Source organism: Athene noctua, chromosome Z (assembly GCF_965140245.1).
Source record: "Athene noctua chromosome Z, bAthNoc1.hap1.1, whole genome shotgun sequence".
NCBI classification, from domain to species: domain Eukaryota; kingdom Metazoa; phylum Chordata; class Aves; order Strigiformes; family Strigidae; genus Athene; species Athene noctua.
This window is the reverse complement of record NC_134077.1, coordinates 5398269-5974984: the sequence shown is the minus strand read 5'-3', so window position 1 is coordinate 5974984 and position 576716 is coordinate 5398269. Positions and strand designations below refer to the sequence as shown.

General features: G+C 41.0%; 1 protein-coding gene across 2 annotated transcripts; it reads left to right on the top strand.

Annotated features, from left to right (window-relative positions):
- The first annotated feature begins 255123 nt into the window (after positions 1-255123).
- On the top strand, positions 255124-520019 carry SETBP1 (SET binding protein 1). 2 transcript variants are annotated; one of them, XM_074931315.1, is made up of 7 exons: positions 255124-255888; positions 272258-272918; positions 305979-306062; positions 374913-374984; positions 434298-437763; positions 508563-508730; positions 514431-520019. In XM_074931315.1, the coding sequence occupies exons 2-7, from the start codon at positions 272427-272429 to the stop codon at positions 514985-514987; spliced, it is 4839 nt and encodes a 1612-aa protein (XP_074787416.1). In that variant the 5' UTR covers positions 255124-255888; positions 272258-272426; the 3' UTR covers positions 514988-520019. The 2 variants fall into 2 exon arrangements, with proteins under 2 accessions (XP_074787416.1, XP_074787417.1); XM_074931316.1 differs by lacking the exon at positions 374913-374984.
- Positions 520020-576716: the final 56697 nt, after the last annotated feature.

Below are 576716 nucleotides of genomic sequence, written 5' to 3'. Positions count from 1 at the left end.
AGTTTTAAGTGGTTAGGTTTTAATATTTTCATTTTTTCAAGAAACAAAGCTCCTACAGTTTTTGATACCACAAGTTTTAGCTACATTTGACCTTTTGCTGTTTACATTTTCAACCTACTACAGCCCTCCTTATTAGTTCTTTCTAATTGCATTTTCAATATTAACATGTCACAAAAGTTTGAGAATGTCATTTTGGTACCTGCCAGGACTTCAGTGAAGCATAATTAATAAATAGAAAACTAAGCAAATTTAAGAGGCCTGTCACTGAGCAATCTTAAGACATGCATGCTTCCTACAGTGAAGAAAATTATACCAGCAGAGACTCTTGTTGTTCTTATGACCATGAATTATGTAAAATTCAAGAGTGCGTTTGAGGCTAGGTAGGATGGGGGTTTGAATGCTCCTAAATCAAAATAAAAATTATTCGCATGTTTATGAAGGGAATAATAAAAGTGATTCACTTGCCTGCAATAACAAGGAGTGAGACTTGGTGACCCATGTCCCCTTCGGTCCTATGCTGATATGGTTTAGATAACAAGAGTGAATTGAACCTCAGTCTCCTATACTGGAGACTGTGTTAACCCCTGAGATGCTGGGTAAAATGCTGGACAAAACTTCCACCTCATTTTCTTCTGTTTCACTAGCTCGGTCTTCAGGACAAACTCAAAAGACTGTTCTTAGTCTGTATGGTCAACAGCCAGGCCATATCTTGTACTTGAAGGTTGTTTGAGGTTCCTGCCACACCTATTTCTTCAGCAACCAAACTTAAACAGATGCTATAGCATGGCCAATGGGTAGAAAAATTGTCCCTAACAAGGAACATTATTCAAGTTGCTTTGATCAGTCATGGTGGTGTGGTTGAAGTATCAAGATGAATAAATAAGAGATGCATAGGCAAAACTTTGGGTAGCTGTCACTGCAGTCAAAAACATGAAAATATGCTGAAATGGGTTCTGCAGTAGCTAGAACATGGAAATAGCAAGGCATATAAGTCTAAACCTAGAACTGATCCCCTGAAAGAGACAAAGATATGCCAATACAGGGTTGAAAATAATACTTTAAAACCAGGTAGGACAATCTGGGCTAATGTGGAAGTCATGGGAAATGGAAGGATCCCACACTGTAGGAAAAGTAATTTCCTTGTACTCTTCTGCTACATATTTCATGTAATTTCTCTTAGGGTTCTCTGTTTCCATGTGAACTTGTTATTGCCAGAGGTCCCACTCCCAGACAGGATAAGTCATTACAGCCATGGAAAGAGTGGTATTCTCCTTTTCCATTATTCTATTTTTATTCTGTTTATACCTGTATTGGGTGAGACTAAAAGATCAGTCATTAAACTTTACAGGGCTTTAAAATTATGGAAATGAGAACACAACTTTTAGAGCAACAGAAAATCAAGACTTGAAAATTTCTAAACTGATTTGAGGATGCTTTTCAAATAAGAAAAAACCCATATACACATGCTGACTATCTCCTTGGTCACAAATCTGCTGTTGAATGAAGTTTAAAGTCTCTGTAAACTTACTTTGCTCACTCCATGTCTTAATTTAAAAAAAAAAAAAAAAAAAATCAGGACTACTCACGTCCTGTCCTATTCTGTCCTGTCCCCTCCTGCCCTGTCCTCCTCTCCTTTTCTCCTTTCTCCTCTTTCTTCCAGTAAAGATAAATCTTTTAACAGTTAAAGAAAAATAAAAGTCTGTTTTCTGACTTCTCCTCTACATAGCAGACCTAAATGAAACATTTTTCATTTGCACTTTGTCAGAGGATAGATGGAAAGTGCCATCTGTAATATAATAACTGTGACCAATGTGATGCAGTCTCAGAAGCCTGGCAACATATTCCTTCAAAATTTTTTTTTCTCCTTTTTTTTTTTTTTTTTTAAAAGAAATGGCACTTGCTGGTATTTACAATCAGTTAATTTAGGCTTGGTTTAGGAAACACTTTAAATTTATGGAAAAAAGAAATAAATTTTAAAAAAAAACTTGAAAAAAATCAGGACAAACTATATTTCAATTTACTGTGCTTGAATAAAACTTTTTCCATGAAATTGAAACAGAAGGGAAAACCTCTTTCCAAGAGAAGGAAATATTTTGGTTAATTGAACACATTTTCATACTTTTACTTTCTTAAAATCAAGAGGTTTCAATTTTCTTGGGGTTCTTTTTTTTTTTTCTTTTTTTTTCAGTTACCTCTCTATAACAAGGAATTTACATCTGTATGTTTTGAGTAGATGGTATGTATATATGTAATCACGTCATATGACTGTATAAAATCATAACAATTTTTTGTGCCAAACTAACCATTTTTAAGAATTGTACTATTAGTTTTATGGTGTTTTCACAGAAATTAAAAACATACTGTTTTATGCTCCATTGCTGTCTGTAAAAAACCCCTGAAGATTAAGGTCCTATTTCTGTCTAAAGTAGAGGATGAAAGTGATGTAAAATATGTCTTTGTAGTTTTCTGTGCTTAAACATTTTGAAGAAATAAGATAATTTAAAACTTCAACCATGAAAACCTAGAAGTTCCTAAAAGACTCATTGTGATTCTGACCCTATCTTGAGGTCTAGAATAGCCATCTACTAAAAGTATAACTGTCCCTATAAAAAAGATTCTTTTTTTTTTTTTAATGTTACTGACTTTTAAAACAAATTTCTAGAACATAGATTCCTTCTCTCCAAAGGTCTTTGTGCAATAGTAAGCGAGACAGAAAGTGGCAGGCAGAAATGGACCCACAGAAGAAATACTGTTACAATAAATCCAAAACTTTATTATTTCATGGTTGGTCCCTCAGCCAGTACTAGCTGATTTTACAGAATCAAGATAAGTGGAGCTATGCCCGTTTCCACCATCAAAAGTGCTGGTCCAACACGTCTTCACAACTTCTCTTTGTTCTTTTGGATGGTGAAACCCTGTAATAGCTGTAAAAGCCGTGGTGCTTGAACTACTGCAGGGTGCTGTTGTGTTAGAAGTTGTCAGAGTTGCAGATTTCCACAGAAATATGGTCCCTGGGAGGGAATATAGACTCACTTACAGGAGAGTAATCTTCAATGAATGCGCTGAAGTGGCTGTGGATTTACTGCAAGCTTACCAGAGTGGTCTCTGAGCCAGGAGCATGGATCTGTGTAGGGGACTGCATAATCCAGGTTGCGTAGAGCTTGTTGTGGTTTAACTTTGCAGTACATCTTCCTCCTGCTGAATATCAAAGTTGCATTTTAAAAAGCAGCAGAGGACCCTTGCTCAAGGCTTTTAATAGCAGACAACATAGATCACTAACAACTGTCCTCTAGGGAGCAATGGTATACTTACGGAGGACTAAACTAGGTCTTCTCTAGTTACAATTCATAACTTCTCCACTTCTGTGGAAAGAAAGAGTGTCTCAGGGGAAATAGATAAAATTTGCAGTAAGCAGTGGGCAAGTTAAAATGAAGTAAAGCCTTGAGTGAGGGTCTTTAGTCGTTTCTTCAGATAATTATCCCTATTTAATAGAGCCTGCCAAAAGCAAGATTTCCCTCCTGATGTTCAGCATAATCTAGCTTTCCTTAACTATAGACCCTCTGAGAATTAAACATTCTTTTATAGTCTTATATATAATCTATATATAAGAAATTTCACTTTTCCCCTTAATAGCTAGTAAATGGAAGATGAATGGAAAAGGGGAAAAAAGCATTTGCCAACAACATCTGCTTAATTGTTATGCCATTGTTGTGTGCTGGGACAATGAAAGCTCCAGTGTTTTATCTCATCAACAGAAAGATGCATCAGCATTTTGATTGCAGAATAAAACCACTGCAGTATTGTGAAGGACTGCTTAGTTACTGTGAGTTACAGGGTACCTAGAATGAATCTATCAAATACGATCTTATATAATGAAATTTAAACTTATGCCATTAATTTATCCATATTTTTTGTATTTGAGCAGAAGATGAGTGAGTGTTATTTGCTCTGCAAAACTCCATGGTGGGATATCCAAGGTAATAATTTGGACAGTCAGTGTTCTCCAGGGAGTTATTTCTGTGAACCAAAGTACAGTTCATGTAAGGTAAATTGTTCCTTTTCACTTTGTGCTGAGTTAGAAAGTTGTTACTTCAGAAGACAGTGTCATAAAATTTAAATATCATGAGCTTCCTTGACATTGTGATTCATGAGGCAAATAACAGCACCATTAAAAGAGAGTGAAGTACTTAGCCCATTTAAATGCAAAGTCTGGGATTTGGGATACTTGAAATATGACCATGAAACAGAAGTGAAAATATCTCACTCTGGCTGATGGAAGGATGGAGGGCACCAGAGATGGGACACGTTAATTCTGTTACAGCGTTATAGGAGTTGTTGAGAGTTCTACACAAGAAGAAGTGATATGGTTCCTAATGTGGCAGCATTAAGCAAGATGATGTGATACTCTTAAATTCTGAGTATATCATGAAAAATCAGATAGAACTATTCCGCTGTTGCCTGTGGCAATATGTGAAACAGACATTTCATCAGGCTAAAACCTTTCTACTGAGGTCACCATGTAAACAGTTAATGAAGCAGAAACACTCCAGGGATTCATTGACTGAGCACATTTAGATGTGTTCTGTATAAATGTTCAATTGGCAGCAGTGAAATTACCTTACTGATGCTTTAAAGAAACTGTGGACATTGTACACTTCCAGCATTAAATGGGGTGTTCATAATTAATTTCTTATTTTCTAAGCCAATGTAACAGTTTGAGTATAACTTTTATTAAGCATTACAAAGCTAAAAGGGGAAGAAAAAGCCTAGAGGTCATAAACTACTTCATACAATTTAGAGTGCAGTAAGGAGTTATTGCTGTACTAGTGCCTGTTAATGTATCTGCAATTTTCTATGGAGTTAACTTTTTTGTCAAAAGAATTGCCTCGTAACTGGTTACCACCAAATACTATATCATTGTGATACAACTTAGCACAAAGATACTTTGAAATGTAATTCATGAGTCCAGAAATGGATGTTGTTTTGCAATATTCTGCAAAGACCCAAACAGTACTGAAGCTAGCACGGTATTTCATGAGCCACAAGAATACCTTACAGTGCCTCAACAAGGTCATGTCCTTAACACTTCTTTAAGCATGTTGCTAGTTCCCGGGAAGTCAAAGGCTAAGAAATCCTCTACCACATTTCCTCCTGCTCTTAAAAAATAAAAGGTCCTAATACATTGAGCACTGCTATAAACAGCTAAAGAGTGAAACTGTTAAAGCCTTCCTGGTACTGATTTGTATTATGCAAATCACCCCGTGAACCCTCAGGTTGGCAATGGACCGCTTGCTTTCACCATCTTCTCTCCATTACAGAAATAGAAACACACATCCCACAAGAACGGTTCTCTGAGAATAAATGCCAGATGTGGAGATTTTAAGACCAGGAGGAACTATTATGACTTCTGCGTAACAAGCCATCGAATTTTTACAAAGTGTCAAGCCCTTAACTTGACTGTGCTAAAAACATACATTATGCATGTAATTCGTCTTTCAGTGCAGAGAATGTGAACAGTTTCAGTGCTTTTAGCACTTCTGTTGCTCTTCCTAGGAACATCCTCACTCTTAGGTTCATCTGCCACGTTCTTCCTGGAGGCTTACGTGGTTATCCTCCTTCACTCAAGACCTCGATGACGGCATTACCTCTTGAATGTACATTATTGCATCAACACCTTCAATGAGTTTCTCCCACTGTAGTTGCAACAAAATTCTTGATGTGCTCTTTCATGGCTAAATGACAGTTCCTCATACATGGCACACACATTCTGCACACAAAAAGTGTAAAAAAAATGAAAGGCATCCTTTAGTTTTAGGCCCCACAAACAGTCCCTTTGAAATCCGTGGGATGTGTTCAAACAGGTAAAGTTTCCTTCACTCGGAGAGACAACAGTGAAGAGTGGCATTCCTGTGACTTTGGAAAGATGTCTATTAGGTGAAATACTGTATAACTCTTAGTGGGATGGAAACCGTAATAATTCCCGTGTAACTAACAATCTGTTTAAATGAATACTGCTGTTCCAGTTTCACTCTACATGAGGGCATTTCTCCATGTACTGTACAACAGCTACTGTGCTATGATAGGTGTTTCAAGAACTGGTAAATTCACTTTTAGTAAGATTAAGTCAATAACGTGCTAAAGAAGGCTCTAAATCTTGAAAAAGTAGCACTTTGTACTAATTTAGAGGGTCTAATTCATACATAGAGGTACTGACAATGTACTTACTCCAGTATCCACTAAAGGCAACTTAAACATAGGTCATGAGGCAATTTGTTGTGGAAATTAAAATGAAAAGTGAAATGATTTTACAATGATAGTTTAATGTGTATGCTTATATTTCTGTATATGCATGTATATATATATACAAACATGGACACACTCACACACCACATCCATATTGCTAAAATGTAAAATATAATACAGAAAAATCATCCGATACACAAGTCTCTTATGAACACTCAAAGCTAAGGGGCAGAAGATTCATTCAGGTCTAGTTAATCAGCATCTTGCTATCCAGCTAGTGCTATAAGAGAAGTCTGTCTCATCTGTTGGTTTTCAACAACAGGAAGGTTTTGATCCATCTGTCACACAATTCCTCCCATTTCTATTTGGAGAAATATGCAATCTGTTCCATTAATAAAATGTCGCAAGTAGTTTCCTCCTTCCATGCATCTCTAAACCCACTTGACAGGTGGATATTTTGACCTGTACATGGTGCAAAGCATTGAGTCATTTTAGTAAGTGTATGTCTCCACAAAGAAAAGAAAGATAGACACTAATTAAAACCTGGGTAAGTCATCTGGAAGACTGGTAGCACACTCTGGCATTTGTTAACACAATACAAAAGTCACTAATTATAGTAGTATTGTTAGTGCCATTGAAGTTATAACAGCCTGTCAAAGGAACCATTATAAACCACTATATTCAGGTGTTCATAACGACAACCATAAAAATTAAAACAAAGCTGAATTTTGGCATACATGATCTTGGTTTGGAGCACTTTTTTACTTTAGCAAACCGGGAGGGAGGTGCTTGCGGCTGCACATATTTATATCTAACTTTGGTGTTTTAAAAACCTTACTTTGAAAACCACTTATAAAATAAGTGGCTATTTTATTAATAAAATAAATACTTTGGGTTTAAAAAAGTGCCAGTTCAAATCCTGTTCCATCTGTTTACCATAATCCAAGCCATATATCTTCTGTTTGGTCAGGTACTTAAATACTCTAAGATTAATATCTCTAAGCAGTTGAGGAATTTGACAGAAATAGTCAACTGGGAAAGGTACCAGTTTAAATACTTTTGTGCATCTGGTTATTAATTTCTCAGTTCTTCAGGTCCTTTCTTCAAAACACCACTTATAAGACTGAGCATCTTCTTGTCTCCCCTTTGTCCATATGCACTGTCAGCTACTTGGGGTAGAAGTTGTTCTTTGCTGGTGTTTATACACTGCTTGTCGCAGTGGGATTTCAAGCCTCAGTCGGATAGAGCACAAAGGAAAGCAAACACCGTATGAAGGAATGTTTGCAAATATTCCTTGTAGTGGTGGGTTTTTTTAGGGTTTTACAGGAAATCAATTACTCCTGTATCTCTGCTAAAATGGGCCAATTCAGCAACAGCTGGCAAAATTAAAGATCCCAGCCCTTAATTTCACATGACATGTTAGTTCATAGACTTAATGAAAAAAAACTGTTTACATGTTATACTTATACCTACGTTAGAATGATTAGATCCCATAAATTATGTAGGACACCATTAATAAGTTTCATTATGCATCAGATTACAATGTCCTCATTCCAGCAGCAGTCTCCGATTAATTACATAGCAATCACCGCAGAGCTGACATTTCTAGAGATGGGGGATTACCTGAGTGCCCCTTGGTGCAAGCAGTCATTAATATGATGGTACAAGGATTTGGGATAACAAATCACCCCTGGCTAGAACAGACCTGAACTCATTAAAGTTTAAAAGTCGTATGGATTTAATCTTTTATTTAAAAAAAGTAAACACAGGGGGGATTTGCCTGATAATAGTACCTTGGATTTTTCTTTATCCAAATAAATCTGCTTGTGGCAAAATGCAAGAAAATAACAATGCTACTTAATAAGATACACCAAGGAAGTATAAAACACTTGACTTCAGGTCATTTTTATCATCCAACATTTTCTTCACTGATTGTTTTTCTTCCCTCCCTCCCTTCATACAAATAAAGAGAAGAACAACTCTTCCTCACACATTTTGGACAATCCAAAATCCAGAGTTAAGAAACAGCCTGGGTCAGGCTCATTATGCCTGTGCCATCTTTGTTATGTACATCATATAAACCATCCTGATTCTTAGCCTAAATGACATCAGCTGGCTTGCATCCATTTGATACCTAGGCTATGGGATCGGAAGCACACTGCTGGTCCATGTCTGCATTTGCCAGACAAGGGAGCTAATTTGTTCATTCTAGATCAAAGCCAGTCTGAACTAACACATATGGATAATTTTCACACTGGACTACTGAAGTGAAACAGGAGTGCAGATGAATTCAGTGTTGTGGCATGTACCTGCAATGTTGTCCTGATGTAAAACCTCTGTCAAATTTCATTTATTTAAGGAACATATTAGGGTGTAGAAAATCAAATCTCTTCTCTGTTGGGCTTTCTGGAATATTACAGTGAAACTCAAAAGACTGAGTATTTTTTATGTTCATGGTGAAAACAGAAAGTGAAAAAGAAGGAGGTAAATAAATATGAAGTAGGTAAGAAATTTGCTGAAAGAAGGATTTATCTTTCTTGTGATCCCAGATGAATAAAATGAAGACCTTACTCATCGGAAACTGCTTGCATGGGGAATGAAGAGTGAGAGGTACCTTTATATAGCAGCTTAGTTCTTTGGTAAGCAATTTCATCCTCTGGGAATACTTATTTCCCCTCATAACTGAATAATGCTTTAGTAATGAGTTAAGTGGAACAACTTAAAGTTAGTGACTGAACAGAGAAGATAGTTCACCTTTTTATCTTCCTAGTGCAGTATGTATCTATCTGAGCCATTCTACTATTACGTTATCAAGAACTGTCAGCTCCATTTGTGTAAACAGCCTCTTCCTCTGCACTAGCCAACAGGTAGAATCAAGGCCTTTCCACTCTGTATCATCTGGGGAGAAGAAGGAATTAGAAATGTCTGCTACCCCATTGCAACAGCTAGACCTCATGAATAAAGAAGCTTACCTATATTTGATTATACATATAGATTCAGATCAGTCTTATCTTTTCTGAGACACTGGTCTGTGATATTTGAAAACACAGAGCCTGTTGACAGCAAAGGCAGATAGTGATCCTGCATTAGAAAAGAGTATTGATTTAGTCTCGGTCCTGGGCAAACTCTCACCATCTCCAATGAGACTCAGCTGAGCTGCCCTGAGTGTTCTCACCTAAATTCCTCAGGAAAGAAAACTGCCACATCAAACTTAAACTAGACACTGAGGTTGAAATTGCCAGGGAAACAGACATATTTCAGGATGCTGAAATGCTGCCAGGACATTTACTCCAAAACATGTATTTCTTGAGAGATTTTTACATAACCCTTTACTGTCCAGAAACTTTGTCTCCATGCATCTCCTCAGATGACTGCCTTTGCATGTTGTTCAGGGGTAGTGAATTAATACGACCCCAAAAGAAGCATAAGAACATATGAGTAGTAACTTTAGTCCTTCAGAGCCCTATTTTTATGTAATGCAGCCAACTGAACGAGGAAACATATCTCTAAATGTGTTTGGGTGTTAACATCTGCCACTTGCTAGAATATCAGGAAGCCTGTCCTATACACACTCATCAGACAATGAGCTCTTCATATTTGTTCTCTCTGTTTTTTTAAGAAAAGGCCTCTTAAAATACAGGGTGTTCCTGATGTTGTCCCCGATCTTGTCCTGATTTTTTATAATTCTTTAGATATTGCTATTTGTGACCTTTAAACATCCCTCAAATGTTTTAAAGGCTCTTTTACACCATGTTTGGAGTGGAACTGATTCAGGAAGAGAGATTTCTAGACAAGAAGTTGTTGAAACATATTAATGTTCATCTCAAACAGAAATGCTTAATTTTTTAAAGTGTTGGTGTGGACACAGAGATAATCTGAAGCAGGGTCTGGCTCACAGTCCCCTGAGAAGCCTGTGTCAAGGAAAAGAGTTGGAGCCTGGCCCTACTCAATCAGCTTTCCACCCGCTGGATACAGGAAACCAGGGTGTCCTTTAGCATGCTCGAAAATTGCTCATTTCATAAATATAGGTTCAAACAATACTTATTTTCAAATTGTCCTCTTCAAAAAACATAAATAATTTCACAAAACTGCATTCATATGCCCTTTCTGAGGCTACAGAGAAGCAGCCAGCGGCATGGACTTTCCTTCCTCCACAGTTTTAATAGAAAACAGTGTCAAACACAAACAAAGCAGACAGCAAACAAGCCTGTAAAGCCTCAGGATGAAAACATCCTAGGTTACTAGTAATGTTTGTCAAGGATACCAGACTTGTTGAAAAACAAGGATCTGCCCTACGCGAAAACTCCTTGCCCAACATACCCTGCACCAGCTTGCTGCAGCTTAATCTATCCTCTTGGTTTTGCTTTCATCTTCATTCTTTCCCTTTGTCTTGTACTTTATCACAGCTAAATCAAAAGCATTTTTCTTCCAAATAAAAACCCTAACAGTAGCTCCTATCTATTTTTTTTTTTTTTCAGTTCCACAGAGTCAGTACACTTTACAACTTCGATGCTATCCTGGTTTTATAAGAATGGTGTGCCATTCTTGCTGTCCCACTGAACTCCCAGACTGTCTGTGGGATAGTGCTTTCCTGTGCAAGACCAGATCTAGGCAATCCTGCATCGCCTGGTCCTTTGTAGTAGGTAATGGGTGAGGCTGCTGAGCATAATTTCCCAGCACAGAGCCTCTCTGGGAGCCCAGAGTGCAGGTGAGAAGTGCTATACACTGTAAACTCCCTACTTTTGCCTCTCCATGGGTATTTCATGTTTTCTCCATGTTAATATGAGAGAAGCAGGTTTCCTTACATCCTGTCAGACATTGACATTGAGTGTAAGTAAGAAATATTCCTGTTATGTCTAACAGTGATGCTGCCAGCGTCATGGATTGTTATGGTACTTGTAGTTTAGTGGCAATTACATTTCTGAGACAAACAACTCCACTATCTATCTCTATTTCTATATCCCCACATTGAAAGGGGTCTCAAAGCAAGCTTGATACCTAAATTTTCATATCTCCATTGGGCACATGTAATCGCTGACTTTACTACATGATTCTGTCCTGCTGTGTCTGTTAAGATTTCAGCTTTATTCCTTCAGTTTCCCCCTGCTGCCTTCACTTCTTACTCCAACTCTCGAGCCTGTATCAAACATTCTTTCACACCCATTTTTTTTTTAATTCATTTTTGACAGATCCTGTCTTCTGAGCATTTTTATTATGTCGCCTGGAAACTGACCTCTCCACAAAATAATGAACAAGGACATAGTCCTAGCAAAAAGAAATGCAGTAGTGACCCTGCACTTACAGGAACAGATGTAAACTACAGAGGGAGAACTTTGAACTCATTCATAGATTGAAATTTGTCCTTTGATAGTTAGATATGTCATTATAAGAAAAAATTTCAAAGGCAAAATTTGACCCAAGAACATCGTAGCTTTTATGTTTTGAGATAAGAAAACCCAAAGGAAGAACCAAAATGGCCCAGCAGTGACAGCGTTGGTCAAGTCTGCAGTTGCATCCTACCTCTATTCAAACACTGACCATGTTAAGCAGGTCATCTGATTAATCTTTTTGTGCCTATATACATATTTTTCCCTATATGGTGGAAAAGAAAGCATAAGGTTTGCTCAAAAAAAAAAAAAAAAAAAGTTTCCCCTGGCTGACAGCACGGAATCTGTTGTACAGTCTTCTAGCATAAACCAAGGATAACAGCACTCCCCTGTCTCTCAGGGGTGTTGTGGAGATAAACACATTAAAGACCATGAGGTGCTCACCTCTCAGATAAGTATTTTAGGCAGTGCCTGCAGAATTCCCAAATGTTTGCTTTCTTAAGCTGTGTGAAATTACTGGGTCCAATGCTTCCTGCTGTACGATGTCTTAACATTTGCTCCTGCTCAAATGAAATGGGAGTAAACTACTGTCTGTTGGATGGCATAGTATTTTACACCATCCCCCTGAGGACACTCTCTCTGTCCATGGCAGTGTGTGATACAATAGTGCAGTAAAAGTGATGATAAAGAAAGCATACCCATGAGAAAAAGGCTTATCACTGCTTCTTACTTGGACTCAGAGAAATCACTAACAGATTCCTCCAGAGAAGCAATATGGGATTTAAAGACATTTGTGTGATGTAAGCTTGAAAGGATCAGAGATGACATCTTCATTGCTTCGATTTTCATTAGCTGCAGGTCATTAAACAGGCATTTGCGGTCTAATTCTGTATGCATAAAACAACTGAAATATTCATTACACACAAAATGAGTGAAAAGACATTCCAATCATTCTTGCATGTGATATTTTTAAGATACAGATGACCAAAGGTCTTTCTCTTGCCCCCTTCTCCCAATACTATACTGACGTACAACAGTATTTATAGCCAAGCCTAGTAAATGTCACTACTAAGTTCCTTTTTATCTCTTGTGATGTAAGAGACTTTCCAAAGAATAGCTGTATCTCACTCACAAGAAAGGGCACCCAGGTAATGTGTGGATGGAACTCTTGCCCCTCCCTGCCCCTCCTTGTTGGGCTGCTTGGTGCTAGGTATGATTCCACCCACATCCCCTGAGCCATACACCCATCTGTGGAGATAAGGACTGATAACGTTAAGGTGCCCCCTTAATGAGCCTGGCTTCTGCCCCTCTTGATTGCTCTGAGACAGTTATAACAGCTCATCATCTCCTGATGGCCTGCCCCACCTGTGCCTGGGATGTGGTCAGATGGAACAATAACAGAGTTGCATATTCATGGAGTTCTTGTGCAACTACTGGAAGGCACCAGAATACTTCATATCTGAAAAAAGTCAATTATCTTGGAACCTATAAATTACAACCACAAGGGAGACCCTTTGAGCTCTTTTGGATCGCAGCATCTCCCCTGAGCTGGGAGCCTCTCAGGTACCAAAACCCTTAAGGTGTCGTCTGCTCCAGACGGAAGGCCAGGGCAATGTCCACCCGCTCGAGTCTCAATTATCACCTGTTGAGGAATGCCAAGGCATTGGGAGTATTTGCTCTAAACTCAAGAGGGAAATTTTTCTTTGAGCTAGCTTCTATTTCACCCATTCTTTCTCTGCTTATTGGTGCGTGGGTACATACTGTTGTTTCTCCGTGTGTGTCCATTTTGTGTTCATTCCACTGGATCCAAATATTTTCTTTTTCTGTGTGTTTGTCCATTTTGTGTTCATTCCACTGGATACAAATACTTATATTTCTGTATGTTTGTCCATTCTGTGTATGCACAAGTATATATGCATAAATTAAGGTACTGTTAAGTAAGTTAGTGTGAATCTTGTAATTTTAGAATCTGTAAATAAGTTGCTTTTCTTTCTTTCAACATTTCTGAATGATTTTGTAATGATAAATTTCTATAGTTATTAATAAATCTAGATTTCTTACTAAATCTTTACCATGTCGATACTTTCATCCACAACAGGCAATGGTAAGGTTTCAAAATCAATCTCTGAGACATCAAGAAATGCATTTACATGTATATACATGTGAGGCAAATTCAATTTTCTGGTACTCTTACACTACAACTGCAAGCCAAATAACCCTTCACCATTTCTTTCCATGTGACACTTGCCTCAGTCAGTCCAGTTGTAAGCAAAGGAAAGTGAAAATTTATAATGCTTAAAGATTTAGTATTAATGCTACAACTTCCAGCGGGACCAGAAAAAGCATGTATGGTAGTAGGACACTCAGAAAAATAAAAAGTAAAAAACCCTCTTGCAAACAACATATTTATGATAATCAGTTTTCCTCCAGAGTAGCACATGGAAAAGGCAGAGCTGATGATGCCTGATTGCCTACTGAGAGCTACAGACCTTGCACAACAAAGTTAGATCCAGTTTGCAGAGCTGTCAGTCTGGCAGCAGTAGCAGAAGTTTGTCATGAGGAAGGGAATGGTATAAATAAAGAGCTTCTGGGTCTCTAATCTCAGGCAGAAATAAGCTCCTTGGGCCAATATCTTTAAAAAAATTATCAGCTAAAGTTAGCAAGTGAAACCTCCATTTAAGCAATTAAAGTGCTAAGCTTTCAAAAAGAGTTGAACATGTACAGAGACACTTCAGTAGGAAATTTCTGTGTGTAGTAGTTGCATAAATCACAGTTTTGTTTGGTGGATGGATGCTGGAATATGCTAAAAATGTCTTCACAATGAGAAGAGGACCTGAAACTTTTTGGGTTTTTGTTTTTGTTTTTGTTTTTGTTTTTTTCCAGAGACAGCAATAGCAGCCAATAGCAAAGATGATTCCTGCAGTCTGCCTTGTGGAGCTCTCTTGTGCTGCAGAAAGCTGTCTTTCAAAGGACTTTCTTAGTGGAACTGAAGCCCCTTAACCTTTCTGGGACATAGTTTCTCATCTGCAAGCAGTTTCATCCCGTCACTATGGCTTTACAAATTAAGAATTCACTGAGAGGCTTCAGGCCTTCTGACACCTGAAACATAAGACAATAAAAACAGGAGGGAACAATCTAGTGGTGAGAAAGTGATGGTGGTGCTTTGCCCAAGAAATGCTAGATAAAGGATGACCTCTGTAAAACTGGTGTAGCTTCAAATAGCAGTGAGAAACCGTTTAGCACTCAGTGTGTTGTAACCTGCTCAAAGGCAGATTTGAAGTTCAGGTACTTAGGAAATATGAATCTTATTAATTCAATGCTTAAAATATCCAAGACCAACAATATTTTCTGATTCCTATCTAATAGGCCTTCTGTGGTAAAATAATGTAATTTTAAAAGCCATTAGTTGCAATGTATTAGTTATTGTTTAGGAAAGGAGAGAAATGGAAAGAAATTTTTTTTCCAAGTCTTTATTCTGAAATGTTTTAGATAAAGGAACATGGAAGAAACCAAGCAATTCCTTCCTGTCCTCCTGTGAAAAAAAAAAAAAAAGCCAGAACAACAAAAAAAAGCCCCCCAAAAAACCAACAAAACAACAACAAAAACGAAACAAAACAAAACAAAAACAAACAAAAAACCCAAACAAACCCACACCACCTCAAAATAGCAGCCCACCCCCAGACCAAGCCAAAACACAAGCTAAATTTAAATGGAATAGACAAATTAGGAGGAAAAAAAAGTCACCTTCCCAGAAAGTATTGTGCTAGGAAAACATCAGGAAGAAAATGACACGCATTTCCGTACTGCATAGCGCATATCTGTGATTTTGCTGTGAGGCGGAAAGGACTTGGAGCCTATACAAAGCATGTAAGGACATCAAAGCATATTTCAGCATCCAAATCAAAAGTGATCCCTCTCAGTGTCAGCTGGCATTTGGGTAAGCATCAGAAAACCAAGAAGGTGAAAAAAAAGAGCAGCAGTGGCAGAGTTTTCTAGTCATTCCTAGTGGAATATACGACAATATTTTACTTGGGGTACTCGCCAAGCAAAGGCATTTTTCTCCTGTAGGAAATGTTTCCTGTCTATTCCTTCTGCACTAAAACATAAACCCACATATAACAGTATTGCCTTACATAGCAGCAATACCAAAACTGCAATTAGAAATAATGCCTTGGTTCCAGCTGGAAATATGGAGAAGACCACAAAGTCTATCCTGGTGACATAACCGAGTATGGTAATACCAAAGTGAAGGCAGACGCTGCACCCTGAGATGTGTCCAGTGGTACTACTGTCTGCAACCTGTCCTTATAGTGCAGTGAAGTGTTTTTCAGAGAGCAGTCCCTCAAACGCTTAAGATGAAGCTGGGTATATTCATTTAGGGATGATGAAAACAACAAAAGTCACAACAAAAATGCTTTGGCAGGTTGCTATTAGCTGAAGGGCTCTGTCTTTAATTGGTATAAATAATTAACCAGCACTGTGCATGGACGACTAAGCAGGATAATAGAGATGTTTCCTTTTGAGGTCGAGATTATATCCTTTGTAATACCAAATAAACCAGGCAGCTTGTAGGAGCAGGTTGCTTCTTACTGAATTGGACTGGAAATGTTCACGAATCATACTCTGCTAACCAAGACCCTCAGGGCAAATTTTCAAGAATGGCTGTGGTTTCCAGGGGAGGAAAGTAGAAGTCTGCTCAGCCTGTGTTTTCAGGACAGGTTATCAGCACAGCATATAAATATTTCCAAACTAAAATGGATGCCTAATCTGGAATTTTCCTGTAATCTGCAGGTAAACACTGTATGTAGTGCAATTGAAAAATAAAATATTTGTAAAAAGATCACAAGGCAGGTAAAAAAAAAAAATAATCTGCCTTGCATTATGTATAGCTCAGCTGGTTGGGATTGTATGAATCTTGTATAAAAGAAACCAATCTGGTCGAGAGGATTTCCTGTAGTAGTTAGTTTTAAAAATATAGCAACTCTGATTTGTGAAACACAGATAGAGCAGGGACCTCAAGCCAGACTGATATATTCCTTCAGGCTCCATCAGCACAGCTGTACCAGGGTCTGCTTCCCTGACTGTACTGCTTAGTGCTGCATGTCCAACACAAGTGGCTGCAGAGAAAACCTTTATCACTTTATAACATGTAGGAATATTTTCCACATCTTGGAAAAGAGTGTTTTGCCATTTTTTTTTTTTAATCTCATTGAACTGGTTTGCAGCCTTTTGGATTTGAGCCTTCTGAACTGACCTTCTGACTCTGGGCAGAGCGTGTGTGCACACAGGAAACATGCACAGATGTGTATTGCCATGTGTGACGGCTTCTTTGTTTTCCAGGTGAAGAAAAGACACTGAATCAATGTCATTTAATATGCTGAATTAACAGTTCCAACGGCAGTTACTAAAACATAAGGTTTTACTTCAGAGAGACCTAACTCTTTTCAAAAAGAAAGCAATATGTGAGCAATCTGTGATATTTATCATGACGCTGAATTTCACCTTAATTTAACAGGATCTGCAGCCATTGAAAATTGATTATATGCTCCTCATGCAAGAAATAATGGGAAAATAAGGCAGCTTCTGCGCTGTACCCCACTTATCCCAGGTAACAAGAGGCTTTTGGAAAGCCAGGTACTGCTCCTCAAGTCTCTGTGCCACCTCCACTGTGGTTCTGAGACTCCTGAGGGCTGCTCCAGATCTCGTTTGTGGCTTCCCTTTCTGTGTGAAGTTCATTGTGTTGCCAACCCCTCATGTTATGCACATGTAGAGGCTGGAGGATGAAGTTTCCTATAATGACTTATGTTTCAGTTTTGACCAGGCTATAAGGACGTGCCTCGTGCCTTTCTGTTGAAAGCAGAGATCATTCCTAGCTACCCAGATTTCCTTCTCTTTACTTGATGAGCAAAATGTCATTGGTTCCTTCACTGGCACTCTACAATTATGTAAATTAGCATGAATTCCTTCTGATCAGCACCTTTGCTCATAGCCTTACTTCCCTAATTAGAAGATCGGGTTATTTTCCAGCTTACTTGAATTCCTGTGGTACAGCTCCTAACTATAATTTTTCATGCATTACCTGGAAACTGTAATACTTTAACCATGTAATGTCAAAAAAAGAGCCAGTGCATCTTATGGATATTCATCCCTCTTTTTGACTTCTTTCCAGCAACACTACTCCTCTTACCAGACTCAGGATGTGATCTTTTTCCTTGACATTTCTCCATTGCTTACAGCTACAGAAATCTCAGAATGTTTTCTCCAGGCTGTACAAGGTGAGCTGCTAAACTCTCCTTAAAAGTGCAACGTCACAAGAATGTGGAGCCTGAAGGGACAAAAGAGGCCAATTTTGTTCTGTCTGCCACCAAAGTAACAAGACCAAGCGTATATCTGAAGTGGTTTTGCTTTGCCTGTTCTTAAGAACGTCCAAAACCACAGACAGAGCAGTAGCCTGTAGACTGTTCCTATGTATCCTACGCAAAAAGACTGCATTTTCATTATTTTATTCCTTGTTGTGTTTGCTCCCAGATTATTTTTAACCTTCTCTAATTAACTACAGAGACAAAATTATGGGATTTCTTTTTCCTATCAAAAAAACACCCAACTTTCTCTTCTTCAAGATTAAAAAAATGTTCCCTTACTTTCCCCATATCGGTAATGTGTTCTGAGTTCAGATCATTCTTCCAGCTTCTCAAATCAGCATGAATTCTGACTCTGTCGTACAGAGTACATGCTATAGGTTTTTCCACAGAGCTCCTTGCTACTATTTATATGGGCATTCATCACTGAAGTAATTCATAATAAAATTGAATAGTCTCTTGGAAGAGATTCCAATTAGACCTCTAGATGCAATATCTTCACATTCTGGCACTGCCATACTGATCATATGTGCATCTGCATATAAGAATATGACTTTTTAAGAAGAGTTGTGCACCTCAACTATACTTGAAATGTTACTATTTGCTCAGAGAATGTCACAAATGACCAAATATAAAGATATATTAAAATCAATATTTTAATTGATAGATGTGAGCATCTATCATCTTCTCTGACTATGTACTGTAAGAGGAAGACTATCTGATGTTTTGCTAACTCTGCTGCAATTTTTTTCTTACTTCACAGAAATAGAAATACATACTTTTTTACAAAATTTTCTACAATTTCTTTGGCAAACCAGTGTTAATATTATCCAAAATTCCCTTTTTTTGCCTTTCAAGGGTACCCAGCATCTTTGACTTCCTTCAACCATCTAGACCTCCCTGTCTTCTGTAAGTTGTTACAAATAACAAATTTCAGTGCAGAGGTTGCTCTGACTCGTTCCTTAATAATTGTAGAGATTATGATAATACATCATATGATTACATTCAGTCTTGAACATTAAACTGACAAAAATTATTGACCACTGAATCCTTCCATGAATGCTTTCTCTCCCTGCAAAATTGTCCTAATCTCTGCCCTTCATCTTTTCTTCTGACAGATTCTTCTTCCCATTGGTCACCCACTCACACAGATGTCTGATGTCCTCCATGAAGCTTTATACACAGAGCACTCTCTCTGAACCCAGTCACGAGGGTTTACCTCCCTTCAGGTTTCCATCTAAGACACATTTTTGGATGATTCACACAAGAAACTGAGAAATGAATATTCACTTAAGGAAAAGATAGACAGAAGTTATGTTTACCAGTATCAACAGCAGCTTTTTATCATTTTACCTAATAACATACATTACATTTGCTGTAAATGTAACATATATCACACTGTTATTGAGAAGAAATTAAATTCCTGAAGAGGGTAGTTAAAGTTGCCAGTGCAACTTTAAAAGCTGCATTTTTTTGTTTATGAGACCTTTAGTAACTTGTCTTTCATAGCAGATTTTTAGAATGAGATTATTAACTAGCTAAACTGACTCATTTTGCAGTACAGCATGCACATTTCAGTTTGTTTACAATATTTCTTATTGCACTTGAAATTATATTTTATCCACTGTTGACAAGACAACAAAGTATTTCTCTTTCTCTAGCTCAGCTTCTCTTTTGGGGAAAGAAAACCTAAACTCTCTGCTATTTCAGCATTTGCTGCTAAATGATCCTAAGTGGCATGTGCCCAGAGGGGCTGCTAGTGCTCAGCAGGGCTATACCTAAGCAATTGCCTCATGGAGCAAAATTTCCAGTCCCAGGTTAGATGTGTGAATTCCCCAACTATGAGTTTCCTGCTGAATCCAAGATTTCCCTCCTCCTAGCTGTCACCCACATCAGCACTTGCCAGGTCTCAATCCTTCCTGCGTTCTTGATCACTTTGTTGGTAAAGTGACCCATTTTCAGACACATCCCCTTAACTTCACAAAAATTCAGGCGCGCTGAACTGGCTGTCTGGAGAGTCAGTGGTGTTACTAGAAATATCAAGATGAACCAGAGTTTCAAGGTTCAATTGCTGGTAACGTCTAATTTCCTGAGAAAATAATGCTAAAGTCTCATCGAACTGTTTTGACTTCATTTACATCTCCTCTTGTTGTTCTCCTTCTTCCAACCTCTGTCACCCTGTCTGTCTATGGTTAAATGTCAAGCTTTTTGGTTCACAGACCTCCCTGACTTGAATCTTAGGAAAGTGAATTGTAGCATGGCTGAAAAGAATAATAAGTATATACAGCCATTCAAAAAGACATAGGCCTAATACTCCTCTAGGAGATAGTCTGCAAATGTCTGCCAGATGCAATGAATTGTCCATGATAAACCTTCCTAGTTATTAAAAGAGATTTCATCTATTTATTTATTTTTCTCCAGGGTAAAGGAACCATTATAAGGGTAACTTGTTTTTGTAGTTTAATGCTTTCATTGTTGATGTTACTTACAACCTGAAGCCACTACGATGACTCACATGCTCTCAGATTTCAAACACGATAAATGTACTAAAACTTGGCACATATCAGTCTCATTGCACACCTCACAAAAAAGATCCCAAACAACCACCCCAAGAGAAAAAAAAAAAAAGAAAACCGAAGAGAGTGAATGTTCCTTTATGACTCCAGCAGTTAAATTCATAGGATCACAGGATCAAAACCTAAAATGCTTTGTAGTGATGTAATAGTTCTTTTATAGGCCTGGATAATCTTGTTATGGAGAACAAGCACAGCAATATAGTCTTACTGTGGAAGGACTTGGGTTTCTCAACATGTATTGAGCAGCGTGGCCAGCTGGTTATTTTCTGTAAAATTATAGGGGTGTTTTGTGAAAGTGTCTATTGGCCTAATTCTTTTTTTCTGTTTTTTCTTTTTTTTTTCTTTTTTATTTTTTATTTTTCTTTTTTATTTTCTCTTTTTTCTTTCTTTTTTTCTTATAATGAAGTTTTTTCAAACAAACTTTCAACACGAGAGATCAAATGTGTAATCCCTGATCTGACTGAGCAAGAACAAGAAAATCCTCAGACAAAAAAAAAAAAAAATAGTAGAATGGTTGGGTTAGAAACTTTGGGAAGATATTTCTAAATGTTCATATGGTTGACTTCAAGTGCTTCAGGATCATAGTATGTATGGACAGTACAATTCATAGAACCCAAACTAAAAACCTAAAAAAAAAATATTTAGACATCTTCACTCACTCACTCACTCACTCACTCACTCACTCACTCCCATTCTGCTCCTCAGGTTTTAGTCCATTTATTGGAAATCTAGATGGCTTCTTGACTAGCAGCAAGCAGGCTACTTTTTCAGTGAACAGGTGCAGTGTTTAAAAAAAATGTTATTGATTTATCAGCATGTTCATCACAAATTACACAGTTCTAAATGAAAAAAAAAAATCATAAATCTATTGGAGATCTAATTGCTCATCTGTAATGTAATAGTGCAGCGAAAAGATTTCCTGGACAAATATCTGGCTTGCTTTGGTATAGGTATCTCCCTGCTTGCTCTGATCCTCAATTTAAGCAAAAAGATATCACCACTCTAATTCAATCACCTGGTTTGTATGCTAGATCACTCTTGATTGTAATGGGGTAAGTTTTGTGACTGTCTGGCACAGCGTTCTACTGAGCTGCACTATGAACATTGAGTAATATCTCTGCCATACAGGATATCACTTCATCCTAAGCAGTAAAGATGACAATGAGGTTTATTGGTTTATTTTATTAGTGAAAATAAAACAGTGGTCTGCACAAGCGAGAGTTTTAGTGTTATCCTGCTGGCATCCTAAACAAGGGAAAAGATGTCACGGTCTGAAAAACAAGAGTAATCTTTGCTGTTCATTGCAATAATGTCCTTTTTTTGGGTCATGATTTAAACATTGCCAGCAGTCAAAGACCACACAGCCACTCGCTCACCCTCTCCCACCCAGGGGATGGGGGGAGAGAATTGAAGGGATAACAGTAAGGAGACATATAGGTTGAGATGAAAATTGTTTAATAATTGAAATAAAACCATAATAACAATAATAGAAAGTACAAATGGGTAATGCACAATGTGATTGTTCACCACCAGCTGAATGATACCTGGTCTGTTCCTGGCTAGCGATCCTGGAGAAGCTAAGATCCTAAAACCACAGTCCTGGAAGTGAGAGAGAAGGGCCCCTTCCCATCTGCTCCTCCTTTATATCCTGAGCATGATGTTACAAGATATGGAATATTTCACTGGCCAGTTTGGGTCCGGTGCCCTGGACATGTCCCCTCCCAGCTTCTTGTACACCTGTGCATGGGCAGGACATGGGGAGCTGGAGAGTCCTTGATCTCTGAGCAACAACTGAACACATCAGTGTGTTACCAGCATTCTTCTCATCCCAAATCCCGTCCTGAACCCAAAGCACAGCACTGTTCTACCCACTGAGAGGAAAAATTATTACAGCTGAAACCAGCACAGTTTTAAACAGTGGAGTTGGTTGGGTAATCCAGTGTAACTAACCTCCTCAGACTCTCAATGTGCAAACCAGACATAAAGATTATCACAATGTGCTGGGTTTGCATGGCTGGGTTTTTTGGTAGTGAGGGAGGAGACTACAACAGTGGCTCCTGTGAGAAGCTTCTGGAAGCTCCCCTGGCCCCAAGTTGGATTCGCCTTTGGCCAAGGCTGAGCCAATTAACCATGGTGGCTTCACCTCTGTGGTAAAGTATTTAAGAAGGGGAATCTGGGAGGAGGAGTTGGACTTGTGAGGTGGAGTTACAAGAAGAACATCTCTGTGAACTCCTAGATCAGTGGAAGAAATGAGAGGAAGGGGGGAGGTGAGTCAGAGCAGAGACCCCCTGTATCCCATGGTGAGATAGCAGGGCCACCCCCCTGACACCCATGGAGGTCACTGTAGGAGCAGGGGCTGACCTGCAATCTGCAGACTGTGGAGGAACCCACACCGAAGCAGGGAGTTAAAGGAGGTCGGGACTCTGAGGGGAGAAGAAGCCCCCGCTGTTGTAGTGTGGCACCAGGAGGACTGGAGCACGTGGGGGTGACCCATGGCCGAGCATCTCAGGAAATGCTGTGGCCTGTGGGAAGAACTCACATCAGAGAGAGTTCATGAAGGACTGTCTCTAGGGAGAGGGGAACCACGCGGAGCAAGGGAAGAATGCGTGGGGTGCCATGCCCTGAGGAGGAAGGAGCAGTGGACAGGCCATAACCCTCCCATTCCCTGCCCGTGCACCACTGGAGAAGGAGGTAGAGAGATAGGGAACAAAATTGAGCCCAGGAAAAATGGAGGGGTAGGGGAAAGTGTTTTTAAGATGTTGTAATGATTCTCACTGTCTCAGTCTGTCTGTTAAGTGCTGGTGGTGGTGTTGTCAGTGTTTGAATCAAAGGGATGTTCTTCTTTTTTCTTCCTCTAACAAGTCTGTCTTTTGCCCGTGACCACAATGGGTGAGTCATTCCTCTCTGTATTTATGTCGATTCCTGAGCCTTTTACTTTATTTTCTCCTTCCCATTCCTGAGCAGGGAAGGGGTGAGTGGACAGCTATGTGGTGCTCAGTTTCCCTCTGGGTTCAAACAACAGTCCTTTTTGTTACCCAAACTGGGCTCAAACCATGACAATTCGTAGTAAACTGAGAAATATTGATAAAAGGGCTATGTGAGAGGTCTTTAAGTCTATTACCATTTTTGTTATCCTTATTTTGCTCTTGTTATCTGATGCCAGTCATGTGAGTATCTTCTTATTAAAGTAAAAGTTTTAATATATGACTGTTACACCTGCTACCAATAACATTACTATAAATGAAAGAACTGTGAACATCTGGAATGAAATGCTATATCCTTCCAAATCTACATTATTTTCTATTATATTAGTGGCTCTTCCACTTTAAATGAAGGAAGACTATCTTTCTTGCTCTGTACCAATCACGCAATGTATTTAGTTTGGTATTATTAGGTGTAGGGTAACGCCTGGAGGCTGTGAGCACATTTAAACATATACTTAGTGACACTCTGGTGAGCTTATGAAAGAAAGACAAGTAAGAGAAGAAGCAGGCACAGTAGAACAGAAATCCTGAGGTTCTCTATTGAATACTGTTAAAAAAAAAAAAAAAAAAAAAAAGGTACTTTTATAGTACTTTTATTTCTTTTTCCTGTTTTCATAGGTTATTCTGAAGCATGTCATATTGCCATTTAGACTAATAAATACTCCATCAAATTATTCACCTTTAACGATGAGGAATGAAAATGAGAAAAAAAGACATCCATACTAATGTCAAGTTTTGAAAAGGTTAGTTTTTTAACATTTGAGTTTAAGACCTGAATTAACCTGCCCCAGTCTCTTCAAATGCTACAAATGGAAACTGAAATGTAAAAAGCATTCACTTTGGAGTTCTTCTGTATTTGCCTTCATTCAAAGGAGCAGAGAAGATGTTCCCCATAAGGGAATGTACCCTGTGGATATATTTTTGGCAGGTTAATTCACTCAAATCCCTTCTGTAAGGACAAGTGGTTTAATGTTCTGTTCAATTTAGTTCCAGAGGGGTAATGAGCAGGGGTAAAACAGAGATAGTGAATGAATAAGAATACTAAATTCCTCCCCCTCTTTAAGAAAGACTTACTCCCCGGAGACAGTTATGCCTTACATGAAAGCACAAAAAAGACACTTCAGAGACACAAAACACCTGTAAAACTGCTGAATTCAGCCCCTGGAGGACTTCTCCTTCATAGGAGGGTCCCTGAATAGCATCATGCTTTCACAGCAGTTCCTGTGCCAGCTGCTCCCAGCTTTCCCATCCAGAGCACAGCACCCGCTGAACACGTGGATTGTTTTAAATCCTGACATACCTGGGCCACCAGGAAGATTTTCAGCAGCAAATAGTAAACCACAATGTCTTGAAAGGTGCTATCTTATTCCAGAGGTATGACGGCTTCTGCACACAGGAGGATGTGCAAGTGACTGAGCAGAGGGAGTTTGTGCTGTCACTGGTTAAGCAGAGAGACACCTTTTTTTCTTTCCTCTGTATTTCTTCAGTGCCCTGTAAGCCATTTCAGAAAGCCCATGCATAGCCTTATGTGGCTTCTGGAAATCAAGCAGAACCATATTTGCTGTTAATTAAATAAAAAGATAAGCTTTTCGTGCACACATCCTTCCCTCCTCCCTCAACGCACATCACACTTCATCATTTATGTTTCAAAAATTGCAGTCATGAATGCTTTTTCATTGGTTTTTTATTTTGTGGAACCTCAAAACCTTATTTACTCAAAACAATAGGATTACATTGATTTCAGATGGCATGATATTCATCTTTGTTGTCTGCTTTCAAGCTATAGCTTCAGGGATAATTACTATACTTGAGTGTTTCAGAAAACTGGGCTCATTTTTTCGCCTACAGTCTGCTACCTTCTCCTCTCAGACCTTAGTTCCTTTATCCTCTATTCTGTGTTTTGAGCTTTTCCTATATATTTGTCTTCCTGTCAAGAGCTGATGGTTGTCTCCTAATTGACGTTTTAACACAAAAGTCCCTTCAGTGTCTGTATTACCTCCATGACTGACGCATGAATTAGAGAAGCAAAGAGAAAGGAGTTTGGCACGTAGCATGAGAACAAGAATTTACCAATTGCCATGCAGCTGTAATGGATTTCTTTTGTTGTGCCCCTGGGCCTCAGTAGATGTTTAGGAAGAATGACATTTCCTGACTTTTTGGTTTTATAAAGTCTGCCTTGACTTGGCAGCTCTTGACTTCTAGGCAACTTTGGTGGCATCTTTCCTGTCCGTTCAGCTTTTCAGAATATTTCCTCTGGTTTTGAGGACTTTTTCCATAACTGCTTTGAGATATTTGTCCTGAATTCTTTTCTTACTCACTCCTCTACCACTTGTATTTCCCTTGCTTATGACTAGAGCTCTTTTCATCTTGGTCTTTAGGCCTTTACCTTATAAAAATCTTCCTCCTTTTTCAGTTGCTGTGAGCAACACCATACTCTTCCACACTGAGGAAAAGAGCATTGATTTGACCTATGATTGGGTTCTTTTTTAATAGAGTTTTCTTCCCCACCAACACTTGAAACATGCATGCCTGAGAAACAAGGAGACAAACATGAGGAGCCTGAGGCTGGGACATGGCCACAGTTGGTCCCAGGTTTTAGATCTGCAGGTATGTAAAGGAAAAAAGTACAGAGACCCTTGTCCTGGGCTAAACTGACATTAAAAATATAAGCACAAGGAGAAATTAATAAATGTAATTATTTAATGAGAAATCAGTTAACAGAAAAGAGTGAAATACAAAATAAAATTGAAAAAAAAATTCACTACGAGTGAAAAAAAACTAAAGACTTCAACAACAAGAAAAGGTATCACAGCTAGTTGAAGTTTGGATTTTGAAGTTAAGTATGTTAAATTTTTTTAGAACATGGAACAGTGTAAAAAGGCAAGGTGGAAGCTTCTTACATAAAGTGATTTAAAGCTAGCTGCAAATCACAGTAAGTGTTAGAGTAATCAGCATCAGCAGAAGAGAAATAACAGATTATGGGCACACTTTTTTTCACCAGGTCTTTGACTAGAAAATTGGTAAAATGTCAAGCCAATCAGACCGTTATTTTCTGTCCTATGGAAAGCTAATGTTTTTGGAAGACCCTGCTTAGTGAACAAATTGGGGGGACAAAGTGATTCTTCGTTACCAAGTATCATGGGAGATATGGGTCAGTGAAAGAATAAAACCCACATGGAAGAATGCAAGAAAAATGTTTCTGAATTATTAAGTCCATGAAACGCTGTTCAGAGAAATATACTGGGCTTTGGCTTCAGTATTTCAGTCCCAGGCCAGCATATTCTGGTTTTCAGCCAAAGGCTGGAAAATTTCCATTTTCATGGGTTCATAAAGTTTCTTGTTTGCCTTTTTGTTTTAATACTAAACATTTCCACAGAGAAGACTTTTGTTAAAAAAAAAGAAAGCCAACCTTTATAAACACCTTTATAATCTCTGTTTTCTTTAGCTATGGTAAATTCTTTTTAACCTTTCCTACCCAGTAGTTTTGTTGTTGTTCATCTCTTCAGTTGGCAACTTCTGGCTGCTTTCATTTTGGCTGCTTTTTTTTTTTTTTTTTTTTTTCCCCCCTGTGGTATTGTTGAAGGTATTGTTGCATTTGACTTGATAGGCCTGGCTTGCATTTGTCTCAAAGATAAACACCAGAAATCATGTGCTTATGGCATACACATACATGTGTATATACACACACACACTGTCTCTCACACGTGTGTATGTATGTATTTTTATATAAAGACATGCACATATTTCAGCTAATGGTATTTGAATTGTTTCAGGGACAAATGCATTCAAATGTTTCTTCTGCTAATACGTCTTGAATAAGACTGGCTTTCTTAGCAACAAAACTATTGTAAACATCTTAAAATTAAAGGACAAGCTTCAGGCAAAAAGATGTATGCACAGCAAAATGCTATTACTTACAAGACCATACCTGCCAGAAGGCAAATACTCCCATGTTCAAAGACAGAATAGAGAAGACAATGTGCTTCAGTTCTGACCCCTTTTAACGTGTTTCCCTTACACACACAATAAAGATTTTTGGATCAAGCTGACTGCTTTCTTTCTACCAGAGTAATCAAGCTCTACATCATTAACCTTTCTGTTTGCCTCGCAGATAATCTGGGAGAGTAGCAAGTGACTATTCCTCCGGGCTTTGGAGGCAAGCCAACACAATTACTCTCACCCTGTTCTTTGAGGTGGCAGCTGCAGTGAGATCGGGATGCAGAAAACAACCATGAAATCAAAGGGTTACAGACTTTGGATGCAACCCTTCATTCATCTGCCGATCAGCCAGAGCTCCTCACTTGGATGACAAAACCTCGCAGCTCGCTATCCATGCTGAACGGTTATGAACCACCAGTCAAGCAAAGAATGCCCTCTCGAAGGTCTAATGTTAGCCCCACTGTCCTTCCACCTGTCTTTATTTGCTGGTTGTGGTAGTAGTAGTAGTAGTATGAATATGTAACAGAGCCAAAAGTATGCTGTCTTGCAGATTCTGTTCTCCTAATATGTCTAGTTGGATAGTGTTATTGTATAAAGTCTACTGACATTCTGCCAAATGCCAGCTTAAATTTTAAAAAATGGTTTGTGTTCAGAATTTTACACACACACAGGAAAAACACTTCTTCACTGAAATGCCTCCCTTCCTGAATATCACAGCTCTTTTGTTTCGGTGATGAATATAGTTAAGGAGGAGGTGGTTAATCGTGAGAGACAGGTAGTGGGAAGAGGTGACACCCGAGTCCCTTTTCCAGGATCTGCAGCTTCATAGGAGAAGAATAATTTCATTACTTGAAGGCTGGGATATCTTCAAGGGAGCTGCTGAAGCATTTGGTAAGAGACAGAATAAATAAATGGATAAAGGTAAAGAAGAATACAGAAAGGTGAAGTAATTTATCCAAGTCATGCTAATAGTGTTGGGCAGAGAAAAGATCCCAGACTCTGCATCCTCAGCCTGTATCCCAGTTGCTAAGCAACTGTCCTGAATATGAGGGTGCCCAAAGCACAGTATATCACATGCTATAACGTTGGCGCTCTGACACCTTCTGCTTTGATTCATGCCATATCTGAGGTCTAATAAAGAAAAGAAATGGGCCTCCTCCTCTGTCTGTGACTTCAGCTCTTTTGTAGTCTCTGAAATGAGACCCCCAAATTAGAAGGCCAGTTGTACTGTAAGCTTCCTTACTAGCAGATATAAAAGAGCAGCTCCAGTGGGTAAGTCATACAACCTAAGGTCTGAGTGATTGCATGGAGGTATCTCTCTCACATGTCTTAAAGAGGGAAAGGAAGGTGATTAGGCTCCTCCTAGTTCAAGATGCATCACCCATAAGCATAATATTAGATGGGACAAATCTTGGCTCTGCTGTCTTAAAATGTTGCTGGAATAGATTTTTCATCACAGTAAAAATGGCTGAAATTCTTAATATCTTGGGAAAATTACTGGGAATTTTCTGATGGATAGAAATGGATTCTTAGAATTACCAAGCCAATATCTGGAATCCTTCAGTGACAGTAATTACATGGCACATCTGCTATAGCCGACTTCTGGATGATTTTCAGTTGGCAATGTGGAGACATCCATCAACAAATATAGCTCATGGGCCTAAAATGACAGCCCAGCCTTTCCTGAAAGACATCAAGAGCAGAGAGCTGATCTCCAACAATGAATTGCACATGAATTCATGAGGGAGCCAAAGATCTGATCATGAAAGTGCTGAATAGCAAAGAGCGAAGTGGTCCGGGCAGCCCCGTTCCCACTAAGCATTTGGCAAATGCCTTTTGTTTGCACAGTTCTCATGTGCTGCGGTTCTGAAGTAGAAATCACATTGCTTTCCAGGACACCATGCTTAATCAAAATAGAGGTAGGTGAGTTAGAGACTGAAGGTGGAAATCAGCAGAGCTGAACATGCACTGGAGACATAAAGTTGAGAAATAAGAAATTCCGAAGAGAAGATCTGTCAAAGTCTAGATGAAATGTGGTCTGCAGAAATCTAAGCCACCTCATATATTTTTCAGAACAACCAAAACTTATAAGCACCTGATCTCACTAGGTATTTTCCTGCTCAGCCGAAAACCACATTTGGATATATACTTCTATATGTACTCTATCATAAGGGCCTGTCCTGGAGAAACAAATTCTGCCTCCCACCAGCAGTTCTCTGATGGTGGTGGTGGTTCTGCCATTCATGTTGGACTTGATCCTTGACTGATGGTCGGGCTAGGGCTGAGTGAATTCTGAATGTTATTTCTTGCTCGGGGTGTTATACATGTGCATAACTATATACCATAGCAATACACCTACATATATATATTATTAAATGAAGGTTGGAAAGAAAATACTGGTATCACATTCATAGAGTTGAAACTGAAATCCTGCTTTACCTCCTCCCAGATTAATGCTCTATCAAGTTGCAGTCAGGCTTTTTCTTGGCTGTTCTGTGGGTTTCATTACGGCAGTTCTCCATACAAAGTAGCTCAGACTCAACACTGCGGACAGGGATTGCCAATGCCTTTGTGGTTAAAGAGGTTTCCCAGGCAGTGCAGGTGAAACAGAGCATAGAAGCTACGTTGGCTGCTTCCTGGGATGATGACATGATTGTTTCTGAGGCGTTCTTTGTCTCTGAATGGAAGCAGAAAGACAGACAGGTTTGCACTTTGTTTATCTTCAGAGATGTCTGTCAGAGTATTGATTTTACAGGGGATATGTGCGGTCATGTTGGGTAGATACACTGGGTCACAGTCATCAGGGATCAGGTACCCAGAAGACCAAAGGACATGATAGCATTTTAGTTAAGTTATGTCACGTTCAGTGACATAGATTCCCGCTTTGTGTTCTGTAAAACGTCTTCTCCATTTACCGCGAGTATTTTATAAGATTAAGGACAACTAAGTATTGGAATAACTTACCTGGGGGCTCTATCTACTCAAGCCTCTAAGGAAAAACTCAATAGCTTTCTCAGAGATGAGCTCATGAAGACATTAATGGCTTGATGCAAGATTCTTCACCATTTGTTGTGCAAAAGAGCTCAGCAGATGCTGAGAATAATTCCATTCACTTTTAATCTACTTAGGTACTTGACCTTAACTAGGAAAGAGCTAATTGTCAGCTTCAGCGAAGCTACGCTATCATCAACTGAGAAATCCATCCATGTATTATCTATATCTTACAGAACAAAATGAAAAACATAAGGCTTGAGGTTAGAAAAAGCCTATGAACAGAATCCTAGAAGTCAGAATTTTGTAGAACTGAATCAATAAATGACCAATTTTCAATGAGTCTTACTATTATTGAAATTTTAAATAGTGTTAAAGAGGAGGGGTTTTTTTGTTGTTTAGATTTATTTTTAAAGGCTTGTCTTCTCTGCTGTTTGTTGTTTTCCACTGTCTGCTATTTCCATCATGATGCAGCAACAACATAACAATGTTGGCTGAAAGCCAGCTTGAGAATAGACTGAGCCTTCAATGGATTTTCGATGCATGAATATTTTGAGGGGGCATTTAAATTATGTTTGTGCTTCTCACAGTGTGAAAAAACAACACTGCCAGGTTTCTTTGATCTGCTGGAAGCAGGCTATCATAACACAGAAATAGTTAGCTGAAATAAGTACTTTCAGGTAGCTTCTTTCAACTGTGTATCATTTGCTTCTATGCTCACAAAGGAGGTTTTCATTCAACTGGGGCAAAGTGCACACAGTTATTGATGGTTCAAGTATTTATTCCCTAAAGTGACATATCTGAAAACATATTTCTCTCACCACAAAGAGAGTGGGAGGGCAGTGGAAAGGAGGAGATAATTGAGGAAGCTGGAAGTGAAATTACATTCATGGCTGACAGATGCCATTTCCATTTTAATAGCTGTAAACAAGAGTTTCAGAGTGGCCACACAGCAGAGGTTTGGGTGACCACTCACGCTGTTAAATGTTGGGGTACTCTGGGTTGGCAGTCATGATTTGAAGAAAGGAATCTGTCTCCTTTGCTCCTTCCCTGGGATGGACTGATACTGCTCCAAGTTTTTGATGTTTCACAGTTTTCTGACTAGCACAGCCTAATGCTTCAATGAGGTGGAAGCTGTGTTGTGTTTGACAGCCTACAAACACAAAAGCATTCATCATACCTCCACTCCATAAACATGTAGTCTGAAAGATAAATATTGATGATTTGGTGAAGAAATCAGTCCAGGAGAGGGGGAGGACAAGTAATAACAGGCTGTGACAGTACAGACAGCCTGTATCTGTATGTAGTTTAGAGGAATGCTCAAGTTGTCATGCTGGGTCAGATCTTTAATCCATCTAGTCAAGTGTCTTGTCTACATGACATGCCAGCACCATGTCTTAAAGAATTTGGGACAATAAACATAGGACATCACATGGATTCTTAGTGTGTCTACTAAAGGGTCATGCCTATGCCAAGAAACTCAGTAGAGTCTGCAGTGCAGAATGAATGTCTGAATACTGTGTGCACAGATAAAGTAATATTCTGCGTGTAGAACATGAAGACTGATGCTCAGCATGCATGACTCTCTAATACAGAAATCATATTACAGCAATTAGCACCAACATGCACCATAAGGTCCTTAGGGTCTTTTTCCTTCAGAGGTTGTGGGATTTGGACACAGGCCTTGGAGACCTCTTCAAAGGAAAATTCAAGAAATCTGGCTTTAAAAAAGAGCTTTCAAATACTTCCTAAAATGTATTTGTCTTTTTATTTCAACTTTATCAATTCCTGTTATGTGTATAAAAGTTCAACTGAAGTGTCATTTAGATTTCGCTTCCAGTGTGTCAGAAGGTTCCCTGGCTTGATTACTCATTACAGACAAAAAAAGCACTGTTGTCTTTTATCTGTTTTGAATTTGCTACCCTCCTGAATTTTACTGATCGTTCTCTTGTCCTGCCACAAATTGAAGGGAAGAGAAACACCTAATTTATCTTCTCTAAGTCATTTATTTTTGTCCTTTCATGATTCCTTTAGTCCCTCTCCTTTGTAAGGTAACTCTTCCCAATCTTTTCAATCATTCTACATGACTGATTTTTTTTCTTCTTTCTTTTTTTAAGGCATGGATCACTTTCATTTGTCACAGGTGAAAGTTTTCTATTTTTGAAAATTTTTGTTCTTTTAATTTTTTTATTATTTTGTTTTTATGGTAGTGTAACAATACTTTGCCAGATTTTCTAGATGAGACCACATTTTGATTCATAGATTGGCTGTGCAGTATTTACTGCATCATTCCCCATATCAGTTCTATGAACCCTCACATCTTGTTTGAATTTTTTTATTAAAACTACAGCTGCATATGGTATAGAAATCTGTCTTCACTGATACCCAGATCCCTTTCCTGGGTTGAGACAGTGCATGTAGACCCCTGTCAGATGTACAAGCAGTTTAATTTTTTTTTTTTTTCCCTTCAGTATGCCTTACATTGCATTTATTGGCATTGAACTTCATTTGCCCTCACTTTAGTCCTCACATGGTTTAGTTAAGTCTCTTTGAAGTTCCTCACGGAACTCTCTGGTCCGTGCTAGCTAAATAACTTTGTGTCATCTGCAAGTTTTGCTAACCTCAGTGTTACCCTCTTTCAAGATCATTAATACAGATTTCAAACACGAGATCTAATGCAGAACAATGAGGCGAGGCATCCCACTGTTCACCTTGTGCCACTGACTATTTATTCCTTCGCTTTGTTTCCCATCTTTCACCCATTTTCAGCCCATGTTTGATGTACTCCATGAGCACATCAAATAAGTGAAACCATAAGTGTGGTTAAGCATCAGCATGCTCAGTTTTTCTCACTGCTTTGAATACAATTTGTGTGGTAAATACAGTGTGTTTCCATCCCTTCTTGAAGACCCCCTCTTTTATTTATTTATTATTTTTTAACAGCTCTAGCAGTCCCTTTGGCAGGCCTAGACTTTGGGAATGTCTGAGAAAAAAACATGTTTATAGTTATCGATATAGTTCAGCATGTCGGAAATTTTCAGGTTTTTACTTATGAAGGGGCTGTGTCACTTTTCTCTTTGAATACTTAAGACAAAGCGACTACATACAAAAATTTTTCACTATTTCCCTCTGTGAGAACATCACTCCTATCTCTAGAAACAGCAGCACATGAGAAACCAGCCCATTCTTGCAAAAAGAATAACCTTGATTTTAGCCCCTATCTTAGCAGAAGTATATAGGAGAATTTTGCAGTTTTCCAGACTGCTTTAGGCTAAAAAGGATGCCCTCTCTACCTGTGCAGCATGGCAACTGCTGATGTTCATACTGTGAGTGTCGATACCCATGTGGTAACTGCTATCTAGGGTAGACAACTTTATACTGGGCCCTGAGGTCCCACGTCATGCACCTGCCTAGCAGGAGGACACTTTCTGAGCTTGCTTCTTGCTTTTCCCAGACACCTGCTGTCCATACTTCTATGTAAAATACCTGGATCAAGCTCAGTAGTCAAAGGCTGAAGGTCCTGACTTTGATGACACAGATCAGCTGGGTTGTGGAACCTTGTGCAAATGATGGAGATGGGACCTGTGTTCCATCTTTTCAGGACCATCATTGTGTTTTGGTTCATCAGCTCTGTGCTGCTGCACTGTCCAAAAGCTCCTTCTACCACTTTATTATGTAAATAAAGTTCATAAAAGCAAGTCTTTTATACTGTGGATACTCCCCATTATGAATAGGATTTTATTTTTTTTTTCCCAAAAAAATTTTGTAATATGAGCTTAAAAATGAGAACATTCTGCAAGTAATCTTTCCAGTTAACTGATCTGCCCTAATATCAAGAGAAAGTGAGCATAAATGATGTATGAGCTTGGTCAAATCAAATGTGTTTATTACTTGGAAGGAATGTTCATAGAAAATACTTAATTATGTTCAAGCATCTGTACACAGGAGTCTTCACAATGTGCTGAGAAAAAAGGGAGATGTTATCACTCGAGTATCAGAGTGCTGACACTAAGACTGATCCTACTTTCTCCTTTTATCTTGGACATCTTATTTTACAGTAGCATTTTACATTCCACAAACATTAAGGCACCGAGTGAGCTCCTCTGATGTTCCCTGGGAATGTGGCTTCACATACGATGATACTTCAATTACGTACTGTTCATTAACACAGAGCTTAATTTTTAGATTCCTAGTCACTGTGGTAGAAGCCACAGAAGGGGTTTTGTACATCGAAAGAGGAGAATTAATATGTTATTCAGGGCAATCTGTAGGAAACGCTGAGGAACATCCCTGTCATTTCAGGATTTTGCCATCTTAACTCTACATATAGAGAGGAATTTACTTCCAGTTGGGATGTTCAGTCATAATCCTTCTGTCTCTTCTTTATGAAAACAAACAAACAAGCTCAGGCAAAAGTCTTTTCTAAAGCTGGAATGAAAGGAATTAACTCTGGTTTTATGACTAATCAAGACTTAGATCTACCTTCCAGCATGTGGGGGATCTGAGTTCAGCTCCCTCCTGTGCCTGAGGAGGTTCAAAAGTACACTGCTTATCTCCTGAAGCAGTAAAATGTCAACAGCAGTGATTCAAAAATTCTCATTTTCAAATACCCAATATGTCTGTGGTGTCAGCACTTTGCTAAAAAAACAGAACTGATTTTAAATCCCTGCTTCAAAGTAGGCAGGATGAGCTTTCAGTAACAGATTTCCTCACCCATTTGAATGCACAGACAGTTTTTCTGTCATTTGCAATGGGCATGGAGTATCTCCGGTGACTTTATATTTGGGTTGACTTCTTTTAGGTGTTCACTTCAAGGAGAAGGTTAGCTGTTAGCTAGCAGCTGATATTGGGGTTTAATTTTAGGTTTTTCCTTGGTATGTCCCTCTAGAAAGTAGGGGATTCCTATATAAGCTCGCTGACTTCTCTGAAACTAGTTTTAGTCATTGAATGCTGTCTTCTATAAGGAACCTAAGAACTCTAACCCTGGTGAAGTATAAAGATTTATCTAAAATTCAGGAAATTAAGTGTCTTTGGAAACTCGGCTCTGGGTTCTCTAGTCATAGCTTCAATCTCAAAGTAATATAGTGACTTCTGAGACTCACTTTAGTTTTAGACATCTGTGCTTATCTCTTAACTTGGACTGTATGAAAAACTAATGGTGTATCTCCATATCATCAGCTCTCCATGATGGAGAGTGTACTTTTGAGGCAAATCTGATTGTCCTCAGTCATTAGACACTGGTTCTCATCACAGTGAGGTCTCCAAACACTTCACATGAAGCAAAACTAAAAGATGTTCTTCAAAAGCACACTTGATGTACTACAACACCTATCAGGTCCTAGTTCATAGGTTTAGACTAAAGATAATCTGAAAAAAAAAAAAATCCCTTTTGAATGCAAAATGGCCCTCAACGTGACTGTTTCTCTCTGCAGGTCTACCTCTTTGCACCATACTCCTTGCTTGTATAGACATAATCTTGAATTAGAACAGGTAACTCAGTTTTTTAACTGTATTCCATCTTTGTCCTGATCTTGCTAAAGCTTGTCAATTTTCCTCTTTCAAAAAATGGATGAGCATGTCTTTCTCAGTGAAAAACTGATTGAACATCACTCAATCGTGGAAGAAAGTTCCTTGTGCAGCCTAGAATGCAAAAATCTATTTAGCCTATTTACTGGGAGGAAAAAAAAAAAAAAAAAAAAAAAAAAAGGTGTTAAATCAAGTGCCAGATGTGTACTATTAAGCAGGTAGTTAACTAATGCTAGTTCCTTTTCTATAGGTTGAGAGTCACTTAATAAAGAATGAATAGAATCAGTAAGATTTGCAAAATTGGAAGAATTCATTCTCGACAAGCTTCATAAATATTCTTTTTCTCTTCAGATACTCTTTTTATCACAGACCTTTTTCCCAAGCCACAATCCCAAAATTAAGAAGTCTAATAAAACATATGTAGTCATTTCTCTTTTCTCTTTTAGGAGTGAAACAAACCTCTGTGGGACACTTTTTTCCTTTGGAGAGAGAGAAATTAGACTGAACTAATCAGCATGAATTGTATGGAGAATGTTATGAGTCATCAGGAGGAAATTCTGCTTCATCTTTGTTTAAAAAGAAATAAAAAATGAGGATTTTTAAAATTACTGAAAGAAAAGGAAGATTAACTGTGTTCTGAATGCAAGAGCTTTCCAGGAGACCAAATAAGTCTTCTATAAACTGATTTGCCTTTCTGACTGCGATTTAGTAGAGTGACACCTAATTTGTTCTGAGAGTCATTGATGCCTCCAACACAATGGAGGATGACAGCTTGCATAACCTCTCTTTCAGCTCTCATCTCATTTATTCCGTTTGAAGTCGAGTTCCGACAAGAGAGAGGCACAGAATTAATATTACCTTAGATCAGCTCAGTCTCCAGAGGGAGCAGCAAAAGCTTTTCTGGAAACAATAAACCCTTTAAACATGACAGGAGGAATAGGACCTTAGGAGGTATCTGAAAGTATCCATTATTAAAGAAAAAAAAAAAATAAAATTTATGTGGGTCACTTTGACTGTAGGTTTTTTCTCCTTAGCAACAAAAGATGAGCTACTGCCAGTTTTACATACAAATGTAAAGATTTTGGATAAAGATTTTGGATAGTCTGTGGTTAACATCTATATTATACACACACACACGTACATATATGCATACATATGTTTTCTTTTTTGTTATTGTAGCAGAGTCCCTAGCCATGAATGGTATTTGTTTTGACTTTGAAATTCCCTGCTTGTTTGATCTGGTTCTTTTCCAATTTCAGATAAAAAATCAGGAAGGGAAATTCCCATCACATCTGATAGTTTATAAGGTCAAATTTAATTATTGCAATTTGCATTTAAAATTAATGTAACACTTTTAAAGTAAATCAGAGGAAGCCAAAGAGATCATTTCTGCAGACAGCTTTGTAGAAGGAACAAAAATAAAGAAGCACGACAATTTCTGTGTAGCTGTGTACACTTTAATATGTGGTCTACAGAATATCAGCATGGGTAAACTGGCACAATTCCATTCAAACTATAAAGCTACAGTGAATTATGCCAGCTAGTGGTCAGATCTTATATATATATATATATATACACATATATATGTGTGTGTGTGTGTGTGTGTGCGTGTGTGTGATTGACATATTAGATGGTTGAGGGGAAAATATATATAGAAAGACTAGAAATGTTGTTGTTAGCCTAAAACCTTCACCTCAAACCACAACTAAAGAATGAAAAAAATCCCCTGGGATTTTAACAAGTAAGAGTGGACAGCCTTAATATAGGGGCTATCCACTAATAAATAATCTACCGAATGGATAAACCTTGCAGCATTTTCTTTTTGTGAATTCTCAGTGGACTTCGGATTTCTATCAGCAGACATCCAATTTACATGTGAATCGCGATTTCATCATATCATATCCTGTCATTCCACTAGGAATAATTTCCTGTCATTCCACTGTGAATCATTTCAGGAAAGTACAGATGACTTAATAATTTACAATTAAATAGTTCATGTCATGCTGGAACAAACCATGTGAAAAGAATCAGTGTATTTGCCACAGAAATGCAAATATCTCTGAGAGATGCAGGGCAGAGCAGAAAAGAAAGGAAGGGAGAAGGAGGAAGAGAAGAAGAAAACCCTATAATTTAATGATGGACAGTAGAATGGTGGTATTTAGCAGAACTGTGAAAAACAAGCCTGATTTTAATAGTCAGAAAGGTAGAATATAAATGAGGATATTAACTAGATTGGCAAGAAGGCAGCCCAAATATCGCTTTGTTGGGTAGGGTGATGTAAACCTTCCCCACTCTGCTGAACACAGGAGAACACTTAACAACCTCAAGGGACGAGCTATAGGCCTGAGATTACACTTGCCTTTTCATTGAACAATTTACTAAATTAATGTCAGTTGTCTTCCTCCCACCGCTGTCTCCTCCATCTCCTTACTCCATTCTTGAAGTGTTTTGTTTGGGTTTTTTTGTTTCGTTTTTGGTTGGCCTTTTTTTTTTTTTTTCAGTAGGCTTTGATTTTCAGTGTTTTGTTAGAAGTTCAAATTATTTGTCAGCAGCTTTGAGCAGTTCTACATATGGCTTTGTGCTAATCTATTCACTTTGGATGTGCCTTTTATCTTATTTGTGATGTGTGGCCAGCTCCACTGTATTCCCCTCTGACTAGAGGAGCAGAGAGAGGAAACATATTCTTGTGGTCTTAGATATGCTACCATTACTTCTCATTTCTCAATGGGATTCATCTTCCCTAACTTTAGACAGTTACACTACAGATGTCTCCATCTGAGATACTCATCACTGGCTCTCTTTATGGTCTATGAAAAAAAATAGGTGCTTTAAAGCAGGACTGTTCTGTCCTACATTAAACTATCTCATTCAAGATAAGATTAATTTCACTCTAAAACTGCCTATGTCTTTCCATAGTCTTTAAAAATAAGATATAACATCTGAGATGGAAACATCTACAAGTTAGATGTTCAAAATTAAGTGTAATTAACTCTATGCTTGAAGTCAATTTGTTTTGGTAAGCCAAATAATGAAATGGATGCTGAAAAGGGTTTTTGAACAGAAATATGAATACAGCTCTCCAAGAAAACATAAACAGACAAAGGTGACTTTCTAACTAGTGATCTGAAATAAAATCAGTTACCTACTAGACAAACATCCCTTGGGAAAACATTCTACTCAGGTGAGTCATTGTGAAGAAGGTCAAAACTTAGAACACAAAGCCAGATGAGGACAGAAAGAAAAAAATTATTCCTTTGATGGCCTGTAACAGTCAGGGTAAATTAATTCCTTTCATTGAATTAATTTACTTACATACCATGAGAGCAAGGCAAAAGGCGTCATACGGATCTGTGACCATACTTTAAACTTACATTTTAAATAAGCACGGCGTGAAAAAAGAGAAATAATGAAGGGTCAACGAAAAATACAGGGTCTCACTATGATAAGCTTTATTTTGAGGTTTGTCTCTGGCTTTTAAGGAAAATTCAGCAATTCTGAATTCGACAATTATTCTGTGCATAAATTCGCAATCAATTTTAAGAGCAGAAAATATATGAAAATGTGGTGCCTGGTTAGATACTTGCCTGAATGTAGAGCACTTTGAATAGTGGAAAGGTAAATTAACTCCCATGGGAGTTAACTTTCAGTTTACTCCATGAAATACCTGAAAATGGTCAAACAGCTTACATCAATATAAGACCTCACATATTCAGTGCAATTTATAGCAAATATCACACAGTAATTGACAAATAAAAATAAATTCACATTACGTCACCATGAGGTAAAATTGATAAAAGGTATTTAATCTGTGAGTAGACTCATAGCCTAGAACAAAATAAATAAGAACAAAATAAAAACCCTGGCTCTCCTGGATGCATTTCAGAGGATTACATACAGTGAATCCAAGTTACATTGTGTAAATCTTTCATCTAGCTTCCCTCCAGAGAATGAGATTGAAAAAGTAATGATAGAATCTGTCTTTATAACAGTAACTCTGTGGTTATAGCAGCCCTCCAGGACTGGGAAAGCTATGCTCAATTCCTCCCTGCAGGAATTTAGTCTTTATTCCCTTCTTACATCTGAAGAATCTTGAAAAATTTTTGTGCTAATAGACAAAGCTTCAACAGGGCACCAGGAAAGCGTTCATGCCCTCCTCAGTTTATAATAAGAAAGTATCTTATCTTGCTAGGTTACAAATTAGATTAAGGTAGAAGCATTCTCTGATCTTCAATCATTTTAATTTTACAGGAAGGTATTAAAGATTAATTAATTGGACTCAAGATAAAGGAATAAAATTGAATGGGTGGGTATGTTCTAGGATGTCCAGATCTGGGACCCCGAATGTAAGAAGGACATAGACATGCTTGAGTGGGTCCAGAGGAGGCCATGAAGATGGTGGGGGGGCTGGAGCACCCCCTGTGAGGACAGGCTGGGAGAGTTGGGGGTTTCAGCTGGAGGAGAGAAGGCTCCGGGGAGACCTTAGAGCGGCCCCCCAGGGCTGAAAGGGGCTGCGGGAAAGGGGGGAGGGACTCTGGATCAGGGGGGGTAGGAATAGGATGAGGGACAATGGTTTTAAACTGAAAGAAGTTAGATTTAGATTAGGTATTAGGAAGAAACTGTTCCCTGTGAGGGGGGTGAGGCCCTGGCACAGGTTGCCCAGAGAAGCTGTGGCTGCCCCCTCCCTGGAAGGGTTCAAGGCCAGGTTGGACGGGGCTTTGGGCAACCTGGGCTGGTGGAAGGTGGCCCTGCCTGGGGCAGGGGGTTGGACTAGGGGATCTTTAAGGTCCCTTCCAACCCAAACCATTCTAGGATTCTAAATGGATTTCAGCGCTCTAGCACTTGCTCTTGATTCTCTATCACATACAGCTGATAAAAAAAATCAAGTTTATTCTGTTTATTAACAGGCTCTCCCAGTAGGCTGGAGATGACATTTGAATAATTATAAGAAAAAGAGGAAATTAAAATTGGGCTATCCACTTTTTAAAGCTTGCTCTAATCACCAAACTCGTATGACTGTCAAAAGAAAAGACAACTACATTCTTTGGCGTAAAAAGAAAAAAAAAAAAAATGTTCCAGAGAGACTTGAGACTGTAATCATGATGTGTTATGGTACATTCTAGAGACTCAGCAAAGTGCCTAAGATTTAGAAAATAGTAAGATCTGGAATATATGTTCCTGTCTTTCATGTTTCTTACTAGGTAGTCCTCAACCAAACATGTCGGATGCTTTTGATACGATGCTGATCCAAATGCACTGTGTAGGGAGCCCACGTACCTGACAAATGATTCTAGCTTTTACTGCTGTTGTAGGATCTACCTACAAGATCTGCAGATCCTTTGATGTATCTTGCCTGTGCAGTTATGTAGACCTAACTTGTCCAACCTGATAAAAGGTGATGTATTAGAAATTTCTGCCTTATATTCAGCACACTTACTGTCTTTTCTGTGATATGGGATCTCTTTTTGATGTATCTGTATCATTAAGCATTATTCTCAACAACTCAAGCTAGAATGTTAGCTCATTACGGCCACATGTTACACGCAAGCTGGATAATTGTATTTCCTTCTCTTGACAAAACCTTGGACATATTATTTGTCTTGGGAAATATACGTAGTATTAATTATTAGTAGTATTTCATGTCACTGTTCATTTCCTCATTACAGGGTGAAATACTTAAGTACATGTAGCCACATTAATTTTCATTAATGATGCCAATTAGTAAGTGATTATAAACTTTTATTAATATTGTAACTATATAAATCCTTATTGGGGCATTTTCATTAATTTTATCAGGCAAGTAATCAGATAAATAACTGAATTCTTTTGCTGTAAATTTGTTACTTCTGTCACAAATCTGTTAAACATTGTTTAGAATTGTAGGCAATTTTCTCCCAAACCATGGCATTAATGACAAACTCAGCCCTTCCTACTTGCCCTGAACTATATAAGGCCTTCAGAAAATCCTGCCTCAAGCAACACAGAAGTAGATCGTGCCTGTAAGACTGTTTTTCATCTCAGTTGAACTGGCTGAATGTTAGGCATCTGACCACAGTTTTTCGTCGAGGTTCTCTTTATATCCATGCAGTAACGAGCAACTCTAACTGGGGTTATATGTTAATAGCTTTCCTGAAATCAGGAGATTCATATTTGGTTAAACTGGAAATATTTGAGGAGGGAAGAGTAAAAGAAAAGGTTGGTTTTTTGGTTTTGTTTTTTTGGGTTTTTTTTTTTGTTTTTTTTTTCATTCTGAAAGACAGGAAAAGAGGGGAGAACAGAATTTTTCAGTGACCTCAGATGTGGTAAATTGTTTCACTTTTTGTATTTTTGTTTATGTATTTGTTTCCTGATACAGAAAAAATTACCCACCCACCACACCCCCCCCAAAAAAAAAAAAAAAAGTCATTCTGAAACAAGAACTGAGAAGCTCTGGGTGGGATTATGCTGCCTACCTTGGATGCCTCCTGCCTTTTTACATGCTCTGGGCTTACCCAGCAAACTCCAGCTATCACTTTGCAAAAGTGCAGGTGTCAGGCCCATGTAGATGTGTCAGATGGTCCAAAGAATTTAAATAGATTTGGACACTCGTGTTCAGGTATCTAAATTGTGATGAAATGAGACAATTGAACTCTCTCAGTAAAATAGTATGTAGTGGATTTATTTGTGAATTCGAATTTTTCACTCAGACTTTTGTTCTCAGCTGATGCAATTATTTAGGAGGCGTTGGTAGGGAGTTTATGCCTGAGGTTTCACCTAGTTCCAGCTTTAACAACAGATTCTTCTGGAATGCCTCATTTCAGGTGTCTCTGCCTAAGAAGTATACTACTATCCAAAAGTAGGTGACAGGACAGTTAGAGAACTTACCAGGCTGATGACACATGGGACAAATTAGAAAATTTTTATAGTCTCCTTAAACCTTAACATCTGTTAACCACAATAATTTTAACAATGCTTTTCAGTAAAAACAAAACCCAGAAACAACTCATCAGCTAAAATCCCAGAGGGATTAGAATAAAAGAATTTACAGAAATGAAAAGGATTCTCCTCTAGAAAACATCAAAGACCAAAAGTGGTGTTCAACAAACGCAGAAGACAGCTTTGCTTTATCTAACAAGCACTGAGGCAGTAGGTAAATAAGCACAAATATTCATGTCAGAGTAAGTGTGGAGAGACTTCTGGAAACATGCATTATATGATGGATTGTCCCTAAAATGTCTCACACAGCACTGACATATCCATGTAAATATGTTATAGGCTCATCCTCTCACCACAGAGGAGCACAAAGACATAATTTTACTATTATTTTTAACCATGACTGCATTTTGTTCATTAACTAGGTTTCCTCTTTGCCCCTGCCCACCATGTAATCCACACATGCAGGCTTTGCATCCTGCCACCTTCAACAGAAAAAAAAAAAAACAACCAACAACCAAAAAACTTAATCAAAATTAGTCAGCTATTGACACTGTTTTGCATTCATTCAGCCCATCCATTTAACACCTGTAATATACTTTAACCCTGCGGTACTGTAACATCTTCGTTTCTTAATGGAACAGATATCAGCTTCCAAACGCCCCTGGCTCAGCAAAGGGAAATGGAGCTACTGCAATTAGCATGAATCAGTGCGTCCAGCACTGCTCCGTGTGCCTCGTTTTAACCCAATAGTAATTTTAATAATAGGGTTATGTCTGCCTAGAGCAATTGGAGAGATCCCTGAGTTAGTGCCAATTGCTCTGATGTATCCACTCAGACAAGTGAAAAGCCATGCACAAGTACTCATTTATGCCCCTAAAGCAGGGAAGCTTCATTAGTAAAGGTTTCCATCAGATAGAAGGACTCGATGTTGTGACCACAGTGTGTCTGGCTCCAAAGGCTGCTCTGCCCATACTGTCAAGTGACTGCTCTGCAGGGTTCCCTTAGACGCTGTACGTCTGTGTGGTTACATTCGTGATTAGATATTAATTCTTCTGAACACATCTTGCAGAAAAAAAAAGAAGTTTTGAAGCGAGGTACTAGATAGGGAGCTTGGTCACTCCACCTCTTTATGTGGGCAGTGGAGAGGGATAGAGAAAGTGAAGTTTCCAGAGGCTGAGTCAGATCTTGGATGGAGCACATCATCCTGGAGATGCTGAACTGACCTTCCTCTCCCTCTTCATAGCTGAAAAGGAAGTCTGGGATGAACAGCAACATAAACTGAGGGCCCAAATTGAGGTAAATAAGTCCAAGACTGAAGGAGTCGCAGTCTCTCAGACTGCTGTTGGTTTCTTTATGCGACCAGGATCTTTTTTATTTGTTTGTATTTGCTTGTGGGTCACCTGGCTTTAATTCAAGTTTAGTAGTTTAATATTCAATGAAAGAACTTGTAAGATGGCTTTTCCTGCACCCTCACATTCTGCAAGAGGGCACTGCCTGTTTGTTTACCTCATTAGGAAGCTATATGCATATTTTTTAAGCACCGTCAATTACAAATCACAAACAACTAGCACATAATTGTGCGCATTTTCAGATCAAGGCAGAAGCGTGTGTGCCAGTACCTGTTAGATTTGATTGGACAAGGTCACATAGAAGAACATTAAGAAATTGAGACAGAGATGTCAAAGCATTTCCAACGGCAACAACAACCGCCCCACTCATATCAACAGGGGGGAAATGGAAGCATAAACCAAATTGCATCCAAATGATTGCAATTGGAGCACATGTGTTATGGGAAAGGTTTGAAGTTAGCACATGTGCTGATATAGCAATATGACGATGAAGGGAAAAAAAATTCCAGCATTCAGTGTCTTTGCAGCACAGATGGTCGGGTTTGCTTTCCTGGCCTAGTTGTTCATTAAAATGAATCAGATGAATCTGGCTATCCCAAACTGTTAGTATATGTCTCTGCCTTATTATTCTGTGCTTTGCAACAATGATGATACTATACTGCCCATGGGCCAAATAATGCTTTGATATGGATCACGTGATGCACTGGTGGTTTGGCTGTCAGTGTCTTAACTAACAATCCACTCATCAATGAAATCTAGGAAAGGGTACAAAGCACCAACTGGATCACATCTGCGGTCTAACCATGTTTTACAAAATCACTTAGTAGGTACTACACAGACTGTAAGCAATTATGTGTGATTAATTACAACATCACAAATGACACCCATTTTTGGGCACTTCTTTGCCTTTCACATTTTGACAGTACTGAGTGATAAACACTAGCAGAAACAGTTCTTATTTTTATGTTGGGGTTTTTTTATGTGGCAAAAGATCTGTATAATGCAAAGAACACAAGAGCGCTTTTTTTTTTTTTTCTTTTCCTTCCGGAGAATGAATAACAGTTATGAAGAGTGTGGTGATATATGGTCCTACTAGACAGCCATAAAGTGTAAATTTCCAACATGAGATGCCTGTGGGGAGGGTAGATTTTCCTTCAGCCTCACAAGTCCCACTGACGTTAATGAAGGAGGCATGTCTACAACACCCCTTGCTGAATAATTTACATCTGCACAGACAGAAAGTCAGAAGGCAAAGCTGGAGACACATCAGAGAGCTGGCTTTAAATCAAGTCAAAAGTTTGCCTGTGTTTGTGGGTGGTTTATTATTATAAAAGGAAAGCAATGCAAAGTGAAATTAAAGCTATTCTTTCAGCTTTTAAGGCTTCAGGATAGGGGGATGGTGTGGGGTTTACTGGGAGGTGTGGGAAACTAAAAAGTATGAGACATGGCTGAAAGATAAAACAAGGTTTAAGGAGGCAAATGAATTGTAAAGCTTGAATTAACACCAAAGAATGCTACAGATTGAAAAGCAAAGTTAGAATAGTTGTTTTGGAACTTCTTTCATGAATACATTATTTTATTAGTCAGCACAGAGGAAAAAACAAACAAAAAACAAAAAACAAACCAAAAAACAACAACAAAAAAAAAAAACCAAAAAAACAAACAAACAAACAAACATCCAGGAAGGTAGCTGTAAATAATGGAGATTTGAGAATCAAGCATTATTTTGAATTAGTGCCTGTGACTTAGAGCAGCAATTAGGATCAGGTTTTTAAAGGAATTTAGATGCCAAGACATAGAAAGCCAGGGGTATCTGTAAGAATACATTTTATCCGATTAGTCTCCTAGAGGCATACAAAAAACACATTCACATGACATTACCTGTACCAGCCCTGGCTGGACTAGCTGAAGTACCGAAGAGATATTATTCTGCCAGTGCCGCTAATTCTTACTGAGCTGAAGTTGCAACTTCACTGAGCACCTAGCATTAGCATCCTGCCCAAACCATAACTAATTTCCCGTGGGTGACTTAAAGTGAGTATGAAGCACTCTAGATAGGAGTTTAAGGTCACTAAGTGCACAAGGTCCAGATCCCCACAAGGTGGAAAATTCTACAGGGTTGGATCCTCACTTATTTTCTGACTAGAGGACAACTACTTCCTTCCTGGGTAGGTTTTGATGATCAGATCATTCACGTCAGTTCATTTCTTTAAGCATTGAGAGATATCGGACCTGCAGTTCCTCAAAAGACAGGGATTCATCCCTTACAAAACAGTTCCCTCTCAGAGTCTAAGCAAATGCAGACCAGGAGCGCTCATGAGAATACTTAGGCAGACCCAGGGAAAACTAAACTTTTGACTGCTGCAGGTCAGCTGGGTATTCACATGTTGGTTTCAACTAGACATAGTTGCTGGGCTGGACCCTTTTTACCCAGCTGAGGAGATTCAGCATGCCGTAAGGCATATTGTTTGACCCATCTTTGATCCTTAAACAAGATGAATCATTCTCTGAAGCTATTTTTCTCCACTCGTTATAGAAGAAGTTTTGGGTAACTTAATTTTTAACACCAAACCTTCAAATATCTGCTATAAAGAGAAGTCCTGACTTCCAGAATTCTGTGGCTGCCAAACTGCTGGCTCAGGGTAGATTTGAGTTGCATTTGTAGGTCTGGGACTTTGTACTGTTGTCCCTTGTTCAGGTCTGTCTTTTCCTGAGTGCTGTGTCACCTGAGCTAACCACAAAGCTATCTGGTAAACACTGACCCCCTTCCAGCTGGGTTCCTGGAGTGCTGCTGCTGTGTTTGGGGGTTCGACAAAACTCGTACCGACCTGAACTGGCCCCCGCAGTCCTAGATAAGACTTTCTGCTCTGCATCTCTGACTCCAAGACTAGTGTTGGTGGTAGAAATCTATCTGTGACAATGATGTACAATTCTTCTGAGACTTTGTTTCCACTACTCTGTCCCCATTACTCACCCTGCTTTAGCAAAGCTTTGCAGAAGTTTCCATGTCCATGATATTCAATTTCTCCATGAAGGGTGAGCTATGTAACTTCTGTTCTCGTTCTATCTTGAAGAGCAAGAAAGAGTGCCTTAATCCAAACGGAAGAACTGACCACTGTGTTGCAAAGCTGACACATCCCACATAGCTTTTCTGTGTTAAGCAGAGTCATCTGTTCCCCAGCTAAGTAAGTCACAAAGTGATGCTGGGTTTTTTGGTTTTTTTTGTTTTGTTTTTTTTTGTGTGTGTGGGTTTTTTTTTTTAATACATTTTTTATTTTTTCCTAAGCTACCAAACTTGGCGATAGTTTAGTTGGAAAATGCACCACCAGAACAGATGGAGGAAAAATCTTTCACTGAAAATATATGCCTATCGCTTTAACTGATGTGTAAGATTTTTTTTGCTAGGTAGGAACCTGCTGAATATGTAAAAAGGTTATCGTTCTGCCATTATCACTATACCATTGTGAAATTATAGAGTGATTTTTAATGAAAGAAAATAAACTTCACAAAAGGGTTGGGTGGATATTTATGACGGCAAACTGTCTGACTCTTCTTAAACCAGCTGCTTTCAATAGGAAGTGGGCTGCCTTTCCTCAGTGCGCTCCTCTTTGGTTCTCAGCCAGGAACTGGGGGGAGAAAAAAAAAAAAAAAAAAAGAACTTTAAGAACTTTGCAATAGATTCAGGAAAATAGGGAGGAAGAATGGAAGTTAAAAGAAAATGAAAATATTGTTTCACTATTCTCCTTAATTTACTGTTTAGTCTTGATGTCAATGTCACATAAGCAGTTTTGTCTCTTAAGAAGAAAAAGAAAAAAAACACTGATAAGGAATCTGTGAGTATTCTAAGCGTAAATTGTTTTATTTACAACCCTAACATGAAACGGTCAAACAGCAGGCAAGATAATCTATTCTTCTTGGAATCTCAGCCCTGTGCTAAGCTCCTAGGAAGCAATTTAATCTCCAGAGATAAATCTACACAAGTGCCCAAGAAGAAGGGCAACCTTTTCTGACGTTTTTATGTCGTCTTCTTCCTTGATGTCCCTCTGTGATATCTGTCCATAATTCTAACATAATGATATTAACATCTTTTCCAGAGAATCAAACTTTTTGTCAGCCAAGAGCAGGAATTTGGAAGAATCTATGGATACATGCCTCTTACCTCATCTTCAGTGGAGATAGCTACACTTGAGCTAATCATCCTAGATACCCTCTGCAGTTTACAAACATAGCTGCTTGTAGGAGCAATCTGTCTCAGTTCATCTAGTTATCAGGATGGGGGGCTGACTGAATCGCATGCACCTGTGCAGAAAAATGTCTGTGAGTTCTGATGGACAAGGTTTTGAACAGGAGTCACCAGTGTGCCTGTGCAGTGAAGGTGGCCAGCTGCACTCTGGGCTGTACAAGCAGGAGATGATTAAGGAAGTAGAGTTCAGGAGATGCATGGAGAAGGTGGGAAATCGGGTTTATTTAGCTTTAAGAGAAGGCTCAGCTGGATCTTCCTGCTGTCTGCAACTATTTGGTGGGAAAGTGTAGGAAAGGTGGAGTCAGAATTCTGGAAGGTCATCAGAGTTTAACCTCAGCCAGCAACTAAGTACCACACAGCTGTTCATTCACTCCTTCCTGCTCCTGGTAGAACGGGGAGGAGAACTGAAAGAAAAAAAAAAAAAAAAGAAAAAAAAAAAAAAAGTAAAACTCACAGGTTAAGAGCAGTTTAAGAACTAAAATAAAATATAAAAACAACAATAACAAAATTTAATAATTATAATAACAGTAATGAGAAGAACTAAAACAAAAAGTTTAAGAACTAAATTAAAATAAAATATAAAACCAACAATAACAAAATTTAATCATTATTATAATAGTAATGAAAAGAACTATAACCAAAAAAGAGAGGAATAAAACCCTAGAAAAGACAAGTGATCCACAATGCAACTGCTCACCACATGCTGACCAATGCCCAATCAATGATCCACCTTTCCCTGACAACTCCCCCCAGTGTATACAGTGAGTGTGATGTTCTATGATTTGGACTAACCCTTTGGCTAGTTCAGGTCAGCTGTCCTGTCTCCCAGCTTCTTGTACACCTTCGTGCTGGTAGAGCAGGGGAAACTGAAAAATCTCAGGACAAGCACTACTTAACTACATCAGTGAGCGACCAACATTATTCTCACACTAAATACAAAACACAACACTGTACCAGCTACTAGGAAAAAATTAATTCTATCTCAGCCAAAACCAGGACAAAGGTGTACTGGAGTAGGAGTAAGGGTAACAGATGCAAGTTGGATGTGGGAAATTCTAATTATAAATTTGGAAAAATTCTGGATGATGAGGAGGGTGGTCAATCACTTAGCGGGTTGTTCAGAGGGATGGTGAAATATTGCTGGAGATATTCAAAGCTCAACTGGGCAATGCACTGAGCAACTTCATCTAATTGGTTGTACTTTGAGAGGTAGCTTGGACTACAGTCTTAGAGAAGTTCCTTCCAACATGTCTGAATCTATGATTTGTGCCCTACAAGTGTGTATAGACTTTGCAATTACAAAGAAAACCAAAGGACCGTAAAGAAAATTACCCACTCCTATGTAAATGTCTCTATTTTATGTCTAGATTCCAGCTTTTAACGGGTTTTTTCCTCCACCGAGGCACCTTTCAAAGCCAAAATTAATTAATCTTTTATCCCTATATTTATTGGTATGTTATCTAACCATCTGCCACTGTACAGGTTCATAATATCAGTGTATCTATACCACATTAGGCCTCTCTGTTACTGGTTCTTGGTGTACTTGGCAGTCAAACTGAAGTATCACAACAATATTACAAATAGAGATAACCTATTGTGGTTGAGACATAGTCAATTTTCTTTAGCCAAGTAAGAAAGAAATAGAAGACTTAGCAATTAAAATTACCTGATATGGCCTTAGACTCCAAGAAAGAGTGCTGATCTTTGAATGGAAAGGAACATTTTGGACTCTCATTCTCCTAGTGATAGAGAGACTAGGCTATAACTAAGAAGGAAATTTCTGGTTTGCTTTATAAGTTTTGTTTCTTTTATATTTCTTAGCTTTTCTTATTGAAGTGAAGCAAATTAAATCAAGGGAGTTTGGGGAGAAAGTTCTAATTCAGGGACATATTTGTCTGCGAAATCGTTTTCCAGTGAGTATAATAATAATCCTTAAACTGAAAACATCTGCAATGAAAATTCTGTCAGCTGTCGGGAATAAATCACAGGACTTGACTTGACTAGCAAGACCCCCAGGAACTGTTGTGCTGGATTAGTATCATTGCATCTATGTCCCAAAATGTCATTACTCCCACTGTCTCAATTAGGGAGGGCCAGAGAGCAGTAATCAGGCAAGTGAACAGTGGATAATGAGTTTCGTGTATGGGGTCACTGACATATATGGGAATCTTCAGCCTGAAAGGGGCAGCTGAGGGCAACTAGCACAGAAGTCTATAGCACCGTGAATGGCGTGGAGAGGGTGAGTGGGGAAACACTTCTACTGTATTATCTAATGCAAGAAGTCAGGGTATCAAAGGAGACTGGCAGAGGGTGAGTTTTGAAGAAACAAGAGTGATTACATCTTTGTATAACATGTAGTTGAGATGCCATGGAGTGTCGTTGGTGTTACAAGTTGATGTCATCTCAAGGGGCTCCCCAAAGTCCAGGGAAAAAAAAAAAAAAAAAAAAAAAAAAAAAAGGTATTAAATACAAATATCTAGCTCAAGAATTTCAGGCACTGACGTTTCTAAGTTTCTTAAAGAAGAACATGTTGAGGAAAGTCTCAGTAGGGGCTTGGTTAGTCTTACAGTCCTTCCCTTGGTTTCTGGCTTCCAGTAACTGTTAGTGACAATGGCCAGATGGGCTAGAATGATTATTCATATGGCTTGCAAGAGGTGCTTCAAAGAGAATAAAATAAGCTTCTGGAAGGCCAGTGTAAATTAGGCTGATGTGGGACAGATCTTTGCCTTAATGTTTTAGAAATTTGGTTTAACCTTGAAATACAGCTTCAGCTTTTGAAAATGGATAATTTCAGTTATTTCAAAATCAGACAACAGTGATAAATATTTACTTGAAAAGATACGACAATGTGTTCTCTTTCATTTTCTGACTGCCATGGCTTCTTTCCATTTAATAAAACTATTATATCTAACAGTTGTATTGAGAAATTAACATTAATAGCAGAAAATATTTACAGATCACTGTGTACTCAATTGTTAACATAAAAGGTAAAAAAAAAAAAAAAAAAGACTTTATTTTGTTGTTTGTGGAAACAAAGTCAATACTATCTCAGCATCCTGCTGGTATTCAAAAGACAAGATGAAACAAAAAACATAGCTAAAATTAAACCCATAAACGCGTATTTAGACACCTATGTGTATACCATAAAATTTGTCACCACTGCAGAGGTTCCCTGTGGAGTTAGCAGTAGCATTCTGGAAACTGTTACGGTCCAGGTTTGAGTGGGTTCCTTCTTTCTTTAGCAGACTGTAGCATTTCCAACTGTTAGTCTAGGAGATGGCTCCTCCACAACAGATGCCCTGAAGCTTAGACTTGTCTTTAAAATAGGTAGATAATTTTTTGAGGAGAAGTATTCTAAGGAAAGCTCATTGACACTTGGATTCCACTCATGCTGTTTTATTTTCTATTCATTTCTTATTATTTACTTACTTACTTACTTATCATTTTTTTAAGGACAGATTCAGCTTTCATGGATTTTTATACAATTCTAAAACAGAAGTCTATTTTTTCCATCTTTCCCTAGATGTCTCTGTTATTTATGGCTATTGTGAGAAATATCAAGGATATGAAACATTTATTTTTTTCTGGGGTTTACCTTATAAAAAGAAAAAATATTGAACTCCAGATCTATACACCTGCATTAGTCACCTTAGACTCCCTTTGCTGTCAGTTTAGGAACAGGCAGGCCAGGGTGCAGTTCACCTCATCCTCTCTGGACACTGAAAATAGATCAAATTAACCATTCTTTTCAAACAGCTATTTCTCCCCATTGACTTTATTAGACATAAGAAGTCACTGTAGCCTACTGAATATATTTAATCCCTTGTCACCTTGTTCAGAATGAAAACATTTCAGTTTGAAAATTTAATAACTAATCTATTCTCTGCATTTTTTTAGGTGGCATTACCACTGGAAAAAATGATCGTAAAACACCAAGCATAAAAAAAATCCCAAACTGCATTGGAATTATTACACTTCAGCATTTTACCCCATTTCAACAATATAATAATGCCCTTTTCTCCTCACCCTCATGAGTAGTTCAGAATTGAAAAGGACCACAGAACAAGGCAGTTGCAGCACAGAAGCTCTCTAAGAGGAACTCCAAGTTAGAACTAATATGAATAAGGTCTCAAATTTTTCTATTGAGCTGAAAAGAAATTCCTTTGCCAGAAAATATTAACACCTGCCATCTGTTGGTTTTAATTTTTATTGATTTTGAATGAAAATCACACTGGCTGTAAAGGATTGATGCTCGAATTTAGTAATACATAACAGATCAGAGTTCTAACTGGTTCTTTAAAAAGTGACTTTTTTTTTTTTTTTTTCAGTCACTGGATGCAAAAATTTTAATGGATTTATTAAAACAAACATTTCTAAGTAACATTTTCATGAGTCAGAGATGTTGAATTCATGAACGTGATTTTTAATTTAGCCAGAGTAGTAAATGACCTGCACTTCTGAAAGTCAAGCTCTCAAGTCTGGATTTAATTTAGCCTTTGCAAAATAAATAGATGAATTGTTTTGGCATTTCATAAGCATTAAAACAAACAAACAAACAGATGTTGTTTTGAATAAAAAATAAATAAAACATACACTCCAAAGGAAACATTTCAGTAGGGATCTCAACTTTTTTTTTTTTTTTTTTTTTCTGTTGAGAACTCAAAAAAGCCATTTACTATCAAATGGGAGTAAAGTAGCAAAGTTTCCTGAAAAACTGAAGAAACACCCCCAAACTGGCATTTCCACAGAAAGATTAACAACACTTAAAAAGAGGAAGTAAAACTGCATGATACCAATTCCATTTCCTTCAACACTCTCACTCGTCTGCTGACCACACAGGACTCCACATCAGCTGTAAAAGCTGTAACACTCACAGCGCAAACCAGAACAGAGCATATAATGTCCCAAAATGCTTGTTAAAGCTGGGCAAGAGGGAGCTCCAGCTTTGCCTTCTGCTCTGGGATTTACCATCTGAAAGTCAACATGTTGAGCAAGTAATTTTCTTTCTTTGCGTTCCACTGATAAAAAAATATTTTGTGGTTTACAAGGGAGGTCTAAATTTTAGGTCTAATTAATGTTTGTAGAAGATATTTCAAAGATATTTTCTGTAAATGTTTCAATATGACTTCTTAGTATTATTGCCACTGATAACATATCCCTTTAATAGCTGCTTTTTTTTTTTTTTTTTTTTTTTACCTGTTCCTTGGTTTTAATGAAGCCTATTTTTCCTATTTTTCTACATTTGCAATCCCTAAGAGCAGATCTGATCTTTTTTAATTTCTTCTTAATAATACAGGTTAATTTAAGGGATTATTCTAGACATGGAAAGGGTTTTCATGATCCCGAGCAAGGTGTTTTTGAGACAATATTGCCAAAATCCTTAAACTGGGAACTAGGTTCTCAACGAAATGAGTATGTGACCTAAAATTCTGATCAGTTTAACCGTTTTCTGTCCATTCTTTACTTGACCATCACAGTCATAGTATTTGTCACACTCAAGTACAAAGTTTTTCTTCACAGCCTCTCTGAGATAAAAATGAACTATTATCTCTATTCCACAAGTGAATAAAATATGATGGACTACAGGACTTGCCTGTAGTCACCCAGTCCATATTAGGAAAAGGACACAAACATCAAATCTATTGTTATCTATTGTAACTCAACCTGCCTAGCCAAATAACAAATGAAGATTTACATGAGTAGCTCTTTAGATGTTTGTGTTTTGGGTTTTTTTTTTATAGATAATACCTCCAGAACACTTTCAATATTAAGATGTAAATAAGATTCCTACACCAAGATGCTGGGCAAATGCTTTGCACTGATATTGCTTGCTGGGAGGCACAATCCCATAGAAACTGGGGACTACGTTCTCTTCAGAATACATCTTTCAGCACTAAACCAGAACTGTTTGTATCGGTGCAGTGTGGCAGGTCTTCATCAGGGATGTCTCAAAACTAATCACAATGATACATATTTCCTCCTTCTAGATAACACAGGCAACATAAGATAAATCATCCCTATCTTTTGGACAGATTTTCAAAATTAGTAATTATCTGTGTTCACATCTATCAGATTTATATTTGTAAACAGTTGATACATTTTGAGACAGTCCTTCTAGACACAAATCTAATTTCCTTGGATGCGTTTGGATATTTGTACAGAAGCATTACACACATGAAAGAGTGTTTTCCCAGGCTGAAATTCTACCTACATAATTTGAGCTACATAAAAATCAAGTATCTGATATGAATTAATTCATAAGGCTCCTTCTTTAGTCCCTTCTTGAGAGCAACTCATGACATGTGAAGCTCTGTCTGAGATACACAGGATGAACTGACCTGTCAAGGTCTTTCCCATGGTGGGAAATTATATTCACCAAACTTCTGGATGTATAAAACTTAAAGATTATTTCTACTTTAGAGCGGCACCCCAAAGATTCTCTCTGAAAATTTAGTCCTAAAAGTCACCTTGGAGCTTGCAAAGGGTTTTGGTGAAAATGACCCTTTCTGATAAATTCAAGAGTTTTCAACAAGACCCGCTCGCTATGAGGCTCTTGGCCATTAGAAAGTAGCATTCACAGGAAAGCACACAGGTAACATTTTCATAAAATAAATTTAAAAGAACCAGCCAAGAATTCTGGCCAAAATTAATTCCAAGGCTGAAAAGCAGCAAAACTCTTTAGGCAAATCTGCTTGAGCATTTGCATTTTGTCATGAGAGGGATTCAAGAGGATGTAACTTTGGGCTCAAATCTGTACTGAGGGTAAATATAGATTGTCAAAAGGCTTTGCAGGGAAGGGGAGGAGAAGGGAAACAGGGAGCTCATTTGTTTGCTTATTTGGTTTTTAAACTACTTTTTTTTTTTTATAACTGAAAACTGTTTAATCACTTTGCATATTCCTGAGGTTCTCTTTGAATATTTAGTCCTAAAAGTTTACTCGGAAGCTGAAATCAATTTACAGGGTGGATAACACACAAAAATAACCACTCTCTGATACACGCAGTCTTTTAAATAACATCCTCTATGAGGCACTAAAGCTTTAATATCAACAATATCCCTGAAATGAGGGGAGTGAAAAAACAAAACATGAAGTGCAGAAACTGCTATCAATTCCATTCACAGTGGCAGAATGAGTCTAATAGCAGAGACGTTTATGAGTCATAAATTACCATTTATAAATGCAGTGTTTAGCATTCATTTCAATGGACAACATATGGTAGCAACATTTCTAAATAGCTTGAACTGATAAATAGGCCAGTGAAGTGGCTCGATTTGTTAAAATGCTAACACATTAACTACTGCATGTGGTGGTGGCATGTTTGCATCCCTAACGCTGTCTGTCTGCTTGGGCCTTATGGAAATAGGCACTTGCCTTGAATTTATGAACTGGCACAGTCAGTCTATTTTTCATAATGATTTATGAGGAATCACGGTTTCCAGACTGGGTGATCCATCTATGACTGTGTTAACCTCAGTCCTACCATGTTATATAGCATGACCACATCACACACTTTTTAGCCCCTGGTACCCTGTCTTGAGAGACTGACTGATTTCTTAGGGATGTTTGAATCTTGTATTTTTTTTTCCTTTTAAAGGAGTTATATAATGATTTATATAATATATAATTTATATATAAGGAGTTATACAATTACCATTATTAGAGTGACTGATTAACACAGTTCACACAAAAAACTTCCCTGCTCCTGTCACAACTGTAGTTTTGTGTGCACATCATTTACTACAGCTGCACCTTCTTTCACTTTATGTAATGACAAAACTAAATTTCAGTTAAAAAAAATATAAATAAACTCAGTACTAGGTCTGAAGAAAATAGAGATGTACTACCAAATGCAACATTACAGTATCAAAAACTGATTGATCTTTAAGGAAACTTTGGCTTGGCTTGTTTCTGTACCTAATTAGCTTTCTTTGGTACTGTCAATGATTTTTGAAAATAGTCTTGATACTTGTATAAAGCCAAAGCAGACCCTCAGGCCTCTAAGGTATGTTGCAGATTAGTGGGTACAGAGGCTCTAGCACTGAATAAAAATTACCTGGGAAACTCAACATAGTAATTTATTTTTCTTTTTCCTCTTTTTCCTTTTCCTTTTCCTTTTCCTTTTCCTTTTCCTTTCCTTCCTTTTCCTTTTCATTTTCCTTTCATTTTTATTTTCCTTTACCATTCTCTTTTCCTTTCTCTTTTCCTTACTCCCTTCTTCTTCTTTTCTTTCGTCCTATCCATCTTTTTTCTTCTACCACAACTGACAATCACCTTCACTGTATGGCTGTAAGAAAGATGGTGGCCCTTCATAATTTTCTATTCTCATTTCTGGGCAGAGAAATTTAAATCCACAGAGATGTTCTGTGACAGCCTAATAATATATGTGGTGGAGTTTATGAAATCAGAAACACAACAGAACAGTTTTCTGCATCCTGATAACATTACAAAGGACTAATTTGGTGTGCTGTATGGGCCATTGAAAAAAAACGTGCCTGAGTTTGCTTTGGAAACAGACTGTCACCCAGAACTGATGACTGAGATTTCTTCTACGGAGCAGAAACATCTACATTGGAGACTTTTGTCCCTAAACTTGCTAGGCAAAGATTCATCTTATTTTACAGTAGATTTATAAATGAGGTGAATTTCTCTTCATCAGCCATAAAGGCAGTCTACAATTTAGGTCAGGTACCAACTCAGTACTTATTCATCTTTTCTTAATAAGATTTTTTGTGCTGATAGCTCTTCTGTTTTGGAATCATGATGCTTTAATGACAATGACTACTGCAACAATATTAATAGGAAATATGAAGATGACAGTGATAATGATGAAGGTAAATACGCAGTGATACCTAAAAGTCATAGGCAGACTGGATCCCATTACGTTAGGTATCATGGAAATTTAGGTGGTTAATCAAACATGCTAAGCTAAATCAGATATGCAAAAACCACACACACATACTAAAATGTGAGTTTATTCTTCATATTCAGGTATGGGAATATAAGTCACTTAATCACTTGATAAAGCCTCTGGTTCCATTTAGATTTCTAATGCTGTAGATACCCTTGGTATCTAATCTCAATCTAAGGTCAATCAAAAGACCTTTGTGCTGCTCTACAGAGCATCTTTCAAGAAGAGATGCTCTGGTAAACTTGCCTTTTCAACTTTTTTTTTCCCAGGAGGAGCTGAAAAGCTACTGTTTATTGAGTGTTTACAGTTTCAAAACCTAGGAATATGTAAGGATTGGATGAGCCATTGATTTTGAAGCTGTAACCATTTGAGAAGTATTATTTTGCAATTGTTCAAGGAAATAGCTTAGATGATAGCTTTTCAATCTCAACTGCTAGAGAGAATCAAATGAGCAGAATTCAGCCATTCACACTAGAATTAATAAAGAAAGCAATGAAGATGTCTATTTTGCTCTGCAAATTTCTGCAGACTGCTTTTTGTGTTTTCTCTTGTGTTTAAAATAGTTTGTGCAGAAATTCCAAACTTTCATGAGTGCTTACAGCTAAGTGAAACAGCCAGTATTTGGGGAAGAAAGCTTCCAAGCAAAGAAGAGGAATCTGTGTCTGACTATGTTCAGTCTGAAACACGAGCTGAAAACCATCAATCTATGCCAGAGTGTTCCAAAGGAAATATTTTCTCTAAATACAAACATCTCAGCAGGCCAGATACCTTCACTGTCTTGATTTCTGGAGAAGATGAGCAGCTCTACCTTTAAACAAGGCCTCTAAGAGTAATAGCTGGTCAGGACCTAACAAATCAGGCACTGAGCAACTGATCTAAAAGCTGTCAGAATGAAGAATTTGGAAGTGTACTTTTTATTTAAGGAATCTCTATGTTGCTTCATATTATCATTATATTTTTCTTTTATGATTGCCAAACAGCCAAGACAGGATTGCCTCTGCTGCTCACATGTACCTCAAGGTGGTATAGAGCTGAGCTCAACCCAAATGTGTGAGAAGTAAATGGTTATGGAAAGGGGACATTTCTCTCTTTTATACTTCATAGATTGCCCTATAGAGTCCTTTCACATTGGCTTAACAGCTTTACCACTATACAGCTCATTAGTTCTTGCTATTTCTTAACTGAACAGCCGGGTAAAACATGTTTAATTTATGCCCATCTTAGGACTGAAATATATTCTCCATAAAACTTTAAAAAGGAAAAAAATAATATAAAAAATGTTCCCTCCAGCATAACCGTCACTAACAAATAATGAACTTGTTTATCATTCCTATTTTATGTCTGATACTTCAGGCATTTCAGAGCCCTTTTCAGACCATTATCTACTGCCCTTCAAACCCTTCATGTTGTTATCCTCTCTTTTATATCAGTAATAGGTTTTAAGACTCATAGTAATGAATGCAAATATATTACTGTTTTAGGGCAATAAAATTGTTCTTTAGCATTTAACTGCACTCTTTGCAACAGTGAAAAGCATTTTAAATTAGCAGCTGGAGAAAACTAGGACATTGGAACACAGAGACAATATAAGACTGCAGCAATCTATTGGCTGTTACCTAATGGAAAAGTTAGTTCATTAATGCTCGAGTCAGTTGTTGACTACTAAGGACTGCAGTGTGATGCTTGACTCCTGTCTAATGTCTCGTTCTTAGCTTAAATAGTTTTCTAGAATTCCTGTCTAGAGTTATTCACAAGTTTTAAAGAAAGGAGAAATTTTTTTTTTTTTTTTTTTTTAGTGGCATTGAGAATGCCATATGTCTAGAAATTCAGCAAGTTGGTTTTTGTTTTTGTTTTTGTTTTTCTGTTTCCCAGGAATCCCTCTCTGTAGTTACTTCTCAACCCCAGTTCTAGGAAGAATCTGAGAAAATGCTTATCTCTAAGCAAATATATAGATAAGCCTGATAAAGCCAAAGGAGCTACCTATCCAGCTCCTTAGAGACTAGTAGTCTATCCATTAGGATAAAAGTGTTAGAGTCATAAAGCTGGATTCAGTCTTGCTGTATGCTGGGGAACTGATGCGTGACCCATGTAAAGATATTTAAATCTACACTGCTTGACAGAGCACGGCGCTCTCCAAGCTAGCATTATTCTGAGCTGGTGTGCCCATGAAAAATAAAATAAAACAATGCCCCACGATGCAGGAGATCTATTACAGGGCTGGAAACAACGTCACAGCATTGGGATGGTGCTGTGCCCGCGCTAATAATCCCTGCTTACAAACAGGCTGAGGCTGGCAGTGATTCAGATCTCTGTGCTGTGCTTCATTGCACCATGCAGATCTATAGCCCCAGATCCTTGAAAGTACTGAACTCTGTGGGAATTAGAAACCTACTCTAGATGTGTTTAAGCTCCCTTCTGTAAATCAGGGATAATAAATAGCACTTTCAATTTTACGATGACAGGAATAAATACATTGAAACTCGGGAGCTACTAAGTTACTATCACAGTGAGGGTTATTTAGTTCTGGTTTAGTGATGGATGGATGAAGTTAAGCATATGTTTTAATCCCTTCCTTGACCGTAGTCAGTGCTATCAGAAACTCTCCTCATAACTGATCTGTCAGCAGACGATCTGTTTCCTGGATTGTAATGTTCTATAATTTTGTTAGAGGGAAGATGCATATGAAGCAGCTTTTTCTTCATTTCCTTCCGAAGACACCACACTGATAGATGGTTTAATTCAAAATCCAGCTTGTTCTTAAGGAAGAACTCCATATTCAGACTACAAATCCTGTCACTTATGCCTGTTTAATATCTCCTAAATGTGTCTTTGTTTTTCCCTCTACCTCTATTGCTAGAAATAAAACTGGCTTAGTCATTGTTTCCATTGATTACTATTCTGCCTCCCTTGTTGGTCTTTCAGGTCTTCCCCTCATACTACAAAAGCAATCATTCATCTTCCCCAGTGCTCAGACTTAACTCCGTTTAACACCACATCTATTCTGTATATTTTTTCATTTGAAACGTTGCTTTCTGTGAAAAATGTGGTTTTCATTAAGAAAGGCCTTTCTATAGGAATAAAATATTTTATTTAAATGTTATTTTTATTGAAAACTCAATTTGTTCTCTGTTTTCCTCACAAACCTAACAAAAAAGTGAGAAAAGAGAAGACACATCTCGACTGACCAACCCTCTACAAATGTGTTCAGTAGCTAAATACCAAAAAAAATTAAGCTTTGTAAATTTGGGCTTTCCAGTAACCAATTTATACAAAAATGTCAAAAGCAAAACATTATTCATGCTACTTTTTTGTACATTTTTTGACATATTTGTGGTACAATTAGCAATCAAGATTTTTAGAACAAAGTACATGGGGGAGATTTTGGTTCTACCACATATTCAAAATTCAGTGTTCGATCCTGGGTGAGTTATTTGTTTGAGCAGTAACATTATTGGAAAGTACAGGGTGATTGCTGAGAATGGGGATTTACTGTGGCTGAGAATAGGGGTATGTATTTCACATGTGTTAGAAATGTTTTGTAATGTTTTGGAGATTTTTCCTTGTAAATTTTATCTGTAGATTTTGCACTTCTCTCAAAAGCTTCATTGAGATGAGTGTCACAACACAGAGAATTTCAGGAACCAGATGAAGTTGTCTGGAAGTGGAGGTAGAATTTGCTCTTAGACAATTCAGTGATGTTCTGTCATCGCCAAGAGTTCAACTCAACCACTTTCAGCACTAAATGATGCACACATAAGAGGGGAAAGTCATTAACCCGTTAACTACAGAATTAGAAAAACAAGACTATTATCACTTCCAGCATGTTTTGCATGTCTTTACTCCAGCCAGCAGGTCTGTGGACTCTATGAAGAGATGTGACTGTTGCTCAGTCATGACACAATCTCAGTAATTTCATTCCAGACCCAAATAGCCTACTTCAAGTTTTCTTGAGTTCCATGTTGAACGCAACATGATTGTGACTAACTGAATTATCCATGGTATTTCTTCAAATGCAGTGAGGTGGTCATTAAAAAGGACCATTCAGACAGGTACTCAAGTAACAGAGTCTGGCTTAATATAGATAACAGACAAAATAAGTATTAAAAGCATTAATGCCTCTAGTCCTAAACTGATTGTCACAAATGCAATTCCATCAGCTCTCTACAGATTCGAGAAGCAAGTGTAACTAGCACAGACATTTTGTTGTGGAAGCTGACAGAGCATCACCGCTGCTTTAGAAACATGGAAAGAAGACATCCACAAATGCTCTGCATGGAGCCAGCTCATGCACAGCAAGGTCGATGCTATGCTTGAGCACAAAGATCATGTTAAACCTACATTACTACACTTTGCCTCTGTACCAAACAGAGGTGATTCTGTGAAACTCCCCAGAACTACTTAATTAATGAGAAACATGCAAAGGTACCCTATTTCTGTATGGGCCCAGCTTGTGTTGTCTGTGCTAATTAACTTGGGCTCTAAGCACCCTGAGAAGGTGGCTACCTGGTCTTGAAATAGCCTTGGAAACAATATGCTTTCATATAGTGCTGTGACAGAGACAAGGCTCTGCTGGACCCAACAGACTGTCACCATTTCTGTCAGACCTGAGCTGCCTCTGAGAGTGGGATTCATCTCACTTAACATTAGATGTCTGCACCACAGACATCTACATCTCGATTAGTCATCCTTGTCTCCCTTTATAGTCAATGGAAAGAAACAAGCATGATTCACCTCATCCTAAAAAAGAGACATCTCAAATGTGGATGAATCATACCTCTACAGTGTCTGTTTTGCTCAGGCAATGAGAGGAAAAGATGGAAACACAGGGCTGGTGTCAAGAAAGAAATTAGGCTGAAAGTAACCAAGTAGCAGCACCTCATGGGAAGAGTCTCTATGGGACATACAAGTAGACAGAGACAAAAAAAATATATAAACTACTTATTTATGCTCATAGGGCAAGTGATTTTGAAACTCAGGAGCCACAGCATAACCTCCCAGTCAAGAATAAAGATGGGCACTTTGGTCTTGGTTTGAACATTAATGGTAAAACCACTGTGTTTAATCAATGAACTGTATTTATTTGCCTCTTCCCAAGGCAGGTTGCTATGTATGTTGCATCTAACAAGTATCACATTAACTGAGCTAAATGAGATGCAGAGAACTTCATAGGCTTTAGTGATCAACATTAACCCCATTTCTTGATCATTATTTTTTATTTCTAGTGATTTAGCAAAAACAGTGAAGGCTAGCGGTAGCAGTGTCCCGTGGCTCCTATAATCTAGGCAAGTTACTTCATCTCACCATTCACTGATTTTACAGTCTCAAGACGTGAGGTAACAATTCTTTCATTTTTGTGCAGAAATTTTCACATTAAAACAAGTTTTAGAAGAGAAGGGTGTTGTATATGCTATACTGCAGTTGGACTTTCTTCTCAAATAGTGCAAAGTGGAGTTTTGTCTCATTCAAACTGGAAAACTTATGCAATTAAGTTCAGATACTCACAAACTTTATGTTTTGGGGCAGCATTTTCTTCTGACCTCTGTAGCTTCCACAAGAAGCTTGGGGTGTCATGTGGTCTAAAATAACGAAAATCAGTGTGCAATGAAAAAGAATCTAAATGTGGCATTCTTGTAAAGCATGAAACATGAGCGCTTAGTCAGGGATACACAATGTGGTGCCCTCATTTTCTCAAACTGGAGCTCTTTAAAGCTTGCATCCCCTGCCTTTGCTGTTGACATTCAAATTGACTTTTTGCATTTCATAATGGTAGTTCCTGTCTTGCTTTCCACTTTATCTGCCAAACCCACTGCTGGGTCTTTCTCAGATGCACAAGAGTCAGGGATAAAGCTGACTGAAAATGCATCACTTATCCCAGTCATTTTGCTTAAGTACACACCAGTACTAGCAAAACAAGACAGAAAATTATTAGAATTGGACTGCTGTCATCAATTTCTTTCTCATCAATTGCTCAATTTTCTGACAAGCCTCAGTTCTTCTTAGCTTTCAGCCATTAAAATAGAAGCAGTAGTAGTAGTAGTAGTAGTAGTAGTAGTAGTAGTAGTAATAATAATAATAATAATGTGGTCCACTTAGAGAAAAACAAGGTAACCCCTCAGCACTGCAGACAGGAAAATGCCATGTTATTTTCAGTGAAGGCTATATCCATGTAACCTACAGCAATGCCCCTGGCCCACCACTTCCAATCTGCAGCACTCCAGTGCCTCTTGTCTGCCTGCTCTGCAGTGTCCTTGTTTCTGGAGGGTTGGCATGACTTATCTCAGGATCTGCTCTCTAAATTCACTCCTGTCTTGTTGAAGAAAGAATCAGACACTGAATAAGAACTTACTTGAAATGCAAGTGTCAGGGAAGAAAAGGCTGTGCTCTCACTCCCCGAACACCAGTCCTGAAGGAGCGGATTTCAATTTTGCAGCTTCTAGGAAATTTTATTGCTCAGAAGAAACACCCACCGGCATTCCAGTCCCTGCCCCTGCACGCCTACAAGTCTGCCCTAAGCACATGTGTTCTTTGGGCATGAAACATTCCCTCTTGTGTAGCTGGGAAATGTTTAGCCTTCACGGCTCTGCAAGAGAGACTTAGTAGGTAGATCTGGGACCAGAAACCACACATATTCTACTTTTGCAGATGAAATGGGCCAAATTGTCCTGTTAACACCACCAGCCTGTATCCCCATAATCCCATTGACCTCAGCAGAGTGTAACTAAGAGGAGAATTCATCCTCAGCATGTATCCCCTATGGCTGTACCACAGTACATAATTATTGTTGTTTGTTATTTCCATTGCAGTAGAACCCACAGGATCAAATAAGGATCAGGATCCCGACTGTGCTAGATATAAGCAGTCATGGTGCCTGCACTAAAGAGCTTACAGCCATGTCTCTTAGGAGAACATTTCTTCTTCTAATAGAGTCCTCTATTAAGAACTGTTAATTACCTAATTCAGCCTAGTTTTTTTTCCTCTGCTTAGTTTCTTCTATTTCTCCTGCCTAGCCCCTCTAGACCGTACTTAATAATTCTCCTTTCTTCACCGTGTCAACAGCTTTCCACACTGTGCAAGCTATTATTATTCCCACTCTTCCTTCTTGATTGTCTCATCAGACACTTTTCCCGCAGTCACTTTCTGCTTTTCAATCATTTTTGTTGAAAACAACTATTTATCTTCATTCTTTTTATTTTAGCAACATCTTTGGATCATTATTATTCCAGCAGCTGAGTGACACAAGAGTTGTGCCTCCTCCCTGGGCCATGATGTCAGGTTTCCTTGTAGGACTCCTAAAAGCACATTCACACTCTCTTGTTACTTCCTTTGTCTGTCTTTTACTACCAGAGAAATGGTTCATTGTCACCCCACAGGTTTTCTTCACTGTTACTGCCACTAAATATCACGTCTTCCATTTACTGAATGACTGTTTCAGATTACCTCTTTGCACACCTCTCTCCAAAGTCATTAGATGATATTTTTTTCCACCGTTCCAGACTGAACCTCATTTCACTGTTTCCTGCTCATATTTATAATGCCTCTGGATCCCTTTGTATAACTTAATCTCTGCTGTAATTCGCACACAGAAATCTCAGCAGGGCTTGCCTGGAAGCCTGTCTCTGTGGCTTCCAGAGGCAAAGTATACCCTTTGCAGTGCACCCACACGTTCAAAACATCACAGGCTTGTAGTAGAAGGTTTGACTCTGATAACTTACATGTATCTGTGATACCGAAAAGCCTGTCGAGGAAAAACTCTCTAAGACTCAGAGTATCAGAAAGCAGGCATTCTTTATTGCAGCGCTGGGTGCACGGGGGATCGCTCCTCCACAAGCGTGCACACCCATCGTGGTAATTTGACTTGGCTTTATACAACGAAGTGTTACATATTCGCGATGGTTCAAAAAAACAGCCGTACATATTCATGATCACTCCATGAACAGGCGAGTTTTATTATAATGAGTTCTAATAATTCATTTTCATGTGCTCCGCCCTGGTCTGTGGGGGTCTTCAAGATGAAGATTGAAGATGCCTCCTCTTCCTCTTGTGACTTTTTACCCAGTTAGTATTTCCATAATCATGATAACTCAGTAGTCATTGAGTCCCATCCCTTATCTTGGGACTCAATAGTTGCAGCTCGTTCCATATCTTAAGAGCCCCTCCTGCCGAGAGCCCACCCCCTCATTGCATTATCCTGCCTGTCCAGTGTCTCTCTTAGTTGTCCTGCATCCATTTTGTTAAGGTTCCTTACTTCAACTGCAGCTGCAGTGCTCTGTTCAATGGCTAGCACTGGTCTCCACTCCACTGTTTTACTGCCAGTACTGCCATAGCAACGCCCTGCTGTTTGAATGCACTGCTCACACTATTTCTTTTAAGTCCCATAAAGTGATGAAAGAGCGTTCACACTAGTCCATGAACTGAAACATCCTCTTAAACTGAAGTTCGCCATAAAGATTTCTTAGAGAAAGAATATTCTTGAAATTCAACTGCTTTCTGGTCCCATGCTTTGTTAGGCTAAAGTAGGGCAGGATAGCAATGATGGGTTTTTTTCTTTTTCTTTTTTTTTTTTTTTAAAGGTTGAACATTCACTGGGCAACTTTCATCGTGTAGGTCAACTGAACATCTCCTGACCAACTGTCTTTTCAAGAGGAAAACATGAACCAACATATCTGGAGTCAGGTGGTTAGACATCCCAAAAGAAATCTCTTTAACTATCTCTAAATGGAGAAAGAAGTATTTTTACCTTTTCACTGCAGACAGAATCTCTCCTCAAAAGTCTTTTTCATAACATTGGATAAGGTGCAGCCCCTTTCTCATACATGCTTGAAAATAGGTCATGAAAGCATCAGATGCCAAACAAGGAAGCTCTCGGAAATAATATTGGTTTGACTTGCCTCCAAAATTTGCCCTATTAAGAAAAGAGTATATGACAATATTCCCTTTGATGATATCTGAATTTAAATAAGGACATGTCACAGTAATTATATTTGTAAGTGGGAGATATTGTAGCTAACCATCATTAATACTGGAGTTTTTGATACCAAAATGCATTTTCTAATTGGACTGCTGTTATGTTTTATCCGTTTCCTGAGAAACATCAAAAACACAGGGGAAAAATAACTTTAAGAAATATAATATTTTGTCTCAGATTTTTGATAACTTTGCTTCCCTTTAAGGCATCCTCACTCTGTAATTTAAACTTGCTGCCTAAGCAGCAGTATCTTCTCATATGCAGGCTTTAACATCAGTAAATTTGAAATTATTCAACTGGGATTAACCCCTTCCCTTATGCAGTATATCAAATTACCTCTTATTTGTTTTTAGTGTAAGAGTATGAACATGGATTGTGACTCAGATGATGTGTGGTAATAGTTATGACAGAATAACTTAACTATAAGTCTAATTTCTCAGAGTTTCTTGGCTTCCAAAATGCCTAGGACAAATAGCAGAGAAAACCAGATCACTGGTATTAGGCAGGCAAATTTGTTGCAGTGCATGGAAGTGGCAAGTGGCAAGGGATTGTGCCAGGATATTTTCTCCTACTCTGTAACACCGGTAAAAAAACCCACAAAAAACAATAACTGAAAGTAAGTCTCACCTTGCTTATCATTAAACATTTGAAGGGTGGCTATTTAAGTCCACTATATTCTGTTTACTGTCACTGGGGGCAACTGGGATGTTATTGTGTAGTTGTGCCATTTTAAAAAATGAAATGGATTTGAAGGAGTTGCTTAGTGGATGGTCTTGATTTTTATTTCAAGTTCGTAGAGTTAAACTAGTTTATACCTTTGAAAGAACTGGCCAGCATTATTTGCCTTGGTCTTTGGGCAAGATAATGTAACTTCTTTTCTCTAAGGTAAATTAATCAGTTCTGTATGTCATGAGGGTAATTTGTAATGATCAAAAATAAAAATTATTAATGGTGCTTAGTGATAGGATGTCTTCTGTAATCTCAAGACTCTTAAGACATCACTGCAAAACTGTGATGGAAGCACTGTTGAACAGATCACTTCAAGAAAGGTATGGTTGGATGTAGTGAATTCAGAAAAGATAAATAGGAAGGGAGGTCAGAAAAGGTCTAAGAAAATGACCTTAGCAGAAAGATTGAATTAATTCAGGTTGTTTAGTCTAGAGAAGATAGCCTAGAGGTGCTGCTGATAGTAGTCTACACAGTTGTAGCAGACTGCTGCTGAGGAAGAAGGAACAATCTGTTCTTGCTGTTTCTGGCAGGTAGGGCAGCAGATAATTTCAGCAAGAAGTTAAAATGGGAGTTAAGCAAACTGCATCAATGGAGATAACAAAGCAGTGGAAGAGACTGTCTTGGAAATTTTGAAGTTTCCCACACTAAAAATCTTTAAGAGTGGATTACTCAGACCACAGGAATGATATATGAATATCATTGGATGGAAAGGATAACCTGAAGTACCCGATAGCCATATGATGTTACTGGTAAGTATTTAATGCATAAGCAATCTCATAATCTCATAAAAATCAAGGTCATTCACACAGTAATGAATTGGATTTTATGAATAACACTTCAGAATCTGTCCCAAAGTTAAATGACTGAACCTATATCCAGCTCTGTTCATAGTTTCCTAATTACAAATATGTTTTAATTATTTGCTTATTCATTTAAATCAACTCACATTAGGCCTGACCACCTTTTACCACAACATTTCTTTTGATGATTTTTAACGTCTTTTCAGATCTTGCATAGTTTTCGATTTAGTAGGTGTTACTAGATTTTTGCGTAAAACGAAATGCAAAAAATCCTTGTAAATACACTTTCCTCCTAACTGAAGATGCAGTCCTCCTTGCCCTGGCCCAGTATTAACACACTCCCATCAGCATGGTTTTCCGAAGATGAAATCTGAAAGGAAGAAACAGCGTGCTGCTAGCCGAGGAGCTGACAGAGAGCAATTGAACCAACAGATCCCCCGACAAGTTGTTTCAGGTTCAAGGTCAATCAGATATTTTCAAGTCATATAACATGCAAGTCACTGTGTATAGCCGATCAAATCGGCCAGCTTTCTTATCTTCTGCCTCTGCTTTAAACAGCATGTTTATGGTTACTGCAGTGGCCTTTCTACATGAAAACTCTGGGGAAGAGTCTCCTTCATTGGATGTCTCAGGCTCGTTTGTTTTGTCAACAAACCAGAGTGGTTTTGAAGCTGTTGTGGGAACCACAGGGAAGATGCTACAGACACAATAATGTATTATCTGGGGAAGCATTTAGAGATAGCGAGCGAGTCAGATGTCACTGGGACATGATACTTCTTGTTTCTATGGTGAGGGTGAGCAAAAGGAAATAATCCATGAAAAGCACCCAGGTACACTCACTCCTTCTCTTTCAATATTCTATGTATCAGTTATACCAAGACAGGATTTAAAATAATTGTTTAAACCTTATGAGTTTTAAAATGGTTTACTGCTGACAAATAGTGTTATACTCTTACTGTCTGTCTGCCTGCATTTCTAAAGCTTGTATTTGCACAATATCTATTTTGGCACCTGCATATTGACAGTAATGGAGAATGATAGTTATCTGCAGAAAATGCGGAGGCAGTACGATATTCCCCATGGTCTCACAAGCCCAGGTAGATCAGACTTGATATAGACTGGTCACCTCTGGGTGAAGGGGGTGAGGGTATCTCATTTTTTACTGCCTTTCTTTATTTGGTATCTCCTCTGTTCCTCCTGATTTTTCACAAATTGTATCTCATTAATGGGCACATTCAGGGAAAGAATGTAGCACAATATGCAGTTCTGTTGTGCCTTCTAGCATCTACCTTCTGGTGTAAAATGCAGCTTTTCAAGCAATGATGATGCTTTCTTATTTCTGTTGGGCTTTGCAACACCTCTGTCACTTTCCAGTTGTGACAATTCAGAGCAAGACTTCTTTACAATAACATCTGAACTTCAGCCCCAGAAACGCTTCTTAATGGACAGCTTTATAGACAAAGAATATAGTTTCAGAGGAACGAACTTCATCATAGGAGGCAAAGTTTTATAGGCAGAAATTATGTTTTTACTGGGGCAGATCTTCAGCTAAAGTCACCAACACTTTTACAATTCAACAAGCTGAGCATCTGGTCTGTAAAAAATAGTGTTGCTGGAATCTGATGTCTGCTGCATTAAAACACTTTTTCCCCTAATTCAATGTAGTCATTCCATGATCTGAATGTCACACCTCTTTTTTTAAATTTTCATCAGTAACATAGATTTTTCTTGCCCTTGAATCATATCCCAGATCATGTTCTGTAAGTCCAACACTTTTATTTAGTTTGCACTGTATAATGAAGAACAAACTCCTCAGATTACCAACCATATAATTTCTGATGATGCCGGTAAATGTCTCAGTGCTGAATATCACTCATGAGTGTTGGTGTGGCAGAGATGAAAGAAGAGAGGATCATTCCTTGTTTTTGCCGAGGAGAAAAAAGGTACTTCTGTACATACCTTAAAAAAACCCAAACAAACAAACAAACAAAAAAAAACCCACAGAGCAATGGATACTATTCAATTCAGTCACTTAAAAATACACACATGCAAAGAAAATCACCCTAGGTTGGAAGCTGGATGTGCCAGACAATCGTGTCCGTTTGTTTTCACTCACTGTTTTTACAGAGTATGTGTCATTACTATCATTGTTTATGTTAATTACTTCTCAGCCGAAGTAAATTATTACAATATGTCCAGTACTCTCCGTTTTTTTTAGGTAATTCCAGTTAGATCAAAAATTAAGACACGTTAAGTTCACCAGACTCCCCGTGTGGGCTTGCCACACAATATGCAATGCAGTTCATGGTTTGATCTTCACTTTTTCATCGTCTCTAAGAGTTGTGGCCAGTACTTCACAACCTCTTCCTTCAAGGAGGAAGAGGTTCCTTCCTACTAGTTTACATAATTACTTCAGAAAGACCAGTACCCACCTCATCCCCTTTTGCTCCAAGTGTAAAGAGTGTTTCTTGGATCTTAGGTTTCCTCTGCTCTGAAAAGTTACACGGAAATGAGCTTATTTTTATACACTAGAAATTAACAAAAAATTGAAAGTATTTTCTCTGATATATGATCTGTGAAAACAACAGAGATAAATATGTAGTTTTCTGAATCAGACACTACATGATGGATCAGAGTAGGAAAACATAAGACACTACAGAACAGAAGTCAGATGAACACCAAGAAGTTGGCTTCCCCGTGACACAGCCGTTTCCATCTCACATCCACTAATCCTTCATGAGTCTCAAAAAATTTAGTTTATTAAACCAGGCTGAAGTCAAACCACCCATGGATTTTCATGCTTGTGCTTCAGTTCAGCCTTTTCACACAGCTATGAAAAATGTAAATACCTTGCCATGTTTGTGTAGAAAAGTTGTGAAGAAATAGCATTTGCCACTGTTGGAAAACATAGAATTAATTCTGCATGAATCCAAGGTAAGTGTTTCATTCTGCTCAGGGTGATAGAAATGATGCACTTTTATTATTTAAAAAACATTTAAAATGAGTTGTCTGATTGGCTTGCAAGGACTGAGGTGAAATTTGTCATTGTTTCAATACTAAATATTTGTTTAAACTATAATTCCCATTGGATTTGTACTTAGTTATTGATATAATCCTTATCAATTCTAGGACACTGCAGGAGTTAGCCTTTCTTGACTTATTTATGTACTCTAAATATAGCAGTCATGCATCAAATTAGAAGTACATTTATAAATAATTTATGGAGGATGAATAATGGATTCTTAGATGTCTTAATAAATGGCTAATCAATCGTTATAGAATCCACAGGTCAGAGGTTACTTCTAAACATGGCAAATAAACCACATGAATAATAAGCTGTCCAGAAACCATCATCCTGGAAGGTGCTTGTAACTATATAGAAAACCATTCATATCCATAATATGCATATAACTAGACTTGATGAATAATACAATAAGGAACAAAATGTAAACCAGAGACATTTATGGTGTATTGCTCCTGCAAACAATTCATCCTATTCTTCAAGTGGTTCTAAAGCTGGAAAAAAAAAAAAAAAAAAAAAAAAGAGAGTTTGAAAGTTTTCAGTGAACATAGGGATACAGTTCTCCTCAAATGCATATTCTTATTTTTAAACTGATTTATGGAAGCCACTAATAATTTACGAATCATTTATAAGCAGTTTCTTAGTGTGTGATTAGTGTGACAGGTGATACAGGTTATTTTTGCACTATTACCACCAGGGTTCCTTCAGAGATCTATATATATCTGTAAATAAGGAAGCTTAATTTTCTAATCTGAAATTTCTTATGCTATATGAAACTTATTCTTTAGGATATATAACTGGTTGGTGCACAGACCTGGTACTAATGGTCAACATGAAAGACTGTAAAGAACCAAAATCTTCTGACAGTGCTGCAGGATTGCAGCCTGACCCCAGACTTGCACGACCCCTAATTTGCTGAGTATCTAAATGATATTTTACATGACCATCCTGTAGAACTGTATCATCTCCAGTGTATTCTTGACCAGCAGAGGAAAGGACCAAAATTACACTCCCTGGTGACCTTCAAAGTCTTGTCCCTGAATGGTAGGTCATATATATTGCACAACATTGATTAATTACTCTTGAAGGTCTCACAAGAACACAATAATGAAAAGCCAGACATAGGCAGCAAGCCATAAAGTTTTTATGAAAGTGGAAACTTTAAGATTATGGTTGGTTGATCATATTTCTTCCAAAAAGAGTAAAGCATCTATAGGAAAAGATTGTTTCCATCGTATTTTTTAATAAGATGACAGAATTAATTCATTGTCCAGTCTTCTTTTTCATTTCTTCTTAAACACTGAGCTGTTTCTGAGAGCCTTTAAAAGCTGAGAAGTCTTTCAAACTGTTTCAACACATTAAATAATCCAAAGGAAAAACCTGAAAGACAACTGAATGTGTCAGCTAAACAGTTTAAGCTCTCCAGCTTCAGTCTCTATAGGCAGCAATTACATTTCGAAGGAAAATGTTTTACAATTGTAATTACACATAATAGGAGGAATGTATTTTTTCCCTTTATCCTACTCCCATGGTGAGTCAATTTAATTTTTAAATACAAGAGACATAATTGATTTTAGCCCTAGATTAGTACTGAAAATGATCTATATGTGCTCTCACTAATGGAACAAGAGAATTGGCATTCCTCGGGGACCTTAACCCAACCCCGTTCATGGCAACAATTATTAGACCCTGACAGGTTAGCTACTAGGAAGAGGGGGCATAGAACACCCTGCTGATTAACAATCTAGTGAAATAATTAATGTTATGCTCTTCTCATTTAATTATGGATTATTCACAAATATGTTATTATTAGAGACCACAAAGGGAAGTGGCTGTGCAGAATTTTGACTTCATCTATGCTGCACAGAAGGCCTTTTGTAAAGGGTTTAGGGAAACCTCTTGCTTTGACTTGCTTCTGAGCATATTTTAAACAAATGAGGAGCTTTTACAGTTTCATTAGGGCCTGATTCAACACCCTCAGATATATGAAGTTTTACAGATTTCAGTAGGATTTTATCAGGCTTAGTTTTAAGACTGCATAGCAATATCGAGACTATTGGTTCACAGTATTAGAGTAATGGGTGAACAATCAGCAACGGTGCACCTTGGTTTCTAATCTGCTGGGTTTTGGTGGTTTTGGTTTTGTTTGTTTGTTTGTTTGTTTTCCCCCCGTGTGTTATAATAGTTTATATCAATCTAAACACGTCCTTTTTTACTTGCTGCTATGAGAAACAGGAATAAGGAAAGGTCCTTACACTCCAAGTGTATTTTTTTTTCCAGCTGCAATAACCCCAGTCATTTTAGATGTCAAATAGTTTAATTTAAATAAAATGAAAGTGAAGTGAATGGGAAAACATTCCTGGCATCTGGGAAATGCCAGCCCCTGTGGTTCACTGACCAGCCAGATTATTTATGGGTAATTTGACCTACCTTTAATTTCAAGTGACATACACACATAGGCATATAGACTAAACTACCTTGCTTTAATAACAAAAATATGCTTAGCTCTGCTGAATATTTGTATGCTTGCTGGAAGATAGGATCTCCCAAATCTCACCTGAGTTGTGGTTCTGTTAGTTTCTGGCTTGGATGATTCCTGAGTTTCAGATTTATTTTATATTCTTTCCCTAATTTGCACTAAGATTACATGTGCCAGGGCTAGTGAGAAAAAACGGCCCAGACCTTCAAGCATGGGAGTTCGAGACAGAGTCATTGCTAACAAGACTTGGTATTTGTAGTGACATCCAATTATGTTGTAGATCATCAATCCTTTCCACCATCCAGAAAATAAGACACAAAAGACACTCTAAATAAGGTGCGCTGCAGCTTTCCTGCATTCAGGATGTTCTTGTCACTCTTGTTTCTTGTCCTTGATGCTGCACAGGTTTTTGTGTCGACAAATGCAAGTAGAGTCCTGCTGACTTCAGGCTAGACAAGGTGTTAACACTTTGTTCAGCATGAAACTTGTAGACCATATCCCAACTCCTTTCCTTGTGTACTCTCCCATTCTTTTTCTACTTGACTTGTTACTGCTTGACTTTTTAATGGATAATATTGGCAACCTTACAGTTGAACAATTCAAGTAATGGTGCAAATCTTCATTCCTTCAGAGTAATGAGGCCTATTACTTGGGAAAGAACATGATGTTGACTACAGCAACTCAAGAGTGAGCAATCTGACCTGAGTCTGGCCATGAGAGATGAGAACCACTGTTAAAGTTGTCCTTGTTCAATGCAGGGTGTTGGACTAGATGACCTTTAAAGGTCCTTTCCAACCCAAACCATTCTATGATTCTGTGATTTTATGAATAAAGCAGCAAGTACCATCTTTCAGAGGTATTCTACATTGTCAGCAAGAACATACATGCAAAGAAAGTGTGATATGTTCGTGAAGGGGTAAATAATACTGCTTTACAGTATTATTATAAATATAGTATTTTTATAAATATATAAATATATAAATATATATTATTATGAATATATAATAAAGACAGCATCTAAGAACTCCTTTTGTTTGTTCTCAGGTGAAAACTGTAAACACAGGAAGATACGTTGCAAGCATGTCTTGAGATGTCTGGCAGTCAAAAAGACTCCATGTGGCATTTGCATTCAAAAATATTTTGTACGTCTTCTATGACTTTGCACTTGTAACTTTTTTGCTGTGTCTAATAAAGATCAGTCTCCATCTTAGAGTTAGTAAAACCAACATGAATAATATGCTCTGGTCTGGCCTGGAATATGAACAACATTGTTTCTAGACAAAAAGGGCCAAATCACTGTTCTGACATGTGGGCAGCAGAAGTTTGGGAATAAAAATAGCAGCATAAATCTTGTCCCATGGCAATGATCTAAGACAGCTGCAATGAACTGCCCTCTTTGGTATCTGTCTAGTTGTCCTTATGGCTTCAGGTGTACTGCAGGATTAATGCAGCTTCAATTTTGGACTAGGCTAGATCATGCCTGACCTCCTCAAAGCACAGGAACAACAGATGGAGTTTAAAATGTCTCCTCCAGAAGACCCAGCATTTAGATAGTGGACCACAGATGTTTAGTATCAATATGTAAGACTACACAATATTAGCAAACGATAGTTCAGTGGTACAGTCTTACATCCGCTCAGCATTTTGAAGTCTGCTGAGGAGTAGCCACTGCTGACCTATCATATTCAAAGTTTGTCCTCTCAACATGCATTCTAATTGAAGGCAAGCAGCTCCACAGCATACATAGTAGCCAACATGTTCAACTCAGCAGGAGCCTATAGACACAGCAAACATTAATTGATAGTACTGTGTCGGCTATTGGTAAAACTCAGCATCAGTCATATGCAGCTTTGCCATGAAAATCAGAAAGACAGTGAGGTGTGTGCAATGGGCATTTCTTAGTCTGATCTGTACCATAAGAGAAGAGGCAGGACATGAAATCAACTAAAAGAAGAAATTTCCAAATATCCACATATTATGTAAAGAAATGCGGAGGTGTCCAGTGTGGGAGATTTTAAGATTTTAAGTATTTATTTTGGGAAATGAAGTGAGAGATTGGATGTTTGGTTTTATTTCACTTTTTTTTTTTTTTTTTTTTTCCCCTCTTACACAGTTTCCATCTCTCCATTATATAAACAGGGACTCAGTTTTCTCCTTTGTGACTACCCTGCTGACTCCTATGGATTACCCCAAAGTCATGCACTGAGCGTAGCTCTCCTGCCATTCACTCTTTTCTGAACTTGGTGACTTCATCCTGAACACATGCAAATGCAATGCTCTGTCTGAAGCATTACTTACTGGGGCACCCTTTCGGTTGCCATGGGACATGGAGTATCTGTTTTCTCATCTGGATCTCATCTGGATCAGCCCCACATCCTCAAAGTAAATTTTCACTTTACAGAAAAATAAATGTCTCATAGTAATGTATATAGGGAAGAACAAGCACTGCTTACTCTATTCCTCTGTGGCATTTGCACACATATCCTTACTGCCTTGCCCTCCAAATAAATCTAAGTTTTCTGTGGCATGTCAAGGCTGACCAGCAGAGTGCAGCAACCATTTAAGAAGCACTTGCACATTACTCCTTCTACCTCTTGCCTGGACAAAGAGGAGGCCCCTGGAGGCAGATTTCAAGCCCATATGCACACATATGCCAGTTACCAGGACTAGAAATTCCTTAGTGAAGCACTTCCAAAATGCTGCAATAGCAAAGAAATGCAGTGCTCTTCATACCTAATTGTGTGTTAAGCAGTCTAAAACAGAAAAAAAGATGATCAGCTGATTATGCAGAACCTGAAAAACAACGATGATTGCACTTTTGTATATACAAATAATGATGAAAAAGTCTAGGTATCCTACTGTGTAGCTCTGCATTACCTGGACATTTTTCATCCATTTGTTTATGATGTCGAGGAGGAGAATAATGGTGGTGAGTAGCTTTTTACACTTCTAACATGTAGAGACTCCAAGATCAGGGAGGCTCTGCTGCTGGGCTGGTGTCACAAGAGGGTTCCTGGGTTATGGCTATTGCATTTCAAGTGAGCTGGAGACACCAGAGAAGGAAAAAAGCATGAGTTTCAGTATGGTATTGGAAAAAAAAAAAAAAAAAAAAAAAAAAAAAAAGGAGAGAAACATGCTTAAATTATAAGGGATACCAGGCCATTGATTCCAGCCAATGCATGGTGAACAGCAAGGATAAAATAACTTAAAGTATGCTACTGATTCCTCCTTATCTGCCTGAAAAATGACTCTGCAAATAATTCATGCAAGCTCACCAAGGCTATATGAAGAGTGATAGCAGGTCCCATATTTAAGAAAACATCTTGTACAATTTTTAAGCTGAAGCGCAAAGTCAAGCTTTGTCATGGTGACTGGTTTGAAGGGTGACCCAGATGAATGCATCCAACAGGATTTCCCAGAGCAGTTGCATGTATTGTGAGAAAAATGGGGTTCCCTCAGCCCAGTTCCACAGGCTTACCTTGGCAATCCTCTAAACTGGGGACAACATATAGTAATGTAAGCAGGCCATAAAAATTAAAAGCAACATCTTCCCTCATATTTGTTTAACAATTGGGTTTGATGCAAGTTTAACAACCAGAAGGAATACAGATGAGCTTTTCAGCATACTATGACAAAGCTGAAGCCATTTAGCATTTGCCAGTGTATCACATAAATCAGTTTGTGTGGAGCTCTGGATGAAAGGGTAGAGAATATTTAGAGCTTCCAGCTCTTAACATGAAGCCTTTGAAATACATGAAAGAAAAATAACCATTTGGTATAAAAGATCTAGTACACATTGTGGTACCCAAGATTTATCTTCTCAAGTGTGGTGGGTACTTATTATGGACAAAGTCAATGGGTAGAGAAAGAAGCTCAGATCATAAAGCAGCAGGTGTGAGAAAAAGAGTTCAGGGCTCTAAACTCTTTATCCTCTCCTTCTCATTAAACTAGATTGCTTCCATTTACTTAATGATGTAAATACCAGTTTATCAACTAAATTTGTAGCTGAATTTGGTCAGAGCCCTCCCAGAGATGTTCATGTTGCAAATCAAAGTACTTGGACTGATGCTTATTCCCTATCTAACAACAACCTTGTAATTTTTCTTCCTGCTTATACCTTACTTGTTCCTAGCTCCACTGGAGAGCTTCACAGCAGCCATTTCACATTGGCTTTTCTGGAGGCTGGGTACAGATAAGAGGTGATGTTGCACTGACCTCAGGATAACCCCTCCAGAAGCACATGCGCTACCACGAACCCCCAAAGGATGTCCTCTACCTCCGTTTCCTGCTCTAGACATGTGCCTGTCACATTATCAAGTCTAGTCTTGCATTTCCTGAGCGAATCCTGGAGGGGTATATTGCCACCTTCAGGCTGAAAAATCTCAAAACTTGGTCCACTGTGGTAATCGAGAACTCTGGGTGTGAACAAGTTTGACTTAGAGCAATAACACTACTTATTTACTCAAGACACATAACCCGTTATCTAAGATTCAGTGAAGTCCTACTGAATTGTGACTCATCAAGTGACTTTCAATTATTGTCTGCCTGGTACTATTGGAAATATTTTGTGGTCGCATCACCTAACCTACTGATTATCTGTTCAGTTTATTGCTAAATAGAACTGCATTCTGTTTGCCCATTGATGATTTTTAATTATAATCAGAACTCTTGTCACAAGCTTTAATCAATAAAGTGCTAGGAAACCTCAGAGGCTGAAAGAGGGAGGAATAATCATTAGATGTTATTAAAGTGATGGCCAATAGAAGCACAGTTCCTAGTACAATTGTCAATGTTTCAAGTGCTTATTGATTTGCTTTTGTAACAATTACTCTACACTCAGGAAAGCTGGGAAAGAGGACGAAGAAGGAGGAAAGTCAAGAAAAAAAAAAATAGAAACAGCAAATCTGCAGCTGCTACTCATGTCTCAGAAAACACAAGTGCAGAATATGCTCACTTCTCCCAGATAATCTCTTCTCCCAGACCTTTAGAAAGGACTCATGATTTCTGAATGTGTTTTCTTTAATCATTCATGTTAAATATTTTATTTTAATACCACCATTGACTGTCATGGGCTTAGGGAATATAATGCTAGCCATACCATGATATTCCCATTCCATGCAATGTGATAATTCTTCGGACAGCTTTGCTATGGAAAAAAAAATGTTCTCCATGCATGATTTATAATAGTTTTATAAGATGAAGTAATTACATTATCAGATCTCCCTGATGTGTTTGAGCAATAAGGCACCTTCATAATAACATACGACATCTTATAATTACCGCAAGGCAATTGCACTCCTGGGGAAAGGAGGAGGCCAAGATACATGTCTTGCCTATACAATGCCCCCAAGGATGTTATTATCAGGATATAAATAAATAAATACAATGAAAAGAAGAAGAAAAAAGAAAAAACTGATCCTGAATAATGTTGAGCTGTGTTATAGTGTAATTCAAGATTTATAAGAAAGGGCAAAAGTGTACTTTCATGCTAGGATACGATGTGACAGTTCAGAATATCTAAACAGCAATTTCGAATGAGCAGAGCTATTCATAGAAGTTAACCCATCTCCTCAGAAATCTCCTTGGCTAATCAAAGCCATTTTGTAGAAAATCAGACCGGACTGAGAAATGCATTAAAATTGTAACATGCTTTTATTACTCACAAAACAGTTGCAGTGTATATTTCTAGGTGATTTAGCACATTCATGATTCTTACTTCAAGGTTTCTTCCTCCTCCCAAATGTTCTTACAGGCCTGTTAATGGAATCATGGGCATCTGATAAACCTGCTACAGTTGTGGGGTTTTTTTCTTCCCAGAAAGCAATGGGGTAAAAAACATTTCTGTCATCAGCATCTAACATTTTGTTTGTCTCTTACTGATTGGCTTATTTTTGTGCAAACTCTAGACAGATCTCTGGCATCTGTTATAGTCAGAGGTCCCTTCAATTATCCTCCATTCCTTTATATTTAATATATTTTTAATTTCATGCAAGGCCTCAAAAAAAATTAAGCCAGTGACTAAAGTGATGGGCAACAGGATAAGCAACTGTTATGTACAGTTTTGGGTTCCTCAGCTAAAGAAGGATGTTGAAAAAGTAGAGGAGGTCCACTGTGAAGTTGACAGGATGCTCAGGGTCCTGCGTCACATGAACTGCAACAAACTTAGTAACCTGGGCTTGTTTATTTTGGGGAAGAGGAGGCTGAGGGGATCCAGTAGCAGCCTATTTGATGGCTCTTACAAGAATGATGTTGCTATACTCTTTCCAGAGGCAACAGATGGTAAAATAGCCACAGGTTGTGAAGTGGGAAGACAGTGTAGTACTGGAACAGTTTATGCAGAACAATCTAAATTCTCCAAGGATTCACTTCATTGTCCTCTTTCTCTACCATTCCACATGCTTCTGGCTGAAGTCAAAATCACAAGAAATGGAAATCAATTTTTATTCTTTTTCCCACCCAAAAGTCACTTGATGTTTTCGCTCAGCTCAAAAGGATTATGTGTCTTATGTTTCTGTTTCCATTTTACAATTAAACTCGAGTGCTTAATCAAAGGAAATCATGTTTCAGCAGGAAGCCAGAAGAGGGTAAAGAGATTGGAGCCGGCAGGGAGAATCCATAGTGCTGCCTAACAGTGTATGTGGTTCAAACATCACCCAGATAATCTGTAATTCAAAGAGGTTTGTCTGCTGCTGTGCATCAGGCAGAGCAGGCCATTAACTTACTCACAATGACAAATGGGGATAGATGGATTTTGGTTTCAGGTTTCATACCTGAGGTGCATTTCACAGCTCTCTCCAAAGCTTCACAATGTGCTTTGTTTCCCACCAGAACTTCCCTGACAAATGCTACTAAAGCTATTTGCACTTAGGAGGCAGTTTTGCCTAGTTTCTGCATGGCATCAGAGCTGTAGGATAATGCATGACCAGCTGTGGTTGCCACAGGATCTGCATGAGAACACATGAAACATGTGTTTATATGTCCAGGAGGGCAATTGCATAGTATTTATTCATCCAGTTCTCATTCCTTCTAGCTCCTTTAGCGTTTCCTTCTTCTGCCTCTTATTTTCCTTTGCTCTTTTTTTTTTTTTTTTTTAATGCCTCCTTTCTCCCTCAGTTGTCCAAATTTTTCCTTCTCTAATTCGTCATTCTTGTCAGAAAGCATCTCTACACTTTATCCTAAGCAAATATCTTCCCCACAACAAAATTATTTTTAGAAATGACAGCAAAATCCACTTAATGACTGCTGAGTGCAAACCTCATTGAAATGCATAGATGGCCCTCCACTCTGATTTTAATTACTGGATCCAACCAGTGGTAGAATTCAACATGTTGGTTAAAGAACATAAATTTAGACGTTGGCATATAGATTACTAAATGTGACCTAAGTGTGTATGTGCCTATTACTGTCAGGGGCATGATTCATTAGCTTCAAAATCAGCACTGAGTACTCTTTGAAATGTTCTGAGACATCCTGCGTGATTTCCAGTTGACCACAAGTATCCTGTAGATTCTGTACAATGTCTGCCATGGATAACTTGGATCTCCAACACATTTTGAATGGTGCTACATGTAGGACCAAATCAAGGCCCAAGATATGCAGTAGACTCTAGAGAACTAATCAACCTGGCCAAAAGAAGGTTTGCATTTAGTCAGCAGAATTACTCTAATCTCCACTGGCCACACTGACTAGTTTTCCGGTGACTACAGTGAGAAGTGATGCCAGAAGTATTTTTGTAAAAATCTGTATTCAGACTCTTAAGTTTTGGTGTCCTAGTTTGTGAGTTGAACCCACCTTGCTTGCCTCCTAAAATTAGGTTTTAAACTTGACCAGTTGTTAGGTGCCACAAAAAAAGACACATGAAATAAAGGAATTCAGTCCTGTTACCTTTGCCTAATTTTTCCAGAAAATTGGTAGATATGTCCAAGCAGTGGGGATTTGAGCATATATGAGCAGGAAAGCCAGATTCATTTGTCACAACTGATACAGGCATGTGTTAAGTACTTGTAACTATTTACCGCTCAGTCATTTTATAAAAACTAACCCTCCCTGAGGAGTAGGTCCCTACTCAAAAACAGAAAAAAAAACAACCAAACAAACAAAAAAACACAAAAAAAAACAACCCAAAAATTAAAATTAAAATTAAACCTTGTGTTTAGTTTAAAACACATCCTATTTTTGCCATTACAGGGACATAATTTTGTCTTTTCAAAAGTAGCATCTGCTTTTTCAGCTTTCCTGAAAGGTATGGGTCTTCCACATGTATTTGGTCTTAATTAGAACTGGAGCCTGTAGATGTACCGTAAGTAGTTTGTTTTGTTTTTAGTTTGAGACTTTATCAACATATATTTTGTTTCATTTTTATATTTTCTTCCTGATTTTTGTGGTTTCTTAATTTTTCACATTCCTGAAATAAGGGGGTCTCAGTGCCAGTTCAGTAAAAAGTATTTCCAATTACCTCACAGATTCCTGAAAGTTACTGTAAGAACACACATCCACAGAAAGTATAATTCAAATATTTGGCTGAATATATCTATTAAAGGGCTTACATGAGAAAGTATTTAGTTCTTCGAACTGACAGAGGCTGAGGGAGGTGGAAACAGTTGGTCAAAGCACTAGTGATATAGCAGAAAGAAATCTGTAAGGAAGCTCGCAAAACTTAAAGTGCTTCATAGTTAAAGACAACAAATAAGGGTTTTCACAGCACACTCATAAAGAAGACAGATGCTGCATTCAATATGTGGTCAAGGAGTTATTTATCAAATCAAAGCCAACGTCTTAACAGGTAGAATGTTCTCATTAAAATCTAATAAAAGCCTCAACCATGAGACTTCTTTTTTTATCTTACTAAATCTTGTCAGGAGCATGCACCATCCACATAACTATTGGGAAAAAAAAAAAAAAAAAGAAAAGAAAAGAAAAAAAAAAAAGCCTGAAGTTTCTATGCTCTGCATAATTTTTTTCTGTTAAAATTTATTCCTACTATTATATGAAAAGAGTGTTTTGCAAATAAAACATCTAATAAAAATCCCTTTTAAGAATGTTATGTTACTATTAAGCATTGCATGAAATTAATATCAATTAGATTCTATTAAATTTAATAGGTTTTGAGTTATTGAGTTTAATTCAATTTCAATAAATTTCAATTAAGACCAATTTGTTTCCATTTTTTATTAATTCCAGTCACTATCAATTATCTTCAATTAATTTCATCTACTTGTGCTACATTTTCAGGTAATTCTCCATTACTTTCAATTAGTTTCTATTAATTTCAAGTGGTTTTCGTGACTGTTAACTGATTTTATAGGAAACAAATGTCCTTCTTTAATGTGGGTCTGTGCTATTACTACCTGCCCTCATGTCATAAATGGGTAATTCAGGGCCAAATCCTTATATGGTGTTTACTGGCATAGTCCCAATAGTGTCGGTGTAGTGCCGTTGAGCGCGAAGTCAGAAAAGAGATTCCTGAGAACTAAAGAATCCCTGGGAACTAAAGTCAGTATGAATCTCACCTTAAGCTGCCATGAGGTCAGGATTTCACCCTTATCTTTGCAAGTATACTAGTTAGCCTGCCTTTTAGTTAGGAATTAACTCTAATTTCTCAATAATATTGCGAAACAGAGATACTAATTCACTTTGATCCTTTTCAGCACGTTAGCTAATGAGTTGATCAATAGCCCAAGCACAGTGCCTAGTACAAACATGGACATGTAGTGCCTTTTGAGATGCCCGGTTAACTTTCTTGTACAGTGTGGGTCACCCATAGGTTTTGTATCTGCCAGCATGTGATGCTGTCTCAACGGTCATTGCAGGCATGTGTTTAAACAATTGATCCAAACCCTTAATCAGTCTGGTCAAGAGAATACGACTCACCTCATCCTAAAATTGGACAAGATCACATGCATTGGTGAAAGCCCAGGGACTGTACAGCTCTAAGACATACTAATATTATTGACTATATCCCCATTGATTACAGTGAGAATCAAGACAGTTTAGATATAGACACAAAGTAGAAACATGAAAGTGTGTAAGATGAGTATCACATGAAACATATCAGGTTTTGGTGACCAGGACACTAGCCTGTTTCCATGTAGGTCAGATGAAGGATAAAGGAAGACTATCTTATGTTATTTCCAGTTCCAGACTCATTTTAAGCTGTGATGATTATAATGGAAACTTATCATTATTCTAAGTACCTAGCTATTTTGGGTAAATTATTAGAAGGGAAAAAATTCATTTGGCGGAATTACATACATATATAACAATCTTGTTGAACATGGACAAAGAGATTCATGATGGAGTTTGTACAGATGTATTGATAGATATATTGTCAAAAAATCAGCTACCTTCAAGCTAGATCTACAAAGTTGGCCACTCATCTTGCAACTGCACCAAAATCACCCACAACAAACCTTTAATCTGTGATGTTATTAAAAAAAAAAAAAAAAAAAAAAAAAAAGGTTAAATAACCTCTTTAGCATTTCCGCAAAACATGATTATTGAGAGATATCAGCAGGTTTTATACCCCAGAAATGAAATCACAACATGCAAAAGTGAGGGAAAGTGTAATATAGTTTAGCATCTGGAGTACATATCTGTATGCTCAGCTGGGTTTGAGACTTTTCTATCCATAAAGCATCTCTGCTGTAACATGAGCCAGACATGAAAATCTGGTGGAAGAGCCAAGGCGGGTTGGAGTTTTTGAAGGCTTCACATTTTACTTCACTAAACTTTTGGAGAAGGTCCTGCAGCACAGGCAATCCAAGGTTTTGGTGGTCAATCTTTGTTTATTTTATCCCGATATGATACTTCCAGGAAGCAGAAACTGAAAAGGTCTCTTCAAGCACAAAGTGCCTGATCATATTGTACAGACTCAGTAACACTTATGCAGGGAGGGTTGACTATTTATTCTCCCCAGAAACACAAACTAAACACTAACATCTGGAGCTAGAAAGAAATTTCTCTATGCAGCCATACAATTACACAGTTTATTGTCACCGACATCAGTTCTCACCTCCTCCAAAATTATCATCAGCTATGGATTTCTTGGTTTGGTGAGCCACGCTGAAACAGTTCAACCTGAACTTTTTTCATTTAGTAGCAGAACCTGCAAGGGATGCACTAATAGAACACTCTTTTCAGCAGTTGAAAATGTGAATGATAAAAGCATTTTTCTGGATTCGTATATTCGACAAAGATAATAACAGGTTTGCTTATGCAGATCAATACTCAACTTACCGTATTTAGACCAAATGAGGTAGATTTGGGTTAGTGCCTCCTTTCTGAAAACTCTTCCTTTGGGCAGTTCAGTTCCATGATTACTGCAGAATGCACAGATCCCAAGGATGGAGAGGACTGCAAAATAATTACAAGTATGTATTGGAAATTTGCCCTTCCTTCCACATTAAGTTTTGACACTGGACTTCTACCAAGAAATAGAAGAATGAACTTAGAATCACAGGGAAGAATTCTGCTTTTGAAGATGTTTCTGCCAGAAACAAAATAAATCAAACCAAATAAGTTTAGAAGGATATTTATTAAACATGAAAATGAAAGAAGGAAAGATAACATGTTATCCACTGCTGTATCAGCTGACAGTCAGGAAGCTGGTGGGTTTTATTAAATATACGCTGGTTTGGAAAAACATATATCCATTTGCATTATAAAAGCCCATATACAAATGTACTTTGGGTTTAAAATCCCATATGTTGGCTGCTACACTAATATTGGTTCAAGCAAATTATGCCTTGGCTTCACTAAATGCACATATCTATTTCAGTTAGACTGTTCTAATTTGGCAACAGATACTGCATTATTTATTCTGTGGCATAGATCAGGTTATATAAAATTAATGGTTGAACTTCATTCATATGGACTGAATTAAAATGCATTGGTCAGAATGGAAAAGGAGGAGAGAGAAAGAAAGAAATCTGGGTTTGATTATGTTTATGTCTGTTCCAGTATCAGCACAACACAGTGATGAACAAGTGCTGGCTGCAGTTAATATACATTAATTCAAAAAAAAAAAAAAAAAAAAGGCACTGGAATATTTTTTTTTTCTCATGAAGGTTTTAATTTACAACACATTGGGTTTTGCAGATATCGTTTTAAGTTCAATTTCTTTTAAAATGTCTAAAAATATTTATGGATTTTTAATATCATTAGTTTGCTTTGCTGTTAAGTATGCAAGTTTCAGGCAAGTATTCTGGATGACCTAGTCCTGCTGCTCCTGTCCATAGAAAAAGTCCATGTGCAGCCTTTTCCATGCACACAGTTCAGAAATCTTCCGTAGTTCTGTACTAACCAGCTGTGCCCGGTAGTGAAGTTCATTCCCTACAGACATCCCATCTCATACTCACCACCACAGCAGAAAATTTAACAGTCTGTCAGGCCTCTGGCAGGTTTGGAGGACAGACAGGAATGCCTACAGAAATTAGTTGTATAATTGATAAATGTTTACCTCTTACTACTGCAAGTCACGGATGGGAATCAGTTATTGCAGAGCTATGTGGGGGCTGAGATTTACTGCAGTTCTTTGGAGTGACACTGTAGCTGTTAGAAATTGCTGTTAGCAATTGTTCTGCTTGATGATGAGGCATGACATGCCTTCTTTCAAGGACCTGGTATGTAAACGTACATTGTCTGCACCCCTGTGCGGCATAGGTGAGCTGAGATCCTGCTACCTTCTCTCAGATGGTGGAAAACCATAATCTGGCCGTGCCTCATGACTTCTTTTAAATACTGTTTATCCCTTTCTTTCCAGACTACATCTGTCCACACTTCTGCTTGGGACCTTCTTTCTGTTCCATCCTGTCCAACCTTCCTGGGAACTGAAGACCCTGAGATATCATTCACTAGAAACTCATGAGCAGGTTTTCCCTCTGGATCACCTCATTCAAATATTACCATTCCCGGAATATACTCAAGCTATTCAGTCTCTTGGCTTCACAGTTAAATGAAGAACAATGTGTTCTGGCCAGAGCTGAGTAAAGTGGAGGCAGTGTTTCTTTTCCAGTGGTATTCCCATTCCATTGAAGATTACTGCTATAATTCACGTGTCTAAAGAGAAGATGCTTCCTCACACCCCCCATGTGCACTGTAGGCACCCGACGTGGTCTGTGTGTTTCAGTCTCAGGGAGGGTACTATTGTACATCATCCTGTGAGCTCTGCGAGCAGCTTCAAAGAGTGACACATCTTTTTACCCACCCCCACACCTCCTGGCTTTGGTGACTATTTCAAACTGTAGATAGGCAAGAGACTGCCAAGCTTAAAACAAAACAAAACAAAACAAAACAAAACACACCCTGCAGCTGATGGAAAGAACAGTCCGTCTGCTGAACAAGCAACTGCTGAAAGTAAACTGGCATTTGAGCTGTCGATGATGACTTCTTACATGAAATCAAGAATTTGCTCCTCAGTTTCCAAGAGCACCGGTTTGATTTATCCGCGTTATCGGAGAGATCACACAGGGGAGCTCCACTCCTCAAGAACAACTGCTAGAAGGAAACTCGTGAAAACAGGAGACAGAGGTTTCTTGGCTACTGGTCCACATTGTGATAGTTGCTTCTGGAACACATCAGAGTGACTGTAAACCTCAGCACTTTCAGAACAAAATGTAAAACATTCTTCCATTGACCTCGCTTTCCCACAATAACACCACATAAAATAACAGAGCGAGGAAAAAAATACAGAGAGCTTTACGAGTGCACTTTAATAAATCAATAGGGGGTTTAGATACCACAGTGGTAGCTGCTGTATAAATACCCAGACAGGAAGATCCTGTCCTGGAAAATTAGAATAGGCAATTCCTGAACCTGTTATTGTCCAGTTTCACTTGAAGTAGGAGAAAGTCACTGTTATTTTTCCCCCACTGGCAGAGAAAAGCCTGGTGCCTAACTCTCAACTGGTATAAATAAATAAATATCTATGCCACTCGTGCTAGCTTGATCTATACCACCCGAGATGTTGCCTGTGTGATCCAGCCAAAAGAAGAACCACAAGTTGCTTGTATTTCTGATTATAAACAGATATAGAAAGGGTATAGTAGAGTTGAAATTATCTGTCATTTCTCCATATAAGTAAATAAAACAGAGGAAAATAGGCAAATAGTGTGAAAGATAGCCGAGTATTATTTCCGAGTTTCACAGAAACATTCAAAGATGGTTTACATTCTTGTTGATTTCCCTTCTTTTACTGGTGCTTTTAACAAGTTACAGCAATATTCTTCATTATTCTCTTCTGAAAGAATACTGTGCATATAGGTAAAGTAACAGGTTATGGGCTAAGACCTAAGGACTGATGATGACACAAGGTCTACAAAAGCCATTTCTTAGAGCACAGAGAACACACTGCATCTCTAATGCATCTCCTTGTTAACATACACTGCCCTCTTTTAACTTTGCAAAGGAGAGGTGACGTGAATACCATCTACAAATGCAGATTCAGAAAAAAAGCCTTTCCTTCAAAGCAAGAATTAACAAATTAGCACTTGACTAAACAGAGGAGCAGGGCTACCAGGAAGGCAATATTTGAGGGATACAACTGAAGAGAGGGAAATGCAGAATGTGAAACATGGAGCGTAGCATGGTGTGGAGAAGATCAAAGTTGCAAACAGGCAGGGCAGAGCAGTATGGGAAGGTCAAAAGCCAATTAAGAGCATGATGGAGCATGGACCAGGCTGCCTGTAACAAAGTGGGTGATAATGTCAGGCAAGCACAAGGAGGATCACACTGGAAAATAGAAGCACAATAATAATATGTGTCCGGGAAATGAAGCTGTGAAGAATTGAATGTCATTGAACTAGAAATAGAGCTGCAATGAGTGAAAGGGGGGAAGAGAAATGAAAATTAGACAGAAGATCTCTAGGAATGGATTAGCCAAAGTCCATCTTTGCAGGCTGAAAGATGAAAGGAAAGGAAAAGCTAGTCTGAGGCTTAATTGCCACTGTCATAGCTAATGAATTTTTAACAAGTAAATTAAGAAATTGAGTAAATCCTTCCTCTGTCTCAGCCAGCTCAAACTTCTGACAGTCACCAGTGAAATGCAAAGCTCTTTGTACAATTCCTTTCCCTTCCCTTATGCAATGGCTGTCAACGCACTGTGGTTTAATGGTTTCCTTTAGATTTGTTAGAATGTCTCCCATGGCTCTTTTTGCGTGGGATTCTCCTACCACAAACTTCCACACTATGAAGGACTCTTGATAAAGCTCTGTTGATGACATATCCACAGCAGTTGCTCCAGTTCTTCCACAGGCCAACCCAGGCTTAAAGGACATCATCGCTACCATGAATTTATTTGATTCTAGTCCCCTAAAGCCAAGCTTAAGGATGTCAAGAAGTGAGTGCTACCCACAGACCACAATGCTGAATTTTGTTTTCTTCTTCAGAGAACTTCCCATCCAGATTATTCTGGATCAGGGAAGGGACACCACAGCTAGGACCCCACTTTTAAAACTTCCACCATAAGTTCATCTAGAACTGCCGAAAAATTACCAATTAATAAAATATACTAATTACATCTTGAAATCCAACCATCCACAGCATTGTTCTAATCTCAGTTATGAGCATTGCATAGCCCTCTGACTTTTGCGTGATGCTTCTACATCATTTTCCAGCTAGAGGAGACAATGATAATCCCTTTAGTCATACCTCAAAGAAGGGAAGTAAATGGGCACTGCCAGGGTCTCAGGGAAGAAGAGGTGAGCAGACAATAGTTTCCTCCTCCTCCACTGCTACTGCACAGTGGACAAAGTCTCGGTCACTTGATGTGAGAAGTCATACAAGGCTGAGAAATCTTGTTCCATCCCCTATATCTCCAGCAAGAGTTTGGGTATTGGTCCTGCAGGCAATAAAGTAATAGATTATTTTTATTTTTTTAAATAGAGGGGAAAAAAGGAAAAAATAAACTCACTTACACCCAGATCTTTTTAGAAGTTCCCTAAAAGAGAATGCTTTTTATCTAAACCCATAAAATGTTCAACCAAAATGAACATCTTCTGTCTACAGTCCATTTTGCTCATTTTAGTCAAAACCACTTTTCATTGGTGTCTTCAACAAACATTTATCGATTATTTTTGGCTCTAGCTGTAGGGCTGTATATCCTTGTTGCCATAAGCCTGGCATGCACGTTATGTGTGCCTGGCAAATGTTTTGCACTGAAAGAATGCACAGAAGATATCATTCCACTGGTCCATGAGGTAACACAGGCAGAAAAGAGAAATCTGCAGGGTCTACAACACAAAGGAAACCAGAATAGACCACAAAAAAAGATGCACAGCCAGATTTAGAGAACGTTAAACATGAGGAGCTTCTGGTGAATGCATAAATATGGGCATAATTAACCCAGACTAAGATCAGCATCATGGATCAGCAGACACCAAAGGGAGGAATCAGAGGATCTGCTGCTGTTCTGTTTAGCCTGCTGGGATCTGTTGCAGCTGGTGAATGCTGTGTGTTTTCTTCAAAAAGGGAGAACACAGCCCTGAAGCAGTCGCTATCGGATTATGCTGACCAGAAACAAAGCGCTGTCAGCTCCAACTGTTTTGTATTTTGCTTTTCTCCTTGCCAGCTTTGCTAGCAGATGTTTGTTCTCTTCCCTGGTGTAAATCAGGAGTAGCTTCAGTCAACACAGTGCCATTTCTCTGTCCATCATGTTGTAAAGATCTAATACATTCTTCCTCCTAGGAGAGCAAAATGCAGCCAAGAGTGTATGTTGGCCTTGTTTTCCTTGCTCTTACACCAGCGCGTGACTGTAAACATAAGAGAATTATTCTTTCTATGAGTAGCAATGCCTGTCTAGTTGAAAATGAGAAAGAATCATCCCTATGTGGTACATTTTTTATGTAAGCACAGCAATGTGAAAGTAATGTGAGAAATAGAGTGGGCAGGCATGGGTTTGGGAATTCAAGATCTAGGAATACACTTTTTAGGTATCAGTGAGATTATTGATATTGACCGCAGCTGTAAGGGTTAGCTTAAGCTGGGACTGAGGAGACTTCTGTGGTGAAAGCCAAGTAGAGCTAATGACACTCTCAGGCTCTCTTGTAAATGGGCTAATCGGAAGGATCTCTTCATAACCAACTCAAGTGCCTGCATCCTGCAGCCCAGGTAAAGCTCTCTCAGACAACTAACAGTAGTCTGTGGCTGTGGTACGGAATTAATACAGTATTAAGCATCTCTACACACTGCTATGATGCATTAAAATGTGTCTTCTGGCTTGGAAGACTTGAAAAACTAAAGCTTGAAAAGCTAAAGCTTGAAATTCAACCTCACTTAACTGATTTCAGGTCAAGGTATCAAGTCCAGCCTGACTTTTATCAGCAGGAAAACAGCACAACGTCAGAAACTTTTCAGGGGCAACCAATTTCTGCCTGGCCTCAAAGCTCGTTTACGGCTGGGTGAAGGAGGTCATCTCATCCCCCACACGCTAGTTAGTATACATATATATATGACTAACAGTAAGGCTAGACAAAAAGACAACCGTTGACCCACCCAGCTAACCTTTCCTCCATCCCTCCTAGTTCAGGGGCCGCAGAAGCCCTAGCGCGCACCAGCAAACCCAGCGGTGGGCGATGCGAAGTGTCTCCCACCCCATCACAAATACCTGCTGGCTCCCACCTCTTTGCTGACCCCCTTCTTGAGTGTCTCCATGCGGGTGGGCTGGCAGCTGTCGGTGTGGAGCAAACACGAGAGGGCAGCGCTGCCCCAGGCATGGGTGCTCCCGCACGGCCGGCTGCTGTGGGCAGGGGGGGCAGGCACTGGGGGGGACCTCATCCCTCCCTGTGCGGGGGACACTTGCTGCTCTCCCCAGGCAGGACCACGCGGGAAGAAAGGCTGCACAGAACAACAAACACAATTGTTTTCTGGCAGAATAAAGGCCCTCCTGCAAGGAGCACCTTGTAGTGTTCTGGCTGGTACAGAGAAGTTCTCCTCTTTGGAGTGGTTAAGAGATAAAGAAACAAGTAGCGGGAGCACACAATTTATTTTTTCAGTGGGGAGTTAAGTTTGCAGATGTCTTCCCTATCAGCCACACTGTGCCCACTGTTCTTCATGGTATCCACACGTAATCTAAAAAGGGAACAACATTTGCAAGTGTTAAAAATTATTCAGGGTAATCAAATCTAATACCGACTGCAAAAAGTCACAGAATTATCTTGCAGTACCCTCTGACTGGGTAATAAAATGGCTGAGAAATTTAATTTCTACTAATGCAAAGTAATGCACATGTGGAAAAATAACCCTAACTACACATATTCAGTGATAGCTCCAAATGAGCTCCGTATCACTGTACTTCATTCATGTATTCTGAATAGTATGTTCAATTCTGATCACACTGCCTTGGAGGGGATGTAGTAGGACTGGAAGAGGTAGAGAGAAGGTGTCAAAGATGATCAAAGGCATAAAACACCCTCTAGAAAATGAAAAGAAATTGTTATGGTGGATATAACAGAGATCTATGGGATCAGGAATGGTGTGAAGAAAGTGAGGAGGGGAAATAATTCACTTTTTCACAGAACAATATCTGCAAGACACCCAAGGAAACGATCAGACAGGAAATTTAAAAGTTTTTTTGATTTTGTTTTTTCTTGGGTTTTGTTGCTTTTGAGGGGGGCGGGGGGGTGGTTTGTTTTTTGTTTTTTTCTCTGTACTGCACATTGAACTGCGAAGCTCTGCCACACAATTTTCCAGCAGTCAAAAATTAAACCTGAGTTCAAAACAGAGATTAGACATCCGTGGAAGTCCACAGATCAAGCAGCTATTAAACGCAGCAGCCCATCTTCTGTCGCCAGCTCAGCAGTCTTTAAACTACATACTGCTGGAAAGTGGAAAGATATCCCAGGAGATCGTAATACCCTTTTCTCACACCCCTAGGCTGTTCTTACACGCTTCTGGGCATCTGCTGTAACTACTATTGGAAACAATGTTCTGATAAATGTTCATCCTGATCCGGTATTTTACATCACTGTTATGGGGGAATTAAAAATCTGACTTGTCTAGTATATTAATTTAGCTTGTATCCTGCTGTTTTGCTTCTCACAGAAATCATCTGGTCCCAGAAAAAAACTATGACCAATTGTAAATATAATTTGCATAAATGATCCTGCTCATTTACATACAGTTTCTTCCTTTACTTTCTTCCCTCAGGGACCAACAATCTGTTCCAAGTGCAGTAAGTGTAGGATTGTCTTACACCTCACTCTCTGAATTATATAATTTCACTTCCCTTCCTCATATTTCTTTTTTATATTATATCATAATTCTTTTGAGTCTTAGACAGATCCTCGAAGTTCTACCTTACCTGATGTCTCTTCCACCTTTCCAAGAAAATTCACTATTCTTATTGATAGATATTTGAATAGTCACTGCGATGTGTAATAGCATCAACAGAAAGGATTAAGAACTCTTTATCCTTCTGATATATATTTAAGCTTGACCTAACTAAAACCTGTAAAATACTTACAGATAACATACAAAAATGTTAGATATAAAGCAAACATCCTCTTGCCTAATCTAGTCCGTCATTTTTTGAATTGTGTCAAAATGACCCAAACTTTTAGCAAAATGAGATTGGCAGGCACTTGAGGTCATTTAAGACACTCCTCTCCCTCAGAAAGTCCTTCCCAGTTCAGGTGGAACAAATGTGCAAACCAGATATTGTGTTTTATTTTCTTTTAGTGAGAAAATGGGGAAAAAATGATATTTTTTTCATTTATTTCATATCAGCCTAGCCCCTTTCTCAGTTTTTAACTCAACCTCCACATAGAACAAAACAGAGAATTTTTTAATAGGGCCTTGCCAAGATTATTATGAACAAATACATTACTGGTCTGTTCTTCACTGTCTGTAGATGGCTGAGGAGAATCAGGGCACTGATCTGCCTTCTTTCCATCAAGATGGGGCTTGGTTTTCCTCTGTGACTGCTTCTGTCTTCTGCTCACGAAGATTTTATATCTGTAATACCAAGATTATAGAAAGGTCCGAAAAATCTGATAAAAGCCCATAAAAGGCTGAATTTCAGACTGGAAACTCTAAGATTAGAGCTGCCCATGCTTTCTTGCTGCACAGCACTATCAAGAAGTGTTCACCAGGAATAGGGATACCGACACTCAACTGAAGATTAAAAGCTCCTGTCATAGAAGACTGCTCTGGATCACTGCAGCTATTTTCTGGTCATCAAACAGCCATCATAGAAGAGACAAAGTCATTTACAGGGGTGAGCACAATTAAAGGGCGCTTCAAACATACAACTTTTCTGACTTCTTTCCTGATATGAGAAGATTATGTCGTTCATGTGACTTTCATACACTGTTAAAATTTGTCTGAAAGTTATTATGTGAGGCTGTAATTGAGGGATGGACTTTTATTAAATTATTGTTTCTGCATTCCCATTCATTCCCTCTCAATGATACCAGATGTGGGGCTGTTGGGCTGATTTTTCATTGTGTCAGAGCACATGCAAGTGTCTCCAGTGAGACATTCCTCCATGAATAAGCATCTCGTGGAGTGTGTACCCAGAGCATTTTTCCCCCTGTGCAGGTGTTTAAGCTGAGATGTGTGCTGGGGTGCCTTGTAAAACGCGTGCAAGAGCAAAGTCACATGCAAGAAGAGAGGCAGGATCCACTTCAGAGGCAGCACGAGTGAGGCATGAAGCCACTGGTCACACAAGTCTATGCAAATGTATGGAGTAAATCCGATTTGACTAATAGCCAGCTGTATATTTTAACCACCAGGCAACCCCTTCTCTCCCATTAGAGGTACAGTCATCACCTCTGCAAAGCTAGAGTATCACTAAAAAGAGACCAGCTGAGCTTCCCTTCTGTTTCCTCGAGATGTGTGATGCTGTGAAAATACTACAGGCAGTGTGAGCTGGTATAGGAACAGAGCTAACAGCACCATGAATTAAAACGTGGCATTCGTTTTAGCTCTTGTGCTAGAAGCCATTGCATAAAGAGGAAACCCACGATGATAAATGGACTCCCTGGTGTAAATTACTGTGGCAGGGGGAGAGAATATTAAAGTGCGGTAGCAGTTTGGGATAGCATGGTCAAAGCAGGACAATGTCTGGTTAGGTACCCTACCAGGCACGTGAACCACAGTCTCATTTTCAGGTCATCTTCAGTCTGTGCTGCATATCTTCTACGGGGTGTTATTAGTTCATGATAATCACACTCTCTGCAGTTCCTTTACTGCTATTATAAAAATGCTTTTATGTTGGGTAGATGTGTTATTTATTACGTGCTAGGAGGAAATGAAGTTGGTAGTTCTGAATGTTGAACAGCAGTTGGAGCTGAGCTTCACAGTTCCAGGTCCCAAGAACTCTGTCTCCTGTTTCATAATAATAATAGTGATTTATTCCCTGTGCTATTAAGCTGTTTGAATGACTCCATGCAGATCTTGGGCCAGCATTTTATTTCTGTCATCTAAGCTGAAGCTGTAATAGTAAGAGATGAATTTTCCCTTTCTTTCTTTCTTTCTTTCTTTCTTTCTTTCTTTCTTTCTTTCTTTCTTTCTTTCTTTCTTTCTTTCTTTCTTTCTTTCTTTCTTTCTCTTTCTTTCTTTCTTTCTTTCTTTCTTTCTTTCTTTCTTTCTTTCTTTCTTTCTTTCTTTCTTTTCTTTCTTTCTTTCTTTCTCTTTCTCTCTCTCTCTTTCTCCCTTCCTTCCTTCCTTCCTTCCTTCCTTCCTTCCTTCCTTCCTTCCTTCCTTCCTTCCTTCCTTCCTTCCTTCCTTCCTTCCTTCCTTCCTCCCTCTCTCTCTCTTTCTCTACCCCCATGTTAAATGAGGCAATATGTCCCATTGTTACATGAAACAGTTCCCATATTTGTACTTCAATGAAACCAGTCAAGGTGTTATTCTGCCCCTAACCACACTGCTTAGAATTCTTCCCATCTATCTGTATGCCTGTGAAGGACTACACTGATGTGATCCTGATGATCATTTACATTCCACTTTTTTTTTTTTTTTTTTTTTAGTTATTTGGCATGTATGTTTATCTCAAAAACACAAGAGACAGAGGGAGCCTCTTTCTACAGCACTTCTGTGTTAATTTACATAACCCTGAAATCTCCCAGAGAGGTCTTAGACTGCAATGACTGTAGCAGTCATTGCCTTATCTGCCCCAGTAATTTATTGCACCTAATGAAGAATTTTACCTTAAATCTCCTTCAGGAAAATGTCCTTATTTGGCAGATGGTACAGCTAAATATTTGTTCGCTCAACCCCCTGTGCTGGGAGCCCTTTTAAAGTTATCATCATACATCAATTGAAAATTTATTTTTAAATTGTTTAAGCCTATTTTAAAAATGTTTTAATATGAATAAAATAATCTCCTGCAAATTGAGTTGACTTAATTAATATTTCTGGCAGTACACTGATGCAGCTCTGCTAAAATAGGACTTCCCCCTGAATGGCAAGGCATTTTTTCAGACCAAAATTTTTGAACACCTATGGTCTCACATGGTTTCTGAGTATTGAAAATCTTTGAAGAAGTCAATGGGTTCAAACACAAAATGAGAAATAGAAGGCAAGATTGCAACTTTTTACTTACCAGCAAAAAATCCTGTGGTTAAATTTCCAAATTTTCTCGGAAAAATAAAGCAAAGTTCTTAAAAAATAATAATAAACCTGGCAGTTTCCCCTCATATTACATCTTCCCTAATGTTTGATTTTCAAGTGTCCATAGACGATTTAGAAGAATATAAAGAAAATATGATTACGTATGGTAATAAATAGTTCTTTTCCCCAGAGTCTAACTGATTACTGTTCCTATGGTAGTAACTAGACCTGGGTATCACATTTTCTGCATCACTGGGCTTTTCCTCTGATTTCTTTTTTCTCCAGAAAAAATGTGGCACTGATTAATATTATAAATGCCTGATGATTTCATAGCTGGTTTTTATTTTCTTAAACTGAAAATATGAAGCTGTTAAGCAAACCTGGACAGGCTGTTTTGTACATGGTTTTCAATGGCTGAAAAGAACTCGTTTCAACATTTATACATTTCTAAGTCTTTCAACATAAAAACCCTCAAAATAAAACAAAAAGTCCTTCGATTTTATCAAAAGGTTGATTTGGTTTGGTTTTCTCTTCATCCATGATGTAAAAACCTGTGCTCACACTTGCTTATCGATCAGTCCTATGAACTGATGGGACCCTTTGGTGGCCTTCATCTCATCCTAACTTGAGAAGTAGGATTCAGTTCATAGCTTACAGATTTAAAGAAATCTTTACATGTGTAAATATAAATAAGTTCCCGTTTCAGTAAGCAGAGGTTCATTTAGTTGCCCAGACTCCATGAGAAAGATCTCATGGTGATGTCTGGAGTTTTAAGTGGGATAGTTTCCCCTTTTGTAAAGATTGTTTTCTCCATAGCAGAGGAATACAGATTACTTCATTCTATCAATGTATATGCCACCAACCGTGCAATGAAATTCCTTAAATTATGATAAAATTGCTCATTTCCTGAAGTGAACACAACAAACTAACAGACACAGTAATTTTTAGTAGATTTGGATTCAATTCAATTTTCCAGATGTTCGCCTGTAATCAGCTTAGGAACTCAAATCTCAGAACGGTGCTATTCACACAACAGCTGTTGCAAATTTTTCTTTTGAATCACACCAATCTAGGAGTAGATTTGTTTACAGGCAGCCTCAGTGTTACATGAGGAACTGAATGATTACATAAAAAATAAAAAAAATCCCAAAAATCTTCTGTCCAGTTATGCAGTTTTACTTTTATTATATTATAGCTTCATTTTAAAGTAATTTTTCTCATGAATTGGTAAATTTAGTTTTCTCCACCAGTCAGTGAATTTTGCCACTGAATTTAATTTTTAAAAGCTTTTTTTTTTTTTTTTTTTCAGTCATGTTCCTAATAGGATTGTTTTGGAAGGCAACAGCAGACTTGTCATTGAAGCTGTATTTGTCATAAGTATTTGCATAAGGTATTCTGCTTCAAAGAGTATAATTAACAGACCCACTCGGTCCAGCAAAGGTTAGTACAACCTTTTGTCTGACCCTGTGTAATTCACACCTTAAATTATCACCCTATACAGAACTCAGTATCCTTTATCTGATTTACAGAAAAAAAGAAAAAAAAAAAAAAAAAAAAAGAGCTCTTCTATTGATAATTTATTCCAGTGGTTAGCTATTCTGTGTCCAACCTTGTATTTGACTTCTGGTGTGTTGCAAACACAGTTTTTTTCTTATGCCTGGATTTGTTTGTCTGAAGTGGCCGTCTAACCTTTCCTAGCTCAACCACTTCACGTAGCTGGAGAACAATGCAATTTGTAGGTGTTCCTTATTATTATGCACAGAATTTATGTCTAACTTTTGCTGCCTAAAAGTAGATCATCTGAGCTCCATTTATAGTCAATGGAGACAAAAGTAGGGTGACTCGTTCTCAAACATAAATATATCTCTGGATTCACCTGCATCTGTCCCCTGGCCAAAAGGGTCCTCACAGCTCCGCTTCAGCTGTCTTCAGACAACTACATCCAGATCAGGTTAATTCCCACTCGGGTTTGTATGACTCAGCCTTATATCTTCTAACTCTTCAATTCCTGCCCCAGCTGGAAATGAACCACTCCAGGTTTCCAGATCCAGGTTCTTGTGTATGGGGAGAAGTAGACACCTGAAAGTGGCCTGCAGGAAGGTAATGTGCTGAGCAAATATACATGGAAATTTGGAGATGACTGCAGCTGATGGATTGTCATGTTTGGTACCAACCTCTGATTTACAGGCTTCTCTCTTTTGAGAATTTAAGTCTAAATGTCTAGCTGAAGGATTTTAAGCTTTTTTTGTAAGGTAGGAGAGTTTGGACACACAAGGAAAATGTCACATAGTCTTTGTTAATGGACTAATCCAATAAATTAACCATGAAAATTCACTACATGTTAGGCACAAAATCTTTATCATAGGTAACGAAGACGTTTTAGTGCCAAATGTCCTAATGAGACATTAATGAAGTTGGGGTACATTTTTCAAGCCACCTGCCAAGTTGGTGTTTGACAACATGGTGTGTCTGGTGACATTCTAATGCAAGTGTCATACTAACCGATAGTCAAAAGTACATTAAGTAGAACGAGAAGTGCAGAACAAGGGGGTTTATTGGAAAGGGGTATATACAGTGAGAAAAGCTCAAGCCACCTGAGTTAGACACTATAATATATCTTTAATTCATCTTGTTACTAAGCCAAAGATGTAGGCAATATGGTAGTGAATTGTTCAGATTTCTTAAAGTCCTTACTATTTATACTACTAAAAGACTGTGAAATGTGGTAACAAAGAGAGTTAAATATGTATCATGTGGATTTTGCTGTGTCACTGTTGAGTGTTTCCTCTAGTATCTTTCTAAATTTTCATGTGACTCTTTGGAAGGGTGAATTTCATTAAAGAGTAGGTATTTAATTGACCCATCCCATCTAGTTAAACAAGACCACTCTTTGGTTGCGTTTCAAGGCAGTGAGCACTCGCTGTGTTCTCTTAACACATGAAGGCTTCTCCTAGAGGTTAGTAGGGCTTTGTCTTTTTTTCCAGGTCATTTCTCCTGTTTGAGAAGTTATGTTATGAAAAGTATTACCTGTTGCCTACTTCCTTCTGTTATGTGGAACTGCCTAGAGTTTTCTAGACGCTTTGTTTGTTTTGTCCTTCAGACCTAGAGTTTATTTAGACAGCAATTTTTTGTTCTGTAGCATTGAAGCTACAGAAATTTGGTAGAGGGCGAAGACCTCCTTTTTTTTGAATGGATGTTCCTGAACAATCCTCCCACGTAGGATTATACATACATACAAATATATACATACCCCTGTATTAAACTGAGAAAACTTTAGAGCTCAAATCTGCAGCAGGTAGTAGAATTCCCCCAATGTCCTCATGAGAGGATTGAGACTAGAGAAGAAATACTTTGGAATTAAATAAACCTGATTAATTTTCATGTGGAAAATTCTTCACCATTGAGGATTTCGGTTGGGTTGTTATTGTTTTAATTTTTATTATATGCACATGTACAGAAATAACTGGAGCCTACTTTAAAAAGCACTGGAGTAATTAAATGAGACTAACTTGATAAATGTTATCATATGCCTCCTGATTGCTGGGTAGTGAAGTTCTATTTTCCTTTAATAACTTGGTGAGATAAGGGATGGTAAGCTGGATGTGATGCATTCAATACATCAGGCAGCAACCGAAGCAACTCGTCCAACAGATAAAGAAAACTGTGTGGCTTGTGTAATGTACATGTTGAACTCACATCACACTCCCTTCATTCAAGAAAAGTTGTCTGGGGACATGATCAGTGAAGAAGCTTCATCCAGATGTGATATAGATGACACACATACCCATTTGTGCTTACTGGTGAAGACTTATTACAGCTGCTAGGATGTGCCTGTGCCTCACAAGGAGATAATTTCTGCCTTCTGCTCTTTCTCCTCTTTTCCCCCTTCTCTTATCTCCTTTCTTCTACTTCTCTAAATCTCTTCCTACATTTCCCCCATCAGATCTCCTCAGTTTTTCTTATGCTCAAAATTAATCATTTTACCTTTTCCCCCACTGTATTCTGCCAGACTAACATCCTTCCTAAAGAAGGTCCCCACATTTTCTTTCTTTCCTTGAATCCTGACTCTGCAGCTGTGCTTCCTACTCCATATCCTGATGTTGTTCACTGCCCCACTCCCCGTTTTCTTATATTTTCTTTTTTTTTTTCTTTTTCTTTTTTTTTTTTTTTTTTCCCTACAGAATGAGTATTCCAATATAAACGGTATTATTTTTACAACTGACATGTTGTTCAGGTAACGAATTTAGCTAAGTACGGCAGACTGTGGTTACAGTCAGGATCTTCTCTCCCCTGACTGAGTGCTGGAAATGAATGGAGTTACATGAACCTTTTTTGACTAAACAAAGCCATGTTAAAAACATTGATTTATTGAGCATCAAACTGCTTTGTTTGAACAATTCAGGTTTTGACAAAATTTTGCTGGATTTCAGGTATTGTTTCTGCCAGAATCTATTCAAACTCTTGGTGGAGAGCCACAAAAACAGGAATCCTGCTTTCTGGTATTCTCTGCTCTCTGATAGGTCTGCTGAAGGGTGGCATACCCTGAAACTCAAATTTTTCAATATGGAAAGAATCTTTGGCAGCGCACTTTGAGCCCCTTCTTATCATTTGGTCAAGTCAGCAAATAGGTAAAACTACTGAGGTTTCAAGTCCTGGAGAGTAACTCTTAAGACACTTCAGCATCTAAAACTCAATTTGGGCCATGCTCAAAGTCTAAATAGTCAGAATTTTCCTCAGAATAGAAATCTTTCCAGCTCTGCTGTACTCTCATTAAAAATGACTTGCATTACATGCACAAAATGGTTATTTTGTCCATATGGTCGATGTGTGCAGTTACCATCTACAACAGCAACTGAGCGGTTAGTGGGTGTAACTTAAGGGCCGAACTGAAAAATATCTGTCATGAATGAGAACAAACTCTGATGGATGTCAGGAGGTTTGGAGGGTTTTTGGTCAAATGAATATCCTGTTCATTCACTAAAAAAACGTGGCAAAATTTTCAGGATTCCTCAGTGCATAAGTTCACTTGAAAATCAGACAGAGTGGAGAGTATTTAATGAGCAGCTGGGAAAGAGAAATTTCAGTCTAATGTTACAGACTCCCTCTCTTCCTTGAATAACCATTAAACAATTCAATGTCTCCATTTCCCCTTGTGAAATATGGATAGCAGCACTTTCCTTGCTAAGGTAAAAAGAATGGCAGTTCAGAGATTAAATATTATTTTTAAAATCTTAGTGAGGCATTGAGGTAAGTATTTTGGGAAAGCTAAAACCCCAGCTATGAGGTCTAACCCTTCATACCTAAGTTATGTCAAAATTTTTTTTCAGTGATTTTTTTCCTGTCTGATTTTTTGAATGGGATATTATTCCTTTGCACAACATGACCACCAGAAATAACTTAGACAACTGACAATTCTCAAAGATAGTGGTAAAAAATAGAAATAAATCATAATAGTGTTCCAGAAAAGCCTACTTTTTTGACAGGAGTTGCTTTCACAAGAAGGGGAGACATGTAATAAATTTCTCAGTATTAATAACGATTCTTCTGTTTACACATCACAAAAGAGATTTTAATCATCATGGTAATCTCTCTCTTTGAAATGAACATCTCATATTAATCTTCGGACAAAACTGAAGCAAATGAAGGTAAAATCTAGAATATAACAGTGCCATCAGAACTCTTATTGAAAACAATAAGGATTCTTATTGAAACCATCATATTAAAGTTTCCAGTTGTTTATTTCTTTTTACAGGAGCTCCTTATTTTATGCCTTGTATAGTATTTCCCTAAATAAAATCGCACGGTGCAAAGTGCCATTATGATTTCCAACATTCATTTCCAGAGGGGCTCCTGCTAGTCTGTAGCTATAACTATGATGAAAAGGGGCTGTGGACAGCCTGTTGCAATAATGCCATCTCCTCATCTATCAAGCCAGCAGATTATACGAGTAGCATCTCGTTAGAATAGAAACTCAGAGATATAATAATCAATGAGAGCTGGCATGCTGAGTGCCCACACGAATCCATTGCTATAAAGGATGCCAAATTGTTATTGCTATACGAAATCTATGGAATTGTAGTCAGCAAGGCTGAGACCAGGAAGAAAGACATTAAGGACTGAGTATTTTTGGTGATGGTCTCTGTTTCTAGAGTAATATATGCCACTTATAGTGTGTGTTTTGGAATTTCCTGATAGTTTTGTGCTGTCATTCCATAATAAAGGAGCTTTAGGGGCCAGAAATAGCCATGTCCTTTCTCCATTGCTTTTTCATCTCGTAATACAAGCCAACTATTGACAAGTATCTGTGTGTGAGGTGGATCAAGAAACTGAGCTTTCTCCCTCTGGTTCTGAAGGTGAATTTCTTGCTATTGTGTTATTGTTGTTGGTTGTATTCAGGTTTTTTTTTAACCCAGACCAGTTTCTTCCTGCAGTGTGAGTGTAGGAACAAGCAGTCAAAGGCAGAAAGCAACAGCTGCAACTTCTTAGTCTGATATTCCCTTCGGATATCTCTTATTGAAACCCTGCAGAATGTAGAACTTGGTCTGTTCTTAATCAACCTAAGACCTGACTTGTTCTCTGTAGGCTCATGTCACTCTTCAGAGACTTCAGAAGAGACCAAGGACATGTAGGATTTTAATTTAACAATGGCTGTTGCGGGCCTTAATGAGGTGAGATACAACAAAGCTGGCCCTTGGGTGCTGGTGAGATACTAAAGCTTCTCCAGATACTTAAGTTCTGGAATCAGGATCACGAGGGTTGAACAGAGCTAGATTAATCACCAGTGTAATAAAGATAACACCATTCACACATCAGAAGGCTCTTCAACAGGCCATATTGTTTCCATAGAGAAGACAGTTAAGTGCATAATAAGAAACATCATTAGTAATTTTCTGTAAGTATGAGCTCAGGTCTTTGGCCACCCGTGGTATGCTTGTTGTTATAGATATGCCTTATATTTTGTCCTGATGTTTCCGAAATCCTATATTCTGAATTAATAATTTAATGAATTTATGAATTTAATGAATTAATGAATTTAATAATCCTAAATTCTGAAATCCTGCTTCAACTGTTTAAACAAAGCAAGCGAAAGAGATTACAAAATTACACCCAAGAGTGCTAAGCTCTGTGAATAAAGTTCTCTTACATATTAACTGCATTGTTGACCTTTTATGTATTCTAAAACATTGCATACCTTCCAGCACATGAAATAATACTAGAAGCAAGTTAGGTGATTCAGTCCTATCCCAATCTTTAACTTGAATTTGTTTTAGGATACCATAATTTTCTGAATGGACTGATCCAGCCCTCTGTTTCAGCAGGAACTTCAGTATATGGCCCACAGTGCTGCCCGTGACTATTAAGGGCTGTAGCAATTTGCATTAGCATGGAACCTACTGTCCTCAGAGATACAAATATGACCTGCAGTGTTTTGTCTGTAAAGCAGTTTTCAGACCAATAGCTCGTTCACCGACCCACATTGCCTTTCATAAGCAGCAAAATATTAGAAGGCATTTCAGTCCCAGCTTCTCAATCTAATATTAGATAAGAATATTTAAAACGCCTAGGAAGGGCTTTTGTCCATAGTCTGAGGTCATGTTTTGAAATCTTTACAAACTCTCTCTCCAGGGAGGCTGTGTAGAGAGAGAGCCATCCTTTCAGCTCACCCTTGAATGCACTTTGAACAAGCAGCTGCTTTTACTGTAAGCATGTTATTAATGGTCGCTTTTCAAAAGCAGAGATAGTACCCCAGAAAAGGTTCTATTGATTTTTTCCCTTTCCCCGTCCCTGTTTCAATCACACTCGTTTGAATGGCTTTCATTTTTAGCAACAACAAGAGATGCTTGGAAGAAAAGTAGTGTCTAGGTGAAGCCTTAAATAAAATCACTGCTCAATTTAAGCTCTGAAAAATACTATTGATATTTTAATAGAAGATTGGAGAACCGATTGCTGGTTCAATAATAGCTACAAGGAGTTTATACATAGGAATCATGCACAAGGATCTTTTTATTTCTCTTACTGTACATGTTAACAGAAAACAGCAACCTAAATCTTGACTCACTTGATTATTACATGTCAAGGACCTCAGGAACATGGAAATATTTCATTCTAATTTTCTAAAGTGGAAATGTGCACTGAGATACCTGTGTGAAGGGTTCAGAATACAGAACTGCAAATAATAGTCTATCATATATGTCTGTATAATAATATTAATGCAGAAGAATCTGCAAGTAAGAAATTATGCACACCTGGAAATACAATTTCTCTTCTGACTTTGGTTACCATTGCTATTAATTATTTATATCAAATAGAGTCAAGCATATGTTTTCTAAACATTTTTGCTTATGAGCAAAAAAGAAGTAGTGACCACTGGTTTGGAAAGCTGTAAACTGAGGATCCAAATGACATAAATCCCACACTGAATTATGTGCTACATTAACATCTAGGGAGAACTTGGTGATGTCAACTGCCATGAGTGAATCTTAGAGAGACTGATATTTTGTAAATCTCAGCTCCAGGAACTATGGGATGGTGTGAGATGTTCTGCAGGAAGGAAAGGGTCACGAGCATGTGTAGAAAGTCCAGGCAAGGTAGGTGGTTTTGTATTTGTGAAAAAAAAGCTTGAGAATATATCATAAATGCACTTAATTTTTAATCCCAAAATCCACATAAAAAAAGATCCATATTTTTTTTATATTTTAAGCAAACTTCTGACTTCCAAAAATCATCATTTCTTAATGGTGGTAACTGAAAAACTACCTCTAAATAAGGGGTATAATTTTTCAGGGACAGTGAGTAGAGAGAATAACTAAATGCTGGAAGATGTAGAACATGAGCTACAAGCATTCTACCTATTCAATTCTACCTATTGAGCCAGAAGTACAATTATATTATTAATAACGTTTACACAACATTGCTCATAATACTAATTTGTCAAATTCTTTGGTTCCCTAATATCAGTTGTGTTGCACTGAACACAGAAAATTGAAGTTCTCAGTCAGAAGCCAAGACACAAATTTAGGTATAGGTAACTGCCTATTAAAATGCTGTCTTGACTTCCCAAACTGTTTTCAACCAATACTGACTTCTGCTTTCATGTGTAGGAAAAGCATCAACCAAATGAAAAAAAAAAAAAAAAAAAAGCCCTCCATGAAATGTCGTCTTTGTACTTTCAAACCTTTGCCCATAAAGACTTAGATATTTATCTGATGGCTGCTTGCCTTCTTTAACAGACCATGGTTACCAGTGTGAGCTTCGACAGGAGAGCTGTTACATTTTTATTTCAACACTATGTCCTACATAAAAGTTGGCAATAAGAGAAAGTGCTCTATAGGATATGACTCCCCCATGGATTCTTCCTTCACATGCTGACATTTTTTACATGTCAACAATGCTCAAGTGAAGGTACCTTATTAAAAATAAACAAACAAAAAACCCACAGAAAGACAAAGAGGAAGGGAAAAGAAGGCAGGGGGGAAGGCAAATAAAACAAGCTCAGGCAGCTTCTGGTCACAATAAGTAATACAGATGTTCATGGCTCTAACATAAAGATCAGTTTATGAGAAATTGATTCAGATGTAATAAGTAAAACAGGGATATGTGACTTAGGTAGTCTTATGTAGGTATGAAAATTCAGTTACTTAGCAACTTTCACTGTTTAAAGCCCATTTCCTTTGCCTTGAATATACTCTTGCCAACCTGATCACACCACAGATTTATTCCTTCACTTTGCGCACGATCACATTGATGTTTATATCCATAGCTGTACACTGCCTCTGTTCTCACCCACTTCCTTTTGCTTACCAAAATTAGTGTTAAAGTCCATGTTTTACTTTACCATAATTTTAATTAAAGACATTTGCTGTTGAAATGTGATCCTGCTCAGGCCTTAAAAAAAATTTTTAAAAAAATCCTTTTCAGTTGTTTTCATGTTGCCATAGAAAGTTGAAAAAGGCAGGAAGTCAGCTTATATTCTTTGTTCTATATCTTAATACGATGTTTGTTCTCCACATCTGTACAAAATCACTGGCCAGTGTTCAGCTTGTTGTCCTTAATAAACTCTTCATGCTGTCCTACAGGACTTCTATCAAGCCCATTATTTCCATCTTATCATTTTATAACTGATTATGACTCCCAAAACATACTACCTTGAACTTGTCTTCACTGAATTTCAACATATTTTTCAAAACATTTTCCTAATATATCCAGTTCATTTAAAATAAAATTTCTTTCCACCAAAACTCTTCCAACCTTTCCCATGGGTGTTTGATCCAATAATTTAAAAGTCTTATTTTATTCCACTGTACACATCATTGATATCACAAATATCAGGGTAAAACTTCACTTCCTAAGCCCTTCGATTTGGACTGTGAACTGTTGATAAATACTCTATGGTAGTTTTATATTGCGCTTTGGATTGAATAACTTCTAGTCCTGGCTTAAGCAGAGTCTTATTTGGAGTTCTTTGTAGAGGTGGATAGATGGATATAGTCCTGTTTGTTACTGTTAGGTTTTCAATCGCAATAACGTAGTAATTATTTTCTTGTTACACAAATGAGGATCTTTTGCATTTGCTCATAAGTAGCACCACTTACTTAACTTGTATGAACTAATATCATAATGTAAGCTGATTTAAACTACAGTAAAAAAATTTTGTAGTAGCCTGTATTTAAGTGATTGTACTCCCTCAATTTTTCCCCTGATTATTATCTTATATTATCTTAACTGCTCTATGAGATGGCAGTTTCATGTGCTGGGTTTTTTTTAACCATCATTCCTATTCATAAGAATGAGAAAAAGATGTCTCTATTCATCTCCTCCACTCTTTTGCAGGTACAGTGTTCTCTGTAGTATATTTTGCAGTAATTTCATCATTTGTGTCTTTCTTCGTCATGGATGATATACTAAACATTGCTTAGTCATGAATATAATTACTGCATTTTCCATCATGTGGTTCATAAATTCCACCATGGGAGCCTCATTCACGTTTGTATCTTAAATAAGAGTTCCTTTTGTCCAGTTAGTTCACCAAGTGGCTTCTTGAGATCTACTATGCTCTGTGGCCTAAAAAAACCCCAAACAAAATCAAAAACAACCCACAAACAAACAACAAACAAACAACCAGAAAAAAGCTTTCAGAAGGTGACAAAATTGGTATTAAAATTAATTGTATGATCAACTGTAGAATAGTCCATAAACTATGAATGTGCAAGCTATATAATCCTGGCTGGAGACACTTAGACAAAACAGCTTTGCTATAGGTGTAGGAACTGTCCAGATTTCTTTACTGTTCCCTGAACAACTCTGATAATGTACAGCTAACATTTTTCTCCCTACTGAATTAACTGTTAAATCCTAAAGATGAAAGTAAGAGACAGAAAGAAGGAAAGTCTGAGCTGTTACTAGATTCCACATACTCCAAAAACCTGGTAACTTCTGCAGAGACTGAGAGGTTAGTAACGGTTTCAGCATTACAAGCCAAATCAGGGAAGAGAATGTTGCTTCATGAAATATATTCTCAACAATAATCTTGCAGAAAATCCCACAAATCAGCATTGTGAAATACTCATGGAGAAGGTGAATTTTGGAGTTTACGGGAACAGCATGGTGAGTGAGGCTCCAACAGTGACAACCAAGGACAAAAATAGGTTTCCGGTAGAAAAGTTTATTTTCCTTTTTTTCTAACATAGTTGCCAATTTTACAGTTGAAAACTTAATTCTGTACTTTACTAGAACAGGCTCAATTTTCTCTGCTCCTTAAATCATATTCAGTTGTTTCAAGAGGATATGACAGGAAGAGTCCTGTGTCTCCTCAGGAAGCAGTGAATCAATGTATAACATAGAGCACCGATACTTGCTGAGCCTCTACCATTCAAAACATATTTTGAAACTCTCAAATTAGGATGGCAAGTCATAGCTGCAAGGATCAACTTGAGAACTGGTGACACCAAGTGCCAAATCTGTAAAGAGCTGGTGTCTTCAGCAGATGAGCACAATTCTCTGTAGAAGTCAACAGAACTATTTAAACATGTTACAGTAACTTTTTCCATGCTTCTGACCAGATGTTTTTTTCCCTGCCTTTCAATGACAAGTGATTTCCTGCCTGTTGACTGGGTCTATTCACATCACTGTAATTTCTTTCATTTCATACAGTTCAGCAGTCTATCTTTCCTGAAAAGCATGCTCAGCTCTTCAGAAAACCTGGCTTTTCTTTAATAACAGAATAACAGAATCATCTAGGTTGGAAAGGACCCTAGAGATCATCTAGTCCAACTGTTCTCCTAGCACAGTCCCCACCTACAGCATATCCTTAAGCTCCAAATCGACCCTACTCTTGAAACCCCTCCAAGGATGGGGACTCCACCACCTCCCTGGGCAGCCCATTCCAACGCCCAACAACCCCTTCTGCAAAGAAATGCTTCCTCAGAGCCAGCCTGACCCTGCCCTGGGCAGCTTGAGGCCATTCCCTCTTGTCCTGTCTCTTTCTGCTAGGCTAAAGAGGCTCATCCCCAGCTCTCTGCACCCTCCTGGCAGGGAGCTGTAGAGGGTGATGAGGTCTCCCCTCAGCCTCCTCTTCTCCAGACTAAACCCCCCAGTTCCCCCAGCCGCTCCCCAGCAGACCTGTGCTCCAGACCCTGCCCCAGCTCCGTTGCCCTTCTCTGGACACGCTCGAGTCATTCAAGGGCCTTTTTGGGGTGAGGGGCCCAACACTGAACACAGGAATCAAGGGGCGGCCTCCCCAGTGCCGAGCCCAGGGCTCAGATCCCTTCCCTGTCCCTGCTGGCCACGCCAGTGCTGACACAAGCCAGGATGCCATTGGCCTTCTTGGCTCCCTGGGCACACTGCTGGCTCCTGTTCAGCCGGCTGTCAATCACCCCCCAGGTCCCTCTCTGACTGGCAGCTCTCCAGCCACTCCTCCCCAGGCCTGTAGCCCTGCTGGGGGTTGTTGTGGCCCAAGGGCAGCCCCCGGCATTTGCCCTCAGTGAAACTCCCCCAGTTGGGCTCAGCCCATGGCTCCAGCCTGTCCAGGTCTCTCTGCAGAGCCTCCCCACCCTCGAGCAGATCAACACTCCCACCCAGCTGGGTGTCATCTGCAAACTGACTGAGGGTGCCCTCGATCCCCTCGTCTGGATCATCAATAACGATTTTAAACAGGAGTGGCCCCAACACCCAGCCCTGGGGGACACCACTCGTGACCGGCCGCCAACTGGATTTAACTCCGTTCACCACAACTCTCTGGGCCCAGTCGTCCAGCCAGTTTCTGTCTACATCTTCTAATAGAAATCTTTGATCTCTTTGGTCCCACTTAAGATTTTGTTCACCTACACTTTATGGGCCATACACTCAGCCGTAAATTGATCAGTTTAACTGTAGTCTTTGGCAGTCTAATCTAAATTAGAGTGGCTGTATTGACTACAATGCAGCTGTGCTTCTTTACTTCACCTGAGCATCTGCTTGAATATTTCAACTCAACAGGGTTACAGTGATTTATGTCAGCTGAGCCATCTATCACCTGGATAAAGTATTCCATATCTGATCTATGGCTTCAGACCTTCCTTACTGTAAATTCCCTACATGGTCCAAGTTTCTTAAGTTGTGAATGTCTGTTCTCTTTTCTTTTCCAAACACTAAAACATGACTTCTTATTCAAGCTGGCAAATATGGTAGTAGCATCCCTTTGAGGAAAGCCTTTACTGAATTATAGTAACTAACATGATACTCTGGACCTGTGGAAAAGTTTTCATTTTCCCTTCATATGCTTTTCCAGCTCCCTTCATGTGTTTGATACTGTCTTTTTGATGATAGGTATCATTAGTGTGTGCTGCTGAACTCCTCTGAGTGCAATAACCTAGGAATGGTATGTTGCTGAACGAATGTGATGACCCTTGGTTGGGCTTATGCAAAATCAGAGGTGGGTCTGTGCTCCACAAATGCCAGGAAAATCAATCCTGTAGTTTTATGCCAACTTTTTTGCTACAAGTTGTCAGGAACCTGAGAACACTAATAGGTCTTGATTGTCCTAACTGGGCTTCCAGGGGACCACCACTTACTCTCAGCATCCAACCATTTTTCCTCAGTAGACCCTGGACAAGCACTGTAGTTAGGTCATCTCCTGTATGAACCCCTCAGACATACACTGCGTCTTGCTTCCAGCCCTGGGTCAAGCCCCTTCTGCTTTTCTCCTGATGGGACTCCCTGACTGAACCCTTGGTATCCCCTCACCATGTCCAGGGCTGTTGACAGACCCTGTCACTGACCCCAAGTTTTGCTTGCCATAACGGGACTCCATAAGATTTCCCTATCGGTGAGGCCACTGCCAGCATTGCATTGCCTTCTGTTTTCAATTCGTCTCTCAAAATCACAGAAACATCTCGGTTGGAAAAGCCCTTGAAGATCCTCCAGTCAAACGATTAACCTCACCCTGACCGTTCCCAACTCCCCCAGATCCGTCAGTGCTGGGTCACCCCGACTCTTCAATCCCTGCAGGGATCCTGGGGACTACCCCTCTGCCCTGGGCAGCCCATTCCAACGCCCAACAGCCCCTTCTGCAAAGAAATGCTTCCTAATATCTACTCTAAACCTTACCTGGTGCAACTTGAGGTCATTACCTCTTGTCTTTTCGCTTGTTACTTGGTTAAAGAGACTCATCCCCAGCTCTCTGCACCCTCCTTTCAAGGAGCTGTAGAGGGTGATGAGGTCTCCCCTCAGCCTCCTCTTCTCCAGACTGAACCCCCCCAGTTCCCCCAGCCGCTCCCCAGCAGACCTGTGCTCCAGACCCTGCCCCAGCTCCGTTGCCCTTCTCTGGACACGCTCGAGTCATTCAATGGCCTTTTTGGGGTGAGGGGCCCAACACTGAACCCCCTCAGCGAGGGGCGGCCTCCCCAGTGCCGAGCCCAGGGCTCAGATCCCTTCCCTGTCCCTGCTGGCCACGCCAGTGCTGACACAAGCCAGGACGCCATATCTTATCACAGGACAGCCCTGCTCTTGCTCTGTACTGACACAGGTAACAACACATGTTCCATTCAGTCTTTAGGAATTTAAACAAATTGCCCTGCTCTGAGAAAACTGGATGTTTTAATTTTATATCTGTTGTTTCTTCAGGGCACTAAACCTCCATGAAAATTCCTCATGTCAACCAGAATTTCTGAGTCTTGTAGAGATTCTTCCACAGTTTTGCACAAAAAGGCCATCACCCAGTGAAGGGATATCTTGTAGTCCTGAAATATGAAATATACTACCTAGAAAATACTTAAAGCATTTCATTTAAGTTTTTACTCTGGGGACTGTAAAAATATCTCAATCCAGCTGCAATACAATAGCTACTGGCACAGCGGGGAGGCACCTCACTGCCAGAATCAGGGGAGGGCAGGAAGAAATGCAGAAGCAAGGCTCCTGAGGGCTGGCCTTGCTTTGTTCACTATGAAAGAAGTTGGAGTGAAGGACATGGCAACCTTTGGGAAAGATGAGGCAATTTGTGAGCTCTGAGAAACATCTAATGCTGAACTTGCTGGGGGAGTTCATGTTACATCACAGGGGTGAAGTGAGAGGTCACAGGAGCTGCTGAGGACCTGTCAATGCCCAGATAGTGAAGAAAGAGAATTGTTTCAGTGTTAAGGGTTGGAAAACAAATATAAGATTTGTTTTGCTGGCATTGCCTGTCCCTGGTGCTGATCTTTCATGTCAAAAGTAAATAGTGTCAGTCACCACAGATAGTGATCTGTGTCTTTTCACATGTTAAGTGTATTTAATTGCTGATAGATGTGTCAGATTCCCAGCCACTGGGCCAAAGCTTGCTTGCATTTACGTCAGTTGAAATCTGGAGAAAGTCCACCAGAGTCAATATAAATTCCTTCAATTTTATGAGAAATGTCTGCGAGCTGTGCTTGGCTCACAAGGACAGTAAGTGAAGGAGGACCAGAATCATTGTGTTTTCATCCTGAATTGAATAAACAGTTGAAATATTAAAATGTTTCATGGGTCGAAAGCTTCTTAGAAATTATATGGGAAGTGAAATGATTAATTCCTGAAAGTCTTGATGTTAGCTTTCATCTGTACAATCTGCCGTGCCTCATGGGATTTGTGTTCCAACAGCTGAATGTCTCAAACATTGTGGAGTCTGGGGTCCCCACCTGCACTGTGCTTGTCTTTAGGCAGGTACCCATTTATACTGCCTAATTACAGCTGAAAAAAGAGCAAGTCTGAGGATAAAAAATATTAGTAACTATAATTATCCATCTTCACTGGATTTACAGGCCAACATCTATTTATGTTGAATTATATTCAGGCTAGAATTTTGTCAATGGCAATATTTTTTTCTAGACCAACACTTTTTGAAGGAGTAACCCCACTGGCTCAAAACTACTTCATTCCCTTTCTCCTTCCACTACCTGCTCTGCTAAACTTTGTGAAGGTGGCATGAATCTCTCTGTGGTTAGATATGGGAGATGCTAATAGGGGTGGCTGTTATGATGAAACTGAAGAGCTACAATATGGACAAATGACATCTCAGGGCTGCAATCTCAGCTGAGCTCATCAGCTCATTTTAGAGAAAATTTAATTTTAATTGGGTGTGTGAGAACAGTCTCAAAGCTTTTACATTTAATACTGGATGAAGGAAAAGCCTTTAATAATGGAAATTACAGGACATTAACTGAGTGTGTTACATGAAGAATGAACTGTGTGGTAACTCTTAGTCACCACCTTGCACTGCTTAATCCTCACATGTGTAAATTGGCAATGCTGAGCTGAAATGAGGCTGGTTTCCAGGATGTCTGGTCCCTTACAAGTCACCTTTGGAAGAATGTTTCAAGACCATCAAGGAAAAATAGTAGTCAACTATATGAAGGGTGGGAAAAATTCTGTCTTTCTAGTCAGTAACAAACATGCTATAATTTCAGCTGAGCCAGGATTTCACCTGTTAGCTTTTAAATCTCTAGACATTAAGTCTGTTTCTGTGCCTACAAGCCCTATCAACACCAACAGCGAACCTATATTTTGGCAATCAGGGGAGCTGCTCATTTCCTTCAGTCACTCTTATCTGCTGCCAATGCTTTCCAGAGTAACAAAGAACACAGGACAACTTGTGTTTTACTTCTTTCTAGTTTCAATGGGAAAAATTGGTCTTATAAATTTTTTATATCCACGTGCAGCAATATCAAGTTTGATTGGGTTTGCTCACTGCCACATGTTATTGCCTTGGAAGGAACTCTCTGCCTTTTGCATATGCCGCTGGAGGTATAAGATTCTCATACCATGTCTGAACTTTTCTGTACGCACCCAGCAACACAGCACCTTCACTTACACCTCTCACAAGGATTTTGGAGACTAGATTTGTGCAAGCAAAATGCACAGACCAATACTCTTCTCATCCAAAGCCCATGGAACTTAGTGTCTTCTAACTGTGTTAAAGTAAATTAGTATAAATTTAGGAGCTAAGCAAACCGGGAGATATTAGTAGTTTGCAGTAATATACAAAAGAAGGTGCTTCAGTGATCAGGATTTGAGGTGTACATGCTTTGACATTGGAATGAACTGCTGGTTTTAAGAGCAACCTTGCGAGGATGTCAGAAGACATGCGTAACCCTGTGGGTGAGAAAGAACACTGTTTTATTGACTCAGACCCTGGGTCAGGTTCACAGACTGTGTAGGTAGGTTTGGTTCCCCTGAACAAAAACAAAAAATTGCTGATTTGTGCTATCTGGCCTTCTGATTTCAGTAGCAGTGATGATTTATTAATTTATTCAGGTGAAATTCTTCAGTGTCAGTGACAACTGGTAAAGAAAAAAAGTGAAGCAGCAGAAGGTGAGATATTATTTTTCAAGAGCTATTATTTTATCAAGGACAGGATGATTGTCCTTCTGCTCTCCTACAGTAACTGCTCGCAACCAAGTTACTATACTGCATTTTACACAGCAAAGTCAAGGACAGATTTCTTAAAATAAGAGAAACAAGACTGAACCCGTGCAGAACCCTGATTTTCTGTCTGAACATCAGAGAACTCTGACCCATGGTCATCATTAGAGGGGGAAACAGAAAAGTACGACAACCTGTGATCTTTTGTCAAATGTTGCTCACTTCTTTTTTCCTCTTGTGCTCCTGAAAAATTTTCCTGTAGCTCTGGAGAATGGTATATATTGTATGTGAATGAAACTGTTGTCCCTTTTAGTGAGGATTCCTAACTGATGAACAAAAGCAATGGATGGAAAGTGTATATCTGAAAGGTACGTCTTTTCCCGTAGCATGTGTGATTTTGGTACAGTTGAAGCTCATCCCTTCCCAGTAAGAATAACTGATGTGGAAGTAATTTAGTTCCTCCAAATTTTAGAAAACTGTATGATGCTCAAATACGTAGGTTCAAGCTCTTCTGGAAACCCATGTTGGGGAAACATCATATTTCTTTTTTTCTTTTTTTTTTTTTTCCCCCAAAGACTACCTGAACTCTAGCTGGCCACGAATATATGTGTCAAGTCTTCTGTTATAGAGGAAGCCAGAAATCAAGGTACATAAAACCACAGCTTTTCAGATATGACAGCTGTCCTGTCTTAGGGGTACAGTGAATTAATTACTCATACAAAGGGCCTGCAGCATCCCTGTGGAGTACTGATATTATTGGAACAACATCAAAGAGGCTGAAGCATAGCACAAATAAAATTATTTTTGTTTGAGTCTGTCCTGTAACTGTATTATTTAGGTGTAAAAGTGCTGGTTTAACATCACAGAAACTTGCTCTGGATCAAAATCAAAACTGGTCAGTTCTTCTTTCACCACTACGAAGATCCAAATAAAATTTTTTAAAAAAAAAAAAAAAAAGTGGAATTTAAATGTAATCACTGTGCTATTCCTTAGTGTGTCTTGCTGTCAGACCCAGGTATCTGTAGTGTTAACTGGGGAATTGCCTGTGTATGTATAATATTTTTGATGTACTCTGCCTCAACGTTTTTTAAGTGCTCTGCTTTCTGAAGAGCTAAGCAGCCAGTTTGGCCTCAGTTCAATGTGGCCATATGCACATATACTTTCCTAGTAGGGTTTGCTTTCACAGCTTGTCTACATGGAGAAGTTAGATTAGCGTATGAATTTACAACACACTAGCTACTGCATATGGTTGAAGCACAGGCTACACTGAACCCCATGAGCTACAACTTTCTGTTCACCTTCCTGGCTGCCAGGAGAAGCTAAAATTAGGAGCAACTACAGGAAAACTGCCCCATTTTATGTTTGGTCTTGCTCAAGCCTGGTCTATCAAGATTGTATGGGAGATAGCTTGAGCTCATGTTGAGATGCCACGTTGTTCCCCTTTCTTGAGAAAATTCAAGCTACAGTTGTAAATGTCTGCTAAGGCATAAAGAGCATTCTCAAATTATTTTGAAGACAGTGATGAAAATAAACAAAGGTGTAGTTCCCACTTTCCACTCATGAAAAGCGTGATAGTTGTATTGCTCTGAAGCCTGTGTTGACTGCAGGAACTACATGGGAAGTACTACAAAGATTCAGCGGTGGCACTGAAAGAAAGGATTATTTGCCAGGATAATACTTCCATCGAACACACATAGGAGTACCCTGGAGCCACATCTGAGTTTAATGATGGTAACCAGCAAAAGGCCCACTTCGTCAGAGTTAATGAAGTAGCCTGGAATAAAACACTTTTCAATTTCCAAACATTCTACAATATACACAACAAGGACTATGTGCTCCACTCAATTACTATGAAAACAAAATCAGATCTTCATTTAAGAGAAATAATGAAAACTTCATTTTTTTGTTTTCTTTTAGTACATTTCCATTGTCCCAGATGACAACTCAAAAGCCTAGTTAAGTCTTATTTATGCTACAGCCCACCTATGAAAATCTAAGTAAACATGGCTGAAGAACCAGTACAACGTACCATTGCAATCTGGTCCATGATTTAAGCTTGTAAAACTATGAAACTAAGGAAGAGTTACGAGACTCTCTTTGTACCTTGTACAAATGGCTGAACCAGAAATATTTCTTGGAAGATCCTATTCTGCAAAGCTCCAGACAGGATACACAGAGGCAGCTTAAATAAGATTTGTTGTTACGTGCAAACTTCTCAATCTTGCATTTCAGTTATCACAAGGTGCCTGACTGTTGAACTAGAAGAATGATTTCAAGCAGCCATAGATTTTCAGGGAAGGATTCAGGACAGATGATATCACTCTGATATTATACCTTTTTCATTATTACTTAAGTTTTCAGAAGTTTGTGGCTTTGTCTCCAGGCCTTTCCCCTCTTCAGCCTTTAATTCTCAATCACTGGGGGGGTAAAAAAAAGAAGAAAAAAAAAAAGAAGAAAAAAAAAAGAAGAAAAAAAAAAAAGTCAATATTCCTTAGCACAGCTGAGGTGCCATATACTCAAGGAATTGGCAAAGCTCCTCATCCCTTGGAGATGAAGAAAGGGACAGCTGGAAGGAACTACACAGTTTCTGATGAGGAAAAAGAGGCACTTCTGTACCAGAAACTGCTTATTGAAAAAAATAAAATAACTCCCAAGGTACGTTCTGTAAAACACATGATACCATGGCTGTGGTTAAATGGCTTCAGAGCAGGGAAAGAGAATAGATGAGAGATGTGTTAACTCTGCCATTTCAGATGGTAAAGAGGTGGGATATGTATTAACTAACCCATGAGTGGAGTGAACTCTCCAAAATGCACAAATTCTGGAGAACTCCCAGTGACAGTCACAGAAATGTTGACGAACAAATCTTGAGAGCACTTACCAATAGTTGAAGGACATTACAGTCAATTGATTTGTCTGGTGTAGACAACACCTGAAAATAACTCTGACTTTCTGGAGTGAGTTGTTCTGTGTTTGTTAGTTTTGTCTTTAGTTACTGCCTCTTTTATATGCCTTTTGTGTATTGTTCATCTGGAAGTTGAGTACTTTCTTGCTTACTCTGTCAGCTTTTTTTTTCACCCCATTACAGGGTCACCTATGAATAGCTTTGAAGGTTTGACTCAGAGGCATGGAACAAAATTTGTTTCAGGTGATAATGTTTCCCAGTAGGAGAGTGTTTGGATTGTTGGAAAAGTAGTTTGTTATGAGAATATAAAACCAGTTTCCAGGATGAACAAGGGAATAGTTTTGTTCCTTTGCAGTGCAGAGTTAGTGAGCAATAGCCTAAGGGATTCAACCCTAAATCAGGCTGGATAATTCCTTGCTTTCATTTTGATATCATTTTACCTCCATCCAGCCCAGCTCTATAAAATTATTTTCCTTATTGCATATCTATCCAGGGATTGGAAAACTAAGATAAATATAGTAAGTGTGTGGTGTGGAGATTTAAAATTAGATAAATATTATATGGGCATCTTATGAGAATCTAAGGGTGGGTGATACAGGAAGGAGACCTCCACACTGAGCACAACATCATCAGGATAAGGTGGCAAGGGTGTGACAAACCTCTAAATCAGGGACAGGGATTAGTGACTTCCCATACCTGGATGTGATAAATATGATCTCTAGGATGGTTCCCCTAACAGGGCACCATGACCCCTCTACAGATATGGGGTTTATGTGAAGCTTATGTCTGACTATGCAAAAGGTTAATTTTAACAGACTAATGTTAATGGTCTTTTTGAAAAAGAACGTACCAAAACTGGAGTTGTACTCAGGTAACTGGAGTTTACCCTCTTCTACTTTAGGCATTAGAAATTTCACCTGTTGTTTTTGTGATTTGTTTGGGGTTTTTTTATTGCCTTGCCTAAAACATTAACTTGGTGAGCTTACTCACCTTTTAAACTTACCAACATATACCTCTGCTTGCCAGGGGAGATGGATTGATTTTTCCCAACATGCACAGCTCAGATCAAAAGCATACTACAATAATAGTTGCTACTAGCCTGTGGACAGACAATGAACCAGGGCCCCTGTGCGGACTCACTCATAGACCACTCACCTTCAAAGGTCAAAATTTCAGCTACTCCAGCCCTTGGGATTAAATGTAGAGTCTGTCTCTGCAACTAGGCTAAAACTTTCTTTAAATCAATAGAATTTATTAAGAATCAATACATGCAGTGAGCTAGCTAGTGTCTCTGACATAGGTGCTTGAAACTGAGTATTAGTTTAACAGATGTAGTAGTAACTTGCCCCTGTGTCCCAGCTGCCTCACTATTATCACCTGGCAGCTCCTTCAGAGTACTTGAGAAGAAAACATCTGAAATATTGAATCCATTTTACATATTTTTCCAGAACAGTTTGCTCCCTAGATATTGCTCAAAGGAAAATACCCTCATGTTTAGGAGATAAATAGGAAAGAAGGTCATAAAAGTTGGCATTGCTGAAACTTCAAGTGATATTACCTATAAATAGGAGAAATATTCACTTCACTTAACTTTAGACTTGTATGGTATAACTATTTATTGAGCTAATCACCTCTTGTCAAAGCAGAAATAAATATGGTATAATTCATCTCATCCTAGTATAGACTATGAAAAAGCTAAAGTCAAGTTAAATACACCCTAAAATTTTCCCTTGATACTCTGCAAAACATACTGAATCTGCAAAGCTCATTCAAATCCCAGTCTACCCTGTACACCTTTCCCATGCAACCTCTTATATTATTCCAGCAGAGATGCACTAATGAATTTCTCCCCCTATGCTTGAGTTTACAACGTAATTAATTTCTATGACTAATTAATAATTGTATGGTTGGTGTTTTTATCATCTATCCATCCTGCCACTAACACTGCAATCAACTTTGTAAACCCTATGGCAACTGTGTACAAGACTGTCTTTGAGCAGATTATTAGATTTTTAGGCAGTATTGGAAAAAAAAGATGTGTTATCAGGGTCCTGTAATGAACCTACTTATCAAATATGAGAGATGCACTGAGGTGCTAAGTGGATTCATTTAGGATGTAGCTCTCTTTCTTCACTTCTTCGCATGGTGCTACGATGGACCTTGTTCTCACCATCAAAGAGAGGCTGGCAAGGAATGTGAAGCTCAAGGTCAGCCTTGGATGCAGTGAAATGGTGGAGTTCAAGATCCTTACGGCAGCAAGGAGAATGTACAGCAAGCTCGTTACCCTGGACTACAGGAGAGCAGACTTTGGCGTCTTCAGGGATCTGCTTGGTAAAGTAGCATGGGATAAAGTCCTAGAGGAGAGCAGAGCCCAAGAAAGCTGGTTAATCTTCAAGGATCACCTCCTCCATGCTCAGGAGTGATGCATCCCAACAAAGAGGAAGTCAGTAAGAACACCAGAAGACCCGCATGGATTAATAAAGGACCTCCTGGACAAGCTCAATCACAAAAATGGAGCCTGCAGAGGGTGGAAGCAAGGACAGGTAGACTGGGATGAATACAGAGAAACTGTCCAAGAAGACAGGGAAAAGTTTAGGAAGGCCAAAACCCTGATACAATTCATTCTGCCCAGGGGTAGCAAGGACAACAAGAAAAGTTTCTATAGGTACACTGGTGATAAAAGGAAGACTGGGGAAAATGTGGACCCTCTCCAGAAGGAAACAAAATCCTGATTATCTGGGATATGGAGAAGGCTGAGGTACTCAACAAAATTTTTGCCTCAGGGTTCACCAGCAAATGCTCTGACCACACTGCCAAATTCATATAAGGCAGAGGTAGGAACTGGGAGAACAAAGAATCACCCACTGCAAGAGAAGATCAGATTCGAGATCTTCTAAGGAACCTGAAGGTGCACAAGTCTATGGGAGCTGATGAGATGCATCCACAGGTCCTGAGGGAATTGGTAGATTAAGTGGCTAAGCACTATAAATCATATCTGAGAAATGGAGGTCCAGTGAAGTTCCCACCAACTGGAAAAGAGGAAACAAAGGCCCCATTTTTTAAAAAATAAAAAATGAAGATACAGGCAACTGCAGGCTTGTCAGTCTCACCTCTGTGCCTGGCAAGATCACAGAGCAGATCCTCTTGGAACTCTGCTAGGGCACATGGAAAAGAAGGAGGTGATTGGTGACAGCCAACATGGCTTCACAAAGAGCAAATTCTGCCTGAATATATGATGGTGTTTTACTACAGGGTCATAGTGTTGGTGGATAAGAGAAGAGCAACTGACATCATCTACCTGGACTTGTGAAAAGCTTTTGACACTGTCCTGCATGACACAGAATCATCTAGGTTGGAAAAGAACTTGAAAATCACCTAGTCCAATCAATAACCCAACACTGACAGTTCTCAACTCCACCAGATCCTTTAGTGTGTGTCAACCCAACTCTTAAACACCTCCAGGGATGGGGACTCCCCCGCTGCCCTGGGCAGCCCATCCAACACCCAACAACCTGTTCTGTAAAGAAATGCTTCCTAATATCCAGTCTAAACCTTCCCTAGTGCAACTTGAGGCCATTAACTCTTGTTCTATCACTTGTTACTTGGTTAAAAAGACTCAACCCCCCTCTCTGCACCCTCCTGTCAGGGAGATGTAGAGGGCCATGAGGTCTCCCCTCAGCCTCCTCTTCTCCAGACTGAACCCCCCCAGTTCCCCCAGCCGCTCCCCAGCAGACCTGTGCTCCAGACCCTGCCCCAGCTCCGTTGCCCTTCTCTGGACACGCTCGAGTCATTCAATGGCCTTTTTGGGGTGAGGGGCCCAACACTGAACACAGGAATCAAGGGGCGGCCTCTCCAGTGACGAGCCCAGGGCTCAGATCCCTTCCCTGTCCCTGCTGGCCACGCCAGTGCTGACACAAGCCAGGATGCCATTGCCCTCCTTGGCCCCCTGGGCACACTGCTGGCTCCTGTTCAGCCGGCTGCCAATCACCCCCCAGGTCCCTCTCTGACTGGCAGCTCTCCAGCCACTCCTCCCCAAGCCTGTAGCCCTGCTGGGGGTTGTTGTGGCCCAAGGGCAGCCCCCGGCATTTGCCCTCAGTGAAACTCCCCCAGTTGGGCTCAGCCCATGGCTCCAGCCTGTCCAGGTCTCTCTGCAGAGCCTCCCCACCCTCGAGCAGATCAACACTCCCACCCAGCTGGGTGTCATCTGCAAACTGACTGAGGGTGCACTCAACCCCTACCTTTATCTCTACATTGGAGAGACATGGTTTGATGGATGGAGCATTCAGGGGATAAGGAATTGCCTGAATGGTCACACTCAAAGACTTGTGGTCAATGGCTTGATGTCCAAGTAGCCAGTAGTGTCAAGTGGTGTGCTCAGGGGTCGGTGTTAGGAGCAGTGTTGTTTAACATCTTGGTCAGTGACATGGATAATGGGATTGAGTGCATCCTCAGCAAATTCAACAAGGCCACCAAATTGTGGTTGACACGCTGGAGGGAAGGGATGACATTCAGAGGCAGCCTGACAGGCTTGAGAGGCGGGCCCATGAAGACCTCGTCATGTTCCACAAGACCAAGTGCAAAGTCCTGCACATGGCTTCAGGGTTGAGGCTGGTTGAAGAGTGGATAGGGAGCAGCCCTGCAGAGAAGTAGTTGGAGGTGTTGCTTACTGAGAAGCTCAACGTGACCTGGCAATCTGCAACTTGCAGTCCAGAAAGCCAGCCGTATCCTGGGCTGAATCAACGGAAGTGTGGCCAGCAGGTCAATGGAGGGGATTCTCCCCCTCTACTCCACTACCATGAGATCCTCCCTGCAGTGCTGTGTCCAGTTCTGGGGGCACCAACATCATAAGGACATGTACCTGTTTGAGCAAGTCCAGAAGTGGGCCACTAAGATGCTTAGGGGACTGGAGTACCTCCCCTGTGAGGACAGGCTGACAGAGTTGGGGGGGTTCAGCTGGAGAAGAGAGGGTTGTGAAGAGTGAAGTACAGTGACCTTTCAGTACTTAAAGAGGGTTACAGGAAAGATGGGGAGGGACTCTTTATCATGAGGTGTAGGGATAGGATGAGGGGTAATGGTTTTAAACTAAACCAGGGCAGATTTAAATAGACATAAGGCAGAAATTGTTCCCTGTGAGGGGGTGAGGCCCTGGCACAGGTTGCCCAGAGAAGCTGTGGCTGCCCCCTCCCTGGAAGGGTTCAAGGCCAGGTTGGACGGGGCTTTGGACAACCTGGGCTGGTGGAAGGTGGCCCTGCCCATGGCAGGGGGTTGGAACTAGATGGTCAAAGTCCCTTCCAGCTCAAACCATTCTATGATTCTATGATTTTCTGGGTCTGTACTCTTTAAACCTTATTGGTTACTCAAAGAAATATTCTTCTCAAGTGTCTTACCTGAGATAGACTTGATATTAGACCCCCTAGCAGATGGAAGGGAAAGGAAACATCAAAAGGTTAAATTATATGGTCAACCATGCAGTGAATTTCTTCTCCTGAATCTACAGAGTCTCCTTTAAGAGAATTGCTCAGATTGCATTCCAAATCACTATAACTTTTCTCAACAAGGTATTGTAGAAAGGAGTGACAATATGTGAGAGACACAGCTCTGCAGACACTAAGGTCAGTGAAGAAGGAGGGGGAGAAGGTGTTCCAGGCACTGGAGCGTAGATTCCCCTGCAGCCCATGGTGCAGCCCATGACGAGGCAGCTGTGCCCTGCACCCAGGGAGGTCCATGGTGGAGCAGAGACCCACCTGCAGCGCGTGGGGAACCCCACAACAGAGCAGGGGGATGTGCCCGAAGGGGCCTGTGACCCCGTGGGAAGCCCTGTGGAAGGGACCCATGCCGTAACAGTTCACGAAGAGCTGCAGCACATGGGAAGGACTCATGCTGGGGAAGCTTGTGGAGGACTGTTTCTCATGGGAGGGACGCCACACTGAAACAGGGGAAGGGCATGAGGAGGAAGGAGAGGCAGAGACAACATGTGATGAACTGACCACAGGTCCCATTCCCTACCCTCTTGCACTGCTGGTAAGGGGAGGTATAGAAATTGGGAATGAAGTTGAGCTGAGGAAGAAGGGAGGGGTGAGGGGAAGGTGTTTTAAGATGTGGTTTTATTTCTCATTATCCTACTCTGATTTGGTTGACAATAATTTAAACTAATCTCCCCAACTTGAGTTTGTTTTGCCCATGATGGTAACTGGTGAATGATCTCTCCGTGTCCTTGTCCTGACCCACAAACCTTTTGTTATATTTCTAACCCCTGTCCAGCTGAGGATGGGGAGTGATAGAGTGGCTTTGGTGGCACCTGGTGTCCAGACAGGATCAACCCACCATAATTGTTTATGTAGGACATGGCTCAGACTCAGAATTACATTGTTAAAGTGTTTTTTGTGCTTGTCAAGTACTAGCAGAGAAATTAACTTTTGTGTTTCCTGGCTTCCCAAAGCAACCTTTTATTAGTTATCTTCCAATCTTTGATGGAAGATTTTTACATGAAAATTTTAAAAAATCAGGAGATCTTCGTATAACTATGTCACTGACTTGAATCTTTGGGCCAAGTTTCATAAATGGTTGCAAACCCAGTGGAAGTCTCTCATTCCAGTTCAAAAAAGTATAAGGTGTCTAAAATATACATCATTGAGACTAGTGTCATGAATAGAATGGACCATGACATGGATTACACTGGCATAAAATGTAATGCAGTATCAAGTGTCTCTCTAAGGACTTGTCTTCACAAGAAGTTAGTGGGCTATATGTTTGCATAGAGCTTTGATGTTAATCTACTTCTGAAAGCAGTGCTTGGATGGAATGAATGTTAATAAATTTAAAACGTATAAAAATTAGGAATATAATTTTAACCAGTCTATTTGGTTCCTTCTATCAGTAGTAGGTGTGCTGAGACACCTAAACTTTACTCCTATCTTAAGAAAGACAATACTTCTACAGTACCATGTAGGAAGACAGTAAACATTAAGGCTGGCTACAAATTTGCTGTTCATGAGCAACTCTAAGTGTGTTAAAGGCCAGAAAGGATGAATGAAGAAAGAAAGGTCATATGATGCTGAAATAACTTGAATCAAATGTTAATTTTTCTGCCAGGCCCCACTCTTTAGTCAAGGAAGACTGATTTTTTTGCCATGAATGTGCAGCCTAGAAGCAAAGCAAAGCACCTTACATCGATCAAGAGCACATGTATTTCCTGTTGTGTGATCTCTCCCTGGTACCCTATGGGAAGATACCTGATCTCATTCCTGTGTAGATCCGTTAGGTATGCCAACAGAGCACTTGCAAATATTGGGTTTGTCCTGGTTTCAGTCGAGTACATACTCTGCACCTCCCACATATAACCGATAGTGAAAATGGAAATTACGGTAAAGGATGGAAAATCCGGACTAAGTTTTACTTGTAGATAACCTGAAGTGTGCGTGTATATATATATATATATATATATATACACACTGCAAGCAAACAAATATACACATGTAAAATATAGACAATCTATGACATCAATAATGCTCCTGAATCATTCTGTTGAGGATAGTGGTACATTTATGTTTCTTTTCTGACTAAACTCATATTTCACTATAGCCGTGTGAGATACTATATAGACTATCAATTCAGGTGAATGTTAATACAGATTTCACTAATCTCCATTGTGTCATTTAGATGTGACTTTTTTAACTGTGTGCACCTATAGAATTATTACAGGCCAAGCCCATGTTTGTTAATCTTCTGGGAAGATGCAACTATAATATATTCTGTAGAAAGGCTTTGGATTTCTAATGTGGTATCTGTAGAACATAATCCATCTAAAACTTATTGAGCTTTGCTCATAATTTCAAGGGGAAAAATATTAATTAAATCTGACAGCATTTGCATATATAGACTAGTAATTTGATGAAAGATTTCTCTCTGTAATTCTTGAGGGCAGTACCACAAATTATTAAAGAAATTTGAGAACTACCTGGAGTAAACATTCACGAAGATAAACAGCAACCATAATATTCAGAGTTTTAGTTTGCATATATAAATGGCTATAAAATAACGTCTCATGACCTGGCCAGGCTGGAGCGATGGGCTGAGCCCAACTGGGGGAGTTTCACTGAGGGCAAATGCCGGGGGCTGCCCTTGGGCCACAACAACCCCCAGCAGGGCTACAGGCCTGGGGAGGAGTGGCTGGAGAGCTGCCAGTCAGAGAGGGACCTGGGGGGTGATTGACAGCCGGCTGAACAGGAGCCAGCAGTGTGCCCAGGGGGCCAAGGAGGCCAATGGCATCCTGGCTTGTGTCAGCACTGGCGTGGCCAGCAGGGACAGGGAAGGGATCTGAGCCCTGGGCTCGGCACTGGGGAGGCCGCCCCTCGATTCCTGTGTTCAGTTTTGGGCCCCTCACCCCAAAAAGGACATTGAATGACTCGAGCGTGTCCAGAGAAGGGCAACGGAGCTGGGGCAGGGTCTGGAGCACAGGTCTGCTGGGGAGCGGCTGGGGGAACTGGGGGGGTTCAGTCTGGAGAAGAGGAGGCTGAGGGGAGACCTCATCGCCCTCTACAGCTCCCTGACAGGAGGGTGCAGAGAGCTGGGGATGAGTCTCTTTAACCAAGAAGTAAGTGATAGGGTAAGAGGGAATGGCCTCAAGTTACACCAGGGAAGGTTTAGACTAGATATTAGGAAGGATTTCTTTCCAGAAGGGGTTGTTAGGCGTTGGATTGGGCTGCCCAGGGAGGTGGTGGAGTCCCCATCCCTAGAAGTGTTTAAAGTCCGGTCAACATAGCACTGAGGGATTTGGTGCAGTTGGGAACTGTCAGTGCTGGGTTAACGGTTGGACTGGACTCTTCAAGGTCCTTTCCAACCTAGTTGATTCTGAGATTCTGTGAAACTTGGAGACCTAAATTAAGAAGACTTTTATTCTGGTCTTGAGCCCAGCCTTACCGGAGTGAATGGATTTTTTATACTGACTATAATGGGTTTCAAATTGTGTTATAATAAAAATTTGCTCTAACAATAAAAGAAACAAGTGAAAATTGTGAAAGCCCCTCAGAATCTGGTTCTAGAAAAGCCTCCAGTATTCATACATTTCAACAGCTCCAGCCAAAGAGAATCTCTCATTCCTGCTTTTCCTCTAGCCTTTTTTCATTAAAGTGATTAAATTATGGCTGACATTCAATTTCTGAGAAAAACACGTCAGTTTCATATTGGCTTAAGAGTTTACTCCTTACAAAAACTTCCTGATGGCAAATGAGATTTATGGATAGATCCTCAGTGAATGGATCTCTGTTGACCTCTGTGGAAGAAGAGCAACACTGTGGCAGAGAAATTTTAAATGTAGACAATTTTTTGCTTTGAAATCCTCTAAGCCGTTAAGGATTCACTAAAGTTCTAGGAGTGTCAGATCAGCAATGCACTTGACCAAAGAAATTACGAAAACGGTGTCTTCGCTTTCCAGAAACAGTTTGGTGAAGTGTTCTGTGTACTGTCAATGCCCTCCTAGAACTGATTTTATAAAGGTGGTTCTACTATAGTAAATATACAAAAAGTGAACAACAGAACATCCTAGTTCAACCACTTTAAAATGCTTCTTAGTCAAAAACTAGTAGCCAACAGGAGTCAGTAATAAATATATAAAGAGAATGACTAGTTAGAGGATACTGAAATGTCCTTCATTATCTGGCAGTTCTGTTTAACAGTTCCTTAGTTCGGGAAATAACTACAGCCATGATGCTATTGTGAATGTTGGGCCTGTCTCACAAAAAATTTGTCTAATCTAATTTTGCACTCCACAACATCCTACAATACCAAATTCCAAAATAGAGTTGCTTCCTGTATGAGAAAAAAACAATATTTTTTTTTGTTGTTGCTTTACACTTGCTGCCTGGTATTTCATCATGTCCTTGTGCTGTGATAAACAGTAGAAACACATTCAGTATTTTGCTTCAGTAGTCAACAATCTATACTGTTCACATTTTTTTTAAAACCCCTCAATTTTCTCCTTTGAAAGAAGACGTCTCCCGATCTATTTGGTGTCTCACATTAAATTCCTACAATCCTCCTCATTACCCTTCTTCAAAAAAGTTACTGCAGTATATGTGCATATGTGCACTGAGAGGTTTTCATTTATGATAATTATTTTTTTTAACCCCATTTGCCATTTTATTCCCTCTTTCTCTAATAAATCATTCCTTGGTTTATTCCTCATTCAAATAGCTACAAGTTAAAACGTATTAGCTACTTTGGGTTTCCATTATTAGTTATTTAGTTTATACAGGCTTTCAGTAGATGGGCAATCCAGTGACATTCATTACCTTTGGAAATGGTCCTTGTTGCTTCTATAAACCTCCCCTACGGGCAAAGCAGAGGAGGTTGCCCTGAGAATGTCTGTTCAGCGAAAAGAAATGAGCACTGAAGGATGTATAAATGAAAGTTGATATAGCCTTGCTGAACATGTTTAATCATTTTAGGTGAATGGTCAACAGTATCTTTAGTTACTACACGGAACATTCTTTGCAGCCATCCGCAGCTGTGTGTATAGTTTCTTCCTTCAGAGTTTAACAGATACCATTTCAACAGATTAATTTACTCATCCAGTCGCTCTACCTCCTAACACAGAACTATTCTCTGCAGTAAATTTCTGAGAGATCTGGCCAGTACCTGCACGGACATATACTTTGGTCAAAACTCAGACATAATTTTTCCTAATAGGCAGTTAGTTTTACCATGGCTGGAAATTTAAAATGTCCTTACTTTATCTGAGATTTTTCAGTTCCTCACACTTTTGTGTTATTTTGAAAACGTTAGTTTGTACTCTTCAGTCTATATTTCCACCAAGGGGACTCTGACCAGAGTTTCTTACGGTTATAGATGCAAATGACTGTGCAAGTGCACAGAATTTTTAAATTTTTTAAAAATTTTAAACTTGATCTTCTATATTTTCGTAATAAACAGTAATGATAATAGAGTTTGAAAGACCATCACTTCAGATGATAAAAAACAGAAGGTCTCCTTTCCAGGCTGTGAAGCTAATCAGCTGCTTCTCTAGGCGTGAAGGTTGAGATTAATCTGATAACGATAATTATCTACAGCCTACTGTGCCTCTGTGCCTCTTTTTCACTAGTCACCATAGGGGACTCAGTGGGGTGAAGTCATCATATCAAGGATACAGTTCATGGAAACATGGAGAAATGTAGATTTGAAGACACCTATGTAAATCACTTAATCGAATCCTGCCTAAAAACAGGCTGCGTGACACTTGAGAAACATATACAAGTAATGTTCTGACTCCAGAATTTAAAAACAAACAAACAAACAAACAAAAAAACACAAACAAAAACCAACCCACATTCCATAGTTTTACAGAACTGCCCTTTACTTAATCAGTTGTGAGCTCTTAAGCCACTAGACTGATTACCAACAACTCTAACAGTCTACGTATTGCAGTAAAGCTCCCAGAAAATATTCAGCTCTGTGCCAAATGACAGTATACTGAAATAATTGAGATAATCAGTGTGCCCGGGTTAGTCCAGGTGCAGTTGGATGAACATTTTCCTTCAAATAAATCTGGGAAAATGTGTAACTCTTATACGTAGTGATGTTCTGAACTGTATCTTGGTCCATGCAAGGATGAGAAAAGCAGTTCAGACAAGATAATAATTAGACTTTATTTTGACCATGGACTTAAAATCCTCAATTCTAAAGAACTTCATTTTCCTATTTGCCCCTTCTATGAAATCAGGACTAGTTGCTGAAATAGTAAAATATCAGGAAACAAGTTTTACTTTTAGGGTTTTTTTTATGTTTGCACTAAAAGTCCCAGAAAAAAGTGTTTTATCTTTTCTAAGAGTTTCAGTCTACTGTTCTCAACACAGGTACGCATCCAAAAGCACCCAAAAACTTTTGGCACCCATCCTAAATCATGAGACCATTTTAAGGATCTTCCAGCACTAATCTGTGCATAAATTTCACTCACTTGTTCTTAACAACATGTACTAGTACAACAATCACATGCTAACACAACTAGCAAACACAGAAATAAATATTTTCAAGTGTATTAGTACTGAAATTAATCAAAATCTCAGATGTTTTTAACTGAACCTAAGTGGTTTGGAATAAACTCATCTGTTGTAGTGCTAATCACTTAAATGTTAGGTCTCTAGTTTAAGCTAATTACATGTCAGTTGTCCTCTGTGGTCAAGGAAGAGAAACAGACGTATCCAGATATGAATTTATCATATTGTAAGGGTCCAAGAGGTCTATAGGTACACCTGTCTCTCTGCACTGATGATAGAGAGGAACAGATGAGATTATACTAGGTACCTAACATTTAAATGGCTAAAACTGAAGAAGATTAAACTCTTTTTTAAAAAAATAAAAGAAATAAAATAAAATAAAATAAAATATAAAATAAAATAAAATAAAATAAAATAAAATAAAATAAAATAAAATAAAATAAAATAAAATAAAATAAAACAATGCATACTCATAACTAAGATTTCACACCCTGTTATTGTCATATCTGTTTCTCTTCTTTCTCAGCTGTCAGTTTTGTCAATTATCTGATAATCACAGAATTAACTGGAACATATAGCAAAATATGTAGTTTTCTTGTATTAGAAAATTAATAGATTGTAAATATTCAGTTGTCTTTACCTCTTTTTAGATTACTACTTTCTCTCCTTCTAGCTCCACCTTTTAACAGAGACTTGCTTATAATAGGCATTATCACCAGCCTGTTTATCTGGGAGTGCCTGTGTGATGCTTCTCTTGGTGGCTGGGGCTGGCCCAGGCTTCAGAAGCAGCCTCTTGTGATCACAGATGTGGGGCAACAATGTACAGGGAGATGGTGCTGCCTCATGAACAGAATTTATAAAGATCTGGTTGCTGTTCTCACCTTGGATTTACTTTTCATGACAATTTTGTTGGACACTATGAAGTATTTTTATTTCACCTCCACCTTCATCTGCATGGACAGAAGTTTCTTTCATCGAGCTATTCTTTCATCAGGGTTGTTATTCATCAAGCTTGTGCAGCATCATAGTGCCTGAATAAAATACTGCACTATCACAAATTTTTCAAAGGAAAGCAACACATCAGTGGACAGCAGTGAGTGCAGAGGATTTTTAACCTGATTTAAACTCATACTGCTTTCCTAATGCTTCATATTGAATAGCATATTCCAGAGCTGTCCACAAACACAGCTGGTATAAAGTTAGAATGACTATTTCGCAGGACATTCTTTTCATCCTAAATTATGACCGAACCTCCAAACAATGACACCCTTGCAGCAAACAGTACCAAAAAGCTGCGTAAATACCAAACTGCTACCTTTTGACTCTGCACAATATGAGTGCATCTGGGTGATGTCTTAACACAGTGCCTGATGATGGGTTAGAATTTTTCTAACCTTTTCCTACTTTACTTCACAGTGGGTTTAGCAGCCGAACTAGACTGTAATTCCCATGTTGTGTTATGAGGCTCCACTAATGCACTGCAGTCATGCGTTGCAAGAGTTGCTGCTGTGGAAAAAAAAAAAAAGATACATGATCCATGGTGCTGTACAGCTCAGATAGGTTAATTTCAAATATTTCTTTATAAGCATTTTAAAACTCTTTAGCCATTGTGATTTCAATACAGACATATAGAACATACATATAAAAATATATGGAAATTAATAGAAATTAAATGTTCTCCTGCCACATCCCAGAGGGATTATTGAGATCTTCGGCAAAATCTGATTTCTTGTAAAAATTCCACCAGAACCACATAGACGGAGAAGAAAGGGCAGTAAAATCCTACTACAGTTGTCAACCCAGGTGGTAAGACTGCTTCTATCAATAAACTGTATATACAGCGAGGTTTTGGCTGAGGAGGCAGCCTGTAGCATTCATCACTCTCTTGAACTCAGATGTAATAGGCAAGATCTGTCTGCTTTTACTCAGGCTGTTACAAGTTAAGTGTTTAGAGTCAGTGAGTAGATCCCTCAGGTCCATTTACATTTGGTGGAGGAAAGTAGGCATGTTCAGAAAGCAATTCATTGCATTTTATAAGATGAAGCATAAGTCACCCGCTGGGTGTGCCAATTTATCTCTATTCGCTTCAAACAGAGCCTGGAGTGACTGGCTCAGACATTATTTCTAGTAGTCAGATAATCAAATTTAGGTAAGGAGTACCCTACCCAAGTAGATTATGACACCAACAGGGTCTAAGTCAAGCACCTGCAACGGCCAACCTGGTTTGATCCTATAGTCACTAAAAAAAGTTGCCCTTATCTGAGAAACTTTTTTGCCACGGCACAACATCTGAAGTTATTAACAGCAACAGGCTTACAAAATTCCCAAGATTTTAAACTTGGATTTTTACTTCAATGCTTGTCGGTTTTAGGGCTGTTGCAGATCCTATTTTTGCATTCCACAGCCAGCAACATTGTTTTGCTAAGTTTCTTTTAAAATTATCTTCCTGGAGTGTGTTTCTAAAAAACAAAACCAGAAAAAAAAACCAAGCAAACCCCCTTGCATTTCATATGACACTCAATGAAATGGTACAAATTAGTAATAAGAAAAATATCCACTTCCCGTATGCATGAAAATTTCTATTTCCTCATCACTTGTGCTTGTTTTATGTGTGTACATCACTTTGTAAATCAACAAGGAATCAAGAATTTAACATGCAAAGGGAGATTTCTTGTGAAAAAGATGAGCTTAACAAAAACAAAGAGCAAACAAAAATAGCAGAGGGTTATTCCACTTTTCCAAGACCTTAAGAATTAATGAAGACATAGTCAATGTTTATTTAGATACTGTGGTTACTATAGTGCCTCTAATATCTGCAATTTTTCCTTTAAGAATATGATTACTGTGTTTTAGTGTAATTATGAGTGCTTTAGAAGCACAGAATTTTCACTACCTCTTCATCACTCTGATCACATACGTGTATTTTGGGATGCCTGTCAAGAAAATTTGAGCAATACATTTCAACAGCAATAACCTTTTGAACAAAAAAACTACTCATGAAAAGGCACATAAAAGCCAACTTTCTAAGTACTCAAATCAAAGACATTTAAAGAATTATGCTGAAGTAGCATGGCAGAGTTTGAATAAAGCACCTTATTAGGAGGAACTTGTTATTTCTCTGTATTTTTCTACAAGAGCAGAATCCCAGATTAAGATTTTACTTAATGGGAGAACAATTATTCTTAAAATCAGTTCAAACAAGCTTCTGCTTGTTTCAGTTTTTAAGAGCCTTTCGTCTGAAAGTTCTCAAATTGCTGCAAGAATCAAGTATTAATTCAAGGCAGTCAACACTGGTGGCTGCTTATGTCAGTATTGTGGTCTTAGTCTAAAGAAGAAAAGATGTGTGATGGGGTTTAGGCTTAGCTAGCTTTCAGGCCCTACCATCCCGAGTTGGAGAGAGCACAAATATTGTGTTGGAAGGCAGCTAATAAAAGTTCTTTAGAGCTCCATCTTGAACTCTTACCAACATGGCCAATGGCTGGATCTTGTTGTCCTGATAATTTTTTTATGTTCTTTTATTGCTATCTTGATTTCTGATTTCTGGTTCCATGCAAAGTTAGCTTGGTTCAACAGGATTTATTGCCTGGATTAGTGCCATCTTTGCATCCCTGGTTAAACTCGTGCATAAGAAATGGAATTCAGATACAGAATTAGAAAACTAAATTTCAGTGTCTGCTTGTAAAGATAGATACATCTAAATTCTATATCATACCCTTAAGTCACAAGCAATTCAGTTGATTAAATATAGGTTTCAAGTGCTATTTGAGATTATTTATTGTATGCTAGATATCTGCAAGGTGTTGCTAGATATTTCAAATTACATTCATACACTCATTTGCTCCTAGAATACCGTTTGGAAATCATGTAAGAGCTCATGCAAGAAGCTCATCCTAGAGCTTCTGAAATAGCCTGCCTGTGTGAGCAGCTGAGGAGATCCATGCAGATCTGTACAGTCCACTGGACTATTGACCAGGCGCTAGGGACAACGCTTAAGCATTAGCGTGCGGTGTCCCCTGACTCATACTCTAAGCTCTGTTGACTTTATTGGCTAGATCTCCATCAACTGTGAGGGTTCAGGCATCTAATTAGATGGCACACAAATTTCAATCATCTACATTTAGCTTCCTAAATGTGTGTTGAAGCCTGCCTCACAAGTCTCTACAGTTCCTTCTGGATTATTCACCCGTTGAGAACACTAAGGAGCTCGTGCTCCCATGACTTAGTAGCTTAACCATGTGAAAAGCAGCAAAGTATCTCCTGAATCTGGGCAAGCTTGGAAAGCAAGACAGCTTCATTTACATACTATTGCATCTCAGCAAAAATCCTCAGTCTGACCTCGTCTTCACAAAGCCATCTTAGTCTCTGCTTCTAAGGTCTAATTAATACTTAGTGTGACAGGGGGTCCTTCTGAGGTTAATAAAAGGTGCGTGTAGGGGTCTCAGATGTAATGGCCTTTCATATTTGAATTTCTGTACCTATGTTTCTCTCTTACCCCTGTCCTGCAATTCTGTGTATGTGAATTGTTGCTTCTTAACTGCTTGTATGAGTCTGGATGGATGGCTCAGGTTCCACTAGCAGGGTCATATTATTAATGAGAAGAAAGAAAGAAAAGGACAGAAGTGACAAAAGAAGACAGATGGAGACTCAGAAAACAGTCTATAAAAACTTGGGATTTTTTTTTTTTCCAAACTCTAGGCCCAGGTTCTAACATCAATTTTCTTTTATATTGCATTTATTATTTTTCTGGAAGTACCTGAAAATAAAATCCTATATATATATAGTTCCTAAAACAGGGTTAGAGTTGTTGTTTTTAAAGAATGTTTTATACCTTCCAACACTAGTCAAGTAAGAGCCATGCTTTCCCCATGATTCATGGTTAATAGCGTACTTTCTTTAGACAGCTTTATTTATCCTACAATAACATACAAAATATGCCCCAACTGGCTTTATTTTTAGCCAGTTTTATGTTGGCATTTCTTTAACAGCACATAGAGGGAGGGGTACACGGGTAGTCAATAAAGAAGAATGTGAAAATGTGTCCTTCTATAAAAAACAAGCCTGAAGTAGCAGTTGGACTTTGGCACATGTGTGGCCTATTATTGCTTTCTGTCGTAATCAGCCTTCTGGCAGAGCAATAACATCAAGGTGTTGTTTATACACTATAAAATGCTAAAATGGCATTGTAAAGATTAGCTGGAAGGTGAGGATTGTTTTGAGGGCTTTCATTTTTTTCCCTTTCCTTTCTATTCTTGCAACAAAGAAATACTGAACATGAAAATTGCTTTACTTTCAATGACTCTTTAATGGAAGAACTTACCTGCAGAGATGCAGAATACCCCATGGCCTATAGGAACTGAGAAGAAAAAGACTTTGCTTGAATCCTCAGTTCTGCCACGAATGTGTTTTTTTGTCCCAGGTTCACGTCACGTCTGTTTGCCTCTTACCTCAACTAATTTTTGATGCAACTGGGAGTTCAGGCACGAGAGCCACAACGTTATTAAGTCCCTGCACTACAAAGAGTTAAAGGTAAGGAAAGTATCTACCTTATGGGGTTTCTATTTTGACCTGTTTTTACCTAAGAGACAGCAACATAAGACCATCAGGTAGTGTCATCAAAGTCACCAGTCTAAATTTCCTAAACTGGAAACAAGTTCAGTGCCTCTGAGTGAATTCAGTCCTTTGTGTACACAAGGTATACAGGAGGGGTTCTTTACAACAAATTAGCATGAATGGAAATTACTGTGTTCAGAACTTCCTTGAACTAACAGGCATCCTCATGATCATAGGGACAAGACCATTATACATGAGCATGGAAGAGACATTTACTCTGAGTTTAATTCAGCTGTCCACAGGTTAGTTCTATAATGTCACTTGATACAACAGGGAGTTCAGAACATTTTTGCAGAGCTCATGGATACAATGCAGAGACTATGGGAAGTCTTCAAACCCTGCTGTGACAGTTGGAGGACAACCAGGATACAGACACAAAACAAAATAAAATTAAATGTCTGTGAATCAAGACTTTCATTTCTTCTCCAGCATTTCACGCATAGTGACTGCTGCCTCTGTTATCAAGAAGACTTTTTAAGATGAAGAGATTAAGCTCATCTCAAACACAGCATTAAAGGCTTTAAATTGACATGTTGAAAAGTCTGAGCTATATCTTCCAGAATGCCTTATCAAAATCCAGAACTGTGTGGAAGAAATAGAAATGGAAAATCACAAATTTTAATTCCTAAACTTTACGTACCATTTTTCCCGCTCTCCTCAACATTTTCACTCCTCTGTAGAAAATATCCTGTGTCCTACCTGGCAGAGTACCAGAGAGCTGGAATGTAGTTAAGACCTTAGTTGCTTTCCTGGAGAAGAAATTAGAGATGCCTTTAAACAATCTCACGGGAAAAGATGTTTTATTAATTTTTGTTATATTAATTGCCATTATTACATTACTTTGTGCCGAATATATCAGGTGATTTGTAACACATGATGCCAAGACTCTGGTTTCTTCCCCTCTCTCCAAATATCCCTAAACTGCAGACTGCTGAGAGTTGGGAAGATGTACCAGCCAAGCAACCAGTTAGCACTTGTTCTGTTTCTTATATTCTCTCCCAAAACATCTCTTACTGATGACTGTCAGATGTAGGATACTGGGATAAAATGAGTTTTGGTCTGTCCTAATGATTATGTCCTTGTGTAATAAATAAATATTTCCATGACAAAAATTACATTCACATAAGCAGTCTTTATTCCTACCACTTTCTTCTGATCAGGTTGGGAAGGAGGGTAGATCCAGGACAAAGCCATGTGTTGGAAGAAGGCTCAAGAAGTTATTTAGTCAGGTCCTATTATTTCTAATCCATTCATGGCAGCTATTTGTCTAACAATTTTGTATTTTAATTATAATTTAACAGTGGAGGCCCACAGTCTCCCTGGTGTTCGTTGCCCTAACAGCTAGAAACATTTTCCTTATCTCCAAGCTATATCTCCTATCCTACAGTTTAAGACCAGGCTGGCTCCCCTATCCCTAGTAGACACGGAAAATTGTTTATTCATGACTTCTTTCCAACTGCTTTTTTCATGTCTTAAGGTTCTCACAACTCTTTCTTGCCATTGCCTCTGTGAACATTCTCATGTGCATCAGTCTTTTCAGACAGGTCATGGTTTCTACCTCAGGCCATTCCTATAGCTCTCTTCTTGATTTTCTCCTGTTGGTCCACTCTTTACCTGAAGTCTAAGGCCCAAAAATGGTGACAGTATCATGGCTGAAGATTTATGCCATCTGAAAGCTTCAGGGGAAGATACCGTTGTTTTTGTGTGTGATTCTTGCTTTTTCTGAGTAGGTCTGATTGTGCCTCTAATTTCCATGCAACCTTTTCCTTCAGCAAACACAACTCATGCTAGTATTTTCAGAGGAGAGATCCCAAATAAACAATGACCAGAATAAAGAAATGGACTCTAAAACAAAGAAATGGTCTGACATAATTTATTTTACTATCACCATCATAAGAGGGCGTCAGACTTCACTTCAAAATTCCATGTTGCAAAGGGTGAGTTATGTTTTGCATCCAACAGCAAGCACCAAGAGAGATGGCAGGATTTTAATTAAAATTGATAAAGCCTCTCTGAAAATTAGTCTGGGGAAAACACATCTTGTAGAATTCAGAGCTGCCAAGTTTTGGCTGGAGGCTGAAGCAGGGTTTGCAGGGACTGGGAAGAGCCTGTACAGGGCCAATGGGAGACTGGGAGCAGAATCACAATGGTACAATCAGTTCTGCTGAATGAAAAAGCGCCCAAGGAAAAAAAACATCTTTAATTACCAAAATGCCATTATGTGCAAACAAAAAAAGCATTGAAAAGTTGGCCTGCCATGTTGTAACTAAAAGGTACAAAATCATTTTGCAGACATTTGATGATGGTAGATAGCCTGGCTTCCTGTCCCTTCTCTCTTCTGAATTCTGTCCAGTGTGTTCTCTAGAGCAGGAATAATTTCCTATATAATATTAATGTAGCCTAACCCATAACTTTTGTCTGCCTTCTCAATGTCCTAATAATAACTGGTGAGGTTTGAACCTAGTGGGGAAGAATGAGGTAGAGACACATACCTGCTACTGCAAGTACGAGTTTGGGATAGGGCTGTAATGAAAAGGAGTTATGTGGGAAGTTGCCCTGAATAAATTTCTGTGTCCTAAACATCTTCTAAACTTAGTTCAGCTCTAGTGGGAAATGACCTTTTGTTATCTCCTGGATGTGAAAAGCTGAAGAACAAGAAGAAGCCTGTAACTCAATATGCAGTGCTATGTGGTGGTGTTCATCAAAGCTGGTCCTGTGGTTGGTGTATACATCAGGAGACATATAGGGGCTGGGGAGGGAAGCAAGGGGAGCGCTGCTTTGTCATCCCTGCTGCTTCTCCATCTCCACTCATGTCAAACATCCCTTTGGCAGAAGCTCACAGTTGCTGTGCAGGAGTGTAAGGCAGGAGATGTGTTCAGGAGGCAGAAGACTGGCAGGCCAGAAGCATCAGCTGTGCTATAAAAATTATGCTAATGTGATAAAATGGAGTTTATTTGGAAATAACTTCTTCACATTCTGGAGGACTGAGTTTCTTGGACTCTAGCTTTTTTGGTGTGTGTGCCTTTTTCCCCCAACCAGTTTCATCTTGACCTGGTTCCCTCAGCCTTCTCCCATGGAGACCCAGAGCCAAGTGCAGAAGATGGTCTTTGTGTTAACAGCAGCCACCAGTTGGCAGGAATAAACTACCTATCCCATTAAAAGCCTGTCACCTCTGCTGTCAGCTTTACAGAAATTTTAAATCCCAGTAAAATGAAACACTAACAGCTGCCTGTTATTGCATATTGTGTTCTGTATTATTCCGTCTGTACTGTAGTGAAGTTTACTGTGGAAAGGAAAAAAAAAAAAAAAATCACACTTTCCCTCTTGCCAGAAGCAAGATGTGCATCTGGAGAAGTTTTCCCAGTGAGCAAAAATTGGATATAAAGCCATATTATGAGGAAATTGCATTTTATTTCATGTTTCCCATTTTGTATGAGAAATTGTGGGGATATACGGGTTCTTTAGTCCTCGTGTGCCTGTGTGTTTAACTGCTTGTGACTTCAGACCAATGCTGGTTTTGCACAGAATTATAGACAGACTCCACATAAATAAATAAATAAATGTAAACACATTCACCCAGAAAAACTACACTATCACCAAGAGAAAAAACCCTTTTGTCATTGCATATGCAGTAGCTCTGCAGAGAATAGCCTGTTCTTTGTTGCCATCCAAAGAGACATTATTTTATTCGACACCCATGGAGCTGCACAAATGAGAGTCAGCAGGCATCAAGCCGTCCTCCTGGAAAAAGAGTTGGCATCTCCCTCCCTGGCACATCTGGTGAGTTTGAATGGCATTCATTGGCATGGCTTTGCAAAATTAATTACATTCCAAAGCCTTGTCACAAACAATAAACCCTTGTGCCAAACGCTGATCTTTTGCTTTCTGCCAGATGTAATGCATCTGCTTCTCTTTATCAGGTTTAATCCTGTTTGGCATCGGGAGCACAGTAAACAATGCTGTGGAAGTTGGAAATGAAAAGTGGAAGAATGTAGAAGGGCACTGAACAGAAGTAGAAGCAGACATGTCACGTGGTTAAGACACTTGTCCTGGAGCAGCTGGATAACGTGATGGCATGGGACTCAGTTGTGGTGAGAAAGGCCTTTCCTCCTTAACCGGCTTGCATCAAACAGCAACATAGGGATGGATTCACAGAAAACTGTCAGAAATCCTACTGAATGAGCTTGGTGTTGAGTGTCTTAGTTTCCATGTCTACTTTTCTCAATAATGTCGCTGTATAATCTGATGTAGAAAGATACCTCTCAGTGCTGTCCCACAAACCCAGGGAGGGATCAGTCTAGAAGGAGAAATGAGGTGCAGGTAGGCTCCTGTGCCATTTTTCTCATTGATTCCATATTTCCTTATTTTTCCCTGTATGAACAGGAGTTCAGGCTGTGCTCAGGAACTTCTCTCAAAGCACTACCAGACTCTTCTCACACCTCTGGTGCTGCTCAGTGTCCAGCCAGAATCAGGGTCTCTCCTCCATCACAAACCTGAGGTGTCTCATCTTGTCCTCATCCCATAAAATACCCAAGTGGGACTCCAGGACAGCAAGCAAACCGAACACAAATCAAAAGTGAAAAACATTTCACACCCTTACTCTTCCCCATATCAGAACTTGATCAGAGCAATTATTCAAATTGTTTGTTCAAACTAAGAAAGAACAGAATAGGCTCAAAACCAAATTGACTCTTCCTCCCACTACCACCAGGTAGTGGTCTTGAAAAGATCTGTGATTCAGCCACGTTGGAGGACTTGGTGTTGTTACTGCTGTCACTCCCCTACAGCCCGGCAGGGATGTGTGCTTCATCTTCCCTCTCAGTCAGTCTCATTACCTTGTTATACAGGAATACCCATGTTCTTCTGCTTTTCTGCGAAATATATTTTCAGTGGAGTACATGGCTGAAAGCCTGTGACCCACTTCAGTCATTAAACTCCATCTCCCACTGTCTTTACTTTTCCTCTGGTATAACCAAGATCTGAGCTCCACAGCACAGTTTCTCTTAAATTCCTTAAATTAAGCAAGCAGTGGTACGGTTGGCACTACTGGGAACACAAATGTTGCCTGGACTGTGACAGAAACCCAGGAAAAAATATCCTGAAGTCCCTTCCTTGTGAGGTTTGCAGTCTCTAGTGGTGCCTTCATCATATGGACTTTTCATTTTTAAACGTATTATTCAAGAGGAATAATAGCCTGGTGTGAATTGGAGCTAAACAGTTTCAGTCACAGATGAGCTGGAACTGAAGTAAAATTTACTGGTTCAATGCCCTTCCCTCCAGGTGTACTGAAATCAAACCTGTACAACTGAAAAAACAGAAGGGAGAATGAATGATGGAGCAAGAGACTGAATTTCAATTTGCTTGTCTAGTTTGTAATGTTTCCTGTATTTCAGTTCAAGGACATTAATAGACTCAGTTGCCTGATGTATTTTGAGCTCTTTCCCACCTGGATCAAAACTTTCTGTGGAATGTCCATGTATGGACACCAGTTTGGACTCATAACTGCCATGCAACACGGCAACTTTATTTAAGTTTTAACAGTGGCAGGACATTTAGGCAGTTGATGATTGCCTGAGATTCCTTTTTCTCTTCTTTGTGCTTGAGTTTCAGGGATCAGTCACACCTTGGGTATCTACAATCGTTGTTCCTGGTGACTCAGTTCAGATCTCACACTGTCTACAACCCAGATTGTACCATGTGCCCCAGAGAAGAAAGAGAGATTAATGAAACAGCTCTGATGTCTCCATCAGAAATGTTGGTTGTCAAAAGGAAGATGACATGTTAAGAGATAGGAGAAACTGGAAAACCAGGATCCAAGGGAAAGCTAGCAAGAAGTTTGCAGAAGCTGCAAGAAACTGTTTTGTTCTAAGTGTCTTAAAATGGACATAAAAGAGGAGCTTCAACATTTCAAATGTTAGTTCTGGAAGATAACTAAAAGTTTGTCACTGATTATTGCAGGTTAACTTCTTTTCTCATTGTACACAATTAACTACCACTCGAATCCCTTATTTCCTTGAAAACTTATATTTTGTTTGGAGTTAAAGAGTTTGGTGGCCTTCAAGACCTGTCTAAGACTCCAAAGCTCTGATCTCTGCTACCATCTCTGTGACACAGTCAGCGGGGACAAATCACTTCATTGCCATGTATTATAGCTTCCCTCTCTGAAACATTTAAATTATAGTAATGGTATCCTCAATTGCTCTGAGATCTACAGGTGAAAATTTTCCATGACAGTACGTAACAGCATTGTTGGTAACACCTGTAGCAGTCATGGTTGTGACCTGAGGGTTACCCAGCCCATGGGTGTGTAAAGATCGTGACCATGCGATTCTTGAGATTCTGCAATAAACAACAAGGACACAGAGTCTGTATTTATGATAATTTCTTCCTTACAAATTTCTACAAAACTATTATTAAAATGAAACAAACAAACAAAAATATATATATGAAAATATATGTGTATGTGTGTCTGCGTATGTGTATTTTATACTATAAGCCACTACAAAATTACTACTAGGAAAGCAAGTATATATATATATTACAAAGGTAAAACAAATATATTACAAGTTATTACAGAATTCCAGCTAGTGAATCAAAGAAGTAAATATATAGTTTCAAACATTTTACCTGTGTGCATGCCTATCAATATATTATGTGAAGCATTACTAGTACAACATCCACCAAACCACTTCCAGAAGGTGGGAAAATCAATGACAGAAAAATCTCACTTCAAATATCACTTGCATTATGGAGTCTGGAGTGTCCCCATCAAGGGTCCAGTCTGTTTGGGAGATCTTGTGCAGGAGTGCTCCTGAAGAGAAGTTAATTTTGGGTAGGTAGCATTTGTTAGTTTTTACACCTTTTTGGTGTAGATACACATGCAGGTGTAGGATATCCATTGCCAGAATAGTTGTTGCCGAATCCTGTTTTCCAGGAAGATCAGTTTGTTATTAGACATAGGTCCTGTATCTATGAAGGTTTCTTTGCAGTATGTCTACTTGCTGGCATTTGTAGCAGATCCATCAACACCTTCCTGAGTCTGTGGCACACAGTGAAAACCACTTTGATACCTTTCCCATTAGGAAAGTGCTATGCCTCTTTGCATTGACTTATGTGGGTTTTGGATATGACCTTGAAAACCTCCTAATGGCTACAGGGCTTTTTTGAAAACCCAGCTCCCTGTTCAGGGATGATGCACACAAAATTCTGGGGTGGTTCATGTCTCCTCTCTCACTGGCCTTCCACGAAGAAACAGCAATCATGATTTTTTTGAGGGAAGGATAGGCTTTTAAGTCTATATTCATGCTATATCTACAACATTGAGGTCACGGGCTACCACCAGAACTGAAAAAGTCTAAGATAATATGCAGAATGACAATAAAGGGTACAACTTCGAAGGGAAATCCTACACATCTTCATTCCTATTTCTATTAATTTTATTAGAGAGACAGATGAGGAAGTTGTAACCCATTCTGTGACTTTTTTATTCAATTTGTGTTAATATTTACATGAGATTGCCATAATTATTTGCATGTATGCAGTAACTTGCAGTGGGTCATCCTAGAACATCAGGGTTGGATTGGAGCCACCCACATCCAGACATGAGCTCTACTTCCATCAAGAGAAAGTAAAACATCCTCTGCATAATCTGAGGAGTGGTAGTCCCAGTTCTTCACTCTTCTATTTTTTCTAACACAGTCAGGTCCTACTGTACATTTTAAAATAATTGCATCTGTACCCAACTGAAGTGTGACCTTTTCCTCCTCATTAAGTCTTCTCTGACATTGTTCAGGGCCAGAAAGTTAAGAAAAGCCACACAATATAATTACAAATAACTAATATATTCTGTCAGAGGCTTTCTTCTGTCCATCATTCCCTTCATAGGCTCTGTTTACTCCCTGATTATCCTTATTTATCCCCCTGCATGTCTAGAAGGTTTTGTCCTGGATATCCAGTTGTACTTGTCAGCTTCATGAGTCAGTGAAGAACATAAGAAATAGTTTTTCTCTTCCTTTTCTCCAATTTTGTTGCCTTCCACCTTTATCAAAAATAATCCTACTTTTGCATTAGAAGGAAAGAGTTCTGAAACATTATTTGTACCCAGTCTGTCTGCTTGCCTTAAGTTTTGATTCAAAATCTGCTGAAGAGCATGAAAAGACAACTAAATCTCACTGAACTCAGTAGATGTTCATACTCTGTAAATTGCAGATTGCAGTAACCTGTATAACTCAACATATCAGTACTTGATTTCCCTGTTGTCACTTTCAGACCTCTATATTTCACTTGGCATTGTTAGCTATACAATTTTGTTGCAATAACTGAATGCCTTTAGGAGTTGCATGGCACAGCACTTACGAGGTTTAAAGATTTCCTCTTCCACTGCAGAAAAGTTAATTGCACTGGGGCTGTGCTTTGCCAGCACCAATTAACACAGAAGCTGAAACTACAGTTTAACATTCAGGTCATGTGCATGTAGCCTGATTTGTTGACACCTCCTCAAATACCTATCCTCCCGCATCCCTTTTTTCCTCCTGAAGCTCTGTAGAGGTTGTTACAACAGTTTGCAAACATCAGAGTTTTGTTTTAGTACTACAAAATAAAAGCATTGCAAGTAAAAGGAGATTTTAGAGTTTATAAATGTTAACAACTGAAGAAGCTCCACCTAATTCAACTGTACTTGAGCAGCATGAGAGCCCAACCCCTGTTGCCCAGCTTGCATAAACCTGCAGACGGGTATCAATTACCCTGCCTTGCAGAAAACAAAACAAGCTTTTGTCATTTGCATTTGTAAAATTAAAAGAAGTTTTTAAGAAAATCAGACACCTTATCATCATTTTAATATCTGATCATCCGTTTCTAAACAAGAGGCGAAAGGAAGTGGCAGGAAGGAAATGGAAGAGTGTTGGGATCTCTTATGCTTGAAAGTCAAAGTAGAACTGATGGGTTTTCAGCTCCAAAACAAATAAGCCCTTGAAGCAAACAGCATCAAAAAACCCAACAGCATTGCATCTGATATGAGCAACTATCAGAATCCATATTCTAGTGCTATGGTCAGATTAGGAGGAGAAATGGACAATACAATAAGGTACCTTTGATAGTTTTCTACTTGCTTACCAGAACATATGTTGTGCTTTCCTGACTGGAGCTGAAATCAGTTGGGCGCTCTCATACTCACAGAACAAAGCCTCTTTCAATTGACACTTGATCTTTGCCTTCAAAATGCCTTGAAGAAAGCCTCAGCAATGTTTGCTCTATACTAGAGACAGGGAACTGTTTTACAAAGAAACTTAGGACTAGTTTTATTAAGGAAGACTTAGGTTTCATCACGTAATAACTAATTTTAGATCAACCTTAAGTTGTTCTATTCATCTGCAGGAGCAAAAGTTCACCAAATTAATCCAGCTCACCGTGTTATCAGGGTAGGATGCTAGGCAGCTACAGAAGAGAACTATCCTACACTCCAGACTGGTATGTTAGCCCTTTTGCCTTGATCCTTCTGTGTTTTCACTTTTTCTGGAAAATACAAAAACATGCCTTGTTTTAAAAAAAATTACATTATATCTCAAAAATAAATACATATATGTTCTTATTATTGCTGTTATTATTATCTATGCAATAACTGCTATATAACTATCACAACAGCTATACTCCTAGCCCTAAGAAAACTGTTAACATTATCACACCACTTGCCCTGGGGGAGTTTCACAGAATTTAAACCTTTCAAACATTTTTTATTCTTTAACTTACATTTTCCATAGTCAAATATTTATGAAATACTTGCCACAGTCAGCTTCAATTACACTTGTTTAACTCATTAAGCATTTAACTCCTTAACTCCTTTAACTCCTTAGGTTCCTAATGTTTTGTACCTAATTTTCTTTGTATTCATCTTCCAAAACCACTACCAGCTAAATCTCAGCTAACCAGTAAACTAATAAAGTGTTATAACTTTTGAAGAATAGGTTAGTGATGTGCCCTACTTTACAGAGCAAATTAAAATGGCACACAGAACTGGGAAATTTGGCTATAAAGTCTTTGCTTAGTCCACGTAACTATTCTTTAGGAAAAGATACATAAAATGAACAAGCTCCACAAAATAAGAACACAGCCTAAAATAGCTGGAGTTAATAAGCACTTAGGAAAATGCAGGACATTAAAAGGACAAGTCAGTACTGAAATGTTGGTAAAATTCAATGGAATCAAGCTGCTAACTCTCACTTAAGCTTTTGTAAATATTCCCCAAAACTGCTATGTAACCAGCAGCATGTCAGAGAGCTTGGACACGCCACAGGGGCAAATTCAGGATAATGCTAAGTGGGCAATTGCAGAGTTTCAGTGGCGTATACCTGGGGTAAAATATAGAACCAAGTCTTCTGAGATTATGTAATAGCAATGTTTCCACTGAACAAGTCATAGTTTCTCCAGTCACACCTAAAAATGTGAAAGAAAAAATAAGGCTGCAGAAATAAAGGGTTCTGTGTACAGAGGAGGAATATGTGCTGTTAGGACTCCTTGATGATTAACGGTTACTGGACAGACCCAAAACCCAAAATGACCAGACAGACCAGTGTCCAGTCAGTGACAGACCATATAATTACCAAATTACAGAGCATAAAACCCACTGACTGCTTCCAATTATAATGTGAAAGGGCAACTTCACAGTTATGCCACTTAGTAGTGCTGGGGAAAGGCAAAGGAAAATGTGTTAAAGGCCTAATGAGGTGTGTGGGTGGAAGTTACTGCCATAGTTTACGGCTGTTCAGGTTGTTAGTTCCTACAGCGTGTCACTATTTGAGAGAGAGAGGGAAAGGGAGGGAGGCAGAGATGGGAGGATTTGTGTGGGAAGGCATTTTCTCACTGGGCTAACTGCAAGCAAAGGTTTGCTTTCCCTCACTTCTTCCTGAACAGATCTGACAATATATTTTAAAAGAGCCATTTAAGATTCCCAGACAGTTTCAGTAATTGATTCAGCATTTTTACAATCCGGGAGACATATTTGTTTATTTTAGTAGGCTGGGGAATTGTTCCCTCAGAGCCCTTAAAAAGCACAAGAGGGAAAAAGAGACAGGGGCCTCAGCGTATCAGCAGGAACAGACAGCGCAGAGGGACTACTATATAAAATGCTGGATGAAATTCCAACCTCAACAACAAAATGTCAGCTGTGGCCTTTCCTAGAATGGTCAAATCCTATCCATGCAGCAGGGGACTTGCACACCTGTCCCTCTGCAAGCCTCCACCTTCAGAGGGTTTCTTCTGCGATGGGATGGCTCTGGGACTGCTGCTGGCTTATAGAGCTGGGGCTGCAGTACTGACCAAGGCCCCATGTCTGAAGGAACCACATCGCTTACAAACTCCACGGATGCACTCAGACCATATAACCTTCTCCTCTCGCATGGCCCCTGCATCCTCCACTTCATGTAGACCACACCGCCTTCGCACACATAGCTGACACAGACAACAGAGATAGTGGGGAACTGACAAAGCATCCATGACAGTCCTTAGCTTAAAAGAGAAATCACATCCTGAGAAGATTAATTGCGTTTTCCAAGGGATATTTGCAGCTTATTCCGTAGGCAATGGGGCCTTTGCACCTACCCTCAAGCTGGGCAGAGGTCAGCAGCCTTACTCTGAGCAAACAGATTGCACACTCTGTAGAGAAACAGTAATAAACAGCTATTGGGTAGTTTGTGAGACACCACAGGATCAGCTTCTGCATTCAGACTATTCAGCCCCACATGGTCCTTCCAGGACTGATGTATTCGAGGAGGCTCTAAATCCTGAATTATTAAATTATTAGCCTGGCGTTAAAAGGGAATGACATCTGGAAAAAGACATATAGAGTTATTATTGATGTTTTTTTTACTTTTCCAGAAAAATAAGACTATGAAAACTCCTAACTGTATGTTGGATGGGAGGAGGGTGTTTTGCTCTTATTGATGAGCAGGGGTATTGTGGAGCTTCTACTTCTTGGGAAAAAAAAAAAAAATCACATTTTGGCTTCTTTCTGTTTTGGACTCAAAATACTCAAGTTTCTGCAAGATGAGCCAAGAAGAGAAGTAAGCACTCTTCAAAGAATTTAAGTGACATTTAAATACAATAGCTATTCAGAAAGACCTCTTAACAGCCAGCTTACAACTTGTATAGCTGACCAACCCCCTGCCCTTTTGATCCTTACAACCCATGTTGACCCCAAGGGAATTACTCGGCAGATTTTTAAAGGGAAATCCAGGTGTTTGACCTTCCCTTCCACCACCAAGCAACAGGATCCAATAGCATTCTCAAATCAGTGTTAACAGACAGGATCAGAGTCCTGGACACTGCAATTACGGTCACTTTTCCTGAGGGAGAGGTGCAAGTGCTCTTTATGTGCACTGTAGACATGAATTACCGCATTCACATCCCAGGTCATGTACTGGATTCAGACATGCTTTCACCACTTTACACCAAAGTTTCTTAAACACATGGTTACAGTGGGCAAACTCTAGCTCTCCTGCTCTCTGCTGCACAGAGGAAAGCACAAAAAACACTGAGTCCTAGATGCCTTAGAGGTGTCTCACCCAGGGAGGCCCCAGGGGCCCGTGCCTGCTTGAAGAATACTTATTTCACTTTACCATGTAGGTATTGAATGTATGATGTATTAAAAATTCCAAAATAAGAAAAGCTGATTTCCCCCACCTGCAGTGCGTATGTAAATCATTGCACTGGAGAACTGTACTCTTTATTTATTTTCTGAAGAGTGGAACAGCTCCAAATCCTTCCCTCGAGCTGTAGGAGGAATCATCGTATAGGGCAGAGTTTGGGACTCCACCAAAAATGCTCAACCTCAATCTGCCAAAGCCTCCTCTGTGCCTCTCCATCAATCAGGTACACTTTTATTTTCCTTGAATACAAAAAGTAGGTATTTCCCTAAAAGTAGGTATTTCCCTAATTAGTACACAAACTGCATATTTCTTTTCTTGTTCAAAGTGTCACAGATTAATTCCTACACAAACAAGACATTTTCTTGATCTAGAAAAATGAGATTTTTCAGTCAACAACAAGCATGTTACTACAAGCCTCTCCTGCTTATATTATGTTGCATGATGCTCTGGCATATCATTTTGTGCAACACGGCTATCAATATGCCATGTTGTGACATCATGAACACCACCAGAACTGCTGTTTACCTACCAGAAATCATGTCAAAACAAAACAAAAAAAATCAAGTGAAAAAGTAAGTTAAAGTGAATTTTTAAAGTTCCGTTCTGGTTTCTTTCTCTAGGTTATTATTTTCATGGAAAGCTCTTTTCCGTGGAGACAGTGAAAAGTTATTTATTCTTATTTCAGTGAAATAGCTGTCTCTGACAGAAAAATATGAGAAAAAAATAATATGAGTTTTTCTCAGCATAGGAAGCCCATCTCAGCAGAAAAGGGGTCTTGGTTCTGGGCGAGGAACAGGAGCCATGCCGCAAGGTCAGACAGAGCCCAGTGGTGTCTCTAGAAGCCAGACTGGGGGGTGTGTAGAGAAAAAGAGGAATAAGGACTCACAGGACAGTTGCTAAGTATAATCCAGAGAAGCAAATGGGCTAAGGGAAAAATTTTGCCCATGGAGTAAATCCTTCAGATATAGCTGAACGTGAGTTGCTTTTAGACTGATGAAAAGTAGTCTGACACTTTTGTTTATCTTGGCTTTGGTGGCAGAGGTTAGCTAGACACTTCCACTTGTCGTGACATAAAAGGGTCTGGTAAATATTTGTTTCTTCTCCTGAGGAGAGGGCCCTTTGGAAACAGGTTTATGGTAAACCTCAGTTTCAACTAAAGCAGCTATGGGTTGGGTTTTGGTTTTGGTTTTTTGGTTGCTTGGTTGGTTGGTTGTTTTTTTGTTTTGTTTTGGTTTGGTTTTTTCCTTTTCTTTTTCTTTCTCTTTTTCCTTTATTTTCTTTTTATCTTCCTTTTCTCTTTCTCTTTCTCTTTCTCTTTCTCTTTCTCTTTCTCTTTCTCTTTCTCTTTCTCTTTCTCTTTCTCTCTTTCTCTTTCTCTTTCTTTCTCTTTCTCTTTCTCTTTCTCTTTCTCTTTCTCTTTCTCTTTCTCTTTCTCTTTCTCTTTCTCTTTCTCTTTCTCTTTCTCTTTCTCTTTCTCTTTCTCTTTCTCTTTCTCTTTCTCTTTCTCTTTCTCTTTCTCTTTCTCTTTCTCTTTCTCTTTCTCTTTCTCTTTCTCTTTCTCTTTCTCTTTCTCTTTCTCTTTCTCTCTTTCTCTCTTTCTTTCTCTCTCTCTCGTTTGACTGACCTCCTTAAAATACATGACATTGTGACTGTTCACTCTGCAGCTGAAGAAACGGTGCCATGTCACTGACTTGGTGAAAGGATTTTTGAATTGTTTGTATGTAATTTCTGAGGAAAGCAGGAGGAATTTCTGTTGCCTGAATGTCCTGAAAAAAACATGTGCTCTGTTTTTGATGCAGGCAAGTATTTTAGATAAAGCACGGAAAAAGCAAAGCCTATTATAACTGTGAAGGAATGATTTTGTCATGAGACTTGAGTCACAGAGGGATGCAGTATAAGTCACTCTTTCCCTGGTCTTTTTTCCTTTTAAATGCTTTAATCCCTGAAAGGGCTGGTGAAGGGAATGGAGGTGGCTCTGCTGTAATGAAAACTGTTTTACTGCATAAAGGAAGAAACTTTTCATAAATTACTTAAAAAAAAATTCTTCAGACCTTTTGAACCACACCAAGCCACTATATTTTATTTTCCACAGGGAAAGAAAGTAGCTGCATGTATGATTTAATCTGGAGGGACTTTTGCTTGCACAGGAGACTCTCCTATTGGATGTCTGAAAGGGCTTGTATATGGCAACACTCCACACTAGTACTTCATAGAGGAATACAAGTACTTTCCACAAACCAAAAATCCAGCAGAAATATGGCCAGCTAATTTTTTTTCATTCTCTCTCACCAAAACTTCTGAAATCCCACTTTGATCACACAGGAATATATCACGATTTGCACCTTCTAGTATCTATTGTTCTTCTGTATAGTAGCTCTTGAAACTTCCACATTATTGAAAAATACACCACAGTTCACGTGGCCTAATAAAATGGCATCACACTGAAGTGGAAATCATGTCTCAGTTATGGATATAGAGGACAGGCTGTTCCTAAACCAAGAGCCAGAACAAGAACTGGGGCTTGAAATTTAAAGTGGGTCCTGAGTGTCAAAGAGTTAGAAACGCTGAGCTCTTTAAAGTTAGGAAAAATATTGCCTATTTAAGACTGTTTATCTTCCTCTTGTAGATTAAAATTGTATGTGTGCCTTCGAGACAGGCTATTATCTTATCTGCTTTAAGCCAAAGATAATAAGATTGTCTAAAAAGTACATGTACAAACTCTGCTCTGGTATTAATTCTTCCTAACTCAGAGATATGGCGCATTCTTTTCAAAATAAAAGGCACATTCTTCATGAGGCATCCATACATCTCTTGCCTTCAACACATATACATGTATTGCACTAATAGATATTTTGGCCCCAGTGTGCCAGGGCAAATTCTAACAGTCTTGCCAGAATAGATTAAACTAACTTTGCCACTTTCTCCATAGAGCTATCATCAAGCAGAAGATGCTTGAGGGTTTTTTGAAAAATATGTTTTCTACAAATTCACAAAAGTGAATTTGCACCCATTTTCCATTTGTCTTTGGCACAGAAGACGACATTTCTTACTTGATCTGTATATAACACTGGGTAATCTCAGCCATAGATTATAAATTCCTTAGTTTATTCCCCTTTAACAGATCTGAACATTGGCTACTCTTCAGTTCTGTGTGCCCAGGGGAAATGATAAACTATATATAATACATATTTAGACAGAGGCTATTGTAATGTCACTTTTTCCTTTTATATGCAACTTGTAATGACTGTCAGGAAGGCATGATCTAAAATATGGCTATATCTAGGTGTATTACTGCACAGAGCTGAAGCAGTGACTAGTTAACAATTATTTTAGTGGGATGCAATTTTAAATTCATATGTGACACAAAAATTAGACCTGGAAAAGTCTCACTGAGTTATTCAGACACCCTTTTATTATAAGCAAGAAAGAAAGGAACCAAAACAAACTACATGAAGTTTCCACAGGAAGCAAAGAACAATCCAAAAGGCAGCAAGCATGCCAGAAAAGACTCAAAACATTCGAAACAAAATAAAGATAAAACAAAAGGCAAAAATTCACTTAAAGACAAGTACAGCAATTAATTTCTAAGAAGTCTAGTATTCTCCTGAAACATACCAACAACTTGACAGAACGAATGGCAAACACAGACTACTGCACCGTAGGTGGCCTTAGACAAACTGTATTTCAGTATTGCTTATGTGAAAGAATATGTAAAACAAAACCCAAGCACTTATTTTTAATAGTGTGCTTGGAAACGAGGATATAGGGAAAACAGAGGAGGATAATCTTAAAGGTATTAGGCCTAGACATAAGAAAACTAACCTGTTTCTATCTCTGCCAAGCAGTCTTTGTGTTTGTGGATGAAGAATTAACCCTCTCTGTGCCTCATTTTCCCATACTACAGACAGATAATATTGGTTTTAATATCTGCCTTTTAAAATTATGGTCTCTGAGACATTTAGAGTGATATATGTTATTTATTCTGCAACTGTACAGTGCCAGGGACATTGAGGAATTTGATCACCATTATTGCATCTATGCACTACCAAAGTAAAAGCAAAATATATGTTTGAATTTCCTAAATCTAAATCTCTACTATCAATATAGACCATTCCATTCCCTAAGGCAATGCATCACTTTTACAGTCATCAACATACTGCATTTTAGCTATCACCCCAAGGAGAAAATAGTGCCGCTGTGGAGCATTATGGTTGCTAGAATTTTTAATTTTTTTTTTTTTCAAATTTCGAATAAAATTATCAGGAGTACTATCAGCAGTTCTGCAAAGGCTTCAGCAAAGCTGGAAAAGAACAGTTAAAACAACCCCTTAAAACTTCTGAACCTGCTGAATTTGAAGTAATGTCATCACCTGCTACAAATATACACTCGCTTTAAACAGACCGGATTTGTTTCCCACAGCTCCTCAGCGTATTGGCATTTCTTATGGTGCCTGCATATTTGCATAGATGATATTCCCCACCCTTTCCTAAAAGAAAGATCCCAATAGCACTTCCTAGTCTGCTGGCAAGATTCATTCTATAGCAGATACACCTACCCTGTTTTTACTCCCAGGCAGAAATTCATGTCCTCCTAAACACTGGGATCCTTTTGGGGGTGCAATTCCTCTATCTTTCTACGTTCTTTTCCACACGTTCTCACTTGCAAGAACACATTAGAAAATGAGGTGGATGGGTAAGATGACAAATAGAGAAAACTTGCCTGCTTGAGTTCCTCATCTCTCTCTTAGCTCAATGGTTTCTCATGTCCTCGTTGCTCGGCAGCTTCAGCAAGGGCTTAGTGATTACCCCCTCTTTAGCCAGTGCCATGGCCTTCTAGTACAGTCTCCTGGGGTAAAGGAACAGACAGCCTGACTCTCCGCGGATCGCAGATGTAAAACTGTGGTCTATTCTTCTCCTGGGGGGGTCTTTGACATCAGTATACAGGAGAGCTGTTTGCACCACTGTCTCTAGAAGTCCTGTTTTAAAAGAAAAGCCCTATCCTCACTCAGGTATTTCAAAGGGACATTAATACCCACCCTTGAAGAATGAGTCAGATCTGAACCCAAAGCAGGGGGAGATAGTCTCCTGCCTGTCTGCCCCCTGCTCCTGGCCCAGCATTGGCATCAGGTGGAGGCTGCCCCCCTTTGCGAGCAGTCACTGTTCTGATGGACCTAAACCTGCCAGGAACCATATAGGAGACTCATGGACATGGTGTAGATGTTCTCTGTGGTTAGGAACAGATTGAATGGTATTGACCTTGTTAATTTATGGTCTGGATATTGAACCTCTCTTCCCAGTAAATCTGTGCATACGGTAGCTACACAGATTTAATTCCAAGTTTGGAACTTTTTTACAGGTGACCAAGGGATGAAATATGAGTCTTGCACAGCATCAGGTGTCCAATTCCACAAAATGGGAGTTCATCTCCTAAAGCACTTCAAAGTTCTTGAAAATGTTGGCTTTGGCTTTTGCTTTAAACATAAGATCTATTTGCAAATGTTGGCAAGGTATTTACACTTGAATTACATTCTCCTTCATGATTTGTGCCATTTGAGTTGCCTAAGGTGTGTTGCTCTTTTTAAAATAACTCTTTATTGAAATGAAGATAACAACCAAGATCATGAAATAGGAAGGGAGACTCTAAAGATGCTTAAAAGTTATCTATTGCTAATGGTATGAGGTACCTAAACTTTTACAGAAGTGTTTTCACTCAGACATGAATTATTGATACCTGCTGCGTGCAAGGTGGAGAAAACAGATGTGATAAATAATGAAACAACTGTGAAAAAGAAACATTTTATTGTTTGTTATTGTATTGTTTCCCCCTTTATAAAAATGATGAATATAGAAGAGTCCCCATCTCAGAACTTCAGAAGAAATCAATCTGAGAAATAATTAAAATAATTGTTGCAGTGTTTACTGAAAAAATCTGTAGAAAGCTGAAACCAGGTCTCTGCAAACTACATGTATCTGCATCTACTTATTTTCGAAACAGAAAATATACCCCTACAGCATAAACCAGGGGTATGAACTGATAATTAAAATGAAGATATTTGAATTAGGGTTGAGGCTGCATTCCTGAACATTCTTCAAAAATGTAAATGGAGACAATTGGGGTCTTTGTCTACATATCCACTGTCCTTTCCTGTTTAACATGATACTAAGGGGATATCCACAGAAGGTGGAATTTAGAATCTCAAATATATTAAAGAAAGCATATTTTTCATACAGTGCTCTGAAATCAGTGGCAATAATTCCCTAGTCTGTTATTAAAGCCAAGAATTTCAGAGCATTGCAAAGAGTCTGGAATGTATTTAGATAAAATATTCAGAGTTCTGGAAGGGTCGAAGCTCTTGTGCTCCTTGGTGTGCACCAAATTTTAACTACTGAGAATCAAGATGAAAATTTCCCTGGTCCTCTGAGCTGATTTTGCCTTAATTGCAAGGTCTCTGGCCTTTCAGAGCAGGTGGCCCTGGCCCCCATCGGATGATCATACAGCTGCTGCTTCTGCTGTTCTTCAGTTTTATCATCCTTGGAGAAGAAATTTTGTGCTTGATGAGCTTCAGCATTTTAGAACTACATGCATAAAAATGCTTGTGTATAATATGTTCTTCTTTACTGCAGGAATTACACAGGCAAATAATCAGCTGGAGCACTAATGAGGTATTTGCATGCATAATTAGATCACTTGTATGCACAGTTTTATACGCAGCTTCAACCTGAGCCTGACAGCTATGAAGCACCAGGTAACACCATTTTGGTTGAGTTCCTCAGGACTGGTATCAGCCTCTCTGTTTCTGAAGGTAAGATCAGTGTCTGCACATCTATCTTTTTAGGAAAGATCAATAAAGACATGAGACATATTCAAGCTAACTTCCAGCTAAAACCTCGTATCTGGCGCTTTTGCCTGATGGGGTCTGGGAAACTCTTAAATCAGGGACATCAATTAAAACTTTGAATTCACAGATGTGCCTGCATTCTCCTCTGGCTAAGCCCAGGGGTTAAAGTGGACATTAAACTGTCTGACTCACGCCTTTTAAAGTATAACCTTTAGTGTAATGCCATGATGTAGACTGATCATATATGTTCTGGACACTGACACTCCCCAGATAAGGTTTGTTCTCCATAGGAAAGCTTGCACTTTGTTGCGATATTAGGTTTTTAGGTTATTACTGGGAACTGGCCCTTTACATTTTTAGCAGCAGGTTTGCAAACAGCTACAGCATCTGCTCAGTTTATTTATTGTAGTTATTTTTTATGCTTGCTTCCAGTCAATTTTTCCTTCTGACTTCTTAAGAAATGGCACACGTTGGCTCAGGGAAATGATGCAGCCTATGGGGTTGAACACTAACTGGATGAAAAGGAAATAATTATTTTCTTCCAGTGCTTCTGTGTGTTGTGAGTCACTTCTCTTCTCCATGCTTCTATTTCTAGCAGTGGAACGGATGATGTTATATCATTTTTAAAGCACTTTTGAGATATCTTGATTAAAAGTGTTTTGTAAGAATTAGGTAATATTTCTGTTTGCATCTGCAAGCACTCAGTGATGTAAGATGCAAGTTAACTGTGTACTGTGTTGGACAAAAGCCATTCATAGCATCTCTCTCTACTCTTGCATTAGGAAAACAATTACAGCAAACTATTAACCTCCTCTATGCCATTGATTTGGTAATGTGCTCTGATCTCCTCCTTTCTTACCCAGCTGAACTATCCTAATAATGTTTAATTTCTCTTTATATGCAAACTGTATTTACAAGTCTAAGAATTTTTACTGAACCTTTAGAGATCTGATACAAAACATGTTGAGATTAGTAAGAAAATTCCAAAGATTTCAGCAGGTTTTGGATGAATCCCTCTTTTTTTTTTTTTTTTTTTTTTTTTTTTCTGGGGAGCAGCAGTTGTTGCATTGATCATCTAAATGGAGATGTATTCGATCTGGAAGTTATAAAATTGCTTTGGAAATCTTTGTGAACAGCATTTGGACTGGTCAACATCCTGCTATGTCACTTTCCATCCATTATTTGAAAACTTTTCAAGTGGATTAAGAATTTCCTCTAGTAGATTAACAGACACTGCAACATAGGAAAGAGGAAAAGTCTGTTTCTATATGCAACATGGGATATCTATCAGTAAAATTGTATAAATAGCAGGCAATATTTCCTTTCTTTAACATAAGTGTTCAACCAAACTTTAAGTGGTTAACTTTCTTCTCAACTTTTTATTAATTTTGAATTTTTCTTTAAAATAATATATCCAGTCCACCTCACCCCAAAATCCCAAGTAATCCCTATACTTAAGATTTTCTTGGAGCTCAATTAGAAGTGTAGCTTGACTCAATTCAATTCAGTATTAAATTTCCATTTTAAGTAAGTGAAAAATATATTTATTTTGTTTACTAATATGTATTAATATTTGTTGGCTTTCATCAACTTAATTACATTTCCTAAGATCCCAAAGCCATGGTGGCTGAAATATATATAACGTCTATATATGTGAGAATAAAATTTTTGGATAAATACACTCTCACTGTAATTTCATATATAAAATCAACAGTCTAACAGAACATATTAAAACTACATAGGAATTTTCCACAGAGAAGGTACTAAGGTTCATGTGCTCTTTATATCTGAGAGTGACAGCAGAAAACCTGTGAGGGAGATGAAAGGGTCCCTATGTCAGAATGTCTTTCATATGGGTATGTTTTCAGGTTCCTAATAACAACTGACTTTAACAGCAAACCAGGATACAGACTGACGTATTCCAAGGGTTGGTATATTGTAACCTAATCCTATTCAAGGGCCCCTTTTCTCTTTCATTGCCATTCTCCAATGAAGCAACAGGTATTAGTAATATGAGCATGCCTCAGTCGTTCTCTGAGCTAGTAGCCTTCCTCTCCTAGAGAAACACGTCATGAATTCAACCCCTGCAAATGTTCTGCATTGTCTTTCCTTGACACTATCTGATTTCCTGGTTTCTGCAATGTCTCTTCCATGTTGTATTTTGGAAACTCCTTTCCTTGTCTTAGAAATTGGTGAAGGTGCGCTCTGTTTCTTTTATACATTTATTGTTTTCTTCATCAAAACAAATTTGCAATCAAGCAGCTGAAAAGTTTTCATTCATATGACCCTTTATCTGATTTTTACAAGAATGTTCAGCTTCCCTGTTTTTAACAGGGGTGATGGAGAAGCCCGACTCCAATCTTTTTCTTAAGCAGTGTTTTAGCTCACAGATGCATCAGGGATGCTCCTTTGTAATTTAATAGTATCAAATACGGATCTAAGACTTTTAAAAAATAATTTTAACATCTTTTTAGAACATTTTTTATACCTGTAGACTGTGGTTAGAGACTTCAAGTAAGGATTAATATCATACCATCTTGCAAAACATTTAAACTCATAATAAAATTGTGGTCTGTTTTCTATCATTACCCAGTTGGTAGCAAATGCAGATTTTATATCTGAGGTTACGTGTTCATCTTTATTCTCTAACACAGTATTATTTCTGGTTAATAGGAGTAATAATCGAGAACCAGTATGTAATATTTTTCAGTATACACACACAAATCTATACCCACTGTGGACCATAGATCTTGTTTTACAAATATACTTAATCTTTCAATACCAGAAAGTTATTCTTCTTATTTTCTTTCTCAGCTTTTTTCATAATATTCTTCTCCTTATGGGAATTTGGCTTACTGACTTGTTTCATCTGTATTTCCTTTAGCTTTACTTCTGGCTTACATTTCTCTCTATGTATCTTCATTGATATGTATCTTCATGTATCTTCATATTTGACTTTATTCTTGTTCTATCTGAATGTTCATCACATCATACGCTGATGGAAGAATTATATTTTGTATATACCACTTTTTGCATGTGTGTTCTGTACTATCATGGTTTTCATCTGTGAGTAAACTCTACAAAATAAAGTGAACTTTGTCCCACCATTATGATTTGTCTATTAATGCTCACCCTAAAAGTTATAAGATATTCACTGGTGGTTAAGGGACAGTTTTGGATGTAGCTGTCTTGAAGAACAGGTATGGTGTAACATATTTTGGGAGGGTTACTGATCATCTCAAGTGCTTCATGCACACTGCTTCTGAAATCTTCATTTTTTCAGTATGTGTGTGTGCACACTTCAGTTTTTTGGTGTTTCCTACAATATTTGCTCTACAAATAAATGAATCTCCGTCTAAACACAGGGCGCTGCTTTGATATATTTGCTTCCACACTATATCTGATATTTCACATTGCTTGAATTTTATTTGCATTTTTGAAGATTTATCTTTGAATATTTTGCACTTATTTTGCCTCCATGTATATCTTTGAGTCTGTGTCTCCCTGTAAAGGTTTGTATTTGTTTTGGCTATGCTATGCACTTATTGAAATAGTTTTTTTAAAAATTTAATTCAGAAAGAGAAGACAAATGTGTTCTTCCTTTTGATGATCTGATCTAAAATCTGATCTTAAATTAGATATTAGTGATTTCGCAATGCCTGAAGAGTTGCGTGGTTTATTTAGCTATTCTGAAATTATAAATCTCAGAAGTTCTTCAGATTTTACATTCTCGAGGAAAACTGGCACTTCCCAATTTCAGACCTTTTCAATAAGTTCAGTACTCTTTAAATGTATTTAACACACTTAGGGAACTTTTTGGTCTTCATCACCTAGTTATGGGCTACTAAATGCATCCACTTCTCTATCCCACTGACTGCAAAGAATGCATTTGGAATTTTACGTCAGATTTTATAGTTACCAATGTTTGTAATCAACTGGGTTAATCAGTTCTGGATGAAAGAGTTTATGATAAGAAGGGTAAGATTTTTTTGAAAGGTCAGATTTCCCTGAACACTATTGCTTTACATGCACTTGAAGATTTTACTCCTAATGCAATTCTTCTGCAGAAACTTGAGATTTTTTCAAATCCAATTTGCATGCTACATTTGTAAAGTAAAAGGCCTACAACTTAAACTACTGATCTGAAATTGTGCAAACATTTCAGGCTGCTGTTTTGAGAGGTTTTTGTCTCTTGTACAAAAAACTTTTAGGTAACCAAAAGTCCCTATGGAATGCAGAGGTTGCCCTCAATTTGGAAAATAAAGACACCCTTCCTATAATTGTTACTGAATGTACTGAGAGGCTGCAAGTAGATCTACAAATCGATCTGGAGATAAATCAATTCAGTTCTATTAGCGCCAAAGGTTTGTTTGGAACTTCTTATTTATTAATAAAGCCACCAGCCTACAAAGCAAAGCTTTGATCACTGGATTTTCTGACAGACTGTAGACTTCATTCGTTTAGACTTCATTCATTCTTGTGAATTTTGCAAACTAGAAATTGCAGGTTTATGCAAAAAAAATGTAATTGCCTTGATATTTACAAATGAGCTGGTATTCAAGTAGAAACAATATACTTCCTGTAGTCATCTTGGTTTCATAGATAAAACCTTAATAATTAAATTATGTAATTACTGCTTCTTACGCTGATATCCTTACAAGGAGAATTCACTTCTCAGTAAAAGAACTGAATATGTATGTCATTGCAGGCTCTGGTATAAAATCCCCCATTAACTTTGGATAATCCCAAATCTATAATGTTTTTTTCTCCTAAGTCTTTTGCAAAGCTAAAATCATTAGTCTGTTCTGTGTCTAGGTAATGCAAGAATTAAGAAAACATAATACTAATAAAGGTATTAACCTTCTTACAAAATTTCAAAGCTTTCTAAAAAATGTAGTTTTACATTGGTTTAAAACTGGCTCATTCTCCCTCTCTCCTGTTGGAGGGCCAATGTTTCATAGAAATAAAACAATGCTTGTTGTTCCAGACTGTTTCTGCAGTGGGTGCAAATTCCCTGGAAAGTGGGAAAGAAGGAACTTTGGTTTCCTGCATCATGGCAAGCTTCAGATCAATTTGCTGTTTTGCCGGGATCTTGCTTGTGCTCTATCCAGCTTCACTATCAAGGTAATTAGGACAGATAGACTTTCAGCTGAGATAACTGTAGAGCTCCACTGAGCGCTGAAACTTGGTCCTATGCCAGCTTACATCAACGTGAAGATAAGGCCTTAAGGTGATAAGTTGTTAGTGGCAACTTATTCCCGTGGTACAAGGAGTTCTGGCCATTAGCAGAATCTTTACTGCTATTGACTGGTATTATATTTCTAAAATTATATTCCTGTTACAACATTAGTTATTGTAAATCATTTGAAACAGCCATATAAATATGTATGGAAGGGTATGTTCTGGAAACCTAATCAATAGGGTGTCACATTAAACAGTGAGGAACAGAAGATTAAAGGGAATCTCTAATTACAAGGAAAAGGCAAATAATTCTGTGCAAACATTTGGAAATGGGTGCTGGATATCACATAAATAACCCAATCATAGGTATAAAATAGTAACTTTTTTTTTCTTCCCAGTTTTAAGGAGCTGTGCTGGCCATGGATTTGGCCTAATTTTCACCCCTCTGCTTATCTGCCAACTTGTTAGACCATATAGGCTACTGTTATTCCTTTTCTCAGGCCAACAAACTTCCTCATATTTATTAGAAGCCATTTATAAGGCCAGTACCTACTTTAGCTGTCTTTAAGCAGACATCTCACTTCAAGCTCTCTGTCTTGTACTGTCTGCAGACGAGATGGCAAGTCCTCTGAAGGTCAGTTTGTCCTACATCATCATTGATTATAGAAAGTGTCAGATGCTCAGTATGTGTTTAGTAAAATCTAGCAGGGTGGATACATCAACTGAACTCAGGTTGTATTCAACTGCTGTGTAAATTTAGGATAAGGATAGTCCTGGGGAGTGTGGAAGAGGACTGACCAGAGTCACTGCTCCTCTTCTGTCCCTTGGATATTTACACCCCCAGGTTATGGAAGTATAGCAAAAACGGAGTTCTGAAATGCCCCTTTAGACACTGAATCATAGAATCCTTTAAGTTGGAAAAGATCTTTAAATCATGGAGTCCGACTCAACCCAGTACTGCCAAGTCCACCACTAAACCATGGCCCTAAGTCCCACGTCTTACAGATACCTCCAGGGATGGTGACTCAACCACTGCCCTGGGCAGCCTGTTCCAATGCTTGACAACCCTTCTGATGAAGTCACGTTTCCTAAAATCCAATCTAAACTTCCTCTGGAGCAACTTGAGGCTATTTCTTCTTGTCTTATTGCTATTACCTGGGAGAAGAGACCGACACTCACACTACAACCTCTTTTCCGGTAGTTGTAGAGTGATATGGTCTCCCCTGAGTCTCCTTTTCCCCAGGTTGAACAACCACAGTTCCCTCAGCTGCTTCTTACAGGACCTGTTCTCTAGACCAGGGGTTCTTAACCCTTTGTTCACCACAGACTCCTTTTAAACACCTTTTGTGGCCATGGACCACCAAGACTTAATTCAAGATATAAAGCACTAGACTGTATCAAACACTTATTTGAATTTTCTCATGAAGGGTCTTCACATTTGGAGAGAAGATGAAATAAGTTAACTTGTTAATGCACACTTATTATATCTTTATTACAATGATTCAATATGAATTTAAAATAATATCATCAACATTCTTCTTGCTCAAATGGCTCATTTTATGGTATTTTAATGTGATAATTCCAAATTCGATGTTAATTTTTACATTAAAATTTGATTAAAAGTTTTTACAGTTCTTCTCACCTCCCCCCTTGTCTGTCTGTGTTCAGTCACCTTATATTTTTGTTTATGGGTCCAGGGTCACCACTTGGAGGAACAGACTTCAGCCCCATTGTGGCCCTAAAGAGGGTTGTTGGGTTAAGAAAATATTTTTAAAAGACACCTAGTTAAATGGGCCCCACCAACCATACTAGCACTAAAGATACTGGCACGTCAGGGCAGTCAAGGGGCAGGTCGGGGCTTGAAGCATTGAGGGGAGGGGGCTGTGGGAAAAGGAGGTGCAGTGCTGGCCACAGGTCAGACCAAATGTTTACGGACTGGATATTCCCCACCCCTGCTTTAAGCCTTCACTGATCCCTTGTGATGACATCATGGCCCCCCAAGGTTCTGTGGACCACAGGTTGAGAATCATTGATCTAGGCCCTTCACCTGGTTCATCCGTGTTACCCATGTCCTGGCCTCCTCAACTACTAACTTAACAGATCATGTTTCTCCTGTCATACAATCTTTTCATTTTTCCCACCAGCCCATTAATTCCCCAGCTCTGTAATTTTTGCAAAACTCACAGCTTTTAAGCACTGCTTTGGTAGACTAGTTTTCCCGTGACACCAAGGAATCACAGTTGAGATCACAGTCTCCTTCCTACCATGGGTGAGATGGAGTCAGCAACAGCCCGTAGGGGATCCAGACCCCAGACTTTATGTAAGGATCAGTGAAATGTTAGTTTGACCTAAATGGAGCTCTCTTGCTCACTCAACGTTGAGATCACCAGGTCTCAAATGCCCTTCTCCACAGGGAGGTGGCCACTGGCCCAGCAAGGTCAAGCATAAAGCCATGTCAGCCCATGCTGTTCCTCCAGTTACATCTCAGGTGTCGCTGGCCAGGTCTCTGCATTCATCCCCATGCATCTCCCTGATCTCCTGGATCTTCCCTCAGTTCCTGGATCTTTCCTCCTACAAGGATCTTCACCTTCTTCTCCCTGAGGCTTCTTCCTTTCAGGAACCCTTTTTTCTTTTTTATTTATTTATTTATTTTTATTTTTTTTATTTTATTTTGGTCCCAGTCTAAACAGTCAGTGTGAAGAAGTGTATGATGTGATCAGCCTCCAAACTGGTGGATCTGTCTCACGTCTCCTTATATACTGGATGACTCAAGAAGTGCCAGTTTTGTTTAGGCTAGGTGTTATCAAAATTTACAACTAACCTATAAAAGGTGTAGCTAGCAAATACCGGTCTTCTGTCTGCAAGTTCAAAAGCTAACTTTGTACATCACCCATACCCACACACACATGCTTGTGTGTATATATATATATATATATATCTATATATATATCTACAAAATTATTTATCACCTGTATTCACAATTGAAGCCATTTTTTCACCTATGACACCTGCAAATAGAAAAGTATCAGATTTTCATATCAAAGAAGCAAAAATGACCCCAAGAGGAACACTGGGAGTTTATTCCTTGAAGGAAGACTGAATAGACACAGATAAATATGAAGTAAAATAAAATTAATAGATATATGAAATCACAAAGGTTCAGTTTTCCACCATGGACCAAATAGTGAAGACACTAGAAATAACAAACAGTACAGTTTAAATCTCTGTAAAGAACAACAGCAACAAAAACAAACAAACAAACAAACAAAACCAAACAAAAAAAAAAAAAAAGAGAGAGAGAGAGAAAAAAAGAAATGCATTTTATTAGCTCATCCAGATGGCTCATGGGCTCTGGCCTTAGGCATAGCATAACGTTACAAACTGGACCCAGAACTGCAAAGGTGGTGTATACCAGCAGCATCCTTGGGTGTTAATAAGACCATTTGTTAGTGCAGAGATAAGAATATGTGCATGCTCACAGATTTGGAACCATATGCTCAAGTTCTTTTTGTTTTGTTTTGTTTTGTTTTCCCCTAAAGAGCACAATTTCTCCCTCTCTTGTACTCATCCATTTTTACTGACATAAGTGGCTTAGTCTCTGCTCTGATCTCTCCTTCCAGTTTCAGAGCTTTCCTTCTCGAGGTGTCACAGCAATGCAAAGGTCCCCTCCCTAGACTGAGAGGCACTAGAGATACTTGAAAGCTGTCAACAATTTCAATAGGAATCTTCTTTTCACAGTGAAGGACCCTGCATGTCAAAGCAAGCTGTTCAGCAGCTTGGATTCAGCCCACTTGATCCAGTCTGTTTACCTCTTAGGATGGCTTGCAGGGCGAGTGTTTGCTCTGCACTTAATGCTGCCCTCTGCTTAAAATGTTACCGGCCTGGTAGTGCAGGTGTGTGATTCTCTTGATTGTTATACTAAAAGCACCAAAATGATCAGCATAGGTATGATTCTGTCAGATGAAAATGCCCTGCTTCTGCACATGGCATATTTTGATTTCCAGCTCTTTGCAACCAGTTATCACTACTCCCACTAAGTGGGAGACTAATTATCATGGAAACCACTGCACTCTCTAGCATAAAGATGACAGACTCTTTCTCATTTTATTCTCACATACAATCCAGGGGGTTTAGACCTTGATCCAGCACAAGAACTTTACTCGAATTAAGTATGTGAACAATTTTATTCCATTTTGGGAACTCAGAGCATAAACATTTTCTTGGATAATAATCCTGAACAAGATTCACACCAAAGCTGCTGTTGTTCCATTATAGCACTGCTGTGTGTTCAGGTATTATTTCTTCAGCAATAAGCACTACTTATGCAAGCAGTCTAATAAAATAAATTAATTATTCCGTTTAAATTTTGTATTTTTAATTGCCACAAAACAATCTTCCTTGAATTTTAATGGTGTCACCCACCATGCTTTATTGTTCTAATACTAAAATCTTAAATATCTTTGTTGTTACAATCTTAACAAGGAATGATAATCATAGAATCGTGGAATCAGAATATTTTGGGTTGAAAGGGACTTTTAAAGATCATCTAGTCCAACCCCCCCTGCAATGAGCAGGGACATCTTCAGCTAGATCAGATTTCTGAGAGCCCCGTCCAACCTGGCCTGGAATGTTTCCAGGGATGGGGCATCCACCACCTCTCTGGGAAACCTCTGCCAGTGTTTCACTACCCTAATTTTAAGAAATTTCTTGCTTATATCTAGCCTGATAACATCAGCCAGTAAAACCCTATGAGATATTAATTCAAGCACAACTCATTTTGCTATTGATAGATGGTGGTGACAAGGTGGAAACCTTCCTTTCTAATACTCTACATTACTTGGTGAATCCACAAAGTTTAGCTTCTATTGTGCCATATACTTTCTCTGTTTTATTGGGCAAGACAGGTGACTTTGCATTCATGCCCACATTATGTGTTGAATTTAAGTGTCTATCATGCATGTCACACGTGAGCTAGGAGATGTGTGCCATTACTTTCACCGGAGACCTGAAGATCAATTCATTTGCCTCATTTGTACAGAACAGTTTTAGATGTCTTAAAATATCTACCTAAGATTTTTTCATGGGTTTGGTGGATATGGCACAGGTTCAGTGTGACTAACCTTTCTTTAGCAGCAGCACAACAGATGTGATCCTCCTCCCATCTCCATGCACGATTTATTTCATATGTCCTTTCAAGGTAAAACTTTGTTATTAATGGTGGGTTCTTATGTGGTTGCTATTAGAGTAGTATAATGCTTTCCTGAGTGTGTCTCTCCATCACAGCTCTGGGAGATAAGAAAATATTAGATGGGAAGAACGAAAGTCAGATTTTTCTTCCATTGCCTCTTGTTCTCCTCCTCCCCCGAATATTAGTGTCTGATTCAATTTTCTGAAGACTGGGATTTATACCATAGAGTAAGGAACCAGTTCCAAATGTACAGAGAAGAAGGAGTGTTAAGATGTCTTAGAAGGAGATTTAAGTCAGCCAGCAAGCTGAGAAAAGAGTAGCCAAGAGTTTCACGATGGTGTTTCTACATATTGAGCAGGTAAGAAGTCTCAAATTCTCCCTCTCAGAAGCTTTTCTCTATATTCGAAGGAGATACTTCTATTCACAGGGAAGCTGCGGTTCAGAGTGTTCTTCTGCAGGTAGATACCTCTGATCTCTCCTTCAAACAATTGAACAAGATACCTGTCAACTCTTTCAAAGCATGTAGGAGAGAAGGGAACAGAACCACCCGTGAGTTACAGGCTCTCAAAGTGAGAAGGGGGAGTCCTAGAGTCAGTCCCTGCTTTTGCCCATGTCTAGCTTGCTCTTGGAGATAGATGTCCCTGGCAGAGCAGAGATATTTTCCACTGATCAGAAAATAAATCCACAGCCCAGAAGGAGCCTATAGGTTACAATATTTTCCTTTGAGGGGGAAAAAAAAAAAAAAAAAAAAAAAAGTTTCTGTCTTATGTTCCAAGAAAAAAGTTAGCATTTTACATGCAAGAGTCATGGAATGCAGAAATACATTTCAGATATTAGTAATACAAGAAGACTTGCAGACTGTTGCACTTAGTAAAGCAAATGGGAGAGTACACTTGCTAGGAAAAAAGGATGGTCTATCTAGAAGAACTCCAGATTATTAATTGAGAGATTTGGGCCTACCCCTATCTCAGGAGCCTGGGTAAAGGGGTGCTCCATTAGTGACGGTGATATTGCTGCTCCAGTTCTGTTCTGATGAGAAACAGAAACATAAAGCCAAGCCACACTAAATCATAAATTCACATAGTCAGCTCAGTGCTCTGACTAAGAAATTGCTAAAATAGAGCACAAATAAGGCTCAATCCCCTATATAAACAATCTCAGTAGCATTTCAGACTGTTTTACTCCCTAGCAATGTGTTTCCTGAACAGGAATGAGAGATGGCTCAAGGCACATCCCTAGCCTCATACCAGAGCTACCTCAAACAGAATATTTAGAATATTTAGAGTATTCATTCCCAGTGAGCATAGTCATATTGTTATTGCAGTACATGGTACACTTCTTTCTGCCTAGAAACAGAATTCCTTGGTTGTGCTATATGCTCTATACTGATAACAGATGGTGGTAATTTTTCTGTAGCCTCAGTTGAATAGTCTCATGTTTTGGAGAAGTAGTTCTGTAGTGTTATTTCTGCAAACCACAAAGTTGTGAAGTTTTGGGTGGGTTTTGGTTTTGGCTTTTGTTTTTTTTTCAAGCTGAATGGAAGTTATATCTTTTCTGCCTAGGAAATTCTACAATATTTTAATGTAGAACTCAACAAACCTTCCTGACAGCTATTATGTTTATTTTTTAACTAAAGCCATCATTTATTAACTGAATGTATCTGGCCAGCTTAAATGACATTCTTCTGATATTTTTTACATGTGTTCTAGTCTCTTTTTTAATATGTATCCTAGGAGATAATGCTAGTCTATAAGACTTTCAAAAGTCAAATCATGTTATATATATCACATGGGAAACATTTATGGTAGATGGCATGATAGAAAATGAACCTTGTTAGAGCATCACGTTAGGTAATTACAGTTTGAAATATGTACAGTATTATCTCCCATAGATGATTAACCTACTTTTAAGGGGTGATAGGTGTTATTAATTGACCTGTTCACTGAACTCTAGAAGGTGTTTGGGAATGTACATATACCACTAATCATGATTCCACGTCATTAATCTTCCAAGTCTCCTTCATGACTCAGTAGAAGTGGAAATCAAAAGGCAAAAGGCTAACAGACAAGACATTATTTTAAAGTCCCATAGATATATTACAGTAAATAAAATTGTTCAGGGCACAGTTCAAAAAGAAGTGACCTTTCTCAGTGTTTCCTGTCAGATTTAACCGTTTCTCCCTTCCCAACATTGTTTTCTTCACTAGAGCTGCAGTCTCCCTCATTGATTATCTTCCTCACCAACATCCTGCAACTTCGTGTCAAGTCTCCCCTTACTTTAAATCTTCTAATCATTTTCTGTGTTGTGTTTTCATTTCATCCCACCCGCAGCATATGCCACATAAAGCTGGCTGGGGTGGCTGTACCTGGGGCACTAGGTTTTCCAACCAGTTTCATTTGACGTTTCTCAATGTGCAAAGCAACATGGGGAAAGGAGAGGAGACAAAGAGTGTGCATACACGTACAAGTGGATAGAGGTCTTCATCAGTTCAAGAAACTTGGTATAGGGTACACATAAGCTCCCCTTGATGTATACTGTTACCTGGTTAATGTATATCTTTCCATGTGCACTTTAAGAAACAAAGTATAACCACTCAAATGTATAATAGATAAGGGAAAGACAGCAGACTGAAACTAATTGAGCTATTCCTCCAACAGAAATGCAAGAGAAGGGATTATTAATATTCTTCCTAGAGGCTTTGGATGTACTCCAATATGTGATGAGAGATCTGCACCTGTACCCTTTGTGAATATTTAAGTAGACCTTATTGTGGTGTCAGGACACAGACCTCTGTTCTGTTTGTTCTGCTAATGGGATTTAGGTTCATCAAGTAATGTTCAGCATGAGTTCTTCTAAAAGATGTCTGTATGGTTAAACTATGGTAACTCAAATGATGAGTTAAAGACTTGACTGAACACTGAGTGTTGCTTATGAAATAATCATGACTTTGAAATGATGGATAGACTTGATTCCCTGAATTTCCAGCTGAGATTTGCAGCGGGAGCTTCATTAGACAGACATGGGTTGAGTCTGTTGTAATCCAAATACAAATGAATTTGAAAAACTGTTCTAACTTAAAACTTTCAGATCTGAATAATTTAGATTGCCTGATTGCTCCCCAAACTAACATCTTCATTCCTGTTCTGATGGCAGAGAGGAGTGGAAGTGTCATATTGTACTGAGTTTAAATAATTTCAAGAAACTTTCCCATCTAATCAAGGAAAATCAAATGTATATGTTTTGAAGATAAGCAAATCTGTATAATTGTGCCAGCGGAAAATGTGTTAGTCTGAACACTGACTCTTTTCTCCAAACATAGCACAGGGGGCTGATTTGCATAGGCAGGATGTAAGAGAGGACTGGTTACTGAACCCTCTGAATTTTTACAGTACAATGAAGACATGAAGAAGAGTCTAAAGTCATTAGCCTGGCTTTAGCCAATATTCTGAAGATGGGAGAACCCAAAATCGGGCACCTCTGAGGGATCTGAATCTCAAATATTGCTTAGAAAATTGATAGTAATCTTCTAGAAGGTAGTCTTCTGTAGGTCCTGAGTCCTTCTATTAACCCTGTCCCCAAACAGTTAAGAATTTAGAAGGCAATAGAGGGTGTACAGCTCTGGCAGCTTCTCTCCCTTCCACACCCCACTGAGTATTGCCCAGTGCAAGGTTTATCTTGACTCACAAGATGCATTAGTGGGTGCAGTTATGCCTCCCACTGCACCATCCTCAGCAACATATCCACATCTTGCTATAAATATTATTGTCATAGGTAATTTAAATACACGATTTATTTAAAAAACACTGGTTTAAAACACAGCCTAATTTAACTGTATGTGTGTATAAATATATATATATATATGTGTGCATGACAGGACTTGGTTAATATGCACCACAGTATTTTATGCTTTGCTTTATAAGCTCATGGCAGAAGTCCTGCCAAACGTCTACCTAGAAATATTTAATCTAGCAGGATTCCCAGAGAAGGTAAAATAGAAAGCTCATTTTGTTGTCCAAATGTGTGCTGCAGCACAGCTGTACAGAGAGCTAAAAGGGGCCAAGATCCTTCCTACAAACCACTGCCCTTCTCCATCAGATGACCAGTACTTGCTGACAGTCCTGATGGATCCTCCTTCAGTTGCTCTTCAAGACAAGCAGTGATGAAGACTTACAGGTCCTTCAACGAATGCATGTTAGCATTTCACCATCTATAGCTTAAAAAGCTTCGACTTTGTGTCTCCTCTGCATTTTCCTTAAAAACAATTGAAATTTGTTGTTTGTTGACCTACTCACAACAGCCCAGAAAAACTCGTTTAAAAACCCACCTATAGCAGAAATTGTTGACTGTTCTAGTGATCGTATTTCCAGATCTGGGTTTTTTTTTTCACCTTCTTTATCTAATGATTCCTTAGTATGAAATAAACAAATTGTCCTCACCATCCAGGGCTTCTCTGGCAATGTTCCCTTCACTGGTGAGCTGGAGTCAGTCTCCACCTCACTTACTTTCTGTCTGTCTGTTTTGCAAAGAGAAGAAGGGGAAAATACCATCTGGTTTCAATTTTTTACTGCTGGCCTAATTCTGAGGACAGGTTGGTGATATTTCATAGCCTTTTGCTGACCCAGTCTGGACATTTCACTAAGGCAGAATTGATCTGATTGTGAGTTTGGGAAAATATAGCAATTCCAAATTTATGCCCCATAATGGTCAAAAGTCATACAATTTTAAGAGGGAGAGTGACCATTAAATCATCCAATCAGTCATGTATAATACATGACGCAGAATTACATACTTCTCCGCACACTGAAAACCCAGTTAGCTGTATTTGCTTAACACATCTTCCACATTTTAAGCCATTCCAACTTGGAGATACCTCTCTTTCAGCTAGCAGTTAGTTGAATACAAACTGTATGGGATATGTAGAAGTGTGTGTGTGTCCCTTGTATCTAACTTCAAATTCAGCTTGTTTTAACCTCAGCTTTATTTCTATGTTGACACAAGCCAGTATCCTGAGAGACACAAGACCATGTAATGTAAGCTTTACAAAGGTTCAAAGCTTTTCTAACAAACTGTAAATCATCACATAGCTCCGATGGTTCAATAGAAGAGATGTTCCTGATGGGAAGCAGAAAAACAAGGAAAAGAAGCTTAAAAACAAAGACGTGCTCTGACACTTTCATAGAAAGTATTGCTGCTATTTTCTGCCCTGTCTTTTCCTTTCATTGTATGTGGTTGTATAACCTGATTTACTTTATCCACAGATCTCTGAAGTACTTCTAAGGGGATGAGGCCCATAATTATGTTTATCTTATGTACAGAAAAACTTACCGAAATGGAAGTGAAATGACACATCAAGAAGTTCAACAGCAGGTAGATCGCTACATCTGGAAGAGAAGATGCATAGGGTATCCATTCTGAATCTCTCGGTTTAGCTTATGGCTGTTGTACCTTGTTCTCCTGATCTGCACAAGAAGAGCCATAATATTTGAATTTTCAGTAGCAGTAGTTTTTAAACTACATTTTATGGAAATTTCCATAAAATGGGTCCGAAGGCACACTACATTTACCATCCTTGTGTGGGATCTACAGAATACATAAAAAGAGAAACAAGCTATACCTAAAAACACTTTTAAGTGATGATTCTATAGAACGTTTTCAAAGAGAATGTAGAAGATGAGAGGATTAGAGTTGCAACCATTTTTAAGTCGTAATTAAGGTAATGGCTAAATGAGTCTGGATCCTCACTCCCTGAAAGCAGATGACCATTGCATCCCATTATTGAGGATATATAGAGGAAGGACGAGTAAAGGAGTTCCTACTACTGCCCAGCATATCTGGTGCTTAGGAATAAGTGTATTCTGACACTCCTTCTGATCAGAAAATGGCAGATCCTGTCGCAGGTCCTCCTTCATGAGATTAAGGATCGTCTATGGATGGGGATGGACAGGGAGACCTTATTGGTCTCTGAAAGAAGGTTGTAGAGAGGTGGGTCAGTCTCTTCTCCCAAGTACCAAGTGATAGGAGGAGAGGAAATGGTCTCAAGTTGCAGTGGCGGAGGTTTAGATTGGATATTAGGAAAAATTTCTTCACTGAAAGGTTTGTCAAGCATTGGAACAGGCTGCCCAGGGCAGGGGTGGAGTCACCGTTCCTGGGGGTATTTTAAAGACGTGTAGATGTGGCTCTTGGGGACAGGGTTTAGGGATGGACCTGGCAGTGCTGGTTTAACAGTTGGACTCGATGATCTGAAATGTCTTTTCCTACCTAAAGGATTCTATAATTCTACGAAAAGATAGGTATAGGTCTTTGCAGGGAAAGCCAGAAAGAAACATAGGTTGCAGGTAGTTTTAATAGGATCATTCTCTATTAGCCTTGAGAAGGTATGAAAAGCTGAAAAGAGCCAAGAGGAAAGAAGATATTAGGAAATTAAAGAAAACTGCATATGAAAGAGGAAGAAATGGAGAAATGCAGTGGACAAATGCAACAGAAAGGCATTCAGAGGCATGGCTTTCAGCCACCTGAGCTGTCACCTAATTTGGGCTCTCACCCTGCACACATTGCCACAAAGTCTAAGGACCTGCCCCAGAAGGAAAGCCTTCCTGGTGTTAGCTAACTAGAAACCACTTTATTTTCTTTATGTTCCTTCTCTTTCTCTGATGTCTTCATGCCATTGTCCATCATCTCCTTTCTCAGCTGATGGAGTCTACAAACTCTGTTGCAATGACATTTGGCATCAATCTGGAGTCAATGAAGAGGATGTATGAGGTTATTTATGTAGGACGCCAAACTATGAATCTCATACCACACAGAAAACAGGGTTTTATATCTGCAAACTTAGATTTTGACCACTTCTCTAACCTGTGTATTACATCATCTTCTTCAAGCCTGGAGTTTTTGCCTTATCCTTGTAATAAATTTCTCCACTCTGGGTGGTCAGATTTGCCTATGTGAAGTTATGCCATATTAAGGTATGCAAATTCACAGGCTGAATTCAACAACAACAACAAAACAAACAAACAAACAAAAAAAAACCAACAAAAAAAAGATGTTTTTAACGTATTTGAAAAGATTTTTTAAACCTGGTTTAGTTGTAATTTTGTAAATTAATTATTCTAATATGTGTTTAGCTAGAATGGTATACTCAAAATCTAAACTGGAAATGTTTTGGAAATATAAAGGGTAAATGGCAAAAATTACACACTGATATAATAGTTTCAAGGGATTTAAAAGCACTTTTTAATTTCAGTCTATTGACCCTCTCAGTAGAAATCTGACTAATGTCAGTGTGTACAATAAGAGAAGCAAAATAGGCAGGAAGAAATACTATTTTAGTTGGAGTAATTGATATTGAGCAAGTGATTGAACTATTTTAGTTGGAGTAACCAGAGGAGGCTTCAGAGCTAAAATAAAAGCAGTCTGCTTCACATTCAGTGATTACGATCTTATTCATTTTGAGACTACCTGACCATTTTTTTCATTCCCAAACCCCCAGATCCTAAGATCTAAGCTTTCTGGGATAGTAGAGTTTCATTTTGGTATGTTGTCACGGCCAATTATACTACCAAATATTGCTTATTTTAATACAAATAATGTCCATTTCACATCTTGTTTCTTTGGTTATAATCTAAATTTATTCTCATCAGAAGGAAAAAAAAAAAAAAAAAAAAGGGAAATCTGATAACAATTGACTGGAATGATGAGTGTCCTGCACAGGGAAACAAAGTGGGAAAAAGGAAATAAAAAATTGTTTATTCTGCTTCTCACAAAGCATTGAATTTGCTACTAATGTGAGATGCTGTATTTAAAACAAACAAAAAAATGCTACTAATATGACATGCTGTATTTAAAAAATACTTTCAGGTAAAAAAAAAAAAAAAAAGAGTTCATAGTCTTATCTGAACACTGCAGCTGTTGTGCATTTTTTTTAATGAGTAAATATCTGCAATATATAGGTGTTACCACATAACTTGAAAAGAAAAGCAAAGAGCTGAAATTGCAAGAGTCCTGCATGGTGCATTTACATGATTAGTAACAAAACAGGCTTCTCAGAGCAATTAGTAGCAGAATATTTAAGAGCTGTCATTGCCATAAAATGGCAGTGAAATGCATATACTTGAATGAGTGGATCCCTTTGCTAAGCTAGAAGTGGAAGCAATCCAGCCAAGATAACCCTGTATTGCACCCGAGATAATCAGATGTGTATGTGATCGTGCAGATCACTGAAGATGTCTTTCACTTCTGCTGCTGCTGCCCTGAAAGGTCATGCCTTTGTGCACTTTCCTTGTGCCAGGTGCTACTCAAGGTCTAAAATAAGAGAAATAAATTTTTTGCCAATAAAAACGGTAAATCAGAAGATTGAGTGAATCAAAATAGGAAAGAAAAATAACCAGAACTCTTTTTATGTATGAAACAGTTTATAATTGCATTACTTGATGGTGGAACATAATTAAGATTAGTAGTACAGACATCAGGGTAGTTTTGCTTCCAGGCTTCAAAGTGCCACGTATTATTACATTACTCTCTATTGCTCTTTGAAACTCAGCCTATAAATCTTAGGTAAACCACTGCACTCCTCTGACTCTGGACTAGGATATTGGGTTGAAAATGTCATTTCATAATGTTAAACTCCACTGAGCATCCAGAAAAACCCGAAACAGAAAAGTCCAATAAATTGGTAGTCTGTGTCTACACACAATAAGTAGAGTAGTGATTCCACCACACATTCCCTGTAGCATGAGAGGGATAAGAGCAGGTCTCATACCTGTGCAAGAAAAGAAGTAAAATCAACATCAGATTAAGATACTGTTGTAAGAATAAAAAAGGAAAGGTGGGCTTTCCTGCCATCACCATGAGATTACTAAGGAGCAGCTTTATCACCCTAGGAGCTCTATTGACACAAATATGACTTCCAAAAATCAAATTTTGACACCTGTTCTAAAATGCATCAGCATAGTTCCTTCTGAAAACATTTTCTAAGTGAATGGAACCATTTTGTAAAACCAATTATTTTAATGAAGTTGTTAGTGAGGTAAAGAATTGGAGTATAAAATGTATTTTATTGTGTTTTGATTGGAATTCAGTGACAAAATTTAAAATAAATATTTTCATTCGACAAGAAGAAGCACAGCTAAGGTGGAAATATGACGTGAACGCAATGATTCTTTTCAATAGTTTTGATTTTTGTTTCCCTAAGAATTTTCAGGGTTTGTATTTTATAATGATTTAAAATTATCATTTTATTATCATTAAAATAATTATTTGATTTATTTATTGAGATTGTGCAGTGGGAAGAAAATATAAGAATTTAAGTACCAGCTATCTCAAAGCAAAATAAAACACAGCTAAATTGGTTGATATCTAAATATAGACTATTACCACACTCTGAAAAGTATTGATCAGTGTTAGATGATCAGCAGGACTAAAGATGAATTAAAGAAAATAAATTCTTCCCATTTCGAAGGACTGTAATTTCCTTTCTCAGTGCTGTGAGTATATCCTTGCACTAAACCCATATTTAAACTCATTATAGAACAGCACTGATGGCTCTGCAACAGAATTCAAAATGTTCAAAATCTGCAAGAAGTTTATCACAGAAACTTATACCCCAGCCATTTCTAATAAAATATAAAGAAAGGGATACGCTCAAACGTGCTTTAACATATGTGTCCTCCATGTTAAATATATGGGGGTTTGAAGTGAAAGAATGATTAAAAATTGAATGTTCAGACACTCAGCCTGCAGATTATTTCTCAACTAGCCTGTTCTCCCTGCTTAACATATCCCTCTGAAGAGTGAATCTCCTGGAGTGATGCGTGAGGAGAAAATGAGGAAAATGGAATAAAGCAAGACTTTCTTTAGCTCTAACTCAGCTGAATCTGTTGAGTATTTCCTTTTGCTTGGGGATTTTGTGCATTCAGCCGCAGCCATCCCTCTTCCTGGCTCACCTACTACCCACTTCCACACTCCAGTCCTCGTGTTGGTGATGGACATTATCAGTTTGTCGGAAGATTTTGTTAATTCGATAAGTGTTTGCAACCTGTCTGGGTCTCAGAAAATTTTGTGCTGGAAACAATTCTCCATCTAGCAGTTCTGCTGCAGTGTGTTGTGAGATGCTTGGAAGCTGTGTGGCCACACACAGCCCTGACCCCAGCACTACGGGGCATTCAGCATCCCTACCAGTGGGGACCCTCAGCTCTTGAGGCCACCCAACGTGTGAAGGCTATATTGAAGACAGGGCAGTTTCTGACGCCAAGACTTGCCTGCTCTGAACTGGTGACACTAAACTCATTGCATGCAACTGCCAGATCTTTCAATAAACCTGCCGTTAAAAATTATGTCCGTGTGCAACACAAAATCTACTGGCATTACTAATCAACCTAAAAAGATAAGGGATTTTAATAGGAGCTATAAGTACAAACTATAAAAAGCTCATGATCGAGATCTTATCATTTTCTAATTTTGATGTCCTTGTCTCTTCCTCTACACTCCCACTAATCAATCATTAAAACAGTGGTGTGTGGAGATCCCAGTAACCATTTGACCTGTTCTTATCAACTTTGCCCCTTCATGAAACTGCTCGCTTCCCTGTGATTTGTGTGGATCAATACAGCAGAAAGGTCACAAAAGCACTAAAGAGAGATGCCAATCAGAGAGATGTCAAAAGAAAAAGAAAGTTTGACAACATCAGGATCAATCAGGTACTGCTCAAGAGAACTTGTCAGCTGTGATTAATGGCACATTGTGTGTTGCTGTCATTTGGAAAATGCTTTAGAACTTCTTAGATCACTGCACGGAGAAATTGAGTTTAAACTCTTTTGTCGTCTTGAATTTAGTAGTTATGGGATCCAGAATGGGCCAGGCAAACTTTTTCTTAGCAAACAAAATCCTTGTGGTGTCATGGCTGAGTAAAACTTCCCTAATCATGCTTGGATAACGAATGTGATCAGCTTCACACAGCTCTGGGGAGACTCTGCTCCCCACCTCCCTCATGCAGTGTTTAACTGGGCCGCTGAAAAAGTGACATTCATGAAGGGATGCTCTGAAATATGGGTAGATTGCTATGAAATAGAGAGGTGGCATTTCACAAGCAGAAGTATTGCTGTTGCTCCCTTCCTTAGCTGGGGCTTCCCAAAGCCCAAAACCCACAGGGGACTTCGGTGATGTGATAGTGACCTCTGCAACTTCCAACAACCTCAGAGGAACTCCCCAACTACAGATGAAGGTCATGGGAAGAGCTGGACCACTGTAAATTGGACTATCCACAAATCATGCAAAGGAGTGTGTCAGCAAGGCTGGTGGTTTTACCCTTGATGTAGTAACATTTCTCAAACTGGAAGGGAGCTGCTTTGGAAAAGTCGAGGGGGGATGTGTTACCAAGGTCTCTTTGGGAGCAGGGAGAGAAAAAGAGAGTGAGAAGAGCTGTGCCACCTCAAAACCTTTTCAGAACTTCTCTATTCTCCTAATGTTCTATTTTTTTTCTAGGGAAGGGAGTACCGAAATATTGTGAATGGCGAGTCTGTGCCATGGTTGTCAACAGAGACAGGCTGAAATCATCCACTGGCACCATCCCAGTGAACATGTCTTCCCACTATTTATTCAGCAGTTGTGACTCAGGTCCATTTGCTACTGGACAAAATAGGCCTGGAAAACTCAGACGCCCTTTTCCGTTAGACTATGGTAAATGATGGTTTTTAATTGAAAGTATCAATAGCTGAATTTTTCGTGTCAGTCTAGATAAATGTTTTACCTCTGCCACACTCTCTAACCTATGCATGATGGTAAAACAATGTTACATAGACAGTACTGGTAAAAAGACATTCGTACTCTTAGATCCACCAGGAACTGTCCTGCTGCTGAGACATGCAGAGATGGGGAGGTAGGGGCATTACTGTACAAAGGTACCATCTTTTCATCTCAACCTACAAAAAGCAGTTGCGTTCTTCTGTTTTTCTGGGCTGTCACTAAAGTGATCTTCCCTAAATATCTTTAGTTTATATCCAGAATAACTGAAAGGCTTGTCCGTTGTGTGTAAGATGTGTACTTTGTTGTAAGACCAGCTTGTAAAAGTAACTCAGGCAACCTTGCTGTAAGTATTGTATCTTCTCTTCTTTGTGCCAATAAGAGCATCTCCTGGTTGCCATTGGAATTCCTGGGTTTCCCATGAGGGGCAGAAGAATATTTCTAAAAATGATACCCTTCTTGAAGGCCTACCTGGTTCATACACAGTAGGAAGCCATTCCCTTTGTTAGTGTAGCGCCACTAAATTTCTACCTGAAGCAGATAATTCGGAGTGAATAGAGAAATCCCAGAGAGATGCTGTCCTTAAGTCTACAGAGAGATCCATATTCAGCTGGTATTCCCATCGTCTATAGTGTACAAAACCTATAATAATATCCATCCAATTTTTTACAGCATATTTCAAAAGTTTATTTCAAAGTTATTTACTACAAATGATATCACAATGTTTCTCAATAAAGCGTGGGAAACTGGGGCAAAAATGCATGGTGAGCTCTGCCCAAGGTAACCCTGCAGGATAATGGCAACATCAGAAGTCACTTGTTCTTGTCCTCAGGGCTCATGTTTCTCAGCAGGTAAATGTTTGTCCCGATCTGTAGCATGATGGCCCATGAGCTACGTGCTTAATTCTTCCATACATTTTTGTCAAACTGAGTCTTGCACAGTTTAAATGAAGTTAATCCAGTTACATAAATCAGTTCTTATTTGGCCTTTGTTTGTCACTTTGGTTTAGTGTTACTTCGAATAACTTCCTGGCACTCGAAAAGATGTCTGTGTTCAAATTTCCGTTAATCAAGACATACAATTTTGCAAGTATAGTTTCATAAAACAATATCTCTTTACTGCATTGGACAGAGACTGTTTAGCCTACCCACTGTTAAGTCAGTCTCCAGAAGTGGGGTTTTCTATAGCTGTGCACTTTCCTACCAAGCAATTCATGCTCTAAGAATGGAATGTTCAGTCTTAGAGATAGGCAGAAGGTGTTGATCCACGTCAGAATCCCACCTAATCTCATTTGATCATCCTGAATATAGTCATTGCATCTCTAGTATGTTCAGCTCCAGTTATATGCATGTATCCGTAAGAATTTTTTATAGTGCATTGCATAAAATACATTTATTCCCCATGCTAAAGGTGTAACACAACTGGGATTCTGCTGAAGACGTGGGTGGCAGTATATCAGGTATGTGAGATAAATGTCGGATTAGCTGACAGTTGCGAGCAGTTTAACACATTTAATACACTAATTTAGATTTAATGTGCATATCAGAGAACTCTGTAATATTGGCACAGGAAATTGTCAGAAGAAGATATACAGATATGCAGTACTGTTCTAACTAGTCACTGATCAAAGAAGCGTAACAGGTTTGTTTTTGAAAGGCAAGAATTACTGATGCTTTAATAGCTTGTCTGCATCAGAATTTCATCTTTCCAGTTCTGGCTAATTTTTTATTTTTCCACCAGTGCTCTAAAGTTATAAAGCAAAGCAGTGCTGCAGGAACAAAAGTGCCTCACAGGTCTGCAGATTACATCCTCGCTGGTAGGTTTGTCCAAGGTGTGTCACACTAGTGCACTAGGTTCACAAAACTGCGGCTGGGACCTTTGCCTCAACCTCCTGTAAGAAGTTACTGTTGACAGCAAATAAAGTAAGGCTGGGAGTTAGTTTCAGCGGTCGCAGTGGAATGAATGGGGGAGAAATAAAATGCTGATTTAAGCTTTAGACATGTTAGCCATATCTATTCTTATATGCTCATTTTCTTTGCCATTTCAGTGTTTTCCCCTATTCCTCGTCTCACGAAGCTCTCCTAGATGTTGCACTCAAGCTGTTCCTCCCTCTTTGACCATGCTCTGGTCAACACGATTTAGTGATGCCCATCTTTATATTGTCTCATGATCCTGCTCCCCAGTATTGCTGCGAAGAGGAATATGAGACCTGAGAGGAAAAGGGGTGTTCAGGGTGTGCCAAAATGAGAGCCTTGTCATAGGAACAAAAATGTCTCTGCCTGCTGCAACTCACGTTCACAGTTGTCCTCAAGGATGTGTTCTTGCACATGTGCCCTCATCTTCCCAGAGGGTCTCAGGTCCCCACAGATAAATATTCAAAGTCATACTCCATCATGGAACACTGACCACCATTTCTCATTGGCTTCCTGATTTCAGCTTTCAGTCAAATGAAGGTCTAATGACAGTTGTTATCCTCTCCTGTGAGTCACGTGAGAGCCCAAAGCTCAGGTGCTGCAGGCAGTTGTCCTGGTAGGCTGTCATCATATTTTGGGACTCATCACTGAACTTTTATGTTTTCTTGTGCCCAGAAGAGGAAGATGAACCTTGGGTTTGTCATAATGTTTCAGAAGCTGGCTGTTGTTTTGGGTGTAGACATCCTTTGTTTTATCCAGATCTCTCCTATGAGACTTTGTTCCGCCTTTAAAAAAAAAAAAAAAAAGTAGAGTTCTTTGAACAAATGTCCTCATGCAGAGTATCTTACATGGATAATTTGAGTATTGATGTAAAGCCTCAGGGTAGCTCAGCTACCCTAAGTTTGGGTTTTAAGCTATAAATTTCATTCTAAAATTCTGGGGTTTAGCTAAAATCTCAAAGTTCCTGAGCAGGAACAGGCAGAGCTTTTTTGCTTTTTGCTTTTCATTACTTAGGAAAGGACAGTTATAGGAGATGTGCATTAAAAGTAGAAGCACAGAAGTAAGGTATGGAAAGCTGAGGGGGCTAATCCCAAGATAGACAGCAGATCAGTACTAGGGCTCACAACAAGCTGCTGGACTCAGATGCTGGATTCTCCTTTTTTTAGTCTGTTCTGGCTAAAATTTTCCCCTTTATCAGGCTCCATAATTGGCACTTCTAACCTAGGAATCTAGTAGAAATCAGCTTGTACAGTTATTCTGATTTAATGAAAGGAAGTGCTGATAGGAACATTATCAACCCTCTAATTGAAGGAAACCTCTCCATTAAATAGCACAGGGGTTTAGGCTGAGTTCTGCAAGCAACAAGAGAACGCAGAAAATCTAAAACTTGCCCTTTCCAAAGGATTTGTTTCTAAAGAACCATCATTAATATGTTGACGACTGTTTCACAGCTTTGGCAGCTTCTTGGCTTTCTTCATCAGAATTGCTAGGTCAAACCTACTTGTCTTGCCTCTGAGGGAGACTTAGCGTTACCTGTCTCTGTGAGAGCACACATGCACCCACTGGGAGAAGAGCTTGACAATAACATTACACTACATTGCCCACTTCTCCAGTTAGTGTGGGGTTTCACAGGTTTCTGGTCATTGAGCTAGATCCACAGCAGGTGTTAGCTCCATTCATTTCAGTGAATCTGTGGTGGTTTGTGCCAACTGGAGATAGGGTTTCACTGAGTTTGGTGTGCAGGTTTTTTTAAATAGGAAAAGAAATGTTGAGAGCAAAAAGAGCAAAACACCACTTGCCCTTTTTGCATTGGCTGTGCTTGGTTTTGTTTCATTTCACAAAGCCTTTCAGACCTAAATGTCATCAGCTGTAGCAAAAAAAGATCCTCAAAAACTAAGAAAACAAATTGTTTAAAAAGATCGAAGAGTCACCTCTATAACTGCTGTTATTCTTGCATTTAACTCAATTTTAACCCAACTGACTGATACATAAATTAGAAAAACACAGATCCAGGAAAGAGAATGTGAAAATTGGTAAGTCTGTGCACTTTTCTCGGTGATGTGTATCTCTGGGAAGTTAGAGCACTTATGGATGTAGACTGCACTGGTCAATACAGCAATCTATGATACAATTAGGGCACGGTATTCTCAAAACTGAACTGTCATCACTTGTAGGGCTCCATGCTGTTCTGCCTCTGAACAGTGATGGGCCACAAACATCTTTACTAAGGGATCCTAAATTTAGATAAATCCATTGTGACCCTTTCAATCCACCTCCCCCCTCCTCCCCCCCTCCATGTTGCTATAGCTATTTCTTTTGCTGCTCACTGTTTGCCTTGCCTACAGATCTCAGAGCAGCGCCGCTGATTCCTTTCTTGACTCACTTAATCCCTGGTCTCACTTCTCTGCAGCTTTCTTCTCTCTATTTTAAGTCAGGGAATGGAGGCGAAGTGGGGGAGGGACAGGAAAATCATACAGTCTAACTTCTATAATTTTATGTTTTTACTGCTTGGAATGTATGATTCATGCACTTCCATATTTTGTCCTTTTTTTTTTTTTTTTTTTTTTTTTTTTCCTAGAGAGAGACTAGCTTTAATGATCATAAACCACTGCAGTTAGAGAGGGAGCAGGGTCTTGCCAGCTCTCAACATTCCCAGCCAAATCTCCCTCTGCTTGTTTAGATTTCTTTTCATCTGTATAAAAATCCTAGGTAGGGTGGAGGGAGAAAAATGGAGGCCCCAGAGTCCAAGTTTCTACAGAAGTCTGGAGGAGGATTTTTTTTTTTTTTTTAGATGAAATTGCATTTCCCAAAAGTTTGCCCTGCCACCATCCATCATTAAACTGGTTTTATGGCACAGAAGAATAAAACAGTTTTCTTCCAAACTTCTAAGACAATTCCTGTCTGGACCGATTGAGCTTTGCTTCAAATGAACTAAATTCTGTGACAGCTGCTTTTGGAGGCTCTCCAACTTTCTGGCTATTCCCCAAAAAAATAAGTTATTGAAAAGCATCCTTTCATTGAAACTCTCACTTTAGGACTAAGCTGAAACCTGAATCTTCAGACATGTGAGGTTGTTCTCAGTTGTCCAGACTACGGATTTAATGAGACCTAATGACATCCACTGTCATTCTAAACAGCCTGAGCTGACCTGGTACATAAACACAGATACTTAGAGGTGCCACTTCAGAATGGAAACTTGTGATCACTCCACTCTGCTTGTCCTTTATACAGAATTGTCCTTATGCCTGGAGGAAGCAGTCAATACGAAGTTGCCTGATTCAATAAGGACAGAATGTCATCTATTTGTCTTTGAGTCTGCAGTTTTCTGAAAATTCTTTTCTTTTAAATATGCCTTAGAATCCCCATGAGCACTCCATATTATCTGCAGTTCTGCTTTGTGTCCTTCCTCAGAAGGCCAGAAGCCTTGCAAGGATTATGACATGCAAGAGAAAAGGAAAAAAAAAAAAAAAAAAAGGAATAAAAGATCAAGTGCCCTTTCTCTCTTGCTTATCCTGCCACACTAACTTTCCAAAGGGGCATATGCATTTATTTTTCTCAGTAAATGTAGGCTACCTTCACTTTCAAAGCTGTGTTCTTACTACTTTCCTGAAGATGTCTTTTATATCAACGTAATTAGAATTTTTCTCTGTGGACTTCTTGTTTAATACTTCCTGTGAACTATTTGTTACAAAAAAGGCACCTGGTTTCAGATTCCTCCCTCTCCTCCCAGACTGCCATGCCCATGAAAACTCTTTTTCTTTCTTTTGCTGTTCTGTGGGTTCCCAGTCTGAAGGTGGCTGATCCTGCCATATATCTGGGTATATGCGGTATGGTGCTTTGACCTAATTCCACTTGGGTCTTGCCAGGTGCATTCCCCCACTTACCACTCCAGCCAATCCTTTTAATTCCTCTGGTGTGCCAGATGTTCCCTGCATTGTGTTCTCCCTGGATGGATTTTATGGCAGAGCTCTCCTTCCTCCCAGGCTCAGCCGCAGCTGTGAGCTGATAGAGCTGCCTCTCCCCACTGCTGTGAGCTTTAATCGGGTTCTAAAGTTTCATTATCAGAGTGATCCATTCTGGAAGATATTTCACGCTCCCCAAGCCCCAGGCAAGTCCTAACAACCTTTTTTAATGTTCTCCCCCCACCCCCCCCTTCCCCCCCCCTCATTTTGTTTTTTTTCCATTCTCTTTGATGATGTTCTGCAGGTGCTTGAGCTAATACAGGGCTCCAAGGTCTGCATCTCCCAAGGCTGCTGCAGTTTTTAGCTCTCAGCCACCATTCCAGGAGCCATTCTCCTTTTCATGGCTGACAGCTGGTCTTTTTCAGGAGTCGCTGGCACATAGTCAGGGAACTCTGATCATATGCCTTGTAAGATTCTTAGTGGCTGACATCATTTGCCAAACGCCAGCTTTCCTTGACAGCTTTTTCTGGTCTTTCAAGCTCCACAGATACTTGTCTGCTAGGTATAACTCCTCATCATTAAAATATTACTTTGGGCTCCCTCATCACAAAAGTGGGTGCATGAGGATGTAGACTGACGTCACTAAAGAAAATTATTTAAAATTTTCCCTGTGATTTGTCTGCAGATTATCCCCCCTGAGATCTCCAGCTCATATATGCTATGCTAATGGCTAGCATCATTAATGAACGTATGCTAGCTAATGGAAATACAGTGATGAGAACTGTAACTGACCCGATCACTGCCATTATTGTCCATAATAGTTTACAGTTACGGGAATACATTAGGAAGTGTGACTGTGACTACATTTGTCTCTGAAGACAGAAGAAAACCGTAACTCCTGCTTTACATGGTATGGATTCTAAGAATTTACTGCCAAAGGATGCTGGTAGGTGGTTATCTCAGGAATGTCATGATTTCACCCCATGACCCACTATTAGGCCCAAAGTTAAAGTCTCTGTTCTTTCACAGTTTGAAGCAGCAGCCTTTTAGTTAAAGGACACAGGCCATTTAGCATAGGCAGTGAAGGGTCATTATTTCAAAGATGTCGTAAGTTTAGCCCTTGCTGCTGTGATGACTCATGAGAAAGTGTCATAATATTGCAAAGTAATACTCTATTCCTTTAACATCTTTCTGGCTACATGTTTATCTCAATTCCTTGGCCTATAGACTCCAGCTTGGACTTCCTTATTGTTGTTTATTTGCACCAAAGTATTCAGGAATGCCCACTCCAATGTGAGTAGATAGGTAACAACCAGATAGCCTTGGTTCCTCCCTCATGAACCATTATGGTCTAAGCACACAGTGACAGACAATAACTCAGTATATAAAACACAAGGGGATGCACAAGGTAAAATGGGTGATGCTCACTCTATAGAGCTTAGAGTATAACTGGGGAACACCAGCTTGTCATGGTGGAACTTGTTTCCCAAATCAACACTGACTGGGGCTGTGGCACCCATACTGTGCCACAAAATGCCATGTGGGCCCTCAAAACTCTCCAGCTATGTTCACTCACTGTTGGGCAAACTCTCATCTTGGTTCTGTGTAGAACAACATGGCATAACTATAGCCAGACTTGCTAGTTTGGTCAACACTGGTTTAGGATCTCAGAATAAGGCTGGGATATCTCTGAAAAAAGGCTCTGTCTTGTGAGAGGATTAAGAGTCAAACTGAGTAGACACCTAGCTTGCAGCAGTTGGCCTATTTCTTCTAGATTTTGCAGGTAGACTAATTACTGTTGGTCAAAAACACAGAACGAATTCTATGAAATGACAATTTTTCCTTACTGGAATCAAAATCTTGAAAGTATTTTAATTTTCAAATTATTGCATTAGGACTAACAACGGGAAGAAAACCGTCAGGACATAGTTTGACTTATCCAGTCCAGAATGCTGGTATGACTCAAGAGTCTGAGCGAGAAGCTGAGGCCCTCATTCTTACATGCTTTGGCTGAGGATGTTCTCCATGAAATACGTTATTTAGCTTCATTTCTGACTCAGTAACCAAAGCTGCCTATGTAGACAGTGACTATTCCAAAAGCCCATTTAGGCAGCTCCATTTCTGTGCAGTAAAACACAATGTTCATCAATTTTTTTTTAGTAGCAATCTGTAAAGGAAGAACAATGGTTTAAAAAATGGTCTTCAGAACAATTGAAATTGTAATTGCAACATGTACAATTCTCCTTGAGAACAACAACAACAAAAAAATAGTGCAATTTTCTTATTAAAGAAAAATAAATTTTAAAATCTATATTTTCTTTCTTTAACAAGCTCTAACCACATCCAAGAAAAGACCATTCACTCTTAAAGGTCTAGTATATTCCACTGCAACTACCAAAAAATGACATCCCCTTCCTTAAAGGTGATCCTGAACCCTGATCAGTCCTCACCTAAATATTGCTTAGGGTGTGAATTCTGGAACAAAAGGAAAATTAGAGTTTCAAATCCAGTCCTAACAATTCTGACATGCTATCTCCTGTTGTGCTGTCACCAACCAGCAAATTCACTACAATGTTCCTGGTTATACTTCAGCTCAAAGTCGTGGGTGCATGGCTGGCCAGGTTTAAATGAGATGTCCTTGTTTGTATAGGTTTATTTCCTGAACAAGACAGATTGGGGTTAATCAGAATTATTTAGTGCTGTCAAATTCATAAGATATTTTAGGTTGGAAAGAACCTCAGGAGACACTTACTCCAACCTCCAGCTGAAAGGAGGGTCAACATTTAATTCAGCCCCATTCCTCAGGACTATGTCCACTTTGGTCTTCAAAACCTCCAAGGACCAAGGCTGCACAAACTCTTTGGGGATTTTTTTCCAGTGCTTCACTTCTGCTAAGAAATATTTTATTCTTATCAAGTCAGAACCTTCCCTGTTTAGTTTATGGTCATTGCCTGATATCCGTTCATGATGCATCTCAATAAAGACCCTGACTCCATTTTTATTGTTTTATCATTTTGGAATGGGTTGTTTGGTGTGGAAATTGGGAAACTTCTTCATAAAGCATTTAATATTTTCCAAACGAAATGTTTTGATACAAATGTTTTGATACTTTTCTTTCAAAATGGCATATTATCACTAAACAGATGAAAAAGAAAAGGAAATTATACAGTCTGGGTCATGTGAAACATTTAATTTAGACCAAAAGGGAGTGTTTTGTTTGGCTGTTTTTCTATTGGCCACTAAATTGAAAAAGTATATATTCACAGAACTCTAGGTAAGCTCTGTGTTTATGGTGATTTAGGAACTGTTGGTGGAAAATTGGTAGAAATTATTTTCTGTTAGCTAAGTAGAATAATACAACCTTCAATCTGCAACTATGAAGAGCTGTAATTTGGAAAACACAACGTGATAGAAATGGATTATGGTGCTACTCTGTTCAGTTGTATGACTTCACTGTTTTTGTAAGCCTTGTCCTTTTAATGTGGAGTTAATAACATCAGGCACCATAAGGAACTAAGTTCTTTTCAAACTGAAGAACATACAATGTTTCCACAACTGAACCTCTTAATTGCTGAACAAGAAGTAAAGTCCTTTCCTGCTTTGGATTGGAAAGTGTTTTAACTTTATGTCTGTAGTGACAGAATGTATAGACTGTGTCTGAATATAGGAATGGAAAGTCAGTTCTAACATACTTTGAAGTTTATTATAGTGGCACTGCAGAGGTTCCTCCTTCTGTATCACTGCAAAACCATGCTTCCATTTCCTTACACTCTTCCAAGATAAAGGGATGTTAATTTTTCCTACAAATATCTGCATTACAAAATGGTCCATAGATTATTTATTTTTCAGAGCTAGAATTATCCACTTTAGATAATCTGATAGAAATTACATCCTAGCCAGTTCCATAGTACATCAATGACATAGGTAATATAGTAGCTGTTAACTACAGAAAATGGTGAAACAGATGATATATCTGGATTTACAAGAAGTTCTTAGAAAGAGGACAAATGTTTGACCTGCTTTTGATGTTTTGCTCAGGGCTAATACTGGCAGGATCTGAAGTCAACAAATTGTAAAGAAGTGCCATGCCTAATCAATCAAACTCGGAACAGCAGTAGCTGCTGGACAAAATAATGTTTAGGTTGAGGGTAACATACACATTTTTTATTTAGAACGGTGTTCACAGAATCATCTAGGTTGGAAAAGACCTTGAAGATTATCTAGTCCAACCATTAAAGTTCCAGTGATATCTTTTGCCCACTTCCTACCCCCACTGTTAGAGGCTGATACCAATTTATCCGATGCAAAAATAAGACCTTGGATGCACCAAGGAAAGATCACTTTGGAGATACTCTGGGGGTAGTCTGTTTTTTGCACTTTTCCTTATCATTTGCTACCACCCAGTGTTAAAGTAAGGAGACCAATAACAAGAAACCTTTGACTTGACTCATTTTGCCCATTATGATTTTGCCCTCTCTTTATCCCTTCTTGTCTCAAAAGTACCACAAAATTCCTGTGTGCACTGCAGTTTATGGTGTGTGACTCTGCTCTGTTGATCTACAGTCTGGAAGAAGGGATGCTTTTGATAATTTATATTAGTTAGACACAACCCTGGGCTGCAAAATCAGTAGAAGAAAGTTAGTTTCCATGCAATGTGTAAGCTCTGAAGCCCTAGGTGAGTGTTATTCGGGTAGCACAGAAAACAGGGTGTTTTCCAACCACAGAAAGTGCCCAATACATCACCTCCTCAGTCCTCACCCAGCTGCAAGACTGTTGTCCTGGCCAGGTTTGTGTTTCTATAGACACTTCTCCAGTGGGTTTGAGTCCGACAGCACACCAATGTCATCTGCACAGCTGCTCTTCAGGACCAGTGCGTCCTTCTGCCTGCTCCATGCAGCAGTCTGAAACTCCTGGTAAAGAAGTGTTTTGATTGCTGCTATGAACTACAGAGGAGAGGTTGCATTTTCCCCTGTGTTTGAGTAAAGGGGCAAAATTCAACTCAAATGCTTCTGACTCCCGCAAGATTTTTAATGTCTCAGCTCATCAAGGCAGACTTTCCGCCACTTTCTGTCAACTCTCTAACTTGTCTCAAGACTTTGGGAGTATTCAGAAGCTGATTTACCACAGACTGAAGAGATCTGTAGCATCCTTTCACACTCCTATAACCGTTTTGTGTGGCATGTACCCTGTGTGGCACAAACCTATCTCCTTTCCTTGTCCTCAACCCATTATCACACCAACTTCAAACCCAGGAAATACTCACATCCTCCCTCTTTAAAGAATTTTTTCTCCGGACAAAAACCCTAAACAAAACAGTCAAATATCAATCCCTTAGTAGATCTGAGTTTTTTGCTTTGGGTAAATGCAGTCTGTACTGAATAGCAGAGGGACTGTGGTAGTGATTTCTCATGTGGGGTCAGCCTCAGTCAGGTGAAGGTAATATATCCATAAAACATGGATATGAAGAGTAGAATAAGCATGGAGAGGTGGAGGAAGGATGTGTGAGTGTCGGGAATACTGTTGGAGTAACTTGGCAGACATAGCCTTGGTTCCTGGATTTTTCCTGAGACGCCTCTCTATGGCTACCTCATGAAGTGAGGCATTCACCTCTTTGACTTTTCCACTTCAGTTGCAGTTATTTAATGAGATAGGCTTTCCCTACATTCAATGAAGAGGCAACAATGTCTAGAGGATAATCTACCCTATCCAAAAATAAATGTAGATCAGCTCATGGAGATATCTTCACTCCATTGATTACAGAGGAAGTTTCAGTGATTGCTCAGACAGGTCAACTCAATTTTAGGTGGATGAAATTAAGACCAACAGCTATTCCTACCCTCCCTCCTTTGGTTTCCTAATTACTCGGAAGATGAGAATAACACAGAGAGGAAAGGAGAGAATAAACATTAAAAATTAAGACAGCTATGCAGGTAGGGTGTGGAAAAAAACTACCGTCCCTCTCCAATGCTGGTCTATGGAGCAGGATATAACATAAACACTATTATTCACACTTGTTCTTTAGGGTAAGTGTACTGCTTACTCTCTCTTGTTTAAATCTTACAGCCACAAAACGGGCTAATAAATTTCTGTCTGACAAGCTTGACAGAGCAATAAGTAAAAACAGGAAAGCATCTATTACATATTACCCTGAATTTATCAGCTCTCCCTTCAAAAGGGGAAATAACACAAGGCAAATTGTGGGAAGTTTTTTTATCTGCTAGAAAAATATGCCCTGTGCCCCAGTCAAAAAACAAGCTGTTGTGAAGTAACCACATTATTTAAAGATACAAGTCAAACAGGAAGAGGAAAACCAAACAAACATGGCTTGAAAATTTCCCACAAGTGAGCTCTGACATCAGAGCACAGTGATGGACTTGCTGACAGAGCCTGAGCTGCGGGGAAACCATAGGCTTTTTCCAGGGCCAGAAGGTTGGGAAGGGGAATGAAAGGGACTCTCTTCTCATGTGAATATTTGTCTCTGGCTATATGTTTCTTTTGTGTGTTTTAATACTATTTTCAAAGCCAAATCAATACGTCAGCAACTGAGATTTCACCTCAGCCTCCAACACGAGGTAATTTCTAAACATCGAGGTATGTCTTGAGATACCACCAGCTGGCAATGTAAGAAACCATGGGCAGGATTTCTGGGTGTAGTCATGCACATTTTAGCCACGCTGCTTTGAAGCACTTCAGTCCGTGTCTAACTTTAAGCAGACAAGAATTTAAAACTGAATATTGTGTAGGACTAATGTTCTGATCACTGTGAGCCTCACAGCTGGTGAAATGAGCTCTGTGGAAAGGCTGTTGGCTGGAGCCATCAAGACCCGTAACATGAACCCTGCCCTCTGAGAAATTTAGTGATGGAAAAGGTGCCTTTGTAGCTAATCTGCTATTGGAATGGCACCACCTTTCACTCCACAGTCCGTTTTCAGGGTGACTACAGAACTCATATTTGAAGTCACACTCCTTATTAAAATGCTTAGCGTTATTTTTTTTTTTTCCTTTTCAAAACCCAGTCCTCAGAATAGAAACAATTATAAGCATCAAGCTGACAAGCACTAGCACTCTGGATTTTTGTTTGCTTTCTCTTACACAAAGACAGCATTTTGCGAATCCTGAAGATTTGCAAACGATTTCTGATGAATCATCCCTATCCAAAAGAATGAGATGTTAGAAGTATTTTCGACAGCAGCATAGTTGCCAGTTCACTTGCTACACGTTTTCTTATATTCACAAGCCTTTTCAAAGGATATATTCTAGCACATCTTATTTAAAGTGAATTAAAATAACAGTTTGTTAAATTTATAGACTTTCAGGTTAAAAAAGGCTATTATAATCATCAAGATCAACTTGTGGCACAAACTTATCTAACTACATGACCCAGAGATTTCTGGATGAGACGAGATAAATTCTCCCCACCTGTGAAAAGAAAAAAAAAAAAAAAAAAAATCAGTAACTTGTCAGTATGGCATATCATATATAAAAGTCTTGATTTTAGAGAGTAAAATGATAGGACATTAATTAATTCTTTGCAAACTACACTGGTTCAATATTTCAAAGTGAACTAAAATCTAAATGGAATGTCATATTTCAATCCAAGTTCCATTTTGTATTCCCATTTTACTTCCAATTTGATACTGTCACAATTTCAGACTCCAGTTTACTATGCCTTTCTTTGTTTGCTACTGTCATAACATTTATGGATTAATAAAACAAACCTTTTCAGACTACTGCATGGAACACTGTCCTTCGCAGTACACACCCCAGCTCTGTAATATAATGGATCTAAACCAAAGATAAGAACAGGTATTTGTCCCAGGAATCAATTAATATCACAGCCTATAATATGAGTACTAGATTGTATTTTGAAAAAAGACGCTGGATATCTGTGTTTATTTTAGAACTGATTTTGCCAACAGATGATTTTACAACTGTACTCATTTCTAGAGAGCCTTCCTGTGTTTTGCTTCTAAACCTAAGTAAAGCCATTCAACACAGAGCAAGAGATCATCAACCTCCTGACATAAATTACTTTACTGACAATTCTCTTACTGCTTTCACATTTGTCAGGCTGCTCTGACAAGATGTATTGTCGTGTAGAACCAAATTAATACACAGGGAGGCTTTGTCATTAAAGAAATACAAGTTGATTTCCTTTATTATGACCGACAAGAGAGCTGCATTTGCAGTACAAACAGCTACAGCATTCTCTGAGCTAATATTCCTGTGGCACATGGCTAATTCGTAGTAACCTGGATCCTGAAACTGGGGCAATGTATTTATTTAAATCCTCGGGGAAGAAACTACTTCAAATCCAGGTGCTTAATGGTACTACCATGTGTAAACTGAAATGTACAACATACATTCATCCTGCTATTAAAGCAGCACATTAAAAAGAAAGGAATGAGGAAAGAAAGTCCTAAGAATTTTCATCTTGCTAACAATTCAGATATTGCGGATGATGTTACACATGACCAGAATTTTACCCTTGAATCCAAGCTGACACTAAAACACTTGGAGGAGAAGCTAAACTCAGATCCTGGTGTTAAGAAGCCAGAATAAAACAAACAATCTAGTCCAGTACCTCTGCTCTGACCCTGTCTCAGGAAGAGATGTAAACACATGCTTCACTCTCCCCGAGTGCCCTTGCTGCATGTTTTCCTGCCAGCTGCTGCAGAGAGACACACAGGCAGAAAGTCAGAAACCACAGAATAACATGTCCAAAGCAGAACTAGCTTCCCTGCAATCAGATGGGAAGAAAGTAGGTGAATTAATACTTAAATGCTGTAAAACAACGAGGCGCATCAGTTAGACTCAGTACAAGAAGTGCTGGAATTCTGATTAATCCCAGCCTCGTGAGATTTGCCAAATTTTTCAGCAGCAGTGGAAAAGCACATAAGCGTTTGTACAGTGGTTAATGCTGTTTGAATCCCAGTCTTAGTGATTCAGACGGGATGAGCTACTTTATCTAGTGGATATCTTGGATGATAAACTTTAGAGGAAAAACTGCTGAGACGGATTTGATAACAAGAGATTAGTTTAAATAATGCTTCTGCAAACGCTGATTAGAGGTGAAGCTGTGTCCAGACCGAGCAAATCTCTTGTTTCTTTTTCACTAGTTTCATTGCTTCCTTCTCCTTCTGAGGGAGAAAAAACAAGACTAAAATATTTTTTTCATGGTATTTTGGCACTTCTGTTTCCTGTTGTGGCCAAAACCTAGAAGTTAAGAAACTTGTGACTGAAACAATTGAAGTAGCACTGGAAAATTCAAACAGGAAGCAAGATGTAATTTTTTTTTAACAGTGAGGGCAATTAATCACTGGAACAGCTTTGCCAATGGATGTGGTGGATTTACCATCATGCAAGTGTTTAAATCTAGTCTGTCTTTCCTTCTAAGTGTGATTGCTCTAATTTAAGTTATTGGTTTTAACACAGGAAACACTGGGTAAAATATTCTGGTTTAACTCGATTGTTACAGTCATTCCCTCTGGTCTTAATGCTCTGAAAATCTTTACAAGATGCATTTTAGGATACACTCTTTTGCAGACTGGGGTGAATGTGTGGGGTGCGGAGAAGAGAGATGGATACACCCCAGACTTGCAGTGTAATGGGTAGGGCATTCAACTGAGATAAAGACCATCAGGATTCAAGTCAGGTCAGATACAGGTAGGGACTGAAAACAGTTCAGTTGCTAAATGAGCATCCTCACCCATGTTCAATTTACTAGATTTAAGGGCACCTTTGTCCAGGTGTCCAGGCTAGCACTCTGACTTCAGGAGTCATATTAGGAAATGATGAATAAAAATAGACTTCACTTACAGATCCATAGTTAGGTGCCTGACTGATTACCTGTCCTTAAGGAGTCCTAACTCCTCTACTGGACCTTCACTGCGGCTAGTTTAGGCAGCTCCTTGCTGGTGGCCACAGACTCACAGAATCATGGAATGATTTGGACTGGAAGGCACCTTAAAGATCACCTAGTACGAATTCCCCTGCCATGGTCAGGGCCACCTTCCACCAGCCCAGGTTGCCCAAAGCCCCGTCCAACCTGGCCTTGAAACCTTCCAGGGAGGGGGCAGCCACAGCTTCTCTGGGCAACCTGTGCCAGGGCCTCACCACCCTCACAGGGAACAATTTCTTCCTAATACCTAATCTAAATCTAATTTATTTCAATTTAAAACCATTACCCCTCATCCTGTCCCCCCTGATCCAGAGTCCCTCCCCCCGTTCCCGCAGCCCCTTCCAGCCCTGGGGGGCCGCTCTAAGGTCTCCCCGGAGCCTTCTCTTCTCCAGCTGAACCCCCCAACTCTCCCAGCCTGTCCTCACAGGGGGCTCCAGCCCCCCCAGCATCATAAGCATCTATTTCTTCAGTACCTCATACCAATATCATCAGCTTCTAAGTCATGGCACAGGGCCATGGGTAACTGTTGCAGTTTTGAACTTTTAGATCAATAATCACTAGAACTATCCTTTTGCATGTATTTAAAAACCTGGAATAGCAGTTAGGCATCTAGACACCTTTAACACTCTGTAACTTAAAAGCCAGAGAAAATGCACCTTCTGGCCTACAGAATATTGACTTTTTATCTTGTGATAATTTGACCTCATTGAGTGGGGAGAAATCTGTTCAAATGAAATATCTGCAAATGCACGTAGTCTTTGCATTAGTTGAAAATCAATAACTAGGTCATTGCGAATCAAACATATGTTTGAACAGAAAGTCTCCCCTGATCTTGAAGACAGTTCTATTAAAGAAATGTACACCTGCATAAAAAGAAGCCTTACACACAGAGCAATAGCGGAAGGAAAGACTTTCAGTTTCACTAGAAACAGAAATGCCTGTTTCTACTCTCAGGGGAAAAAAAAAAAAAAAAAAAAAAAAAGGTAAGCTTTGTGCTACTTCATGGAAACATCTGGGTGAAAGAGAACAGGAGGTGTCAACAGAAGTCAAAATAACAACTTGTATCACATGGTTTTGATGTGAATGTTTTTGACATATTTATCATACTTGCCATTCTGGAGGAGCAGAGTTAGATGTATGCCAGGTAAAAAAAGAAGCAGGGAGAGACCTCTCTTTTTAGAAAGAGGCAGCCTCACTTAAAGAATCTAAATTGCATTTGTGAGCATAGTAAATTAGCTGTAGATGCAATTTTATGGTTGTTCTTGAGATAAAATGTAGGTGAAGCAGGCTGTAAGAAGAGAGAAAATAGGCAAATTGAGAAATAAAGACACAGACTAGTTGTAACAGGAGCTGAAGAGCTCTAAAGTAAAAGTTTCCTCTCATCCCACTAATCTTGTGCAGTAGGCAGAACATTTCTTTTCCAAAAAATATTTCCTTTGTGGCTGAACAATTTTTTTCTACCAGCTTTGAAAGCCAACATTTTTGTCAACACTTAGACAAAAAATATGAACCAAACGCTCGCAGAAGTACAAACTTTTCTAAGATTATTTGGATACAAAGCTACACAGTACCTATCTCTGCGGTATCTAAACAGCCTAAAAGCAGAAATACCAGTATATCAAGGACACCTGGGAAAAGAGGTTATTTCAGGTCTATTATGGTGATCAGTGGACAATATTGCAACCAAGCGTTGCTCATCCGTCTATAATCTACATTTTAAAAGAACATATTTTTCACAGCTTTACAGCTGGCTTGAGTAAGAGACACGGGCTTCACCTTTACCATAAAATAAATCAAAATGAAAGTGTAAGAACAAAGCCACCTAACCGATAACTCTCTTTTGGCTTGGCTTTGAACTACAGCTATGAACTCTCTCCAAGACAATTCTGCAAGGCAGAGATATCTAAGCAGCAATGTGGACGTGAGCCAGTCACTGTCACATAGACCCTGGGCCAGAAATTGGTCCTTGAGTTCTTTTGTTCGGCAGTATAGACATATCAGTGACTCACTCAGGTATGAATAGCTCTCAGTATCTTTATTAACTACATTTTCTTGCATCCTTACTGTTTAGAACTGCCTTTTCATTACCAAGAAAAATGAGTTCCTATGAGAGATCTCCAAACAAGCTGAAGGTTAGCATGATAAAAAGGCTTAGTAAGAGCACTCCCTGAAAGGAGACACAATAGAAGGAGGCAGAGAACTAAGTGGAGGGGTATAATGGCTAATGTCAGAGGTGGAAACGAGGAGAAAGGGATACATAAAAGGAGACAGCAGAAAAATTCAAACCTCTGACTCGGGAAACTATTTAGCAATGGGTTTTTCTTGGGAATGTAACAAGGCCAGCATTTCAGGCAGCATGTCTATATATTTTCCATCTGGGTACTATTCTACAAAGAGTGGGATTTATTATAATTTCACTTCATTAAACTTCATTTACTTCATGACTACAGTATCCAGTGAAGAACTATACTTTTCCTCTGATCAAAGAAGGAGCTTAACTGTTGTTTCTTTCAAGCTCTTCTGTGAAAAATACTTCCCTTATGCTCTGCCTTCCATTTTTTTTTTCTTCTACTAAAAATGGAAAAAAGAATAAATACAAACACTGAAGGAGTTTGTTTTCTGTTTTTCCTTTGTTTATAATTTCATTTAGCTGGAGATTAAACAAAATTTGTGACAATGTGTTCTATTTTGCAAAAAATTACATTTGGGATCTGGGACCATTTTGTCAGGTTCCTTTTTCCCACTTCCTTCTCTTGGGTTTCTACAGCATAGGTGTTCACATCCAAGTTAGTTGCCCTAGAGATGTGGTCCATGCAGTCAGTGGACCTTGCAGTGTCTTTCAAGTGACCAGAGTTTGGTATGTATTTCATGAGACTAATAATAACTCCAATGGCTATATTGACAAACCTTCTTCCAAATATCAGTGACACCTAGGAGGGATAAGCCCAGATGTAAATACCTACAGGTGAATTAAATATCTGAAACTAAGCCGATTCCAACCCCTCCTTTTCTTAGGATTTGCTCATGGATCAAGGAGGAGTGAGAAAGATATTTGGAGTGCTATAATTTGACTCATACTCTGGAGATGCTTATCTCTTTTTACTGGATGTATGGAGGTCCTGTGGTGACTATTCTCCATCCTTTGGAACTATCCTTTAATGAGGTGAATAGCACTGCTTCTTCCAGAAGGTATTTCTGGGAGGACATCTGTAGTAGGTTTTTTTCAGAGAGGGGGTTAAGAGCATATTTCTATTTCTGACAGCTGCAGAGTAAAGGCCTTGATTCAGTTCACTTAAATGTATTAGACATAATCATTCTAGTTGTCAGCAGAGAGAAAGACGTATTTCTGAAAGATGTCTCAAGACACAGGTGGGTTTGTGCATGATGTAAGCATTAGGGGGCCTAAGGAAAGTTGTACACCAGGGAAAGAAGTGCCCAGCAGTGTCTGAAATGCTCCCCTGAAGCCCAAGTTCAGGTGTCCCATGTGCAGAATAGGGCTAAGTGTGTCATTGGAGCAAAACACCGTGTTCAAAAATTGTTTTTGGCAGCAGCCAAAAGAGGAAACAAAACTCTCAGACAACTCCATCTTACTTCATAAGAGATAACAAAACAGCAGGGGGGCATGTTTCCAGTTTTTGACTTTCAGTATGATGGTGTCTCTCTGTATCTGGGATATAATCCAGAGAAAATAGAAGGGGAAAAAAAAAATCACTCTATTATGCTTAAAAAGGTGTCTTTGAAATATTAATTATTAAATAAATAGCAGCAAGCATTGGCTTTTACTCGAGAAGGGAAAGCAGTTCCACCTGTAGTTCTTTAGTTCCCAAGCTCAGTATTTGTTCTGTGGAAAATGTTGCAAATGCGGTTATATGTGTGTGTGTGTGTATAAATAATATATTCTTTAGAATTAATAAAATAATCTTTATAAATGCATACTGCACACATAACAAAAATATGTTATCTATGATATTATTATATGAATACAATATTAATATCTTTCGTAATATTTTTAAAATATTTTAGATGCCTATTTTAAAGTCAAGGTTGGAATGCCAAAGCAAAATAGACCAGCAATGCCAAACACAATTCAAAATATGGAAAAACAGAAGGTTTATTCTTCTCATGATACTTGAGATCCTTATGACCTTGGTTACAGTCAAGTGAGCTAAAAGACAATGAGTCTCTTGACGTTTCTTTGCAAAAGAATTTAAAACTGTGTTTTCCAGTGGAAGAAATATAGAATAAATGACAAATTAAATTTATAAATTATCAAGAGGTGGCAGAACTGGCGTCTGGAGACAGCTATTCCATCTCACAGTGTGATGCAGATCTACTTTCTGTGCCCCTTTGTGTGCCAGCTGTATCCATCATATTGCTATGCCACCCTGACTGAGCTCAGGGTGGCACCTATGCTCTATCTCACAAAGTTCCTTAGCTCTCAGCAGAACAGAGCAGACAACAAGCATCAGACACATGCAGAAATTATAGGGTTTACTCTGTATATAAAGGGGTCAATTACTGGGTCAGTCTAAGAGAGAAAGATATTCCCAAACTGGAAGATTCTCTGAGAGATCAGTACTTCTGCATTTGAACACCCGGAACTCTTGTTTCCTGAGTCTCTTAAACATTGCTTAATGGAAGTGATGAGTTATACAAAGCCTTTTGGTTCTCTTCCTATAGAGGTAAAACCTGCAAAGGAATAGTCTTTGGGACTATTACAAAGGGCATTAGTTTACTAGTGATCTCTTGTGAGAGAGATAAATTGAAGTTTTGGGGCTTCTTGTCTGGTAGAGAACATGTTGAGGTTGTGGTAACTCTCCAGGGTGAGCTCTATAGCTCAGGGCCAGATGATTCTGGTGAGGCTCCTGTTTCCAACATGTTCCTGCCTTTCCAAGGGTTCTGTTTCGGGGTGTACCTCTGTAACACCCGTGGTCTTTCAGGATGGTAGTTAGAAATGTACAAACTCCAGCCATGAATATGCCTACCTGGGGCAATCTTCTAGCCTTCCAAAAAATGGAATTAGGCATCTACCACAACTGTGGTCTTTCGCTTTCCGAATAGTTAGCCCCACACAGGCCAACCACTACTCAATGGGAAGATGACCCCAAGGTATTTCTGTGAACAGTTTCAACAGAGCATTATTTTTCCTTTGTCAATCAACATCTGTACTAACTCACCGAACTCTTTTTTAGGCATTCCCAGGTAACATTCTTGCTTCAAAAGGGTTAGAGATGAGATCGTTCTGACTTAGCTTTAGACATCTAAGAGTGAGCTATCCACGCCAAGTTAACCAAGGCTTCCAGCTGTTCTCCTGAGATATTCAAACAGTTTTAAGAAGGATGACACATTGTTGTGAACACGATCTTCCTGTTTCTAGGTTAATAAAGAAAAATATTCAATGCGAGAGACTAAAGGTATACTTAGGTTCCTTTCTAGGTCTGAAAAATAAGAGCTCTTTCCTTGCTAAAAAGTATTAGCAAACCTTTGTACCTATGGAAGGGGGACAATATTGTCTAGAAAAAAACAAGTGAGATATTATTAAGTTAGAGAGCAAAACCTATTATTTTATAATTACTTGATGCTCTAGTAAAGCTGCTGCTTTCCAAGGAGACACTCAGCTATGCAGGGGATAATGTCTCTTCTCACCACCTTCCTTTACAACTTAAAACTTAGGAACATGTGCACACTTATGCATGCAACAAACAAAGCCACCACTTGCATTATAATCTCCCCAGGGACAGCCAACTGGAAAGACAAATTTAGCAGTGTACTTCTGGCTTTTTTACATAGTGTAATGCCATTAAACTCGACATCATGTAGACAATGAACATTACAACAAAATACTGATGCTGTTTATTAGCTGCCTGACTTTTTTTGAGAGGAAGCACATGTCACATTTGTTTCAGACAACCGCGTCAGGGTCCCACAGCTCTGATTAAATATGTATCCTTTGTTCAGCTGCAACGGAGTCAGTTTTGGCCTACATACGCATTTCGTTAATATTTTAAATAGGAAAAACAACAAAGAGAGGAGAAATTAACAGTTGCTGAACTTCTCCAATTACCGCTAATCACATTTACACCCTGGGGTTTGCAGAATTAGAAATCAATTGGTGGCTTCCCCTTTCTACAGCAGGCAGTAAATGTGACAATTTAGAAAAAGGACTAGAAGACATCTCAATTCAGCCTGGATACTCTTGTAAATATCCCCCAGTGAATTTATTGCTTTGGTGTTTGATGTGACACAAAGATTATACAGCATCATTTACTAAAATGATAGAGCATTCTGTGTGATTGATACTGAGAAAACATGGTATTATTCCTTTTTTTTATATATAAATATATTTTTCTCTCCATTGAAACTGAGGCGTTGGGAAATTGCAGCCCAAATAAAACTCTGCAGTGAAACCTTGTTGGAACATTTGATGGTAAACCACTTTTTTCTTTCAAGGTTATGAAAAATTAGTTCTAAGAAAGAACTGCTCCAAATACAATGCTCTCTGATTTGTGTTATGAAGGGAAGAGCACTTTTCCCAGCATCTGATGGTGATTTAGCCACACCATATTGGTAAGAGTTCCTGTCAGTGTCACTTAATATGATCTTTAATTGAAGAGTTTCTTCTTAAGTGTTTAGATAAACTCAAATTGGCCATGTATGTGTTTTGAACTTCATAAATGATGAACCAGCAGGGTCAAGCAGTCCAAAGCCGCTTACAATGCCTTAATCTGGGAACAGCCTTAGCGGGGGGCTGCCAAAGCACATTTTGCAATGAGTGCATGTAAATGCACATGCTCTTATAAACACATGGCTGCAGAGCTAAGCTCATATCCACTGTTTCTAATTGAAGGTAGAAGGAAACGAGCAGTATTTTAGGAAGAGGAAATAACCCTGTGTATAGTTCCTTGAACAAAAAAACAGGGGGCAGGAGAATAAATTATTGTGTCTGGCAAAAGGCTGAGATGGAGGAACACCCTACCCTAGCTGAGCTTTTTTATTTTTCAAAATAGGGCTGAAAGTCCTATGTTTTCTAAGAGAAAATGGACTCTGAAAGGCTTTTACAGAGTTTATCTATGCCGGTGTTTTTACTCTTTACTGAAACCAAGAAGCAGAGGAGTGGAGTGAAAAATAATGGTGAGGTGAGGAGGAATGATGAGTCAACCAAAGCTTTCTAAACTTGAAATTCAGTTCATGTTCACTCTGGCTATAAGCAGAAAATCCGCAGGCAATTTCTTTGTTCATTTGAGCCATTTTATCTGTTGCTCAACAGTAAGACTTCACAGTAGAGCTTCTCTGACGCTATTCCATGAATATATCCATTGATAAAATTGAAGAGATTTGCTCAACAAATTATTTCATGAAGTATTCAGCCAGTTACATAGTTTTAGTATGATTTATCAAAAAAATTGACCAAAGAGCAATAGTGACATCTCCAATAATATAACATGTATGACAGATACTGCTCTGCAGTTTAAGCAACACTTTTAAAGAGAAACTTTCTTATTTTGAAGGCCAAGATTTTATGTGATCACTGGACAAAAATATACAACTAACTTTCTGTGAACTCAAAGAATTTGAGGGTCAATTTCAGAAAAGCAAAAATGTCATCCTCAGACCTATTTCCTTGAATCAGATAATTTGGGTTTTTGCCTATACATTACTCAAAATGGTGGGGGTTTTGCCCTTAAGAACAAAATGAAATGGTTGAAAAATATTCTATTTGACTTTTTAATAATAATTGAATAAGCTGTGACTGACTGTGCTGAGAGATTCTCGTATTTAAGACTACATATTGGATCCAAAATAACATTTTAATAACATACATAGTTACAAGGATTTTTATTTAATCATGTGCAGGGAATAAATCTCCAAGAAACTGCTAAAGGGTGATTGAAAGTCCAGAGGTTTACTTAAATCTAATATATAAGGCAGTTTGTATTTTGATCCTTCTAATGTCATCTCCATATGCTTCTTTTTATGTTATTTCAATTGAGTTTCTTTCATACTGTCTGTGAATCAGGCATGCCATCTGAAATTCAGGTGTGAACCATTTTAATAATACTAAAATTAAAACAACTGAAGGAATAGTTCTGAGTTTCTTACATAGCAAAATTATGAGGAAATATGAATGTTTTGCAAAGTATATCTCTATGCCAGTCCACGTTAGTTATATCCATGACCATGGTTCTCAAAAGAGGTGGCACATTCTACCTTAAAATTTGGGCCAAGTTCTGTAAATACTTTGCCTATATTTGTTGAAGTGTTCATAAACCCTTTTGAATCTTTCAGCAAATCTAACCTCAGCGCGAGATTTCTTAACACAATTTTCATTTTCTAAGAAATGTCTTATGCTGTTAATTGAATCTTCATACAAGATAATGACAAAGATAAGAAGGAATTTTCTTTTTTTAAACTACCAGTTCAAATCCACCTCATATCTGTACTGTATTTATGTCACCAGCTTGGGTGAAACTGAGATGGTTCTTATGTGTAGCAGTTCATTACCTTGTGGCCTAGTCTTGAGATGAGAAATTATCACTACAGTCACCACTGACCAGCTAGTTTACTGGCTGGTTCATCAGCATGGTATAAGCTCATCTGTTTGGGAGGGTGAGCGACTGCGCAGCCCATGCCACCATTTTTGCAAATTTAGACAGAGTTCTGGATCCGTGATATGATCTACATATAATTTATGCTGATCGTCAAGTCTTGCTTTTTTGTCTAGCAGCTAAACATCTAAACCCAGTGCTTTACAAAACAAATAACTAAATAAAATGAGGGCGTGAGTGAGACAAGCTTCTCCTCCACCTCAGTAGCTGTATGAAGTATTGCTTATAGTCTGGGATTCATCTCACTTAGCTTCATATTCAGTATGTAGCTGTCTAATTCAGTTTGACATCCAGGCTCCCTCTGTCATCATGGAGGAAAATACATCTGAAGTCTCACAGGCATCTTGCTGGGATGGAATAAACTACTCTATAAACGTGTCTCTTTTAGATCTCAAAAGATTGGGTGAAATGAACCAATGTCATCTATGTATAGGGTTTCTTTTTCCTTGCAATTCTCTCTCTTACAGGGCATTATTACTATTGACTCTGGAAACATACCTGGTACATGGCTGCAAGCAGTGAGATGTTTGGCCATTCTTACCTAGGAACAGGAGCACTGGAATCAGCAGCCAATTGTCAAGACAAATCCTTTGAACTCACGAGTTTGATCCTGGAAACTGGCAGAAATCTGAATGAGCTCACAACTCCTGTGGGAGGAACACTCTTTTACAAAGCTTGGGCTGATGCCATAAAGGACCATAGATGTGATGACTGTGTTTTGTTAATGACCCTACTATTCTCTCAGGAGCAATATTAGTGAGTCAATGCTTTCTAGTAGTATCCTTATTTTTTATATTTAGAATTACAGGAATAGTCAAAACTTTGAACTTCAGCTAAGAAAATAGAAAGTTGAGGGGAAAGTTTTAACCCAAAATAAACTTTTCTTTCTAATCCCACTTATATAAATACAAGGTGGTGTGTTGTTCACAAGGAGTGTGTCCCTAACACTGTATTTTCAGTTTGTGTTATTGTGTCCCTGACCAGAGCTGACACTTTGGCAGAATTCTCCAGCTCTTTTTGTAGGAGGTTGCAGAATGGCCAATAAATAAAAGTAACTATTCTCTGGAGATATTAAGCTGGCAGATTTTACAGGCAGTAACTTCACACACAATCAGAGCTAGGTCACTGCTTGGAGTACCAGAAATCCCTCTTTTCTCTTCAAGTCTTTTGAGACAAGTTTCCGTTATTGTGGCACACATCCCTCCCCTCCCCTTTGCAGCTTTTTTTAGTACTACATACCTTGAGACAGTGCCTGGAGGCACACAGAATGTATGCACACTAAGTGATGGAGATGGATATACACATATATCCACACCAATGACAACTTTAGCAAACACATATTGGGGGTAAAGGATCTCCATGAGCTTGTGCCAGAACTGTCTAACTGAGGGCTTACAGATATATTTTAACATTTCCCATTTAAATGCGGACAACTTCTGTGTTTGTTCTGACTTGCATGAAATAGATGGTACATTAAAAGATACAAGCCATATCCTAATCGTCTCATAGCACAAACAGATAGGTCACTTGTAGGATAATTCAGTACCTTTCTCTCTACCCTTTATCTAGTCAACCTCTTTTTCTCTAGTAAACTGATAACAGATTTCCTGCTTGGCTAATTAGCTCGAAAGTGCCTTTTACCATCACATCTTCAAGCTTGCTCCTTAAATATTATGTGCATGTTAGTGAGATAATGAGTACAAATTTCAGATTCTCTGCATTTTCCAGGTGGAAGAACTGAGACAGAGAAATGTTAAGGTTAGAGTTTGCCTAACCTAGCTTTAAAAGTCTCAGAGCTAGATCCCTGAGCTAGTAATTTCAAGGCAGCTTTACATTCATAAAGCAGCTGCAGAAGGCAATTATTCGACTGAGGTTATGATGAGATGAATTGTCTTCTCTTACTTTTATTAATTATGAAAACCTATTGTTCTATACTCAGAGTGTAAATACACACTTATACTGTGGTAGATAAAAATGTCAACAAAGCAAGTGTGTAACTAACTGAAATGGTAGTTTATATTCCTTGACAGTCTTTCAAAGTAGGCACTCCCTCATCTGAAGTATTTCTGTTAAATTTTACCCTTCACCATTCTTTGGGTGCAAAAGTATACTTCTAAAATACATCTTAAAGTGGGTGTACCTTAAGTTATATAAAAGCCAAGCTATAAAGTAAGTGGGATATATTTAGAGTTTGTTGTTATTATTATTATTAGCTGTTACAAAGGAACAGAAATGTTGGTAGATGCCTCATAGAAGACATGGAGAAAGCCAAGCGCTTACATGAAGGCATCTGTACTATAAGTAACTACAACACAATAAGAACTGTGGGATTCACCTATACAAGAAAATTAAGCACACTCATGACCACACTCTGGCAAGGAGGGAGGATGTCATGAAGAACCTACATACATATTGCTAAGGTCTCTCCAAACTAGCAAGACCACCATCTATCTTTTAAGAATTGCCCCATAAAATTTTAATTCCCAAATTCCTCAGAGGAAGTGCCTGGGACAGTTATTTGCCGAGGGTCAATAACACATCAGGGAAAATTCTAGCAGTGTCCCAGCATAGATTTCACTTGACTGACCCTAAGTTAGCAGTAGTATATTAAAGACAAAGCAAAGTCAAAATGTTAGCAGGATTTTGGAAGGATTTGCCTTATCTAATTATAAAAATTATTATTATTATTATTATTATTATTATTATTATTATTATTATTATTATTATTATTATTAATTCTTATATCTTTTCACTATCAATTTAAATTCTTATATTACATCTTCAGCATAGTATTATTGTTAGTGATACATTTCTTGAAGATGAGGAACTGATCACAAGGACATGATACAAACCTCAAAATGAAGTCTGGAACTGAAATCATACCTCTTTCAACACAAAACATATTCTAAATGGTATGACTTCTTTGTCATCCGCAGACGTTCTCTGAATTCATTATCAGAATCAGAAATCAGTCACTCTTGAGGCAGAGCACACTGTACTACATTGACCGCTGGTCTAATAATGCATGAAACAAAAGGAAATAAATGAACAAAAATATGAGAACTGGTTACTAGAAAATGATCGTGATGGACTAAAGAACTAGAAAAAAATAATAAAAATGTCAGAAAGCTGAGGAAGTAACTGATTTAATGAGAAATAAACATTAGGAAGTTCAGGTGAGGAAACAAGGGATAAAATACTCTAGAAATAGCTGTAAACATCCTTAAGGTTAGCTGAGTTATTAGAAAAGGCGGCTAATATAGACAAATAAATAGCATCACTGAGGGAAAGGAGTAAAAAGAGAAGGACAGAGGAAAAAATGATGTGGGGAAGCCACTGACTGTAGTCCTTGATGATAATATCAACTGAAAATGAGAAGTTATTATTAATTTGGAGGTTAAATTAGCTGGCCTCAGGGATTCACAGCCTCAGTTTTCCACATACAAGCGTTAACTGCAAAGATACATTCTAAAACATTACCTTTAAAGTAAAAGATGTAAAATATTCACAAGACACTAGTAGAAAATTTCAGAAGGTGTTATATTTTTAAAGGAAATGTAGACCGACCAAAAAGTCACACCATTCTGATGTGTGGGGACTAACTACCACAGGTATGACAGATACATGTTAAAGCACAACTTCTCTGAAACTGAATGATTTCAGGAATGGGTTCTTGTGAATAAATTACAAGACCAACATTATTTAATAAAGTATATCTTGTATCTTAATCTGGAATGCATTAATTACCTTCCATTAACTACAGAGAGTTTTGGATTAGGTCCTGGATGGAATAATTTGACTTCCCTTGCAAGGGAACTCCTGAACAAAAAAATGAGATACAATTCACGAGATCACTTGTTAGAAATTATTCATCCAAACCTACTTAAAATCTAATAAGAGACTCTTAAATCAACACTAGATGTGTCTAGCTTGAGACCTGAATTTAGATGGCTTCCAAGTTTCTCTAATGTTCAGCTTCATTAGAAACCAGGGGTGAAAATGAAAATGAACTGTTGATGGAAACTCCCTTTTTTTTCCATCTCAGCTCAGTTCTCTGTTGTATAAAATGTGCTCTGATTATTTTGAATAAATAAAAACAGGGAGCTGGGAAATGGTTTGCTGCATGTAAAGCACAGAGGCAAACCATGTGTGAGCTCTGCAGGGGTTGAAATGACCACAAAGGACCCTCACCTTGAACTTTTATAAAAGTCTTGTAGCACAGATGCAGGGAAAGGAGCTTCAAAGCAGCCTACAGAGGAGGAAAGTACTGTTACCTAACACACTAGAGACAGGACAAATGAGAGATCAAATGGACTGTTAAACGTTACTGTGAAAAATCAGAATTACAGCAGTAATCAAAATTGTAATTTAAAAAACTAATTTAAAAAAAAAAAAAAAAAAAGCAGCAATCTTCCTTCAAGTTACTCAAATAAAATCTAACCTAGATCTGGACTGTGGAGAGTAGAGACTTGTAAGTTATGTCCTTGGTGTCTTCATTCATTTCAGCAATATATTTCCTATGCATGAGCATTTTGTAAAGTGACAGAAGGGGTACTCACTGTCTGGTGCTTTGCTTGAAATGGCTTTGAGGCAATTGTAAAAGTTTCCTTAAAAATTAATATTGGAGCTTCCAGCTCCCGTAGCTCCTTTCTGCTTCCTTGCTCAAGGACTGTGCCAGAAAACCAACTGCACTGTCCCCTTCGGAAGCAGGTGCAACAGCCCAACAATAATCCAATAAAAATCCTATTAGCTGTGTCTCCATGACACTCCTGGTATCCATGGGACCCACAATATCTTTAATGCAGACAATAAATCCAGACCATTTCCTCCTTCAATTGCTCCCGATATGACTCCACTCCTAGCACCGTTCAGCTAACCTTTTGTTGCCACATTTTCTCATGAATGCTGAATCACCCTCTAATCTTTACAATGAAACAAAAGTGAAACACATCACTCAGGTTTAGTTATCCAAGAGCAATTGCATCCAGGTGCATTGCTATGGATTACAACCAACAGAGACTCAGCACTGACTGTAAAAATATCAGTTCCATGTCTGCAAAGTTTGGGAAAGGCTTTGTGGAAATTACCATCTGAGCAAAACATCCCAGCTTAACCCCAAAGTGGCCAGAGTACATGACTGGGTTAAAAGGGTGTCTATATGTGGATGGGAGGCATACAGCTAGTTAAAACAGAATGGTGTGAAACTGATGCCAGGAGAACAGCTTAACCAAAACCACAAATAAATGCAAAGCAAAGGCAAATACATGGAAGAGGTGAACTGTGAATACCTTGTCTTTTTGGACCCCTTAGGAACTTCAGATGCTCATGGAGGTTTGCTGACTTACCACTCTGTTAATCACTACTCGTGAGTGTGTGGGACAATGTGACACTGGTAAACAAAAGGGAAATTTACTGTTTGAACCTGCCCCTGCCAGTAGTCCAGCTGCCATCTGTGCATGGCACCGTGGCAATTCTCAACATAGGACTCACCTCTGCTGCTAACAGAAGAGGCCCGGCAGCAGCACCCATGCACACCAAGAAGTTCAATACATCATTACTAAGATCGCAGGTTATCTGCACAGCATCTCTATGGCCAGGAGATGGATGATCCTGGAGTACTTACAGACCCATTTCAAACTCTGCTTTTTCAGAGAAGTAAATTATTACCCTTCATGCCTGCAGGTCTTGAAGGTGCAGTGCCTGGCAATAGTGTTGCTGGGATGGAAAGCCAAGCTGCACGTCAGTTATTTGCCGTCTCCTCCCACTCTCTCAGAAACTTTAAAGTGAAGAGATTTGGGAGAATGGATTTCATCTCTGTGTTTATATGAATGCTTGCTCTGTAGAAGAAGCAAGTCTTAATATGTAGTTAAAAGAACCAAGTGATTGTGAATGACTTAGCTAAATGACAGGAATACACATAGACAAGCTATTTAAAATTCTGTGCACTTTATTGTGATTTAGACTACCTCTTTAATTACTTTTTATGGCTGCTTGCTTAGAATTGCACATTGTTTATAGACCTATTTCCATTCAGGTTTTGTCATATCATCCAGTTTTGAGGGGACCTAAATAACACTTGTGCTCTCATTCCAGTAGAGACTCAGCAGCAGCAGCTCAGCATGAGAACAACCACCTCACCGTGTGAATGGAGGGCGGAAGAGTTCTTTCTGGGACAGAAGTATATTCCCCTAGGAACCTCCTGGGTGTAAGAAGCTATAATACTCATTATATATGGTCAGCGAAGCTGTCTCTGACTGCAGGCACACAAGCAGTGAATATTTGTCCAGTGAGGTTGCCTTGTGGTCCTCCCCATCCTGCTGTCACCTAAACCAGAAAGAAGAGCCCGCAGCAAGAAGGTCATAAGGCTCCTTGAAAATCAGTGGAGGGGTCACCTCGTGGGCTGCTCAGATTGTCTGTTTGAACACAAACACGTACAAAGATACAAGTTGCATCTCAGTACAGAAAACCAAGGTTTACCAAGTTCAGAAAGGAAACATGAGAATTGGCACCTCCTAAGTCCATGTGTGAAATGGAGCAACTTTCTGTGATAGTGAATTAAAATCAAAAGCCATGAGGACTTATAATTTAAAACTTACAAGTCATTTGCACAGGAGGTTAGAATTAAGGCCACATGAAAATCTTCAGCTCTGGTTCTCTACTAAGTTCAGTGTAATGATCATTACAGTATTAACAGTGGTTTTTAATGTAATACTTAAAGCAAGAATAACTAATGGGCTAGGTGCTGGCTAAGCATCTGTGGGGACAGTCTGAATTCCAGAGAGCTTTACAAGCTGGACAGACAGTGAGAGGAACTCAGAGAAAGAGAGGTGCCAGCAATTAAACTGGTTTAAGTAGATGCACACTGCCCACATTGCTGAAATGCTAGAAGTCATACTCTGTGGATCAGGAGACCAGATCACACGTTCTTTGGCATGAAGGCCATGATTCTCCTATTGCCAGTAATCACCTCAGCAAGTCCTTTCTAAGGGTGTGAGGGTCCCATCCACACTTCTGTTAGAGGATACTCCTGAACGACTTTTCTTCTCTGTAGTTCCTGTTGTTTCCAGCCAAAATTCATATGTGGTCAGCTCATACACACATCCTGTGTAACTGTTGTCCTTTCAGTTCTCTTTCTTTGCTCCCTAGAGACTGTAGTCATTTCCCTGACACCTTTGTTTTCACTGGGCTGAGCAATCCCATGAGATTTCATGTCTGCTCCTTCAGTAGTTCCTCATTCTGAGAGCTCCTCCAGTCCCTTTGCTAGTCCTGAAGCCCTCCTCTGCATCACTTTTGGACCTGAATCACCCTGTTTGGTCACAGATAACCAGAATTACACACCACTCCAGTCCAGGCTACCCTGACATCTTGAATTTACTGTAAGCTGTAGTTTTTTCAGAATTCATCTCAACTTTTAAGATAGCTGTCACTTTCTGTCACTATCCTTTAGCTACAGCATGTGCTCCATACATTGAGGACTTGAGAAGAAAAGGAAGGAATTTGTATCTAAAGATAAGTTACTGGGATGTCAAAAATAGTTGCACTTTTTATAACCTTTACAGATAATGACACATTACTAGTAAACCAAGAAGACAACTGAGGAGATGAGGCAAAGCCTCTTCCTGGCAGCCAGATGAGTGGTGCAGTTGGGCATCTTCATACTGAAAGAGGAAAGGATTCGGTGTTTCTTCCTTTGCATGCGTGAATGTGCGTGCATGCATATGTTCGCCAATGATCTCTTATCAGACGCAGTGACAAAACATGTTTGCTTTGCTCTACAATTTTTTTGGCTTGTTGAGCCCTGAGGATACCCACTGTTCTGCCATTTATCCCATCTATCTGAGGATAGTAAACTTGGCACCCAGTGTGTTCAAAAGTCATGGACAGTAACAATTTCAATGCTTTTCAGGTAAGGCGTTCGCGTGTCCATCAGTCAGTCAGACCCTTTACATAAGCATAATGTTTGCTCAGGCTTTGTGTAATATTCATGCCACCTTGGTAGTATACAGGGACACACATGGACCTATGTGGCAGGATTTCCAAACACACTCACTCTTAGCGTGTGAAGCCCTTTGGGAAACTTGAGGAGGAAAAGTATTGATTTATTGTAAAGAATTATTGCTTATCTAACATGCAGAATGTGCGCATGTGCAAAATTTATTTTCTTTTGTATTGTCCCATCTTGCACAAAGATTAGCAATACCTTAGTGCTGACAATTTTAACACAGTGTCTACTTAGGTACGGTTTTAAAAATAAAAAAGTTCTTTGTTTATAGAGCTTTTTAAAACCTGTAAGATAATAAAAGATCTGTCTCTGAAACTTTACATTTCCAGTGTCATCAATCCTGATGATTTTTTAAGTTCATAGATCTTTCCTTTTCATAGCTGGCTTCTCTCAGTCCTATCTTTTCCCTCACAGATATAACAGTAATTAATATCCCCAGTAAGTTATTTCTCCAAACACCCTGACAAATATTCCTCTTTATTATTATTATTATTATTATTATTATTATTATTGCACATTTCTTTAGGCTTAATATAATCTTAGGATTCACCATTTCCTACATGAAAGGTGCATTTTGTCACTAAACTCATCTCTCTGGTACAGTTCACATCTACCCAACTCTTGCTGGCATTCCAGCAACAGAAGTTTTGTGGTCTTCTGCTCTGCTTGCACTGAAATGCTGTTTCCTATGGCTGTTCTTGCTTGTACTTGAATGATGGAGGATGAAAAGTAACTAAATTAGTAAACACAGAAGATAAAGGGTATCAAATATTTTTAACTGGTGCCTAAAAAGAATGTGACATAACCTAATCAGAGTAGGCCAGATGTTTAATAGTTCAACTATTCTCGTTAAGACTTCAGTTGTCAGGGAAGGTCAGGCTCCCCAAAATCCCTAGATAGCACTTTGGGTAGTCAAAAAAATTACCAGCAAAATGCTTTGGGATTGAGCTCCACTGACAGAGGGTGGACACATTTATTCAGAATATCTCCAGAGGAGTGATGTATTTTCCAAATCAGATTAATTATTAAAGGGCTCACTTCAGAATGGAAAAAAACATTGGTGGGTTGTCTTCCCTGACTGAGGGAAGTAATAAAAATTACTTGTAATGAAAATAGCTTCTGAGAGAAATATAATCTTACCTTTTATTTGCTCAGGATGTTCCTACTGACCCTCTTTCTCAGCCAAATGCATTTTGGTCACTTTTACCACTATGACACTCATTCCTTTGCACCCATCTAACAACTAAATCCTACCACATCCACCCTGCTACGTAATACAAGTTCTTATGGTTTGGTGTGTACAGGCAGTCAGGTCTGGGATAGTCATGGTCTTTCCTCTTCCCATTCAGGTCTAGAGCTGTCAGTCAAGGCATAGGAACATAACGTGAAATGTAAGTATAAGAGGTCAAACCAAAGGCTTATTTAGCCTGTTTTCTTATCTATACTAGCATTAATAGCAGATGCTTAGGAAAATAATTTATATCTGAGCAACGAAATAGTGGAATAAAACCCTCCTCTGGGTATAACCTCCCTTTTATACCATCTTATGAACTTCCCAAGCAGCAGCTTGTTTCTCTATGACTATATTTAATAATTAATACTTGACCTCTACAATATGTTCTGGAAATGAGTTAATAGTTTAACCACGCGTTTTATTACAAAGTAATTCATCATCAGATTTGCTTTAAACCTACTGCCTGACGATTTCATTCAATGACCTCTGATGGTTATTTTTTAACTGTGAAAATACTAATTATTATTTACTATATATTTTCCCCATAAAACATTCATGATTTTATGGACATCACTCGACACTCACCATCCGCTCTAGTTATCTCATTCTGAAGCTAAGACCACAGCCCAGCATCTCCTCAAATGGAAGTCACTCAGCACTGCTGTACCTTTTGTATTATTCTCCCATAGCCTTTCTGAGACTAATTTCAAATATAGACAATCCATGGACCTGTGTAATAATATTTTTTGCCACTATTTTTCCTAGTAATTGCTAGTATTTTATTGTCCTTTTATTACTTTTGAACTTGAGATGATATTATCAATGACGTTCAACACTGACTTCAAAATTTTTTTCACAAGTTGTAACTCATCTTTGCACTTTTATTGTGCACACTTTTTTACCTCCATATGCATGTATTTGGAATTTATCAACGAGTAGTTCAGCTTGGCACATGACACTTTCTGATTGTGGGGAGGAGACCTAGCTAAAATACTTCTCAATGACCAGAAATATTTCCACAGCTGAGCACAGCATTCCTCCTTGTCCTCGCAGACATTCTGCATAATTAGACAAAATGCAAACCCTATGGATTTTTTTTTTTTTTTTTAATTTTATTGCATTCAGCTGTTGTTGATCATGTTAGTTTTTTACCCAAGGTCATTATACTGTTCTTGTGGGGAGGAAAGGTCCAATAGGACTCAGGCTTCTCCTTTTCATTCCATTGTTGAAACAGCACCAAAAAAACTGTCTCTCTTCAGACAAAGACCAAGATCTGTGCTGATTTTTTTGATTAAGCTTTTATGATTGTGTTCATTCAGAACAATTTTCAAGATCTGAGACCTGATGTGAGCTTCAGCAGAAGTCTGAGAAGACCCACTAGGATTTTCTGTAGATTTTATTTGCACTTAGAAGTGCAAATAAATTATGGAATCCCTTAGAGATGTACTCATTTCATTAAAACAAAGGGTACTGTCAGGCTTCTGAGGGAGTCTGACCCCACCTCTTTCATTTGGATGCCTAGCTTGAAGTTCATGTGGAAGTTCTAAACCACTCGCTGGCTCTATAGACACACTTTGCTTCTGTACATAACCAGAACTTCTTCTGCATTACCAGAGAAATAAGATAATGTTTTCTGACCATCATCCTCAGATAGACCTTTGAATGAGAAACCACTCATAAAAGATGAGCTCACAATAAGTACGTCTTCTGAAGGAAACAGACTGAAGGTTAAAAGGGATCCAACTAGATTCTCTGATACTTTTTTAACATCCAGGCTGTAGAGCTATTTGACATGGATATTTTCCTCCATTGCACCAACTCTTCCTTTCAGCGGGTGAACCTGACAAGAGTGATTCAGACCTTCATCACCACCAGACTGGGTTATTCCCATGCATTCTCAACCCACATTTACTTTGCAAAATAACTGTTTGATCACTGTACACACCACAGGAAAACGCTGGCAAATAAAAACCATGGTGAGAATCTTCCCTCCAGACTGAAGATACCTGTAGTATCAATATCTATTTTTACAAGTTACCTGGGTTCCCACTGCAGGTGGATAAAATCTAACACTATTATCAATAACGTTCAGCGGCAAATTCTTCTGATCACATTTAGGTATCATTTCTGATGATATGAATTACACCCTCAATTTCATATTGTCCCCAGATGGTGACTAGATAATGGGAACTAGCAACCTAACTCGGATAGACACGCATACACCACAGACACCTCAAGGCAGGTGAGAGAAACTGCAACCCTGGTGTCCAAACACAGCTTCTGGGTAAACACAGGATTTTGAAGACCAACCTTTGATGGAAGAGTGGAAAGTTCAAGGCTTCGCTCCCTGAAAGTGTCACACAGGAAGGAGTGAGCAGAGAGGATACTGAGGTTCATCTCCTGTCACCATGACACACAGCGCTTAATCAGCTTAGTAACAAGAAAATCATTTGCAATCTCCACTTTTAAAGTACGATAAAACTAAATGACCATTCACACAGTGGGTTCAATGTGTGGCTAAATACAGACAGATGTACACTGAGCAGCCAAGAACTCCCTTTGTGGAAGTCCTGATTTCCTAAAGATGGCTATGGAAAAGTTTATTTTAACCACCAGCCAACGGTATTTGTAGTTTAATGTATTTCAACATGCATGAGTGTTTGTAGGATTCCTGCAACAAGTGTAAACTATCAAATGATTTATACAACAAATGGAAGCAGCCAGTTGTATATTTCCTCTATTTATCCAATTTACTCACTGTTCCCTGAAATTTATTAATAAAGAAGTCCTATTCCTTTCCCTCTTCCCATATGCCCCATTACTAACAAATAATGAGACTTTAATTCTTTAATTAATAACTTCTGGTAAGTCATTTATCATAACATTAAATAGCATAAAGAGCTAATTAAGCTGCTCAGTGAAATTCCACTCTAACAGATGCCTACCTGTTCACACAAAAGTTACCCAGATTCTTGAGAAATAGGTAAATGTCTTAAACATCTTCTTTTAAACAGTAGTCTTGTTCTGATGTGGATTTTGGTTTTGAATTTCATCAGTAATGCTTCAGTCATAAATAAAGCTGAATGAGCTCAGAAGAAAGCAACTGTTGAGCAAATGAGCACATTAGCTTTTATGGAATAAAAATACAGTCCAAACTTTTACTTTAGATTGGTGTCTCAGATTCAGTTTCACTTTTCTTTCACTTGGAGGTGAAATTTGGTAGCATCCTGTGATGCTCTGTTTAAAATAAGTTCAATCTATGGGCAGGTTTGAGAGCCAGAATCTCACAGATTCATGTTTATTAAGGTGTTTCTTCATCTCCTTTTGTTTTAATCTGAAATTCCTTTTTCCACAGTTAAACTGGACATACTCAGAAGGGAATCCTGTAAAAGTCTTCCTATTCCTTTCTGCTTCATGGCTTAAACTAATCTTTTAAGTATCTGGAGTTGAGGAGGAGATACTCCTCAGGGATACTGCTTTCAGAACTACTGCATGCAGGTATCATTTTCTCCCTTTGCTCTGATTTACATGTCACCTTGGTCACTCTCAAAGACAAGACCCCATGAAGAGCAATCACTATCTCCGTTGTATTCCTTAAGAACAAGATAAGAATTCCTTCAATAACTGACTGAATTACATCCAAATATTCCAGTCAGTGGAAGCAACTGTAATGTGCCAGGGGTGGAAAGAGAAAAAAATATTACAACTGAGAGAGTTACAGTGGACTGTTTCCCACTTGAGCCATATTCTGGGTTTTCTATAAGGACATCTTATTTATTTCCTTGGGGATTAATTCAATCGCTAACAGGTTCACTTCTTTAGCATAAGCATTAAAAAGTATGCCTGAGGAAGATGTACAGCTTGAATAGTATTTTCCTAATTAGAGCTATAAAGCATTTTTAATAAGATGTCTGTCTTGATTGCAAAGTTCAAACTTGGCTATTTAAAAGACATTTGTCTGAGTCAGTTCTTGAGTCAACCTATAAATAAATTTTGCCCAGACCTCAGCAAGGTTCCAGATGTATAGGTTGGAATGTATCTGATCAAATTCAGGCACTGAAAAAGGAATAAACTACTTAATTTCACGCATCTATATTTACCATGATCTCACTTTCTTGTCAGTGGAGATCTAACCTGTATAGGTGTAGGCAGTTCACCTGCCTGTGCAGACATCTGAAAAACATGTCTTTTCTGAGGGAGCAGTGCTAGGGTAGCTCGGCAGTTTCTCGTGCTGAAAGCAACACTCAGAGCCAGTGCTGATCTCCTTCTACTTGCTAAGACAGTCTCATCATTGGCTTCTAACAGTAATACCATGTGCTGTGAGATTCAAATTCAGGAATGATGCACAAATTCAAGTATTTCAAGAGACAAAGTCCTACTGATGTTTTCTTTACCTCAGTAGAGATTTGGGCTACCTGATCTGATTATGTCTTCCTCTGAGCTGAAGATTTAACTTCCAAAGCTTCCTCCAAAACAGTATCATCCTGTGATTCCAGTCTATCGTTGACTGTGTGTGCTTGAAAATTTTGATTTCTCCTGAAATGCATCTTCTAGAAACTTGATCACACATAACTTTTCATTTGCTTTATTCATTAGGATAATGAACTCAAAAATATCCCTTTTTTCCTCCTTTGGAGCATGAAAAACAGCTTGCTAAAGCACAAATTATTATTCTTTAAGTTGAAAAAATGATGTTTGTTTTCTTTCCTTTTGCATCTCTGTGACTGTATGTCTATATGTCTGAAATGTTATGTACAGCAACTTATAGGGCAATAATACTTTGTGATTGTTCATGTTCAGTTTAAGATAATTTTGCCCATAATTAATGATTACTAACAAGATGAAGGAGTAAGTTACCAAGTTGAACAGCCTAGTTAAACATCAAAAATATCCCCTGCCTTTTCAATAACTCCTTCAATATCCAAGGAACTTCTTGTATCCAAGACTTCAGTGATACCAACCAGACTAGTGTCACAGTCAGTATAAGAACACACTTCATTCTCTCTCTCATATAATTATTTCAGTATTATTAGCATAAGTAAAAAGTAATCTTCATATTTAGATATCTCACAGTTATGTACACAATACGTGCAGAAGACTCACAATTATGTTACCAGATAAATAACATTTAATTTGCTCTTTACACTAGTGGGTTTGGGGTCATCCATTCACAGTATTTGCAATGCATAGCCACAATCACTCTTCTCTGCCAGACTGGTGAATACATTGAAAAAGGAGGTAGAACTCGGGTTTTTCCTTTGATGTCACATGAGGAAGCAAATGGGAGCCCCTTCATAAGTTCTCAGCTTGTATTAGTGTAAAGGTCTGGAATACACCTTCTCAGCTATAATGTTTTGTGGCTGTGTGATAAGGAGTCCTGGTGGTTGGATATATATTCCTGTGACCCAAAGAATTCAAGTTTCTCACCAGTAAATTCCAACACTGTGGAAAACTTGCATCATCTTATTTGTGCCTTTGCTTTCCTCCCCCATTTTTTAAAACATAACAAGGAGAAAGGGGAAATTAAATTGATATTTCATAGAATCACAAATTGTTTAAGTTGGAACAGACCTCTAAGATGGTCGAGTCCAACCATTAACCCAGCACTGCCAAGTCCACCACTAAACCATCCCTAACTGCCACATCTAGACGTCTTTTAAATACCTCCAGGGATGGTCACCCCACCACTCCCCTGGGAAACCTGTCCCAATGCTTGACAATTTTTTCCTAATAACCGATTTAAACCTCCCCTGGCACAACTTGAGACCATTTTCTCTCATCCCATCACTTGTTACTTGAGAGAGGAGACCAACACTCACCTTGCTATAACCTCCTTTCAGGCAGTTGTAGAGAGCAATAAGGTCTCCCCTCAGCCTCCTTTTCTCCAGGTTAAACAACCCCAGTTCCCTCAGCCCCTCCTCACAGGGCTTGTTCTCTAGACCCTTCACCAGCTTTGTTGCCCTTCTTTGGACATGAACCTCAACCTGTCTCAAACTTTGAAAAAGTGGGATGATATTTTCAAGCTTTGTTACATGGGAAGTAGAAAAAGCAGATAGTTTAAAGTCTGTTTCTGGTCTTAAAAATCTGTTATTTTCTCGTTCTGTCAGAACTGTAAATGAAAACATGGAAACATTCTCACATTATTCACCTAATGCAGAATCTATTTTTTTTCTACATATTGTACTAAATCTCATATATTTGGCTATTATTCTTTGTTACCACTACAATATTACTTAATAATACTGTTGTTGTAACTGCTAGAATTACTATTCAGTCAAGAGATGCTACAAAAGCAACCAGGCTTGAGACCTTCATTTTCCTCTAGTCCTCATACTTATATATCCAATTGCACTTTATGACATCAAAAATCTGAAGTCTGCAAAGTCTCTTGTCACAACTCTTAAAAAAATAATTTGAGGTAGAGCTCAGAAAAGGGGAGGAGGTAGCAGGTCTGGGGGAGCAGAAAGAACATTGACCTTGGGGGAAAAAAAAAAAAATAATCAGTTTGATTGAAAACAGGCTTTAAAATTGTCCAAGAACAGCCCCACCTCCTTTATTTTTTTTTTTCCTTTGGTGTGTGTGATCACATAAACTGAGTACAAAAGAAAAAAAGTAAAAAAGAAAAAGCCCTTTTCTCTTCCCGTCGGGTGAGTTCCTGACTTTATTGCACACTTGACAGCCAACCATCTATGCTTGATGGGGCTTGTCATCGCTGAACCTCCAAATTAGCTGGAAACACATCTCTCTGTTTTGATTAGAGACATATTGATTCCTCTACACTTGAAAAGGCTGGTTTCACTGCCTGGCACCACTGGACAGGTTGCAAATCATAACCACAGTAATTAGAGAGCAAGTTTCTGGATATTAAGCATGCCAGGGAGGAGTCGTCAGGTATGGTGTGAGAAGGGAAGCACTAGGGGCAAGAAGGAAAAGGGAGAGACCAAAAGGGCTTTGAGCAGAATGTGACGATGGGACTGCTATCTGCTGCTGAGTGAATGCTAAATTTAATGTTACGGTATTATTAAAGCACCTTTGCTGCACTACGGCGAAGCACGTCTTTATTTTAATTCCTTTTGTGGTTAGGGAAATGCAACAGGTGAGTGACCTACATCTGCTTCAGCAGGGCTGTTTACAGCAATAGAGTTTATTTAGATTCTGTCCATTACCTAAATGCACAGAGGAAAAGCCTCCTTTGTGTCTCCTGGTCTCTGCAGCAAGAGCCGAGCAAGCCTCCGCGCTCTCTCTGCACATCCGGCAATAGGAAACCATCTTACATCTCGCGGTGTTTTTTATTTCGATTATGATTATTATGGGTTCAGAACACACCGGCAGCAGCTGGCCTTTCTCCTCTAATTACCATGCATGCACACTGCTCCCCGTGCTCCGCAGAATAAAGAGCACTTTGTTCAACAGCTCCTCCAGCCTTCCCCTGCTGCCTGCCACGAGCACAGGGAAGCTCCTCTATTTCTATTGTCATTTACCTTGACGCTCCACATCCAAGATTTGTCCAAGCTCCAGAACGACTGAAAGCACTCCTTATAGATGCAGTTCTCTGTGGAGGTTAGTGGTGATTAGTTAACTCTTTTGTATCCCACCTTACATTTTTCTTATTTAAAGAAAAATATTAGGGACCAGACTGGAAGCTGAAAGTCCATCAGGAAAGGAAAAAAAAGCTTACCTCAGGGAAGGATAATTGATTATCAGAAGAAGCTTTTAGCTTATGGATGAAAGTTTTGTTTTATTTTGTCCCCTCCCATGAACAAAGAACTCTATTTTAGGGAGAAGGAGTGCTGAAAGGTTGCTGAATGACTCCAAGACTAATTAGCATCTATTTACACTAGCGACCTACATCAAGCCTGCAAGGCTTGTGAGCTCAACTGTAGACCAGAGATAGCTATGTAAATTCCCCTCCCAGCTGTTCCCCAATACTATCAATGGTTAAAACCCAGCCCTTTCCCTCTCACCACCCCAAACACAGAAGCTGTTTTCAGGAGGATCTTTAACCTCTTCTCTCAAAGCAGCATCACGTCTGCAGTGGAAGACAAAAAACAGTCACACGGGCCTACTTGTACGTTTACAGAATGGCCTCAGAGATTCCTGAAAGATAGTTATTACCATATTTCACAGCACTTCGTATCACCATGACCTAGAAGCTCAGATATTCACCTTTGACCCAGGCATGATAAGAGGCACAGACAACATTCCCCTGATAGTTAAGGTGGAAGAGTTACGACGGTGCACTGAGAGCAAAGAAGGGGTGGCCCCGCTGTGATTTAGGATTTGTAAGCTCCTTATGATGAGAAGAATTCACAATGAAAGATGTTTTATCATCAGGAGCTAAATCTTCCTGACAACACCAGCTTTGTGCAGCAGTGGAATCGGCTTCCTCAAGAATAAACTCAGCAGGATGTGTCCCCTCGGGATCCTAGGACGGGAGAGAAAAATCAATGGTTAGCACAAGAGCTCTTAATTTACACACCAGGAAGAGGCATCAGCTGAAAGAAGAAAGATGATCTAAATGTTGAGTTGCCTTTGTTTGACTAAAAAATATGGTATTGCCCTGATTTAGTTAAATTAGGGCAATGGTTTTGGTTAGGATTCTTGACCTGTGCCAGTGGAACAGGCTGATGCACTGAAGTCTGATTTCAAATAATGGAAGTGATGCCCGTAGAGAGAGTAAACCCAGGGTAATTAAAATGGTGTGTCATACACAGAGACAAATCAGTGGTGTGATCTTGGAATCCAGCACTCTTATACAAGTAGCTGCATTGTACCTACTCTTACCAACATGCAGAAAACAGTCCTTACCACTGTGAAAGACCCTTCAAAGACCTTGAGGAAACCGTATCTATCTTCTTATTATCTTTCATCGTGACCATAGAAACCTGTGGGAAATGCTATTATCTGTGCCTCAACTTCCCACTCTATAAAATTAGTGTGATATTTGTGTTTGAGGTTTGAATCATGTCCCTGGGGGCAAGGGGAGAGCAGTAGATGTTGCACACCTTGACTTGAGCAAGGACTTTCACACAGTCTCCCAGAATATACTTATAGTCAAATTGCAAAGATATAAACTGAATAAACATTCTATGATGAGTTTGGAAGATTAGATGGATCTCCAGGCTTGTAAGGTGGTGGTCAGTGGTACAAAGTCCAACCTGTGGCCAGCTGCCAGTGGCACGTGTCAGGGATTGCTAATGGTGACAACACTGTTCAATCTCTTTACTAACAACCCGGACAAGGGGAGGGGTTGTCTCCCCAGCAAGCTGGTGGATGATAACAGGTTGGGCTGAGAACTTGATATGCTGTAGGACAAAGCTGTTGTTCAGAGGGACTTTAATGGCCTGAAGTAAAGGGATGACAGAAACTTCCAAAAGTTGAGTCCAGTATCTGGGGTGGGCTAACCCCATGCAACAGGACAGGCTGAAGTAGATGACCTTCTGCAGTCCCTTCCAACTTGAATTATTCTGTGATCCAATTCACAAGTGGCCTTTCAACCAGTAAGAGGACCTGGCCAGGAGTGGACAACCTCTTCCCTCATCCAGATCACTAGTTCTTATTTTACCAGTTCAGCTGCCTTGAACAACTTCTGCCCTTTCAGAGCATACAATATGAGAATAATTATCCCCCAGGTACCATGCAGCTACAAGTAATAACAACTAAAGTGGATAAAGGACCTTGAGTCAGAGGCAGGGTTTTCTCCGTGAGCACAATGTATAGTGTGTTACAAACCTCTGCATTTTATCAAGAAACAGATTGTATCTCTATGGTGATTATTGCGACTGATGGGTGGTAATACATATTACACCGGAATTTAACCATACTGTATGTGTAATTACATCTGTGACAATTTCCTGTCATGAGCGTAAGGCCTTATTGCCTTTAAAATACAACGTGCTGCAATGGGTGACAAGAATGGTTACAGCTGGTAGGCTAACATCTGAGTTTTCCATGGTTTATGCAGCTAGCCTGCCTAGAGAAAATACATATTAAATGTTTCTGGGTTCAGCAGCCTCCCCCCCCCAGCTCAATGCCTGAAGCCTCATTCCTGAACCTCAAGTTGAGCTCCCTTGTGCAGGACCAACACACCAACCCTGAGCAGGACCACCACAAGTCACACTTCTTCAGCCATGTTCACTCACCTAATTTGTAGCTGTCTTGTACATCACCCCAGTCAGATGAGTCTGATTCACCCAACCGCTCTGCATCCTAACTAACTGGAGGAAAGGGTCCACACAGCTTCCTGGATGCTTGACTGAAATACAAACCAGATAAATACTCCAGTTCTTGTAGCTTGGGGGAAAAAGAAAAAACAAAACAAAACAAAACAAAACAAACACACACACACAAAAAAAAAAAAAAACAAACAACCACCAAAACCACGGCTCCTGTCACATCCACAGTCCTCAAAGAGTCCTCAAAGGCATGGTGTGTGGTATCACACTGCTCTGGAGACAGATGAAGTTTGTTACTGACAGGTGGCAGTTTTCTACACAGCTTGAGCTCCACTTTTGTCTTTCTGGTTGCCAGAGGCCGCAGCCTAGTTTGAACTCTCCAGCTAGGTCATATATTGGATAATGAACCGGTTCTTGAAGAAGAGCAGGGTCTCACAGTGCAAAGTCAGGCTGCAGCAGAACGAGGAGCAGGAGAGATTCCCGCCCTCTGTCCAGTCCACGTCTGTGCCAGGCTCCTGCAGGGACACCATGAGCATCGGGGAGCAGGTGAGGCACAGTGGAAGGAAGAGCATTTAGAGATACAAATAATCTGCCTGTAGCTCTAACATTGTAAGAGTAATTTTCTCTCTTCTGCATCACAGTAAAATTTTAAAAATTGACATGATCAAGACTTTGGAAATATTTTAGTTGGAAACACAAAATAATTAATTTTTGATGAAGTAAGATACTGTGTTTGGTTTTCACATATAAAAGGTAACACTGCAATATATGTACATATACTACATGAGATACTATCGGCATTACCTTCTAATAAAAAAACCCCGACTTTTAGGTAGTTAAAATCTATTCAAGAAAAAAAGTCAGAGGAAAATACTTTTATCTTCTTGAAATGAAATATTTTACCTGACAGCAAAAACTTCAATTGATGCTTCTCAACTTTACTTGCTCAGAATGTCCAGATATTGCAACCCTGGAATATTTTTTTCACTTATTGTGAAATTGTATTTTCCAGGAGGCACTATTTGGCTAAGAAATTGACTGAGAGCTGAAAAAGATGGTGACAGGAATATGCTTATGAAAAGGAAGAAATTGTGAAAGATGGACATCTGTATTTTTGTTGGAATGGAGGCTTTTTCCATACAACTTAGTCCTATTCACTTAGGTAGGCTCCTATAGGTGTATATATATAGGCTCCTCTCTTTTTTTTTTTTTTAGCAGTCTATATTTTCAGATACCGTGGACCTGACTCAGAAGATCGGGTTCATTTCTTGTACATGTGCAAACCTGGCTGGCTGTTTGTGCAGCTGGGGACTGCTCACCTCCCTGGCTGTGCACCACGATCCCCTTCTCACCAGTGTCAACAACTCCCTCCATTGCCTTCACCAGGAGGTAAAGGTGCCCTTTGGTTCATTCAGAGGGAGACCTTCTTATGTTCAGAAGGGCAGACAAACAGGTCACACACTTGTGATAATGTCTCTGTTTCAATTTAAGGCAGACCAGTCGTTTCTCAGTATGAACACATGATTTTATTCATTGGTTATTTAACTATCAGAAAATTCTTGTTTCTTTATTAAAACTTTGACAAAGATGTTCTTGCATAAATAGTCATGTAATTAAAGTATTTGCATTGTCCAAACCCACTGAAAAAAAGACTGAGCTGGGAACTTATAATTATTTGTTATAATTCGACTATTAAGCTGTTTGGAAGACTTTTTTAAAGTTAATGTAGTGTTATTATAAAGATGGACCTGAGCCATAAACTTGAGCTATCAGACCAGATCTGAATCCCATCTCCTGTAAAGTCTGATATTTTTCAGATTCTGCTTTTATAATTCAGGACACAATATATCCAATTCCAGCATTGTGTATTCATCTGAACTTCAGAGGTCACAGCAAGAGGAGATTTTGTATTCTAATAACTAATTCTTATGCCTAGAACAGCCTAGATGATGTTTTCAGGTATGAAGTAGTCTCTGAATAACAATTTTATTTTTTTTTAAGTTCCAGTGAATTTAGTAAATAACTTGGTAAGTATCCTAAACATAGATTTCTAGTAAGTCATAAAATAAATATAGGGCAATAAGTTAATGTCCTCCACCTAGACCTGTCCGTGTATCACAGTTTTGAGGTTTATTCAAACCCACACTGAAAACAGTAATACTGACTCTAGGTTTGGTTAGTAGTACCAGGTTCACCTCTGCAAAGGGACAGAGGCTTTACTGAAAAACAAAACAAAACCCCAAACCACTGATTTCCTCACCAGACTGCCAGGAGGAAAACTAACCTCATCAGCTGCAGACGCTCCTCAGAAACATTTGACCATTCTGCTGATATTGAACAGCCATCTGGTGTCAACGGCATTGCTGCATCAGTGGTTTGGAACAACACACATATCCATACCAGTCCATAAGTCATCCCTTTCAACCTGTACACATGTTCACACGGAAAAGCCAGCTTTAAACTCCCCTCAAAACATAACTTTAACAATACTCTACCTTGATATCCACCACTTACCTTTAGGGCTTGAACAAGAAAATAGATAACTTTACATATATGTGTGCGTGTGTGTATGCATACAAACACAGGTATGTATACGTGTGTGTGCATAGCTGACAAAACAACAAAAAAAACCTAAAGATTGAAACACATGGGCAAACCACTTTTATCAGAGGTAGTGGAAGGAGATTTTCTTAATATTATGATTTGTAGGGATTCTTTTCATCACTATTTTTATTTTTTTTTTTAAAAAAAGGTGGTATAACAGTCAATTAAAACCACAACCAATCAGCTTTCAACAAGATATATCATGAACTGAAAAATTAATTAAGCTAAAATAACCCTAAATGACCCGTGTCAGTTCCCTGTTCACCTGCATTAAATGACTTGTACACCCAAGAGCTTGCAAGATCACAGCGTTATAGCAAATAAAGCTGGCTGGAGCCTGGAGAAATTGTCCTATCCTGCGTTTCTCAGCCTATAGGATATGGATTGAGGAGTGTCTGGAAGGTGTCAGCATGGGGTCTGCAAAATTACTGCAAAAATTCTTGTAAGATCACACAGGAGCACAGCCACAGAAACATAAGGGGGGGGGGGAAAAAAAAAAAAAAAAAAAAAAAGAACAAGGAAAACAGGAAAAAGAAATTACTCACTACTCAATGTCAAACACTATTCCTAAAAAGTTTTGGTCATAAATAGAGCCTGCTGGAGTAATGCTGCACAAGATAATAATTGGATTTTTGTTTTTTTTAATTTTGGGTTTTGTCCACACAGATTAGTTGACCTGTATTTTTAAAGTTTGGGAAATATTGATCTATCCTGTCCTAAAACCACCTTCCCTAATTACATGACACGACTCAGAATCACTCTTTCTCCCCACCACCCATGACCCCAGAATTTTTCCAGTCTTTCCTTCCACTTGTACTTACCAGGGTACCCTCAGAAGAAAGTTTTGTCTTGCTTTCATATGATCCTTGCTCCCAAAACTATACCACCTTGAGAAAAAAGCTACCGACTCTTTTTTTCCCCCCCCATCGTAGTTCTTTTACCCTTTATAAAATAGAGCAAGACTGAAAATGATGATCCTTCAGTAGGAAGCTTCAGAATAGCAGTAACAACGTAATTATTGTCATGTGCGAAAGGAAAACCACCAAATACAGAAACTGATTTGTGATACAGAATAAGTGCTTCCTGCTTTTCTCCCAAATTCAGTACCCATGCAGAAGTGAGATACTGTAGCCACAAGCAAAAAACCTACACAAAATAAAGTCTGTGACTGCTATTCTTGCTTAGTGATGGGAAGCATATTCTCTTTGCCTTTTTGCTATCTTCCAAAATGCCTTCGAAAGCAGAGATGTGAATCTAAAATCGTGAGAGATTTTCCTGGCAAAACCAGGTTTTTAAATAAATTATTAGATGCCAGTGAGGAAACATCACTTCACAGCTAGTAAATCAATGGCCTTTTGATTCGGGCTTCGTAGAGAAAGGTCATGTTATGTTAAGGAACAGTAACTATGAGTATCTAATAAAAGCCACTGGTGTCTCATTGGTTGACTTGGCAGCTGTGGAAACACAGTGACCTTGCAGCAGAAGGTGAGAGCATGAGGTTGCACCCCCACAAAGACTTAGCCATAGGTAGGTTTATTCACATGAATGTTTCATTGTTGACTTAACATCATTACTCACAGGAGCAACATTATTCATCTGCTTAATGACTGAAGAGGCACATTTTCATACGCTAGCTCACATGTTTTACCAATAGCTTGCTCCGTGGCATGCAATGCTTCTTGCCTTTCTTTTGTTCTGTTTTCCAAAATGCGGGGACATACCGGTATTAACCAGAAAAAAAAAAAAAATATATATATATATATATATACAAGAGGCAAATTTAAATGGATGTATCATTACCAACCAGCAGGACTTCATGTTAATATGTAAATACATAACTAACCTTAACATGGAGCCTGAAATTATCCCATGGAAAGTCAATGGGCTCCCTAAGAGTCTGCCAGGCTGGAAGCTGTGAATAGATGGACTACGTTTATGGATGCGACTGTACTGCTACTTCCTCCACACCAGGAGTGCTCAGTAATTTGTTAAGCTTAATGACTTCCTCTGATGGCATCAGTCTGTTTCTGTGGTGAAAAGTGCTTGGAAAGACATCATAACATGGTAGCCAGGGCTTCCTACCATCCCTGTTGCAAGGGAAGTTAACTGCGATGGTATGTGTCTCATATTAGTCTATAAGAATCTCAAGCAAAAAAGGTGATGAGATTATTAGGAAAATTCATGCTGATTTTCCTTGACTTTGAAGTAAGGTGTAAAAATGCCTTAGCGCTCAGCACAAGACTGTCAAATTACATACCTCCAGTGGGTGCCATTAAAACAGAGCAAATACTGCTGGTTACTAAGAGCCATCACATATCTTCCCATTGAATTTAGTGGGCTTCAGGTCTAAACCTTTCTGCAGTGTTTTCCATTTCAGCTACAGGAAGATATTAAAAATATAGTCTCATCTTGAGAGGTACGGAGTACCCATTTCTTTCCACCAACACAGATAAGACAGTGAAATTTTGCTCTCTTCTTCCTCTCCATAGGAAAAGTACATGGAACAGTGGGGAAATCACATTATCAGAGTATTATTCTCCCAGTATATAGCGATGTAATTCTCTTGGCTTCAATAAACTGATGCAAGATTACACCAAACAAGCTCTGTTATTTAAGTCTACCTAACTGAAACAGCTTCTACACTGAAAAAAAAAAAAAAAAAAAAAAAAAATATCATACCACCTTATAATAAATACATTAAAAACAAATCCCTGTGCTGATGGGTATATTTCCATAAGCCTTCCTCCGTTTTCCATACAGATATGCACACTGTGTAAGTTATTATTTTCCCCATGATATCTTGTGCATAGAAAATACAAAGCTCAGGCATTAATAATAATCATAAAAACACCAAACCCAACAATAATAATAATTATGGAACCAATTCAACATGATGGCAGCAATAACTGGTTTTGAAGCCCTGTGAGTGTAAAAGTCTTGTTTGTTTTATGAGCCTGCACACAGTGCTAGTCTTAAAAATAAGAAATGTTCTTTCCAGCTCAGATTTCATAAAGAAAAAAAATTACATCTTTAATTAAGATTTATGGCATTCAATAGGACGCAGCAAGGATAGAAAAACTGCTTCAGAGTGTAAAAAAAAATAGCAGTTAAAAATGGGGAAATATGATTAAGTGTCTTTAATTCCTACTGCCTCCTTTACGGGGTTTCCGATGGCCTCAGGCAGAAATAGGCACTTATTGTCTTTAAAACGGCATTATTCTTGGCATAAAATGTTTATGGATCAAGATGAAACTCGTTTTGAGAAATAATAACACTGGCATGAGTTGAAAGGACCTTGCCTTTGGAGGAGAAAAAAATTAAACATATATTTAGTTTAATGGGAAAATGTACTTAAAGGGAAACACTTTTTTTAAAAAAAGGAGTTTCATGATGAAAAATATGGTTTATACATATAATACTTATGAGACCAGGGTGATTTGCATCTCAATAACATGAAGTTAAATTTAAATCTCAGTTCAGCCTTAAAATGGAGATAACGATGACCCTTAAAAGGAGAATGAGACTTTGCAAGGAACACCATTAACTATTTCTAGGCAACTGTGTTGCCTTGGGCGATGAAAAGCTAGGAAAGGCAAAATCCTTTTAGGGCTTATGCTCCTAATATCTTGGCGCCTATTTCTGCAGATTTAACTGCTGGAAGCAGTGGATGCTCATAACTAATGATAGTCAAATCCTGGGCTGAGTCTTTACAACTGTAGTCGTGATGGCACTGAAAACTACAGCCAAAAAGGGGCTGAAAAAACAGTATTAAATACATGACCACCTCATAAAACCTTTCCCATATCCCACATCCATGAGACAATTTGAGACAGAGACCTGCGTTGTCTCAAGTGGTTCTGCTGCCCTGAAGGAAAAATCATGTGAACCCATGTACCGTCACTTTTGTCAAAGTTTGGAGGTGATCGGGGGTTTTATAAATTAATCTTACAGCCCAGCTTTGTCTCTTGTGAAGGGGAAAGGGTGACAAGAACTAGCAATTTTGCTGGTCCCTTGATCCTGCAGCATTTAGTATCACTAAGAACAACATTCATTTGAATATAACTGCTCGCACAGCTGCATGCAGAGAGATGTGGATTTAAAACCTGGATTAAAATACAACTAACCTCAGCCAGAAAGCATGGATCAACATGATTGAACCAGGAGGACCAATGAGGTGCTAAACAGCTCCTTTTGATCTTGCTCAATCTTTGAACTGCGAGTGGTATTAGAGGTACCCTCTAACATCTTACCTTGTTTCAGAATCGTGGTTAAAGCCCTTCAGCTCAGGAACTGTTAACTGTTCTGCAATGGGGTAAGATGGCAACCTTGTTGTGATTGGGTTTTCTGATTGGGTTATGGCTGTAATATAGATGGAGCCTGAGGGAAATGCAGAAAAATAAAATAGCAGTAAGCAGCATATTTTCTCCCATCTGGCAAAAGTGTGTTCCATTAAAAAGTGTTTCATGCAAGTAGTTAACATCTAACTTCATTGAAATGACACCATAAAATCCTAAGGAATAGACTACATTCTTTTATCACCTCTTTTCCTAACCAATAAAGGTGAAATACACTGGATGCTCAACTACTTGCCCCAGGAAAGAGAGAGCCTGAACATTATTTTCTAGCCTGAGAATGAGACCCAACAGAAGAGAGCCCAATTCCCTGCGTAGATATCAACCCAAAACCTTCAAAGCCTCAGCGGAGACCTCAGCCAGGTTTCCACATCTCAAACCATCAATATCCCAACACCTTTCAACACTACCCTTGGAGGATTTTTAATAAAGGTCTTCTTGAACGTATTTCAGTCCGTACTGAACCTCAAACAAAAGTTCAGGGGTGGGGACTCAGAAACTTCAGGTCTCCTTTAACTTGAAGCTGAATAGCCATGAAAAAAAAAGTAATAATAGTAACAACAACAACAACAACAACAACAACAACATTCATTGGCACGGGGAGAATGGGATAATGGCCATTTAGATCAGTTAAACTGGTCACTGGGAAGAGGGAAAGATATTCATCTGAAAATAATAATAACACTTCGCACAGACTAATATCAATTTGGGTTTTTGGATTTAAAATTGAAGTGTCAACAGCAACCAGCTCCCTAATAAGTAAAAAGTTCTGACAGGTACAGCAAAATGTGTGTTGTGATTCATAAGTACAACTCATCTGAAGGAGGATACAAACAAGGACCATTCAAAACCCCCTAGCAGCATCCTAGAGCATGATTATTGATTTAGTTATTATTGCTTTTCACTGACAAGCAAGTCAATGTTCCACCTGACTTTTCACATTCTCTAAATAGGTGTCCAGACACTGACTGGCCTTACTCCAGGTTGCAAACGTACTGAGGTTTGTACTGAAACTAATTTTCATTTAGTTCCTGAAAGTCTCAGTGGGACCCAGCTGCTCAGCACTTAGACCTTACTAAGGTGACCATAAGATATTTCATATTTACTAAGAGATGCTTATTTCTAGAGAGGAAAGGTCTGGAGAAAAAGCAAGTGGGTGGGCATGTTTTCTTTTATTCTGTAACCTCAGCCCCACCACCAAACTAAACCTCCCATACCAAGAGTAGCCATGTTCTTGTCTGTTGCACAATGAAATTGAATTTCATAAACTGATTTGGAATTTCCAATAGAAGTTCAGGGTTTCGCCTCTCAATGACACGGCAAGACAGACAGCTTCAGTCACAGTGAGCACTCTGTGGGGCTAGGCACTGCAAGTGGGAGATCACATAAAGCTGAAGTTATGTATCTCTTCTTCTACAGTATATTCCATTCTGTGTTTCCCATGATGTTTTATTATAATTTTTCCCTCTACTTATGACTTAGAAAAGTTTAGAGGTGAGCTTCCTCGTTTTTAGGGTTTGGTTTTTTGGTTGGTTTTTTTTTTTTTTTTTCCCCAGTTGATCCAGCGAGCACATGGGAGGCTTAACCAAAAAAAAAAAAAAAAAAAAAAAAAAAAAACCAAAACCAAAAACCCAAACCCCAAACAAACCACCACCAAACAAACAAACAAACAAACACACTACACCAAAAAACCCAGACAAACTGCAAACCTAGAAGTACACAGCACAAGATCATCGCTATAAGCTAAAAATACAAGGGGACTACAAAACAGACCAGCTCATGGGCTTCTGTGATCACACATCTGAGGCAGATCATTAGCATTTTAAGGAGTGGGTGATGCTTGCAGCCTCTCAGTTAAGCATTGTAACATTAACTGACAGCTTGTGGGAATCAAGGCATTTTCTTTACATATGTAAAAATGAAAGCCATCTAATAGTTACAAGTTCTGCACTCCAGGGGAAGTGGGCGACATTAGCACAGGATAATCATATGGCTGAGACTAGGAGCCTTATTATCTTCTCCTTTAGGGCTGGATTTTCTGGAGGCAGCAGTAGGGGCAAAAGCATCGCCATAAACCTCCTAGTAGCCTCTTTCATGATGGAAGGAGGAGAGCCTGGAACGCAGGTGGGCATTAATTTGTTAACTACAGCAAATGACAGAGGGGATGCTGCTTTGGTCTGCCAGCATCATGGTCACTTTGAAGTATCTACTGGACCACCCTCCCCTACCTCTGATGGGAAGGGAGGTTCAGAGAACAAAGTGTTTGAAGCAAGATGCTAGTGATAGGCATTGGAAATGAAAAGTCATTTTGAAGAGCAAGTCACACAGGAGAGACTGGGCCAAACTCCTGCAAGTTCATGTATTTTTTACAAGTTCATGTAAGAATGTGTTGTGAAACTTACCATTTTACCCCTATACGATAATGCATTTTTTGAAGCAGGACACTACGCCGCACATACATTGTATTAGGGTTTATTGCTGAACACATTTCACTTAAAGCTGGCATTTAGCTTCATCCTTCTAACATGTATAATACAAATTTAAACCACTTAGCTGTGACACAAGATCATATTGATGTGGGTGAGATATTCAGCTACATCTATGGTTAACTTATGAGTTCATGTTTGTGTGAAAAATGAGCTTTTAAGACATTTCCGAAATCTGACTTTATTTTGGACTCTTTTTGCTAACATATGGCTGCATCCAAACTTTGAAAATACTTCAGAATTTGTGACCAATTTCTTTTAAATGTACCCTTCGAGCAATTCACATTCTATTTAGCAAAAGCTACTACTTACATTTCTTTTCATTTCACCTTTCTATTATATTCATGTATACTTTCTCAAAGTGATCGCCATTATCAACATCTTCCAGGGAGACTTAAAGCCTCCTGATATAAGGAAAAATTGCTCAGGCTTAGAGCTAAGGTCACAGCTGAGACTGTGACAAGGAAGTGCCCCAAGAAAAGCTGGTGCCTTTTTCCCCATTCACAGAATCCCAGAATCATCTGGGTTGGAAAAGCCCTTGAAGCTCCTCCAGCCCAACCATGACCCTCCCCCTGACCATTCCCAGCTCCCCCAGATCCCTCAGCGCTGGCTCAGCCCGACTCTTCAACCCCTCCAGGGATCCCGGGGACTCCCCCCTGCCCTGGGCAGCCCATTCCAACGCCCAACAGCCCCTTCTGCACAGAAATCCTTCCTCAGAGCCAGCCTGACCCTGCCCTGGGCAGCTTGAGGCCATTCCCTCGGGGCCTGGCGCTGGGGCCTTGGCTCCAGAGACTCATCCCCCCTCTCTGCCCCCTCCTGGCAGGGAGTTGCAGAGGGCCAGGAGGTCTCCCCTCAGCCTCCTCTTCTCCAGACTGAACCCCCCCAGTTCCCCCAGCCGCTCCCCAGCAGACCTGTGCTCCAGACCCTGCCCCAGCTCCGTTGCCCTTCTCTGGCCACGCTCGAGTCATTCAATGGCCTTTTTGGGGTGAGGGGCCCAAAGACACTGAAGCCACAAGTGTCTCATACATATCACCATCATTTCATGAAGGTCTCTGCTGCCAGGTTCACTCTCTAAACTGACCAGTATATGATAAATGTTCAAACCAAAGATTAGTGTGTGGAGAGATGTTTCATATCTTCCCCTAATTTTTAAATGATTGTTTTATGTCTAGAAATTATTTTAAAAGAATATGCCTTTATTGAGTGACTTAACCGTTTTAAGTATTTTTAGGTATTTATTTAATTTTAAAAAATAAAAACTGCTCAGCCATGTTCACAAGATTGAAAAGTTGAATCTTTATGCTAAGAGTGTTGGGGAGAAAGAAAAAAAAGCTACTGCTGCCCAAGAATGGTATATATTTTTCAGCTGTCAAATGGTAAACATAGCTTTCTAAAAACTATAGTACATGCAGAACTGAAGAAGTTCCTTTCTTAATAATAACCTTTTATATTACATTTCTAATAACAGAACTGTCTTATACAAGAATTTTATTTTTTCTCTTGCCTTTCTTGACCTTCCTATTTAATAGATCAAATCAAAACAACTCTGCCCAAAAAGACCACTGGAGAAATACCCACAGTTTCTTGTATCTCCCTTTTTCTAGCTTGTAAGCATTCCCACATGGGGGTTCTTTTCTTTGTTTATAAAATACAACCATGCTCCATCAGCACATAAACACACACAAAATAACAAATGTACAAAATTTACAGTGATATGTACAGGTTGGTCTATTCCCAGATGATTTTTGCTGAGAACTGTACCTCTGCAATTCTTAGGTTCTGGATGCTGTTTACATGTACAAACCTATAAAGATACAGAGGAGAAAAGAAGTCTTTCACTTTAGAGATACTGCAATTAAATTACACTAAGAACATGCTATTAGCTAAGGAAAACTTGGATTTGTACATTACAGGTGAAAGGATTTTTCACGTTTCGCCTTCAAAACCGAAGGGACAAACGCCAACAGCTCCTAACTTTGATTTTGCTGTGATAAAATAGAAACTGAAAAGAAAAAGAGGAAAATGGAAATCAAGAACTGAACAGATCAGAGGAGGAACAATGAGAGGTGAGACAGTCTTCAGAGAGGCCTTCTTGAACCTATTTTTCCCAGACCCCTCCTGAAGTGTCGAGTGAGCTCTGAATTGTCCTCTGAGGGGAACTGTGTTAAGCACAGCACTCAGAGAGAGCCTGGGAGAGTAACCTCACCTGATCTGCATTCATGCTCCCCATGGTCTCCCCACATCTTGTGACTTGAAGTAGAAAAGCTTCCTCTCATCCCTCCTAAGCCTTGTTGCCCTCTTTCTGCACAGCCATCCAACATCTCCCTCTTCCACCACCTATGTTTTCCTGCAGAGAAGGAAATGGGAGTCCCTTAATTGGTGCCATATGGCATTGAAAAAATTCTGCAGGTATTCAGAGAAATGAATTTGTGTCCCGTTTCTCCCCTGGAAAGGTGCTTTGTGTCACAAAGGACCCAGATAAGAGGTAGTCCCTTATTTGCTTTCGCATTCACTTTTAGGAAGCTTTAGCTTGTTGAAAAGTGAACCTGAAACATAAAGTTGCAAATACTGAAAGACAAATCACATCCATATAGGAGGCTGTTTATAGCCTATCCCCTCTCCTGGAACTGATTTGTTTATCTGGGCTTAGGCTCAAGTCTTCCGAAGCACTGAATATCCCTGAGAGCAACCATCAAGCCACGTTCATGGGTGCAATACTCAAAATTCACACTCTGTTGGTTAATTATTTAAGTAATGCAATCAGGAAGCAGTGAGACAACCAGGTGACTCATGTAAGTAATAGATGCAGTGTGTGTTTTGAAGTCTCAGCAATGAATGTCCTCCCCAGCCCCTGTGTGAGCTATTCATTACTTCACAGGTTGATTTCAATAACGAATGCATGTGAGAATGTTATGATTGGCTCATTAACATTTCATGAACCAAAATGAGCAACCCACAACCAAATAAACCATCCAGTTTAAATGATTCACTCTGTTATTTTCTATAAAAAGCTTTAGGGAGCCGGGATCACACCTCTTTTATATGAATAAATATCTTAGTACATGGCTATTTGGTTTGATTTATTTAAATAATAAAGGAAACTTGGGAGAAAATTAGATAAAATACAGAGATAAAGGGAAGTGTGTCAGGTGATTTATAGTAACCAGAATGACATGATTCTGCTCAGCAAACATCCATACATCTAATGCAATATGTTTCACAAGAAGATCACTCCTAACACCCTGTTGAAGTGTCTCTGGCAGGCTGTGCTTCTCAGCCTGGTTGTAGTGCTCCAACAAATGATGACTGACATTTACATAGCACCTTTCACCTCCAAATCCCAGAGCACCTGACAGATTGTTCAAACTGATTACAGGCTCCGGGCCAGGTTCTGCTCTCTGATGCATCGAGGTAGAGGGAAGGACCCTGACTTGGTATCCTGACTGTAACCTCAGTTGCATTAGTGCAGCTCTACCGACTCAGACACTTTTTATTCAAGGGTCGTTTTACCAGTCTGAAAAACACCAACTGTACTACTTTCTGCTTCTGCACTGCAACTATGCAGATTTCAAACAGCCCGCCTTCATCTCTAGATAACTCGTGGTAAAGATGCAACCATGATTGTACTTTTGCAAGGGTTTTGAGTAAATACTATTGATCTGCTCAACAACAAATTCAGCCCAAAGGCTATCATAATCACTGAGAATATTGATGGCTTATGACTGGACCCTTACAACACATGGGTCCAGTTTAATCTCAAAATATAAAGGCCCATAATCCTGAAGACTGACAAGTGCCATAACTCCCATCTCCATCAGTAGACACGAAGACTGTCAGAATATTTTTCAACCCTGCTTTTTTGTGAAGATAAAGTTGTGAGCATTGCAAAACTTCTTCAGAATTCCTATTGGTCTCTCTGAACCCTGAGATTTATGCTGTGCAGTTTTGCACACAACCTAATTCAGTCTTTCTTTCTGCAAAATTACAGAGCATGCTTGTTATAATGTAATAATTGCCCAAAAGCTTACCTTACATGTTAACTAGAAAGAGCAATGCTGGTGTCAGGCCACCTGACAGAAACAGACATCCATCCAGGCAATGAGAGATCACATAAAATAATTTAAATCAGAATTACCTCTAAGATCATTGAGTCCAACCGTTAACCCAGCACTTCCAAGTCCACAACTAAACCCTGCCCCCAAGTCCCACTTCTACACTCTTTTAAACACCTCCAGGGATGGTGACTCCACCCCTGCCCTGAGCAGCCTGTTCCAATGCTTGACAACCCTTCCAGTGAAGAAATTTTCCCAAATATCCAATCTAAACCTCCCCCGGTGCAACCTGAGGCCATTTCCTCTCATACTATTGCTTGCTACTTAGGAGAAGAGACCAACCTTCACCTCACTACAATCTCCTTTCAGGTAATTGTAGAGATTGGTATCGTCTCCCCTGAGCCTCCTTTTCCAGTTCCCTCAGTTTCTCCTCTTAATAAAGAGTAAGATGCAACTACATGTGTGAATGAGAGTAAAAATCATTTTGCACGAGCATTTGTAAGCATCAGTGACTAGATTCTCCATCCTTCAACTGACCTGCAGGAGCCATTCACCCATATCCCAGAGATGGATCAATGAGATCTATCTTCCTCTGTAGTTTTCTTCCACTTAAATGACATCTAGGTGGAAAACATATCTGATTGCTTGTGTGGGACAAAATGTCTGCCGTAAGAAAGGGGTGATGAATAAGACTTAAAGCCATGCTTCTGTCTGGTCCAACAGAGAGAGTATATTCAGTTAGTGATCTAAGCTTGTTCTTGGAAGGAGTATTTATCATTCATTGCAAGTCCTCATCAGGGCTGTATGAGCAAATACTTTCCTGGTAATATTCAACACATACTTTTAACTATTGTTAATCACCATTGTTTTGCATGTGATAGAAATTGCTGTCTTCGTCACTCTGATCACTGACAGATAAACAGTGCATCTGTAACCACACTTGCTTGCTATCGCTGAATGCCTCCAAACAGCCGTGGAGCTAGGGCTGAATTGGCCAGCTGTGTATTTTAATCATACCGCATGCAAATCTCTTCCTAAATAATAATAATAATAAAAAAACCAATATTGCATGCAAATCTCTTCCTAAGATTTAAAAAAAAAAAAAAAAAGCAATATGATCAAGGGATCAACTCCAAAGGGCAAAAGAACCTTAGCAAGGTAAGGACAGATGGCACTTAAGCCTCTTTACATGGTTGCCTATTTACCCTTGGATGCTGCCACTTAATAACATTGACAGAGGAATAGTTAACAGAAGCAAGTGATTAATTAGAGGGTCAAAGGCTATTTCCACTTTGTTCCTTTTATTTACCTGAGACAAGATCAAATCAAATAAGAGCGCCTAGAAGGAGACTTCCAAGGGAAGCTGCTAATCACAATTCATGTACTTGGTATTCACACAGTGCTCTCAAACTCTGCAAAAAAATGTTTGGCTGAATGGATTGCAACAAGCCAAACAATCTATTGTAAAAACAAGGCCTCCTAGCTGGCTTTCCTGGGAGCTCTTATTCTTTGAATTGGAAAGACCTTATTGAGTCTAGAGTCCCACGGCTCTAGCAAGTGAAACAAAGCAGATGTTGCCAGAACTGTGTGTATTAAATTTGACAGAGAGGAAAGTTAGCCCAATTTCACATGAACATGTACCCAGGAATAAAATAAATTGATTCACAGCATTTGCCAACAGACAATACCCTCTAGTCTATTAACATGTTCTACCCTCTTAATGAAACATTGGATTTGCAGGTCCTGCTCTCAGTTTTGTAGCAGATTGCCTTATAACCTTGAAAATGTTAGTAAACCTTCCTGTAATATAAGCGCATTTTTCTTCTTTTTTGGGGGTTGAAACTTGAACTTAGAGCAAGAGGGGGCCTCATTACTATTAGTGCTCTAGTTATACCTAGAAACCCCATTGCATTTACAGGCTTTAGTGAAATATTGGAATAACAGTGTTAGTGCTAGATGCAAATATGGATGTACCCATGAATCCAAAACCTCTCTTGAATGATCAGAAATTGTCTGTTTTCCAGATGCACAATTCTAGGGTGACCTCATGTCTATGGCAAGCCAAATAACAGAAATCCTGGACTCAGATATGCTTGGAAATGGGAATCTTGATCCAAAACCAGGTGATGTAGTTTGGGACCACCTTTAGGTTTTACAAGATGTGGGCACTGAAGGTACCTGCTGCCAGAGTAAGCAGGAGAGGCGTGGGAAGCAGTTGAGAATGAGAGCAGAAACCAGGTTCGTTTGGGCTGGGCTGCAAACCCAACTCAGGGCCAGGTTCACTGGGGACCTCCTCAAGGTCTCTCACTGGACTGGTATGCAGTTCCACATGATGTTGCTGTGAAAGCAGCCAGGCTGAATTGTGAAGCTTGTTCAGTCTTGAAGCTCCAACCCGAAACAGGAGGCACAGAAAACTGGGCTCAAGGAACCACAGAGCTTGAGCCCTACTCTGGAAGAACTCGAGGCAACTGTGTTTCATTCATTGGAGAAAGAGGCAGTTCTTTTCAGGCATCACTTGGACCTTCAAATTCCTGGACTGATAGCAGAAAGATGAGTTACAGATGAGAAGAAGGCTTCTGTGGGCCAGGTAGGGCTCCGGTTTATTTTCTGTCTCTGTCACAGATTTGTTATCGGATATTGGGTAAATCCAGTAGAGATTACCTAGTTCTCTGTGCCTCCATATTTCATCTGGAAATAATACAGTTATCTGCATCTGTTTAAATATAAATGCTGAGGTGCTCAGGTATTGCTATTATAGAGCCCAGATTAAATCGCTCAGGCTCCAAGATCTGGATGCAAGTCTGACCATATGCTTTTACAATCTTTAAGAGATTTATGTCCCATCATAGTTATATGGAGAAAACCACTCAGATTAACTCATACTGAGAGGTCTCTCATACCTCTGGTCCACAAAAGCATGCTTTAATAGCTTGGAATTCCAATTTTATTTGTTTTGGGTTGTGTTTTTGTTTGTTTGTTTTTGGTTGTTTTTTTTTTTTTTTTGTCCTTCCTTTATTGTTTTTGTCTCTCACAAATCACAGGACAAATCACAGGATAAATTAAGTTTTACATGTTTCTGGATGTAATGGGATTAGAGATTAGCAATATAACAAGCTACGTCTGAGTTCAGGAGCCTAACTATACTGAGACAGATCCTTAGTCTAATCAAGCTGTCCTGAGGATGAGGTTTGACTCTGGTGCACCACGATAAAGGTGGCTTGAAACATAACCTGGACCACAGCCAGGAACCATGACACTAGAAAATATCTATGAGTCTTTTTTAATCTGGTTTGTTTATTCCCCATGCTTTTCATATACCTGTTTGGTTCCCGAATAATCCAGATTTCCCAGTTAAAGAAGACCTGAACCATTTGGCATCCAGTCTCTTGGCAACGACAACACCAAGGCAGCTCTCATCATCACTACTGTTGTTTTATGGCCTCATGTTTTTTAGCGTCTAAAGAGGACTGGGAGTAATTCTAAAGGACAGCAAGCAAAAGTTTAATCAGATAATTGTGATAATGTTATCAGCCTCTAAGTGGCTCCATAGAAGAAAATGTAATTACCCCACTTAGTCCCAAGAACCCACTAGCTGTTGATAGGCTGATGCTTCCAAGAAGCCCAAATGTTTGAGACAACCTTGTCATAGGGGTATCTGTGTTCTGCACCCAGAGATATCAGTCATTAGATTAAGCGTAATGAAATGGAGAGTGGGGAGAAATGCCTGAATGAAGCACAAAGCCACGACTCACAACCCGCAGAACCATTCTGGCTGCCCCCTCTCCAAGGTGTCAGCAGAAAATCTGATCTCACTTTTAGACTCAGCAAATGAGTTTTGCTTGGCAGAAAAAGAGGTGCAAGATTGGTGTCAGTTCTAGAAATTTCAGTAAAATTGCACTGACTTACAGTTGTACTAAACTGGTTTACATTAAACACTTGCACTCAGAGATTAGAGAAAGAAGAATAAAAAAAAAAAAAAAAAAAAGAGAGAAGTCTTGAGTGTGGGAGACAGAAGTCCAGCCACCTGAGAGCATGAGAGCATGAGTATCAGGACATGCTTCCTAGAGTAGACAAACATGGCCATGGGAACAACAGACTGTTTCAATCTTATTTTCTAACTTGAAAGGTCATGTTCGACTAATAATGGCATTTTCTACCCTTCCAAAGCACACGTAAGCTAGAAATGACATCATCTTGCCCAAGGGAGCTTTATAACACCTCCTTGGTTTTGTGGCACTCAGCAGCGCATATTGGGAAAACTGAATCAGATGGAGTCTTACCCATTATCAACAAAAATCCAGGTCTTCCAGATCCACATGCAGGTGCGACCTGTTGTGTTTTTTCCACAGCTTTTTGCTCACCCTGTTTCCACACCAGAGGCCAGCACAAACCATGAAAAGAGAAGACAAAACACCTATGTAGGACACATTCCTTGTCCTATTCAGACAAGGAATGCCTTCCTACATAATGCCCCTGTTCATCACATGCAAAGCACGCTGAAGACGGGGCTCTCCTCTCCCAGAGCAGACCTTCTCCTCCTGATGGTAGGGTGCTATGGGTGGTACAGATCTGCTTTTTCTATGACTTTTGGATTCGGCAGATCTCTGAATTGCACATTTTGTCTGCAGCTGTAGTGATGCTTTGCAACACAGCAGCTCTGACTCCAAGTGATCACAGCTGGCGCATCTCTTTGAGCTGAATTGGTGAAAGACAGAGTAAATGACAGGTTACTTCAATGCAGCTCTTAGCAGGAACTTATGGAGATTATTATGAAGGAGCTGGAAAGACATCACTGGAATCTGCTTGTGGAACTGACAACTGAGCGATAGCTTTCTCTGATAACTTTTAATCACTGTGTTTTCTACTTATGCAAATTGCGATAATACCATTGATGCTTTGGCTCTCTATAGCATTCAGACTTGTGGCAGTGACATGAAGACTCAGAGCTGAATGCTCGTCTGCCACTAACTTGTTTCTGCATCGAAGATGTATTACATTTGGTGGTGACATACATTGATTCATGTAGTACGCGTGTCATCAGAACATGCATTCAGAAAGAAACATCCACAAAATGCCACTTTGGGATGCTTCATTTTATTTCATCATGATTTAGGGTTTGCTTGCACTGCAAAGTGCAGGTAAGCCCCTTGTTGTGTGCCCAGAAAAAAAGCATAGGGACCTGATTTATCTTGTACTGAGCTGTTAGTCCTTTGCTGTAGACAACATGTAAAGCAAGACTATGTCTGCCTGCAGAACTCTACATAAATATGAATCTATGTGTCTAGATGGGCAACCCAAGCACTTTTAAAAGAGGGACCTGCATAAATCTCATTCCCACTAGGTGATACAATAGGTTTTAGATGCCTAAATTATACTGATTTTCAAAAGAGGATTAAGATTTCTAAGTCACTTAGGCAGTTTTGAAAATGCCATTGAGGATCTTTGCACAGACACAGAGCTCGGTGGATGTCATTTCCTGGCACAATACCTTCTCGTGAGTGATGTGGAAATTACCTATTTATTCCACTCTGGCTCCATCATGGGATTAGTCCTTATATTACAGTTACCAGTGGCTTGTCCAGTTTGCCTTCCATCAGTTTCTCTGAAAGATGATTTAGTAGGCCAAGGGACCATAATGCTCTCAGTAGCTGTGGTGCAATTAGATCGTACTGCCACTAATTGAGACTTAATTCATCCCTCTGCCTAAAAGAAAGTATTGTGGGTAATTTTATCTTGATATTCAATCTAAACCTTCCATCTCATTACTCCCAGCCTTACCTACTTCAGCCACCTTCAATGAGTATTCTGCCAGTTTTCACCCATCATAAAGATGTGGACAGTTATCATGTTCCACCCTCTGCTCCTCTGGCTGTAATTAGGCCAAGGTGTACAGTAAGCTGGATCACCCAAGGTCACAGGCTTGGCCTAAAAGAGAAGGTCAAAAGGGGAAAGGGGACCACTATCAAGGCAATGCTAGTGATGGGCTAGGGTCTGAATAAAAGTGAGTCCAGCATCTGTAGCCCAGTTTATTTTAATTTGTTCTGTTGTTTTTATTTACATGCCTTTATTTATTCTGGTTATTTGAACTGATACTAGGGTGCGTACATCCAGAACTGAAGATGACTGGACCCGGCTTTGCAAGGTTTTGCGAAACGTGGTATAAATTGAATTTTTCTGGTGTGACACTAGAGCTGTCAGCATTAGCAGTGTTACACGGATAAACATGTCAAATTTAAGTCAAGGTCTGCACTCAGACATACACTCCAAGATTTGCACTAAGCACTCAGGCAAGATCCACAGGCCTACACCTTGGTTTGGAAACACTGGCATGCAGGAGATTTAATGGACCGTCTCTCGGACGTGGGCACACACGCTGAAATCAGCACAGTGATGATACTGAGAGAGATTAATTAGATCAAACTTCAGTAAAGAGGCAGAGGTAGGACTGAGCTCACAGACTAAGCCCCCCAAAACAAGGTATGCACAATTTCAAAGCTGTTTCATTGCCCATACACAAATGTTTGTTGGCATTTGAAATGTCCTGGAGTATCCCACTAGGATTTTATAGGCTGTTCCAGAAAGACAGAAGTCCCGTGCCATATCCTTCAGGCCCCTGGGGATACCTCAGACACTCTTTGACATATCAAAGAGCATTAGAAATTAATATATGGGTAACTGAATTGGAATCACTGTCATGCTACTTTTGCAATAATAAATGTACAGTCTGAACTCCGTCCATGCAAATCCTTTCATTGTTTGGGGCTACGTGCCGTGGGTGGGGGGTTTTAACCGGAATTTTCATTTCATGGGAAATTCTGAGAAGATACATTTCTGTAAGCTCAATTTTGAATCAGGACAAATTTGAAAAACAATTATTTCTTCCTGGACAGGGAATGTGTTTTCTTACCAGCTCTACTGAACAGAAAGCTACTGATGGATGTAGGAAACAAGGTACTTCACTCAAGAAAAACAGCCAAAGTTCCAGAGTGAAAATGTCAGACTAGATTAAGTGCTTTTGTTGTGTTTTTATATTTTTCAACAGATGTTCATGGTCCCGAGAAGTTGGGTGATTTCCACATCATGTGCCAATATCTTCTCTCTTTCCTCACACCCCTTTTCAACAGCCAAGGCCGAGACATTTGGAGCAGAAGCAGAGCTGTACCCATCACCTCTGAGATCCTGCTTGTGAACACAGCTATGAAAACTGAGGTAGCCATGGATTTGTAGCTGCGATCCACATGCAGTCACACTGGTCCAGGTGTTGTGAGAGGAAGAGTAAGTTTAAAAGAAAAGGAAGGGAAAATAGGTGAAAGCTAAATTATTAGATGCAATGCATCTGAAGAAAAGATGAGCCAGAAAAAGTATCCAGAATTTAAACCAAAGGATTTAGTGCTCATGGGAAGCCAAGTCCCCAGGGTGATGTAAAGGCCAAGCTTTATAAATCTTTGCAGCTTGCATTGTTCTTTTCTGCTTCTTATGAAGCTACATCCCTGCTAAGCCTGGGGTAAATACTGCCATGACCAGCACCAGTGTCTCTCCTGAAAGGGGATGAGCTGGTGCTACAGCTGCACAATGGGCTGATGATAGTCTGGGCGGAACACTTTTCTGTTTTATGCAGCAGACACTCCATCCCCAACAAAAAAAGCTTTGGCGCTGTTCATGTGTTGAAAGATGATGCCCAAAGCACATCAGTCAACCCTCAGGAGGAGGCAGAGGGTTATCTGCATCATAGATTGCACAGCCATAATGTAACAGACACCCAAGGGCTCCTTTAACCTCAAAGCAACACAGGGGGCCCAAAACCAATTTCATCAGGCTTTTCCCCAGTTGTGAATTTAACAACAGCACATCATTAAAAACCCATGGACCAGTGTGACTGCATGTGGTTGCGCAGCTACAAATCCATGGCTACCTCAGTTTTCATTGCTGTATTCACAAGCAGGATCTCAGAGGTGACGGGTGCAGCTCTGCTTCTGCTCCAAATGTCTCAGCCTTGGATGTTGAAAAGGGGTGTGAGGAAGGAGAGAAGATATTGGCACATGACATGGAGATCACCCAACTTCTCAGGACTATGAACATCTGCTGAAGAACTCCAGCAAACAGGTTTTTTTGTGTTTGATTCATAGTTATGGATAAATCATATAGGATGTGAGATAACCTGGAGTCTGGACTGCCCAACAGTTACCAGATTGGGAAATAACAACATTCCTTCTGCCTTTGAAGACTTAATCTTGCCCTTAAAAGGATGGCTGCCATTCCAATAGCTTTCATCAAACAAGTACTCATATTCATTGCAAACCCTGTGGTAAGATTATTTTTTTCTGTGGCTAAAGGTCAGAGCATATTCTTACAGATATGGGACTGTGAGAAATAAGGGTACAAGTAACAAGTAACACATGCAGCGAATACCCAATCAGTAAATTAAGGATAAGAAAATGCTAGTCTTTCATACATGGGAATGATTCCTACCACGGCCCAAATCCACAATTGTCCCTTTGAAATGAATAGGGAAATTCTTGCAATAAAAACTATAGAAATTACTAAAGAAGGTGGATTAAATGATGCAAAGCCTTGAAATCATGGTCCATTTGTCACTAACCTGGGACAGCCAGGAAGAGACTCCAGGCTTAAAAAATGTCCATTTTCTTGAGGCATCTGCACCCATAGGAAATTCCACCCTTCCTCCCACAGGACCAGTCCGCATGGTATCATATGTTTGTCACTTCCAGGATGGATTACTGCAGCTCCTGGCATTTGGTGATGAATGAGAAAACAATGTACAGGGTGCAGCTCACACAAACCACTTCTCCCCACTTCCTGCCGGGGCGAAGAAACCCTCAACACATTAAGCCCTGTACCAGACCCTCCACTCTAGTTATCGTTGACAGTTTAACATCTTGGTCCTAATTATATCTTGGTTACATTTTGCAAACTAATATGTACTTCCCCAAAAAACCTTCTAAAACAAACAAACAAACAAACAAACAATATCTATTGAAACTATGTATGAATTCATATTTCATTCATTTAATTGCTTTGGTCAGAAAAAGATTATCACTTCAAGTCAAAATCTCTTACAAAATATATTCATTTCACATTCTTTAATTCCCATATTTTTCTAAAATTAAGAAATTATAATAAAAATAAACAGATTGAATTCAACCAAAATTCCCCCCACCCCCTTGCTGTCAAAAAGAGAAAGAAAAAAATTAATAGCTGAATAACCTCAAAGAAAAACATTCATATTATTTTGAAGGTTTGGCTAGCATATCAAGAAGCTGATTGCTCACAAAGCTGTATTATAAATGTAGAACACAAATAGTTCATTAAAAACAGATATATTAAAGAAAAACTCACAAGTTTTTAACTTTTTAGAGTGAATGTCCCTCTAGAGGTCTAAGTCAGAAAACAAAACAAAGTTCTACTTTTCTTCCTGCTGCGTCTGAGCTTTAAAATGACTTTTATAAAGTGTCAGGGGAAGAGCTATTATGAAATAAGGGAGCCTCAGTTTTGCGTTCTGCACTTGGATTAACTTCAGTTAGGCTGGATTTCCACTGTGAATCAGCTTAAGGAAAGGAGATAACTGGAATTTAGGTTGTAACAACCCTATGTTTAATGTAAGAAAACGACATTTGCACATCAAGGACTAGTCCATGTCTCCTCATACCTGATCTCTCTTTGGGTCTGGATCTTGTACACACTGTGCTGGAGATTGCTGAGCTCCTGGCTGAGGAATATCTCCTCCCTTCCCTTCAAAGATCCCATATGCTTGTGAGGAGCATTGCCCCAGGTGAAGGCCACATCTGGTGACCAGTCATCCTGACAAAGAACCTGGCAGCTGGTTCTGTGACCTGCTGAAGAGACTTTGGGAAAACTGACCCCTACAAAAAATGGCTGGGGATCTCTGACAGCATCCCAGCAAACTCAGCTCTAAATTTGAGTGGAAAGAAAGCCGAACAGCAAAAAGGATTGAAACGCACCACTGAGATGCCTGGAGGCCTTCCACTGCTAAATCCCCACTTGCTCTTAGCTGCCCATGTTATAGCAGGAAAGGGCTTTTTTCCTTGTTTTTTTTTTTTTTTGCTCCTGCCTGTGACTGCCCAAGAGTTTTTAAAGCTGTCCTCTCAGATCTGACACTTGCTGCTTCGGCTGTGTCAGTGGGTGGCAGAAGTGATGCTGGTGACCTCTCCCAGACCCTCTGAGCCCTATTTTTCTATGACCCCAACACACTCTGCACAGGGCTTGGATGGAAACTTCTCCAGAGACAAACTGGTGCTGGGAGCAGCTGCCAGTTTATGAAGCACTTTGTCACGCCAAGAGTGTGACACCACAACACTGGAAGCGGCCCCGGCTGCCAGCAGCCTTCGCGGAGGTGTCTTTTCAGACATCCCCATTCCTAAGAGAGTTGAAACCAGCCTATTTTTTTCCCTGGGCCCTCCAGGTGAGTCTGTCTGATGAGCATTCCTTCTGCACTCCCTTCTCACTGAGCGCAAGCCTGTTGCTGCCTGGCTAAAGGCTCTTGGCACCGATTATAAGAGGTCAGGCTCTTTGCTCCGGAGTTCACTGGTGCAATTGCTCGTGTTTTAGCCAGGATGGTGCCTGACATGTGAATGCTCCAGCTCTCTGCGGCCAAGGCACAAAAAAGAAATTGAAGACTGCTGAGGGGTCCCAGGCCCTGAAGTTTGCCATCCATGATGGACCAAGAGATGGATTTTCTGAATTGCTGCAAAAATCCCAGCACCACCACCAGTTTCTGAGCTTTCTGATAATCACGAGTTTACTTATTGCCGGAACGTGCCTTTGAGAAGGATTTCTACTGCTGGCTGCTGAGTTTGTAATGTTAGGGGGCTTTTTGGGTGTTTTGTTTGGTTTTTTGTTTGTTTTGTTTTGTTTTGTTTTTTTCCATGGGAAAGATTTCCAGTGCTGCTAGGGAAGTTGTTTCTTGAAAGGATTGTTGTGGTGAGAAATGGCTGCAGCTGAAGTTAGAACACCTAAAAATAACCATAATAGAAATAAACAAATACTATTACTCTAGCCATGTGACAAAGTAAGCTTAGGGTAGAAGATCCAAGGATTTGACCTTGGACTCCTCTCTTCAGCAGCCTCTAAGCAGCACTGACCAAAGCCATCCCCATGGACTTTGCATGAGGCTCCCTGTTGTTCTCTGAGATCCTCACCCTCTCCCCACCAAACTTTCTTAAGCACTGGATGCTGTCCCAGACAGACAGACGTGCCTGTGTTTGAAAGACTCTGCCAGGAACCTGTGTTTGCATATGCTCTGATGAGTTAGCACTTTCCTGTTCCTCTGGTCTCAGTGGGAACTGCATTAAAACCTTTTCTGCGACGTATCCCCTGGCCCCATTCACATACCTGATTAGGCAAGCAGAGAGCACTTCAGGTTCTTTAAGAGACATCCACTGAATATATGAACTAGACTAAAAGCATTTTGGACACTGTACAGGCCTTAATATTAAGTTTCATGGGCCAAGTTCTCATCTTTTTGACATATCTGGCCCTTCTGTTAATATCCTCTGCCAAAAATCATTATTCATCTAAAATACCTTCAGCGCCACGAGGCTGTATAATCAATAATGCCAGGTGCTACAGAGGCTAATAGTGGATAATAACTTCTGGGACTGTGGTAAAGCCCATGAGGTCACTACTGAAATAAGGTCTGATTTGGTATAAACAAGGGCTCTTTGTTGAGATGAAAAGCGTGGTGTCCACGTACAGTAGTTTTAAGTGATCTCTGGATTGTATTGACAATGGATCATTTGTTGTGTGGGCTTGTTGAAGAAGGCACAACAAACCCCCCGGAGACCAAGGAGGCAACGCCACATACATAACCAGGCAACATGTGACAAGTGCCCACTAAATTAACTCCTCCTATTCTTCTTCATGGCAATGATGACAAAAGATGCACATCTCCAGGGAAGGAGCTCTCCACTTTGCCCGACCCATCTGACAATCATAGGACCCAGAAAGTGTCTCTCACATAAAAGACAAGTTGCAACTAAAGGTTATAAGAAAGCAGGTATGAAAGACTCATGTGTAAGGTTTCATTTGGCAGAGCAAAAATGAAACACATGCCCTCTCCTGGAACAAGCACATTGAGCCTCATGCACTCCCGAGCACACATAGGTATCTATCTCTCTGTTGCACACCTGAAACATGAAAAGCTATCACATAAAATCCTGCTTTTTTGTCAGCCATCCCCATACCTTGCAAACCACTTTATATAGGAAACCAACTTTACACTGCACAAAGCTCCACCCATCCAGATGATGTTGTCATTTCCATGGTAACTAAAGTACCTCAAAGGCAAAAGAACAGATGGAGACTGGAGAAAAAAATAATCTAAGGACCAAAAGTGAACATATGTAGTGCAAGAAAAAAATATTAAGCTGTGGGCAGCTATTAGGTTTATTACACTTGCAAAGGAAGACCTCGATAAACTCAGTCATGGCTCTGCGGTAAGGAGTGGCATAATCAAATCAGCTGTGTGACAATACCAATTTTACAGCAGCCTATATTCCCTCTCCCTTTCTCTTACACAAATTTCAAAAAATTATTGTCTTTGCTCCCTTAATGACTTGTTTTAGTTTAAAGGACTACAGCAGCTAAAGCAGGCAGAAAGAAAATAACTGGTCATATACTTGACTGACCATTGCATGTCTTCAAGATCAAAGTCTCCAGAAGTGAGTGAGAAGTACATGGTTATCTCTTCCCAACACAGCCTGAAGTAGCCAGGGGAGCAAAACTGCACATATACAGCCTGTAAGCCCACTGCATCCCTCTCACGTGTCCTCTGTCTGGCTACCATACTTTGGATTTATGTGCGCCGTTATATGAAGGACGTGCTGGCAACTCAGAAACAATTTGGAACATCTTTAAAACTGGGTTAATAGTTATGACACAGTCTCTGCTTGACTTCCTCTGGAATTAGTCCATCTTTGTGGATTGCTGTCAATCAGAAGGGAAACTTGCAATTTACATAGGACAATTTGTTCTGTGTCAGCTTTCTAAGACTCTGAGCAAGGCAAGTGTAATTTGGGAACAGGAGCTGTGATGGAGAGAAAAAAAAAAAAAAGAAAAAATCTTATATTTTTAGCTTGCTCTCACTAGAAGTTTTATGCTCTATATTATATAATTTATTTGAGATGCAGAGTTTCGTCAAAGTGAAAAAAGTTAAAAATGTATCCTGCTACCTAAAGTCCTCGCAACTTAAGCTGGACAAAGCTGGTGTAAACTTCAGAGCGAGTAAAACTCATCTGTGAGTTGAGCGAGAAACGTCTAGGGTGTGAGAAATGTGAATTCAAGCCCTCCTGCCCAAGAGTCCCATTGCAACCCAATGTAAATAATTTGCGGGTTTTTATGTCTCGCATCCTTGTCTGTAAAATAAGAGGACTGGAGTCCCCTCAAGTTCTGCAGACTGTGAGTATAAATGTTTTTCTATGAGACTATAAATTGCTCAGATCCTGCTATGATCAAGGTCCAAATTAGCACCGAAGGTAGCTGCATCCTGTTCTCAAACAATTTTTTATTGTCTGTGACTTTTTACCACCCATGCTGTTAATCTGCGTTTCACTCCTAATGAACAACGGGACTGCACGGGTCTCTCTCAATCACACATGCTGCTGCATGAGCACAATATTGTGCAGCTGGAGCAAGAAACACTTTGTCAGTATTTTAAAGCATCGACAAAAAAAAAAAAAAAAAAAGCGGGGGGGGGGGGGGGGGGAAGCCATGAAACTGTACTTGTGTATTAAATTCTATGGGCACAAGCAATGCTTTTGGTGCTGGTGATTTCCTACTGACTGTCCCCTCATTTCTTTTCCAAAATCTTAACGCCGAGCTGGAAATCTTTCTGCTTTTCACCATTTCCCCAGCCGAAGCGGTGCAGGAGCCGTTGCGGACAGACGCACGGACATCCCCGCAGCCAGGTGTGCGACCTGCCGGCAGGGGGCAATGCTTCATGGCTATTCAACCGAAAACACCGAAAACTTCAAAATACGCAGAGAGGATGGTGAGGAAAAAGGACACAAAAAGATGCTGCGGTGCAAGAGGCGAGGGGAGTACTACAGCCATGCGGCAAAACCCACCCGTGCCAGCCCCAGGCACCCACGTCGTGCTGAGTCTTTTCCAGATTTAACTTGACGATAGAGGAACTCTGCGATTAAAAATAACGTTGATAAATGACCGAGGTGAGAATTAAAAAGTTGCGCTGCACATTCCCTGGAGCACGGGGAATCAATCAGCCGCTGGTTTTGCAAATCTAACGTTTCTTGGCTGGTTTTCCCTCGGGTTGGGGAGCGAGGCTCGCCCGGGCTCACGCCTTGGTGCTGCTCCCTGTGACTCGGGGGATTTCTGATGCCAAGGATGGCTATCACCACAGGGGTGTCAGGGAATGATAATGAAAAGGGAGAAAAGGCAGAATTAGGTATAGTGAGGCTCTGCTGTGGACCTGGCATTGATAGATATAATCTGCTTTCTCCTGGGTGTGCTACTGCTCACTGTGGTAGAGGCTCAAGCGTCCCACAAGCACATTGACTAACCCAACGCCATCAACTGCCTGCCTGGAAAAGGTGCTGTCCCTTACATAAGGCCCAACACAGATGACAGAGGCTTAATACCAGAAGTGATTCTTGCTAAATACTGCACCCTGGCCTTGCGGAGCTTCGTTCTCGTCGTGCATGGTCTAGCAGAGGTGCATTCATGCGTGTGATGCCAAATACCCCAAAGTATGTTTGCAAACTATTATTCAGATAGAGCTTCATGCTGAAATGCGATACACCTTGTTCCTCATGTTTCCATCTTCAAAAGTTTCAGGTGTCCCACAACAATGATAAATAATTTAAGCATATAAAGCATCCATGTGTCAAGTTTTGCAAAGCCCGAGGAGGAAAGGAAAAGCCGAGATGATTTACTGTTTAGATAAAGAAGGTACACAGATACTGAGAAATGGATATTCTCCATATGAATATTATCCATTGCCATGTGAAGGATTTTACACACTGCTAGTAGCATGTGAGCATGCTCATTTATTTTCCTCCAAATATTTTCTGAGGCCAACCTCAGCTCCCCTGTGAAATACACCCTCTGACTGCTGATGCTATCTCATGGTCTGTGTTTCCTACTGTGTGACTGGCCCGATGAAATCATACAGAGCAAAGGAGGAATACATTTGCATATTCTCTGAAGGCTGTTGGTGTGGGTTTTTGGGGGGAGGGGGGATTAACACCTCATATTTTAATAAATCCAAGGCCATTCTGTGTTCTCTCCTGAGAATTAAAAGTTGTTATCCTCTCTGTGGGACTGAGAACATACTTGGACAAGAGAAATCAAGTATTCCCGATCCAATGAATGTTATCCAGAGCAGCCCAATAAAATGCAGTGGCAGACCCATCCAAGAAGAGACACTTGTGTCATAGTTGGAGCACTGATCTGGAAGATGATGTTCAGGTATCTGCTCTGATTTGGACAGGTTGAAAATGGGAGTAACGGTATCACACATCACCAGTGGGATCTTACCATAAAGGTGAGACTCTGTTCCTTTCTATGCTAAGAAGTCTATCTTGGGTTGGAGAAATTTTCTGAGCCAAACCCAGAAAAAGAAAAAAAAAACACAACAGTTTCAGTGATTCAACAGTTTCTTAGGAAAAGTCATGATTTGTCCTTACCTTATGATAGTGTTTCTTGAGCCATTGGATGGCTACTTTCAACAAGGAGTAGTAAGAATTTGCTTGATACTATATGGCACCTTTCATGAGAACTTCACTGTGTAGATGTTTCTCTCAGTCAAAGCTCCAGAGAAATTTACACAATTCTGCAAATTCATTTTCAAAGATTACCAAGCCATAAAGAACCATCTAGGTCACCTAGTCTGTCTCCAGCCTGTCAGGGTCATCAGTGCTTCAGCTTGGCTTAGGCTAAGGAATATATTTATTTTATACAGTTGAACTTAATTTCCAGAAAGGACTCCCAAGCCAAATCCAGAATTGCACCAGGGCAATGTAACACCTAGCCCCAAAGTGGACCCCAAAGCTTTAAGTGAGTTCTTTAAATTACAATATATGGACAGGTAGAAATTAGCTGGATTTGCAGTGCGTAGGGGTCACTTAAACTATTATGTAGGAAATGCTGAAGGGAGGAATCGTCCCAGCCCTGTTCCTTTGAGAAATTAGGTACCTAACTCTGGTCCCTTGGTACTGTGTAATTTCATCACCTACAAGGCATTTTTCCCCTGGAATCAAATCTATTTCTGATAGCTAAACATAATTCTTCAACTCTTGCCCCGCAAATCATTTTCTCCAGACCTCAATCATTTTCTGTGGCTCTTTGCTGTACCCTCTCCAACTTTGTCACCATATGTTTTAAAACGTGGCTGTCAGACCCATAAACAGCCTCTCAAGTTCAACCTTACTGGTGCCATACACCACAAGTCACCTGGCTGCAGAGCCAAGGAACACATCAGCACTTTCTGATTTGAGGGTCCAACTTGAAGTCAGCACTGCAGTGCTCGTCCAGGTTTTCGTCTGTGCCTGCAAGAACCACTTTATTGCAACCACAGTCTTATTGCATTGAAATGTATATTGTTTGCCCAAGCCAGGCGGTGCAGTTTGTTATGTCAGGCTGCCCTGGACTTTTGTTCTTTGCTATTTCACCAACCATAATGTCATCTACAAATGTCATCAGGAGTAGTTTTATATTTACTTCCAGATCGCTGATGAATAGCACGAGGAAAAACTCTAGTAACACTCCTCTTCGACAGTAATTCTGCATTGACAATTACTTTCAGAGATCTGTCAGTTAGGCAGTTCTTAACTCATTTCATGTCTGCTCTTGTCCTGAACCCAATTACTTTTGCTTGGCTAAAACATACCTTCTAGGGAGTCATCCAGTCTCCAGCCTGCAAATGTCACGGGATGGTGATTTTTACCAATCCTCCTATTAAGTTTCTGGATTGATTAATCACGATGAACCACGTACATCTTCATTGCAATGTGATCTTTACTCTGACTTCAACTTCTACTTATCAATTCCTTTTATGACTTTCCTAGACAGATTAAACTATCCTTTATACCTGGAATTCCCAAGCAGATCCAGTATTTCCGCTCACTCCCTATCCTAAGTTATGTAGCTTTAAATTACCTCCTGCCAGTCCTATGCTTCATTCACTGATTGTGTATTTCTGCTAATGTGTTGTGTTTCTTATTCATGTTACTGCTTCTGTATTAGTTTATAAAGCCTTAAATATATGTAAGTACCTATGTTCAAGGATATATATACACATACATACGCAAAATTGTAATCAGTACGAAAACTACAGTTGAAATCCACACCATCATAGATCAGTGATGCACATGAGAACCCAGGATAGGTTTTGATGCTTATTAGTAATTAGTTCCTTTGAAGTTATTTATGAGGGAAAGAATTTCATGCGCTTACGAGATCAGAGTTACTTGTTTGCTCAGGAAAAGACTGCGAAATATAACCACAACTGTAAGAGTGGTAACAAACTGATGGATGTTGAAAGAGCTACAGGAGGCAAACACTCAAAGGTTTTGAAAAGGACTCGCATGTCTGAGCAGCCTGAGCAAAGGGCAGGTCCAGGACTTCTGCTGGTGTTTCAGCAAGTGCTGCATCATCGAGCCCTACAACTTTTGTATGCTGCCTGATTACAGAGAAATGTTTAGTCACGGGCTCAGTAGGGCAAATGTGGCTGTGGAAAGATCTGATAGATAAGAAAGTCTGGACTTGAACCTGAGCCTCAAATGCGGTCATCTCCCACACTGTCATACACTGTTGCTAAACTACCAGGGTTTTCCTCTAATTGCCCTTGGTTGAGAAATTGGAGACAAAATCTTAATCTTTGTTTTTGGACAGTGGTGAGCACGGCGCAGTCTTTGTCAATGTCAAGCAGATGCTGAGATAGGAATCAAAACAGAGTACGAGAGAAATGGTCTGGGGATGCTGGAGTTATAAATATCCTAAACCCATGAAGAATCAGCTGAAAGAGGGGGTTTATGTCTTCTAAAATTAGTTTTGCACTTGGTTTCCAATCCCTTGGCCCTGAAGTTTGATTCTTGCCTGCCATTGTTCACACAACAATGTTGAAACTTGATACATAGTCTGAAGGATTTACAAAATAAAAGGGCAACTTTGAAAATCACTGTTGTTTCTATTTTGGGGCCAATTGTTCAAACAGTTGGATTTCCAATATGTAGCAATAAATGGGAGGATTGGAATATATTCACATTTCCCCCGTTTTCAACTGTCTTGGAATATAATCACTCATCTCTTATATGATAGTAGGATACAGTGAATTGCTAACTACTTTATGTCTAAAAGTTTATGTGTGTGTAGATAGATAGATAGATAGATGATAATGGTAGAAGATAGATAGATAGATAGATAGATAGATAGATAGATAGATAGATAGATAGATAGATAACCCTCCATGTAAAGATCAGAAGTGTGCTAGACAGCTGAGAAACTAAAACAGATAAGGAATTTATTTGGTTTAAGCAATCAAAAGAATTGTAAATGGTTATTTTTGATTATTTGTTTGTATTTTTGATTCATATAAAGTGTCGCCAGTGTTTTACTGGGGGTCTTGCAAGATACGTTTTTTCTTTCACATTAACTTACAAATCACCCAGTAATTCATCATAACATTAATTCATACCTTGAACCTAGAAGGACTTTTGTACATGTTTGACTTAATATGCTATTTATATAAAAATAACAGGCTTATGGCCTTCATTATAAAACATCTGCCTGTCTCATGCAGTCAAGGCTATGTACAGAGTGTTAGATACAAATGGAAAACTCATCTCAGGTTCACTGCAGGAACCAAACCAACTCGATGAATGTTACAGTATTTTTAAAGTGAAAAGAACAAAGAAACAAATTTTTTTTCAGATTGTCCACTTACATTGCACAAACTCCCTGACACACAGCAGAGTCACAGGGAGGAGATTTTTTTTTTAGAAAATAAAAATGTTCTAGATCTAGAAGACAAAACCACAGGTAAGAAAACCTTTGATGTCAACCCTGATCAACAACAATTTATGCACACACATCCAACAAGGTGACCACTCCGAGAAATGGGCTTTTTTTTGCTTGTGAAATTTATCCTGATGGGTTTTTTCAGAGTCTGAGGTCTTCAGGTAACCAGGTGTGACTTTTTTTCTCCAGTTATAACACAAGACAAGCCCCAATATAACTATGGGTCCATGAAGAATTTCCTTCAGTAGTTTTGAGGTTTTATATTACTATTTTTTTAGACTCCCCCATGTTTTCAAAGTAAGTGAGCATTTGATAAGTCATTATGTTGATTGCTTCCCAAATTGAACTTCTCATTTTGAAATTATTTAAGTGGGGCTGCTTAAATAGATTCGTATATGTATACGTATATGTATATTCTCCAGAAGAAAAGAAATGCAAGATAAAAAGAACAAAGGCTCACAAAACATGTTTTATCCAGAACTTATTAAAAATAATCAAAACACCATTTTCTAACAAAGGAAAATCAAAAGTTATTTTTTTCTTTTTTTAGTATTTTGGTTGGTCCATAATTTGGTTTTTATATTAATCCACTCAAGACAATTATTTCATAACTATATGTCGGCTTCTTCAGGAGGAAGATGATGGCCAGTGAAGCTCTTCAATGCACAGAGTTTACCTGCCAAAAGTTTTTGAAACCAACATTCTTCATAGGAAAATGTTGCTGGCAGCTCAGCCCGGAAACGTTGAAAATACTTCTTTTTGTTTCATTCAGATACAAAATGTAGCTCCAGGTGGGTGATTTAACTTAAACAAACAAGCCTCCCTTCCATGTCAAAGCGCTGATTCAAAATGACAATTCTTGTTTGGTTTCAATCAGAAATGTCAACATTTTCAGTGTGACATTTCCTATTCAAAAGTTTTTGAGTTGCATATTTGTTTGGGATGGAGATGGGGTTTACCTGTTGGTCATCATTTTTTTGGTGTATTTTATTGATTTGTTTATTTATTTTCTCCTGTTGGTGGAGAGAAGCAGGAGGAAAGGACCATGAGAGAAGGACGGGCACAGCCTGTTTCTTGTACTCAGGATCATCAGTTCGGGATTTGTAGGCATCATGGCAGAGGTCGGTCATGTGAAGAGATCCAAAGGGAAATCAATAATGGCTTAGTGTGTTTTTTATCCAGGAGCTTTCCCTAGAAAGCATGAGAAAACACGGCGGGGCTGAGGACACGTACTAATCCATGTAGCTGAGTCTGCTGAGGGTTGGTGAGGTCTACGCTGGCATCTCCCAGGCTGCACAAAGTTCTCCTACCCACCTGGTGTTAGATTGGCACCTGTGTCCTAGATCTGTTGTCACGCATATAAGGGATTGTGGACTATGAATAAGCCTCCACGGCTGGTGGGGGTCAACCCAGGTAGTCCTTGCATCAGGTGAACCCTGAGTTCAGGTCACTTGGGTGATGGCCTGCAGTTACCATTTGTCCCAGAGCAAAGGGAAGAAACTCAGAGTACTTTGAGCCTGCTGCGACACTCTGGGACAGGGATCCCTGTGGCACCAAAGGATCAAACATGCAGAGAAGCCCAGGGGGTTACTCCCCACTTCCACCAGTGTTACTTCACCTCTAAGTACACTCCCAGAGCTCCATCCCACACACCTTCCCTATTCCAGGGGTTCTTCCTCATCACCTGTGTGATTATTCAGGCAAGCCCAGAATTTACTCCAGTGAGTAAAAGTCTACCAAAGTGGCAAACTGAATGCCAGCGTCATCCAGACCCCTGGCAGAGCAAGGGTGGGAAACCAAAAGACTTGTGGATTTTGCACAGCTCCACTGTCCCGGTGCTGGATTTGTGCTGTGTTTTTGGGTAGTGTCACTGCTTCATACTGAAGGGGTGGAGGGGAGGGGGGGGGGTTTAATCCCTAAAATACGTGTTGGGAGTCTTTGGCTTGTCTCCCCCAGCCCCAGAGAGGGGTTCCTCACCTCAGGTCTGAACAGCAGCTGCTGGTTCCCCAAAAATCTCCCTCGTAGGGGCTGCGCTGTTAAAAGGATAAAGGAGGGGGGGGGGGGGGGGGGCGTGGAGGGGGGGGCCGTGGGAGAGGGAGAGGTTGTCGTGGGATGAATACCACTAACCTGAGCCTCACCTTCTCTGCTTTTTCTCCCCTGCCCCCATCACTGCTGCTGTTGTGTCAGGTAGTGGCACTGTTGAGTACATTAACCCAGGGCTGAGCATTGCAGCCACACCGAGTGTGTGTGTGTGTGTGTGTGTCCGCGCCTGATCATTACCATTTATTCCCCCCCACCCCCCTCCCTTACACACCCCTCAACCCCCCTCCCCCCAGTGCTGCAGGGCTCCGGGAGCGAGAGAAACAGAGGAAAGAGACGGAGCCATCAGCCCCCCAGATCTGCTCTAACAAATCGCCGCCCCTTGCAGGGAGGGCGAGGGAGAGAAGGGGAGCGGAGGGACACACACACACACACACACACGACACAACCAGACCAAAAGACAGAATAAAAGACAGAGAAAGGAAAATCCAGCGGGGAGCAAAAACGCAGCCCCCAGACGCCCCCTTTCCGAGACCGTACTCTGAGCGAAGGCGCTGGGGAGGGAAGGGGGGGGGCTCTGTGTGTGCGTGTGTGTGTGCCACTGGGGGTGTGTGAGCATCGATCCCGTTAGGAAAAGGGGGTGTTGGTGGGGTGTCGGGTTTTTTTTTCTCCCCCCCGCCTCCCCTTTGCCCTCCCTCGGCGCGGCCCGGCGTGGGGCGGTGCGGGGCGGCGCGGCGGGGGGAGCGGGGCGGCCGCAGCCCCGCAGCCCGCCGGAGCTCCGGCACCAGCGCGGGCCCCGCTCCGGAGACGGGAGAGACGGAATAAAGGGAACAGCTTCCTCGCCGCCAAAGCAGCCCCTTTTCTCTCGTCGCGGGGTTTTTGCTCTTTTTTCTTTTTTTTTTTTTTTTTTTTTTTTAAAAAAAAGCCCAACCAACTCCTCGCCGGGAAAAGCAAAACCGAAAACGCTTTCTCCCCCCCCCCCCTCCCCTACCCTCGACCCCCTTCAAAAGGCCCCCAAACAACCAACAACAACAAACAGAAAGAAAAAAAAGCCCCCCTCCAAAAAAAAAAAAAAAAAAAAAGAAAGAAGGAAAAGAAAAGAAAAAGCGAGAGAACCAGAGAGACAGAGACAAGCTCCATCGATTTCAAATCCAGGATTTTATCCAGTGCATTGATTTTTTTTTTTCTCCTTTTTATTTTTTTTCCTTTCCCCTTTTTTTTTTTCCTCCTTCCCCCCCCCTCCTTTCTTTTACCCCCCCCCCCTCCCCTCCTTCTTCTCCTTCCCACCCCCCTTTTCCTTTTCATTTTTATTTTGGATCCTGCTAAAATTAGCCGGGACTGCTCTGGGTGTTGCGTGTTAATTTGATTTACTCCGGGATTCCGGCTTCCAAGACGCCATTTTCCCCCCTTTCTCGCTCTATCTCGCTCTATTTATCTATCATTTATCTATCGAGCTATCTACCCGTCTGTCTGTCCGTCCATCTCCCTCTCCCCGGGTGCCTTCCCTCCTCCCCCCGCCCTCCTCCCTCTCCGCTCTGCGTGTGCTGCGCGGCCGTGCGCTCCCCTAATCTGACAGATGAACACCGCCATGGGTTTGCCGCAACACAAGCAAAAGCACCTTTGGGGGCTGTGGCGAGGGATTGAAACCGGGATCTAAAAGAGAAGAGACAAGAAGGGGGGAATCCGAGGGAGGAGGAGGAGGAGGAGGAGGAGGAAGAAAGAAGAAGAAGAGGAAGCTGCTAAGAAGCCCCCACTGCCGTTTTGGGGATATGGGTTAGTAAATGGGGAGGGGGGGGGGGGGAGCAAGCAACAAAAAACCTGAGCCATCGAGGAAAGGTCTGTCTTGATGATCCGGATTGCAGGAGGGTCTTACCCCTTTCTCCCCCCCCCCTTTTTTTTTTTTTCCCCTCTGCATGCAAAAGTTAATGTCTCTTTTTTTTTTTTTTTTTTTTCGTGTTGTGACTTTGCAATGGCGCGGAAAGGGCTTTATTTATTTGGAGGGGGGGGGGAATATTTCTCCGCTGTACAATGCCTCCGAGTCCTCCTCTCCCCCTCCGACCCCTTCCCTCCCCATGCTTTGTGGCTGGTGGGGGGTGTGTGTATGTGTGTTATTGGGGGGGGGGGTGCAAAACCGTGTTGCTGGGAAGGGGTTGAAAATTTTTTTAGGAGTTTGCTTAAATGTGTTTACCCCCCCCGCGATGATACACCCCCACCCCCACACCCCCACACCCCCATTTTGGTAGCCTGTGTTTCCCCATCGGTGCCGGGGGTAGGTGGCAGCTATGTGTGTGCTCGTGGAAAGGAGGGGAAGGGGGGCGAGACCCCCCCCGCTTCGTAAATTGCAGGTTAAGTGGAGCTAGAGAGCAACGTTGTAACCTTATGGAGATTTCGTGTGTGTGAGTGTGTGTGCGTGTGCCCGGGGGTCCGCGGCGGTGCTGGACACGGGGCCGGGTGTGTGTGTGTGTGTGTGTGTGTGTGTGTCGCGAAACGGGGGGGCACATCGCTGCCCCGGGGCGACCGCCGCGTCCCCGCGCTTGTTTTGACATTGAAAAGGACACGCAGCCCCCAAAAGCGGCAATTTGCAGTAGGAAAGGGGTGGGGGGGGGGGGGTGTTGGTGGGGGGGTGTGTGCGATGGGGGGAATGGAGAAGTGGGGGGAGTAATTAGCAACGCGGGACCCCCACCGCCATCCCCCCCCCCCCCCATTCCTCCATTCCCCCTGCTCGGTGGCGAAGTGAGGAGCGTTAATAATGGTTATTAATTAGCCGGTGATTGGGGACCCCGGTGGCCCCTCTGCCCCCCCCCCCCTCCCCCCGGTGAAAGTGGAGTTCAGCTTTGGGCGTTTTGAATATCGCCGGTATCGTCGTGGGGAGGGGGGAATGTGTGTTGGTTTTGGGGTGGTATTATTGGGGGGGGGGGGGGGGGGGTGTGCTAGTGGTGCAAAACGCAGCCTTGCAGCCGCGGGCGGCTATTGTCAACTCCAGCCCTGGCGCAAGGCTGCCTGCCCACATCCGTGCACGCTCACTCACACTCACACTCACACTCACACACTCACACACCCGTTCCTCGTCGGGTTTCCCCGCGAAAATCAGGTGTGTGTCGTGTGTATGTGTGTGTGTGTGTGTCCCGGCGAGGCGGGGGCTCCCTCCCGCCCTTGTTTCCCGGTGTGTGTGTGTGAGTGTGAGTGTGCATCACACCGGGCACCCGCGGTCCCCGGCGCTGCCTGCCCCTGCCTGCGCGTATTTATGTGTCTAAAAAGGCAGTTGAGAGAAGGATTTCCGATTCGTTTCCGCTTCAAATAAACGACACTGATAATCTCGGGCCTGACGCCTGATGATGCTAAAAGGCCACTTCGCCGCCGGGAGCCGGACCCTGGGAGCGGCCGCCTGTTCGGGAAGGGAGGGGTTAGTGGACACCCCTGACACCCCAAACCCCCCCGCGGCGGGCAGAGTCCCCATCCCGCGGTTTGCAAGGGGACACGCGTGGGGATTCCCCGCGGGGGAGGAGGATATGGATGGGGGGGGGGGGGGGGGGCTGCATGGTATGGCGGGGGGGGGGGGGGGCACTGGGCCGCACATCCCGGCGTCGTGGGGGTGTCGGTGACCCCCACCCCCGGGCTGGTGATGAGGGCCGGCAGGGCGGCGAGCGGAGCCGGGCACTGGGAGGAGTCCGCCACAAGCGAATGCGGCCGGCGGGGAGGGATGGAGGGATGGAGGGCGGGGGGATTGGGGGGAGCCGGGCAGGGTTTCTCCCCCCGCAAACCGAGGTGTTTCATTAGCCGCCGGGCCAAGCCGGGCCGGGTCGGGGGGGAGGAGGAGGAGGGGGACGACGACGACGACGAGGGGACCCGCCGTGTTGCCTTTATTTGTCCGTCTGTCAAACCGCAAAGGATGTGCGAGGCGAGCAAAGCGCTGAGCCTGCGAGTCCTCTGCTGTCAGGGAAAGTAATTTGATCCTTTTCGTATTGACAGGAGGATTTCAGGGGTAAAGGACTGCTGGCAAATCCAATCCCGCGTTGAATATTATGGACCCAAGTGGGAACAATTATTGATCCGACAGCCCCTGCAGCCAGGACTAACTTGGTGCAGGCTACAGTAATGATATAATCAGCCGGCTCACGTTAGGCAGCGATAGCACGAACCTGAGGAAACAAGTGTCTAGGACCTTTTATCGGGAGAAAAAAATGCCTGTCGGGGAAAATGTGCAAGTGGCTGCTTCACACACACCTTCCTGCGTTTCCCTGGCCTTGGCTGAGCTCACTCCCCTCGGTCGGAAGCTCCTTCCACTCAAAGGAGAAACTTTTTTCATCTCCACTTGGTTTTTAGCTGAAAGGAGAAAAACCCTTCCAAACAATGAAGTTGTACTTTAATCTCTGCTCTTAGCTCGGAAAGGTTATGTAAAAACGGGGAGGTGGGGGGTGTGTGGGGTGTGTGTGGGGGAAGCAGCAACACTCAGTGAATGGAGACTTCTCTTCCATCTCTTACTGGCTTTGGGTTGGTCTTTTTTTTTTTTTTTTAAACTTCTCAGACTCAAAGTTTTAATTGAAACCAGAAATCTATTGAGAAGTAACTGAGCCAAGAAAACCTCTGTTTTCTCTGCAACTAGGGATGGGGAATAAATAATTTTTTGCTGATGTTATTTCAAGTTGTTTGAGCTCTTTGGTTCCTGCCAAAAAGCCCAGCATAGATTATTAACACATTATCATTTTAGGAGGATGCACTCTCTGAAATGTAATAAAATGGTGTGTTAGGTTTGTGCATAGCCATAAACTATGCTAGTTGTTGGCAAACAAAAGAAACAGTGGCCATGATTTATTATTAATAATAATCATAACTGAGCTATTTAGCTTGACTTGATATTTACTGGGTTTCTCTACTGAGGTTGCTCGGTATCATTTCCAGTAATGTACTTTGATTAAATTGGGAACTGTTTTGGGTTTTTTTGTTTGGGTTTTTTGTTTTGTTTTGTTTTGTTTAATAACTGCTGTTGCCATGTGCTTAATTAACTCAAGGAGTTAAATGCTTGAAAAGGTCCGACCATCATTTTTTGGCTTCAGATGCTTCTTAATCTTCTCTTCTGGTCTGTTTTGACCCATCCTTTGAGCTCCTTTTCCCCATCTCTTAGGTGTAAGTGCCAGCTTACCAACAGGACTCTTGTTTTCCATTACAAGATTTGGCTAATCCCAGTTTCAGTGACATTTTTTGCCCTCTCAGTAGGGCTCAATTGCTTACACATAATCTTTCCCTTCTGTTTTCTTTCCCCTTTGGACAACACCCTCCAGGACTGAAAAACTCTTGCCTTGTGCTCCGAGACTTGCAATTACACAGCAATTTTGACTCTTGACCCAACTAGTAGCAAGAAAGGCTATTGTCTAATGAACCACGTAAAAACTGTTCTGGGATCCAACAGATTGCTGTAATGGAAATGAAAGCTGTCCCAATGAATTGATGACTGATTTGTTTAACCATATGCCTAGGCGGTTTTTCTTGCTCCCCGTTAACTACCCATCTCTGGAGTATCTGTGATCTGTGGGTCTGCGATGATGTTGAAAGGCAGCATTAATAACTGCCAAAACGTGCTCCATGATGCATGGCCAACAGTAGGTCCAACTGAGCAGGGTTTAAGCCATGTTCATAAAATTCAGCAGGTCGTTTTTGCCTACCATAACGTAGGCACAACGGGGTTTTGAGTGTGTTAAGTGCCGCATTTAAGCATGCATTTGATGATAAGGACAGCAAATCTGTGCATAAAAAAAAAAAAAAAAAAAAAAAAAAAAGGTGGTCAGATGAAATCTACGGCAAAATCTAGCCTCATTGCTGGGAAGTCCAGGAGCTCTTTGGGCAGCAGCAATCCAAGATTTAGAGCTAGTCCAAAGCCTAGCAAGAAAGGCGAGATTCTGTGGGAGAACTTTAGCAGAGAAGGTTCCCAGTGTTTTGCTGCAGGGTTTGTGGTTTCTACTGGGACTGGTTTTGCTGCTATTATATGTTCTGTTCTCGTTACTTTCTCTCTTTCCAACTTGATAAAAAATAAGAGTTTCCTTTCCCGTTATTACTGTTGAGGAACTAAAATGACTCATGCTTTTAGGAAATTGTCGACTTGATTAAAGATGGGCTTTAAAACCCCTCCACTCCAGGTTTTAGCCTGGGGAAATGTTGGACCTGAAAACGATTTCCAAACTGTGGAGGTTGGGACTAGTTTGCCCTCCGATATCGGCGTGAAATCAGGTTGCAAGAATGCATTGTTAGCACAGTTGCTTCTGAGGTGCGCTCAAACCCTTAGAGACCGTTTATTTTTCCTTCTCCCAACGTGAGGGCTTCACTTGATGTGGCTTCGAAAGTTCACTGCATCTTCGGACCCGCTTAGAGCCCTGCTGGATGCTGAAAATCAGTGCAGCTCCCCAACAGGCATCTGGATTCTGCATTCATGTTTAACTGGTTGTGTAGAGAGCAAGGAGAGGGGGATAAATACATGGCGGGGTGGAGGGAAGAAAAAAAAATAAAAAGGAAGGCAAAATCATTTCTTAAATTGAGTAAAAGCAGGCAGAGAATAATGCATCTTGTCTTTCAGAGCTGAGGAAATGTGTGAAGGAAGTAGGGTGGGGTAAATTCCGTTTATCAGCTCTTCAGAGGGAGCAGAGTTAGAGGCTACTTTATCCTTTTGGAGTGGGATTTACTTTGCAGCGCAGATCGTGCAAACACAACGATGAGCTTTTACTGTAAGTGGTGGGACAGCTGGGTATGATAAGCAATCTTCTGACCATTTAATTCAGGCTTTTGTTGTATTTTATGACACTGAAAATTTCGAAGAGATCTCAGGTTAGTTACCTCTCTCTCCAAAAGGCCAAACTGAAACTCTGGTCCTCAAACACCCTGTTGATTGGGAAGATTTGTTCTAGGCTTGATTACGATCTTTATGGCTCTGGTTTACTTCCAAGTCTAGCTGGTGAGCCTGGCAAGGTCTCAGGCCTCTGTACCTCTATGTTATTTGCCTGGCTGCTTGTCCACTGAACCTGTGTGCCATTGCTAGTGTGTGATGATGACCCTGTTGACTTTGGATATCAAGGGGAAAGTGATGGGGCTGAAGCACAGGTGACAAAACAGGAAGGTGGCCAGAGAAGTACTCTGCAAATACGGTCATTGGGATGGCTCACAGATCCCAGGGTCAGGTTTACTCTTGCTTATCAGTGGGACAGTGGTGGGGCTCGTGTACGTGTCCATCCAGCACAGGGCCCTTGCAGGGTAAAAAAGGAGTTGTGCAGATGATAAGGATGAGTTTGAGTTGTCTTCCCTATGTAGGGCTGGTGAGTCTGAATCACTGTTTTGAAAGCAAGCTCAATGTGTGGAAAAAACATGCAGGAGGAGACCAATTTCCATGCAAACATGAGGTCTGAAGGTGGTGGCAAGGCTCTGACCTGCCCTGGTGAATACCAGAGCACAGCATGGCCCAAGGCTCATCTCTGCAGTTGTGATATATTGGGATGTAAATGCCTGGCAGAGTCGGGTGCTGGGGCTGTGGGTAAATGCCATTGTGGAGTGACTTATTTAGCTTCGTACTGCCTCTGCAGGAGTGAATTCCTGTTCCTGTAAGGGTTGCTGTGCAGTCCTGGGCTGTGAAGGGCTCTATGAATGTGTCAGTGATGATAGCAAAGTCTCCTCTAGTACGTAGTAGTACAGTATCCCCTGTAACAGTGCTTGGGAAAGCTGTTCAGAAGAATGTGTGGTAGGGAAGCATGGGGTAACCCAGGGCTCACTTAAATACCTCAAAATTAGAGATGGGTTAAAGATCGGAAGCCTGAGGTTTTATGTTACTTTGAAATTTTTGTTAGCCTTAACCTTTAAAACTGAGAGATATATATGTATACAATGAATCACTCTGTTTCTGTCGTGGTATTTTAGCAGATGGAGAAGTTGGTTTTAAGATGGAAGGAAGAAAATGATGATACTCAAACCAGAGGTCAAGCTGCAAGGCATTACAACCATGTCTTTCCTCAATATGAATCCACATATCCTGAATATCCTACTGATGAGATTTGTAAGACTTGGACACTGACCTAACTTCCCCGTTAGGCCCAGTGTATTCTAGAACAACACTGTGATCCATTCCTACCTCTCCCTGAGTCTTGCTAAATTTTTGGCTTTGGAGAATGCAATGACGTTTCTACTGAAACTCCTCGGAAATCCTATTAGTTTGCTGGACAAGGAAATCCTTCCTGTAGTTTTTCTTTCTTTTTTTTTTTTTTTTTTTTTTTTCCTCCCTCTCTAAAGCCTTCCTATGGAGCTCTATAGTGGGGATTCAATAGAATTCTGCACAGGGGAATAACTCTCTACTGAATACTTCAGTTCTTTTTCAGAAGGGATCAAAGACGTGAAGCTTAACTGGGGGGAGTTTAGTAAGTGTTCAGACGGGATTGTATACATGTAAAGTATTATAGCAGGCATCTGGGCAAAGCGTTATTATACATGGCCATTGTTCCTAAGCTTGCAAAACAGTTTAAAATATTAACCCATATATTCACATCCTTGTAACTTCCATAAACCTTCACCTAATGGGCTGAAAAATGTCATGCTTTCTCTTTGCCTGATGACAATTTTCTTCCTGAAAGGTTGAGTAAATTCTCTCCAGCTGTCAGTTCCATTTCTTTCCCCTCCAATTTATTCAGTATAAGTGAGAGTGGGGGAAGAAGAGGAAACATTTTTCCATTTTAAATTATTCTAACCACATGCTTTTAACCAGGGCAGCAGTCTAACATGCTGGACTTTGAACTGATAAATGGATATAAACATAGGGCTTCTTGAAGGCCTCTGTCTTTTGGTGTGTGAGGAGAACAGAAAAATTGAGTTCATGTTTTGTGATGCCATGACAAATTAAGTGTCATTGTAGGCATCCTAAAGTCGATGGAGATCTTTTAGTCTGTTGGCTTAAAGAGAGAGGCACTGTCCTTACAAATCCTAGTGTGTACGTGTCATATATGGCATTTACTATAGGTGTCGGTTACATTGGATCCCAGTTCTATGTCATAGAAGATAGTCACAGAAACATAGGTCCTGCTTCTCCATCCTGTTATCAGAGTTGAAGGCACATCTGCTCTTAAAACATGCTGCCTTTTAACTGTAGCTTTCAGACCAGGACATTTTCTTCAGGTTTAGTTCAGTGAACAGACCTCCCAGGGCCCTTAAGGAAAAACTCTGAAAAAAATGTTGTGAGCAACCATTAAAATAGCAATAGGCTGCAGCGTGCCCCTAGGTAGGAACTGGGACCCTATTCAAACCTACATCCATCTCTAACTGGGCAGCAGTGGTATGGATGCCTCAGTTCAGGTGTCTCTTGACCCATCAGAGCCTACAGACCAAACCTTGCTTGGTCAGGACCCAAGCGAAGGACTCAGATTAGGAGATGGAGACCCATATATCATCAGTGGAGAGAGAGAGGGCACCCATGGCTGACTTGACTTTGGATTCCTCCAAATTCTGACCCCATCCCAACCTTTAACATCCTCCTGAACTCAGTGGCATTACAAGGGAATAACAGCCAAAAGTCCTGGTCCTGCTTGAATAGGGATTTGAGTCATGAATCCAGTGCTCACTATCCTATTTGCTGCCTCGGAAGGATGCCTCACAAAGAGCACAATCAAGTGGTTCATCTGGAGAGGCCTTTCGGGCGTGCAGGTACTCGGCAGACTCTTATCTCCTGTCTGACTCAACTTCTCCCAGCACTTCTGTAACTGCTTCCTCTTCAACCTCATTAGAGGCAAAGGTACTCCTTTCCTTTGCCCACAGGAGCTGTCAGTTATCTTGCCTTTATTCTTGGCCTCAGGTCTTCCCACTAGCACGCTCCCGACTGGTTTATGCCTCTTGACGTCGCTGTCCCGGCACTGTGGGCTGCTCTTTGCCCCGTGCACATCCAGCCACGTCCACTTGAGTCCTGCACTGCTTTTGCCTCCCGCTTTTTCTTCTTCAGTCCATCAGGCTTTAAGGGTATTTTTTGTTTTGCTGACCCTGACACTCTCTCCTCCCTCAAAGCCTGGAGACTGATATATTCTGCAAGGCAAAGAAGTCTCAATGCCTTTCTTCAAATACCCCAAATTATTATTATTCTTCTTGAATGCCCTATATATGCCCTATTTTCCCACAGTCTCCCCTTGATGCTGGGGATGCTTGGTACATTATACAGCACCAAGAAATACACCACTGCTTGCTCAGCATGAAAACACACAGTGCAAGCCTGCATGGACAAAATCCAACCTTTTTTATTCCTAGTCTCATCTGAAGCATGCAGAATTGAGTAATATGGGATGTGTTGTTTGTACAGCCTCTGGACTGGGCACAGGATAGACCCTGGACCGAAGCCTTTTTGGTCCTCCTTGCTCCATCACTTACAGCTCTGAAGAATGGGTGCTGAGCCAAGACCTGGTGCATTCCCTATCAGATGTGTTGTTTTATTTTATATATTTCTTTGTTGTTCTTGCTTGGTTTTGGTTTTTGTTTTTTTCCTGAAAGGTGGGAAAGCTAGTATATTTGGCACTTGTGCAAGTGAAAATAAAAGAATGAAGGAAGGGGAAAAAAGAAAAGGAGGAAGGAGGAGTCCTGTGGCAGCAGCAGTAAATAAAAACAACCCCCTCGTTAATGATTTATATAGAGAAATCATTTTCTGCATGTTTCAGGGTGCAGAGGGAAATGTTTGATCATAGGGAGGAGAGATTATTGCCCTACCACAACGGTGTTAGAAGGAGGCTACTGTGTCTGATGGCTGCTCTCCAAGAGCAGAGTCAATCTAGGAAATTTTGGTAACGCAGATGATGGAATTGTGCAGGGCTTTGCTTTCTGTGGCTGGTCTCTGTGCCAATAACCTTTCCCTAAACACCCATAAAACTTTCCATTTGTAGCCTGGAGTGGCTGCCACTACCTCCAGGATGGTGCAAGAGCTGGGTAGAACGGAGTAAGCATTTGAAGTTCCCTTCTGTTGCATGTTGACAGTTTTCCCCAAGGAATTTTATATCTGTTGTTAATGGAATAAGTTTTATCCTTGTAGTGGCACACACTATTGCACCCAGCAGAGTGATCAGGGTATTCTCTTGAATCATCTCAGGAGTCACCTTTGATTACACATTATGCTGAGAGTGATGATGCTTGGTCTGGGAGCCCGGCAGCCTGGAGTTGACCTGTCATAGTCAAATCTCCTGGCTTGGCTTTTTGTGTTGTAATGAGATGGGGCACAGCTGGCATCTCATTCTCCTCTCTAATGTCCCAGAGGCCTAATCTTCTCAAGGGTGATGGGGAAAAAAATGACAGAACAACTCTTGATTTCATTGTGTTCAAACACGATTCCTTGATGTAAATCTCGTGAAACAAGCCCAGCTTTAGAACAGTCCTGCAGCAGCGTTTGTCTTGGAGGGCACAAGTGGGAAGAGGTTGGTCCTTTAAAGACCAGAAGTCGGCATGAGGAGGTGTTTACTCCCTTCCCCAACACAGCTTTAGGTTGTGAGTAGAATTATAAAACCTTGGCACAGTTCTCAAGCAGGAGCTTGTAAAAGTCCTTGAGCAACATGATGGACATCTCTCCTCCTACTGCAGATGGGTGCTTCACTATGCTGGCTGTTGCCGCAGCTATACCTTGGGCAGTAACTGGTTTTATGGGCCTTGTGATTTATGGCCGTGTCAGTTGTTTAATCATTCAGTTGGCCCTCCCTTCAGCGCTGTACGATAGTTAGTTACTTACATAAAAAAGGTGACTATCTGATCTAATTATGGAGACTCAAACCTAATTATGGAGTCAAATATGATTCCATAATTTACTCTTAATGTCTCTATGTTGAGAAGACAGATACACACGTGTGTAATGTGCACACTTACATGCCTCTGTAATTATGGATATGCTTGGGCTCTCATTTATTTCTGTCTCTTTAACCTGGGTGGGGATGCTTGCAGCCTCATCTGGCTGTGAGAGATCTTCAGGTTTTCCTGTCTTTTCCCCTCCAGTGTGGCTTTTCCTGGCTCCCTTTGCCAGACTTGGCCACACCGAGGCAGAGCCATCAGTCAGTGTTACTCAGTCACGCTGGTGGAGGTGCAGAGGGCTGGTAGCACTTGGACTCAGGGCAATCTGATGAAAACAGGTGAAGATTACATTTCTGCTGTTGTTGTGGTAACTGCCGTTAATCCTTGCTCCTTGTTTTCATGTGGGTAGACCACACCTGGGAGAGTTTGCATCCTTTCCCTTCAGAGAAAATCCTTACCTAACTCATGCAAAATCAGAGGCAGAGGTGGAAAGACTGGACCAAAAGCAGTGTTGGAGAAAGGGGGACCACATGGAGAGGAAACACCTTTCTTCTTCTGATACACCCTATTAATGAATCACATGCCTTAGTTATTTTTATAGATAATCTGTGGATTTATGGTCATTCCACTCAAAATTATTCTTATCAGTTGAGGATCTCATACCATATCTGTTGTATAGCCACATCCACTTTATGCGTGTCTATATCCAGGTATATCTTACAGATGGGAATTCTAACAGTGCGTTTAAAATTATCATTCGGTAGTAACCAATTTGCCCAGCACTGGAGGCAGAGGTCAGATAATACATCCCAGAAGCACGGAATGGTTGGGGTTGGAAGGGCCTCTGGAGATCGTCCAGCACATCACGGTGCTCAGCACAGGGTCACCTAGGGCAGGATGCTCAGGGTTGTGCCCGGTTGGGATTTGGACATCACCAGTCCATCTCTGGTTCTTTATTAAGAGATGATGTTCATTTGTTTTGCTTGGAGGGGAAATCCTTCTGCCTTGTTTCTGTCCTGATTGACGCAAGGCGGGTGAAAGGGAGAGGGTGTTTCCTATGGCATCTATAGTGTGGACGGAAAATAGCTGTCACAGACATTTTTCCAGCTCCCTGCCAAAGCTGGGTGGTTCTTTCAGAGTATCATGGCCACAGGAAGTAACTAAGGCTGTGGTCCAAAGATGCCATAAATCCAGGGCTCTGAGCAGCAGATTAAATACGCTATTGGTGCATGATACTGATTCAGTATAAACTCATTCTCCTGGTTCAAATTTGTTCCAAAAATTTTCTAGTGACTTAATTTTATCCCAGCAGACTTTGTATGGCGTCATACTGTGTCACTTGTCTGCACCATGCTGGCTTTATGGCTCACAAGTTTTACCCATCCTCTGGGACTGCCTTTAAGGTGGCATTGAGAAAGCCTTAACCCTCATCTTGTGTGCTCTGGTTCACTCAGTAGAAATGTGATCAGATGCCTGCTCCTGATCTGCATCAAACTTGTGTTGCTGGTGAGCTGGCAGTGCATGGACCATGACTACAACCGCACTTGACATTCCTATCTTTTTGGCAAAGCAGTAATGAAGAAAGATGTTGGGGCTTTTTTTTTTTTTTTTTTTTTATTCCTAATGTAGGTTAACTGAGTTCAGTGCAGCTTGCCGCATGCCAGGCTGTTGGGTTTTTATATCCCATGATGGATTCTGAAGTTTCACTGACACTTCTCATAAAAGCAGGTTTCTGACCAAAATTTTCCCTCGGGTGTAATGTGGGTTGTCCATTGGCCTCTGCCCCAGAGGCAGCTGCATTTCAGCGGTGGCATATATAATTGAGGAAGCAACTCGTGAGTCTTTGGAGTGAAAGGTGATATCATTAAATATTGCTGTATAGTCTCCAGTGCTTTGTGGTGAAGGGTTTTAAAAGGATGGAGTGTAAAGAGGCTTCCAGGATTTCTGATATTTGTCAGAGATTAGGGATTTAACTGTATGTCACATGAGAGAACGTGAGATCCAAAGGCAACACAATAGACGTGGCATTCAAGAAGATGTGAGCTCCACTTCACTATGACACTCTCAGACTCATGCCTCAGTTTCCCCTCACCTGAACCTGTTCAATAGAATTTTTTCTGTTTTTCATTTTAGGCCATTTTGGACTCTACGGATAAAATGAAGGCAGTCACAGGAGCTGCAGTCATGGCTGGGATTAGTGTGCTATGGGATTCAGGCAGCATCTCTTAATGCTGCTCCAAGCTCTCTGCTGGCACTCCCGGTGCTTGAGCAAATCAGAGCGGCGGCACAAACTTCTGGGCAGCTGAACCTGGCTTGCTTGAATTGTCTAATCAGTGTTTGCTTGTTACTAATGTGGTTGCTCCTGTGCATGAGACAAAAGCCATGCCAAGTGTTATACCCACTGTCACCTCATAGAGAATCTGGAATAGGTGGATGTCTTCCCCCTGCTGTGGGCTCTCACCTCTATTTTTGTCTTCAGCAAATGTTCATTTTAAACACTTTATAGCCCTGGCATCTGAATACTTGCAAGCATGAGTAGTTGCCTGAGGCAGGAGAAGGGAGGGTATTCAGAACCCTTAATGGGAAGCATCTAGTATGACCCAAAGGGAGGTCTTGTACTTCAGGCCTTTGCCTCCAGAAGTGTGTTTGAGGTGCCCAGAGGAGCTGATAAGAAACACGTGAGCAGCTGTAGCAAGGCTGAGCACGCAGGCATTTGATTATTTCTCAGTACTTACCAGAGGAAACGTGAATCTCTCCTTAATTAAGAGCTAATGCCAACTTCTGTGAAATTTGTTGTCATTCACCTGTGAATTATCCTCCTTAAATTTAACTTGACTGCAGGAAGCCTGCTAGAGGTAATACTTTCCTCTGGGAGCTTAATTCGGATGGTAAAATGCCTCTGTAGTTGTTTATTGAACCGGATTTAATGCTGGTGAGTCTCGGAGGCCTGGAAGTTCAGTTTGGGTGAGCACTTAAAAGTCTAGACAGACCCCATCTCTTGGGCGTTTAAAACAGATCTAGATGTCTCCTGGAAAATATGCTTCCTCCCTAGATTTCCAGATCCGCACATTGCCAGCTAAGGCAGAAGAGCTGGTGGAGGGAAAGTGTTCACCGCTGTCCCTCCGGTGCTTCTGCTTGCAGGCGGTCTGGAGAGGGGAGATGGGGATGTTTCCGAAAGAGTTTACCCCTTCAGAATCCCGAAGTGAGGTTTCCTAATTAGTCAAAGCACAGGTAGCCTGCCCAAACAAGAAAGACCAGTATAATGTCCCTGCACCCGAGTCATTTAACTATTAACCCTGGAGGAGAGTAAGGAGATACCTAAAACAATGACCCAGTTAATTCCGCACAGCCTTTACGTGCAGGGTTATTTGTTGCGGGTCTGGTGATAATCATCATCTTAAGGCTCTCAGCAGAACAGGAGGCTGATATTTTTAAGTGGGATTTTAAGGTGGGTTGTGGCATGAACTCACCTGACACTGATGTAATGCAATGACTTTATTCATGTATTGCTTGTTTCTACTGACCTGGAGGCACACAGCCAAGCAGGGATGTGTGTTTGGGCACCATGACCTAGAGCCTGGGTCCAAGACCCATAGCCAGGCTTTGGAGCAGAAACCTGGCTTTTTATTCACCCTCCATAAAACATTACCCAATGACTCCAGACCTGAAAGTCCCTTCCCAGCTCAGAGCCAAGAGTTTTATTCCAGCTCCCATCCAACGTAGGCTCCCAAGCCAGTTGGTTCATTACACCTGTGGCTGTGGTCCCTTCTCTGGTGCACCCTTGGTAGCTGTGGTCTCATTCTGCTCCCCTGCCTGCTGAGCTAGATGCTGTCTGCCAGAAGTTTCCTCTTTTTTACCAGCGTGAGAGAGGTTAAAAGCCTGTGGGTGGAGGCCCGCACAGAGTGCCCATTGTACATGCGTGCATACCAGAGCAGTAACTCCCTGGAATGCTGCACTGCTGAGCTTTTACCACCTTGTGTTTGTGTTGCAGCCCAGGAGTGTGTGTACATTTCGTCCCTCTCCAAGGAGATTAACAATGAGAAATGGCAGATAAATAGGACAGCCTTTTTTTTTTTTTTTTTTTTTGATTGGACTGTGTGGAAGAGGAAGGTCATCCTGACTCCCATCACTTCCATAGGCACAAATGAGAGGCGAGGTGTAAGGCTGGTCAATTAGGTGGAGCAGCTCCTTGCAACTGGGTGGCTTTAATGTACTAATTGCGTTAGTAATTAGTGAATACCGCATGGTAAACACTTGGGTTCAGAACTATGTAAGGGCATTAACTAACCCACCCTACGATGGGTTTGAATGAGGTAAGCGTAATCCTGGTTTCGCAAGTGGTGAAATGGAGAGACTTGCTGACCGCAGGGTGAGTCAAGGCAGGCGTGCAGGAGACCTTGGGTCTGTTAGTTCTTAAATGAGACCAGTGCCAGCAGATCTGGGAAATTAGTCTCCTCCTCATTGCCAGGAGATGTGCAACTTAAGCATGAGTGGTTTTATGGTGTACTTTTATCTACGATGAGCTACAGAAACCACCTCTAAGGCCAGATGGCAGTTCAGACTCTATGATTGTTCTTTTTTTTTTTTTTTTTTTTTCTCCTCTGTTTGGGCTGTCATCTTATGCTATTTATGGGGACTTTATCTGAGTTTGTGTCTGCTGGGACCTGGGTGGAGGTCACCCAATGATTTCATGGAGCTCTAGGATGCTCAGGACTTTCCATGAGTAGCCATATGTTCCAGGGTCAGACAAGTGACCCATGGCCATAGTCCGGTGGAAATGTGGATCTATAAATAATAAAAATTCTTGTTATTACTTCTTTTTGAATTTTAAGCTTGTGCAAGGTATTTTTAAAAAGCAGAAAGAAGCCATTGTTACAAGGACATGTGATTTTTCTTGGTGAGCAGTGCTTTAAAGTAGTCTACACTGATAATGCTGTTATGATTTCATGACAGGTAGCAAGATTATTTTTGTTTCTCCTTTACAGTTTATTGCTGCTGAGAAAGACCAGGGGAATCCCTGGCTGTGTTCAGAGCTTGCTTGCAGTTTTTTGGGGGGTGGAGTTTGTCAGCATAGCAGAGCTCATCTAGCAGGGAGCTAGTGTTCAAAGAGTAGATCTGCATCCCCAGCACCTACTCCTGGCAGTGCCTTATTGTTTCCTTTGCTGTATGCCAGAAGTGATACTCCTCTGACCCACCAGGGAGCTGTTTCTGCTAAAGTACCAGCAAATATCTTTTATTTCTTTCTCACATGCTCTTCTGCTAGTTTTGTAGCCTCACCTGGCTTGCCATGATGGGCAGTGGGGAGTGGCTATATGGGGGATTTTAGGGAGAGTGTATGAAAGAACCTCAACACCTTTAAAAACACCCTACATGTATTTTATTTTTTTTTTACCAAATGTTTCGTATTTGGCTTAGCCTTTCTATGTCATTGGGTGATATGTCTTTTGCCTCAACTGAACATTCACAACCTCTTCCACTAACTTTGGCCAAGACTTTGCAAGGTACTGAACACAAGTCCTTCCATCGCAAAGGGTTCAATCTGAGATGTTTTAAAGAGAGCCCATATCTGAAAGGATAAGAGTGCAGTCTTTGCTTCAGTCAGCCCAAGCCTTGGCCTCAGAGCAGGGATACTCAAGGTCGTGGAAACTGGAAAACATTGAGTTTAGCTTTCTTCTATCCCCCTTAATACTCAGGTGCCTGATATGCCCTGCAAGAGACTCAGGTAGATCCTCCTGCACTTCCAGGATCCCAGGGAGCATCTTGGGATGCAGACAGTGGGTGCCTGGCCCGTGGAGTAACAAATAGTTAATCCAAAGCGGAGCCCCCTTCAGAATAGCTGGCAGCTGAGGGCATCTCTCTCTTGCCTGGCAAGTGGGAAAATAGGCAGTGTGAAACTCTTCTGCCTGATTCACAGGGCAACACCATGTTTTCTGTGCTCTGAGCACGGGGTTATTTTTTAACTTGAGGCAAGCAAGTGTCTGCCTCTGTTTTTTTTCCTTCTAAAAAACCCTGTGACAGTGAGCATTATGAAGTGATGAGGAGGTTCATGGGTGTGGAGAACTGGTTTCCCCCTCATTTATTTCCCAGGTCTACAGTTGAAGGCATTTGCATTTATACATCATTTTTGATTATATATTTTATATATCCATGTTCATCAATTCAGCAATATACGTGGCTATTGTTCCTTGCTTTACGATACCAGATCCAGCCCTTAGAAATGCTGACCAGCCTTTGTTCCCATTTTACCTCAAGAAAGGCCCTTGAGATTCCGCAGGGGAAGCCCAAGCGTGCCCCATTTCAGTCATCTCCACACTTGCGTTCGATGCGTGTGCGCATGCTAACTTCCTTTTTTTCTTCTCCTTTCTTTTGACAGTGGCAGATTTGGTCTCTTCTGAGCTCCTTGCAGCCTCTGGGCGATCAGGACGTTGAATTCGGCAGACAGTTACCATTCGTTCACTGGGATCGTACCTGCCCTTGCTCTCCTCATCCCCTCCTGCACTCCCCTTCTCTCCGATAAAACTCCAGGGCGTTGCGGTATTGCTATGGAGCCCAGGGAGACTTTGGGCAGCTCCCGGCAAAGGGGAGGCGAGGCAGACTTTCTGCCAGCCACTGTCACCTCTGCAAAGCCTCCGCCTGGCTCCGGCTGCACGGGGGAGACGATGCTGCCTGTGGCGGGCTCGGGGAAGGGGATCCCGGTGAGCGGTGAGAGGCTGGAGCCTGAGGAAGAGGATGAGCTGGGTTCTGGAAGAGACGTGGATTCCACCTCCAACGCGGACAGCGAGAAATGGGTGGCGGGAGACGGCCTGGAGGAGCAGGAATTTTCCATCAAGGAGGCTAACTTCACGGAGGGGAGTTTAAAACTAAAGATCCAGACCACCAAGAGAGCTAAGAAGCCCCCAAAGAACTTGGAGAACTATATTTGCCCTCCCGAGATCAAAATCACCATCAAGCAGTCTGGGGAGCAGAAACTTTCCAGAGCTGGGAAAAATAGCAAAGCAACTAAAGAGGAGGACAGATCACACTCCAAAAAGAAGGTAAGTCCTATTCTTTCCCGTGTTCCCCCTTTCTCCCGAAAGCAGAGGGAGTGGGTAGGATTAAAGCTGCTCAGATTGTGTCCGAGGCATAACCTTTGCAAGGTTTGCAAAGCCCTGCTTGGCTGTGAAGGAGGTAATACAGAGCGGGTATCATCCTGCACTGCCGCCTATGCTGTGGGGATGATCTTGAACTATCCTTCAAACGAACCAATTTGGAAGGGATCAAAAGTTCAGCCGGGCCTCTTCTATTTTTGTGCGTAATTGAGATTTTAAGATTAATCATTATATGAGTGATAAATGAAGGAGCCCACTTCTAAACTGCTTTGTGTCTGAGCTCTAATGCTCGAGCCTTTCAGCAGTTAAAGCTTTTCACTACACTTTTAAAATACAGGTATGTGCACGGCGAACAATTGAATCCATTCCTGTACACGGGGCGAAGGGCTCCATTATTCTTGATTACAGCATTGTGCTAGCAACACTATAGTTACGCTTCAGAAAATACTTCCATTATAAGTCTCATTTTCTTCCAGATGCATATCATTTTCTTGAAATATCCTTCTGGAGATAAATTTTTGGTACTTTAAGTTTGGGTAAAAATTGATCTTCATTTAGTCAAGGAGAGAAAGGGAGGGGAAAAGAAAGAAAATCCTTTCTTTGTATGAGCTGTTTTCAGGAGCACCCTTTTGTTTTGCTGTTGTCTTGATTTTTCAGTAATGTCCTCTACACTTAGCCTTTAAAATAAATTTAGTTCAAGTGTTTTAAGTGGTACTGGGGACACACACACACACACACCCCCCTAGTGATTACTCAGGTTATTTTGGATGTAGTGGTGTTTTCTGTCCTAGGTGTTAGACAAAGGAGCTTTGGTTGGGGTGAGGTGTTACCACAGTGCAAATACTTTACTCTGCCTCCTTAGTAACACATGGGCATCATGATGAATTCAGATTGGAACCTGGATCTGATGAAAAGCTAAGGACTATCTCCAAAACCTGGACAAATTCATCAGGGATGTAGATATCCACTGATTAGAGCTCAGGGCATGACTTGCCTTTTCTGCTCATGCAGCTTAGATCCCTTCTTATGCAGAAGGTCCCCACTTCTCCCATACCTTATACACTTGATGGATGCTCAAAGGATGTGTTGAAGCACTGGAGAGACTAATTGCCAATGGCTCTCCCTGGAGACAGTCTCCTTGGCAGACTGACTTAGACCAAAATTCTGATAACTTTAAATCACTTTTTGAAGCACCAATATTTCCCATTGACTCAAGGCAGAGATGAGGGAGATTAACATTGCTCAGCCTGAAAGTGCTTCTATTAGAAGCTGAATTGGAAAAAAACCCCAAACAAACAAAAAAAACCACCAACACAAAATCAGGGGGATTTTTTTCTTAGAATCTTGCTATATGGCATACTCCATGTGCATGAAAAACATAGCTCTTTTTAACACAGAAGAGGTTTGGCCCTATAATACACTGAGAATAGATTTTCCCACCTATTGAGAAAGATGAGCTGTCTTCTTAGCACCAAGCAATGTCTTATTTCCACTTCCCTTTCCTCCCTGAATACTTGCAGAGGCCTCGAGGGAGGTAGTGGTTGTGTGAGACCATGCTCGGTTACAGCAAAGGTGTCACAAGCAATCTGTCTGTGGCCATGCAGGGGGAAAAAAAAAAAAAAAAACCCAACAAAAAAAAACACCAACAACTTGCAAACCACTGCCTACTGTGCATGAACTGTGGAGAATATGGCCGCTTAGAAACTCGAGCTTTCATTTCTATTTATCACCCAGTCACGTTCCTTCATGTGGCCATGCAAAAATGTCACATAAATAAAGAGAACTGCAAGGAAGCTATGTGCAAAAAAACCAACCCCACAAGAACCAAAAAAGCACCTTGTAGTGTGGTTACATTCAGGGTGAGATCTTGATTGCAGAAAGATAACGAGTTTGAAAGAAGCAGATCGTGGCCTGAATGTGGCTGCAACCAGCTTGTGCTTGTGCTGTGAGGTCCGAGCTGGCGGGTGCTGTGTTCACACCCTGTTCACAGGCTGGAAGCGCTTTGGGACAGCACTGGGCTAATCTGGCCATTAAAACAAAACAAAACAAAACAAAAACCCAAAAAACAAAAAACAACCCAGCAGGTGGATGCTCTGAGCAGATGGGGAGAGGGCTGCCGCAGTGGCGCATCCATTAGCATAACACCCAACGGCTGCCGCGCAGCAGCTGCCGAGCTGGGGCCCAGAAGTCGCCAGCAGGGATCTGGAAGACCCCAGCGCTGTGATCCCAAGGGGTCTGATGCCTGGAGATCCACAGCCTGAATCACCAGGATGGTAAATAACCTGCATCCCTGCAGCCGAAGGGATTTTGGACCAACCGCCTCTTAGTTCAGAAGCTGCAGGATCGGGCCCTGGCTGTGAACATCTCCTGTCAAAGGGTGATGAAAGGAGAGAGAGAGGTTGGAGATCGGTGGGAGAAGGGTTCCAGTGCTGGCAGCGTGGTTGCTTTCATGGCCGATGCGTGTGTCTCATGGCAGTTACGGAGATTTTTTGAAGAAGATAGGAAACAGCAAGTTGAAACTCAGATGGAGCTGAAGCTGTCTGGCCTACCTGTGGGCTTCCCTGGGAGAGAGGAGCACGCAGGTATCTTCTTCATGTATTTGCATAACCATCAAGAGCTGCAGTAGTGATTAAAAAAACCCCAAACAACTGACTGTCACATTTAAATGATACTGGTGGTTCTGATATTTCAGAGTTAGGCTCTTTGATTGCCTGTTGCTTTAATCAGCACAAACTCCAGAGAAGCAGCTACCAGCAGCAGGGAACAACACATTTAAACCAGTGGGGCAGATTTTCAGCTGGCACCATTCCACTGTCCTCTGTGGATTTTTGCCAGCAGAGTTTGGCCCAATGTATATATTTTCCCTTGCTCATGGGAGCAGCATCATTATTTGAGTTTACCATCTTGCTTATGGATATATACACCGGCCCCTCAGACCTGTATGTAAGGTTGGAGACCTGAGCATAACCTGAGCTGCTTGTGTCTTGTGTCTCTGGCGGGTGGGAGCATTTATCCTGGCACCTCATGAAGTAGCACCTGAATTTCTATGTTTCCCCCTGAGGAGGGCCAAACTCTATCAGGACTTGAAAAAATCACTTAAGTTTGTTGCATAATAATTTCAGCCACATCTCCAGTAGATCCCAGTGCTTTGAAATACCACTTCAGCATTCTTGCAGGAGCTTCAATACACATAGCACAGAGGGCAAGTAATGAAAACATGGAAGCAATTTAAGTAACAGCATGTGGGTACACAAAGCACTGGTAGTGCCAGCAATGTAAGAAAGGGCTGTGAACGGGGGATATAGCATGTATTCCGTGGCCACTTAGCGGGGGAAGAAGATATTCCTGTTCCTAAGCTTTCCACTGCTTTGCTAATTAGGCAACAGGGGCTAGTGCCTGATTTCTAAAGCTGTGGTCCAGGGAGTGGGGATGATTAGTAGGGGACTCTGTGGAGAGCCCGGCTGCTCATATGTCGAGGCCTGGGTTTTTTGCCTTTGATTCCAGCTGCTACACTATATTAAAAGATGTAAACATACATTAAATATTTTCCTCATGTTGCTTTTCCGTGTGAGCAATTGCCCCGGGGATGTTATGCGATCATAAATGGGAGGGGAGGGAAACCAGGAGAAGATCTTGCTGGGTGCGGTTGGTGATGCCCCGGAGCAGGGAGAGAGGCAGGGGGTGAGAGAGCATCAGCCTTGGGAACCTCTGCTCTGCCGGCTTGAACGCTTGGCTGCAACCCAGCAACTTTTGGGGTTTCTTTTAAGTCATGACCATGCCAAGTATCACATCAGCTTCCTCTTCTTGATAAGAGTGAAGGTAGTTTCCTAAGCCCTTTCCCAGGGCTGCTCGGAAGGTGTATCGTAGCTTGGGCTGTCCGTGTGGCCACTGCGCGGCAGTTGGAAAGTGCACAAACGTTCTGTAAGCGTCTGCTCTTATTTCAGCCCTTCGGCGCCTGGGGATGGAGTGGGCTGAATCCTTGCCACTTCTAAACCCGCAAATGGCTCCATTTCATTTAGTCTGATTGGAGAGGGAGGGAAGAGGAAAAACAGGAGCCCAAAGGATGTCCTGCTGGCACTCTGGCAAGCCCTGCAGCTGCTGCTCTCCCATCTGCAGCAGGGCTGCTTGAGTCCAGCACCCTCAGCATCACTAAAGGTGCCTTTTCCTTCAGATAAGGAAACATGCTGTCAGTCTGGAAGGGCACTGAAAGTGTGGCACCAAATGCAACAAAGCAATCCATCAGCATTCCCTGCCTGTCATGTAGCATTTAACAAGCCCCAGATGAGCAGTATTTCCCTGGTTTGGTTTTATTTCCTTCTTTTTCTTTTTTCTTTTTTTTTTTTTTTTTGTTCCCCTCCCTGCATTTTCTGCTCTGTCTGTTTCCTTGTGTCTGCAAACACTTCATTTTCCACCCCCTTCTTTCTTAAAGCATAGCCTGACAAAGTTTCTTTGGAGCTTCCATCATATGCATAATGTCCTGCTTCAGGGGATGTAAACTCATTTTTGTTTTGTAATTATTATTGCACTGAGGTTTTTTGAGAGCTTGGGATGTGTGAATGCGTTTTATTGCTGAGAGATAAGAGGCAGCAAGTCAATTGGAAGTAAAGCTTCCATGTGTGCAGTCAGAGGAAACTCTATCCTTGGATTTTCTTGCAACATCTTTTTTTCCTTTGAGTTCCTGTAGGTATTTGCTGTTTCTCTGCAGGAAGCAGCTCTAGCACTTTTCCCCTTGAAATTCAATTCATCGTCTTCCTTCCTCTGCCCCACACACGCAGCTTTCTCCTGTGGTTCTCCTTTCCTTAAGGACTCTCCTTCACGTGCTTTCCCCTTTGCACCCCTCCTTCTTACAGAAGATCATGAGCGCGCCCCCCGCCCCCCCCCCCTTCCCCCTTCTTTGCATTGCTGACTGCACATTGCACTTTCCCTCCAGGTTCTCACCTGCATCTGCAGCTCTTGTCCGATTACTCCTGTGCCGGACTCTTCTCCCCGGTGATTTGTGTGCATGATCATCCAATTGCTCATAGTGCATGGTTATTCCGCTTCACTAAGGGCATCCCCATGTGAGGTGCCCCCTGAGTCAGCTCTTCGTGTTGCGATCCCAAACGTGGCTCAGTCCCAAACTGACGTAAGTGCTTGCTCCCTGTGCTGCTTCTGGCTTAGCAGGGAGGAGAAGGCACTTGCACATTTGTGGTGGTACCTGCTTGAAGTGTCAGGCTTTGATTTAAAGCTTCTTTTTCTTTTTTTTTTTTTTCCAAAGGATGGAGCCTCCATAGCTACTTCAGCCTGGACCTGTTTCTGTGCTGGTTTGGTCCCCACTCCTGCTTAGCAAAGCCTTGAAGCTACTCTAAGTGATGCTGGTGGCAGGTACCTGAAGCTCATGCCAGCAGTTTAGATCTCAGCATCTGCCCAGGTTATGGTAAAGTGGTAGAGCCCCATAAGTGCCAGCACAGTGGGGAAGTCTCCTTGTAGTTGTGTTTTAGGTGAAACTGGCTTTTGAGCATCTGAGAGACTAGTTTAGAGCTGCTCTAACAGGCACGAGGCTCCTGGCATTTTCAGTCTTTCTACACAAACGTACGGCTGCAAAGCTACACAAACTCAACACTTTGATATTCATCCCAGGTTTCTTTTTGGCTAGCTTTTCTTTCTACTGCATTGTTGAAGGCACAAATGAAACAGATGGAGTTTGTTGCCCTCCCACCACAACTACCTTGGGCTCCCCACAAAAGGAGAGCAGGAATTAATTTCTTTGTAGAAACTTCAGAGTTTAAGAAACCAGTTTTGCTATGAGCTGAGAACCACTCAGGCCCAGGTTAATCTTGGTCACTGAAGGCACCTGAGATGCCCAGACTGGGAGCTGAGTCCTCTTGGGCCCCCTAGTCACCTAGAGGAGGCTGGTTCCTACTGAAGTGGTTCAGTCCTCTCTGTGAAGGGCAGGAAGGGCTGGATCCCATCTCTTAGCCTTCCTTCTCCAAAGCCTACTGGAGCAGTGTCTGCCTTACATCGTGTCATAGATATTTTGTGACAGGAGTAAGGCAGAATTTCTTTTCCAGCTTGGTGCTCTGTCTGAGCCCGCTGATTGCCCATCCCTCACTGTCTGTCTGCTCCCAAAGAATTGGGACTGTTTTTTTTTTAATGTAGTGAAGTATTTCTTAAAGAAACAAATGTCTGACAGTGAAGGGATGGGCTAAGGAAAACTAAGGAGGCTTTTACTGCTTAACATGGAGTGCCAAATGAGGAAGACTTGCTGTATTTGACTAGCTGCCATATGACCAGGGCTTGTGGAGGCCGTCTGTTGAGGACAGGTTTTGTTTTGCAGCAGTCACTCCCACAGCTGAGTTTCGATGGCCCTCTGTGACATTTCCTTGTTTGCCTGTGTTGTGCCTGTTTTCAAACCATGACTAATGTCCTCACTGTTGGTTTCAGAGTTGAGGAGATGCTGCAGGGAAGCAACTGGGACCAGTATAGGGAAGCTGGGGGTGCAGGTAGAGGTCCTGTGGTCCCCACCACCAAATCATGGGGGGGGATGGGTGCTGTTCCTGACAGCCTCATCAAGGCTTGGCTAAGGCAGTGCACACTGCTCGTGTTTCAAAAGCACCATGGCCTCCAGGCTATCAGAAATGTGCTGGAGATGTTACGCACTGACACGTGCACCCAGAGCTGCAAACCTCTGTACTGGTTGTGTCTTCATTTGCAGAGGTTTTGGGATGCACAGGAATGTCAGTCCTACATGCACAGTCTCACGTTCCTCTAGCATCAAGTTTTGCATGCAGTTCTCCCTCTCCTCTCCTTCCAGGCATGCCTGACCACAGCTACCTTCTGATTTACCTCCAGCTTTTTCATCTTTTCACACACATGCACAGCCAGCTAGCCCCCTCAGGTCAGGTCTAACTCTTCACATGTTTCATTCCCAGACTTCTTGCTGCCCACATTTCCCTGCATAGTCAGTGGGACTGACTCTTCCTGAGTTCATTTGAACGGAAAGAGGGGCTTCACCTGGTGGCCTCAGCTTGTCATTTTTTTCTTTTCCTAAGAGCACTGAAACTTGTGAAAGTTCGTTTCTGACCACTTTCCTCTTATGTGACTTCTCTGGTGTCTAATGATGAGAGAACTTGCTGGCCAAGCTCTCTCTGAAGGCCCTGAGGGGTCTCTTTCTTCTGGCCAGCAAACGATTTGAACAAAACTTTTTTGAATATTGTATCTCAAAGATTTCTATTCATACATCAAAACTGATCAAAATTGGTCAAAATATTCTAAAAACGTTAGGGAGAGGATCGTGCAGGCAGGCAAGGAGTTGTGTGCATTCACATGCACACAAACACAGTGTGATCATGTTAGCCCTGTTTCCTTAGGAAAGCAGTCTAAAAATATCCACAGTAAACATGCATTGGCTTTTTTTTTTAACACTGAGACTTTTCCAGCTCTTGAACCTTAAAATTATTCCATTTGATATGTGACCCTCGAGGACATGTCCAGTTAGCTGTGTTTTCGTAAGAGCGTTATTTTCCATTTCTTGCCATGACCCCTAACGTGAATTAGACCAGTAGCTATTGGCTCTTTCATTTCAGGACATGAAGTGCTGTTTCTACATCATGATTATATTTGGACTTCAAGCTGCAGGCGGTTGCTATCAGGAGAGGGATTCTCAAGCCATAGTGCATGTACCAGTAGCAGGACACAGCTTCCAAGTAGGATGGTCAGCCTGGAAAAAACTACTTCTCCATGGTGGTATCAAGCAAAACACCTTGTTATTTTTTTTTTTTTTCTTTTTTTTTTTTCTCCTGGAGCTGTGAGCTATCAGTGAAGGGGGCAGCAGAAGGGCTAAGGTACAGAAGTGAGGTTGCGTATTTGAGATGTGGCTTGGACTGTGGCCACTGTGGAACAAGCATTGCTGAAGATGAGGATGTGGTCATTCAGAATGGACAGTCAACTGCAGCTGTGTTTGCAGAACTAAGTGTGCCTCTGCCAGGCTTGTTTTAAGATGTTGCCTCATGTTCCTATTGTATAGCAATGTGTACTGTTGGCAGGTCCTGTATGAAGGCATCAGGAGTCTGTCCTCCTGCAAGAAGTTCTCAAGTGCTGTAGAAATAAAAGGAGGAGAAATGAAACTCTCTTGTCACTTACTACAGTACGTGAAATAGAATAACGAGATTAAGTGACTCACTCAAGGAACCTGCTGCAGACCAAGGTAACACTTAGGCCTTTTTCACAGAGCTGTGGTTGCTTAACCATGACACAACTGAGTTTCTCAGGTGGTGGCCTGGTCTTCAAGTGCTGGGAGCACAGCCCTTCTGGAAGACAGTTCTCTTCTACTTGTCACTGAAATGAGTTTATTAATTTCAAAATTACTAACTCTCTGCATCTTCACCACTAGTTTAAAAATAAAATTTATCTAAAAGAAGAGTTAGGGCTTGATGCAGAAATGAGGGGGACGAAGTTTTGCGGCCACCATGCAATCAGTCGATCTAGATGCCCTTAGTAGCCCCTTCTGGTCTGTAACCCCTAAGATGTGGTAAGAGTCAAATGTGGAGTATTTACTGTAGGACTCATTATCTTCTCATCAGTTTCTCATGGCTCTCTGTCTCACCTGGGTGGCAAGGTTTGTAGAGAGAGATGGTATCTTTTATTGACATCAGTGTTACAACTGTACCACTATAAACCTGGGTGGTTCATTGAGGAATTTCAGCACTTCGAAGCGTTGTAGCTTCATGTGAGCAGCTCTCCATCTGCACGGCTGAAAGATGAGAATCAGCCCTGAGGGGATTTGTGGGTAATTTTGCCTTGCCCAACGCTCTTGGGAGGAATGCGGTGACACAAGCAAATGAGCCAGAGGCCACGGCCTCGCTCTCGTTGCTTATGGCTCTGTCTGACGAGGAGAGGGTTGAGCACTGGACGCTCAGATGTGTCACCACCGATCACGCCCTTGCTCCACCATGGGGCAGTGTCGCTGGTTCCCCACCATTGCTCCTGTGAAAATGCACTTCTGTAACACGCTTGGCAAGCGTTTCCTCCTGGGAAACAGTTTCCTCATTCCCTCGAGGTAGAGCCTACACTATAATTTCTGAATGGTCTTTTTTTTTCTGGTAGTATCCCCTGCACCCCAGTATGTGCTAAAATACTGTGCTAGACTGGGTAGCTTCACCTAAATTCTACCTGTTGTATTCCCACGTGAGGAATTTGTTGAAAGCTCACCCTTAAGACCAAGAAAAATAGACCTGAGGCAGATATTTTTCCACGGGGGAGCAGCAGTGGAAACTAACAGGGACTTGATCAACCCTCATTTCCACCCCCCACCAAAGTCTTTTCAGCCACAGGGACAGTCCCTACATGAGTATCCTGCCTAATCTGTATTAACGGGGAATTTGAGGGCACTTGTTTTGTTGCATCTTCCACTGGGAACAGATGGTACTGGATTGATGATGTGTTTTACTTCTTATATCCCATGTATGTGTGGGTTAGATGGGCATAATGAATTTGTCTTTCCTGTTTTCTGACTTGGCATTCACCAGCGCTCAGCTGAGTACTCTTCCCAAAAACAGCCCTTCCTTTCCATGGGATACTTTTTCTTCAATAATTTATGTAATCATTAGGACAAATTTCCTCCAGCCTTTTCTCTCTTTTGTCTTAATTCCATTGCATTAGTTGTAATTATATTCCTGATTTGAAGGAGAGGTGGTAGGGAAAGCTCGTTTCCTTCTGTGACTACAGCACAGCGGTCACAAGAGGAACTGGGAAGAGCATGATGGGGAGGGATCAATCTGTCCTTAGGTCACTGACTCTGGGCGTGGGCAGGAGCTGCTATTACTCACTCGGGGACAGCAACTGCCAACATGCTTCATGGGAATTTGTGAAGCACGGGGCAGCTCTGCGGGAGGGCAGCATGTCCTTCGCCGCTCCCTGTGCTTTGGTCGGCAGACAGGGCGTTTAACTAAGTCAGGCAACTTGGATCCTTGACATGTGGAGCCCTTAGGTCTGCTTGGGGCACCCTTCAGAAGAGTGGGAATTTGGCTGATGATGGTCATCTAGAGGGAAGAGGAGGTTTTAAAGAAAAGGGAGAGCAGCTTGTGATGGACAGCCAGATCCTTAACTGGAAGTGTTTGAGTATGATAGGACTGACAGTGACCTACCTTGGCTTACTGTATCTGTAGGAGTAGATATTACTGATGTGTACATAAGATGTTGGCAAAGTAAGACAGTTTCTGATTACTGTCTAAATAAGCCTTTTACTTATTCACAACATTGTGAATTTGTCCACTGAACTTCACTTCCCCCTGTGAAGATGTTGGCATGGGATTGCCCTAAGGTGCTGAAAGGGTGGGATCAAAATGTAAAGAAACCTTGTCTTTTTTCCATTTATCTGGCCTGACTTAATAAAATTAGCATGGGCCTGTGGGGTACAGCAGCTGCATGCTGGAGATATGAGTTGACTCAGTCCATCTTGGCCACATGGTTTAATAGGCCTATGTGAATTCCCTGGGTCAGAGGTCAGCCACCATGCCCATCTTTGTCACATCTCGGTGATGTGTATCCTGGCAGGTTTTTCTTTTTGTCCCCTCCTCGGCATGGAAGGAACCATCTGCCGGGTTGGCTTTCAGAAGAATTTTGAAAAATACCAATTTCCCTTTGTTGCAAGACAGGGTGGGGGTGGGGGGACGGGACGGGGACACGGACGCATAGGACAGAAGGGGGAAGGAGAGCCTGACCTAAAACCAAGCCAGTATTTGCAGGGCTTTTAGAATAGCTCGTATTGTGTTTCCTACTCCCCAAGGAAGGGTTGTCCTCTTTCTTCTTTTCTCTTTGATTCGATTCCCTGCCACTCTGAGAGCAAGTCAGAAGCTGCAGCTGCTGCTGTCAGCTGGGAAGGGAGTCCCCTTGTTTAAAACCCATGTGTTAATCCCTGGTTAGAAAAAGTCAAAATGCTTTATGCTGTCCTTACAGCCCCCGTTGCTTGCCTGCATCTTCGTTGCCTACTCGCAGTCTTGGCACTTGAAAACACAGAGAGACATTGACCCTAAACAGCCTCAACAAGGAGCACAGGTGGGATAAAGATCCATAAATAAATAAACAAAACCAAGGACTGGACAAAGTGACCCAATCTAGTTTTTGAGAGTGGGGAAGGAGTCGGAGAGGATGTCAAGTGTGTTGTGAGGTCTGGGGAAAAATTATGGGGGGCTTTGGGAGTATGGGAAATGTTTTTTGTCATGGCTGCTGGACACAGATGGGTAGAAATGTTTGCTCACAGGGGCTGTGCTTTGTTCCCGAGGAAAAGCCAGCAGCCCAGTGGGAGAGGATTTTAAACAAGTGAGGTAAAGAGAAAGGAGGATTTGGGCTCTGCCAGATGGAGATGGCCACGCAAGCAGCATGGGAGAGAGTCTGAGGCATAAATCAGACACCTGAGGGACTCAGGAAGTTTATCATCAGGTGTGATGCCATGATGTTGAAGACCCTTGCAAAGGGTGGCCTTGAGGTTGAAAGAGGAGAGAAGAGTTTTGATTTTGTCCATGACTTTTTCTCAAAAAAAATACCCTCCTGTCTTTTCTAGTGGAACAAGAAAATGAATCACCGCAGAGGTAGGGAGAAAGGAGTTAGATGATGGATGGTACAGAGAGAAAATTGAAAGCAGTGCCCTGTAACTATCACATTTGAGTGCTACCAAAGAGTGTAGGTTTACAGCACTTTCCTAAGGCCCTCCCCAGTTTGCAAGCAGAAAATTGAGGCAAACAGAGGTGTCTCATCCAGGGACACTGGAGCATGCATCCCACCTTCTGCTGCTGCAGCTGCACCAAGGATCCCTGTGCCCACCCCCTATGCCTTGGTGCATCCATCAGGCTCCCACCACCACCCAGCTCTCCCCATCCATGGGCAGCAAGAAACAGCCAGAGTCCCTGTGGGTCTTCCCTGCCACCCTTTTCCCACACGTGAGAGTGGGGGCAGACCAGCAATGCCCACCCACCATGGTATCCCATGGTGGGGGGTGGGCTGGCAGGTGGCCCAAAGCTCTCTCGCACAGGCTCCTTCCCAGCAGATTACCCACTAACTCTGCTCCCCGTTTTGGATGGCAGGAAGGAGCTGGCAGCCGCTGTCTGTCTCCCACCCTGCCCCAGCCCCTTCCCCGCAGTGGCCCCTCGTTAATAAAGAGGCGTAATTGGGAGCCCTCCCTCCATCCTGTCTGGTGTGAGGCCATTTGTGTGTCGGAGGAGGAGGGGCAGACCCAGCACTGGGGGGGTTGGCAGCAGGAGAGAGAGGGAGGGAAAACTCTTTTGTTTGTTCAAGTAATTTAGGCCTCAGATGTTTTTTGTTTTTTTGTTTTTTGTTTTTTTTAAATTAAAAAAAAAAAAAAAAAAAAAAAGAAAAAGCTTGATCAGCTCTGGTAAAGGTGTGCTCCTGGCACGTAAAAATATCTCAATAGCAGAGGGAACAAAAGTGTGGATTTAAGCATTACAGTTTTGTTTCTTAGGTTTGTCAGGAGAGATGTGAATTGTTAAAAAAACCCAACCAAATAAACAACCCCCCAGAAAAGCGAAGTAAAATCCATTTCTGTCCTTCACTGAGATCTCTGCATCCCGGTGCTGTGTTTGGTTGTGAAGGACTAAAAGCAGAGCACAGGCTGAGGGCTGCATCGATTCCTGGGTGTTGCTGCTGGATGTTTGCTTTGTGTTTGCTCCGCTTAGCTGGGCTGAAATGAAGCATAGGAGAGTTACTGTTTTTTGCACCTAATGAATTTCTCTTCTGCTTTGTATGTGCTAGCACATTGCCTTTGGAGTTGAGACTTTCTACTTTATGTGCACTAACACACTGCCTTTGGTGTCAAGATCGCAGCTCTCCTATGCCTCCCTGTTCCCCACCATTCCCTTTAGACATCTTTTTTAAAATGACAATGAGAATCAAAGAAAAAAAGTGACAAACTTTCTCCTGTTCAAGTTCAGTAAAACTCACCTTTAAACCTTGTTGAGGGGCATAAACTAAGTTGAAAGAGTCTGCTCAGTGATGGGTGGGCTTTGCTGTTGAAATCCTTGTGTTTCAACTGTGTGAAAGTTGTGGAAAAATGCATGTGGGATAGGCAGAATGAATTTTTTTTTTCTTTTTTTTTAAGGTAGAGAATAGGGTAAGGGTGTGAAAGAGTAAATTAGTTATGGCAAATCTTATTAGTGTCCATTGTAAGCAGAGAAGCAGAGACATATGGGAGCACTTGCAGAATTATTCCTTGTTTATTCAGCTTCGTAACCGAAGCAAATTTTTCTGCATAGTGTCATTTATTTGGCAACTGGAGGGGTGTGGAAGGTGTGTGTATATGTAGCAAAAAAGGGGGAAGGGGGAACACAGTATTGGTATTCCATTAAAACTGATGCTCAGTGCTTTGTTTGTCAGGTTTTGGCAAGGCTTTTTGCTTTGAAAGCCATTCAGAGAGGATCGGAGCAGATGGCAGGGAGATCCTGTTTGTGTTATTTTTGGACATTCCCATTGAAAGTCTCAGATTGTTGTCCTTTTTACCCCCTTCCCCCAGTCGTGTGTGTTTTTCTTTCTTCCTTCCTTTCCCCTTTCCTTCTTGAGAACTTTTATTTTTTTTAAAGCATACATTATTAATAATACATCACACACACACACACACACACACCCCAAAAAAAAAAAGTTTCTGATGAACTAAGCTGTGGATATTTTATTTCTGTTTGCCTAGATTTGGAAAAATTTGCAGGGGAGACCTCCTGAAGTTGTACAAGCAGTGTTTAGGAGGGCAGGTTGCGTAGGGATGGGAAGCCAGACTACCATTTTGGTGGGTTCAGCTCAACAGCAGCACATTTCCCCAGTAGATCAGCAGCTGTATTAAACCCAGGCAGCAAGTTTAGATTGAGGGTCTCTGCTAAAACAACTTTAGTGACTTGCATGACACATGTTTGTGACCTCCATCCTTTTTAAGCCCTTGTGGTGGAGAGGGACAGCTGTAGATAGACTGGAAAACTGAACTATGCCCTGGCTCTTCATGGTGGTCTTCCCATGTCACTGGTGAGATTCATTGGTCTTAGGCATCCCGGAAGGCTTTTGTTCTGCCATCATCTGTGCCCAGATTATGCTGGGAAGAGAGAACTTCATTGGCTTGCATTCCTGGTATAAGCAGTTTTCCCAAGCAGTAATTCAGCTTCGTATAACACCGCTGGAAACGCATGCAGTGCTTTTCATGTGGAAGTCTTCACTGAAGCTCTTTACAACCTTTGTGCAGGCAATCCAGCAAAGGTGAGCCCAGTCCAATCAGTTAAAGTACTTGGCTAGCCCAGGTCTGTCAGCGAGGATGTGCACATGCAAAGAAGATGGGAGGTCTTGGCTGCAGTCGGTATCCAAAAGTTCAGGTGATTCACCCGAAGCTCATCCAGATGATTAAAGCTCTTAAGCTAAGCTGGAAATCTCTAGGAAACAAGCTTTCTCATGCTCATTCTGTCAGTGGTTATTCCCAGCTAGAAGCAGATACTTAAATCCTCCAATCTGTGCATCAGCTGATGTTAAAGATGCTTTCGCATAAGGAAATGGTCTGCAAAGATGTTAAGCTTTGGCCCAGAAAAGTGAGCAAATGGGCTTCACAGGCTTTAGTTTCACTACTCTGACCTTTAAGACAGCTTGGTGAAGGTTTTGTTTGAGTTCGAGGTGATGATTCATGTTGGTTTTTAGATTGCTTGAACCTGTATACCCACATCCTCAATTATTTTTTTTTTAACCAGTGCACTGAGGGAACCCACTTCAGAAACTATCATTTAGCTCTTAATTGAATGAAAGTTCACAAGTCTTTCACTTGCATTGTAGCAACTGAGTTTCAATGCTTTAGCTACAAGAGAGGTCTGCCGGGATGGTAGCAGGTGACCTGGGATGTGTGATGTCACTTGAAGTGCGTTTCACTGTCTAGAATAAGCTACAAAGAGGAAAAAAAAAAATCCAAACCTCACCATCCTCTTGCTGTTACCTCGTGCTAGATGACGACGAACATCCTTTTGGCAGGATTTTTGCTCTGCAAGTGCTGACTTTTACACCTGCCTTATTAAAGTTTGGCAGCTTTTTCTTGTTACCTACTGGACAAGCCTTCTGCTCAGAGGACCTTCCCCTGCTCCTGAGGCAGCACGGCTGCTCTGCCCAGTGAGGGTTTCCCTTCAAGAGCTTCCAGTGATAAGGGCTTTCCTGGTCTGACACGTTGAGAAAGGAGCCAAGCAACAGTCTCAGCCTAGACAAAAGGCAAACTCGACCTACTATTTATGTAGTTACTTAAACATGATTTAACCTAAATAATGCACCCTATGACTTGGCCGGGGGAGAGGGGGGAAGGGGAGGAGAGGAGCTCGTTTCTAATGAGCCAGGAGACAGCGCAATTAATTACATATGAAGGACAGATAACAGACAGCAAACTGTCTACAGTACAGAGAAACAAAATACCGATGTGAACAATTAAAGCATCCATGTGACGGAAGGGTCAGCGATTTCTCATACAGCGGGCGGCTGGGCACAGCCCCAGGAGAGCTGCGGTGGATGCTCGGCTGAGCGGCTGGCTGGGGGGGAGGCCAGGCGGGCGCAGGCTTTCGTGATCCTCCGCCATCAAAGTCGAGCAGGCGATTCTGAGGCTGACAGGCTGCGCTCTGGGCATTATTTTCATCACATGTGCTTTTGACAGCAGAACCGTTAGCTACTAATCTCGGCGACAAGCGAGATGGGGAGGAGAGCGACTGAGATGGGAGAAGAAGAGCAAAGGGTCCGTGAGCAATTAGGTACCTGCCTCAGGATGCTGCTGGCCACATGGAGGAGAGCTGAGATGATGGAGGCCTTCCTTCCCTCTTTTTTTTTTTTTAATAAAAAAAAAGGTGGGTTTTTTTCCTCATTCTCTTCCAGATGTGGAAGTGCAAATCCCAGATGCTGGTATATTGAATTCTTCGAAGAGCATGGTTGGAGATTTGTACCTCTCTGTTCCTCCCCCAGAACTGCAATATTGGAGTCTGGCATAAGTTATTCACCCCCCACCCCCTTCATCCTCCCTGCCAGCCCAGCCCTCAGTCAGTCCTTGGCTGTAAAGATTTGAAGGTAAAGGCCGATGGATTAGCCTAGGGAAAGGCCAAAGGTTAAATGAGCGGGGCTAGCAGCATGCAAAGGGCTACGATTGAAATATTTGCTGAATGCTGACAGGCAGCAGAATAGAGGCAGACAAGTGGCAAATTCCTGTTTTCTCCTCTAATTGAGAAAATATTTTGAGTGGTATTCAGGCAGGCTGCAAATTGAGACTCTGGGAAAGTCAACCAGCTGGGGAGGGGAAGCAGGGGAGGACTTTGGTGGAAACAGCATTCCCACTAAACCTGTTTCCAAAAACTTTGAGCCCACATTTGTGGAAATCCCTGGAACATGGTGCTTACGTTTTGCTCTGTCATTTTTCCCATGCAACTATGACATCAAAATACTCCCCCTCAGAACACAAAATGTCTCCCAAGAAGAATTTGATCTGTTCCTGACGTTTTTGCAGGCACAATAGTCTTACTTTGCAAGTCTAGTGTCTTGCATGGAGGTACTATCATGAAAAATCTGGTTCTTGTGAGGATCCAGCTATCATCTGCTGGTCAGGAGGTGAATGAGCTGTTCCAGTGCATGATGCGGATGAGACCTGATGTTGTGTCAATAAAATATGACAACTACTCGGCCCTCGAGTATATCCACTTGTAGTGTGGATAATACTCAGCTTCGTTTCCAGCCCAACTGATGCATGATGCCCACGTGCCGGGGCAGGGCTGTTACTGGTACTGTGAAAGTGAAGGGAGAAGGATTGTGCTTGTCTGATGCATCACAGGTCAACTGCCCCGGGTCCTGCCTTGACCTGGTCCTCCAGCATGCCTGGCTTTCTCTTGGACATTGAGTGGGAGGCTCCAGCAACACTTGGTAGCAAGAGATTCCAGCCTGATGTGACCAAAAGCAGCTCACTGACCTTTCACAACCTGACATCTTCTTCGAAGGAGTGTTTTAATCCTGCACATCCCCTCCGCCCTAAGCTTTCTGCCTTCTCCTTCCCCAAATGCTCCCACTAAATCTGATAATGTACTGAGAAGGTTTCAATTAATGTAATTTCCTTCTTACTTAGAAATCTGTGGTTAGTTAAGAAGCCAGGGGGAAGGGGAAGAAAGATGTAAAAAGAAACAGTTCCTTGAGCCAAAAAGCAGTGCAAGGGTCAGAGGAGTTTACATTCACTTCTATATGCTCAAGTCATAAAATTTGGAGGCCAGCTTATAAAATGTTTTTTGGAGAATGCCATAACTGCAATGGAGGAAGGTTTTGGCAGGGGTATATCCTATTCATGGCCAACAATTTGTGTTGCGTTTGGGCCCTCGAAGTCTTACGGGCTCCTTAAAGACACCCAAGAGGCAGTCGGGAGCTGTTTTTATAGTCAATATGGGCTTGGTTAAAGCTTCAGCATTCATCTGCAGGTCCAAAACTTTGTTGTTAAGCAAAAGGAAAGAGGGCTTGCCTTGCTTTGTGGATCATCTTCGAGAGAGGCACACTGAGGTCTGCCAGGGTTCCATTCTGCTGGTCTAGCTTTGCAGCTAGCCTTGGAAAGCAGGTGACAGGGTTGGGGCAATACCCCTGCCCCTGGGGCAAGGCAAGGGACAGCTCTTTTCTGGCTGTACAGCCATGAAGTCACTGTCGTACTGGTTGCTGGGCTCTGTGCCTTGATTCAGGAGTGCTTTATTAGGAGCTCTGTGATGGGAGTAGGTAGCACAGTCACCGCCTTACCGTGGGGAAACTGAGGCACTCACATGCCTCCCTCTGCATAATGCTCTGTATCAGCATGAGTTGAAAGTGAAACCCCCAGCTTATTCAGTCACCAAGCCATCCTCCCGCCTTTAAATCACGGGTCTGTCTTGACCTCTCCATACCCCCCTCAGTCTCTGCCTGGGTTGCACAAGTGAGAACAAAGTGGCACTTGTTTGCCTCATCCAAAGAGCTCACTCAAGCAGGTGATTGTCTTGCCTCCTTTTTCAGTCCCAAAACAAAGTGTTGAAAGTGTTGTTCTGGGATGTAAAACATCCCATATATTCCCCTGGGACTGGATTTTTGCTTTCTGAGTGCAAGTGGCACTGAAAGGAAAAGAGGTCAAAATTGCAGAATATGGGGAATAATTCCCAGGTGCTGAAACTAGGAGAAAGATGTGAGCTCTCATCCTCTGCACTCCTCACAGGGCAGGGAGCAGGGGAGCTTTAGCAGCTCTAGCTGCAGCTGCTAAAGAGCTGATCCTTCATTTGCAACCCTGCCAGAAAAAACTGATCAAGAGGATAAGAAGTCAGTCAGAATCGGTTAAAAACTCCTCATTGTTTATTTGGGTTGGGGATGTTGAGAGTCTGGTGGATCTAAGACCAACATGAAACTGTCTTGCAGCAAAGACCACGGTTCTCAGCCGTGAACCCCTGTTCACCTCCAGAAGAGAAGTCACCTCCTTTCTGTGTTCAGCAAGGGAGGTTTGGATTTATTTAATGAGGAATATTTTCAGCACATGTGCTGCGTCACATTTGCATGAAGGTTTGGGGCTTAAACTCCAAAAGCATTTGGACCTCAAAACCTGGGAGTATCCAGTATGCAAGCCAAGGAATTGGAAGCATAGATTTTGTGCTTAAAGTGAAAATATCAAGCCATTAAACTTCCTCAGTCTTGATCTCCCTCTCTGCAAATAAAGAATATGACAGCACACACCAACGTCTGTGATAAAGGAAGTAGTTCCTAAGGTCTGCAAAGCATTTTGAGCCCCGAAGTGATATCTAAGCATCATTTCATTTTACTTGGCCTGCTGTGATTTCTAGTCAAAACGAGAGAAATACAGAAAGAGCCTGAGTCAGCGATGCTTTTGGGTTTTATTTGAATTTGAAGCCCCAAAAATGAAAGAAGGGGGGGTGGGGGGGTGGGGAAGTGAGACAGGAAATATAAACTGAAACTAAAAAAGGAGACTTTAAGAAGCCGAAGAGCAAATGGAAACTCTGAGCTTTGCCAGGTTGTCTTCAGATGTAACGATCTGAAGGTTGAGCTCATCCTGGAGTGGGAAATTGTACTTTTTCACGTAACTAAAAGAGAAGAGCTTCCCTCAGGGGACTGATGAGTCTGGTCACCTCAAAAGTTTTAGTTTCTAAAATACTACCCATAATATTGACCTCTTTTAGTAGAGAATTTTTGTTTGGGTTTTCTTTTTTTTTTTTTTTTTTTTCTTTTTTTTTTTTTTTTTTTTTTTTTTGTGGGGAGAGCCAGACTGCTTTGGATATCAGTTTTCAGGGGAAACTGAGTCTCACCTGAGTTGCCACAGTTTATTCATGCATGACATTGCTCAAAAAAAGCCTAAATTTCACAATTTCCAGGCTAGTGCTTTATCCTCCAGGCCATAATGTTTCTTTAGGGTTATCTACTCAGTTGCTCAGGATTTTATGTTGAGAAGAACCAGCTTCTAACCAGAAATTTAGAAATTTGCCGCTTTCACAAAGAAAATTTGCTGGGGTTTTTTTGCCTCCCACATGTGTTTTCTGGTTCTCAGGGGCTCATTTCTCTGAAAAAATTTAGAAGAGCCTCCTGCCAGCCCCATGACACAGAGTTTCAGTGAAGAAGTGGCCGAAAACAGGTCTGGGTAAATGACTTGTCTGGGTGTTTGTAATGTGACTCAGCAGCCCAGACCTTGAATTTATCTTCTCAGATGAATGGGTGGGATGACTGAGGTGATAACAGTTCAAAGCAACACAGTTCCTAGCATCTGGGGCTGAAAGGAGAGATGGTATTTTACAGTAAGGGCTATCAGTATCGCGATATTATTAATTCAGTTGCTTGCCCCATTGCTGTAGCATTTTGTGACTGGGATAGCTGCTCAGTTCATTCCACTTTCCTACAGGACACTTCACTTGTTTGGAATATTTTAGGAATTATGGATATACTTCATCCTTCCCCCATTGACTTGTTACACCTCAGGCAAATACGATGCAGGAGCTTAGGTGAACGTGAACATCAAATGTTAAAAAGGTGGTGAAGTAATATGGGTAGAAGTCGAAGAAAAGGAAAAGTTTGGTGAAGTTTGGTACGTTTGGTTGGAAAGGTCACCCTCAGACTTTGAACAAAAATTAAGTCCTTGCCTTTCCCAAAAGTGTAATTTTTTGTCAGAGAATGAAAATGCGCAGAAATTTGAGTGCTTTTTAGGCTTCAGACATCCAAATCTACATTGCCTTCAGGGAACTGAAATGAAAATAAATATGGGGTTTTTTGACTACTTTTGGCTAGAGATCATTGACTTTTTTTTTTTTTTTTTTTGGTAAACTGACACCATTATTAAACTGAGTCTGAGTTGAAGATTTGTAAGTGTTTAAGCTCGTCCCACTGGTTTGATTTAGGCCTTTGAAAATCCAAGAAGGCCGGGGAGGAGGCTGGCTCCAGTGGGCAGGAGCTGCTGCGGCTGCCACCACACTGTCCTGGCCCTGCTGCTCTGCCTGGGCTGCCCCCCACCTCTGCTGGGAATTAAGGGACTTTCAGTCATGTTTTATCTCTGATAAATTAGTCTGCCTGGCCAGCTGCTGGCTATCTCCTCACGCACACCACTGACTTGCCTATTACCTCTCTGGTTCCTGTAATTTTAGGTCCAGCTCTTGCAGCAGCATGAAGGTGTAAACTTAGGTCCGGTCTTAAATAGTGGATTTGCGCCCACTGTGACTCAAAGTCTTGGGGTTTATTTTTGAATTTCCAACCCAGGTGCTGAGACAGCTGGAGTGGGGAATCAAGGAGAGCAGATGGCCTTGAAGCACCTGTGAGCCTAATGAGAACAACCACCTAAGACAAGCATTGCAACCTTAGATAAATACCCATCCACTTCATGGCTAGGAGATGTGGGACTCTCAGGATGGAGGAGCTCAGGTCTTCAGGATGCTCTCATATCTTTGACTCATCATACTAGTCATGTGGTTGGGCTTCCTTGGCCAACAAGTGGCATCATGCCACAGCAATAGTCCCTGAGTGTGTTCCCCCTCTTGCTGGCATGCTTAGGCATGATATGGCACTAAGCAAGCTCCTCTGTCAGGGTAACAAAAGTCCTTTGGCCTTTTTGAGGCCAAGATGGGCAAGCACAATCCCTTGAGTTTCACTACTAGTGGCCTTGTACCTGCTGGAGATTGAATTATCCAGATCTTGATGGATCCAGTATGTCTGGATTAGTCCAATATTCGGATGGGAGAGTTTTTGAAGGCTTTTGGTTCTGTTGGCCTAAAATCGAGGAGTTACAGTTGAACACCTCAGGTATGCTAGATTAGAGATGATCCTAATGCTGGTTTGAAAAGCTTCTCTCAGGCTCATTGGATAAGTCCTATAATGAAAAGTTTTCTTACCCTTAAACATGGGAGGTGGGAAAGAATCACAGAGAGGGACCTTCCAGACACAAAAATCTTGCAGAGGGAAAGCAAGTCAAGGACCCCAGAATTTCTCAGCGTCCCATCAATGGTGTAGTTGTTAGGGGACAGCACTTTCCCTTAGACCAACATGCAGATGCAAAGTATTTTGGAACCTCACTGCAGAGAGTGGAAATGTGAAACAATGTGTTTCTGGAGTGACTTGGCTCTTAAAAGTCCAGTCCAGGATGTGAAAGATGGTACCTGCTGTACCTTCACCTGCTGGAGATGCCACCCTGAGTGTGGACATGTCATGGGATCTCCTGGGCCTTTCACTGTGAGTTACAAAATGTGGAGCATCCTCATTCTCTTCACAGGATGAATTGGTTGGTCTTGTGAGAAGCTGAGGCCCCAGAGGGCGCGCAGTGTTCAGGAGTCAGCTGGGATGCCACTAGCTCAGCACTGGTGTCTCCCAGCTCCCTCATCGCAAAAGAAAGCCACAAAAAAATACCCAACATCCTCCCACCCCCACCTCTTCCCAGTTTTCCATAGCGCACCCCCGTCCCATTGACTTTATTGCAGTTCATTATTAGCCCTGACTGGGGAATTCTGATTTAATGGTGTATTGGACAGATTACGCTTGAACCATTCCCCTTTCTTTACATCCTATTTCCGTAGAATGATGTAAGATGATCTTGAGCAAGTCCCCTTCTGTTTAAAAGAAAATCCAAATGGAGGAATCAGATTCATTGCTGGCTCCGTGTGCTTTTCTGTTCACTGGAACCTCTTCCCATTGTAGTAATATCAAATGTAAAGACTGAGGAACTTGACCTGGCAGGTGCCAACTCTTGGGAATACAGATATTCAGCTGTAGGAAATATCTCCGTTGCAGTGGTGATGTGGAAGCAATTAGGTAGAGGATAATGGATGGGCTACAGTAAGATAGAGGGAATGACTCCACAGAGGTGCTTGGTGATAAGATCATAAACCACAAGGGCGGGATGTCAGCGGGCTGGTGACGTCAGCTGAAACCTGTGGTGGAATTCATCTCCTCGCAGAGGACTTCCCTCTGGGTGTTGTTGCTGCTTTTAATGGTTCCCAAAGTTGGAGGCCCCACTGTGGAGTGACTTCAGCAGCGGTAAAGTCGGAAATGCTGCTGTGTTTTGGTTTTAGGCAAACTTCTGGTTTCTGTTTTCACTGTCACAAAGTTATTTTGCATTCACAAAGCATTTCTTCCTTTCCGAAGGCTGCAAGTGGGCTGCTTGGATGGAGAAAGAGTCCTTCTCTCTTACTAGGGACCACAAGCCCACCTGCTGGAAAAATCAACACAGCCTTTGCTTTGAGGCACCTTTCACCATGCTCTGCATGTGACCTACCTACATGTACAGATGCAGTTGTAGAAAAATAGGAAGCCTAAGACAGGCAACACTCATTTTGCTCAGTGGTTGCGAGCAGAAGAGTGGTCACGTGTGAATGTATTCAGACTGCTTGGTTTTGCTTTGTTGCAGTCAGGCTGCAATGGGAAAACATGTGTGGATGAGAAAGTACTGTCCTCGGGCAGGATCACCTCTCCTTCTCTGTGTCTGTGAAGGACTCAGGTGTAAGCACATGGCTAATGGAAGGGCTCTTCCCTCAGTGGTCTCTGCAGCAACACCTTTCCTTCTGGGAAGCATCTGGGGTTTCTCTGTGCCCACACACAACCCCTGCTGCCTCGAAAAGAGGAGGTCTGCTCTTCCTCCCCTGCCTTTTCTCCCTGCAAGGGGCTTCCCCACCATGATCTCATGGAGATGTAATGGTAATTATCGTCATCTCATGGCTCAGCGGTGTCTGCCTTGAGATGAACCAACTGTATGGCTTTTGATACCTATCCCTGCCCAAGGCACGTGTTTTTGGACACGCACATCTGTGCTACCTGCAGTTTGCTCTCTGCAGACAAACACGAGCTGAATTCTGCTCCCGTTTCTTGGAGGTAAATACATGCAAAACTAGGTAAGAGAACTGGAACACAATTAAATTCCTTATCAGCACATGCACCAGCTTTTGCATGTGTATGCAATGTCTCATTGCAAATTAAAAAAAGAAAGAAAGAAAAAGCAGTAAAAGATGTTGAAAAAAGCAGTTTACTTACCCCCTTTTCATTCTGCTCTGTGTCCTTTTTAGAAAACTATTTTTCAAGGCAATTTTTTTTTTTTTTTTATCTTGAAGTTTTCATAGACTTTCTCCCCACCCCGGCACAAATGTTTAGTGATGGTGAGCCATACAGTTTCTTGAGTTACCCTCTTTATCCTTTTTTTTTTTTTAAAAATCTCTGTGCTCAGCACCTTGCAGGGCTGAAAACTTTTCTGTGTTTAGAGAAACAGCATGGAAATAACAAGGTGTTTTGGGATTATTTTGATTTCTCTTCTAGATTTTTTTTTTTCTTTCCTCTGGTTTCACAGGGCCAGGAGCTTTAGAAATTAGTGTGCTTCAAAACCAGGGCAGACCTGCCACTCCCCCTGCCCCTAGTCATATCTCCTTGCTTCTGCCTGTGCTGCTGTATAAACAAGTAAGGCAGTTTTGAAAGTTAAGGAAAACCTCAGCCCAGCAGCCCAACCATGCTCTGAAGAATCTGGGAGTTTTTCTCCAGCCCAGTTCAGGAGATGAGGATCTCCCTTTGCCTCCTCTGGCTGGAGGTTTCTCGGTGGGAAGATCCTTGCTGGAGTGTGGTGCCTCCTTGCCAGGGGAGCAGCACATGAGCTGATCTCTCTGAACAGGTTAAATAAACAGAACTGTGTTTGGGTTAATTGTCTCTGGTTCTGCTGCTCTCCATTACTGATCTATCTGGGAGCCTGGCCAAGGAGCAGATGCAAGAGACAGCATCATCACCTCCCTTCTTGTCCTCATTGTGTCTGGCTTTATCCTTCTTCTTCTTCTTCTCCCCCCATCCCTTTTTCTTCTTCTTTTTTTTTTTTTCTTTTTTTTTCTTTTTTTTTTTTTTCCCCCTATTTTTTTTTCCTTTGGCTGAGCAAATAGGCCAGATGGCAGTGAGGGGAACAGACAACGAGTGAGCCATGGCATATGGGCAGCCTGTTTAATTTCGACTCCTATTGGGAAGTAGCTTTCAGGGAGATGAGTTACAAGGCAGAAGAGGAGGAGGAGTGTGTGTTGGAGGGGAGGGGCAGGAGGAAGGGGGGACCCTTTTTGGGCTGAAGCAGCCCAGCCGAGGGAGTCTGGGGTGCAGGGGACTGAAGTTCTGGCCACATTCCTGACATGAAGCAGTAAATTAGCTGTTTCCATGTCAGTTTGTTCAGGAAGTCTTGTCAGTTGCAGACGGGAAGGAAAGATGGAGATGTCTGTCCTCAAATAAGGAGGAGAAGGAGGAGGTGTCTCTTATTTCCACCTCAGCCCCCGCTCCCCAGGCAAGCTCCAGCCAGTCTTAGGAGCTGGGATGTGGAGACATTTGCCCAGCTGCAGAAGAGGAATCATGTTGCCCAGGATGATTTTTATTTGTGCATATGATTGTGTATGTTTTGCTAATCCTTTACTGTGAGTATCAAAGTGACATCATCCAGCGTATACTGCTTTGACACAAAAAGCATGACTTTTTAAGTTTTATTACAAAACTAAGTAAAAAGTTGACACAAACCAAAATGAAAGGCAGCTTAATAATAATGTAGTTTACAGCTATTCCCCTTTCTTCTTCCCTTCCTTTTCGGCATTAATTTTTCTCTCTTCTGTTTTGCTTTTTGGATTCAACATGCTAGCTGTCAGCTTCTTGCTATCTATTCACATCGTTCATGCATTTTGGATTTTGCTGACTGAGGCCAAAGTGGGTCTTGCCTTGAATGTGTCTCAATGATTTAGGAACAAAACTAGACTTAGTTGCACTAAACTATATAAATCTGTGAGGCTTCCTGGCTTTATTTGGATCAGCTTGGACTTTGGGAGACAGGTATTGCATCAGAACTTCATTAAAATGTAGTTAAAAATGCCTGTACAGTTTAGAAACTTCAGAAGATTTATTCCTGTTGATGCTCGATGAAGTTTGGGGTTCCTTGGTTTAGGCTCTCAACTCCTTTACCCAAGAGGCATTTAAAAAAATCTCTCATTTTGACCAGCAACATCTGGATTTTTTTCTGTTTGCTCCTCTTTGATGGGAATAAGCATGGAATCCCAATACAGTCATCCCCCGTGTGGACCATTTGGAGCTCTGTGAATATTATCATCATCATCCTGACCGGCAAAGTGGGACTCTGGCTTGACGTGCCCGTGAATGAGATTCAGCTGCGAGCTCCATGCTTGTGCTTGGCAGGGTAGGAAAACTCTACAAACCAATTAGCTCTGGAAATCTCAAACCCTGTTGGCAGGATGTAGACGATCCTGAACCACAGTTGCACTCTACGCCTGCACAAAGAACTTTTTATACAACATTAATTCTGCTGAGAAGTTTTTATTCACCAGAGAGTCTGCGGAGAAATGATTATGCATCGCTGGCTTGGTGGAGCAGAATTTTAACTTCCAGCTGAGGCGTTCCTCCACTGATTAGTTTTAACATGAAATAGAAACACAAGCCTGTGATTTATTGGTGAAATATTTAAGATAGATTGTTAAATTATTCAAATAGCAGAGTTTAAAGCAGAGAAGCACGCAAAAAAATAATGAAAAAAAGCGCAGCTCATCTAAATAAGAGCTCAGTTTTCCTGAGTTTAGAAAATGTACATTTGGACTCACTAGATATCTGAAACAAAAAGTGCTATTCCAGTGCAAAGAAAAATGTATTTTAAAATGAAAGATTTCAACCTTATTATTCTCCCAACAAACTTGCCCTTGAATCTTTCCATCTGATCCTCGCAGACTCTGTTTTATCTGCAGTGCTAGGAATTGTTGCAGCCCTCCATCATTTCCTACCACTCATCTACCACATCTTTGGGCACTCGCCCAGCCTGGCTGCAGTTTTACTCTTTCTATGAATGCTAATTGAGAGGCTTCTTGTCTTACTGTTGATAAACGAGGCGGGGACTTCTCCAGTCTTCTTGCCTAGGGTTTGAAATATCACCTCATCTTGTCTTGCATGTAGAGTTGATCTTCCATCCTACCTTGTCATGCAGAAAAAGCTTGTTGAATCTACTATACCTGTCTTTGTCCAGTTGCCCTCTAGCATCTGTATAACATTTTCACAACATAAAAATAGAACTCTCTTCTCAGAGGAGGAGATAGGGGTCATGCTCATGGTTTCTAAGGACTCCAGAGCTATGTCAAGAGTAGTGTAGTCTAGTGAAGTAAAGGGTGAGTAAAGCATAAGGGTTTTTTTGTGGAGCCTTAATGCTAATTTCCTCAACTTTTGAGAAATAAAATGTGTTGGAATTGATGGATCCTGAGGAAGATTTTTTTGTTTCCAGCTTCTATGCATGTAAGTTTCTCCAAATTTGAGACAGGTTACCAGCTCCCACAACCATATCTTTTCTGAACATAAGAGCAGTGTGACACTTTAAAAGCAAAGGCAATTGGACTTTGACCCATCTTCAGTGAAAACACTTGCGAAATGTGCATCAAAATCCATAGATGGCTTTGAAAAATTCAGCCCTTTCTCTTCATCTACTCCCATTTCAGAACAAAAAAAAAAAAAAAAAAGGCGTTTTTCAAGTCTGACCTCCTCTAGCAAGCACTCTGTCTTGGGCTGTGCAGCTGAGGATAAAACTTGCAAGGTCTGACTCTTTCAAACATGTGGCAGCTGAAAAGAAGATAATCAGGACAGGCAAATCCAAACAGTACTTTTGCAAATGGTATTTATCTTTTTGTGTGTGTGTCTGTCTATATTCTACTTCTCCACCTGCCTTCAAAGGGAAGCTGATAAAAAGGATTTGTTTGGCCTTTTTGTTGCTATAGGGGGAAGGGTGCCATTTGTGTGTGGTGCTACAAGACAGATGCTGCAGGTGAAACTACCCCAGAGGGGGCAATCCTACCCGGAGGGGGCAACTCTTGGGACTGAAGCACTTCTTTTTCTTTTTCTCTTCTTTGTGGGATTGTTGAGCTGTGGGACCTGGTCCTTTATGGCATGTAGGAGCGGGCAAGGGTTTATGGAGCAATCAACTTCATCAGCAGCAGTGGCAGTCGCGTAATACTTCAGCCTTTTGTAGTAGATTTTGTGTGTGTGTGTGTGTGAGCTGAAAGTATAGCCAGGAGGGAAGGGGATTTGAAATGTTAGGCTTTTTTTTTTTTTTTTTTTTTCTTTCCTTGGAAAGAGCCTGTCTGAGTTCCTTTATGCTTTTCAGGCTCAGGGATGAGAGAGAGCGTGCGTATGTGTGAGGGCGTGCGCGCGTCTGTGCCCATACAGTCGCTCAAGTGGGAAAAAACCCCGTTTGCAGTTCACACAGGAGGAATTTCTGATGGAGACAACAGTGCTAAGCAGAAAGGCACATCCTGATCTCTAGCAAGTGAGGGGCACGCTTGCGCACACATGCACACACACATACTCTCCGGGCGCTCTGCATAATACGTGCAAAGCGCTGCCCTTTAATGAACGTAACCTATGGCGGCTGGGATGCAGCCGGCCAGACCTCGCCATTAATAAACTGGGAACATTCTTCTCCTTTTTAGTCCCTTTCAATGCCAGCCCTGCGGTTTGATCTCCCTTGAATGCTGCTCCCCCTCATTTGGGGCTCCAATTCTGAGAAGATTTGGTGCATTGTTTGAGGTCGCAGGATGTCGGATTGATTTCGAAGCTTTTGTATTGACTCCGGGCTCCTGAATGAAGCTGTCATGTGTGTCTGTGGTTGGCTAGCAGGCTGTCCGGCTGCAAGCTGTGCCTTCCTTTGTTGTTTAGGCCTCATTGAGCTGAGGGAAGAGGCTCATTTCAGGGTGATTTACCACCACCCAAACACCAGCTGTCTGTTGTACTGCTGCTTGCCTCCACCTTGGATTCAGTTCTTGTTTCCCTTCATTTCCCCCCTTCTCCTCTCCCACTCTACCACTGTAGGCACTTGGGCACCAGTTCTTCCAAGACGCGTGGATTATCCTGACAGAACAGTATAAAAAAACATAAACACTGAATATGTTGCTCTTCCCAACGTTGTTTATGCACCCGTGGGGATTTTTTAGGGTTCACTGTTGCAGTGCTGTATGCCTGTTTTCTTCTTGGTGAAAAACTGAACTATGGCCCTACAATAAAAAATAATGAAAACACCATGTTCCTCTTGGCTTGTTACTAAGTAGCCCATAGTGGAGAAAAAAGTAATGATTTTATTTAAAAATAACCATTAAGCTCAGTGGCAGGAGAGCAGACTGAATTGCACAGATTGACCGGTGCAGGATCTCGGGGGAGGTGGCTGCAAGTGTGGTCTCCCATCCTGGAAATCTTGGGATATTTTGATGGATGGAGGAGTCAGAGAAGGACATCTTTGCCTCCCCACACACTTTATTCCTGAGCAGGCTCGATCAGTGTGTTTATGTGGGTATCATGCTGGAGAGCTATTTTGGTGGCGTAAGACAGGGGAGGAAGAAAAGGGAAGAGGCTGTGAAGCGCTGCTCAGCTCAGCTTCACAAAGCTCTTTCAGGAAAGTACTTCTCCATGAAAAGCCAGGCTGATTCAGCATCTGAAACGCCGATAAAAGCCTTGGAAGGGTCATGCTGGAAGGTGTGCTATTCCCCAGGTTGCTATGGGCCAAGGCTCAGTTACGCTTTCTGCGCCTCGCATTTTCATCTGTCAGTGGGGGAAATTCTGAGGGTATTGCAAGGCAGGAGAGATGGGGAGAGCACGAACAGCTGAAAGCCAGGCCAGCGAGACCTTCCAGGGGCCAAATGGGGTGGGTTGTGCCAGCTCCGTAGGGGTGAGGCTACTGCCAGTATTTTCTATGGCCGTTGCTCAAAACCGAGGAAGACTGATGGGAACTGAGCAGGTCAGAGACCAGCTGGACCTAACAGCAGCCGCAAGGTGCATGGCATGGTGTTGCTAAGCCGAACCCACCACTTTAGCTGATCTTTCCAGCCACAGACTTGGGAGAGAGGAAGGAAGACGGGATCCCCGGGTTAATCCCAGCCAGCTCCTCTGGAGCACAGAGCCTGGCAGCTCCATGGAGACCCACTGGTGCCATGTGTGTCATGTCTGACTCCTTTAAACGGGGCTGGCAGCTCTGTGCAGGACCACTCTGGACAACGCAGCAGTGCCAGGGCTCGCTGCAGCCTCCGGGGCTGTCCCGACGGCAGCGATTTGTGTGTCCCTCTGCGCCTCCCCCCAGAGCCGCCGGCGTGAAGTGAATTGTGACTGGCCCTCATTTGACTTCTGGGTGACACGGTTTGGTGTTTCGCGACCACAGCCTGTTAAAACTGGCAATTGATCAACTCCTGTCACTCGTGCAGCTGAGATAATTAAGCCTGTTACTATTATTATTTTCCTTCTTTTTCTGCAAACTTTGGTCAACTGCTGGAGCCCGTGGTGCAAGGAGGAGGGTGAGTCCAGCGAGACTCCCTCTAAGAGATGGGACAATGGGACATACGTGCTTTGTCTTAGTGCTCACCGAGGAGCCTTCTTGCTCTTTGCCTTGGGAAGGAGGATGTCTGATGATGGATGAGAGCCAGCAGAAGGCAAAATGAGCTTCTCCATTGGAAATCCTTGCGCCTACCTGCTTCTAAACCAGAGCGTTGCATCAGGAGCAGGCAGCACAGGATCACTGAGCAGCAGCGTATCTGTGAGCTTTTGAGATCACTGTGCTCCTCCCCCATCATGTTACTAAAAGGCCACGAAACATGGAAACAATGCTTCATAAATTAAGACCAAATGTCTGTAGTACCCAGTGAGATGAGGCTCCGCTCTTTCCAGTGTTCACCCCCTCCCCTGTAAGCATCAGATGCTGCTTGGACAAAGGAGGGAAGGATATATTAGGAGGCAACAACCAGAGCAAGATAGCCCCAGCGAGGTGTTTTAATTTCTTAACAAACTCCTTGGGCACTAGAAACTGTAAAATAACATACAGATAAACAAACAAAAACCCACTGACCCTTAGCACTCTGGAGGGCTCTGTTTCAGATCACTGAATAAAAGCTGAAGTTGCATATGCATGTTTAATGTAACACAAGGCGTGTGCTGTGGAAAAGCGTGCTTTCTTCTAATCTGGTTCCAGACAGAAGCATCCAAACAGAAGCCCCTTTCCCTATCCCCACTGAACTGCTTGGTGTATGCGAGGAAACCCCTGAATGACAAGGCCTCCATCTGCTCCTGAACAGAGTTGCGACTGGCTGCAAATGTTGTCCATATGCTTTTTTTTTTTTTTTCCTTTCAATTTAGCTGCCTAATGTTAGACACCTATCCCCAAATTAAGCATCTGCTCGTAATAAGCTTTCCTAAAAAGAGGTGGAGGTAGTAGCTAATTCAGGCAATGCGCATAGGAGAGCTGCATCTGCAGGTGGAAAAGGAGATGGGATTATTCATCCTGTGCATTGCTTTCATCTGCTTTTTCAGCAAATGGAAGAGCCCCTGCATTCTTGTACTCTCAGGGAAAAAGAAAAACCTTTCAAGTTTAGGGTTCATATTCTGCCCCTGCTCTTGATTTTCCAGGTGATTATGGGCAACTTCTTGCAATTTCTCTCTGTTAAATAAAGCTGGTGATACTTCCAGAAGGACAGGAGAACATGACCGTGGTTTGCCATGAGCTCAGGTTGCGTGACAGTATATCCTGGAAGCCAGAGAAAGGTCTAAATGTAGGAGGTTTTCCTTAGTTTGTGGTGTAAAAAGGGCTGGGTATTTTTTCCAACATAATGATTTTGCAGTGGATACTGGGAGAAGTTGTCCATCAGCAAGTCACCTATGGATCGAGTTTTTTAAACACAGGTGTATGTTGCTGCTGTAGGCACCCTAAGGTATCCTGTCTGTCCATCAGCTGCCTTTTAGGAAATGTTTGGGTTTGCCTTAAGTCCTTTTGTATCTCTAACTTGTTTCATATAGTGTTGCGTGTCTAGAAAGTCTCCTTTGGTTAGACGGACAAGTGTCTCCCGGTGCCTCACTTTCCTATCTCTAACTTGATAATTTCATACAATTGCTTTAAATTTTCAATCACTCCTTTCTGGGGAATGGTTTTCAAGTTTAAGAGATTACAGACTAATTTTTGAAGGACTGTAGTAATGGGGCAAGAGTAAAACAGCTTTGATAGATGGGAGTCACAGGCAGAGGATGCCAGTTGGAAGTAGACCCCTTGAAAACCTCGAAGTTTGACAGAATGCAAACTGGGCATTTTGGTTAGGAACAGCTGTAGGTACAACCTTTTCAGTATCTTTTTTTTTTTTTTTTTTTTCCCAGCATCTCTTTTGGAAAGAGGAGCAAAGATAATTTTTGCACATTATCTGACCTTGCTGGGACTTGTGAGATGCTAGGGTCACCAAGTAAGAGATCTCACCACACCTGGCAGGTTGCAGGCTCTTCTGAGGTGACCAGAAGTTTATCTGCCTCTTTGTAATTCCTGCCACTGAGGGTCATCTCTCTGCTGTGCCCTGACATTGAGCAATGGCTGCAATTCCTTTTAATCGTGCACTTTCCCTTCCTCATCATTTAGGGCAGAGCACTTCCACTTGGCTAAACTCATTAACTGCTTTAATGTTGAGGTCTCCTTTTCCATATAAATTCATCCAGCTGAAATCTCGTGACTCTTCATGGCTACAAACGAGCAGATTCTCTCTTTGTTGTCCAGCAGATGCTGAGAATGTTTATTTTTCAGCTGTGCCCAGCAAAAGTCTGAAAAAAGGCAATGTCTTTGTGAGTGTGTCTATGTGAAATCAAGTAATTGCAATGGGTTTGTGGGGACTCAACTGACTGTGTTACTGTTGAGCTCAAAAAGCATTTAGACCAAACCTGGAATCCCAGCCCCTTTCTGCCACGGTGATTTATCAAGACGTCTGGTCTGATAAGCTCCAAAAACACTGTGATGAACAGCTAAAGTGGCTCAAATAATCCTCAGAAAATAACTATGGTAATGTGAGGGACCTTGCTGATCAGATCACGCTTATTCAGTCTGATGGGTTGTCAACGAAAAGAAGGTGTTTGAGCTCAGCTCATTTCCCAAACTGTTGGTTATAGGCAAGAGGATGGTGAGGGGACCCTGTTCCTTTCTAAGTCTCTGTTGGCCCAGCATGTTATTGACGTCGCACTGTCTGCACCAGCAGTGTGGGGTGAGGGTGGGCTGTTGAATTCTTAACAAGGACGTGCCTGTGGTTATATGGACCAGTTGTCCTAATGAGTGCAAGTCACACCTGTAAACTTCATTTCACCAAATAAACTAAAAGCAAGTAAGTACTAACTTGGTAAGGGTGAACAGAAATACTGGTGTATGAACTTTGCTGCAAGTCAGTCCTGTTTGGTAACTGTACTCTGAGCATGATCCTGTTCATGTATGTGTATGAAAACATTGGGTTAAAATAATCTGTTCCTTTTCAGGTTGGTTTGCCCACTGGTTTTCTGTACACCTCGCTTTCCTTCTGTCTGTGTGACATCCCTGATGCTGTGATATTGGCCCTTGGGGAATTCTCCCCAGCAGCTTGGGAGCTACCGCTCTGTGGAAGGGCAAATCACAGCAATGCAGGATGAATCTGCAGGCTCCCCTAATGCCTTTTCTTCCCCTGCTTCTGGTCATAAATACAAGCCTCTTGGACTTCAGTGGTTTAGATTGTGCTGATGTTTTTCTTGCCTTATCTTTTATAGGGAAAAGTCATTGGAGATGCAAAACTGCTCATGACTTGTGGTTGCAGAAAAGGGAAAAATGCTCAAGTGAAAGACTCAGATCAGGTCAGTCAATACATACCTTAACTGGTGGGAATAAAATAATGTGTTAACATCTGGTTGATTTGAACTGTGCTGTTGTATATCTGGGTTCCTGGACACAAACAATCCTTGGTATGACTGACAGTGATACAACATTAATGGTTTTGTATTTGTTATTTCTAGAAAAAACCCCGAGCAAGATCAAGGTTCATTGCGCTAGGACCTGTTAATGCCCTAGCCTGACTTATTCCCATCTGGTTTGTTTATTAATGAATTATGTTTCTTTATAAAAATCCACTCCAGGCAATGCCTTTCTTAAAGAATATTGCACTTCCTTGATGGCTAAATGCATGCAACCTTTGGTCTCATACTGTAGCTGCCTGGATGGATGATAGTTGCAGAGAAACGTGACATTCATGGCAGGCTTTCGTTCTGAAGGGACACGAGCACAAGAACGTTCTTTGTTGAGGTTCCTCATGACAGACATGTAAAAACTTGTCCACAACCTGACGGCCAGGTTTAAATAGTTATTACATGGAATGAATGGCCCCTTATTCTAAATTTGGTCAAATTGACATCAGTGGGAACACCTGTAGGGTTTGGTAATGGCAAGAGAGGTGGACTGCGCTCTGAACGACAGCCAGCTGGTGGTATCTTCCTACCTCCTACCATTTTGCATTTATTTAGACCAGCCAAGTTTGTCCCTGTCAAAATTTTCAGTTATTATGGCTTTCTGGCTTTGTAACTAAAGAGAAGTTTGAATCCAGAGATCATTCTTTCCAAAGATGAATTTGATATGAGCAGAAACATTTTATAAATAATGGGTCATCCAGTATTAAATGTGGTAGAGTGAAGCAGTTCATCTCAAATATTCAATCAGTTTGCTCTCTAATGTAGCTTGTGAACAGCCTGCAACCATGTGTAGACCTGAAGCAGATTCAGACAGTGTCCACAAAACAGCAAAACACAAGGAACTACCAATATTTTACTGATAGGAAAAGAGGTGAATCCTCAGGAGGAAAAATATTTTCATTTACAACATGCATGTTCTTCAGCCCTAATTAATAACGCTATCTCTGAGTTTTGTTTTGTTAATGTCTGAGAAGATCTGAGAACAGATCTATCTATACTGTGGTGGGTTCTGTTGTGAGGAACATTGGTCATGTTTATAAATGCGTTTAGGATTGAGTCTTTCATTGATGTTTTGGTGTTGTTTTTTTTTTTTTTTTTCCTTTAATTAGTATTTTCAAAATAACAAATGCATTGTCATGAGCTATACTATCAGTTCACCATCAAGACAAGGATTCATATTACTTTTCTTCAAAGAATAGCTTCCCATTCTCTCAAATACAAGTTTAATTTTCTCATGTTGAGGTTTTAACACATCAGGAGAAAATTAAATTAGAACTGAAACACTTTTACAGATTTTAGTCTTTTGTATTTTGATGTACTCTGGTTGAATCACTCTTGATTTACAACAAGACTAGAGCAGTGTCAGACCACTTGTAGTAGAGATTAAAAATGAAATGGGAACATCTTGATTGCAGAAGAGTTTTACAAAACACTATCTCTGAGTGTTGGACCTAAAACTCATTGACGACAATGCTTTAATTTTAGAGTAGACAATGGTTTTTGGAGGGGATAGTTTTCGGAGGGGAAGAAGATCCCGTTCTCTTTTATGTTTTCTGGGACAGTGATGACTTATTCTTTGCATCTGGTTACTTTCTGAAATCTGATTTTTCATGTCTAGTGGTGTGTTGACTATCTCAGTAACTCTTTTGTTCTGTAACAGCATAAACTATTGGGCAAGTGATTGCTCCAGAGGCTGTAAAGCTCATTCATCATGCCCCTGGCAGGGTCCTGTCAGTATTTCAGGGGACAGGAGGTGGATGGGGAGGAAACTAGTACAGGAGGGTGGGTGGCAGTGTGGAACATTTGTCTGTGAATGCAGGACTTCAGCTCAGCTTATAAATTATCCCCTGGGCCTTGTAGATAAACACAGACTTCTATGGTGACATCGGCTGGGAAAGGCAAACACTTGCTGACGATTGTAGGCTAATCCTTCAGGACACTAATTGCCAGAAAACCAAGGAAGCATTATTTTAGGAACAGCTTGTTTCGCTTTGTGAAGGGGAAAAACACTGCACTGGATTTAGTTTTGTTTGCAGAACTTTACCCCCTCCTCCCTTGCCCTGTCTCAAATTTTTAAGATTTACCTTCATTATTGTTGGAGGCTTTTTCTTTCTTCTTTTTTGGACTTGTTTTCCTGTGATGCCTCTGTAAAGTTGTGTGAAAATGCAACTTAGTTTTAATTTTCATGAATGTATGCATAAATAGATATGTGGCTTTTTGTACCATTAACTATTTAAAGGTTTGGGACTAACCAGCTAGTTTTTGGCTGAATTTTTTGTGAAATGTGATACTTTGAAAAGATTTTTGTAATTCTTTCAAGTGAATTTGAAAACTTGTATAAAGTTGTAGACACACTGGCCCACCAGTGAAAATTCCCCGATGAACCAAGTCAGGGCCCCATTGCTGAGGATTTAATTTACTGGCATTTCTCCAGTATGCCTCTAGAAGAGAAGGCACCTTAATCTCCTTGACCTGAGATCTGCTTCCCTGGGTCTGGTGTCCAAAGGCACTTATGTGCATGATATTTTCCATGGTGCAAGTCACCAGTACATAAATCCTGTCTCCATCACTGTCAAGGGCAGAAGTAAAAACGAGCTCCCATGGGGATGGGATTTCACAACAGTCACAAGGAACCCAACCTTCGTGTTGGATCTGCAGGAGAGGGACTGGTGGTCTATGTTGTGGGGCCTCCCAGTCCTAATCAAGATGAGGTCTTCCACCTATTGCTAAGCATTGCAATATAAATCCCACAAAAACTTTGAAAACCTCAAAGGGTGAGTTTGGCAGCTGAGTGCACTGAATAACTAGAGTCCATCCTTCACGGATGGTCTTGGTAAAGCTTGGGGTCGGTGAATCAGGATGACTGAGAGGAATCCCCAAATAAGGCCACCTCTTGGCACCAAAACCCCCGTGTCCTTGACTGCCCAGTGGCAGCATTGCCAGTTGTTTGTGTGCTTTGTGGGAGTGAAATTCATCTGTGCTCCAAAACCCAGAAGCAAGTCTCTGCACCACAAACATCCTACTGTAATTGTAAGGTTCATACATGTTCTTCAGAGTGGTTATTAGTTTCCCAGTAATTTATGCCTCCCCATAAATTATTATACTGTTTCTTATTATTTGAGGAGCGTTGTTGCATAAGAATGTCAATCCTGGAATTGGATTTCCTTGTGCTAAGTAGTATATTAACATAAAGCAAGAAAGATGGTTCCTGGGGAGTGATTTCATTTGCGTACTTTCTGAGGAAAGCAAATGTCATTAAAAAACAGGGAAAAGTGTGTGGGTGGACAAATAATGTGCATATTAGAGGTATGCATAAAGTTGAGAACCAGAAGTAGCAGAGCACTCCACATCTCTGCACATGCAGCTCTGACTTCTCAGGGTTTAGTTCTATTTGTTTTCCATTGCTTTTCCCAAAACGTAGGCAACTCATCAATGTTTAATTGCTCTTACCCTTTACTTTTTTTTCTTTGCTTAACTTTTCTGGTGGCTCATGTGAGCTCAAGTTTTGCTGAGAAGTCAGATCCTCCTGTCCTTCCATGTGTTTGTTTTTGGTTTTAATATGACAAATGTATGCCTCCTCTGGAAATGGTATCCATGCTGCAGAGTAATTATTTAGTGAATGGTGGATCCAGCTCATGCTGGCAAGGATCAGATTAATCATTATTAATCATGACCCCTCCGACAGTAACCTCATCCGTTGCCTAAGTGCTGCTCTTTATTAAGAAGTAATAGCTATTAGGGGATGGCTGGGCCACTGCTCTCATTGCACAGGGCTCAGGACTTCTGGCAGGAGGCAGAGGAACTCGGTGCAAAACTAAAAATAGACACACATGGTCCACGTTCCAGAAATGAAATAGGCAGCTTCCCCTGTGGGCTCCTTCGGCCTCATCTGAATGTCCTCCTTTCCCCTGAAGCCTCCTGAGAGTTTGCCTCTTTCCAAAGGTTGAATTCAGTGTTGGGGGTGAAATAATTTGTGATGCTCTTTTATTTGTCTGCTTGATTTTCTTTAATAAACTTAGGTAGCTCCCAGTATAAGCTAATGCACATGCAGTCCTTGCAAGGATAAGATTTTAAGGTCTACTCTAGTGGTTGTAGCAGGTTTCACAGCTCACGAGACTGCAGATGAGATTAGATCTCCGAGACTCCAGTTGTAGCAAGTAGAACCCAAACCAACCACCTGTTTTGAAGATTCCTTGAAAAAACACTGTGCTGTTGAGGTGAGGTGTGCAGCACTGTTCACCTCATGCACAAAGTTGTGAGGAGCCCAGCTTCTCTCTCCCGGTCACTGGAATGGGTATTGCATGCTTGTATATATAGATAGAGAGGGGGTTATATATATATATATATATCTATATCTCAAAATAAATCTCTTTACCCCTTGCATCACCAGAGATCTACTGAGAGTAGACAGTAGTTTAATTTGTAATTATTCTGGTTTTCCTAGCAGTACAGGTTGTTTTTAAGAAGGTGAGTCAGTGCTATCAATGGATGTCATCATTATTTCAGCAAAAACACAATGACTTACTTAAGCATTGGATTGAAACAAATCCCCCCAGTCCCCCCACCTCGCAAAATCAAAATTACTTTTTAAAACATTTTCATTGACTGTATGGAAATCCAGGACAAAACCCTTCAGAAGAGAGCAAAGGAAAGAAAAACGTCTTTTTTCTCCATCTAGCTCTTCGATACCTGGAGGGTAGCAGTAGAAACTTGGAGCAAACCTGCCACATTCTTTTGATCTCTGCCAAAATTGTTGTGGGAGTAATGTTGTTTAATGGTTGAAGGAATTTATTGAAGAATAAAAGTACTAGCAAAGACAAAGGGACCAATACAAATTATCTGGTAAACCACTGTCAAATTTTACATGCTCAGGGCTACTGGTAATTTCCCGTCTTAAAAAAAAAAACAAACCCAAACAAAAAACAAACAAAAAAAAAACCCAACCAAAAAACAGGGGGGGGGGTAGTTTGGAGGGGAGTGAAGGAGGGTAAAAGTATATAAATAAACCCACCTCTTTAAATAGCTAACTGGCCTGGCCTGAACTATGTTGGAGCTAAGTTCCTTTGGCAGCCAACGCTGTAATATCTGTTGAGGATGTAGCAGAGGGCTGAGACCAGGTTTCAGAAAATCTGCCTTGGCTTTGCTGGCACTTGTCAGCAAGAAATGCACCGAAGCACAAAATGAGGGAGTGCAAAGGCTCCCACACTCCATCTGAGCGAGTCTGGTTCACACCCCCACAGTTAATGTTTCTCTCCACTAAAAGAGATAAGAGTAATAAAAATAAATTAAAGCATCGGCTAACTTGGAAATACATGGGTGGAAGAAAGGAAGAGGAGAGAATTGGGGGATTAAAGGTATGCTGTGCACCGTCTCCTGCTCTGAGTTTACGACAGAGTTTGAATCTGTGCTTGAAAAATCATTGCATTCTGAACAGGTTATAAGAAACTAAAGCAAGAATTAAAATACAAAGAGAGAGAATGTTAAATGCCTGAGGTGTCTGGGCAGTAAAGTACCCTCAAAAATATTCTGTTCTTTGAGTAAAGCAGGCTGTGTGATCATACAAGGAACACGGGACTACAGGAATCTCTCCTACATCATCCAGTCCGTTGAGATCTCAGGGACGTGTTACATATAGCACCACTGATAAACTTATCTCTTTTGGCACTGATACCTATTAAAAGCAAACCTTTCTGAAAAAACTCTGCCATTATATTCATCCCACCGATTAATCTTTTACTTTCCAAAATACTTACTTATATAATACTTCTGCACCTTATTCTTGCTGCCATATCAGAGTGTTTTCCCCCACCCTGATATGAGCGCTGGTCTCAGCAAGGTGGACACCTTTGGTTTTCCATTCACCCACCATGATTTCTTGCTGGTGGTGGTGCTGGAAGGGGAAGACAGTTCCATTTCTTGAACCAAAATGCTGCAGAAAGCTGAATCTCAGAAAACTTTAAAAAAATATTTGGAAATATCTTTGTCTCAATGGGATCTGACTGGAGACAAGAGATACTCGAACGAGAGACTCACCATCTGCATTTTCTCTGGACCTCCAAATTTTATACAGCAGTTGCACTTTGGTAATTGCTGAATCTAGTGCTAAACATCTTGTTCCTAGTGGCTGGGAAAACTTTTTGGCTTCATTCATCTGTTGTGTGGAGTTGAAGCAGTTGTGAAATGGAAGTTGGGTGGGTAAGTCCCCATTCTTTGAATTGATGTTATGAAAGAAACTTCCTAATGTAAGCATCCGAACAAAAGAGATTGAGGTTATGGGTGTCCTTTGCAAATTCAGCTGTAATAGGCTTGTGTTGCAGTGGCTTACACCTCCCTTCACACAATGCCATTGTTAAGCTGACATTTCTAATGATGTTTTATAATCACTTATTTCCTTTTCTCACTCATTTTATGAATAGTCTTGTACTCACTTCAAGAGTTTCCCACCTTGTGGTCTCCTCGTACGGTTCATATTAATTTCAGAATGGGTTGGGCTTCCTGTAAAGCATAGAACAGTGTAGACTGAAGTTCAATAGAGCCTTTCCTTTCTACAGGAAGCGGGGGGACCAAAAAACTCATAGTGACCTTTTTTTTTGCAGGAAAGGCTTCAGAAATGGCAGTCAGCAAATTGCCTTTTTTTTTTTTTTTTTTTTTTTTTCTTTTGAGGCAGTTCTGAACACAAGCTTTAGCACAGTGCCATGCCCCTGTACAAGACGTAAAACTTAGGGCTCTGACCTTTTTCAGTGAGTGATGATCCCATGGCATTTTCCCTCCTGAGTTGGAGCATGCAAGTCCTGGTGATGATATTTTGTCCAGGATCTCATTCAGAATATTCTCCCAAATTGACATGACCCGCCACCTTTGGTGGGACACACCATTCTTCATTTACTGCCCTAAATTGCTGTGTACTGCCACCTTGCATTGATGGGTCCTTTGTTCCACCTTGGAGGTAGGTTCATTTTGGTGGTGGATGAAGGGAAGCTGCACAGTTGAAAAGCAATTTGAGAGCCCTCTGAATGAAAAGTGCTTCACACATGAAAAAATTAGTGTTATCAATTGTCATCGTCAGCCTCAAATCCTGAATTTGAAAGGGTCATTTATACTCCTCAAAGGCAAACACGCAGCAGCGTGCTAAAAGAGAACTAAAGCAGCCAAAGAAAATGCTGTCTCATGTCATTTCAGGCTCTGCAATCCCAGGGAGCATTAATAACTATTTTGTTGTTTTCACTGGTCTCTCTACATGGGCAGAGAGGGAAAGAGTCAGAAGAGAGAAGCTGCACTGGGGAGCTGCTCCAAGCAGTCCCATGCCCTCCGTGTTAGCAGCTTACCTGCCGTGAGGAAACTCAACCAGGGCAGGGACAACACGCAGATGAATGAAGAAAAGGCAGAGGTGAAGATTTGGACTTGTCCATTTGATTATGATATAGTAAGGACCATCTTTCCCCATCGCTCTCTGGCGTTCCGGCTGCATCTGCTGCCTTTCCCACTCTGTCTTGTTCCCATTTCCTCTTAGCAGATGCCAGTGTGTGAAGACACCATGGCAGGGTCAGTATCAATCAGCCACCTTTTAGATGACAGATGCCACGTGAATCCAGATCCCGTCTACTCTGAGGTTCACGCAAACTGAACGGCCTGCTCAGAGCTGGTGAGAGCTGAGAGGTGCAAGGAAAGTGCAAAGGCTTTGTGGAGGGTGGCAGATGGAAAGAAGGACCCGCTTGTCGGTTGGAGCGTTGTGCTTGCAACTCTGTGGAGCACTTCACGCCTATCTCAGCATGGGTGCAAAATGCTACACAAGCAGAATAGTGGCAGTTTGCACCCTCCTTTTATTCACATTGTACCCCAGTCAGTGTCAAGACAAGATGAAATTCAGGTCCTAAATCAGAAGGTCATCTCTCTGGAATTGTACCCAATATGGTAGTTCTGCGTTCAGCAAATATTCAGTCATGTCATTTGTTCTTCATGGAAGAAGTAGTGATAGACTGGAGCGATGGGCTGAGGCCATGAGCTTCAATAAGGCCAAATGCCGGGGGCTGCCCTTGGGCCACAACAACCCCCAGCAGGGCTACAGGCCTGGGGAGGAGTGGCTGGAGAGCTGCCGGTCAGAGAGGGACCTGGGGGGTGATTGACAGCCGGCTGAACAGGAGCCAGTAGTGTGCCCAGGGGGCCAAGAAGGCCAATGGCATCCTGGCTTGTGTCAGCACTGGCGTGGCCAGCAGGGACAGGGAAGGGGTCTGAGCCCTGGGCTCGGCACTGGGGAGGCCGCCCCTCGATTCCTATGTTCAGTTTTGGGCCCCTCACCCCAAAAAGGACATAGAGTTACTCAAACATGTCCAGAGAAGGGCAACGGAGCTGGGGCAGGGTCTGGAACACATGTCCTATGAGGAGCGGCTGAGGGAACTGGGGGGTTTAGTCTGGAGAAGAGGAGGCTGAGGGGAGACCTCCTGGCCCTCTGCAACTCCCTGACAGGAGGGTGCAGAGAGGGGGGATGAGCCTCTTTAGCCTAGCAGAAAGCGACAGGACAAGAGGGAATGGCCTCACATTGTGACAGGGAAAGTTCAGACTAGATATTAGGAAGCATTTCTTTCCAGAAGGGGTTGTTGGGCGTAGGAATGGGCTGCCCAGGGAGGTGGTGGAGTCCCCATCCCTGGAGGTGTTCAAGAGTAGGGTCGATTTAGAGCTTAAGGATATGCTGTAGGTGGGGACTGTGCTAGGTGAACGGTTGGACTAGATGATCTCCAGGGTCCTTTCCAACCTAGATGATTCTGTGTGATTCTGTGAAGTATTCAGTTGAATTTTCCAGCAGCTCAGTCAATGACTCTTCCTGATTTTCTCATGGGAGCCTGTTCTGCCGTTGGGTTGACCATACTGATAGGAACATTTTTGTGTTACTCCATCTAAACAGTCTTTTGTTCCTTATATCCTTTTACTCTTTGTATATCTGACATTGTGAGCTTCTTGTTTGTGCATACGAGTCTGGTTTGGTGAGAGACAGTGGCAGCCAAAGATACCTGTGTACCTTGGGTTTAAAGTTTCCTTTTGTAGGTCAAAAATCAGTTTTTAAAACATTACCTCCTGGAAACCTCTCAGAAAGCTTTGTCAAATAAAACTTCTTTGTAGAAGAAAAAAAATCCCTTGTGCAGGGGAGAAATCATTCAAGCTATAGTTTGAAAGTCTTTATAGCAGGTGGAAGAAGTGGTTCAGTGTCTGTGGAGTCAGCTCACAATTCAGAGATGCTGATTCAGCCCCTCAATCCGCCACAGGTTTCCTACACAACCAGATGTATGATTTAATTCCCCCAGGACCTCAGCTCTCTTTATAAAGCAGTGAAAGCAGCATGGATATCCTTCATGTTAAGGACTGGGGAGTACTTGGATATTAGAATGGTGTAGGCCTTGCCCGAGGTAGGTTAACACTGGCTTTAAATATAGCATGGCTCCTACCGGCATCCCGACAGAGGGTTGTGTTATTCTTTTTTTTCATGTTGTATCTTAAAAAGAAACAGACAAAAATCTGATCTAAACTAGGAGAAAAATAAAAGAAAAAAGCCATATGATTCGCTGCAGGACTAAATCCCCTCTACAACTGGTTTGAGCCTGGAGAATATATTCACAGCTGTGTTATAAACCCTCAAAACCAGACAACATAACCTTAACTAACACAACATTACTAAGGCACTGCTGTAATGGGATCATTCTGCTATGGCTCATGGGCACGTTTTAAGTGTCATCAATTCAGTCTACAACTGGAGGCTGTTAAGTGCAAAACCATTTTAGCAACTGCATCTTATGTGCAGGAATGATTGAATATTAATGGCTTTTCTTTTGTTGAGAAAAAATGCGGAGAAGAAAATGAAAAGCCACAGGAAACTTCACTGTGCTTCCTCAGGTAGTGAAATTTGTTTTTGGAGGGCAGCAGGATCAGTCTAGCATCTGAATATGGGTGTAGGCGGCTGGGAAGTAGTCTCTCATTCTCCAGCGCTGCTCTGTTCTACAAACTCAGCCAAGTTATTTCACCTTAGTTTTCCTTCTTAGTCTTATCTCTTCAAGGATGTGAGTTATTTGGCAGAGTAGTTATTTCACTCCATTGTTGGAACAGGTTAGACTCCACCTGCACAACATTGAGCCTAAGCAAGTAGGGAAAAGCTATGAGGGATAAGACCCTGTGTTTTGTCTCAACAAAGGTGCTTGCCCTGACTATTTTGGTAGTTGATGTCAAGCCCTTTAAAAAGAGCTCAAAATGCTTTGCAACTGAGTGGGAAATGTGATTACCTTACCCTGAAGCTGGGGTCAGAAAAGATGATAAAATTAACTTTCCTAACCCCATGTCCTTCTCAATACGCTTTGGTCTTTCACCTTGTGAGGTTGTAGGCATGGGATTATAAGGTGGTGCAAATTTTCCGTTTGGATATGGATACTTGCGTTGTGTTTAGGTGTTATGGGACAAGACTTAGGTAAGTGTCCTGAGGCAGCCTGGGTATCTGTGTAAACAGGGTGGCGAGGACATGTTAGCCACTTTCCACAGACTCTCCATTTCTTGGGTTGCTGCAAGGTTGGAGATCTTGTAGGCTTTTTGCAGGGCACTCAACTTTAGATGACTGTCTGACTGATGTGTTCTTGAGGCATCTATACCTCCCTCCACTGACCTTGTCAGGAACAGAGGCTCTGAGTTGAACCACAGCTATCTTCACAAGGAAGCCAATTGAAATCTTTCTCTCAACAACCTCCCTAGAGGTCAGTGGTTGTACTTATAAAACAAGGGAATGATTCTTGATGAATAACAGCCTGCAAAGCTTTTATATTCTCTTTTTATCATTATCAAATCATGCTGAAGAGGCTGCAAGGCGAAGAAACTCTCAAGCTTCATTTTTGAGAAGCTGCTAAGATGAACGCAGGGTATTTCGAAATCAATACTGAAGCTTGTATTCCAAAGAGCAAATGGGAGAGTCATTATAAGCTGCTTTACTTCTCATCTCTAATTCCCCATATTCATAACTTAAGCCCTGTCATTTGGATTTATCCTCTGTGGGCTGCAGTGACATCAGGAAAAGTCCTTCTTTTTAATTCCATGGCAAAAAAAAAACCAAAAAACCAAACGCTGCAGGGTAGAATCATATCCCCACAGAAGTTTAGGGCTTAAACGTTTCATGTTGGGCACATGACAGATTTTGCTGTCTTCTCCCTCTCCTGTTTGTCCCCCTCCTCCCTCCTCTGCTGTTATACATCAATCATCCTCTTTCCTAGAGGTTAGGATACAAACAGTGTAATCCCAGAGAGAGAAGATACTGATACAGCCAATCCTGCACATGGCTATTGTTCTGTCCTTGGAGATGCCATTGCTAAATCTATTGATAGGCTTTTACTGGTGGGAGTGTTTCAGCTAGACTGGAGAAAGCCATAGGGTTGGTAGTCTAAGAACCCACCTTTGCCATCACTGGGTGATCTGTTCTATCTCCATCCCCTTCTATTTTAAGTGGTTTTCTAAACTTCTCTTTATTACTTCTTGGTTAGTCTTATCTTGGCACTTAGAGCATCATAAATACAGTTTCCTCCCTGGCAATGTTTTTAATTATGACCTGGAAATGAACCTTAGCCTTGACTCAGCCAACCCAACTCAACTATTCATAACACATAAAGGATTGGTGTTTAATTAACTAATGACTTTAAAATAAGAAAGACTTCCTGTATAGGCCATTTTTGAGAGAAAATACCACAACCCCAAATGCTCTTCTGTTAAGCAGCCTTCAGAAGAGATTTTTGGGTTTGTTGGGATTTTTTTCTGGTTTGGAAGCCATGAATGTGTTTAGAGGAGGTGGTATTACTCACCTCCAGAAAAATCCCACAACAGTATATTCAGGAGAAGCTGATGAACAACAGTTGACTTCTGGCAAGTCCAGGCAGTGACAGCTTGTTCCAGCAGCACCATCTCCTTACTCCTGTGTTTATACTGAACCAGACTTGAGATCACATGATATTCTGCTGGCAAGTTTGGGAATGAACTTTGGTGGGAACTCAGTACTTTCTGTCATCTGCTAAGCCCTTATTAAACCCCACTATTACATTTTCTAACTCCCCTCTGGACTTTGAATTACACTGCAATGAACATAACACACGTGAGTAAGAGCTTAAGGTCTTGCTCACTTGGGTGGTCCCATTAAAAAGACCAGGTTTGCTGTCTTGGCTGCAGAGCCATTCCAAACATTGCTGCTATTTTTCTTCCCCCAGCATTTCTCACCTGCCTTTTTAAAAAAAAAAAAAAAAAAAAAAAATCTCTTTTTTTTCCATGCACAATCTATTAATATGTGTTTTAACCAGTTAACTTTGGAACCAAAATATTAACTGCATAGGAGGCAGCTTTTCTGAAGGTTCATAAAATATGTATTGGAGCTGGGAATATAAAATGCTCCCATTTTGCAGCAGACAAAATGTATAAAGTGCTGAGTGAAAATTGAGAGGGACCCAACTTAAACCTTTGAAAATCACTGCCAGTTCCAGTGTGCTGTATTTATGTTGACTTGGAAGGCTCAATCCAGTCCAGATGAGGTCATTTGGTTGGGAGAACACATGTCCACGCAGAGCTGGGAGGGAGGGAAGCCTGCAGGATGCTTCGGTTCCGAGGTGTTGAGCTGCCAGGGAGCGGTGGTGGGAGCCGGGCGGGCAGCCTGTCAATGTGTTGATCCTGGCATCAGGGCATAACGCTGGGCTGGAGGTGTTGTAATGTTTAAGTTGATTTCTTTAAGGCAGGCGGGACAGTGTAGCTTTTGTATCCTCAGCTGTTTGCTGGGTACAGTAAGTGGAGGCAAAGCTTGACGTGCTCTAGGAATCCAGGGATGGGAGAATATGTTTATGTAGGGGTGTCTGTAGTTACTAATTCATATGGCTTCAGACAGCACAGAGCCCGTTATTTTGTTTGCACAGCTCTATCTTTCAGCTTGTCATCTTTAACCCTTGCCCTCTCAGCACCTGATACCTGCTCAGCACCATTTTACTTTCTCCTCCCACTGCTCCTGCATATTCCTTTACTCCTCTCATCAACAAGATTAATAGCTCAGCCATTTGTCTCTATGAAATTTCACTTTACTCTCCTGGAGCTCCATCTCCATTGCTCTCTGCTCCATCCCAGCAGGTGGGAAAGGCTCCTGTGCCCTTCCCAAGAAGCCCCATCCTCCCTGCTTCCCCCTCCCCACCTCCCTGCCAGCAGCCTGTTTGCCAACACTTTGCACGAGGAAGCTGCCTCTATAAAAATAAACCATGCTGAAATCTGAGAGACAGAAACCACGCCAACCTCACACTTCATTATTGGTAATAGCAACCTATTTGATTTCCATTTGCAAACAGTAGCCTGCATATGTTCCTCGCCATGTAGCCCATCTCCCTGTGCCTTTTTTTGGTGCAAATTCTGGTTCCCTGTGCTTGGTGCTTAGTCTGTTTGTAGTTTTCTTGCTTTGAGCCACAGACACCCCGGCTTCTCAGTTAAAGTGTGGAAAAAGCCTGTTAAATCACTGGCTTAACTGACTGGTTAATCACCACCAACACAAGGTTGCCATCTGCAATGGGCTCAAGCCTCTTCTCCCACGTCTTCTAACTTTATAAGATTTGCTCCTCACAGATGGCTTTTATTGCTGATTTACACCAGAGAAAGCCAGCAAACTGGCATTTCCTTTTCTTATTCCCACCGTACACTGCCACACGGGCATTGCTTGGGGTCAGCTGGCCATGTGGACACCGCACTCCACCTCCAGCACAGCCTGGCTGTTATGGCATAAGCCTGGGCTGAGGATTTGGGATGAAACTTGATTTTTCAGATGTCGTTAAAGAAAAGAAAAGAAAAGAAAAAAGAAAAGAAAAGAAAAGAAAAGAAAAGAGAAAAGAAAAGAAAAGAAAAGAAAAGAAAAGAAAAGAAAAGAAAAGAAAAGAAAAGAAAAGAAAAGAAAAAAGAAAAGAAAAGAAAAGAAAAGAAAAGAAAAGAAAAGAAAAGAAAAGAAAAGAAAAGAAAAGAAAAGAAAAGAAAAGAAAAGAAAAGAGAAGAGAAGAGAAGAGAAGAGAAGAGAAGAGAAGAGAAGAGAAGAGAAGAGAAGAGAAGAGAAGAGAAGAGAAGAGAAGAGAAGAGAAGAGAAGAGAGAAAAGAAAAGAAAAGAAAAGAAAAGAAAAGAAAAGAAAAGAAAAGAAAAGAAAAGAAAAGAAAAGAAAAGAAAAGAAAAGAAAAGAAAAGAAAAGAAAAGAAAAGAAAAGAAAAGAAAAGAAAAGAAAAAAGAGAAAAATTATGAAGGCAGAGAAGTAAGATAAACCAAGCTTCATATCAGGAGAGTGAACATTGCTGCCCTCAAAGCCCACATGAGCTGCGGGTGCGTGTCTCCATCGCACACAGGGATGGGTCTCTCAACTGGGTCCCACAAGAGGAGGCAGCAGTGAGGGGCCCCCAGGAGAGCTGGAGGAGGGTGGACGCACCGAGGGCCTGAGGAGGAGCTGCCTGTATTGACTTTCACTCGATTTACTGGAGCAATTGAGTTTGTCAGTGAAATGCGAGACCGGCTCAATCAGCTGTCACACTGAGACACTCCTGTCACTACTGTCAATAGCGTCGAGTTTCTGATCCTTTCTCAGATTAGCTCTGTGCCAGAACATCAAATGAAAAGCTGTTTGGGGCACGGGGAGGGGAGAAACTCTAAGCAGTTACCTAGGAATCGGTTTACAGACTTCAAAGCACTGTCAGGTTTATTCTGATGGCCTATAGCAACGTGCGGGGAGCAGTAATGCATTTGGAGTGTAATGTAGCCTCTCCTCTTCAGCCCCGCGTTCGCTCACGGACCATGAGGCAGGGATGGGAGAAGAATAGAGGCATCTCTGCTGGTGAACCCAAATGGCATGCAAATGGCCTGCCTCTCCTGGAAGAGAGGCTCTTCAGCTTGATGGAATAAGTTGCTTTTCTTATCTTACCTTTCATCCTGAAGGACTCTTCTACATTTCTCTCAGCACTGAAATGAAGCCTTTCTCTCGTAGAGCTGGGTCATGAAAAGGCATCACCCCCAACAATGGGACAGGAGTGAAAAGAAGGGGGACAGGTTTGTCATGCAGAAATGATGAAGGGAGAGTGACGGGGGTCCAGCCAGCCCATCTGAACAGATTTTGGCAGTGCTGAGCGTCAAATGTGCTTTTTTGCCTTTTTTTTTTTTTTTTTTTTTGTATAACAAGGCAAGAGCTTTGTAGCCCATTAAGTTCTTCCAAGACCTTTTCCTTTAAGTATAACTGGTTGGATCTGGGAAAGCCTTTATCGAGAATGTTTCTGTCATTAGGGATGCCAATATGAATGTCTCTATTTATGGGAAGAATAACCCATCAGGAGACTTTTTTAAAAAAACTTCAAGGATTTGAGAAATCTCTTTTCTCTGTTCCAGCTGAAACAGCTTATGGCAAGGTGAACTCACCCATTTACACAGAAGCCAAGAGGGTAATGTTAATCCTATTAGAAAAATAATCTACCACCAAAAAATAATAATAATAGGGGTGGAAAAGGAATCCTTTTAAGGCAAATTCACAGAGTAATTCCTGTGAATTTACTCTTTTCTTCTCAGGGTTGAGATGTTAAACATTTTGCTATCAATACATGAATTATAAAGATTACTATTTTCCTTCCACTTTCACAAGGAAATTAAGCAAGGGAAAAGCCACATTCTAGCATTATTGATAGAGGGTTATGTCCTTTAGAGAATACTCCTGGTTTTTGATGAATGCTGTCTCAAAAAGTGAGGCAATCTCCGTAGAGAGGATTGCCCTGCACAGCACTAATCTAGATGTTTTCCTTGAATGCAGTTGTACGCTTTCTAATTTTTTACTATGTTACCTGATTCCACAACTGAGCAACGTTAGGTTGCTTTTCGCCTCAAAACATGGAAAGGTTCATCTCCTTCTCACTCAAGATCGCTGCTATCATTCCCAAGTAGCAGCTGCAACTACATTTCACTGCTTAATATTTAAGCAGCTCCCAGTCCAAAACAAATCATACCTTCCCTCCTCGATTGCTCAGAAAAACCCCAACCCCAACCCAGTTCAAAGGACTATGTAAGTATCTATTTGCTTCTCGTGGTGGCATGAATGTGGAAGGGCCGTGGAGAAGTATGGGAAAGACAACAGGAGGGAAAAACCCACCACATTCTACTTAGAGTATTTCAAAGCAAATGCTGGATACATACCTTTCTTTGACCTTTTCCTTAGATTAGTGGTATAGGCAGCTGCTGTGCTTGTATTACACATTCCAGCACAGAGACTGCCTCGCAAGCAAGGTAGGTGTGTGTGTGCGTGTGTGCACGCGCATGTGTTTGTTATTCAACCTGTCAGCCAAAGGTCTTCAATGCTGTTTTTAGCTCTTTCTGTTTTTTCATAGTTTCCAAGGGGAGGTGTGGTTGTTTGTGGACTTTGTTTATGTTCGCCGGGTGACAGGAAACCTAAGAAGTTTTAGTGAATTCAGATATACTCTGGATGCGAGGTGTGAATCTCTGGCCATTTGTGTTTAGAAGCTTTCATTAAGTCTGAGGAAATACGAAGAAAATAAACATCTCACTTCTTTCTAGCTGCAGAGGGATGAAAAGTTTTCAGTTTGTGGGCCCTGCCAGGACAGTATAGATGCCTACAAAAAGAGAAATTGGAAGAGAGATGAAAAAGGCTATGACTGAAAAAAAAAAAAAAAACAACAAACCCAAAACCAAATAAAAATCTTAAAGCTACTGCTCAAGTCAGATTTGGGCTTTATTCTACTGAGCTCCCATTGAGCCATCTGGCCTTGGTAAGACCCTGATGGAGAGGAGTGTGCCCATCATCCACAGGATGGGCTTCATGGGATGGGTGATGGCTCTAACGAAGGCCTGAAGGCAGCTCTAATGACTCCAGCTAATTGCATCCAATCCAGAAGAAAGGGACGCAGCCAGGGGATGCATTTACCTCTTCCATGCTTGACCTCCCTCGCCTGGGAAGCCAGATGGGTGGTTGCCTCTGCAGGCAGATGCTGCCGGCAGGACAGAGATGGGCACGTGGTTGCTCTGTGTCATCGCAGGAAGGGTTTAGTTTCACCAAGCTGAGATAGATCTGCCCCCTGCACCCGGCTCTGCCCCATGATGTGGAACGAGACTGTTCATCTCCCAGTCTAACTCTTCCCCTGCTTCTGCCCATCTGTGGGCTCCTTGGGGCAGGTACTTCCCTCTGATCGCGTGCTTGTGTAGTGCCTAATTGCAGATGCGAGGGTAATATAAATAATAAGGTTAAAAGTCACTTTTCTTAAGGAGAGGTGAAAAGGGAACGGAAATGGAGCTGCTACTCGGCTTCCCAGCTTTTCCTGGACTCGAAAAGAGGGTGCAAAGGGTATTGCAGGATATGTTGGAGTATTTAGTCTTGAATCATTCACCATCCTGTTTTTATTCCCCTGCAGATAGATTTCAAAGAAAGTGTTTAGATGAAGCTGATGACCTCACTTATAGTTGAGGTGGCCTGTCACTTCCCGTGATAAGTCCCTGGTTTGGTTGTTTGGTCTGTGGCAACCCGCAGTGTTTGAGCTGAAACTTACCCTCCTGCATGCCAGACTCACACCGAGTTCATTTCAGAGAAGGGAGACTTTCAGTGCATCACTGAAACCATGCTGATTTTTATCATTTGGGAAGCTGATTCTTAACTTTTTAATCTTTAATCTTTAAAATTCCCCAACTATTCCAGTTATGCCATTATATACCAGCCCTTAAAAGTGACAGGAAGCTCTGAGATTGACTCCATATGCCAGGCACTGCCCTGGTTGCTGCCTCCTCTCCTCCTTGGCATGAGTTTGCCCTGAGTGACAGTGGCAGTCCAGCCATCTTTCCAGAGACAGCAATATCATGGAAAGAAACCAAATGAACGGGGAAGGCAGCAGGTGAATTGCAATGTCAAGACATCAGTGTAGGTGAAGGCTTCACCTTCATGTGTTGTGTTGTTAGTATACACAATCTCGGGTCCAAGTGAACTGCTGCTAGATGTGCACCTGGGTATTCCTTTCTTTTCCAGTGCTTTCAGGTGATGAGGAGGCAGGCTTGTTAATCATCCGTTTGTCTTGAGGTTTTTTTGGGTTTTGTTTCCTTTTAAAAAAAAAATGCATGTGTAGGATTACATGAAAGTTCTTGGGTTTGTTCTTTCCGCACACCATTGTTTGCAATCCATTAACAATTAATTGCCAAAACAACGAGTCACTGGCCCTGTGGACAGGTACAACAAATCCAGATACAATCAGTGGCTGAACAGCAGCATGTCAATATTGCCATTGTTCGGGTTTTGACAAGTAGTGGTGTTGTCTCTGAGCACACCATCTGGGTGTTAGGGAAGTTACACTTAGTAACTCGGCATTAGAAGTAAACTACTGTTTCTAGTTTTCAGCTCCTCAAAGTCTCCTGACCTGTATTTCTTCAAGACCTGGTACAGCGGCATCTCAGTTGAACAAGGCCCTTTACATTTCTTCTGTAAAAATAAGGATGTTATTTGTTTGATACTCACCTTTACTTTTCCTTTTCTACACAAGATTATGAGCCCAATTGTCTGCTGCTTAAATCAAGTCTTACCTGGATGTCTGGAAATCATGTTTGAAATCTGTTCATCTCTAGCCTTGCTGGGTCACGCTGGAGATTGTCTCTAACTGAGTCCTCTCGTCTAATATCAGGGGTAGCACATCTTTTTAACCTCAGAGACTGGTGCCAGGAGAAATCTATTAGTGATCGTCATAACAGATTCCAGTTATTCCCATAATTCAGGCCATATAGCTATTGAAAATAAAGTTTGCATCTATGTGTGGACATATTTACATACATATGTGATTGTGTCTATGAGATTTTAAGACTAAAAGCAAATGAGTTTAGAACTTTCCCTTAAACGATGTAGTTGCTCTTGAATTGTCTAATGAGTGTTAGAATTTTCTTCCCTCAGCATTATATTTACGGCTATGGAAAGGATGCTTACAGCACAGTTTAAGATCATTCCTTGTACCGGAGAGTCCCTTTAACCACTAACACGTCATTCTCAGCTGTTCCCTATTGCACAATGCACTTCCCTTCCTCTCTCACTTCCCTCCGTCACTCCATTTCCATCAATAGTATAGCAGAAAGTCCTTTTTCAGCTGTCCTTTACCTAGTAATGAAAAAGGTGGAGGAGCACAGTTTCCATTTAATCTCCACAGACTCAGTATGCAGCAGTGAAAAGCTTTCATTCTCACCGTGCCCAGGTTCCTAACTTTACCGATTCATTTCAGTTTGCTTGAGCATCAACATTTGAATCTTTACCTTCTGCCTATGTTATCCACTTAGCACTCAGCTGGATCCAGGAGTGGAAGGATGGTTGGTTTGCATGGGCTGAGTTTTGTTTTGGGACCTGTATAGCCAACTCGTGATTTTTAAGAGTGTCATGATATGCAGTGTGCAGTAGTTTGGTTTTTCCCATGTTGTTTGGGGTTTTTTTGTTTGTTTGTTTGTTTGTTTGTTTCCTTTCAAACATCTGCAGCAGCATCAGTGAGTGATGAGACTTAAATTATTAAGTCCCTGAAACTCAGAAGGCATATAACTAGGATCTAATTTGTATGATTTTAAAGCTGATTCAGTGTTTTTAAGGAGCTGGGCCCACAGTCTTTGAATACTGTGAGTTTAGCAGTATTAGCAGCTCCAATTATAACACTGCTGATAGTGGCTCACATATAGGTATGTTCTTTAATCCTAAAGCATGTATGATTCACCACCTAATAACTCTCTCTTCGATGCTGGCAGCTACAACATGTCCCTTATAAAAGCTGGGTCCTCTTCCTAAATCTGTGATGGGTATATTGGTCCATTTCTCTGCTTCCTTCCAACACTCCTAAGAGTGAATGTCTAAAAACTAAACTACAAATTTTTATGATTAGTGGTTCTAATGGCCTCGCCTGCTCTTTCATATTACATACAGATAGAGGTTTTACACCATGTGGGTGCCTTTTCTTATAAAGAGACAGTTATGGTTTTCATTTTTATCTTCTAAAATAGCCATAAAAAATTAATACTAGGCTCTAATACACTATCTGGAGTAGGAGCGACCTCAGATTTTAATTTTTTTTTTCAACCAGTATCTCCAAAAGTACTTCCCTGGTTTAAAAATTGGTCTCAAGTCAGACTTGAGGGAACCAGAAAAGGGTGTTTCAGTTTCCCTGCTGGATTCTGCAATGCTAGAAAATACTAGAGTTGCCTTTTAAAGATTTTATCTTCAGCAGCAAGGCTGACAAGTTGTCACTTGACACAGGCAATGGGACTGTAGGCACAATAAATTGAAAATTGGTGAGAATCCCATTACATCTGTGAGAATTAGCAGTAATACATATTATTAAAAAAAAAAAAAAAAAAAAATCCCTGCCTGCTGAGCAAGTATGAGCTCCACCAAGAGTGATGGAGCAGCCTCAAGCTAAGCGCTGACAAGACTTTCCTGATCTCCCTGTGACCTCTGTTGCAGGAGGTGAGCTGGCAAGAGGAATTAGCAGGGACAAGGGGGAGAAGACGGTTTGTTTGTTTCTTCTTGCTTAAAAATTGTGTGTGGCTTTCAGGGCCAATGTGTTTTTGAGACACTTGAGCTGCATCGCCAGCTCCACTCCTTGCAGGCTACATATTCCTCTTTTATCGGGAGGATGCTGGTGTGATGAGAGACAGCCTCTTCATAGAAAATGAGCTGAGCATTGCTGCACAAACATTCGGAGGACTTGACTCTTTTTGTTTTTCCCCCCTCTCTGAAGAACCCTTTGCCCATATTTCCTTTTCATTTTTTTGTCTTTTCTTAAGGCTGAGGAATGCCTCAGGAATGCACTTGCTCACTCTCCTTTCCCAGGCTGGCTCTCCTGGTGATGTATTAATTAGCTGGAGCACTGCACACTAACGAGCAACTGCAGGCTGATCTCGTTAAACATTAATGCTTAACTAGAAAAGCAAGAGCTGTTAAAGATACGCCACTCAATGTCATCTGTGTCCGAATGTAAAAGAAGTCAGAGGCTGGCACTTGTGTTTCCAGAGGGAGCGAGAAGGGTCAAGCACCACACATCCCTTTTCCAGAGCTGGCCGGGAACACCACAACCACAGATGGGTTTCCATGCTCCTATCATTGCCTTACACATTAATCCCAGCCCTTTCCCAGCGAGCAGCCCTCTCTCAGGGAGATAGATGAGCCAGTTGTTGTGCCCATGTCAATTTTTCAGCCTTTTTCATGCCTTATTTTTAGTGGTTAGGTCCAAAAACCAGCACAGGTCTGCTCCTTGTCTGCTCTTTAACCACAAGAAAATGGTTAAGGCCAACATTTTCAAACATGGAAGTTTCAAGTCATGTAGTTACACTCCAGTGGAGTCATAGAAATTAGTGGTTGTCCTGATTATTCTTGACTTTGCCGGATATTTTAGGCAACCCTTTCTGAAAATATTGACCTTATCAACACTTTGCTTCAGTTTACTCTTGGAGGAACTTGTTGTGACAGCTCTTCATATCACGAGGCTTGACTGTTACTCGGAAAAAATATCTCGACTACCTCATGAGAAACTGTCAGAGTGCTTATTTGTTCATTGACCAGCTGGAAATGCGGCTGATAAGAGCAGATCGAGCAAGAGCTTCCTGCCCAAGAAGCCCCGCTCCTATTCTTCTTCAGGCATGTGCATAAGCAGTTACTGGCAGCGCTTCTGCCCTCTCATTTGCATGGACAAAGATGGGATTTTGTACATACTGCCTTAATAACTGTCTACATGCAAATCAAGGACAGAGTTTTGCATGAGTTTTTATGCTCCACTTTCTAGAGAGTTACCCAGCATAGCCAGCATACAGGATATATTTCAGGATCTATAGTAGACATAGAAACCTTCTAACTTACTTTCTGCCACCACCTTCTCTCCAATATAATAATAAAGACACAGCAGCCAGTATTTTTCCTTACCGTCCAGCTGTTTGAATTATGCAATTTGATTGCAATTGATAATTCATTAATCATTTCCTATCATGGTTAATATTTAACCAGCGTGCTACTGTGCAGCAAGGCTGATGGGAGGGGCAAGAGCAGGGAGGTGAAACACACAGTCAGGGAAGCACAAAGTGTATGGGAACACCAAGTCTTCAGAAAGACGCCTTTTTTTTTTTTTTTCTTTTTCTTTTGTTCTAAGTCAGGTATTTCCTTGGTGCTACCATCAGCAGTTCTGTAGGGCTTGTCTTGGTTTTCTTATGCCAAAAGCTTGTCGGTTGTCATCATGGCAGCCTCATCATTATGGAAAAGGTTTTTTTCTGCACCTCCAAGCATTGCCTTCTTCTACCCAAGGAAGTGAAAGCGAAAGGGTTACTGCTTCCCTGTTGGGATTTTGTTGTTGTTGTTGGGGATTTTTTTGGTCTCCTAGCGTGATGCTTCCTCAGACCATGCTTAAAAGCTACTGTGCTTGATTTCCCTTCTAATGGCATTAAGACTGGAACTAGAACTGCCTTTGCTGCCTGGTCCTCCTCCTGCCCATGTCTTCAGACATTATGTCACAGCTCCCAGGGTTGCTCACTGACTCCAGCTGGCCTCCCCAGAGGACAGAAACCAGGTTCCCTTCCCTGTGGCAGCAGCAGTGCCCACATTTAAGAAGCTGCAGTACTGAGCCGTGACTGCATTAGTTCTGCTACATTAGAACAGAAGCAAAGAGCTTAATTTAATTCGCTGGCCTGTATACCGACACCTGAGGGCCACTAATTCACTGTCACGTATTCTCAGTGAAACCAAGCTCTTTAGCGTTCAGATTTTTTTTTTTTTTTTTTTTTTTTTCCAAGAGTCTAGCCTTGCAACGCAAATGTTCATTTTCTAGGACTGGAGAAAAACATCTCCTTGCAAGGATCACAGTAGGTCAGGATGACTCACTTTTGCCAGTGTCCACAAGGGATGGAAGATCACACGTCTATTTTAAAAAAAAAAAAAAATATTAATTGATCTCTGTTCTTTCATTTTATGATTAGCAGTATCAATAAAAACGTTGATTCACAGTGACATATGATTGGCCGTAAAACATTTATTCACCACAGGCTGTATCTGGACATCATTCAAGGGCTTTGAGCCTATTAGATGCTTCAACCTACTCTGTCTTCACAAGTGATAGGATCGAGTCCTGTAGTAGCATTTGATATGCAGTAACTTCCAAGACTCAAATCTCGCCTATGTTGTTTGTGCATGAAGACCCATTAGGCTAAATTAATCCCTAGGGTAAACGTACAGACTTCAACAGAATGTTATCAGGGATAAATTAGGCCTATTGATTTTTAATGAGGTTCTTACCTGAATAAAGAAAATAGAGATTCTCTTCTGTTCTGATCTATTGTTCTTCTACTACAAGCATTATCGTGAGCACCTGTTTTGACCCAGAATTTTTAAACCTGGAAATTTTGCATTTCTAAAAGAATTAGAAAACATACTCTTTTTTTTTTTCTTCCTGCAAACTTTGAGCAGTGCCATTACACAGTGGGATAGGTTTCCCAGGATTTACACATCTCCAGACATCCTTTTTTGAAAAACAAGTGATTAGACAGCCAGAAAAGTTACAGACTTCCCATATTTTAAGGCTGATCTCCTCTTCCAGAGAGCATCCTCATCACAAGGGGTTTTCTCCATGCTAATGATTTCTAGATAAATAATTTTGAAAAGTACATACTGATGTTGGTTTTTAGCTGATCTGTATGAGGTAATCCATGCCTTGCTGTTTCATGCCAAGGATTTCTAACATCACCCCATCCTCCAAGCCCTCACGTGGGTAATTTGGAGTTACTCCACATCCCCAGGAGACATATCCATGGACCAGCTGGTTAGTGGCATGGATCTTGTGGAAAGAGGTTTGTGATGAATGCTGTGTTGTTCCCTGAGAGCATGGGACATAGCCGATCCCAGGTATGGAGAGTCACAGCCATCTCCACGGGTGGCTTCTCTCCATCTGCACCATCAGTCCCTCTGATGACCATGGAAGGAAAAAGAAAAGCAATCATTTAGAAAGAAGTCTCTAAGCCTTGAGGGAAAAAAAAAAAAAAAAAAAAAAAAAAGAAAAATCAAAGACCTGAGATTGTACCCAGGTTTCACTGGGGATTCAGTGTGCTGCTTAGGCCATATTCCTCAAATGGTTTTCACCTCCTTATTCTTGCTCCTTCCTGACCCACCTGAGGATTCTCTGGTGCCTCCTGTCCTGGCTGCAAGTCTCAAACAGCAATTTTTTTGAGTGGTTGGTCTCCATATCTTTGTAAAGAGCAACTGTAACCTTTAGGAGGTGAATCTGGAGGCTTTTGCTGTGATCCAAGGCTGGTTTTAGCCTTACTTCCAGGGGGTGCTACTCGCCCAGCCGCTGCCCCAGCTGCGGTTTGGGTCTGCAGAGTTGAGACTCTTTCTGTGGTTCATCAGTGGCGTTCAAAACCAAGTGTGACCTGAGGTGTCACAGCTCTGCGGCATCATGCATGGCTGCAGAGGGTACATGTGAGTGTGAGGGTGCCCTTTGGGGTGTCACTTTGCTGTATGTCCTAGTGTGACCAGACATATTTGTTTGTGTTCTAGGCTGCATGGTTAATGAAACTTCGCCATTAAACCCCCCCAGCTCTCTGAATGCACCAAATCGTGGTTAATTTGCATCCTTTGTAGTGTTTAATTTAAATTTTTATGCTTCAAAATGAAGAAGCATTAATTCATTTCTTAAAACCAATTGGATAGCTATCAATTGGGAATATTCTTTGCTTAATAACTGGATGGCTTGTATTTAGCCACTGACCTAAATGGCAACATGTCTTCAGATGCCTGAGTCATCATTTTGTGTTTCCAAATGTACCTTGCTAATGGAAAAAATATTTATATTTACCCAGAAATGCCAACAGACCTTCTCTGTGCCCTTCTAGCACATGCAGTGTAGGTCAAGGGATAGAACAGACAGTAATAACTTCAGGTCTAACTAACCCTGTTGTACTTCTTGAGTATTTTTTTAAAGTGTGTTTCTTTTACAGGACTCTATTTATTTGTTAAAGTATTTGAGGCATTTTCACTATGTACGTCATCATGCAGAGGGACGGATGGAACTTTTGTAGAAGATAATTATATGAGTTTTCCTCCCCCTCCCCATTCATTATTTCAGGTCTGTGCCTTTATCTTGGTAATCACTTTAATTCCTGCACTTCCCTGGGCTGTGGTAGGGAACTGTAATTCTATAACGCTTTGCATTGCAATGCTTTCTGTAGCATTTCATGGCAAAACTGAAAGGAAACCCTAAATGTTTAAGTTGGAATTTTACTTTGGAAAAACAATTATATAGGAATATTCATGCGGTGCCAGGAGCAAGCCCTTATTTAAGTAATGCAAAAAACCAGATGTAAACTTCTTACAGGCTCAAGTGTAGGCTTTGCAATGTGATTCTTTTTTTTAATACTCGCGTCTTCCTTCCCAGAAAACACTGCAAAACCCTTCACAGAACCTGTCATCGGCAGCAGAGATAAGGAATGCTCCAATGCAGAAACATACCCTAAAAAGGGAAAGGCCAATATTGACTTGCAGCAAAGCTTAAGCCCTTTAAACTCACCCCTGGACAAGAAGAATCAGTGTCTCTTTTAAAAAAAAAGTGCTGCTGCTGTTATATAGCAGACTGTTAAACTATGCTAACAGTCGTATATTTTCTGTTAAAAACTGTGCCGCTGTGTATATAAACACGGAAGGTTTTGTAACTGTATATGTCCAGATTTTTGACATGTGTAGGTGGAGCCGGCATAGGAAAGCCTATTCAGGAGTTAGGAGCAGCTGCCCTAATGGAATACTATTGACTTTAGTTACATCAGGGACTAAATATAGATTGGGCAGCAGTGTACACAGGGCTACAGCCAGGACAGAATGTGCTGCTTGATGGACAGACGGATGGACGTTGTTCCTGTGCAGATGCTCCTTTTAGGTGGGGGAGTTCTTCTGAGCTCTTTCACCCGACACTGCTACTCCCGTGGGAATCCTGCCACCAGCTGCCCAGGACTGTGGATCTGTCCCGGAGGGGAGACATGGGGCTGGTCTGGACACGGGTCTCCTGCTGGCGCTTGTGGGCACAGCTCCCCAACATGAGTGGTGTGGTGTTGATTCATGCATGCTGAGGGGCTAGTCCAGGACTTACAGTCAAGTCTGTGAGGAATACTTACACTTCAGATATTTTGCCCCTACCTTCCTCTTTCGCCATCTTCCATCCCTCTGTTCCTCCCTCAGTCCTTTCCAGTTGTGCTTTCTTATTGTACTACTTAAAGTTGGAGATGGGACACCCCTTCTGACCTTGCACCCACCCCCCCAGGAGCTGTGCTTTTGAAGGCAAAATCTGCATTTCCAGCAGCATTCTTCAAAAGCCCCTTCCCAGCCTGAACCAAAAAAGTGTGGTGCCACGTCTGTGCGCTCAAGAGGAGGCTCTGTCCCTCTGCTCACCTTCATGGAGAAGGAGCATGAAGAGGTCATCTCTGAGATTTTATTTTGATCCTTTGGAGCTAGAAAAGCCAGAAAGGAGTCTGCGCTTTCTCTTACTCTGAATGAGGATGAAGCCTTTTGAGGTAATTGGATTTGAATTTTTTTTCCCCCCCTTCCAAGCCTTGACTGCTATTTTTAAGTCAGTAGAGCACCGGTGTTGAAAGGGATGCGCTCATCATGACAGGCTCTGTGGAGGAGCATCGCAGTGTCTCAGCGCGGAAGTGAGGAACTCTTAGAAGACTTGGCAAGCCACGGGGATGCTGAAGGCAATGCCCAAGGTGCCCAGAAGTTCAGAGAGCCTTTTGTATTTTCCTTCCTGGGAAGGAAAGGCCCAAGGCTCTTGTATCATAGGAAGTGACAGCTTTGAAGTAAAACAGTCTTGATAGTCCAAATGCACCAGATCTGTGAGTCTTTGGGAGAAAGGAGTGTGCATAGCCCCTTGTCACGGTGTGCTCCTGCAGATTTAAATCTAGATAATGGGCACAGACAGGACATGTGCAGTGTCCCAGATGATTTATGGATGCACAAATAATTAAGGCCAGACTTCTTATCTCCAAAATACAAGTTACAGAGAATTATCTAGTCATATAGGCAATGGTAAACAGGAACCAGTATTTTTTACAAAAACCATTTAGAGAGTTTGGGGTCATAATAAACCCTCCAGCAACACAAGGCAGGGAACGATCCCAGCTGCAGGACTTTTTCTGCTTTCTCCTTTATCATCTGTAAGAGTTCTAGAGTGTTGTACCTTTATTTTCTCTCTTAATTCTAGTCCAACCACATTTGCTGAGCATACACACAATCAAGCAAACCCAGACTATGTGGGAAGGGCCACACATATTATTCTGTTTGGTAAATTCTTATCAGAGCCCTTTTACAATGCTTTTATAATGCTCTGAGCATTATAGATTGTACTTTTTTGATACCTGCTTCTCATTGTTTACAGAGAAAAAGTGCACACTCCCACTCCCTCAGGCTTTGGACAATAATTTTTTTTGGTTTAGAGTATGAGGAGCAAAGCAGAGTGTGTACATTATACTCTTAGATTTATAGGCCAGGAGATAGGTCACAACCCTTAGCCACTCTAAAAATGATCTATACTTCAGGGGCCTGGGGGACAAACCTGGAATATATATTCTAGTATGTCTCGAGCCACTGTAGGCTGTGAATGTGGTGGTGGCTTGAGCCGGTCATTAAGCAGTGGCATCACACCATGGGGTAGAGAGAGCGGGAACCGGAGGGATGCTGTCTCTGGGAGGCTGATACTGCTCTGACAGATGTCCCAAGTCCCAGTGGCACTTCTGAACCCATCAGGGACATCCCTTCTCTCTATAATGAGTTTTACAAGAGTAGGAAGACACCTCTGATTCTGTTTGAGGCTTCTCCAGCCGTGTTACTATCAGCTAATGTCATTTCAGTGCCATGGAGTGGGGCTAGGAGCTTCATCCATGTGACATGCTGTGCCATCCTCTGCTGTGACCTCAACCTCAAGAGGAGCATCGTGCCAGCTCCACCACGAAGGCTGGACCCCCAGCTGAGCCTCGCAAGTGAAGCTGCTTCACTCCTTAACCTATTTTTTTTCATATCTGAACAGTCAGCTGCAGCAAGGTGCACTTTGAAGCACCAAAAGTGGAGCTGGAACCGTTTGGTTCAGAGGCAAAAATTCACCCTTCCTCCTCCTCCAAGTGCTGAAGTCAGGCTCAGAGAAGCCCTGCTGTGAGTCTGTAGTCAGACTGCCAGGAGTGAGCGAGCCCTGTGCTGCGCCGGGGAGGTCCCTTCGAGTCCTGTGCTCCGTGAGCAAGTCCTCTGAGGCTTGAAAGCATCCACTGTGTTGAACGCAGATTATCCAGCATCTTCAACTCCTGCTGAAATAATTTGGCCCTTGCAAGCATCAAGCCCCATCAGGACTGACTTTTGCATGCCCCAGCCCAGTATATTGTGGGAGCACTCAGATAACCTCTGGATTGAATTATCTTTTTCATCCTGGAAGCAAGGCAAATACTTGTTACACATGGAATTGGAGAAAAGCAGAGATGAAAAGTTTGGATTTGTTACTAGATACAGAGCAATTTTTTGCTTGCTCTTGTCAGGTGTCCTGAGACGTAAGAAAGTATTACAAAGAGTCCTGTCCTTGCAGAAGTTGTGCTTATCCTGTGATCTGTATTTCTTTCCACATCTCTCTTATGTTGCTCTTATCATCCTGTTATCAAAGGGCTTCAAAAGGGACCAGCAGAGCTCAGCTCTCGAATCCCCTTGAAATTCAGTGAAAGGGTTACGTTTGGTTTTCTAGGAATGCCAGAGAGGGTTTAAGGTGGAAATAAACCACTAAGGTTTTCTTTTTTTCTGGTCTTCTAAGTTTTTTTCTGTATACATGGAGTGAGATTATCAGAAGGGCTAGGTATTGTCTGTTGCTGCTCAAAGATGTGGTGAAGCTCCTGTGTTCCCTGGCAGTGGGAGCGGGCTCATGCAGGATGCTCTTGTCTTTCTCCTTCAGAACCTAACCCTTGGGCAAGATTATCTAATAAAGGATCCTTAACTTGCATCAACACCCTTCACCACAGCAATGACTGTGTATAAACCTCGCAGATACACCTTCCACTACGCCCAACAACACTCTCTCTATCTTCTTTTCCATATCCATTCACACTGACTTCCCTAGCCCCAAGCCATGTGCCCTTTTGGAAAGAAAAAGAGAGGGATGATGTGGCTCCAGAGCCTACACTGGAGGAAGAGGGACAAGAAAGTGGCTTCATCAGGGACCTGTAGGTGCTGCTGGCATCACCGGGATGCTCCTCTGGTTTAGTACTGTTTATTCCCCATCATCATCCTCTCTGTCTTCCCTTCCCACTGATCCCCTCCACAGATGACCCCACTGTTGATTTAGGCTGAATGGGACCAAGATGTCAGGGAATAACATAATATCCACAGCTGTGGCTATGTTCATTCTGCTTATATACTGCATCTCAGTCCTAAACCTGTGCCTGTTCTAGGTGTTCAGAGCACACACACTCTGTAAGATGCCCTGCAAGTTTTTATCACACCTTGCTCAGGAGGACAATTTATTGACTTTAGGCCGCTCATATCATAAGCAAAGCATTTGTAGAAATTAAGATACAATCTTGTTGCTGTGTTGTGGGTCATTCTGCTTTGCTTTGCAGATTATATGCTGAAAATCATTCCCTGACAATCATGAAAATGTTGCAGCTTGCAAGGGCTTTCCCAGTCTTAAGCACTGGGCACACTGCTGTCATAAAGCTGGAATGAAGTGTGTCCATTGTATGGAAATATCCGTGGCCTGTGGCCTGATGCAATAGTAATTTTGAGATGTTCCAGATGCCCCTTAATGGTCGGAGCACCCTTAATGCTCTGCAGCTGCTGTGTTTTGGAATAACTGTTGTTGCCGAATTCCTTCATGAATAAAAGCAAGGGTGCTTATCTGATGGATAGGCAGAAACCAAATATTGCAAGTGAAGGTAGGAACATGAAGGGATTGTGAGTCACCATCTACTTCTACTTAAAGTTTATTATTTTTTTTCTATGTGTCAAGTTACTATCTTTCTAAAGCAAGCCACGCTCACATTCCTCCAACGCTCAGAATTAAATAAACGCAGCAGACCTCCCCCCATCCCACCAGAGCTTCACAACTGGATGCTCCCACTTTTAAATGTGTGGGGAGCCTTTGTGTCCATTTGCCATCATTTCCCCTTTCCATCACTTTTGGCTTGCTCCAAAGAAAAGGTCTGGTGCCAGGATTTCTGCTGGCTGAAACAAGGGTGAAATTCTGGCCTGATTAAAATCAGTGGCAAAGCTCCCAGCAATGAGTAGGAGAGCAGACTGTGATTTGGAGTACTTGGAGGATATACACAAAGCAATCATACATAGCCATATAATTGTGGCCATTTGACGGATGCTAAAGTTAGAGATCAACAAGCTAGCAGCTATAAATAGCAGTGATTTCTGCTGATTCCTAGTTCTGTTATTTTAGCCACTATTGAAAATCGATTCCTTTCCTGCCTTTCAGGATAAGGAAAAGCACATTGCCTGCTTTCCCGTAGTAAAACTTGAGCATTTTGTTGTCTTAGAATAAATATTACCCTCCTAACCATGCTGTTCTGTTTATGTGCTTAATATTTTCCACACGTAAATGCAAAACCTGTTAACATGTTAATGGATTTGTTTGCTTGTCAAGGAAAATTTTGCCCCCTGCAATGACAGCTTCAAACTCACGCTGCAAAAGGGCAGAGCAGGCAGTTGCTCAATGGACAAGCACAACACGCTTCTTGAGGCAATAAAGGCTTCAGACTTGAGTTGGGTGCCTTGCCACTCTGATCCGCAGCACTGGCTTAATCATGTTAATGCACTGTCTAATTATGGTAAACACTGCATATTATTTAAATTAAAAATGTATATTGCCATTCACGTAGTCAGTCTGCAGATGCCTTTACGCATTAGTGTTTTCTAAGCTGAATGCCCTCTGGTAGGCACTGGAGGCTGTGTATCCCCCCCATTAGCTACAAAGTAAGGTGGGTGATCATATATACTGGCCACCCAACTTGGGAAGTGTTTTACTTGGCACATTGTTGGGAGGCAAATGATTTCTCTGAAGCAAAGTTGTCCCTGCAAAATCTTCTGTGAGATGTAAATGTAAAACCAACCCTGCTGCCGTCCTCATTAATAGGGCAATCATGACCGGTGAGGTCTTGGTTGTGTAAGTGTGCCTGCCCGAGGTCGCACCCACCTTGAGAAAAAAGAGATTTCCAGAGACAACAGCTGAGCAAGGAGCTACAGGTTTGATGATTCAGGCTCTGATCCTTCCCCTCACGGTATTCGCCAGTTCTTGCTTTCCTAAAAGTTGTCCTTGCTTGGTGGCATCTCCAACAGTAAGCATCCAACCCTTAGGTGTGTTTCATCAGAAGCAAGAGGCTGCCACTGCAGTGGAAAGCAATCCCAGTCCCAGTTACTGTGCTGGCAGACCTGCAATTATATATCAAGGATATCTAATTAGACACAGAAGTTTCTCACGCAGGTCCAAACTAGAAAGTATTTCTCTAAATGTAGATCTGCGGTTCCTCTTTTTGTGGGATTGTTGGGATCGTGTCCCGATATGCTGGATCCAGTGAAAACATCAATAAATAAACTTGTGATTTTGAAGTCTTGTCAATGATAGGAAAGGAAATGAACACAATACATAATAATGATAATAGAAATACTGTCATATTGCCTCTCTGTGCTATCAAATATCCAGTGTTTCTTCTGGAAAAGAAGAAACTCCTATGAAGTAGGACCACATTCAAACTATTTCATACGACTATATACAGTAAAAATATCTAGTTGGATATTTCAGTGCATACCACATTTTTATACCATGGTTGTGAGTTACGGAGGAGGCTACTGGGTGGAGTGAAAACATAAAAGTACTTTACGGAACTGCTTAACAAGTGGACAATCCAAAAGAGTCTGGACAATTCAATGTGTATCAGTAACCAGATGGATTTTACTTGCAGATGGTTTTTTTTATGTTCAGAAATGGGAGTTGTGCATACACTTGGCTCCGCAGTTACGCAATTAGACCGATAGAATTCTATCTTTTTCATTGTATTAGGCATTTATAGTTTCCTATGAGGAGACTTGTATACTTAGCCTGCTCTATTATTCTTTTGATTGCCTCCCCATGTTTCATTCACTATGGTTCAAACTGGAAAATTACAGTGGAAAGGACTTCTGTGCCTTGGGATTTAATTCTTTTAGGGAACAGAAAGAGTTTCTTAAGACAAATTATATTATGTTCCAACTGTCCCAGGTCATTTGTTTGTTTGTTTTTCCCTGTTTGATTTGTTTCAGTTTCTGGGAATAGTTCCCAGTCACCATTGCCTCTTAGAGCAGGACTAGGAGAAGCTGGAGAAAGAAGGATTTTCAAATGTACTAATGAATTCTGAATTTTAACTCAGCAATTATCCTTCACTTTTGAAATGGCTTGAAACTGGGTATTATGTAGAGGTGAATGTGATGAAATGGCTGTTCTTGAGTTCATGTGTTGAGGGAAATCTGCTAGTAATCATATGTAGGTTGTGGTGCCTTGACTGGGTGTAGATACTGGTTTGTGTACAAAAACCTTCAGCAAAAAGCAGTGGTTTTGCATGATCATTTCTTACAGAACATCAGCAACAGAGCAGATAGCTCTAGATTGGCTGATATATTTGTGTCCTGCTTGAATTTTGAAGATACTGAATGTATTGATAAATCAATTATTTGTTCAAATTTTACAACTCTATTTCAACAGATTTGACAACACATGGTGGAGGTCAAATTTAGGATTGATAGTGGAAAGGTATTTAGGACTAAATGGCACAAGAAAAGTGCTGTTGTGATCTTCAGACAACAAGACAAAAGTTGCTTCCTAAGCAAATAAATTAAGGAACCGTGATGAAATAATTTCATGCTGAATACAGCCTTTGTGCAGAACAGAGGAAATGAAGTTGCTGGAGGTGTTTATCGAGCACTTTGCAGGACGCGCGAGATACAACATCTTAATGGAGGTATTGTAAAGGGAGAGGAAGGGCATCAGTTCATCTGCTCCAGCCCCGAGCTGTATGGGGCCGTTCCCTTTACTGTACTTCCCCGGCGAAGGGAAGAAGAGAAGGCAGTCCTGCTTTGTGGTTCAAGCACCCTGTTGCAGCCCTGCTCCATGTCATTGCCTCCAGAGTGCTGTCACTTTGGAAAAAAACATGAGTTCAGAGATATTTTTTATCCTGCACCCATTTTCTCCCCATCTTGACAAGTGACAACAAACCAGTCACTGAAAAGGAGTCCGGGGGGAAGCCAGCAGGATGCCCGTCTCCATCACTCGTGCCCTTGGCAGCCTCCATCTCCCTTCCCCATCCCTCCTCTTCCTCGGTGTTGCACCCGTGGTTGAATAGATGCTGTGTGGCTGGTGTGCTGCTGAAGGGACTGTGCCAGGCTTTGTTCTGCCAAGGGACCTTTGGCCATTGATCAGGGCAGACAGTAACAAGTGCCCTGTGCTCCAGGGAGGAGCAGCTGCCTTTTTCTCCAAAGGCCCTGACTCTGGCCGGGGAGGACAGGCTGTAAATTTAACCCATCTCCTGTAACAAGAGGCTGGATGCTTAGTCACACTTGAGCGCCTGGTAGAGAGCTGAGGTCCGGGTTGATAATGTAATGCTTATTATGATAGATATGGCTAAGAGGTATTGATTGCCATGTAAACAGGGCTTGTGGGAGGGAGGTCCCCTGTCTTCCCCCATCTCCGCCCCATGGTATGAGCGCAGCTGGCTTAATCCACCCAAGGAACCAGGAGACTGAGGGCATCAGTGCTGCAGGAGGCACTTGAACACAAGCAAAAAGCAAAACAAACAAGTGCCTTGAGTTCTCATCACATTTCCAAAAAGCCAGGGTGGCTCAGGGGCACTTGCTGGACCTTCATCCTTGAACTGAGTTCCTATGGTCCCTCCAGCTCCACAGAAGAAGGGCTGGTGGGGTCACTCACTGGGGACCTCAGCTGGCTCCCAGCAGCAGAGACTGTAGGTGGCTGCACCCACCTGCACACTACCTCCACTTGAGGACTTTATAAGAATACTTAAGTCGCAGCTCACAACTGGGATGAGAAGAGATGTCTGTAGGAGGGATCTCATCCTTGACGTGGTTGGCTGGACATTTTTAGAAAGAAAACGGAGAAGTGAGACGAAGTGGGAGGTGAGAAAAGGGGCTGCCACCCATGGCAGTTATGCTTTGCTTCTTACTGGAGACTTTAGGATTGTGTCTCACGTTGGAAGCAAACCCACTGACACGGAGACACTGAGCCGTGTGGATGGTAGGATGGGTACGCACACACCTGGTCCTGTGGACTTGAAAACTAGGGGGAAAAATAAGCCTGTAAAGATGAACCTGAAGTGTGGTCTAAACACAAGGGCTGCAGGTGAGACCATGTGTCCTGCTGTAGTCCTGATCCAGAGCCAAAGGCTGCATCTAAACTCCTCACTCTTATCATGAGTATCATTTGGAAAAAAAAAAAAAAGACAGAAATGTGAGATTTATGGCTGTGAAAACTGCTTGGTAGCATCCTGCAGTGCTCAAGGAGGGGGAGAAGGAACACAGCCTTCGAGTCAGGAGGCATGTCTGCAACCTTGCTCAGGTTTCTGGAAGACTCACTGGTCCATGACCTCCTTGGGGTCCCGGGCAGAGAAAACTTTCTCTGCACATAGGTTTTTATTATTTCATCTTGTTGGGGTTGTATGTGGTTTGGTTTAGTTTCCAGAGTTGGTGTCCTCACTGTTTCTTGATTATTTTATCTATTTAAGCAAGCTGATTGGTACTGCAGCCTCCAAGAGTTTCTTCAACACACCTTGTAAACAAATCGTTTCCCTTTCTGGTTATTGCTGCCAGGTAGTGCTGGGGGAAAAAAAAAAAAAAAAAAAAAAAAAAAAAAATTGTAAAGCAAATCACTAGTATGGGGGGAAGAAAGGGAAAAAAACTTGGGAAATTCAGTGAAGACCTTTAAGAAATAGGGAGAAAACCAGTGACCAGAGAGCAGCCAAGCACATGGGACAAGGACAAACAAGTCTGGCAAAGATGATGGGCTTGGAGATAGGGTGAGAGAGCCTGGGGTGCACTTTACATCCAAATGCATCATTTGCCTCCAACTCTGCCTGCATCTCAGGGGTGCAGACAGAAGTGAGGTGCCCTGCAGCTACATCCACAAATCACCCCGCCAGCACCCTGCCAGCACCACAGGGCAGGAGTTTGAGGGTGATCAGCACCTTGTTCCCTTCTCCTCTGACCCACTCACCCCATCTGAGGCTTTGTTCTTAGTGCCTGCACCGAGGTATGAAAAAGTCCCTCCAGACGATGCCTCAGTCTCTGGGAATAATAGATGGTGTTTTTACAACCTCTCAGAGGCCTGTTCCTGGGTAGACGGTGAAAGGCAATACCTCAGGACCACTGGGTTACAGGAGGTTGTAAAATTGCTCCTCCCCATATATATATTTTTGACAATGCCTTCACTGAGGAGTGTTTCCTTTTTTAAAAAAAATAAATAAATAAGTTTATTTTTATTTTATTGCTGTGGCAATCAGTCTGTCTTTTTTTCTTCCCCTGTCCCATCCTCCCCTTTTCACTTTGACCTGTCAAACTGTAAGTCTTACGTCAAGCTGACGGAGAGGTGTTAAATGGGTGGCTGGGCCACCAGTTTAAGGGAATTGATGATCTTTGGGGCTCACACTCTCATGGGTCAAATGGTAATGTTGCCCTTCAGGTTAAATTCACATGTTACATAGGGAAAACGGGGAGCTTTCACCAAACTCAGGGCTAGTGGGATGCAGAACAACTTTGTTCATAAACAATCATTTAAAAGCTGGTTTTGAAGAGGACAGTGCAGGGATGCATAATCTTTCATTTCTTTCTTTTTGTCACATTTTTTTCCCCTCTAAATTTCTATGCCGTCCTTCAGGCAGCCATTTCCTCTTTGTCTTTCTGTAAACTTTTAAATAAAAACTATGGTCCTAAAGTAGATATAGATAAAGATAGATATAGAGACAGATATAGATATGGAGAGAAAAATAGATACAGCTATGGAGATAGACATAGATACAGAGAAAGGGATAGGGATAGGGATAGGGATAGGGATAGATAGATACAGATATGATTATAGATAGATATTAATATAGAGATATAAATAATAGATTAGATATAGGTATAGTTTTATAGATATAGATGATAGAGATATAGATAAGATGTAGATATAGATTAGATAGAGATATAGATAGTTACAAATACAAATACAGATATAGGTATCGATACTCATCATTTTAGTGTGTCCTGTACCATGGATACAACCAAAAACCAAAGGCATACAGTTCATAGAGCTTGGAGTCTGATTTATTGGCATACCGGGGCAAGGCCTACCGATGATGCCATGCTACAAATTATTAATAAGATTTTCTGCCTTCCATGTTTGTTACAGTCTCCTGTCTGCCCCATCATGTTCTCTTTACATAAACTTCTCCAACCCATCTTTATCTTGTCTTCCCTTTGTTTTACAGCTCTGCTGCCACATACCAATGGCCAATTGCATTTTGTTCAAAACCAAGTATCGCAAGCTCGGAAGAAATTAATACACACACACACCCCTTTTTTTTTTTTTTTTTTTTTTCTGGATTGTGTTCTCTGTGGTATCATAAACAAATCATTGGTAATAGGCATTTATTCCCCCCTGCACCCATGACAAATGAGATTGACATTATGGGTCCTTAACACTAGTGGTTACAAAATGGTTTAAAACCTACTGGGTACATTCAGAGCAAAACCTGCCATTGTTTTTATGGTCATAGATTTTGACAAATCCATCCTTTTTTTTTTTTTTTTTCCTGAGGGAGATTCCAATGGTTCCACAGGTTGGGTTTTTTTTAAATAATTTTTTTGGCTAGCAGATACAAAAAGGAATTGTCCGTAGGGTGAGTACATGGAGAGGAAAGGGAACTGACCCCAGTGTTCTTTCTCCACCTTCATCCACCAGTAACTCAGAGGAATACTTACATGTACACCATTTATAGATCTTTGTACTCCAGGTCAGTTGTGGAAGACAGAAGGAAGAAAACTGCACTCTCACAGAACAGCACCTAAATTAATTACAGGACTGATGGCCCTTACCTGAGGCACAACCAGATGCTAATGTCGTCATACACTGCCTTTGAAACCCCTCCGCATGTCCCTACAAAGCATCACCCAGCCCACTGGCTGCTTGCTTAGGGCAGCTCCTCCTGCCATGGGTTTGCAGAGCAAAGCAATGCCAACAGGATTTGGGGGTGACCCTTACAGTCCTCCCAATACAACAAGGACGAGGTGCACAGGGGAAACGGCGTTATTTAGAGTTAGCTTGACTGATCTCCAGTGGTACTTTAGCTAAATTTGCATCTGAATCTAAATCAAAGATGGGGATTTATTTGTGTGCTTGGCTAAACAAAAAGTGGACATCTCTCCCACCTCAGTGCATAAAGCTTAGGTGATGTCTCTTTCATCCAAGAAAACATTTAATTGGTTGGGCTTTATTGCAGGGTCCCTGAAAGGGTGCCTGTCTGCAGGAGAACAAGGATACTTTGACAGATACTTAAATAGATAGTCTTCATGTGAAAAAATAAAGATATCTGTGTAAACGACAAACCTGTATTGCTTCCAGATATGTGGCTTGAAATCGTTTGTAGTGGCCTCACATTCAAGAGCAACAAGAGGTCTGGAAAGAGGATACCAGATAAGCTGACACAGACAGATTATGGAGGTTTCCCCCTCTCAACCCAAATTGTAGGGTTGCCATCTAGCAGTCGCCCATTTAGGACCCAGCAGGGACAAATTCCTCACATTGGCACCCCTGGGAGCTCAAATCCCTGCAGCTGAGCCCACTGTTGGATTGCTTGTAGGGGAGTGAACAGCTGCCAGCTCTGGGCTGTGTTTCCAGGATCAAGAGCTGCCTCTGCCCGGTGGCAGCCCTCAAAGGGAAGGCTTCATCGGGCAGTGGAACAGCAAAGGGTTACATCTCACTTTCCATATCTAGTATTTTGTTGAATTTAAACTGCAAAGGCAATATTACAGATGCAGCTTTAGGTGCATTCAAACTGTTCAATTAATTGGCAGCTGAACACCCAACGTTTTGGGATGGGACATGAGCAGTTCCGTGTCTAGGACATTTTGGGGAACTTGATGAAAATTCCTTCTCCTCAAGCTTCTGAATGATCTTTGGGGAGCTCAGAAATCAAGAGCTAACTATTTTCTCTGAAAACAATTGAGTCTTTACATGATCAGGCTTCAGATACCACTGAATTATTTGTGAAGGTCATTGTTGGATTTGTGGGACACCATTAACACTTGCCTCCAAGGGAAGCAAGCCTTCTGTCAGGAAATTTCTTTGAAAAATGTATTATTATTGCTATTATTTTCATGGGATATGTCATTCAGTGATGCCGGGTGAGTGCTGGGTTGATAGGTTGGATGTTTGTGTTGGGTATTTCACCCCTGGTAATTACCAGCTTTGCATTAGGAGACCTCCAGCGTGGACACATCTGACAAGGAAATACATCTGAAATGTCCCAGTAACACTTTACAGTTGTTGCAAATAAATAAATGAGGACTTACCTCCCCCAGATCCTGATGAGGTAGTCAGCAGCTTGCAAGCAGATAGATAGATTACTACTTCCACACCAAGTGTCCTCCAGGTCCAGGAGACGGAGATCATTTGCTACAAGGCCACTGAGAGCTAACGAGCTAACAAGGAATAAATATTCAACACAGAGTTTTCCCAGGTGTGATATTGACATGATGGTCTTTTGCCTCAATTTGAAAAAAAAAAAAAAAAAAAAAAAGAAGGAAAAAACCCCCTTGCTGATTATTATGTTTTGTTTTCAACATATTAAGTTTTAAATGTAACTTCTTTTAAACACACATGACTTGTTTATTTTACTTTGAATTATCATGTCACAGAAACCTACCTTTAATGTTCAGCCAGAGCCTCAACACTCAGTATCTTGATTAATAAAATATGAAGAGTTTATGCTATCTGGTTCTCCTAGTTTGAAAGAGCAATTTTTCCATTGCTGAGAATATAGGTAACGTTGCTAAGAAAAAATAGATAATGTTTTTTCTCTCTCTTTGTTAAGGCACTGAACTGGGGAATGAGATACGTGGACAGAAATCTCAGCTCTGACAGAGACTTTCTGGGTGGCACTGGTTGGATTAAAGTTACATAATTTTGCAAACCCTAGAGTCGTATCACATCTGAGACAGTCCTTCTAGGTCTTTCTCAGAAAACTGTCTGGAGATGCTCGTTTGTTGTCTGTAGACAGAATCTGGAATCAGTAGACACTTGGATGCCTAAGTTAGATGAAATGAACCCTTCTCTTCATAGTTTGGTCCTTCTCCAGACTCCCTCTGTTAAATGGCAATAACAATCTTTTCTTTTACCCATCCTCTCAAACCTCCTCAGGACTTCCCTGTATCAGCACGTGCTGCCCAGTGCAAAGATGCTCTGATACTGGTACAGGTCAGGAGGTCTTGCACTTCAAATAATAATAGCAATAATAATCAAGTTTTAAGTGACTACTTTAATGGGCATTTCCTACATGTAGTACATGTATATCGTACATATAACCTGTGTATGTACTATATATGTTGGTAAATTAACATAGCCTGGACATCAGTTTCAATCAGTTTCACGCCTGGAACGCAAATTATAAAGTGAATGGGAACATCTAACCAGAATCTAGACGTTAGCATGGCATCCTGTGGATACTTTGAGATACAACGAAAACAGGATGCTTACATATATGTATGAAAATAACGCACAGTGACATGACACACAGAAATCAGATATGTTTTTTGATTCTGAAGTATAAGGTGTTATGACTCGTGGTTTAACCTCTTTCCACTGTTGGAAGACAAATACAGTTTTATTTATTTTTATATGAAGTCCAAGATTTTCAAGTAAATTAATGTCTCCAGAAGGTGTGAATTTAAGACAACAAACTCATTCATCATGACAAGCTAGAAGTTGTGCACAAACCTACTATTTGGGCCTCAAATGGAAAACAACAGAACAAAGCTTTTTGCTCACTTTTTCATGGCAAACAGAGAATCAGGGACATGTAGAAGAGTTACTTCTAATTTGTTTGTTTGTTTTGGACCTGTCCTAATCAAGGGCTTTTCTGAGCTTCTCCCTTTCCCACCTCCCACCCCACCCCCTCCGCAAAACTTTCCAGACTCCCTCATGCTGCTCTCCTCTTTCCCTTTATTTATTTAATTTGTGAAAAGAACCAAAGGGGGTCCCCAATGTCCCATCGCCTAGGAGAACTGGTTTCCCTACAGAGCTGCAGATGCCGGGCAGAAAAGACTCAAACAGGCAGCGGTGAGGCGAGGCAAGTGTTATCAATCATTCAGCATGTTAAAAGAGAAGAAGGAGCAAGAAAAAGAGGGAGAGTGAAGGCGGGGAGCGGGGTGGGGGGAAAGAGCCTGGTCTGAATTGGAGGAATTTCTTCCCCCCCCCGCAGTTCTTGAAGGGAGGTTTTTTGGACATCTGCCCAGACACATGCCGAGTTAAAGAAGCGGGATAAATTCTGGAAGAATGAATAGAGGGAGAGGAGGGGTCGGGAGGACAGAGGGGAGTGCGGGCTACGATGGGCAATGGCAGATACAGGGACAAAGGAGGTCTGGGGCGGGGGGTGGGGGGGGGGGGGGGGGGGGAGATTGCAATGGCAGCGTGTGTCTGTGTGTGTGTGGTTTTTTCCTTCTTTTTCCTGCTGGGTGTTTCAAACCTTTGCTCCTTGTAGGGCATTACCATAGAGCAGTGAGTCCTCTCGGCAGCTTGTTGTCTCTTGAATCTTCTTCTGTATTGCCCGGAAGAGACAGGTACACAAGCGGATGGTGGTTATAACCAGCCAGGCTGCATCAGGGCTGGTAAACACAGTTTGGACAGTGAGGGTGATAACAATTGTTAGAGCAAAACTCGACGTACGCTCTCTCCATCTCCTGATGTCTCCAGGCAAGGTTGCATGACCTTCTGAAAGATTCATTCAGCCAGGCAATTTCTGAGTGTGATTTAGAGCATAGATGGGCAAAATTGTGTGGTCAGCTTGCATAACCCAGACAAAAGGTCAGATAAATTGTTCTCTTTGTGGAAGACCTGAGATATGCAGGTCGTTTTCTGGACAGCTGGTTCTCATGACTTCTCAGTCACCACGATTTCAGGTTGTCACTCCCTTGGCTCTCTCAGTTTAGCTGTTCTTCCAAGAGATCTCTAGCCCTGCTGGAGTACAGAAGTGGGTTAGGATCCACTCAGATAACAAGACAGCCAGAAGAACTGGGCTGGCAGCAATCCCTGTCCAGAAGAGACAGTTGGACATGGATTGGTAGCAGTTAACTCCTTTCCCGTATCTAATTCAGCCATCCTCTCAGGTCTCTGCCAGCCTTAAGAGCTCTGAGTCTGTGAATTACTGTGGATTTGCTAAAGGGTCTATATAGCATCTTGTGTACCCCAAGTAGTTAACCACAAGGTATTTCTCTGAATGTCCTTCCAAAGTCAAGGCTCTGGTTATCAATTCAATCTTACCTGAAAGAGAGTCGCAGTCTCATGCTCTTGAAGCAGCTTCTTGTGCCTTTTCTATGGATGAATCTTGTCTGATTGTGCCACCATTTTCTTGTGTTACTTTGATGAGTTTCTGAATTTTTGAAACTTTAAGAGTTCCCCATTGTATATATCTAGTGTTACCAAATCTTACCCAGAGCTTGAATTGGTAGGGCCAAGTACCACGGTACTTTAGATCTTGCACCCATAAGCTCAGATCCTGCACCCATAAAGCTGTTTTTTTCAGCTTCTGCTGAAAGACTTGCAACTCATGTGAGAAAGGATTTCAACTTTGAGCAAGGTCACTCTACCCTTATAACACATAATTATGCAACAGCAGAGGAGACTTCTGAATGTGAAGAGCTGAAACTTACTGAATAGGCCTGGGGAACTCACCTGGGTTGTGCTGATTTTTCAGTGCAGATATATAACCATATCGTCTGAACAGTCACACTTTCACACAGTGGCAATGGCGTTCACTCATGCCAGTGAAATACATAGATTTCGTAAGTGACAACTCTTTGGTAAATGCACTGAATAATTTACTCATTGAAAGTCCACGTTACCTGGAAGATGATTTTGGTCAGATTCCAAACTTAAGTTTGATCTGCTGTGATGTATTTTATCGCCTCTATGTTCATAGCATTGTCTGCTCTCTTTTGGTATAAAATAATGCTCCAGTCATCTGTTATCGAGGCTTACCTGCAAGTTTTATGATGTTTTTTCCAGAGGCAGTGACTACTACAAGGCTGTTTAAGGGAGAAATTTTCTTCTTCTGAGAAGACTCAAGAGCATGCTTGATCCATTTGTTATAATCGTTGTCATTGTCACCCACGTACTATAACTAAAAATATTTCCATTGCTACAAATGATATTTAAATTGGCCCGATGGAAATAGAGACTACCCTTCTTCCCACCTCAAGAAACAAGTGAAGAGAGAGGTATCCCCAGAGCAGTTTAAAATGTAACGTTTTGATCAAACACAGAACAAACATTGTTTTAATTCTTTCCTGGGGAAGTTGTTTCAACCCTTAAGCTAAGCTTGGAGGAGCTAAACTTGAAAAGGAAACATGAACAAACAGCGTTCATGTCTGGAATAATCATTATCAATGTTTTGTATTGGGATGCAGTGGCTTAAAAGAAGTAGTGGATGGCAGTACTTATATTTTGACTGCACTTAGCCTATGTTGAAGCTTGCACAGGTGTTTTAGTTCAGTTGTTTCATTTATTTTCACTGTCACAACCCTCACTTGGTAACAAAAGATCCAGTTAAACATTCAAATTAGTTCATGTTTTGCACAACTGAAATGCAGATGAGCTGCAAAATACAAAATGTGAACTTAAAAAAAAGTCCCCAGCTGTGGTGCTATTTGGAATTTTGGAGATCCAGACAAGCCAGACTTTGGTCCAGGTTGTCTCTGCCTAAGGTTTACTAATTCATTACAGCTCTATGCATGTCCATCTGGGAATAAAAGTGGCCCCTAGCATTGAAAATTGGTCACCCCTTCAAAGCGCTGATCCAATGTGCCTTCTGTGTTCAGGGAGGTGGAAGAATATTGGTCCTTGAGTAGAGGTGAGTGTTTCCAAACCAGAATGGTACTACAATCAAAAATAAAGGTGCACATTCATTTTTCATCCATGTGTTCATATGGGCTGGTTTGGTCTCAGAAAGTCAATATCCAGCTCTGTCTAAATAAATATATGTTACATTATGGCTTACTCCCAGAATGGATCCAATCACATACACATTTCTGCTGGCTCTTTTTCTGATGATGGTTGACTCAGTGACTGGGCCCCAACCCCATGTTTACTAGCTACTACTGATATTTAGCTTAGATACAGGTATTCAGTGTAAAGAATGAGCTGGCTTCTTTAACCAACCGGGAGGTTGACCTGCCTGCCCAGAGATTGGGGTTGACAGTGCCCTTTGTCAAGCTCCGATTACAACAGCGCTGGCAAAGCCGCCGTTGTGTTTGGCACTTGTTGGTTTCTGATTTGCTCCGCAGCGCTGTAGACTGAAATGAAAAACATCTGGTAGACTCACACGCTCTGTTTAGACTGGTTACACAAATGCATGATATTATGCAACCCAGACCTGTGATCCTATTTCTCCCTCTTCTGAAGCATTTCATATTTTGCTTTTAATCACATTGGACAGACGGCTGGACGGCTTCCAGGTGCCGTTTCTCAGATGGTGAGCCTTGTTGCTTGACCCGCCAGCACAGGTCAGCCTGCCACCACCTCATTGTTTTGCAAGAACGCCTTGTGTCTTTTTTACTTCCCTACCCATAAAGCCAAGAAACACTAACTTGTGCCAAGAGACCAGCTGTGGAAGCTGGTGAAGTTCTTCCTGAAGCACAACAAGCAGGTTCAGGCAGTGGTGTTTAGCTCAATTACTCCTTGGGCTTTTCCCATCGGACAGTGCAGGCTTTCCAGCAGGAAGGGCAGAGCTGATAATTTTCATCCCCCAGCTGCAGGCAAGTCAGTCTGTCCCCTGACACTTGCCGGAGATGATCCACCTGGTGCAGCAGTACTATGCATCACAGCAGAAGGAGTTCAAAACAGGATTTCTGATGGCTTTGCTCCTATCACCCTCTTTGATGTGCATTTGGTATATTGCTCAAACATGCATTGCACTGGGCTGTCTTTTCAGCTCCAAAGCGAGCAGGTTCTCTGAGCAGAGTGATTGTGAAAAGCTCAACAATGGAAAATGGTAGCACTGCCCCTGGCTTTCTACCAGGCTCACGGCAGTTGAAAATCAAGTTTAGTAGCTCAAGCTCTGTAAGTTCAGCTTTTAATTAAAACACATAATTTAATGTTAGAGACCTCATTCTTCGAGAAGGGTACCATTATAAATGCCCACATCAGACCTGGATTGCTGAAATTGGCATATTGCCTCTATTACATTAGAGATAGCAAACCCAAACTGGCTTATCATTGTAACCGTTTGCCAAGCAGACAGAGGCACTGTCTTCATCCCAGATACATAAAAAAAAAAAAAAAAAAAAAAAGAACTAACGCTCATCAGAGTTGACTTATTTTATATGTAAGCTGATGCAACAGCATAGCGTGACCGTAGGAAGAGCTGTTGAATGCAAACCTCCACACTGTCACGTCAAATCATACAAGGCTGTTTGCAAAGAGCCGGGTGGGACAGTGCTTGATGGGCTGTCCTAAACTCTGTCTCTGGGGGCTTCTCCAAATTACTGCTACTGTCTGCAGATCAGGTGGTATTTGATCAGAATTCCTCCTTCTTTATATATGTGTATGTTTCTATGTTTTCACACATATAAACAACACAATATATAGAAAAGAGGGTAATGGAAAAAGAATAATTAATGCCTGCTATCTCAGGAGCTCCTGCTGGGTTTTTTTGGGTTTTTTGTGTTTTTTTTTTTACTGCCCAGTACATGTCTTCTTTATAAGGATTTCCTCTTCATCCTGTGGCAAACTTTGCTATAATCCTGGGCTTCACCAGCTGAGATGAAGGCATGGCTCCTTTAATTTGCTTGGAAGTGGTCCAGTCTTTGGAGTTTGGATAGCTCTGGTTCATATCTTAATAATTTTCATGCCTTCACATAAATTTTTTAAATGGGAAATACCCCGGTGAGCCCCTGGATCTTGCTCTCTTGGCTTGCAGCTTCCCTGCTTCATTGAGGCGGCCAAGGAAGCTTCATACTCCAAGCCACAAGGGCCTCCTCTTCCATTTGGGAGAGGAGCCTGAGTTTTAGCTCGGAGGTTCATGGACGTACGTGCGTGCACACGCGCAGGCACACACTGCTTGATTCACTATTTCTCTCGTCCCCCTTTCACCTATTAGTGTCCTTTGAAGGATCAGGTTACCTTGCCAGTGGAAATATATGAGCTCGCTGTGTGATATAGCATAACTGCAACAGCAGATCATATAATTTTCCCCCGAAGGCTTGTTGCAGACTATGTCGAGTCATTTGTATTTATGACAGCTTGGAGGTGATTTAGTGCGACCTCACTTTGATAAAAGCCATTTAGAGCTCATAAATATGGGTGACACACTGCCTTCTCGGCTGGGATTTTAAATGGAGAGCTGCATTTGCATTCCCATTGAGCTTTTATTGTTTGGGGGGTAAGAAAGGGAAGGAGCAAGAGAAAACAGGAAGCGGAAGGAGTGTGTGAAATAAAAAAAGGGCCCTTGAGAAATGAAGGATGCTGCTGTGCTTAGAGCATCTCTAGCTCGAAGCACCTGTGATGCCCCCTCCTCTCTGCATCTCCTCCTGGGCATGGGACAGGGTGAAGCTCCACTCACCCCAAGCAGGTCAGCTGGTGGGAGAAGCAGATTCTCCAGATCGAGAAGAACATGAATTTAGCACTTTGTTTCCACAATAATAGTAAAAAAGGCTTCCATATGCCAGCAGGTTTTCTTTTAGCTTGGGTCTTAGTGTGGCGTGCTGTATTTTTAACTTAATTTCACGGAGAGATTTCCCAAGTATATTTATATTCTGTAACTAGATTTATAAGGAGGTAGACAATTTATGGCCAACAATAAAAGATACTTAGGCCCAGCATAGACTTGTCAGATTTTATACACTAGGCTTAAATTGATCATTGTTGGAAGCAAGTAGGAAAATTGTTCTTGGAAAATCATAATTTTTTCATAATTTGTAATGCCCAAAGGAACCTGAGCATCACAGCCCATTGGATTTTACATGGAGATTAATATCTTTATTTTATAAATGACGATTCAGAAGATGAAACGTTTTCCATCTTTGTAGTCACTTGCAGAGGCAGGACCTGAGCCTGGCATCGGGTCAATCACTCCATTTGACCATCAGGTCAATCAATCCACTCCCTGCAGCCTTGACTTCCCATGCTGTCCAGTTTTTCTTTCTCTTACCCAATGAGTGCAGGTCAATAGAAACGACTGGAAACTGTTCTTGGTGGCTGGGAAGCTTACCTAACAGATTCACATCTTTAATGGCGTAATTATTTATTGCAGGGAGATGAAGACCATGATACTTAGTTTTGTGTGTAAAGTTATCCTGTTTGTGGGCTTGATGTTCAGGGCTGTGAGTTACACAATTAAACTGAACAAAAAAAAAAAAAAAAAGAAAGACATTTTAAAAGCATCTGCCTGTAGCATTAATATGTCTTTTTCACAGTTTTACATGTGTAAAAGCTTCAGATCATGATTTAAAAGCTAGAACATCACTTGTGAGAGTTACCCCTGAAATCTGTGCAGCAAACGTATTTTAGCATATACCCATACATTTGAAATACATCAAAAAGATTTAGGCTGATCAGTTTTTTAGCTCTTTCTTAGCTTTTTAAAGTGTTCTTTATAAATTATAGTGATTTTATTGAGCATTATTTTAAAATTTTGGGGTCTAACAGGATAAAGCTATCACAAAGACAGAATAAATCTTGCGTGCCTTTCAAATCATTTCTACAGTGCAATATATCATTAGAACACTTTACCTAATGATTTAATTTAATGCCTAAATTAATCAATTAACCAGCTTGCCATTATTATTGTCTTCTGGGTTGGATAGTGTTTATATGTTGTACTGTCTGCTAAGTTTGATGTTTGCAACGGCAAACCCAATGCTTTTCTTAAACCATTTTATTACTAAAAATCATTCATGTCACAAAATGATTAGGCTCTATTACACTTAAACAGTTGTCAGAACTGCATTGCACACAGTCGTGGACCAGCACTACCCAGCCACGGATGCAGAGGTGGCGTTGAACGGAGAGATAGGCTCTGAAGCTGCAGCTCGGGTCTTCTGCATTAGCCTCGGCTGGTTCACGCACACGACGTGCCACCACTGCACGGCTGTCCCCCTCTGTGTTTGCATCAGGGCTCCCACCCGAAGCCTAGGCAACTGAATCCAGAGGAATTAAAAGGCAGTGTGCTTTTCATTAAGCAAATGAAAAGAAAATCACAGTCCCTGCCCCGAAGATTGTACACTGTAATCAATGGCAGCATTAATGGGAAACTTCACTGCACTCGGAGGAACAGTAAAGCACGTGTGATGGGGCCCCAAAGACAAGACAACCAGTAAACTACTTACTCTGCTTCAGCTTCATTAGCCATTAAAGCAGGATAATGGCACTTACCTTGGCCCACCAGAGATTAGTTGGTCGTAGCTAGCACAAAGAGGAAAAAAAAAGAAAAAAAAAAAAAAAAAAAGGGACAAAAAAAATCCATCACTCCAATTCTTGCCTTAGTGAGGTTGGCAGCAGGTGAGGACAGGACCCAGGTCGTGCTGTGTGGCTCCAGTTGCCATTCTGGTTCTGCAGTATGGGGATGGATGCTTGTGCGTGAGCTCTTGGCTTGTGGAGGAGCAGCAGCGTTGGGTGCGCGCAAGCTCTGGGCTGCTCTGGCACGCGCTTCCCAGCACGAGGGGAAGGAAGGAATTGATTTACCAGCCTGGCCTTTCACATTTGGGGCTCAAGTGTGGTTTAGCTCCCAAGCAAGCATGTTCAGAGATCACTGTCAGCTGCCCTGCAGACATTTGGCTGCTCTGCTGAAAGCCTCGTGCGGCTGAAACCTCGCTCGGCAATCTGCGCCGTGGGACCTGTCCGTGGCTGACAAAACAGAGGCACAGAGCAGAATTGACATCGCCGTGCGGGGAGGCTTGTGCAACACCTGTCTGCACCGTGCCTGGCGCAAGCTGATGCCATTTATCTTTATAAGCATTTTTATTAAAAGTAGGTCCTAGAGCAAACAGACTTTGCAGTGTGGCTTTTTTCATTAAATGGGCTGGTTCGGTCTCTGCTGACTCAAAAAGCCAATCAACAAGCCCTCTGAATCTTTGATCCATTTTTCTACTTAGCTGTTCTCTAAAGGCTCAATTTCCTCTCCTGTCATGCTTTAGAGAGGGGGAAAACACACAGCCTAGTCCCCCAGTTATAATACAATTATTTGGTGCAAGGGAATTTTTTTTTTTTTACACTTGAATAAATTAGTTGTTAATTAAAGCTTTTTGATGTAGTGCGAAAGGAGTTATATTTGATACCAACAGCTGTATGCTGTTTGATTTATAGTCCTTTGGGGTGTTGTTGGTTACAGCGATCCATTTCTCCCCCTTCCCCCACGAAAGACACACACACACACTTCAAAGACCATTAACTTGTACTGTGTTTTCAATTAGAAGGACAATATTTTTGCTATTGTTTTCACTTTTCTATATATCACTTGAAAACAGAAGAGCAACATTTTCTCACCTTGGCCGTTTTCCCCAGGGTAAAGTCCTGTACGAGTGGCAGTGAAGACATTTGCAACACCGCCAGGGCAAAGGCTCTGCTTCGGGCTGATGGGTTGATCCTGAACGTGGTTCCCTAGCTTAGCACGTTGCATCTGCAAAAGTAGGCAGAGGATTTCCTCTGATTTCCATTTTAAGTAGGTTAAATAGCCTCTGTGAGAACTGAGCCAAACTTCCAGGCAACGCATAAGGTGTTTGGAAGCTGTGTGGTGTGTTTGGGTTAAAGTATGGCCACAATCTTCAATCTGGGCAGAATTAGGGACCTGGGTGGTGAGTTGGAGGGCCTTGGGTTTGATTTCTAGCTGGGAGATTAGAGAATATAATAGAAAATGTTGGTGGAGGGGCTTGATTACGTACAATCCTTTTCTTCCTTCTAATCCTCCCTGAAGAGTAGATCAAATTCAATGTACATTTGGTGGTCTTTCTTAATATTTTGATTTGCCTATCTGTAATTTCTCAGAAATTAGTCATCTGCCTACCTATGACTGTTTCTCACCAGGCCAGGGACCACATGCCGAGAGTATTTCCTGAAGGACATGGCATCCCAAAAGGCTGTCCTGAAATGTTCTTTCTCCTCTTCCTCACCATCAAGGAGGAGAGTGGCCCTGGAATAGCTCTGGCGGCTTTTGAGTATTTAACACGGCAGTCACACACAGTGCTAAGGAGGAGCTTTTCCGTACGCGATGCTGTTTCCAGTCATTTCCCAGCACGGTGTTCATTAACTGTGATGGCAGTCGGCGAGCAGAAAGTCTGTTTTTTCACACTGGTTTGCAGTTGGGCTTCTGCACCTGGGAAATGGCAGTGGGACTTCCCAGTTTTGTGGACTAACACATAGGGTATCTTTCAGAGATGATCCAAACTCAGCTGAGCAAAGTAATGGGATCAGCTTCCCGTGCAGAGGAGAGAGAAAGGCCTGCTTCTCCAAGAATCCCTATCCCAGGCATAGCTGTCCTACTGCTGCCATTTAATTTGTTTTAATCCGATAGGGGGGAAAAATCGGTCTTAATTAATTGCCTTCTACTCCAGGCTCAAGAGGAAAACCCGCTTTGGAACAAATTAATGCAATCAAAATCTGCAGGTTGTGAGGCTGCTGGCAGAGTTCCCTGTTTGTGAGTAAATGAGTGCAGGTCTCCAGCTCTCAAGGATGGGAGAGGCATTTCTGAAAGGCAGTAGCTGGAGGTGTGGGCTTTGAGAGAACGTGAAGAAATGGAAAGTAGGGTGGCTTCCTCCTGTTCCCTGCTTCCCGCCAGGGAGCATGACTGTCACTGTGGCCTTGAATCCTTTCAATAACTGGTGAGTCTGAGTCAGAGTTTAAGGAACTAAATGATGGTGGAGATCACCCCTGTAGGAGATGCGTGGCTGGAGAGGAGTAGAGATGCCCATGTCGTGTCACCGTGATCTTTCTCTGCGCTCACTGCAGCTGAGTTTCATCCTTTCCCTGCTATCTATCTATTTATTTAGATAACTAGCATTATTTTTCCCTTCCTGATACCTCTGCAGCAGTGATGGGGGCAGCAAGGCCTGCCTATTTAACCCAGTTTCTGGAGTTTCACATGTATTACATTGTTGGCAGTACTTTGATGGTATTCTCACACAGCACTCTGTATGGTTGTACGTTGAGGATATGCCAGGAGGGCGTTTAGGCCACTGATATCGGCAGGAGTCTTGGGGCAATGCCCATACATCTCAATGTGGTGGTAAATACCTTCTGGTTTTACTATTACATTGCTTGTTCCAATGACCTGTTCTGAAAAGGGCTTATTTATCTAAGGATCAGTTTAGTTCTCAGGACTGTAGAAATTATTTTTTTCTGCATTGCTGAGGAACTTTGTATTTGTTCTATAAGATGTTGTTTTAATAGGACCTACAGAAATACTTCAAGCTTCATAAATGGATTTGATAGTGGAGAACAAAAAGAGAAAGACTGTTCATAAGGAGTTTGATTTATGTAACTTTGACAGGTTTTTTTGCAACTTTTGTCTATTTTCTACTTTGCCTATTTGGGTTTAGTTGAAGAGAGGAAAAAAAAAAGTGGTTATAAAATACGGAAATAAAAATTTTCCACATCTATGGAAGAAAACACATATTTTCATTTATGTGCATGTCATCTCCTTGCTGGAATCTGGGTTAAGTATCTTATCGATGTCTCAGTTTGCTTCATCTCTGCTTTACTAATTGAGGACTTTGAACCAAGAATATCTGGCTTTAAGTTAATAAAAACCAGTAGATGCTCAAGAACTGGAGTAACATCTCTGCCAAGCATCAAGCAAAGCTATACTGAGCTTCTCTTTGCATAACATGCTCCTGTGATGCTTCATACAAGTTCCCATCAAGGCGCTATATTCTGAGCTAGCTGAAGAGGTGATACTATTCTACTGTTGCTACTATGCCGCCATCCTAAAGTATTGACTTCTGAATTATTCAGGCATTTGGAGAGAAGGGAGAGAATAAAAAACATATATTAGCTGTGCATGTTTCTGCAATTATATGGAGCCATCAAAAGTTACAGGTGAAAAAATGAGGAGTGGGGGACGTGAAGAAAAAGCAAGAAAGTAGAGTGCTGATGTGAGCAATGAAGATGGGGAACTCATTAGCACATAGCAAATGCAAGAGGATCTGGCCGTTAAGGGCCACTGAAGGGGCTAGTGAAAAAGTGTTGGTGCAGTGGGGTAGATGACATAGGTTGAGGAGAAAGCCAGGGAGGAGCAAACAGGATTGGGGAGGGAGAAACCATGCAGGAAAGCTGGGCCAAACTGTGTGCAGCCATGTGTGCACAAAGCCGTTGGGTGGACTTACTTGAGGAAATATTGGGGTCTGCATAATTTATCCCTTTCCTGAATAAACATCAGGAGCAAGTAGTAGGGTGTGTGTGAAAGGGCAGCAGCAGTGACTCTTATATTTGGGTTATTTAACATGCCCCACTGTAATATGATTTCAGAGTTTTAGAGACCACCTTGTTTTCTTGTCTGCGAAGACCAGCGTTTTCATGTTTCTAAGGGTTTTCCATTATCAAAGGTTCTCATGGCCTCTTTGTGTTTTTGGTTTTGTTTTTTTTTTAAAAAAAAAGAAGCTGTAATATCTCTATTGTTTGAAAAAGAATATCTGAATTTTGGCAGGGACAAAAGCTCTGCAACCGAAGACATGCCTTTCCCTTCTCCCATGAAACTCCCCTCTGTTCTGTCTGAGTTATGAGCTGTGTAAGATCGCCGTTCCCTATTTCTCACTTGTGTTTCTCAGGAAAATGTTGGCAGTGGCTCAGAATAATAACTGAACACAAATCTTTTACAGAGCTGGGCCCACAGTGCTGCCAAAGCAAAAATAGCACAGAGACATCCCTGGGGGCTCATGGGGCAGGTGGAGCTGGGTCTCACCCCATGCAATCTCCTGTCAGCAGTGGTTGTAGCAAGTCTTGCCAGCCAAAGCCTTGCAGATCTCCCATGATGCTTGATGAAGGAAAGGATGGGTCCACTTTTGGACCCAACATAATTTCTGTTTTCTGTGTTCAGGTGGCTGAATCAACCAGCTAAAAAATAAGGCAGTGCCAGGTTCATCCCTATGAGTCCAGTCATGATGTGGGCTTAATCCCATGGTGACATGCCTTCCCCATGTGTGCCTCGGTCACACTGCTGGAGAGACACCCACTCAAACAGAAATAAGTTAGCACAAATCGCTGTAAAGTTGGGATATTCCTATATTTTTTTGATGCTTGCAGTCTAAAGATCTTTCTTTTTGCAGTGGCCAATGCAATAAACACACTGGAAGTGTATGTATCTGTACACGTTAGATGATATATATCTGGATGGCCGTGCAAGCATCACCATATCTGATGTATGCACAGTTAGACGTGTATAAACAGAAATTAAATTTTTCAGTGGTACAGTGCAGAGCAGCAGCAGAATCCCAGCCTTTTTTTAGATGCAAATCTAATAAAAATATGTATTTGCTGACAAACACACAAGAAAACTCTATGTTTACATACACTTGCGCGGCGCCGAGTGCATCGGTGACGCTCATCAAGCAAAGGCGGCTGCACGCATCCACGTTTGCTGCTATACAACCGCTTTATTTCCTTCTGAATAACAAGGAGGCTCCCCCCGCCCTTCCCTGGAGCTGCAGGCTCCGTTTCTGACAATGCACAACCGCGTTGCTCGTTGGAGTGCCTGTCATTAAGCAATGCGCTGATTATTCTGGCAGCTCTGCTACTCAAGTCCCCGTGGACGAAGTCAGACATGGAGAGAATTGAATTTCGCCAAGGACGGGGCTAAAGGTCGTTCCATGCAGTGGACAGCTGTGTCTAGTCAAATCGAAACTATTGCTCCAAGTGTTACCAGCAGAATAGCTGATAGCTCTGTTGTCAGTTCATTTACACTTGCATCCTGTTACAAATTAAACTGAAATTGTGGTGCGCCGAAGGAGCGGAAAGTCAGTTTTCTGCCAAGTGACAATTCCTTATATCACCGATTTCCAAGTGCAGCCATTATATATCATTGCTAGGGGTTTTCGTGATTTCCAACAATGAAGATTTAGGATCCTGATTTTCTGCCACGGGCAAAATTCCCATTAGCACCTGCTCTCATCTTCTAATCCCATAGGTTGAAAAGGAAATGCAAAGTTCTGATAACTGGCCTCTCTTCTCAGCTCTGCTCACGAAGAATAACATACAGAATTGTTTCTTGATTTTTCCCACTTCCCAAGCTTGGTTTTTTTTTTTTTTCTTTCTTTCTTCCCCCCCCCCCCCCCCCCCCCCAAGTACATACATTTGAATTCAGACAGGAGGAAAACTATGAAATATCTTGATTCTGCTACAAACTCGTCTGCATGGAGGTAGAGTGTAGCAGCAAGTCACCTTAGCAGCAGTGATATATGCTAGTGTCCATCTCATCCCAGCACATCTTCCCCTGAACCCACTCCTAAACCGGCAGCAGGCTGGAAAATGCCTTCTGGGCAGAAACCAGCCTCTCCCAGGATCCTCAATGGGTCCTAGCAACTAAGCTGAAAGCCTGGGACTTGACCACATTTGGAATAAACTTAACCAAAAATATCAATGCTAATTAGCTGATGTTATGAATGGATTAAGTGAGACACCAGCTGCAACGGGGCATTTTGATTTGGGTTGTGGCTCGGTAATTAGATGCATATAAACTGGCTGGGGAGCTGCCAGTCAGCAAGCAGCAGTTTCCTTTGCGGTGTTAAGAGAAGATCTTTCCTGTGTCCCATCATCTGTTTTTGCTGTGAACCTTTGGGTGATGTACCAGTGATGAAACACAGAGAGCATTGAGCGTGAACTGAAATCCTCCCCAGAGGCACAGCCATATGACTTGGTGACTTCAGAACTTCGCTCCTCCTGCAGCTGAGCTACGCTATTTTATTTCGAGTGCAAAATGCTTCCTGTATGGTGGCTGTTAATGTTAATACCATCCTTCCCTTTGATCTGTGTCAGCTTTCCCCCTGTTTTCTTATCTACCATTGCTGCTTGGAATGGAGTTTGGGAAAAAATGTGTTTGATGCTGTCATGAAATTACCTGGAGCAACACTGATCACAGAAAAGTATACAAAATTGAAATTATAGATGAGTGAATGTGTGCAACTGTGGTGGTGTTCTTTGTGGTATTCTCACCTACAGCTGGGATAGTTGTCCTGGGTTCCCTTTCTAGCCAATGGAGAGAAATAGGTAACTCCAGGGAGATCCACCTATTCAGATATCATCTGTGTTAGGAGGAGAGGAATCACTATGGGGAGTCTCTGGTGATCTGTTTGGATGAAGCTGTCTGGTTTTCAGACCTCTATTTTTAATAGTTGAGTCAGGAGGTAAATCCTGCTTTTCCTCCCAGATCTGGAGCTTGCATGAAGAAGAAAATAACGAGACAGCAAGTTTCTTTATTGTGATAAAAGGCAGCAAGTAAAAAGGCAGCTTCACTGCTCCTGACATAGAGCCTTTATCAGCTCCATAAATAAAGGGCATATGCATGTAATGGCTGACTGCATCTCAGATTGCAATACCAATGTTTTAAAAGCCTGCTGACGGAGCATCTGCTTATTTCATTACTCCTCCAATGTCTTTGCAGGTAAGTCATGCATTATACAGTACCATCTCTAGCAATGCATGACCGGAGGGGACAATCTGTAAAAACTCTGGATGGTCCATCGCTTTGCCTTACCTTCCAGGAGAGAGAAACTTGAGGAATGATGTATTCAGTTAATAGGCAGAATTTGCAAAATAAAAACCTATTTGCAGTGAACTAGGATTTGCTTTTTTTTTTTTTTTTTTTTTTTAAGAAAGGGGAACAACTCCATCTCATTACTATGTGAGCTGGCTGCATGCACAGCAGAGCAAAGATCATTTTCAGTAAACTCCTGCTCAGAAAACATACTGAGGGTCTCAGCATTACTCAGATGAAAAAGGAAGTGTCATGCTTTACTGGAAAACAGATACAGTGGTGAATTATAAGAGCTTATGGTGAGCTTTGACGTTGCAACAGCGTTTTGAGGAGCCCAGGTACAAATTCAGCCTGGCCCTGACCACAGACTAACCTGTCTTGTGTTATCATCAGTAGTGTGGCAGAGGAGCTTCACAGTACTCCCACTGAATTAAAGTTTCCCTTTAGGAAAAGAATTTGGTCCAGGGTTTGTAAAATACAGCTCATTGTAGAAGAAGAGCAAACTACCTCCCCACATGGGTTTTTCAGTTAGCCTTGTGCTGTGTCCAACTGCCGTGTATCACAAATGCTTCCTTTGTTAACTAAAAATACTGGATCTCAATGACTTGGGGTTTTAAGCAGTGTTTGCACTGAGTAAGAGCTGATTTTTTTTCAGGCAGAAACTCTTGCTCACCTGCATAGCATTGACTTGACTCACTGTCCATAATTCACCATCCTAAAGCACCCAGACATGTAGACCTGAGGATGTCCACTGGCTTTTCTTGCAATTTTCCTCTCCTTCCTGGCAATGTGCTTTTGAGCTGTAGCAATGTGAGCTTGCTGAGTTTCTCTGGGTACCTACAGGGCTTTTTGATAGAAGACCCAATCTAAAAGCTTGTTTTGTCACTGAAGAAAATGGCCTGAAGAGAGGTTCCATGGTACTATGTCACACTGTGGTGATTCAATGTTAGTCAATATTGCATATTGACCAATCTACATATAATTCATATCTGTGGTAGGTCCTTTTTTTGGTCAGAGACAGTAAAAAGCTGTTGGCCACCGAGCTGCTTATGTGAAATGAGTTCCTGGGCGTCTGTCCAGTTGTTCATAATTTCACCCATTTTATATGTACAGAAAAAAAATTAAAAATTGCTTCTGGATCCAGCAGATGTAATAGGGATGAACATGATAAAGAGAGCCATGGAAGTGGCGTTTCATTCTGGAATAAACAAGGAGGTGGGCAGCAAAAGAATTTTAGCTTCATAGGCTTTCCTAATTAGCATCCATAGCTGAGAAAATACCATAAGACATTTTCCACAAGTATTCATTAGCTGTTGGGTTTTCGTAAGCTTGGTTAGACTTTGTACACTTTCTCCCACCATCCCATCTTGTTTGCTCTTGACAAATATTCCAGCAAACGTATTTGTGAGTGGAAGTGTTTGTGGAGGCTGCAAATACTGGAGAATATTCCTGAATAGTGCCTTTAATATTCCTGCTGGAAACCTGCTTCTAGGGATCGTAATGTTCCTCTGTCCATGAGACAAACATCACCGTGTCATGCAGACATTTAACAGCTCATGAAATGGGAAGAGATCAAGAAGAGTTTTTAGAAAAGAATTTCAAATACGTATTTTTAGGCAAACAGCAATCTGCTAATAGTTCACAAATCAACACACTGAATATGTCAAATGCTTGTCTCTTCTGTAGTGCCCCATTTCTGGGATTTAAAGTCACCAGCAAAATTCAAAAGTAAACCCAAGTATTTTATTTGCTATTCGCCTCAGTTTAAATCTGTGGAAGAAAAGAGATGTTTTTTTTTTTTTTTTTTTTTTTTAAATAATAAAATAAATAAAATCTGGTCTGTTTAGAATAGCTTCCATAACATAGTTTCTTATTGACCAATCTCTAAATAAGAGACTCTTGCTCTTGACTCCTGCTTAGATGAATGATTTCTAAGGCTTTTCTTTTAGTGACAGCGATGAATTGGTTGATGTTTGTATTAAGCTTTCCTAAGTGCACTATTAAATGGGCAAAACTTCAACAATAAACAGGCTGACTGGCTCAGTGATAAATTGAAAAGAGGGGGAGGTGCATATTTTTAGACAGAAGAATCATCATGGAAATTGTCTGATTGCCATGCATTTGAAGAAGGGCTATGTGGAAAAATGCTTCAAATAGGTAGCAGACATTAGCTGCTCTTAAATCAGTGAGGCTGTGCTTTGGAAAAAAATTACTCGTCTCATCAACGCCTATCTTGTCCTAAGGCTTGTCTAGGATCTAAGCATTCCTGATAGTGTTAGAAGTAAAACCTTTAGTCTTTCTTTAAAAATCCTTTAAGTTCCTCTTGTCATCATGACTTTCAAGCAGACTTGAATATTTTACCTTTCCCCTACATGAGAAAAAGATATGGGCAATTAAAGATGCAAAGAAAAGGAAAGGAATATTCACGGACTTTTGTATTGTTTTGTCCAGAGTTGGTGTTGTTACTAAAAACCAAGTAAGGGCAACTGAATTCCCAATTTTGTTTCCTTTTTTGCCATGTCAGAGGATCATATTTGTGAGTGACTGTTTCAGGTAAAGACAGGTGACGTATTCATGGTGTTTCTGTCCAACACAGGTAGAAGTTCAACCCTCTGTGTTTTCAGCCTGCCAAAATCAGGGCACATTGACAGTTCCAAGAGATAATCATAAGCTTCCCGAGTTGCCAGGCACATCACTGCATCCCTTGAAAGCCTTGCATTACTGAGCTGAAGGTGAGGTTCAGGATCTACAGTGATTTCCCAGCTCTGCTGCTGGCTGGCTCCAACCCTCAGCAAACCTGCACCTCTTCTTCGAGCTGTGCAAATGAGATAGTAGTATCTGTCTCACAGGAGGTGTTAAGAAGCTTAATTCATTAGTGTTTACAAAGTGTTTCTAGATCCTCAGATGGAAGACTCTATAAACAGACAAAGTAATACTAATTGCCAGCTTACACTGAATTGTAAAACGAAAATAAGGATGGCTGGAGGAAAGAGGAGGTGAATTTTCTGATGAGCTGTATCAGTTTAGTGGCTTTAGTTAAACAATTCGGTAGCTTGATTTCCTACTACCATCATCTTAAATATCTCCAGTCTTTTCTATTGGTGTAATATTTGACCTCCAGTTTACTTTGAAGAAAATCAAGAGGAATCCGAGTCTGTGAGTCAGGCCTCCTATACTAAAGAATAAATCGTAGGTTTAATTTCAGGTATTTTTTTGCTGAATTTTTACCGTGAGGTTACATTACTTTAAATGGAATGAATTCCGATTTACAGAACATGACTTCAGTGATGCAGTTTGGATTTACACCAAAATATATTAGAAAACAGTCTTGCACATCTTTATGGTCAAGAAGCGTGCCATGGTATTAATGTTCAGATCATTTCAAAGCATATGGGTGGGTTTTTTGTTTGTATGGTTTGGTTTTGTGTTTTTTGTCCTCTTCATTCAGCCGTGGCAGGAAAAAAAACAGACTGGTTTATTCAGTCCTTTCCACTTTCTGAATTTCTTACAATACCACAGCGATGTCGTGCTTTGGTTCCTAGTTAACTTTTTGTTGGCGTTTTGGAAGGTATCAGGAATTGGAATAAACTGGGTAACATGTTGTTTGTATTTGTAAGTTGTGTTATTTTTTCTGCAAAGACTTCTTCTTTAGGACTGAGTTCTGTAATATGTTTATTGAGAAATTAATAATAGAAATGGAAGGAAACTTAGTGCTCTTTCAGTCTTTAAAACACACTACAATTTATTTTTTTCCTCAAACCCACGCTGTTAAAAAAGTAGTGGATAGCCATTTCCCACTTGGCCTCCAAAGGGTGAAATGCTCATCTGGTATAAATTGGCGTAGGTCTATTCAAATCAGAGCGACTACATTAATTCACTCCAGCTGAGGCTCCAGCCCTTAAAACACCAGTGTGGAGAGCGAGTTTTGCACAGGATGGATTTTCAGGCTGGGTGGAAGGTTTTGCTGTGTCTAGGCTCAGGGCTGTGGGAAACTGTCTATTTGACATCTGCAGCATACGCAGCAAATGCTTTGGCAGTTCGAGTTAATGCCTTTTGAATTCGCAGGTTGTTTACTTTCAGCTTGAATGTGGATTTGCTTTCAGCCTCAGTGGGAAATCTAACATAAGAAGTAATAGGACCAGCCATCTGTCCGAAAGGGTATGAGAATTCCTGGGTTTGAACCAATAATGGAGATCAGGGACAAGTTCACCCCCTGTGTAATCTGCGGCAAATTATTGGCATGTTCCTTGGATTTCCACCCCGGGACCCTATTCCTCTGGTGCAGCGTGAGCAAGCGTAGACTTGGGAGATGAGACTGGTAAAATGAACATGGTCGACATCCCTTTCCAATGGTCGCTTCTACAAACAAGCGTTGTTCCAGCCCTTTCTTCCTCCGCTCTGATTTACAACCTGTTTTGGCATATAAACCATGCACCTGTGAAGCGGTCTGCTCCGTCGTCGCTGAAGCCTGTGATCTCAGGGGAGCGGTAAACAGCACGAGTGAATGGGAACCCCCATCTCTCACCAGCATTTCCTGCGAGTAAATATCAATTCACGTGTTAGTCATAGGCAAGAGAATGGTGTAATAACTAGATTGAGTGGGTCACTCTTTCAAAAACCTCAGGGTCAGATATCTCAACTTTTCAGCACTCTTGAAAGGGTCCAGATTTTTTACTTTCTTTCTTTCTTTCTTTCAAGCCAAAAGTTAACTCATCTCTCCCTTCCAATATCTAAACTCAGAATCTGTACAAAAGCCAAGTTTTGACAAGAACAATCAGCATCCTGCAGCACTTAGCAGGACACAAATGATTTTGCAAAGAGCACAGCACTTGATGGGTAATGGAGCTGCTCCTGATTCACACATGTGGACTCGAATGGGCACTTGGGCCTCCTGTACCTGCCTTGGACACCCACAAGAAGTGCCATCAGCTTCAGTGAGGAAAGACTATATGTATTTTGCTGTCTAGAAGGCTGTGCCCTTGTTTTGGGAGCCTGCGTAGTATATACACTCTTGGTCACATATTTCCACTGACTTTGTCCACCATTTCTGTTGACTTGCATTGAATTATTCCAGTTTGTATCAGCTAAAAACCTGAGTCTTGGTTTCCAAACTACTTGAATCAGCTGAAGATCATTGCTTGAATAATTAATACATAATAGCAAAGACATGAAAAAAGACTACAAGAAATCATTTAGGAAGAATGTCGTCTGGTCTGTAGCAGCAAAACATTAATTCTTTACTACATGTAGAAGGTATGTGCTTTTAATCTTTCTGAAGTGAATAGTCCAGGGACATAGGATATCTGGCAACATCTTTAAAAACACACTGGCCTGATTCTCATCTGCCTTACACACTGAGCAACATTACTTGAGATATTCTGGTGTAAATCCTGCCAGGGATGAAAACCATCCCTGCAACGGCCCCATTTGTCCGGAGGACTTAAGCAAAACACACCACTTTCATCCCAACAGCACCATCCCTGGGCTTTTTTACCTCAATTACACTCTGGCTTAAGAATAGTGGAGGGCACCTGATCATGTTCAAACTGCTTTCTTTGCTCCTTCTCTGTCAAATTAGGGCTACTGTGGATCAGATGGATTTCAAGATTGGGTGGGGAAACATGACTGTCTTCAAAGACTTTGTTTTGTTTATTGATTCAATAGTATTTACTGACTAATAACCACCCAGGGCTAACAGGCTCATTTGAACTGGGAATGTTGTTATCTATGGGAAGAATAGCCAGCTTACAGATAAGTAGTCTGCTTAAGGTGAGAGAAATCAAGGCTTGTAGTCCTCTCTTAGGGAAACTAGCTTGTTTTTCTGCCAGTTTTCAGGGAGTCTTCTTTTAAAGTTTTCCACAGAATCACAGCACCATTTTTCCTCATTTCCCTCATATGCATGCAGTCATGAGAACCAGGATGGCTTGAAATTAAATAAGCGCAGACCAACCTTCAAGTCAAAGACTTTGCGGTTTTAGGTTTTGCTTGGAACCAGAAGCAGAAGAGCCAAAACACTGCATAAAAGAAGAAGAAGACGAAGAAAAAAAAGCTGTTTTTGTGGTATTTTTGGCATGGGCAACTGCTCTGAGAGATACTGGAAATCATGCAAGAAGGGTCTGTTCTTAAGACATTTCCAGCCCTGCTCTGAAGACTGAGGGCTTTAGATAAGCATCTGCATGTGGGGATCTTTATCCAAAACAAACCACCCAACCTTTTGTAGTTCACCCGTCACTAATAGCGACTTCCCCCTCTGCATCTCTCCCCGTGCACTTTCGCACGCACACAAGTTCTTCAAGTCATCCTAAAAGCTTTTCCTTGCCCATAACATTTTAATTGCTTCTTGAGCAAGATTTTCTCCTCGGTGAAGAAAAAGAACGTGATGAAGTGCCCCGTGCTGCCCAAAGGATTTCCTCTTCTCAACCTCACCACACATATCGGGATTGCTTTCCTCCCCCTTCTCCTTTACCACATCTCTGCGTTTTGCACGACTGTTATCTTTCTTTTCCAGCCTAGAAAAAAACAACATCCCCCACCCTGCCTGGCAGCATGGGTGACAGAGATGGAGAAATCAGTGTCAGCAAGAGTTTAGCCCCGCAGCTGGGACCTGAACTTTCAGCAGCGGAGAACAGCGCTGGGTCACTGCACTAAAGCAAGCCAGATTGATACAAAGTGCTTGCTCACCCTGGGAAGGGAAGCATCAGAAGCCAGTTGATAAAAATCTTAAGGCACCGACTCTTGTGAGCTTACAGTGGTGAAAGCTGAGTTTTTCCGGGGGAAAAATCACTGTAGAGTGTATATTTACTGTTACTGTTACTGTCATAACCCCCAAAACGACACAGTATTTGGATGCTCACTGCACTGGGGGGATACGGTGTAGGGGCACTGTAGATTTTAGAGCTGTTCAAACTGGAGGTGGAGCATGTGGACTCAACGTGCTGTGTACTGTGTGAAGTTTTCAGCTCTGAAGACCTGAACGATCATGTCTGCCAAGAGTTAATGTGCTTAGAAAGAGGATGCTAAAATATTCTTTCCCACTCCAGTTTGCAACTGAGAACTTGTTAGTCTGTAATATCTTTTATTTATAGCGCCTTTCGACTCAAAGAATCTGAAAATGCTTCTATCTGGGAGTCACTTCAATGATACCTCCAGGCAGGGATGCTTCTCTGCAGGAGCCTCCAACTGAGGTTGAGGGTCTGCTTTGCCACAGGCACAGATGAGGGACTCGGTCTGCCTTGCCAAATGCCAGCACTTGGTACTAAAGGCTGGAGGGAAGGGCAGAGGGCAGAAACCCACCCTAAGCCTGAGGAATAGCAAAGGGAGAAGACAGACATGGAAAACATCTGGGAGAGGGGATTCGGATGGACACCAGCTGACTTTGGAAGCAAACACTGGGAGGAACCATTGACAACGCTGGATGGCATCCTTATACCAAGGGCCTGGGACAGTGAAACCACAACTCAGATGAGGGGGTTTGGTGGCCCTACCTGGATATTGCTCCATCCAACCCAGCCAGCCCCAGCCGTGCTGTGGTGGCCTGGAGAAAGCTCCGAGTGACCTTGCACAGGGGACACATCCCAGGCAGAGGTGCTCCTAAGGGCACAGGCCTTAAACCTGAGGCTTGGTTTAAGTATGCAAACTCACACATCCCTTAATGGGTGCTGTCACATCAGGGCATCTGCTTATTTTAAGTCCCCTTCAGCGCCTGCCCATCATCTGCTGCACACGCAGCAGCTGGTGGTGGCCGAAGGACCAGCTCCTCCATGTGGCTCCTGGCAGCTAGAAGGTGTCGTCCAGCCCCCCGCTTTCCTCCTGCGTTATACGTGCAGGCCAGGGAAGCAAAAGTCAGACCAACTGACGGGTTTACGATTCCAGCCTGTGATTTCTGCTTCATCCACAGCCAGGCGAGATTTTGCCAAGATACACATTAGACAGCTGCTCAGGACACTGCTGTTTTGTCTGTACCACCCCGAGCATGCTGTCTGTCTGTCTGTCTCCCAGTCTGTCTCTGCGACCCCACTTTTGAGCCGGTTGCTCTGTTATTCCCCAGGGTGGCCAGAGCGTGTTTGATGAGAACCAGCCTTTTTCTGGCACTTCTGCTGGGCCTCCTGAGGGACTCGTTGCCACAGGGAGCAGAGGCACTGGGCCTGAGACTGTACAGCAAGTGCCCATCTGCTTCACCACCCTCTAACTCCTGTGGCTTCCAAGGAGCCCTGATGTGTCTCAGTGCACAAAGCAGTCCAGCCAGGCTCACAAAAAAATCCCCAGGACTCCAGTGGCTGCTTACGGGGCCATACCCTGCTCTGAATCTCCAGCCTGGCTTGCAGCTTGATGCACTCGTGCCACAAAGCTAAAACCCTCAGTGCATCTTCTCTCCTACCTCCATGTCCTTCCCAAGCCATCCCCAGCATCAGCATTATTATATTTTGTCTCCAAATCTCTTTCCTCCAGGCACCAGACAAGGTGCATTTTACACCACTTTATCTCTGTCATGCACATGCCAGTGTTTCAGACTCTGGTTTGAGTCACATTGCTGGCTGAAAGTTGCCTCTCTCAGGTCCTTTCCATGGAGGACATGCATTTTGTCTCAACCTTTCCCTACCCCCAACGAACTCTGTCTCCTCCCTCCTTCGTGGAAGGGGCTGGGGCTTGCCCATCCTGGTATGCACAAATCACAGAATCACAGAATTGTCTAGGTTGGAAGAGACCTTGAAGATCATCCAGTCCAACCATTAATGTAACATAGACAGTTCCCAACTACACCAGATCCCTCAGCGCTATGTCGACCTGACTCTTAAACCCCTCCAGGGATGGGGACTCCACCACCTCCCTGGGCAGCTGTTCCAAATGTTGCCTGCTTTTACGGCATCTCTCACTCTTTCATTATTCCTCAGAGAAAAGCATACATATGTTGTGTGTACATATGGAGTTTTTTCCTCTTTCTTGGTCCATTGTGTGTTACATCACATATCATTCTCTTTGCTGCTCCTTCTACACGTGCTGCTTTGAATTTGTGGGAGGGAGTCCCTCTATGGACAAGCTAAGAGGGAAAAAGGGAAGAAAAAAAATTATTTATTTTTTTTTAAAGGGGAATAAATATTTGGGAAGAGGGCGTTTAAGAGGAGAGAAAAACAAATCAAACCTGGTGCCAGGCTGGAACCAGCAGCTGGTCGCCAGCACAGCAGGCTGAGAAGTTGTTGGTGGAAGTGCTCAGTGCCATGTTTGGGTTGCTTAAAAAAACACACCCTCCGTCCCTCGTTATTCTGCCTCTGTTTTTCTCCCAGCCCCACAAGGAGGAGGAGGAATTCAGCTGCCAAACGCAAGCTTGCAGGAAGTTTGTATTTACAGCAATGCCAAGGGCTACAAACAGATTATGTCCTGCTCCATGACACGTGTGTGTGTGCACATGCGTGTGCACCCGTGAACACAGCAGCTCGCCTGCGCTTGCTCAGCTGTGAGCTGGATTGGACCTGCCAGGAGTGTTGTGGGTGCAGTGGCTCTCCTCTCCGAGGAGATGCCAGTGCATTGGCAACCATGGCACGATTTTTTTTGCGGATGCGAGGGGAGGAGGTGGGAGGGCTAGGGATGGAGGAGAAAGGGGGGGGATGTAAGGTTGTAACGCTTGGCTGGAAAAATTTAGAGGAGTACAAAGGAGAGAGTGATGAAAAGGGGTGGCGGGGGGCGGGGGGAAGGAGGCTGTGAACTGGCTGCTGTGGAGGTGGGAAGAGATTTATGTTTGCCGAGTGGTTTGGTTCGGAGTGGGCTGGGAGGGTGTGGGGTGCTGCAGGCAAGGCGTGGGGGTGCCATGGGGAGGCTGGCGGCCCCGGCGGCGAAGCGGCGGGGCTTTATTTTCTTCCTTTCTTTCCTCCTCCCTCCGCTGGGCTCTCGGAGGAGAAGGCAAGACAAAAAGCTGAACCGGTGCCAAGAAGGAGCTGCAGCGACTCGAAAATGGCACTCTGCGCCGCACTAATATTTCGAAGCTGGGCTGCGCTGGAGAGCAGCGAAACGTGCTGGGAATGAGAATGGCTGAGGACGCAGGGCCGCTGGCCGGACTCAGCGGTGTTCTCCCTCCTCCCTGCTTCCCTTCGCCTTTTAAATGTGACCCTTGTCTCCCCCATCCACCCCCAGTGATATTTAGGGGTTCTGGTAAAGAGAGGGGACTCTTGCTGAGGACTTGGGGGAGAGAGGGGGCAGAAGCGGGACAGCACGTTGCACCCCGGGGCTGGTGCAGTGTGTCAAACACCTGCAGAATTGTTCTGCTCGTAGCCAGTCTCCAGCCCATACATGTCTGTTACGGTTCTCACTGGAAAGGATTATAAGCAGAGAAGGGGCGAGTGTGCTCATCCCCCTCCTGCCATATCCATATCAGGGAGGGAATTTTATTTTTTTCAGTTTTTTCCTAGAGAAGACTTGATTCCCAGGGAGTTTTCTGATTGTTTTCCTGTTGCCACTCCTTCCCCTCCTCCTCGTTGTCCTCCTCCTCTCCCTGTACCCATAAGGCTGCTCTCGTGGCTCCGTATCCTGATGCAAGGTTACTTGTAGGACACGCGAATCTGCAAGGTGCAGCGTTGCCTGCGTCGGTGATCCCCTCCGCTTCTCATTTGCTGGGGGACAAGCCGCTCCATGGCTCAGCTGAGCGCCTGGTTAATGCAGTGTCGGTGCTTCGGTTGCAAAAACCCCTTCCAGCAAAGCATGCCTGGGTAAAACAAACAAATAATACCATATAGAGCTGAAATTTTGACAGCAGTTCACAAGGTTGATTAATTTGCAAGGGATGGGGTGGAGTTTTGCTGTGGTTTTTGTCTGAAAAGAAAGATTTTGCCCTTTGTAGGTCCCCTTTTCCCTCCATTCACAGGCTAGGAAAAGGTACGTAAAAGTACCTTTTTTTTTTTTTAATGGAGTTTTGATATTTTAAAAAAATTTTTAAAAAATTATAACCAGCATATCATTCTTGTAGTAGTTCAATAGTTGAAGCTGAATGCAAAGTTTTTTACCCCACCACACATATGTTTTTTTTCTGGATCATTCTGGCATTTGGATCTGAATTTTTAGGTTGGCTTTGCAGAAATTAGAAACTGTAGAAAGAGAAAACTTCTGCCTTTGGGTTTGAAAATGGGTCCAGATTCCATTTTAACAGTGGTTTTCGCACTCACACAGCCAGCAGGTCAAGTTCAAGGAGACCTTTCTAAAGCATGGGCAGAGGCTCATTAACTTGCTGCATCTCAGAAGCGTGTGGGTTGTTGGGTTGTTAGCTTGGCCCAGTTTGTAGTCCCAGGCGTGGGATGATCTCTGTGACCTCTCTCTCACCTGAAAACCATGCTCTAGTATATATCCAAAGCACTTCAAACCTCACCTTTGGTTTCAGACATATAGACCTGGTTTTAGAGCACCTAATTCTGCCAAGCAATGACTTCTGGAAATAGTGTGATAAATAGTGGGGAATTTAGGGAGGCTTAAAGGTGTTATCCAGCCTGCTCTCCTCACTCTCTTCTTCTCACAGCTCCTTGCAGATCAATAGCCCTTCCTCTGTGGAGGATCAAAAGCTCAGTCCCAAATTAATGCTACTAGGAGGTGCACTCATTTCTGAGGTGACATTATCAGGTTTTGCAGGATATCTGCAGTGTCTGATCCCTTGCTCTTCCTCAGCTCTCAGCTGTGCCTTCAACCATGTAGTTTCTGCAGCTTGACTCGGGCTCATTCTTCTCCTTTTGTTACAAGTGATGGGTATGTAGTACTTGGCCCAGAAAGCCTTGGAGAGGGTGCAGAAACCATGGCAAATGTCAACAAGAGCCTTGGCCAAGTAACTTGGAGTAATCGCTGTGCCATTGTACCTTCCACCCGATCCTACCTGTTCTTTGTGAATAAAGTACATACATAGAAATGTGTGGGTTTGTATGCATACATGTGCTTGCTGTTTGCTTCTCAGTTGCCTCTTTGGAGTTACAGAGGTGAGTTGTGTGTTTAAGTTACCATTCTCAGCGAGGGCACATAACATTCAGACATTGCCTAAATTTCCCACAAGTCCTTGCTGAGACTTTTGGCTGCAGCTGCACCTCTGTCTCTGGGCACAACCTGCTCTTTTTAACCTGAGGTCCCTGACCATGGGATTCCAACCTACAAAAGCAAATGCCAGGAGTGGGGATTAAAGCCCACATCAAAGTGAACAGAGGAGACCCCAGCGGCTTTCCTAACCCACCATGCACCTGCACAGAGCATGGCTCACTCCTTTAGATGTGGAGCCAGCTTGTGTTTACTATTGATTTAAAACTCTTAATACTTCAGTTACCAAATAACAATTCCCAACACATTCATAAAGAGGATCCAAAAGATACAGACAAATATTAATAGATATCAACAGCATCCATGTGCGCAAAGTAGCATTGTGGTGTTTGTTGTTCAGTAAGGTAAACTGAGGACAGCAAATGAAGAGACCTTCCTAAAGCTTGATATTTCAGAATCTTTCATTTCCTCAATATCTTGACAATGCTCTGCAGTAAGTAAGCTTCTGTAATGGATGTTGTTTGTCTTGAGACTACTTTCCAAGCAGTCGAAGTAAGCTATCTGGGCAGCGTGGCCATACCTCCCAAGGAGCGTTGCAAGGCATTGGCAAGGCAGCTGAAGGTCTTTGTCTTTATTTCTCCCTGTTCCAGAGGTATCTTTGGATGTATTTCCCTGAAACATGGTGTCTCATGAATCTCAAGTTGCTTTCTTCAAATCCTGCATCCTTTTAACACTTTATAATGAGAAACGTTGTCTGCTTGGAGTTATGAGAAGACTTGTGTCTGGAAGGGTTAATCTGGAGGACTCTTCCAAGGCTATCTTCTACTCCACACCTTCCCCACTCCTAGTCTTTTATTTTTTTGGACCAGCAACCTCACATTTCTGTAATCTAAATGTGCAAATGCTTTGCAGTCACGGTCCAGTAGCTGGGTTAATCTCAGACCCCTGGAGTGGCAGATGGCTGATTTGTTGCTGATTCCAGTTACAGAGAATCATGCCACCTATTATCTTTGCACAGGCTGCTGCTTAAAAGGATGCCTTGGGCAAAATCAGTGAAAAGCAAAGCAAAGCAAACATTCTGTGATCTGCATCACCACAGGTGAAAATGTGAAATATTTCACCTTTGTGTGAAGGGCTGGAGAGGTGGACAAAGAGGAGAGGGGAGGTAGGAAGGGGAAAAAGGGGAGAGGAAGATCTCATTTTCGTACCAGAAGTTCAGAAGCACGGGGCAAAGTGGGTTTGCTGCAGTCACGATGTTGAATCACAAGCAGTTACCCTTTTTTAAATGGTTTTGCAATTTGGTAATCCTTGGCTTCAGCTCCCTGCTTTAACTCTTAAACAAAGCAGGAGGATTGGTATCCTGTGGCACCTTCCCGCTCTTCCCAAAAGCCTTTCCAACGCGGGTTGTCAGAGGAATCCATGGCACCACTCCCTGTCATCACGGCTCATTGCGTGCCCTGTGGCTGCTGGGGAAAGCCGTGATGGCCCCGTGATGCCAATATGCTTACCAGGGCTACTTCGAAGGATAAACCTATGCATCTGTGTGTGTTAAGGAGAAGCTTGGGAGACTTTCCAAAACAGAACAGGGCCGAGGGTGGACTCCAGCACTGGGTGCTCAGAGTCCCAGCTGGCAGATGGTGGTGGTCACACAGAAAGGTGTAAGGAAATGGAAAAGGGCAGAGTGAAAGTTTGAATGCTTGTCACCATTTTCTTCACGGTCATTCCCACATTCAAGGTTTTCTTTTTTCTCTTTGCTCTGGGAAACGCCATAGGGTCAGATGAAGAATTTGGGAAGAGAGTGTGGGTTCCCTGTGCAGAGTCCAGTGACGAAATCTGTGAACAAGGTAAGAACAAGGGGTTATGGCTGTGAAGGTTTTTGTTTCTTCCTTTTCCCCTTCAAAACCCATTATTACAGTGTTAAACATGATATTTAGGATGAGTGTAGCACAGAAACTGATACTCCAAGCGCTAAGTGAAAGAATCTAAAAAGATCAGGCCAAATCGGGTTTCTTTTTAATGCATGCTATTATGATGGTTCAGGTTTTAGAATAGTTTGTATTGTATCCAAATGATCTATATGTGAATAATTGTTACCAACCTCCTGACACCAGGACCTAATTAGGAAGTAAGAGCCTTAAATAGGCCATTTGCGTAGTGAGCTTCCATATGTCTCCTTGCGCAATTTATTTGCTTCACTCCATTGAGATATAATGAGAATGAAACTCCTAGAACTGCCTTTGACTCTGAGTCTCTTCTCTTCATCTCCTCTGCAGTTATAACCCACTATTAAGAAGCTAATATCTGTTTCCCTGTGTTCAGAAAGAAGAAACTACTGTACTGCTACTCTTATTGCAGATTGCCCAAGTTTCTCTATCTCCTATTTTCCAATGGAAATAGAATGAGAAATGCCAAAACAACCTGCAGTCTAAGAAAAATGTAATGGTGTCAGAGAAAGCACAAAGAAGGTTAGGGCAGGATGATCTTGAAGGAATACTACCTACCGTATCTATCTCAAAGCCCTTCTGAAAAGCTAATGTTGTGGTATTTCACTCAATGTATAGATGCAATTTGAAGAATTCAATGTATAGATGCAATCTGAAGAGCTCTGTCTTGGTTCTGTTTGGCTTTCTTCCTGCTAGGTTGTGAGGAAGGGGGAAAGGTTGGTACAAGGCTGCAGAGTTTTTTCTTAATTTTTAATATTTAGTTCAGTCTGGAACAATGTGCTCTCTGGGACTCTGTTCATTTTATGTTGCAGAGCTTGTTCTTTAAGTATGGTTTCAGAAGATATCCTTTCTTTCCAAACACCTCTTACATGCATGACTCCATCCTATGCTTCATGTATTCCGCTTCCTTTTTTTTATTCCCATCATCCTGAACTCATCAAAACTTTAGCGTATGATTGAGTGCCATTTTCTATTGGGATGCACTTTAATAAGTTCTCAAGGTTTGGGGTTTTTTTCCCCCCCAAATCAGGGCTTTATTTAGTTTCCCATTGAAAGACAATTCCACTTGCATTGATTTTGTTTATGATAATTCACTTGCATGTTCCCTTCAAGGAATTGTCTTTGCCTTCCATAAGGGAGGTTAGTGCTGGTCCCCTTGCAGTGATAATTATAATCAGACCTGTCAGCTTTCACACAGTTTATGCTTATCACTTGCATTTAGGAGGATTTTTCCTGAAGCCTATTACCAGTGCTGCTTCTTAGGGAAAAATCGTCATCATTTTTTTTACTAATCTTTGATGGCTCTCAGCTTCGAAAGTGTGGAGAGGAGCAAAATGACTGCCAGTTGCAGTGAAAAGAAACAGTTGGTTTTGCTGTAGAGCTCTGCATCTGGAGAGCCAGGGAGCGGGTGGATAGTCTGGGAAATGCTGAGGGGTTTAATTTGGTTGTGACAACGCTTCAGGTGTGAGGGAGACACAAACCAGTGGTTTTTTTTTTTTCCCAATGGTAATGCTCGGAGAAAACAGCTCTACAGACCTGCTAGACAAAGGTTTCAGGTGGCAGGAGGCTGTTGGCAGTGGTGCCCTCTCTCCCTGCTGTTTTGGGCAGCGATCTGTGGTTTTGCCCATGTTGAACCACTCGGAGGAAGTGGCTGTGGTCAGTGCTGGAGGCGGTGGCTGGCATCCAGGGATGGGCGCAGAGCGGGACCGATGGACCTGCTGCCACCAGCACACCGCAGCACAGCTGATGGGTGGTGGTGGGTAGGATGTGGTTCCGTATGTTGTTCATCCCAGAGTGTTTGAAAGTTGTCCACCCTAGCATTATTCACTGCGAAAGGCATAATCCCCTTTACTAGATTCTCCCCCATTTTCACTCCATTATTCCTATTGATATGCTAATAAGCCCCAATTCTTTGGGTTTTGCTTTTTGCTAACTTAAAAAAAAAAAAAAAAAAAGAAAAAGAAAATTTTACCATTTCATTAGTCTAATTGAGTGTCCCTCCTATGTTACCGCCATGCTCTTTGTAACTTAGAGATTTGGGTTTCTTGATTTTGACAGAATTTGAGGGTGGTCAGCACTTTACAGATTTTGTAGCAAAGGCAATTTTTGGGAGAGCGAGAACTCTTAGGTACTCTGCAGTTACGTATTTACAGTGTGAAGGGATATGATTTGCCTTGGTTTTATTTAAATTTTCTGGGAACTAGAGATTTATTTATCAGGTGTCACTCCCTGAAGGAAGATAAATGCCACATAGCAAAGACTTCATCTATTATACAAACAGATTTGAAGGCTTTACTATTGCATTCCTCTGCCTGCTGCATGGAGTAAAAATGCCTTTGGCTGAACGGAGACAGAACGATACTTAGCAGTAGCATCTTATGACCTTTTGATCAGCTGAGATCTCAAGCCATATTAGTGGACAGATTATGATGTGATGGAAAAAGGGCCAGGAATAGCCATTTTATCATGAGATCCTTTCTGTGAATATCCTTCTTTGCTATATTCAGGTGGTTAATCAGTAGGGCCAGGACCATAATTTGAAAACAGGGGAGTGAAATACTGGCACAGGCAATCCAAATATGCTTGGGTCTGCCAACTACAATTGGATATTACAGTTACTCCCTAATTTCCTACTCTCCTGTTTCTGTCAAGGCAGTGGGTGACCTTGCAATATTTCCTATCACTAATAACCCCATTTTGGCAGAAGGATCTGCACAAAATGGACCCTGAATCCTTTAGACCACAGGGGAGCTGCAGTCCCTGAATGCAAGGTATGCACATGGTGAATATGGATATTGACTGAAAAGGGAAACATTCACATGGAAATGTGTCTGTCATTTTTGAGAAAATAACAGTAATGCTTAAACCTGTTTCAGTCCTTTTAGGATAAAAGCGCAGGCTTTAAAAAATACACAGCCCTGATAGTATTTATTTTTTACAGAGCCCAACAGAAATAAGAACAAATTTCAGATTTATTTTGCCTACTTGTCTGTGCAGTATTACTCCTTCAACTTTGCTGTAGGTTTAATTTACACTCTTTTTTATCTTAATGACCAACATGTATCTTCAGCCTCCTTGATAATTGGGCATAAAGGAACGCTCATTTATTGCTGACTCTGCACATCAGTAATGGTTGTGCCGAAGTTTGATCTGGCTGCTGCTGAAGGAAGGAAGGAAGAACAGATGCATGTTTGTGAGTCCAGTGTAAATACATTTGGGTCTATCTGAGCATGAGCACACACCCAGGCAGCCCACGCTGGTTATGGAGTGTGTAGCATAGCCCTCTACACAGTTAGCACTATGTTGTACACGTTTTGCTTCCTCTTGAAGCCAAATGAGCTGCTCATTTTCCCAACGGGAAGAAGGAGGAGAGCTGGCGGTGTGTGAATCCCAAACTGCTGTCAGTGTAGTGGGGATGCTGATGCACCAAGCCTGGAGAACAATAGCTGCCACAGCCCTATGGAAACTCTTTGAAAATGAGAAGGTTATGGAGGTGGAGGAAATGCACAGCAGGACACTGTCTCCTCTTATCTCCCCCAGCCTCTTCAATCAGGTGCCTGCTGGGCTTCCCACTCCTCCTGCCTTTTGCACTAGATCATAGGATCAGAAGGTATTAGATTCTGCTGGCATGAAGTCATCCACCATCCTCCTGGCATTACAGCTTCCTGAGTCAGGGAGCCGCTGTGAAACGTTGAGGCTGTGAGCCCACATGGTGATTTCAGCCGCAGCTGCCAGGGCCACAGAGGTGTCCAAATAGGAGCTGGGAGGAGGCACCAGCTGCCTGACACAAGTCTACACCATCTTTTCTTGGGGAAAAGCAGGCACTGCAAAGGGTGGATGGCAGCTTTGGTGCTGCCTGTTCACCAAGTGCTGTTGCCGAATTACAGCTGGTTCATTAGGATAAGGTGCTCCCTCCCAAGCTCCATCTGCAAACCACAAGTCAGTTCCTGCACGGGTGATGTCCATGGACAAGCATTGCTAGTGTCATGAGAGAAACCATTCAGAAGGGTGGGTTCCTCTGAACGGCCCCCATCTGAGAGTAAGAGCTTCTGATGGCAGCTTTGAAACCTTTCCACTGAGAAGGTTTTGTGGTGTGTGTGGTGAAGAGGGTGTAGATATGAAATGCTTCCTCTGCCTCCCTCCGCTGCCTTGTAGTGTTTGGGTCCCTGTGGGGTGTAGGAGGGTGCCTGGACTTGGCCGACAACATGCCACGATCTTCCCTCTTGATGTGGGATTGCGTTAGTCCTGCTGTGCCTTCTGCCAGATGGTCCCTGCCCTGACATAGGCAACTCTTCTCAAAGTAAAGAGCTTGCATTCAGCTTCTTGTAGCTCAGAGGGACCCATGAAAATAGATTTGCTTCACCTTGGGCAGCTCAGCACAGCAGTTCCTATGGGACATCTTACTGCCTCCAAGGTAGCATGGTTAAGAGCATATGGCAGCTACTTGAGGTGGGATAATTTTTTTTTCTGGTATGCAGCTTGAAGTTGCAGACATTGAAGATGTAGTATCAGGCAGATGACAGTGGCGTGAGACAGGAGAAAGAGGGCAGTGGTTTGTTTATGAAGTTAAGCTGCCCATGTATAGCATCTGTGTCATTTTAAACACATAACATCTGGTTCCAGGCAATTATTCTTAGATTGCAGACAGCAGTAATCTCCAGTTTCTCATTGAGTAAGAGTGACTTCATGAACCAGCAAAAGATTATTGTTATAACCAAATTTAGAGCCATACAATTCCCTTCTTCTGGCTGGAAAGAGATGATCTTGGGCAGGAAAAGGGGAAGAAGGACATATGTCATACTAATGTCTTAGGCTGCATCTGTCTTAAACAAGTTAAGCAGTGTTCAGGGGAGTGTGACTGGGTATACTTAAACTACTAGACCAGTTCTTGGCACACTTTTGGTCCATGACAACTAGCAAGCTCCTAAATCATTCCTAAGCATGGATCAGGGTTCATCCCAGTAAGCTGTTTGCCTTTAGCTGCTGCATTAGGGAAGTTAAGACATGGCTGTGAGCAGAGATACAAACCATTCCGTGCCAGTTGGCCTCAATGTCTGAGAATATTTCTGGGCACATTTAATTTACTAGTGGCTGAAGAGGCTCAGACCCAACTGAGAAACTGGACTCCATCATCCTAAACTCCATTTGTCAGCAGTGGGAGAGGGGAGCCACCATCAGAGGCTGATTCAGCCTCCCTTGGTCCTGACGTCTCCAAATCATAGCTGGTTGCTAAGGCAGCTAAGCCTACAGGGTTCAACATGCTGATAGCAGAAAAAAAAAAGAAGTCTATATTATCCCAGAAAAAGGCTGTGTACAGTACAGGTGCATTTGCTACATATTTACTAGTCGTCTCCCCTGCCTTTCTGAGCTCAGATAAAAAGAGTATTAAGTCATTGAGGTGTTCTTTCCTGCAACAGCAAGTGCCACCCATTATTTTTCTTCACAGAAAAGTATTTCTTTCTCCATCACCACAGGAAGCTTCCTTTTTCAATAGGTTCCAGCCATAAGATTGGTGTTCTATATAATTTCCTTTTAATGGCTTGGTGGTTGATAGTTAAATGTGTCCATAGGAGACAATTGTAGACTTATATATAATAAAACGGCTCATGGAAGCATATAGCATTATGTCTTTCAAATCTAAGTAAACCCTTTGTTTGATAAAGAAAGTCTTATTTTGAGTTCACCCTATCCAAATATATCTCTCTACTTTTTCACACTGAATCAAAAACCTAGGTGAAAAAAATAACTTCGGCTTCACTACTGCAACCAAAGTGTAATGCTTCATTATCTTTTCTTTCACTGAAATCTGTCCATGCACAAGGTGATCCGGTACAATACATGTTTAAGCATATCAAAGAAAACATTTTCCCTTCAAGAATACCTCAAGTGTTTGGTCACAATGAGGGTGAAATTATTTATTGAATTTGGCACATGTTTGGAAACATGACCTTAATCTGCAGGTTTCTGTGAAGAAGGTGTTCTCCCCAGGTACTTCAGTAGGTCAGATAAGTAAATTGTATTTTTGACATGTGAAACATGTTCCATTTTAGACAAAGGAAGTCATATCCTAGTTGTGTCACTGAAACTCAATGCCCTGTGTTGCTTGTTAACAACTGCACATTTATTGTTTGTGTCCCAGTTTGCTATCAAGTGTCAATGCACTGCTACATACCGAATAATCAATAGTTCTGTCAGCTGAGTATGCCCTGGAAATACAATATTACTGTTAATATTGATCCACAGCAGAAATCAAGTCATCAAACTTTGCAGGCATTTCTTGCGAGCACCCTGGCTTTTACTTGCAGAGCAACCAGCTTGAAAATCTCTACAGCGTGCTACCCTCCAGGGACCAATGTTTTCTGCACACCATCCTTTCATGTATAATAATGAGCACGAACATAAACACAAAGGTATCAGGGCACCCGCAATCTGCTGATACAGTGCATATAGTTTCATTTCAGCCTTCTGTGGTTTCTGGGTGCAGCAAACCAGCTGTGAAGAGTGCTGGTAAAATCAAGCTGCATCAGCTCCGGGATCTGCCTTCAATGGTGCAACACAGCAGACTCGCTGACCAAACTAATCCATGTCCTGGTGTGCTCTTCTTCATGGGAAGAGTGAGATGAGCTGTGGATGGATGGCTTGAGACCTCTGTCGGCCTTCTCCAACCATTGTGAGCAACATTGTCAGTGAAGGTTCATGCAGTTTGCTTGCAGAGGTGACTTCAGGCTCAAGTTATCAGTTAGGAAAAAAAAAGTCCTGCAACACTGAGGTGTGCTGGCATCGTTAAAAGCATCTGTTCTTTGCTGTCCTGCTCTCTCCAGGCTGCCAGGTTGCCTTGGGAGGAAGAAAATGTGGTGCTCCCCATTCCCCCATGTGAGTTCACACCCCCTCCTGTGAGTTTGGCGGTTTTTGCCGTATCTGTAATGGCTTTGCAATGAAGCTGTGAATGAAAGTTTGGCAGATTGGTTTTACAATTGTCAGTCTTCCCAGAAGCAGCCCAGAATTTCATTAACTAAGATATAAGCATGATTTCCTATAAGCTCTTTTCAGATTTTACTAGATCCGGATAAATTAAATCAGTACTTTATCTGTGTGCCACCAAAATTAGCTGGCACAGACTCTTCATATAGGAATACTATAGTTCTGGTGTCTTGTATTTGAGCATCAGCTGCAATATAGGGTGCTCCTCTTTCTTTAATAAGTGGCTCTACTTCAATAATAAGAGTACTGGATTGAAAGCAACCTGAATGTGAGCAGAGCATGACTTTAGTGAGAATAAATGAGGAGATGTAGGTATCTGTGAGAAAGGAACGTCTTCATCATGTCACCATGGCTGGGAAAAGGTGCAGGACAATGACAGGAGCATAAAAGCAGGAGACACAGATGGCTGGAAGGAGTTTGTGAGAGCCCCCAACAAGGTGAGGAAGGAAAACGTCTTTCCTTAGACGTGTCTTAGGAAGAAGGAATCAGGAGAAATTGTACCCTCTGCAGTGCCTCATTGCCCTCCTCGGGAGGGTAGCCTCATGTCTGATTCAGTCTTGTCAGGACCCACTGCACTCACAGTATTGTCCGGAAGAGCAACAACTGGCCTTTGGACAGGTATGAATGGAGCAGGCTGGTAGTAATGAAGAGCCCCTTGCACAAATCCCACTAAAACCACCGGGAAGACACCCAGAGGCTCATTTTCTTTAGGTCGCTCCTTTCATAGGAGCCTTCCTTGATGTGTGGCAGGAGAGCAGCACCCCAGCCCTTGTGCCTCCTGACATGGAGCCATCTGAACCTTGAGTGACGCACCCTGATAACATCATCACACACTCAGCTGTCTCGCAGGGTCTGAGGAACTTCCCACAGCATATGGAGGAACATTACTACTGTGGCCAGGGTCCTCCCCTAAGTGGGAGGCGTGTGTGCCACAAGGTGTCTGCCTTGGGGTTTTTTTAGGTGATGTTACCAGCTCAGTTATGTCTTCCAGGTGACCTTTACCCACATCATCACAGGTGCCGTTGCTCCCAAGGAGCAAATTTATCAGCCTTATCCTTCAGCTGAGAGCTTCAGCTTATCTCCTGCATGGCAGGCCATTTAGCACCTGGGAGATGAAGCTCAAGACAATGTCTTGGGAAGTCTGTGTGAGGAACAAGAGAAGTGTATAATCTCCTACTGGGCGGAATCAAGGTCAGGTTTGATGTTGTGCAATGCAAGGCTCTTTTTCTACTGACGTTTCCTAAAACATAACTTCGTATCAAAGATTGCATTTCTACACTCTTTCAAAGGGAATAAAGAGAAATTCAGACACTCAGCCAGGAGCAGGTATGGCTTAGGGTTGCTCAGGGTTGCTACTTTGCAGGAACATAGAGTTAGAGCTGAAGTTGTCATCAGCTGTGGCTGTGTGCTACAGACAAATGGAGGTGATGCCATGGTTACATGCTCTTCAAAACACTTCTTCCTCCAGCAGTATCACCTCTTCTCTGTATAGCCTCCGCAGCTTACTTTAGCTGCGTCAACTGAAACCACAAATGATGTCATAATTTTTCCCCATTGGATAGTGAGTGAATGACCGTTTCTGCCCTTATCTCTTCTTTTAGATAAAATGCCCCAAAATGCCATCATTGAAGTTCAGAGGTCATTGGTGACTTTAAAATCCTCTCCAATTGCCTTGGATCAAAACCAAATGAAATAAAAATCAATGTGAGAGTCAAGAGGCCAAGACACCAAAATGATGTATCCAATGCAAGCAGCTTGCTGGTTTCAGAGTGCTTCTGGCAGCCATCTGCTTGTTTGAATTTGAGGATGTGATGCTTTTAAAAATCAGAGGAAAAAAAAAAACACATGCTCGACCACAGTCTTCAGACATTTTACTTGATAACAGGATTCTCTTTTTTGTGCCTATTTTCTTACAGCCTCAAGAATGTCCTGTTTTGCAGTCATACTGTCAGCAGGTGTTTGTGGTGCTGAAATACCACGATGTGTATTTCTCTAATTAAAAAAAAAAAAAAAAAGTCTTTTCAAAGCCTCAAAACATTTTCTCCTCGCCCCTGTCCATGAATGAGCAACAGAATAGAGTGTGTTATTAAAACTCAATAGCCACTCATTTATTTATGTGGTTAATGACTGGCCCTTTTTATCTAAAAAGATACATTTTTTTGTGCTACTCGTATTTCAACTCTCTGGTCTCAGCCTTGTCCTGTATAACAAAGAAACCAATCCTTTTATGGATGGTGTTAACCGAGACACCAGTGACCGAATCATATTTAAGAACTATCTTCCCCTTTTATTCTCAGAGGTAGTCAGGATCAAAGCAACAAGAGGCCAAAGCTGGAGAGAGAAATTTGAACTGCTGGTGTATCCTTCTTGTGAACAAATAAAGATATTAGAGATTCCCTCACTGCCAATGTCACCCCTTTAATCAGCAGCATGCCCACAGTTAAGAATGGTATTGTGGTAGTCCATAAAAATCCCTGTCATGGTTGGAGCATCATAAAGCAAATATATTATTGTTCTTGGCCCAAAGACTGTATGACATTAAAAGGTGAAAACGGGAGTCGAAGGGTTGGCAGAGGCAGGCAGGCAGCAGTGGGAAAAAGCTTCATGGTGCCTATCAACACAGCCAGCTGTGGCCAGCTGTTACTGGGGCTGGCTGCATCACACTGGGAGAGATTTGCAAGAAGACTGTGGGTAGGAGTGCTGGATGTGTAACAAGAGACTTTCCTTTGCAGGAGAGACAGCCTTGGAGAAGAGATGAAGGTGTATTACCAGAAGTTGTTTACTCTCTTACTTGGCACTTGCTTAGGGAAAACATTCTTTCCGATTTTTTAGGTTGTTTTTTTTTTTTTAAAAAAAAAAAAAATGAATAAGGCATTCATAAGCTAATGAAAGCTACATTTTCATCAATTATAATGGACTTCATTAAATTCTGGGCATTTACCACATCACAATGTTTATCTGCTAGGCAATATTTCCCCATGCTTAATAAAAGGGAATAGCAGGAATACCGCAGCAAATTTAAGCCACTTCTAGCACTCAGTGTCAGGATTTTAATGGCACCCACATTACCTTGGCTTCTTTTTATAGCTTCATCTTGCTTTATGTGACAATACTTGGTTTTTATGTCATGCTTTTCACACATAAATCTCAGCACCTCACAAAGCAGGGAAAGACACTATGCCCATTTCAGAGAATAAAAAAAAAAAAAAAAAAAGTGAGGTGATGCAGTTGTGGACCCAGAGCAGCTCTGTTGGGCGCAGACTTCGATCTTCTTAAATCCCATCTCAGGAGTCCACTGCATCTCCCAACGGGAAGCTTTAGCCCTTACTAGACAGGCTCATATGGGGTGTGAATCAAAGGCTTGCACCGAACTGGAGTGAAGGGAGTGGGCATCTCCTAGTTGGCTTCTTGGCTCTTCTCTGACAGAGTGAAGCACTCAGAAGTCATAACTAGAAGGGAAAATACTCAGCTTGGTAAATAAAACAAATAGCATGAGGCTGCCTGTGCTTTCCTTCCATTTTTATCACTGATCATAGCCTGTTGGCTCTTTCTAGTGAGATTTTCTGTAAGTCCTGTTTGGCATGGGGAAGGAAAGAGCTGATCTCCCTGTGTTGAACTTGCCTGTTGTCTCTGGTGTCAAATTTGCTTTGCAGGCAGCTTGGATTCAGTGTTCTTCTGAAGCTCTGCAGGACTCATCAGGTCCTGTGCTGCTGTCTGGTAGCAGCAGCAGCAATGACTTGGGAGGCACAGAGACGTGAGGGCAACACTGTCATTCCCTGCAAAAGCTAACTGTGACACTGGGTCACCCATAGTTAGTCAGCTGTTTAAAATTACCCTATTCCCCAATCCTGGTCTTCTCGGGGGGGTGGGTTCTAAAATCTCGGGAGCAGGAGCTTAATCCTGAAGTCATCCTACTGGTCTCTGAGCTGGGAATCTGTGGTGTTCCCAAATGGCTTTGCTGTGTTACAGATGGCCACTGGCTAGCCTTACTGCAGACTTTGAGGAGCCGTGCTTCAGTCCAGCCATGCAATGCTGGCTGTTGAAGTGCCTCCACATCCCTTCATACCCTCCAGCGTGTCCTTTGCCATGACACGCCAGGCCATTTCACAGGGAAGGGGTTATTTTCCAAGAAAAACAAGGGGGTTGGTGTCCAGCAGCTCCAGAAACCTCTGGACACCACGCTCCCTTCAGCATTGGGAGTCTCCTGGCGCGGAGCTGCCTTTTATTTGCCACGCCAGAGAGTATGACGGAGAGACTCTCTGGTCTCCCTCCTCCTTGGAAATGAGCTGTAAATCTTAATGGATCATATCCCAGTGAAATCAGACGATGAATGAATCAATCAGGCAGGTTCAGAAATCTTCCCACTGCTTCCAGGGAGAAGGCGTACTCGAAAATGACTCGCTGATAACTGAGGATCCATCCCCCCACGGAGCAGCAGAGCTACTGCCACCACGGTGTTTGCCGTTAAGGCAGCCTGTGGTCATACAGCTCTCGACAGACTAGAGGAGCAGAGACGTGGGCAACAGCACCCCTCCTCCACAGCCTTGTCGGCCCTATGGACCCATCGCCTGTCCAAGGAAAGAGCTTTCTGCTCGTAGACATGGATGTCCTCCAAAGGGCAGATCAAGGCACTAGGACTAGACCAAGGGAGCAGAGGTTACAAAAAAGCAGAATGTGTGTCTCAGCACCAAGCCAAGTTGCTCTTTCTGATGAAAGCTTAAAAAAAGTGCCGATCCCCAGTTTCATATACATCGAGGACCTGGCTGCTCCCTGCAGATTAATGATTTTGTGAGGCTCTTAAAAAGCACTGGGAAGAGACTTCAAAGCCTCTGGCTGAAATTTCCTTGTCCGTGCAGAACTAACCTATGGGGGACAGTTGGTTTTCTGGAAGGGGGCTCAAATCAGAGGATGAAGATGCTTTAACCAAAGGATCTAGCAAGTAGAAGAAGCATTTCCTGAGCACAGACACTGAGATATTATTAACTTTTTATCAAATATTGTGATAAATATGCCAGAGGGCGCTCATGTGAGCATTTATGTGTGAGAGAGAAGGCACTTCCGCTTGCATGGTAACTAAAGCACCAAAACCACCCTGTGGTAACATCACCAGATGCAGTTTTCATCCCTGTGTTTAACTCGCAGTATTTTAGGTGGTGCAAGCACAGGGTTGTTTGGTAGTGCTAGATTTGAACTTGTAAGGAACTGTGGGGACACAGAGGTTGAAATTACTCAAATTCCCAGGTCAGACCTATTTCTCTTCATGCATCTCTCGTGTGTTGCTTAGTTTGTGCAAAGCTTCATCCACCATCTCATGGCCAGTGGACAGAGCCAGGGAAACACAGCCCAAAGTTTCTGTTTGTAGATACAAGCCTGATACACTCCAGAAGGGAGAAAAGAGCAATCAGCTACATGAGAACTGAGCCAATTAAATGTCTGAGTAGCGTTTCAAAAGTGAACATGGGCGGCATCAAAAATTTTCCATCAGCTGTAATAATGCCAATTACTTTGCCAATTGCTGATTCCACTGTGATTTGTTTAGTGCAGTCGTGCTTCGGTCTCTTGCCTGGGCTGATAGGCTTTGTTTATTTGCAGAGCTTCTCTCTCTGTTTTTTTCTCATGCTTTCTCTTTTCTCTGGGCCCGGCTCAGAGCCCAGAATAGCCCTCCTCCCACTGTGCTTTCTTCCAGCCGGGGCACGGTATCGCCAAAGGGTGATGAATTTCTTGGGAGCAAGAGATGCTGCTGTTGTTCCCAACTACTTTATGAATTCAAAGATGATCTTCCCTTTCCCCTTCTGCCACCAAGTTTAAAAAACAAGGAAGGCTTCCAAGAAGCCAAGCAGCTTCTCAAGAAGTGGGCAGCTGGGGTCTGCTGGGGCTGGTGGCTCTGAAGCTGATCACTTTTGTCTCAGGGAGAGAAAGAGGGACCTTGTGTCTCTCCAGATGGCAAAGGACACATGCGCACTCGAAACAAGTCTCCCTGGAAAGTTAGTGGGAGTTTTTCATTACTGTTTACATTCAAGTCCATGAAAATTAATGGGTGTCTGCATAGCCACTTTGCACAAGAGCTGCGATTCTTCTACTGTTAATTGGGGAAGAGGGCTAATCATGGGCATTTAGGGAATGCATCTGCCTGATTGACAACTTGAATGTAAGCTGGTGTGATATCTTCCAGAGATTTTTTAAAGCTGGTTGAATTCCCTTCCCCTGCCACTCAGGTCTGGGCTGAGGGTTGGATGACAGTTCCTCTCTCCTCCTACGTGAGATGCCAAGGGGTGGCTTGACCTCCAAGGTCCCCTAACGTCTTGCCCTCCCTTTTGTCCTCCCATAGCAGCAACTGCCATCTCCAGAGCCCCAGTAATGGTGCATTTTGCACATACCAGCCTTGCTCCCAGCTGCCTTGTAGTTTTGGTGGTGTGTGCTCAGCTTTGCCTCCCAGCTTGTCTTCACTGCCAGCTCCTGGGTGCAGGTGCCTGGAGAGCTCTGCAGGCAGGGAGCAAGAGCAAAGCCATAATAGCACCCTCCTGACTGACACAGGACTGTAAGCACTGTCGAACAGCAGATAGTTCATTCGGGGCTTTCTTGTGTACCTGGTTTACCTTGGCCTTTCGGTCCCAGGCAGCTGGTGGGATGAAGTGACACATCCTCACCGGGGTACGGCAGGACTTGTTTCTAGCCATCCCTGGTCAAAGGAGCCCCCAGAAACACGATCTGCCTCATGAAGTATCAGCTAGAGGTGAGGCTATCAGCTCTCTATTTGTACCCTGCTATCAGTTTCAGCTTTGCAGCTGACAAATATATGTGACACACTTTGCTGCTCAGAGCCCTCCTTGTCACCAGGAATTGTAAAAGATCCTCTGGACATGTTTTCAGCCCTCATAGTTCATATCAGCCACAAATAGACACAGAGCAGACGAGCTGCTGGCTCACGTCAGAGAAATGTGGCAAAGGGAATTTGTGGGGGATTGATTAGTAACCCTAAATTGGGAAAATTAAAACATACTTGGGCTGTAGGAGATGAGCACACTGGGATGTGGTTCTTTTTTCCAGCGGTGTCACACTGCAATGGACCTCATTCCCCATTGCCGGGCAGTTTATGCAGTCCTCCAAACTGCTACAAAATGTGAGTGGGTCTGAAATATTTTCTTACCCAGTCCAATAGTGATATTTTTCATTCACTTTGTATTCGTTGCAACACAGCTGCCATGGACACCAGCTGTAAGCCTTGTTTTCTTTTGGGAAACCAAGACACAATGAAAAATAATTTTTCCAAGTCACAAAGCTAATTTGTGACCAAGTTAAAAATAGATGGGAACATCTCCTGCCTCCTGCCTTACCTGCAGGACAGTTTCACATTCAAAGACTGTTTATGTATGAACATTTGTGGAACAGCTAGTAATTCAGCAGTCACTAAATCCATACTGTATACGGTTAACCCTCACCTAAAACAAACATCTTTAATATTTTGAGGATACACAAAGATTTTCCTTTTCGGAAAGCAGGCAAATCAAGTTCATCTAAGATTGGTATCAATTTTGCTAGCCTTTTTCTACATTGCTCCCCATCCTGTACATACTTACAGAGTACTACTGAGGGATCATAACATACCAATTTGAGTATGTGTTGCAATATAATAACTCATCTGGAGATCCAAAATGGCAAAGGGATTATAAAGCTAGAGGTATCTCTGTTGGTATGGCTGGCTTGGTGTTTATTTTAAGGAAGGACCCATTATCTTGCCATGTTGGAGTGCTGCCCTCAGATCCCCAACACTTCATGCCCTGCATGTAAGGTCAGAGGCAAGCAGGTCTCTCTCCTGGTGTTTAATCTGACTTTTTTACAGGGTCATCTGCTGAGTAATGGCAGTATTCAGCAAAAGAAATAAAGACAAATTTGCCATCAACCTCATTAGGGAAACTTCACTTGGGTTACTAAGTAAAATCCAGTGGGTTCCTGTCTGGACACATTTCTATCCCAGCACAGGGGACACCCAACATTGGTATTTAGTGCAGGTCTCATGCTGAGTACTGCAGACTTTGGTTATGTTAAACCCTAGGAGACTTTGGAGACATTTCTTCTGTGGTCCAAACCAGCAGAATATAGTTTTGTGTAAAAAAAAAATTATGATGGGAGACACCATACGGTAGAGAACAGGCCATGAGAAGATGTGCTGTGTAACTCCAGCTAGTGTGTTGTAGACATTTCTGCATGCATATATCCCCATCCGTAAAATGGGAAGATTAGTAATTCTCTATCTTGCAGAGAGTTAAGAAGCTAAATTAATTACTGTTTGTGAGGCTAATTGAGATTCCCAGATGAGCACTGTTTGGAACATTCTAATTCTTATTATTATTATTTCCATTGAGATTTGGCTCCATGTAATTAGTTTGCTGTATCTGCAAACAGGTATGTTCTCTCAGGCTATTTGGAGGCACAACTCATGGGACTAGCCCATGCAGAACGGTGTGGCATCAAGAAGCGCTGACAATCAGGGCTGAGCCATCTTGTAGCTCTTCTACCTCATCCCAAAACTGCATCCATCTCCTTGTATGGCTGTGCTCTTCAGAAAGTCACATTTCTGCAAGTGCACACAAACAGCTTAAAGAAGTTGGCCCTATTACAAATTTATGCACCATTATAAATTATTATGGTCAATCATAATTGTGTGTGTGCAGTGGAATAAAGCCCAGAGGTGGATTATGTCCAATCCAGGGAGGGAAAAGGTTTTCCAACAGTATTAAGTGTCTCTAGGTTTGGCCATCAATTCTGTTGGGTTTAACGTTAAATTCTCATGCAGTGTGTACCAGTCACATATTGTTTTAGTTTACACTTACAAGTGCTGTTGAACTCAGTAGTTCTGAGTTAGCTTGATATTTCAAAAAAGTCAATAAAAGCTGCAGTTGTCATTACTGAAGATTCACTTGTCAAACACCTCTCCCACTTCAAAGTAGCACAACAGTAGTAGAACAAAAAGACCTAATAAAATTGTGCTGGTTTTAAAACAAAACAACCCTTTAAGATTGTGTAAGAGCTATAGAAAGTATATTGGTTTATTTATGAATGTGGAACTCTGTCTATTCATTACTTCCTGAGTCTGAGTTGGTGTGTTTTGCTTTTCCTTTCCTTTCATAAATAAGCCATAATTGACGTTGAGACATTCAGAGGAGTGAGTTTTAAGGATCTTGAAACACCAGCAACTTTGCCAGAGGTTTCATCTGAAACAAGCTAAGTCAGTAGGAGTTGGAAAGCTTCGCGAAGTAGACGAAAATAATCAAGTCAATGTGTCAGAAAAGGCTGTGCAACTCAGAGTGGAGCTGTGATTGTTTACCTTTCTTGTACATAAAGCCTAGAGGAGATGGGCTCGGTGCTGGGAAACTGGTTTTAAGCCAGCTGAGGTACTTTGCGATGGTCACATCTCTGTTACAGTGGGAATATAGAGGTGTAGGGTTTTCTATTCACTTACCACATCAGTGAAACACTCAGTCTGATACTGTGTCCAATATAATAAATTTTAATGTTGTGATTTTTATGTTCCTGAAATCCTGGAACAGTCCTTCAAAATCCCTATTTGCTATGGGAAAGATATTTGACCTAAAGGTAAGTGGGAGATTCATTTTATACACAATGAATAGGAGGCTACACTCCATTTTTAAGGACATGTTCGTGGACTCTCAGACACCTGAATGTCTTTAAAGATGAGCCACTAAGTCTCTGGAAGACTGAAATGAGCACTGCCATTGGAGTCTCCTTCAGCAGGAAATGTGTGGTTAGAGGGAGGGAGTTAATATAATAAATAGTTATTTAATCTTCTCTATGTCCAGCTTGAACTTGCAAATAATAGAAGCACAGCAAGGGTGCTTTTGCTTGCTAAGTGTTTCACTGGCTTTCCCCATATTAGCTAATATACCACTGGAAAGAACTGAAATTTTAGACCTGCATTTGCAGGATTCCCCAGCGTTGCTATCAGCAACCTCCCAAACCAACCCGTTCAGTTGGTCCTTTGATGTGCAATTAAACCCAGGAAAAAATAGCTTTGTGTAATGTATAAATAGAAAAGAGGAGAGATAAAGGCGGTGTTGAAGTTGCTTGCTGACAGCTTGGCATGTGAATGTTAAAGGTGCGTGCCACTACCTCTGCTTAAGAATGTGTCCTGAAAAATGTCTGCTTCTTCCCAAATTCCAGACCCCCGACAATTAGCACTTTATTTACCTTGCCGCTGCTTTTGTTCACTTGGAAAGCAAATTTTTAAAAAAGAAAAAAAAAAAAAAAAAATCTGTGAGGCTGACTTGATTTCTCTTACTAGCAAAAATGATTTTTTTGTTAAAAGAAAGTGATGGCTGCTTTCTCAAACAGTGCTTTTTTTTAGATTGTTTTAATCTTTATAAAAATAGCATTCTTGCAGGAAGCCATTAGGTTTACCTATTCTTACTGATGAATAGTTGGCATGTGAAATACAGACCTTTTGCAAGTTGGAAAAGTTCAGAGTATGCAGCGTGTTCTTTGAGCATCAGGGATAAGGCTACCCTGGCACATTTGGATTACTCTGACAAAAGGGTGAGATAATCCAAGTGGAAGTTACAGTGTTTGAATGAACTTCAGCCACTAATGTCTGCCATGTCTGAAGGCCTGACTGATCTCCTGCCAGTTTTACGTTTGGGTAACTCCATGGCCGAAGTGGAGCTATCGTGCTTTACATCAGGAGAAAATTTGATTCCACCTTCTGGAAGAACCAAAATTAGCTGGTGCCAAAGGATGAGGAAAGCCGTTCAAATTTGGAATTAAGAGCATGGAGGAGAAAACAGGAATGCCAAAGGGTGCAATTATCAACCTACTACCTGTCTTAAGAAGGTGGGCATCTTGTCCCGGCTGGACTTTTGGGCTCCCTGTACAGGTGAAACAGAGCTCTGGGCACTAGAGAGAGCCATGGACACCAGTCATCCTAACCACCATTATCAATATCATCTCTGTACTCTCTGAATGGTGTTTACATAAAGGTTGAATCAGGACAGGGTCTCTTGGGTTGTCATATCCTGTTCACGGTGACTGCATCCCCTGTGTCCTGTAATCCCCTCAACGCAAATCTATTAATTTCCATCTTAACCTTCATTTGGTTCGTTGTTCCCACTGCTTCTTCCAGTCTATAAGCTAAATTTATTCATAAGCTCTTCTCTCATGCTCTCAGTGTGCAAATGAGACTAAGCAGATTTCTCACCTCCCTGTTATTAAATCTCTGATATATCAGTAGACAGAAAATGTCTCTGTCTTGTCTCTCAATGCAAGAGAGGTTTTCCTCTCTTTTGAGGAGCCCAGTGGTCAGCTGCTGCGTGACTTCCAGCTGGTTTTGCTTCTCATCCTGCTGATTTGCTAGAGGATGTTTGGAAACTCAAAGCACCCTCCCTGATAATGTGAAAACAGAATCATAGAAAATTATGTTCTGAAAGGCCGGCTCTCGTTTTCATGAATTTGCAATGATTTTGTATGAAGATTTTGCCACACATGGTTTTGTGGCTGCCACAGGAAAATGTGTGACAAAATCCGCTTGCTTAGTTTTGTGGCTTCTCAGATGTAGATAAAAGTATTTCTCATTATCGCAACAATAACCTGAGAACAGGAGGCGGTATCTCTGGTGATGGAGAATGGGGAGAGTCAGGGCTTGGGGCTGAACTAATTTCTAGACACACATGCAAAGCAGTAATAAATGAGCTACAGTTTATTATGGGGAGAGCATCGTAACTTCCAGCTGCTCTATTAGGACTTCAGGCCAGGATATTTAATTATGCCCTGGCCTCCTCCTTTAAGCAGATTATCACAGTGACACACTGACTGCTGTGCCCTGCCAGCACCCTCAGGCTTTGCTCCTACTCCTTTGCTTGTAGTGGCCCTGCTGTCCATGGAGAGAGGAGGCTGGGGCTGAGAGGGGGGATTGCTGTGGGCTGGGAGGTCCCTGGGTTTTATCATAGATTAAAAAGAAAAAGAATAATCTGTTTAAGAGAATGGTTAAGATGATGATGATGATTATTATTATTATTAAACACGCTGGGATCTTATAAATAGGGAGTCTTTCGATAATGAAAATCATGGCAAGTACAAAGAAGGGCAGTTCTGGTGGCTGGACTCCTTTCTTATTATTAATTTGCCCATCTGTGCTCTGTGGAGAGCAGAGACATGGTGGGGGTCATCCCTCTCCTCTTCACCCTGCGCTCCCATGCACAGTACTGGCTCCAAATCCACCTGTGTCAGGGGGACACATCGGTGCCCCTTCCCACGTCTCCTCTTCAAGCACCCTGCAGAAGCAACAAATCCACAAGCTGAAGGCTCTGGTTCATCCCAGCAGGATTACAGCTGCTGTGATGTTACCTTCCCAGGTTGTCTTTGCTGCGTGTGGCTCTTTGAGCAAAAAACCTCCTCTCACTACAGAAAAGCCCTTGGTCTGTGCTGCTGGAGGTGAGCCATCTCCCCAGGGCTCCCTTTCCAGAGTGTTTATTTTGTCCCACCACAAGCTCGCCAATTCCTCTGTGCAGTGATTTTCACTTTCTTCTGCTTTTTGAGAGGGGATAATAGTCCTTACGGGGCTTTGAAGTGCCATGTAAGCGCTGGGGTCATGACTGATCATACAACTATTACAAGGACAAAGGCAGCTAGAGTGCAAGAAAGGAATGGGTATGTGGTTTCCTAGTGAGGACTGGTGATTATTATTTAGCTTTTTGTATTTTAACCAGAAAACCTGTAGAAAAACAGTATAGCATTGCCCAAATAATTGTTTCATACACAGGGACTCAATTCACCGAATAATTTTGGCTCCAAAAATGGAGATAGAAACTCTGGAAAAAATATGAAGCTGCTATTTTCCAAGCAGAAGTTTTAAACTTTCTTACAGAAAGGCATACTTTATATTGAGCAAGATGGAGAGGGGAGGAAAGATGAAAGAGAGGAAGTGTAAATGAGACAATAAAAAAGAATTGGACATAGGATTTTTTTTATCCAGAATATGAGAAAAGGCACTTCCTGAGCTATTTTATGTAGATTTTCTCCCCAAAAAAGATATTGTTCTTTCAGCTCTTTTCCTAGATTCTGTCACTAGCTTCAGTCCTGAATTGACGTGTGACCTGCAGCAAATGACAACTTCCATGTGACTTGGTTCACCCTTCTGCAAACAGGGGGGTTTTAATGGGCTTCGTTCATTAAACTTGCCCAGCTACTTTCCGAGCTCGAGGTGAGGGCGACACTACGTACACGCAAAGTCTGGACAGAAACTGTCAGTCCTGTCCGCTCTAATGAGACTTTTCTCCTAGAGAGGACATCAGCATGTATCCCTTCCACTACTGTCATATATATGCAGCTTGCCATATATGCTGCAAAATATTCCTAGAGGTGCGTTCCTTCAGTCAGTTTTATGTCAGCTCTCTTCTGATGACAGCAAAATTGTGTTCCCTTAATGCAAGCTTATGGTAAGGTAGGTGAAGAATTTTGGAAAATAGAAGGCAATTATTTTGCATCGGTGATAGACCTCTAATTTATGCTGCTGCTTATTATACGGTGCTTCAGCCAGGCAAGCAGCAAAGTCTTGATCCCTGTAGGAGGAGCAACATGTGACAGGCTATTCAGGTATGAAATAGGTACTGGAGTCTATCATGGCAATGGAAAGCAGAGTCGTACATCACAACATGACATAATTTTTCTGCCAGCTGAGCTGTGATTAAGGTGTTAGCAAGTTTGTCAATTCTCAGATCGTAAAACTGATCATCAGAATTGCACTAGAACGTGCAAACCTTTGAAAACAGGCCAGGCTGTCAGGCCGGTCCAGCACTGAAATACTGTCCTTCAAGTTTCAGTTCCCTCAACGGGAGGGGGATGACGTGCAAGCAACACCCTCATGGCCCACATGTCCTTACTGCGTGCGCTGTATCCATGCTGTGTCCGCATTAACATCAGTGTGTCCTCTGCGCTCCTCTTCATCCAGCCGCATTTCAGCTGAGCCCTCTGATTGCATCTTATCTCAGCAAGACAGAGATACAATTAGGGTTGTTCAGGTTTCGTAGTCATTTCTTAGTGTTGTTACTTTAGCACAAAATGTAATGACAATAGTTATGTGCAACGGGATTAGATAACTAACCACTAACAAAACAATGGTTACTTGAACTAACAAGCATGAGAAGAAGAAAGCGAGCTGAGGAGCATGACCTAGAATGGGAGAGGAGTGAATAGCAGATGCCTTTGCAGTGGCATTTCTCTGCTGCTTGTAATGAAAGAACACTTAGACATTTGGAGAGTAAGCCAAGACCTGCTCTGGTCAAGGTGTTTGATTTACAACCAGCTAAAAATGCTGCAAAACTTTGAAAGTGTATATACGGCTTTCTTTTCCCCTGTCTGCTTGCTGTCACGTATGGAATTACAAGGGAAGGGTTTGGGTTGTTACTGTGGTTTTACTCATTTACAGTTGTTCCATGCACCATTTTTTGACATTTTATGGATCCCTAGAGACCTACAGGCCACCCCTGGAGAAACAATGGCCTGGAAAGACAAGGTGGAAAATTTGTATTTCATGTATCACTGAAGTTCCTTCATACTACAGGAAAACTGGGAGGGCAATCATGGACTTTTGTTTCGTTGCAAAAAAAGCTCTTATTGCAGCAACAAAGGTTTTTATTCAGACAAAACTAGACAAGTCTGAAGTTGTGCAGCAAGCACACTGTGCTCACAGGGGAGAGTGTCGCGTGCTGCGGATGCATCCAGCTCCCTTCAAGGCAAAGACCAAACAGTCAGCAGGTCCAGGCCAATTTTTCCAACAAGAGCAGTTGTACAGACTTGTCCATCATTCCTTAACCGCCCCAGGGAATGGCAGGCAGTAAGGAACAAGGGTGCAGCATTACCAAGGTGTCTCTTTCTCTACCCTTTTCTTTCCTCCAGAAGAATAGAGTAATTGAATGTAATAAATATGTTGGTAAAACCATCCTGCTTGGAGCCGTGCATCCATTCCTCCTGGCAAAGCCTGGTTCTCCAAACACCTTGTGGCTACTGTGTTGTTATCCCTGCACCTCCCATGGAGAAGTCAGTCCCTGAATCACTTAAGCAAAGTGGTTTTGATGATGCTGGGTTACATGCTGGCCACACAGCTGAGGAATGCAGGTATTTGGGACTCCTCTGGAAAGACCCTGCTGAAAGATCTCCGGGGTGTACTGTACTAAGTATAAGCCTACCACCCCCAGGGTTTGGAAGAGAGCAAATTCCTTCCAGGATTATAGGATTAAGAAGCTGAAAAGTGATTCAAATTCTTCATTAAACAGAAAAAAAAAAAAAAAAAAAAAAAGAGAGACATGAGGGGAAGCTCTTCAATGCATGCATCACTCGACGTGTTTTCCTTGTAATTAAAGGAAGTTATTGAAAAATATTTGAGGGGATTAAATGCTCAGAGTATATGTGCCGATCAAATAACACAAGAGTCTGCATTCTTCCGAGTAATCAATGGAGTGACTTGAATGGGGAGGTTCAAAAGAGCACAGTTATTGTTAAAGTACCATTGTAGTAGTATTCACCATACTGTACGGCAGATGGACAGGCCCAAGGGTTTCCCAGCAGGGAAACTTTGCTATAGCTGAAAAACCAAGGGTCTGGAGTTCATACGTGGGTATTTCCACACCAATTGTTAAAATTTCAGGCGGGCTTTTATTCCCTTTATGTCCCCTAACCTGAATGCAGAAAGAGATGCTCCTAATTTCCTGAGGAAGGCCTCTTTGGGAGTGAAATTGCGTTTTTCTTTTATGCATGCAAAATAGGAAAGGGAAAAACCTCTGGACAAGAAAGGTGTTTAGGAACTAAGCCAGGACATAAGAAATGGGAGGGACTGCTACTGTAAACAGGGAATTGTACTTGCCATTATTCTTGCCTCTGTCTTCTGACAGCTCAATTCTAAGTGGTCATTATTTAGCCATTAATTAAGAGGTCATTATGTCCTACACACCTGGTGTCTAGAATAGCCAATGTGTCCTGAAGTTTGTAATATGGCACTCTGACCACCTCAGTGCTCTGTGAGTGTTTGCCCATGTATTGCTCTATCCAAAGGTTTTTGCTTTATTCTGGCTTTTCGTCTGGGTTTTTTAATGCTGACAGTAGTCACGAGCAATATCCTCTAGTGGAAATAGAGATCCAAAGGGTATTTGAAGACTATATGGGGTTTTTGCCATTTTGCATCAGATTGCTGGGAATCAAATTTCCCTACATTACCGATGTCTTATTTTCAGTGCTCTTGGAGGAAGAAAGCTCCTGACTTTAGGCAAAACTTGGCCCCAAGATTGCACTTCCATCTTTGCCATACAGCCTGCAGGCAAGTCACCTCACTTTGCTAGCTCCCTTTGCATTTTACAGATGAGCTGATTAATGACATGCCCCTCAATTCCTGGGTTTAACTAATGGTGGAAAAGTGTTTTGAGATCTTCATATGAAAGATGCCATATAATTGCACAGAGAAAGATATTTATTCCTCTTTTTCTGGCTTTTAAAGAGGTTCTTACAAAGTTGAGGGCAAAGATTCCTCTCCTCTCCTCTCCTCTCCTCTCCTCTCCTCTCCTCTCCTCTCCTCTCCTCTCCTCTCCTCTCCTCTCCTCTCCTCTCCTCTCCTCTCCTCTCCTCTCCTCTCCTCTCGAGGATGCTTTCTTTCTAGAGCTATGTATGACAGATGTCTTATCAGACTAAGCTCGAGAGGTCATTGCATCCATCCTCCTTAAGGCAGGACCAGATCTACCTCAAACTATTCAACACACGTTCATCTAATTTGCTCCTGTGTACATCCAGCGATGGTGAGTCCTTGAGGCAACCTGCACCAACATGCAACTATCCTTACCATTTACTTCTTTCTTTTAATGTCTCATATATATTTCCTTCACCCCAGTTTAATTACATTATTTCTTACGCTACCCGCAGCAAACAGTACCACATTAGTTCCTTTCTCTATGCTTTGGCCACTTATATTAAATCAGTCTGGAATTTGATCTAGCCAGGAAATGAATCAATTTCAGACATCCCATTATCCTCGTGCTTTTGCCCTGCCAGAAATGTCCAAATCAGGATGACTGTTTCCTAGCCAGTCACTTCAATCCTTTTTAGGCACTTAAAAGTAAACTTACTTACAGAGAGCCTTAGCACACGGAGTACCGAAATTGAAGTTAATGGATGCTCTGAGAGCAAGTCCTGTTTATTTTGGCACTTCTCTGTACAACTTGAAGTCTGATTATAGGTATCTGCATAAGCAAGTGAAGGCAGAAGGACTGTACTTTTTTCTTTTTTTAATATTTTTCTTTTCTTTTAAATTGCTTTGGCAAATCAACCATACATCTTCTCACTTCCCCCTTCTAAAAACTAACCAGACGGCATGTGCCAGCATCAGAATTTCCCACTGATCATTTGTTTATCATTCAGTCACCTCAGTCATGGAGTGGAAAGTTTGAACTGACCCTGGGGTATGGTATTTATTAATAACCAAAAGCAAGATTTGACCAAGTTGTCATTTTAAAAAAATCACATTCCAGTCTACTTTGCATTGTGCCATGCAGTATCAGTAGGTGCTGAAAGTTAGCAGAACTAAGTACAAAATGATCTTTGGAGTTCTGTGTCTAATGCCGTGGAGGTTAATGGAGTAGGTATTTTTCTAACCTTACAATTGTGGTTAATAAAATAATGGATGAGGAATGGGTGAAAGAAGTTTTTTAACATTTTTTATTTATTTTCTTTTTATTTTCTTTTGGCTCCACAGACGTGCTTAAACACACATAATCTCCTGATCCTGCAAACAGCAGTTCCCTTGGCAAAATGGCTTGGGATGGTTTTGCAGAACTTCACTTAAAAAAATACACTTGCAAAAAAATAAGCTGTCAGAGAGTAAATGTTTAACTTTTCTATTTGTTTTTTTCTTTGCGTGGCGTGTACATGACAAACCTAATTCATAGCTGCTAATGTTGTAGTTAATGTCAACAGAGCTATAGCTGGAAAGGAAATTACCCGGACTGTCATGATTTCACATCCTTTCTGTAATTTCTTCTCTTGGAGAGATTGATTTTTCATGACGACAGACACTGAAACAGACTGACTTGCCAGGCAGCTCAAAGTGTCATACAACAAAATGCAACTTACAGAGATCTGTATACAAAGAAATTACCCATGGAAAGTACCCACCACAATGAGGAAAACAGAACAAAACCTATGACCAGAAGTTAAAACCAGACAAGTACAAGTTACAATAAAAGGGCAAATGTTTAACAGATTAAACCAGGTTGGTTCCTGGAGATTTGCTGCCCCGTGACATGATAGGAGGTTTCTGCAGAATATGTGATTTATTTAAACTTTACTGGACTCGATGCAAGGAGTAACCAGGATAATTTTGTGGTCTGTAACATGCAGGCGGTAAGGCTAGATGAAATCTATCTCGCTAGCTTTTGATCTGTGATCAACAGAAAGACTTGTTTCAGTAACTTTTCAACCACAGTTTGCCCAGTACAAACCGAGGTCCTAACGGAGATTGCCCTGCACCTTGGAAGTACTGGCACTACAGAAAATGCACACACAGTGCAAATAAAATGGCAGTTTTTCACTGTTCTTTTGCACTGGGATGAGGCAGTAGTGAATTATACCAGGCTGTAAAGTGTATGTGAAAACCATTAGGAGGAGGCTGATTTAACCAATGAGACTTATCATGGTAATAAGTGTTAGGCTTGGTAGTCAGTAGTAACAGGGTCAGCGCCTTAGAGAGCAACTCATTGTGGAGTGCCAAGAAAAGGGAAAGTGATTAACTTGAGTTTCCAAGGGAAAATGAGCAGTCCACAAGTTCAGTACTAGGTTGTCTGTAGTCATGCTAAGAGTCTTTGTCTCTCATTCCTTCAGGAGCAGGAACAAACTCCCTGCTTGGATATGTGTCTTCCTTATCGCTAAATCCATTTGCATTGGGAATTGCTGGAACGTAGAGGAAAGCCAGGGATCTGGGCAGGAGGGAGACCCAGAATATCCTGAGTTCTCATGCTAAGGCTTGGCAAAAAAATTGGCTCCTGTAATTTCCTCTTCTCCCTGCAAAGAGGTTAATTCAGTAATTATTCTAAGTAACAAGATCTCTGCATGCTTGGCAAAAGGCCAGAGATTCATCCAAACTTGTGGGCTCACTTCCCTGATGTTCAGGCCAATTGGTGCACTCACGCTGCACAATGAGTTGCAGATGTAGTGATCTCATGCTCTACATTGGTAAAAAAAGCGCAGAAATGTTTACCCCGAAGTTGAATGCAAATGCAGAAAGACGGGTTGCCTGAGACTGCAATCTGAATGCCCAAAAACATAATCACACCAACACCAACACCCACCCCCCCAATTTAATCCTTTGCTTTGTTACCTCATCTTTCCCATCTGTGAAATGGAAACAATTCCACTTAGCTTTGTCTTGCTTTGCCCTGAGGAACTGGAATGAGCTAGACCTTTCAAAAGGACTTTGAAGATTATTGTTTTGCATTACTGTATGCAACACTTCCCACCATGAAGTGATATTTAAGAATAAAGGTACAATTCTGCTTTGCCAAAAAAGTAATGCTAACCTTCCACCAGAAACGTCTCACTGCTTTAATTGTTAGATGGAAATCAGCTGTGTTTGACAGAGCCATTTGTAACCTTTGCCAGTGCTATGTGGTTCTGCACCACCAGCCTGGACCTGGTGTATTTTTTTTTTTTTTCCTTACTTTCTGTGGGAGATTATGTGTTGTGACTTTGACCTGGGACATTTCCTTTCTTCAGGAGAATTAAGCGCCAGTTGTTTTTCTGCTAGCAGTGAGTATCATTTGCAGCCTAAGAAATATGATTTCCTTCTTTTAAAATGGGTTAGACCCTTTTGGTTTTTTAACCACAAACAATGGAGTTCAGAGAAAAATTCAGAGGAATACGGACTTGGGAGCCTTTGTGGCTTCTGATGTGAAACAGGCCTGTCTAATGCATTCAGTTCCTTGTCAGTTGTGAAAGAAATGTCTAAAGTTTCATAATATCATATCAGTCCTGCAGACAACTTGTCCTTTTAAAGTAGATGCTTAAAATCTGCACTTGGTTTTAGTAAAGCTTAGTCTATTTTTATGATTGAACAAGTTTTATTTTCCAGGGCTTGTAGAAAGAAGGTAAAGATTTAACTTTTTTTTTTTTTTTTTAATTGATAGGAGACAAGTAACTCCCTTTCAGATGTCTGTGTCTCATTCAGGGCAATTAAGGATTTCACGTCATTTGATATTCTCTTTGAGAAGCCTAGGAATTGGTTACAAGTTTCTACCCTTGTTAGATTTAAACCCTATTTCATTTTAACCCCAGGGAATTCATCTGGGTTGAAGTGCGTGCACGCATGAATTAAATCACAGCAACATTGCTACGTCTCTTTAACACAGAGGTCTCAAAACTCTGAAATATGTGTTCATTTCTCAGACCTGCCCTGTGAGATCGGAATGGTAGTGGTATCATTTTCAGAACTGCAAGATCTGTATGCAGTAAACTATACGTCTTCCTTCCTTCTTCTGTAATGGCTGTTACCTTGAGAAGACAAGGAGCAGAGGCTGCTACCTGCGCGTAGATCTATGTGACCTCCGGTCTGATGTGCTTTGTTCATAGCTGAAGTGAAGAGATGCGACTGAGGCTGTGTCTGAAAAAGGATGTTTTTAGCTGGTTGAGCGGTAGTAATTCCTGTTTAAATGCTTGTGATCCCATTGATTTAATCTGGCACGGTTTCAGCAGACTAGACGGGTGAGTGTCTGCTGCTCAGAGTCATCGGTGGCCTTAGGGCTTTCTCCAGCGAGGTGTGAGATGGGGATTTGAGAGACAAAGAGCTTCAATTCTGTCTCATCTGTGATCCAGCCAGCAGGCCTTGTGTAAGAGGTGAAGGGGTGTTAGCACTTTGGCTGTGTTAGCAAAGGGGACAACCTTGTTCGGTTCTTCAGATAAAAGATCGAGATCTTCTTACCAGATGAAGATCCCTGGCTGTAGTTCTCAACTGGGTCAATTTTGAGCGGTTCAGCCCATCCTCAGGTATTTTTTGTAGTAGTTTTGGATGCACAAAAAACCTAGAAGGAGACGATGAATGCCACTGTGGAGCTCAGATCTGAAATGAAAGTACATCACGCTCTCATCGCTGGGGGGTACCTTACCGGGCCAACTTGAGTCCCTCAGTAAAAGCTGTAGTCCGTTACGTGCCAGAGCTGGCTGTTACAATCTTGAGATGAACAGCATGATGGCCATGGCAGGTCATCTCCTGCAGAAAGGATAACAAAATATTTGTGTATCTTAGGCAGATGGAGGGATGAGTAACAGAAGCGCGTGGGAAAGCAGGTACTTTCTAATTACCCAGAGAAGGCTGCTCACCTTCACAGACCAGCAGAGCTGGCTCAATGTAGCAACAGCAGCTATTGTACCAGTTGAAGGAACAGCGAAGCTGCCATGGCAACGTCTTCTCCTCAGGGGATCCCAGACAGGGTTCTGGCCAAGCCAGCCCAAATTTCTCCTATGCTTTCCACTGCCGCACTGCCCCTCCAGCTGGCTACAAAAGGCAAAACCCAGCCCATAAACTGAAGTAGAGTAAATGTTAGTTAAACATTTACATCTCTTAAGATCATACAAGCAGTAGAAGCAGCTGTCAAGTTAGGACATACCTCTTCTGGTCTGTGACTAGTCCAGCCTCAGTGTGTCCGGGATGTTAACCCTGGATGGCAAGCACAGCCTCAGGGAATGGCTCAAGTGATCAAGTCCAAAGTATTTTCCCGCCCGGGTGACTCAGAGATGGAAAGACCCATGAAGCACCATAGATGGACAATATCAGGACAGGTCTCTATCTGGTAAAGGTCTTTCCTCTCATGTAGTCCATGAAACACCCCAGGAAAAAGGTTCAGCAACCTGTTTGATGGACGTTCAAAGAGTGAAGAAAAAAGCTTTGGACTCTTTTTTTTTTTTTTCCTTTATTTTTTTTTTTTTTTTTTCCCCGCCAAGATAGTGCTCAGCCTTTTTCCTTTTAATGAAGCCATCATGCAGTGCTCAGTTTCATGGGCTCACCCCTCCCTCTAAACAAGCTATGTCTGCTTTGCATTAATCATTAATTGCCTTGGCTGGAACATAGGCCTTCTGTGTAGACACTCATAGCAGAACATAGCAGAAAAGGAAGTGGTCTTTCCTTTTGTTTAATACTGCCTCTCAGGCAACTGAAGGTATTGATGGATGCTTCTCATGTTTCCAGATATTCTCTGATGGAAAAAAAAAAAGCTATATTCTCCTAAAGTGGCAGTTGAATTAGATATCAGCAAATATATCTTTTTAGTGAATTCAAAGCGTCTTTTTTTTAAAAAAAAAGTGTTTCTATATTGTGGTATAAAAACAGATAGATGCTATGTATTACCTATTTCTTTTCCTAATGTGACTGAGGTATTGCAATCAAAATTTTCCTTTCTCCTTCTGAATTCATGCAACAAAATATATCACAGCTGCAGTCATATGAGGACATGTTGGGTGACTGTACCTTTAGTGATTACTTCTCATCTGTCCATAAGCATGGGTAAATATGGTAGTCATGGATGTTGGTGATAGTCTTCTTTCAATAGATTAGATGTTATTAAGCATTATATAAACATGACCTCTAAAATGAATGTATCTGGATAGCCCTTGAAGTTTTTAATCCTGTTCATAGTCAAATGGCAGTTACTTAGTTTGTAGCTAATTTTATAAAAGAGATAAAAGAAGGATAAAATATAAAATATAAAATATAAAATATAAAATATAAAATATAAAATATAAAATATAAAATATAAAATATAAAATATAAAATATAAAATATAAAATATAAAATATAAAATATAAAATATAAAATATGTATATGGGTCTGAATCTCGATCCTCCAAAACAGGGCCTTCAAAGATCAGACTGTGTTTTTAAAAACTTTGCTCATTAACATAAAGTATGAAGTACCACTCATTCCTTGAATAAAATATTTACTCTAAAGATTTACTGTGTAGATTTAAAAGTCAGTGAACAGAATTTGAAGAAATGCTATTCCTATTTTCCAAGGAAAAACAGCTTTTAGCCAAAACAAAATTTGGAAATAAATATTTGGAAATTATTTGTAAAGATGATTGGCTTATGAAGCTAGAGCAGCAACTGGAAAAAAAAGAGCTGACAGTAGTCCTGGAAATTTTGGGAGCCTATATGATTCAAGAAATGAAGCTTGTGCTATGTCAGCACTGATTTCTTTATTTTCCTTCAGAGATCAAAAAACTTCTTAAATTATGTAGACAAATGACCATATACCTCAGATGTCTCATCTGAGTAATGGGTGTAATGTTACATTTATCCTTTGTGATGTACTTTGAGATTCTTTGGAAAATGTGCTAGATGAAGATTAGGATTCTTACAGCCTTTTTTTTTTTTTTTTTTTTTGGGGTGGGGGTGGGGGTGGGAATAGATGCCCACAATGCTGTAGAACTTAAAGGTGAGGAAGAGTTTAGCAGAAAAAAAAATCTAGGAAAAATAGATCAAGAATTCTGGCCAAAAGTAACGGAATGTGATGGATAAAGGTTCAGCTACTTTTCATAGTGACAGATAAGTAATGAGGTTGATCTGCTGCGATATTGTCTGGAAATAGAATAGATGACATTCTTAATAGGTTCAAATTGATTCTTAATAGTTCAGACCATCTGCTGAAACTGTGGAATAATAAAACTAGTACTTTTATTATGACCTTCATCTAAAGCACACTAAACACTCTGGGAAGGTACGTGGACATTTCTAAACCTGTATTTTGGTTGGACAGTTTGGAAAAAGTAATTTGCACAGGGTTTGAGGGTCAGGCTCTGGCATGGTTGGTATAAAAGCAAACCCAATGAGCTTCCAGCTCCGTCTTGTGGGTGCTTATCAATTTCGTCATCCATTTAAGCTGGTTCCTCAAAAGCTAAATGTAGTAAAGGACATGAAGGGAAAAATGTGATAATAAGTAGTAGTAGTAGTAGTAGTAGTAGTAGTAGTAGTAGTAGTAGTAGTAGCATTTTGGAAAGTGTGTATGTGTGTGTGCGCACACACACATACAGGAGTATCTTCTTACACTGACTCTGATCACAGAGTTCTCAGGTGGGACCATTTACAAGAGAATATTTTGCTCTAGACATGCATAGTGATAACAAGATGTGTTAAAGTTGCTGAGTTCTTCCTTCAGGAGGAGTGTTCAGTTTGAAGTAGGTAAAACAAAGCACACAGTTTCAATAAATATGAGGTGAAGAGAGTGCTGTAAAATAAAGATAACAGAACTGAAGATCAGGAGAGATGTTTATATTTGAGGATGTCTCTTGTTCATGTCCGTTATGAAACAGGTTGAAAGGCATAAAATTGGCAGGAGCCCTGTTGTTACTAGGTGTATCTGGAAGCTGATCATAGAAATGTTATCTGCGTGATATGATTAACTCCAACTAGCATCTATATATAGACATGGGGGGTTTTATAGAGAGATCTTTCCAAGGATATTCTTTCACTTTGTCTGTAGTAGATGGAGCCCTATGAAAATAGAAACCTGGACTATAATTTCTGTTATTTGATTGTGCAGTGCAAGGTGCAATAGGCTTCTCATCTATGACTATATATATAATGGCAATTGAATAAAGACAATACAGACCCTTGTGGCAAATGGCTATTTCTAACACACCTAGCATTCACGTAGCCCCTTGCATTTTTGTTAGTGATTTGGGTAACTGCCCAGTTTCTATCTGCAAATGCCTGTTTCATCACAGGCAGAGATTTGTTTGAGATTTGGTGTAGTTACTGATGGAGGTAAAAGTGAGTGAAGCCCATCAACATTTATCTCAGATGATGACTGTGACTTGTTGACTTTTGAAACACACATATATTGTAATGCCATGGAGCCTAAGTCAGAGACTGGAAACCTTGTATTTTGGAGGTAGAATAAAAAGACCAAAAAGCTGCCCCTTGGTTATTGGAAACCAAGCACCAAAGAGAACTTTTCCTCTCCAACCCATGTATGTCCTGTTGCAGCAGAAAAGAAACAAAGTGTGACTAAAGGTGGCAGAGTGCTAATTGAAATCCAGTGCTTAAAAGACATTGCTCTAAATCAAGAAAGAGGAGATCTGCTCCCATCTCTGCTCCAGAGCTGAGTCAGTTGTCCTCTCTGCCCTTTAGCTTCTCTGTTCTCGATGGGTGCATAGCAATATTTATTTAAAGGGTTCTGAGACATAATTTAGTAATATTTGCAGCATTCTTTCAGATCTCTGGGAAGCTGGGATATAGAAAGACATCAGTCTTATTAAAGGATGTCCTAGTTCAACATAAAAATGAAGCCGTTTTTCTGCTAGGTGGGTAGAAGTTTGGACAAAGATCTTTTATTTTTGAAAGGGAAAAAAGACTGTACCACTTGGGCTTCAGACCCGGTGATCTGGAACTGCATCAGCACTTCTAGAGAGGAAATACAGCAATCTCCTCAAAATAGCAGAGGGAAACGCAATATTAACCAAGGGTGAATTGGAACCAGCAGTGTTTTTCACAGTGGTAGTGGTTAATCATTAAAACAAGGGGCCAGGGGAAGTCATGAATTCTTCATCTTTTGATGTCTTCAAGATTGAAGGCGTCTCTGGAGGAAATGTTTTAGACAAAAGTTCTTGGGCTCAACAAAAGAGTAACTGGGTAAAAATTAAAGCTCTATGACATATAAAATATAGATGATCTATTAGTCCCTCTACGTGCGTGATTCATTTCACACAACTTTAGTTGGTCTAAAGTTAGATGCCTAAGGTTGAGCCGATCACCCTGGGCTCCCTTTTTAGTCAACAGTAAGAAATAGGCATCTCCAGGGAGCAATCCATTTGACATGCCTTAGCTGCCTGTTTCAGTGTGATGCGAATTGTCCTCTGTGGTACCTGATCCTCTTCACTGACTACCAAGGAAGCCTGCGGTGACTCGTTCCTGTTTCGTGGTACTACTTGCTTTGCATCATTTATGAGTCAGTTGCTGCTTGAGTCATATTCCCATGTTGGTGAAGTATTCTGTGTTTTGAAAGGGGGACCTGAGAACGTCACTCTTACTGCTTTAGGGGCATGGATGTGGGTAAAGGTAGGACAAATCCTGTTCTGAGTTTCTCTGGTATACAGTTTCATCAATCTCACAGGTTTTGGCAGAATTACCATGCCTTGCGTCTTAAGAATAAAAGCAATAACGAGCCATTTTTAAAGGATTAACCCAACTGCCATAGCAATTTGGTTCTTTCTCTGTAAGCAATGATCTGATGAAGGGCAGATCTGGAAAAAAATGCTATACATCACAGAGAATTTATAAAGCAAAGACACTTGAGAAAATCCTTGTTAAACATGTGGAGACAGTGTTAAGAACACTTTAATCTTTCATTTCTTCCCGTCCTGTAGTCTTCCTGGCACTGCTCCAAATTCACTTCATCACCTGTTGTTACTCGGTTTAGACCTGTGCCTCTTCCATATCCCGTTAATAGCGGACTCCTGTGTAGTGTATCCAAATTCCTTGAGTCTATCCCTGTCACTCAAGATGACGAGCCTGTCATCATGCTAGAGGTGTGCTCCAAGCCACTTCGAGCAATGCTTAGCCCACATCTAAGGTGACCAGCTGTCGTGTTTAGCATCGAGGCTTAATCACCTTAAATGCTCTCCCTCATCAAGGGAAGGGGTGGGTGCGTCTGGCAGGGTTCTCAGCACAGGAAAATCGTTGTCTTTCTATGGACCACAGAGAGGGAGCTGTGTCCTTGATACCTTCATCATGTTCATGCTGCAAGATGGCTTGGATTGCAGTTTTGGTTGACTTTGGGCCACATACTAGCTAGGAAGCTTTGTAGTGCATCGGTGAAGAGATGGAGGACTCCTAAGGCAGAGTGAGTTTATTACTCTTTATATAATTGCAGAGAGGTCAAGTATGGCCATACAGCAAGCCTCAGTCCCTGCCAGTTGCCTGTTACCAGGCTACTTTCTCCTGGTCCATTATCTTCTTGGATAGTTCCTCTTGAGTGTCCAACAGCTGCTGCTGTCCACCTAAGCAATGGCCAGGCAATCATGGCATATCTTACTGGTTTGGATAAATTTGAATTTCAGAAGCTCTGTGAAGTAGAGGGGCTGTGTAAACATGTGTTGTTGCAGACACCATGCCCAGATTTGGTCTCTGCACCACTGATCCTGAAGATAGCAATATGTTGCCTGTATCACTATGCAAGGGCAGCCCGGTCTGTGGAGCAGTAATGGTGCAACCAGATGGCACAGGAAGGAATGGGATTGTCATTACTACGCAGCTCTTTTCGATTCTTCTCCTATGCAGTTTTCAGGCTCCCGTGACCTTGTACCACAGACTGTTTAGCCGTCCTCTGGTTCCCACTTGTTGCTGCGGAGAAATCTGATCCTCTCCAGTTATGGGGACCATGACAGTCTTGCCACATCCAGCTGTTGCTGACATGATGGTATGTGTATTGCTTCAACCAGTGGTGAATTTTCTGTCTGTTGCAGCTCCTCCCAGGGTGCCCATGGTAGTACGATGGTTGAGGTGAGCATTAACCTGCTGCTTCTCTTGGAGGCACAAATCTTGCTGTGGTGGAGTTTTCTGTGCAAAGGTTGTCTGGGCTAAAATCACTGTGGACTGACCTGAACTGTGGATACAGAGGAAACTTTGCACTTTTGGAGCTTACACATGCTTCCTGCTTGTAAGAATTGACTGTCCCATTAAGCAGAGGCCTTTTAGTGCAGTTTTCTCTCCTCGGTGACACACTTCTGCTGACGTTAACAGGAGCTTCACTTTGCAGCACAGGTACAGAAAATGCCTAAGGGGTCTCTTCATCAGGAAATAAACAGCTGAAGCTTTTAGGGTGGCCTGTGAAACCTTGGTTCTGAATTGAAATTTGTTTTTCCCACTTTGCCCGAATTCACTACCGTCTGATAGACTGTGAGAAGTGCAGAAATCTCTTTATATTTTTAACTCTTTTTTTTTTTTTTCCCCGTCCCCTGAAAATCTTTTAATTTTTTTTCGTTTTAAACTGAGAACGTTCACGTTTAGTCTCTACAACTGAGATTGTACCCTTCTTCCAACAGAAGAAAAATTGGAAAAAGTTAGTGAGATTCATTAGCTGGCGAGAGGATATGAAAGTGTGTGAGAAAGCATCATGGCCCCTCTTCAAGGAGTAGTTCAAGTTGATAACTTAGCATCACAGAATCATAGAATCATTTAGGTTGGGAAAGTCCCTTAAGATCATCTAGTCCAACCGTAAATCTAATGCTGCCAAGTCCACCACTAAACCATGTCCCTAGGCACCACATCTACACGCCTTGAAGATACCAATATCTTCACAGAGACAGGCACCACCATTCAGACTTCTTTATGACTTGAGATGCTTTCTCATTGCTAACTGCATTTCTGACTCAGGTGCATCATTGCTACTGTACTGTGGGAAATATTTACTACAAGATAATGATAGCTTTTATCCTGTGATGGTGCGTATGTCCTGTGAGGTGCTAGCCCCATCGTGGGAAATACAGAACATTTTCCATAGTCCAGGAGGTGCTTAACACTGTCTCATAATTCTTGGCTGAGTGCCTTATAATCAGAGACTCTGCTGCACCTGGAGGACAGAGCTGGGACCAGTGGCAGGGAAACAAGAAAGATTTTATTTCGTTGCTAAATTAATGGGTTCATATTCAGAAAGTGAAGATTTATAATGAGGGCATAAGGTTCTAAACCCTTCTCCGTTATTGCCAGTGGAAGGTTGAACAAGACAAAAGCTGACCTTCATTCACTGAGAAAAGCTTCCTAGATACTGAGTAAATGTTAAAAATTGTTTTTTAACTCTTGAGATTTACTAAACATTGGAACACAGGAACTGTTACAACAGTCGAGGTCTCATTATTGTCTTATTACGAGCTTCCAGTTACTGACTGTAGCCAACACCAGATGCTTCAAAGGAACGTACAAGAAACCACGTAGTAGACGATAATAGTAATTATAATTTGCTCATAAGAAAAATAGCTTCTTATCCACTGCCCCCACTCAGTGTTTGGCTTACATCCTGAGCCATGACAGTTTATATCTTGTTACACATGCATATCTTAAAGTGATAGCAATTTGCAAAAGCAGGGACTGGAATTTGTGAGGTCTGAATGAGATTGCAAGATTATTCCCTGATGGGACGGGTGAGATACAGTCCAAATGACATCACCTTTCTGCACCTCCATTTCCTCACCTAAATGCCATCAACGTTCTTGACACTCATGAGGTTCCTAAGATCTAAGAACTAAAACGGCGATAAAAGAGCAAGGGAAGATGAAGTGGAAAATCAGACTTGTATCTTAAATATGAGCGATTATTAAAGCAGTGCCTAAGATAGTGAGAAGTTAAACCAGTTCAAGAGAACACAATGTGCTGTTCTTTATTTTCGGGTTGTGTACTCCAGGCACTTGGCAGTGCTTGTGTGCAAACTGATGGGTGTGCGATCAATTTCGCTGTTTCCCCCGTTCAGTCTCTTCAGTGCAAACTCTCCACTTACTTGCATGGATCCTTCACTCAGCAGGGAGAGAAGTGCACTAAAAACTGAAAGAAAAAAATCCCCCAGGCAGTCACTTCTGATCGTGCTCTTCACTGTTATTATTTTTAAAAGAGGAACACAGAAGTACAAACAGAAAGTCCTTGTTCTGTTCATCTTCCTGCAGCCGACTCAAGAAACTGTCTTTCGTCCTTCCTTTGCAAAGAGCAAGCTAAGAAACGAATGACATCTGAAGACAAGAAATGGGTTGCTCACCCCAGATTTTGTTTGAAGGTCACCTTGCAGTTCTCTGTGGTTCAGAGATGTTTTTATTATTCCTCTTTTAACTTTCTTTTTTTCTTCTTCTTATTCTTCCCCCCTTAAGCTAAATGACAAGTTATGAAACTTTGTGGTTTGGTTGTTCTTAATGTGAGTATTGAAAAATTATAATATGCCGACTGCATGTGACAGAGCGTTCCCTCCTCCCACTCCCAGCTCCCTCCCTGTCAGCTGCTGTGGCTCTTCATCGCGTTTAACCGCTCCCAGCTTTCAGAATATATTGGTTTCCGTTCTCAGACCTTCTTTGTCCTTTCTTGCAGCTGTTTATTTCGCAGTGTGGTCAGTGTTTGCGGAGTAGATCAAACCCACCTCTAAACTCTCTTCTCCTCTCTTCCCCCTCTGCAAAGGTCACAGAGCTGCTGGGGTTTCTGTGCTCACACTGGGAGGTATCAGGAGGGAGAAAGGTAAACTGTTAATAAAGGATGAGTGAAGCAAACTGCAGAGTGGTCCTACAGCGTGTTAGAGGGCAGGAGATTCAAACTGAGCCTTGAAGATCTTTTTAGGTGTATTTAGGAAGGTGGGAGATAAATGCTGTAAGACAATCAAAAGCACAGACTTCCCGTTTGAAATGGAAAGGGACATAGAAATGCTTTAAGCCTCCGTGTTTGGTGTGACAGTTCTTTTGACTGGACTTTAATGAGCTGGTGTCCAGTTTGGAAGATAAAAATAGTCTTTCCGTAACACCTGTAATATTTTACTTCTGTTGTGAAAGGCAGTGAGCACTCAGGTACCACTTGAGAGGGGATACCCACAGTCCTCTGCAGTGGTACACCAAAAAGGTGGTATTTGTATGAGTATCCTCTTCTGGTCAAGGAGTTGCAAGCTCAAAGTACAAATAAGCTTTTCTGAAGTAAGATTTTGTATAGCAACAGTCATAGCTGGACAAAAGCAAATTTAAGAGCCTAGGCTAAACACAAAGCGTAGGCATGCCCTAATTTAGAGTTTCCCAGATTAGATTTCATCCCACTCCCACATAGTTGCTGCACCTAGAGAAAGGACACGGCACTTCTAGCAGCTGCCAGAATAGTCTCAAATAGAAAGTGCTTCAGCACAGGCATGACTTGAGTATAGTTTCCTTTGGAATATTCCATTGTAAATTCACCAACCCTTACAGAAAAAAAACGGGTGAGAGTTAAAAGTCTGTTTCCTGCATGCATTAGTTCCTGCGCAAAACAAAAGTGAATTTTTAGATTTTTTTTTTTTTTCTTTTTCCTTTTGAATGGAATCTCCTGGAAGGGAGTAGTGCATTTCAGGTGAGAAATGTGCTCACACTCCTCCTTAGAAACTGCGTTTATGAAATATCCCACAAAATTATTTATATATTTCGGGGTATTTCAGTAATCTGAAGTAGTTTTTCTAACATATTTCCCTATTTTCAGAATGGTTTCTAAATGCTGTCTAGCAGTTTAGAGTCCCAGCCAGGAAAAGTGTATATGGGACAATGCAGTAGGTGCTTCTTGTAGTTTGTAAGGTGCTACAAATCTAATAAAAACAGAATAGAAATGTTAAATATTCATTATACTCTTAAAACACTCATAAGGGATGGCAAAAAAGACCAAAACATTTCATTCAATATCATCTCAAATATATGCATGCAGTCTGTTATTTCAACAATGTCAAAAACTCTGTAGCAACTCTCATTTCTCCATAGTGGTAGTTAAATATTATAAAACTTTAGAGGAAAAAAAAAAAAATAAATATATATATATATATAAGCTCACATAGACTCATTTCAGGTCCGTGTAGGATTAAAAAAAAAAAAAAAAAAAAAAAAAGGCAAGAAAGCAAATAGAAGTTAGAAGAGGGAATATCACCATATGTATTTATAAAATACTGCCTTTCTTGGCCTTAGCCTTTAGTTTTCACTTGCAGGCAGTACTGCTCCCTTCTGAGCGCTACATATTCTGTATGATCAATAATGAAGTGGTGTGCTGTCCAAAAACATGGCATTATACACACCAGGAGTCCGAGTACTCCATTTAGAATAATTTTGACAGCAAAAGACATGAAATATGGTCATCTGACAGACTGGCTAATCCCCTTGAATATTCCTAAAGAAGCAAACAAAGAGAAAAACAAAACCCCAGAGAAATAAAACTGAAGTCTCTATCAGTAGTCCCAGGAGATAAAGTCTTATCCTAAAAACAGTGACCACTGTAACCCACTCTATGAATCATGGCACTTAAGCCTGAAGAGTCACATTCCATGTTGACACAGACCTTCAGTAGTCCCATTAAATGTAATGGGGTTGCACAAGATGTAAATCACTGTAAAATATGAACCCTGATCTAATTTCTTTCTCTGAGATGACTTACTTCAAAGCCATTGTTTCTTTTTTCCTCCCCCTCTAAAATCCTAGTAAAACAGAATTTTGAAAGCATTTTAACTATCAGTACTCTTCAAAGACAAGCTGCTGTTAGCTCTCCGTGCATTTTCCAACTAGTCTTTAAAACATAGGAAGTTTGAGACTTTAGATGAGCAGTTTATCGGACAACGTACTCATGGCTGGACATATTTTATCAGTGAACTATCATGACAAGTACAATATATTTGCGTATATATTGGAGTTTACTGGAAAATAATATATGTGTTGTGGTGAAGAACTAGTGGTCTGTTGCATTATTTCCATGGTAATTAGAAGGCAAATGACCCTTTTGATGGGAAAAACTGAATTATGCTTGTGAATATTCAGTAGGAACCATTGTGAGTATTGCGAGAGGGTAGCTTGAATGGCCTGAAAGGTCCTTCCAAATGTAATATTTATGACTCAGTGAGCGGTGCACTTCAAGCCACTAACAAAGAATAACACCAATAGTTGCAACATGTCTGTATGATGAATAGGAACAAAATACAGTAAATCTGCCTGTCCTTGATTTTTATTACTTCATCTGCTATTCCTAGAAAGAGGTCCTTTTACCTACCCAGCACCAAATATAAAAAAAAAATTAAAGAAAAAAAAAAAAAAAAGCCCTCCAAATCTTGACCATGTTGTCTGTACACACATAGATATAAAATTGCAGTGAACAACATTCTGCCTTGTATAAATGAGATTTTTAAAAAACGTATTAAACTGTCACAGAGCTTATGTTTTTTTAATGGATCACAAAGTTAGGGGCTTTGTAACGCCACATAAAGGGTTATCTACATTTTGTAGTTTGATGTGACTTGTATCTAAAGATACTATGGTAGATTTTTCTGTGCAGAAGGTTGCCCTAGGTCACTACTGGTGGCATTAAATATTGGACCATCACATTTTTCCTTACTGAGCCTTTCAGAAATAATCACATGGTATGATGAGGATGGTGGTTCAGATACCCCTGTGCTACTGGAAAACCACTAAATATCCTCAGAACTCTTTAAAACAATCCAAAAATAGTTAATCTGCAACACAGGTGGATAATCAGAATACGGGTGCTGGGTGGTGGTTTACAGATTTCGTCAGTATGTATTTGGGATGACTTGCATAGCTGAATCATGGCCTCATCACCCATGATTAATGTGCTATAAAGTTACAGGAATGAAAACCGCTCACAGGCACTCGGTGAAGCAGGTACTGCAGAAGAGCAGTATGCGGCCATGTAATTAAAGTCTGTACCATTAATCTGTTTGCAGAAATGGACTGAATTGAGGTCATGCTCACAAACTCATCCAGTCATGAGATCTTTCAGGTTCTTGTCTTGGCCAGCGTACTGCTTTTATGACAAGCTTTTATGTGTTTTATTATATATACTTGCTATATACCTTATATAGAACAATGTGATTATTTAAAAGTTTCACATGCATAAAAATTGAGGGAAATATTGACAGGTAGTACCCAGTTCTTCATGCATGCTAATTTGCTCTTCTTGTATGACTGATACTATTTCAACTATTTTGTGATGTTCTTGCCCTTTCTTTTAGTCCTTGGGTGAAAGGGGTTAAAGCAATTAATTTGGTTAAATGTGTGTGTCTCCACTACATTCAGATAGTCTGAAAAGACCTGAACTAAAACAGTTCAACTGTTGTGGTAAGCACTGTGAGAGATGGGTCCTGCTCCTCGTAGCATATAGGCTTAAACGAAAACAGGGGTATGCAGCAAGAGAAGGGAAGGTTTATTATTTCTAACCTTTTTGGACAGAACCCCACAGGATTTGGGACAACATTTTGCAAGGTCTCATCATCTTCTGATAACGTTATTTTTATCCTTAGACTCCAGCCATAGCCCATGGACCTCTAGAACACGTTAGGTTTTTCATTGGCCTAGTCACCCTATGGAAGTGCCTCTTTTTCTCTCTTACTGACCACAGAAATGCCTCTAGGTGACCACCAACTACGTTCTTAAATCAGGCATCTTGACTAGGGAATGAGCCCAGCTTCTATTATATCCACTCTCAAGTAGGAGCTGACCTCTTCTGGTGTTTTGGCTGGTAACAACCAAGTTCCTTGATCGAAGTCAAAGAGTGTATAAGAGAATAAGAGGAAATAAGAAGTCTTCTAAATACCTATCCACTTTCTTAATCACAACACCTTTTTTCGTCTGAATAGGCTTTTTCTTATCTTTTGGGCTTGATTTTCCAGTAGGTTAAATATGCTCCTTTATCAATACTTTAACAGCACTTCTGTGCGGTAGATCCACTCTGACTGGGAGCAACAGTTCACTGACTCTTAATGGAGATTTCTTCATTTTCCCTTGACAGGGAGGGTGATAGCTAACATATGACCACTTTAAACTTTTAAGTATTTAAAGTATTGAAAGCACATGAGAGAAGGTGGGGAAGGGACAGTGGTAGTGAGAAGAAAGCTGCACGCTGGCTCACAGTCAAGAGCCCCCTCTCTGATTTCAGATATATCCAAAGGACTGCCCTACCATAGCTGGAAGAAAGGCTAATCCCTGGGATCATTATATTCACAATCCTGCCTTGTGATCTTTATAAATCTCTCTCTGAACACAGAGGATGAGCATCCTAGTGGGACTGTCAAAATGCTTTTTTGTACGAATGCTTGGTTCAAAAGGAAACAGAGCACTGTGAAGTGTCCGTGAAGAAGCAACTGTCTGAAGGTTTGCCTTATGAAAGATTAACTTGCATCCTACGGTTTCTTCTTTTTTTTTTTTTTTATTTTTTTATTTTTTGCTCCACAAAAGCTGTTTTTAATGGCTCATGTTTTAAATGCTCACTGTTTAATTATTTATACATCCCAAGCCGTTTTCTGTGTTTGGAACTTTTGCCATGGCACTAACCTTTTTATTTCACACCACTGAAAGCCCACGCTGCACTTTGTACAAAACAATCTAAAAGGTCCCCTGGAGAACACACGTAGCAAGTATGTAAGTCCTGTTTAAACGTGTGTATGAGATGATAGTTTATTTGCTTGATTGCTCTGACTGGTAAGTCAGAGAGTGTGGCAAAACCTAGCAGCATCTTGGTGAAATGGTTTCACCCAGTGCAAAAGTTAAATTTTATTATGTGTAACGTTTTAATAATGCCTTCAAAAGAAATATCTGCAGATGGGTTTGCTAATGCATGTTTCCAGAAAGTGATGTACGGGTAGTAGTGGTTTTAAAAGCACTTAAAGCCAAGTAAAAGAATAAGAAGAGAAGAATCACAAGTGTCTGGAGCATTGCTAACAAGTCTCATTCTATTTAGGACTGATTCTTGCTAGAGTCTTTGTTAATGCAAACATAGACCATGCCTTGGATTAATGTGCCTACATTTCTAATGCAAGGCAAGTTAGGAGTGGGATCCTTAAAAGGCACTTACCTCTGTTAGAGACTTGTAAATGTGGGTTTATAAGCACATCAAAGTGCTGGTCCAGCATCTCAGTGTAGTTACAGAAATCCAGGCTTGCTTAACATTACATATCCTTGGTTTTGCCCCTTATGACCATCAGAGATTTCTTAGACCTGTATCAGAGTAACTTGGTTTTGGTTACCTGCAATAAAATTCTGCAAACAGCAGAAACTCTGGGATTACTGCAGAAACATGGAAGTATAGAACGGGAAAGATGTAGATAGATCACCTTGATGTCTCTCTTCCTATCATTGCACAATTGTTCCCTGAAGCTTTTTCTCCATTCACTATTATTTTTTCTAGTCCTATGTGTAAAAAAAACCAGCTTCCTGTTGCATCTGTAGGCTGCCCTATAACTGAATACCTCTCGCTGTCAGCAGATTCTAATATTAAGCCTGAATTTCCTTTCATTTCACCCCTTTCCTCCTATTTGTGTTGTGAAGAGCCAGCCATCTCCTCAGCTGTTGATAGCACGGCGGCAGGACTGAGAAGGGGAGTTTTGCTCAGCCTTCTGGCATTCAGTGGGCTCTGTTTTACAGTGGGAACTACACTGATGTTATCGACTACACCTGCACTTGAATATAAAGATAAGCTTAAAGAAGGATAGATGCCTTCAGTGTTCAGTGTTGGCCCCCTGGGTAGGGAAAGTTTCTAGATCAAGTCCGGTTTGACTTTATCTGAGAGTATATTGCAATCACACATTGTCCCTTTTCCATCTGCAAAGTAATCTGCAGAATCTGGGCAAGTTTTCTCCAAGGGAGATGTCATGGCCTATTGCAAAATAACTCTTCGTTTTCCAAAACACTCTTGTAGTTCAATCTTTCCCATACATGGAGTTCCCTCCCCACAGCACACAGCAGTAATGTTACCCGCTCTGTATATAGTGTCTGTGGGATTTTTTTTTTTTTTTTCTTTTACAAGAAAATGAGATCGGGCATTTTGAAAGCACTGGTGTTTATTCCGGGAGAAATCCATCCAAGACAAGTGAACCGTCAACACCTACTTCTCAATAAACAACTGTCAGGAGTTTGAGTAAATGAGGGCTCTGTGTGTGGGTGTGTGTGTCTGTTGGTTATTTAACTACTCCATGAGTCTCCTCGTATCCCTAGTAATCTTCATGTTTTCATTTGAGTTACACCATAGCTTTGCAGTTATTTTCCCCAAACCGTCGTCGGTTCTGAGACAAGACTGTTAGACAGCAGCCTGGCTTTGTTTGATGCCCATGTTACTGTAGTGTGGGCAGAAAATTTAAACAGGCACCTATGACCCCTCTTATGTGCTTCATAAGGGGTTTTGTGCTGCTCTGATGCCTCTTGGGCTCCCCTATTAAATCTTGCATTAAGCCTTGTTTTCCTGAAAGGGCAAAACTTCTTTCCTATTAGAAGGGAGAAATTTTAGCTTATTCCTTCATTTCACTCACCTTTACATTACATTAGCTCTTGCTGCTTGACCAACAAACATAGCACAAACTTCAGCTAAACTTTGCAGCTTGTCTTCTGGTCAGGGGTCCTGGGGCCAGACAAACCCACGTGGCAGTGGGGAGAAGACACGGAGACTGTGGTATATCCCAGATTATCTCCTTGTTCTTCCATGGTTTACCTCAAAAAGGAAAGAGAAGTCTTTCATTCAAGAAAAATTCACATTAAGACTTTGTGACGTTATAGCTTGATGGTGAGGAATGAAAAATTCTCTGCTCCAGGCAGGAGGGATGGCATGAGGCAACTCCCAAATAAATCACAATTTACTGTATTCAAAATGTGTTTGCAAAGAACTTCAAGGATCTATGTGGGGGGAAAAAAAAAAAAAAAAAAAAAAAAAAAAAGGTGGAAATCTTGAAAGCTTTTTCAGGAACAGGTTGGGCCTCTGTACATTTTATTGGTCAGGAAATGTTTGAGAAAGACTTGTAAAGGTACAGTTTAGCCTTTTCAGTCTGATATGGAGGGTATCACAAGGATATCAGACTGATATCAGTCGGATATCAGGAAAGGAGTTAAATGTGTGTTACGGGACACTGATGTAAATTGGGCTGTATTCATCCTGCCTCCCTTTAGATGTCTAATTTAGGTGCCTGAATTAGCTGCTCAGGTGCTCTGTATAGTCAGTGGAGTGAGTTAGCATGCTCTGATGTCCACTCTGGAGGCCTCATGGTCTGTAGATGGAACCAAGGCTCCTAAACCAGATTCTGGTCAGAGTTTGGTGGCCAGAGCCATGCTCTGCAAGTACTCTGCTCCAACTAATAAGCTTCGCCAAGCTTTTCTGCAGATGGGGATGGAGGGTCAATTCCCACAATATTTTCATAGGTGTCACTCCAAACCTGATCTCATGCCTGACCAGGTGGCTCTAAGCTACAACCTTGGTAACAAACAGCTCAGTCATGTGGAGCAAACTTGGATTTGAATCCTGACCTGAATTTCTTATTTTACCTCCAACTCCGTAATTTACTTTCTGTGATTCCTAACTAAAAACTCTGTTTCTGGAGGGCAGGAGCTGAAAGCACAAAGGCTTTGCTTTAATCGCAGCCTTTTTCCCATCTCTCTCAAAGCAAAACCCTGGTGAGCAGCACACAGCCCTGCTGAGCTGCAGCCTCTGTCTGAAGTGTCCCCTCCTTTTCAGACAGGAGAAGCATGGAAAGTCTGCAAGGGAAGGAAATCTAATTATATTTCACATGTTCTAATTTAAGTTCCTGTGGGTTGCTGGGACTTTGAGCAGCAGAAACACGAGGTCACTTCTTACCTGCGACCGTGTCCTTCGCTTGATGGGAAGTGGATAGACCTGATAGCTTATCCTAGTGTAATTACCTCAACGGTAGATGACTGGGGATCTTCCCAGCAGTCTGGGGCTTCTTTCTGTGAGAAAAAAAAAAAAAGGCCTTTTTTAAAATTTAAATGCCCACCAACACACTCAGACACAGACACATGCACAGAGAGGGGCAGGTAAAGCACTGCAGGTGTGCTGCGAGCACAGATGCATGGATAATCCATTTTAATATCACCACAAAACCAAAGGTCTTAAAAAACACTCACTCATGGGTTTTCAGCATAGAAATCATAGTCCTGTATGCCTGAGACTTCCCCAAATCCCAGCTGACTGTCTGCGAAAGGGTGCCTGCTGCGCTGAAACACAGACCCGTGTTTCTCCTTTGGAAAATGGGGATTCCAGTTGTATCTGTGATAGCCATGGCCATTTTTGATGATGTGCGTGGACTCATATAGCAAGGGATAAGTTTGTTTGCACTTCAGCAAGACATTAATTTATTTGAAGTCATGTTCATCTGAATTGTAAAATGCCTTGGAAATGTGGACCTGGGGCCTTGGTCAGGGGAACCTTCATGGGCACTTGCAAAAGCGAGGGTGAGGAAACCTAAATTCTTCTGCTGGCACTAGCGAAGGAATATGGGAAGACCTTGGGCAAATCGCAGAGCCTTAGCATTTCTGTAGTGTGCAGAATGATGTCTCCTACTTCTTTCATGAAGTGCTTTGAGATTTATTGAATTTAGGCTTTAGATACCAACAAGATCTTTTTGCTTCGTGTGAATGATGTGGTGAATGTCATTCTGAAGACCATGATAGAAAACACATGTAATAAACTTTTGTTGCTTCATCAGTTTATAACCCCCTGCCAAACATGTACACACAAACACAGTGCTTTTACTCACTGAAGCAGTATTTTTACAAAATGTATATCCATGGTTCCTGGTGGAGAAGGGCTTGCAGTCCGAAAGCAATGATTGCCTTTTCTGGATGTAAGGAGATGCCACCAGATGGAAACATGTATGTTGATGAGACTGAAAACTTGATTTTTAATACCTACTGCTGCAGTCTATCCACCTGAGTCCTTGTCAGTCTGATAAACCTAAATGTGTCCCTCAGTGGGGCAGGAAGAATGTAGGTCAGTTTTTTTATCATACCTCTTGTAACCGAAGCCTAGCGCTTGTTCACAGCACTGACTTCTCTTTAAATATTCCCTTCATCAGTAAGAGTAAATGTAAAATGTGTTACATGTGGGGAAAGGAGTGCCAGGAAGCTTTATTTCTCTTCTTGCTTCATCTCTGGAGATATTATACATGCAAGTATCTGGCACCCTCAATTATGCCTTGCCTACCCCAGGAGGAAACAAAAGGAAAAAAAAAATTTACTGTAATAAATCTCATGACCTCTCATCAGGGAAAACCTGAATTCTCAGATATCCATACCAAGCTGAGCAGTCTGCAGCAGAAATTACAAGTACTACACACTAAACTAAAGTCTCTGCCACTTTAAAGCGCACGTATTCCAGCTTTGCCCTTTCCATAGTATTCCATGGGGGCCACCCATCACAACTGCTGATAAGGTCGTGTGCAGGGTGGGTGATGAATCTGCACTGATTTCAGGTTTTTTCTGTCTGGTTGCAGAAAATAGATATACATGTATCCTTGAGATAAATCCTTAAAGGAGGACTGCGCAGAAGTGTGTGCATTATCTAGTGGAAAACAGAACAAAGGGAGGCAAAAGCACAAAAAGAAATAATAACTATTTAGTAATAAATAAGTGCTTTATCTAGAGTGCAATAGATTTTTTTTTTCTTATATGAAGTATATGTTTAAAGCAGTCACTGAATAGTCTTTGCACCAGTGACTTCAACATATGTAACCTTTTTGTAAAGTGGCTTGAGATTTATTTTTTGCTCTTTTTTCTCCCCCCATGCCCTAAAAAAACACCGAAATACCCTTTGGAACACCAAGTGTGGCATTTGGATTGAGGCAGAGACCTCCAACATTTTAGAGGTTTGCATCTGGGTTCATGTTTTAAGACTGTGATGCAGCATACAAAACAGCGTATAAATTTAAACCAGAAAAGACCAAATCAATACATTTTTCCATATTTAAAATAGAAAAAAAAAAAAAAAAAAAAATAAATGAAAAAAAAAGGAGCCAATGCCTAAAACTGACTCCAGGGTTTTTCATAGCTTCAGATCCACAGGTTTTGATTTCATGCTGTTTTACAAACACCTGTGAGACTTAGATCCAGATTGCATATTGGACTTTGTTCCTCCTCTTAAAGTTCAGGGCCAAATCTCGGCTATTTGGTGAGGACAAAGTCAGTCTGGAGGAATATTTCACGTTTATTTGCCTCTTGAAAGTCTATGCTCAGCCAGCACAGAGGAATGACAAGAGGAATCACAGTAACTTCCCCCGTGCCACGCTGGTGGCCTGAGTGCGTTGAGCCGTTGGCATTTGGCATTATTTGCATTTGCAGAACCATGTGTGCTACAACACTGCCCGTCCTTGTTCTGGGGGGAGCCACATCTCACCAGGCTTGTCGAGGTAGAAATCAGCTCTGGTTGTACCAGTGGGACACGCTGCTCCCAGCAGCAGGGAATATGGCAAGTGAAATGAATTGTTAAAAAATGTGAAAATTCTTTTTGGTGCCAAGGATGAAGAGGAATTGTTGGGATGAATCCAGAACTGAGGTATGTTTAGGGATGGAAATTATTCCAGAGGAAGAGAGAAGAGACTCTGAACAGTGAGATTTATTACACTGGGATATAGCCTCCCAGAGGAAGGGGTTGAAGACACATTGCTGGAATTGCTTAACACCAGGTTGGACAAAACACTGGAGGATTTAGGGAGGGTATATAGTCACAGATTTTTAAGGCTAGAAAGGGCCATTGTGATCACTTAGTCAAACCCCTGCATGACTCATACCAGGGGATTTGCCTAAATGTATTCCTGTTCAAGTCCAATAGCTGTCGTCACTAATGAATATTGTTTAGAAAAAACACCCAGCCTTGATTTAAAGGAAACTTCTGGTAACAGAGAATCCATTGCTATGATAAGCTGTTTGCATGATTATTTATACCCCCTATTAAAAATGTGGGCCATGTTTCTCATCTCAGTTTTTCTAGCTTCAGCTTCAAACCCTGTGTATCTGCTAAACTGAAGGACTTTGTATACCACTCTTGTCCCCGTGTATTTTTAGTCCCTTTGATGTGTATCTCAGATACTTGTAACACCAGGTTCACCTGTGCTTTAGCCCATCTCCCTCTCTCTTCTCAAGTATCTCTTGGAAACACTTATCTTCTGCCAACTCTTCCAATGCTAATCCTTCAGAATAAGTTATATTTTGAAAAGAAAGAGGCAAAACTTTGCCCCCTTAGCAACGGACAGATGCTCTCTGATGTCTGAAATGTGTACTGCCTGATTTGCCCTGTGTGCCAAGGTGCTTGGGTAGGGGACTGTATCTTCTGTGTCAGTATTTTTATAGAGTTACACAGCTCAAGCACATAGTCAGCACTTAAGAGGAAGCAATAACAGGGCTGGGAATGGTTTTGCTTTGTCAACATGTGTAGAGCAAAGAAATGTACTTAGGTGAGTTACTGGAACAAGGGCAATTAAAAGGGCGATGCTCTGAAGTGCTGGCGGTACACCACCGTCACTCTGTCTGGTCTCGATGTCTCCAATCCTAAGGGGAGCATGTGCATAGAATCACTGAATTTCTGCACAGGTTCAAGAATTTAAGGGTTTCTCCAGACCAGATCGTCAGCATAGGAGCAGCCAAATTCTGACCCGGGAGAGCTACAAGCTCTGCTATTCTGGAAGCTAATACAAGGCCTGAATTTATATTAAAAGGCTTTCCACCTGCCTATTGAACCTGCCTATTCAGGTGGAAGATCAGGGACTCAATAAGCAGAATTTTACCCCAGATTTCTTAGGTGAGAAGCTAGAGGAGTTTTGGAGGTCATTTAAGCACAAAGTTGTGCTTGGAGGGCTTTGCAATCCTCTTTTCTAGACCACTGTTCCCTGCCCTCTCCTTTTCTGGTCTGGGCTGCTGTTGATTTATGTGTGTAGCAGCCAAACCTAAATTTGATCAGGGCCTTTAAGTAATGCTGCTGTACCTTAAAAAAAACCCAAACAAACAAACAAAAAAACCCAACCAAAACCCAACTTGTCATTAGCCTGGGGCTGCTGTTGTGAAAACAGTTGAGAAAGTCTTGAAAGTATAAAATCAAGGGACAATTAAATCTTGGGTTCAGCTCCCAAATGGATTTCCGCTGGAGATTCACACTTAATAAAATACAGAAAATTGCATTTTATTTTGGTACATAAATACTGGTAGTGGGGGACTATGGCATTTAGAAAAGAGAATCGCTCCACCAGAAAACTCACTTCAGCAAAATGATGCAGTCCAGTTGAGTCCCTTTTATGATCTGAGAAATGACTGTTTTTATAGCGCACTAAATAAAACCTGCTATTTGAGCTGGAGGTTTATTAGTAAAGGTGATTTTACCATAGCTGGGGAGGGAGGGGAGGAAAGAGAGATGAGGGATGAACATCAAAGCAGGGATATGTGTCATTCAGAAAAAGCCCAGCGATGCCTCAAAAATATGGAGTCACTCATCATTGCCTCACCTATTTTATGTCACTACGTTGTTGTTGTTGTTGCTCTGAAACATTGCTAGCCTGGTTCAGTTTCACCCAGTGGGAAAGCCTTCACTATGTGTGTGGTGGGGACCCTGCAAAAGCATCTGTGTGGAAGAGGCACCCGCAGGGAGCTGAATCCAGGGGATGGTAAAAGCAGTTCTTACAGGAGAGCACTCAGGTTCAGCGAGGCCACCTTGTGATTTTGCTGCTGCCTCAAATCACCACTGTTAGGGTCTTGAAAGAGGGCTTGCAGGTGGGCATTAGCATCCTCACAGCACATGTCTGTGTCTCAAGGGCCCTGGTGCAGTGCTGGGTGTCTTTCTTCTAACCTGACTTCCTTAGGGGTGTAAACTAAAATCACCTAATTGACTAAAATCCTCAACAGCTGTGTCACAGGGGCATCACCTCTAGTCCAGAAACAGAGACGTCTGCCATGCTTTTGACATCTGCAACATGTGCAGCAAATTTCCCCAGTTATCACCTCCTGGGATTGCTACTGCTTCCAGGGGCAAGGGGAAGGATTGCTTTTTATCTGCCAACATCAGTGAAAATTAGGCACAGGTTATAGGCAAACTGGAAGGAGAAGGCTTCTGAAACTCATCCTGTAGCCTTTTACAAATGGGGCAGGTTTCACTGTGTGGGCAGTTAGGAGACCTGGGGAAGATGAGTGTGCTCCCGTCCCCTTCCCTCAGCAGATAATTATTTTACTGGTGAAAACAAATGAGAATCCTACTTGGCAGTCTGATCTGAGACCAGCTGTTTGAGGGAGTCCAGAACATGTCCCATCTCTGATGGTACACACCACACCATTTGCTATCTTTGCACAGAGTGCAGTGACTTTTCAGTACGTAACCAGTGGAGCCAGAAATTTGTCACGTATGACCTCTTTAGCCAGATTTACCAAAGGGAACAAACCTCCCATATTTTTCTGCGGATCACTGAAGTTCATCTTTTCTGGGTGAATGTGCTGGAGGCACAGGTGATGCTGTCTCTGAATTCATGGTAGAGGACTCAGATATTCAGGGAGGTGGGAAGACACTGGATATTTGGCCTCTTCCACAAATTTTCGTGAGCTTTAACCTGCTGCACCAGATAGATGTTCTGGCAGATTTATGGATTTTTTGCTAATACTGTTGCACATGCAGTACTTCATGCTAGACCTTCGCTGCAATCAGAATGCTTTGAAAGAATTAATCTGGCGGTCAGTAACTGCTAAATGAAGTGCATGCTAAAAGAATGATGAGCTAACTGACTGAAGCTCACAGCTTTTATGAGCTTCTCTAAATGCCTGTTTTCAGGTGAATTCAGCATCTCCTTGACATTTAAGGACTCAATTTATAATCAAATTATTTAACTCTAGTGGAAAGAATCACTGGCCTCAATGGAAAAGCCATTTATATTTCCCCCACCCTTTGGAGAAAAAAAGTATTCAGGGTAACACTGCAATTCCTATACTAAATGAAGGATAAAAGAAATCTTTCAATGCAAATTAAGCACTGCAGGCTTTTAAAAATTACAGTTGAACCTTACGGTGCACAGCTGCTAACATTCTTATTTCCAGTTTAATAAATCTGAGACATGCTGAAGCATTAACATCCTGGACAACACCACAAACTTTTTGTAGATGGATACCTGTTACTGCTTGTGTTTCTGCAGGTCCATCTTGGGATCCTACTGCTGTTTGATTTTGACCAAGTCACTATACAGATATACATTGCTCTCTACAACTTGAAATTGCAGAACAAAGTCAAAGAGCAGGGTGAGGTAGCAGCCTAGACATGCAGTGTCATAGTTACACACGAGGAAGAGTAGGTCGAGGTCCATGGAACTGTGCCACTTCCAGAGGGATGGAAGTATGTTTTATAAATGAATAATAAAGCCTTAATGTCACTTCTGCTGCTAAGTTCATTAGCAAAGCTTTTGGACAAGTGAAAGCATGCAGCTTAGCAAAGGCGTCTTGCTCCGGGAGCCCTGGCTTTGCGGACGTAATGTCTGAAACGCTTACTTGAAAAATCTGTGCGCTGGCTTGAGGCCAAACAAGGACCGAACCAGGGTTATCTCACCAGATGAATGGGCAAAATTGTATGAGTCCCATTGTGGTCCACCTTAGCTGGTGCCCAATTGTTCTCTCCCAGCTGCCCAAACTGAGGCGGCAAACTGTGTTATGCTTAAACGCGATATTTAAACTGCATTGTTATGTTGGTGGTGATGGGCTCTTTGTTGGAGATGACAGAAAAATCCCATTGTTTAGAGTTTTCCCAGACTCAGTGCTTAATACAAAGCCCTGAAAAGACCAGGGTTGTTTAAACATTTGATAAAGAAAATATGTGCAAAGATGGGTCTATTCCCCACTAGTAAGGAGCAAATCAGCACGCAGTACCAAATCCTACCTTTATAAATTCAATATGTTGTTGTAATTTGCCTAAATAAAATTCTCAATCCCTGTATGTGGAAAATGTGTCTGAAATTCAGCAGAAGATTGAAATATTGTACAAATCATCCGGTTTAAAGCTGGTAGCAAAATTAATTCGGAATAGCTTTGGAATTTCTGAATTATTTATCAAATCATGACACTTTACCAGGAATGCATGAAAAATTATTATTTGCAAGCGCATGAGCATTTTTGGACCCTTCAGTAGTCTCTGTGCATTGCTTTGTCTTTTCCTTAAAGTTAAGTGCTTTAGATAGGTATTCTCAAAAGAATTTTAATGCAACTTCAGTTTTTCTGTATTGACACAATTATACAAATATCTCAGGGAAAACAGAGCTACATAACAATGGGAGTGCAAATCTGGAAGGACCTACAGCAGCTTCAGTGAAGATTCTCCTGATTTGCGTGAGACTTGCACCAGTCTGTGATGTTTGTGTTCAGTGAATGGACACAAGCAGGTGATATTTTGCTTTTAATTAACCCACTCCCACTCCATGCTGTGTCTTGCTCTCAAGTAGTCCCCCTGCAGCTTTGTGTTAATTCCTGCCTCTCTTTCAATGTCTAACGAATGATTCTCCCTCCTGTAAGGGTGGTGGTGTTCGGGCTTTGTGCTGTTGAAGACTCGGGGAGATGGCCGAGGAGGAAACTCAGGGAGCGATAAATTTGAAAAACTGCTCTGGAAAATCACCCTTGTTTGGGATAATAATGATGAATTTTGTGTTAATACCTGCTGACATGTTTACTGTTAGTATTTTAATTGGAATTAAAGCCCCTACATCAGTTGTGAACCAGATTCAATGGGGTTTCTCAGAAGACATAACTCCTGTTTCCACTTCCAGCAAGTGTCATACCGTGATCCCTCATTCCCGATTAGAGTCACTGATGACTTAAAGGACTTCCTAAAACCATTTCAGACATTTGTTATTATGAACTAGCCTGACTTCATCACAGACTCCTCTTATAAATTGACATTTCATGTCAATGACTGCTCAACCTGCAAGTCATCAAGCTAGAGTTAAGTTCCTCTGAACCTGGTGTTTCCTCGGCTTGGCGTCTTTTATTTACAGAGTAATGCTACCCCAGGAAGGTTCAGTGCACTCACCAAAATACATGAAATATCTCCAACCTGTAGGTCTGATTAGAGCCTTCCAGTGAGCAATTTGCAACTGTTCCATTAGGAAATGCTCAATTTTGAGCAAAAGTATGAGCTGAGCCAGGGTTATTTATTCATGTGCTGTACCTAGAAATCTCATATTTTTCTTCCACTTGAAGGGTTTTCTTTTCCAGTAACATCTTTACATGCATGTCTAGGAAGCAGAAACTGAAGAGATAGCTTTCTCAAGAGGAACAAACCACCTGGAGCTTCTTCCAGTTTTTAGGACCTCCTTACAAAGGACAAAAACAGAGTCTGATTTTTCAGAAGGTAGATGCCCACTGCATTTTCCACTTAACCTCAGTGCCACCAGATTTATTTATTCAGTCCTGAAAAATCTCAGGTTGACCTTTTGCTAGGCACCAAAGGTCTTTTATTGGCATTGTCTGGATTACTTTCAAGCATAGGCTTGTTAAAGCAGGTATGAATTCAGGCCTGCCTTTGCTCTGAGCTGGCTGGTTACAAGGAAGGTCCACTCTGCACAAAATGTCACTGCCATAGCAGAGTGCTGTGCCTGAGCTAATATCCTTCTCTGTATGGCTTGGAAACAACACCTGGTGACCCAGCTTCTAGCCAACCCAGGTGGCAAGCAGAACAAATGTCCACATACGTCCAAGCAGTCACTGCTTCACCCCATGGATTCCCAATGAGATGCCAGCTCCCAGTTGCCAAAATTGCTACCAAAAATGGCTTACAAGTTCCTAGGCCACACAGAGGTATTATACAGTGTTTTGTTGAGACTCGTTCTCCCTGGGGAGGCAGGGGTGGCCTTGAGATAAAAGCAAGCACTTCCCAAGACTCTGATTTTAAGTGACATTATTCGTTTAGGAAAGCCTTTCCTCTTTTTATGTTATTTTCTTCTTAAAAAAAAATTAAAATATTTGCAGCCTATGAAGAAGATAACAAAGAATGGTATGTCCCCAGAACACACTATGATGTGTCACTGTGGATGCCAATCCCCACAGACACTCCCAATGTTATTAATTTTTAAAACAAACTTGCTGATTGAGGTTCTGACTGCCTTTAAATTGTCTCTACAAGGAGACTGTGTACTAATTAACCCACAGAAACAATCAATGATGTACCTTTTTCAAGTTTCAGGGTGATTAGAATATGAAAATGAAGAGCACAATGGTGCAGATGTTTTAAAATCACAGCAGACAGCAATTAGTGACATGGGAACCAGCTGCTTATCTCTCCAGATAAAGCCTCTTAATAGGGAATTACACTTGAGGAGCCATTACACAGATGGATCTTCGAATGATTTAAAGAGGGGGCGTTGTAGTATTAACTTTGATTTGCAAGCCAGATTCGTGACAAGCTGTATGTGTGTTACCTTCACAAAAAGGTGCTTTTGGAGCAGGGGGCTACCATTGCGTGTAAACAAATAATTTTTTTTCTGATGATGGGTTTTTCTAATTGTGTATATTACCATTATTTTTAGTTATATTAATTTTTATTTGAATTTTTTTCCTTCTTACTATTATTTTACTAAGCTCTTAATACAGTTGCTGGCATCTCCTCCCACTTTTTTGCTTTGGGACTAGAAGCAGCATGTGGATTGAGAGAGAAGCTCAGGTGAGGGAATGGGGAGGCAGAGTGAGACATCCAGTAGTTAAATGGAAAGAGTCCCTGAGAGATGGATTCTGCTGCGGGGGTACTGCTTGCAGAGTAAGGTGCCACTCATCATGGAAATGATAGAGTCTCATCCTCACTTTCAAGGGCTGTATGCCAGAATAAAACTGTTAAAAGGAGTAATCACCTCTGCAGGTGCAGGATTGCCTAGGTCTGGCAAGGCAGAGGTAAACACACAGTCCCACCTCTTCTGCTCTCTGGCCAGTGCTCTTCGCTTGCCAGTATATGCGATGGATCCTGCTCATGGGTCTACCCACCACTGCCAAAGCTGAGGACTGAAACTCGTGTGTTTGGCATTAAAATCATATAATACTAATAAGAGAATTCAAACTTTATTTTTCTAATGTAAAGTTTAGCATGTGCTGGACCACGTTGCTCAAACTTCTTTACAGTTATGAAAACTATTAGCTTCTTTATATGTATTTTATTTTCTTGTAAGGAAAGATGAGATTATTATCATTAAGTACATCCAGTAAACTGACTATCAAGAGAAATATTGACCAAGTCTGGTGAGATGTGATAAAATTGCACATGTTAAGTTACTCTCCTACTTTCACAAAAGAAGGAGCAGACTCCCAGTGCAGAATAGCTAACTACTGAAGAAAATCCTGTTTAATGAAAGGGCAAACTACAAACAGAGGCAGGCGCTGAAATTTGAAGTATTTTTAGGGTCTCATAAAACAAAAAGTAAATATAGGTAAATATTTCCATTTTCATGAAAAAGCTCACTATTCTTGATGCTGGTCTTGGCCATGCTGCCATGGAAACTCTATTCAAGTCAACAGCCCCTTGCCAAGACCTATGGAGCTGAAGTATGTTGCATGCTTACTGACAAATAAAGTAATGAATTTGTGTGAAAGGCATCAAGATACATGTTTCTGAGAAGCCCTGTTTGTCTTCACCCTGCTGACAGCTCTGGCATCCTCCACTAGCTCAGCCAAGGCTTAGGTTAGCTGAGTTGGTTCTTGTTGGCTCTTAGGGTGATGCTCACCCAACAGGGAAGATGGAAACACCTAGACATTAGGACTAATGGGATCAGACAGCAATCCAGATGGAAACACGCAGAATAAAATACACTTGGCTGCATTACTTTCAACTGATTTAGTAGTGCTTCTAGGTAAACAGTCCCCACATATCTATGGCAGACAGTGAAACCCAACCTGCTGCAGCCAAATGGTCTCTGGCTGCTGTAGAAGAATTATTTGGGGGTGACATCAATGTGTCTGGCAACGGATGGTGAATAGTAAATGTTATGCTGGAAGAAGTTGCATGAGGAAACCCGGTGGACCATTATGTGCCTGGACAGATACATAATTTTGACGTCTTGCTTAGGAGATGGAGACCCCTAATCCTGCAGAATGGTCATTTTTTGAAGGCCTGTTGAAATCAGAGTGCTTATCTATGTGATTAAATGCCTTCAGAGTTGGCACCTTTGATGACACAGGCATATCTTTCCCATTAATTGTAAGATAGATGTTGTGGTGGCCTGCAGTGCTGGAGTAATGACAAGACTGTCATTACGGATATGTTGGAAGTTGCATCATCATTTTATAATGTGCCGGCCTAGGAAATGAGGCTGGAGGAGCCAAGCAATATATCAGCATTCATTGCTGATATATAGCTGGCCTCTTAGTTCTGAGCCCTTATTAAATGTCTTAAAATATAGATCAGAGATTATAGCTCCTTTTAAACTAGAGATCTCTGGGCGTGTGGTTGACTTGGAGGGACCAGGGTGTTGCCATGTGATAGTTTCACTACTGTAACCCTCTTTTTTTTTTTTTTTTTAATTTCCAAATTAATTTTTTCAGGTCGTTTAGTTTCACAGCTTAGCATTTTGGAAATAATGTGGGTGTAGTATAAGGAGTTCCTTTGACTGCAGCTGTAAGTGTCCAGGATCTGTGCAGAAACAGCCTGGCCCTGCTTCTGTGTGGGTCCTGGGTGCCAAGAGCCCATCATTTCCAGGGCTTTTCTAAGTCACAAATCATGGTACCTCGGGAATATGATGTTTCATGTGAAGTTGAGGTGGAGGGCACCCACCTGCAGCCCACTGCAGGGGATGGCCACCTCCTGCACACCTTCTCATGCCAGTATACCCAGCCTGGTGGCCTGGGGGCAGGAGAAGCCTCAAATGGATGAGGTGAAAGGAAGCTCAGGAGCTTTGTGATCAGTTTCAAAAAATTAAAATAAAAAATAAACGATCAAACTTCAGTACCAGTGCTGCTGATTTCCTCTTGATCCCTCCTTGGGCTCATCCCAAGGACGTGGATATGGGTGGGCTCCATTTTCCGAAGGAGGACATCAGTGGTCAGGGCCACTGCGCGCTGTGTGGCTCGCACGCGTGAGGCCACTGCGAGGAGGAGGAGGACGAACTGATTCATTTCCCCGAGGGCTGTTTATGCTTTCGGCTCTTTTCTCAGGCTGAAGAAACCGAGTGTCGCTAGCTCGCGACATCTGCAGCTCTACCGCAGCTGCATGCTTTCATTTTCTCACTCCACAGTTCCTGGAAATCTCTGCTTTCCCTGAGCATGGCTCGTCCATGTGCATGACAGCTGAACTATACACAGGATTTAAGAGTCCCTGATTACTCCTCAGACGACGGACCAGAACAGCTTCATCATTATTGCCTATTCCAGCAAAGCCACATGCCCATTTTTTATATGCACATGAAGGATATCTCAACATCGATTTGCCAATAACGTGTATGTTTACTGGTCTCTAAATAATGCATCATGGGCTTGAGGTTGTTTAGTACTTTTCATATCCCTCTAAAGTTGCTCATAACTGGGGACACCTCATTTCCCAGATCAAAACCCTCTTATGCTGGCATCCTCCTTGCCCCAAAATTTCTGTTACAAACACCACAAATGGGGATCTAATGTAACACTACCAATAGAAACTTTATTGTAACAGGGTGTTCACAGAAACATGAGACACTTAGCAGTCGTTTTCTATTGTTCTTTCCTTGGTTACACATTTATTTTAAGTTTCCCATCATTTATTTGGCATTACAGTCTGCTAAGAACAGTTGTTCGCAGTACTAGGTGTACAAAATCAGGTGCACAGTTTGATCAAGAGCTTTACAAAAAGCTTGTAAGTGTAATAGGAGAAAATAAACAGCTAGGAGAGGTCAGCTAGTGAAAGTTTAAAAAAAAAAAAAATTTCTTGCTTTCATGGACTTTTCCAAAGCTTACCACTGTAACAAACATAATCTTGTTAGCTGAAGGAGGCTAAGAAAAAAAAGGAGACTTTCTTTTGCTCTGTAAATCTTCAGCATAATTCTGTCCTTACTCTAACCTCTGTGATTTGAAGAGCTGCTGTTGGATTAGAAATCATATTGAAAACATCTCTTACAAACATTGCAAATAGCAGATTATTAAAATGGAAAGGGAGTAATGCAAACCCTGAACCTGCCAAGTGTGCCTCACAAACTTGATGCTATGCATATGATTTTAAGCTTGAAGTTTGTGGGGATAACTTCTATGTGAAAATTTAAGCAAGTAAATCTTTGCAGATTCTGGCTTCATAGGGAAGTGGACCCATGGGTTTTCCTCTTGTTTGTTACAACTTCCGAGATAATTTTGCATTTTTCTTGTTTACAACAATGAGTTTAATTGCTGTTATTGACCGTCAAGTTCTGTAAGGGATTATTTTTCAGGAAAAAGGATTTCTCACCAGGAGGCTAAATTGCACCATTCATCCATTGAAAGGGAATATTTTAGTTGTGGTTTAAATTAAAAATCAATAGAATATGTTTCCTTAGCAATTTAACATTTATAGAAATATTTCCATTGTTTTTAGAGTGGGAAAACAAAACGAAACTTGTTTACAGAGCATGAATCTAAATGCAAATTTGGCTCGAGTATAAGAAGAATTTATAAAGGCTCCTAACCCTTAAAAGGACATTGGTTAAGAAGAGTTGTCATTTATTGTACACATAAAGAGCTGCAACCAGGGGTTGTGAATGGACTGATAAACTAATTTTTTTTCTATTTATTATCTTCTCCCTTTCAGGTTTATGACAGGCCACAAAAACATTCTGCTCTGCACTATGATCCAGGTCTCCCACAAGACTTCACCGGTGACACCTTAAAATCAAAGCACCAGCAGAAAAGTAGCAACCAGCACCACCTTGACTGGTCAGCGAGCTCCGATACTGGATCCACTTCTCAAAGTTGCTTCATCAACACAGAACCCAGTCGAGAAGCAGTTAGTGCCGCCAAGGTCCCCGCTCCAGAGCCAGGAGTTTCCTTCAGTAAATCCCAAACGAAGAAGTCCTGTTCCAGCAGCACGTGGGGGCAACTGTCAGCCAGTAGTAAAGAGCTTGCCATTTGCAGTGCAGTCCCATCACCCAACAACATCAGCGCGGCCGCCCCGCCAAGCAGTGCCGCCGACTGCAATGGGCTTTTGCCTCTCGGTGATCAAGATGGAGTTGTGCAGCTGGAGGCCCCCGATCAACCCGCCGGGAGTACAAAGAAGAAGTCCAACAAAAAGGATTTGATAAGTCAAACCATCCAAACCGCAGACATCGAATGGGTGAAGAGTGCTCAGAAAGCATTTGACAGCAAATCCCATGACAGCATGGAAGGGAAAAAGGAGTCTTACTCGATGGACAGTGTGTTGGATACGTCACCCTTGAAGCAGAATCCCACTTCTGCTAGCAGTTGTGAAAGTGACACCAGTCACGTACGAATTACTATCCCAATAAAGACTCCAACAACGGATACATCTGGCCACAAAAGGAAAAAAAGGCAGTCCACAAAATCTTCCATAGAGAAAACGATTCAGGAGAAAAGCCTGCCTTCTGGACTTGCTATGAGCAGTGAAGTAGCAAACAGGACTAGTTCTCAATCAGAGGGGAGTAAAAAAGATCTCCGAGCCACAAAGCCAGGGAAAGTGATGGAAAATGAGTCTCCCTTAGTAGCTATCGACAGCAGTGTGCTCACTGACAAAGCTTCCTCAAACAGTGCCACCAGACTCAGAAAGTGTGTAGCTGTGACATCCACTCTCCTACCCACTGATCTTCCCACAGCTGGCAAACTATCTGAGGTCCAGCACCCCAAACATGCAGCTAAGCGACGATGGACCTGCAGCAAACCTAAATCTCTCCTTCGGGAGACCTCCATGACAACATCTGAGAAGCTGATGGTGGAGCCTCCTTCAGCCTATCCCATCACACCATCGAGCCCTCTGTATACCAATACAGACAGTCTTACTGTGATCACACCTGTCAAGAAAAAAAGAGGACGACCAAAGAAACAACCCTTGCTCACTGTTGAAACCATCCATGAGGGAACTTCCACCAGCCCAGTGAGTCCAATCAATCGTGAATTTCCAGGAACAAAGAAAAGGAAGAGGAGAAGGAATCTGGCCAAGTTGGCCCAGATGGTCCCTGGAGAGGACAAGTCCATCAGTGAACTCAAGTTTCACAAAAAAGTCGGGAAGCTTGGGGTCTTGGATAAGAAGACCATCAAGACCATTAATAAAATGAAGACCCTCAAGAGGAAGAATATTCTCAATCAGATCTTGTCCTCTTGCTCCAGCAGCATAGCTCTGAAAGCAAAAGTCCAGCCACCGTCTAGTGCTGGGCCAACCACCATTGATGCCAGACTAGGGAAGCAGATCAATGTCAGCAAGAGGGGGACTATCTACATTGGTAAAAAAAGGGGCAGAAAGCCAAGAGCAGAGCTGCAGCCTCAGCCAGAAGAACCTAAGACAGCCATCAAGCACTCAAGGCCTGTTTCCAGCCAGCCAGAAAACCCAGCAGTGCCTTCCAACCTGCAGTCACTTGTGGCATCGTCACCAGCAGCTATTCATCCGCTTTCGACACAGTTAGTGGGGACTAACGGCAACCTTAGCCCTGCAAGCACTGAAACAAATTTTTCAGAGTTAAAAACTATGCCAAATCTTCAACCTATCAGTGCTCTTCCTACAAAAACCCAGAAAGGAATGCACAGTGGAACTTGGAAGCTGTCTCCACCCAGGTTAATGGCTAATTCACCTTCCCACCTCTGTGAAATAGGTTCTCTGAAAGAAGTCACACTGTCACCAGTGAGCGAGTCTCACAGTGAGGAAACCATTCCGAGTGACAGTGGGATAGGTACAGACAACAACAGCACTTCTGACCAAGCCGAGAAAAGCTCAGAATCCCGACGGAGATACTCCTTTGATTTCTGCACCCTGGACAATCCAGAGGCTATCCCATCTGACACCAGCACAAAGAACAGGCATGGTCACCGGCAGAAACATCTCATTGTGGATAACTTCCTCTCTCATGAGAGTATTAAAAAGCCAAAGCACAAGAGGAAAAGGAAAAGCCTGCAGAACAGAGATGACCTCCAGTTTCTGGCAGACCTTGAGGAACTCATTAATAAGTTTCAAGTGTTCAGGATTTCCCATAGAAGTTACACATTTTATCATGAAAATCCATATCCCAGCATCTTCAGGATTAATTTTGATCACTACTACCCTGTGCCATATATCCAGTATGACCCATTGCTCTATCTTCGCAGGACCTCTGACATGAAGTCTAAGAAGAAGCGTGGTAGACCTGCCAAAACCAATGACACCATGACAAAGGTGCCTTTTTTACAAGGGTTCGGTTACCCTATTCCCAGTGGGAGTTACTATGCACCCTATGGAATGCCTTACACATCAATGCCTATGATGAATCTTGGTTACTACGGTCAGTATCCAGCTCCTTTGTACCTGTCTCACACGCTCGGAGCGGCTTCCCCATTTATGAGACCTACCGTGCCCCCACCCCAATTCCATGCAAGCTCTCATATGAAGATGTCCACCACTGCCAAGCATAAAGCGAAACACGGAGTGCACCTACAAACACCTGTGGGAATGGGCCTTGGAGACATGCAGTCCTCTTTGGCTCCTCCAAAGGTCGGAGGAACAAGCCTTTCAAGTGGCCGACTTCACAAAAGGAAACACAAACATAAGCACAAGCATAAGGATGAGCGGATATTGGGGACACATGAAGATCTCAGTGGTCTCTTCGCTAGCAAGTCCACTGGCTTCTCCAGCCACGCGATCAACGAACGGCTAAGTGGCTCAGATAAAGACCTCTCTTTGCTCAATGAGAAAAGCAAGCATAAGGAGAAGCAGAAGCACCAGCATTGTGAAACCGGACACAAAGGCTCAAAGAGTAACTTTGAAGTGGATACGTTGTCTACGTTATCACTTTCTGATGCCCAGCAGTGGACACAGAGTAAAGATAAAAGTGACTCAAGCAATGATCCCATTGACTCTTGCACAAAGAGATACTCTGGTAATACTGAGAGTAATGGAAGGTCAGAGTCCCTGGACATGTTTGGTGAAATGAATTCCTCGAGTGAGAAGCGGGATAATGATGCAAGTGGGAATAAAAGAAGAAGCTTTGAAGGGTTTGGAACTTACAGGGAAAAGGACATTCAGCCCTTTAGGACAAATAGAAAAGACAGAAGTACTTATGATTCTTCAGCCTCTTCAGGTAAGCTCTGCTTTATTCTATTTTAGCTTATTGCATTTAAATTTTAATGCTGAACAAAGAGGGACTTGCCATTTACAGCAAATGTGTTTATGAGTCAGTAAGTTCTCTGGCTTTTTGTAATTGATTCTCATTCTGCATCCAGGCTTTGAGGAGATCAACAAGAAATTTGGCCATGCATTAAGCCAAAAGCTTTAAAAGTCTTTGAGTTGTTACATAACACTTTTAGAAACATTTGTCCTGCCTTTGCTTATTTCTTATAGCTTGTTGCTTGTTGCACTTCCTCCAAAAATCTCACCATTACGTTCTGCAACAGCAGCAGCAGTTATAATACCTGTTGGCAAGGTAGGCATCCCTCTTACTGGTGTCTGATGTTGTGGGCTGGTAGTTGTTGTCCAGCCTTTCGGAGAACAGCCACAGTACAGAGCAGAGAGTCTTTGCTCTGGCACACAAAGCATACAAAAGCCATTTGTTGATGGGATGGAGATGGGTCATTGTCCCATTACTGGTGTGGGGTACTGCTGATCCAGAGGGACCCATCATGGTGGTAGCTGGGCCCAATATATGGAGACTATGGGTACAGTCCTAGTGTAAATTAGTCCTTTCCAGTCAGCAGGTGCCATGTAAAGTAATTATCCTGAGCATTGAGTGGCTGTGGGAAGGGACTGGTGTCATGGAAACAATAAACCCTAGCCAACTGACCCTGAAGAATTTTAGCACTCATGACTTGGAAATATAAGCTGGGTAGATGAGGAGGGAGGAAGCTCCTTTTGGCTGCTAAGGACATCTGTTCCTCTCATGCAGAGGGGGTAAATAAAAAGCGAATCTGATTCTTGTCCACAAGACTGGATTGTATTTTACAATAGGGAGCTGCTTTCATGATGACACAGAGGCAGGTGTTTTTCTGCAATATAAATGAATTTAGCTTGGGAGCAAGCCCAGAGCTCCTGCACCATCAGATATTTATCACAAAGCAGATTTCACACTTGGTTCTGGAAAAGGCTGGGCTTTACTGAACCAACCTGTGGTGGATGAGATTCTGATGTGTAAGAAAGATCTTCAGAGAAATGTAATTCATAGCCTCCAAAATGAACAGAGAATCAGTTGAGAACACAGAGGGAGCAGAGAACTTGTATAACCTGCCAATGTAAGGCTCTTAAGATTTTTATGGACTTGTAACAGATTGAGATCCAAAGACTTCTCATGCTTAAGCCTCCTAGACATTTCCATTTCCTTCGCTGAAAGCAGGATCTGGACTATAGCAATGAAAAGCGGTCTGAAACGAGTGCTTATCCCATGAAAATATTCCCATTCATGATATCATATTATATCAGACCAATTGTGACACCCAGAAATGAGACACCCAGAAATATTGGAGAAGAGACAGAATTCAGTCACTGGTTGTATCAGGGTTGCTACATGCCTGACAAAGCACAAATTTATTCTCCACCAAGTGCTGTGGTGTCTGTTGCATTAAGGAAGTAGTTGTGTCCTAGCAGACAAGGGTTAAAAGTCTTCAAAATTTTTAACAACGCTATTTCTCAGTGTTTTAGTGGAAGATACTGATTTCACAGTTTGATAACAGTTGGATTTCTAGCCTTTTTGCTTTCTGAACAGAAGATGTTTACTAAACCTGTACTTACCAATTTAATATATTTCACTTAGGCATAGCAAATTGTCCGGAAAAAATTCTTATCACTGCTGAACCCAAATGAGTTTCCCAAGTAAGGGCATGATCCCTTCCCAGCTGACTTGGAAATAGAACTGATAAAGAAAAAGTCCATTTTGTGTTACTGTCCTCCTTGTTTATTGCCCATGACAATAAAAACATAAGATGGAATGATAGAACTTGCAGTAGGAGCTCCATCAGATTTGGTGTTTAAACTTTTATAAACTGGTTCTTATTTTAAACTAAAATTATTATTTTTATTTATTTTTACTTTTCATGATTACAACTGCACATCGTTCCCCATGACCTAATCCATCAAGCCATAGATTATGAACTGGTTTCTTCATTGTCAAGCTATTATTTAGATGGAAAAATCATCAGCAGTTAGCTAAGCAGAGCCAGCTAACCAGAGCCATACCTTGCACCACAAGGAAAAATAGTAAAACTAAACAGCTCTGCCAAGAAAGGCCTGGAGCCAAGACTCCTCATTAAAGCCTAGGAACATCTGTCTGCTTATGACTGTCTAAGATCTCAGTGCAGCTTTTTTTCCTTTCTGCCTTTGACCTTCACTGGGATTCCCAATAGAGGTCCACACTTGAGCCTAGCCATAACTATTAACCAGTTCCCACTGAGAAAGGATTAAATTTTTCCATGATAACCTTGACCTTCTTTCTCCTAATTCACCTTGCATTTCTCTGAGGTGTCTAAACAGTGATTGACTAATGCTAAAAATAAAAGGTAAAAGAAAAAGAAAAAAAAAAAGCCCTATGAGAACATACAGCTCTGTCTCAGGAGGTGATTTCCGTAGCCTGATTGCTCTTGTCATTTGATATTTGTCATCTTTCACAATATAAAAATAATATATAACAGAGATAAGAGGAGACATCGCGAATATTCAGATGAAAGCTGAAAATAGATTTATATCACGATTTCAGTGTTATCTTTACTGCATGGGCATTTTGGCATGCTCGGTAATGCCATTTGCAACTTCATTGTATATTGCTGGAGATGAAATATGGAGCGAAAATCACCCACGCTCAGTAGAGATATCTGTGATAAGAGTGATGAGAGAACTATTTAGTGCTCTTTGGCATTCAGGCATTTCAGTTTGTTTCAGTGTAGTCTGTTGGTGCAGGTAGCATTGTATAGTTGTTATTATTGTTATTATCTATGTTGTAACAGCACTTAGCCATTTCTGGAAAGTTCAGTGTACCCTGGTGCTATGTAGTGATCATGCATATGGTAGAAAACAGTCCCACCATATAACCGTAAAGCCTACGTATGATTTTACAATCCAGAAAGATGAAGATGTCGAGGGAAGAGTTGTCCCTCCTACTTTCTGCAGGAGCTGGTTGTAGTCCTGGCACGAGAGTGAAGGGTCCCACTGAGGTAGTGCCAGCAGCCACCTTGTTTGGTGGCAGCAGACATCCATTCCCTGTACTGCACCTGCTTGGACTATCACTGGCCATTTGTTAGTGGGGTCCTTGTGAGCTTCGGCTCAGTTTACATCTCTCGGGACCTCTTGGGGTTAAACACACGGTGTTAATGCATATGGCTATTCTCCCAGTGCACTGCCTGTCTCTCCATCATTGTTCTGGAGAAACTGGGCTCCTTTCCATAAATACTAATTAATAACTCTTCCCACCTTCATTCCCATCCACTTCCCATGACCTGTTGCTTCCTGCTGTATTTTTCTGAAATTCTGAAATTGCTATTTTTCTAAGATTGCTTGTGCTCACCTAACCCTCCTGCATTTAGAAAGATTAATGAATCAAAACAGATTAAACCCTGCTTTCCTCTTTAGCTGATGCAGAAGACTAGTCCAGTGGCATTAGTCCGGCCTATAGGCAAGGATACAGCAGCAAGTGTTTCAGATCCTGCCTTGCCACAGTTTTACTGTCACTTGGGCAATTCCTAAACTGAACGTTCAAGTTCTGTGCACCAGGCATTGACTAGGTTGACTCACTCCTTCAGGAGGTACATATGCATTTGAAGAAGGCTGTTGGGGCCCCTCTGGCACTCTGTGACCTGAGGCACTGCGCACAGCTGGATGGCTGATCCTTTCATCTGCTTTCCAGTAGTTACTAAAGCCCCAGGAGAAGGTCCCAGGGAGACCCCACAGATTGGTGCCACATCTGGGCTGGGGAGAGTGAGAGCAGAGCTGTATTTTAAAGATGTCCTCACAGCAAACTCCACACCTCAAGTCTGCCAGCTACGGTTTCATACGTGATGCTGAAGAAGACACTTACATTGCTGTGCCAATGCCATAGCTTGTGCCTTGATAAAAAAGCAGGAATGGTTACCTCTTCCCTATTTCCTTAGGTGACCAAATGAGGAAGAGCACATTTAACATTTTAAGGTTCATAGATAAGATGGTAATTTATGTATACAACCTGTCTGATTGTGTCCTAGTTACAATCATTGTAGGCCAGGATGTAGCTGGGGGTGAAGCAGAGGTCAAAAGGCAGTATATGCAGGACAATAGTTCTGCTTTTCTTTGTATTGAGACTACACACGGTCTATGCTACTTTACACTCACAGTATTTCTGCCTCTTTTTTAAAAAAAAAAAATCATGATTATACAAGCAAAGATTACGTTGCTTGCGTATTGGGCATCATGGCTCAAAGATCAGCTAATAAGTACATGTGTTTCATCAGATATAGCACAGACACCATGCACGGTAAATTCACAGGAATATAAAGTTAATCATATGCAGCTATTAGGAAGGTAGCAATCATTAGTCTTCCAATGCTGGATAGTTAGCATGACAAACATGCTTTACAAATGAATGCTTAACTTGCCTACAAGCCCCTCATACCTTCCCCCCTCCAATGTCTGGGAGTGCTACAAGCTGAATTTTTTCTGATATGACCTTCCTTCCTCAGCTAGTCTGTATGGTGCTGGTTTAACTCTGAAGGGATCACTATCAGCTTTAGATGGAGGATAGGCATCACACAGTGAGTAGTGTTTGGCCCTATGGCTTGAGTGGGAGAACAGGGGCTGTGTCATGCGTGCGTACTTAATAAGTCACTCTTATTAAATGCACGACTGTATGTTGTATTTGTTTAAAGTTATTTTCCAGTGTCTTTATCTTAAAAGTGCCCTTGTTCCTGTGAAAAAGCCTTACATTGGGTGATTAAATCTTCCAAAGGGAGAGTAGGAGGAATACTGGAGGAAGGGAGGAGAAGTGACAATCAAACAGATGAACAGCATTCATCTGATGTCAGTACAAACACACAGATAAGTAACCATGCTCTGCTGCGGAGCGTCATTTATCCAGATGAGATTTCTTCCCTGACAAAACTCCCCTCAATGGCTCAGTTTCCTGCTGGAATGGGCTGTTGCCACACAGCACTGAATAAATCTCTGGTTCATCCTCTCTCAGAAGTCAAATGCATTACTGTGATTTAAAACAGGACTTGCTATGAGCAAACACAAACATGGTGCAATATTGGCAAAGCCATTATGAGTTTTGTTTTGGATTGAGGGGGCTGATGTTTAAGGGTTTGTTTAAGAAACAGCATTTGAAGTTCTGGATTATTATAATGAAGTATTAATCGGCCATGGTTTTACACTGAGAAAGGATCTGTTTTTCAGTAGTGGGTAAGAATATTTATTCTCCTAAATGTATATGGAAGATGCACGCAAATAGGGTTGCCAACTGTCTCATTAATCAAACTTTGCTGATTTTTGTATAATAATACTTTCCATTAATAGGTTTTTTTAATAGCTCCAGAATCACAGAGTTGGTTCATTATTCTGCAGTGAACACATTATTTCATTAATAGGGGAAAGAGTGGTCCGACACTATATTTCACAAACATTTCCTCATCTGACCAGCTTAGAGACATAAAATGTCTGTACTGGCTGGGTCTTGCATATATACTCATGGATGCATCTTTACATTCTGGAACAAGGGAGGAGAGGTGACAATCAGATGATGAAGTTCACTAGATATCAATTCAAACACATGTATAAGTCACCTTGCTTTCTTCAGTAGTGGCATCTGACTCAGCGGGACCTGGGTGTCCTATGGCATTGGGTGCATAGATGCAGCGGCAGGCTCATGCATGGTCCATGGTTTGAAGACCCATCTTCCATGTCATCGTTTTCTTGTATGACTACAGAAATGTGTCTAATTTGCAGTAAACCTCAGTGTCTGTCTGGGAAAGGGGGATAAAAGCAGTTTCCTGCTGTACAGAGCCACAGTGAGGTCTGATACGCAGCGATGCCCAGCAAACGCAGCGTGGGAGCAGTGGCAGTGCTTGAAGCAGATGGGAGAAGAGCCAGACGTGAACTTCGCTCGCTGAGGATGTATGGAGTATTAGTCACCCTCCCTTTCCCCATCTCTGCCTCTGCTGTGGTTTCCTCGGACACCCCAGGCTCCTACATAGCTTCAAGCAGCTGCAAAATTTTTCCAGCCCCAGTGTCAGTGGGGGGGTTGTGCCGTCCCCCTGTGTCCTGTGGTGAGGGACAGGCACTGTGCAGTTACGGGGTGAGTGTTTGTGCCATCTGGCCCATAAAAGTTAGCATCAGAGCTTTACAAAATGCCATTATTTGTAAATACAATTACATTCATCAAAACATCTGTTTGGGTCCCTGGATGCTTAGGACTACAACCAAAACTACTGAAATGACCTCCAAGAGCACTATCTGTCCCCCTTAGGATAAACATCCTTCTCGTTGTTTTCCACTAAGTCTTCTGGCAGTCCTGAGAAGAGGAGGCCAAGCTAGCTTCACTGTTGCTCCATTCTGCCCACGGTGCTTCCTAGAAGAATGGGCTGTTGAGGGAAAACAAAAATAATGGGAAAAACAAGTCAAAGCTTTCCTTGAAAGTGTTTTGACCAAGACATTTGAAATAGAGTGAGTTTTGTTGTTGTTGTTGTTTTAATGCTACCACTTACTTGCAGTGTTGCTTCCAATGTTTCCACTGACCAAGGAGAGAAGAAATAAGAGGGAATCTGGAGTGGGAGAGGGAGCTGGAATATTTACCACCCAACCAATCTTTTATTTCCTCTCTTAATGATTGTATGTTTATTGCGCTGCCTAAGGCTCAGTACAGAGTCTTTTGGACCGGTGATGAATTAATCAAATTAAATGCTGTGACCCCTTTGCTTTTTGGGAGTGTTACAAGCCTCCCAGCACCCTGCCTAATTTCTGCCTCTTACTTTGCTCTCTGTCCAACAGTCAGGCAGTTCTTCCCTCAAAACTTGGCAGCTCGTAGCTATTTATCTTCGCTCTTTCTGGCCAATGCCAGAATGTCTTGTTTGAAGTTTTTATTTAGGCCACTGCTGGTTTATGGAGTTGTGCAGATTCCATGTTGGGTGTGCAGCAGCTTCGTGTCAGATACAATTGGCTTCTGCTGGGCTCTTGGCTTTAAAAGGCAATAAAGAATCATGGCCGGATTCTCATCTCGGCCCGGCATAAATCAAGCATCTCCCCATTGAAATCAGTGAGGTTGACTTCTGGAGTGAAGCATGTGTTGAGTCAAAAAGAGAATGTGAGGCTGGGAAGTCCCATCTGTGGCTTCAGGGGGGATGCGCTGGAGTCCTCACAGCTGTGCTCTACCTGCCAGGTGCCAAAAACAGCCTCAGTTCAGCATTTGTAGACATTTTTTAGCTTGGAGGAACAGGGTTGATTAAGATATTGACAGTGCACAGCCTGGACACTTGTATAAGTGGCAGTTTAAGAAGAGTTAGAAGGAAAAGTGTGTGGCATAGCTCTGGACTATACACAACATAGTTTCTTGCTCAGAGGCACTGATATTCTAGGTACAAGGCAAGAAGTCTGTCCAGGCATGTGGAGGAAGTCAAACAAAACAATGGCTGTATTTTCACTATTAACCTGCTGGTCCGTGTGACTCAAAGCTGGGCATAGGAAAAGCTGAGCTCAAGATACCTGCTGGTGAGAGGGATCATAATGCACTCAAGGCAACCTGCATCCTGTCCTGCTCAACTGCAGAAATGAGAGCTGGGGTCTTTGACCTCCAGAGCATGATCTGAGGCAGCTTCTCCATTTCCACTGCCTACCAAGAATTTTATATTCACTTGTCACAGCAAAAGAGTTTTATATTCACTTGTCACAGCAAAAGAAATCTGGAAGAGCATTATTGCAGCTGCTTTAGTCTGCCTGTTTACAATAATGATGCTGAACAACAAAAGGAGTAAGAATGTCCTGTTTTAAGGTTTCGCTGAGAAGGAAGCCAGAATAATTCCCCTATAGATCAAGAGATGAGGGGAGGGGTAGGAAAGGAAAGCTTTGACTGTCCAAGGAGGAGTTTTTATACAACCTCAATAACTTGAAAAGACCCAAAGACTCGTAACAGGAATTGTTAGTGATTTGTCCCTGGAAACATGCAGCTAGGCATGGATCCCCATAGGCTTTTGTAGCAGCACTGAAGCTAACCGAGCTTTCACATGGGGCGGTGCTGATTTCAGGAGGCTTCAGGAGCATGTGCAATGTAGAGCTAACTGTCAAGCAAGGGCAGGACTAGATGACTCAGAGGGATTTGCTAATGAGCTATCAAGCCCTGGGTCACTGGTTGAAATTTAATCTATGAGAACAGTGACAGAAAATCAAATCAAAGTGCTGACGTCAGAGTGATGCTGGAGCAGCAGCAGAAGTGTTGCTGGTGCCTTACGCAGCACACACAGGAAGCTTAAATAAACCGGGAGCAAACTGTGAGTAACTTGTCTGATTGATCCCACTTGCAAGATATAGCTCAGCCAATTTGTATTATGCCTATCAGCAACTCACTTTCTTAGTGTGGTTGTTTGTGAATGACAACAGCATATCTCATCACAGAATCTGACTCAAGCCCAGCATTATACAGAACTAGAAGCAGAGTTGTGGAGACATCTAGGTAGAATTTGCTCAGCAGTGTCATGGAATGTGGACTGGCAACATACCACAAAACTCAGTAGTTTCTTGTTCTGGTGATGGAGTTCTTTGCCCACATCGAGGCTAGTAGTGATGGCTTTCCCATTCACGCACTCCTGAGACAACTTGATGATTTCACCATAGGTTTCTCAGGGCTGGGAAGGGCCCACATTGCTAAGGCTATAAAATCAGCTCTTACGGTTTCATAGTTACCAGAGGGAAGGTTGGTGACAGAAGGGACAAGGGCACCAGTTGCCCTCAGCAATAGTACCGGTACTGCATACGGGGGTTAGCGTGTTGGGGCAGGAAGGCTTGTGCTGATGTGTTTGTTGTCCTTTTCACAGACCTTTAGGAGCAACTCAGTGGTCCTTCCTCTGCTCCCAAGCAGCCAGGCTGAGGATACAGAGTCTCTCCAGATGGCACAGAGCTGCCGTTTCAGCTCTGTGTCTTTGGCCTTCCTCGCCTCCAGTGTAGGCAGGGAAGGGAGCAATAGTCAGCATTGTTTTCTGTGCCAGCTATGATTACTTGGCATAAAGAGCACTTAAGTAAGTTGACACAGCCTTTGAGTTGCTTGGTTTGCTTAAAAAAAGAAAAGAAAAAATCCCTAGACTGCTCCACGTTCTCTTTGCTGTTTGAAGTCTAGTCTGCACCAGTAAAACCTTGGGCTTATACCAGAACTGGGATGTGGTCAGCTGAAGAATGTTTGTCATTCTGATATTTATTTATTTTCTATTTAAAAAAAAAAAAAAAAAAAAACAAACAAAAAAACCAACCCAAACAAAAAAAAACCCACTACAACTCTGGGAGAGCAACAAGTTGAAAAAATAGTTAAACTCCAGATTCATGCAGATTTCCTGTTTTGCTTCTTAACAAAACCTCAAAACCACTTTGAACAAGTTTCCCACCTCAGCTGAGGGTGGGGTTGTGTACGCCCCACACGTGGCTCCCAGAAGTGCACCCAAGGACAATAGTACATCTCCTTTGGCACGGAGGGGCCAAATTTACTGCTAGCAGGGCAGTCAATACGTGCGCCTGTGCATGACTGCCCAAAAGAGCTTCTGACTCAGCCAAGTGCATTGGAAAACTTTAACTTTTCTATTTCCAACAGAACAGACTGAACGGTAGAGATGTGGCAGACAGAAACTGGAGGCATTTGATAAAGGGATGCCTCTCCAAGATGCTAGGCAGATATTGACTGTTGTCAGTACGCTGGGCGATCTGTCGTAATTTCATTGATTTGATCTAGTGAGACAACATCTCGGTAAATAAGAGGAGCAGAGAAATCTGTTGCACTGAAATTAATGGTTGTTGCCTGATCTCCTCTTAAATTAATTTATTGCAATCTGAAGCAATGCATGCATTTTGCAAACCCAGCATTCTTTGGCTCCTACACTGCATCATGACATTACTTCAGGCGGTAAGGAAGATCTTATTTGTGATATAGTGTGCTGTGGTAGATAGTAAAGTAGCTAGATGCCTGGGAACTCTGGATGGAGCTATGGCATTTGGGTGTGTAATTCTAACTAACAATAAGCAGTGCTTAACATTTCCTCCCACACTAGAAGCGTACCCATTAAAGTTTAGCCAAGTCAGCTGTGCAAGTTCTTGCATAAAAGGACAAACTGCTAAAACACTAATAGGAGTCACTCTTATGTTAAAGAGTGGGTAGAGCAGGATGCATTAACCCAAATTCTCCTTCTCTACTGCTAATCGGGAGAGAGTCTTGCTGAGATCAAAGAAACCCCTAGCAGGTAGAAATTATAATAAATCAGGCTCAATCCCAGGTTCACGACTCCTGAGTCTTTTTCTTGGCTGTTTCTGAGATGCTGCATAGTTTGAAGAAGTCAGTGAATGTGATTTAGAACATTCATGAGTCAACTTAAGTCCCTGTGAGAACAAACTGGATGTTTCTAAGTCCAAGGGAATGGCTCAGTCCGTTTCAACTGAAGAAGGACCTACATCCCAGAGAAACTATGTATATAAATATGGACGGTGTGTTTTGGACTTGAGAGTAACTTAAGCATATAAGCATATGGTTTCATTGATCGACAGCTTCTGGCAGTCCATCATGACTCACAAGTGGGTGAGGACTTGCTAATATCTCCCGAGGTGTTGAAAATGGCCCAATTCATTAAGTCACAACCTGACCAAACCCACAAGTTTTAAGTGACTTGAGCTGGCACAGAACACCTCAGCAAGAGAAATTTGGGACAGGTTTATAATGTTTTAAGGGCCAAACCAGCAAGAGAGACTATGCCTCTGAACTGCTTATTGCAGACTGGCTTGTGTTCACTGGACTGGGCAGACCGATCCACTCTGCACAGCACTTGATCCTGATCTCCAGTGGGTGACATCTCCCTGTAACCCTGGGGTACAATTATAGGTAGTTCTGGGTGGTTCTTTTTCTAATACAGATGCCAAAATAGGGGCTCTTCTGCAGCCGTCTGCTTCCTGTGTGCTCTGGGAAGTGACAGGAGGGATACTGGGGTTTGGGGACTTCAGGCCAGCATTGCAATACAGCACCAGGTAAAGAGCCAAAGTTGTGTGGTGCGTGTCCACACAGTGCCTGGAGCAGAGCCTGGAGCACACTGTCATCTTGGCCATGCCCAGCTTTCCTCTTGGATGGAATAAACGGCTCACTAATTGCCAGCTAACAAGTGCAGAGTGTGGAGGACTTGGATATCAGGATACAGGAGAGGGACAAGTCATTCTGGCAGTGTGGCAACACCCAGGCATTCCTAAGTGCCAGGTAAGCCTGGGGCATGAGGGAACGCCTGTTCCCTGGCCTAAATCGATTCATGCCATTTATCTGATAGAGCTCTAAAATGGAAGATTTACAAGCAAGAGGCCTCCCCTTCCACTGGGTTGAAACTCTCTACTTTCTGCATCTGACACTTCTGGTTGAGCAATCAGCCTTCATCAGGAGGAGGTAATGCCTGCACTCCAGCCTTACCTGTAGCCTTCTATACTCCAAGCAAGTGGAAGTTCTGGGGTCAGACCCCCCTTGGGCTGGACAACCTAGATCTCTACTTCTCTATTTTCTGGATAAGTGTTCAAATCATTAGTATCTTGTGCTTCCTCCTCCCACTTATCCTACAGCACAGGTGCTTACCCTTCAGAAGGGAATTTGCATTTTGATTCCCACATAAAGCAGGATTGCACACTGTTGAGCCTTGAATTAAGCACTTACCCAGCCACACTCGTGAGAATAATAGTTCCTAATGCCTATGTCTGAGTGGCTGCATGCAACCACACTAAATCATCCCATGAGGGACCCACAGCTCACCATTCAGTTGATGTAGAAATGTGTGAACATCTCTTGGGTGCTACTTCAGAGACATCCGTCTTTGCGTTGCTTGTATAGTTTGCGTAGGCACCTGCCTTAAGTGATCTGAATCATTCTGTTGGAGCCAAGCGCCTATTTTTTTTAGATGTTGCAATGAATAAATTGAGTGCCTAAAGCAGACGGTCTCAATCTACCCTTCAGGGTGTCCATGTTTACCAACTGATATAACAATATAATAGTCCTTGCCCAACTCAAAGAGCTGTTGCAAGATTTTAATTAATTAATACTGGCAAGGCTTTGAAATGGAATGAGGTCTATAAACAAAGTGTATCATTATGACTTGATGGCACTTTCTACTTCACTTTCACACCATACCTGGGCACAGAGCGGGGCAGCTGAATGCTCTGATTCATCATGAATCACGAAGAAGCTTACTTAAAATGTGGATAGTATTGATATATTTACACTGGTTAAAATGTACCAGGGAAGAGACATTGACTCTCACGACAAGAATGCTTGAGTTTTCAATCCCTGGAGAAACAAAGAGGGGTTAGTAAAACTGCCACCTTAGACTTCCACAGGGCTAACTCTCACCTGTTCAAAAGGCTGATTAACAAAATCCCTTGTGAGGCCGCCCTGAAGGGTATGGGAGCCCGGGAAGGCTGGACATACTTCAGGAGAGCAGTCTGAAAGGCGCAGGAGCAGGCTGTGCCCGTGTGCCGGGACACAAGCAGGGGGGAAGGAGACCGGCCTGGCTAAACAGGGACCTTGGGCTGGATCTCAAGAACAAAAGGAGAAGCTATTGCCTTTGGAGGAGGGGCCAGGTCTCTCTTGAAGACTATAAAGATGTAGGGAAGTTATGCAGGGAGAACATTAGCAGAGCCAAAGCACAGCTAGAGCTCACCTTGGCCACAGCTGTTAAGGATAACAAAAAACGTTTCTGTAAAGTCGTTAACAGCAAAAGGAGGATTGGGGAAAATCTCCCTCCCTTACTGGATGCAGAGGGAAACATGGTAACTAAGGGTGAGGAAAAGGCTGAGGTGCTCAGCGCCTACTTTTCCTCAGTGTTTAGCAGTGGAACTGGCTGTTCCCTGGACACCCAGCCTCAGGAGCTGGGAGATGGGGAGGGGGAGCAGACTGAGGGCAGCACAGTTGGAGAGGAGGTGGTCAGAGACCTGCTGCACCCCTGGGATGCACACACGTCTGTGGGAGCGGGTGGGTTACACCCAAGGGTGCTGAGGGAGGTGGCAGATGTGCTCGCCAAGCCGCTGTCCATGATTTACCTGAAATCATGGCTGACTGGGGAGGTGCCATTGGACTGGAGGGTGGCACATGTGACACCCATCTACAAGAGAGGCGGAAAGGAGGATCCAGGAAACTACAGACCTGTCAGTCTGACCTCGGTGCCAGGGAAGGTCATGGAGCAGGTCATCTCGGGTGCCATTAAAAGTCATATAATGGGCAACCAGGGGATCAGGCCCAGTCAGCATGGGGTTATGAAAGGCAGGTCCTGCCTGACAGACCTGATCTCCTTCTACGACAGGGCGACCTGCTTATGGGATGAGGGAAAGGCTGTGGGTGTTGTCTACCTTGACTTTAGCAAGGCCTTTGACACCACTTCCCACAGCATTCTCCTGGTGAAACTGGCTGCTCATGGCTTGGATGGGCACACGCTTCGCTGGGTAAAAACTGTCTGGATGGCCGGGCCCAGAGAGTTGTGGTGAACGGAGTTAAATCCAGTTGGCGGCCGGTCACGAGTGGTGTCCCCCAGGGCTGGGTGTTGGGGCCACTCCTGTTTAACATCTGTATTAATGATCCAGACGAGGGGATCGAGGGCACCCTCAGTCAGTTTGCAGATGACACCCAGCTGGGTGGGAGTGTTGATCTGCTCCAGGGTGGGGAGGCTGCAGAGAGACCTGGACAGGCTGGAGCCATGGGCTGAGCCCAACTGGGGGAGTTTCACTGAGGGCAAATGCCGGGGGCTGCCCTTGGGCCACAACAACCCCCAGCAGGGCTACAGGCTTGGGGAGGAGTGGCTGGAGAGCTGCCAGTCAGAGAGGGATCTGGGGGGTGATTGACAGCCGGCTGAACAGGAGCCAGCAGTGTGCCCAGGGGGCCAAGGAGGCCAATGGCATTCTGGCTTGTGTCAGCACTGGAGTGGCCAGCAGGGACAGGGAAGGGATCTGAGCTCTGGGCTCGGCACTGGGGAGGCCGCCCCTTGATTCCTGTGTTCAGTTTTGGGCCCCTCACCCCAAAAAGGCCATTGAATGACTCGAGCGTGGCCAGAGAAGGGCAACGGAGCTGGGGCAGGGTCTGGAGCACAGGTCTGCTGGGGAGCGGCTGAGGGAACTGGGGGGGTTCAGTCTGGAGAAGAGGAGGCTGAGGGGAGACCTCATCGCCCTCTACAGCTCCCTGACAGGAGGGTGCAGAGAGCTGGGGATGAGTCTCTTTAACCAAGTAACAAGCAATAAGACAAGAGAGAATGGCCTCAAATTGTGCCAGGGAAGGTTTAGAGTAGGTATTAGGAAGCATTTCTTTCCAGAAGGGGTTGTTGGGCATTGGAATGGGCTGCCTAGGGAGGTGATGGAGTCCCCATCCTTGGAGGTGTTTAAGAGTCGGGTTGACATAGCGCTGAGGGATCTGGTGTAGTTGGGAACTGTCTATGTTAGTTTAATGGTTGGACTGGATGATCGTCAAGGTCTTTTCCAACCTAGATGATTCTGTGATTCTGTGAATGCTGGCCAGAGTGCTTGCCTTTTTTTTCCTCTTCTCAGTATTACCCCATCTATACTGGAGTTCTCATTCACCCAGCACTCAGTGTTTAAGCGACGTGTGCCAGAAGGTAGCTGGAGATGTGAGAGTACTACTAGGATTTGCAAAAGACCTAATTACTCCCCAGTGATTCTGTCGGCTAGCAGTTTCTCATCCTGAGCACTATAGTCCCCCAGGTAGCTTTTGGTCTTCCATTTCTCTAGTATGATTGATGTTAATTATAGCCATACAGTTTCAATGGTGGGCAAGACACCCAAGAGAAGTTGGTCTCCCCAAAGTCCTTCTTGTGCTTAGCATTAGATTAGCACACAAAACTCTTTGGACTAAATCCCTTGATAGGTCACACTGTTTCATCAAATTACAAAATAGCTCATTAGGTTCCTAGTCAGGTTTAATTTTTCATTCTTAATGAAGAATGCTATAAACTTACTCACTAAGTACTTTGACTCCACTGATAAGTGAAACAGAGGCAAATGCTACAGGGTAAAGGCAGGAGGGAGGGGTAACATCTGCCACTAATAACTCCAGATGATGCCACTAAACATCCAAGGGATGCTGCCATTCAGCTAGCCACCAGGAAGAGATGGCCTCAGGAGAAGGTGGCTGGATGGCTCTCCAGATGGCTGATGTGATCTTGTCAGCAGGTCCCCTGCACCAGGGGCAGCTCTTTTCATGTGCATAACATGGTATTGGCAGCCTCTGTTGTTCCTGAGAGTGTGCGAGAAGGGTCCTGTCATTGCCGCCTGGCTGTCATGCCTTGTCCTTGTGGGGTTCGGTCTACTAAATTGGACCAAATGAATTACCCTTTGGTATTGACCTTTGCCACAGAAGAACACTCATTTTTCCAACCCATTGCTGTAATGAGAAAGCATCATCACTTCTGTTACTACCACCCTTAATTATTATTCCCTCAATCAAAGACAGAATTTACATTTTCTCCCAGGGGCAATTCCTAGTTCATAGGACAAGAGATATGTTGAAGAGCAAGTAAAATTTTACCAGTATAAGCCGTCCAGTAGTCAATGGAGTCTCATGTAAACTGGCCACTTTGAGTCAAGTTCAGGCAGAAGTGAGTGTTGCAAGAGTGCCTCTCTTGATGAGAGTTGACAAGCCAGTGGAGTCTGTGCTCTTTTTACATATGCTATTAGGTGTTAAATATTCTACCTAATTTGTACATGATGCTTTTCAGCAGTAAATCTCAGACTGGTTTTACAAGAGAGGTCACTATCTTTACCCTCATTTCACGGACGGATAAACCAAGGTGCAGGGAGGTCTAATGCCAGAAGGTCGGTGTCATAGTGAGAAACAGCTAATTGCAACAGACTTAAATGCATCATTGTGCATGAGTGTCAGTAATTCTTATTGCAGCATCAACCACAAAGTTATGCAGAGATAGTAAAGCCAGAAATAGAGTAGTACTGACCTGCTCTCTACAGATAGGGATAGGCTCTCCAGAGATTTTTCCCCCAGAACTGATAAATGACTTAAAGAAGAGCAGGTGCCATTTCTCCACCTGGGTGACTGTGCCCGAGGCAATAGAACTCATTTTTAGGATATGGTTTCCCTCCTATTTACATCAAGCTAGTAGCAGTGCTTATTTTAACACAATTGCCAAGCAACTTTATTTTTAGATCTTGTCAGCATACTATCATTTTGTAATTCTCGCCTTGTTTAAAACAAATAAAGACATTTCAATGGGAACATGAAATTCACTGGAAGAATTATTGCTGCCTCACAAATATATATTGATAGCCTAAGAAAGCAGTGATCTTCTCTTTCCTGTAACAAGAAATGCTCCAAATCTGTAAAGCATCCTAAAAAAAAAAAAAAAAAAAATCACAAGTTGGGTTACCTTTCAGTAGGGACTTTATAGATTTTCCAGCTCTTAAGGTGTTCCTTAGGGAGTCTTATTTCATCCAGATGACATTGTTCTCTTGATGACTATCACACTCCTATAGGAAAATTTGTCAGTGGGCCATAATCTTGGTTTAAAAGGCCATAGAAAATAATACGAAATGGAAGAAGAAAGAAAAGAAAAAAAAAATAAAATAAAGAAAAAGGAAAAAGAAAAGATAAAATAAGAAGAAAAGGAAAAAGAAAAAATGAAAAAGAGAAAATAAAAGAAAGGAAAGGAAAGGAAAGGAAAGGAAAGGAAAGGAAAGGAAAGGAAAGGAAAGGAAAGGAAAGGAAAGGAAAGGAAAGGAAAGGAAAGGAAAGGAAAGGAAAGGAAAGGAAAGGAAAGGAAAGGAAAGGAAAGGAGGAAGAAAGAAAAGAAAAAAGAAAAGAAAAGAAAAGAAAAGAAAAGAAAAGAAAAGAAAAGAAAAGAAAAGAAAAGAAAAGAAAAGAAAAGAAAAGAAAAGAAAAGAAAAGAAAAGAAAAGAAAAGAAAAGAAAAGAAAAGAAGAAAAGGAGAAAAGAAAAGAAAAGAAAAGAAAAGAAAAGAAAAGAAAAGAAAAGAAAAGAAAAGAAAAGAAAAGAAAAGAAAAGAAAAGAAAAGAAAAGAAAAGAAAAGAAAAGAAAAGAAAAGAAAAGAAAAGAAAAGAAAAGAAAAGAAAAGAAAAGAAAAGAAAGAAAAAGTTACACAAGGAAGAATCCAGTTGCTGTGAAGACCGATCAGCCATACGTATTTCTATAAGCATGTGTCAACTTGATGTACTACACTTCTGTGTTTTATTCAATTACCACATTTCAGAAGAACGTAATCATTGTCATACTGCATCTACCTCATCTGGTCTCACATACAAAGAATATGGAAGAGAAGTCCTTAGAAGAAGAAAATGGCATGATGTGTCTGTGAAAGGCATCTCTTCCTCCTTCCCCTGATTAACACATTGGCTTTTGTCCTTGTGAATCACTTTTTTAATCCCTTCTTTTTCTCTCCCACCACAATAGTAAATACTCTTACCATCTACACCTGATAACTTATGGGGTGTTTTTGTCTTCGTAATATTTTCTATAAATCCTTCCACAAGAAGTGAAAGTTGAAATGTGACCAATCTATTAGGAACAAAAAAACATTAAAGATGGGAGCCTTCATGGAAACCAGCTCCATAGTGATAACATGATTCATAAAATATGAATTTCAGAAGAGAGAAACAGTGGGCAGGGCTAAGATTTCAGTGAGGATACATCCTGATTTATACTAAGTAGAACCTGAAGAATGATACCTTTACACTGCCTGAATGTTGCCAAAGGAGATGAAGTTTACAAAGAAAATTCATTTATTCATTAATGGGGCAGCTACCTCTAAGGAGAAGAGTGACAGGTGCTGAAATCCTACACACATTTTAGGGACTGGAAGACTGTGACTACCATTACAGCAGATACCTGGAATTGCCCTAAGTGTGTTTTTTTGACTCCCAAATTTCTGTTGTTTTAATTAGGATTATATAAGATACCTTAAAGAGAACTTTAAAGAAATAGATTTTCTAGACTGACTGCCAAGAAACCCAGAAGAACCATCTAACTGTGTCAACCTATGAGTGCCTTTTTTCAGCAGTAAGTGATATTTTTCAGGCTGCAGAATGACATTGTTTCAGCCCTTGGGATTTCATGCAGGGTTGTTTGGGGTTTTTTTTGGCAGGCCTCTTTTATTGCACAACGATGATGTATTTATATTGACTTTTAATTTGCAGTCTCCGAATAGGCCTTCGGTGGCCAGGAGAAGTCATGACAGTGAAAAAAGATTCCTCTCTGAGAAACAATATTCCATTTTTAACCAAAACATCTGGCCAAATTTTGAATAATTTCTTGAGGCTCTACCATGGACATATTTGTGGATCACCTACTAAAGACACCCATTAAGGGGGTTTTGATTGTTTAGGAGGCCTGAAGAAGTCATGTTGTGCAATCATGTGATGGCAATATTGTCACAATAATTATGAAGGATCACATCTTCATTTTTTAAATTTCATCACGTAATATTAATGTAGGTCAGGACCCTATGCCCTTAGCCATACTATGAAGGATACTACAAGCCTGAACAAATGGATTAGTAGCTCACCATCTACCCCACTTGATTTTCACTTGTCAGTTGATTTTGTCTGTGCATTTAGTCTCCAAAACACTAAGTTTCCTTTGAACCAGTGAATTGCTGAGTTTAAAAGGAGAAGAAACCAGGGGATGTCTACATGTAACAGCACCATTTTTCATGAGAATTTTTTGATGTCACAAAAACAATGTGTATCCACAGAGCTTTACACAACCTAATAAGTGACCAGTTGACACTGTGCCTCTAATTGTCCTCAACTGGAAGCAAAAATGATGTCTGTGAGCCAAAGCTGATTAACACTATTGGTTGATGAATTTTCTTTTTTTAAAAAAATGGAGCCAAGAGGGAGCCACAACAGCTCTGAACTTTCACAAGGACTGCCTCTGCTTCAGGGGAATTTTGATTTTTCCTGCTGTTTTGTTTGTTTAAAAAAAATGGTGATGTCTAATCTTCAGGAACGTATCTCATCATCCAACCCACAAACTGTTGGCAAAATAATAAACCTACACAGAATGTACTGTTAGATTCTTTCTTTCTTCTTCTTTTTTTTTTTTTTTTTTTTTTAACCTCTTCCTTTCAGAGGTATAAATCACAGCTTTTTGCTTTGGCAAATTAAAATATAGGCTTTGCACTGGATAGTTGGCACCATTTCTTCTGGCCAAATGTTCCATGCTGCTTCCAGAGAAACTGTGGACACTGAGTTGGCTATAGTTTGTCTTTGAACTCGTTTGCAAAAACTCAGTCTTTATAGGCCTCCAAGAAAAAAAAAATATACATAGTTTATTTATTAAGTAGCAATTTAACTCTTTTGTGTGCAGAATTGCTGATGGTAATTCTGTTTGGGTTTTTCAGGCTTTCTATTTGTCTGGCTGAGTTTTTGCTGTTTACCTCTTCTAGTTTACATGAATGGCACCATCCTGCCATATAGGTCCAAAATCCTATACATTTCATGTTTGATTACATGGTCTGAAAAGGATCCTGAATAGAAAATAGTTCCTTTTACTAGTTGGTTGCAAGACTAAGTTTCAAAGAAACCATACACGGCTATTATTGACTAAATATACCTCCCATTATATTTCCAGAAGTATTCTCAGCTATGTTTGCCTTTATGTCTTTCTAACATGGTAGCTTTTGCTTCTAAGTTGTCCATAATGTATTTCTAAGTAGTGTAGAAATAGGAATGCACCTCTCCTTGAAGCACTTGATGGTTTTGTCTGTCAAATGTAGTTTAAAGTTTTAATCAGCTGAATGCTCAGCAAGGAGCAAATGAAAGTTATTGGTGTGTAGAACATTGCAGGTTTTGTGTTAATCTTGGACTTTCCCCTCTAGCATCCTTGTACTGCTTTCTTCGGCAATGCTTCCTTTCTACTGATGTGATGCCATCTTTGGTACTCTAACAAAGGGCTATATAAATGTTTGGAACCCAGAACAGATGTTTTTGGACAGCTTTCATTCAGTTTGCCAAGTTCAGGCATAAAACAAGATCCTGACCGCTTGTACTTACTGTAGATTGGATGATTTTTCTCAAAGGAAGAGTAAGCATGCTGGGTCCAATGACTTCCTGTCTTCTGGCATCTTACCACATGTCTTCTTTACTATACCATAATGTTTCTCAAGTTTGCTTTTGTTTCACTCTCATAATTGGCTTTGTATATCCACTGACTGATCTGATTTTCCTATCAAGACAGGGCTGTTCACTCCAGATTTTCACTAGTGTAACTGAGAGGAAAATTTGGTCCGTATGCTCTGTAATAAGATATATCATCACTGTCAATATTTTTCTTCTTCCCATCACTCCCCTGCCATATGGCAACTTCACAGGAAAGAACTGAACTGCATATGTTCTAAGTAGGACTTCTTCATTCCCTGCAAAATCGAGGTTGGTTTTAATACCATTCAGATTTTAAAATGGAAGAAGTCCTTAATCTTTTACCATGGGATTTTCATCTAACTTTACCCACCCAAAAGTTAAGGCAACCACTAGTTGTCATCTGAGCTCCTCCTGTAGTCACTAGAGGCAGGAAGTGACTTTGAAAAGGTGATTCATTACATCCTAAGATAAGAGTTGAGGGGAAAGCTTTATTGTCGTGAACATGAGTGCAAATCTCTTCAATATCCACTGGTCTCAGTGATGTTGAACGGATGAATTGAGCTGCAGACCCCAAGGCAACATCTGTGCTGGTGGATTGAATGGGCACAGGAGATGGCTTTCCTAAGCTGCTCTTAGCCTGCTCCCTGGCACATTTTGGCCTATGTCTGGTAAGCTCTCTCCAAATAACACCTGAGCAGGGCTCAGTGAACATCATGAGCCAGGGCTGGTTTTCAGTCCGCAAGACACAGATGAGGCTACCCTGTTTCGGGTAGGAAATTTAGTCCTAGTAAGATAAGCCATGCCATTTGCTTGCTTTCAGGGTCAGTGGATGCCGGCTCACTTTTTTTCCTGGTGTAGATATAGCCAAAGAGATGTAAGCAGTGAAGAAAGCCATACAAGAGAATGAAAGATGAACCTGAGGGTCTTTCATTTGCATCATCTGAAACTGGGACTTGGGTGCAAGTAGCAACCCAAGAGATAAGAGCCACTGTTATTCAGACTTTTCTTATTAAGCAAATTTTAAAGACATTCCTTCCCTGTACTGGTGCTAGAGAGTGACTGTGGAAAACAGTATTTGTGAAGAAAGACTTCCTGGACCCGCTATAACTAGATGATGACTTTCTAAAACCAGTCACCCCACAGATTCCCCCTCTAAGCCAACATTAGAAAACTGATCTCCAGAGGGTTTGTACCCAGGAAAACGCCCAGTGTCATACAAGTATTTCTGCAAAGTTTCTGAACTCTGACTACTGGATTTTAAGACTTGGGACAACTCTGCCTTAAAAACACTCACTGTTCACCACAGAGTACCCAGATCCAGCAACAAGCAGTGCAAAGTGTTTCAGCCACTTTCAACCACCGTTCTGAGACCCAGGGACCATGGGATAAATTCAGATGAATAACCCTATTTCTAAGTTGTTTCCAGGGAGTGTGTGAGTGTTGCAGACATTTAACTGCCAGGCTATTCATTTTTCTGCACTAATAGTTTCCATACTAGCTGACTGACCAGTCTCCCTGATGTGTCGCGTCAATTTTCTTATTAAATACAAAAATAATGAATGTTAGGAATGAGCCTAGAAAGCTCCTCAACTCCCAGATTGGGTCTTGGTGCCAAGTGTCTGGCTGGCATCGTCTCCAGTATTCTGCAAACAACATCTGCATGAGCGTGTCAGTTGTGCAACTCATAAAGTTAACGTAAGTGACTGCCGTGATTTGCTGAGCGGCACTGATTAGAGATGTTTTGCCAGAGGGAGGCTTTGCAGCTTGTGGGAGAGACAGCCATGCTGTGCCTTTCCCAGGAAAGGGAAGGGGTACTGTGGGCAGGAGTACATCATTTGCAGGAATGACTCTGGGGAGATATCCCTCTCTTCCCCCCAGGATTCCTGTGGTCCCAGATGTGATTAATGACACATCACTTCTGAAATGATCACTGCTGTGATCAGCTCAGAAAATGAGTGCTTTGGAGGCACCGACCCACCCCTGTAGCTGCCTCAGAGGTTGACATGGAGAGGGACAGTGTGCTGGAGAGACAGGGTAGTTTGGGAACATACCTATGAGACCGAAACTCCTTATTGGCAGCACATCTTGCTGCTGCTCTGCACAGCCTCTGACAACTTCAGTAACATCTCTGCTCATGACAGAAAGGTCCAAGGTGCTTCTCCTCCACCCCATGGAACTCGATGAGATGCTGCACAGGAAGGCACTGCAGGCTCCAGTGCTGTTTTCTTGCTGGGAACATTATGTCACTGACTAGGAGGAAAAACTTGGAAGTTAGAGCTGAAAAGAGGCATTTTATTTCCTTACCTCTTAGGACAAGTATACCTTATATATGCTATCAGCCATCTCAGATGGGCTAGACCCATTTTCCCTGTCCTTTGCTGCAAATTAGTGTAGTTGATTTCAACTGATTATTTTAAAGCAACATATTACAGTTCATTTTTCTAAAAAGGCTGAATTTTGGCATTTCTCATGCCAACATTTCCATAAGTTTTTAAAAGCGTACGAAATTGTCAGAAACAGGGCATGTCAGTAAACTGCTTCTAGAGAGGTACTGAGAACATCCTTGTTTGCTGTTTATGTTAACCTTGGGCTAAAGATTGGCTCTTGTCCAATACCTGAAACTTTCCAAAGAAAACAGATGACTAAGTGTAAATGACTAAACCACACATGCAAAAATGACACTGAAATATAATGTGATGGGTCAAACTTCAGTAGGGTTAAGTAAGGCATTAGAGTAATCCTTCAGCCCACTTACATGTCACATAGGTAAGTCGTGACAGCTCACCCACTTCCAGAAAAAGCTTCCATTACCCTCATGGATGAAGTCAGGACCTCAGGAAGTTACCAAGTCAAATGAAAAACAGAGACAACAGGCAGTGGCTTAACGGCTTAAGCCATATGCCTCAGATCAGTCTAGCCATAATTTCACATGCCAGCAGGATCATTACCAAACTAATGCAGATCTATTGAGTACTTGGCCATTTACTACAGGCAGAACAAGTCCTTTGAGTTAAATCCTAAGAAATTATATCCTTTGGGGATTTAATGGCTATTAAAAATCACAGTATATTTTCATAAGGGGAGGAGTTTATTAATCTTATATCCTTAAACAAATTTGCTCTTTCCTCCTACAAATACACTTTCAGTTTCTTATTGGAAAAGGAAGATGGGAGAGGAAGAGAGAATGAAACCGTGCGGTGATGTGCTGTATCTTGCAAGAGGTGTACTACTGCTAACGCTTCTGCTCAAAGCCGCTGTGGGTTTTTTGTAGTGAAAGCCCCAGGATGTTTTTCATGGATTTTCTGTACCAGTGGCTGGGCTACAGTCCTGGGTGACTACTCTGCCTTTATGACTAAGCACTGGTCACCTCTTGCAGATTGGACTCGCTGGGTGTCCCAGGCCACCTGGCATCCCATGTCTGCAGTGGGAAGGCTGTGCTGACCTGGCCTCCAGCTCTCACAGCTGCTTTGCAAACCCAGCGTGGTGTCTGGTTTATGAGCACAGTGAGAAGAGTGCTGCAGAGACACGGGAAGACTCGTGAGCACAAACTCTTGCATGCGTACATTGTGGATTTTTTTATCATCATTATCCTGCGGTAACAAGGGCTGGTCGTGGATTAAACCCCTCTGTAATGTAATTATACAACCAAAGATAGAGGGCAACGGTGGATGCAAGAGCAATGAGACTGTATTGGTCAGTTTGACAGGAAGGACACTGATGTGACTGAAAGGGTTTGTAGGTACTACAGAAAAGGAGAGTTAGAAGGCAAACAGTTGGAAGGCAGTGAGAATACTCTGTGGGTCATCAGAGGAAACTGCATTGGAGTGTAAAAAAATGCCATGGGAAATAGTGCCAAAGTGTTTAATTTGAGAAGTGTGTGGAAGGCCAATGGAAAATGGAGTGACAGATCAATCAGAGACAGCAGCCACCATTTACGTAGAGAATGAGGGATATTATCCTGCTGATGGATTGCGGAAGGGTCTCCGGTGTGAAGAGAAGGGCTGGAAATCAGCTCCAGGCTCAGACACCTGACTGTTGGCAAAGGGATTAAAGAGCAATTTAGGAGGAATGTAAAGGAAAGTAAAGGTGATAATGAAGGTATGACTGATTACCACAGTGTAGATGCTCCAATTCTTAAAGATTACAGATCAAGACTTGGTGCCTGCGAGTGTGTATTCACACACAAATCACTTGGTTTGATAAAAAGATATGCAGTGAGTTGCGATCCCTATCCTTAAAATCTGAGCATCTCTATATTATGATTTATTGGTGTTCTGTATTTCCATCTGTCGTGGGTAGACCTTCAGCATTTCCAAAATCAGTGACTCAGACGGTGCTGCTGATGCTGGGAAGTGGGCACTGGTCCAGCCTGGAGTTCTTCAACATCCTTCTATGAAACACTGGCAAGATCCAGGGACGCTAAGTGGCTTTCCCAAATCTGGATTATATCTGGTAATAGGGGCCAGATCTCCTAACTCACTGTTGTTTAGCAATCAGCTGATAACATTTTCATGGCTTTGTTTTAATGATCCTCTATTTTGAATCTGGATGATGTTGGAAAATTGTCAGAATACTTGAAAACATCCAATGAAGTTATATTTAGTGTATCATATAAGTTTTACTTCATTTTCTATTTTAGCTTTTTATTGAGACAGTTCACCCCAGAAAGGAAAAAGTGTGAGTTGCCTTTTCCCTTTCAGCTTACACTTGTGGTGAGAAACGCAGTGTCTGAATTCTTAGTTTGGAATAACTCTGCTTGAACAAATAATAAAACAGGAGAACAGCCTTATCTCTAAGATAGAGACCTTGGAGTATTTTGTGAAGATTGTTTGAAAGATCACAACATTACAGGTTTCTCACCATCACTGGGAATTGAAAAATAAACAGAATTAGCTAGAGATCTGGCTGAAAAAAAAACCCCAACAATTTCTAAGAAAACAAAACAAAACAAAACAAAACAAACCCCTCCTAAATATGTTGTTCTCTTTCCAGTGTTATATTAAGCCAAAAATTACACTGGTACTGAACAAGTAATTTATACCAGTGCAAATCCAAAGAGTTTCAGCAAAGATGAAGGCAGGCTTTTGTGTTTAAAGTACCATTACCAGCAAAAGGCTTCGGAGTGTTTTCCATTTTTAATTACTTTGACAGTGTGCAGAGCAACAAAGAATAAGTTTGAACTATCTTGCATTGGTTATGAAGTGTCAAAGCCTGATAACTGCTATAATACATGATGCCTACATGGCTCAAAAGCCTAAGGAAGCAATCCTTTATTCCAGGGATTTCAGACCAAATCCCATCCAGCTTGATACTCAGTAAAAATTGCAATGTAATAGGTTTTCAGCCTGAAATGAGTTGGTTTGTGGTTAAGATCCTCTTGGAGATATGACCAAAGATTTGAATCAACATGACAGTTTCCTGTCCTTATGAAGGCAGACTAGATGACTGGTTAAGATTAGATATATAAATTCTAGGTGGCTGGAATATGAGATAAATCCCACCCTCCCTTACCTCTTTCCTCATCTTCTGCACTGAGCACCATCCATCTTTTCAACAACACCAGTGGAAGTACCGGCAGAAATACTTTATAAGCTCAGCTGGCAGAGAAGTACAGGGGGAGCTTCCACTGTTACTATAAAATTATTCTCTGGGCAAAAGATGTTGAATCATCTTTTGGAGTTTGATATTCTTCTCATTCAGCCACCATCCTAACAATTTATTCCCACTGATTTTTCACGTTGACTTTCACTTTTACTAGGAAACCCACACTGGGTTTGGCTTTCCAGTGAGATGACTCCCAAGAGTATTTTTGCCTGAAGGCAGGAGGAGTTTTTAGGACTAGGTTTAATCATGATGAAGTGGGATGAGAGATTAGGATCATTTTTTTTACTTGGACATTCACATGAACTGCACCTGCTTAGTAGCAAGCTAGTAGCTTCTAGATATCTTTAGATAAGAAGGCAAAGACCACGTCCCCAGGGAAATGGCAGACTGGCTAGGTGGCATATGAATGAGGAAAAGACATGGTATTGGAGCAGAAATCAAATAGTTAAAGAGCAAAATATTGCATTACTCTCATGCTCTAGCATATTTTAGCCAGCAAATTAGCTAGTATTTTGTGATTCCACTACCCAGCAGCTCAGACATTCGCTGTTTGTGGTGATAATGGGTGGGAAACTAAGCTTCAAATAATGAGAGGCTATGAATGGAGACCCTCTAGCACACAAATATAACCCATCGTGGTGTTTGCCCATGGGACAAGAGATCAAGCAATATTTTGTTGCTGGAGTGGGAGGAGAAAACACTTTCTGTTGGAGGATCAGATCCATCTGCCCTTATCCAGCATGCTTGTACAGCTGGACTTGCATGATCTCTGCAGCCTCCCAAGTGAGTTGCAGCCTTGTATTCAGTTTAGAGCCATCTATTACTCCCCACTGTGTATGTACCTACCTAAAAATCCATGACTGGACTCGCATCGAATCAATGCTCACAGTCAACTTGTATCTAAACAAATTGAATAAAGCTAACAGCTCTGAAGATCCTCTTATTTATCCCATGACAAGCAGAGAGACTCCCAGTTCTTCTGCTCCTGACACCTTTGTCAATAAAATCTGCAGATTGTACAATATGAAGTTGTTTTATAATTCATCTCCTTGACAATAACAGAACCTTTGAACAGGAATGCTTTATGTGGTTATCGCAAGAACACTCCTCAAGCAGAGGCTGCATCAGCAAAGTGCAAAAATAAAATTTTGTTTCCCTTGAAGAGTCACATTTCAAACAATTTTCTGATGTAATGAAAAAAATCAGATTTGATGTTAAAAAAATAATTTATATTTGACTGGCAATTAGATCATAAGTAAGAATCATAGGACTTACTAGATCATATATTCCATTCTCCTTCCACTACATGATCATTTTTCAGACCTGGGGTCTAATTTCATTAATTCAAAAGGACAAAACATCAGAATTATGGAAAGTAATATAACTGCTGCAGTATTCATCCTCTGAAGAATGTTTTTAGGCAGTAACCCCAAAACTAACTGCTGGCAAAATAAACTGCAAGTGGAAATGATGGCAACTGGATATCTATTTTGTTGAGTTGAAGGTGATATCAGCTCACCAACCTGCTCTAATTTGTATTCATGGCTATTTATGCGCACATAGTAGATGCTTTAGAAGTCATGCCCCAGATTTTTAATATATACATCATTTATTCTAAACTTAGTTACAACTAGAGCTTCGGTCTGTTTCAGTCTGTTATGTAAATACTGTGCTAGGTTTTAAAGTAAAATGTAGACTTTTCAAAGCCAAGAAGAGCAGTTAAGCATGAAGTTTCATTAATTTCAGTGGAAAGTTAAATGTCAAAATCTTGGTCCTGGGATTTAGGTGGGTGGAATACATGTTTAAGCAGTGATTTCTGATAATTTAATCTTAAAGAAGAAACCAAAGTTGAATTTTAAACCACTTCTTAGTATTTTGTCTCTGAAAAAAATTCAGTCGATTTTTTAATTTCAAATTTGAACTTAAATTCTTACCTTTAAAATAATCAAAACAAAACTGACTGTGAAAAAAACTGTTCAAGGCAATTCTAAAAGAAGATAATTGGACAGAGACCTCCACCTCTGGTTTATTACTTGGCTAAAGGTCCAGGAAGATGACAAAGTGCCTGGGAATGAATGGAACTAAAACTAACACTGATATAGTGGCATAATAGTTTGCACCTCAGTAATATTCAGCCAAGGACACTTTGAGGTTTTACCAAAAAAAACCTATCGAGAAGTAATGTTTCCTCATTTTACAGATGTGTGAGGAAGGCTTAGAAGTGTCAAGTGACTTGACTAGTTCCTATGACTAGTTGGAAAAGATGGTAACAATGATCTATTAGCTTCCAATTTCTTTGCTTTTTTTAATGCTCGATGGCTGCGTTGGTGGAGGAGCTGAAATTCTTAGATTATTTGGAGCCTGCCAGTGCAGCAAAGCCATGTGCACATGGTGTAAAATATGCAACACAGCCACTGCATGCTAGTGGGTTTTGTATTTCAGGGGGACCAGTCTGTGCTTCAAATGTGTCATTATCCTTCACGAGGAAGTTTCGTTCTACTCTTGAATCAGCTCACATTGTTAATGTGCTCATCAGCCAGCTCAGAAGGATATACAGACAGCTGCGAGGAATCTAATTAACATTTCACTACAAAAGAAGAAATTACAATCTACTGTACTATTTAATCTGTCAGCGAAGGTCTGGATTAGAAATGGGTTCACTATTTTCTTTGTAGCTTTTCCTCTGTACTAATATAATAGAATCATAGTCATTAAAGGTGGAGAAAACCTATTAGTTTATCTTGTCCATCTAGCATTCTGCTACTTTACCCTTTGGATGACCCTAAGAAAACCTCTTCCTCTATGTCTCCATCAAACACCTGTAGATTGTTATCATCTCTACTTTTAGTCATCATTTGCTTAAGTAATTCATGTAATGTCTCCCTGCAAACCAAAACTTCCATCATTCTATGTTCTGTTCTCCTTAAACACCTTACAGTGTTCAAGAATTATCTCCAGCATGGTAAAAAGTGCTCTTACCATCCAGAAGTACCTGTATCCTATATTAACTAGAATTTAGTTTAAAGACACTGTTAGTGAAGGAATTTTTCAAAGTCACTCTGTGCTTTTTTTTTTTTTTTTTTTTTTTAAGAGAAGAAAGAATAACTGCATTTCTGTGTGATAACTGCTCTCTAAGACGTAGGAGATAGGACAAAAGTATTACGAAGCTTTTTTTTTTTTTAAAGAGAAGAAAGAATAACTGCATTTCTGTGTGATAACTGCTCTCTAAGACGCAGGAGATAGGACAAAAGTATTACAAAGCTGGAGTAGTTAGAAAAGGAGTAGCTTTTTCAGATCAATCTGAATGTTGAGAGGGGTTTTTTTTTTCTGAACAAATAGGAACAAACAACAAATTGTCTGGATCAGAGAGAGCAATTGTGTTGACAGCAGACATATGAATGGTACTGTTTTTACAGATGGACTGGTGAGAATCAAATTGAAGCTATTGATCTGTATTTGTGTAGGATCCTGCTAAACAGAAAGCTTTGAGGTCTTTGCCATTAGCAGCATGGGTCATTTTACCAACTAGGAAAGGCAACATGCTCTGTTTCTGTCATACACGCTCCATTGGTAGCATAACAGAAGATGCCTAGTCTTCAAAAATGTCAAGAGTCCTTCTGTAGAGATGGGAATAATCGTTTTCAGATATAATTAAAAGCCTTTCCTCTTCCCTCAACAGGCACACTCACAAAGATAACTCATTGGAGGCAATATATCAGCAGGCTGGAAATAAAATCTAAGTTAACTTTTTAACTTCATTACCTACCATCATCTTCTGTTTAGTGGAGACCAAGCACGGACTGAAAAGAGTAGGAGGCAACAGTAAGTCCTCAGGTCTCAAACTGATTAATGCTTTTGGAACAGTGTAGAGAGAAGCACTGATCTTGCTTAAGGAGGGCAATTTGGGGTCTTCCTTTCCTAGAGCCTGTATTGCAAGCTCTCATTAGAGACCCATCTCCTTGGGAATCTGAGCTGGTGGAAGTGAGCAAAGAGCTGATTTGTCATTGTGGTTGTTGGTGGGACTGAGACCACCACCAACCTTATCCACTAGGATCCACTTGTCAGTCAGTGGGCAACAGGAGAGTGCAGAAAGTGTGAAAAGAAATACTTAGGCACACTCTCTCTCTCTCTCTTTTTTTTTTTTTTTTTTTAAGTATATGATTCATGAAATCCATTTGTTGTTGCAGGAAGGATGGTTTTATCAGCTGAAACATATTTCTTTCTTGTTTGCTTTGATATTATCAGACTTATGTAGAGGGATCACGTTTCAATATGACATCCATGGACTGATGCTAGATAGGGGCAAAGTATTTGTACCTTCGTAATCGGTTTCCCCCATATGTAGAGTAACATTTTCCTTATCAGGGAATGGAAAAATAATCGAGGCATCTGATTTCAAAACTTGCAAATGTATCCCTTTTGCCTTCAAGTCACTAGGAGGAGGAAGGGTAGAATGTATTAACCTTAACCAAACTTTAGATCAAATTATTTAATCCCTGTGCTTCCATCCTCTAATGCTTTTAACTAGGAACACTGTAAGGTGAACTGAAGCATGGTTTTCTTCATGCATGGATTATTCTTAGTCATTTTTACTGTTTCCCCAAATTAAGTGGAGATGATAAGAAAAAAGTCTACACCTATAACATCTCCTCGTGTATTGAAAAAAAATCTTTAAGGACTTTATCCACTTAAACAAAATACAGTGAACACCTGCTTTCTTTTTCTTTTTCTTTTTTTTTTTTTTTTTTGTAATTGGAAAAAAAAATCATAAATCTTCAGTCTAGAAGAAATTAACTTCAGGAAGACAGCAACAGCCTACTGTAGTTACATTCATAGTTCTCTGCTGTTGTCAACAGAGTTGCGTTGCCAGGAAGGTCAGCAAAATACAGAGGACCACTTATCAATTCCTCATCTGTTTTTTCCACATTTCTGAAGCTGGGAGACAATGTTCTCTTTCCATCTGAGCTCTGTGACAGAAAAACTTTAACCACTGATGTTTGGTGATAATAACAGTTGTAGCAGAGTTGCCAATATAAGAAATGGCCAAAATTCAGCACAGGTTTAACTGTCACTGAAAACAATGCTAAATCTATATTACAGCAGGGATATGGAAAGCCTCTATAATTTAGAGGCTGTGGGTTAAAACTAACAGATTCTTGCTTATTAGATTATCACTGGTGATAGGGTGTAACAGTGCTGAAGTCTGTGTGGTAGACAGGCTTGAACATACGGACCTTAATGAAATAAGTGTCTTTGTCCTAGAATGACATATACTTTGAAATGGCCTTAAATTAGGAATGAAGTAGATTTGAATCTTTTTAAACTGTAAAAGACATATAATGAGAACATAATGTGAGTCAGAGTTGGTCCAATAGCAGATAGATAACCAAAACACTGCTTGTAGTGGTACCAGATACCAGGAGAGAGCTCTCAACAGCCACAAACAATTTTGTATTCAGAACTGGGTGAAGTTTGTATAAGACCATGTTTCCACACTTTTTACTGCAAATTGTTTTTTAAAAGTAAACAGCCTTTAAATACGCATGCTGCAGAACTCCTTTAGAATGCCTTTTTAGCAAGGTTATGAATTTTCAGTAATTGCTGTGGTAATCCATATTTAGCATCTGCAGGATTACTTTTAATCAGCTTTGAGGATATGATTTGACACCATTCATTTTATACTTCAGCATTTAACCAGTTAGGCTGACAAAAAAAAAAAAAAGGCATCGTTTTGCTGACTTAATTTAAAGCCCATAATGGTAAAACTGAGGGTAAGAAGAAGGGAGATTTGGTTAGCAGTGAAAGATGAGGAAAATGGCCATGGGCTGCTTTAAAAAAAGCACTCTTTGGTTCAACAATTGTGGTAATAAAAAGACACTTTGTTCTGGTGTAGTGCTTTTCTTCCATACCTCTCAAGGCCCTTGTGCATTATGAGTCAAGAGTAGTGTGCATCCTACATATTTCTACATACTTTTTTCCTATGGTTCTTAACTACATCATCTCTGTGTGCGTGTTGTATATATATTTCATTGCTGCAGCCTTCCTTCTACATACCTTATTGCTTCTAATGATGTACCAGGACCAAGTCAGTACATTCCTTTTGCTTACGAGGTGGCTGATGCTTTTATCGGAGATAATTTTTCCAAGGGATATATAGGGGCTTTGTCTAGACAATCACTATAGAGAGGTTGCTTTGCAATCAGAGAGTTTCCAGCCAAGGGGTTCTTACCTTGTGCCTTTCCACTGTGGGGTTTACTGTGTTTCCTGAGATGTCAGAGAATATATATATATATATATATATATATATATATATATATATATATATATATATAATTACTATTGATCCAGAACTTGCTGTTTATTTCAGTACTTTACTTCTGATTTGGTGTCTGCACATGTGAGTTAAATTAACCTTGATGTTATTTATGAGAAGGCATCAAGCTGAGCATTCACTGCTGGGACCGTCCTAAGGGAATCCTAAGTCTGGGGTTTACAGAGTGATGAGGTTGTTAGGATCATCTGTAGTGACCTGCTGCAAAGCACAAACCAAACGCATCACCCAAGTGCTCCAGCACAGGGAAGAGTGACCCTTGCTTACTATTTAAACGAACCCTCTTAGCTTGGTATTGAATGGGAGGAGATAGTCTGGCAAGATATAAAAGTGCCAGGATGTGGAGGATTTACCCTTCTTCTAGAAAATCTCCACTGTAAGAAATTTGCCTCTTATTGCATGTCCTTCTCTTCTCCCTGTATCCTCTGCCAAGAATGGATGGCCTTGCTCAGAGCTGATAATGTGGGAAAAAAAGTCATCTGTGCCAGGCAGGTCTGGAGTCTTGAATTCAGATCTTCCCTTTATTTACCAGGAAAATAAACTGTGCTGAGTTGGTCACACACTTTCACAGTGGTGAAGTGAGTCCTTGAGCCTTGCTACACACAAGGTCAACAAATCCTGATAAAAACCAGGGGGACACTGAGTACTTCCATTATCCTGTTTTTGAAATCACATTATTTGATAAAATATAAGTAGTGATTTAGTCTGTTTACAAGTCTATCCAAGATAAGTTCTAAATTCAAATTCAAGTGGCCCTCTCCAAGGCTCTCCTGTGTGTTTGGTAAAAAGGTAATTGAGCTTAGTGATGAGAAGAATAGCACTGGATGAGATATTCTGAAAAAAATAAGTCTTTTTTTCTCTTCAGCAAGGACAGTAAATCCACAGCAGAGCAAGCATCCACACTGCTCTACAGCCAGCCTGCCTCAACCCTTACTTCAAGATCTGAGAAAAGAATTCAAAGAATTAGTGCCAGTTTCATGCTATTCTTGTAACAGGATCATCTCCACTAGCGACAGGAATGGCAATATTCTCATTTTCCAGAGGCTGCTTTGTAGCTATTGGATGGGAACAACTTTATGATAACTGCAGCAGCCTGGGAGAGGGAATATGAAGTTGATTTTTAGCTTAAGGCATCAAGTCCAGCGAGCTATCTGCAGGCAGCCCTCTGTGAATTGAAAATTCGTAAGTTTGAGGCAGACTCTGATTTTAGTTCACAGCCTCTGACTTTTATTAATGTTGTCAGTATGTCATTGGAGAGATACAAATGATTTGAAAGATATATATTCAAGGAGTTTTTGAATGTGACCTCATCTAAATTTCTTGTAATGCTCAGGAAATGTCCTCCAAATCTGAATGTCTCCTTTAATCCACATTGTTCCCGAGACTTTTTTTTTCTCCTCCAGCCATTAAATGGAGAACATAGAGTGTTTTTTCTGTTCTACTCCTGAATATCGGTCAATTGACTGCACCAAAGATAACGAGTTTAGGACTCCAGTGCCTCTCAGATGGTCCTGTGGTAAGTGTTAGTGTCAGGTCCTGGGTAAATATACAGACCTGTTCTTGCTCCAGGTGAAATGAATAATACAACAACCATTAGTTTCACTCACAGCTAGATTATGCTTTCTACCATAAATACAATAAAAAACTTCTAATTTGGCAAAATCCATTGAGAAAAAAAACAGTTGTTCACTAACCAGGCCAAGATGACAATTAAAGGGGAATTGGATCTCACCTGCGGCTCTGGCAAGGCGTGGAGCCCTGCTGCCGCCTCCCGTCGTCTCTGCTGTGGTCTCCTCCAGGAGACAAGTTGTGGGAACATGCCAAGGCACAGCTGGCACGCGAGGTCCCGCATGCCAGGAGACTGTGCTGGAAGGCACATCTCTGGGAACACCCTGCTTCACCCGGGGCCCAGGCATCCCCGATGTTGTCCCCCTTCCCCAGCATTGTCGTGATGGGCTGGAGCTTAGCTGACAAGTCTGTCTTCAACACGTTTGCGTGCCTCTTGCAGTGTTCTTCTTTGAAGACCTTGAGGCTTCGGTGGAGGCCTGCGGAACCGCAGGGCTGTGCAGGGTGAGAGCTGAAAGCAGGGCAGGGCCTGGCTGGGAGTTCTCAGCACAACGGTGAAGCTAAGAAAGGTTTCTGAGGGCACTTACAAGACATAGAGTGGGAGGTGTTGTACCTGGAGAGACCCAGAGATGAGCGAGGTTAGACAATATGAATATGCCAGCAGAAAGGTGAACCAAAGAGGACATGCGGACGATAGCCAAAGCCTGAAACCTCGGAGACTGCAGCATGGTGTAGTTCTGTGATGTTAGAATGGTTTACCTGGGGAAAACATTAAAATGGGAGGTGATGGCACAGGAAAAGGTACAGCGGGTAGCATGCTGCCACCTTTCTAAATGGATCCTCAGCCACGTACATGATGCTGGTGCCACCCACCACTGCAGTGCCACCGTGGCTGTGTCTGGGGTGGCTTGCAGTAGCTACACCGGGTGTGAGAGGGTGATGAGGTGGCTCAGGAGAAAGAGCGGAGCTGATCGCATGGAAGGAAGGAGCTGTGTGTGGACAGGCAGCATGGGGTGAGTTACGGTGAGGATAAAAGGCTGTGAACACCATTCAAAACAAAAATGAAACCTTTTAAAGGCCTTCAGGGTTCATGAAAGCACCTTAAGCATGAACTCAACTTCAGGCATGTAAGTGGCATCAGTAAAGGCTGGGCATCGAGTCCCCATTTTCAGCAAGTCCTGTTTTGATAGGTTTGGCAGGTTAAAACCCTGACAGGGGAAAATGCCTCTTTTATAATTTAAAAAGGGACTTCACATAGGTGAGAATGAAGCCAAAGTGGACTCTGTACTGCTGTATTGGAGTCTTAAGTGCAGGCTAGTCACAGAAATGTCTGTTGCTCAGATTTCAGTCCTCATTTTTCTCCAGGAAAACTGTATTTTTCATGCACAAGCCTGCATCTTCATTCAGCAACACTGCAGGGCTGTGCTGAGTTATCTGCATTGATCTGGTAAATGAAAGGCCCCTTGCTGGCAGCAAAGCACAAACTCTCTGAGCCCTGAAGCAAATTGGAACGAGGAAACTCAGACAAGCACAGTCCTGTTACATACGCGTGTATGTTTATAACATAGATGTGTATGTGTATACAAGTATTTGGTCAGAAAACATCCAATATCTATGGTGTCCTGACTCTAAGATATTTTGGAATTATTTTTTTTTTTAATTTCAAATTATTTCAAAAAAGGAAATTGATGTGGAGGTACTGTAGACCAAATATATGCATGCTTATGTATGTATAAAAATGTAACCTTTGGCAACCCTGAGAAGTGAGTGACATCCTTAAACATAGAATAGTGGCCAAGAATAATGTTTGTATATGGGCCTGAGAAGTGTGTAGAATATAGTTTTTCATCAAATCATGGAAATTAGAGATAGAAAAGACCTATTAGATCATCCTGGCCATTCCCTTGGCACCAAGGTACAGGAGAGAGCAGGAAAAGAAACAAAGAAAAAGCATTAAAGTTATAAAGCGTCTATTTTTGCAGAAATCGCAGTGCAAACAGAAGTCCTGCGACAGCCACTGCACATTATGTTGTTTGGGACCCGTCAAAACTGATATACAGAAAGAAAAAAGAATTTGGAGCTTTCTTTAAATGCCTTGGGCTTTTTCTTTCTCACATAACAAGTTTTCCATAAACCTTAATGTTGAGACTTTCTATCTTATTTCCAATGTTGAGTAATTGAAATTAAAAAAGGGAGATGATTATCATGACTCTGACACAGCATTTTATGTATTCAGAGAATTAAGTAATTCTTGTAGAGACCTTGTGGAATGTGTATATTGGGGAGAGCTGTATCAGTGCCAATGGATTTATCAGAGACTTATCGCCTTGCTTTGTCCGTGAGGAAGATGAAGCAGAGGTGAAGTGACTGAAGGCCAGCCAGTGGGTCAGTGGTCAAGCCAAGATAAAATTCAGGAATTTTGTCCGAGTTTTCTCATGTTTCAGGGTTGGATGCTTTCCCATGTAGCTCTGAAGGGAGTAACTGAAGACACTGGCTCTTTGTAACCACTGGGGCAGAGCAATTCTATAGTCCGGGCACACCTGTACTAACTGCTAAAATCGTTAGAGCCTTCCCTAATTAAGATTGGCACAGTGCTTGCTGCTAGTAATATATCCCTGTAACGGATATAACATTAAACATTTTGAAGTGGCAGCTCAGAAGGTTTTAACCGTGTCCACTTTGGATTAGGGGTCTACATTTTCTCGAAGGTCTTTTATTTCTTGGCTGGTTTGGTTGTTTCTTTAAAAAAAAAATTGTTGGCAATGCAACTATTGACTTTCAGAGAGAAAGATGAGGGCTTTTTTGGTAACTGTAATGATTTTATCCCATTTGCCTTCATTTAATTTGGAAATGGAAACCATATCTTTAATGCTAATTAGGCAGCACATTACTTAGTCTTCCTGTCCTCGTGTAAATAACAATTAGCAATAATTTAGCAGTTGTACACTCTGGCATCTTCTAAGCCATACCATTGTATACCATTCCAAATTCCTTTGCATTAATTAGGATCATAAGCCAATCAGCACTAATTAAGAAGAAAATAAGTATAATAACAAATGAAACAAAGCTAGTGATTTGTATCTGTTCAGTAGTTCTTTTTCCCTCTGCAGTTTATCAAATAGTTGTAATGCGTAGGAACTTCTTCTAATTGAAACTAATTATGAGGTTTCCCCTGCTACTTTGAGCCTCATGTTCAAATCCCACGAAGCTCATTAAATAAGTAACAAAGCTGGAATCTTTAGCACATATTGTAACTTGGTTCACGTTAATTAGCACCACGTTTTGGAGGCAGTAAGAGGCTGTTCAGCAGCAAAAGCTACCTAAAGGGACATTAGATAGGGATTTTTGCAGATCTAAGAGGCTACACAGAAACCTGAGCCAGGTATTAACAGATATGACTGAAGTGTCACATAGCTGCCTCAAGACTGTATCCTAAATGTGGTACTTCTGCAATTCAGCCCATTTTGACCCTGCCTTAATGTCTGTTGTTATTTGGAGCAAGCATCAGGGGAAGTGTAGGTTCTTAAATATATAATCATTACATCTGAAGGTCATTCCTGTCTATCCGTGGCTGTGTCATAAAATAGCATACATTTTCCAGTGCTGGTTTGGGTACCATCAGCATCACTTCATTTTCAGAAGTGGGCAGCAATCTAGATGCCAGCATTTTTGCAGATCCCAGGCCTATTTGGCAGACTGAAATTCCTACATGATGTTTAATGATGTTAAAAATATATCTGAGGGCATGTGCCATCTCCATTTAGTTGTATGTAGTAATTTAAAGGTAGGCAGTCGGTGAGTACTGAATACAGTGCAAGGTGGGTGACAGAAATACACAGGCCTATCCTTTTGTGTCTTCTCACTCCAAATTCACCTCATCTTAAGCAGTTTCCAGTACAATCTTATGAAACAGAGCCACACACTGATCTTACATCAGGCTGCTTCCTTGCTGCTGGACTGCCACTCTCAATCTTCATGGACAAAGACACGCATGACCTGATGTTATTGGAAAATCTCACATGCCCTGAAACCAGACTGAATCAGAACAAATCACAGTCTAGTTTGTGCTTACACGCTATCCCTTTCCAGCTTTCATTGCTTTGAGATCACTAATTAATTGACTAATTAATTAAAATACCCTAAAAGTGGTGCAGTAATTCTGACATCTTGGATATTTTGTAGTTGCTGGGTCTTCTTTGACTTCCCAGTTGTGTGTGTGTGGAGACTGTCAGAGATCTCTCACCCCACCACCAGTCCTCAGTTGCTCTTCTTGGGACTGCGAGCTGGCCCAGAAATCATGCACAGACACGGGATCACCTTCCTGAGGGTACTCAGACCATATCTGGGCAGCTTTCAGATGGGGCAGCCAAGGTTCAGGGTCCAGTGGTGACTGGAAATGAGATCTTATTTTAGGCAAAGCAAAAAATGTCCTCATGTAAATCAGGAGGAAAGAAGTGCCAGGGCCCTTTTTCCCCTCCAAATTTCCAGACAAATTATTTTCATTGAATTACCATTATAAATTGAAGTACCGTTTAGACTAGTACTGAGAAAAAGACCACAAATGATCATTGCATTCTTCTCAGACGAAACAAGAAGCCCCATGAAAATTATGAAACTGACAAAGTGTGCAGTCCAAAATTATTGAAAATATGTAAAATGCCTCCTCTTGAAATCTGATGGCCATCAAGTGGAGATACATACAAGGACACAGTAAGCTTACTCATGAAGGCAATGAAGTATTTTTTTTTCCTTGCTATGGATGAGACGACCAATACTCATGACATACACAGACTTCAGGTTTTTAGTGTGAGTACATCAGAGAGTATAGGGATCCATGCTATTAGAAAAGTTGTCCTCAGCCAAGATGTAATCATTCCCCTGGAAAATTAAGTGTTTATATCTAGAGCACTGAATTGTTCAAGTATTTCTTCATGAAGTTGAATCCAGTGGTGACTGGATCCCATTGCCCTGTTATGAGTGACAGCCAAGCAGGGTGTGGACTTTGACGTGTTTCTCTGAACTGATCAGTGAGTTAGTTAAAGGACTTCCTTTTCTGAGGAGTTAAAGTCTATCTTTAGTCAAAAAACTTCGGTGATTTCCTGCATGTCAGGGAAGCAATGTCTCAAAGGTCTACTTAGATAACCTGCCTTCTCCTAACACCACTCTCCAAGAAGCAGAGGAAACAGAGCTGATGTTACCCTTTCAGTCACATTAGGTGTTTTTGAGGAAGAAATAGAATAAACACTTTCAGCTGCCCAAGTTTGCTTTTCACTTTCAAGCAGCTGGGGAAGTGATATAGAGGAAAATGGCTACAACAGGCTCCCCCTCTCCCTGAAATGTATACTGGAAGCTTCAGCATACATCAAAATTAACATGTAGTACTCTTTTTTCTGTGACATGCCTAAAAAAAAAAAAAAAAAAAAAAGAAAAAGAAAGAAAGCATTGTTTTTCCTATGAATATATCAGAACAGTTTAATAATTGGAACAGCTTGTCCTGCAGAAGACTTCCTAGGGCTTGCTGCTGGTCAAAAGTACCATTCCTACACATTAAGTTTATCTGAAAATAAAATGCCTTCCAATTAAAATTGTAAAAAATAAAATAACGTTGAAACAAGTTGGTGTTTAAAATAGAAAACATGTATGTCTAAAAAGAAGTAGGAAACCAAGTTTAATGAAAAATGAAATACCTACTGCATTGTCTCAGCACACAAATGGCTTGTTTCTGAGCAACCGAAAAATGCACAAGTGAGACTGTCCAGTTTCTGTGTGGTTAAAATACGTGGACACTAGTAAGAATTAACTGGGAATACCTGTCTCCAAATCCCCTGCAGACAGAGCAGAAGGTCACTACCAGTTTTGTTACTCATGAGCACCTCTAGCCATGTTCTGATGGGAGTCTGAAGACCAAATGACTCAGGGAACCAAAGTGTATTGTAATCCTCAGAGATAACTGATGGTGCATATATAGGAAGAGGAAAGGAAAGGGAAGGGAATTTGGACTGTATAGTCCTTGTATTGTGGAAAAAAAAGTCAAACAGGAGTCACCAGGATAGTTTTTCTTCTAATGGGACTTTTTTTTCTGTATAACTTTCAATCATTTCTAATTATGATCTGTAAAGAAGTGGTTATAACAACTGCAGATGGGAAATGCTGGTACTTTCCCCTCTTTCAGAGGCCCTTTGAGGTTTCATTCACTCAAATCTGTAAAATGGTTTGAGATCTTTTTCTAAAATACACAAAATAACATAAATTAAATGAATTGCCACTCCTTTATTCTTTGATTGACCTAGGCAGAGAGGTCTGTTACTGTTGAAATAGTTGGGGAAAACCTGGCACATCTCTGAGGCAATTCTGCTTTTTTTCTTTATTTGAGCTGGAAAGGGTTAAAATTACAGGGAGTCTTACCTTCAGAAATTGAGAAGGAGAGAAGGAGAAAGAGAAGGAAAGAAACAAATGCAGGAAAAAAAGCGCCTCTTTTTTTTTGTGGAAAGCGTTGGCTTCTGATTTCAATTATTTCTGAGTTGTAAACATTTTCAGGGACAAGGAATTCCTTTGCATACACATATTGCTATTTGCAAAAACCAGGGCCAGTCCAGTGGAATTTTGTTTTTGTCTCAACAGAGTCATTTTATTCATCTGGGAGATTTTATTTAATACTCTGGTATTAATGACAGCAAGAAATTAAACAGTTGTTTCACTGATTTTTCTTCTTTTCAGTGTGTGTGTGTCTTTCTTCCCACCACCCCCCAACCCCCGTATCTTTATAATTATGTTTTAAGACTGTAAATGTTTCCAAAGGTAGTGCCAGATTTAAAATACTGGTTGTTATTACAATGTGTGGGTGGCTTTACCCTCTCTGTTCGCAGCCTCCAGCTTTTATCTGCCCTGCTTCAATCCTCCTACTATAAGAGAGGAATCCAAGAAAATGAACTCATTTAGGGGAGAAGCAGCTTGACTTCTTTTATGATGGTTATGATTATTTTAGTCTGGAGTGACTACCCTTTAGCAGGTAAAACCAAAAATTAAGGGAAAATAAAAAAGCTTTGCAAGCTTAAATTTTGATGCAATAAATCAATCAAGCAGGCAGCCCCTGTCTCCCAGGCTCATTTTCATCTCATCCCCCTGCCTGCACTGAAGTTACTCCTGTTTCATGCTGCCACAATGGAGATGAGAATAAGACTCTCATTCTCCGCCAAGCCTGTTTAAAGCAGAAAGACATTTTTGTAGGCTGCCGTGGTGTATCCCAAACCCTGCTGTCCTTTCTGCTGCGTACAGGGAGTGTGAGGCAAATACTGCATGTTGCAACAGGGGCAGGGAAGAGGAAAAGGATAATAAAGTCAGTGTCATCCCCTCCTGAGTGCCGTAAATTTGCAGCCAGCATGAATGCAAGGAAGGAGGGTAATACGTGCACCATTTAATAGGGCTGTGTTACAGGTGATAGGATGTGGGATTCTGGCTAATTCATTTGCATTGCATATTTCTGCTGACGCCACACATGAGCGATGGGCAGTTGCAGCACCTAAAATGCAGCGCTCGTAGATTACTGCGCTGGGCAAAGTGGGCTTAAAGAAACCCAGAACCACTCATTCAAACTGCCTGGAATGGCGTGAGAAAGGTGGATGAGGAAGGGCTCAGTGCAGCTTGGTCAATACAGGCAGTGATGTCGATCATCCAAAAGCATCTATGTTAGGTTGGGCTGAGTTGCATCTTAAACCCTGCTGTAGATAGATAGATATATCTATAGATAGAGAGAGAGAGAGAGAGAGAGAGAGAGAATTTCTGCTACCAATAAAGGACCTGCTCAGAAATCAGTGTTTCCACTTGTAGGCAGCCATGTTCAGTCTGGTGAGTCTCACTCTGCTCTCTGGGAAGGAGGCCACAAGAGGTGCTTCCAAGGCAGGTTTGTCCTGTCTGGGTGATAAATGAGTCATATTGGCAGGACGCTGTGAAAGCGGCTCGCCTCAGCGCGGCAGGTTTTAGAGGTGAGCTGGTTCCCCTCTGACTGCCTCTGAGTGCTGGCAGAGGACAGAGAAAAGTCATTGCATGCTCTGAGCAGTGCCCTGGGAGGTGGCAGGTTTGTGTCTCCCTGAGACTAAGAGTGGGTTAAACTCACATTTCGCATTTTTCTGGGTAAACGCTGTGATACCAGCAGCGGGCTTCCCCTGCATTCAAGGGGGAATGCGTGCTGGCAATATGGGTGCCGAAGAGGCTTTGAAACGGGCAAAGGTGCCGGAGGATGGGTTGGAGTCCGGATGGACTTTGTGGCTCCCCCTTTTCTCCTGGCTAACTGGGATGGGGGGATTGTGCTTCAGAGATGCTTTTCTCTGCACACAGGCAGGTAACACAGAAGGACCAGCCGGTCTGGGATCACCAACTCCTGCTCAGTCTCTCTGAGTGATGGGGTCAGCATCACTGTATCGACAGGGCTTTCCTGACCCCTCCTCAGGGTTTCCCCCGGAATAAGGTCTTACAGGAGGTGCCAAGCATCACTAGGGCATTGTCATTACTGCGGGAGGGAAACTGAGGCACGGGGACAGAACGATTTGCTCCAGGAACAGGGAAACTCCAGAACTGCAGTAAAACTCCTGGAGTAGACACAGACTTCCTATTCTTTAACTATCAATGTGATTCTTTGTAATCATTACAGCTTGCCCTATATTTGAATGAAGAGGGACATAAAAGTTAGTATTATCTGTCTACCTGCTCTCCTGATTATGCGTGCTCATATATGACTACTAATGACTCATTATGTGCATGGCACTGATCTGAACTTTGAGTTTACTGCTCTGTGGAAACACAGTAGCTACCCAGTAATGTGGTTATTCCAGCAGTCACCCTTTTTTTCTAAAAGATAAGAAGACAGTTGTATCTGTTTAGTGCTATCATAAAGTTGTGTTAGTCTCTCAATAAAAAGGAGTCTCTGCTTGCTGGTAAGCAGTGAGAGAGCAGTTTAGCTTTGAAACCAGTGTTTGGATGAACCCAACTGCTGTTTAATGAACTGGTGGCTTCCACTTTTGATGTATCGGTTGATCCTTTAATCAGCAGAACTTTACTGAAATCGGGATGTTTTCTGACATGTTAAAAATTCTGACAAGTCAACTGCAAGGTTGTAATCTCAGGTCATTTTCTTCACCCTCCCCTCCTCTGTAGGGCAACAAAATGTTTGTGTTGCTTCAATCCTTACCGGTTCAAAGCTCTTTGAAACATGACAATGTGGTTTGAACTCACAGCTATGAAGCCAAAGTCTGTCTCTGGCATTTTAACTTCAGCTGTTTATGTTCCAACTAATTAGCCATAACATGCTGGACTGGGGATAATATATGAAATATGTTATGACTCTTTCCCTGGACTGAAGTAGGTGGCAGTTCTCCATCAGTGACTTGAAAGTGCAAGAGTTGTTTTTTCCCAACTTTTCTGGGGAAGCAAATATTTAAGCTAAAGACTCTTGATTTTTGCTACTATGGATTATGGTCGGTTTTAATTACATTTTTCTGTCCTCAAAACTATCGGTATATTCTAAACACATGTAAGTAAATTCTCAAGTAAGAGGAAAAGTGTTTGGGAAAGTCTGTGTACCACCCAGACCAGGGAATGTAGGCTGGAAAGAAATTAAGTGAAAGAAAATTAAAAAAAAAAAAAAAAAAAAAAAGTCCATATTGTAACATTTAAGTTCTTTATTCACAAAATAGTCTGAAATCCTGCTGAGACCCCTGACTTGAGTTTCGGCTCAGAACCCCCTACTAGTCCATTAAAAAGAGAGGGGATATTTGCAGACTGGGCAAAAGCATGCAGCTGTGCTAATGTTTAGAGATTCTCATAACTCAGGTTCTGGTTTAGCAGCATCTGTAAAATTAACAGCTTCAAGTTTGGTTCATCCACAGGAACGGGGGAGTCTGCTGAACACATGGGGTCTTAGCATAATATTAACACTTGTTTGTGGAGAGATCACACAGAGAGCTGCATATGGTTGGGTTTAAGCTGTTCCCTGGGTGCTGAGGGCATTTCTGATGAGCTAGGGTTGGTATTAAGACCAGTGTGTTTCAGGATAGGGAGACGCTGTGAACTTTTTGGAGTGCTGTAGCCTGTTTGCTGGACTGGTTTTGAGTCTACAGATGATCCTGGTGGACCTGGCCATCTGCAGCAACGTCAGGCTTTCTTCTGGTGCTGCCCTGCTTCTTTGTAGGTCTCTGGTCAGCAAAAATATCATGGGTGAGAGACAGGGTTTCAGCATTTTACAGTTTCCAGAGAATAACACTATCAGCTGCCTAAGTGCTCGTCATTGTAGATTTCCCCAGCACTGGCAGTGGGAAATGAAAAAGCTGATGACTTACTCAGGATGAACTTCAGGAGAAGAACTCAAAGAGAGGAGAAAGCCACCCTTGCAGCTTTCATTTCTCATTTGGGATTAGAGGATGATATCTGTTGCTCTGTTTCCCTGCCCATTTATCCACCTGTCTGTTCTCACATCCACATCTATCACATTGTCTGCCTGCAGTGGTTGTGACAGTCCATTTTTGATGTATTTAAATTGCAATAATATCACAGCCACAGGCTGTGTCATGTTATTGTCAACTCGATGGAGTTATATCTGCGTTAACTAGAGGGTGGGAGGAAACTGTAGTGCTCTGCAACTCCAGGAGCTCAAAACCTGCTTTTTTGGAGGGAGACACCATCTGCCATCTCTTTTTGGCCTCCCTCTGTGGGGCAGTGAGTGCTTTTTCTCACTCCACCGTCAGTGAATCCCTAATGGATAAAAAGAGGACAGAAAAGCACCTAGTTTGCTCCTGAAAACCTATTTTTTTTCCCTGTTGCACAAGGGCCAAGGACAATGTTTCCCTCCTGCCTGTCTCATGTAGTTAATGCAAATTTACTTGATCTTTCTCAAAATCACGCAAAATTTTGAAGACAAAAGGATGAAAAAAATAAAACCTGACAAGGAAACCTCACCAAAGTCTTCAGGGATGTCTTTATGCTTTTTTTCTCCAGTTAATTTTCCAGAGAAAAGCCCCTCACTTTGTCAGAAGGAAGGTGCAGTAGCCATCCTTCTCCCACACGACTTCGGGCTTCTGTTGAACAGGTGCCATCAGCACGATGCCAATGCGGCCACCTCCAACATGCACGCAACGCTTTTGGCAAATGTTTCTTGACCAGGTCAGCTGGCAGATCCATTTGCCACGCTGCGCTGGATAAATTACGGGCTTTGGCCCTCAGTCTCATGAAATATATCAAGATGCTGTGCACATGTTGTCTCTCTAATTCCCCTTTCCCTCTCAGCCTACATGTAGCCCTGATGTCTTTATTTAAAAGCTTAGTGGCATAATATTTATACCCAAAACCTTTCATCTATCCCTGTCTCTGTCAAAGAGAGGCAACATTTGTTTGGGGGCAGTAGCTTTTTAAAAATTTTTAATTATTACTATGCCCCCAGCATAAATTAACCATTTAGTAGAGAAGCAGCAAGGGGCAAATTTCTGGAGAGAAGGTATCATATTAGATCAAGGTCCGATAAAAAATGGAGCTGAGCTACTGCCAGTTCCTTTGTCAAGGCCAGTAAGGGGAATTGGGGCCAGTTTTCTTAAAGCCAGAGGAGCTTGCGTTGATGAAGAGAGCCACGGAGACTGAAAAGAGGTCAGTGAGTAATGTGTGTTGGAGCCAAGACAAGGGAATAACAGCACTGAGTGCCTGCAGAGGAAGACAAACAGCAGCGGTAATGTGGGCTACGCGGCAATATTGCTAAACTGTTTTCAACACAACCCTTCCTAAAAGGCTGTCGCTCTGAACGGGGCAATGCCAGAGCCAACCCGTTCCTCCCACTTCCTCCAGCATCTTCCCAGTCACAGGAGCGTGTCTGCTGTCATTGCGGTGAGTGCCGCACAGCTTGAGGAGAGTTTTTTGTGCTGTTATAATTAAAGCTATTATTTTTGTACACAGCCAATAGTTGGATAATCTAGGCCGTTGAGTATGTACACTCTGGAAGGGTGCTCATCGTAGCTGTGGAGAGCTCTTTCCACGGCCAAGTCTTATTGTATGATGTAAAAGGGCATAAAAGAGGCTACGTAACACATTTACTTACAGCCAAGTGGCATGTTCAGTTCTACTCAGGGGACTTGTTCATCTGCCCCTGTAAGCAGTGACAAGCCTGTGGCAGAAGGGCTGAGGAGATGACCCCACAGAAACGTTTCAGACAAGGATTTCAGCGTAAGTTCTGGCCTGACATCAGCTTTCAATAACCCATGACTTTTATATTACATATACATGTGCATATATTTACATATGTACATTCATCTATATATATACATATGTAAAAACAGCCTAATGCCTTGCTCACCCAGTTGAGGGTCCTTTAAAAGCCCTTTTCTGCAGATGCTTGGCAGCATGAGAAAATCTCTTCTCTCAAATTAAGCACCCGCAGCACTGTCCTTCCCACATCAGAAGACAGTTTTTAAGCCCTCCCCTTCAGTAACCAAAACTAAATTAATCTAACATCAGGAGAGGCCTGTACAAGGAAAACCTGTCAGACTTTGAAATAGTGTCCCCCAGGGAAGTTGGGGAAGCCCAGTCATTTAAGGCTGAATGGATTGACCTATTCTGGGACGGCTGGAAGGATGGACTCGCTTATGGCTTTTCCATTTCTAATATATCTGGCCTAAACTTGGACTGTCAAGACCCACCAACACAGGCAGATATGCTTTCAAGGAACACACCAGAAAATGAGGAACAGCATTTTTAGTAGGCAGACAAGTCATAACCACAGGATCCCTGGACATTCAGTTGTGGCTTTTTGTCTTCTTCCCTCTCCAACGTCTGTGCTAAGACACTGTGCTCTCCAAAAGTAGCAAGGGCTCAGGCCTCTTATTTCTGAACTGATGTCATCTTGTTTGAGAACTTAGGAAACAGTTAAAGAAAGAAAAGAGACTATGGAAGGAATACTGAAGAAAAAAAGTTCTGGAAGATCAATGTGTGCCTTGTTATGGTGCAGGTTTTAAGCAAATGACAAATATCACTCTAAGCAGGAAAAATAAACTTTGACTTGGAAACACAGGTATTAATGTTCAGACGTAACTTGTTTTTTCCTTCCACTTGCCATGGTCTGTGGAGTCTAAATAAATAAAGTATTACTTAATTTTTATGGTGTTCGTTGAGGATACAAATGATTCTAAGCCTAAGTGTATGTATACTTATTTATTTGTTTTGCATTTCAGTTTCCGTAACCTAAATTCTTTGGAGAATTTCTGTTGCAATAGTTTCATCATCCTTCTCCTCTGAAAGCTGGACTCTGAGAATAAACAAACTATACAATTGTGACAGGTTAGCTTCAGGGATAAGATGGGATCCTTCCAGGAAAAAAATGCTATAGAATTACCACAGCAACCAATTACAGTGACATTCCTCCATCAAAAGCTGTATCTCAGGCAGAGATTCAGTGTTAGAGATTTGGCATAATATCCCTTCAAGACAAGTCAGTCAACAATTGCAGGAATGGTACAGAGTGAGAAAGCTGTTCTTAAGAGAAAGCAACTTTTCTGTAGACTGGAAACTGGTTTATCCTTATCAGTGTGTTATGCTGGTCGCAGCGTGCCTTGTCTGACTCATTCCTATAGGGCAAAAGAGCAAGGGGATGTGAAACGTGGGAAATGAACTGAAAGCCTCAATAATTGCTCCCCTTGGAGATGAACACAGTCCAGGTCAGTCTGGAGTGTGATTTTAGTGTAAGGAACAAAATCCAGGCTGGAGGATAGGATAGTCCCTAGAAAGTCTTTGGAGGAAGGTGATAAGGTGTTCATGTTGCTAACTAGATTATAGTTTAGGGGGGTGGTATCTGTCACACTGGAGAATACTAGTCTATACATCACTCAAAATCTGTGAAAGCCCATTTATTGAGCTACTGAACTCAAAAATCAGTTTATACATACCTTCTCTGTAAGCCCATGTAGCTTTAAACAGCACAACATCCATTTTGTCTAACTTAGGACCTGGACTGTCATGGACAGTTTTTCCGACTTTCTGACCCTTGTAAACTAATTTTGTGAGAGTCTTTTTTTTTGTTTTTTTGCTTACTCATGAGTGCAGTCAAGAACATCTCCTTACACCACCAACATTTACACTAATACCTCCCCAACACCTCTGACTCTTCACGAGTGCAGAAGTACAGGACTTGTCTTCCCAGATGATACACAGAGCACACCAGGCATGTAGGGGAGAAGGTCTATACTGCGGACTCAGTTGTGCTGCTCTCCTCCTATAGGAGCCTGTAGGGGCTGTGAGAGTCCCAAAAACATAAACCTTCAGGGTTACTGCAGGGAGAGCTGATTTCTTCCACAGCCTGCTGCTAAAGCACTTCACTGAGGCCTCCTCCTTCTCTTGAATTATTATCTGAAGACATTGATCCCAATGTCCTAACAATGCCTTAACACCCCAGATGCTTCTAACACTCTCGGGCACCAGCAGTTTGGGGAATGACTCAATTTTTTTCAATATTTACAAATAGGAAAAAGGCAGTTTCCATTGTACTCAGCTTGTTATTTCATGTATTTCCAGGGTGCAGTGTTTTTTCTCATCCCCGTCACAAGTAACTCTTTTTTGGTTTCTTTTAAAGACATCTGACGTGTCTGACACTCATTTCGGGAAGTTTCCACTTTTAAGAAAAATGTAATGCAATAAAGTTACAAGATGTTAAGGCTGCAGTGGCTGGCAGTATTCATTTGTGTGGCATCTCTCTTTCCATGGTCTATCTGCGTGATGGTCAGAATAGGATGCTCAGATTACCACCTGCACTTCCCTTGCAATCTTTGTCCAGTTGTTTTTAATGGAGTTCCATTCAGTCAAAAGAAAAGGAAGTTCTCTTGTGTCTCTTTCTTTGTACATAGCCACAGCTCTTCTGCTTTAGACTGTGGTTTTTTTGTCGTTCTTGTGAGTTTGTTGGATGCGTCTTCCAGGGGAAAGTAAGGGCTGCCATTTTCTACCAAAAAAACCATTCACTGGATCTATTGGGAGATATTTAACAGTTAGGAAATTCAGATCTCTAAGCAGTAATTAATATTTCCTAGCCCATGAGGTGCTCTCCTTCAGTGCTCACCTATTAACCCTTCTCCTCAAACCCACGTTGTTTCTGTGTGTGTGTGTTTAATTTATCACATGTTTAATAAAGTGAAGCCCCATAATTACCTGGAAGAAACATCACAGGAGAGCGAGGGTTGTGACTTGAATTGTTAGAGATTCAGTAGATCCTGTGTCTTCCCCAGAGCCCATGCCAAGTCATTGCTTTAGGTTGCCATAATCACTCACACTAGGAGTAATGCACCATTTTCCCTCAAGGTTTTGTTCAGTAGTAGAGATTAAGTACTGCTTCCACTAGGAGGAGAAAGGCTAATGACAAGTGGACAGGTCAGTAAGTACAGTTCATGGAGAGGAGTCAGTGGAATCTCCATCCTGAGATACACATCTCCAAACCCTGAGTCACAAGCTGTACCCATCTAACGTTCAGCCACTTTCAGTTAGTTGATATTAATCTCCCTAAATGTACCAGCAAAAGCACAACCCCTTTCTGCTCAGACTAGATGGTTTGTTGCCTTGGCCAGCAGGGAATTCAGTCACCAGTTTTATCACTGCCTATCACAGCCTAAGCCACCTTCTCCAGGTCAGCATATTAGCATCACAGCCCATCCCAAACTGCTGGCGCAGTGGGTTGTGTGTGCTGCACAGTTGTATACCTCACACCTCCACTTTGGTGGGTAACCAAAGTGATCTGAGTGTTTTGAAACTTTCAGTTGAAAGGGTCAATGGAAATGCAAATTTTTGCTGTTATGATGAAGATCTGAGAATGGTTCGAGAGCATTTCCTTTTCAAGTCTCTGTAGGATCCTTCTCTATCTTCCCCATAGTCTGTAAAGCGGATTTGTTTATGGCATACATACAGTAATGTGCTTATAGAGAACACAGAGGCTTAAGCAGCTTTCCTTGATGGCCTCTGATTCACTGAAATTTGCCCTGGGAAGCACTGCAGTGGTAGCTGATCTACTCCATCCCTACTTCTGGTACTGTATATCTCCCATATCATATTCCTCAATATTCTTTCTGGCAGATGTGCAAAGAGGGCTGTAATAAAAGCCCATTTGTATGACTGTGAGTTCATTGCTTCTACTGCAAAACAGTGAAAAACTAACATTCAATAATTCTGCTTTGCAAGCCGCCGTTATTTTGATAACACTTCAAGCGAGCAACAGAAATACCGAGCAGCCTCCGGGCAGGGAGAATTAGCAAGGACAGTGTCTTGCCTGCAACTGGAAGCCTCTTGAAAACAAGAGTGGGTTTGAAGCTGGAGGGCTTGGGAATCAATAGATGATTGTTTGCATGTGGGGGCCACAAAGTGCCACTGCAGTTGAGGGTCAGTTGGTCTTACAGACTGCATTTTTCGGAGGCCTGTAACATGCCTGCTTCTATTTGGAGGCGGCAAATAACGTGCCACACAAGTGGTCTGTGAGCTTTTGTTTTTCCTTAAAGGAAAATATATGTGATGAGGGAGGAGGGAATTAGCAGAGAGCTAGCACTGTATTTCGAGACTCATGCTTTTTTTTTTTTTTTTTTAAATTTTAAACTACATTTGCTAAAGTCCTGCTTAGCCTTAATAAATATGTTTCTCTAGCCAAATCTTTGATGTCACGGCTGGAGTATTTAGCTTCACAACTCTCCCTCCATTTAGTGGAAACCTTTCAGCTAAATATACATGTATCAAGCTGACAAAGTAGATGTTTATTTTATTATTTTTATTTTATTTCATTTTATTTTATTTTGTTCATTTAAGGCTCAGTCCAAAGCACACTGCAGTCAATAGAAATCCAGTCGAGGCTTTAGTGGACACTGTACTGGACCATCATGAAAAGTGTCTTTATTAAACACATTCCAGAAGTCAGATGGGCCAATATTTAGACAACATTTCCTTACCTACCCTAAATTCCTCCCTGTCAACACAAGCAGGGACTTATGCCCTATGTTTTGAGTTGGAGTTTTTTTGTTAATATTTTTACAAAGCAAAACTGATGAGGTAGGTGTTCTGATGCTAAGAACTGTGCAACAACCAAGCCACTTTTAGCAGTCTGCTAGATAACCAGCAATATGCAGATAGAGATATACAGATACAGGCAGCAGAGAGGTACAGGCTCTAGGTGCTCAGTACAGGAAGGGTTAATATCTTCCCTTTTTATCCTTTGCACTATATTTTTTTTAGTGTACTTGAGGATCAGGTAATTAAAATAATTGTTAATGGCTGTTCCTTGCACTATGTAGAATGAATGTCAGGGATGCTGAAGGTCTGCATTGTTGTCCTCTTCTGTGGTCAAATCCCTCATTTATTCCCCAGTCCCTGTGCTACCATCTCATGTCAGCATCCCCCTGCTATGACAGTGATGCTCCCCTAGGACCAATTGAATGGGCCTTCAATTACTCTTTGTGTCTTCAGATTCACTAATTAGAAAAGGAAAGATTATTTGGGGAATTAAACATTCTGCCTTTATCTCAAAGATACTACTGGTGTAATGCAGAAAGTCTGCTTTTAGATGCAGTGTATGCTTCCTCACTAAAACTCAGGAGAAATGATGATACAAAATCAATGGGATTGCTTAGTTTCACTCTAAAAACAGGGATCGTATTTTTCACCTCCAGGGGTTCTGGGTAGCCACATTTGTTAATCTATATAAAAATGTTTTGCATTACTCCAGCAAAAGGCACTATGGGGCACATTGCAAGGCTATTATTAAACTCTTAGGATTCAGCCAAAACAGGAGCTCGATCTGACCCACCACTGGATGCTGTTTCCCAAGAACCAAACCCCAAGCAGTGAAGTTTTGCAAAGCAAACCCCAGCTCCATCTCTCACTTGGGGCCCATGGGCAGAAGGAACGCCCCAGGTGGGCTTGGAGAAGCTCCACTGAACTGTGCTCGGCTGCAAGCCACTCTTGCATCTCTTTAATGCACCATGGTTGCTTCATGGCCCCTGCAAGCTTTCCCACTGCAGCTAAACACATCAAACAGGCAAGGAGAGACCTCTAAAAGTTCAGTGCTCCATCAGCCCTTCAGTGGCACATACTGAGTGTTCCTGCTGCTACACCGTGCCTGCACTGCCCTCCTTGCTGCTCTGCCCGCCTTAACCTCTTTGGTCTTTATTAATTTGAAGAAATTCCTCCATCAAGACAGTGCAGTTGTATTTCCTAGGTCTGTTCTCTTCCCTTGTGCTAAAGCTGCTTCCCCTGCAACTAGCAGACTTCAGCAAGTCTTTGAAAAAGGCAGTTGGATTTAATGACATGCAAATAAATCACATACAGAAAGACCGAGGAAAGCTAGAGCTGTATTTATTACATAAGTAATAAATAAAGCTATTATTGTCTCCTTGTCTGATCCAAAAAAAGAGCAAGCAGCCTCAGCATACTTTTATTTAATAAGCATAATTTCTTCTTTAGAACAAACAATTTCTTTTCATCTTCATATTACTTCCTATTTTTGCCAGCCCCATAGCTGAGATAAGAAGTGTTCTGCTCCTATTACAGATAGGGGAAACTGAGGCAGGAGATTGTAGACCAGCACTTGCCGAAGTGGCTGCACAACATTAGTCACCAAAACTCCACGTTTTATCACCTGGGTTACCAAGGTCCCTGCTATCAGATGCTCCCGAGGATTTCACCAGACACCATAGGCAATTGGCACCCCCAGAAATCAGACGGTTTATTTTGTTCCCTCATATCAGGAATATGTCATGTGTGACTTCTCTTTGTTTGATTTCTCAAGATGATTTAAAGGCAGCAGTGTCTGTGTCCAGAGTCCTAGTACTGTGTTCAGCCTCTCTGAGCATCATCCAAAGCTCAAAAGAAGCAATAACATTCTTAATTTGTGTGCATTAGTGCAACCGATAATTGAATAGCAGAATGTGGTTAAGTGAAAACAAGGACTGGAAGCTTAAAACCTGTCATTCCTCCACCCCTCCAGCCCTTGTGCTCACAGGATGTGCTCTTAATCCCAACACCAGTCTGGGAGTCCCCCAGAGCCCTGCAAACCTGTCCTTTCCCTCCCACCCTGCCCATAGCGTGGCCTCACTGCGCTGCTGGGCATCTGCATCGATCCGTATCCTACCCAGCCAAGCCCCTGGACTCCTCTCTGCACAGCATCACCTCGGAGAGGGATACACATTACCTGAGGAAGAAGAAGGTCTAGGGTGCAGAAAAGCCTTGGGAGGACTATTCAGTCACCTCCTGGCTTTGCAACACCTATCTACGCTCCTTTCTCCAGAAAAACTGTCAAAAAAAAATTCAGTGATTAGGTCTGCTAATTTTAAGCTGATTACTATTTGCAAAATCAGTCGTGAGAAAACTGGTTATCAACATACTGTTTCTGATAGTTTCCCCATGGGAGCAGCAGGCTTGGAGCCTTCTCTGCCAGCACTTTAATCTCGCAGAATTGAACCCTGCAGGGTGCTGCATGTTCTCTAAAAAAGTGCTGAAGTAAAACAATATCAAGGGTGCTAAGGACCTGTCTGGAGGCATTCAGCACCTGGCAAGATCAAGCTACAAGTCATGCCGCTCCTTCCTTCATAAAAATTGCATTTTGGGAGGGAAAAAAAAAAAAAAATCCCTCCCCAAAATATGTTATCTTTGAAAAACCAATCTGCCTTTGCAAGACAGGCTGTAATTGAATCCCAGCTGAATGCAGCTGCAGTTTGGGGTGAGGTGCCAGCGTCATGAACAGCATCTGGAAAACCACAGAGAACCGCAGAGTGGAGTTGCATAAGCTAAGAAGCTCTTTAAAATATATACACGCGTGTGTGTGTGCATGGGTATAAATAAAATAGTGAAAACTAAACAGATGATCTGAGGCCAGAATAGCAGCAGTGGAGAAAATGGCGGCTGAGCCCTCAGCCTCCCAAACCCTCTGACTCGACAAGCATCCTGCAGCACCCTGCGACAGTGACCCTCCTGCATCTTTGTTCTTTGCCATACCCCTCTTCTAAGTGTGAGCCCGAGACTGTTTACTCCTTCTCCCCATCTCTCCAAGGGATATGATTCACACATTTTCAGATTTATTTGAGCAAAATGCAATAAATATGCTGCTTCAATTTTGACTGCTGGAATGCAGCCAGGGTTTTTAATGAATCTGGCCTGTGCGATTGAAGTGGTCCAGGATCTCAAAAGCTCTGGGCACTGTTAGATTATACACACAGACATACACACACACACATCTCTCCCCCCACCTCCCATTCCCTTGGGGCTCTCTGAGTCACATGCGACTGCAGGTTTTTCAGATTCAGCTCTGGTTAAAATTAGCAAAAGCCTTTATTATTCAAGAAGAGGAAGGATTCCTATCACAGCTGCCGAGAACTGCCATATTTTTCTTGTATTTGCTGCACTAACCTATTATAATTTGGCTTTATCTGTTATTCTTTGTTTCCCTAAAAAATAGTAGCAAGGCTTGGTCCTGTCAACGCTGAATTTTAATTAACAGCTCATGAAGATCACTGCATTAATCTGTAGCTGGACCTTCATGATTTTTTTTTTTCCATGCAACTGGCATCTCTAAGGGTTCAATCTTTTATAGTAATGTTTTGTAACAAGGTGCCATCAGATCTCTGCTGAGCGAGGCACTAGTTTTGTAAGCTTGAACAAAAGATGTATTTCAAGCAGCTGTAAACACCATGTCTTAGTTATCAGAGCAGGTGCAAAGAGCTTTCACACCAAAATCTGAAGGCATATAACTCAAGTGTGGTTATGTGAAGTCAACCACTAGATTAATTCAATTCACAAGCTGTGTGCATTTAAAAGCAAAACAAAACCGGGAAAATGAGTTATGATACAGTAAATATGGCCCATGTCAACTCAGCAGGAAGGTTTTGGCCAGATCCCAGGAGACAACGGCCCAAAATCACCGCGACCCGTGGGAACAGACCTGCTCTGGTAGAAATACGGTGCCACTGCTGGAGCTCTGCAGTTCCTAATGGGTCCAAACCAAAGTGGAGGCTTATTGCCAGGGCCACATGGAAAAACCAGAGGATGTCAATTCTCCCGTGCCTCCCATCTGCGGATAATTGGTTGAGCACTAAAATTCACAAGGAAAATTTTGTTTTAGAAAGATGATAAAGAGAACAAACAAAAGACAGGAAATTAAAATTTATGTAAACATAGTGGTTCCCAGAGCAACTATAAATGAGCCACATTGCATATATAGACGAAGGCATAAAAGTTAATACCATGTGCAGCAATACCATACACTACGTAGGTACCCTTGGGACCATGTTACATTTGCTACGGGACCCATCATTTTGAATGGTTTGACTTTTACGCTTTTAAAGCCTCAAACATAACATTGCACTAATGCCAGGTGGGAATAGGGCATTTGCTGTTTATTTGTTTGTTTGCTTAAAAAGAGAAAGGACCATTTGAACAGAATAAACCACAAGTTGTATTTTTATCCCGTTGCATACCAGAGACAAAACTTACAGGCTTTGATCTCCAAAGATTTCTGAGTAGTTTTACTGGGGAGTTGTTTCTCTGCACTGATTTAGCACTCACAAAGTGAGATGGCAGGAATGGAGAACAGCTCTCCTGTTGAGGTAGGGCAGCGTCTGTTCAAATGATGAATTATAGTGCAATGTAAAGTACAAGGCTTTTCCCTAAGTAAATGTGGGAGTGCAAAAGGGATAGACTTAGCCGTGTAAGCTTCACATCTGAAATACCTACACTCCTTGGAAACGTGCCTTCAGCTTGCTCTTCTATTTTTTTGCAAGTGGTTATCCTGAGTTTGATTCTCTGCTCCCTCATGCAGTTGTTGACATCAGTAACATGGGTGTAAAATGTCACCAGATCAGAAGGCAGCCAGCGTTCACCTTGCATTTGTATTCATGACTATACAAGGAAGAGGGCAGCAGCGGGTCAGGTCCACTGAGATCCACAGAGATTACTTTGTCGATGTGGGATGTTTATGTTCTGATGGGGTGTTTTATAATCGACTCTTAAAACCGTGCCGCAGCCTATTTGTTCTGGTTTCATGGCAGAGCAGATTGGAACATGGGAAGTGTTGTGGCTTTGCAGGGTCACTTTTTTTTTTTTTTTTTTCCCTTTGATTATTTATTAGGAAAGACAATGCATCCTCTCCCCCCCCCCCTTTAATCTTTTTTTCTCAAAACTTTCCAAAATTTCAAAAATGTAGTGTTTGGGTTAGGATCAGACCTGGCAAGCATCCCCTGGGCTGTCAAGTGCAAAGGCAGCTGCTTTAGTGCTGGTGCTTTCCTAAGCCACACAGCAGGGACCATGCCTGGCAGCAAGTGCCCTCCTTGCTGTCCCACACCAGTCCCAGCTTCTTGTCACAGCTTCTCCTTTGGAAGACCACATGGATCCACCGCAAGACCTCCTCTAAGGACACCCCCTCCCTAACCCCTACTGTGGTGGGTTGACCAGCTGCCAGGTACCCACCCAAATGCTCTCTCACTCCCACTTCTCAACAGGACAAGGGGAGAAAACGAGGTGAAAAGAAACTTGTGGGTTAAGGTAAAGACAGCAATTAGGAAATTTAACAGGCAAAACCTGCCGTGGACATTGTCAGTCTGTGAAGACGATGTGATGAATGTGTGTTATCTCCAGGGAAAATGTGAGCTGCGGGAGGGAACAGGTACTGCCCGGGATCAAGGTGCACTGGTGCAGTGAAACCAGGGCTTGCGTGCCTTGGTCATCAGCACCACCTACTGACACCTTCATCTGCTGGGGGCCTCTTGTCCAGCTCCTTCCCGGCAGTACGAGGACGGGATATGTGGTGCCACCTGTTTCTCCAGCCCCTCTGCTCCAGGTTTAGCTTGTGCCTGTCCTGGCAATAACCCCCAGGCAGCAGTTATGGTAGGGAATGGGGTTGGGGACCAGGAAGGTGAAGCTGCATCCCTCGCTGACCTGCTGTGTAGCAGCAGGAGATGCTTTGCCTGCGGTTTGTATGGGGGTACCTTCACTTCTGAAAGTCTGGCGTTTGTGTCTGAACTAGGCAATCTGGGCACCTCCAGGGGCACTTAATTGTACCCAAACATAGGTATCTAGCCCAGGTGCAGTGAGCTGGCCTCTGGAGACATCTTCTTCTCTCTGTTGATCATCTAAAGTCCTAAAATAACTTAGGCTTAAACTTCACTGAGTGACTTGAAAACATGTTGAGTGTTTCTATTTCCCATTCCTTTTCTTGTTATTACCTTTTTTGTTTCCTTTCTCTGTTTAGTGACGTGGCCCATTTCTCACTTTTTATGACTACTGTGACTTGTACAGTGGGACCCCAGACTTCACTGAATCCAAACACTTCATCTAATTAATAATAATAAAAAGAGTGATATACTCTTTGTGCAAAAATTTTTTTTTTCTAATTCCTGTTCAGTTGAAGCCGCTCATTTCTCTTGAAATGCAATTGAAACGTCGTTAGTATTTTCATTAGCATGATGACTGATGATACAAGGCAGGCAAGTAGATTTGGGGCCTAGGCTGATAAATTTTCATGACATTTTTGTAAGACTGTGCTAAACACTTCAGAAGTCACATGCCAAGTGGTTCCAGATCATTTAAAAAAACAGAGGATTTTTTTTTTTTTCTTTAACTCCTGGAATGAGAAACAGCCACACAGCTATACAGAAATAGCACCACAAGCCCTGAAAATGCCAAGCAGTTGTTAACATTTTTTTTTTTCATTGAAACAGTTAATCTTCATCAATGAAGATATTTTACTGATGTGTCTTTGGTGTTTTGTGGGGTTTTTTTCCCATCTCTGAGGATTCACATCTTTAGATGAAACGGCTCTTATGTTTGTGGGGAGGAGAGAAATTCCTGTGGAAAAACCCAGCTTAAGACCTAACCATAACTTAGGCTGAATTTAGAGGCTTTTTTGAGAGGTTGAGCTGGATTTAAGTGATACATGTGTGTAAGCCATCATGACGGTTTTGCTTCCAGAGTCTTTTCCCATCACTAAATGAACAATGAAGAATGGATAAACAAGAGGGGAGAGGAAATGTTAAGCTTAGTTAGTTGTCTAATCATTCTGAGACATTTTGCCCTCTTGCTCTGAGTTAGCTTCAAACACAGATGAAGAGAATTATGCACTTCAGGTGGCTTGTTCTTGTATCTGTTGGATAGGCTGTATTAATTTCATTGATTCCTTCTGTATGTACTAGCAATTGCAGAGCTGTATCCTGTAAGTTTTGTGGTTTTCTCTCACCTGCAATTTTGAATAGCTGGGTTACCATTTGCTTTTTATTATTATTTTTAATGTTCTGCTTACTAGGAAAAAGGAAAAAAAAAAAAAAAAAAGTACTTGTCAAGCAAAAGACCCTTGTCATGGGACAGAAAAAAATATTTATAATTTTCTTCCTGGGTAACAAATCTATCCTAAAGGATCATGAGAAATTTCCACTGTTTTAAATTTACTGCACACATACTTTGATGCCTTGCACTGCAGCCGTTTTGCTTCCCATTCAGGGAAGAGTTGACAGGCCATGTTTGTGCTGCTCCTTCATTGGTGACAAGGAGATATTTACAATGATGAGATATTTCCCTACCCACAAGAGACTTTGGGACAAGTGAAAATGAAGGCTCCGGGCTCGATTCATTTGCCCCCACGTAGTTGTCAACTGTTGTTTGAGATGCCTAGGATATCCTGCCTGGCCTCCAGCTGCTCTTGCAGAAGGGCAGAGGTCTTGCCTGAACTCTTTATCATATCTGCCAGCCTCCCTCAGATGTTTTGAATACCTCAGGGCATTTCAAATACAACCAGGTGCCTGTATAGAGCTTAGACTCCTGGCCCAGGGATGCACCATCCATATTTGAGCCTCTCCATTTGAGTAGGAGGAATTTAAACCGAAGAGATTGTGGTTTGGCCAAAAAGCTTTCAGGGGAGGATGGATCCTCTTGCCCAAATCTGGGTCTCTACAGCATAAGATCACTATGCAAGTTAGGTTTCTCAGCTTTCATTATAGTCAGTGAAAGTTTAGCTGATGGATCCTGGAAAGTAATTAATCTTGGACTAAAGTAGACCCTGCTTTTTCAGGTGAAACACCCAATCCACTCTGCTGACTCTTAATTTGATCTCTGTTGTCTGTCACAAGGTGGGTTAGACCCATAGCTCTCATATAGACACCCAGGTTACGGCCACGTAAAGCTAGATATCTGAGATAAACACTCTATTCCCTTAGTTATTAAAAAAAAAAAAAAAATCAGGAGGGTTTAAGGACAAATCCATAGATTTTTTTTTTTAAGACAAAATTCAGAATATTGAATTTGATTGAGCTGCCTTAATGAACAGTTTTCCCAGTAGGAGAAAACAAGGCCTGAGTGCCTTTTCATGCCCAAACTGCTAAATAAAATCCCTTTAGAGTTCTTTCTCCCAGAATTCTGTTTTTTTCTGAAAAACTTGCAAGGCCAGCTTTTGTAAACAGTTGTCTGAAACTTGGACCTATCCTTAGGTAAATCTGTATTGGGGCATGAAGTTCTGATCAAATAAAGTATCGACTTAATTTCAAGCATAAAGGTTGGAGAGCCTGTTCTTGGCAGTTTACTCAAGTAAGTTCATTGTTTTTTCCATAGTTTGATGTCCTGACCAAGATCTTACTCAGGGTCAGAATTTCAGCAGGTTCAGCCATTGTTGAATCTTTCCTTTTGGATAATAAATTTCTGCCATCCTAGGAGAGCAGTCATAATTAAAGAAAAGCTCTGCTTGTGACATCTTTGCTCCATCATTACGCTCTCTCAGAGTGGATGCTACCCTGATACACCTTTCTGTGCTTTTTCTGCCTGGTGGTATCAAATAAGCATAGAAGTCTAAGAGGAAAGGAGATCATTGATTAAAGAACCTAAAATATCCTGGTTTGGCTCCAATAAATGTGAAAACTGAAGACAGGCTTGCACCAAAGCTGTGCAGAAAAGCCCTCTGGAAATGTAGAGTGGCTCAGGCATAGATGTGCAGCATTCAAGTTGATAGCATAACTCCACATGTCAGTGGTTAAGAGTGTTTAGGGTTTTCCCAGTATGTTCTTTATTCTGGTTCTTGTCAATCTGCTTTTCACACATGTCTGTAATAAGTGATTTCCCTCCTCCAGCTTCTTCCCAATCTATTCTTTGTCTCCTATTTCCATCTATTTCCCTATTTCATTCCACTTTGCACTCTTCACCTCTTTAACCTCTTCTTCATCAGTCAGACGCCTTCTTGTGTCTATACTCCACAGAGGCAGTCTCTGACCTTATTACATGTGGTCTCTCTGCCATCCTTCTTACACTGTTATAGGAAGCAGTCTCCAGCAAGAATTTTAATGAAAACCACTCTCAATAAAGCATTTCCTTCAGAATTTTCCTTTGAAAAATATGTAAAATCCAAAGATTTTACACTAAGGTTCATATCAGAGTATCACAGAGGTTTTATTGTAAGGGAAAGGATGAAGCTCAAGAGAAATCCTGAATTCTAGGTATTTCTTTTGCTTTTTCCCCATCCACAGTAACCCTGAGCTTTTAAACAAAGCCAAACATTGTACTCTGTTTGATCATTTTCAAATATTTTAGTTGTCTTCAGAATGCCATTAGAATAGGGGCACAATTAAATTCCTATATACCGTAATGCTAGCTAACTATTAAACTTCTTTGCTGCTGAGGTTAATTGGCAATAACACTTATGATCTTACCTATGCATCTGTTTAAATAGATTTCAGTTTTCATATTGCAGTCAATTACTGTGGTTTGGAGAACGAAAGGTAAAAAAATGCCTCATATCTATTGATCTGAAATACAGAAAAGGAGAGAGAAGAACGATATATGCACTTCCAGTGTGCATTATTTTTCATCTCTGGTGCTGATAAAGCAAGCACTCATTTTAGTGATAAATCAGCATTAAAGTGGGTTGAATGGACTCAGATATTAAAACAAAGCCAGCATGGAACCTTTTAAATATAAAAACTCCTCTGTTACTGTCTTCTAGATTTCAGGGTGTAAGGGGACTTCTATTAAGTGCTGAGATTTTACTTCAAATGCATGTCATTACTCGGAGTATTTCTCATTGTATGAACTGGGGGAGAGCTCATTACAGATAAAGAAGAAAAATGAAATTACTAGGCTGCCCAGTGGGGATAACACTAACTTAAAAGTCAGCAGTCCTGGATGCTCTTATCAGCTCTGTGACTTTCAGCCCATCCTCATCCCACCTGTCCCCAAAGTGCCTACCACCGTTGCTCAGCCGCCTTCGCTTGCAGCCGCAGTGAGTAGAAAGGTGTGGAACCTTCTGGGAACCAGTTCAGGTATTACTGGATGAAGTTGGGTGGTGGAGGTGCCCACCTGGTTCTCTTGTTTTCCTTTTGTGTAACAGTGTGTGTAGCTGGGTTCGAGCAGCATCCCTAGTACTGTTTGCTTTCTGACACAGACATCACCACAGGACTAAAACTGGTGTAATGTAAATATAACATTTCAGTTAGAAAGAGAAAAATACCAGCTGTATTTGTGCATCATGCGGATATTTGTCTTTTTTCTGAATACATACACAGGGAGACTGAAACCTTACCATTTCTGGAGGTACGTTGTGCTGCTTTTTCTCAGTGGAGGTCCCTTAGTTGGACTTGTTAAGCAAGATTTTCGCTAATTATTTTGCTAACGTCTCTTAGATTTCATCACTTCTTGTACACTGGATGTGCCTGAAAAATTACTCCGTCATTACACTAGCCCAGCCCTTGTGCCTCATTCATCCTCCCCCCACTAGCAACTTGAATCTTCTGCTCATGCTTCATGCCAGCACTCTCCTACCAAAGCTGTCAGTGTCCCATTTAATCTGTGATAAATACGAACTGCTCCCAACTCCATTTGCCTAGGGAATATCAGCTCTATCTGCCACATTTAAAAATGATCATCCCTGTTGTTAAGAAAAACAAGAACTCAAAACACCACCCTTGACTTTTCTCATTACTTACGGATTGAAATTTCCCCATCTGTCTTTCCTCAGCTGCGTTCTTGAGAAAGAAATCCTATCTTCCGTTTCCTTCCTCCCCAGTGAGCATATCCTCATCCGCTATGACAGCTCATCTCAGTGTGACTACTCATCTCTGGGTAGTTCCTTGCTCCTAGCTGCAGGCCTTTTATTTCTGCACCTCAGCATAGCTAAGGGCTTTTTATGCCTTTAAAAAGAGCCCTTTAGCTCACTCTTCCACCTAACCATCCTCCCTCAAACACTTCTCTTTCATTTCACTTCCTTCAAAAACTTTAATTTTTCTCCTTCCTCCTCTGTGAGACAGTTTCGTTCTTCATCACTGTGTATTAAATGATTCATTTGCTATTTCATGGAAAAATTCACTTCTCCAGCACCATCAGTCTCTGTCTCTCCCTCTTGATTCTGTCAGTCTCTGACAACTGTAAATTGTAACTTTCTGCTCAAGTAAAATTTTCAGGCTCTGGACAGGAAAAGCCTTTGACTCTGAACCCATTAGCAAATCCCTTTAGCTTAAATCCATATTCACAAGGCCTGGGATTCTGTAGTCTTTGACTATGAATTAGTCTTTTGAACCCTTGAGTTTTTCTCTTGTTAAATGGATTGATTGCTGTCACCCACATATAGCTACCATGTTTTTGATCCATCTTCTACTGAAAATCCTCATAGGAAGTGTTCATCACCTCCTGGCATGACAAAATTTTGTGGTTTACTCTATGACATTTTCGAATCCTGATCCCACTCTGAAGGGCTGGGGGCCTGGGAAGGGCACACAGTGGGGCTCAGGAGATGGGGTATGAGCACACTCACAGCCCCTTTGGGTTACTGCCCCATTCTGTCCTGGAATATGAACTGCCTCCACCAACTCCATTAAATACGTTTTCATATTTGAGTACATGAAGGACTGAATTTACAGACACACATCGCTTCGTCTCCCATGACTGTGGCTGCAGCCTTTATTCCTCAGCCTCCTGTCTCCATTTCCATGCTGGCAATATGCAGAGGAGGCAGGAAAGGAATGAGATGGAGGATCTATGATTCTTCCTATACTAGTACAAGAAAAAGTGATCCCAAAGCAAAACCAAAAGGAAAAGCTCAAGACTACATCTCCTAGGAAGTCTAATTCACTGCAAATACAGGCTTGGAACAGGTGGAAGATTGGCCTTTTGAAATTTCAAATTACAGATGATCATCCTTTCAGATGGAGGGGCAATGGGGATTTGAGACTCATTCTGATGATGAGCGAAATAATGGTTCCTTACCCTTTCCTCCTTGGGTTTAGTTCTTTCATCGATGATGCTAACAGCTATGTTGTTTTCAAACACTTCATGTCATTGTAGGCTGCAGATTCCTGCAGCCTGCATCTCTGCACAGTCCCAGGACCCACCTCCCCGAAGTGGAAGATGATCTGAAGCCTCTGCAGGCAACCCCACAGCTGTACATAGCAACAGCAGCTGCTCTGCTTGCTTAAGTAATGCCTTGTGAGGGTTCAGGTATGCAGCAGTTGCCACTGTCAGGAAACACAATTATCTTCATAAAGAAGTGAAGAGGAAGGCTTGCACCGCGTTGCTTGAACTCAGGCGCAGACACTCACCCAAGTAGAAAGGAATGGCAAGATGCATTTAACCTCATTAGTTTCAGTAGGGCTGACTTTGTGCAATCCATCAGTGTACGGATACATTAGGGGAACTAAACTATTTCCACATCTCATTTGCATAATGGATGGGATGTGAAATGAGTCCTATGGAAGAGAAGCGCCCTGGAGGCACTAAAGTTTATCACAATATGTAAGAGTTCTTTTAGATCATTGCATTAAATTTCCACTAACAAGATAACAAATTAATTGTCTGTATTACTGTACTAACCCAAAGCGGATAAAGTGTATGATTTCAGTAGAGGAAAGCAGCTGTTTAAGACAGCTTGGTGGTTATAGGAGGAGACAGAAGAGATTAGTGTGTCTCCCAGCATTTGTGTGCCATGATGCCAGCCCTCCTCCTGCCCCTTTAAGAAATCTGGCTCTTCTCTAATCTGATGTTGGACTTGAGCTTTATTAGTGAAGTGAGGGAGAATGAGTAAATCAACTGTATCAGACAAGCCTCAGGACATCTGGAAATTGATCATTCTGCAGAAATAAGCACTCTGTGTTTATTAGCTGGGAGTTCATCACTATCGCTTCTCTTTATCCAATTCCTAAGAGATTTCAAAGCTATCATCATAGCATTAGCTCTTCTGACTGTGCTACTGCAGATAAAGATCAGAAGATCTATCTAATGATGGCTTTCTCGGTCTCCCTCTTTTTTTCTCTAAAGCTATTCTGGAAAAAAAAAAAAAAAAAAAAAATAGCTGGGATGAAATAAAGCAGTCTCCATGTCTTAAATTCTTCCTGTTGGCAAAGAGAGTAATTTTTTTATTATTATTGTTTTTTATTCTGCAAGAATTTGGTTTTATTCAGGGGGACACATTCTGCAGAATAGAAAATCCCTCGTAGAAGAGATGGAATTTGAAGTTTCTAATATAATGGTGGAAAAGGGAGGAAGATAAAAGGACGTAAAGCCATAAAGCAGTGCTGTACATTGAAAGTACAGTTATTTTTAAATTATAATACACGTCAAATAGAAGCCAGGGAAATGAATTCCATAAGTTAAAAAGGTAATAATATTACTTTAAGGAGAATAATTACTTTCCTTAACTACATTTATCACATAGTAATTCAGTTCTCCTTTCTGGAATATGATGCAATGCCAAAATTTTGACTGATTTATTTAAAATCAGGCTTAAAAAAAGATTCACCCAGATACAAGTTTTTTTCTGGTTCTTTATTTAAAACGAAGGAGTTATCAAAATGCAAATACTATGACTAACTTAATGTTTAGATGTGCATTCCTGTACAGCTGCATTGCATAGCTACATTGTGCAAAGACACTGAGAGAAAAATCGTTTGTAAGAGTTTTCCAATAACAATGGTCAGACGCATAAACAATTTAAGTACAGCTGTGGATTTCCAGAAATCTGTGGGGAGTATGAAATCCAATGCAATGAACTCTCTAAAGAAAAATTTTCCCTAGCAGAAGCTTCACTGAAATCAATTTTTATCAGCTGATTTTCTCTGTTTTCCAATGGCAAATTAACATTTATTATCTCTTTTGAACGGGCACTTGGAGTTCCAGCCTGGGTGCGTATTGTGCTGGTTCTGTAAACAAATTAAAGAAGAAAAGGTGGATGTTGTCCAAGAAACTTTCCATATAAGTACAAGATGAGAGAAAATAGATGAATGCAGTAAGCAAAGTGAGCCTGATTTAACAGTGAAGCAAGGATAGTTAATTAATGCATTTATACAGAGCTTAGCACAATGGAGTTAGACCACATTACTTGCAGTGTAAGTACTTAATAACAACAATAATGACTAGGCCTTTAAAATTAATGTATTAATTATCAGTTGCCTAGCCAATGAATGAAGAACGCCAGCTTTTTATCCAAAGTACCAGGGGACCCCTAAATCTTTAAGAAAAAGGCCAGTTTCACATCAGTATTACGTTCCCTCATACACAGTCTGACAGTCTGCCCTGAACTAGAACAGTGCTTCTCCTGATTCACCCCTTTACTTGTGATCATTATGATTATTTATAATCATGCCATCATTGTTCTAGGTTCCTGATAATCTCTTTCATGTGTGCCCTTGCTTTTGAAGCAGTCCTTTCCTTCTGCCCTTTCTCTTTAAACAAATAATGATTGATTTCCTCTCTGCTTTGCCACCGGTTGCTCACTTGCATGTGCACTTGTCTGTGCTACCAGTGGGACTCAGGAAAGTTAAGGTACTGGTTTTTCATGGGATGAAGTGGGCTCTAATCAGGAGGAAATGCATAAAGATCAACAGACAGGTGATAAATAAGGTCTGAAACAGGCCACCCATATACATCATCTTGTTCTCTCCCTGGAGGAGAGCAGTGGATAAAATACACTGGAAGTGTGTGTAAATTTTAAGCTCTGTGATGGTGTTGCCGATGATTTTTTTTTTTCATCTGAGTCAGAGATGGGTTGAAGTGACAGGTTCTTTTACATAAGGCCTTCTGTACAGAGCCCCTCAAATGAGAAGGAAGAGTCCAACGGAAGGTGATGGTACAGCACCAAGAGATCCATCCACTCAAGGGACAGACCTCCCGCTACTGCAGCGTGGATCACAGCCTTTAGAGCAAATCTCTGCACCTCCGTGGGTTTCCAACTGTGCCTCTGAGTCTCTGTCTGCATTTTGGTATCTGTGAAAGAAACCTGTGAAAGAACGGTTCTTCCTTATTGGCTGCTCCAGATCCTATAAATTACTCCCGTTGTTCAATTTGGATGAGAATTTCAGTGAGGTGAGCGATATAGGCTGAAGAAACCAAGTGCCTGAAACAAAAGACAGATGGCTGAACCCACGATTCACCAGCGATGAGCTGCAATTGGGCCATGTAAACTTTGAAGTCATTCATTACAATTGTGTCTCTTCTGTAGGGGGATGATTTTCCTCAATGATCTGTATGACCTTGCTAAACCCAGATAGGTGGTAATTGAGCAGCAACTACTTCTTCAGAAGAAACAGAATAAAAATATTGAAAATATTGACTCACCCCAAAGGCAGTAAGCAGCACTTTGGTCTTTGACCTTTAAGCATCCTAGGGTAGTCAATAACCTGGCTGTTAGATGCTGTGCCTGCCACTGATTTTGATTTGGGAGTAGTTTAACCTTGAACCAAGATCCAAGTAACCACGGCAACAGGAAGTCAGCCTCTCCATCCAAGGAGTGGGAATCCATAAATCAAGGTCCCTAATGCAAACACTGTGTGCAGGTAGAGATTTGAGAGGATAAGTGGTTTGTGAGGGATTACCTTTGAAAAAATGAATGACTGTCCCTTGATATGTTGAAGCACAGCTTCACAGAGACTTTTTTTTTTTTTTATCAATAGAGGTCAACAGGTTACAGCTGCATGTTTTCATATGGCTCTTTATATAGGCCCTTCAGTTTAATTAGAACCAGATGTTGAACTTATGAGGTTGTTAGCATTATTATGTACCATATGCACATGCATATATGTTTGTGTGTATTGATACAGACACCCACATGTGCACATTTCTTGCGCACAAACTACATTCACGCATAAATAATGCCAAGGCTCAAACTCGGGTACTATGGAGTGGTGAAACCTCAGTTTTGCGTGTGCATGGTTCCACAGTGCTATGACTCCATAGGTGAAATTACTTGGTCAGATATCCCAGTTATTCTATGGGACACTGCTTTATTCATTGTTCAGCATTCGCCTAACAAACGGCTACTCGGTAGTCAGATTTTCCTCTTGCTACTCAGTGTGTGACATCGTGTCTCATTTATTCCACATTTCTAAGCCTTGGTACGAATAGATGAATGTTTCATGAATGTTGATAATTTTATTTTCGCAGCACTGCTCTTGAGATGAGGGTATATTGTTGTTCTCATTTGCAACAGAGGAGCTGAGCAGAGAGAGATTGAAGTTGAATGGATACAATTTGAGATGTTTAGTACTTGATTTGAGGCTATGGAAGGATGTGTGGTCTAATAGGCAGAAACTGCTCTGCATATCTCCACCAAGTCATGACCTGTCATTCTGTCTTCCTCCTGACTATTTCTGCACTCACCCCTCTTCTCCTCTGTTAAGTCCCAGGCTGGTATCAGGTCACAGGTCCATCAGGACTCCTGTCTCTGACTGGCCCCTCTCTATAGCCCCATCTTTCAGACTCTCCACACAGTGTAATTTTTCTGTGCCTGAGCCTTCTGGAGATATCTTCCACAGTTTCTGATACAACCCATAGGTCTCCCGATATTTCACATTTTATGTGCAAGAGACAAAGGCAGGAACTGTTCATAGCAACTCTAAGCCACAAATAACAAGAAAATGTTGATTGGTGTGTTTGTGCAGCAGTTTCTGGCTCTGCTTTGAGATCTTCTTGATCTTCTGGGAAAGGTATCAGGGTACTTGTAAGAACTCTTTGAGGAACTAACTGGTGCTATCCAGGTGCATCTGGGAATAGCAGTGGGCTCTCACAGCTGCAGGGGACAAAGGTCCACATCTGCTGACCTGACTTACCGTCCGGGGGGGTTTCTGCTCGCCTGGGGCTTGGATCAGGGAAATTGTTGAGACATGCCAAACCAAATCTGAGTGGCAAATCAAATCAATCAAAGGTGGCAGGAGACTTGCATGAATGACCAAGGAGCTCCTGAGTAATGTCAGACAGAAAAAGGAACCATCTGTAGTTGAATCTAGCAAAGGCAGAAGAGCAACAAGAAATGTTTCTGTAGGTACATAAGCATCAAAAAGAAACCCAGGGAAAATGTGGACCCACTGCTGAATGGAGTAGGGACCCTGGTGGCAAAAGACCCACTTACTCATTGTCTTCTTTGCCTTGATCTTTACTGGTAAGACTGGCCTTCAGGAGACCCAGGCCCTGAGACTGATCAAGAAAGGAAACTTACTCTTGGTCAGGAGGATCTGGTTAGGGAATAGTTGAATAAACTGAACATGCATAAATCCGAAGGACTTGACAAGATGCACCCAAAAGTGCTGAGAGCTGGCTGATGTCATTATGAGGCCACTCTTGATTATTTTTGAGAGGTTGTGGTGACTGGGAGAGGATTCTGAGGACTTTAAGAGAGCAAATGTCAGTCTAATATGTGCAAGAAGATGCAGGGAGCAACAGGCTGGCCAGCCTCATTTTAATCCCTGGGAAGGTGATGGAGCAAGTAATCCTGGAGAGCATTTCTGAACATATGAAAGACAAGAAGGTGATTGGGATTAGTCAACATGGGTTTATGAAGGGGAAATCATGCCTTATCAACCTGATGTTGCTTATCTTGGCTTCAGCAAGACTTTTAACACTGTCTCCTATAACCTCCTTATAGACAAACTGATGAAAACAGACTAGATAAATGCACACTGAGATGGACTGAAAACTGGTTGAACTGCTGGGATCAGAGGGTTGTGATCAGGGGCACAGAATCCAGCTAGAGGCTGGTCACTAGTGCTGCATGCAAGGTGTCAATACCAGGGCCAAAACTATTTAACATGTTAATAAATGACCTGGGTAGAGGTGCACCTTCAGCAAATTTGGAGAAGATACAAAACTGGAAGGAGTAGTTGATATACCAGAGGGACCTTAACAGGCTGGAGAAATGGGCTGGCAAGAACATCATGAAGTTCAACAAGGACAAGTGCAAGGTCCTGCACCTGGGGCCTAATAACCCCATTCACCAGTACTTATTGGGTGTTGGCCACCTGAAAAGCAGCTTGGCAGAAAAGGCCCTGAGTGTCCTGGTGGACACCAAGTTGACCATGATCCATGATCCTTCTTTGCAGCAAAGAAGGTTGAGGGCTTCCTGCATTGTGTTAAGAGAAGAGTTGTCAGCAGATCAAGGGAGATGATCTTTTCCATTTATTCAGCACTAATAAGGCCACACCTGGAGTACTGTGTCCAGTTCTGGGCTCCTCAGTACAATAAAGAGATGGACATATGGGAGAGAGTCCAGCAAAAGATGATTGAGGGTCTAGAGCATCTCTTCTATGAGGAAAAACTGAGATGGGTGGAACTGTTCAGCCTGGAGAACAGAACACTTAGGGGGATCTTACCCATGTGTACAAATATCTGATGGGGAAGAGAAAAGAAGGTGCAGATAAACCCTTCTCAGTGGTGCCCAGTGACAAGGACAAGAGGTAGTGGGCACAAGATGAAACACAGATTATGTCTGAATATCACAAAACACGTTTTTACTGTGAGGATGATTGAGCATTTGAACAGGTCACCCAGAGAGATGGTGGGGTCTCCATCCTTGAAGATATTCAAAACCTGACCAGACAGAGTCCAGGGCAGCCTGCTCTAGCTGACCCTGAGCAGGGTGAGGTGGACTAAGTAGTGTCAAGATGAGCCTTCGAATCTCAGCTGCTCTGTGGTTTTTGTATTTTAATATAATTTGACAGCCAAAATCTGATTCATTTTATCTGAGGCCCATGTGCAGGTTGAGATTGGAAAGAGAAGGAATTTATGAAGGGTTACCTTTGAAAAATGAATGCCTGCCCTGGATGCCTGATCATCACAGAGACTGCAAGAGGTTTTCATAAATTGGCACAGACACAACACCAAGTCCTGAGCTTAGCAGACCTTTGCTCCGGTCTCGTGAGAGCGGGGCTACTGGATTTTTACAAGCAGCAACTTCTAGGAATTTTCTAAAATGGGCAAAATTCTTCCAATCTTATTGTGAAAAGTGGCTGAGGCATTTTAGCTCTTTGCTAAAGAGCTATTTCTACTTGGTAAATTCATATATTTAGAGATATATCTTCAATATGTATACACACACATGAACTCGTAGAAATACTATAGAAATATGATACACATTCAGCTGTATTAGACAGATATTTAAAATGTAAAATTTCAGTCTGAGCAGTTTAAATTTGACACATGTACAATCAAATAAAATGGGTTCAAATCATAAGAGAGTATGAGAAACATTGTTAAGTGAGGAATCTACCAGTCATGAATCCATAAGTTTAATTTTTCTGGAATATTTGACCTCTTTGGTTATTTCTTCTGCATTGTAATCCCTAGATAGAAAAATGTGTGACAAGTCACTCTTTTTTTTTTAAACTCCCACCACTTTAATGAGTTGCAAGGTAAATTTTCATTAGGAAGGGGATTCCTAACAAGTAAGTGTAATGTACTTTAGACAGGGAATTACATACTGAGGCTTCTCCTGATACTCCTTACTCAGATGAAGCACCCACTGAGTCAAGTCATTATAGGAGTAGTGTGTGAGTGTGGAGAATACGCTATCCAGAGATTGACAAATAGACAATTCCACTAAATACAGATATAAAGGATGTCTGTCTTCATACATGCATTTGCTTGGAGAAGAAAAAGTAGTAATGTGGACTTATGATGTTGGTTTACCATTGTTTATAGTCATCAGTAATGGTACATCCTTAAGCAGTATTATCAAAAATAAAAGTGATGATCCTTGCTAGTATCAAGACCATATTACGGGCACTTACACGGGAAAATTTGGAAATATATCGGTATAGCAAGGACAGCAACTGATTTCTCTTTTCCAGATATTCCCCAGACATATTACTTCATCAATATTCATCCAAATTTTGTTTCCTTCCCCAGGAATTACAGGTCCTCACTTAAAAGCAGACCAGACTTCACTTCATGGTAAAATGGAAAGTTCTGCCTGTAACATGATGACCAGAAGGAAACCAGCAGCTGTTGACAGTGTTGCAATGCCGACTCCAGTATTATCTCTCCTACCTTCATCATCAGCAACATCTGAAGCAGGTAATGTTGTTTCGCTCCATCCCCTCTGTTTCTTCCCCATCTTCTTCCTTCTGGCACTGCACTGAACAATATGTGCTTGTACTGCTCTTCCTGATTGGAGCAGTAGCTGCAAATGTGCATATCTAATGTGATAATCAGGCTGTAATTCTTCTAACACTTTCTTATCATGATCATATCTTGGCATATCAAATCTATTTTATTCACATACCACCATTTGTGCAATAATGAGGACACAAGTAGCACCAGCCCGTATGGTCTAGCAGGGGACTCTGAAGCAAAACTCTTGGGTTCCTTTCTCAGCCCTGTTGTTCATTTATTTGAATGTTCTCATCCCTGTAGCATGAACATGCCGAATACACAGTGAATAGCTAAGGAGCAGCTGAGATTTCTTTCTGCATACTTCAGTGATTTTAACATAATATTCTGTCTTGCAAATGTGAAATTGTCTGGGGCAATGAACAGTGATTTAAAATATATCAGAATAAATAAGTCAGAATAGCATGTTTTTCAATCAACTTATACTTTATGCTTCTATTTTGAATCAGATCAGAAAAGTGATAGCTTTATACAGCCAGAAATTGAGCCAAGTCATTCAGGCATCATCTTGCCTTTTCTTGGGCACGGATGGAGAAGTTAATTTTGCATTGTGTCTTAATTTCCATAGAATGGGCAACCCAGAGTACATTACCTTACATGCAGCCATTAGAAGTTTCATGGTCTTGTCAAACCCTTGATTTCACATTCACAAAAAATGCAATTGTATCACTGACTTATGGAATGATTACATATTTAATTATTCAATTGAAAGTTCTGTTTCAGTGCACTCCTTTTGATTTTCCTCTCATTTCCTGAATAAAGAGTGAAAACAAGGGTTCCATGCTGTAAAGTAGCCACTATAAAGATAAATTTTTATATGAAAAAATAAGAATTCTCTGTTTAGTCTTTAATACTTTCCTACATATAAACTAAGGACAGATTTTTAATGCAGCGGAGAATGAAAGCACACAAATATTTTATGATCAGTTTCAAGATGAAAGTGTATGCTTGACTGCATAGTTCATTCTTTCCATTTTCAGAAGTCTAATTAAATTGTTGGTTTATCTGTAGCCCAGATGTTGAAATAATTTAGTTGAAAACTGAAAGAAACTGTGTTAATGGGAAAACAGGACAGTGCTATGGATTTCCTGTAATTAATAGGGAGCTCTTTGAAAATTTCTCCATTCAAACCAAGTTGACAAACTGAGCCCAGCTGTCGAGCAAACAGTCTTCTCTGTGCCATGTTCTTCCAAGTGGCCTCGAGCAACTCCAAAGGGATGGACAATGACAGGGAGTAAGAAGGATTTTAGTGCTGCAGACATAACAAAGCCATCCGGAATAAAGTTAGGGGACCAATGGAAAACTTTCAAGTCTGATCTAACTGGGCTCACCTCCTTGTTCAGCACCACTGTGCTGGAGTGGATCCCCCAGCCTACTCTAAGCTACCCTTGGAAATGTATATTTTTGGTGGAGATTTCTCTCTGCCTCAGCAGCTATTTCCAGCATCATATCAATCCTGCATGACTTTCCGGCATGGTCTGTGGCCATTTCAATTTATCTTTGTCTGTGAGACAGAGCCTCACTGCATCTGTCTACCCTGGGGAGGAGAAAAACACTGGGCCTCCATGTGCCTTTTTTTAAATGTGTAAAGCTGTGGTTTAAGACTAACGTTTGTTCTTGCTCGTTTGAGGAAGCTAGGTAAGGTTGCTTGGAGAGTGGGAAAAGGATGAAGAAAAAGTACAAGTACCTGTGCTGCATCAAGTATTTCTAGTTTCTCTTCACTTTGGGCTGGATTTTGCCGAACAGCTTCAGGTCTTCATGAAGGCAGCATGTGGCCATGCAGCCTGGGTAGGTGTAGAGACGTAAGGGTGCCCAGGCAAAAAAGTGTCCCCCGTGCATCCCTAGCACATGGAGCTTGCCACCATGTTGTATCATTCTCTGTAGGAGCAGCCTGGGTAGGTGTAGAGACGTAAGGGTGCCCAGGCAAAAAAGTGTCCCCCGTGCATCCCTAGCACATGGAGCTTGCCACCATGTTGTATCATTCTCTGTAGGAGCATATTGCCATTTTCATATAGTTGCGTGCAGACACAGTGTTACTATTCCCCACCTCTTCTTCCACTCCTTCTGGATTAATTCCACGAGATAAAGCAAGACGAAAGTGTTTCTTGTAAAGAAAGATTTCCACGTGCAAACAGGAAAGTATGTGCAGGAAGAAAATAACGAAGCCTAAAGTCAATGCAGACCAACTTGGGTCCAAGGTTGGGCAGGGTTTGTCTGGATAAAATGGAAAAGATTAATACTTAGGTTTGGTTTTCAGCAGAGCGGTATATCACATGGCAATATAGGAAAATATTTTATATCAGAGATTGCCCACCAAGAGCTTCCAGATGAGTTGATAACACCTAATGGCTCTCACTTCAATAGTGGTTTATTTTGGCAGATCTCCCCCCTATTTTGTCATATGCACACCTCATCAAATCTTTCCCCTGCAGACCCATCAGAGTTTTCCGTATCGTCTCCCTACACCAAATGCAGAATCAGATGTCCCTGTCTCTTAATAGTGAAAATAATATTGAGTTTCCTAATATCTCCTTTAAAAATCCTGACTTGAAAGGATATTACATATTCAGTACATGCATTCTGACTATTGGCAGACCATGTAACACAACTCAAATATTTTCTAGAGCTTGCAAGTTCAGAGGCTTGCTAGGAAGAAAAGCAAAAGAATTATTAGTAGCTTCTAACAAGCTTCCTGAGAAAGTCATAAACACCCTGAAGCATTTACAAAAGAAAAATTAGCGCAGTAAGCCAGCACAGAACAGCGCAAGCTTTTTTTTTCTAAATGAGAAAATTAGTTTCAGTCCACAAGGAAACAGACTGTCAGCTTATGGAGTTTTAAGAGGGCAGAAGAGTTTCTAAACTAGATGAAGGAAGATGCTGAGAGTGGTGTTCAGCGTATAGATTTATGTTAAGTGTAGATATCTACCCATAAATGCATATCAGTTAATTTTGGAGAACTAGGCAGTTCGGCAGAAAGCAGATCCCTGCTTCTGGTCTGCTCAGGAACCGTCTACTCAGCATCAGACTCCACTCAGGACACTCAGCCTGTGTCACCTGGACCTCTTTGCGTAAGACACCCATTTGATTTGGCGGTTATGGACAGGAGACCTACACCTTACTTACCCATTATCAGGGTGTCAGAAGGATGCCCATGGTCGCTTTAAATTGCATTGAGTTCCCATTTTAGAAACGGGGGTCATCTCCTACCAACTCTATAGACCAGATCTTCATTGACTATGATGGGGTGGTAATACTAAGCTCCAAAACCAGCTGACTACAGATAAAGCTCAGTAAAGACACAAAATCTTTGCAGATACTTGGCTAATGCTTTATTCAAATTCATTTCCTCTCTTTTGGCTTACTTTCTTTCCAATGAAAGTTGAGAGTAATGCCAAATCTCCTGATCTTACCATGAACCTTGCAATTTTTCCTGTATTTCTGCTAAATTTCCCATCTTCAAGATTTCCATCATTAACTGAAACATTTCAGCTTTACTTTCTGGAACAAAATTGCATCTTGAATATGGGAATTTTCATAAAAATGTCTTGAAAATGTGCCTTGGCAGTAACAATAAAAAACAAAAGGTGAACAGCAAATATGAAGAGTGTGCCAAATGTCTGATTTTTTTAAATGTTCTTGACCTGAAGCTACTCTCAGGCTCTGGGAGAGACTCAAAGGAGTCGGATGCTTAGGGCTGGAAATATTGGGACTATATATGTCAATCACCAGTGAGGCCAGATGAGAATAATCATTTTGTGTGACAGGGATTTAACCTTTTTTTGATCAGATGACTGAGAAATAGTTCACTGCCACTTGCCCTTAGGGCTCTTGCATCCACACTTTTTAGGGGTGACCTACTTGAGAGGAATTTTGTGCAACTAATTAGCTTCTCTTGAGCAACTTGGATATTTCATTTCCTTTCTCTTTTTCTCTGGTACCAAAATGACTGCATTCCTCTTTTCTTTTGTCCTCTGTGAATCACAAACTGCAAGTGGGTTTTATTTTTCTTTTTGGTGTGGGGAGTGGGTTACATATGGAAAATGTATTTTGTTTTGTAATTAATGAAAACCAGACTTTGGGAAGTTGGCCATCCAGGTCTTTATTTATAAGAGAGCATATGTCTGTGTTTTGTTTATGACTCACTCCTACTTCTTGCATTGTAACTTGGGTTTGTTTACGCAAGCTCTTTGCTGAATCCAAGCAACATGGTGGTATAAGAGCCAATAATTTATGTTGTCCAAGAGGGGAGGCCGGTGAGTGAGGTTTGTATGCTGAATCTGTTGTAGCCCATAGCAAGCAAGAGGAGATTCTCCCACTTGACAGCTCCTGGTTATCTCCAGAAAATGCTACAATAACAACTTTATTTAAACAACCACAGGCAGATTAGCCTGTTAGGCATGGAGGGAGTGATAACCCCCAAATGAACCTTTCTCGAAGTCTTGGCTGCTCTGGAATCTTCAAGGATTTCAAACCCAAACGACTGCTTGACAGTCAGGTGTAAATTAAGTTTGCAAGTAGGTGTGGGCTGAGGTTAATTTGGTGGGTTGTTTTATTCTTTACTGAAAAGAAATTCTAAACTCCATCATCTCTTTTCCAGCAGCACAGAATAGGTATGTTAGGAGTGAAAGGGAGCACTAGTTATGGCGACAGCAGAATTAATACATTCTGTTTCTCTCACAATGGGGTAGTTACTTTTAAACTGTGTGCAAATTCTGAACTCTGAACAGATGCCATGTTCAGTAAAGGACAATGAGACAATTTAAGAAAAACAATGAAGGTCTCATGTCCTAAGCAAAAGACCAGGAGCCAAGACACACTGGGTACTCTTTCCAGCTCTGACAATGACTCACAATGTGACCTTGGCAAGAGACTTAACGACTTTGGACTTCATTCAGATCTCAAGTAAGTGATCTGAACCAGGGGTAATCTTATGTTGGGGGCCATTAAAGTCAATTATGTGACTCAGTAGTTTCAGCTAGTATGTGCAGGAATTATAGTAAAGAAACCCAGGCAGGGGTAATGAATTTGCCACAGGTGAAGTGACCTACACAGCATGTCTGCTCATACTAGTTTCAGTAACAAACACTTTTCATGCTAACTAGCATCCATGGCAAGAATTAAAGACTGGAGTGAAGACAACAGGAGTATTGCTTTGGGGTATAGAAAGTGTAGTAGTTACAGTGGACCAATACGACAGCTACACTAAGTAACCCTTCCTTCCCTCCCGCTAGAGGTTTAGAAATGAGCATGAAGCAAACCAATGGTAAAACCTTGCTGTAGAAAAGTTTTGTTGCTTTAGAAGAGAGGAGAGATGGAGAGAAATCTCTAAAGACTGCTTAATAGTCAAAGTTGCGTTTTCATACAGGACAGCAAAAAAAGGAGGTAACAGCAATTCTTCTGGGACTGTAATAAATAATCTCATTACATTTTTTTAGTTAGTTCTCTATGCAGAGTCCTTTCTCACAGCCATCAATTCTTCAGTAGTCATATTCAGCCTACCAGGCTTGAAAGCATCCAGTCTTCATGACACTGAAAGCAGATAAAGGAGAGTTTCCATTCACTGTTGTTTGACCTATTCCTGTTTCTCTCCTTCTCTCTCAACAGCCAGCCCACCACTGAAAAAAAGGTTCAAGCGCCGCGAAATTGAAGCAATCCAGTGCGAGGTGCGCAAGATGTGCAACTACACCAAGATCCTGTCCACGAAGAAGAACCTGGATCACGTGAACAAGATCCTGAAAGCCAAGCGGCTGCAGAGACAATCAAAGACAGGCAATAACTTCGTGAAGAAGCGGAGGGGACGTCCTCGGAAGCAACCCCTTTCCTTTGACGAAGACTCCAGAGACCAAATGCCCGTTCTGGAAAAATGCATTGACCTTCCCAGCAAAAGAGGTCAGAGGCCGACACTCAACCCTTTGATACTGGAGCAAGCAGCCACTCAAGATACAATCATGGCCACCATTGAGGCTGTCATACACATGGCTCGAGAGACACCACCGCTGCCGCCTCCTCTCCCTCCTCCCCCTCCTCCGCCCGCTCTCCCTCCACCCCGGACACCCCGGGTTGGGAAAAGGAAGAGCAAGTCCGCGCAGGAGGAAGAGGAGGATGTGAAAGTGAAGCGGCACCGGAAAGGCAGAGGGAGTGAAAGCGAAGGCCTTCCCTAAGGCCAGCACACCTCGTCGGATGTCGGGTGCCAGTAGTGGGACATACTGGGACTAAGGGACTGGAGGCACCCGGTCCACTTTGCCCCTGTGGCAGCAGCAGACTCACTTGTCCCTTCAGCAGCCAGAACCCATCACGGAGAACTGTGCCAGCCGGAGTTCGCATCTTCTTCTTCATCACTTTGGCCCCAGCTCCTCCAAAACAAGAGGGGATAGGGTGCAGAAAACATGGGGATAAGGGGGGGCGGGGTTATGTGTTGAAGTTGGGGAGAGCGTCTACTTCACAGTTTCCAAAACTAATCAGCATCTCAGCATTGCTGTTCTCATACCATATCCGGAGGCGGGAGTTCATCCTCACAGAGAGCTGAACACTGTCACTAGGGCTGCACGCTTGACTCCGATTCTGTTTGGTGGGCCAGGTGAAACTAAGAGTAACCATACCATAGTAGAAATCACTGTAAAAAAAAGAAAAAAAAAGAAAAAAAGAAAAAACCACAAAAAAATAGTGTAATTTTCTCAACTGTGATCTTGGTTATAATCTGTTTAATTTTTTTTTTTTTTTCCAGTTTTATATACCTACCAGGCTTTGGGGCACATTAACCCAAAATGCCTGATTCCTGCTAGAACTATATATTTCTTTCTCATTTACTTGCCTAATTACAACTAGCTGCAATATAGGCAATAGAAAAGTAGAGCCTTACATGCGCGCGCACTCATTCCAAGTGCTATCCCACGAAACATCGGAATATCACAGCATTTAAAATAAGGTGTACATGGATATTCAGTTACGATAGCACGTTTCAATGAAGCAACTTGGCGCTTTCAATGGCATGTGAAAAAGGGGTCATCAGTCAACCAAGTTGTTTTAATGCTCAGTACATGTGAGTAGAAAACGGCAAGACACTACTGGGTAATAGTTATAGTAAACATGCTCAAAATCACCAAAAAAATAATATAAAAAAGATAAAAGATGAAAATAGGACAGAAAAAACAGAGTAAAAAGACAGGACCCTAACCTACCAGTTCTTACCACCTGCAATTCCCCGTGAAATTGATGGGAAACCCAGGATCTGAATAATTCGCATTAGGTAGCAATGCCTTGATAAGTTCTTTTAAATAAAATAAAGTAGATTGTTTTAAAAAAAAAAAAAAAAAAAAAAAAAGAGAACAAACCCCTATGGAAAATAGGTTCTTTCTTGGCAATTGTTTCTTAAAAAAGAAAAGGAATAAGTGTTCTTATCTGAAAAAAAAAAAAAAATCTTCAAAGGGTATCACCACTGCAATTGTATTAATGCCACTTTGGACATGTTCTCCAAGTTGTGGTTGCCTTAATAAACTAAAAAAAATTTTTTTTTTTTGTACATAATGTAATTATAAAGCTCTCAGTCTGCATGGATGCAAACTGTGTGTGACAAATCGTCTCTTTAAATGGTCAGTTCAAATTGTACATTTCTCATTCGAGTTGTACGTTAGCCATTGATTTAACTTGGGTAAAGTACCCAAGCTCCATTTCCTCAGCCCAACTAAAACAAGGACTGAACATGAAATTGTTCCATTGCAGTAACAATGCTTTTAGAAAACAAGTCAGTTGTTGAAATTTGAAATAGGTACTCTCAAATTTATTTCATTTAATTTTAAAGTCCTTCAGTACACTCAACACCTGGCATGGCAAGATGGATATTAGAATGGGAGGGGGGAGGGAATATTCCAGCAAGGGAGCGGGGATTGGAATTATTTATTGATTCACAAGCCAACTGCTATTCCCCTTTTTGAGAAATCTTTGAACTGGCTTATTGCCAAGAAACTTCAAATAGCACGACACTAAAAAAAAGAATAAAAAAAATCAAACCCAACAAAAAAGTCCCCCACAAAAAAATTTGTGTTTCTATTCTGTTATTTATTTACAAAAGTCATATCAAGACTATGGTGTTAAAGGGACACTGTAAACATACAGCTTATTATTTTTAGAGACTGATTTTTCTTCTGTGATAGCACCTTGGCTTATTAAAACTGAATGCGTTTGGGATTTGGATTGGGGGGGTGCGCGCTGGGAGAGGGGATATTTTATTATAATTTTTTTTTTTTTTTTAAGGCTGAAACAAATCTGCAGATCCTATCTCCTTAAAACTGATAAGAAGGATCACAGAATTTTGTTTCCAATTTGTGTTGCATCATTCATCATACTCATTTGTGCTTTTTGTTTTCCAATTAATGCAGCTTAGAAATAAACTGGTTGGTTGCTCATTCTGTTACAGCAAATTTGCTTTTCAGTTCTCTTAAATTAGCACAGTGTTATTGACTGAAGTTGTAGGCCTGCGGAAAAAAAAATGCTTGAGTCTCCTCGAGGTCCTCCCTTCTTCCTTAAAAAGCACTGGACTGAGGTTTAATTGATGCAGAAACCCTTTTTTTCCATCCCTCCTCTGAGCCTGCAAGTAGGTGTAGTGTCACTTAAAATGCAAGAAAAACTGTAAAATTTGTATGCCAGGTAGCCTAAAAGCTGAAACTAAGCCAGAGAACGACTTATTCTTTGGCTTATCTTTATTGGTCTCTTTATTGGCATTGAAGGACATTTCAATGTGTAGAGAGTGGAGCAAAGATCTGAAAGGATCGAATGCTGTCAGTGAACTCTCACCATGGCGTCAAGACATGTCAGACCTTACCGAGTACCAATAAGGGCTGGATTTAGGCTGGATTTTTTCTGGATATAGTGGGTTGCAACCCCCCAGGAAAGGGTGACTGAATGGCTGCTGCCTCTTATGCTCAGGAGCTTCGGGAAAAAAAAGCTCTTACCCTTCCAAAAACTACTATCCAAAAATGCTGCTAGAAGTACAGTACTTAAGGAGAGCATCCACTCCAAGGGTACAACCCCATATCTACTTCACTGAGTGAAAACGCTAGACCTTTTGGTCCTATAGAAACTACGGGTGGTATTCAAGATCTGGTAACTGCAAGCCATCTGCATAGGATGGGCTTTATCCAGACACCCAAGGTTTGTTTTTTGCTGCAAAGAAGGTGCTGGTAGCGTGCGGTGCTGTGGTACAGCCTTGGCTGTTTGTCTAAACAGCAGCACAGTGCAGCCAGTCCTGGCTGGCAGGAAGATCAGCTTGTTAATTTGTATGAAAACAGGCTGAAAATACTGTTAGATGGCACTCAGAATTTGTGTTCTGCATGTTGCATAGTCTATAAATATGATAAGCAAGTTGCTGACAGAATAATATTATAAGGCGATGTACTACATGCAGATCATAAAGGATTTAGTTTTAGGGCTTAAGGCTAAAATCCCACTCCTGCAGTTTATTACCCAACAATATTCCAGTAATGAGCTTTTTGATTATTTTTTTTTCCCCTACCACTAGGAAGATTTACTGAGGAACTCTCTGAATTCTCTCCACACATTTCCAAGAACTGTATAAAAACTGGGGTGAAAGCCCTTTTGCTTATTAAGACCAAAAAGACCTTTCAAACACCTCCGCTGTGTCACAGATTAACACACAACTTAGCATGCTTCAATAAAAACACAAGACAAAATCACATTGGCTGCAAGCCATGTGAAATGAGACCACGGGTTCGCATCCTCTCCGTAGGTCTTCTATTCCTCAACCCAACCTTAAAGCAAGAATGGGGATAAGCGTGAGGGGAGAGAGGAAAAAAAAAAAAAAAAAAAAAGACAAAAAAAAAAAAAGACAAAAAAAAAAAAAAAAAAAACCACTTGTGTCTCCAAGAGCTTCATACTGCCAGTTTCTTGAGCCCTTCAATATTAAATTTTCTGTGAAGCACCTTGCATGTTTTTGGGTAACTGTCAAAAAAAAAAAAAGAAAAAAAAAAGAAACATAATAGTCATCGGCCACTAGGCTATCCTATAGCGTGGCCCATGACTCTCCACTTGACAGCAATGTTTTGGACCATTCGTGTAGAATATTCTGTTGGTGTTGTTACATTTTTTGGGTAGCATCTGGTGCAATGAGGTGCCGGTTCGTCACTGGGGCTTCTGAGCACTACAGCAATACAATAAATAAACAGGAATCGCTGTTCCATACACAAGGATTTCCCCAACTCTTATTTTCACAGGCCCTGTTTCAGGACTGCACTTAAGCACATTTAAGTAGCATCCTGAAGAGTAAAAAGAACAACAACAAAAAAAAAAAAGACAGGAAAAAGAAAAAAATAAAACAGGATGTTTTTCTGAATTGGGAAAACAAACATCATGCCCTTGCAATGCCTCTTCCTTCCATATCATCCAAAAACTGGGGTGCAGCAGTTCTGAGATAATTAGAAGCACATTTCAACAAAGGACACATATTTGAGATCTCCTTAAGATGCCTGCCTAGGTTGTATAAAACACTACATAGAAAAAAAAGAAAAAGAAAAAAAAATGTAAAAACATTAAAGAGCTGCCAATTGGACAACATGGGGAAGCAGTTCAATCCCATGTTGGTTTGTTTTACTTTTCTTTTTCTTTATTTTTTTAAGCTATTTCTTAAATAATAAATGCACATGAAGTGTTAAATATGTATATACTGTATTTCAAAAAAATTAAAATCAAACGAATGGGGCACAAGATTGTTCTATAAGTCGTGCTGGCTAATTTTTAGTTTGTATTCATAAGTGGTTTTTAAAAGCCTTTTTTAAAGTGTAATTTGCATGTTCTACTTTGATTGTATGTAAACATATTTTAGAGCAAAAAAATGTATTTGTATTTTATTGAATATAGAGGCAAGAAAAAAACTTGTACATTGTTTGAAATGTTCTTTTTGTAACAGTTTTTATTCATGAAGCATTTTTGTACATTTAAAAATGGATATGGACTTGATGTTCTTTGAGGCTTAGATACATCTGGCATGCTTTAATGTCATGCTCCTTCATGATCTTAGATGTTGGTTTTTAAACATTTTTTTCTAAAACAAAGCTCAGTCTTTTCGCTACCAAATCAGGTTAGCACAGTATAGAGCACTTAACTAAAAAAAAAAAAGAAAAAAAAAAAAGTTAATCCTATTCATATGTTATTCATTGTGTGAAATTAAAGGAATTCAATTCAGTCTAACATGAGTTGTGAATTCTTTTGTCTTATTTTCCATCTGTTTCCCATCACTAAGGAGTTTAATAGCTTTTGGGATACTAATACCATGCATTCACAAGCCCTCTTTATGGTAATGGAGAAAAACATGCTTTGGTTCTGTTCTTTTTTCTTGTCTTTATTTTTTTTATTTTTTCCCAGAATATCCTTAAAAGTTAAAAATGGACTGTGCCATGGGCCCCGTGGACAAAAGGGAGATTCACACTTTGAGGCTGTGCGTATCACCAAATGAACAGAAACATCTCTGCTCCAGATTGTGTCCCCAGGCACCACTACGGTCGTACTTGCCACCCAGGTGGGATTTCTACTCTCGGAGGAGACGGAGCGTCCCTCTCCAGGTCCCTGCAGAGAAGGCAGTCCCAAGGGGTGGGTTACGGATGAGGGTGTTGACAGGAGCCAGCCCTCTCCTTGCTGAGCATCGGAGATGAAGGGCTGTAGGCCAAGGGGTATTTTCCATTCTGTGAAGTCTCATGCTGTGGCTATGGGACGAGGAGTTAGTTGAAGCATGACTTTGAGTTTCTTTTCCAAGTTGCTGCTGAGAGTGGTCAGCTGCCATTCTACAGTCAGTCTCAACATCTTCTGCGACAACACCAGATCTCATTTTTTTCCTCCTCCTCAGAAAAGATCCATCACCTTCCCCAATGACATCTCGTTTCCTGGAGAAGTCAGTGACACTCAGGCAGGATAGATAACTTAGAGTCCTTTCGTGTTCTTTCCTTCTGAAGTTTTGACTTGGTGGGACGAACCCACCCAACTGCAAAGACGACCCATCTGACTGCTGTTTTCACAGCTATTGCTTCACCAGAGTAAGAGCTGCTCCAAAGATCTCAAATGTGATGGGTTTTTTCCTTTCTTCTCTTTCTCTCTTCAACATATGCATAGCCCCAGCTTTTGACAACAGTTTGTAAAGTGCTGACATCTTCGCTCACTGTTTTTATCGGCCTCTGTGATGTATAAACCACTGGTCTCCAACTCTAACCACATTTTTGTAAAAGGCCTGTGGTAACACTCCCTTAGAAGCGTCTGCGAACTGTCAAGTTTCCTGCTTGCCGCTGCAGTATCTCAGGGCTGATCTCCACTCCCGCCAGCTTTTTTCTGAGCTTTACCTCCCACCGACACTGAGCTCTGCTGTACTTTCATGGTGTCACCTTGCAGGCATGATGGAGCAAGGCTGGGAGAGCAGCTGTAGGGGATGTTGGGTTTCTGTCCCCTGTGTTGGGAGGGGAGCAAGGCATGAGGGACCCCATCTGTGAGGTTTTCATGCTTTCTTGACTCTGATCTGTTTTTTTCACCAGACTGCTGACACCATGTACAGTGTCAGCACCATACTCCTCAACAGCCTCCTCCTGGGCATGGAGGATTCTTCGACTGGCATCTCCATCTGCTTTCTCAGGGTAATGTCAGGGTCTTGCTAGGATCTCTCAGTAACTGTTTCATACCTGGTAACCACTGTCTGCTCCTACCAATTAAACCATCTCTGAGAAAAGAACTTTTAAAGTCTTAGGAAGATATTTTAGGAAATACACAAGCTCTGGTAGGTTGTAACTTTTTCTAGGTACTCTTTGTTTAACAAGATGTTGTTCTCTTGTCTCTTTTCACATGAGCTCAGTATTTTCCAGATTTACTTAGAATTAATTAATCTCTGCCTTGAAATAATTGAAAATAATGAAAACATCAAGTGTCTTGGAAATAACTCTCATCAAAAATAATGTTCTCCTCTGATTATCCTCCTTTTTTTTTTTTTTTTTCTGAGCATTCTTTGCTCACAGAAATAGTGAAGCTGCATTCAAACCTTTCTTGGCCATCCTCCATATTAATGGGGTTTGAATTTAGGAGGGAATTTCACACTCCACCCTCAAGGTATGAATAAGGAGGTGAGTACTGTCCCTTGGGTCAAAGTGTGATTTTAATTCACTTTTGATAGTGAAGGTTATTCATGTCCCCTGGGATAGGGAGACTGAGTGTGGTGACCTTAACTCATCCTCAGCTGACAGATACAAACCTCAAACTTAACCTCAGTCTCCTTCGTGGTACTATTTCCCACCAGACTCCAGAGCTATCTCAAATGTTGAATTTACTTTGTGTCAAGGAAAGTTAAGTTGGTGGAGATGCCTGCAGTTTGTATGCAAGTTGTGTGAGCTCATGACAGCATTATTTGCTGTTCTGTAACACAAAGCATGCACATAATTTTAGAACAATTCTACTGTTACTAAGTAGAAAAATTTTCCAGTGACTTTGAGGGCATCAATGACAGGACTCTACTCAAAAGCCCTTCAGGACATACCATCTGGCAAGTTCTAGAAAGAAAAAAAAGAAGCATAGATGTCAACCTAAAAATATATGTCTGGCCATTTATGGACAGTTAATGAACCACATCACTAGTGCACTAGCACAGAGGTTTCAAAGCTAATAGAAAGCACAGAAATCACAGTGATGCGTGGTATATCAAACAATTTATATGTTTTACTGTGAGCTGCAGGAATAACTGGTGTGAAAGCACCACAGGAGTCGTAAGAGGAGTTTAATAGAATGTTAGTGTAATCGTAAGTCATGGAATCATAGAATCATAGAATGGTTTGGGTTTGAAGGGACTTTAAAGCCCATCCAGTCCCACCCCCCCTGCCATGGTCAGGGCCACCTTCCACCAGCCCAGGTTGCCCAAAGCCCCGTCCAACCTGGCCTGGAACCCTTCCAGGGAGGGGGCAGCCACAGCTTCTCTGGGCAGCCTGTGCCAGGGCCTCACCACCCTCACAGGGAACAATTTCTGCCTTAGATCCAATCACAATCTGCCCTCTTTCAGTTTAAAACAATTACCCCTCATCCTGTCCCTCCCCCCTGATCCAGAGTCCCTCCCCCCTTTCCCGCAGCCCCTTTCAGCCCTGGGGGGCCGCTCTAAGGTCTCCCCGGAGCCTTCTCTTCTTCAGATGAAGATGAACCCCCCAACTCTCCCAGCCTGTCCTCACAGGGGGGGCTCCAGCCCCCCAGCATCTTCGTGGCCTCCTCTGGACCCACTTGAGCAAGTCTGTGTCATTCTCATGTTGGGGGTCCAAGAGCTAGGTGCCGTACTCTTGTCATTGTAACAATTAAGTCATAATTAAAAGTCATTTCATTATGACAATTAACTTCCTCTATAACACAGAGCAAGACCCACTGGTTCACATTCTCAACTTATGCAGATCAGCACTATCAGTTTCAAATGTGTTAAAGCAGTCTGCAAAAGCAAAAGATCTGTTTTCATTTTCCTTATGGAAACTATTCATCCCAAAGTGGCTTTGGAGTGCCGCTAGTAATATGATGTAATACAAACTACTGTTCTTTGATGCCTGTAAGAAGTGTCATATTGAGAATAGAGACCTTTGCTAAAAATCAAATGTTTGAAAAACTGGTTCAGCAAGACTAGTAGCTGCGTCACCATGGTTTTATAAGAGCTGTGGTGGGAAGAAGAGGGTAAAGGAAGTGGAGAGTCCTTAGCAAAAAGATAAGACATAGTTTTCTATGTATCAAGAAGATATCTAAGTATTAATATCTACTTCTTATCAGGACTCTGTTGTGCTTCAAAGAAATTCTGAAAAAATTCTTCAGGTCCCAGGTATGATGGAGTGTATCAGCCCTCCATAAATAAAGCATATAGGAAGCCCAGAGTTTCTTTTGCAGTACTTGAAACAGATGTACCTGGTACAGCGTCTGTTTGCCTGGCAGGATTTATCCCCTTCTGAATCTCCACCAGTCGGTGATACAAAGCACAGAACAGGGACCCTGTCGTCTCTCTGTCCTTTTGCAGATGACTTGTTCCAGAAGAGGGAAAACAATCACAGGTATAATTGTTTGATTTGCCTTGAAAATCTTTGAAAAGAAATGAAAAATTTCTTGCCTGCATCCATTCTACTCCCACACATGCTTACATCTGCCAGCTCTTAAACTGCCCTGTAAATGCTATTGGTAAATAACACTCCAAGTGAATCAATTGAAGAAGTTTTGTCATTGACTCAAAGGGAACAAAATTCCCTGTTGCATCTCTGTGATTTATCACATCACAATATTATTTGTGGACCAAAATAACTCTTACTGTTTTCTACTTGTCTTGCCCCATATTCTCTTTATACACCTAAAGAAAAAATATATCAAGCAGAAAAATAGTTAAAAAAGACAAACGGCAAAAGCCTTAGCAAAGTAAAGGCAAGGAAGAGAGCACATGAAGAGCATGGCAAAAACACAGTCAGAAAAGGAATGAAAAGTGATCTCCGAAGGAAGTGGATGATGATGTGGCAGAGCTGTAATGAAGATAATGACAAAGGAGGGCACTGGTTAGTTTTCTATAAGATAGGAAAAAAAAAAACAAAAACAAAAACAAAAACCAGCACACTTGAAGGAGAAGCAATGAGTTCAGAAATACAAAAGGACATGCATTGAAGGGAGGGAGATGCTGGAGGATATGAAGATTTAGGTCATGGAGAAAGTATAAAAATGGATCTTGCAACAGAAGATGGAAGAGGCAGCCTGCTTGCTTACTGGGACCTTTTTGCTGCTTTCTAAGCTGACACAGCACTCATCATTTATCCTCATTAAACAGCTACCATCAGGGCATAGTTAGTGACCATTAGTCCTCATTTCTCTCTTTAAACTACAGATGCATGGATAGGTACTGCATGAAATAGAACTCTTTGCTTAAGTTATTCATACTTACAGTTTCCCAAAATCCTGGTCAAGGATCAACAAATGACAACACACTTCTGATAATAAAAACAGCAGCTGTACAGAAGTATGCCTACAAAGATGGGACTTCAAGGAGATGCCCTTGCTGATATAAATGGACTTAGCTTCATTTACTTCAAAGATATTATAATAATATTTAGGTATTGTTAAACTCATAGCTTCTCATGCACCATTCAATGCTGATCGAACATCTACCCCAAGGATCAGAAGGTGAAATACTTCCACCTGCTGTGCATCTCAGCAACTAACTTTTTCATGGGGATGCAAAGGTGCTTTGTGCCCAAGAAAAAGCCATTGTACAACCCCATTTTTTAGATCAGCAACTGAAACACCTAGGAAATGAGACCCATATTGTCCTAGATGTACAGTGATATCGGGTACTTCTATTTTGAAGTACCACACATAGCTCTGTGTTTTACTGAATATTTTAAGAAGACACCACGGATTCAGTTGATGGGCTTATTAGAGACAAACTTTCCAAAATGTAGAGCTTGGTGATTTTTGTAAAAGTGTGAATAAAATAAAAATTAAGAATCTGGCTCGAAGCCAGTATTAATTAGATTTTTGCTCGGGATACCATGAGAAGGTTTTTTGTTTTCCTTTGTTTTCAAACGGTGGTTCACCAGAATGTTACCTCCAGAATGGCCAGGGTGACCCTGAGGGACCAGATCTTATCAGTCAAGAATGACTTTGCTTTTTCTTCCTGAAAAAAAGGGGGAGTGAGGCAGTTCAGGCTCTCTGGGATCTAAATCGCTGCTGTCTCAATTCAGAAAGTCACATTAGCACACATTAATGAAAACTCAGGACATAATAGAAACAAGAACTTGCTTTTAAGTTTTGGTTTAGTCCCACTGACATCAATGTGATTTAAAAACTTTAAGTAGACAATTAATTGCTGTTATAAGAACGAACATTTACTTGACTTCCAAATCCAAAATCTAGTCTCAGCCAAACTGAAGTTTAATTATTATATTGAGTAGAAACAGGAATTGATCTCACAAGGCATTCCTAACCCCAGGCCTCAGTTTGCCATGAGTAGTACTTGCATACCTTGCAGGATGATTTGTTAACATTACGAAAAGGCTGCGAATTTCTTGCAGGCAAGGCGCAATTTGTACAAGAGAACATCCTTATCAAGACTTCCATAACAAGGCATGGAAGCTTCTTCTTTTATTCCCAAACTTCTTTCTTTATTTCTCGTAACCATGAAAAATGAGACCATGTCATTTACACAGCAAAATGAAAATGAATTTTTAGACCAGGGCAAGGATTTCTTTGTCCTTCTTCACTGCAGCCATATGTTTCTGTCCATCCTTCATTACCTCAAAAAATAACATGAAACCCTTTTTTCAGCTTTCTATAAATAGTTCTCAAGCATGTCTGTTCATATTGGGTGGATTTCTGAAGATACTAGCTATGTAGTTTTGGATCAGCCATTTATTTATATATCTTCACTGAAAAGGGTGTCCCAAAACTGAGAGCTGTTTGGTCTGGTTGCTTTGATATTCGGATCATAGACTGGGCAAGGACGTTGTGGGTGCATCACTGGAGGTGAAGCATAAACATCGTGCTCCATCTGCCTTGGATCCAAATATGAAGGGGGGAAAAAAGAGTATGAAACCCCTAATATGGCCAGAGAATCCCGCATTCCTTCTTGCTAGGTTTCTAGATGCGCATGTGTTGAGAGTTATTGCGTGAACATAAATCCAATGGCCTTTTCCAGGCTTAGCCAACCTGTTTCAGCCTCTGTTCCAGGAAATGGTAGCTTTGAAAGACCATATCAAACTAGTACATTGTGTTTCCTGCACATCCTGCTTTATTGGATGTTAATTCCTTCTGACGCATGCAGTCTGCTGCTGCCAATTAAGTCAAATGTATTTTACGCTTTACTTTTCTGTTGCCTTACAGGCTTTTGTTGGAAAATATTTAATAAATAAAACTTGCCAAACATTGTTAAATGACATGGTCTGATGATTTGGAATAAGTACCCAGACTCTAATACATCAGAAGGGTTGAGAGAGAGGAGGAGGAAATTCTGGAACGACGCCCAGCTGGATGCCAACCACACAGTATCCAGCCACCAACCACAGTGTTAATCTCTTGCTCGAGGATTGTTGCAAAAGCAGAAAATGGGACCCCAGGTCAAGCAAGGCGTATAAAGTTATTTCTCATGCAGTGACACTGCAATGTGTTATTCTTTGGTAGAGGAGGATACAAACCAACAGCACTGGAAGAGCAGCACAGATATGGTACCAAATGGACTCTTCCATTGCAGTCCCATCTCTGCGACCTCACACTTTCCATCCGTTTTGTCAGGGTTCCTGGGTTTATTCCTATTTTCTGTTTCTGTGTGGGATTTCCAAGTAGTCTCTTTTTCAAGCTTTAAAGAAACAGCTGGGACTGCTTAGGCTCAAGATCTGATAAGTGAAAGTACATTCACCCGGGGTCAGCTGAGACACCAGGGTATCCAAAATACATGGAAATGCTTCAGAACTTCTGAATTAATTAGATTTATTTTATTATTATTCTGTGATCCCACTCAACAGTGGTGAGATAGGAGACAATCAGTTAAGTTCCTGGGTGAGATTATATTCTAACTGGAGAAGTAACAGGTCAGAAGCAGCAGAAATGCAATCCAGATGATGAAGCATCCCAGCATAAGTGACACCGTATATCAGTGACACAGCTGAGTACACAATTTCAAGTTCCTCAGTGGCTCCATGGTACTTATTCCCATTACATTACTTCACTGGCAAATTTTATAGCGACTTTCAGATACAGAATCAAGACCAAGAGAAGAGAAATTTCTGCTCACTTTCTTAAGTAACAAAAGAAAAACCTAGCACCTGGAAGCTTCCTATACAACCCCTGCTGTGTACTTTTCCCAAAATGACACTTTTAGATCTTCCATGGGATAAATCATGACTGCCAGAGGCACTAAACACACCAAAGCAGTCTGCTCCAATGAGAAAACAATGGCTAACTGCATTCTGCTTGCAAATCCATACAAAGGTCCTTCTAAGGGATGTTCACAACAGGAGTCATCTTGAGAAAAGACCTATCGCTGACGAAAGAGGGACATGTAATTATGGGAAAATCCTTGAAACAAGAAAAGTAAAATTCTTCTTTTGTAGTCAGAGATGGAGTTGATACTTGAATTAGAACACAGCTTGAAGAAATTCAATGCAAATGCATCATACATCATACTTGAATGATACAGTCGCAGAATCAAAATAGTTCATCAACATCATCTTGGAAGCTCAGCATCATAGCTAACGTTGATTTTTAAATTTAAACAAATTCGCTGGCAGGGAAATATCTTCGGCAGTGGTAGGTATAAATTGGCAGCTAAAGATGAGAGAAAGAGGCAATCAGCACTCCTTTTATCCAAAAAGATTCTTTTTAAATCTTTATAAAAATGTATCAGAAGGGCCTGAGCCACTGATTCAGAAAACACATGTGACCATTGCTTTCTCAAAAAAAAAAAAAAAAAAAAAAAAGATAGCATACAAGACATTGAGTATTGCTACCAGTACCAGATTGCATTTTTGTGACTACAACGGGAGGGGGAAGATTTTTTTATATAACACTAGGATTTTGGTCAGTATTTTTTATTCTTTTCATCCCTACCTGTCTGCAGATCTTTCTTACACATGCTGATTTCCCAGGATTTTCAAATATATTCCATCTGGAAAATAATTGAAGGGAAAATGCACATGGTCTGTAATTATGTATTTAATTATGTCACCTAAGGGACGGAGTCATGCAGCCTGGTTGTATTGTTGTTATCTAAACTAATACCTCTACACCAAGGTATATTTGGGTTGGTGCTGGCTGGACATTTTTGATCTTTGTTGTTCAACAAGCTTGCATGTATAACTTACAAAGAGATTTAGAGCTGCATCTTCTCTCATAGTTCATCTGAAAAACTAAATAGGACATAGAAGTAGAGTGCCATGATATAACTTTGTAGTGTGCCTTGTTCTCCAGTACTCTTATTTTCACTCCTTACCTCGTTCACATATCCAGTCTTATCAATATTTCTTCCCCTCTTCATCCCTTTTACCGGTTCTAATTTCTTGTTTAAATCAATTCTTTTTAGTATCAGTGAAATAAGATGCAAAGCAAGTGCAATTGTTTGTTCCCTTATTCTGGCCCACAAATTGTGTTTGAGTTGTTTAAAATGAGGCATTTATTTGCTGTAGTTGATCCCAGTTTTATGTCATCTATAGATGTCATTATAGAAATGGAAGATTTCTGTAAGCAGGTTAGATTTCTGGTAATATTTCTATAGAAATAAACATGATGTTATTTGGGTGAATAATTTATGACCTGTGAGAGAACTTTCTTTCTTTCTTGATTTTTGAAGGAAAAATGAGGGATGTTCATGGTTGTAGAAAGAAGGAGAAAGTAAAATTTATAGTTCTTTTCTGAGACAGTAACTGGCTAAGGTGGTCATACAGGTAGTGGTTAGTCAAGACTGAATTATCATCAGGACACCAAGAATTTTTTTACAAATGTTCTTCAATGTTTGAAGCTAAAGTGATAATGCAATGTCCTTTTTAAAATGGAGGGTGTCTCTATCGTATAGCTCAAAAATAGGTCTCTGAAATATTTTCTTATTAATCTCTGTTAATTACTCTGATTATCACATTTAATAGTATATTCATTTCTGTCCCGTGCAGCAGTATTGTGAGCTTTCATAGATCACATGACCTTATCACCTTCCAAAACTTAGGCCATGAATCAGCACGATGGAGGCACAATAATTTGGGAGAAGGAGAGAGCCTTTGAATAATTGCACTGATAAACCATTAAATGCCTCCGTGTGGGATTTCTGCTACATCAAGATCAGCAGACCTGGATGACATCCCAGTCAGGTAGATATACCTGGAGTCAATGCACTAGCTGAATCCCTGTAGAGACTATTTTCTTCTGCTTCTGTGCAAGACTAACAGGAACTGCAAGGAAGAATAAGAGGCTAGCAATGACCCTGAAGGTATAAGGGGGCTGCACACACAGGGGAACAAATTCCTGCAGGTATAACACACAGAGATGTTCAGAAATGTGTCATAGAGGTCAAAGGAAGAAAGAGGGCTAAACCTTTTTTTTGATTAAATGAAATTTAAGACTACATGGCACAAGTGAACCAGGAGCCAGTTCATCAGCCTCATGTGTATCCCTTAAGGAGATCTGACAACATTCATTAAATCCTGAAATTAAATAATGGTGCTGAATCTGCAATTATATTGAAACCAGTAAATTCAATTAAAGGGAAGGAGTATACTTTATTTGAATGGCTCACTTGGTGGTTTTTTGGTACATGTAAGTAAGAAGATAAAGAGAAAATGCCTGTTAAATAGCTCTTTGTTCCGATTACGCTCTGTCAAATGAAGAGCACACTCAGAACATTTCACAAATTCACACATTACAACTGAGCTCATAAAGAAGGAACAAGAACTCAGAGAAGACATGCTTTTCGCTCCAGATTCATAGCTTTACTTAATTTCTCTGTTATCATTTGCATAATTTGTATTTGGTTTATGGTCTCATTATACTGGACAATGTATAAATATAGAGTCCTCCAAAGAGCAGTGCTAAACAGAAATACAAAGTATCTGCATTTTTAGAAGAGAAAGACTTAGGAAACGGGATGCTAGAAACCTAGGTTACCTTCTCTGTTCTTCCACAGGACAAATTATGTAAAACTGGAGAAAATCTAGAGTAGTCCTGGAACCTAAGTCCTTGGCAAGGTACACCCTTCCAAGCCACCAGCTCACCCTAACAATCCCGTGATTTCCTTCAGTTTTAGAAGCCATCCAGGTTTGTGACACTGGACTTCAGCACATCCCCACCTGGGTGGTCAGACTCCATCTACATTCACAGGTAACCTCTTTCTATCCCTGGTTTGTTTTAATGGGTTTTTGGGAGGGGTGATGATTTTACTACATATATGCTAGAGCAGATATCTGTCAGAGGAAATTTTGTCTACCTCATTCTTTCAAAGCATGGTAAAGTCTTGGACGTTCTCTGGCATGTCAAGAAACAAAGTGTGAGTCTGCCACTTTTCTTTCCTGGCGGAAGAGTCTAGCCAGCGAGCTGGTGTACAAACACATGGCATCAGCTGCAGCTGCTGTTACCGTTTCCTTCCATTGTAAAGAAAAACAGTTTCCTTGGCTTCTTTCCACTGGAGGCTCTGGGCTTTGATCAGAGTGGTGGGCGGTGTGTCCCTCAAGCTCTGACTAAGATAACTAAGACGTAAAGACTGCGGTATTTTTTTCAGACGTGCGACAGCCCTTAGCAGGTTTAAGAGCTGCCTGTTCAGCAGGCTAACGCTAATCATCTCCTTGCTCTGCTTTTTGCAGCCAGTCGTATCTCGAGTTGCCTGGGTCTCCCCATGCCTGCGCTGGGAGTTTAGGTGCTCACTTTGAGTTTGCAGAGCTGGCTTCAGGAGGAAGGTACTTTAAAAAGCTTTTACATTCTTAGCATCTGCTTAGCCATTTGCAGCTGCCATTTCACTTCGGGCCTTGAGGGTAGATCGGAAGGGAAAGAAAAATGGCTTTCAGGATGGATTAGTTTTGGGAAGAGTATTCTGTGCCAAGGGCAGTGCAGAAAGAAGTAAACATTCAAGCAGACAAGGATGACATCATTTATTCAGTGGAACTGACAGGGGCAATGTGAGAAGCTGTAAAAGCAGATAAGAGGACTGAGATTTGAGGGCAAGGCATTAAAACTAGATCAGGGAGAACTAAGCAGCAAAGTTTGTTTTTCTGAGCAGTTCTGTGTCTACACTGTGCCTACGCGGGCTATACACCCCCCCACTCAAAAGTGTATATACATGTATTCACACTAGAATATCGTCCTTTGAACTGTGTTGTTCATAGGGGCTTTACTGGATCATCCTGATAGTCTGAGCTTTCAGAACACTGGAGCAGACAGAAGAAATATTCAACTATACTTTTAGGAGAAAAACTGTTTTGTAGGGACGTGGAACATTGAGGCAGTGCTTTATTAGCTGAAAACAGAGGTGAAAAAAAAGTTTGATAAAGTGGATTGAATAAAAATACCTGAGCTTAGATTTGAAGGGAGAAGTGGCATTTTCAGAATATTGCATGTCAGGGGCAAAAGAAGGATAACAAAGGATTGTACACAGAACTAGAGTGGGATATTCTGAGGAAGAAATACCATTATTTAACTTGTGGCTGTAATAAGTTTCAAATGCCAGCAAGATCAATAGGAGAAGCTGGAAATAGACCAGCTGGAAGACAAGACCCAAATATGGAAAACCAAGAACAGGGCTAATTCTGTAAGTCAGGGATAATAGCTGTCATGAGTAAAACTGATCTCTATGCAAGACTTGACATTTCTCATGGAAACCAGTTCATTTCAGTCCCTGTACTGATTCCTCCTCTTCTGTGTGTCCTACTTGTCCTGCGGTATATGTGGTCTCTAAAACTGGGTTTGTTTTCTTCTTGGTTCTGGTCTTTTTATCAGGAATGGGACTTCTTTAAATTTTAGATTTTGGAGTGCTTGATTCATCCTTCATATTGTTTTAGATATGCAGATATATTTTCAATGTATTGATATTGATATCCTATGGAAAATCCGTTTAAGAGCCAATACTTTCCCTAGTCCTTAAACAGGAAAAAAAAAAAAAAAGGCCTTATTTAATATTAGAGAGATACAATGTTAAACTACCAGTAGTAGTACCAATAGCAGTAGTCTGGATTTCTCCTTAACTCTAGGTATGGGCCATCCAATTAAAGAACAAAGTTGGCCTGAGAGCTCCATGGACTGGAAAGAAACTCCTCTGGATGCTGATTTAGAATCCCAGTGGTCTGGATTGCTTATCATTCTCGTTGGTTATAGGAGACATCTGACCTACAGCCTCAGTCCAACACCTACCCCAAAACAAGGACAATGATGTAGAGTCTGGGTATTTACAGTCCTTGGCTGTTCTTCAAACACAAACAGCTCTGACACATTGCTGCCTTCTACAATCTATACATATGCAAGCAGTGCTACAAATATTCATTAATTTCTAAAGGAAACTTGTCACTTTTACAACACATACCTAACCCACTGTAATTTTCTGACTGTAAAGAGTTTTCTGGTTGCACTGGGAAAGACGGAAAGTGAGCAAAAGCAGGGACTCTCTGGATGCCTCACACACTTGAAACATACTTAACAGGGATGACTCCTGGATAAAGCAATTGTTTCCTGCCACAATCCTGAGAAGAGGGAGAACCAATAAACTGGTACTTCTGCACAGAGAATTTATCTGACCTTTCATTAGAAAAGAGAGATTTTGTGTGCTTGGCCAAATTCAAAACAGTTTATAAACACAACTTATGAAACATGCCTGCCATCATAGCTGTTGGCTGCTCATAGACTTCTTCAGTCACGCCTCATGAGGCATTTTTCTGGCAGGGTGGATGTTTTTTTGTTTTGTTTTGGGATTTTTTGTTTGCTTTTTTCTTAATATGAGAATGAAAGAAGGATGAGGGTTCATAGGGATCATGCACTCTGATTTCATGAGAGTGTCTCCCTTCAGTTTCTGGGTTTAGAAGCAGTAGATTTTTCTCATAGTGGAAACAGGATTTGAGAATTAAAACGCTCTTTGGGACACAAGCTGCCTTATCCATGGCAGTAAAAATTGTTTCCTCTAGTGAAAGGGACACACATACACACATATACTCACACTTGTCCAGTATACAAGACAGAAAAGAGAGACATTGTATAAAAAAAAAAAAAAAAAAAAAAAAATTTAGCTTCTCACACTTGAAGCCCTCATTTTTCCAGGAATAAGACTGGATGGAATGGACTGACTTAGGACATTGCATTGTGGTAGTCTGTATATCATAATTCACATTCTGGCAGCTTAGGACTGTCCTTATTATCTACTCAGTCTGTCAATGCATATATGTACTTGTAGATGATGATTTCAGAGGCTTTTGTGATCTAGGTAGGAAAATAAACAGTTCAGATGCAAGACAGGACAGGTATTATACAGCCCTACCCCAAAGATTTCAGAGACTTCTTGTGAGTAGATTCAGAGACTTCTTGTGAATGACTGCAAACTTCTCAGTGAGAATTAACATCTGTGTCACAGTTACAATGCTTTCACGTGACAGGGTTACTCCTAAAACGATTTCTTCGTGGGTTTTTTTTTTTTTTTCCAGTTTTCAGATTTCCCTCTGTTTCAGTGAGCAAATATTCTCCAAGTTGGGGGATAAGACATTTTCTTGTAGAGCATGTTGATATGTAAGTACACAGTGAAATATGGTGTAAGTGTGCAGTCAGAGTAGATTAGTCCAGGAGATTTTTCTCAGTAGGCACAAGTGGTGATCATCCACTGATTGCTTCTTATGCAGTCAGGCTGGAGAGAGAAAGATCATTTTTTTACAAGTTTGTATAATATAATTTAAGTTATTTCATTTTTCATGTTAATGCAAGATCCACCAAAATTAGAAATGAGGTGGTTTAGGATGTTGGTATACCTCTTACCAAGTAGTATGTTCTACTATACTTGTTAGCTTACCTTGACTATCCATTCTGGCTGTTTCAGTATGTCTTTTACCACTGCAGTAAATATTCTTTGCTGTGATTTAAGAAAAGGTAACAGTCTCTGTGTTTGTTTAGATTTTATGGCCCATTTATTGTTTCTCATTCTCCTAGCTGAGGATAATTATTTTTTAATTAATCATACATAAACAAAATATATCATCTCTAAAAATTACTATTAAAAAACCCTGTTTATAATGGCAAATGTGCGTATGCTGAATTGCAAATCATATACTCTGATTATTTAATTATATTGACCATACAGGGTTGTGGTTTTTTGGTTGTTATTTGTTATATGCATTAAGGAAAGGAGACAAAAGGTGTGCAAGGTATCAATTCAGCATTGTTTTGTTCCTGTAGAAAAGACCAGGGAAAAGAATCTGGCAACTTGCCTTGACATCAGCCATCTGTAAATTCATCATTTTTTGGCTCCCTAGGTAATTTAGTTTCAGCCAAAATGAGCATTCTCATTGTTGACAAATGGTCTTGCTACATTTCCCCAACGAAAGTAGTTTTGTGGGAGATTTGACCTTATGGAACTGTTTCCCTTGAAAAAAACCCTAAAAGTACAAGAAAAAATCTTTATGATTAATTGCCACTACTGCCACTTTTCCAGCTATTGATTCAATTAAGAACATGACAACGGGCAGTTTCACAGCACTGCTATAGTTCAGTAACTGATTCATAAACTAGGGAGTTTGAATATGTATTTTTATAGGAAACCTTTTCCTCGGTGAGGACAAAACAAGATTTTCTGACACCTTTCTTGGCTCTCTTGGCTCTCCTATTAATGTATGCATTACTTTTGTTCCATAACCACATCACATCCCCAGAATATAGTAGGGTAACAAGCTATATGCATAGAGTCCTGGATCATATTCAGCTTCTATGCTGTAGGGTATCAATCTTTGATCTAATGACTCACAGAGATTGTTAACTTCTGCTCTCTTATAGAGTGCCTTATTTCCCATTTCCCATTTCACCTTTATAATTATAGAGCTGAGGGTAAAAAAAAGCATCACAGAAAGACTGTATGGTCCATTCCCAGGCCTTAAACAGAACTAAATCCATTATGTCATTCATGCAGCTGTTTGCCTAACTTCTTATTGAAGACTTTCACAACTTCCCTAGGTAATATAATGCAATAGCAAATCCCCTAATACTATTAGGCTTTAACAAATCCTTCTGCAATTTCAGCTTATTATTACTCATCCCACAGCTAGGAAATAAGGACAACAGCTCTTACTTTGTTTCTTCCTCCTAACACAGTATCTTTATTGTGATTGAAAATGGTTATGATGTCTACTCCTGGTCTCTTTCTAAATCAAATAACTTCAGTTGTTTCAGTTTCTCCCAGCTGTTCCAATGTCTAAACCTCAGATCATTTCTGTTACCCTCTCCTGAATTTCTTCCAGCCTCCATTTGCTTCCAGAATTCCTTCGTTTGTTGTGCTTAAAACAGAACAAAATTGTCCAGCTGAGGTTTCAACAATGCATATTAGATACGCTGATTTCTTCTATTTCTGCATCCCAATAAGGTAGTGTCATTTTTATCACCAATAATGGTGTTTGATTTTGTTCAGCTTGATATTTGTTATGACAGATCTTTTCTGCAGGACTGGATCTGTCATAGTCCATAACAGAATTTTACACATTTTTTTGCACAGTTATTCACTATTCTTTTGGCTCAAGTGTATCCTTTTTCTTCAGGTTATTACATCAGTTTTTACAAGATCAGCTCTAATTCTAAAGCTCAGGAAGGCTTGCATCCTCCATTTCCCTTCAGCTTCACATCATTTGCAAGTTCAATAGGCATACCTACTCTTCTATAATTCAGGTCATTAATTAAAATATTGCAATACTGGGCATATCCTTGCAAAACTTCACCGGCAATAAATCACTGGTAACTTTTCACTTCACTCACATCACAGAAGTTTTAGTTGGACTTTACATCCTTAGCTGCCTTTAGAAAGTGTCATGTTAGTGTCAAAGGCACAATCACACCTCATAGGTATCGTATCCCCGGTGTGTCACAGCAGCTAAGTGTAGACACATTCTAGGTCTCACAGATAGAGTCAGCCTTTGGAAGATAAATTTCAATTCATTTCACTCTCGGATTAGCAAATTTGATACAATTATAGACTGGTGTAGCTGTTTCAAAGACGTCTTGAATGATTTTTATTGGAACATGTTCCTACTCTTATAGTGAAATGTATGGCATTAAACTTATGGTTTAACACATTATCTAAATGAGTTCTGAGAAAACCTTGTCTTCTAAGAAATCTTTTATGTGCTTGGCTGTGTCTCCTTCCTGATCAGTTCTGTTGTATATGTTCTCCAGAATATTTGGTTTATGTGCTTCATTCTCCAAGAACTCTCCCTTGTCTTATTCATCTGTCTTACTTGTGTAGTTTCCCTAACCTCCTTGCTTAGTTGGTCAGGTCTTACTATTTGGTGTCCTCTGCTTAATATTCAGAAATATATATTGGTCATAGGATTTGATATAATGTTGAATCAGTTTAATGTTGTTCATAAATTGCCACGAACAGCCCAGAGACATTAATTCATTGGTGTGTAATGGAATCTATTTCAAAGAAATCATCTTAAATATTTATTTTTTTCCTTGGTTCATTGGTAACTATTAAACAAACTGATCTCAATTGTATGTTTGGCTCAAAAAGTATCTTAGGAAGATGAATGGGGTTTTTTTTCTACACTTTTCCCTGAGACATCTGCTAGTAGGCACTGTTGGAGGATAATTAGTGGTTCACTCAATACCCAAATACAGCATATGGATTCGTAAACTTATTTTCTCAGGCTGTTTATTTCTTAATATGGCACCTGTGTAGTTTCCAACAATAAACTGTTTTTTCCAGCAACATGAAATTTCAGTAGAGAGTAAGTAAAGAGGAATTTCTAAAGGGTTCTGTGTTCAAATTCATTTTCTGTTTAAACATATTCCCTACTAACCAACCCTTGTGATTAGGTACTTGCTTATTTGGACTGGGGTAAAAGAAGTGGCCATGTGTGAATGCCACGTCCTTTGCTTTTGAGATAGAGATTAGCATATCTATCAGACCTCATTCGAGCTAGTCATCTAGGCAGAGATGTCGTGTGGATTCATTTCTATGCACAATAAAACCAGCTATCTGATGGTAGAAAAACTAAACAGCATTTTACTTCAGCAAGAATAGTGCATGGTACCTTAGTAATTTTCAAATCCTTCACCTTCCTGCTTCTGAGGAGACTGTTGGTTATTCTCTTGGTTATGATTTTCTTTGTGTTCAGTGAGGGGTTTTTTCCTATTTGTACAACAATTTCCCTCTCAGCTGTTTTAAAAAAATGCTCTTGGCACTTCTCTTCCTGATGATGATTGGGTGGGTAGTGTGGAACCGAAGTCATGGCCAGCAGATGATGGCTCTTACATGCTGTCCTGCTCAGCTATACCTTTGTGCTTCACCTCTGACACCAAAAATTCAGCTTAGTAGTAAATGAAGCGTATTTCTAAAACACTGAACATTAGCTGCATAGTTAATGTTGCAAATCCATTTTCATTGTACACCTGGAAGAAATCAGTGCTATTACCTTCTTACTTTCCCCAAGCAATAAATTTACGCAAGACCAAATTAACATGAAATTCCTCTTCAAAAGACTCTGTAATAAATGAATGAGAAAATGCAGTTAAAAATTTCTCCATAACAACATTTTCACTATTTACAAAGGTCATTCTTCACCCACAGCACATATAGGTAATTAACTACTGGAATACCTTCTCCAGGATGAAGGAGATTTTCCTCTGCTTTTGGTTATGTTGTCAAGGTTTTGACAGCAGAATTTAGAGCTTAATGTAAGAATTACTGACTAACTCTCCACAGCCCATGGTAAGCAGGAAGCAGATGAACCCCATCATTCTGCTTGGCCTTGAAATTTATTACTATAGAACAATAATAGTAATAAAAAAAAATTGTCTAGTGCAATTTTTCCATTTTGTTCTAAGGAATTTATTATCCAGAATAAGGATCCTGAAATGTAGGGAGCAGACCACAAACAAGAACATAAATTTCTATACAGGCACTTCCCCTCTGCATTAGAAACCTGCTAGCCACTTTTTATTCTCAGTCCCCAGAATCCCTCTGTGCCAACTGCTATAAATGCTTCCAGCAGAAAGTACCATTAAAAAGCTATAATAAGTGTTTTAGTTTTCCTTAGAACAGCCTTAGAAGCTGGAAACAAGCAGAATACTAATCAGCATTTGATGAGCCACCACTCTGGACTAGATGCGAATGCTCCTCCGACATTAGATTTCCATGGACTGCAGTCTATAAAGCTTAAAAATGTCAGACATCATAAAATCATACCTTAATTCACCATTAATTTCAGGGCTGCAAGTTACTTGGGCCATGTATGATAATACCAAATTGTAACAGTCAACCGCATTAATCTCTATTAGCAGTGGATTTAACCCATTATCACTGATTTTTCAGCCATCTGCTTAAGTTAGTTAAAAGAAGGGCTTAGTGTTAAAAACTACTACCTCATGTCCAAAGGAAATGGTACTATCTTAGTTAAGGTTGACCACTGCTCTGAAATAGTTCAACCCTAATACCCTAATGGGAAAGACAAGAAGTGGCTCTATGAAGTATAAGAAAGGTCTAAGGAAATATTAATTCATCTCAACCAGAAAAAATGAATTATAAAAAAAAAAGAAAAGGTCATGTATTCCAGCTGGGAGATACAACTTCGTTTTATGGAAACAGGATTGGGTAAGAAATAAAACTTCATCTAAATTATGTTCTTGTGTTCTTAAAACACTCTGATCCTATGACACTGTTTGTGGGTTGCTTTCTGGGTTCATAAAACTCCTCATTGGTTTGGGTGAAAATTCAAAATAAGTTCAAGCTTCCAGTTGGCAACAATCAGATTCAGGGACAGATAAGGCATAGGAATGCAGTATCCGTGTAACCAGCTGGAGGTGTGAACACACTGGCGTTTGCACTAGCAAGTGCATTGTGAACACAGCTCAGAAAGTCTATTTAGAATCAGCCGTTAATAAAAATAACTCCGAAAAATAAAACACAGCAATGTGATGTGAACCATGTGCCGGCCCTGGCCCGCGCTGCTGCTCGCCGGCGTGGAGTCCAAGGCTACGGCTGCCGAACCGCATGTGGCTCTTCATTGCTCAGCATGGGGCTCTCGCTCAGGTCTGAGCAGTCAGTGTTTCGCAGCCGCTGCCTGGAGGAAAACCTGGCAGTCTGGAGGAAAGATTCAAAGAGACAGCCTGAGACATGCAGAGGGACACGGGAGGGTGGCAGCGAGTGATGCTGACGGAGCCGGATGGAGCGAAGCTGGTAGCAGAATGATAATGCTGTATCTCCAGGACAACGGGAACTGCCATCCAGCCCGCTCTCGCAGCTGCTGGACCTAGTAACCCAGTGGCAAGCTAGGTTGGAAAAAGAAATGCATCAGCCAGTTTTCACGCCAGTGGAATTAACACCGGTGTGAAACGAGCTGTCCACGTGAAGGTGTGGGGGTCCCGAGCGGTCCTTGCAAACCTCCCTGCAGGACTTGGTTCAGCCAGCGCTGCTCAGCCGCATATCCAAACCAGGGGTGTGAAACGTGACCAGCTTGTTATTTCTGACTTGGCAAAGCAGCTACCCATGCACTTAAATTAGTTTGTGCTTTAACTCATGCTTAACCACTCAGCTGGGCTGCAGGCTCGGCGGTGTCAGGAGTTGAAGTCTTTTCTCCAGAGGCCCTGTGCCGTGTATCTGGAAGGGCTGTGGGATCTCTCTGGGCTCCCTGCTTGGAAGGAGCTCTCTTCCCTGCTTCTCCCAAGCAACCTGCATGGATGGAGAGGAAACGCATTTACAGGCTTACATGGAAGAAATTTTAGTTGGTTTCTTCCCTCTGTCCTAGGGACAGAGAGAATTGCTCCCCAGAGCTGTCACTTAGGCACTTTACAACAACATTAAATTCACACTTTACAAAGAAAGAGAGTGATAAGACAGAAGTCAGGATTTTAGCATGTAGTAAGGGGGGTTTTTTACAGTAATTGCCTTAACAGCATCTCTTACTCCCACCCTCTCCTCCAATCTTTCTGCCTCCATGCATATTACCCCCTCCATCTCGGGGCTGTGCCTTTGAGGAATATCACTTGCAAGGATCTCCAAACACCCATGGTCACAGGAGCCACAGCCAGATGGTCCAGCCAGTGAAAACAATGAGATACCTCCCACAGCATGAACGCTGCAGAAAATATCCAGTGGTGCTGATCAGCCGTGTGCTCCCAGGGGTGATTTTCTGCAATATTTCTGTTTCTCCACTGTGCTCAAAGCATCTTGAAAGCATATAATCACCAGCATGGTAGTGAGCTGTCGGAATGTAAGTGGGATTTTTAGTGCAGCCGTTTCAGGAAGAAGATTGGGATGGAGAAAGATCTCCCGGGTCACCACTGAAGGACTGAAGCTAGCACTAGGGACAGAGGGTGAAGTCTTAGGAAGAGACTAAAAGCTTTAATTTACACCATCCCAATCATCATCAATGTGGAATGCCAATACAGGCACTAACCCCATCTACCTTATCAGAGAGACACTTTGGCACACGGTAAGACGTTTTCTGTTACCAGTGTGACAGGCAACTTGCCTGGTTGTCATTGCTGCCTTCCCACTTTCACCTCTGGGATCTGGGTTTCACAAAGAATTGTTGAAGGAAAAAGCTGTTTTCCTCTCCCATAGCACTCATTTGTGAAGTTTAATCATTAACTTTAGGTGTCTGAGCATATGGAAGCTGGTCCACAACCAAAAATAAGATGAACACATCTGAAGGTTTCAACAACACCTTTTTTTTTTTTTTTCAGTGTTGCATCCAATTAAACAGAAATCCAAATTACTTTCCTTCTTTCCCATTGAGAGCCTCCAACTATACAGAGGTACACTGAGCAAATTGTGTGATTATTGCTTTTCCCAGAGAAATTGCTCTCTGTTAAGATGAGATATTAAAGTCAGGGCCTGCTGTGCAGAAAACAGGCTGAAGGCAGCCAAGCTTTTGGATGTTCCATGGTGGTTTATACTGTTTCCCAGCAATATTGTTATTCTAGCTGTGATTGCTAGCTGACAAGAAAGAAACACTATCTACAAATATTTTAGAGGGGAAAATTAGGAGTTTTGTTAGGTACAACAGGAAAAGTAGAATTTTACTAAGAAATGAAACACTTTGATTTAAATTTTGTGGTGATTTTATTGTTCATGAAAAGTGCCAGGATGACACTGCAGCCATTTCATCCTGGCCTCTCCAAAAAATATTTGTACATAATGCACATGCTGATGGGGAGGGACTCATTCAGCAAGGCAGGAGCCTGGGAGAGCCACTAACCTTGGGCTGGGGACAGGGACAAGCCACACGAAGCTGCACGCCATCACAGCAGTGCATTCTCTCCCCATGGCGAGGGACTCTGAGAGAGGAGCATGAAATGGTGATCAAATGAGTGAGCCTCATGCATAATTCAGGAGTTGAAACAAACCTTTGTACCAGACAAGATCATCCATTGAATTTCTCTTCAATGGACCATTGCTCGCTTACACCACGCAAGATCCATCTCACTCCATACTGTCTGAATGGGAGCAGCACCAGCCTTTCTTACATTATTCTGAAACAATACACTGATCTTTCTTTCAGTGGCAAGTAGGCAATTTGGGCTACAGAGCCCAATCAATCCCTACTTCTTCTTCTAAGGATGCCAGCAGAGAAGCTAATTACCACCTCTCTTCAAGGGTAGGTTCATTGTCAGCTAGGGACCGGGATGAGACCTCTATTCACTGCCCAATATATTATGTTCAAGGACTAACCAGACTGACATTAGTCAGTACTGACTTACAGAACTCTTTAACAGGCCTGGAACCAAAGAAACGCTAATGCGGAGGGGACTGGGGGGAACATCCCACCGCTCGTTAGAGAGGTCTGGTATGGTTCATTTCCCCAGTTCCCTCTCCAAAGAGCAACTTCTCATGGATTAAAGAGGGGAGAAGGAGAAAATAACAGGATAAAATGTGGACTAGAAAGGAATGTTATGATTTTATTCTAATAAGTGAAAAGTGTAGTTTTGATTTTTAAAATAAAACACCACACAATCTCTTGAAGACTTCGGTTAAGCCAAAGTTTCAATTTCATGTAGAAATAAATATTTCTTTTTTTGTCTTTTTACCCTAATCCTTCTTCCCTCGGGGAAAAATATATATATATATATATATATATATATATATATATATATATATAAAGGATTCAGCATTCCTATTTTTTTCTTCAGACCTTTGTGCTCGGGGGTCACCAGTGCCATCTGAAATCCAAGTCCTAATGATCTCATTAGAGACATCCAACGTAGAGCACAGAGCGGGGAGATGAAATCCCACATACACAAGAAGAGCAGCACCAAGCTGGTACACCAGAAGGAGGCACCTTAGAGGAGAAGAAAAGAAAACAACAACAACATCTTCAACCTGCCCGCCTGCTGTGAAGCTGTACCAGGGAACGAACAGTTTCCCTGACGTAAGCCAGTGATACTGCAATCAGGTGGGGGCAACTGAGTGTAGAGAAAAACAGCTGAGCTGTTAGTTAGCTGGATTTACTTCATTTTCTTTTCCCCGGGCAAAGAAAATAAACATTTTCTCACATTAGATCATGAACCCTACACATTTATCATCTGCTCTCTGCTTGCAACAAAATGCCATTTATCTTTCCCTTTGTGCTCTGTTTGGGGTAAGAAAGGATTTGAAATCTGCAAGTCTACATGCACTTTCATGTTGCTGTTGTCTTATTTTATTTTCATTAATGTGCGTTCTTTAAAAGCTCCCAAGGCTAGAGGGCCAAATCTCCTGTTGGGGCATGTTCACAGAGGTTAATGTAAACATAATGCAAAGTAAAATGTTGCCTCTGGTTTACACCAGCAGGGGATTTGGCCCACTCTACCTGAACAGCACATTCAGCTTAGTCCTGGTTTTCAGGATCAAGCAGGAAGCTGCTATAAAAGTTTCAGCAGGCTTCAGAGGTTTGTTGGGAAGTGTCAGGTGAGGGAAAGCAAAGGGATTTTTTCTGTGCCGTTGAAAGATGCTCCACTGGCAACTCTGGACCTTGAAGTCCTGAGTTTACCCAAAGAACACTCAGGGACTGATCAGAGGCAAAACCACGCTCACTCCCACCAGCATGCCTGGCTTGGCCAGCCCCCAGCCAAAATGCCCTCAACCCTTACCTGAACCCTTACATCAGGGAGGATCGCTTGGTCTCCACATTCATTCTCCTCTGGCGTCTGGTGTAGAGGCAGGCAGGTGAAGGGTTGGCTCTTGGCAGTGGATTTTTTTCTTTTTTTTCTTTTTTTTTGTGATGTGACAGCTGACCAACAAGAGATGAACAGAGAAAGCCAAATGTCTCCTGAGCGTTTTTCACTTCATCTCACGGTCATCAGGTGGTGGCAACATATCCCTGGTAATAACCTGGGACAGTTGGATGGAGCAGGCTGGAGGTCAGAGGTTGGGCAGATGTCTTCTGCTCCTGAGCCGTACCAGCTCTGGCATCACAGTAGTGACACCACCAGTGTTCTCACAAAGAGTCAAGTGTCCCAGCTTCTGCTAAGGGCCCCCAGGGAGATCCCAGGGATACCTGCAGAAAGGACTATTGTTTTACTTTGGTTAGAAAAGGCAGAAAATACTAATTGACCATTGAGAGTAAAATCCAAATACAATTGCAAGATGTCTAACTACAGAATCTACTCCTTTCAGAAAGTGGAAGGTATTGCATTACCTCACCACTGTGTTTATGCTGTTTCAGTAGTTAGTGAGAACGGTAGCAAGAGCCTAAAAATTAAAATTTGTGTTTCTAGTAGTCTCTTTTTCACCTTAAAACTGAAGGACCTTTCATGGTGCTTTTAAGTATAAATGGAACCTGAATTTACAGTCTCAGAAACAAATGGAGGAGAAGAAAACATTAAAAATAAGATCCATTAAAGGAAGTCCAGGTCTGAGGCAGATGGAGTTGCCCTTTGCTGATCACCCCACATAGTTGCATGTGTGGTTCCTTAAATGAACAGGTCTGTAAAAAGTCTTCAAAATTGCATGAGGCAAAAAAAGGTGCATGTTTGATTTCCATTAACCAAACCCAGCCTCTCAACATAAACGTTTATTTCAGAAAAATTAAAGGGATATTCAGAAGCTGTTATCAACACCATTTATTTATCAGCACAACATGTCTTCCTTAAGGTGACAATTAAATTGCTTCTTCTACATTTGGGGCCATATATATATGCCTCACGACTAAAAACATTCAGGGCCAGCTCATATCTTCAGCCTTGCTATACAAATCTTTAACAGCCAACATACTATATGGTGATATATAGGTACTGACTTAACGACAGCCTGGCAAAAGTATGGGGAGAAGCTTGCATGACAGCTGGTTCTATCTAGTCACATTTGACTCATTTCATAACAACTGAAAATCCTTATGTTGAAATATTTGTAAGCAAAATCCCTGGTCTGTTAAAGGGAGTTAAAGATAGTGGCTGAAAGCTGAAGGAATAGATTTTTCAGCAACTCAGAAAACCTCCCTCTTTGAAAACAAGCACATTTCATGGTTTGTGATATATCAGGTTGTGTCTTTGCATCCATTCTTCTTCCAGCTGAGGGCACAGGCTGGATGTTGCCCTCTTCTGTCTCCTGAAAACAGAATTATACAGCATAAACGGTGCTGGGAAATCCCTGACAGACTGCAAGGCCACACACGCAATTGTCCCCAGCACTGAGGGAAAGCCTCTACGCTTGGGTTTCTACACATGTTAACTGAAACCATCACTGTCCTGAGTCCTTTATTGTCTGGCTATAACTAGATCACTCATGGACACCTTATGGTAACCACAGGTTGGAGAGTGTCATACCTTCTTTGTGATTTGGAGAAGTGTAACGCTGCCGCTCTGCTGAAATGGTGGGAGAACTGCCAAACCACGTTACTGTGTCTCTGTAGGTCCCTCCTGCAGGAGAGCGTGCCAAGGCAGCAGCCCCAAGGGCTTCTCTTTGTGCCCTTCATGGAGGCAGCATCTCTGTGGAAATGGCAAGTGTTGAATGCTATTGCAGTGCATAGAGCGGGATCTTTCTGCCATGGAAGGGGCCGGAGGAAAAAATCTCACTCTTCAGTAAGTAAATAACTAAGAGAAAAGAGACCACATTACAGCCTCCTGTCAGGATGTTCTTCTTGCCATTGTTTACAAACTGCAGGCATCTTTACTGCTAGTTTTCTCCTTAGAGATGACACCCGGGGACCTAAAAGTGTCAGACTAGATGTCTGGAAAATTTGCAGGCTGCTTCAGGACACTGATTTATATTCAATCCAGTCTTTTCCAAGAAATTGGTTGTTCTGAAAAGAATAAAGCTAAAGCTACCTCAACAACAACAAAAATGTCATTGTCACTAAACCAAAAGGAATGTGACTGAAGCTCCGTGTCAATCTAGGAACTTTTGATGTATCGCAAGCTTCTGTGCAGAGCTAACTACTCACTATTTCCCTCAGGCCACACAAAAATAGGTTACCACAAAAGAAAAAAAAAAAAAAAAAAAAAGAAGCATATAGTATCATCATCGTATCTTCTGGTTCAGAGTCAGAAGTCAGGAAGGCTTACGTTTTATTTGACTAAGATCTTTTGCATACGATACAAGGAAAAACTTTAGTGACACACAAATAGAGCAAGACTTTATTCTGCTCTCTGAGATCCAAAGTCAGTATTAAAAATAAATTACTGAGTGAGAAGAGAGTGCCATAGTACACCCATTGGCCTGATTTTTCCTTCTTGTACCCACTGGGAGTGAGGTGTAGAGAAGGCAGCTTTAAAAACTTTTTCATTTCTGTACTATGAATATATGAAGCCATGTAACACTGTGTCATATTCTAAAGAAACATTTCTTTTTAGAAGCCACATAGATTTCAAAGCTTTTATAGGTGCCTCACACTTTTCTGCTTTTTTTTTTTTTTTTTTTCACATGTGGAAGAAAGGCAGAAGCCATTTACGACTCGCTGATCAGGGCCATCAGTATTTTGTTAAAGGTGCACTGGAGCCATTGTAACTTGCAAAATTGTTTATAAGTTTCCCTGAGAAGCCTTTCACTAGTAGAAGATAAAGATGAATGTACTGTTCCCAGAAGAATCTCTGCTTCCCCTTTAGACGAAGGTAAGGACAGAGAAAGGTATCAATCTTATCTTCTTCTAAATATACACATATATATACATTCAAGCTGAAAAACACTCACTTTCAGAGAACTGAAATGTCTTTGTTGCTGTCTGAACCAATAACATTAAAAAAACGCTCAATAATATATTTACCGGTCTTCAGTTTTAGCATTTCTATCATCCTGAACTGGAGATTGGGTAATTCTACCTGGAGAAAAGCATATACTGAAACTGTTTTCTTTGTCTACTCCACCACAGCTTTTGGGAACTTGCTGTCCCTCATTTTTGAGGAAAACTATGAGCATCAGGATTGCTGCTCCCCTGGGCTGTTGCCCAATAACTTGCCAGCCTAGGTGTGCTAAAGCCAATGATGTGCTGAACAGAGACCCCAGATGCTCCGAGAAAATCCCCCTTCAAGGACACATTCCCCTGTTGCTTCTTCTCTCATGTCCCCCACCTCTTAACCTGTCTGTACACCAGGCTCTGTTGGGAGAGAAGAAATTAGTGCAATCTGGACACAAACAGCATGTCCAAATCACCCTCACAGTCACAGAGAGTAGTTCTTTCTCCGTGGCCCTCAGCCATCACCTTTGCTAGGCTAGGCTGGAGCAGTCCGAACAGTGGCCAGAGGGAGAAGCTTTGTCTGTCTTCCCTTTCTGCAGAAAAAAATCCTCCTAAGCATTTAATATCAACTTCAGTTCCCAATGTGGTGATCACCACTCTGCCTCTGTCTCTCTTCTAGGGGTACAGCTCACCTTCAGGTGCTGCCCACTCCCTCCCTAAGATCTTTAGGTCTACCATGAAGATTGATTCCCCTGAGCACACCTCTTCTACCACTGATGCTTTTTAAGCAATAACTTTAAATCTGCTGGTCTTTTTATTTCCACTAAGGGTCCTGTGTTTGCATGCCTATATAGAGGGTTGGGGTTTTTTATATAAAGAAATGTTTTTTATTGTTTCCTTTTGCTTTTCCATTACAAAGCCTCTAATGTGTTGTGCTAAAGGTGGGTGGCTTTAAAAGAGGCTGGTTTCATTAGGTTTTTATTGTGTTTAAAATGTGGTTCCATTTATTGTGCTAAACACTTGGCAGCCCTTGTCACGCCATGTCTCATGAAGGCACTTGGAAATGAGCACACACATAGAAAGCTGCATCAATTTCCCCCCCGAGCAAGATAGGCAGGAGATCATGAAAGCTTTGTTTCTTTAGCTGGCAGTTAATCCTTCCAAACTTGGCCCCCTTTCTGAAATTAACTCATCGAATAATGGACATGCTCCATTAAAGTGATGAAGATAAAAACTCTGCCAGTGCCTGACTTAGTAAGAAAACCATCTCACTCACAGGCCAAAAGAACACACTTGAGCTGTGACAAAGGATCTGTGTAATTGAGAGCCAAGACTCCCCTCCCGTTTATTTCCATGAGTTGGTATTCTTTGAGTGTCCACATTTCTTTTTGTACTTAGGAAATGGGTCATGCCTTTCTGGTGGAAAGATTTTAAAAAAAAAAAAAAAAAAAGTATTGTAGAAACTTCCAGATATAATTTTCTTCATCCATCTTCAGATATGTATGTTTTTCACATATATTGGTATTATTAAGTTTTCAATTTACTGACAGTTGGTGCTTTGATTACAGATCCAGACAGGGAGTCAAGTTCACGTATGTTTGGTTCCCAACTCCGTGACTGACTTAATGTGTATTATGAGGCAAGACACTTATTCCTTGATTTTCGTCCAAAAAAACAAGAACTGCACTTGTTCATGTCTCTTGGAAGATGAAAAAATATTCACTAATACCTGTCAAGAAGAATTATTATTGGTATGCTACTGTGATGAGGCACAAGTACACAACAAATTGTCACATTCAGTCCACAGTAAAAGATAATACACTTGTTGATTAAGCAAGTAAACAGAAATAACCTGAAAAGTACTATGGCAATACTCCTCAACATTTTTCCTGGGACACTGTCATTGCCTCAGACCTGACCCTTCAGACTTCTTCTTTGAACCATAAAAGGGATAAAAAATTCTCCTTTCTTATTTTCCAAAAAAGGAGAGACGGGCCTGATACCTATATGTGACCCTTCTTCCAGAAAAGCCATGTATTAGAGCAATGGCCTCTGACCTGCGAGTTGCAGTTTTTATTCTGCACAAAAGATGTTCTGACTTTCCTCATGGCCATAGAAAATTAAAACCCCTTAAAACTTAGGAGACTGTGACTGTGGTCCAGGTTGGCAGGCAGAGCGAAGAAAGATGCTGCTTACATTACTCACTCATTACTTCTGCTTATGAGCCCATAAAGGCTGGGAGCTGCAAGGACAGAAAAATCCAATAATGGAAGAAAAATAAGAGCCTGTGAATTAAAATGACCCCAAATACTAGAAGTCAGATAAAGCAGATATCTTGCTAGGCATCTACAGGCACAAGAGCGTCCTCTGGTTTAATTTTATGTGTTTTTATACACTTTAAGACCATAAAGGAGTATTATCTCATTGAGTCTGACCTCTGGCATAATGCAGGCAATAAAAAATATATCCAGTTACTGCTGCGTTGAGTCCAATAATTTACATTTGACTAATGTAGTTCTTTCAGTAGAGAAGCCCTTCTTGGCCTTGAAGATTCAGTAGTGGGACAGTCCTCTCCTGAACAGAAACCAAATTCCTAGCTTGGCCAATCTACAGATTGGAAGAAATGCCCATTTATAGCTGCTTCCCCAGGCACAACCCATACGCTATAGGTGGAAGCATAGTGCCCGTTGATGGTGGATCTCTCTCTGCGGGTGATATGACCTTCAGTCATAGTTTCATGTTCAACTTCAAGCCAGCATGAACTAATGCAGCAGTTAAGGAGTGAGCCGAATCCTCCTCGGTCCCTATGGCACCTCCCTCCATATGCCAACACAAGTGTTGTGCAACCACACAACGAAGAGTTTAAGGTTGCTGATTAAAACTAATCGATTCAATGCTGGGGTTTTTGTTGTCTGGATTGTAAGGCCTGGGTAGGAATAAATGGTGGGACATGTGACTACCTCTTTCAACAGCAGTGTTGGTTTATGCCAGTTTAGACTCGCGTATGTGAATATGCTGTTTTGCATTATTTGGGCATTTCTAATGGTTTCAGGTCTTTTTGCAGCTCCAGAATACTGTAAAGAGGCTAAATGTCACCCAATGTTCATAAAGTATTACACTGATAGAAAGCGTTATCAAATATTTAAGTATTATTTATGACATTTGGCATAGTAATTAATCCATATATAAAATATCCTGTATATTTTTATGAAACAAAACAAAATTGTTTTGTCTAAATGACAAAAATACAAACCAAAATGATAATCTGTACACATGCCGAAAAAAATCACTGTTTCTTTACATAATTTTAAATTGAGCACAATCCTCACTTCCCTCCCTCCCCACTTGTGGGTCTTATGCAGTAACAGGTTCTCAAATGTGTAATAGCCACATTTCCATGATATTCATAATTCATGCCATGGAAATGGCCTGGAGAAATAAAAACTTCCTGCCTCATCAGATCCTCCTGAATAAAAAAAAGTTCTTAGGATACCCGTTGCTGAAAGTAGAGCTATTGCCTCCATTTTCTCTTGCAGACACAGCCCAAGGCAAAACAATGCAAGTGTCAAACTCCGTGTTCTTGTAGTGTTAAAAAAGGCAAGGAAAAAAAAGATGGAAGATAAGGTAAACTCCATGCTATTTTGGCATCCAGGAGAGGGAGAAAATCAAAATGATAACCCACGGAAGCTCAATAAAACAAGCACATTCCACCTTTTATTACTTTTTCTGTATTTTTAATTAGGTACAAATACTTTTTTGTGCCTGTCACCAGAATACTCTATGACATGCCACTGCCCCATCTCACAAGTTAATTGATCAGAAGAAGTATGACTCATCTCACAGCTTTATTTAGTCATACAAAAGTCGAACATTTAATCAGCTTTAAACTAGTCATCTCAGTTCCTTCCTCCATCAACAGGGAGAGATACCTGGCCCTTTCCTCCAGGCTACTCACCTACCTCAGGTAGCTGCAACTCCTTCTGCCCCCACACACCACTCCAGGGGATTTATCTAAAGCTATTGGTTATAGATGATGAATATCTAGCTACCTCAGTTTAGACACCTAACCTGTTAGGTGGCTGAAGTTAGATGAAACTAACCCCATTTGATGAGACTAATGATAAGCTTAACCATGACAAAAGCCTCATCTAAAATTCATCAATACTATTGGAAACTATTTGATAGGTTTGATATCAGGTTATTACAGCAGAGTTCTTCAGGTTTTTTTCAGAGCGTAAAGATAGTTAAAATTTCATTCATTATGAGGTTTTAATTACACGTTTCATCAGGTTTTCGTGATAGGAGAAAATTGGAATTTTTAACAAATAAATAAACATGGGGTTTGATCAGCTATGCAGGACAAAAGTTCTCAGTACTATAAAGCTTGTTGAAGTCTTTGGTTTGTATTTTTATACATTTAGTACCTGTTTTGCCAAAATCTAAAGGTTATATTATTATTGTTATTTTTATTGTTGCTGTTGTTGTTATTGATTTTCTTCACCTTTGTGTATGAATTTGCAGAATAGAAATTAAGTATCAGGGACAGTGCCCTACCAGAACATGGAATGAAGTTTTTCAGCCATAAGACAAGAATCCTAATTATATGATAAACTTTACAATCCTAAACCACTTTTTCAATAGGAAAAGGTATTAACCCAGTTATCCTGCCAACCCCTAAATGAGGTGCCTAATCTATTTTGTTTGAGATACGTTACCCTCATGATTAAAACTGTCACTAATTCTGCATGTCCCTTCCTTCTGCTCTGAAAGGTTGATTTTAAAGGATTTCTCTTTTGGTGTTGAACTGGTGATTTTGGTTTATAACCTATAAAGATATTTAGGAATATGAGGATAAAAATAATATTTTAGCTTTTCTTTATTATTACTGAGAGGCATCTGTTGAAGAATTATTCTATATCAGCCATCTGAATATAGATTTTCTAGGAAGAGGAATGTATTGCACATCCAGTAATTGCAGGTAAAGACTGATGTTTCAGGGGTTTAATGGGGACCCAAATCCTGTCAGAATCTTGCCACGTTCACCCACCATACCATTCTCCACTAATGCAAGCTGGCAGGAGACAACTTCAAACACGGTGCTTCTCCCACAATTGGATGTCAGCGAGATTGCCAGCACTCGCTCAGTTGCTCTCTCCGGAGCTCTGTGCACCCGTTCTGCTGGGCTGTGAACACTCAGCGTTCCCTTCGCGGTGGTGGACATGATGGGTTGTGACAACTATCATCTCGGTAAAGAGCCGTCTCAAACAATATCAGAAGACGTCACTTAGAGCCTGCCAGCTGGAAGATAAACTGGGTGGCACTGATGCAAAGGCCTATTTATATCAGCCCAGCATAACCAGAGTACTCCGAAGTGCAAGATACATTATGGAGGCTGGAAAAATTCTTTTCGATGGTTGGGAAAGTTTTCCCTTTCTGGTACAACCGTATGATTTTATATGATGCGGCTCTTCAGCCACTGGAACACAGAGTGCTACTTTGTGAAGAAATGCTCATTTGCCCAGCCCAAAATTAAATGCTCGTTTGTCATATGCCACAGACCCAGCCCCATCTCTGGTCCTCCTGAACCTGCGGTAAAGAGGTTAAGCTGTTTAACACGGAATTTGATGACCTGACGTGTACCACCAAGTGTGTCTTTTACCCTGACTTTGTCTGCTTCCTCTTCCCTTGCATGCTTCAGCTGTTCTTCATAGCACATTAGAGGGTTGCTGTCTTTATTAGTCACCAATAACACATTAATACATTCCTTCTCCTATTACCTCGGACACTAATTTGGTAAAATTGGATACTGACAGGACACTGATGTTGTAAAGGTTAATGACCCAGAGATTTACAAGAGAAGTCGCATTAGAAGTCAAATTGATTGTAATAATTGTTTCACTGAACAGTGTCAACATTAAGTACAGTATGTTGTGCTATGCCATCCAGGGAAGCCCTGTGGCTCTTACAATAACTACAATGCTGTCTACATATACTCCTTACAAAACAACTCACGCTGAAATACGTTTAGGTAAATGCAACTCTAATAATGGATGCCTAAGATGTTCTAAGATATGACACACTATGTTTCTAGTCTGCACATTATTTTGCCTCCAAGCATATTTTGTACTTGCATCCAATTCTAAGGAAATTGTTTTCTCAGCCGGGGATGAGCAGAAAGCAAAATTTGGTGGCTGTTGCCTCCTTTTGGCCTGGCTTGTGAGGCGATGCAGAATACCTCTGCTGTTCAGACCCAAATTTTGCTCAGATAAGTAGCTGTTTTGCAGTTCAGATGCTCTGCCATTAGGCTGCTTTAAATATTTAAGCTGCAATACACTGTATGAAATGATTTTGCTATTAACACTGTATTCATACTGACAGCAGAATACAGAAATTGCAGCTGAGATGTTGTGGGAATCTTCCAGAAGTGTCACCCTTGACCAAAGAGATGTGTGATTGACTTTGTGCAAATATTAATTAAAAAAAAATATATATATATATAGTGCTTTTTTCACAGTGCGTATCCCATCCCTTCCTTTCTGTGTTTTTCTATACATTTCTGGTCTTTCTCTCTCTTGCATTCCTCCTTTCTTCACCTCTTCTCATTCAGTGTATTGATCTTTCAACTGAAGAGGTCACTGCTGAGTGCTGAGTGGCACCGTGAATGGTGAAATAAAAGGTGCTTGTCATGCAGGAGTCCTGTACAGTCATCTGCACGCCCACAGGACTTGACTCACCCATTCCTGCTATCATAGTGTCAGCTCTGACTGCAGGGTGCTCACGGCATTGCTGACGATGGTGAGTTACGACTAGAGTTGAAGGTCAGGAAATTAACCTCTCATACTTTTCACTGACGTTTTCTTCACACGTCTTTTGTTGTTTCTCAGTCTTACTTGCAATATCTCAAGACCTCAACCAAACAATACATTTTTCGAGAAAAATCCCAATTTTAGCAACAAATGTTCTGTGGAAAAAGTAAAAACTGCCTGTTTGTTTTGGCGCTTGTAATATACACTAATCATACCCACCCTCCCTTCTTCCTCTCTCCCAGTTCTCAGCTTGTTTATCCTCAACTAGTTTACATACTAGATGCATACTTGGAGAGCAAAAATTTTGAGAGGACATAGACAGTACAGAGAGACTGGTACACTGGTGGGCTTCATGTGACTAAGTGAAGATGCTTGCAGCATTGACTTCTGAGCTAGTCACTTTTGGCTCCTCTTACAAGCAGTGGGAAAAAAAATGAAACCTCTTGGCATGATTTGTCTCGTCCTAGAGTGGAAAAACTGCAGCCTAAAAGGCGGGCATATGTTGGGTTCACAGCCTGGTTGTCTAAGCACTGGCAGCGTGGGACTTACAGCTTATAGTGATCATAATGGCAATTAGGGTGAAAAGGTGCATAGGTTCCTAGTGTAATGAGGTTGCGTTGTGCATTCTCTCTACAGAGAATGCCCTCTAATCCAGCCTAGAAAGACTGTACTGTTTAGCTCATGGCAGGTTGTGTTTATTAATGGTGAAGGTCCGCTGCTTGATCTTTCATCTAGCAGCTACATTGTAGGCACCTAGATTTGAAGACCTGGCCTATGGATTTGGTTCATTTGGTTCATCTGTAAATCCCATAACACATAAGAAGCAAAACCAAAAGTCGTATTTTGGATCTTACCACTGTTTATATAACACATCAATAACACGCCAAACACTGTCTTTTGCTCTATACAGCATGTTGTACAGCTTGCTCTCTACACCATCGGCTTGTTTTGTGGCTGATGTGTAAGCTGGGATATTACTTTTAAAATGTATTTTAGTGGCATCATGTATTCTACAACAGGCCTGTCAAAATACAGTGTCAAGCTCTCATATGTCACATAAAAACTGTTTGATGTTCTCCTCACTTGAACTCCTACTTTGCATTGTAATTAGGAGAGATCTTGACTGGGTGAACTTGTTAGCTCTTTACATGCACAAGCCTAAGGACACTTTAATTAAAGTCAGAGGGAAACTTGAAAGCACAGGCAGCAAGAAATAATAAGACTAAAAATAACTCGTTCAAAACTGCTGTAGAGAAGCCAAAGGGACAGGCCATGTCACAGAGAGGGAACATTATGAACTGAGGGAATCTAACCATTCCTTCCCCAACAGTAGCACATAATAATTATAAATATAAATCACGCTTCACTTGTTGCCTTATGACAGCACTGGCAAAACAGAGTGACAGCATTACTGACCAGTAAAGCTGTCTGAGAAATAGAAAAGGCTTTTTTTTGCAAGACCAAGCTCCTTAGTTTTAACTCTTTTAAAGGGGAGGAAGTTCCCCAGATCAGTGTGGAAAAACCCTGCCACAATTGCCATCTTTCATTTTCTGGAAATAATCTTCCATAAGTTACCTGTACAGTGAGAAAGAAACATCAGAATTGTCCTGGAAGAATATTTTAATTTTTAATATTCCTTATTTTAATTTTTTCATGGAAAATCAAAGTTTTAGAGAAAACCTGAAATTTTCTCATTAAAATACTACTTTTATTCCCTTTAAAGAGTATTCTGATAGGTAAAGGAGTAGAAAATGTTTTCCTCTCTTTTTTATATTTTTCTTTTCAAACCAATGCAAGCCTTTTCCCTTTTTCAGATTTTTGGTCTGTTTTAATTATCTAGTTCTTGCTGAGCTATTTCCGTCTCCTTGAGTGACCATGCCTCACATTTTCTTTCTAAATAAATAAATTAGATAGTATCAGTGTAAATTCTATTTTCCAAAGTGACAGATATATGCACCTCACACATTCTTTTTGTTCTGCTTTATCTCTTGTACTACACTCTATGACTCACACATTGTTTGATAAGAAAGGCATCCTGTCTCTGTATGTTCCTACTTGTACAAGTCCCACTTGTATGAAAAGTTCGGAGTTCAAATTAATCTCAGTATAACTGATTGTTTAAGATGGAATCCAGATCAAAGATTGAGACACCTACATTTAGGTGTGTGCAAATGAGATAAGTGTCTGTGATGTCTGTACAATCCAAAGACCTATTCGGTTGACTAAATGTAGGTACTAGACGTTGTCTGAGATTTTCTAGAATATAGCATAGTCTCTAACTTTTGATCTAGAATATGTATCTCCCATAGGTCCTGGGTCATATCTGTCAGCCCGAGGGAATTTTTTAAATAATATAGGGCATATCAGGTGGCACAAAAGGCCAGTGCCTTGGTAACTGAATCAAGCTTCTCATCAGCACATTAAGCTGGGTAGAGACTGTTCAGGCAACCTATACAGATATGAAATGACCTGAATCTTGCACCATTCTCTATCGACTGTGCTGACTTCCCCTCGTTAACTTTAGTTTAAGGTACTGGTTGCTTAGACATCTAACTCACATGTATGTATATGCCTTCATATGAACACCTAGATTAAATCATCTTAATCTGGGAGCTGTTCTCTCTCCATTGAGTCCCTCCAGGTTGGTTATTTCACTTCTTCCTATGACACTTTTAGCTTAACTGCCAATGATTTCACTTTATTCTTAACCATAAGCTCTTCAAAATTTTCACTTTTCCAAGTGATCTATAACCCCGTCCTTATTCAGAAACAGAACTGACCTCATCATTCCCTGACTATTCAACTCTTTCAGATTGCAGTATTGAATTTGACAGGTCTGCTTCCTCTCTGTGCTTGCACACCTCTTCAGTTTCTCAGAGTAAATGTCTGTCTTTTACAGCTCATTCTTGTGCCCCATGAGTTAGACCTGCTTATTTACAGATTTAAGCGGACACAGGTTGAGGTGGTTTTTTTCATCTTCTGTGCCCTGACTTGTTTGGGACTGGTCTTGGCTTTGCAGGTCAGGATCCATTTCCATTTTCTTTCTCTAAAGCTTTCCTTTGGGATATGTTTTAGCTCTTAGTCTCTTTACCTTCTTTTGTCTGGAAGAAATAATGGGATATCATCTCACTGACAAGCAGTGCCAGAGGGTCTAAGAAACAAATGCATGCTTACATGAGAGGTGTGAATGATCCTAAGCTATATCTAATGTTGCAGATATGTCCTCCTCAGAGTCTTTGGCAATGTAATGACATTAATAGTTCCTTACCTTTACCAGAGAAATAACGCCATAGCTCATTTAAGTTTCTACAATAGGTTGGTTCCTGCTTCTTTCCACGACTGCACAGGCAAACAGGCACTAGAAGCCCTGGCTGGGATTTGCTCTGAATCACTCATCACTGTCTCTAGCTTAGCACTTAAGTATGTATGTAAATCCACCTACATCCATGCCCACAGAGGCAGCGTGACAGAAGCTGTGGCAGGTCACCATCACAACCCCATCTGTTTGCAAGAACGAGTCACTGAATACATTTGAAATTTAATACAAACAAAATTAAGACAAGGTTGCAACTAGTTGAGATTTGATAGATCGAACACTTCATCTGCTCGAGTGGCTTCCAGTTTTTCCAAAAATATAGAGATGTTATAGCAAATATCTTCTCAGAAACATATTAAAATTATTATTACCATTAGGATTTATAAAGTATGCATCTGCTAAGCTTCTTAAAAGCCTTTGAATCCTTGATATGTCAACTGGATATAGGTGCTCCATAAAATGGTTACTTGATTCAGCTAGCTCATGGCTCAAAAAAACTGCTGGTCAGCTATTCATGCTAAGATGATATGGAGAAAGAGGCTACACAAAGTGGCCTGAATGAAGCATATGGCATCATTGCTTCCAAGGGACATCTGGTAAGATTTGTATGAATGTTACTGTGCCCAACACAAAGGAGATATGCTCTTTTCAGGGAAGGGGAACTGTTTGAAATTAAAATGGCTAAAATCCATTTTTAGTGTGAGTTTAATGCATGTTATTGAGCCTGCAGTATCACGTGTAATGAAATGAGATGTATAAAGCTGGTTTCTCATCCAGAAAACTCTGCACATTGAAAATATGAAAATAAACTAGCATATGAGATTCTCAACTGGAGGAAACTAAAGAAAACATGAAAAGATATGGAAATCCTCAGCCAAGATGACTTGTGTGTGAAAGATTTGATGATTATCTACCAAGAAATATATCCAGCTGTTGATGTACTATTCTGTTAGAGTTGACAGTCACACAGAAGAAGGCCAAGTCAACTCAGAAATGCTGGAAGCGTAGTGATATGTGAATAAAGGATACATAGTACCATTGCAGATGTAGTGAGCTGAATTATAACATTCTGATCAGTGAAAGCAGAGGCTATCGGGAATGCAAAACAAGTCCACAAAACCAGTATCCTGGCTAAATATGGCCAAGGACATTGGAGACCTGGTTAGCATGGGTGACAAACGGGCAAAACCAGCAAACAAAGAGATACCTGAAGTGAAAAGCATCCCTAGAAGATGAACAGAAGCAGGGCAGGGAAGAGATCATTTCATTCCAAGTTATTCAAAGCAGACTAATACTCAGACATCTGGGAAATAGATGAACTGCTAGACATTACTTCTGGGACACTGTAAGGCAAGCAATGTAGTACTTAAGAAACCAAAGCATCCCAAACTATTTAATTTCAGACTGCAAACCCAGTTTACTGGCAGAGAGCTATGTTATTTGTATGAGAGTGGGAATTCGGTCACATCACATCATTTCCATACTTAAACCATCAGCTTGACAGATCAAATTGCTAAGCTGCTCATAAAGAAACTCGCAGAAGCCTTTAACAGAACTCTGGTCCAACACTCAACATTGGATTGCAGAGACATTTTCATGCCTATAGTTGGAGATTTTGTTAGGATTGTCTTACTTCCACAGGACAAGCCACACATTGTGAAGCAAGATAAATGGCTTGAAGAGATAAAAATTTAACTTTCTATCATGATAATAGTCAGTAATGTTATTTTGTCCAAGTTTTCTATTAGTTCATTCCCACCAAGACAAAACCATGGGGAGTATAAACTAATGAAATGCACTTTCTCATGAGACATGATGAACAGGCTATTGAAAGAACAGCAGTTTTCTGATGATGTCAGATTACCTGAAAAGACTACAGTACTACTCCATCCAGGAGGTATCTTGCTGTTGCAGGAAAAATTCACATTTAACCCTACTGCAAGGTACACTGAGTAAGTCCTTGTTACTAAGGGAGGGAAAAAGCAACCACCCAAACTTTGGAGAGCTGTGTCTTGGATCTGAAGCTAAAATGTATTGAAAGGACTCGGTACTTTATTATCACTTTATTGTTTACATATGTGCAATCACATACCTATATTGATAGCAAATTTAATATGCATTTTATGTGCTGTTGAGATGTTATAAAGTTTTCCCAGGGTTATCTTTACAATATGACAGTTTGTCAGGGAAATTAGGGCTTTGACACACTCTCTTTGGTATATCTCAGTCTAGTGGATTCGGATATTGGTGCCCCTCAGCTGCCTGCCACAACTCTGCCCTAGAAATGATTAAGCTGCAGCAAAGTCTGCAGAAGAAGTGTCTGACCATGAATTAACGGTAGCTTTATCTCGTATTCACTGGCTGTTTATGTGAAGATAGTTTCCTCTGTGTTGGAGATGCTGAAGAAAGAGAACCCATTTCCCACCTCCGTGGGGTGAAGCAGAGACCCTGGAAGAGTACCAGGCCAAAACACAGTGATATCTGCCTGGCTGTACTGTTACACGCACTCAAAGACGTCACAAGAATTTGAAATACCTGTGGCAAATAAGGTGAACATCCAGCTTATGTCCACTGCTTAAGACACAAGAAGATATGTTATGACATATAATTCCTTACTAACTGGGTTTTTTTATTACTAGGTGAAGATCTGAGAAGTCAAATTTTTTGTTGCATCAGACTCATCAATCATGGGCCATCAGAAAGAGCCAGAGAGATAGGTTATGAATAGAGAACTATGAGAACCTAACTCTGCACAGCTTCAGAAGTTACTAGCTCTACCACCGGATTAAAAATCTTAAAGCAAGTATGAAGATTATATCATAAGAACAGTTTACGGGACACTTTTCATATGCATTTATTATGCCAGGACAAGGAGTGGCCACTGGGTTAGTTTAAAGTTGTTCCTCTCCTATATAGTTATTTTCTGACATTTGCAAATATGAGGACCTATAACTGTTGGCTTATACACTGAATTTGAAATAAACATTAAAAAGTTTTGCCATTGCTGTGAGGACATTTTAGATCTGTGCCATAAAAGTTATTGTGTCCAATATGAGTAAGACCACTATGTATTTTATCTGGTTCAGAGGCAACATACAATCCAATCATTCACAAAAAGATTAAAACTCTCAAATAAATTTTCAGTAGAATTAACTCTTCAGGTTATGAAAACTACTGCTAAGGCCTTGTTTTAAAGTCTTCTTCAGTAGTGCATTTTTTTGTGCATTGGTTTAATCTTCCCTGTTTTCTTTTTATAACTTTATAACCATAGAACAGAAAGCTGGAATTTTATTTTCTGCAGCAGCCTTCGTCTCCTTTTAGCACTGACTTCATTTCATCTTTCCATACTCTTGGTGACATGAAATTTACTCTAGAATCCCGTTGCAAAGACTTTTTTTCATCAAACAAATCATCAACCACAAATCTCCAAAGGGGCTCAGGAGATAAATAAGTGAATAAATAAGCAGAAGACACACTGGCAGATAAAAAGCTATGAGGAAAGAATCGGGCAGTGTAGGTCAGAGCATTTGCTGTGGTTTATTCTCCCTAAAGGTGCATCTAAGGGTGGAGAGGGAAGACAATCTGATGTGGCTGGATGTGGCAATCTGACATGACATTGAAAATGACGGCTGCGTGATAGAGAGACAGAAAGACTGGGAAATCAGCTCCTCAGCAAAGTCTGCAATATTCTGATTTCTTTAGCATGTTACATCTTTTCTCCTTCACAAATGCTGATGGATGCTGGGTCCTTGTTTTCCCGCTTCTGCACTTGTGAGAAACAGATGGACTTAAGACATTAATAGTGATCAATAACCTTGGCACCTTGGCAACTGAAACCTGGATCCTTATGAAAAGGGAAACTCTGGATTCAGAGGTAAAACCCATTGTATCTGTATCATTAATTTTCATTTATATTCCCTTCTCTGGGATTCCTGAATCTAATTGTTGTGATGTTATTCACAACTTCAATGCAAAAAGGGAAGATCTTACCAATACTATCATCATAAATCTAATATCTTCTCATGTATGTGTGTCCTGTTTTTTTCCAGGATAGAATTAATTTTATTCCTAGTAGCTGGTGTGTTTTGGATAAGTTGCTGGCTGGAGTTAAATCACGATAGCATGCAAGGGGAAGGAAGGTGAGTTGTTACAAGTCCTGAAGGCCAGCAGTTTCTGAACACCAGCATGTCCATGACTGAAAAATATGGACACCGCACCCAAAAAGATTCCTGAAAACTCTTACCACTTCACTATTACAACATCAGTTTAGATTTTATTTTGCAGGTGGGTCAGCAGCCATCATGACAATCTTTCCCTACTTTGAGAGGTGACAACACTGGAGTTAGGATCTGTCCCTTGGGGATACCTGGTAAAAGAAAGGAGAAGCAGTTTCACCAGATTGAGGGGTCAAGCATCAAACCAATTTTCCATGGCTTGCAGAGTTACCGTACAATAACCACCCTTGAGTATGCTCCTTGTCTGCTGCTGGTGTGGGATCCTCTTTCTCAATTTAGACTGCAATGAAGAACGTTAAGATAATTTGCATTATCTTCCATTCTATGTGGGCTAAAAGTGTACACACAGACAATAACCACAGCTCAGCTGACCCACAGAAACGTGTTAAGCTTCCTTAAATGTCTGAGTCATATAAATAACCAAAAGATACAAATTTATTGCTTTTACCACAGCCTTCCTATGTGACTCAAGAAGTTTGGCTCCAGTTTCCAAGTTTCTAAAATGACTACAAAATTCTCCAGCTACAGTATAATTTTTCCTTCTGCTTAAAGATATTTATACCCAGAATATATTCTGTCCCAAATATGATAAAGAAAATAATAAATACATTAAGGTCATGAAGTATTTCTTTCCAAGTCCAGATATACTATGGTCATCATGAAGTGATGGAGCAGCAGTCTCACTATATCTCACAATATGACGTTAAACTGAATTTTTGTAGTCCTTCCTTAAATAAAGTAACACTAGGGATTTGAAAAGGGTTAGGGTGGAATCTGAATGTGTCCCTCTCAATTTAGTTGTTTTATCGACAATTTCTTTCCTGTTGTCCTTCTATTTCTTAGCATTATTGTTGAGCTCTCTTGAAAGGACATTAATTAGAGTGACTCGTACAATGATAAGAACTTGTGATGGCTTCTTGTATCTAGCACAGCAAGGCAGAGATTATCTTGGCCATTTCTCCTGGAAGTTTATCAGAAAAAAAACTGTTACTGTTTTTAGATAGAAATTGCATAAAAATATTTTCTAAGTGAGCACGTTGGGTTCCCACACATACATGAAGAGAGAGCAAGAAAGGGAAAGATTAATTATTTTGTCAGGAAATCCATAATTCTATAGCTGTACCTAAAGTGAGAGCAAGTTCAGCAAGTCAAAGGCTTTTATCAAAGTCAATAAAGCTTGAGAAATGGGATCTCAGTATCAGGGCCCTGCAACAACAGAAATGGAACTAGAGAGTGATTATCCATCCCCTTCCTCCCCCTTCTTCCAAGAAAATGAAATCTTCAAGGCAAAAGGATTAAAGTGAAAACTACTGGTACAGAAATGGAAATTTCCTCCTAAGGATCATTTGCATATTTTCCACATACACTTTATCATGTCTGGAGCTTTTGGCACCCGTGTTCAAGGCTTTGATGTGGGTCAGCACGTGGCAGGGGCCAGAAGAGAACAGCACTGAAGACACTTCGACTCCTTGCAAGTGCATCAGACCAGCGTAAATGACCATAATCACATTAGAGAATGGTCACATTGAAACGGTCACAGTTAAGTAAGTGCAGAAAAGTCACTGAGCCTAAAATGTCATCAACTGCTTTTATAGTCAAGATTTCTACCTTTTGGCTTCATTCTCCTATGGGAGAGGGCCCCATTCTCGTGATTGGTACTTGACACCATGTCTCTTAGTTTTAACTGAATGATTAGTTTGATTTAAATCCACAGGATGACTTTCAAAGTTTGAGGCTAAGCATGTCAAAAAAAACTTGGCAAGATCTGGTCTTTTTTAATCATGGCTACAGATACAAAATTCCTGTTTGCACCTGCATCAGATGTAGCCAGGCTTAAAATGCTTCTATGTCAATCCTCTTCAATACTGATATCCTAGAGAGATGATTTATTCTTTTGTAACTTCCCATATAAAACAATATTATTTTGTTGTTTATATTACACATCATTACTCAGTGCTACCTCTTTCTCTCTCTTTCTCTAATATGTTTAAAAAATTATCATATGGACAAAGAAGACAGGCCTAAACTTACAGTAAGATTATAAAACTAGAAAACACCACAAATGAAACAATTATTCTCCTCCTTCTTTAAGTCATTCCTTACCTGAGTTGTCTGGGCATATTGAAGATCCTGGAGGACAATGCATTTGTTACCTATCAGACTTGAGGGACAAGGGAGTGAAGGAATGTATGCCAAAGGAAAAAAAAAAAAGAAAAAAAAAAAAAGCAGCAGCTATTCAAGAGAAAAACTTTAATGAAAAAAACACCTTTGTTTTCTATAAATACTTCAGGTGAATTAATTTCCAGTAATGTGTCACGCATAGAGGTGGTAAGAAACTGCATGAATGTTATTTTCCTCATTGTTTTTATCCCAGTGAGGGATAAAAACTCAAAACCTCAAACACATTTGTAAAGTGAAATAAAAAATAGACCTCAAATGTATACCTCAAATGATGATTTTTTTAAACAGCTCTAAAATTTTACCTTTTCTTATCTTGTTTTTTTAAATACAAATGTATTCAAATTTCAGAGCAAAAATATGTTAATAAAATTCCAAATATTTTTCTTTGCAAGTGTCCAAAAAGCTGTTTTTATGATGTTTAAATATTTGAAAAAAAAAAAAAAACAAACCAAAAAAACCCACCCCAAATTCAAAGCAACTCACAAGCCTCTCAAGTTCCAAGGACAGGAAGTTCTGTTAGTTGACAAGATCCCAAATTCTCTCATGTTCCCAAAGCACAGTTCAATCTTGTGATATTAAAATATTTTGATGTCTCTTTTCCATAGTATTAGCTTTTTTTCAGTACACCCCATAGAAATGATCTGAAATGGGTCGGACTCTGCAACTGAGTCCATTAATTCACATACCCCTTTGGGCACCCAGCACTGCCACATAGCCATGACACAGATTCATCTGTTTGGAGAAAACTCAGGGTGATTTCACAAATCTGCATAACTAAGATGAATGGGAAGAGACAGTAGCTTAGAACAAAAAAAAAGCCAAATACCAATATAAGTGCTGTGCTTTGCTTGTGCTAAACAACACCACACTGATAACATTTAATCTGTTTTGGTTCAGAAAAAATTCATTTGGTTATATTAAACCATATATAGAATGTCGTCAGAAATTCTTTTTCAGCAATGCCAAATTTTACTATTTTCCTCTGATTTTAATGTGCTACTCAGAGTTATTCTTTCTTAATCTAGTTTAAATCTAAGCGTCTCAGTGAGAAACAGCAAGATATTTGGTTTTTCATTTTCCACCAAGTCTCTAGGGTTTAATTATCACAACATAAGACACAACTAAGGAAAATGAAGTTCCTTATCAGGGAACCTCTGCCAAGCTTCAAGGCTTGCAGCTGTAAGTTGAGATGGCATTGGTAGATAGGCAGGTGTGAGGGAACACAGTTTTTTCCCAAGCCTCTCCATCAAACCCATCTGCCCCCAAATGACAGAGAAAATACATGATAAATCTAAACTGACTTGGAGTTCCACGCTGTATTTCTTTATCATGTGCTAAACAGGAGAAAAAATGATGCACAAACCCACTCAGCCCTCAAAGTTAAATGGAGGACTCTTGGCCATACCAGCGGTGACTTTCCCCTTTGCTTTCTATAGTTTAATAGGGTAAGTGACATTTACTTTTTTTTTTTTTTTTTAATCCTTGCTGTGTGCTGCACTGTTGTCTGTGCTAAACCATGCTGATAACTTACTTGACTGTCTTTTTAATTAGAGTAGTGCAGATACGTATTTGAAACACAACAGTGTCCTTTCCAAGGTTGTATACAGCTATTATGTATTATCTTAGGTGAGGGAAAGCCGTGGCACTGTCATGTATCATTCTCCCATGAAACATTTGGCAAGCAGGACTGCGTTGTCAGGAAAGAGTCATCTTAATCTCTACATAAATTCACCTCAGGTAATTGTATGCAGAAATAAATGCAGCCCAGGTTATGTTTCTGATACAGTCTTCTGTGATGTATAATATAGGAAAACGTTCTTTTTAGTAGTTGACAAATAACCAGACACAAACAAACAAACAAACCAACCTTAATTCTTATCTAAAATTAAAATTTAGACAGCAAGTTTTCTTTTTTGTTTTCAGTTGGACATCTTCCTTTGTTTATTTTATAATTTGAGGAAAGTTGTTGGCAGTCAGTGCAAAAAGTTTAATTTTTCACATGGAGCGTTCCTTACTGTAACAGGTATTGCACAGGAGACAGAATTCAATACATTACCTGAAACTGGAAAAACCTTGACAGAAAGTTCTCAGACTTGCAAAACATTTACGCGTCTGTTATGCATTTACAGATCAACCTCAGCAATACACTGCAAATTTAAGCACCTGCACAATCAAGGCCTAAGTAGCAGATATAAATGTTTAGCTAAAGGATTTACAAATCTCAGATTTCAGGACATAAGACAAGCTTCTTAGGAGGGAGATATGAATCATATCTATGTAACAGCACTTTCAGACACTGTAATCATTGTTCCTAGTAGAAAAATGCTTCTTAATTAGAGACAGATGTTGAAAATTTTGAGTTATATGAAAATGTCACAAGCCAAGTCTCTCAAAGAAAATAATAGGTTAGCTGTTGGACCCTATCTTTTCAAAATGAAGAAATAGAGAAATGATAAAATTATACTTAAAATGTCTATTTTCTATATTCAGCACTTTTTGTTGCTTTGAGCTAGGCTGAAGTCAAGAGCATAAGATTAAGTATAGTTTTGTGATAACTGGGAATCCTTTCCTGGAAACGTTAGCTTTATAACCCACTGAACAACTGAAACAGGCAGAAAGAAAAAGCAATTTCTTTCTAATACCTCGCTCTTTACCACATTAAATCTGTGGCATGTACTGTTCCTTGCAAGACCAAAAAATATATCTTTTTTTTTATTAAAAGTCTCTCTCATATGATCTTTGCAACCCTTGTCTCTTCAGTTTACTGTGGTGAAGTCTTGCAGCCCTGGAGCAGTCCCTTTGGAAGAGACAATTCTTGTCTCTCTCCCCTCTCCTTTACCAGTAAATACCTTTAGCCCCTCTGTTTTCCCTCAAGGAAATTACCCTTTAGTCTTTAGAGTTCTTTAAGTTTATTCAACAAATTTTCAGATTTAGGGTCCTATTGAGGTCATTTGCAATGAAATCAAGCCACACTGTGACGTCATTCTCTTTGTGGCATGACATCCCTATGTGTCAGTAGCTGTTAAACTGTAGACAAATGAAAACATCACGGTTTACCCCACAGATCAATGTCACAACCCCTTTTACAGAGTTGAGATGTACGCACACAGCAACGCTTCCCACTGAAGGATCATGTCTTCTCTTCCACTGCATTAACAGAATAACCATCCCTCTTTCCTGCTCCTCCCCATCAGTGGATGTATGGCCACCTCCAAATTTAATATAAATGACTGGCCTGTGAAATTTCATTCTGTTCCCTTCCAAATTTTAAAAAGAGTCTTTTCCGAAGTTACATGTTTTATATCTTACAATTACAAAACCTTGGGTTTTTTTTCTTTTCTTACTCTGCGAAACAGTCACAATGCACAGAAACATGGAGCCGCTGTTAGCTGTTTAGTTGCAACTGCATTTCACCACATAAATGGTAATTTGAGAACACTTAAATGTACAAATATGCAAATATATACAAATATATAACTGATCTGTGATCCATAAATGGCAGTCACTGGTGACCAGGATTGACTCTCGGTGGGAACCGGGCATCTAAAAACGCTTGGATTATGCTCTGTGGAGTGGTGATGCCTTAGTCTGGGTTCAGTATTACATTTATTCAGAGAGTGTTCCCTAAGAGCAGAGGTGTGCTTGCTGCTTTTCATCCCAGTAAACTGGAGTTGTTTCTGTCTGAAAACCTTGTTCTTTTCCATAGTTTAGTAAAACATAGCATGAGAGACTCAAACCTTTGGGTGGATAACTTCAGTTTGTTCAAGGGAAGGTAAAGGCAAATCCACCTCCAGGTTCTGGTGGCTTTGTGATCTAGTTCGTTCTCACTCTTCTTGGGGCTGTTAGAAGGCTCAGTTCAGTCTGGAGAAGAGGAGGTGGAGGAGAAACCTCATCGTCCTCTACAGCTACCTGACAGTGAGGGTGCAGAGAGCTGGGGATGAGTCTCTTTAACCAAGTAACAAGAGATAGGACAAGACGTAATGGCCTCAAATTGCACCAGGGAAGGTTTAGGCTGGATATCAGGAAACATTTCTTTCCAGAAGGGGTTGTTGGGCGTTGGAATGGGCGGCCCAGGGAGGTGGTGGAGTCCCCATCCCTGGAGGTGTTTAAGAGTCGAGTCAACATAGCGCTGAGGAATCTGGTGTGGTTGGGAACTGTCAATGTGAGGTTCATGGTTGGACTGGATGATCTTCAAGGTCTTTTCCAACCTAGATAATTCTGTGATTCAGTTACCCAGTTATTTTGATTATCTGAGGAAATAGTTCTGTTACTATAGAGGCTGATAGTTACCCAAATTATCCATAGAATCACAGAATCATCCAGCTTGGAAAATACCTTGAAGATCACCTAGTCCAACCACTAATGTAACACTGACCGTTAACTCCATGAGTTATCCTCACATTGTACAAGATTATTTTATTAAAAGATCCCTGGTAGCTGTTTTCAAGGAATCTGAACAAAAAAATGCTCTATATGGCTGCCCTAGGATGGCAGGTCTTTGGAATAACCACTGGGAAGGTGTAAGGTACAGACAAAAGATTGGTTTAGTGCTGGGAAAAAAAAAAAAGCAAACAAACATAAATATCAGATTGAATATTTCCCATTGAGTACTGGAGATGCATCCTGGCCAATTAGTGATAAGTACTGATAAATTTTTAGCCTGGTTTCTTCAGGAAGTGAGGTTTGTATGATCATTGTGTCTGTCAGTCCCACTTAATAATGTAGGATGGATCTATTCATCAACTGCAGATCTGACAGAGGACTAATGCTGTCAGAGCTATCCAGTCGTCACAACATTCTTGAAAATAAGTGGCTAAGTGGTAGAAGGTGCCAAGATAACACTTGCTCAAAGAGAAAGGATTCAACAGATTAAACATACAGACTAAAAAAAAAAAAACAACAACAACAAAAAAACAAAACAAACCACAACCACCCCACAAAAAAAAAAAAAAAACCCAAAAAAAAAAAAAGAGAGAGAGAGAGAAATAATCAAAACCCAGGACACCAAAGAGGCCTTTTCTCAGTCAGGGGATTATGTGGGTTCTCTGGTGTCTAGTAAGTGATGTATTCAGTATTTGTTATTATTCAACCCAATGTACAGCAGAAGAAAACTTAGGTAGTCAGAATTAATGAGTTCTGATACTCTAATTATTCCTTACTCTTCCTAAACTATGTAATATTTTCATAGGTGTTTTATATCATAGACTACCTGTGAATGACATAGAAGCAGCGTGTTGTGTATCTCAGCTACATCTTCATTAGTTCCATCATGCTTTCATAAATTAACACAAACTATGAAAAGAAGAAGGACAGTTCTGACAGTTTATTTATTTTACCTATATTTCCTTGTCAAAAAAAGCATCCTTTAACAACCTCTGAGTAATAGGAAGGGAACCAATGCTTTGATTTGATGACAGGATCCAGAACTTTCTATTGGCAGCAGTTTTCTAACTTCGGTCCTGGTATTGTCCCAGCTGTTAAATGTTACACTTACTAAATTGAGTCATTAATGAGCATGGCTAGTGGGTAAAACCAACACCATGGAAAGCTGGTTAGTTGATTAATATCTTTTGTGCCTGATTTTTGAGATCTCCATTAATTAAACTTAGTTTCATCTCCTTCAGGAGCATGTGTGTTACACATTCCTTACCCCCAGAGCAGATCCAATGAGCTTTCTTCACATGGGAGTGTGAAGCATCTCCTGTTTTGCTTTTTGGAGAGCTCCATGAAGACAAATTCCTTCATGGCATTTCCTAAACACTTTTGAAAAGTTCCAGACCAAGGAGAAAAAACACAGGTTTTTCAGTGAATTCATCTTCTGCAACTTGGTCTGAGCTGGAATAGCACTACACTGAGCAAATTCAGAGGCTGCTTTTTCAGGAAAAGGAATCCCCCTTCTCTCTTTTTACTCATTATTATTATTATTATTACTATTATTATTGTCTCTCACTATATGCACACATACACACACACACACACACAGAGGCATGTATGCACTTGACTCTCCCATCAGATTAACCAGAATCTCTCAAATATACAGGATGATTCAGGAAACTCATGTATACACTTCCCATAGTACTTTGGAAATACCTTTAGTCTTAAGGACTTGACTCACAGGCTTAGCAGGATAATTGGCCAGTAGGTTTTCACACTTCTTTCCTGCTTTCTAAAGCACTATAGAGAAAATACTACCTGCAATCTATAAAATGAGGCTATATTGGATGAAGTGATCTGAGGTTGGATAAAGAAATTTGGTGGCATGCTGTTTTCCACAGAAAAAAAAAAAAAAAAAAAAAAAAAAAAAAAAAAAAAAAGGAAAGAACTCCTCATGCTTTTAAGAGTGACTCTAATAGTCACAGGGATGATGACTCTGATGAGCAGTTTGGTCAACAACTGCTGGTCTGCTCAGACCTTATATCCAGACAACCCATGGCCCTACATGAGCTCAACAGATGCATTGCTGTTGACTTACTTAAGCCATGTACACTGTGTCTCCAAACTAAGAGCAAAGTACAAACAGACTACTAGAATACTAGTCTGTATCTGTAGGAACACCCTCTATCAACAATTCATGAGTGTCTTATTTATGTAAAGTTGCATATAAATAGTGTCCGTGAATTGGTCTGGGGACAGCAGGGACTGCTTGAGCTAGGGTATCTCCAAGGGCATCTAAAATCCATACTTGGAAAGTTGCTTCACCAATTAGTCAAATACTTTGATGTAAAGGGTAAAGAGTTCAGCCAGCCTCCTTATCCCAAGCCAGTCCATCATCTCAAACTAGTCCTTGGTCTCACCTACTGGAAGACAAGTTGGGGAGTGCCAGGTCCAAACAGGGAATTCATGACAAGTGCATTTGGTGTGCTCAGAGGCACACCCCTGATACCCAGTATCACCATAGTTATAACTTTAGGGCAAGGCAAGACCTCTTCCTACTTTTTTTTTTTTTACTCTTTTTTTTTAACTTTTTTTTTAACTTTTTTTTTTTTTTTCTTAATGGAGCTGTTCTCCCTAAGTTAGCGTTCAGCAAGCAAAGGACAGTTAAATAAGGAGTAGCTTTTGCAGTCTATTTGCTTCCCATTTAGGCTACGTTACTGAGGAGAGTATTATCTTTTAGCAATACATGAGGGAATCTTCTCATCTATCTTCTCTTACATCTAACAAATTAACCAGATTCATGAATGGCAGACAGGCAGTGGGAAACCTTTGTTTAGGGGACAAGTTTGCTCTTTTATACATGTGCTAACACAATATATCCTCTGCCACTTCTGTGCCTAGACCAAAAGATTCCTTCCAAGAGGAAGCATCTGTGGTAAGTCAAGTCATTCTTTCAAAGTCCTGTAAAGTCTTGCTAACAAGGTTGCCAACATCAGCTAGTAAATATCTCCTGACATCTGAAATTTGATACTCAGATTAGGAAGTGTCCTGATGGTATTGTCTCTAGGGAAATTAAGCCTAGGCACAGAGCGACATGTTACTTAAAGAAAGCGAGATGACACAAGATTTCCCAAGATGATCTAGTCCATCCCTTTCCACAGACTTACCAAGTAGCTGCCACAACCGCTCATACCTGTGAAAGATCCTTTTGGATCATCTATCTTTATTGGTTTAATTTACAAGTAAGTTAAATGAAAGACCGTGCAAGTGTTTCTGGTATGCCCTGGTGGTCTCCACACCGGTACATCTCAGAGCAGAAAGCACCTGAGGAGATGTTTGTTAATGAGTAGCTCTATGCACTTAGACTCAAAAAACCTTGAAGGAGGTGGAGGGGAGGGTGTAACATGATGAAAGCTGTGCGTGAACTGCTCTATGTTGTATTACTGTCTGAAGCCATTTACCTATTATCTATTCTTCCTACCAGAAGGAGGCCAGATGTTTACTTTTCAATTAAAAAATGTTCTTCTTAATTCATTAAAATCACATACAGAAGCGGTGATACAGGTCCTCCCACTCCCAGGAGGAAAAGAGGGGCTCTGTTAAAGAAGACCTGAATCTCAAGTGGCTTCTCAAAGGTTTGTGCGAAAAAAAAAAGGATACTCCCTGCTGTTCCCTGAGGACCATAAGAGCAGCACAACAAAAATCACTCTGAGAGCAGGAGCTATTCTAAAGGCAGTAAATAAGCATCTTCTGCAGCATACACATCACAAACAGCAGCTCCAAAGGAAACATAACCTCCACTTCAGTGCTCTCTCAGCTGTTTATTTCCTTTGCCTACCAAAAGGAATGATCTCACTTGAAGTGAGAAGACAGCTGCATTCCTGTTTTTCTCAGGAGCCTCTGTAGTTAGTGGGCGTGGAAACAGAATGGCAAATAGAAAGAAATGTGTTTGTTCTAACTTTCTGTGAGGTGCTTGTATGGATTCCATGACTGCTGTGTCTTGCTCTAATTGATAGCTCTTCTCCAGCTTAATGATGATAGCTGCATGTGTCCTGTTTCACAGGCAGAAGATGTAGGCAGAGGGAAGCTAGCCCTCATAGCAGCCACATAACAAGTACCTGTAATACAGGAAGGTGCCAAACACAGGTCCCTCAGGGCCCTCTGCTATAAACTGTCCATCCTTCCTTGGAGACAAAAGGAATACGGCTGTCCCAGAAGTCAAAACTTAAAATAGTCAAGAAGAATTTTGCTGAAGGCTGAGCAGAAAATAAAGCCCTGCTGGTGCCACACTCCCAGACATGCTGAGATAGATACCAGTTGGATTCAGCAAGCTGTGGACCGAGAGTTTTTAATCTCAAGAAGTCTTTGATTAAACACCATCAACAAGTTGTTTGTTTTAGGGCAGGTGAAGTCCTAAAGATTTTGTTCTTTTAAATCTTCTATCTCTGCATTCATGTTACGTGAGTACTATGGGAGACTAAATGAGAAGTGGATGAAAAAGAGACATTTATCTGAACAGCAAAATAAAATAAAGCTTTTCCAGAATGCTGAAGATAGCTGATGGAATGCAGCTCATCACGATGTTTTAGCAAAGCTTATCTCAATCACTATGCACATTTCATTTTTACCCATGTTTCATATGGAGATAATATTTGTATGGATGCTTCACATGGAAATGAAAGTTTTTTTAATTTTGAAAAAAATAATTTCCATGAGGAAGATTAAAAAAAAAAAAATTATTTGTGAGAGACATTGTCACAGCCTGAACTCTTTTACCTAATATTTTCAGCTGAAAAATCACTGAGAAGTGGAAAATGAAATGCTCACTCATGGGTAGTTCCCAGAAAAGCACAGTTTTTCTGTTACAGTGTGAGGCTCCATGTCTTTAGGGCTCATATTTCAGAAAAGGATTTCAGTGATAGAAGTGGAATTGCAAGGTGAGGAGATCCATGGTGAAGCTGGTTAAAGTCAGAGATCCTATAACTTTGTATTCTTAGATTTCAGCTATTTCCTAGCTGTGAGGCTTATGTTAAGCTCTGTGAATTTCGACACAGGGAAGCCAGAAAACTTGCATGAAATATAGCAAGACAGGTAGATAAAACTCTGTCACAGTAAGAGCAGAGCAAATTGTTTATAGCAGGCTCCTCTTCAAATAACAATGTTTTCGGGGGGGGGGGGGGGGGGGGGGAAGAAAAGAAAAAAAAAAAAAAGAAGAGCATTGGAAGATGCATGAAATATTTTCCTTGCAGGAGCAGTGATTTTGAGATGATCCCTCAATGTAGGACTGGTGTTGCTGGGGAGCACGAGGAGGTATTTAATGTCTCCTTGCCCTGCCAACTGATTCTACAATGAAGATTTGTTTTATAAAGAATAAAGGACTCCCACTCACAGGAGGCATATGAGTGTCAGCGTGGTACATTTCTTCCAGTTTTGAGCTGATACTATGCCTGCTGGTAGTCTATAAAATTGAAAAACCTGTGATTTCCTCTGCTTCTTGCAACCTTGTCCCCAGGGTGTCTCACTGCCACTGCATTCGGCCAAGAAAAATCACAAAATTATCAAATTATTTGGGCTGGAAGGGACCTTAAATATCATCCAGTCCCACCCCCCTGCCATGGTCAGGGCCACCTTCCACCAGCCCAGGTTGCCCAAAGCCCTGTCCAACCTGGCCTTGAACCCTTCCAGGGAGGGGGCAGCCACAGCTGCTCTGGGCAACCTGTGCCAGGGCCTCACCACCTACCAGAAAGTAAAGAATTTCTTCCTTACATCTAACCTAAATCTGCCCTCTTTCAGTTTAAAACTATTACCCCTCATCCTGTCCCTACCCCTTGATCCAGAGTCCCTCCCCCCTTTCCCGCAGCCCCTTTCAGCCCTGGGGGGCCGCTCTAAGGTCTCCCCGGAGCCTTCTCTCCTCCAGCTGAACCCCCCAACTCTCCCAGCCTGTCCTCACAGGGGGGCTCCAGCCCCCCAGCATCTCCGTGGCCTCCTCTGGCCCCACTCCAGCAGGTCCGTGTCCTTCTGCTGTTGGTGTCCCAGATCTGGACCCAGCCCTGCAGGGGGGTCTCACAGAGCGGAGCAGAGGGGAGAATCCCCTCCCTTTTCACTGCTCTCACACGTTTGGCCTTCTGGGCTGCAAGTGCACATTGCTGGCTCACAGTCAGTTTTCCATCTACTATTATCTCCAAGTTCTTCTCCATGGGGCTGCTCTCAATCCACTCATCGCCCAGCCTGTATTTGTGTTTGGGATTGCCTCAACCCATGGGCAGGACTTTCCACTTGGCCTTGTTGAACTCCATGATGTTTGCACAGGTCCACTTCTCCAGCCTGACCAGGCCCCTCTGGATGACACATCCCTCCAGTGTGTTGACCACAGCACACAGCTCAGTGCTACTGGCGAACTGACTGAGGGTGCACTCATTCCACTGTCCATGTCACCAAGAAAGATGTTAAACAGTGCAGGCCCCAACCCCTACCCCCTAGGAACACCACCGTCACTGCTCTCCATTTGGACATTGATCCGCTCACCACAACTCTTTGAGTGTGACCGTCAGCCAATTCCTTACCCACCAACTGGTCCATTCATCAATCCAACGTCTCTCCAATTTAGGGACAAGGATGCTAGTGGGACAGTGTCAAATGTTTTGCACAAGTCCAGCTAGATTACATCGGTTGCTTTTTTCCTTATCCACCAATGCTGTAACCCCATCGTAGAGGGCCACCAAATTTGTCTGGCACAGTTTGCCCCTAGTGAAGTCATGCTGGCTGCCACCACTCATTTCCTTATTTTCCATGTGCCTTGGAATATTTTCCAGGAAGATCTACTCCTTGAAGGCACAGAGGTAAGAATGACTGGCCTGTAGTTCTCTGGGTCTTCTGAAAGAAACAGATGTGTATGTTTTGTTTCTTTTCCCCCGTATCAACTGGCTCAAATGTACCATGACCAGGTTTTTGACCTCAGTCAGTGTGACTCATCTTGCTTGGCTTTCCCTACTCCATCAGCGTAACCCTAATATCTGCAGCTATAGACCTAACTGTAATGTATTTGGATAAGATTAAGGTTGTGACAGTCTAGTAGTTCAGAACATTCAGACCATGTGTGCAAAAGTCCTAAAGGACTGTAAATCTCTACTGAAAACTGTCTCCAAGACGTTCTGCTCTCTGGAGCACATCTTCCAACTTGTCATAGGTTGACACCCTTGACTCCTTGTTAGACTGGACCTGAGAGAAACTATATGAGATCTACAGATGGGTCCTCCTGAAGGACCTGAGGACAGAACTCTTGCTGGTGACAATGTGGATACATGGAGTTACTATGATGGGCTGGAAGGAGTCAAGGAGCTCAGAAAGGATTTGAGGCTTTCTCTTAACATAGACAAGATCTAAAATTACTGATATCTGGAAAGGGACCTAAGGAAACCCACACAAGCCTGGGCTCATGCAAGAATGATTCTCTCTCTTTCTACTCCCTCAGATTTTTGTCCCCATCTCCTTTTACACGGTTTGTAAAATGCAATCACTGGTCTGGCAGTCCTTTGGTCCCAACCTCTATAACAACAGCATGCAGCATTTTTCGAAAATTGCATAAGCATCTTCCCTTTGGTCAGGCAGGAGGGATGATAGAAAGATCTTGTCCATATCTTTTCCCCTAGCCTAGACAACATTAGGTCCAGGAATGATTGTAGTCTTTCATGTCACATGCTGGAAGAGGAATCATCACAGCTCATGGGAATGATGATGTTTGATGAGACCTTTTCCAGGAAAGGAGGACCTCTGAGCTCTGTTGCCATATTTACTTCTTTCTATGTCCTTCTATTTCAACATTAATGACCTATCACCTTCACTGATATGAAATGCATAATGAATATCTATTTTGCATATAAAACTAACAGATGGGGTTACAGTTTTGATTCTGTTGTTCACTGTAATAGAAGAATCAGAAGAGCGTTTCATCTTGAATTTAAGTTGTGAAGTCAGTCATATCTGATGCAAGTCAAATTTGTTGACAGGCTCTCGAAGACAAATAGGGAATAATGTCAGGTTGATTTTCAGAGGTGACAGGTCCCCTTTGGCTGACAATATATTCCAAGGTAGATGAGATGAAAAGGTCTGCCATAGCCAGAGATAAGTCAGCTGAAAGTCAAATTTGCAAAATTCTGGGTTCCCCCAGTGTGCTAATCTTGACCAGGTCTGTGGCCAGCTTCAGATAATTCATGACAGCCACATGATTTTTCTTCCCAGCAGATAGTTTGTCACTGCAGATACTGTATAGTTCACAATATCTGCATCCCTAATAGAAACGTTACTCACGGTACCTTTCCTGAAAATGTGACGAACTACTCACCATATCTCTGCTAAATCGGTAGATACCCAAAGCTTACAGCAAGTCATAAGGCAAATTTTAGATATTTTTTTCTTGATTCCTTCTTTACATAGTACAGAATCTAAACTTGGACATTATCAAACTGGCTTGTGTATTGATACCTTGCCTTGATACTGTATTTGCTTAAATTATAGCCCTGCGTTCTAAAGGGCTGTACTTCATCACCAATTTCCTCATGTGGTAATGAGCAAATTACCATTGCTACAGAATAGAAAGACATCATTTTAAAAACCAAATCTTGGGGGAGAAAATTATGGACATTAAATGAACAATATGTTTTGTTGTTCAGTGCTTCTTTCCCTAAAGAATAACTCCTCATATTAAAGACACTCAGTTTGGAGTTATGCATGATCAAGTAATCTCATCACAACTCTACTCTATCTGCTTGCTTTCTATCCTGTCCACTTTTCGTGCCATTAGTGTAAGCTTTTCCAGATGATAATCTTTTTACCACATTCTGATATTGCTACGTCCATTTACATCTCTGCAAAATTTAGTCATAGCAGATCATGTAGTACAAGAAAACATCAGTGTGATGTAAGTTCCTGGGAGGCTCAGTCCTGGACAGTAACTCACAGTATCAGAAGTCTTAGAAAGAGCAAATAAATGCATCGAACCACCTTTTCTTACTTAATCTCAAATACCCCACTTTACTATTGATCAGTTTTGCACTGACAGGCTCTAGGGTCTCCTATTATGAGAAGATTTGCAATGTGTTATAGAAGATTCTTGTTTCCAACATCTGTGTTTTACCTGCATTAAGGGATTTCTGCACTCTCCCTCTCATTCAGGACTGTTATTTCTATTACATAATTACAGTCCTGGAGTG

Coding starts and splice junctions, on each gene's coding strand:
- SETBP1 (XM_074931315.1), top strand. CDS start 272,427: ATGGAGCCCAGGGAGACTTTGGGCAGCTCCCGGCAAAGGGGAGGCGAG. Junction 306,063..374,912: donor AAGTGAAAGACTCAGATCAG/GTCAGTCAATAC, acceptor GAAACGCCATAG/GGTCAGATGAAGAATTTGGG. Junction 437,764..508,562: donor TGATTCTTCAGCCTCTTCAG/GTAAGCTCTGCT, acceptor TTCCTTCCCCAG/GAATTACAGGTCCTCACTTA.